Below are 479233 nucleotides of genomic sequence, written 5' to 3'. Positions count from 1 at the left end.
CGGTCTTCGGTGAGGATACCGTTATTCCAGTATTGGCAGGGATTAGTTTGCCACTGCTGTTGGGTAGTAAACTATTTGCTGAATGCTTCTTCTACCATTTCTGGCAGGGGTACCTGTGAGCGAAAAATTGCGGGCGGATGGATTTCGATCGGGCTTGAATTAGTACCGGGCCTCCCGCACCAGTAGCCGCCGTGGAACCAGTAGCTGCCACACGGAACGTCCCCGGTCAGCGCCGGCACGGAGAAGTCGGCGTCACGATTGGTGACTGCTGGATTCCTGGATGGTCTAAAAAGTACCTGGTGCCAAGAGCAACTGGGAACCGGGATGAGTACAAGTTTTCCGGCCGAGGATTCCTCCTGGCGGTCCACCGGGTGCGAGGGTATCGGGAGAACGGAACCGGTTCTCGCTGTAGTTGTTTGCTTGTTTTTTTCCTGATTCTGGTGTCGTTTTTGAGTTCAGGCGGGGAGATCGCCGAATCTGGGGCCCAACAAGATGTGGGTCGCTAGAGGGGGTTAATGGTTCCCGTTGTTTGGGATTGCTGTGTTGGTGGATTTTCTGAATTTCTGTCTGGTTGGCCTGTGGTGGGTAGTGAATGCGTAAAATGAATGCTAATGGGGATGTTAAAAGTACTTCCCTGTTGCCTCCAATAGTCCTGTGTCAACAGCCGCCGGGGGTGCATCGGACGTATCCGGAACTTCCCCGGTCAGGGTCGACACAGGCCGGCTTTGTTGTAGGTTGCTGTTGAATTCGGTGGTTTTTATTGGCTTCCCAGTTGCTATAGTCATTGTAGAGCTAGTCAGACATTACATAGGACACTTGAGGCATTGAGTTTTGCGTTGTTTCGGTTTCTGAGATGTTCAATGTCCGGGTAATGAAGGGATGTTGTTGCGGCTATTCGCGGGTTGTCCGTTCTGTTTTCGGTGGTGCTGGCTTTGTTTTGTTTCGGATAGGGCTTCGGAATTTATCTTCGTCGCCTGTTCGGCTACGGTTTGTTTAATGCTTTCGTTGGCAATTCTGAGCTGGCGAACGGCCTCCGCCAGGTGGTTTTTGGTTGTAATATCTCATTGTCCCTGTAAACTTTTGGCGGATTGGACTTCTCAAACTTTAGCTTAATGAGTTGCGCTTATCGTAGTCTTTCGATTCTGTGCCAGTTTGGGTTTGTTCGGCGTAACTTGGTTCTCTGCGTTTTTGTGCTATTAGAGGTCTTACTTCGGGAAAGGAAATGTTTTGGGAAACTTTCGCTTCAATGATGGCCTCCTCTTACATGTATTTAAGGCACTTTTTTGCTCTAGTTGGATGCTCGCCACTGCAGTTTATGCATATCGGTTATCTCGATATGAGTGGTTCAGGCTGCAGTTCAGGCAAGTTTCCCAGTTGGAGCACACCTTAGTACCGTGGCCAAATTTGCTCCAGTGGTAGCTCAACATGGGGACGGATAGTAGGGCTGGATACTAGTGCGTACCAGTCCGAGGTAAATGTATTCGGTGGAGCATTGAACAACGAAAAATTCGAATATCCTTTGCACTGACGGTACACGACACTTTGCACTCGCGTAACGGACCGGGCGGAAACCAGTTGCTATACTAACCGGGTGGCTGAGGACGAACTTCGGGAATTATACGGGCGGCATGGGCTGGGTGAAAGTTTGGGGTTTGAACGCGGAGCTTGTGATGAGAACAACCATCGGCACCGAGTGAATGAACCTAACTGAAGGGAAAACAGTTTTTGTACGGTATGCAAACTAGGCTCGATGGCAAACCCAAGACATATTGTCTTGACTTGTATACATTTGCTTCAAGCTCCTATTCGACCGTTTTCACGACGCCACCCGCGTTACGGCTTGATAAGGCCAAACTGTTGTCAAAGGGGTCAATTGTGGTTGTTTGACGTATTCTTGATTGTCACATCATTAGCATTTCGGCTAAAAATCGGCAGACAGTCTCAATTGATTATTATAAAAGAATATTCATGTGCAATGAAATTATTCATTTCATTATCGTTTGAGATTGTAAGATATTGAAAAATTGTTATCTGCTCAACACGGAAAACATTGTCCTTGCACTAAACCAAATGTTTGAGGAAACAAAATCGGTATATAACCCTAGAGAGCACTCTTAAAAAGGAAGACAAGATAAAAGGAAAAATAAAAGCAATAAACAATGTGGTAACCTTGCGTAAGGAATCGATAGTCTTCTAATAATGTTTAAATCCATTTGATGCAAACATTCTAAAGACTGGTTGATGGAACGAAGGCTTCGGAACACGGCTTGGCCTACATACGAAATGGGTCATCGGAAGTCAATCGAGCTAACACTTACCCAAATCTTGTAACTAAGTTAGTTGCATGAATAAATACATGAAACCATCTCTTTTTCTGTAAGCCGCTGCCAGCCAGTTGGAGTTGGGATGGTTAACATACACTCATAGGGCGCAGCAGGGACAGGAAGGACAGGAGTTTAGGGGCTCAACGATAAACAAAACCCCTACCCCCTGGACTTAACACGAGTTGGGGTGTCTTACTAGCATATGGTGCAGTTCGGATTGGGCTTTGCTAAACCTCTAAAAAGCCATTACTCCGAAATCAGCTCCGACGAAGCCAGTATGTACCGCTTCTGCTAAGATACTAGGATTTCAATAATCTAAGGTCTTAGCAATAAAAGCACCCTATCCCAACTGGAACATCAGGATCGACATCAGTAACATTCTGATTATGGCATACTGACCGTGGCAAACGTCAACGGACAGGACACGGATAACGATTTGGACGGCGACTTGGAACAGACAGGCGTCCTGTTCTACTCCCTGTGTAACGAAGGATGACACCGACTTGAAATGGCGAGTGAGCTAACAGCACTTCTGCCTCCGTCCCGATCAAACCCTGGAAGATCTTCGGGTACGTTTAAAACTCGTCAGCATTTAGTTGGTGGTACTAGGTTCGGATGGATCATTCCCGATTTTACTCCGATCCGGCTCTGAACGATACTCCACATGAAGGAAAGTGTCAACTCTAACATGACCTCCCTGTTCGCATAGATGACCATGGCATCACAAGAGGCGTCTACGTTCAACGAGTGGAGATAGCAGCCCGGAGTTGGTCCAGTAAAATGGAGAACAAATACGAAACTCACACATATGGAGCAGGCGCGGCGAATCCGTTCGTCAGAGGTGGTTTGGTTAGGTCACCACCACCAGCAACAGCAGAAGTCATTCAGCAAGCGCAGGAGGAGGAGAAACAGTAGCAACAACAGGCAGAGCAGAGCGGGATGAGTTACACCCCACAAAAGCCAAATTTAGTGGCAGCGAAGTACTTAATGGAAGAGCTCCACAAGTTTGTGGACGCGAGAAACAATGTCCATAAGAAGATTAAGGAGATGGTTCTCAGAATCCGAAAGGTGCTAGTGTCTGCCTGCCGTGAAGGAGTATGACACGGAAACGCGGAGGACTGATGGGGCTCAGCGAGCATTGGTGTCGGCTAAGGCTGCTATCTTCCTAGCCCCTTCGAAGCAGGGAAAGGAGAAGCACATTGGAGTGGAGAACATGCCAGTTTGCTCGACTCCTAAGAGGGCAAGAACCTCGCTAGGAACTGGAGGACCATGCAGACCCAGGCGGTAGACGCGCGAGGACCCACTTACTGCCGAAAGGAAGGATACCACTCAACCGGAAGAAAACTGGAGTGCCGTTGTAGGTCGGAAAGAGAAACGTGGGCAACATCAAAAGCGGAAGGAAGAGAGAAAAGTGGAGCATAAGAGAAAAGTAAAACCTCCAGCTCGTCAGAAGGCACCAAAGGGAGAAATCGTACTCGACAAAGCCAATTACGCAACGAGATAAATATGCAGCGCTCCTCAAGACGATCCGGTTGAAGAAGGGGTAAGGAGGAACTCAGATAGCGATGATTTGTTTATCGGTAACCGCTGATGACAAGGCGCTGGAGTTCATGGAGGGGGGGAGACATCTTGCGAGAAACTGCACGCAGAGGTCGAAGTGTACGCTTTGCACTTAGCGGACAGAAATGACCATCAAACGGGTGACTTCAGATGCGCTGCCTACAAGAGCGGGACTACAGCCCAACGCCAATGGAGATAACCCAGATAAATCTGAATCACTGTGACACCGCACAGCAACTGTTATGGCAGTCTACGACAGAAACAATGTGTGACGCCGCATGGAATGCAGAGCCGTATCAATTCCCCCTTGATGACGGTAACTGAGTGACGGATCGATCGGAAACGATTGCGATACAAGCTATGGGCAGATTCCCCATTCAAGAAGTGGTACAGTGCTCATATGAAGGTTTCGCGATCGCCAAAATCAACGGCGTCTTCTGCAGGAAGCTCTAGCGAAGTTACACGTACGATTGTACAATGAAGGTTCCGGGAGGTAGTCTATCATCGGCGTCACATTCTGTATCCTTTAACTGACGGCGAATATAGATTGGAGTATGCAAGAAGTATACGCATAGCGACCACCACGCAATTCGCTATCGTATCGGGCAACGGAATCATGCTATAGCACGGGAAAGGATGACTGGCGAGTGAAAGTGGAATACGAAAACCGGGCGGTGGGACCGAGAACGTGGATGCGGCTGATGGGAATGACGGATCGAATTAATTGAAGGAAATTTTAGAAACACATCCGTTCGGACCGATTGGAGATCAGAAACTGTTAGTCGAGTAAACTGACGTCTTTTAATGAAATCAATAATTTCCTTTTCACTGTATATTTACAAATATGTTTGTTAGCAGGATTATTCTACACTGTAGCTCACAACCCCATTCGCACAAACTCCTGCCGAAACTTCGCTGCTTCAGCAGCCATCTCCTGCGGGGTTCTCTTCGGTCGCTCCGGTTCTTTGTCGTGCCGGTTGAGCTCACCATATATCTGGTCGTTTTCCGGAAAGTCGCCCACGTGTCGGGGCATTACGTGGCAATGCACCTGACTGACCGTCTGACCAGCGTCGGGACCATCCTGGACGGTTACGGTAGTGGAAGTGGCACTGTACAGTTTTTCAGCTACCTTTTGAACTTGGCACACGGTTTGGAAGAAATCGTTGATCTCCGCCGGTGTCAGATCGGGAAGACGAGCTGCTGGCCGTTTCGTAGAAACTAGAACATCTAGGATTAAATTTTGCGTTAAGGAATATTTTAGCTGTGAAGAATGGTTATTGTCGGAGAAAACTTTACAAAAGGATACGTCCTGGCACCACACACCGAAGATTGACGAAAGCATAACTATATTCCGACGAATAAAATACGGTATCGCTAGGAATGGTGAAACCTCCGAAATCATATCCAGCCTTCCCCGTTTCCGTCCGGGTCGACCCGTTTCGACAAGACAAACTATAAATATCGTCCCTACGGTGATCGAAGCATGGCATATTCTGTCGTACGCTAGTTTGTCTGTTCATATCAAGCGTTACCACAACTACATCCAAATCTTGTTGACCAGCTTCGCCCACAATAGTACCCCATGGATCTACAGCCATCGCATGTCCGTAACTTTCCCGTTTCTTGTTGTGAAACCCTATCTGGGCCGCCGCTATCACATAGCATTGATTTTCGATGGCGCGCGCCCGTAGCAGTACCTCCCAATGGGCCCGGCCCGTTGACACGGCAAAGGCCGATGGGTAGGTCAAGATCTCGGCGCCTTGTTTTCGCAACATCGTACTTGCTTCGGCGAAGCGAACGTCGTAGCACTGAAATTAGATGTGAAATTTAAAATGAACGGGTATTGTTACCATAAATATTTATTAGATTGTGTTGACTTTAAACGATTTCCGTTTTAAAGAAATACTAGGCCAACAGAAAAGCAGAAATAAAACCTCCAAAATACTCACAATTTGCAACCCTATTTTACCAATAGGAGTATCGATCGGCGGTACAAGTTCGTTTCCGGAGCAAACCGTATCCGATTCCCGAAATTTGATCTCCGGCGTAACTGCATTGAACATGTGCAATTTTCGATATTGACCAACGATTTCACCCAGATTATTAACTACCAGATGAGTATTGTAAATCCGTTGTACCACTCCGCTCTCTGAATCATCCAGCATAGATTCGTGCACTCCCCCGAAAGAGATCCACAATCTGTGATCTTTTGCGAGTTGTTTGTATGCAGCCACCGTTTGACCGGTGAGAGGTTCCGAAAGTTTCAACGTTTCGTCTCGATTACTTCCAACATAGTCACAGCATTCGGGGAAAAACACAAACTGTTAATGAGATGTTAATTAATTTCTCAATCTGAAATTTATTTATTCGGAGTTACCGATGCTTGCAGACTTTTGGCCTTCTCGACAATGGTTCTCACTTGACTCATATTGTGTTGTTTATCATTGGTGGATCGCATCTGAGCAACGGCAATTTTCTGACCGGTAGCAGTTCCAACACTGGCCATGGTTCTGGCGGTTGACGAATTGAACGATTGTTTGGTGTAAAATATCGTCAGCTTGCAGCTGCTTTGTCGTAATGATCGGAACATTCAAGCTACGGAATGAAATAAGTTGAATAACTGAAAATTTAGTATATTTGATGGAGGAACAAACACCTGATTAATAACCGGTTGAAAACTGTATGCGTATCACAGTTCTTAAACAGTATTATCACTAATGCAAAACAAAACCCGCTCGAATGGTTCAATTCGAATCGAATAGTTGACCTTGATTCAACAAAACAAGAAACAAAACAACCGAGTTCGAGCCTTTCTGGCAGAGCTGCCAGATGATTTGGTTAAAAATCTACATGTCAAAATGAAGAAAAATGTATTTGTCGTATTTGTATTTATTCAACAAAGAAAAGGTTCTTTGATAAGTTATGTTCGTTCATAAGTTTTCATCGTTTAAAATAAGAAAACTTCAAAATATCATGTTAATGCAATATTGTCAACTCGTGTGACAAAATTTAATTAAGATGTAAGCCACTGTAGAAATAACCCAAGGGCGAGACCAGTAAAATGTTCTACTTTAATTTTTATTGAAAATATATATAAGTCTGCAATGCGTTTGAAAATATGTCGTCTGTAAATTAGATCTGAAACGCAGCGAAGCGAGATTTGCAGACATTTGCAGTATTTTACAGAGTTCTGATAGCCTTGGACATACATATATTTTTTTTAATTTTGGAACAGTAAACTTAAACTAGAATTTACTGTGTTTGAACGTGATTCATGCCTTCAAAATTTTATTCTATTTATAATCTACACTGTTCTCATGGAACTAGTATTTGCACAACAGTTGTGTTACTATCTACGGGCTTCTACATACATTTTAACCCATTCATGTCCATGTTGTTTGTAGACAACACCGTTTTTAAACAGCTATAACTTTTGATTGAGGCAAGATTTGCTCACAAAAACAAGCAAGGCTAGTAAATGTGACTATTGCCTTTGATTTGAGTAATAAAAGTTGCAAAGATCTGCTCTAGAAGCGAAGTTATTGCAATTAGTCTGATTGAATTCCGATGGAGCGGTGCTGTCAGGAACAGTTTACGTTGACAACGAAAAATGAAAACTGATAAAACTTTTTTTTTTATTTCAATTATAGAGGTTTTAACCTTAAGGTCATTCGCCTCTTCGGGTTAGAAAAATCTCTTAGGAAAAATTTCTAACCCTATGTGCGGGGTCGGGACTCGAACCCAGGTGCGCTGCGTACAAGGCAATCGTTTTACCAATACGCTACGCTCACTCCCCTAATAAAACTTATCAATTTAGGCTGTCTTTGGCTACGTTTTCCATGCAATTGGACTATTGTAAATATTCTTGGAGAATTGTATTTAGCATTGGAAGGTAAAAATTGAGCAGCTTCTAACACTGCAAGGGAAGCACCTATTTTTATGGAAATCGATTTTTCGTGTTTCTTGATCTCATCATTTTCAAGAAAAATAGTTTTGAAACCCTACATGCACTAGAAAAAAGTTGAGCATGAAAGGGTTAAATATTCTTTTACATAGGCATTACAACAAAACATGTACCATGCTGCTGGGACGGGAATCGCGGATAGATGTTGTTTTCTTTTTCTTTTTTTCTGTTCATTTTATCTTTCGTCTCCCATATTCCACCTCACCTATTTTTAACAAGCTGGCTGCATTTGACGTCAAGTTTTTATTGTATCCGCGAGACCCGTTCTGTATTTGAGCCGTATATGCGCTTAAGAAATCTGTACAAATGACAGCACTGCTTTCGAGCAGCATGCTATAGGGTGCACCCTGTAGCTGTCATTTAGTTTCATTTTCGGTTCGTTTCATTCCAATCCAAATCAAAAGTAAACAAAAATCTAATCTTTTTTTTCGGGCTGTAACCGGCACCCCCAAATTAGATTAAAAATCAAACAGATCACGATGAAAACTCGCAAAGGAACTGTTCCACGAAAACGCAAGCCATCCAAAGGGAACGTCAAAAGGAAGGCAACAATTAAAAGCAATCGAAATTATCGCACCTATCTAATACCGCAATCTAAATTGGAAAGTGCTGTCAAATTTCTGGAAAGTGACCTGGAACCAAGACAACCTACTGGTTGGCCATGCCATGGAAACATCGCTATTCGGGTGAGCACCGGTCGGAAAAAGGATAACCACGTCACCGACACGATGAACGTGATGGACGTGGCTCGGCACTGTGCCGAACGTGGTCACTGGTCAAACCTGATGAAAACGGTAGCCATCATGTGCGAGGATGCTCGGTTCTACGATGTGCATGCCATTTTAAGGGTATGTCGCATGTTTAAATTCATTTCTGTTATTGTACGTCTTTTTTCTTTTAGAACTCGCTCTTCGGAATTATGGCCGATCCAGTGCTCAACGATCGGTCCTACCTGGAAGATTATATGTACGCATATCCTCAATGTAAAACTCCGGGGGATATTGCGTACGTCATTGATAAAATATTGGAGGTGTTTCAAGGTATTTCTATCCGGACAAAGCGAAACGGAGATGCGGTTTCATCTTCGACAGACTGATTATTTAGCTAGTGTTCAAATCCTGTACACAGAAAATGATTCAATAGATATTTAAGTTGGAAAAAATCTCGTTATTTTATATGTATTGATGGCTAGTGTTCTCCAATCTGTTGTATTTATCGGACCGACGAATTTAACGGGTGAACTTTATATTTGTGTACATTTATGATCGGGTAGATCGACATCGCAATTTTTCAACATCATTTATCACCAAAATTTTATTTTCTTTAGTAAAGAACGGTAGAAACATATTACACAACCTTAAGACTTACTCCCACTCATTCATATGTCACATTTTGTTAAGTTTTGTTCTGCTTCTGCGAACAGAAAACCATGCCTAACGAACATCTTTCCTTGGTCCAATTCGTTCGACGTTGGAACGAATCTGTCGGACGTTGCGCACTCTATAGTGATTTTTCCCCAGAAATTAAAATTCCTTAAAAACTTCATGATCGGTTTTTACCATCGCAAATCTATTAAAAAAGCGTCAATAAACCTGCACTAATTTCACTTTCATTTGGTTCCTTTCGTCACTGAACCAATAGTCTGGTCACACTGATTCTCAAATTTATCGATTCTTCGGCAACTAGCATGTGTGAGCAAGTGGGACAGCTGCACCAATGAATCATACTTTTTTTTACAGCGGTACCACGTGAACAACCTGCAGTGAAAGCGAGAGAAAAACATAAATTTCCACCCATCATCATTCGGTTCGGTCGGTTATGCGATGCGGCGCTCGAGGCTCTCGATTCGGTCGGTCCCCGGTATTCGATTGCAAATTTTGTGCAAAAATCAAAACTTTCGCTCGGCTGCGCTGGTTCGGTTGGAAAGTGTGATTATTGCAGAACTCGATGTAAGTGTTGGTGATAAAAATTTTGCAGTAAAATCAACGGAAAAGTCAATTTTTTTTGTGGTTTGGCAAGTATTCGCCCTAATATCATGTGCAAGAACTTGTTCCATAAAGAGGTTCAATATCAATAAAAAAAAAGATGGGTGGGTAATGTCTGCGACATAACCGGAGAGATGTAGAATACATAAGGAACACGTTCTTCAAATATGTTGATACTCATTAGGATTTTCGGACAAAAGCTGATTTGGGCGAGGAATATTTCAAATTATTCTTTACAAAAATGATGGTGGTCCTGAAAAGGACCGGTTTTGTTGGCGTTGTTGGCCTTGGTGAGGGAGATGGCTAACGATGAAATTAATTGTTAGCATGAGGAAGTCGCGTAGTACTGGCCAATGGAAGAACAGATAATAATTGATTCCTGAAAATCAATTTTTCTTTATTCATGTAAATTATACATACTTACAAATCTAACAGAAGATTCCTGATCATATTTCTGTATCATTAGTGCGAACATTGTGTAATTTGGTTAAGTACAATGAAAGTTACAAACTTTCCAAACTCGACCTTCTGTTCCTTCAGAAATATTGAAATGGGGTGTCTATATTAAACCGTTAGTCGTGGTCACAATAAAAAAAGATGGGTGGGTAATGTCTGTCACATAACCGGAGCGTCGTGATTTCAATTCGAGACGTTAATTTAAATCTAATAATATTCAACAGAATCACGTTTGAATGGGAAATTTTCAAATAATTCTCTATGGTAATAATGGTGATTCTGAAAAGAACCTTTGGTATCGGCGTTGGTGTTGATGGTGATGCGCTGGATCGTTGGATATTTTTGGCATGATAGTTACGTGCCTGGCGAACTGTTTTGTAGCCTCGAACAAAACGACAAGACTGGCTTCTTCGGGTACCATTACGGCTGAACTTTATAAGCTTAGCTCGACTTTGAAATCCGGCACAATCTCACGAATCAGACACTGGTAGGGCCATTTTGTTTGCTACTAGCACGGAGCTGCACAAAAAAATCATTTAATGCAGTTAGTTCACGGGGGCTGCCAAAAAGCTTGAATAGAAGCATGCGACTTCAACGTTTCTCTTAAACACATGCAACAACACATTCGTTTTGGTAATACTTATAACAGTAGAAAGGAATGGAAAAGCAGTGCACGAAACGAGCGAGAGGATAATTTAAATTTTTGTTCCGTGTGCAAGCTACTTCTTTCCACCCAACGTATTATGTTGCTTGTTGAAAATTTGCTACACACCTTAAAATGAAAGTTTCAGTTTAACTCTCACTAGAACACAATTGATTGGTCCTGAAAAGAACCGTTGCTTTTATTGTAATTTACGCCCACTCCCACAAACCGACCAAGTAGGCACTGGCTTCATTACGGCTGAGTTTTGTAAGCGTAGCTCGACTTTGAAGTAATACACAACCTTACGAACCAGGCGCTGGAATGTTAGCCAGCGGATTAGTTGCTCCGTTGCCCTTTAGTTGGGGCGAAATACTAGCATGGCGACAGTTCCTGATCGGTAGTTGGTTGCGATGGGCCACCAGTAGCTGGGGCACTTTTGCGGACCGTCATCATCGCCAACTGCTTTCCTCCGGTGGACTGGCTGCTTGCTAGTGCTTGAACGAATACGAATGATGAGAAAAACCGACCGACCAATATTCATATATGAAAACACGAGAAAGCACTACTATCGCTCTCCCGCTCGTTTTCGTGCCATTCCTGTGCCTTTCCTTTCCGTTCGGCTACCAATACTAGCATAACCAAAACGAATATTCTGTCTTTCCATCGCCTTCAATCTAGTGGCCAGTGCTAGCAAACTTGCATGTTCAGTTTTTCAATAACAACATTCCAACAATATTTTCAAAGAATGTTGCAGATTTGAAAAGAAGGAAGGAGAAGATTTTCACAAATTTAAATTCTTTCGTGTTATTTGTTAGCGCTGATAAAGGCTATTTAGTTTGCTACTAGCAAGGAGCTGACCAAACAAATCGATTTATGCAGTTAATCAACGGAGGCTTCCAAAAAGTTCGAATAAAAGCATGCGACTAGTGTACTTTGCACGTTCTATATTTTATCAATACTAGAGAGGATCAATAAAATAATTCAAATTGTAATAGCGACATGCAATTGTGGCAACACTGGTCATGAGATGGTGGGGGAACACGCACATTCCTTTTAGTTATGATGGTATTAGCAGCAGAAAGGAATGGAAAAGCAGTGCACGAAAACGAGCGAGAGAGGATAATTTAAATTCTCTTTCTTTCCACACATCGTATTTCTTATATTGCTTTCTGAAAATTATTTGTTATACACCATAAAATGTAAATTACAGTTTAACTCTTATTAGAACACAATTAATTGGTCCTGTAAAGAACCGTTTATTGTTTTATTGCGGGAGCATAATTCAGATGCACTCCCCGCGGACACGGTGAGCTAGAACGCACTATTTTGCATTCTCGAACAAACCGACCAAGTAGGCATCGTTGGCTTCTCGGGGCATCATTACGACTGAGCTTTGTAAGCGTAGCTCGACTTTGCAGTCCTGCACAATCTCACGACCCAGACGCTGGAACGATAGCCTACTCTGTTGCCCTTTAGTTGGGGCGAAATTCTTGCAGGGCGACAGTTCCTGATCGGGTTGCGATGAGTCACCAGTAGCTGGGGCACTTTTTCCGCCGTCGTCATCGCCAACTGCTTTTCTTCGGACTGCCTGCTTGCTAGTGCTTGAACGAATACGAATGATGAGAAAAACCGACCGACAGATATTTATATAATCGCGCTAATATGCACTACTATCGCTTTCTCGCTCGTTCTCGTGCCGTGCATGAGCCGTTCCTTTCCGTCCGGCTTCTAATGGCCTAACCAAAAGAATATGCCGTCTTTCCCCCACCAAGTGCTCTCGTCAAGCAACCCAATGCGAATAACCATACGAACAAACATGTAATGGACCTATATATAAACTTTTCATTATTTTATTGTTCGGTTGGTCTACCATAACGACGGCTCTGTGCGGGATGGGCTGAAAATTTTCACTTTTCCGAGTCGTTTTCGAAAGATTTTTCAAAACACATTTTTTTTGTTATTAGTACATGTTATACATACTTCAAATTTTAATACAGCATAGAGGAACATATTTGCAACAAATTGGCCTAAAAATCAAATCATTCTGTTAAGTATGATAAAAGTTATTAACGTTCAAAATCTGACGCGGCGCCGCAGCCGATATTTTGAAACGGGACCCCTATATTGAAACCTTAAATGTATTCTACATTAAAAAGATGGGTGGGTAATGTCTGTCACATAACCGGAGCGTCGTGATTTCAATTCGAGACGTTAATTTAAATCTAATAATATTCAACAGAATCACGTTTGAATGGGAAATTTTCAAATAATTCTCTATGGTAATAATGGTGGTTCTGAAAAGAACCTTTGGTATCGGCGTTGGTGTTGATGGTGATGCGCTGGATCGTTGGATATTTTTGGCATGATAGTTACGTGCCTGGCGAACTGTTTTGTAGCCTCGAACAAAACGACAAGACTGGCTTCTTCGGGTACCATTACGGCTGAACTTTATAAGCTTAGCTCGACTTTGAAATCCTGCACAATCTCACGAATCAGACACTGGTAGGGCCATTTTGTTTGCTACTAGCACGGAGCTGCACAAAAAATCATTTAATGCAGTTAGTTCACGGGGGCTGCCAAAAAGCTTGAATAGAAGCATGCGACTTCAACGTTTCTCTTAAACACATGCAACAACACATTCGTTTTGGTAATACTGATAATAACAGTAGAAAGGAATGGAAAAGCAGTGCACGAAACGAGCGAGAGGATAATTTAAATTTTTGTTCCGTGTGCAAGCTACTTCTTTCCACCCAACGTATTATGTTGCTTGTTGAAAATTTGCTACACACCTTAAAATAAAAGTTTCAGTTTAACTCTCACTAGAACACAATTGATTGGTCCTGAAAAGAACCGTTGCTTTTATTGTAATTTACGCCCACTCCCACAAACCGACCAAGTAGGCATCAGTGGCTTCATTACGGCTGAGTTTTGTAAGCGTAGCTCGACTTTGAAGTAATACACAACCTTACGAACCAGACGCTGGAATGTTAGCCAGCGGATTAGTTGCTCCGTTGCCCTTTAGTTGGGGCGAAATACTAGCATGGCGACAGTTCCTGATCGGTAGTTGATTGCGATGGGCCACCAGTAGCTGGGGCACTTTTGCGGACCGTCATCATCGCCAACTGCTTTCCTCCGGTGGACTGGCTGCTTGCTAGTGCTTGAACGAATACGAATGATGAGAAAAACCGACCGACCAATATTCATATATGAAAACACAAGAAAGCACTACTATCGCTCTCCCGCTCGTTTTCGTGCCATTCCTGTGCCTTTCCTTTCCGTTCGGCTACCAATACTAGCATAACCAAAACGAATATTCTGTCTTTCCATCGCCTTCAATCTAGTGGCCAGTGCTAGCAAACTTGCATGTTCAGTTTTTCAATAACAACATTCCAACAATATTTTCAAAGAATGTTGCAGATTTGAAAAGAAGGAAGGAGAAGATTTTCACAAATTTAAATTCTTTTGTTTTATTTGTTAGCGCTGATAAAGGCTATTTAGTTTGCTACTAGCAAGGAGCTGCACAAACAAATCGATTTATGCAGTTAATCAACGGAGGCTGCCAAAAAGTTCGAATAAAAGCATGCGACTAGTGTACTTTGCATGTTCTATATTTTATCAATACTAGAGAGGATCAATAAAATAATTCAAATTGTTATAGCGACATGCAATTGTGGCAACACTGGCCATGAGATGGTGGGGGAACACGCACATTCGTTTTAGTTATGATGGTAGTAGCAGCAGAAAGGAATGGAAAAGCAGTGCACGAAAATGAGCGAGAGAAGATAATTTAAATTCTCTTTCTTTCTTTCCACACATCGTATTTCTTATATTGCTTTCTGAAAATTATTTGTTATACACCATAAAATGTAAATTTCAGTTTAACTCTTATTAGAACACAATTAATTGGTCCTGTAAAGAACCGTTTATTGTTTTATTGCGGGAGCATAATTCAGACGCACTCCCCGCGGACACGGTGAGCTAGAAAGCACTATTTTGCATTCTCGAACAAACCGACCAAGTAGGCATCGTTGGCTTCTCGGGGCATCATTACGACTGAGCTTTGTAAGCGTAGCTCGACTTTGCAGTCCTGCACAATCTCACGACCCAGACGCTGGAACGATAGCCTACTCTGTTGCCCTTTAGTTGGGGCGAAATTCTTGCAGGGCGACAGTTCCTGATCGGGTTGCGATGAGTCACCAGTAGCTGGGGCACTTTTTCCGCCGTCGTCATCGCCGACTGCTTTTCTTCGGTGGACTGGCTGCTTGCTAGTGCTTGAACGAATACGAATGATGAGAAAAACCGACCGACAGATATTTATATAATCGCGCTAATATGCACTACTATCGCTTTCTCGCTCGTTCTCGTGCCGTGCATGAGCCTTTCCTTTCCGTCCGGCTTCTAATGGCCTAACCAAAGGAATATGCCGTCTTTCCCCCACCAAGTGCTCTCGTCAAGCAACCCAATGCGAATAACCATACGAACAAACATGTAATGGACCTATATATAAACTTTTCATTATTTTATTGTTCGGTTGGTCTACCATAACGACGGCTCTGTGCGGGATGGGCTGAAAATTTTCACTTTTCCGAGTCGTTTTCGAAAGATTTTTCAAAACACATTTTTTTGTTATTAGTACATGTTATACATACTTCAAATTTTAATACAGCATAGAGGAACATATTTGCAACAAATTGGTCTAAAAATCAAATCATTCTGTTAAGTATGATAAAAGTTATTAACGTTCAAAATCTGACGCGGCGCCGCAGCCGATATTTTGAAACGGGACCCCTATATTGAAACCTTAAATGTATTCTACATTAAAATGTTCAAGAGTGAAAGAGATACCCGGTTGCGATTCTAAGCGTGCGAAGAGCATGGCGATGGTTTGAAAATATGCAGATTCTTGTTGGAATATTTTGACGTATCGTGTCAAGTGTGACGTCGGCAGTCGTCGTGGTGTTGGTGTTCGGTGAAGTGAAGAACGGAGCAAGTTGATAGAGTCAAGGTGGTGGCTAGTCGAAATTTTTTTAAAAAATCGAGCAATTTTTTTTGGTATTTTGTCTGAACGTTGAACTTTGTCACTAGTAAAATATTTAGGTTTCCAACAGTAACGATTTTAAAAATTGATGTCATTTGTCGAATTATTTCAAGAGTACTGATTTAAAAACAGATTTTTAAAAACCTTGTATTTATCAAAATAACGAACATTAATAAATTTTCAAAAAATGGAATATGATTTTACGCTTAAAACCTTGAAATATTTCAAATCTTTAGCTGTTTATACGCGTCATGCAAAAACGCCGCAGTATTTATTGTTTTTGTCACTACATTTAAGTTAATGTGACCAGATACTTTCAGAACGAATGCGGGACGCACTCAGAAAACCTATGCAGCTTTTTGCGTGCCAAAATTGCGATCTGAATTGTTCAGTTCGTAATACGTTTAATTGCCCTTCACTCAAAAAAAGTAAACGTTATGCCTATTGATTTTACACATAGATTTTTGCAATTAACGGAGGCATATACACACTATTTGCTGGCACATAAACCTAATGTGTGTGTTTACAAGAAATATTAATCTTACATTCACATTTCATAACTAATAGGCATATAAAACCCCATTCTATAATAATATGCACATATAACTTATGTGTGTGCATACATAGTTTATACAATTGACACATAGAAGGTATGTGTGCGCGTGATAACAATAGCATTTCTTCTTCAAATGAATTTTAAGCGGTTTGAAGCAAATAGAATTAACGTTTGGATTTTTTTCAGTGTTTTTTGACACTAATCGTTTACGCCAGCTTGACAGCAACGTTAAGTCGATAAGATGTCGGGCGTTCATTGACATCCAACGCATTGGACTAACGCAAGATGACGTAATCTCACTGGGTGATTGACGTAAACGATTAATATCAAAAAAGGGCCATTAACGTATTACGAACTGATCAATTTTGATCGCCATTATGGCACGTAAAAAGCTGGATAGATAACATTCGTAGTCCGGTACTCATTTTGTAGAAAACCTCGAAGAAATTTAACATTCATGGTAAGTGTTACTTTTGCATGATTCTTGAGCCCGAAAAAGACGTCTGTGAAACATCTTATAGTTTTCAAAAGGACCCATCATACTCAATGGCCCCTATATTAATGATAAACATTTCATATTTTTAGTATTATTTAGCTGAAGAGCATAGTTCTTTAACTATATCGGCATGAGTTTTGTTCCATCAAGACACTTTCGTTCTCAAATAGGAATGTGTTTTGGAGACTGGAAACTTTAACTCATGTCTTTGAACTTATGTTTAAAGACGAAATAACTGGAATGAGTGGCGGTCACGCTTACCAAAACACTGTAGGTAGGACATGACATATTGTTCTTTTCGAATCAAATCACGGACTCATTTTGGCAACAAGGAGTTGATTTCTGAATCAGCTAGCTCCAACGATTTCATTAGATTTGGCCCTTTTGACAACATCTGGAGAACTTTAAAAATATATTGTTACAGCTTTCTAAGAATTTGTCTCCATCCTGGATGTTACAGATGATCCTTTCCCGCAGCCGCAGCGGTTAAAATGGAGTGATCTGACAACCAGTCTATTACAAGTATTTTTCGAAGCTATTTTACATGACAAAAATCCATATTTTTTTGTATTTTATTTGTTAACTTGCAACAACAATTCATCGAAAAAAAAAATTCCAAGCGAACCATATTATTTGATTCCACTGCTTAACAGCAAATATAAATTTGTATTCGGTAAGAATATCATTCGTGCAAAAAACTACCTCAGTATTTAGAATTTGAATATCAATATTAATTCACAAAATGCATTTTATCTTGCGTGGTCATCCTTCGTTGAAGGAATCTCCACAAGCTTTTTGCGTTAAAATCAATGAAGATTTAAAAAAAATAGTTTGCTTAGAAAGTTTTGTTAAATGTTGACAGCAGACTGTTGTCGTGAGCATACGCGTTTTAACGACAACGATATTGGTTTTTAATATGACGAAATTCGCGAACGTAGTCCAGCATAGTAAAACAAGTTTAATCCCGATATTCAGAACCAGCAACTGCCAATATGGTATCATCGATTGACAAAACATTTGTCATCAACTTTAAAGTTGTACCGACTAAACTAAACCTTCCCGCGATCGCAGAGTTCATCACAAAAAAATCTTGCTGTCGAAGCGACTAAACTACACCACTTGCAAGTCAGCAATGGACGTGTCTTCGTGGGCACCGGTTCCGCTCGAAGAGCACAGGACATAGTAAAAAACACAACATGAAACACCAGCTAGAACACGACGGGAAATCCTACAGCATTCCAATGTCAATGGAAGATGAATCTATTGAGGTTAGAGTTCATTACCTCCGCCCGAGGACAACTAACAGACAGCATACCGGATGCTACCATACTACTTCTACAACGCAACGCAATCGCAACTGCAATCATCGGGGGTGATTTCAGCTCTGTAGTGAATCAAAAAGACACCACCGTTTCAAATGCACACAGTCCAATGTTTAAAAGATTCATGTCTGCCTCAGGAGTTGAAAACAGCTGAGAGCTTATACATCGTCAACATGTCGAATTTTCATTCATCAGATCTGACTCAGCCTCCAGGATAGACTGGATTCTTCTCACTCCCAACACATACCAACGTCTTCTCGGTTCATAAAGCATACATTATCCGCACAGTGCTTCCCACACTCGGGAATCCACCAGGTCGAGGCGTACCCTAATAAAAAATTATACACGAACTTTAACCCATATGTTCCAACGATTCCACATATTCATTGGATGATTTTCTGAACAGGTCGTTAGGCGCTTGGATCATAAGATGTTTATTAGGGTATGGCGTATGCACCCAAGTCTAGTAAACGATCCAGCAGTTAGAGATGAACTTCACGTCAAATGAGCTTATTGGACAAGAATTTTCGCACCTGGATCGATTGGTGGATCAAATACGTTAAACCAAAACTTATTTCCTTCATCAAATGGAAAGCTTCGTTAAAAAAACGTTCCTTCTGCGACACAAGGTAATTGTATTATGCTCTACTTCGTTCATCCTATGACCGCTATTATGGCGATTTCAGCCAACTAAGTACTATCAACCACATTAAAGGGAATATGCTGTCGCTTCATCGAAACTTTACACAACAAACAAGGAGTTGGAACGAAACACTCATCGGAGGCGAAAGCACATCAATACTCCACGTAGCAAATAAAAAGACTCGACGAGCTGAAATTTCGATTAAAACGCTACAGATTGATGCTGATACCATAAGGGAGCCAAATGAGATACGCCGAAGCGTACAGGAATATTTTGCGAATCTGTACTCCTCCACGCATACCACAGTAAACGAATATTTCAACCCAACACAATGAGGACAACCAGCGTATTGTGAGTGAAATCTCATCCAACAAGATTTTACAAACAATTAAATCAAGCAGCTCACACAAATCTCCTGCCATTGATGGTCTACCAAAAGAATTTTATTTAAAATTGTGGCAAGTGATTCAGCGAGAGTTAACCTTTATAATAAATCAAGCCTTGTCCTCTCAAGCCACTAAAGAGTTGTTTGACGGTGGCATTGTGCTAGTCAAAAAGAAGAAACGCGACGACAGCATAAAATCGTACAGGCCGATTTCACTTCTGAACGCTGACTACAAAATCTTCACAGGATACTGAAAAACAATAAGTCCCCTCCTTCCACTGATGTTATCAAAAATGCTGCAACGAAAAGTGAAGCATTTATAGTGCGGTAAAATCCTCAACCCAAAACTATATCACTCCAAATTTTTAAACTCGCACTAACGATCAGTGTGGTTTTCTGTGGTGCATCGCGAAAATTGTAACCAACGAGTTTTTGTATAGAGTGAACAGGAGAGCTGACCCTAACTGAAACATTTGTCTCGGCCAGATGAAAAGCATCGAGCTCCACCTATTGCAATGTAGCAAACACATGCTCATTTGGACTTACCAACGAAGCGTTTTTTCTGGGTTTGGATTGACGGCTCTTACAGCTGCAACATGAGGACTGGATACACCCGGTTTTCCAACAACAAAATAGACGCACCCGCCAGCCAATTCTCAAAGAAATTTCGTTTTATTTGACATGTAATCAAAAATTAAGAAACAGGTCAATAAAAGTTTTACAAAAAAAAAACCAGCCATTATTGGCAAAAAATAGGAAATTAGGCTGTTTCTTTCATTAAAATTCCAACTGGTATCACTGGCATAAGACACTTGAAAATGTTGCGATTTTCACAGTTTCACCAAATGAACAATGTATTATTTCGGTAAAATGTTTCGAAAAAATTGTAATTATTGCTTATTGCATTGATTGTTATAAGTGTAAACTTTTCTCATGCTAACTTAGTTTGAAATAACACAATGGCCAAAAAAATCCCAAAAATTGCCATTTTTTAACAATATTTGAACATTTACCAGAAGAGTATTTTGAGCTAAATAACCCTATTTTGCAAAAAATACCTATTTTTTGGGTGTATTAAGAAATCACGATTGAGGAAGTTTGACCTCTAATATGAACATTTATGAGGCATAACATCTTAGTTCTTTTACCAGCCTGGTGTCGGTCATTCGATACATTGGCGATTAGTTCATCAGGTTGTAATTTAGACACTCGAAATTTTCCTGAAACAAATAGTTCTGAAAGGTGAATACGAATTGGGATAGCTTAAACGAACCCAAAAGAAATTCGTGTCTTATTTAGCGAGATGCGTTCGGAACATATTTGCGAGGTGCGTAGGATGTTGTCCACATACATCTTTTACATCTGTAGTTGCAACACACCAGTCTCCGAACTGATTGTCTTTCTCCGATGGCAACTTCATTTGTTCTATAATAGCGCTAAAAAACTCTCTATCCGTTGCTTTACAGGCAAAATTCTTTTTTGAATTTCCGCTTAACGAATTCCCACATTTTCAATACATCGTTTGTATTGAACGATGTATTGACGACAAACAGTTAAATAAATTCCTTGTAGGCATACCGTCTGTATTCAAAGGAGCCATAGCTCCAGAGACTGATCGTTAAAATGTTTATATTCTATTCCACTGGTTACTTAGGTTGCATCTTCACTCCAGCAAACTATCAACGGGTAACCGTTATCCATCAAATACCGTTTCATATCAACAATTATCTGACGATCTTCTACGAATTTGTCAAAGTTCGCCTTCAAGTAACGCCGTATTGGTCGAATACGTGGACATAGAGCGTAGGCACGAAAGAATTCATACATTTCCGTACCTCCTTGTATAAACCTGCATTCAAAGTATCTTTAGATAATCAGTCTTTTAAGGATTTCGCTATGATAATTGTATGTATGTATGGCATAGTTTTAATTATTTCTTTAATTGACTGTATTTTTTTATTAAGGACAATGTTTAGAAATACGTCATCTAATCACCTATACGTGAAGACATCCTTTTCTAGTGCGGTGTACCTCATTCCATTTGTACTTGAATTAGTGATTAGTTGTTTATTTGTTAGGAGTGTCTTCTTTACCTTATTTTGTGAAATGATCTGTGAGAGATTAGCGCTACCTAAGGCTTTTTGTATCACCTTGGGTATTCAAATGAATCCTTTCCTCCTTACCGTAACTATCATACCACTTGTCACAGATCATCGCAAACACATTCAGATAGTCTCATATCTTTTTATTTTGCGGCCATTCGCGTTGGCAAATGGTAAGTACTCACTTGTCGATTCATTCAAAACCTCTGTCATCATTAGTTGGCGCGTCGCTCATATTCTCTTCTACTAGTTTATCAGTATCATCGTTCCAATTATCAGTTCGTCTCATTTCTCCATGATCCGATGCCTTAAAAGCTCTTTCAGTTCCTTCATTCGAACCAGAAGTCGTTGACAGATATCCTTGTTTACATCCTACCACAGGACAATTACAGTCTATCTTCTGACCTCGCACAAAACAGAAGCGAAAAAATCGCTACGCTATAGCAGGTTATAGACACCAGTGAATCAAGCCAGCTTTTGTTCTATATTACGAATAACACCTGGAGAAACTTTTTCACCGGAATTCCCAACGGCGCTCGTATTGTGAGGATGCGAATGACCAAACCAATACCTTCTTACATGACTATCGAATGCAAATCACCGAAGGATGGCGTGACATATAAGCAAACAACGGTAGTCACATATCCCGGGTAGACCCCAACATGCTAATTCTGTAACCATACAGCATACTACGAAAAACATGCTCCGAAGCAACTTGGCAAAACTCATCTACTACAGCCAACTCTAACAAGCAGCCACCGACACCTTCAGATAAACCAAAAACAACGATCCAATTAACCAATAATGCAGGTACATACAACGACCACGACAACCGCTCCCAAACCAACAACTAGCATCGCCAATAAAGAAGAAAATACCGATCAAGACGGATTTACAACAGCGACCCGTAAGATCAAGAACAAATAAGAACCTCTGATCGTGAACAGCAAGAAAGCAGTATCGATGATGACATGGACGGGAACGATAACGCGAGAGAAGGCAGACTGAGTGACCCCCAAGCGGCTTTACCGCCAAGGAAAACAATCTCAACACGCTGCAGCAAACTGCGTCAACAAGATCTAGCAGACCGACATTCTTAGAATTTATGTTTTCATTTTTGACATTAAAAATGTCTTACTCCACTATCTGGGGCTAGGTTCATTATAAAATCTTAACTATCTCCCATGTAACGAAACTATGTAAGGTTTGCACGCTTATAACTCTGATATTACTAGATGGATTTTAATCATTCATACACCAACCGATTCAGAAACACCTAACTTAAATATTGGTAATAATTTAATATCTCCCCAATAAAAGTAGACTTTTGGAAATTGGTAAAATTAAAAAGTTCACAAAAAACGGGAAAAATACCATTCGTGAGGCAGATATCTCAGACACAGCCGTCAAAAGAGGGCAGCTTAGTTGCTCAATGAAACACGAAAAGTCATAAATAGAAGCAACGCATGTCCGTTTAAATCAGTTGTTGCTCTTATCCCACACGAGCAACGTCGTCTCTGGGCGATGCAATAAGCGTTATCGATTTTCGGTAACGTTGGCATTTGCACACACTCGCACCTAAGTGACTAAACCATATACGGTTAGTTAATAAATAGAGGTGACGCGTACCCGTTTGAATCAGTTTTTGTTCTTATGTCGAACGGGTAAGATCATGGCTGCAGCGTCTGGGCACTACAATAAGCGGTAGACGCTATGCATTTTCGGCAGCGGTGGCCGTGTGGGGATTTGTCGGGTACCAGCATGGTGTCACAGAATGATTTGCAAAGTGGGTGGGCGGGGTGGTTTGGATTTAATTTAATACGGTGTGTGCTGCTTAAGAGTGTTGCGTTTGAAAAAAATATATTTATTTTTATGCATGCGTGTGCGTTGTAACTTGTTAATCCATGTTTACGGCGCTTTGTAGCTGCGTAGGGTAAAGAGCCAATTGGTTTTCATATTTCGGTTATATGTTTTTTATCAGTAAGGCATCTGACTGGTTTTTTACGCGGATTTTGAAATTTACGCGGTTTTCATTAACGCGTTTTTTTTTAAATTTACGCGGTTTTCATTTACACGGCCTGTATCCCCTGCGTGAAAAATCTGAGTGTAATTGCATCGGAAACAATCACATTCCCAGCAGAACTTTTTGTTTTCTAATTTCAAACACTTTTGTTTCGTACTGCACACAACGGAAAATTTTAAAACAGAACTTACCGTCCCAGCAGCAGTTGAAGCGGGTGTTATTTTTCGATTCAAATTCAAGCCATGTCTTAAGCGTTACTGGACTTAAAATTGTTTTCCCAGTTTAACCAGTCAGAATATCTATCCTACCCTATGTATTTAAAACACAGTTCTAATTGCGTTTTAAAGTATACAACAAATACGGTTGGGTATACTAATTTAAATTTTAAAATAAATCTGTTTTAAATTATGAAACAAACCGCTGTACTGAAGATATAATTATGTCAGTCCTATTACCACAAAAAACACCTATATAACATAAAACGCTGCAGAATTGGTTTAATAATACAATGTTTACACTACAGAGTTATAACACGTTTTAATAATTAGCAACAAGAAAAATGTCACCAAGATAGCATAAAAACCCGTTTTAACTGGTAGTGCGAACGTTGCATAACAATGTAATTTATCAAATAATTTCATTTTTTCCACCACTAATCGATCAAGAAATACTTAAACTTAAGATTGTTTACTTAAGTTCATTAGTACATAATTGAAAATTTGAATGGAAAATGAAATTTCATATTTTATGGAGAATCTGTATATTTCCGTTGGCGGGCGTGGGTTTCCTCATCACAGCTCTCAATATGGAACTTTTCTTTTGAATATATTTTCTGGACAGACCAGCCTATTTTTACTAGATGGATCAGCCAACTAATGCCAATCACCTAGTGAGATACTTGATTTATTAATAGATTACCGTTAAAAGACCTTCAATAAATTATGTTTTAATGGGGAGGGTATATAGCAAATTGTAACATATGAAACTGGCGAGTGAACAAGAACGTGTGTCGATATGTGTGATAGATAAAAAAGCTATATTTTTAATGTCACCGTGGTCGTGTCCTGTACACAACCCTTTAATTTTTTCCTTATTGTAAAAAAAATTAAAAGACCCACGGCCTAGGGGCAGATCACTTTAAGAATGTATAACAAATTTGCATCAAATTGAAAAAAATGCATTGAATTTCCATTTTTGCATCAGCTTTGCACTGTCTCGCAAAAAAGTTTGTTTAACAAACGTCCTACGCTGATCCACTTTGTTCGACGTTTTGTTAAATGTAGGGCTAGTTTTTCTTACACGCAACGTTTTCTTACACGCAACGCAAACAACATTGCACGCAACGCAAAATAAATTATGAATTTTGATTTTGATAGAAATAAATGCATTTAATTTCGCTGATTTTTAAAAATGCATCACAAGTGATCTTCCCCTAGCCCACGGCTCAGTTGTGCTAACGCATTGAGCCGTTTCAAATAAAACTTTAGATTAAAAAAAATAGTACAATTAATTTGATGAATTTTTTTCCGATTCGTCGTACAGTTTGTCTCTTTCCAGTGCCCTATTCTCTCCGGTCGATTTATGATGTCCTCCGTGCTGCACAACGTGCATTTAATTCTAACGGATTCCCTCGAGTCGGTCGAATCTCCAATGAATACCGTCATTTTTTGCACCTTTGCAATAAGATTTCGGTCTTGAACGCCATCCAACCTATCAAATATTGAACTAACGATGGCCTATTTATGGTTGTCAGATCTTAATTTGGCGTTTGAAGAACGCTAGGGTTTTTACATGTACTTCACTACTAAAAAGGAAACACGTTATCATCATGTGGAAAACTATTGAATTATTTCAACTCTCAAACACATGAAATGCACACGGTTTCCATTTCAATATCTAATCGAGTATGGGGAATATGGTTTTCAAATGAAATTCATGCGAACACTGTGTGTGAAAAGCACATCAACATCATAAAAAATACAACTGACTAAAATTTCACGTGCATAACACTTCGTTTTACCTATTGACGATTTTCGGCAAAGCCAAAATTAGTCATGCGACACCTATGATTCAGCTCATGAACTGGCAAAGTGATACAGTTTGCTTTTTTTCACCCGCAAGTGAGTCGTAGCTTTTGTGGTAGCTTCATTTTGTGCTCGGAAAAGGCTTACCACTGCCAAAATATGAATGAAACGAGTAAGAAATTTAGTTTTATTTGCAACTATTTTGAAATTACAGGTATTTGCAACTATTTGGCTCATACATTTATTTGAAATGTAATCGTAATGTAACCCTTTTCGCAAGATGTTTACTCATCATCTTATAAAATGCTGGTTTTCCTTCATTTTCATAAACAATTACCAACAAATTGATTGATGATTTGTGTTTAAAAGTTATTTTTTACCAATGTTCACAGAAAATATATGCGCTATGTCAGAACAGAATCAAATCAGCAACACTTTGCTTCCTGCGCTATCTGTGAGCGGCTTCAACGTAGAATCGCCAATAGATTTAATTAGCAGAAGAATCAGTGACGAAAGTCATGTGGAAAATTCATACTCAACGACTCAATAGTTTGGCAACCAACATTCAATGGAAAAATATGCTATATTCACGTCGAATTTGTTTGAATATAATTTGAAACACCACTTGAAATGCGTTTAACATGAAAACGAACGTGAAAGTGATGTTTAATTCCATATGGTTTTATGGTGTGGATTATTTTCAATGTATTTTATATTTTATCAAAGTACACTGTCACTGTATCCAAGTACCTCGGTAGCGTAAAACATGTCCACGAAAATTCCGTATTAACATATTTATATTTTGCAAAACACTGGGTATTTTATTCGATTTTTTTGTAAGAATTTGGACCATTGTGCTGATGATTAAAATTTTAATTCAGTGAAACCAAATACAAATTTGTATTTGGTGAAACTGTGAAAATCGCGATATATTCAAGTGATTTGAGCCAGTGGTTTTAATGAAAAAGCGGCTTCCATTTCTTATTTTCGATTATATTTTCAAAATCTGGTTGGGGCATCATTGCATGAAAAACTTTTTTTAGGAACATGCTCCTAGGTTTCCCAGATTGTTTTACTTATGCAATAAGGGACACCTGGTTTATTTTCCGAATGTCTTCATATTTAATAAAAAATGTCTTCACCCCTTAAGATTCGGTTCTAAATTTGGAAAACCAGCCAGATTTAGGAAAAAAATGTCTCCAAAATACAAAAAAATATCAGATTTTCAAAAAGAATTGTCTCCAAAATGCAAGATTCAAATTTTTTTTTCAAGATTAAAACATGCCACTTTGGCATTGGCATGTCACGTTTTGGAACGCATTTCTCGACAAACATATGATTACGGCCTAAAAGCCAACTGTCAAAATCCACTTTGAATGGAAATTCCAGACAAACCGTTACTAGTCGAACACAGTTCACAACAGTTTATGAAAGAGAAAACTGTTCTCTTTCGTTTACTACCAACATCTGTGATTGGCGTGTAACGGTTTGTGTGGAATTTCCATTCAAAGTGGATTTTGACAGTTGGCTTTTAGGTCGTAATCATATGTTTGTCGAGATTTTTAATAATAACAAGAAAATCAAACAGATGTCGAATTCGATTGAATTAATTTCGTTGGATGAGTCGGCTGAAAAAGGCATTTTCTATCTTTTCATTTCGCCGCTACCTCATTTCCACACCATCTTGATCGGATAGTCACGACGCGACTTTGCACCAGTGTGTGCGTGTGTTCAACAAAGAGCGACGACAAAAATAATCAAAACGTCAAAATTTTCACTACTCTTTAGTGGATTTCGGAATCGAAGACACCTTTGCTCGCTGATACAATTCGTTAAAATAGCCAATTTCTCGGTACGATTCGCTATTGTTTCGCGTCAAAAGTGCTAACAACGGACGCGTTAGAGTTCAGACAATCGTTCAGAAGCAACATTGTATCGAAAATCGCATCTCGAAGTAGCGAAAAGTGGATTTTTCTACACGCATCCAGGGCACCACGGTATGTGAACTTGAATAATAATAACACGATTGCGGAGATGCTCTAGAAGAAGCCACCATCAGCAGAAAACAGTACGAAAGTTGTGCAGAAATAAAAAAAAGGGCAGTGCGAACTTCCCGGACAAAGCAACGGAAGGAGAAAAGGAAAATCTTTCCTGCTGTCAAATTGTTGTTGCAGAAATAGTTTATCGATTAATCGTCGCGTGTGTCACTTTTTTGCACTGATTCTCTCGCTTTCCTCAAAATGGAAAACTAGGGTGCCGTGCCTAAAAATCTAGTGAGGAACCCTGAACGGGAAATCCGCATTATCAGTGAAGTGAGGAAAAATTGCCATTAGCAAGAATTTCTAGGATATTCCGGTCCATTCCGGATTCTGTTCCGCATGGGACAGCTGACCCATTCGGATCGCAGTGCAGATACTGCATAAGAGTGCTGCTGGAATCGTGACTGCAGACGTGGTTTATCGATCGACGTGAGCCACAGTCGCTATCAGCAGGTCGATCGAAGATTACGGAGCTGCTGTGGGAGCTTCGAACTTACGGTAGCAAAAGGTTCGAAGGTCCCTCGCGTTACTGAGCTGCAACGCAGCAGCGGACAAGCGGAAGGCTGAAGACGACTGAGTTCCATCCAAGGTAAGTACCTACATAGTAGTTGGTACGGTGCTGTGGTTTGCTTCTTGTTGCGTATATACTGGCTTTCTGTACTTTGCCTTTTTGTACGGATGTAATGTGCCTCTGCTCGTTCTGGATAGAGCAAGAATCCAGTGTTATGACCATAGCAAATAGTGATGCCCCTGAGCCGTTCGGGGAAGGTACCACGGATTGGATCCACTCATAATCCAGATCTGGTACGAATTGGATAATGATGGTCATATGCCAACTGGTGCCTATATAATGATTATTTTAGCTAACATTTAAATTTTGGGTATTAAAACAACTGAAAATTCTGGAATGATTCTGGATTTTATGGAATTTGAATTGCTCAACACAAATTTTGGATGAGGAGTGGTTCATAAATAATGTTAAAGTCTAAATGAACAAAATTTGCTTGTTTGGTGTTACCTCTGGTTAAATTGTGGATTGTTTTGCTCAGTATAACTGTGAAAATCACAGTTCGGTCAGTTATTGTAGTAATTTCAAGCTTACTGTACAAAATTTATTCCAGAGTTGTATATCCCAAACATTTTCAATCACGCAATAAGCTTTGCTAAAACTTATATTTTGAACCAGACAACAAGAATCATTCACTATAAACTACACAGAAGATAAATCTGCAAATTTTTATTAGTCTTTGGCGTATCTTGGAATTAACAGAAAATTATTTTGAAAGCATTCTTCTGGTCTTGTGGCACAATTTAAATGCATATTCCATTCGTTGTATGTTATCTTAAAGAGGAAGGATTATTAGTGTTAGCAGGATTGTGACGGAGTATTCTGTTGGATTTTTAATTGCTGGCTGCGGATTCTGATGAAGTAAATTTTTCGCATCGGAATCCAGTACCCCAAAGCTTTGCTCATTACCTTCTATGATTATTGTATTTTTCTAGTACTAAGACACAGTGGAAGCCGTTTATATCGGTCAATGTTGAAGGGCAAATATCTCTGGCGATGGTGATCGGCACACTGTGCGGACAGAGACCGATGGAAATAAAAAAGACCTCTTCTATTTTTTGTAATTCGAGTATCAACATTTCCGAAACTGTTCCAGTAATACTAACTTGTAAAAAGCTTATCTTTTGTTACGGTGAAAACAAAAATTCAAGTTTTCAAATATTTTTCGATTTGAGAATCTCACCTCATACGTATACGAATATTTGAAGTTTACCAGTAAGCTAAAAACCTGAAAATATGCCATTGTCGAAGCTGCTAAATCACCAATCACCCCCCCCCCCCCCCCACAGTCGTTTATTATGACTATCAGCGCTTCATCAACATGAATTGATATCCCCGTGATAGTAGGGAAGCGATTTGATTCAGTTCAAAGTCAGCAGTTTGTGCCACCAGAGACAGAAAGCGTCCTATCACCAAAATACGGCGAAACAAGATAATAAACGCCATATGTCAAATTTTTGGCAAAGTAGCACCTTTTGTGCAATACTTCTTCCACACTCAGCTTGCTGTTGCGTGTTGAGATCCTCTTCCTTGGAGGTGAAGCATTAGCTGCGTTGTTTGGTGATCATTCGGTATTTTCGTTCACGTCCATGTCGTCATCGGTACTACATCTATGGTGCTCACGGTCGGATGCCCTTTTTTCTCGTACTTACGGGTCGCTGTTGTGAATCCTTCTTCATTGGCATTTGATTCTTCATTGGTGGGTCTTGGTTGTTAGTTTCGACGCATTTGGTGTAATCATTGTTAATTCGGGTTGTCCGGTACGCAGTCCGGGGTTGTTGTTTAGCATACGACGATTGTATACCGGCTTTAGTCGTAACAGAATTTCCTTAGCAGCTTCTGCGCCATGTTTTTCTGTGGTGTAGAGGCTGATCACAGTATTGGCACGTAGAAATCTGCACCGGGTACGTGACCTGTGTTTGTTGAGAATATGCAATAAATTGAGCTGATCTGCATGGGACGGTCAAGTAGGAGGAAATAGGTTTTGTCGGACGCATTCTCACCACACGAACGTCGCTTGCGGAATCCTGGAAAGAAATTTCCCCAAGTATCTTCCTTAACACTATCCACCTCTCCATATTTTGACATGCGTTGTTTGATAGCGGCGGAATTAGTTCATAATGCCGATGTATGCGATAAGAATAATGATGATCAAGAGAATATAGTTGACCAATCGCTTGGTGAAATGAAGATAAGATATCCAAAAGTAACGGTGCAAAGGTTGGAACAGGTTTTTAACAAGGCCGATGCGCCAAAGGAAGTACTGGTAAAACAGACGATTGAAGCACAGCAAAACGAGCGTGTTGTTGTTTTGAACAGTTCCAGAATAAATAATATAAAAAAATAGTATGAGCATAGATACGAAAAAAAATGAGAGTAAAAAATAATGGGTGGACAAACAGTCGATAATTTGTTTGGAAATGAGAGTTCTATACCACCTGAGTCAGGGCTTATCGGAATCAATTGTCGAAAATCAAGAAGAATCAAACGGAAGAGGAAGCTTGAAGAGCGCTACGCAAGCTGCAGCTTTTTTTTTCAATGATAAATTACTAGCACACGAGCTGAGATAAGTCTGCGAATGATTATACATGTTAAAACAGCAACGGCGATGAATTAACTTGGCAACACTGCTCACAGCAGCAAGTTCGAAACGCCGCGCATTAAAAGTTATCGAATTCTCGCGTTTTACGACCCGTTTAATAAAACCAAAGTGCTAATAGTTGCATCTTAGCAAGGAGAACAGTTTGAAAGTGTTTGTCAATCTTTCCGCCAAACAAAAAAAAACCAACTAGCTGCGAAAAACTTTCCTGTTCCCTTGTCCTAACCTCAAACTCTATGTGTTAGTGCATGTGTTTCGAATCGTCAGTCGTGACGTATTACGCAGTGTTTTTATCACCTCATCCACTATACCAAAATGAGCAGCGACGACGTTTGCGTAATCTGCAAAAATGCATCACCACCAGCTAAAGGCAAAGCAAAGAAAAAGAAGGTGCCTATTCAATGGATATGCTGTGATACCTGCCTAGGATGGTTCCACTCGATGTGCGTAAGAATAAGCGACTCGGTTATGGAGCGTGCACAGGACTACCAGTTCTACTGTGAGAATTGTTCCGTTCGTGGATGCCTCGTTCCAAAAATTCAGAACGAAAGCACCGCCTCCTCCGACAGTATCGAACAGATTAATCGAACCATTAAGGAGCTGTCCGCGCAGCTCTTGAAATTACAAACAGCTTGCTGAGCTACGCGCTATCAATAAAAAACAATGCGACCGTCTCCAAAGTAATGTCAACAGAGTCGAGCGTTTCGACCACCAATGCACTGCCCAGAACCTCCTAGTAAGCAGCATAGGGGAAAAGTTGGAGTTGATTGAGACAGGTGCAAAGTTGGTTAGTACTTGTACTTAAATAGTCCTGTACTGCCGCTTTCAGCATAACAGTCCCATTTGCAAAATCATTAAGCCGAGCAAAACGCATTTGAAATTATTCGCTGTTTTCATTTGATTCTTCTTGAATCAGCAGGAATCCCTAGATTTTTTCAACGCATTCTATGCATCTAGCACTAAACTCTTATAACTTAAATAAAAGAGTTAAAAAAGACGCATATTTTATGAAAAATGAGTGTGGGACGATTATGCTGCAATTCATTAGCATAGTCTGCTGAATATACGCATAACAGTCTCATTGTCTATGTGCTATGGCTTCGGAAACGTCATCATAGAGTGCATTGTTTACACATTTCAACAGCACGCATCATAATTTGTTTTGAATTTTTCTGTGGTATATTATATTGAATTCACTATGTCAGCATTAGATTTATTAAAGTTGTATGGCAGTGAGCTAAGTTCGGATGAAGATTTTCTTGGTTTTGATTCAGTCGATGAAGTATGTGAACGTTTCGCACAAAATCGGAATCAATTTCAATTTTCATCTAATCATCAACGTATCGAACCATCTTCTGAATCAGAGGATCCGGTTGACTCTGATGGAAGTTTCTTCGGGGAAAAAATAACACGCAAGAACAACCGCAAAAGAACTTCGAAAGAAATAAAAAAGAAACTCAATGCAAAAAACGCCGAGCAGCCCATCAAGTAAAGCTACTTCATTGCGATTGCCGGAAAATGTGCTGGGAAAACGTGTCAAAAGAGGATCGAGTGATTGCCCACAACATATTCTGGAAACAAGACGCCTCGGGTCAGAGCGCGATTATCCGCGAAAGAGTCCAGCGTATTCCTGTCACAAGACGAACAAGGAACCGGTATATTATTGATAATCCCGTTAAAAAGTATCATTACGTCTTCAATATACAAACGTCGAATGGCGAAAACGTGGCTGTCTGCCGAAAGTTTTTTCTAAACACACTCGAATATTCGGAAGATTGCGGGTAAATTATAAATAATGCTTAAACTACTATTAAACTGAATTTACATCTAAAGCTTCTTTCTACTTGAACTCATGATTTACAGTAATGTTATTTATTGATGTTTGACTTATGATGAAGACAGCGCAGTGAGAGTATCGAAACGTGGGAAGTATAGACAAAGTTCTACGAAGAGAGATGCTATAATAGCCCATATTCAAACATACAACCCAACGATATCGCACTACCGACGTGAACATGCCCCAAATCGACTTTATTTGCCATCTGATCTCACTGAAAAATCCATGCATCAGAGCTTTCAGGATACGCATGATTTTGAAGTGAGCTACACGACATATTCTCGGCAAATAAAAGCAATGAACATTTCGTTTGTGAAACTGGGGCATGAACAGTGCGAAACTTGCGTTGCGGCATCCGAACACTGTAAAGATTCTGGTCATCCAATCGAAGAATCGACACAGAACATATCTTGTTCTACATGCTGCAAATTTTCGCAGCATAGGCGATTTCCAAAGCTATGTCGGGCTGCTTATCAAGACGACGGCGATGAGGTCCAGCGCGGACATATCGTGCTGGCTGTCGACCTTCAGAAAGTAAGAAGTGTTTTAAAAATCCATGCAATTTTTTATCTGCGTTTATTTGTAGGTTATTCAGCTTCCCCGACTAGAAGGGCTTAAAAGCGTGGTTTTTTCTCAGCGGTTGCTGGCATTCAACGAAACCTTTGCTCCTGTCGGAAAGTACACCCGAACATATCCTGTAGTAGCATGCCTTTGGGATGCATCAGTCAGTGGACGGTCCGCTTGCGATATAACCAGTTGCTTCCATCGCGTACTAAAAAGATATGGCGATTCGATTAAAATTACGCTCTGGTTAGACAATTGTTCCGGACAGAATAAGAACTGGAATCTATTTCTTCATCTAATTCTTCTATTGAATTCGGATTCAGTTAAGGTGAAGAAATTAGTTCTGAAGTTCTTTGAATCTGGACACACATTCATGTCAGCCGACAGTTTTCATGCCGCAGTAGAGAAACGAATGCGAAACAATACAGGTGGTCCGATAGTAACATATTCGGATTTTAAAACTGTAGTTGGAGAGGCAAAGAAAAAGGTTGAAGTTCTCGATATGACACACGATCATTTTTTCCAAACAACGCTAGTTTCTTCTCAGTATACACTGAATCAACTTCATCCACGCCCATACATCGAGAATATCCGACAAGTAGTTTTGAAAAAAGGAAGCTATCAGTTTAGTTATAGCAGCTCGGTTGAAACAAACTGCCACTTAGAACATTGCATTCCGTTTTCAAAAAAGCAGCTGAAAATAATAACTGGTAGCAACTTTCATTTGGAAAACTTTCTCAAGCCACTGAAAGCACCGCGCGGAATAGATCTGAACCGAAAGAATGCACTACTGAGCACAATTTTGCCAGTTATTGAAGAGAGCAAAAAACAATTCTGGAACAATCTTCCACATGTTGAAACAACACAGAAATAATTTTTCCTTTACTTGCTATTCTATTAATTTCTTCGAAATAAAATAATGATTTATGTTGCTACTATTCTATTTTACTAAATGAAATAACGAAAAAAAATTACGTGAATAACAAACACTTTTTACATTAGTTTTGTATTGATTCGCCAGTGGGACTGTTATGCCGCAATTTGTAAGATGGGACATTACGACTTGATATTTTTTTTGTAATTGATTCTAACAAACCACTTATTTTTATTATTTTTCTTAAATTAAAAATCGAAATCGACAATAATGCAGGTGGGACTGTTATGTTGAAAGCGGCAGTGTAGGCTCGCGGTGAACAAAATTCCCTACCATGAAGGTGAAAGCGTTCGTGACATAGTGGTAAGTGTGTTATCTCTCCTCGACATCCAAACTGAGATGTTGCACGTAAGTAACTGCTTCCGTCTACAAGTGAAACTGTCCAAGTGGTCCGACCGTTCTTTGACCCCTGCCATTATAATAGCTTTCGACAACACAGATTCGAGGCAAACAGTTCTTCGGCGGTACTACGAGAAGTACAAAAATGCCAAACTATGCAATCTTCGAAAAGGACCTGCTCTTGAATACCGTTTCACGATCAATGAGGCTCTCTCGATGCATACTTTTCTTATCCGTAGTTACGCTCTACGGCTCAAGCTGTTCCCTGGAGAAAAAAACTATACACCGATAGAAAGTATCACGGCTATCCGTCAGCTCGCTGAGAAGGAATCTAGTGGTGAAGAATCATCAGTTTTCTTCGACGCTACTGCGACGAATATATCCACCTCCTCACACTGCTAGGCGCGACACCATACTGACGATTCGATACTAAAACCCGTAAATATGACTAGCTTTTCTAACCTCCGTATTGGCCACCTAAATGTAAGAGGCCTTGAACATCACATTGATGGCGTAAAAATTCTCCTCAGTAAAAACCAATACCACTTCTTTGCTACAACCGAAACCAAACTCAAGTCTTCCTCTTCGATCGGCCCAATCAGTGCACCGGGCTACAATTTTATCAAACATACGCTGCCTTCCAGTCGTGGTCGCGGAAAAAAGACCTGTGGAGGAGTAGGACTGTACGTCCAAAAAGGAATTAAGACCACCGTTATTTCTAAATCTACATACGACCCTGAAATTCCCATCGCACTACGTTTCGAGTTCCTGGCTGTCCAGGCCAAGATTAGCGGATTTAACATCTGTGTTGTAGTGATCTACAACGCTTCCTGCTCTAACCAACACTTCAGCCAGAGCTACGAGAAACTTCTCCCGGAACTGCTCGAGCACGGATTCGACCGTACTTATATTGCCGGCGATTTTAACATTAATGTCACAGGAGCCCAAGAGACGGCAAACCTGATTGCCCTCAACCGGATAAACGAGGTTTTCAATCTAACGATTCTACCAACCAGTCACACGCGCATCACCGACAGTAGCGCTACTACAATTGATCTCCTCATTACGGATGCCCCCGCCTCAGTAATAAAATCGAAAACCACAGCGAACACTATTTCTGATCACGAAGTAGTGTTACTTTTTGGCCAACACCAGAGTATTAAAGCCCATCGCACAAACTATACGTGTAAGAAATATACGTGATATTAATCAGGTACAGCTACATGCCGATTTCCAAGCTAGAAATATGCAATATTTTTTCGATGCCACCGATTCAAACGCCAAAACCAATTTCTTGACAACAGAGCCTACTTCAGCAACACGCTCCTGAAAGGACAATAATTGTTCGCGACCAATGCACACCCTGGATCACACGAGAGATCAAACAAGCAATAGCACACAGAGACCTAGCCTACGCGCTATTTGCACGCAACCCGCACAGAAGTCGCGATAATTTACAGTGGCAGGACTACGCGCGCTAGCGAAACAGAGCGAACTCACTAATTTTTACAGCCAAGAAGCGCTATTCCGAACAACATTTCGACCATAATCTACCCGCCAAAAACCTCTGGTGTAACCTTAGAAGAGAAGGGGTACATAACAACAAAAAAAGCTCACCGACTGACACTATTATCCCTGATGAAATCAACCAGTTTTTCGCAGAAGGTCATCGTCAACTCCTGACAGAGGTTCCTCTTATACCACCAACGAATCCAGCACCAGCGCGGCGAGAGGGTCAGGTTAATTTTCACCATACCGATGTTAATGCCGTTTGTCTGAAACTCTACGAAATACAAACGAATGCTACCGGATCAGACGACATCCCGATATCCTTTGTTAAACTACTATGCCCGTTCATCCTCCCAGTATTATCTCACTTTTTCAACAATATCATCGACTCCAAATCCTTCCCCACAACCACAACCCGCTATCGGAAGGGGTACAGCATGACGACTGCCCTCACGAAAGTGGTCCACGACATCTACAGCAACTTCGACGACAACCGCTGTACAGACATGGTACTCGTGGACTTCTCGCTAGCTTTCAACTGTGTTCAACATAAGATACTCGCGAACAAACTTAATAGCGAGTTCCCCTTTTCTTCGGATACATGTGGTTTAATCTGTTTCTTTCTGGGTGGACGTTCACAGGCCGTTCGTCTCGGAAATACAACGACCGCCGAGCGCGGGGTACCAGAGGGCACACCACAGGGCTCATGTCTTTGCGCGCTACTTTTCAGCATGTACATAAATAGCCTGCCAACAACACTTACGTGCAGTTGGCATCTTTATGCCGATGATCTCCAAATGTACCTATCGGGACCGATTGCAGAGATAGACAAACTTGTGCACATCATCAATGAAGATCTTGCAGCAGTTGGGCCAAAGAACACTACCTGTTCCCTAACCCGAAAAAAACACAGGCAATAATTTTCAGCAGGACAGGTGTAGTTGTACCTACCGCGAATATAGTCTTCAGCGGTTCGACAATCCCTCATAGCAGCAATGTAACAAACCTCGGCCTACAACTTGACTGCAATCTAAGCTGGACCCACCAAGTGAACGACGTGGTGAAGAAAATATATAACACTCTTAGGACCTTCAGACGTTTTACGGCAGTACTTTTACAGCAAACAAGACATAAGTTGGTACAGGCCGTAGTACCCATATTCACCTACTGCGACGTTGTATACTATCCGGGACTATCAGCTACACTCAAACAACAGCTTCACCGCTGTTACAACTCGGCAGTTCATTTCGTCCTTCGAGAATGCACTGAGGAGAATCATATAGTTTTAGTGAAAGCTAATTTGAAAATTTTATTCGCTCCTAATGTTATCTCTACCTTTTCTTGACCTGATGTACAGTGTAAACTGACAGATTTCCATATGCAATAAGACAACAAATTACAAATAGAGGTAACACTGGGTAGGGTTGCCCCTTACCAGGATTACGGTCCGGGGTATGTGGATGTTCTAGGCGGATAGCCTAGAACAACGTTTCAATAGCCTTCCGATCGCCAGCATCTAGTTTAACCTGCCTGTCCGCCATTTCGTTTACTGGGTGTGACTGCATGTTTATTATCGCGGGCAAATATGTTGAGGTTCTGTCAGTATCAAATGTTAATATTATGACGTTATTGAAGTGTGTAGAAAAAGTGAAAATAGTGAGTGTAAGAAGGTTTCATATCAAGATGAGGCTAACGGAGAGGGAAACTAAAATCTGTGAGTTAATGAGTACTTAAAGAAATGTATTAACTAAAACTTAACGATAATTACAGTTTTGATCTGCTAATAAAACAGCTGATTCAAGGATTAGTTTATCCCGAAAGAATCCGAACAATTACCACCTGGATTGACTCTAGAATCGACGAGAGCAACTGCTAACATTGCTAGAATTTAGCACCTGGTTGTATACCATGGCGGAAAATGCCAGCGCAGTGATGGGCACGCAAAACAATGTACCTAGGAGTGTATTAAAATTCCTTAACAGGAAAAAGAACATACTCAACTTGCATATAGAGTCGGATAACAAGCAAGCGTACATTCAAAATCGGGACAAACAGAACTTCTTGCCAGCATGTAGCCTCTGCCAGGGTAACTGCTCTTCGGTAGCCAACTCTGAACGGTTCTCATAGTTCAGCTACGACTCTAAGTGGGCCACAATCAACGAATTAAAACTCTGCCAGAAATGTCTTTAATGACACAACCGCTCCTGCAGGCAGAATAGGTCATGCGGAATCAATGGATGTACCTACTTATACCATCTTCTTCTCCACATTGGCAAAAGGCTTGAGTCGGAAGCAACAACCTTCGGGTCATTCAGTTCGTTAACCCACGGCCGGAATCTTTAGAGCAGAGTCATCAATCAAGAATCCGCGGTGTGCTGTTTCGGTTCGCATTCATCGACGACGGTTCTGAACTGACTTCTGGGCCAAGGTCTAACTGATGAGTTATGAGTTTCTGGACAAGTAGCACCCTTATGTCTTGTAGCTCAAAGAGAGCGGAGTGTGAGTCCAAAAAAGTCAGCCTGGAGATTTGGAATCAATCGAGGAAACATGCATTATCGGATGTGAGTACCGTGAACAAATTAGAACTGCTGTATCGATTTTGTTAGTTATTTTCGGCAAATTTAAGATTAAGAGAAACGTAAGCAATGAAATTGAACGACGGATAGGTATTCTAGAGCGAATCAGTCATAAACTTAGAACGGAAAGGACTAGGCAGGCTTATATGGACATGATCGAAAGGAAATGTGAAGAATCCTTTGCCTTCTGCTAAGTAGGACTTGGGCGTAAAACCCAAGTATACCTCATGGCCTATGGTTGAACATAACTCATCATCATGTTTTACTGCCGACGCCAGCGTCTGCTCGTCAAAGGATTCTGACTATCTATAGCTTGTTCGAAAAGTATGTTTACAAGCTTTCTAATTATTTTCGCATAGCACGACCACATTGCTTTGTTCGAAAGTTATTTGCCTAAAACGGGAAGCTGCAAAGATGCGCGCGCGATCACGAATCGGTCACGTCCGGAAGTCTATCCTCGATCCTAGAAACCTAGGCCCCTGTCTTCAGCTGGACCAATCAAGACCTATTAGACAACACGCCTCATGGCGACATGACCAGGAACATTAGCGATATAAGGGAACCCACTCTCTGCTACAATATGAACCGTACGCGAAAAATTAAGTATCAGATTCACGGCCCGCGCGCGATCATTCCAGAACACACGCGAATATGCGAAAGGCACACGGTTTCAATATAGAATTTTTACACGCGAAGTTACCTGCACGTTAGCACACGCGACATATAAACGCACAGGCGATCGAACATGTTATCGTACAAAAGCTCGAGTCCTTCGCGATGAAACACGCGATCGTGAAGTCCCTACGCCCGCACATACCTGAACCCTACAATGAATATCACATTCAGAATCACGGCCCGCTGCAATTGGTCTAAAGCAGTGTTTTAGTGGGCAGCACTTATAAATTTACAAACACAGTCTCAAGCATTAAACCACCGTTCGCGCGATCATGAATCGGTCTCATCCGGAAGTCGCTAAATTTATTGCACAGCTCGACGACCTTTGTTACCCACTTAGCCATGGTCGAAATAATGTTCAAAGTGGGTTTAGGGCCAAGTTCTCTCTGGAGGTGACCTGGGCTTGACGATGACCTTTGATTTGGGGAGCTTTTATACTTGAAGTGGTCCATGCCAAAACTCCCGAAGATAACAATATTCCCAACGATATTTGGCAGCCCTTCGCGATCATCCACGCATCTACGCTCGCTATCTTCCAAACATGATAACACTCTGGTATAAAGTGAACCATCTGTTACTTATAAATTTACAAACGCGATCTCAAACGTGGGCCTACAAATATCCTTATTCGCGCAGTCATGTATCACTCACTTGATGGAGTATCTACCCTCAGTCCTATAACCAATCAAAAATAATACTGATATCCACTAGACAACACGTTTCATGGCGCACAAGATCGGGAACTCTAGTGATATGGCGGAATTCATTCTTTTCTAGAATCTGAACCTCCCACTGACAATTAAGTATCCTATTCACGATCCGCGCGATCATTCATGAACACACTCGAGTATGCAAATGATCACACGGTTACGCAGTTCAATTTAAACACGCGTGCTGCCATATGTGACCAACACGTGAGCATACAATCTCACACGATAATGCATCGGAAACGTCCGGAAATCTCTACCTTCGGTCTTAGCAGCATAGGTCCACGCCTTTAGTTGGACCAAAACTACTAGACAACACGGTCCATGGCGACTTGAGCGGCAACTCTGGTAATATAGATGAATTCACTCTCTTCTAGCATCTGAACCGTTAACTGAAAATTAAGCGTTAGATGCGAATGTGCGAATGGGCACACGATTTTAAAATCGAATTTATACACACGAAGTTACATACAAGTTACTAGCACACGCGGCTTACAAACGTCCACGCCACCTACAAACGCCCAGACGATCGAACACCTTAGCTTACAAATGCCCGAGCTCTTCGCGATAACACACAAAGACGACCATTTAATTATAATCGTCAACGCACTACTACGCCCAAGATTTCACAAACACAAAACACTGCATGCGATAAACCCTCTCAATTTCGACAGGTTTCGACTACCTGTTCCAATAGTTCACTTTTGCAAAATTGTATTGAAGATCGGAGGGTAAAAATTGAGCTGATTCTAACAATGTAAGACAAGAACCAATCTTGATCAAAACAAGTTTTTTGTATTTATTGACCCCAACAGTTTCTAGAAACAATTTAATTAAATCCTTTATGCGTGACTTTTTTAATGTAGAATACATTTAAGCTTTCAATATAGGGGTCCCGTTTCAAAATATCGACTGCGGCGCCGCGTCAGATTTTGAACGTTAATAACTTTTATCATACTTAACAGAATGATTTGATTTTTAGGCCAATTTGTTGAAAATATGTTCCTCTATGCTGTATTAAAATTTGAAGTATGTATAACATGCACTAATAACAAAACATTGTGTTGTGAAAAATCTTTCGAAAACGACTCGGAAAAGTGAAAATTTTCAGCCCATCCCGCACAGAGCCGTCACTATGGTGGACCAACCGAACAATAAAATAATGAAAAGTTTATATATAGTTCCACTACATGTTTGGTCCTATGATTATTCGCATTGGGTTGCTTGACGAGAGCAGTTGGTGGGGGAAAGACGGCATATTCCTTTGGTTAGGCCATTAGAAGCCGGACGGGAAGAAAAGGCTCATGCACGGCACGAGAACGAGCGAGAAAGCGATAGTAATGCATATTGGCGCGATTATATAAATATCTGTCGGTCGGTTTTTCTCATTCGTATTCGTTCAAGCACTAGCAAGCAGCCAGTCCACCGAAGGAAAGCAGTTGGCAATGATGACGGTCCGCAAAAGTGCCCCAGCTACTGGTGGCCCATCGCAACCAACTACCGATCAGGAACTGTCGCCATGCCAGTTTTTCGCCCCAACTAAAGGGCAACGGAGCAACTAATCCGCTGGCTAACGTTCCAGCGTCTGGTTCGTAAGGTTGTGTATTACTTCAAAGTCGAGCTACGCTTACAAAACTCAGCCGTAATGAAGCCAGTGATGCCTACTTGGTCGGTTTGTTTGAAGATACAAAATAGTGCGCCAAGTACAAAACTTTCTCGCAAAAGAAATCAAACTGGCTCACAGTGTCCGCTGAGAGTGGGCGTAAATTACAATAAAAGCAACGGTTCTTTTCAGGACCAATCAATTGTGTTCTAGTGAGAGTTAAACTAAAACTTTCATTTTAAAATGTGTAACAAATTTTCAACAAGCAACATAATACGTTGTGTGGAAAGAAGTAGCTTGCACACGGAACAAAAATTTAAATTATCCTCTCGCTCGTTTCGTGCACTGCTTTTCCATTCCTTTCTACTGTTATTATCAGTATTACCAAAACGAATGTGCGTGTTCCCTCACCATCCCTCTAGTGATCAGTGTTGCTTCAATTGCATGTGTTTAAGAGAAACGTTGAAGTCACATGCTTCTATTCGAGCTTTTTGGCAGCCTCCGTGAACTAACTGCAATAAATGATTTTTTTGTGCAGCTCCGTGCTAGTAGCAAACAAAATGGTCCTACCAGTGTCTGATTCGTGAGATTGTGCAGGATTTCAAAGTCGAGCTAAGCTTATAAAAGCCGTAATGGTACCCGAAGAAGCCAGTCTTGTCGTTTTGTTCGAGGCTACAAAACAGTTCGCCAGGCACGTAACTATCATGCCAAATATATCCAACGATCCAGCGCATCACCATCAACACCAACGCCGATACCAAAGGTTCTTTTCAGAACCACCATTATTACCATAGAGAATTATTTGAAAATTTCCCATTCAAACGTGATTCTGTTGAATATTATTAGATTTAAATTAACGTCTCGAATTGAAATCACGACGCTCCGGTTATGTCACAGACAATACCCACCCATCTTTTTTTATTGTGACCACGACTAATGGTTTAATATAGACACCCCATTTCAATATTTCGGAAGGAACAGAAGGTCGAGTTTGGAAAGTTTGTAACTTTCATTGTACTTAACCAAATTACACACATGCTAACAATTCATTTCATCGTTAGCCATCTCCCTCACCAAGGCCAACAACGCCAACAAAAACGGTCCTTTTCAGGACCACCATCATTTTTGTAAAGAATAATTTGAAATATTCCTCGCCCAAATCACCTTTTGTCCGAAAATTACAATGAGTATCAACATATTTGAAGAACGTGTTCCTTATGTATTCTACATCTCTCCAGTTATGTCGCAGACATTACCCACCCATTTTTTGCCTCCCTCAATATATCAATTAGAAATTAAGTCATACACAACACCTGATAGTTCCAGATTGACGGTAAAATGGTGTCTGAGAAATTGATGCTCACTGTAATGCTTTTTGATGAGAAACACAATACGGCGATAGACATTTTTGGAAAAATCTGCAATATATTTTCAAATTATGTATGCGATAATTTTTCTATGATCATTTCTCCCACTATCAGCTTTTGGGGTGGCACGTAAGTAGAGTTATTCAATTCAATCTATTCATATCCGTATCAGTTTTTGATTGGACGTTGACGTTGAACTCTTTACTCAAGCCCAGCGCTACCTTTACTCCCACCCCACTAGCTACAATAAGCTACTGACATTCTGGCATGTACATCTTCTTATTCAGCACTGTTTAGACTAGCAAACGTTCGCTGCCAGCACACCAACCATGTCAGTTCATTTCCTCTGATTGACACCCGGTCCAGTCGGGATATAAACAAACTCAACCCGTAAAAGCGAGGATGTGTAGAATGCATGACCCGGGTGTATGTACTGCGAAGTTCTCGGATCACATGCTTGTGCTTACACGACTTGCCATCACAAAACGCAACGTCAGTTTCTCTTCCATCATAAGTTGTCATTTTGCATCGACTGTCAATCTTCCCAGACTCACAGCAGTCGCTCAAGTGGTGGCAATAGGATTGGGGAAAGCGGTCCTGTCTGTAGACGCTATCAAATGACCAATAAACAAAAGATAATATAGAATTTGCTCTAGCGCTTAGTGTCTCTTTTCATATTCGCCGTCCACCACAGTCGTACAAGCTGGCAGAAAGTAACTGGCAACATTTAATTGACTCTGCTGCCAGGGACCGATTGGTCGAACAATATGTGTCCATTGGCGCATGCAGCTCTGAGGTAAATATCTGGTACGATATTGACGAGACGAAAGTGACGTACAAGAGTCACGCGCGCCATTCATACAGATCTCTCTGTGTATGTGCGGCTTTATCAGCGTTTTCAAGTTTCCCGAACTGCATGTTATGCAATACGTAAATGTGGGTATCACCACAAACACCTTCTCGGTTCTGCCGTTTCGATAGTCTCGAAATCTTCCAGACAACAACAGGCTCTCTTTGCTTACGTGAATCACCCCAACCTGATTTGTATTCGCATCAAAAAACAATCAACAAGAATGCACTAATGAATCATTCGATGAAACTTCCCGTCCCCGTAGCAAGTCAGTAGACAGCTTTCCGATAGTCTTTATATTCAAATTGAAATCGCCAAGCAAATAAAAACTGTAAGCTCGTCGCCGCCACCCGCCCGCGTACCGGCAGCGATTGAGCGCAATGCAACAAAGTTGCACCCTTCGCTTTGCTGTGACTAATTATCTACCTGAAGTTCTTTCACGTCGTGGTGGTAATTTGTTTGGAAAAATTCCGAATGAGGGATCACAGAGGGCGGCACATGGCTCGACGGTATCCAAAATAAAGAAGAAAACACTTTTTATAAGGGTAATGTGCGCTGTACAATGGTTCCATGAGGTGTGCATAAGAAGTCAAAAATATTTTATTTTAGATCTATAATGTCTTTGGCAAAGTGTTCATAAAATTAGCACTCCACTAGGTTGTTGGGTTTGACGGTATTGTAAATGCTATCAAGCACATTTCGTGCATCAGTTTTAAAGAACCTCTGACAGACAGTTGCTTCAAGATGGTTATTGCATTACGCCTCGATAGTGCTGCATCGAGGAGATGGAGAGGGTTTATTGGGCCTTCTTTAAATTTTGTACTTTTCTCATACTTTGCACCAGTCCAAACTAACGATCAACTATTAATGTTCGACTAAGAGTACCTCGGGGGAGCGGCCGTCTTCGGGGACGGTGGGATCTGTTTTATTAACTGTCCTTTGCCCAGCCTTCATGAGGGTCAGTCAATGTATTCGGGACATTGGTAGAGTACCACTGTTTTATTTTCGATCAGAAACACATAACAAAAGGATTTCAAAACTATATCTCGCGTTGTTACTTGTTATAATTTTCTGTTATTTTAACTACTAACGAGACCAAATTTATAAAACAATATGTTACGAAAATTGTATTCTGTTATAATCTTGTTATTTCATTCTGATCGGGTGTGGCGCTTTTTTTCCTTTCTAGGGACGACCGGTTATTAGTGATCAGGGCCGGCGGAAAGCGTGGGTAGTATGGGTAGTACTACCCACTCGAAAATAACCGAGTCTAGTCTAGTCTACACATACACAGCCAATACATGTAGGGATCCTGGAAAATTGCAGACGTTCGTCCACAATTTTTCTTGTCATTATTAATGTTTGTGGCACATAATTTAATCAATAGATTATTTTGAACCTTGAATAAGGAAGAAACGTGGACAACCGTACACAACCGTTTCAATTTGATGGGGGTTTGATAAATCGTTGGGAGTGACTTTGCTAAGAGGGTTAATGTCACTCCTTTGGTCCTAGGTTCCTGGGATGGGACAGAAGTATTTACACCTTGCCCTGACAAATAGGCCTAGGTTATAGCGCCTTTGCTCGCTTTCTCTAGAAAAAATATAAATTGAAGAATAGAATTTAACTTTTGGTATATAGTCCTTGCTGTTATTTCATTGTTCCTTCCGCGACGAACCACAGTGATCAAAAAAAAAAACAAAGGAATCAACGGTTCACTTACTTACTAGTCATTCCTAAAAGCTTTAATTTAAATTTGAAAGAAAAATTAAATTCTCATTGAAAAAAATGAAGGAATTGGTAATGTTGAACAATTACTAGAAAATCAGCTTTTTTCCTCCATTATACAAACATAACCATGGAAAGTGCAATTCAGATAGTGATTTCACCGACACAATTAATAATTATAAAATAATCACGCTAGGCGATTTTTCTAAAACAAATTGGAATCTTCTCAACCGCATAGTTGGACCTTTTCGTGTTTGAGCACGAAAAAAAACTGCTTCAGCGTATGAATCTTCCATATCCAAATCGTTAATCCAGACACGGTAATAGGCTTAATTTCGCTTCAATCACCTGTCGGACACAGATCACAATCTGATTCAACTCCTTGAGCACGACGGCCAACACTTATCACATTTCACTTCACCGTAAGCGTACTTTTAAAGAAATATATTCTTATTACGATATCAGAGACAAAAATTGACGGGTGTGAAAAAATTCCACCGCTGCCGTCGATGGTTGCTATAATCCTTCCTACCCACTCGAAAATAACCGAGTGGGTAATTACCCACTAAAAATTTTGAACCATTTCAAAAAATTTAGAAGTGCAACGCCTGTATCTCGCACTACACACATTTGAAAACATCGATGTACCACAATTCCATTTGCATAAACGAACGTGACTTAATGTTAATGTAATGTAAGCGTGTGCAATGCGAAAAGGGAAAAAAAGCATTACTAATGGACCCCTCACCCTATGCTTTCTACCCACTCACGCGTAAAGTGTTTCGCCGCCCCTGTTAGTGATGGTGTTTGTAAGAATAATTATAGTTTGCTAGTACTACTGTACAATTGTTAGTACGGTCGTATGTTTATCTATATTTGAGAGATGCGAGTTGGTGCGGGCGGTACGTTTGATTTGGTCCACTCCATTTTCGATATATCTAATTATTTTGAAACTTTAGAACTGGCATATATGATAGAACAGTGGGTAATTGTCTCGCGTGCAATTTTATTCTTCCTATGATTTGTTGGTCACTTTGTTCAGGTGTTCAATTCTAGCATTCTATTCGAATCGTTTGAGAAGATTTAATTAATTTACCGAGGCACGCTAATCATCCATTCATGATCAGTATAGTGTGACAGAATTCATTTTCTGGCATTCCAATGAGTTTCTCTTTTATCCTAGGAGAGTTAAAGTAGTTTGATTGCATGTTTCATGTGTTGTTTTCATCTACTTCATTGGTTTGCTTTTCTATTACTCAGGAATACTAAAAAATCTTGGTCAAATCACACGATCCCACTTCATCTTTTTGCCTTTTTTATAATTATTCGGAAGGTTAATTCTCTTTTTCTATTATAATGTCAATATGTAATTTCGATGTCAATATGTAATTTCGACCATCAACACATACTTACGCCCGCGATCTGGCCGGCAACATTAAAACATCCCGGTAATTAAGTGAATGGTCTAGCACTTATAAATCTACAAACGCGGACTCAAGCATGAGCCTACAAACGTCCTTTTTCGCACAATAATGCATCGGTCACGTCCGAAAGTTCCTATCCTCGGTTCCAACAGCGTACCAGGTTCGTGCCATCAATTGGATCAATAAAAAAAGTCGCTCTTATCCACTAGATAACATGACGATATGACCAGGACATCTTGTGATATGGGCGAACTCGCTATCTTCTAGTATCTGAACCGTACTCTGAAAGTTGAGTATCAGATTCACGATCCGCGCGATCATTCAAGAACACATGCGAATATGACCACACCGTTACATAATCGCATTCATACTCACCAATTTACATACACGTTACAAAATTGGATTCATACTCACGAAGTTACATACACGTATTGTAAAGCACACGCGACATACAAACGCTATTCACGATCAAACATGTTAACACACAAACGCTCGAGCCCTTCGCGATTATCCACGAACATCCGCGATCTCACAAATATGAAAAAAACCGGTGCTTAAGTGAACGTTTTAGCGCTTCTGAAATTCAAACGCGGTATCAAGCGTGAGCCTACAAACACCCGTGTTGGCTCGATCATGTATCAGGCATGTCCGGAAGTCTCTACCCTCGATCATAGAAGCCTAGATTCATGTCTTCTGTTGGACCTATAAAAACGACGCTCTTATTCACTCGACAATATTCCATGGCGACATGACTGGGAAATCTAGTGATATGGGGGAACTCATTATTTTCTTACATCTGAACCGCACACTGAACTTTAAATATTAGATTCACGGTTCGCGCGATTATTCAAGAACTCACGAGGATATGCAAATGACCACACAGTTATAAAATCTAATACATACAAATATACATACTCGCAAAGTTACATACATTGATACAAACCCGGCCGTAAACGCGATCACGTGGTAGCACTTACGAATTTATAAACGCGGTATCATGTGCTAGCTCACAACTCCCGCTCTAGCGCGATTATGAATAATACACTTCCAGAATCTCTACAAAAACGGAGCTCCTATTCATTAGAAGTCTCAGGGCGCCATAGTTAAAAATTCCAGTGAGATGGGAGAATTTTCTTTCTTCATCTATACCGCACATACAAAATTGAGCTTCAGAATGCCGACCCCTGCGAACAGTTAAAGCCCATGCAAATATTGGGTTTTTGAATGTTTGCGCTTGGCTTTGGCTACTTGTTGTATAAACGAATTTCAATACGCGACGCTATACACACGCTAGCATACGTGACGTAAATTGGCAACGTGATCAAATACGTTAACATAGCAACGCTTTAACATAGCAACGCTTAAATCTGGCCACGCATGCGAAAATGCAAACGGGATCATTCGTACCTGCGCCCGCAATCTCCTAAAAAGCTCCTGTGATCATGTTAATATGTTAGCACGTATGCACATACAAACGCGGTCTTAAGTGCTAATATACTAACGCCCTTTCTTACACTATTATGAATCGATCATTATTACCTTCCGTATTGGTCTGAAAAACAAAAGCAAACTTATATACAATAGGAGTCTCAGGGCGCCATTGCCAGATAATCTAGTAATATCACTAGATTATCTGACCATGGCGCCTTGAGACTGCCCCGTAGGTCTTAACCGTACACTCAAAGCCGCGTTTGGTGCGAAAATGCAAAAGCCCACGCGAACATGCAAGTGGATACACGGTTTTACAAACGAATTTATATACGTGAAGTTACATACACGCCCTCACGATCAAACCGGCTAACATACAATCGTTCGAGCTCTGCTCGATAGTACAACTCTGATCACAAACGCAAACATGCAATTGCGATCATCCATGCCCCTACCCTCGATCGTAGCAGCCTATACATGGTTTCTGTTGGACCATTAACAAGTTTCAGGTCGATATGACGAGAACTATTGATATGAGGGAACTCACTCTCTTCTAGCATCTCATTCAAAATTAAACATTAGACTTACGGTCCGAAATCACTTGAACATAAGGGTGTCCCAAAATGACGTCATGTTGAAAAAGTCATCGGGCTCACTTCTTAAATAAAAGGTTAGGGTATTAGGACCACTTTCTTCTTCGGGGTGAATTTGCTAAAACGCTTCCTGCTGGTGGCGATTTTTTTGTTTTTTGAAAAATGGGCCGATTTTTGATAAAATTTCAAATTTGTGCCTGTTGAAGTGGTCTTGAACTGTCTTTGACTTTTCTTCGGCATTTTTATTTTTCTAGAGATCCAAATGCAGAAGTTTGGTTAGTTAGTTTGCACAAATTTTCAATTGTAAGAGCGGCAGAGCCATTAAAACTTAGTAACAAGTGAAATTTTTGGTGCTTTTCAGTATTTTTTCTTCAAAACTGGGTATCTACAAAATTTTAAAAGTATAGGAAACACTTTATATAGTTGAGCCGAATACAGGGGCGTAATTTTGCTGAAGAAAGTGTATAGCTACGGCTAATGGAGTATGAGTTATTTAAGTTTTTGTTAGATAATTTTTGACATTTTAGCAATTCATCAAAAATAATTCTGTTCCAAAAAGTAAATCAGTTCAAATGCGCTTTGACCACACATTGTTTTTCGGAAAATAGAAGGAAAATGATAAAAAATGACGTTTTCTGTACGTCTTTAGTATGTCAGGACGAGGTTTAATGATCTGATGATTTTTTTGTAACTTAAATTATAAAAATAATGATAACTTTGCTAATGACGCCAAGTCTCTAATTATTTTTTGAAGAGTTTATTCTCCATAATTACTTCTAGGAGGAATCAACAACAAGATAATTGTGTCAGAAGATGCGCTGTATTCTGTGGTAAAACTTTTTCGAGGATATTTGCCCCAAATTTGACTATTTCGGAATTATGTGATCTAAACAGTAAATATCAACAACTTCCCTCACTCTTCTGCATTTTTCTCCACATTATTGTTCCTAACATGGAAATAAGACCTTATATATAAAATGTGAATACACCAATTACTTCAGCCTTCAAATATACGCCATAACTTGCCATTAACTCGACATATTTGTTTAATTTTAGTGATTTTCAAACCCGCTAGGTGGCTATTAGTATACAAAATAATTTTGAAAAAATCGTCATATGCTCATAAAAACCGATTCTGATGTACTAGAGACAAGCGAAATACGCCATTTTCTTTCTATTTTTCGAAAAATAATATGCGGACTAAGCACACTTGAGTTGTTTTATTTTGTAGAACAGTGTTATTTTTGATGAATATCATAAAATGTCAAAAGGTTATTTAACAAAAACTTAAATAACTCATACCCCATTGGCCGTAGCTATACATTTTCTTCAGCAAAATTACTTCCCTGTGTTCGGCTCAACTATACTTTTAAAATTTTGTAGATGCGCAGTTTTAAAGAAAAACTACCGAAAAACACCAGAAATTTATTTTTACTAAGTTTTAATGGCTCTGCCAGTGGTGCAAACTTTCATTTTCAAATGCCAACTTTCAGCTCAATCAAACCCAACCATGATTCAAATTCAAAGCCTCCCTTAATCATTCACTTTCAAGTTGGCGGGATTTTCATAACCGAAGCGTACGTCTTCATTTCAAATTGATGCTTTTTTATTCTTCAACCAAAGTTGTTGTCTGCTCTGTAGAAGCCAGTTTAGGTTGAATGTTGACATATTTTGCGTTTTCAAGCTTACATGAACAGCAAGAAGTATGTTCAGAATAGTTTTGCTTGAAAAACCTAGTCAATATCCCAGTACAGAGATATTCACAAGGTAAATGAAATCGAAAATGAATGGAAAATGATTGAATCGCTCGGCTGTTTGAATAAATGATGTAAACTAATAACTGCGAATTGAACATAGTAGGGCATGATTTGAGATTTGTTCTTCCTTCAAGTTCAAATCAACCTGGTGAAAATTTGCAGCTCTGGGCTCTGCCGCTCTTCTAATTAAAAATTTGTGCAAGCTAACTAACCAAACTTTTCCATTAGGACCTTCAGAAAATAAAAAAATGCAAAAAAATCTAAGGTCGTTCAGGAGCACTTCAAGAGGCATGCATTTCAAATTTTACCCAATATCGGCCCATTTTTCAAAAGATTAAAATTCGCCACCAGTAGGGGGCATTCTAGCAAATTCACTCCGAAGAAGAAAGTGCTCCTATTACGCTAACCTTTCATTTAAGAAGTGAGCCCGATGACTTTGTTAACATGATGTCATTTTGGGACACCCTATTGAACTTGCAAATGACGCCACGGTAAAAATCGCATTTATACACGCGGTTTCATATAAGCTCTCACGCGACATACAAATGCCCATGCGATCAAGCACGTTAACATACAACCGCTCGAACCCTTCGCGATCGTCCACGGACACCTATACCCGCGATTTTTCAAACATGAAATCGCTCCGATGATTAAGGGTACGTTTTAGCTCCTATAAATTCATAAACGCGGTCTTGAACACGAACATGCAAACGCTCGTGCTTACGCAATCAAGTAATTTGCACGCTATACACTCAATATCACAATCAGAATCATGGCCCACTGCAATTGGGTTTAAGCAGTATTTCGTCCGCAATTGTAGTGAGTGATTTTGAAAGAGAACCTGTCCGAGAACCAGGCTCTACAGCTCCAGTGGACCAATCTATAAAAAAAGAAACTAATGATTGTTTCTTTACACCTCCGGACTACGTATCATTGCCGAAATGAAGGGTAACTCTCGTCGAAACGTGTATCCGTCCCCGGACACAAAATATTCATGCTTTATGCAGAAATCACGTAGCAATGACGATTGACGCGATATAGTTTTCTTGTACAGCAAGTTTTTCGAATTCTGCGTGAAATCCACCAGTTGCACCTTATTCTTTCTATAAAATTACCAGTCTTCCCATGAACATCGACAAGTTTGCACCCGTGTACAAAATTTCGTGCACACGTTCAACCTCAAACATGCTTTGCCTTTGTGTACAGGTTCGCATCGAACACCGAACCCAAGCGAACGATGTGCAAACTTAGGTTTAAACACCGTGTACGTACACCGTGTGCGTACATAAGAAAGGCACACACAAAACAGAATGAGTCAATGCTAGTGATGATGGATGAGAGAAAGAGAAAACTATCATCAAGATCCTGTGTGTACGAACACCGCGTACGTACATGGGGTTCGGATGTGCAGACGAACACTTGCACGTGTTTTGGTACGCATTAGCGCGTTCGAGTTTGCACACGAAATGTGGGTATATGATGAGCACAGAACTAGAGCGAACATGGTGTTCGATGTTCACTTGGGAAGACTGAATGACAGTCGCAAAACAGATGCGATAGCGCGAACCTGGTCAAAACATTACGGAATAACTTGGAACTAGTCTGTTGCTCTAGGCGTTCATATCTGTCGTGTGACTATTTGAATTTAGTGTCTGGTTAGTGCTGATTTGGTTGCTAGTTTAGATTCAACGTCCAAGTTGGTGGTAGCTACTGACGAAATGAATTCAAAACAATATTTCAACTTAATTTAAATCCAAAAGTCAAAATTGGGCGGCTAATAACATGAAGCAATTACAATTGATGCAGAATGTAAAAAGTCCTTGGAGAAACTAAACTTTAAGGGGAGTTCAGTTAAGAATACTTTCATTTAGCATGTAATAAGCTCCTGTTAAGTTCAACCCTGCTTACCAGATTACACCAATACTTTGACAGCTTGCAAGCGCTGGTAGATGTATTAACAGACAATTTACCCATACTACCTTGACTTGGCGCTTCGAACTCGAAGCGTTGCTATAAGGTGATCATTGCCTCGGCTAAGTTTGGACGAAAAAGTCACGCGAAACCTTTTCATGAGATTATGTACGTTCCGAGAGTGCTTCGCGTTGCACTGTACATATGTACAGATTTCGGAGATCGTATTTCACGGCTTGTTCTATAGAGGCATCGCACACTAATCGTGAGTTATCAAACAACCACAGAAAACGGTGAAAAACGAAACTTATTTTTCTCAAAATTGTTAGTCACATTTTAGTTCGCCATATTGGATTCTTATTTTTTATTTTGATGCATATTAACTTAAATTCGTGTTTATAAATCACAAAACCTTTTTTTCTCGTTTTTGACTGAAATATCACTTATTTTTTTAGTGGAGATCCACCATATTGGATCAGCCATTTTGAATTTCGAAAAACTTACTTCAGATGAGCGATGAGCCGTAACCCCATGTAATTGTTACAAAATATTGGTATTCTACCCCGGAAAATTCATAGCCCAGTATTCCCGAAACTTTAAATGCGTTTATCTCAAAGCATAATTTTTTAAAACTGCGTGCAATCTCATTTGAGAACGGTTCAATTTAAAGACTTCATCTTCTGACCCCTCAAAAGAAAACCTTTTCCAATGGAGAAATGGAGAAATATTTTGTTTTTTTTTTTCGTATTGAAAAAAATTGTAAATGAAGACCAATGGTTTTGAATCTTAAAACTGTTTCTTTCGATGTTTTTTCATCGGACCGCAAAAAAAATTGCTTACGCAATTGCAATCATCCACACACGCTTACACCGGCAATCTTGCCAACATTAAAACACGGTACAAACTATCAAGCATAAACCCACCATTCGCAAGATAATGAATCGGTTACGTCCGGAAGTTTCTACCCTCGGTCCTAGTAGCCTACTGAGTCCTGAGTCCTACTGAGTAGCCTAATGTCACACATATCTACAAGGCGACACGTTGCATGTGACATGACCGGGAACCCTAGTGTTACGACCGGAAGTCCCTGCTCTCGGCCCCAGCAGCCCTGGTTCATGCCTTCAGTTGGACTAATCAGACAAAAATGTCGCTCATATCCTGAAGGCAACACGTTCCATGGTGACATGACCGTGATATGAGGAAACTTACTCTCTTCTAGCATCTGAATCAAATTCTAAAAAAATAAGTATCAGATTCACGGCCCGCGCTCGATTATTCAAGGATACACGCGAATATGCGAACAATGTTATCAAATCGAATTTATGCACGCGTCGTACGTACACGCTAGCACACACAACAAACACGTTAACATACAAATTCTCGAGCCCTGCGTGATCGTCCATGCACACCTTCGCCTGCAATCTCCAAAAAGGGTAACTCCCCGGTGACCAAGTGAACGTTCTAGCACTTACAAAACATACAAACGCGGTCTCAAGAGAAAACCTTTAAATACCCGTGTTCGCGCGATCAAAAATCGGTTACGGCCAGAAGTCCCTCACTCCCTACTCTAGGTTGGACCAATCTGAAAAAATGACGCTCATATCCGCTAGACAACATGACCGGCAACTCTAGTGCTATGGGAGAACTCACTCTCTTCTAGAACCGTACACTGAAAATTAAGGATCAGACTCAGGGTCCGCGCACGCGAATATGCGAATGGATACATGGTTATAAAATTGAATTTACACGCGCGAAGCTACATACATGCTAGCACACATGACATACAAATGTCTACGCGATCGAACACGTTAACTTACAAACGGCCGGGCCATTTGCGATGATATACAGAGACGAACATACAATCGCGATCATCCACGCACAACTACGCCCAAGATTACGCAAACACCAAAACGCCCCGACGATTTAGTGAACGCTATTGCACTTATAATCTGATTAACGCGGTCTCTAGCACGCCCAAATACGCTCATTCGCACGCGAAAGTAAAGTTCTTACGCTCGCACATCTGAACATTACACGAAAACAAAAATCAAAGTAACTTGAAAAACTAGAAATATTTTCAGGTAACAAGTCATTTGTTTAGTCTATTAACAAAAACAGGGAGACAGTAAATAAAAAGTTTCCTAAAATAAAAAAAACGATTGGAAGTTATATTATTTGGGTTTGAGAAACGCGCAAGATCTCCCGCGGATTTGGTGCGTTTTTATTTTGTTGTCTACCGTAAAACACTACGTGTCTCCAGTCACTCTTCACAGCTTTGTGCATAACGTTTAAATAGCTTGATATTGAGTCCGTAGCTACAAATCCCTTGCCAGATTGTCCGGGAACCTGCCTGAAATCTTGACATAGATTTCATCGTCCTTGAGAAAGCATCTTTTGTATTTCGCCAGAACCTGGTCGTACAACTTACGGGCACGTGTTCTGGCCTCTAGATCATGCGTCATCGTCATATTCGTTTGCTTGGAGGCACGGAGCAAACGATCATTCGGACTACTACGACTGGCACCATATCGTTTGGTCCCGATTCGAAAATTGCCAGTTGTCAGCGGTGGTCAGCTATTTTCGTCCGCGTCCCTTATCACCTATATATTTGTATTTGCATTTAAAATTTGTGTTCATCTGACACTAAGTCCTAATGAACTAAACTAAAAATAATTAACCTAATGTAACAGCAAACGGTGACGAAATTGTCAAAGTGCTCGGCAAGCTCATTGAAGCGACGAACCATCGCTGAAATCGGACTATAGCAGCGTAGTTGGTGTTTCGCATTTCGATGTGTAGTAATTGCCGAGGGCGAAGAACACGGGTTGGAGCGTAGAGGTTGATTTGTCCAAGAAGATCGGGAACATCATACTCAGCCAACAGAAGCTTTGATATGAAAATGGCCTGCGAAGTATGTCTACGTTCTTGCAAAGTATGTAGTCCTAATAGTCTGCAACGGTTCTCATATTGTGGCAGGTTCAACGGATCATTCGAAGGCAATTGACGTAAAGCATATCGTATAAATTTGCGCAGGACAGCTTCAATCCTTTCACTCCACGTTGCATGATAAGGGCTCCAGACGATGTTTGCAAATTCCAACTGCGAGCGCACCAGTGAGCAATATAAAGCCTTGAAACAAAGAGGATCCCGGAATTCGCTAGAAATTTTGAACATAAAACCTAGAAGTCGATTTGCTTTGTCGATGGTCGCTGACAGGTGATTGGTATAAGTTAGCCTTTCATCCAGAATAACACCTAGATCTTTTACGTGGTCAACGCGTTGCAGCTGAATTCCGGCAATGTTGTAGTTAAAATTAAGCATTTCTCTTGTACGATGAAAACTGATGACAAAACATTTCGTAACACAAAGGATCAAGATGTTTCTTTGACGCCAATTGTAAAATGTATCAATGAGACACTGTAACTCACGACAGTCATTCCTTATCACAAGAAATATTTTCAAGTGATCGGCGAAAAACAGTTTCCCTCCACGCATTAGAACAAAGACCGAATCATTCACGAACAATGAAAATAGTAGTGGATCTAGTGTACTACCTTGGGGTACTCCGGAATTATTGCAAAAGGATTCAGACACGTTGTCACCAATTTGCACGACACACTCGCGGTGAAAGTGATTCATCATTGAAAATGGTTATACAACTATTTTTTCCGATCTTTCTTTTAATACAAATAATTAAGTAGTCTTCATTTCATTATATTCGGAATTGCACGTATTTTGTCGTATGTAATTTAAAATGTTCTTTGATTTGATGGCATTGTAAGGGAACACATATCCGCCGGTTGATGCCAATCGAGCTGACATTTCTTTAGACTGAGCAAACTAATTTATTTGTTTGTTTTGTGTTTATTTGATCAACTAGGAAACGAATCCACTGGGTTTGTATTGCGCATAGGGAATACGCATGGTCTTGTCTGAGTGAATAATGATTTTTGAATTATGTATGAGGGTTGAGAGTTGACAATTCGCAAGAACAATTCGATACCAATTACAAATTTACATTAAATATTGTCATATTTAATAGTTTACTTTTAGTCCGGAGAATAAGTACGTACTATTTGGAGACGTAATGTGTTTGATTCGTGCATGATGTTAGTATCGTTTAAGAACGCAGCATCGATATTTTTTCTGTTTCGCGTCTTCATTGTAATATCGCAACATTTACTCGAACGAGGTGGGAAATTTCTAGTACGGGATCTCAATATGCTTGTGATAATCCCTATAAAGAACCAATTATAAATTTTGCACACTATTAGGGAGAAGAGCTATGACAAATAGTGACATAAATGGGAAGGGAAGCACGTCATGTGCTGTAACGCAATCGGCTGTTTTACGCACGATTGTGCGATGTATATAGGAAATTTCATAGAATATGAAATTTAGGAAATTTCATAGACAGCGGCAGTATTATGCTCTTACAAAAAAGGAAAACCCGAAATACCCTCTCGCAGGTTGATGGGATTGACGGTATTGTAAACATCATCAAGCCACAATATATTCAATAGAGTTATCTAAATATAAGGACCTTCGCTCTTTTTAGTTTTTATTTGCACCAAGTTCTACTACTAGAGGTTAATTAGTTCTCATGTTAATAATCCACCAAACATTATGACTACTGAGGATTTGATTTATATAAGAAGCCCGCTTCAAGATGTTGATTACAATACGCCTCGATAGTGGTGTGTCGAGGAGGCCGGGAGGGCTGATATGAGCCTTTTGTCTGTTCTATACCTTTCCTCTATTCACCAGCTCATAACCAACAATCAACCAGTAACAAATAGATAATTGAGAAAGGATGTGCTATGTGTGGTGATTGGCTATTCAAGTATTAGTAGTGTTTGAAGTACTAATGTATGTCTCATGTGATGATCATAACTTCAGCTGTATCTTGTACCTATCTAATCTATTACGTCTCTCATATATTGTCTTTTATTTCTTCTTTTCGAGTCCTATACTGCCATTCTACACCCGCCTTCAGCTGAATCAACAACGATGGTGATAGTGAACGTCTTAACACTCACACATTCTCAAATGCGGTCTCAGCGGGAATCTACAAAAATGCCATCGTGCACGCGATTACGAATCGGTCACGTCCGAAAGTCTATCCTTGATCCTAGAAGCCTAGGTCCATGCCTTCAGCTGGACCAATTAAGAAAATACGCCCATACCTATTAGACAACACGTCTCATGGCGACATGACCGGGAACCCTATCGATATAAACGATCCCACTCTCTGCCAGAATTCAAACCGCGCACTGAAAATTTAATATCACACTCACGGTTCGCGCAACCATTCAAGAACACACGTTACAAAATCACGTCAGCGCACTAACTTTAGAGCCCCTCGCGATTTTCCAAGCAACCTACGAACTCGCAAACATGATTACACCCCGGTGATAAGGTGAAAATCTCAGCACTCATAAACTTACCAACACGATCTCAAGTGTCAACCTACAAACTCCCGCGCTCGCGCCATCATGAATCGGGATCGTCCGGAAGTATCTATCCTCGGTACAAACAATCTAGGTCCTTGTTAATTATTAAAAAAATAATAAAATTGAAAAATAACTACCATATCCACTAGACAAAACGTTCCATGGCGACATGACCGGAAACTCTAGTGATATGAGGTAACTCTCTCCCTGTCAGAATGTGATCCGTACACCGAAAACTAAAGATCAGAATGACGGTCCGCGAATATATAAATCGCCGCAGGGTTTCAAAATCGAATTTATACACGCGAAGTCACATACACGCGATCACACGGGACAAACACGTCAACATACGAACGCTTAAGCCCTTCGCGATCATCTACGCACACCTATGCCCGCGATCGCGTAAACTTGATAACACTGCGGCAATTGTGTGAACGTTTTAGTACTTACGAAGTTACAAACGCGATCTCAAACGCCAACCCGCAAATGCGCGATCATGAATCGATCACGTCCGGAAATCTTTAACCTTTATTCTAGCAATTTAGGTCCATACATTCAGTTGGACCAATCAAAAAAAAAATAAAGCTCATATCCACTAGACCACGCGTTCTACGACGACATGATTGGGATCTCTAATGATATGGAAGAACCCACTTCCTTCTGGAATCTGAACCGTACACAAAAAATTAAGTATCAGATTCACGGACCGCGCGCGATCATTCTAGACCACACGCGAATATGCGAAAGGCACACGGTTATGAAATAGAATCTATGCACGCGAAGTTACACGTTAGCACACGCGACATACAAACGCACACGCGATCGAGCACATTAACGTACAAATATTCGAGCCCTTCGCGATGATACACGCGATTCCGAGTCCCTACGCCCGCACATGCCTGAACCGTACAAAGAATATCACATTCAGAATCACGGCCCGCTACAATTGGCCTATTGCAGTGTTTTATTGGGCGACATTGCCTGTCTCGTCTGCAAATTGTAGTATGTGATTCTGACGGGGAGCCCTTCCGAGAACCTAGCTCTACAGCTCCAGTAGGACAACTCTCGAAAAAAAAGGAAAACCCGAAATAATTTGGTTCGTAATAGACCAAGAGGTTAAAGAGCGTGGTAATATAAGAGAAAGTTAGCTAGTATTGGGCAATTTTCGCGTGACATAATTTATGAAATGTTCACAATACCACTTTTAAACTCATTGTTTATAATCCATTTTATATTTTCGACAACACTCCCGAAGTTCAAGTTGTTTTCGATGAAACAAACTCTCGATAAACGGTTACCCAGAGCTTAAACGCCTTCACATCTAGAACATTTATGGGAACCCGGGGCTATTAAGACAGCGAGGGTTATTCGGACCCCCTCGATTTCTCAGGAAATAGCAAGACTTTCTGACTATTGTACATATTCGTGGAACCGCTATTCTGAAACATTAATTTTGAGAGCTGAAGTTGATACGTACGGGGCTATTCGGACCCCCTATTCCGTCAACCACCGTTCAGCGGCTTGCGGCTGCGCACACCATTGCACACGCCACAGCAAAGAAAATACATGGGCTGCCAATCGACAGCTGTGACATACCAGATTAAGTTTTTGTAAAGCAATTATTTTTTTAAGGAGTGTTTTGTAACTAATTCATAGGTAAACCGTAGGGAGGTCCGAATTACCCCTACATTGTAAAAGGATGGAAAAACGTAGAGGTTTGCAAATCGTCGCCTAGCGCTGGCACAAATGAACCGTTTATGGCACCAAAATGTAGCTGAGATTTGAAACTAACAATTAGGATTTTTGACCGGTAACTTTTTCACATCTTTCCATCTAAAAGGGCGATTTGCTTAAGTAGGTCCGAATAGCCCCGGGTTCCCCTACGTATTGTACATCCAATGAACTATTCAATCTTTTTATGCACGAGCATATATTCTCCGTCGCATCGCTGGCTTGAGGCGAATCCTAACTAACAACCCACCACTACCCAATCCGTGGTACTTGTGAGAATGCCACTGAGTCGGGGCCTTCCGTTAAGAGTGTACCACATCAACACTTCCTTTCTCGTATCCCCCAAATTACAGTAATAATGGTCGTGGACCACAATGGTGGTTCTCGGGTAAAATTCTCGCTTGGACTAGATCAATTATTATTCCCAAACAATGCTCCTCAAGTAGTCTGGGTGGAAATGAGAGTCATGAGTCTGCAATCTACGAAGTATACCGTGCTTACGCAACGCAACGTCACGATTCGAGAATTGTCAGTTCGTTGTCGATCCAATGTTCCAGCACAATGTGTAATTTAAAGCTATCAGGCCGCTCTCTTGCGATTACTGAATCGTTTGTGAACAGTTTGCACGGTAGAAAAGGTAATTTTCAAGTTCTTCACGATATTTCTATTTTAACACGTCTGGTAGACGTGGGTGTGCTTTTTTACTCGTCCAATGTCTAGTACAACTTTTTAATAGCGCGTATCTAGATGAAACATTCACCACTGAAACACGTATACTTTCAACATAAATTGCTCTTAAAATATTCCAAATCTAACCACTAGAGGCATTGCTATACAATAAATGAAATGCCAGGATTCTAAGAGGACCAGCCTTCATAACCAGCGTTTTCGCGCGAAGCAAGCTTCTAAACTTGCTTTCTTAAAACCTACACCGTTTAAAATTCTCAAGTGTCCCTGTCTCCCCGCTTTTGAATTTCTACTTACTATTTATCCAAGAATAAAAATGCTTGTTATTCCAAAGTAGAGGTTTCTGCACCTCACGAATACGAACGTCAAACAGATGGAAATATTTAAACTGTTATACCGTTGGTAATCTTCAAAATATTTTTTGGATGTCGTAACAATACTTGAACCGGAACCAATGACTACAAGTTTGTCGTGTCCAGTCAATTTCCAAGAAAACCAAATGAAAGTGCACTGCGGGGTTTTCTTTATTGGCTGCATATTATTGTCCTGCTGTGAGACATCCGCTAAATTCGGTGGTGCCCAAAATTAGGTTCTCCTTATTCAGATGGGTGATTTACAGCTCTCACTTTGGATCGGTAATGTCTAATAATTTGTACCATTGAAATAGTTCGCTACAACCAAAAAAAACAACCGAACAATAAATGGGGCGGAACTGTGCCATCAAATATAGGTTAGCTCCGGTACACTATCAGACAGATTACGAACGGTCAGATGCGCATTAATCGCACACTTGTGATTTCAATCGGGCAAAGTTGACAATAAGTTGAATCATTCACATTCGCTCTAGTTATAATAAAATAACAAAAATTACAGACTACCATCCAAACGTTCGCTCGCCCGTTATCAACGATGGTGTAGTTGTTTGTAACCGCTTAGGGTAGTGTAGCCACACCAACCCGCCCCACTCATGCCCATACAGACAGACACAGATGTGCGATGTAGCGCTTCGTAGAATCAAGGGGGAACATCGGGGTATAGCGGAGGACTGTTGTTATTGACCCTGGGCGGGGGTGATACTGGCAGGTTTAAGCGCCATCAAAGTAGCATCCGAGTTAAACGGTAAATTGTATGGGTGAAAAGCGCCGCCACTCAGAGTCAGTGAATGAATGAAGTGAGGTGGTGGATGCTTCTGTGTTTTCATCATAACATGTAATCATCATAAGACAGAGGCAGTTTATTTCGTTTCTATTTTAAGACACGCTACACGCTTGACGTCTGTGGTTGAAAAGTTTGTACAACAATCAAAACAACTTAATGGAAATGTATGAGTTTGTAAATATTTTACCTCTTTGTGGGCCTGCTTGCTACAAAATGCACGAAAGGGCTCAATATCATGTTGTTTGACTGCTGGTGCAATGTTTTTATCAACTTCCGAATAAAAACAATCAGTCCTACTACACATTAAAATACAATCAAAATACTAGGAATCCTTATCTTTAGTGCAGTGCGAAATTCCCCCGACAAAAAGAATTTTATCTATTATCTGTACATTCCACATACCCCTCCTTTCCGTTTCTGCGAGTGCACTGTCCTCCAAAACCGTCCCGAGATAGTGATTACAAGCTGCCCGCAAGTAAGACGCCAGCCGATTATATTGGATTGACTAAAACATTACCGGCGCCTCGACCTTGAGTACTGAGTCTGATAAGTAATCGCCTCGGTTTCTCAAGAATTAACCGCACGCTTGGGACTTTGGGAGACAATCTATGACGCAGATGGACGACCATAAAGTGCACTGGTGTCACCAGCATCGTCGAGTGGTAGGTATTTCCGCTTTCCTTGTTTGGGATAGTTTGATACCACGCAATAAACACTTACGGACGACTATACTATAGCATGAAGGAGGAGGATGTTTGCTCTCGCTCGCTAGTCGGCTAACGCAGCAGGGGCGGCCACGTTGAATTCCATCCCAATTACTTTCACTTGCAACTGCAGGCGGCAGCAGTGTGGCTGGCTACAAGAATGGGAAAGCAGTGCGGTACGCTAGTCGCCGTCGCTCTGTTCGCATAAAACGGACAGCGTAGCAATGTAGGAGTCGTATACTTGGCGGCGGCAAACGCCCACCTGCATTTTAGGGTCGTTCTGCTTGTTAACCCGGAATGAGCGTAAATGTTTCTCCTGTGTGGCTGTGTGCCCTTTCAGGCTTGGTGAAGTTTTGTGCATCGGTTCAGTTTGTAGCCCTAATTGATACGGGTCAGTGCTGATATGTTGTACAAATAGAACCTTGGATCTTATAATTGTCATCTTGAAAAAATTTACATGTTGACAAGCGGAATATAAAGTGAGATACTTGCAATCCGGAAAAATGATTTATTTTTAACAGTATTTTTGTGGTCGATTGTGGAGTATGCTGACAGCAGTTTGTGTTGACAGAATTGCTTTTTCCTAATAAAGCGGTGGTCAGCTTTTTTCGTCCGCGTCCCTTATGACCTATTTTATAGGTTATTCATCAACAGTGTTATCTTTGAAAATGAATTATCTTGGTTATGCAACTAATTTCCCTGATCTTATTTTTTTGCAAATAATTAAGAAGGTTTTATAGCTTTGATTTGATGACATTGTAAGGGAACACATATCCGGTTAGCACCGGTTGATGCTAATCGAGCTGATAAAACTAATTTCTTTGTTTGTTTAGTGTTTATTTGACCAACTAGGAAACTAATTCACGGGGCATTTAATGTGCGTGGGGAATACGCATGGTCTTGTCTGAGTGAAATGATGACTGTTGATTCATTAGAGGTTGAGAATAGGCAGTGTTGGGTCAGACCGGACCAAGTCGCAAAGCCTTAAAAAATGAGATAATCATAACACTGGATAAAGAATTTCTTCAGCTACATTCGACTTTTAGTTGATTTGAAATATGTTACAATAAGCAAGAATTATAGCAAAAATTAATTTCAAATTATAATGTAAAGGATGCTGCGATTCAATCTTTAAACTCGTTTTTTTTTTTAAATCAATACAATGTCACTTAGTCCGGTCTGACTTGACACCGACCATATGTTTTATTGTCATATTCATTGACACACTTTTAGTCTCATTATTTATTTAATGAAATCAAGTTAATTAATTGTTCTCATTGTATCAAATACTTTCAATTTGTCATGGTAACTATATTTCTTCATGACTATAAAAATATTCTAGCTTGATTATTCACGTAAAAGGTGACAGGTTACTTTCTTTTCGTTCTTATAGTCTCCAATCTTGTTCTAGTAATTGGTGTAAAAAATAGCGTCATCGGTTGCATATTCGGTATACAAAGCTAGTCGTTTCAAATATTTCGGTAGTGCTTATTTTATACCATTTAAAATGCGCTTCAGTTAACAACGCGCGCCAATGATTATAACATAAAAATCAGCACCTTATTCAATTGTTCGCGGAAAAAGAAACGAATATATAATTGTCATTTTATTTGCTATATAAATATCAAAGTTTATACACGATATATAATACTTGTATTATGAAATCTTCAATTACATAGGTATTGCCATATCTATATCGACCAATGTCTTGAAACACTAAAGGTAATCGCTTTTCATTGTATTGTATTGTTTTTAGAATGTCGTGATTCGCCAGAATAAAGAAACAAGGAATAATGAAATCGTGAACATACCGTTAGCTTCAATTAAACATGAGCAACACTTCCGACTGTCGGCAATCCGGAACTGAAGTTGCTTTTTTCTACAAACCGATCATTTCCAAATTAATTCAACAAACGATAAATCTATCATAAATTCTCGGCAGCCGGCTGCCCAGAGCAATGAACACATGATAACACTTCTGAGAGTTGCATAGATTGTATCACTTATCAAGGTGAACCCAGATTTGTGTGACTCTTTGCCCCATCCTACTAACAAAAAGTCCTTTCCGTGGCAAACGTGGAGATGTAGGGGTATACACGGTCTCCATAACAACGTTTGCTGCACTAACATTCCTTTCCTTCTCCGATGACTAATGACTGGAGGTGTGCGCCGCGCCGCGCCGACGATTGCATCTAAAAATAGTAAGCACATCGGCGTGACGCCGGCGAGCCGCCGATTTTTACCTGAAATCGACGGCGCGGCGCACACCTCTACTAAGGACGTGGCCGGCGCCGTTATTGGCATTGCAAAGTATAGAACTCTCGAAACGTGCACGTTGAGAATGGATAGCTACTCCCAGGCCCCATCCGTTGATTCTTTGTGCAATTTCGCTTGTTCTGGTCAATCACGGAGTAGCAACTACGAATTGTACGGTCATCATGCTCATGCTCAGAATTCCTTTTTCCTAAAAGGAGGTTTCGGTGCGACAGCAGCTAGAAAACGAAAGACAACTAATGTTCTTGCACAACCTAAAAATTGAAAAAATGTTAACACATCGACCGTGTACTATGTCCTCAATCGTTTTCGTATGCAAAAAAGACCCCAGACGAACTGTACAATTAAATAAACAAGGGTACTAGGGTTGAGATATTACTAATAACACCCTAGTTTCGTTTGAGCGTTTATATTTGAGAATTCTTGATCATTTCGAGCCTGCAAGCAACCAAATGGAACGCTGTCACAGAACTTAGTGGCCAGAACATGCGCTCGTAAGTTTTTCTACCAGATTTTGACAGAGGCAGCATACATATAGAAGACGAAACGGAAGTTAAGATGAATTTTGGGGGGAACCCGTTTGGATATCTTATCAGTCTACGGTGCGAAATGATGTTCACGATAAGTGAACATTTGTTTTTACTAAAAACTTATGATATGTCACGAGATTCGCAGCTATGGCACATCGTGATGTTCGAAACTAACAGTACCATGGTACGTGTATAAGCAAGAATGCTTAGAAAAGCACATTCTACCGTTCATTAAGGCTCTACTGAGAAAGCTTCAAATTGCCATCTTTGAATACGACAAAAACAGTTTTATTACACACCATTGGCAAAGTCTTCATGAAAATCAATCAATAATGTCCCGAATTCATCGATTGATTTTTTTCAAATTAAGGGGTTACAACACTGTAGAGCACGAAAAATAGGCATATTTCGGGTATTTTTCTTGACGCAATAAAAAGATGAATCGAGATCTTGTTAAATGGGATTCATAACATAAGTAATAAATAACAAAAAAATAATTTTTTCGAGTGATTTTTTTTTTTTTTTTCATACGTTTATTTGACACGGCATTTGCAATAGCTTTTTACGCCAGTTTCTTTTTTTACATAGCACGTTACAAAAATCCTTAAGACTAATTTTAACTATACTAGTACTTTGTCTAAAACTAACACTGAAATCACTTTATTGTTTGCTTTTTTCCTTACATTGTTGTATTTCATACTGATCTAGTATTTTCGGGTGTATTTATTTACTTTTTTTCTGTTATTGTCTAAATTTAAAAACTAAATATTCTAGGACACTTTAATTGGTGAATGATTAGCTTTGGATGAGAGTATGAGGAGATGAATTTAATTAAATTTTGACAGACGCTGTTTTTAGAAAATGATAGATAAGTTCCATGTATAGAAGATCGCGATACGCCAGGATGTCTCTAACAGGAACATGGATTGGTCTTCCTCGGACTTGTAAAGAATCTACTAATTGTGATCTGGCTTCACGATATTCAGTGCAGGACCAAACAACATGCTCAATGTCATGGTAACCTTCTCCACAAGCACAATGATTACCCTCAGCGAGCCCAATACGACGGAGATGCGCATCTAAAGTATAATGATTGGACATGAGCCTAGACATCACACGGATGAAGTCCCGACTTACATTCAATCCTTTGAACCATGCCTTCGTTGATACTTTAGGGGTAATTGAGTGTAGCCATCGTCCCATATCTCCATTGTCCCAAGATGTTTGCCAACTAGCAAGTGTCCTCTGTCGAGAAGCGCTATAAAATTCATTGTAAGCGATGGGTCTTTCATATATTTCACCATCTAGTGCACCAATCTTGGCTAAATTATCAGCTTTCTCATTGCCCGCAATAGAGCAATGGGCGGGGAGCCACACTAGGGTAAATTTATAACATTTTCTTGTCAGGTTACTCAGAGATTCTCGTATCTTCCCCAAAAAGAATGGATCGTGATTATCAATCCTCTTTGAGCGTAGAGCTGCAATTGTGCTGAGACTATCAGTGAGGATAAAGTAATGGTTCGGGGGTAAAGTATTAATTATTTGCAAACTATAGTGAACTGCTGCTAGTTCCGCTATATAAACAGAGGCGGGTTCTGCAAGTTTGAGAGAAATTGAAAAATTATTGTTGAAAATACCGAAACCAGTGGCCTCACTGATTCGTGACCCATCAGTGTAAAACATTTTAAGGCAGTCTATGTGTTGATATTTACTTGTGAATATTTTAGGGATCTCCCGCGAGCGTAGATGATCCGGAATTCCACGAATCTCTGCTTGCATGGACGTGTCGAAGAATAAAGTGGATTCAGGAATATCTAGTATATTGACGTATGTGGGAACATACTTAGCAGGCGTTATTTCTTGTGACATGTGATTGAAATACACTGTCATGAATCTGGTTTGGGGTTGAAGCTCGACAAGTCTTTCAAAATTTTCAATTACCAGTGGGTTCATAACCTCACATCGAATAAGTAAACGAGAAGAGAGATCCCAGAATCGGTCTTTTAAAGGAAGAACTCCCGCTAGTACTTCAAGACTCATCGTATGGGTCGACTGCATGCAACCTAAGGCAATTCGTAAACAGCGATACTGTATCCGTTCCAGTTTAATAATGTGAGTGTTCGCAGCTGAACGGAAACAGATGCACCCATATTCCATTACTGAAAGTATTGTTGTTTGATACAATCTTATCATGTCACTTGGATGAGAACCCCACCATGATCCAGTTATTGTTCGCAGAAAATTTATCCTTTGTTGGCATTTCGTTATTAGATACCTAATGTGGCCTCCCCATGTGCCTTTAGAATCGAACCAAATTCCAAGGTATTTAAAAGTCAGGACTTGGGCTATCGTTCTACCAACCAACTGAAGCTGAAGCTGAGCTGGATCACGCTTCCTTGAAAAAACAACCAACTCTGTTTTCTCCGTAGAGAAATCGATGCCTAACTTCAAAGCCCAACTTGATAAATTATCCAAACTATCTTGCAGTGGTTGTTGTAAATTTAAGGCTTTTGGTCCTGTAACAGAAACCACGCCATCATCTGCAAGTTGCCTTAGAGTGCATGGGCTGACAATACAATTATCAATATCATTCACGTAAAAATTGTAGAGAAGGGGGCTTAAACAAGAACCTTGTGGGAGGCCCATGTAACTTATTCTGAATGTTGCCAAATCGCCATATGAAAAATGCATGTGCTTTTCTGACAATAAGTTGTATAAATAATTATTTAATATTGGTGAAAGACCACATTGATGTAGTTTCTCTGAGAGAACATCAATGGAAACAGAGTCGAATGCTCCTTTTATGTCTAAGAACACAGACGCCATTTGTTCTTTTTTTGCGTAAGCTAGTTGGATTTCTGACGAAAGTAGCGCCAGACAATCATTCGTTCCCTTTCCCCTCCGAAAACCAAACTGGGTATCTGATAGCAAGCCGTTCGCCTCAACCCAATTGTCGAGACGTCGTAGGATAATTTTTTCCAACAATTTCCTGATGCAGGATAACATTGCAATCGGTCGATACGAGTTATGATCGGAGGCTGGTTTTCCCGGTTTTGGAATAGCGATAACTCTCACTTGTCTCCAGTCGTGCGGGACAATGTTCTGCTCAAGAAGCTTATTGAATAAATTCAACAAGCGTCTTTTTGCTAGGTCAGGCAGATTCTTCACCAAGTTGAATTTAATTCTGTCTAGTCCCGGAGCATTATTGTTGCATGAGAGGAGTGCAATTGAGAATTCCATCATTGTCAAAGGCGAATCTATGAAATCGTTACTTGTGGGAGCATCGGCTTTTTTTTTTTTTCGAGTGATGGATGATGGCAAGATGGCGGATGTGCAGCATTTTCTCCCATGCGCGTTTTTTTGGAAGGGGTCCACGGCGGAAAACTATCTCCCGTAATTTTCGACCTAGTACCAACAACTTAAGTTTCTCTAATACCTTATGACAATAGCAAGCGACGTACGTAGGATTTTTTCGATATTTTGATTTTTCGCAAAATGGCGCACTGGAGAGTGAAAAAACGCCAAAAATGACATAAAAATCGAAACAAAATTGTTAATTAAAAATATTCAGCGATAAAAAAATGCTACGTACGTCGCTGGAGAAATCAATGTCGAATATACTGTGAAAATTTCAAAATTATCAACAATCATTTGTTGGAGTTACATTTACGGTTAATTTAAACATAGAACTGTTTTCGTCTTCTATGTTTTGGAATATCATTTTTAATTTCCTAAAGCACACTTTAGACTAACAAATAAAAAATCGGTTTTTTTTTAAATTCTACTGCGGTGTAACCCCTTAATTGCGAAACGGTCTCTGATTGTTGCAAAGAGGAAATTTTAGCACAAACGCGCACACTACAAATTAGCTCTTATTAACTTTCTAAAACCGGTTCGAATTGAGAGCTTGGGTACTATACTACCGTTCTATTTATAATTGTCCCATGTGTAAAGGAATCCCATAGAACGTGGGACAGCTATGCGTATAGCAGCAGCAGTGTAAGTAAACTTGAGAAAATAACTACGTCCTGGAAAACTGATGTTGTAGTCTCAAGGTTTTATAGCCACTACAACTAAGGCTTGTACGAAGCCTATTTAATGTTACTATATTTTAATTGCCGCAAGGTTCTACTGTATCGATTTTGTTGGCTATTTTCGGCAAATTTGAGACTAAGAGAAACGAAAGCAATGAAATTGAAAGACGGATAGGTATTCTAGAACGAATCAGTTATAACTTAGAACGGAAAACTAGAACTAGGCAGGCTCATATGGGCATGATCGAAAGGAAATGTGAAGAATTCTTTGCCTTCTGCAGAGTAGGAGTTGGGCGTTGCACCCAAGTCTACCGCATGGTCTAAGGTAGAACATAACTCATCATCATGTTTTACCGCCGACGCCTTAGACCATGCGGTAGACTTGGGTGCGTGTTCTACCTTAGACCATGCGGTAGACTTGGGTGCAACGATCAAGTCCTACTCTGCAGAAGGCAAAGAATTCTTCACATTTCCTTTCGATCATGCCCATATGAGCCTGCCTAGTTCTAGTTTTCCGTTCTAAGTTTATAACTGATTCGCTCTAGAATACCTATGCGTCTTTCAATTTCATTGCTTTCGTTTCTCTTAGTCTCAAATTTGCCGAAAATAGCCAACAAAATCGATACAGTAGAAGCCTATTTAATCACAAGAATTCAGTTTCGAGGAACTGTGTCATACCATGGAGCATGTGTGATGAAATGTGCTACTTTCGCCAAATTATTATGTGTCTTGAGGTTTGTACGATGTTCTCATTAATTTTACGGCCATATTGAGGAGCCAGGATTCGAACCTGCAACCCTTGGGACTCCGGCCAACATGATTATCATGATTATCGAATTGGCGACGGTGATCGTACCCCGCCTCTAATGCGTGATCACCCACACATCCGCAGCTGCCATCCAACACATTTGATATATTTAATTTCCCCGCTAGATACCAAGGCCCGGGTTTTTATTATCGTCTAGTGCTTAATTTTAGCTTTATTCATTAACCGTCGGACTTCGGTTAGTGACAGTGTTAAAGGAGACTGTCAATTTCTTGTCCCTTGTCCAGTTAATAGAGGTATGACGGGAGCGAATTCGCCGTTCGAATTAAACAAATAATTCATTATTTTGGTTTTTGGTGTAAGTGCTTATACCTTATTTAGGATTTTTTGGTGGTATCTGACTGGGAAAATAAACCGAAATGGTGAGTTAAACGAAGACAATTAAATGAAAACATTTCCCAAGGGATAACATAAGAGTTTGTGCATTGGGCCAGATTCGCAAGGGTTGCAGATTCGAATCCTGACTATGGGGGTATTTTTTCACACAATTGATTTCGTTTAACTCAAAAAAAATTATTGGCGCTTACGTCGAAAGCCAAAGAAATGAATTCTTTATAAAATACTAGCTATTACCCAACGCGCGTTGCTGCGACTTTCAACGAAATAAGAGGAAAACACAATTTGTGCCGAAGCGCCATCTGGCGGGAAGATAATCCCCAACCAATGGCACGCAAACACGCTCCATAACAAATGCCAGCTGTGTGTGAATTTTGACGGCAATCGGTTAAGCCGTTTATAAACTTGATGAATTTAATAAAATTAACAAATTGAATTAAGTTAATAAATTGGATAAAATGAATTAACTAAATAACTGAATACAATTATTGAAATTCACTTTATCGATTTGATTGGCAATTTTCGGCAAATTGTAGACTAAAGGAAACGAAAGCTATGAAATTGAAAGACGGATTGGTATTCTAGGGCGAACCAGTTACATATAAACTCAGAACGGAAAGCTAGAACTTGGTAGGCTCATATGAGCATGATCGAAAGAAAATGTGAATCTTTTGCCTTCAAACGAAAGCATACATGGCTGGATGCTAGCAGTAGGGGAGTAATGATCACGTGATCACTTTTAGTCGTCGGTGGCACAACATGAAATTGAGTTACGCTATCTCACCGACCACGTAGTAGACTCAGTTGAAACTCCCGACTGCTACTAGCAGAAGGTAAAAGAGAATTCACGTTTCCTTTCAATCTTGTTTGCATGAGTCTGCCTAGTTGTAGCTTCTCGTTCTAAGTTTATAACTGGTACACTCTAGAATACATATCCGTCTTTCAATTTCATAGCTTTCTCTTAGTCTAGAATTTGTCAAATGCAGCAAATAAAATCATCGATACAGTAGAACATGGGGTAATTAAAATATAGTAACGATTATTTTGAAAAAATGCATTAAATAATTAATATAAAAACAGCGAATAAAATCAAATAAATAAAATAAACAGCTAAACAACAACTGATTAAGCGCAGTCTACTTTCTACTTCTACCCAAGTCAGACGTACAATCGAACCAAGTGAACAATAACTAGCAACCTCTCGATCTAGTGTGCATTGTCTCGAGAACAAAGGAAACTTTTAATTTATTCTTGCCGTAATGAGTAAAGTCGAGGAAAAATCTTTGCTCCGACCCAACACAGCGTTCGTTGACTTTAAATGCTGTTCAATAAAATTGAGTTTCCGTGAAGTGGAATACCTGCTGAAGGTGACGATGCAGCTTAAGCTCAAGGAGGTTATGTATCTACAGTATCATCATCTTCGCAATGCAGTACTCATATCATTCAAAACGTTAGCACAAGCCGAACGTTTCGTTGTGCAGAACAATTTGAAGCACGTGGCTGAAAGTGATAAAGTTGGAATTAAGATTCCCGTGTATATAGAAAAAGACTATGTAGATGTAAAGCTATATGACCTAATCGCAAAATACATGTCGCAATACGAAGAAGTAGAATCCGTTACACGTGATACGTGGAGAAATTTCTTCCCGAGTACACCAAACGGTGTTCTTGTGGTGAGGATACGGATCGAAAGACCTATCCCCTTCCACTTGACTATAAAACTCAAAACCCACGAAGCTACTATTCATCTAACTACGTTATGCACCCATGAGGGGCAAACTCCTACGTGCAAGTATTGTAATCAGACAGCGCACCACGGACAACCTTACGCGGAAGATACAGAGGAGAATGCATCTCTACCGATTGCCAACGCATCCACAGCAAACCAACCAAAAAAGAGTTTTCAATACCAATACCTGAACCACAAACGGTTGCCAAATTTGTGGCAGCTGTTCAGTCCATATTGACAACTGCCAAAGCAGCATCCAGCACCCGAGAAACCACTGTAAGCAACATCGGTGATGAAGATAATAACAATAACGACGGATTTACATTGGTCACCCGTAAGTGCAAGAAGCAGGAAAGAACATCTGATCGCGAGCACCAAGGCACTTTTAACGATGATGACCTTAATGTGGAGGACAAGAGAGTATTAAATGGTCCCCAACCCCATGACGCAGTAGGCAAGCCGCGAAAGAAGGTCTCCGCTCGCAATAAAAAGTTGCGCACACGAGATCCAACGGACAATCAATAATATTTGTTTTTATTTTTTTTTTGTAAACACATACAAGTTCCACCGCTCCGTTAAGCTACCGCTATGAGCCGTGTCAAATAAACGAAAAAAACTGATTAAGTGAATAAAATTAATGAAATGAATTTTCGTATTAAATGAATACATCGAATCAAATAAAATATATTGATTAAATTGCACAAAATGAGTAAACAAAACAAAAATCATAATCGAATTTGAAAAATGAATAAAATTAAGTAAATAATTAAAGCAAATAAGGTCTCAAATTCACCATCTGCCATCGTTTCAGAAAGTCCTGCAATGTTTGTGAAATTTTAATATTTGAAGGTTGTTTTACCAGCATTTGAAAAAGTGGCTAAATAAATAACGAACCTTTCAGTTTTCCCATTTTTTCAACTGTTTCGTTTTTATCTTGTTGGTCTCAGAGTTTTGGCGTCAAATAACCAAAGTATCCAAAGAATAACCCTTCATCTTAATAGTTTGAATATAAATTACTCATAGCTTTCTTATAATAGAAACATGTAGTACATTTTCTTACGACGGAAAAAGTCTTTGCCATAAATGTTAATTTTGACTAAGCTATACGACGTTATTATTAGTAGATCTTGTAATACAACTTAGAAATAAGCAGAAATGTAGCAAAAATATACGAGAAAGAGAGAGAGAGAAAGAGTGAGAGAGTTGTTTCTTTTTAGCGACACTAAAGAGAACGCGAAAATATGCAAACGGATACATGATTATATACACGAATTCAAACCCGTGAACCTATAAACATACGAGCATACCAGATAAACACGTTAAATAGAAACGCTCGTGTCCTTAGCGATAATATAAACCTGATCACGCACATCAGTCATCAGTGCACATATACGCCCACGATCTCGCATACATATGTCGTTTTTCATTGAAAAACACCGGGGTAGTGCATTGTACTGGTTTTGCACTTTCTAGCAGAAGTGGGAATTAAACACGTCTAGTGGCCTGTTCTTCTGCTAGAAAATGCAATCCACTGTCCCGAGGGTTTTCAATGCAAAAAAACTCCATAGAAACACCTCGGCGATCAAGTCAATATGTTAATACTTACGAATTTATGAACGCCGTCTCAAGTGCAATTATACCAATTCCCGTTCCCACGCGAACATGAATCGACCACGTCTGTAAGCCTCTAGCTTTGGTCCTCGCTGTGTAGACACATGCCTTCAATCTTAGTCCCAAAAAAATTCATATAAACTAGATGTATCAATATGAATATATTAACGGCTACACGACAGTAAACCTCTTCACTCCGATGTGTGTTGCTCCCATATGTGTATTCTACTCCATGACTGCACACCTCAAAGAGTAGAAATAAAGAGGCTCTTTAGTGTGCATCTTGGTTCCACGCGCACGGAAGCAGATAAGGCAACCAAAAACATTTTTAAAACGTTCTTTCAATCAATCTTTATCTGAATTGTAGTTTGATTTGCCTTCCTACCTGCTTGCCAGTTAGGGGAAGAAGAACAAAGTGGTTCTTCAAGGTGACTCTTTGTGTGAAATTTTGCAGCTCTTGGTGCACAGATCTTGCACTTTTTCGTTTTCAAGTTTCTCTTTGTGCTGTCGTTCTGCACATCGCAGTGTTTTTGTTCTGCTCTAGTTTTCATCGGTGTATTTCGCTCGTATTTGTGCACATTGTGTGAGCAAATAACAAGCTGCACGTATTCAAACCCATTAACATACAAATGCTCGAGGCTTGCGCAATAATACAGCCTTAGTCGCAAATTTAAGAGAACGTTTTGTCACAGAATTTATAAACGCGGTTTTAAGTGCGATTATATAAACGCGTCTTTACCGGTCGCGTACGCCAGCCCCTACCCTTGGCCCTAGCGTCTTGGCGGCTTCAGCCATACAAAAAAATCTTTGTGGAACTATAGCGCACTACTAAAAAAACTTTCCCACTTGCAAGTTTTTTGTTGCAAAAATCAACCGGAATTTATCCTCCATTTATTGATTAAATAAATGTATTAACCTTCATTCCAACAATATTCATTTCCAAAAGTAGAAAGTTCATGCGTTCTTCGTGTGTGCATAATCTGAGCAATCAACAATAAATAAATATCTACTTTTATAGCCCGTCTCGAAAGGGTCAATCGACGATGCCATAAACCATGCCGCAAACGGCACACTTGACAACGACGACGGCTACGGGAACACCAGAAACCCATTCTGCCTCTAGTTGAATGTGATTCACTTTTCAAAATCCGCAAGATTTATGGCAGCTGCGGTAACAATATTGATGGCGCAATTTTAATGCACTCACACATGCAGCACATTGGGATCACCCGGTCCGTCGCACGTCGCCGTCGCCAAAGTAAAGAACGGTCCGATAACGAGCCACAGCGGCGGCACAAACAGCAGTAACAGTAGCAGCAGTGGTACGGTTATCCTCTGCCAACGCGATATAGACGATATAAATGGCCTGACCAGACTGTTCTATATATACCCACACAAACCCAATTGGAATTTGCAATGCCCAAGGCCGCACGGAGGACCACCTACACAAGCAGATGAAGATGCGTTTTTATTGGTACATTTATTGGTTTTTGTTTCTCACTAATCGCGGGTGCCATGATGCACCTGGCAATTTGTTATCTGCCGGTGTCCATACGCTAGCTTTTGCGATATGGTTTCTTGTAGTCACGATTAGATAATGTTTTATTCTTTTCATTGGTATGTGCAAATGTTAGCGAACATATAAAAAAGAGAAGTGGGATACCATCCTGCGGCGTTGTGAACGTACTTGTATCCGCATGGGCACAAACTTATGGATTACATTGGGATATGAACATTTAAGTGGGGACAATTAAATTAATTTAGACAATTGTCTTTTAATGGTCATTTCTGAGTTCAAAGGTGTCGAATTAATTAGAGCGTGGGTTCGATTTGAGTACGCCCACTGTTTGTACTCAAACAAACTTTCAGTTGACTCATACTAAATACAGGAGTCAGTCGTTTAACATAAGTTTAACGTAATATAATATAATGAAAAATAAGTGGAATGAAATAACAGAAAAATCAGATATTTGTAATATTTTCTGTCTTTCCTTGTTGACACCAACGTTTAAAAACAACTACCGACAACTATCATCAACTGGGACTACATTATCAGCAAATCGATTACCATTCCGAGCGAACAGCGCCACGGCCTTCCAATTTCAATTCCATTCCAAGATGGCAAACCGGCAAGAGCATGACACGGACAAGATAATGCACCCATCGAATAATAATCGAACCAGTTTTCCGTCCAGGCAGTGTGTAGTGTGGTGCGGTGTCTATTTTTGGCATCGGACAACGGCAGCAGCAGCGGGCCAACCGGTCAACAAAAACAAGCAAACTCTTATAAGACAACACTCTCTCTCTCTTGGTGTGTAATGATGGAGTGGTAGAAAGGCTTTATTTTTACGACCTTCTTCTGCCAGCCAGCGATAGCGTACGTGGCTCGATTTTGGATCTATCCCAAGCTCATCAAAACAAGCTGGCTTATTACTAGTTAACCGCGAGGTCAAATGGAGTGATGCAACTAGGATAGGTACTTTCTTCGAGTTACGTTGTGCATTAAGGTGAAGCGATTATGTAGATAATGATGAGTTTTAGTTATGATCGAGTTATGTTGCCATGCTTCGATAAACTTCTTTTACCAGCTGCAATTACTGAAAGAAGGTAATTTTAAATTCTGTTTTTCTCACTAGATTTTTTTCGCAAAAAAGGTATGTAACCCCTTAAATAGTCAATAATGACGTTATCTATAGAAGCGTATTAGGCCAGGTGCTCAAGTCTGTCGTCCCATACTAGGGAAGCGCGTTATTAAAACTAATATTAAAAATCTACAGTTTTATTCATTTGAATATCAAAAAATTATGCGTGAAATGGCTGAATTATAAGCATTCAAAACCTAACCTCTTTTCATTATGCATCATTTGAAAGTGTACCCCCATATCGAAAAAAAACGTAGTTCTACGTTTAAATGACGCTCATGTTCATGGCGACATGACCGAAAACTCTAGTGATATGGAGAAATTGATTCTCTTCTAGCATCTGTACTATGCACTAAAACTTAAGCATCAGATTCAAGGTCCAAGCGATTATTCAAGAAAACACGCGAATATGCGAATGGCCACACGGTTATAAAATCGAATTTGGGCACGTGATGTTACATACACGCTAGCGCAAGCGACAAACACGTTAACATACAAACACTCGAGCCCTTCGCGATCATCCACGCACACCTACAATCGCGATTTCGCAACCATGAAAACACCCCGATGACTAAGTGACGTTTTTAACAATTTACAAACTTACATTCGAAAGTCCCTACTCGCCCCTAGTGGCATAGGCCCACGCCTTCAGTTGGATCAATAAAAAAATGACGCGCATATTCACTAGACAACACGTTCCATGGCGACATGACCGGCAACTCTAGTGATACGGTAGAACTCACTCTCTTCTAGAATCTGAGGCATATCCATCACACACGCGAATATGCGAATAGATACACGGTTATTAAATCGAATTTATACATGCAAAGTAATATCACGTATATTATATACGTATATAACCCACGCGATCAAACACGTTACGTTCGAGCCACTCGCGATGATTCACGCGATCGTGAAATCGCTGTGCCCGCACATATATGAACCGTAACTTTGCAACAAAAAGCCACGTTGCATACTTTGTACTTCCAAAAATGATCTAGACTGTCTTTTGAAAAGGTTCAAACTTTTTTCACCAATTTTTTTTTATAGTCTAAAAATGACAAATTCTACAAAAAATGTTGTGGGAGTGATTTTCACAAAAATAGGCATATTTTTAAGTAAAAATATTGAAAAAAATTCTTCATCAACTCCTACACTGAAAAAAATCGATTTTTAATATTTAAAGTCAATTTACAAATAAAGCACATCTTTGATTTGGATGAAATTTTGTTCCAAGATAGGCAATTATGTTCCCTACCTACCGTCAAAAATTCAAGTTGGGCACTTTTAAGGAAAAAAAAGTTATTTGAAAAAAACTTTTTCTTGTCCAAACTTATTATTTTCAGTGTATTTTTATTCAGGTTCCATATCCCAGAGACCAGAACACATAATCCCGAGGAGAGAACCCAGACTCCAGATTCCATAGCCCAGAGTTCAGAGTCCCGAGGAGAGAGACCAGAATCCAGAGTTGCGAGTCCTTATCCCAAAATACTGAGGCGAGTGTAGAGTCCAGAATACAGAGATCAGTGTCGAGAATGCAGAGTCCAGAGTCCATAGCGCAGAGATCAGAATCCAGAGTTCCGAGTGCAGAATGCAGCGTCCAGAGCGCAGAGTTCACAGCCCAGAGTTCAGATGCTAAGAGTCCAAAACCTAGAGTCCAGAGCCCAAAAACCAAAAACCAGAGTCTAGAGTTCTTATCCCAAAATACTGAGCCCAGAGTCCTCAGCACATACTCCAGAGGCCAGAACATGGCGTGAAGAGTGCAGCATCCATAGTTCAAAGTCCAGAAACGAGAATCCTAAGACCAGAGTTCAGATTCCAGACACCAGAGTCCTCAACCCATAATATTGAGCCCAGTGTCCCGAGTTCGAGGCCCAGAGTCCATAGCACAGAGCCCAGAATCTAAAGTCCAGAGTCCTCAGGCCAAAATACTAAGTCCAGTGTTCCGAGTTCAGAGCCCAGAATCCATAGCACAGAGACCAGAGTCCCGAAAAGCGAACCCAAAGCCCAGAATCCAGAGACCCGAGCGCAGAGCCTAAATTTCAGAGTCTAGAGTTCAGATTTCAAAAAGAAGGATCAAGACCCAGATACCAGACCCCATGGTTCAGAGTCCAGAGGGCATAGTACAGAAATTCGAGGCCAGCGGCAAGAGTCCATCATACAGTGACGAGAGTGAAGAGTCCAGTATCTAAAGTTCGGTGTCCATAGTCCAGAGACTAGAACCCAGAATCCAGAGTCCCGAGGGGAGAGCCAAGAGTCCTGAGTTCAGAGTGCAGATACCAGAGTTCAGAGTCTAGAGTTTAGAGTCAAGAATCAAGGCCCCAGGGACCATAGTTCAGAGTCCAGAGTCCATAGCACAGCATATCGAACCCAGAACCCGGTGTCCAGAATCCTACGTGAAGAGTCCAGAGTTCACAGTCTAGACTCAAGACTGACTGGGTATTTTTGGAATGGTCTTGACGAGCAGGTGCAAGAAATTTATGTCTGACGACATGCTGAGATAGAAGATGGCGACTTCCGGACGTAAATTATTACGATTACACTTCGGATTGTTTATCTTTGCACAGCACTTGACACTGTTTAACTTTGATTTATTCAATTGATCCATAATGATAATTTTACTAGAACTGCTGCTCCTCACAACTATTGTTACTAGACTGCTTTAAGGCCTTAGTTTTATAATACTGTTATTTGGTAAAATGAGTATTGATGCAGGTAAAATGTACAGGTAACCAGCGTAACATGCCAAATGAGTACCAAATCACTGGATACTTTTTGCACGTATGAGCATACTAACAGTTGGGAAATTTGATTCTAAGCCGATTATGACACTTTCATTGGTTTAGTTTTCGATAAAAATACACTAAAAAAAATTCAGTTTGGGCAAGGACAAGTTTTTTTCAAATAACTTTTTCCTTGAAAGTGTCCAACTTGATGTAGGTAGGTAGGTAGGGAACATAATTGCCTATCTTGGAACAAAATTTCATCCAAATCAAAAAGGGTTTTTTTTGTTAATCGATTTAAAATTTTTGAAATCGATTTTTTTCAGTGTAGGAGTCGATGAAGGATTTTTTCAATATTTTTATTCAAAAATTTGACTAATTTTTTTGAAAATCGCACCTACAACAGCGACAAGTACTCTTTGCGGCACGGCCCAGCGTATGCGAAACCGAAACACTACTAACGATAGCATGGATATTCAAATCGATTTCGCCAAGGTTTGTCCGGAAACCGCCCTGGCACAGAAGATTTACCGCGCCGTGCCCCCTCACGATGGTGCGAACGAAACACCCTTTTCCATGGTGGAGTTCTCACGTTCTCTCTTATCGTGTAACAATAAAGCTCCAGGGCCAGACAATAAAATTCAACCTGTTGAAGAATCTGCTAGACTGCCAAAAGACGCTTGTTGAACTTAGTCGGTTCCGACAGCATAAGTCACTAAGTGATTTAACGCTTATTCGAACATACCTCAGACTTAGATGATTCGCCTTTAATGCCAAAATATCCTGACTCCCGCATATAGAAGACAAAAGATTGGGCCGCCACGAAATTCTAAGCTTGCTCATATGAATATTCCACGCTTTCCTAAACTTTCTTCCTTTCTCTTCCTTGAGTACTATGGCTCTTAATATTGGAAAATACTTCACATCTTCCAGTCCCCTGCTAATTAAATCTCTTTCAACATAAAAAAAACTTATTTAATAAGTTTCTTGAGGGTAACATTGTCCTACACGATTGGAGATAAGTGAAGGTCATCGCCATCCAAAAACCAGAAAAACCAGCCTCCGACCACAATTCGTATCGACCGATCGCAATGCTGTCCTGTATCCGGAAGTTGTTCGAGAAAATGATCCTATCTCGTCTCGACAATTGGGTCGAAGCAAATGGCTTACTGTCAGATACACGATTTGGCTTTCACAAAGGCAAAGGGATGAACGATTGTCTTGCGTTGCTCTCAACCGAAATTCAAATTGCCTATGCTAGTAAAAAGCAGATGGCACCAGTGTTCCTAGATATTAAGGGGGCTTTTGATTCAGTTGCAATCAACATTCTGTCAGAGAAGTTGTACCACATGGTCTTTCAACGACTTGCAATTACCTTTTTTACTATTTTACTAAACTTGTTGTCGGAAAAGCACATGCATTTTTCGCATGGTGACTTATCGACATCACAATTTAGTTACATGGGCCTTCCTGAAGGCTCATGTCAATGACATTGATGAATGTCATGACAATTCCTGCACGTTAAGGCAGCTTGCAGACGACGGCGTGATTTCTGTTACGGGGCCCAAAGCTCTACAAAGATTATTACAGGATACCTTGGGCAATTTGTCTGCTTGGGTTAATAAGCTGTGTATTTTCGAAAGGCTTATCGAGCTCAATTCTCAGACCCGTTTCATGTCTCTGTACTTTGGACTACATGGCGCTGAATATTAATCCTTCTTCTTACAATCCCAACCGCGCCCATTTTTTAAATACTTCTGTATCTACTGTTTTCTTCGACACATCTATGAAATACGAGATTTGTGGAATTCCAGACCACATACGCCCACAAGTGGTTCCAAATATTTTTTATAATAATTTCTGCGAAGTCGACTGCTTTTAGATGTTTTATACTGACGGATGAAACCTCGAAGGGTCCACTGGCTTCGGTATTTTCAATCAAAAGCTTACCGCTTTGTACAAACTGAGTGCTTTATCTGACAAATCTTTCCAGATTACCTTGCTGTGGGTTCCTTCTCGTTGCTCGATCCCGGGCAAAGGGAAGGCGGACTCTTTAGCTAAGGTGGGTTCTTTAGAAGGTGACATTTATGAAAGACTAATTTTTTAGTATTACTCCTCAGAGAACCCTCGTATATCTGCGCTTGTGGCGACAGCAATCACAATACCGAGCACTTTGTCTGGGCGTGCAGTTCAACTCCGCCAGGTCTCGGCTAATGGATACCCTCCGGACCCGAGGATTATCACCCAACGTCCCGGTTCGAGATGTTATGGCAAACCACGATCTCCCCTATATGTCCCTCACCTATCTGTTCCTAAAATCAATCAACATAAGAATTTAGCCCCTCTTTTTCTATCGTTCTCAGAAGTATCCTGTACTGCTTTGTGGCGCACATCAGAGCGCTACTGCGTGATTGTCTTCACTCTCACTTTTGTGCAGGCATAAATCAAAATTAGAGCCAAACGACCGGAGGATCTAACCAAATTGGAGAATTCCCCACGGGTCCGACGAGGACCACCCAACGTATAAAGTTGCAAGGACAGAACATACTTCATAAACTTCGCTTCAAAAATATTAGAATATAAAAAAACGAGCATAAATTTCAAGAATAAAAATCGGGCAGGGATTCTACTAAGAGTCGAATGAAAAACTTGCAGTATGAAAACCGGAAAAAATATATCCGATTCTTACAAAATAATTTTCTTAGCCGACTTTTGATTTTGTACGTCACGATATTCGGATACTCCTGAGCACGATTTATTAATTTTTAACCGGTTTTTATAAAGAAGGTCGAGTTTTACTGATTAGAACTTTTTAAACGATTCTAATGTTGAAGGATCTCTGTCCGATTTTTACGCTTAAAGATTATTTCCGATTTTTATAATTTTATATATTTGAAAGGGGTTTTGCGAAGCATGTTCTGTCTTTGAGAGTTTTATTTTCGGTCGCTCATATCATAAATGGAATTTAGAATTATGAAAAATGATAGCTCTGGAAGCCTTCAAATTTATTTTTTATTATGAAATTCAAAATGTGTTAATATCTACAAGCAACTTTATAAAACCACATCATTTTCTTTTCAGCATATTTCAATAAATCAAAACCACCCTGGTTTAATCGTAGCTCAGGGATATCCTAAGTAACCAAATTATTTCTGTTCACAGACAAAGTATCTGTGTTGAAAAGGGTATTGAATTCACTTTTTCGAAATAAAAAAAAAACTTTTAGAGCAACCCAGGTTGTCTATCTTTAAACCTCCGTATTCAATTAAATTCATGTTCAGTGCGCCGAAATTACCCTTAGCTGACATTTTTAGTCATTTTAAAACCACTTTTGAGGTTTTGTCCACTGTGGACCGTCTCAAAGGTCCTCTAAAGGTTCTAAGAACGGATGACAGTAGATCACAAGCCAGCTGCTGGACAAAACCCCGGAAATCCGAGCGCTGAATGCTCATGCTCGGGACTTGGACAAAAGCCTTGATGCTTAGTCTAGATGGCCAATTAAATTTTTTATGCATTAAAAACGGACTAAATATAGGAAATTTTTTAAGGTTTCGCACTCTTAATGCGTTCCCCGAAAACATTGCACCACAAGTCTCTAAGAACGATGCAGAATAGCCATATTTAGTGGAAATACAGTTTAACGTGTAGTAAAAATACAGTTTAACGGGGATGGGCATAGCGTAGTTGGTAAATCGATTGCCTTGTACACAGTGCATCTGGGTTCGAGTCCCGACCCCGCACATAGGGTTAGAAATTTTTCATAAGAGATTTTTCTAACCCGCAGAGGCGAATGACCTTAATATTTTGTAAAAAAAAAAAGAAATATCTTTGCAAATTTTGAGAAATTTGGCGAGTTTTCTTTCTATCAAGTCACAGTTTCGAGTGTAACTGATATTTACCGCCAGAGATAGATTTAATATCGTTGAAAATACAAACAATAATTCGATATTGGTAAGGATTTTTTAATCTGACAAGCAATCTGCAGTTCCGGCAAACGAGGTCAGATTTATGTCACAACCGGGATTATGACCCAGGGCACATACCACAAAAGAGTGCCTTCACAAACGTCGACTACCTCTTTTAGGCAAGACTGGTTCTCCGGTGTTTTCGCCTGAATTGACGTCGTGCTGTTATGCAAAATCAGTGCTAGAATTGTATAGTGTCATCAAAATAAATTTTGTGCCCCAATACTGTAATGCGCCAAACTGCCCAGAAATTCAGTGAATCTAAAGATGCTGGGCAATTACGAAGCAGTTGCTCAAAATCCGATGTTGCAAAAAAGGAAATGAAAATGTAAGGAAAGTAGAAGATAGCTGGGAAAGATGTTACAGATACTACTGCGTAAGTGTAAAGTGTGTAAAGACTACCATTCAAAATTGCTTTAGATATAACATGTGACAAACCGAATCTTTTTCCTAATTTGGATAACAAATTAGTTTTTGGCCACAGTTTCTACGTAGTGCAATGATTTCGTGGACAACCTTTAGTTGTAAAACTAAAAGGTGTCTCATATACTAGAATTACACATTATATAAACTACATCAATATCACTCAGTTTGATGCGTTTTACTTCGGACTGAGCTAACTGAAATCAGAAGTGCATGTACCGAGGAGTTGTTTGTCTGTTTCGTTTGACCATGTATTATAATAGGGCTGCTATAACACTATGACAATCTACGAAAACCAAGTAACAATATGCCCACTGTTAAAGTTATGCATTGGTTACGATTTCAACACGAAGATATCTTTCAACGAATCTATCAATTTTTTGTTGATCTCTATTTTAAAATACGGTGCTTACAAGAATTATTCTTAACATAAAAACCTGTTTTAATCCACCTATAGGTGCAATTGTGCCTTTCTCATTTCTCCAAACTATGATTTAATAACTGGTTCGTACAATATAACATTATGGAAATGTCATTCTTATTACACTTGGTAAGTATATATAAGAGCACCTTTTTGCATTCATCGAGGTATCGGTTTGAATCGGAGTTTTCTATGTGATCGCACTCCACAACCCGTAACTCCGGAGCTGCAAGTCGGATGGAGATGGAATTTAATATCAGTTTCCGGGGACGCAACACCTTTCATTTGAGACTAAGTTGATCAAATCGTTCTAGCCATTTTCGAAAAACCAATATAACCGTTATTCTGAATTTGGATGCTTCCGGATCCGTCGATGGTGGCCAGTGTGGCCAAAGAGACTTTGAATGACTGTTGGTGACCTAGATCTACAAATTCAACAGTTGTGTTTATATTTTGGAAAAAAATCACCTCACCAATTCATCGCAGAATTCGTTAGAATCGGGATTTGCTGCGTGATCGTACGTATCACCCTGTAATTCAGGAACCAGAACTCGGATTTAACAGCAGCTGATCGACCTTTCATTTAAAATCAAGTTTGTCAAAATCGGTTCAGAAAATTCCGAGAAACCGATGTGGACAAATCAACAAATTTTGTTTTGTAACCATACTCTTCAACTCGTAATCCGGAACAAGATGTCGGTTGAAAATGAAATTCAATAGCAACCTATGGGAATATTATACCTTTCATTTGAATCTTAGTTTGTAAAAATCGGTTCAGCCATCTCCAAGAAACCGATGTGGACATTTTGTTAACAAATCCGCACATACACATACATACATACATACATACATACATACATACATACACACACACATACATACACACAGATATTTTGCGATCTCGGCAAACTCGACTAATGTTATATGAGACTCGGCCCTCCGGGCCTCGGTTAGAAAATCGGTTTTTGAAGCAATTGCATAACCTTTCTATATGAGAAAGGCAAAAGAATAATATTTAATTAGCTTAATAAGCATGAGTTCAATGTTATCTTCATGTGATTATAATTTGGAAAGGTTGGTGGAATGTGTTTGAACGTGTAGGGAATGGGGGGTTAGTAGAGTGGGAGTGGAGGATGCGTCAGAAATCCTTCATCTTATTTCGGTATACGGGATGGATGAAGGAAATGCGGGCGTGAGGGTGGTCCAAGGGGAGGGGAGTGATGAAGGAGGGAGGTGTAAGGGCAAGACAGGGGGAGGGGCGACGACGCAATACTCAACTGCATATTTTGCCTTCCATTTGAGACTTGGTTTGAGAAAATCGGTTCAGTCATCACCGAAGAACCGATTTGACTTTAATTGTGGAATATGCCCGGAATTCCGGACTTCCGGAATCGTCGATAGTGGACAATATATTCAAAGAATGTTTGATTGGCAATCAGTGATCTAGATCTGCGATTAGAAGTTATTTGGTGACCATTTCGATAGTTTTTAGCCTCTGAGGTATTACGATTGTACCGATTTATATGGGAAATTCCAGTGTATCCTTACTAACACCCCTGTAACTCCGGAAGCAAGAGTCAGAAGCGAATGAAATTCAGCAGCAGTCAATGGCATTACTGTATCTTTCATTTGAAATCAAGTTTGTAAAAATCGGTAGAGAATTCGTTGGGGAATGGGTGTGATATTAGCTTAGGAACTTGGCGGGTTCCCCGGGGGCGTCATGAACCGTCATAGGTGGCCAATGTGCTCAAAGCTACTTTGATTGATCATTAGTGATCCAGACCCGTAAACTAGAGTAATGTTACATCAATTTTAATATGTTTTACATTATTTGAACATCATGGTGGTACCAGTTTATATGGGAATTTGCTGTGTGACCGCACTCTTCAACCCGTAACTCCGGAACCGGAAGTCGGATCAACTAAAAATTCAATAGCAGCTTATGGGTTATACCTTTCAGATGAAACTAAGTTTGCGAAAATCGGTTCAGCCATCTCTGAGAAAATTGTGTGAGTTTAAATGACACACACACATACACACACACATACACACACATACATACATACATACATACATACATACATTTGCCGATCTCGACGAACTGAATCGAATGGTGTATGACACTCGGCCCTCCGGGCCTCGGTTAAAAAGTCGATTTTTACAGTGATAGTATAGCATTTCTTTATATGAGAAAGGCAAAAACGTACATAAATACATGTTTTGACCCCCCAGATGATTTAGAATCCGGATGATTCTTTTTCAAGCCTCGCGTTTCTTGCTACAGGATAAGAAATAACGATTCTTTGGTTGGTCGAGTTTATGTCGCCGTGACCCATAGGTTTTTTTTGCGTTTGACATTAATCTGGTTTAACGAAAAATGAAATCAGCTGCTGAAGAATATTCTACTTGTGATCGGTATATTAATACAAGAATGCTCGTCGAAATATTTTTTGAAACAAATAAAGATTGGGTCTCTTTTCGTTTAATGTTTGGCGCCAGTATTGCAGACATTCAGTATGATTTTATGCGCCTATCCTCATCGCGAGGCCCCTGCTCTTGGGCTCAGTGTGCCAATACGTACAGACGGTACTGTGACTACATTTCATTGATTTGTTGTATACACAAACTCACATAAAAATTTTCAATCGCTCAATGCTCATTTTTTAGGGAACAAAATGGGAATGGTGGTAATGAGAGGGCTCCTGCAGCGGTGAATTTACTATCCGGCGCGACCGGTCTGCATAGTAGGAAAAAATTGCTTTTGCGCATAAAGAAAGCTAGCTAATTGATCGCGGTGGTGGTTCCATTTCCTACCTACAAGTCTGCCCACCACCGACGACTGTTGGAGCGAGAAAATTAGTGCCGCAATTAGGGTATTTGCTACCCAGGAATGATCGCCGCTGCTTCGAAAAAGGTTCGAATGATTATTGGAAAAGGGGTGCGTCGTTTGTACCCGTCGTTACTGAAATGGTCGCAAACGATTTTGAGGAAACTTTGTATACAGCCTATGACAATTCTGAGGACAAATTTCACAGCTTCAACAAGTCGCGCAAACCAAACTTGCGTCATACAGCACGAAACCATTTTTGCTATTTTGCACACCATATGGATAAACAAAGTTATTTATTTTTTCTTTTCATCTATTATTTGCAGAACTGCGTCATCAAGCCAAGCGAAACAAAACACACAACTCTGTCGATCACACGACCATCCGACAGCAACGCGTTCCATCAGCTGCACACCGTTACAAAAATCCTTGAGAAAGTGACTTGAGAATCGACCCAAGACGCGGTCTCGTTACGATCTACGTTCATTGGTAGTAACAGCGGCAGTGACATCCCTATCTCTCTGCTTCCTTCATTTTTGTTTCCTCTTTCAACCTTTCCTGTTTCTTTGGCTTCGCCATAATCTTTCCTTTCCTATGATTTATCACCCTTCCTTACCGTTCCGTGGGTGATAATGTATTGGAACAAAGTTCCGCTGAACAGCAATCACTATTTCAACGCCCAGTTGTTTCAAGCCGACATTGGTAAAAAGAGCGAAAAATTTCGTAGCTACGCTCGGCTGTGCCCTGGCGAGTCCTCAGAGAAAATCCAGCGCAGGATAGGCAACTGTCGCAGCCAACAGCAACCAATCAGATCTGACAGTAGTAGTATTAGCAGCAGTCCATCTTCGTTCAGTATACCTCAGCAAAAGACATCCCTAGGGGTCGTTCGCGTGATCGGAAATCAAATTTCCGCACGTTGTTAGTTAATCATTTTGTCTCATCACCTAGTAGTAGCTAGTGTTGATCGGTGTATCCGAGGTAATTAATAATTAAGATAACGTTTGCTATATTGTTTGTTCGTCACTTATGTAAGACTCAAATCACTTTTGAGTATCAAAGTTTTTATTCTTGTTTCAACGTTACGTAATTTTTGAGATTTCTTAGCTGGTAAGGTCTGAACTTCCAAATAATCGCTGTAATATTGCGCTATACATTGGCTGTCACGAAGATATACGTTCGATTCTAAGGATCCCCATCTAATTTATTTATATTAATTTCCAATTTTCCTTTATACACTCTGAAACCAACTCTTATTCTCCTTCTACTAGCCCTCTCAGTCTGAAAAATTAACTAAAATACCAAAAACGAACTTAGTCAAAAAATATCTCTATTGTTTACATTTGTTTAGTCTTTTTAGTGCTGATCCCTAAATCTACTTCCTTTCGGCTGAATTACCCACAATTATTCAGCAGCATAACGGAAACCATTTCCAAATGTCCTGAAAACTTATCCTAGTCCTACGCTTACACACCACTATTACATTGAAAAGGAAACTAAAACAGCTCAAGGATCAGAAAGCATCACCGACTGCGGGCGGGGCTGGCCCCAACGTGAGCGTGAATAGGGAGCCGAAGTGGAATATAAACTATTTTCCTTTCGATCTGAGTAAAAGAAGAGAGAGAGACATTCGAGCCATCGGCACAAAAAGTTAGTGGTTTTCATTTCCTTGCCCGATTATCGTTGTGGTTTTGGTGAATAGAAAATTGGTCCTATCCCGCGGCGGGCTGTTACCGGGTGAAGAAACTATTGTTAGTTGTGCCGATTTCTGGCGAACATCCAAGGAAATAGTGCGACATCAAAGCTAGCAGTGGAACGCAGACAATAGGAGAGCCAGGCGAAGTTTCAACGGAAAGGACCGTCCTGGAGCGGTGATTGGGCGGATGATTGAACCATACACCCGTACAATGCCGCAATAATGCTGTACAAATGGGAGCAACAAAAAAAGCCTGTTTTAGCAGAAGGTAAGTGGAACCACCGAATATATGATAGATTCGCATAGGTGTAAAAAGTCTAATGATATACTGAAATTAGAAGTAAAATTGTGAATAATTGCATTACAAACAAGAAGTTGTTCATAAATTTTGTAACGCCATTAGGAGGGAGGGTGTATGCCAAATTGTAATATTTTGTAACATATGGCAACGTGATGAATGAAGAAAATTTAGTCACGAAAATAAAAATAAATAAAAAATAAAAAAGTAACATATGGGGAGGGGCAAGTAAGCTATAATTGAATATGCGTAACATGTTTTACATTTCTTATAAAAGAAATGTGTAAAATTCGCTAAAACTATCAATATTTTTTCCGAGGGCCGAGACATATATACCAATCGACTCAGCTCGACGATTGGGGCAATCTGTGTGTATTTGGCAAACTAATTCTTGTTTCTTAGCAGTGGTGGAACCGATTTTATTCAAATTAATTTCAAATGAAAGGCCTTACAATCAGACAGAACGCTATTAATTTGTTTTCGATTCTGATGTTTAGTTTCCAACATATGGATAATTATGTGCCTGGAGAAGGTACTTTTTGTTTTTTTCAGATGAACTGTCAAAATTGATCACAAAGACAATTCTTCTGCATATCATCAGAATGCTTATACAATTACCTTTCCAAAACCTGGGGATTGTTATAATTGGACTATTATCAAAAAAGATATTTAACACTGAATTCGGACGAGAGATTTGCATCATTTTCGCATAGCCAAAAATAAGACCAAAACCAACTTAATCCACCTAGAAGTGAGCTGATACATTTCTTATGCATATGACTATAGATTTATGATTTATTTTGCAGAACTAAAGCGAAGTAAACACCCAACTAGAGGTGTGATGAACACCGCTTTTAGTCCTGCACGAATAAAACCTGGAATAAACTGAATAAATTTATAGACAGTCAATAAAACGAATGGGATTTAAAAATAATAAAGTAAAGAATGGAAAAAAGGAAATTATCAGATTTATACAATTAGTAGAATGATAATTTAAATCGAAATAATTTAAATCGAAATAACAAAATTAGCAAAGCTCATAAAATGAAAAGTTAGAAAAGTTCAAATAATGTTTCAAATTGACAAATTGAGTCAAATTAACATATTTGATGTAATGAATAAAAGATATAACTTAAACACAATTAATAAAAAAAATTCTTTGAGCGTCTTGGTGCGATTTTTATTTATTACAATCAATAATATAAAATATACGAACTGAAAAATAATAATAAAATTGATAAAATGAATTAAATGAATAGCTGGACTATCACAAATTACTTTTTATTTAGTCGCGTTCGGCCTCTTTTTGAAATGCGAGGTAAGTATAATTCCACACTTGTATAAGGGAAAGAGGTAAAACGGGTAAACACGTATTATGCGGTCATTCCAAGTATGTTCAAGTAATTCAATCGATTCCCTGAACTGTTTTACCTAAAACATTTACTTTGGTGTAACGCTTTCAGCCTCTATCTGAAATGAGGAGTAAGGTTATACACGTTTCGTGTGGTCATTCTAAATATTCCCGGATTGTTTTATATAAGAATTGCAACTTTTGAAAAGCCGCATTTAGTCTCTTTCCGAAAAGCACAGCCAGTTTTAACTTCCCATCTAAGTTATGGGAAGAATAAGGGTAAAACGGGTACACAGGTTTCATGCGGTTATTCTAACTATCTTTTTTCCCTGATTTTTTTTTACATAAGAATTACGACTTTTCATCAGCCGCTTTCTGTCTCTTTCTGTAACGTTGAGTAAGATATAACTCCACACTTGAATTATGTGAAAAACTGAGGTAAAACGGATACAAACGTTTCATGCGGACATTCTTACTATCTTTTATCGATTCCACAAATTAGTCTACATAAGAATTACTACTTTTTATCAGTTGCATTCAGCCTCTTTCCGAGAAGCACATCCAGGTTTAACGTCACACTTGAGTTATGGGAGGAATTTGGGGTAAAACGGCTATACACATTTCATGCGGTCATTCTAGCTATCTCCAATCTATTCCTCGGAATTTGATACATAGGAATTACTACTTTTCATTAGCTGCATTCAGTCTCGTTTTGAGAAGTACGGCCAGGTTTAACTTCACACTTGAGTTATGGGAGGAATTTGGGGTAAAATGGGTACACATGTTTTGTCTATCTTTCAATCGATTCCTAATTCTAACTATCTTCAATCGATTCCTTAGACAATTTAACATAAAACATCACTTTTGATTAGCCGCTTTCAACCTTTCTCTGAATAGTTGAGTATTAAGGTATTTCTCCACACTTGTATTATGTGAAGAATTGGGGTTTAACGGATACACCCATGTTTTTTTACGCGGGGGATACGTACTGCGTAAAAAAACCGCGTTGATTGGAAAATCCGCGTAAAAAACCGCGTAATTGGAAAATCCGCGTAAAAAAACCGCGTTAATTCGAAAATCCGCGTAAAAAAACTATGGTATTGAAGAGTAGGTGCCAGAAATTGATTTTTGACGCCATTTTGAAATCCAAGATGGCGACTTCCGGTTTAGCGAAATTCACTGTAACCCAATCAATATGGGTATTTTCGGAATGGTCTTGACGAGTAGGTGCCAGAAATAAATGAATCTGCACCTTCCCCGCAAAGTTTTCCATGAAAATTGATTCTTGGCGCCATTTTCAAATCCCAAATTGCGACTTCCGGCTTAGCGAGATTCTCTACAACTCAATCAACTTTCAGCTTTTCTCTGAATAGTTGAGTATTTTCGGAATGGTTTTGACGAGTAGCAGACAAACGGTTGGCGTCATTTTAAAATTCTAGATGGCGACTTCCGGTTTACCGAAATTCCCGCATGAAAAATTTGGGCAATCATCTAAATCACCCTCAAATATAAGATCTAATCATAAACCAGCAAAATACAAAATATTTTTATGTGTTCATCCAGGAAAGTGCGGTGAGAATGGAAGAGAGAGAAGAAAGAGACGTATATGTGGTGTGAGTTGGGGGTTTGAATTTATTCAAATTAAACATATTGCTTAAATTTTAGTAAATTCAACTGTTTAATTAAAACTATTTGTACTACACTTTCAACTTCCAAAAATACCAATATTGATTGGGTTATAGCGAATTTCGCGAAATCGGAAATCACTATTTTGGATTTAAAAATGGCTTCAAAAATCAATTTTTGGAACCTACTCGTTAAGATCATTCCAAAAACCCTCATATTGACTGGGTTATAGTGAATGTGGCTAACCTGGAAGTCGCCATCTTGGAATTCAAAATGGCGTCAAACATCGATCTTTGTCTACTACTCGTCAAGACCATTCCGAAAATACCCATATTAATTGGGTTATAGCGAATTTCGCTGAACTGGAAGTCGCCACCTTGGATTTGGCGCCAAACATAAATTCATGGTACCTACTCTTCAAGACCATTCCGACAATATCCATATTGCATGGGTTATAGGGAATTTCCGCTAAACCGGATGTCGCCACCTTGGAATTCAAAATGGCGTCAAGCATAAATTTCTAGCACCTACTTGTCAATACCATTCCGAAAATACTCATATTAATTGGGTTATAGCGAATTTCGCTAAACCGTAAGTCGCCATTTTTTATTTCAAAATAGCGTACAGAGGAGTAACTAGAACAAATTCTTGGCCAATAACCAAAAAAATATTTTTTTCGATTTTTTATTAAGTTATATTTTTTTAGATAGCTAAAAGCATACTGCATATTGTGGCAAAATATAGAGGTTGCCAAAAATTGCTAAAGATTTTTTTTGCATCGATGCAAAATGGTGATATTTTAGGGGGTTTTTAATCATTTTTATTATATATCCACCAAAATCGCTTTCTAATGATGATGACTGTATTAAATAAGACAATATTATAACAAACGTAATTGAACACAACTATTTGTGTAATATCAGCTTAAAAATAACCGAAAATAGTAGTGTTTCTGTGTATTGGACCAGCTTTAGAAACACCCTTTTTTAAACATTTTATTCCAAATTTGAATGATAAAAATGTTACATTATACGGCAAGATCCGGCAAAGTTGCTGAAACAACATTACAAAACAGGATTCCGGCTATCCGAAAAACATTCAATCTCTTCCGATCTTTTCCGATCCACAAATTCCAAGCGATTTGAAAATATTGATATTTCCACTAATTTGAGGTACGCCAAAATGCTGTAGGGACAAATACTATGTTTGGCAAAATGTATATCTATGAATATGTGCACAGGTTTCCCTTTTATTCTCCCTTTTCTACTGACCAACTGTTCATGCGTCGGGAAAAACAAATGTATTCACAAAGATTACGTCGAAAATACTAGTATTCGGAAGGATCTAGAAAAATGGCCTCTGCACTGGTAGGTGGATAGATGCCAAATTGTCCCAAAAACTAGTTATTTTCTATTTTTAGTTCATATTAAGGCATAATAACAGCAATAGCCGCAATAAATAGTTTTGGCCAGGATTCGACCCCAGTTACTCCTCTGTGTAGCGTCAAAAATCAATTTCTGGTGCCTACTCTTCAAGACCATTCCGAAAATACCCATATTGTTGGGGTGCGGGCCATAAGGAATCTTCCAGACCCGTCTCTTCCATCTTTCCGAAAATCTTCCAAGTCTTTTGCATTCAAAAGAACTTAGAATATTTTTTGTAAAAACCGTGTTAATTGCGAAATCCGCGCAAAATAAAAACTGCCAAAGTTCTAAGTTCTTTGCATTCAAAAGGACTTAGAATTTTTTTCGAAAAAAAGACTGTCTTTTGCATTCAAAAGGACTTAGAATATTTTTGCAAAAACCGCGTTAATTGGAAAATCCGCGTAATAAAACCACATTAATTGGAAAATCAGCGTAAAAAACCGCGTTAATTGGAAAATCCGCGTAAGAAAAACCTCGTAAAAAACCGTGCAAAAAACCGCGTAAAAAACCTGGATGTACTAATGTTTCGAAATGAATAATTTAAATGAATTAAACATATTAAATACTTCAAATGAATTAAATTAGTTTGTTAAATTAATGAATTAAAATAAATAAACGCAGAAAATAATTTTTGATAATTTAATTAATTAAATGAATTGTGTTAATTAAATGATAAAAATTAATATTATAAATAAAATAAATTAAAGCAATAAGTCATAAAATCATCGAAATTAATAAAATGAATAAAATTAATAATACATATAAATACAATGGACATTATGAATGTAATGAACAAAACGAATTAAATGAATTAATTGGATGAATTGAATAAATAAACCACAAAGTAAAAGAAATAAACGAAGGAATAAAAGAGTGGAAATAATAATTTCAAATCAAATTAATAAAATAAATAAATCAAATTAGTTCGGTTAATTAATTGAAAAGCGAGAAAAGTTAAAAGTTAAAAGACAAATTAACAAAATAGATTAAATTGAGTCAAATTAACATTAAATAAAATGAATAAAAGAAATGATTGAACAGAATTAATAATATTTATAATACGTTGGAAAAGAATAAAATGTATGAACTGAAAAATAATGAAATGAATGAAATTAATAAATCAAATGTATAAAATAACTAATGAATTTCGTGCATTAGGTTAATTAATCGAACTAATAAATTATATTAATTAGATCAATTTAATGAATTACATTAAGTATAGGGGAGCCTGAGGCTGTTCGGACCTACCTAAGCAAATCGCCCTTTTAGGTGGATAACCTATGAAATATTTATTAGATAAACTCCTTAAGCAAAAAAATAAATTGTGTTACAAATTGGCGCATCGTGTATTTTCTTTGCTGTGGCGTGTGCAATAGTCAGCGTAGCCGCAAGCCGCTGAACGGTGGTTGATGGAATATCTCTGTTTTCACCCAAATAAAAATCATTCCATGAAATATTATAGTTTTCACTTCTATTTGTTACTTTAATCACAATTTTGCCATTATAATGATTTTTGTTTTGAGGATGACAAAAAAAATGAAACACGTTGTATCTCCTTTCTAAGAAAAACCGAAGAATTAGATTCAAGTGTCAGAATTATTGTTTTAGAATAGCCATTCCATGAATATGTACGACAGTCAGAAAGTCTTACGATTTTCTGATTAATCGAGCGGGTCCGAATTACACCCACGATCTTAAAAGGGCTAACGTCCGCTTATAATAAATAAAATGAATTAAAGTAATACAAAATTTAAATCCATAGAATTAAAAAAAATATAAATATTAACAAAATTATTATTATGAATGAAATGAATAAGAATAATAAAATTAATAAAACGAATCAAATGGGCGAAATGAATAAAATAAATGAAAAAAAGAAATGAATGAATTGATTGACGCGAATAAAATGAATAAAGCGAAAAAAATATAAAACGAATTAAACGAAACAAAATGGATTGCTTTTCCACCACTCATGTGCACCAAAAATAATATCGATCAATTCCTTCCTTCCACGCTCATTAACACATTAAATTGCATATTCTCTTATATACACTCACAATCTCATTCCAAACGTACAAACGCTCGTGTCCTTCGCGATAACACAAACCTGGTCACAAACACGAACATGTAGTTGCAATCATTCATACATACTTCCACCCGCGATCTCGCCAACGCTACAACACCCCGGAAATTAAATAAAAGTTTTAGCATCTATAATTTTACAAACACGGCCTCAAGCATTAACCCACCACTCCACAGTGGTCGCAATGGTACCAAAACGTGCGTTTAATTAATGGTGCTCTAGGAGTTGATTTTAGCGATTTGGTGTGTTAGAAACACTTTTTCAGAATGGAAGCCTCCTTCTTTTGATGTATACTGAATTGTGATTAATCCACCTAAAAGTGAGATAGAAAATTTATTTCCACTAACTTTTAAGATAGAGGCACGATGTCAATGACAAAGTTATAGTAAATTCTACTGCGAGAAAACTTGTTGAACATGCAAACTCTCCAAAATGTAATGGTGTTGAGATAAAGCACGTTGTTTGTGGGAGGCACCTAAAAAACCATTTTTTCATCATAACTTTTTTCTGAGATTTTTGCTATTCTTCAGATGTTTTATGAAGTTGTTGAAATTAAGAAATTTCAGATATTTGTCGAAGATGTCAACATTTTTTATTTCAAAACTTAAGAGTTATTAAAGTACTATAAGAAAAAATACTACTTACAACGGGCATCCACCGGCGTGTATACAAAAAATACTTTCCGGCAATGTATGTTTTGCATTTTGTAACAAAATAAGTACGACTTTTTCAGCATAAATTTTTTAGCGATTTTTTTTCTATGTGTCGAATATTCTAAAAAATCATTGAGAGTAATAAATACACATATAAATCGTGAACTTTGAGTATCTGTTATCTGAAACTATTCATAAATTAACAGGATTTGGAAAGTGAACACTAGAGACGTCTAAAAAGGTTTACTGTATTTTCATGAGTATGAACCATAGCAAAGAGTATTAGATATCATTTTCACGAAATGACTGTGTAGTCAGAGTTGCTACTTAGGATCCGACATGCCAGAAAATCTTTAGAAAAATATTTTAACCTATATATTACATCTCTGTCAAATTTTAACCCTCAAAAAGGCAAGGGGTCTCAGAGACTCGGCTAGTTACAGTTCCCTAGTTTCAATGAATTTGTAATTCGAAATACAAATGACCGAGCGTTTTCGGGCTTTCGATTCTCTCACTGGTAAAACGACGGCTCTTGGTTTCATTGGGTCCTTAAAGCGATGCTTTATGAAGTCACAATTTTCGCTTGTCTTTTTGAGGGTTAATTTCAAATATTTAATCATTCAATGCGTGCTTGCAAAAGAATTATTGACAATTCCGGCCACGTAATCGTTTCATGAAAACGGCATATAGGGTAGACGAGCCCTTATCCATCTCATTAGTCGGGATGTCACAATATTTTGTTGATAACTCGACATAGAGTGACTGGATTGCGCTTAAGTAAGTATCACTATCTTTCCTTCGTTCCTAAGAAACAGTACAGTTAGACTTTTTGAGCTAATGCGTTGAATAGAGATAGCAAATACTTCTCTAACTAATGAGTTCAAATGGGTGGGATGAATAGAGGAGCTAAGATGAATTAGGGCGCGGTAACCCTAATACTGTTTGTAATGGTTTTTATTCTTGTAAAGACAGCCAAAAATGTTTGCGCATTTTTTAGTTGATCACTTTTGTTGTTGTGCTAGTTTAGGAATAATTCGTAAGTTGGAGACTACAGAGCTGAGAGATTTGGATTCATATGTGTACTTTGACATTTCCAAAGATTTTTTAGAATATTCGTAGAATAAAATAACACATAGAAACAATTGCTATAAAAAGTTATGCTTAAAATGTCGTAATTATTTTGTTACAAAATGAAAAACATGCATTGCCGGCATGTATTTTTTATATACAGGCCGGTGGATGCCCGTTGTGAGTAGTACTTTTCACTGTCTTTCTCATAGAACCGAAATGTCTTCCACATATTTCCACATCTCTTAGTAATTGTCATTCAAAATAGCGGTATTTTTAACCCACTTTATTTAATAACTCTTAAGTTTTGAAATAAAAAATGTTGACGTCTTCGACATATATCTGCAATTTCTTAATTTCAACAACTTCATAGAACATTTGAAGAATTGCAAAAATCTCAGAAAAAAGTTATAATAAAAAAATGGTTTTTTGGGTGCCTCTCACAAACAACGTGCTTTATCTCAACACCATTACATTTTGGAGAGTTCGCATGTTCAACAAGTTTTCTCGCAGTAAAATTTACTATAACTTTGTCATTGACATCGTGCCTCTATCTTAAAAGTTAGTGGAAATAAATTTTCTATCTCACTTTTAGGTGGATTAATCACAATTCAGTATACATCAAAAGAAGGGGGCTTCCATTCTGAAAAAGTGTTTCTAACACACCAAATCGCTAAAATCAACTCCTAGAGCACCATTAATTAAACGCACGTTTTGGTACCATTGCGACCACTGTGCACTCGCGTGATCATGGTTCGTTCGCGTCCGATAGTCAATACCCTCGATCCTAGCAGCATCCATTCGCTTACATTCACTAGACAACACATTTCATGGTGACATGACCGAGAACTCTAGTGATATGGGAGAACTCTTCTAGTACCTGAACCGTAAACTGAAATTAAGCATTAGATTCACGGTCCACGCTATAATTCAAGAACACACGCCAATATACGAATGGCCGCACGGTTTTAAAATCGAATTTATCCATGCGAAGTTAGATACACGCTAGCAGACGCAACATACAAACGCTTAAGCTTCGTCCATGCACAACGACACCAGCGATCTCGCAAACATGAAAACACCCCGGTGATTAAGTGAACGTTTTAGTACTAATTATTTACAAACGCGGTCTCAAGCGGGAACCCACAAACGCTTGCATTCGCGCGATCATGAATTGGTTACATTTGGAAGTTCCTACCCTCGGCCCTAGTAGCATAGGGCAAATGCCTTCAGGTCGACCAAACAAAAAAAATGACGCTCATATTCACTAGACAACGGGAAATTTTAGTGATAACTCTGCTAGCGTCCATGCATTAAGCATCAGATTCACGGTCGGCACGCGATCGTTTAACCCTCAAAAAGGTAAGCTAAAATTGTGAGTTCAAGAAGCATCGCTTATAAGACCCAATGAAATCGAAAGCCTCTTTGAAGTTATTTTATCAGCGAGAGAATCGAAAGCCCGAAAACGCTCCATCATTTGTATTTCAAATTACAAGTCCATTGAAACTAAAGAACTGTAACTAGCATGGCCTCTGAGACCCCTTGCCTTTTTGAGGGTATGCGGCTGGCCAAATATGCGACTGGCCATCCGGTTATAAAACTGATCTTATTCACGCAAAATTACATACATGTTAGCACAAGCAACACCCACGTTAACATACAAACGTTCGAGCCCTTCGTGATCATCCACGCACACCTAAGCCCGCGATCTCGCGAACATGAAAACAGCCCGGTAACTAAGTGAACGTTTTTGCACTTATAAATGTCCAAACGCAGTTTAAAGAGTGAGTCTACAAACGCCTGTGTTGGCGCGATCATGAATCGGTTACGTCCGTCCCTACTCGGTCCTAGCAGCCCAAGTCTACACCTTCAGTTGGACCAATAAAATTAATGCTCATATCCACTAGACAACACGTTCCATGGCGACATGACCGGGAGCTCCAGTAATAGGGAAGAACTTACCCTCTTCTAACATCTGAGCCGTACACCGAAAACTAAATATCAGACTCACGATCCGCGCGTGATCATCTAAGAACACACGAGAATATGCGAATGGACACACGGTTATTAAATTGTATGTATACATGCGAAGTTACATGCATGGTAACACACGCGGCATTTAATCGCCCATACGATCGAACACTTTTACACACAAACGCTCGAGCTCCTCGCGACGATACACGCGATCGTGAAGTTTCTATGTCCTCATATCTGCACCGTACAATGAATATAACATTCAGAATCACGGTACGCTGCAAATTGGCATTAAGCAGCGTTTTAGTGGGTGACATTTCCCGTCTCGCCTGCAATTGTAGCGAGTGATTCTAACTGGGAGCCCTTGCGAGAACCTAGCTCTACAGCTCCAGTAAAACAACTCTCGAAAAAAAGAAAAAAAAATCAACTCAATGATAATGCCTGTTTTGCGTTATAACTTGAGCAATTGGAGTTATTCTTATTGCCTACTATTTATAGTTGGTTTGGCATTGATGGGATAACGCACGCTTACGCCCGCAATCTTGTAAACATATAAACGCCCAGATGATTAACTCATAGCCCTTTCGAATTTATTAACGCGGTATCAAGTGAGAACATATAAATGCTCGTTCTCGCGTGATCATCCGTCTCGTCGGCAATTGTAGGGAGTAATTCTCATAGCAATCCCTCCCGAGAATCCGGCTCTACTTGAACCCTTTAAAAAATAGATTTTATCCAGGATATAAACGTCTGGTCCCGTCCATCTCGAGGCTCGCTTTGATATTCGCCAACAGATCGTTCTGCCAACGGGCGCAGTTGGCTAAACAGAATACGGGAGCGTACCTTATGGGTGACAGACATTGATAGTTATAACAGTGGAATTTAAGACCCTACCCAATCAAATTATTTAGTCCGACGGCTTTTCTTCTTCCACCCAGATTATACCGATCACGCGGTACAGCTGCACAGTGGTCGGGAACCCCAAAAACGTGAACTTAATTCACTACAGGTCAAACCATCGAATATATTCACAGGGTGTCTTTGGACGAATTGTTCGTAAGAATATTCCCCACAACCTGATAAAAATTAAAATTAGGCATTAAGTTCACGTTTTTGACATTTCTGACCACTGTGAACCGGTCACTACCGGTATGTAGAAATGCGGTCGGAATTCAGGTTCCCAACAGTTGCTCCCGCTTTTAGCCCTCGAAAAACCTTTCGCTCTCCGTCTAGCGTGTCCGTCATCCCCAACCCTCATGAGGGCATTGCCAAAATGGCTGTAGCTGGCGGGGTGAGGTACTATCTGTAAGTAGAACATGGTTCCCAGAAACATTTTTCGCATCAAGATGCGTAATGTCAACCTCGTACATCCCAGTCACCATTAGCCGGTCTGCATACATGGAATAGAAAACATTGTATGTGTCTCCTTAGCTCATGCTTAGTATTTTTGTTTATTATGCATAAGCTAGGAGTTGAGCAATAGGAAACTGGTGATTGAAGATTTGAGTAGTACAAAACGGATAATAACTTTTGTTGGGCGGCAGTCCTTTCTAGAAATATTCCATTAACGATCGCGTATATTTATTTTACATGAGAAAATACGAGAATTTACTTTTAGATTTCACTACTCCGTCAGTCATGAAATTTAACTTTTTTTTATTTCTAAGTACATGTGTTCATTTGAAAGGAATTGATTATCCTGATAAGTTGCATATTTAGTAGATGGGACTTCAAAGTATACCTACAGTGCACCTTTCGTGTCTATATATTTTAGTACCTATTTTCGTAGTGATCCCAATTAAATCGTAATCAAGCTACAAGTTGTGCGGATATCATAAAAATCCGATGATGCCTTCCAGACATGGGATCAAATGCACTCCTTTCAAACTTTTGCTCCCGCACAGGCTGAAGCCAACAGCTCGTATTTCTTCTATCGAGAAAAATTACGACCCTTGCAGTTATCCATTCCACCAAACCGAATCGTTCCCTATAGCCAGCAAGCTGTTGGTAAAGCAAATCTATCCCCTCCCTGTATTAGTATGTACTACCATTGAACAAGTAAAATTATTACCTACCGTTAAAAGTTTCCATCTCTCTGCTTGTGCACTTCGACTATATCTACTACACGTTACGGTTGGTTTCTCATTAGCTAAAAAAACACACACAGATCTTTGTCATTGCTGCTCCACCGCGACCAGTCGGTATTCGTGTTTTTATTGTTGCATATTGAGTTGCAAAGTTTGTCCCCTGGTGTGAAGGTGTAAAGCATGCAACCTATCTTTGGAGTGACGTCGTATAATCCTCCCTGATAAGGAGGATCTCCTCGCTTCAGCTACCTGTTAAGCGAGGAAAGTGAAGAGGTCATATTCATTGAGTGAGTCACCAGGAACGTATGACCCTAGAAAAGCCGTGTGAAAACAAACGTGTGGACATACAGTCGGAGATGCAAATTGCGAGTTTCCATCTAGTATTGATTCTGTCAGCGTCTTTTCGAGTTTAGTTCAATTCTGTGGCTTAGGAGTAATTTGGACACCACCGAGAAGCACTAGTCCAGAACGCTGATTGAAATAGTTGATTAGTTTGATAGAGCGGAATGAACGAATAATACAATAAATAACAACGTACAAAGTGAGTGGACGTGACCACAGTGCTACAGTGCAGAAATGTGGAATCCTCGCCAATTGCTAGTATGGCATTTTTAGCCGAAGAATATAGCAGAGCTGGAGACGTCAGTGGTGAAAAGTTTTCGCAATACAGTGTGTGCGTTCTTTGCATTTAAAGTATAATAATTGTATGGTGAAATGGGTGAAATGTTGTGCTGTTGTTACCACTTCCTGCTGGAACTGGTGCCAAAACTTCACATTTTACTGAGTTGCTGTGATTGTGAGAGGTGCGTTGATTGGAATAAATAACCGAGTGAAATAGGGGGTAGCAACGGAATTTTGAAAGCTAGAAAACCTTGAACTTCAGATATAGTCGTCCCATGGAAACGTTCTGCGAAACTTCCGAAACGCGTTATTTTAAGGTGGGGAGAGAGATCGAATGTTCTTCGAAACGCTATCCTAGATTATGATCTAATAATTTAACGAGAATACGAAGGTACTGTAACCGGTGGGATGTACTTCAAAAAGAATCAAAATTTTAACTGCACTTACCGTCGGTAAATTACCGGTTTTATATAGAATTGCATTCGATTCGTTTTACTGAATACATTGCGCTGGCTCTTTCTGAGTCATTTTACATCGTGGAGATCAAAGTTTGGGTTTACCTGTCATAAATTCCTCTATTTTCAATTTTACTGCGTAGCTTGAATTCGTACTTGTCATGTGGTGTTTGTCACAATAAATATTCATCTCAACCCCTATACAAGATGTATCTTAGAAAAAATTTCACTAAAATGAAATCAAATAATAGCAAAGCTAATCAACCGAATTCATCCATTAAGACATCATACTTGAGAAACAGCTCATATTATTCAGTTTAAATCTTTCGCCTTTTTGTACCATAATTTTACGCAAACTATGCTGTAACCGTTGCTGCTGGTGCGATTTTCTCCCGTACTCGATTTATTGCAATATTTGTCCTTTCTGTCCATTTAGCACCTCCATTGGGTAATATTTTTACTTTTCGTGCACCTTTGAACCGTTTGAACGCGTGAAAGACACTGCTGCTAGTCGTAGAACTCGTTTTGTAGTGTGTTTTTACCGTAAATTATGAACACAAACGAGCAAAAGTAAGTTTTCGTTATATTCTTCAAATTGGTAAAAATAGGATATTAAGCGATGTTTTATCATGAAAATATCATTATTATGTACTCTTACAGTTAATATTTATGAGTTGCATGCGTTTTTTTTTCTATGTTTGCAATGTATAAATTGTAAATTGTGGATCAAGCGTTACTTCTCGACCTAGAAGAGTTAAAACACCATGTTTCAACTCTCCTCGATGATAAATTTATAGTCTTATGGTAACGTTATAATAACATTAACGTTCCTGAACTAATAATTATAATCAAGATTCTTTATTCACAGTTTATTAGTTCTGGGTCATTTAGAGCCATGGAATACGTATTTGTTCTATTTGTTTACTCCTATCAGCTTCTGAAGCTTGGAGCGAAATAACCATAATTCAAAATGAACCAAATACTACCGATATGGATACCAAATTACTTGTTTCCATAAACCCGTATCACTTGTAGTCATAAATAGTATCACTGGTCATATCAACCATTTTGATGAATGCGTAATGTACTAGAGGAAGTGGTTGGAAAATAATACATTACTAAATATATGAAAAATGGGTGTCAAATTTTTTGATTTCACAATTATAGTTAATAAGTAGTTAGGTAAAGTATCTTACTGTTATTACTGTTGGGATCAGTGCAGAAATTCCTGCATTTGAAACCAAAATCTAACATTAATTTTCAAAACAAGTGTCAGTTTATATATAAATATACACTGTGAAAAATACTGATAAGAACGCATGTCATTCTAAGGAATTATTTTAGTGTGAACGAATGAAAATCACGCAATTGTAGGATTTGATGCTTAAGAAAACGTTTTGATAATAATTTAAATAATTGGTTACTTGTTTCAACTCACGTTCGTTACTGTTTCAACTCACCTCAGCATGAGGAGAGTTTAAATAAAGACAAAAAATCAATATATCGATGCTTTGTTAATGATTTGTGCCAGTTATTCTGACGTAATTTGATAAAGCATACATAAAAGTAAGAAATTTAAAAATAACCAATCATCGAATGACAGTTTTTGTCGATTTATCTAATAAAAACAAAAAAATGTTTCAACCCTCCTCGGTCTCCCCTACTCTGCGTCACTCGTTCGAGCTTGAACCGCTCATATTTGCCAGTATTACCGTTCTCCCATCCATTCTTCTTCTGTGCCGTCGATGGATCAAAAGCCCTTGTCGTTATGTTTAATATTTTTATTACGCATAATAAACATGTCGTTTGCAATTTGGCATTTAACCCAATTATGGGAACGTGTCTGATAGGGAGAGTGGAGATGCCAACTTGCCTTTAACATTGCGCAGTAAATTTTTTCACATTGATCTGGGATATCTTTTATACTTTTTGTACGCTTGCTTTATACTGCAAACTTGAAATGATTATGTAAGTGTTAATAAGAAGCAATACTCCCGATGGCCGGATGTTCGAAGCTCAAATTGCTCGTTGTGAATTCTCGAAAATTTATCACGAGCGACTTCGTACATATTGCTAAAATCATATTGTCTATAGATGAATACACCTCTGTTATATTCAACGCAGCTTTATCCCTTTATGTAACGCCCCGCGAAAGAAAAATTATTAAAATGCCTATACGAATTGCATTCATATTTCTACTGGAGGTCGCACACCTGAAAACTGTGATATAAAATGAAAAGACAAAGAGCGTGAGTACTTAGTAAAATCACAATATCTACCAATGTATATCCTGATTAAACTCCCTACGTACTAACACCAATCCTATCCTGCGACACTTATAGATGATGCAGAGAATTCCTCGGTAATAATAATCACAAGTGTTGAACTAACATTCCTTCCCATCCCAAATGTGACCGGCATGAGCGTGGCCATCTACGTTATTGATCGTACTATAATCTTAGTCTCTTTAGGTTGCACCTTGAGTATAATGTATTACTCCCAAGTATCATACAATTGGTAGTTCAATATGCAATTTCAACAGGCTTTGATCAATCACGGAGTTTGTCAGCTTGTATATGACTATAGTCAAAGAAAATATAGACCAAAAGTTAGTGATGGATTTTGGATTCTTTGTTGATTCTAAACGAAACCAAATTCTCATATTTCTAAAGTTGTCACTTTTTGACTCATTCTAACCCTGTGTAGACTTAATACAAGTTTTCCAACCAAAACTTTTCGGATTATTTTAACTTCGTGAAAAAAAGTATTTCAAGTATAACATCATAAATACCATAAAAAACCAGTGTTTCAAATAAACCACACATTTCACACCAAGGAGTCTGTTTCCAAAGGAGCTGTGGAAACCAATCATTGTTATGCACGTTTCTGGGAGTGAGTAAAAAAATCAAAGCAATCCAAGTGGGTTTTGACTCTTTGGTTTTCACTCCTGGTTTTGGCTCCTCCTGTCCACTCCGGTTTGTGATTCTTGTTCTGTCGCCGCTTATAGACCGAATTTAATTTCAAGCTTTGCTAACAGGTCTTCAAGATTTCTATGTTTAATTTCTCAATTATCCCAGCAGAAAGTACAGGGTGCGCCAGCTGGATGTATCCTTTTACAACATTGAACAACTCCGCCATTTTTAGCCGTTTACAGAAGTAAACAAGTTTTTTTAGGATATTTTATGCCATTTATTATAAACCAGGTTTATTATTCAACGTCGATTAAATAGCCACCCCCATTTGATACACAAAAAGCAGTTCTTTTGCGGGCATTTTGCATGACATTGGACAGCACTTCGGGTTTAATCGCAGCAATATCAGCTCGTATATTAGCTTTGAATTCATCAAGGTACTTAGGATTGCTAGAATACACTTTACTTTTCAAGTAACCCCACAGAAAAAAGTCTGGCATCGTATCCGGAGAACGAGGAGGCCATTCCAAACACTATTTTTTGAGACAACGCGTCCTGGTAATTTGCTCTGCGAGAACTTGCGCAAGATTGCGGTGTGGCAAGGTGCCCCGTCTTGTTGAAAATAGAAGTTTTCAGACCTTTCTATTGCATTTGTGGACAGACAAAGTGCGCGAAAATCCAACGGTAGCGTGCGTTGTCGATGGTCTCTCCCTCTTTGGAAAAAATAAGGACCGATGATTCTTTTGGAGCACACTCCGGCCAAAACAGTTACTTTCTGCTCGTGCAGTGGTGTTTGATGTATAACGTGTGGGTTCTGTGTCCCCCAAATTCGACAATTTTGTTTATTTACTCCGCCGGAAAGGGTGAAGTTTTCACTACTGAACGATCGTTTTCAATGTAAAGCGCTACGATTTCAGCGCGTTCTTTTGACGTAAAACGACTTATAGCTAAAATAGCACTAAATGACCTTCGAGGTCTATCGAAAAGAAGCTTTCGCCATGATCTGTTTTGCTTTTGCGCCTGATAAAATGAAAATTGAAAATCTAAATTGAGCTCGGGCATAAAAACTGCATGCTGCAATTATAATCTAGCAACCTGTTTTCACTCCTTGGCGGGTTTCACTCCTCAGGAGCCAAAAAAACCATGAGTGATGAAATCATGGATTTTAATGTTTTGTCAAACTATGGCTTTTTCAACGCATGCTGACTGGAGTGATTTTTGAAACACTGTAAAAAACACATTAGTCCTCGGTCGACTACTCGAATTTGTTATCAGATATCACTAGCGAATATTCATGTGTGATCAATTTCTAACATAGAATCAATTTAGGCGAATAATATAATGTAATAATAGGGTAACTGCTCCCTAATTCATCTTAGCACCTCTATTCATCTCACCCATTTGAACACATTAGTTAGAGCGGTATCTGCTATCTCTATTCAACGCATTAGCTCAAATGGTAGGATGAATAAGGGTACGTTGTGCTCGACTTTTCGCTTCGCTCAAACGCGAGTATTTTACATTTCCCAGGAAAAATTTTAAACTGTGCTGCTTCTTAGGAACGAAGCAAAGATGCTGATACCTATTTAAGCGCAATCCATTAACTCTAAGTCGAGTTATCATCGAAATAGTGTGATATCCTGACTAATGAGATGAATAAGGGCTCGTCTACCCTACTGATATTATCCCATGCACGCACATCTGGACAATAATTACTTTCTGGTGTGGATGTAGAATCCAGACTAAGAGTAGAAATAATACTTTTTCTGAGCTGTTCATTTTATATTCACATAGTTCACTGGTAGTGATATTCTAAGAGTAAAGTTAATATTACTTTTAAATTTCCAGCACATAGCCGGTGGTTGAGTGGTAAGCGTGACCGTCACTTATTCCAGTTGGTCTGGGTTCAATCCCAGCCGAGGTCGTTGAGATTTTTCTGAGGTAATAAAATCTGTGGTCACGTCATCCTTCGGAAGGGAAGTAAAGCCGGTTGGCCCCCGGTCCATGAGTTGATGGATCGATATCTAGTCCAGATAGTGGAGTGAGTCACCTTTCTGGCGTCGGTAAAGAAGATGTATAATCCAACTTCTATACGTACTAACAAATATCTCCTCCTCCCATGATACTTATGGGATTTTCGATTGATTGACACCGGTGTAGTGGATTGCACTGGTTTTGCACTTTCTAGCAGAAGTGTCAATAGAACATACCCAGTGGTCTGCACTTCTGCTAGAAAGTGCAAAAATGGTGCAGTTTCAGTGCACTCCACTACACCGGTGTCAATCAATCGAAAACCCCATTATGGAGTGCGCAGTAGTATATACGGTCTCCAGCAAAAGCATGTATCGGACTAACATTGCCTTCCCTTTCCTTCCGCAATCTGCGTTCAGGCCTAGCCGGCGCCGGTATTGATCGATAAACACTTAGGATTACCAGGAGCTGCACATTGAAAGATGTTTCGCTATTCCCATGCATAATTATCTGCTGATTCCCTGTGTAACTTCAGCTAGTCCAGATCGATAACGGAGTAGCAGTCAGGGGTGGTCGCACAAGCTCAAGCTCAGTCTTTTAAATTTCCAGCACATTTCTATTTCCCATTTGAAACGTTAAATTTCGAGTAATACACAAATAGTCAATTCTGCTAGGCTTTTGCAACATGACATTAAAGTCAATATTTATAAATTTAGCACTGGCATGTAAGAATCTGTCCTTGGTGGGTACATAGCGTTGTTTGTATAATTGTAGTTCCGTGTCTTTTGAGTTTTAGAATCAAGCAGGAAGACCTATTCTTTCGACACGGATCCTCACTACAAATACACCATTACGAATACCGTTGCGTTACGTTAGGTATGGAAATTGGTATCGGTAAACCTACATTTTGGAATTTCCATTTCTAAAACACAAGGTTTCCCCTTAAAGTGCAAAAAACTTTTAGGATGCATGGTCCAAGAAGAGCTGTACCACTTTGCCAAAGCTTCTGGAATAATAATGAAAAATATTAGTTGGTTCGATGGCTCAAATTGAATACCAAATACTTTTTTTTTGTCGCTGTACCAAGAGAAATCTGGTTTCAGACTAAAATAACCTTGAAATATTCTTTGAGATGGTATGTCCGATAAATTATTCGAGGGTATTTGTATTAGAAGATATGAAGAGTTTAATTACTATGACCCAGAGTACTCATGGTAGAGCAAAGAGGTGAAAGAAGAAAGTTTAGAAAAAGGTAAAATAGGGTCACATGAGCAAGCATACAATTTCCTGAAAAGTTAAACGTTTGTCTTCCACATACGCTACACAGAATTGCAAAGAATCGTGCTTGAAATACTGTGCTGTGACATGATTTTTACTAGTGCTGTCTAATAAACGATGAAACACATTTTTTTGAGAAACTCAGTTTTGTAAATCTCACCATTCATGGCGACTTTGGTTGCGAATGGTTCACTACGTCTGTTACAAGGACGTATGGCCTGCCAAATCAGGTACTTGGAGACGAATTTCTTCCGTTAGAAATGGTCATCCACAGCAAACTTGTCCTTACCCGTGAAATATGCCTGTCCCTGCAACTGCTTGACATTCATCAATGGCGAGAAGCACCGTTTCGGGAACACTGTGGTGTTCCTCTCGAATGGAAAGTTCTGCACCTTGTACATTTTCAATCAGGATCGCATCTTGGCCCTCCGGACAAAATTTTACAAACCATCAAGTTCGCTGATCAACTTCGAATTCCACTTGAACTGCACAATCAGCACTCTGTCCTTTCTTTTTTGAAACAGAATACTACTAACAATTCAATATAGAGGCCCCGTTTCAAAAAATTTCTGCCAGAATTTTACCCGAGCTTTTGAACATGAATATCGGCTGTTGTACTGGATGAAAACATTAGATTTTTGGGCTACCTGAATGAAAACATGCACAACAATTTTGTAACTAATTCCATAAATGTACATGAATAAAAATAACAAAAATAATGGATTTTGTGACTGTAATTATTATCTGCACTACGATTGGCCCGTACAATTCGACTACAATCGAGCCAGACTAGCTCCAACTCTTTGACGATGGAAGTCAACTGTTTTTGTTCGATGGCGGGCCCCTTTGGCTTCGATTGTAAACTGATCCAAGTACAAAACCGAGGGTCGTATGAGAGTGCGACATCATTCGTGTGTGTTACACTCGTGTTGACTGCACCTGCACGTCCTGTTGGTCGAATCCATCGTTTGCTGAGAAAGGGTCATTACCTGGCAGCAGTGATGGAATATCTTGCCGCCATAGTACTGGAGCTGGCAGTAAACGCTGCCCGTGATAAAAGGAAGTCCAGGATAACCCCCGGTCATCCGCAGCTGGCCATTTGAAAGGAAGAAGAGCTGAACAAAATGCTCTCAGGAGTGATTATGTACCAAGACGGTGTGTTGCCTGATATTTAGGTCATTCTACTGCCAAAGAAGACCGAAAAGAAGGCGCCGAAGGGCGACCATTGCTTTTGCATGAAGAGTTTTGATTTGATATTCCTTCTCTCTCCTTCTCTCCGCTCTCCTAGATTTGTTAGTTTGACGGTTTTGCAAACATCATCAAGCATATTTCATGCATCAGTGCTAAAGAACCTCTGAGAGACAATTGTTTTAAGATTGTTATTGCATTACGCCTCGATAGTGGTGCATCGAGGAGACCGAGAGGCTCATGGACCTTTTTTGTTTTGTGTTTTTTCATACGAATTCAAGTTTGATGTACGCGGGTGCTCCCGATGGAGTTGAGAAATCTGCAGTTCCACGTTTCAAGTTTCCAATCGCTAGTCCCTTTTCGTCGCAGTGGTCGTCGCCATTGCTATCGGTTCGCATTCTTGTTGACTTTTCGCTGCAATTGGTTTTTTTACGGCTGGCTCGCAGGGCCTGACACCAACACCAACCCCCTAACTTTACGGAGAACCATAGCGTACAGTTGAGCTTAGAGTCCTTCACTGGCACTCGGACGATGATCAGCCGCCCCTAACATGGGGAACAGACGTTGTTTTGAGGCGCTCCTTTTGGAGATCAGACGCTCAGGCTTGCAGCAGCAACCCTCAGGCTTGCAGCAGCAACCCCCCCCCCCCCCCCTTCCCTATCAGCCTACGACCAAAATTCCCACCGGGGTTGGTTACCCGATCTTCCCTAAGGTTGCTCGTAGTTCCCGGCCAGCACCACGGGAAGGTAGGGATAGGAGTTGCTGGGAAGAGGCTCTGTTTTACGCATTACCTAGCCTTTACCGAGCCACACGGTTTTAAAATCGCATCTATCTAGAAGTTACATACACGCTAGCAGACGCGAAAAAAACACGTTAACATACAAACGCCAAACGAGTTTTGTCCACGCACAACTAAGTCCGCGATATCACAAACATGAAAACACCCTGGTGATTGAGTAAACGTTTTAACACTTATAAACTCATTAACGCGGTCACATGTGTTCGCGCGGTCATAATTCGGTCACGTACGAAAGTTTTTTAATCTCTGCGCTAGTAGCATTAGTCAATGACTTCAGTTGGACCAATCGTAAAATGACATATTTACTAAACAACACGTTCCATGACGACATGACCGGGAACTTTAGTGATATGGGAAGTCTTACTCTCTTTTAGTATTCAGCACGTTAACATACAATCGTATAAGTCCTTCGCGATCATACACGCACATCAAAGCCTTCGACACAGAATCATTCAGCATCACGACCCGCTGTAATTGGCCTTAATCAGTGTTTTAGTGGGTGTCATTTCCCGTCTCGTCTGCAATTGTAGTGGGTGATTCTGAAGGGGAGCCTTTCCGAGGGCATAGTTCACCAGCTCCAGTAGGACAACTCTCGAAAAAAAAAGAAATTAACAAAAGAGTCGAAATAAACACTATACAGTAAAGACCCGCTTTTATCATCCCCTTGGTGAATTTTAGGCTGATAATTTTTTTTACATATTTCGTATCTTTAGGAAAATATGCTCGAGAAAGGATTTACTCGAAATCAACTTGGTTCGTCTGCTAGAGCCCATCAAACTACCAGCTATCAATGTTTATAACAGGCTGACAAAATCGGGTCAGCAAGCTGATAAAATCGGGGGTAGGCAAAATCTGAGGCTGATAAAATCGGATTCTGACAAAATCGGGTCTTTACTGTATTACGAATAATACCGACAGCGAAGTAAGATGGACTTGTTTTGTCATGTTTTTGATGAGTGCCAACAAGGCAGCGAGCACAAAAGGGATACCGTGATAAACTCACTAACTAATTCTCCAGCGGATAAACAAACGGAGAAAAAGTGCTTTTTTATTTATCCGTAGAAGTTGTGTGAGTGCAAATAACTTTTCATGTGAAAATGTGAGTATTTATTGTCGAAGTATTTGATTATCCGGCCTCATTTACTCTTATGAGGGATACATGCAATGCCTGCCTGTCCTATTCCCCTACAAACGATTTATGTCCTACGTCAAAAGTTTTCAATATCATGATTATGGATAAGACTATTGGGGTTTTCGATTGATTGACACCGGTGTAGTGGAGTGCACTGAAACTGCACCGTTTTTGCACTTTCTAGAAGAAGTGCAGAAAAATGGGTATGTTCCATTGACACTTCTGCTAGAAAGTACAAAACCAGTGCAATCCACTACATCGGTGTCAATCAATCGAAAATCCCATATATTTCAAGCAGCTTCTGTGTAAAATAAAATGCAGTTACATATAAAGGTAGACATCCCAACTTTCAATTTCTGATGACCCTGAGATTGTCTGGTGTATACGATTGCACTAGATTGAAAATTCTTGTACCATACCAACCACAAAAACCACATGAATTTGCTACCAACCTCAGTTCCCCTCTGCTGTTTCCCCTGTACTCAGCAATAATTTTGCTCAACTCGTTATAAACAGCGTACGTTATTTACTGTTACTTGCTAAATTTCGGTTGCCTTTCGGCAAACATGTGGGCGTTGATCAGTATTTACCACCCCACGATCGCAGTTATCACGAATTTCGTGTTATCTTCTTGTTATTCGTAGTATCCAGCGATTGTCCCACCCCGATGATGTTATGATAAAATCGAAACATTACTGTAACAAGTTTCTACCAACCGAGTCGCAGTGCATCCCTATAGGTCATTTGTATCGATCGCAATGGTTGATTGGTCAGTGCATGTCCAGGTGACTGTATTTTGTCACTCAGGCAGCAGCATATCCAATCGGCTAATGAGAGGATTTCCCTTCGGTGCTCTCGGTGTTTGCCTTTCATCGCCTGTCTTCTCTGTTCGGTATCATCTCTGCCTCGTCTGATTTGTTTTGCAAATGCAACACAAGTCTGTTTGGGCATGTCCCGTTGTGTACCTGCGCACACTGCATTTGGGATGGTCAACTTTAGTAAAAATTTTCCTCAGTGTGGAAACAGTTGGTCGTGAGTTCAGTTGGTTGAACTGAAAAGCTTTTTTTCATCTAATTTTTGCGATCAGAACGCAATTGAAACGAAGGTTATTTCGGGAACATCAGAAGAAACCATCTAAAGTTTGTGTCTGGCGAAAATGAACATCCTTATCACCGGTTCATGAGTGTATGGCATAAGTGAGCCAAACAGCAGATGTACGTTAAATGTGGCTAAATTTATCGCTCACAGAATGAGATACACATGATTTATGACTATTTTTCTCAGCTAAGATAACAACACGCGCGACCTTCAACCAAAATGTATTGTGGAATCTTTAAAAAAAAAGCATTGATTATAAACATTATTTTTACGTTTATTTAATCAATATTTGCTACTGCATCCCGCAGTTTCATTGATTTGTATCGCTTGTTCTTGTCCGTCCACAGTAATTCAGCCCAACCGACGTCCTCTGTGAACAGCCAAGAGTCACAGCAGCCTGGTTCACGCACTGCAGCGAATCCCAACATCAACAGCAACCGACTCCGACGGTTGCGTTCCGCTAGTCAATCGACCTCGACGTCCAATTTAAACAGCATCAACAACAACAATAACAGCAACAGCAGCTCGACTAGTGCAAACACTATCAACAACAACAGCCGACATCCGAACCGAAACGCCTTCCCGGCACATCGGTCTTCCGGAGTAACCGGCGTCAATACTGCAGCAAACACGGGTGGACTACTTTCAAGAGTGTTCGACAATAGTAGTAGTGCAACGTCACCGACGACGACGGCCGGAAGTAACAGTAACCGTGGTTCACCGGGTGAGAAGAAGTCCCTCACCAGCACCACCATCAACAGTAGCAGCAAAAACGATGACAAAATGGATGAGAGAAGGCAATCGCAACCGAAAACTCCCACCAAAACACAACCGGCGCATCGAGAATCTACTCCGGTCGGCAGGAAGAAGGGTGTGGTGGAATACCCCCACCACCCGAACGCCAGTGTCGATCACGATAGTGAACGGAAACCGCAGGAGTCGCCCAAGAAGCAACAGCAGCATAATCAAAAGACACCTCCCGACTCGGAGCAGAGCACACCGCCGATGGAGAAAGCGAACCTATCTGATCTGGAACCGAAGCCTCGCACTAAGGCACTAACCAACGACTCCGGCATAGAGGGTGAACATCAGCACCTCCCGGATGAGGAACCCGAGGAGACACATAAAGGGACGATGATGGTAGAGCGGCGACGATTGAAGTAAGTATTATAGGTATATTCGACTTAGCCCATTTTCTTTAATCAAAACACTTCTAACTTCCAGCTCCGCTGCTGATATCTGCTCCCCGGACGGACCGGTCAACTCGCGCCATTACTTGGACTCATCCGAGTCCGATGGTTCGCTGGGACGTACCAATCTGCGTTTTATTCGTAAAAGTTTGGAAAACACGCTGGCGGTTGCGTACTCGAAAAATTTTATCGACAACGATACCATTGAGACGGAATATCCGCGCAACTTGGACGATAACATCGAGATACTCAGCCGAGAAGCGGAAAATCTAGCCCTACAGTTCAAACCTTCCGAGGAGAAGCTGGTTCAGTATGGGCCGATTTTCGATTTGGAAAAATTCGAAGAGCAGCGCAAGCAGCAGAAGAAGGAAGATGACGAGGATGAAGCGATTGGAATTTCACCCTGTGGAAGATTCTTAAAATATGACAAAGAGGTTGGCCGGGGTTCGTTCAAGACTGTCTACCGGGGACTGGATACCCAAATCGGAGTGGCTGTCGCCTGGTGCGAGTTGCTGGTAAGTTTCTGCTTGCCCCCGTGGTAGTGATTGAGCGTTTGATAAATTTGGAATTTTTTTATCAGGACAAAAAGGTCAATCGAGTGGAACGAGCTCGGTTTCGCGAGGAAGCCGAAATGTTGAAAAAACTACAGCATCCCAACATTGTGAGGTTTTACAATTACTGGGAGTCGCCACCAACGGCCGGGAACAAGAAGAAGAATATTGTTCTGGTTACGGAACTGATGCTGTCTGGTACACTGAAATCGTGAGTATTTTTTCATCTTTTTTGTTAGTTTCTTTGTAAACAGCTGTCATTGTTTTTTTTCGCAAGATATTTACGCCGCTTCAAAAAGATCAATCCGAAAGTGCTCAAGTCCTGGTGTCGCCAGATTCTAAAAGGTCTTCACTTTCTACATTCGCGTGCACCGCCCATTATCCATCGTGATTTGAAATGTGATAATATATTTATAACCGGAACCACAGGGAGTGTCAAAATCGGGGATCTCGGGTTGGCAACATTGAAAAATCGAAGTTTTGCCAAATCAGTTATCGGCACACCGGAGTTCATGGCACCGGAGATGTACGAGGAGCACTACGATGAGGCGGTTGATGTGTATGCCTTCGGTATGTGCATGCTAGAGATGGCCACTAGCGAGTACCCGTACAACGAGTGCAATACGCCGGCTCAGATTTATAAGAAAGTGACTTCCGGCATCAAGCCAGCTAGTTTGGAAAAGGTTGAAAATCCGGAGGTGCGAGAAATTATAGAACGTTGTATTCATGACAAGAAGGAGGGCAGACCGACGTGCAAGGAACTGTTGAATTGTGAGTTCTTCTGTGAGGATATTGGTGTACGGTTGGAGCCTATTTCGAAGGAAAACTTTATTGCTAATCCGGAAAGCACTAAGATGGAGTTCAGGCTACGCATCCTAGATCCGAAGAAACGTGTGAATAAACACAAGGAAAATGAAGCGATTCAGTTCGACTTCGATACAAGGATGGACGATGCAGATGAGATTGCGAGTGATATGTATAAGAGTGGAATTTTGATGGAAGACGATTCAAAAACGGTGGCAAAGATTCTGAAGGTGCAGATTCAGACGATGCTGAAGGAAAAGGAGGAAAGGGCAAGGCAGGTGCAGCTGGAGAAAGAGACTGAGGCATTGCAGAAGCAAGCCATGCTAGCACAACAGATTTATGCTAATCAACAGAGTCAAATAGAATGCGATGCTCAACCGTTGGAGTTGCATGTTCCACAGATGGTGGGTCAAGGAATAGCAATTCCACAGCAACAGCAGCAGCAGACTTTCTATCAACCTGCGTCTTTGCCGACTGCGCAGGCACAACAGATAATCTATCAGCAGCAAATGTCTGCACCGGTTGGAAATGATCAACTGATTCAAAACTATCAGAACCAAGCTGGTCAGTACATCAACCAGCAACCGCAGATGGTCCAACAGCCACAGTTCCTAAACCAAATGCCTCAGATGACCCAGCAAATGCAGCAGATCCCTTGCAGTATACCTCAACAGACTCAAGTCATTCAACAGCAGGTCGTTGCCCAAGCTGCCCAGCATCAGCATCCGCAGCAAGTATTCATTGATCCCCAACAACAGCAGCAACAGTATCTTCAGCAAATGCAACAACAACAAGCCTTGATTCATCAAATGCAGCAGCAACAACAGCAACAGCAGCAAATCCCTCTTCAACAGAGTAACGTGCAGTACATGAACCAAATTTCCCAGCAACAACAACAGGTAATCCAGCAACAGATGATCCAACAGCAATTGCTACAACAACAACAGCTACAGCAACATCAGCAGATGCAACAAGCAAACATCCAAGATCAGTTTCCCACTTTAGAACAGCAACTTCAAGCAGTTCTACCTATCCAACATCATCCCCAGCAACAGCAGCAGCAGCAACAACAACCACAACAACAGCAGGTACCCCAACAATCACAATCCCAATCGCAACTCATTCAAAATCAACAACACTTTCAACCACAGCCTCAGATGGTTCATGGCCAAACCCTTCAGACTGCTCAACTACAACAACATCAGATGCTCATTCAACAACATATCCAAGAACATATGCAACTGCATCAAAGTTCACCCGGTCCAATAAACATGATTCCCAATGGAGCCCAAATGGTAATTAATCACCAACAAATTCCTCAATCACAGCCACAGCCTCAGCAACCTCAGCCGCAGCAAATCCAACATCAGCAAGCTCAAACTCAACAAATACAGCATCAGCAACCCCAGTCCCAGCAAACACAACCCCAACAACAGTATGTTGCTCAACAGATGATCAATCACGTCCCACAGCAAGTTCCGGTCCAGCAACAAATCCCTCAGCCGCATCAAATTCCGGTCCAGCAACAGATTTCTCAGCCGCAGCAAATTCAGCAAATTCAACAACAACAGCAGCAACAACAACAACAGCAGCAACAACAACAACAGCTACAACATCAGCAACAGATCCAACAACAGCAAATTCAACATCAACAACAAATTCAGCAACAGATACTTCAGCAGCAACAACAACAACAACAACTTCCATCAAAACCAGTTGAACCACAGATCCCGGACCTAATTCGCACAGACTCCCTACCGAACACCGCTGCCGATGTAGTCCAACAACCACAGTCTATTGTTCAAAATCCAGCCCCAGCTCCTGTTCCAACACCGGCCTCAATGGGAGCACCAACCCCCAGTCATACGCCTCAACCCCAGTCACAACCACAGCAACAGCACCAACCTACCAATCCGGAAACATCCGGCATTCCGCCCCAGCAAGCAGCCATCCCGAAACGTCTAACGAACGAAGGGAGCAAAAAGCGCCGAAATTATCGTTCCACCGAACGTAACCCCAAGCTGCAGGTGCTCGGCTTCGAGAACAATATTGTCGAGTGTGAGATGGAGAACCGACCGAAAACGATCACGTTCAAGTTTGATGCAAACAATGTCAACCCGGTTGAGGTGGCACAAGATTTGGTAGGTTCTTCTCGCAGTCATAATCGTAGTGACAACAGTAGTAAACTTGTCTTATTATATTTGTAGGTGTCCAAGGATCTGTTGACCGAAGCACAAAGTTTGGTATTTATCGAGATGGTACGCGACATCTTGCGGCAGCTGAAGGAGAATCCCAACCAGCTGCCGGTGGCATCGCAGTGCTGCCGACGGAACACCGAGAAGGTAAGAGTGGGTTTCATTTTCACACTTTCATTGGCTGATCAGGGGCTATGGGCCTACAACCACATAAACTGCCTTTGAATGATGCTTTTCGGTTCAGTGGTATACACAATCCGTGCCTGATGACTAATTTAATATGTTCGTTTTTGTTTTGATCGGTTTATGTTTGATAATTTCGACTAATTTTACCATATATTTTCGACGTTTCACAAACTTACATACACATACACACAGGTAAATCTGCGTAGTAAATTGAACATGCTTAAGATTCCTTTGAATTCGCAGGATATGCTGGCTCTGATGTTACATCAATAGGAAAGAATGAGAAGTGTCTTGCAATTGTTTGTTATTTTTGCTGTTGTTGCTGTGGCATTGCTTTCACATTGTATAGTTGGCTTTTAAACTTGATATTGTTTATGGGTAATGCTTACTATTTTTTGATCATCTCCGGGGCTCGTCGGGATTTGCAAACTATTAACAGTTCCCTTCAATTTCGGGGAATCAAGTTTTTCATTCCAATTTTTCAGTTTATCTACTAACAACACACATTCTTTCAACAATTTTAGTAACGATGCTCCTGAAGTTACTAAATGATATCAACATCTTTCTACTATTCGCGAATTTATGATCGTTGTCTCGACCGATGTCTCTCAAGGTGTACGTACAACGTTAAGTGATACCCCAATTTACCCAAATGTATACAGAGATACAGCAATAATGTTGAATTTGTACTCTGTATATTATACTATTCTGAAATCCAAGCTAGTACAAAAATCAGTATTAGACATTTTTCAATCAGTCTAGCATCTTGATGTCCTTTGCTATATCAAGAAGTCGACTCATGTTCCGAGTGTGCATGGCTATTTGTCACAGGAAACTAAGACTCCTCAGGTCCCCTTCAGCTTGGTCGATACTCTACCGCTATTTGGCATAAAGTCGTTTGGCATAAGATCATTTGACATAATGGATGTTTAGCATAACCGACATTTGGCATAATTTTGAGAAGTGTTCACTCTGCTGGTCATTTAGCATAACATACATTTTGCATAATTTTGAGAAGTGATCATTCTGCAGGATATTTGGCATAATGAACATAATTCTTTTTAGCTTCTGGAAAGCGGTCATTTGGCATAACTAAATGCTTTAGGGTAAGGTTAAAGCTGTTCCATAATTACCTAACATTGTTTATATTTCGAGTGAAAACATTTTATAACTGATTCGTTATTTATTAATTTGTAAAGAAGAATAAACTAATTAATTTTAAACCTTCAGCAGTAGCACGGATCAAAATTATGCCTCATGTCCTTCCCGAGCAAAGTCGAACATCAAAATTACAACAAGTAGAAATCATATTTTGATAATAGCATCAAATTGAAATCTTATTTTGCTATCAGTTTTAGATTTTTATATTTCTTTGGTGAAACATCAAATTGAATACATAGTTTGTTATCAAAAAATTTTTCAACATCTCAATGAGTTTTCAATTTACTCTCATTAATAGCAGAATTAGTTTTCTGTTTGATGTCATAGGACAATTTTGTTGCTCTCCATTTTGATATTTTAACCGTTAAAACGACCAAAACGACAACAACCTGAGTAATCATTTGCCGAACATCACAACATCAAGTTTAGTTTTCAATTTGTTGTCAGACTCTGCTCGGGTTACTTCTCGCACAATCTAAAATTATGTCTGCTTCCCTGCAGATAAAAAAATGGCCAATGACCTCCAGTGTGATCACTTTCCAAAATTATTCCAAATGTCCCGTATGCCAAATGTCTGTTATGCCAAATGACCCTCACTTCACACAAAAAATTAGAAGTTATATAATTATGGATGGTTCTCCGAAAAACTTGTAACTCGTGGGTCATACGCCGTCCCGACATTCCGTCTTACATTTGCACCCCATCGTAAAACACTTAGTACTCCACCAGAATAATCCAGGTTTCGAGGCCATAGAGAACAACCAGTCTAATGAGCCTATCGTTCAGTAGCGTACTTTGTTCGACCGAAGAGTTTTTCGAATCCCAGAGTATTGAGAACGACTATTTGTTGGAATACGTCTTCAAACATCTGATGTCATTATATGCGTTTACCCAAATACACGAACGTATCAACCACCTCGATATCTTCGCAATCAGTCGATATACTCGGGTGTAGGTGTTCTTTTCTCCAAACCTCATGCTCTCATGTATTTTGTCTGTGACGCATTTGTGACCAGTCCAATTCGCTTTACTTTAACTTTCAGCCGTAACTATCTCTCCACCATCGTCTCAGGATTACGTGTCACAGTATCGACGCTGTCGGCGAAGCCCAAAAGCGGAAGAGGCTTCTGGAAAATCACATCATGGCTAATCACTAAAAACACTCCTTGCTCTATTTTCCCCCTTCTTCCCCACGGAGATATTTCGGAGGGGCGGTCTGGGAGTCCCTTTGTGTCATCGTTGCACCTCTTGCTTCTGTTCTATTTAGGAACCTTAGTTTGTCTATGAAATGGCTCGACTTTTAAGCTTTGGTTTAACTCTCGACTCTTCTCTTTCTTCTTGTCTCCATCTATTACATCGCCATTTAAGTCTTGTCCCAATGAGCTGTTTAGCTCCTGTTATTATGAGTCATTCAGCTCCTAACTTTATTCCCCGTCGGTAAAATCACCTTATACCCGCTTCCTTGAGTCATTTAGCTCTCGGCTTTATCGAGATCTACTCGGATACGTTCCGGCGGTGAACTACCCTCCTCCGACTAAGAGTTGCCTGGCAGCGGAATTTCTCTCGGTAGCGATGTCTGTGAGCCAATTAGCTCCCATTTTTGTCACGAAATAGTCGAGTAGTCTAGTCTACTGTACATTCCCTGAAGGTAGATTTTACCTACACCGATGCTCGTTTTTGTGAGCCATTCAGCTCCCCACTTCGTCCCGACCTTCTTCATCTAGTCCTTGGCGGTGGACCTAGCCTACGCAACGGGTCAGTGTAGCTTCCGGTTCACCAACGATCCTCTGCTATTCGACGCAACCTATTCGCTCTAATCCCCGGCGGTGGATCTAGCCTACTCACAAGTTACCAGGTAGGGTGTCGAGGTCGGTCCGGCGATTCCGCTGAAGCCGGTGCTATATCGCGTACTACTCAACTGGTCCCCGGTGGTGGACCTAGTCTACACCGACGGAGAATTCGCTGGCGGCGGAATTTCTCCCGAAACTCGATTTGTGTTTTCACGGCGGCTTTGTAGCCGAAAGCGCTACTTTGTTTGTCCCTTCGCCACATTCTCTTCAGCTCGGAGGGCACACTCGTAACTACTCTGTTGACAGCATCCTAGATATGCTCGTTGTGGCACATCTCTTCGGAGATATTGTCAACTGTGACACCAGGCATAGCCCTTCGAACCTAGGTCATTCGAAGGCCACGTGTTCCGGTGTCTCGTGTACGTCCCCACACACTCCGGACAAAGGGGTGACAAAGCATGTCTAATTCGATGCAGGTACATCAGGTAGCATCCGTGCCCGGACCAAAACTGCGTCCAATGAAAGTTCCTCTCGCCATACTTCCTATCCACCCACATCGGCATATTTGAGATGAGTCGGTGGGCTTACCTTCCTTTCTCTGTATTATCCCACTCTTGCTGTCACTCGGCGAAATGCGCTTGTCAACTTCGTCCGGTTCCGTATTGAGTTCAGCACAGCAGCCAAGGCCGATACGCCATACCTCAGTATTGAGGATGAAACACCCCTCAGAAGACGTCTCATGCTACATCTTGCTCATCCGATGTTCAGCATGGTCCTTGCCAATACGTTAGTTGTCCTCGCAGCGCTCTCGCATACATAGTCGACATGATTGTTGTAATTTATTCGATCGTCGACTATCGCATCCAGGTGCCTCAGCGCACGCTTTGATGGAATTGAATCCGCCGACCTGGGATATTCCTGCCGTGACCCTAATTGACCTCGATGTTCGTCTTGTAGACCAGTAATTGGTTCTGGAAGTAACTTTTCAGAACTTTGCACAAATAGTCCCGCACCCGCAATCTGTGCAGCGCACGGCGAAAGCGACCCAGCTGCCGCTGTTGAACGCGTCCTTCACGTCGATCGTAACCACGTCACAGTAGCGATTACTCCTTCTCTTTTGCTTCAATGCTTTCTTCGCACTCGCGATCCCGAGCAAATACTCATGGGTTCAAAACCACATAGCCCATTGAAAAGACCTTAACCATGGTCCGTGCCAAAATTCACAACCATCAAGACACCATCAAATGGTCTCAATAACTCATAAATACACCAACATATGGTATTTTATATGGGATCTACCGGACCAGGGTGATTGGTGTTTTCATGGGTTGAACCCATTTCAAACACCCATGTCAAACCCCATCAGCATGGGGCTATTATAGGCTTTTCGTTTGCTCGGGATGACTGTGCGGATGGCGTTCGTCGTCGATATCCTTTTCTGGAACCCGAATTGCCTCTCCGACTCACTTTCAGCGTAGGTCGTCAACCTGTTGAAGATGACCCTTTCCAGAAGTTTACCAAGAGTATCCAGCAGGTACTATCCTCAATCTTCTGTTGGCTTCTCTGGTTTTGGCAGCACCACCAGCTTCTGGATCTTCCATCTATCTGGGAAGTAGCTTTCGTCCAGGCATTTCTGTAGAACTATCCTAAACATGTTCGGAAACGCCATGATTCTTCAGTGCCAGCTTGGGGATGACCGCCTGGACCGGAAGCTTTCATCGCTTTCAGCCCTTTCGCCACTATAAGAAACTCCTCGTGGGAGACTCGATTGTCACCAGCATTTCCACCGTTTGCATTAACGTATGGTGTAGGCGGCCATGCTATTGCGTCAGGCTTCGGGAAAAGACCCTCCACGATAATTTTCAATTCGTCAGCGCACATTTCAGCTGGCATCGGTGGACCCTTGATCTTGGCTATCACGACATGGTTAGCGTCTACTTCTCAGCGCAGCTCCTTGTAGCAGGTGGACTGACTAAGCACTATCTCGCGTTGAAAAGCGGCCCTAGCCGCCCGGAGCCTTAGGGTCATGTTTCTGCTGTCCTCTAAGCCAGTTGCTGTAGGCGTCTACGCAAGTATCTGGCTAGTGCAAATTTTAGTGATCGCTTCGTGGGTTACCTTAGCGTCTTGTTGGTTTGTCGCCGTTCGTATGACGGTATGGTGTCCCTGGGCTGCTGTTGTTGCGGTTGCGTTTGCTGTTGCACTTGGTCGCTTTGCTGAGTCAGCGACCTCGCTAGTCCACCTTTGGCGAATGAGTTTATCACACTTGCTCCGTTAGAATTTTTATTACTTTTGTTGTATTTGTCTTCTTCCATGCTTTTTAGGTCTCAACTCCAAGCCGTTATCTACACCCGCAGTAAGTGCTAGCCTCTATATGATTCCATAATTACCTTTGCAAACCGGGAGGTCGCATGCGAGGATCGACGCGGTCCTTCATGGGATACCGCGTTTAGAACCGGATCGGCGCTGGTCGGGAACAATCAACTACTAGCATACTGCCACCGGTTAAGGTGCCGGGCTTCGAAAGTACTTGGAGACTTACCAAAGTTTTAACGGGACAGGGGGTAACCAGTACCATTGGCCCACTCGTCGTTTCGGGAATGTGTCACCCATCCTTGGCAGGGTAGTGAAATGGCAAGGCTGGCAGTTGTCGGTCCTTGATTCAATTTCGATGAAATCCGCACTTGCATCCGTGTTATGCCAAAATTAGGATCTTACTGGTATCGATTCTAATGTATCAGTTGGTGTTCCAGTTGGGTTATGAAACTTTATGCTAAAATCTTGGATAAAATCTTAGCGGAAGCGGCACCGACTCACTTTGACGGAGCTGCTTTTAGATATATATGGCTTTTATAGAGGTTTAGCAAAACCCAACATTGCCTTACCTCACCATACCCTAGCAAGACTCCCCAACTCGCAGTAGGTCCAGAGGGGTCGTTAAGCCCCTGAACATTTGTCCTGAACTCCTGTCCTTGCCACCCCCAAAATCAGTTGCTGTTTGGCGTTCAAGCAAGTGTTTAGCCAGTGCTAATTTTAGTGCTAGGTTGAATTTCTTGTCTAACTGGTCCCAACTTGGTGCTAGTTAATAATAAGATGAATTCGTAACACAATTTCGACTTTTTCGAAACTCATGGTTCTCCGCCTTGATTAGGGAATAAAGTAAGCTTACATTGCTTTATAGCTCTGCAGTTGATCCTTTGTGTAATGATGATAGTTCAGACCTAGTCCCAAACATAGGATTTCAGCGACACTTAGCAAGTCAGTATGGACTTCTTTAGATTCATTGTGTGGTTCTTGAATATAAGAAATGGTGCAAATTTTTATAGCAGCAAAAGTGCTCCTCGAATAATCACACTTGATCATCCGCGAAATTTGTAAACTTTGAATTATTCTTCATGCAACATAACACACGCACACGTGACTAATACACTCAAACGTTATTTTTCTTCTGTTGTTTTTTTTCTGCTAATTCTTCCACTTTTCTTGCTTGCATTTTAACTCACTGTGTAAAACAGAACGACTGGTTTCGTTCAATTACGTGCGTTAATCCAATAGACATATGTACATTTCCTCTTGTTGACATCGCCCCCCCCCTCCAGAAATCATGCACCGCAATCGGGTGTAGTAAATGTTTTGTATACCTTCCTACATTGTACTATGCCACATGCTCATACGTTGGCTCACACACTTTCCAAATCTTTCTCTATTTCTTTCTTCCTATGTATATTTTGGTACTACAGGTGCGCCACGCGTCTCTAACACGTCAGCGTTCGAACTTTAAAACACACCAGAGACATAGATCAGTAAGTTTACCATGGACAGACTATTCTTTTTCCTACCATTCTTTACTTGTGATATTGCTCCGTTTGGTTTCTGATTTTCTCGTTACTTGGTTTGTTTTCACGTTGACTACTAAATGAAAATAGTTTGTCTTTTTCGTTATCTCCAGAATTTTAGTCTTTGTTTTACACTTCCACCGAAATTAGCTAGCCACTGGAATTATGCGTTTAAGAACAATAACAATGCTGATACGGTTTTAGCCGTCGCTTATCATTTGTCTATTGTTTCTGTGTTGGTTTTGCTTGCTATTTCTTTGCACTGTTTGCTGCTCTTTCTTTACGTTAGGTTGCTTGTTTCATTTTAGCGTGAAATGTGTTAGTACTCATATGTTATCTACTATCCTCATAAGATTGCTTTAGGAACGTTAATTATTTATGAAAAGTTTTGTTGTCTTCATGAAATATACGCAATTAGGATAGTAATTTGAGATTCAAAGAAATTTAAGCACAAACGGGATGTGCCTTAGCATTAAGACCGAAAATGTTATTTCCAAAAAATCACCCCGATCCTCTGGGTACCCACTAGAGCAGTCGAGGTGCATAAGTGAGTTTAAGTTAACCACGATAATGTGGGGTATGCAACCGAATGACAATCTTGCAAGATTCCAGAAAAACAAAACGGGAAAAGCCAGAGATAAAGTCTAGCATTCTCACTTTTCCATCTGCGATTCCGGAGATACTCCGCACACGACATGAGTGTGATCGTTCAGAGCAGCACGTTTGGCAGAGAGGTAAGAAATCTTGTAACACACTTTGAAGCGGCGAATCCCAACACTCATCTCTCTAATCCAATATTACTAGCAGAGTTGGTAGGTATGTTAGCATCGAGCCTGCGTCTTGATTGGGGATGGTACCCTCAGCGGAGGTTTCGTCAAAGATGTTCGTTATGCCTCATCCATTAAAATGGCCGTTTGCCAAGTAAATTGGAGAACGGACTGTGGTGTACCAGATTTCAACGCATAACGTGGATCAAAAAAGGAAAACCAATATTGAATCAGTCTCAATGAAAGAAAATACCATAAGCATAAAATTAGCTTCGACATGTTTTTGAAGTACAATGTCTCAGAACACGTTAAGTTCGTGGAGCAGAACGAAATGTGTAGGCGTTGTCTTACCAACCATGGTAAATGGCCTTATAAAACAAAACATCGATGATAATTCTGATTCGACACTGGTATCAGAGGAACTGGCGGATGAGATCAATCTGCAAGGAATTGAGAATCCACTCTGTCTACAAAGGACTAGCAACGACCAGCAAAAAGTCGTCTTCGAAGAATGTACAGTTGAGTACTTCGGCGGTTAACGAAAAGGAAATAACGAAGCAACTTCCGTATCTGTAAGGTTCTCCAGTACAAAATTATACCGAGACAATCAATCTGTAGTAATATAGACGCAACTAGAATATGGAGTATCTTTGAAGGTCGACGTGAATTTGCTGAAAATGAGCGAGTTATAACTGCAGTTGTAATGGACATCAAAAATTAAATGAAATGGTGAAAGAGTTTTTTATGATAGAAAATCTTGGAGTTAATGTATGTGATATACTCGATTGGGAAGATATACCTGCTCGAAGCATACTCCTCGAAACAACAAGGTGGACGGAAACCAGTAGATTTGAAACAGAATTACACTGGAAAACCGATTAGGTCAAGATTTCTAACACCTATTGACGATGGCAGAGCATCAGTAAAATGCTTAGACCGTCGACTTAAAACATATCTGGAACTGAAGAAGGTAGTTGCTGAGCAGATAGTTTAGTATTAAGAACAAGATTACACTCGTAAAGTGCCGCAGCAAGAGCTATGCTACTGCAATTCTCACCGAGGCAGTTACCTACCTTACATTCGAAACCCTAGAAAGCTGCTAAGATCCATGTCTTCTGGGATGCTGAGGCGTATGCTACACATGATCGCATATTTGTCCCGTTTTCTGTGGGATTTCCTATCTTTATGAGAATCAGGAATCAGAATATATTGGCTCAAATGGCACGTTCCCCGTACATAGTCGGGGATTTGTGCCTTGCCGTGTGTTTTCATCATTTCCTGAGTGGAAGGAAAGGACAAGGAGGTGTGGGGAAGTAAAATTGGAAGGGTGGGAAAAATAACAGCACAAAACAAAAATAAACAACAGGTAAGTTAAACTCACAAGTAATTCAACTTTCCTGCGAATAAGCCTAAAGATCTTTACCACATTGGATAAGAAACTTTAGTATGTCTGAGTTTCAGTCGACCAAACATGGTTTCGTCTATATAAGGACGGCTGAACACTCGAAATCGCAATTGCGCTACCGCTGGACAGTTGTATATCAGATGATATGAGGTTCCGTAGTCGGATTCACAAAGATCACATGAAAAAGACTCAGCGCGCTGCATAGTTGCCATGTGATAATTGAGTTTGCAGAGGCCGGTTAAAGCCCTGGTCAGCATGCCGCAGTGGAGCTTCGAAAAATGTAAGAGATTTTTCGAAACCACTGGGCATGGTTGTTCTAGAAACGCCTTTGTTTGGCGACACGTTTGTAGATTTCTCCAATAATTGCGGTGCTCGGACGAAGCCCAGGACCGTATTTTTCCCTTATCCAACTTGTCGAAATTGGCAGCGCGGGCTCAGGACCAACGAAGTCAATCGCTGAACCTGCCCTGGCCAATTCGTCAGCCCATTCATTTCCAGTAATACCGCAAAGTCCGGGCACCCAGACAAGGTAGATAGTGTTGACAATGCTTAGTTCTTCGATTTGGGTTCGGCACGCGACCACTAGCTTGGACCGGGATTTGTCTGAGCTAATGGCCTTGATTGCAGCCTGACTATCGGAGCAGAAGTTTATAACTCTGCCGGACAAACTCAGTTGAATGGCCGATTGCACCCCGCACATAATCGCAAAGATTTCTGCTTGGAATACAGTACAGTATCTACCTAGTGAATGAGATTGTTCCAATCTCATTTCACGACAGTAGACACCAGCACCAGCACGTCCCTCCGTCAGAGAACCGTCAGTGTAACAAACCACTTGCATTTGTTGTTGTCTTTCCATAAAGCCAGACAACCACTCCTCTCGAGAGGGAATCTTCACATGGAATGTCCTGTAAGGAAAACTACAAGTGAGTGTAATATCGCTGGGAGCAAGAATATCTTCACCCCATGTAACCATTTGTGATCACAATCGTGTATGACTGGTAACAAGATCAACATGATTACTGTTCCAAAGCCCAGTAACCTGCAGTCTGTATGCACATGATAGTGCTTCTTGTTTTAAGTGTATGTGTAATGGTTTGATATTTAGAAGTGCCTCAAGAGCAGCAGTCGGAGTCGTGGTGAAAGCACCAGTCAACGCCATGATCGCCATTCTTTGCAGATGGTTTAGCTTTGACTGGACTGTCACCACCTCTCCACCCTGCCACCACACAAGGCATCCGTATGACAGTATTGGACGTACAATTGTCGTGTAAATCCAATAGATGTATTTAGGTTTGAGACCCCAGGTCTTTCCAAAAGTTCGTCTGCACTGCCCGAAGGCCATGCACGCTTTCTTGTCTCTGAACTCAATGTAAGCAGACCAATTCAGTTTGGAATCCAATATAACTCCAACGTATTTGACTTGATCTGCACACAGTAGCTCAGAATCAAAGAACTGCAAGGGACGAACCCCGGTTGTTATTCGCTTCTTCGTGAAAAGAACCATTGAAGTTTTGCTTGGGTTAACTGATAGTTTAACTTGTCGACACCACTGTTCGACAGCTCTTAATGCCTGTTGCATTAAGTCAAAGATTGTTCCGATGCAAAATTCAGTAATTAGTATTTGGTAATCGTCAGCAATCCCGTAGGTTGGAAATCCAAGCTCATTGAGTTTCTTCAACAAGCCGTCAGCTACTAAATTCCATAACAAAGGTGACAGAACGCCACCCTGAGGACAACCGCAAATACTCAACTTCCGTATCTCAGCCTGTCGCAGTGACGAGCAAAGTATGCGGTTGCTAAGCATTGCGTTTATCCAACCTGAGATACATGCCAGTATCCCATGACCGCGCGTCGCTTACAGAATAGACTGGAAGGACACATTGTCAAAAGCACCCTCAATATCTAGGAATACACCCAAGCTAGATTGCTTGAGCGAGAAGGCTTTCTCAATGTTGTAAACAACATCGTGAAGCAGAGTGATCGTGGATTTCCCACACTGATATGCATGTTGCATTTTGTGCAGTGGATATTCAACTAAACTAACGTTCCTGATGTGATGATCGATTATCCGTTCCAAAGCTTTCAGAAGAAAAGAACTTAAGCTGATAGGCCTAAAACTCTTGGCTTCTTCATAGTTTGAGCGCCCCCCTTTGGGAATAAATCTAACAGTTATTTCTCGCCATGCTTTCGGGATATACCCGGTAGCAAGACTGGAAAACAAAATCTTTTTCAAGACATGTTTAAGAATATTAAATCCCTTTTGCAGTAGCACGGGAAGTATTCCATCTTTTCCGGGTGATTTGTATGGAGCAAAGCTGTCAACTGCCCACTTGACCGATTCAGTGGAAACCAATGTGCGTGCTAACGTCCACGAGTCCGAATCACCAGAATGAGATCTGTGAACATTGTTCAACTTCGGATCGATACAACCTGGAAAGTGTGTGTCGAAGAGACAATTAAGAACATCTTTTTCGTACGTCACATAAACACCATCTCTGGTTTTTAAGGAGTTCATCTGATAATCATTCGATTTGGAGAGAATTTTATTTAATCTGCTAGCCTCGTTCAGACTAGAGACCTTAGTGCATAGGCTCTGCCAGCCAGCCCGTTCTGTAGATCTAAGACATTTCTTATATGCACTACGAGCTGACCTGAAAGCCCTGGAGTCATCACGCTGACGCCGGTTCCAAGCTCTTCTCATAACTTTCTTCATTCTTTCAAGCTCAGCCCTCCACCAAGGGGATCCCCTAGTCGATTTAACAGTACGAAGTGGACAAGCTTCTTCGTAGGATGCTAATATGAATGAGTTTGTCGTATCTACGACGTCATCTAAGTCGTCTAGTTGACTAATTGTTGGAAAATATCCATGAAATTTAGTCGCCAAGTTTTCCAAAAAGAGGTCCCAGTTTGTAGATTTAGGATTACGATATGTTACCACATTGAAGGTGACATCAAAATGATCGAAAAATATATATTTATGATCGGATAGAGACGGTTCAGATTCATTTGGAACCTGCCAATTTTCCAGCTCATGCAAAATTCTATCAGAGCAAAGTGTTATGTCTAACACCTCCTCCCTCCCAGATCTCGCAAAAGTTGGTCGGTTTCCCACATTCAGAATATGGAGATTTGTACTACTTATGTACTCCATCAGTTCAGAGCCTCTCAGATTGATGTCTGAGCTGCCCCAAATGATGTGATGAGCATTCGCATCACTGCTGATAATGAGCGGAAGCCCATTTCTGCTACAATATGATACAACGCTTTTGAAATCATCAGAAGGAGATGACTCGTTATGCGGTAGATATGCTGAACAATATATACATTTTTTGTCTACGTTTCCGACAGTCAGTGTAACTGTGACAACACAGATATCGCGAGTTGTGAGCTCCGATATGAGACACGCGTCAATAGCCTCATTTGCAAGAATGCAAGCACGAGGCATTTCACGTGGGTTAGTCATGCCTGCCTTGTTGTAAGCAATGAAGGCAGTGTTAAGTAACTTTCCAAAATAGAAGTTTCCTTTATGGAAATACGGTTCTTGAACCAATGCTATGGAAACTTTACCTTCCTGCATGAGTCGAGATAATTTCATAGTTGCTGTACGTTTATGATGGAGATTGATTTGTGCTATTCTAACCATTGTTGATTATAGAACTGTACCTACATTTCATTTCCAACATAAATTGCACAACAACTAGAGGACACCAAGCGAGTTGGGATGTTAACGCATATAGCGAGCCATATCAGGTTTAAATGGGACACGATCAGTAAGGGCAAAACCCAAAATGCTCCGTGCGCGACTGGCATATTTTAGACCCTCCAATCATTAAGTCCTCGGCACGGAACTACACCTTGACTTAGGGTCTCCTACTTTCCTTTTCCTACTTCGGCAAAATTAAGTGGATCATCGGTGAAAAAACTTCGGTGTGTAGAGTGAACGTTCCGCTGTGTAATGCAGCATACTTGGGAGTTCGCCCAACTCTTCCCAGGCACCGTTCGCCATTGAGAATGTTTTAAACCCCCTCAACAATTTTAACCATAGCACGGATCGCATGACACTATGGAATTGGGGTTCCCTGTTTGGTGGAGTTTACCACTGAAACAGGTAGTCCGTAGTGTAATTCTTAGCCGGTTGAAACAACCACTACCGAAACTACACGGCTTATCTAGGCGGTTCGGAGAAAGAAGCTGACATTAAAGGACAACTTCCATAGATGGCCGAACAGCCAACTGTCCGTTTAGAGACGGAATCGTCTCCCGAACAAGAACTTGTGAAACTTTGTTACAGTATAGAGTATCGCACATCCTTCGGGATCTGGCTGAGAATATCGTTGTTCTCTAGCAGCTTTGAGTGCCCGAGATGCATGCTGGATAACCTTGGTCTTACCGTCGGAGAAACTTATGGCTTATTGTCGCTCCAATTCCAATACTTCTGCAGATACTATCATCTGCATATTTGGGTCATAATGGTTTAGCAAAAGATCAGAGGACAGAATCAATTTGAACTTATCGAACGCCTGCTAACATTTTGGAGTTCACTTGAACAACGAACTGGTTTTGAGCAATTCGTTCAGTGGATGTCGAAGAGTCCCCATGTTCGGAACGAGCTCCCCGTAATAACTTATAGCACCGAGGAAGGAACGAATGCCAGAGAGGTTCTTTGGAGGTGACATGTTTCTAATGGCTTCAACTTTCGCTAGGTCTGGACGCAAGCCATGACGGTCCAGTAGGAGACCTAAATACAGGATCGGCTCTAGAGCAAACGAAATCGTTTCTAGGCGTATGGTGGAACTGTAGTCTTGAATTCGCTTGCAGATTATGTTGGTGCCCCGTCATTGCCTCCGACGATTACATCGCCCAGATAATTCGAAGTACCCGGAAGCCCTACTAAAATGGTGTCGATTAGCCGCTAAAATGCTTTTGATGCAGCTTTCCACCAGGCGGTAACCTGTAGTATCGATACAGGTCGATGGGTGTTGATTGTCAGCATATTTCGACAACTACTTTCATTTGTAGAAATTTGGAGAAAAATTCCTGCGGGAGCATGTATTGGTGTGATTGATACCAGTGAAATGATCTCCACAAATGCGTATACTGCCAGTTCGCCTTCCTAACGACGACTGTTGGAGTCGTCCACCCTGAGTAGTCCACTGCGGAAATAAGCTTCAATCATCCTAAACGATCGAGTTCCTGATCAACTGTCGCTAGCATGGCGTAGAATACTGGCCTTCGCGGCCGATTAACAAGCCGATATGCTTCTTGTAGTGCTAACGTGACTTTGGTCTTTGAACACAGTCACAATACGCGGCAGAATAGCTAGAGGTACGCTTCCTGTAAAGAGTTGGCATCGACCGGAACTTTGCGGACATCGATGAACAAGATTTGTTGAATTTGTCGATGAAACCGTTTCTCAGAACATTGTGACGGCGCCGGCGGTTGAGTAGTAAGCGTGACCGCCATTCATTCCAGTTGGGCTGGGTTCAATTCCAGCCGAGAACGTTGAGATTTCTCTGAGGTGAAAAAATCTGTGGTCACGTCTTCCTTCGGAAAGGAAGTAAAGCCGTTTGTCCCCGGTCCATGAGTTGATGGATCGATATCTAGTTTAGATAGTGGAGTCACCCCTCTGGCGTCGGTAAAGAAAAAGTAGAATCTAACTTCTATACTTATTAACTAATATCCTCCTCCCGTAACACTTGTGGAGTGCGCAATAGTATATACGGCCTCCAGCAAAAGCAAGTATCGGACTAACCATTCCTTCCGCGATATACGTTCGGGCCTGACCGGCGCCGGTATTGATTACCAGAAGTTGCAGATTAAAAGATGTTTCGCTACTCCCAAGCATAATTATCTACTTATTCCCTGTGGAACTTGAGCTAGTTCAGATCGATAACGGAGTAGCAGCCAGGGGTGGTCACACAAGCTCAAGCTCAAGAAACCGATTCCCAGAACATTTGAGTGCACGACGTTGTGAAATTTAGGCAAAATCCCCTTAGAGCTATACTGCCCCTCTACGCATAATTGTCCCATGTGTATATGTAATCCCATAGCACATGGGACAATTATGCTTATAGCAGCAGTATAGGCATTCGCCTAAATGTATTTAATGACGCGACTACCGAAGGGTTTATGTTTTAATATTTGGCCTAAAAAGCTATAGCTATTCACTTACCTAATTAATTACACACCTTCACTACTAGTCTTGAAAAAGACTGATAAAGAAAATTAGTTGGTAGTGCTGAGAAAGACTGTTGCAGTTTAAAAACTCTAGTTAGTCCAGGAGTTATTAAATGTTATGACTGGACCGAACGACTGTTCAAATCGAAACCGAGTTTCACGTTGTTCTTTTTAGTGTAGGAAGGACCACGATGTACATTGGAAATGGGTAGATATAGTACGATTGTCTGTCTTGTCTACGGGATCAATCTTGCATTTTTATTTATACCTGGTTTGGTCCGGTTATAATCGAGGATAGTACTAAGAGGTGTAGAATAGCAGTTCTTTAGAATGCACGCGCAAAACGTTAATGAGGAGTGATTAACTCTGCTAGCTCTATAATATCATTTCGCACGTGTAATATTGAAGAAAACTACTGCTTCAATTTGTTTTGTAGTATTTAGTACGTACTTTTTGTAACTTTGTTTACATTTCCTCTGTTCTAACATACAAAACTTAAGCTAATACACCTTTTTATCTACCACATCAGCGTGATGAAACATCAACCACAGCTTCAAACTTTTCGCACATGTTCGACCCGACCATTATCGACCGGCAAGCGCTGGCTACGGCCGTGTCCAGCACAACCAACTCATCGGCCTCGTCTTCGCCATTGTCTCAGCAACAGCCGGGTGGGGTTCCCGCTTCGGACACCAACGGAGAACTGCAGAAAACGATGTCGGTCGAAAGTGGCAGCAGTGTCACCGGAAACGGTGCCTCGGAAGATCACGGTTCGAAGGGAGATCTGAAGGATATTGTAACGATTGGAGAGCTGGGAGGAGGGAACGGAGAAATGACTACCGTAACTCACGTGCTGATGGACGACGGGACAAATGATAATAACAGTAGTTGCGACGAAAACTCCAGGAAAACCAGTACCATTAGTACAGATTACAATTCGCATGAGAACACCCCGGAAAATACGATCACTTCGGGCAGTCAGATGCAGCAACAACTTGTAAATAACGAACTGGAGCAGGATTCAGGTGCAGCCGTCTCGGGAACACAAGAGCCCGGGGTGGATATAACGGATCAGTGTATTATTACAGTGCCATTAGCAAATAACGACGAGCATAGTAAACCCGCTATCACTGCTACTAACAGTAATACTGAAATTTCTTCTAGTCAACAAGTAGTCAGCCAACAACAGGTATCTGTGTCTGCTACTAGTACTCCCACTGCTACAACTACTACTACCACCACGAACAATGCCACAGTTAGCAATGGACCAGTCGATTCCCCGGGCGTAGAAAATGTAGTACAGCAGCAGCGACGGGAACGAAAAATGTCCCGATTTTCCGTCACACCGGTTGTTCTACCGAAAGACGATACTAAACCGACTGCCGTTGATTCGCCAATGCCACAGGCACAAAACGAGGAATCGATTACAGCTGTCGAGTCCGCATTCGCAGCTGAACCACAGCAACAAGTTGCAGCGGAGGCAACTACTGAACAGGCTTATATGCAGGCATCGAATGAAATTCTTCAACAGCAAATGCTTTTACAGCAACAGCAGCAGATGGATATCTATCAGCAGAGGTTAGCGTTGGAACAACAGGCTCAGCAAGATGCTGATCTACATGCCCAGCAACAATATCAGCTACAGGTGCAGCAATTACAACTTCAGTTTCAACAACAGCAACAGTCTCAATTTGTATCAGAGCTGGTAGCTGCAGAATATGAACTGCAACAGCAGCAACAAATGTACCAACAACAATTGGCACAACAGCAGCAATACCAGCAAGCAGTGCTCCAGCAGCAGCAAGTACAGCAACTGCAGCAGCAACAATCTCAACCGTCATCTATTTCAACTCAGGTCTCAATCGATCATACATCACGTGATTCTTTGCCTAGTCGTATGCCAGAAACGCTCGAACAGTTGAAAATAGGTCTCGAAAATATAACCCACGTGCATGTGATAACGAGCAAAACTTCCTCTGCTAGTCTGTCCAGCTCGTCGGCACATTCGCTACAACAATCACAACAGCAACAACAACCGATCCAGCAGCAAGAGCTACTCAATGATTACCTCGTCCAGCAACAGTTTTATCAAGCACAGGAGTACGTACCCGAATCCCAATCGGAGATCGCCCAAGAGTCCGTTACTGATGGCAGCCCAGCCTTTATTGAGCAACAACCACAGCAGCAACAACAGCCGCCACAACAGCATCTACTCCACACGCTTCCCGCTTCACAGGACATTTCACTTTACAACTCAAGACGAACCTCGGCAGATATAAATGTTCAACCGATAGATGCACAACCACTTCTGCAACAGCAGCAGTCACAAACTCAACCCTGCTCGATGCCAAACTCAGTTGCAGCAGTAAGTGCTGCCGGAAGCGATACCAGTACTCCCAACTTACGTGATCAAGATAAACGACTTTCCAATCAAGGGAGTGTCGATCGGATAGACAGGTGAGCTATTTTATTTTCAATGGTATATCATTGATACTTATAATCTTTCTTTTTTAGCTCTGCAAATAACTCACTGGCTGACTTACACCAGAAGCTAGCTCAACTGACGTCCGCTCAAATTAACGAGCCTGCGGTGCAGCAACCGTCACAGCATCCTAAGCCTCCGCAGCTGGCTGCGTTTGAACAACAGCAACTACAAACACAGGTAGCCTGACTTGATGTTTAATATGAATTGTCATTTTCTGATATCTTTTTTTTTCCTTATTTTGCAGCATAATTCTGCCGTGACTAGTCCGTCGGTTGAACACGCGGAACTTAAGTTTCCGAATGAGGCTAAACCAATGATTCGCAAGGTATCCCGCTTTCAGGTTCAAACCGTACAAGAATCTCCCAAAACTGACCAGGCACAACCACAGAGTCAGCCACCCCAACAACAACAGCCCCAGATGAAGCCGTTACTCATCAATCATAATGATACTCAGCACAATTTTGCTCAGCAAACGAAACCCAGCAACTCATCCCCAACGGACGAAAAGTCTTGCCAGCCATTCCCTGCACAGCAACAACCTCTACAGCAGCAGCAACAACATCAATATTGTGACGTACCCACAGCAAACGATCTTGAAGCTAAGCTTAACTTGGTTATTCCGAAGACTCCAAATACTGAAAGCATTCAGCCAAGTTTTGCATCTGTCTTACTGCAGCAGCAACAACAACAGCAGCAGCAGCAGCACCTGCAGCAACAACAACAGTTGCAGCAACAACAGCACCAGCAGCAGCAGCAGCAACAACAACAGCATCAGCAACAACATCAACAGATGCAGCAACAACTCCAACAACAACAATTGCAGCAGCAGCAAATGCAGCAGCTTCCTCAACAACAGCAACAGCCAATGATTCCAGTAGTTCCTATGCAACAACAACAAATTTTCCAACAGCCCATTATGCAACCACAGCAACATCAGCAACATATACAGACTGTTCAACAACAGCAACAACAACAACAGTATCACCAGTCCATGCAGCAGCAGCAGCAGCAACCGCAACAACAACAACAGCAACAACAACATCAGCAGCAGCAACATCAAATGCAAATGGCACAGCAGCAACAACATCAGCCAATGGGGCAACAAATGGTACCCGCTTCGATGCCAATTTCTCAGCAGATGGTTCCGGTGCAGAATGTCAACAGTAAGTGCTATATTTTAGATTAATAATTGAATTGTCCAAGTAGAAAGGTCGATTTGATGGACCACGCCTGGCTAATTCGTCGACCACTACGTTGCTACCGATTCCTTAGTGGCTTAGTCCCCAGAATATCATTACTTTTTTCCGAGTTGCCTGTTGTTGTGAAGATGTGATGCACTGCTAAACATGTTTGGACTCACATTTCGATGACCTTATTGCCATCAGTGCTGCTTGGCTGACTGAAAAGATTGCGATGTTTGCATGTCTGAAGTTTTGTTTCCTGCAGACCTTCGAGCAGGTGTATATTGCATATACCTCTGTCTATAAAACTGTAAGGCACTTTCCCATTGATATTGCTTCTTTAGTTCTTGGTCTGTAGTCTCCCGAACCCATTTCAAAACCATCCGTATAGAATGATATTGTACCTTGAGGTAGTATGGGACCCCCTACATCCCATATCCGAGGATCCACTATGTGGATCTCTTATAAGATTCAAAGTTCGATTTAGCCTCCATTTTATCTAGAATTGTGGTCATGAAAGGGTTTTTGAGGTCCTTTATTAAACTCCGCTGACCATTTAAATCTCCATCCAATAGTGGTTTAGCCCTTTGCACTCTAAGTGTCACTAAGGCATGTAGGACTATTCCGTAGATTTGTCTTTGGATATTCATACTGATATTTGTTTAGCGGAGCTTTCGATAAGTGATCCGTTCGAATATAGTGCTCAAGAAGTTTTTTCATCATTTTCACAAGTGTTGATGTCAAACTGATAGGTCCATAGGTCTTGGATAATATCGAGTCTTTTTACCTGTTTTTTTTTGGTAAAAGAATTACCCTAACTTTTCTCCAGCTTATAGCTGTGGTGCCCAAAAATAAAACTGGTTCTCAGGATGTTTTGTAGATCCGGATAAATTATTTTAAAGAAATATTGGAAGAATATTATCAGGGTCGGGGGGTTCAAAAGTGCTGATAGCCCATTTAATTAGAGATGGTTTGAAAATCTGACAGGCCAGTTTCTGTGATGCCGCACACGTCCTGTTAGGATGGAGTCCAGCACAATCCTGACTAGAGATGCACCGAATATTCGGTCGACCGAATATTCGGGCCGAATACCAGCCGATTTTAATTTAAGCCGAATATACGGTACGCCGAATAATAAAAACCGACTTTCGGCCGAATATGATAGGTAATGGCCTAATATTCATGAAATATTTAAAAGGAACAAAATAAAATAAAACACATATATACAAAATACTAGCAATGCACAGAATATTCTGTCGACCGAATGTTCGGTTGACCGAATATTCGGGCCGAATACCAGCCGATTTTGATTAAAGCCGAATATACGGTACGCCGAATAATTAAACATTAAATATTCGGTATTCGACTGAGAACCGAATAGTACTATTCGGTGCATCTCTACCCTCAAACGTTGAATATTTTTTTTCCGGGGCCTGGAGGGCTCAGTCTTCTGTCGACTTGGCTCAATAAATTGGGACAATGACTGCTATCTTGAAGTGTCGGACTCTTACTGTGGTTGTTTATAGTAAGTCTACCGACCACACCTGTATGTCTTGTTCTTCTCAATCCTTATCTTTCCAGGGCCATCGTTAGGTAATAGTTCAGGAGGGATTGTGCTCTTGCTCTTTTTATTTTATGTCAATCGTTCGAGTTTTTTTTATTGATACTGTTTCTTGCTTGCTGTTCAACCTTTGTGGTTCAACTGATCTGCAAAATTGATCCAAAAATACCGAAAATAACGACTTACATCGCTTTACAACCATCTTCGCAGGTTTTCTTATCCGTCTTGGCGATACTCCTTCCTATTTATCTAATAGCTGCTTTTGAGAGTTTTCCGGCGGCGGAATTTCTCCCGATACCGATGTCATTTAGTTCTCAGTTACTCTAGCGCAGAGATCACTTACGGTGAAATTTCTCTAGACAATGATATCCCGATTTTTTTTCGAGTTCGCGTTGTTCGTTATTTTTTCTCATAAGCTGCTGTTGCTAGCTCGATCTACTCACACCTGTTCTTAATATCGAAACTGGTCGAGACGTGAACCGATCCAGCGATGCAGACCAACTTCACTCAAATCCTTTTACGGCCACCCTGACAGGGTTTCTTCAAAGACGTGTGTCTAGAATGACCGAACTCAAATAACATTGTGTGTACAATATCAATCGCAGTTATAATTTTTTTTTCAAACGTAATTCAAAGCTGTCATGGGAGGGGTTTGAACCCACAAAACCCTCCCCTTGCGCACGGAACTAATTTGGCGAAAGGTATTCTAGTAGGCACTCACCTCTGGTATTTATATTCGTGTTACCCCATATTGTGTGATTTGCATTGGCGTCACATCCAATGATAAAGGGCTTTTTTATACTTCTGCGGTCGATTTCAAATGGTCGTGCTTTATCCGCATCGCCATCGCATTGCTCCGTTTATCAAAACTACAACTCTTGGAGTTGACTAGTCTTTTGAATATACTAACTTGTGAACTGAGGAATTTAAACCAAAGATTTCATGTTTATTTGCCCACGGCTCCAGTAGCAAGGACGTTTGTGGCCTTTGCGTGATGAACATTCACTTGGATGCAGCGAATGCTATTAATTGTATTGGTGTTGTTAGTTTAACTGGTTGTGTTGAGAGGTTTTCAGTTTCATTGAAGCCTCATCTACCGTTTTGAGAACCGTGCTTCTCTTTATGACCCTCCAGCGTTCTGTGCAGAAACTGTCGTTCTGATTCTGCACCAAGCAGAGGATGTTCCTATCGAACCTTTCGATACTGCCGGGAAAATACCCGATATAAAACGCTTGTTTTGGAATCTGCGACGCTCCAACGGCTTCCAATGAAGCGTCTTCCCAGGGCTTGATCGCAACTGTGGCATCATCTGGTAGGTGAACTTCCTATGGGTCTCGTTTTGCTTGAGCTCATCTCCATGACGCTATCGGTCAGCGCATATCGAGTAGCATTCAATTGTTCATTGCTGAGGGTATTTGCAGGGCACCCAACCGGAATAATGAACATCGAGTACGACTTGGCGATTTCGTTGAAGGTTTGACGCTGCTCAGTTTATAGTGTCTGTTAAGGATCTTATTCGGTTGGGGTTACTTCCTGCCCTCTATTGTTCTGCGTCTCGGTGTCCGTCGAACGCTGTCGCTTGGCAGGTACCTTTCTTTATGGGATTTTTGCCAACCCTAGTGCTCCAGCGAGTTGTGGCTTTTCCCGGCAGCCAGTCATAGCGTTCCGTTTAAGTATCGAGTTGCCCGTGTTCCTCTTGTGTTATTCTCATAGCTTTCCGACCCACTGGTTGCTCCGTCGGACTTGTCTGTGTCCTCCTTGGCAACTGTCCTATCCTCGTCCCTAGCTGGAGAGTTGAGAATGGACGAAATGGGGGACAACGAGTCAATATTCAGCATCTCCCCAAGTTTGCTTTCTGTGCAATGCTTATCTTTCACCTCTATAGCCGCAATCTCCTTCAAACTCATGTTTACAGTGTTTCTTAGTGTTTTCCGTTTTATTCCCACCAATAACTAGGAAAACTCAACTCTGTCAGAGCTCCGCTTAACAGAGCAAGGGCGAAAATACTGTACGGTGCGCAGTTTTACGTAGGGTCGAGGTTCGAAGTTGTGCCCCCCCCCCCGCTATTCAGCCATTCATCCCTCGGCACGGGTCGCACCACACTTTGAATTGAGGCATAAATTTACAGCTACTTAAGTTTGGAAGGCTGATAGCTCCCAGCCGACGACTGTCTAGCAACCAAATGTCATCAATAGACTTACGTGGAGGCATGAGAAAGGAAACTAGTGAGTACTATTCACAACGTATGTTTTTGATGAATTCGCCGACGGACTGCAAACCTGCTATTAACATGGAATCATCTGCGGCCTACGACAAAATCAACCATGATATCGCAATAGCCAAACTAGATAAACACGGTATTCACTGACAACTTCTTCGCTGGTTTTGTTGCTATCTCGATGGAAAGGAACTCCTGATCAGTATTGAGGACTATCTATCACCTATTCTCCGCCACGTCGGCACAGTAATATTATTTCGCTTTTTTTGTCTCAAATTTACTGAGTGCTCAACAATTCTCAAATGCCTGCATCTGCAAGCCCGCATTTGCTGTTTTTGTTTGTGGATTTCAAAGCATCGTGCAATTCAGTGAAACGTCACTATCAGATAATGCTTTCAGATGGCTTTCCCACAAGAGTGATGCGAACGAAGCTGAATAAAATGAAACATCATAATAGTCGGCAAAACATCCACGTCATTTGGGACTTTAGATGGATTGGAGCAAGGGCGATGTTCTTTCTATTTTGTTCAATATAGCACTGGAAAGTGCGATACGACTATACAAAGGAAAGGATCCATCACCATGAGATTTCACATGCTCTTGGCTTCGCGGATGACATGGAACCGATCGAAGAGTAGTACAAAAGGTTTTTGTATCCACTTAAATTAGCTAGGATTTTGCGTTTCGATTTTGTCTCATCGAAATCCGACACTACATTAGTGTCATGACTAAGCTAGCACCAGATTGACGCTAGTTTCAAACGCTATTTGTGTTTCTGGGCAAATCCCTAATGCTGCGCGATGTCCCACAAGAACAGGATTTCTAATTAAGCTGATGAGAATTAATAAAGTCGAAACTTGGTTTGCCTTAGCAAGCCGTTATGCTTTATTTCTCGTTAGTGGAGACAAATTTAGGTATAAACTATTTTTCTCCACTAAGGAGAGGATTGCTTTAAACCACTTATGCGCTTTAAGGGCACAACACCTATAACTAAATTAGTTATGCAATTTGCGTTTCGACTTCATCTCATTGTATCTGCATTTTAAAATAAAGCCTGTGATAATTAGATTACCTTTAAACTGATACAAGACAAAGTAGCTTAAAGATAACGAGTCAGTTCGAACGGTATTGGTTCTGAGATGGAAAATGATGGGGTACGGTACGAGGAAGATGAGTGGCGGTTTGCGTAGTAAACTGTAGTTTCGTAGCTTACAAGCTCGCCCTAATTCACTCTGTTCATTTAGCAGTGGCTTTGTACGGCCATGAGACATGGCCGTTGATGAAGGCAGATTATCGAATAATCGTATGCTCAATGGAGAATGGCACAAAGGCGTAAATCACGAGCGGCACGTGACATACGAATGCCTGTAAAACATAGCAAACTACAGTGAATTGAACATGTGGCGCGAATGCCTGAAGAAAGACAAACTAAAATGATATTCAGCAGAAAACGTAAAAAGATGTCGTCGATTTCAGAACAGACTCCCGTATGTTGGCTGAGTGCAATCGAAAATGATGCGGGCATGCACGTTAGAATCTATTTTAAAGCTTTAGTTAAAATTTATGGGATATTAATCAACAAGTAGAGCAATCGGACAGGAAAGTGGGATGAGTATAAAAAGTCCCTAACGGTTTATAACGAAGAAATTAGGAAATCTCGAAAAAAAAGTTGGAGACTAATGTGCGAACGGGTTGAACAAACTCCCAACGTTGCAAGACTACAAAAAGCTCTGTCTAAAGATCATACAAACGGGTTTGGTAATGTGAAGAAAGACGATGGAACATTCACTATCGATTCCCAAGAAACATTCAGAATCATGATGGAGAAACATTTTCCTGGTTCATTTCCCAAAAATAGTACACAAGCAGAAAATCAAATGTACGCAGAACCTGACTTCAATGAAGCTGATATCGAAGCTCATGAAATAGCCAGTGCTTTATTTACAGAAGCAAAAGTTGAATGGGCGATTGATTCCTTTGAACAATTCAAATCTCCGGGTATGGATGGTGTACTGCCAATAATACTACAAAAAAACAAACAGCATATTATTCCACACCTGACGAAAATCTTTAGGCTAAGTCTAGTACTAAATTATATACCTACGAGCTGGAGACAAACAAAGGTAATACTTATACCAAAAGCTGGGAAGCGCGACAAATCACTTCCAAAATCTTTTAGACCAATCAGCTTGACCTCCACATTTCTAAAAATAATAGAGAAAATGATGGACCTACATATTAAATCAGAATATTTGAAACGATCTCCACTGAGCAAGTTTCAATTCGCATGTCGAAATAACAAATCAACAGTAGATGCGTTACACATGCTGGTCGGAAAACTGGAGAATTCTATCGTAACAAAGGAAATTTCACTGGCTGCCTTTCTCGACATAGAGGGAGCTTTCGACAATGCATCTCATAGCTCAATGCGGAATTCTATGAGGAAACATGGGTTCGATATCTACACAATAAATTGGATCAACTCGATGCTTATAAAACGTGAAGTAACTAGCATGCTTGGAAATACGACACTGACTATGAAAACAAATAAGGGATGCCCTTAAGGCGGAGTTCTATCGCCCTTATTGTGGTCATTGGCTGTAAACGAACTATTGAAATCATGAACTGAAATGGGATACGAAGTGATTGGATTTGCAGATGATGTTGTAATCCTCGTGAGGGGAAAATTTGACACTGTTATCTCAAATAGAATGCAATCTGCATTAAACTTCACTTTGAAGTGGTGTAAAAAGGAGGGCCTTAACATAAATCCCTCAAAACAATCATAATCCCATTTACTCGAAAAAGGAAATATTCTTTATCAACACTTTTGCTCAACGGAACAGTAATTGAATTGTCCTCTGAGGTAAAGTATCTGGGATTGATACTAGATAAAAAAACTAAACTGGAATGCACACATTGAGCAGGTTATAAGCAAGGCAACTAGTGCTCTTTGGGTGTGCAGTAAAAAATGGGGTCTCAGACCTAGTATGGTTTACTGGTTATACTCCACAATTGTCAAACCAAGAATAACATATGCCTCGCTAGTTTGGTGGCCTAAAACAAAAGAGACATCGGCCCTTATTGCCGTTCTCACTTACACGTTCACTTTCACTTCACTTACACATCACTTCACTTGTTTTTACCTATTACCGTTGTCACCTACAGTGACGTGATTAAAATGAACACCGTGAAGTGAGAGTGACAGTGAGGTGATGTTCAGAATAACCTTAATCGAAAAATTTACACTTTCGGTGTATTTTTTTCGCCATCATCAAAGGTGAATTTCAGTCACGTAAAATAAAAACATTTCTGAATTGGATTTTTTATTATTTTCACAGAGCTAAGCATGAAAAAGACGAACAAGAGAGAATTAACCTGCCTTGTAGATTTTATAATGAAGAAGCTCGAAGTTTTTTTCCATTTTTATTAACGACCTTTTGAGTCAATTTTTTAACTGTTGTAACGGCACTTAATTAGCAAGGGATTCGAAGGTGAAGTATATTTTTCCATATTAAAAGACATATAGTACTTAATGGAGAGTAAGGAGTTGAAAGAAGAAAGTTTAGAAAAGCGTGGAATAGGGTCAAATGAGCAAGCTTAGAGTTTCCCGGCGACTTAACCTTTTGTCTGCCACCGCAGGAGTCAACTTTGTACTTCATGTAGTCGGAACCGAATCTCCTGCGGTAGCAGACAATTCAATGGGTCCTGCGGTAGCAGACAAGTCAATAGGAAACTCTAAGCTTGCTCATATGACCCTATCCCACGCTTTTCTAAACTTTCTTCCATCTACTCTTTGCTCTCTTTTGAATACTACCGAAGCAACCAGAAGTTCGGAAAATACTTAAAAAGCACACTTTAAAGTTCACATGAAGTTCTTATCGAACTTTCAAGCTGCTTAAGCTTTAATGGAACTTGAAAGCTGCTTAAGCCGCTATTAGAACATAAAACGTACTGAAAAATTACTTAAAGCGAGAAGCTTATGCAGCTCCCTTATACGAACTTTTGGTTGCTTGGGTATGGCTCTTAATATTGAAAAATATACTTCACCTTCCAGCCCTTTTACTAATTAAAGCACGAAATAGCGAGGGAAAGCAGGTTTGATTAAAATTTCCAGGTGGTGGCTAATGATCCAACTTTTTTAATTGTCATGTGTCGCATGAATGCGTTCTGGAGAGATATCTGCTGCGCCGCCATGATTTCAAAGCCAAGATCTTGAACGTTGCGTTAAGGTCAATCCACAATAAACATAATCGATTACATTCAACACAATTTTGTGATGGTCGAATTCGTTTAATTTGTTGATGCATCATGATGTAAAGTTTTTGTTATTAACCGACATGTTCAAAACAACACAATTCTTCAATTCGCAGTCCAGTATTTTCGCTTTTTCAAATGCATCTAAAGATCGAGTTATGCCATACCGAGTCTGACTAATGTAGATAGTTTCTAGCAGAACGAGTAGAACAATCTGAACTATCTTCTGAGAAATCAAGGGACTCTGAATTATCCCCACGATCTTATTAACCCCTAGTTCCGCTATTATATGGCACTAGCTAATACCCATCGCGCGTTGCTGCGATTTTCAACGAAATAGGAGAAAAACTGACTGAGTCGGACCGGTCTGACTCCACGCATCGAAACGTAAAAATTCCGCACATCCATAAACATCTACTTTCGGTTCCCGGAACCTGCCGCAAATCTCGGTGATCCACGCGCAATTTACCGCAGTTTGTGATGTGGATACCGTTGATGAACAGCATATCTAGGTAAGTACATGTCGCTGTACTTACGGCTGCATTATGGACTCGATGGAACTCACCCGGCAGGCCAACAGCCATGTTCACGTCGAGCGCGTTTCATAAACCGCGGACAGTAAATGCTTACGCTTGTCAATTTATCGACCGATAATACATGACAGAACTAAAAAGACAAGAAAAAAACAATAAAAGAGGATATTTGTATGCATCGATTAGAATCTTCGATCCTTGCAAATACATGCGAGGAGGAAACAATACAACTAAAACAGTTGAACTTACCTATTGCCAGGCTGCAACGGCACGGGTGCGAGGACCCAAGTTGTTCAATGAATCCGTAATAGTTCACCAGAGGGAAGGTACCAATTCCGTCGAAATTATATACTAGCTTCCTCTAGCTAGTTCGGGCTAGTTCGGGATTGTTGACAATAAAATCAACAACTCAGCAAAATTGTCGCTTGTTCTGCCTTTTCTTGCCAAGCACTTTATAAAGATTCACAATAATAATAAATAAAGCATTAAAAATTCAAACTTTAGTCTTATTTCACTCTACGTGACTGGTTTTCACCTTTGAAAATGTTGGTGGAAAAAATACACGCGAAGTGTCATTTTTTTCGACAAAGTGATCGTGACGTGACGTTCATAATAACACCGAGTTCATTCAAGTTGTCACTTCAAATGAACTCTACACATTTTATCACGAAGGTGACACCCGGAATACGGTGTTGATCACTTCACTTCGTCTACACCGTGAAGTGATACCCGTAATAAGGGCCATCAAATCAAAACAAAGCTAGGTAAACTTCAAAGGCTTGCTTGTGGAGCGATAACCGGTGCCATGCGAAGTACTCCATCGATGGCACTAGATGCAATGCTGCACCTCCTCCCGCTTCATCAGACGATAAAATTAGAAGCAGTAAAAAGCGCATTGAAAATAACTCGTCATAAACAATTATTATCTGCAGACTTAACAGGACACCTTGCGGTTCTGAAAGATTTCCCTATAAATAACCTTGTCATTACAAACGAAGATTGGATACAGGTAATATGTAACTCCCTACAAATTTAATGAGTCTGAACGGTCAACCTGGGGAACATGGTGGCCCTATTCTCCGTCCAGGCTCAGTAATTTTCTACACAGATGGGTCTAAAATGAACCATTTGACGGGATCTGGTGTTACAGAACCAGGAATAAACACTAGTATTCCCATGGGGTACTGGCCGACAGTTTTTCAAGCAGAAATATATGCCATTCTAGAATGTACCTATGTATGCCTGAAGAGAAGATACCGGTATGCAAATATCTGCATTTTCTCAGACAGTCAAGCAGCACTAAATGCTCTAAGGGCTCCTACATGTCGCTCAAAACTAGTATGGGAGTGCATCCTTGCACTCCGACCATTCGAGAAAAATCAGGTCAATTTGTACTGGGTTCCAGGACATTGTGGAGTTGCAGGGAATGAAAAAGCCGATGATTTAGCAAAAAGAGGGTCTTCTACTAATTTTATCGGACCAGAACCATTCTGTGGAGTCTCATCGTGTGCCCTTAAAATGGAGCTGAAAAAATGGGAGATCACAGCTATAAACAACAATTGGAGTACCATAACTGGACTGCGACAATCAAAGAAATTTATTTCACCTAGATTAAATAAAAAAGAACTATGCATCATGACAGGACTACTTACAGGACACTGTCCGAGTAAATATCATCTTATGAAGATTGGTAAACTTACAAACGATACATGCCGCATCTGCGGATCAGAAAGTGAAACATCACAGCATTTGCTCTGCGAATGCAGTGCACTGATGCAACGCTGACTTAGAGTTCTCGGTAAAGGAACACTGGAGCCCAAACAGATAATATATTTCATCCGAAGTGTAGTGCCTAGTTGGGAAGAGTGTGTATTTCAATAATGACAATCATTCATCAATAGTGATATGTCATAGTTGATAATACACTTCGATTAAGGAGGCACAAATCTCCGATCAACATGGGGAACGTGCCATTTGAGCCAGACGCTACTGATTCCTGATAGATTAAGGAAAGGGGCATGCCACAATAGATCTAAATATTGGTCGCAGTGGTCCGTCTCCAACAAAAAAGGGCAATCGTTTTGCTAAATCACAGCTATGCCAACCGACAGTATGGCGAAATACCTGTATGAAATCCGTACCAAATGCAACAGAAACGAAATTTTACCGTTCGAAAGCTAATATTTGTATGATGGAAACATAATAATTTTTGACATTAAAAATGTCTTACTCCACTATCTGGGGCTAGGTGTCATTCTAAAATCTAAACTATCTCCCATGTAACGAAACTATGTAAGGTTTGCACGCTTATAACTCCGATATTACTATATGGATTTTAATCATTCATACACCAACCGATTCAGAAACACCTAACTCAAATATTGATAATAATTTAATATCTCCCCAATAAAAGTAGACTTTTAAAAATTGGTAAAATTAAAAAGTTCACGAAAAACGGGAAAATTACCATTCGTGATGCAGATTTCTCAGACACAGCCGTCATTAGAGGGTAGGTTAGTGGCTCAATCACACACGAAAAGTCATAAATAGAAGCAACGCATGTCCGTTTAAATCAGTTGTTGCTCTTATCCCACACGAGCAACGTCTTCTCCGGGCGATGCAATAAGCGTTATCGATTTTCGGCAACGTTGGCATTCGCACACACTCGCACCTAAGTGACTAAACCATATACGGTTAGTTTATAAATAGAGGTACGCGTCACCCGTTTGAATCAGTTTTTGTTCTTATGTCGAACGGGTAAGATCATGGCTGCAGCGTCTAGGCACTACACTAAGCGGTAGAAGCTATGCATTTTCGGCAGCGGTGGCCGTGTGCGGATTTTTCGGGCACCAGCACGGTGTCACAGAATGATTTGCAAAGTGGGTGGGTGGGGTGGTTTGGATTTCAATACGGTGTGTGCTGCTTAAGAGTGTTGCGTTTGAAATTTTTTTATTTATTTTTATGCATGCGTGTGCGTTGTAACTTGTTAATCCATGTTTACGGCGCTTTGTAGCTGTGTAGGGTAAAGAGCCTATTGGTTTTCATGTTTCATATTTCGGTTATATGTTTTTTATGAGTAAGGCATCTGACAACGTGCTTCTGTAGTTATTGCACTGTTCAGCAGCGTAGTATTTTATATAGGAGAGTACACTCAGGTTTTTTACGCGGATTTTGAAATTTACGCGGTTTTCATTAACGCGTTTTTTTAAATTTACGCGGTTTTCATTTACACGGCGTGTATCCCCTGCGTGAAAAATTTGAGTGTAATTGCATCGGAAACAATCACATTCCCAGCAGAACTTTTTGTTTTCTAATTTCAAACACTTTTGTTTCGTACTGCACACAACAGAAAATTTTAAAAAAGAACTTACCGTCCCAGCAGCAGTTTAAGCGGGTGTTCTTTTTCGATTCAAATTCAAGCCATGTCTTAAGCGTTACTGGACATAAAATTGTTTTCCCAGTTTATCCAGTCAGAATATCTGTCCTACCCTATGTATTTAAAACACAGTTCTAATTGCGTTTAAAAGTATACAACAAATAGAACGGTTGGGTATACTAATTTAAATTTTAAAATAAATTTGTTTTAAATTATGAAACAAACCGCTGTACTGAAGATATAATTATGTCAGTCCTATTACCACATAAAACACCTATATAACATAAAACGTTGCAGAATTGGTTCAATAATACAATGTTAACACTACAGAGTTATAACACGTTTTAATAATTAGCAACAAGAAAAATGTCACCAAGATAGCATAAAAACCCGTTTTAACTGGTAGTGCGAACGTTGTATAACAATGTAATTTATCAAATAATTTCATTTTTTCCACCACTAATCGATCAAGAAATACTTAAACTTAAGATTGTTTACTTAAGTTCATTAGTACATTATTGAAAATTTAAATGGAAAATGAAATTTCATATTTCATGGAGAATCTGTATATTTCCGTTGGCGGGCGTGGGCTTCCTCATCACAGCTCTCAATATGGAACTTTTCTTTTGAATATTTTTTCTGGACAGACCAGCCTATTTTTACTAGATGGATCAGCCAAATAATGCCAATCACCTAGTGAGATAATTGATTAATTAATAGATTACCGTTAAAAGACCTTCAATAAATTATGTTTTGATGGGGAGGGTATATAGCAAATTGTAACATATGAAAACAGGCGAGTGAACAAGAGCGTGAGTCGATATGTGTGATAGATAAAATTAATTTGCACGCTCTTGAAAAAAGCTACATTTTTAATGTCACCGTGGTCGTGTCCTGTACACAACCCTTTAATTTTTTTTCACAAAAAAAAACCAATCGTCACCTGGAATCTGTCACATGCGCAAAGCGGTTTATTGACTTTGTTTCATGGCTTCCATGCTTTGATTCATTGTATTCTAAATGTAAAGCTATTCTAATCATCTGTTTTTTTAGGTACCGCTGCCATTTACTCGGAACAAAGCGCCCTGGAATCATTTAGCAGTGAAGACATTGGCCAGAATCTAGTCGCCATCCAGAATCACCTCCGCACCATGCAGCTAATGCCCAGCGCACGTCAACAGCTGCAATTGCTGCTTCAGCGCCAGCACATCGAACACGAAGAGCTCAAGTTGCGTCACTTCCTTGAGCTGGAAAAGTTTCTCAAACAGCAGAAAGAGGATATGAAACCCCCACCGGTGGCAGCTGTTCAAGCCGCACAACCGGTGCAAGCACAACAGCAGCAGCAGGTTCCGGTGTCGATGCATGCAGCGGTAGCGGTGCAGGGTGGTGGCATCCCAGACATCACATCGCCCACGTTAACCGTAAGCCGAGGCTTCGATCCGGCGACGATCACTACCGCTTCCTACAGTAACTACAACAACACAGTCGGTAGCACTAGCAGCGGCGGCAGTGGTCCCGACATCGATCCCGATCCAACGCTAACGATCGTGAATGAAACGAACAAGTAGAGGCTGATGTGCTGCCACAGCATTAGGTAACGTTACAGTAAATTAGATACATATGTAGTAGTGGTCTGACTTTAGAGTGTTTATCTTGCTAGAGGAATTTACTGCTAGTGAGAACTGGTTTTATATAAAGCTACCATTTTCGGCAGTTCCTACCAGCGATCGCAATGTTGCTTGCAAAATCTAAACCAAAAATGTTTTAATTTTCTACACTGTTATATTATGGAATGTTTAATTTTTCAAACACGAAAATAAAACTATTCTTCACATTGTGTGGAACACGTGACGATGGCATTCCAGTTTCAAAAATTATCGTTGCGATTTCACTACTGTTGCTGTTCCACACATTCTGTATTTGATCTTCGTTAGCCCTCGCCCGTTACGCCAACATTAGGTTGCGACGTGAGAACCAACAAGCTTAAGATTTTGGCTCGTCAAAATAAAAAAAAAGAATTCTGCTGGACGGTTTTTTTCTGAAGATATAAAAATAAAGATGTTTGTCCCTAGGAAAGAAAAGCTATTTACTCAGAAACGCGTTGGGTTAGTAGATACTGCTGAAGGAAAAGATTTGTAAGAAAGGGAAAACATTCGTGTATATTTTATATTCGAATAACTAAGTATAATAATTGATAGGCGCTTTATTTTCTAGACGAAATATGCATGCAGGGGAAAAGAAAAATGGCCAATGAAAGGGAGGATAGGAGCTAAGCGTGACTGGTTCCACTCAAGGGAAATATATCTAGATGGATGTAAATTGTTTCTGTTTTCTCATTCCGCTGGGAAAGGAAACTAGCGTTTTCCCACCATATGATGCAATTTATTATGTGCTTGTTGCTATGTGTCAATTCTTCCTCTCAGAGTTGCAAGAGCGATAAAAGATAAAACTACACATTTCAAAGACAGAAATCTAGGGCATTGATGATAACAGGGGATGTGGGAATATGCGTAGGGATGTGTTCACTTGAAGAGATTTGATAATGCAAACGAAAAAAAAAAGTAATGAACCGGATTAGAGAGCTTGGTTACAATTGTGATGAACGAGAGAGACGAACACGGACTGCTTTACGGATGGATGTGTGGATGATGCGAAAGTGGTTCAAACGAATGATACAAATGAACGATAATGAATTCGCAAAGACAGAATAGAGAAGAAAAGGAAATATTCACTGGAAACAACCCAGATTTGACAGGGTTCGCATTACTTTATTGTATTATATATTCTATTCTACATTTAATGAATTGAGAAATAATTAAGATATTAAATATCTATTAAAACAGGAAAAATGCAGAAGCAGCAAATATGGCGTGTTGTTTGCATCATTGGATGTCCGAAATCTCCTTTCCAATCAGTATAGTAATGAGCCTGTTTTGGCATAAGAAGTGGGCCGCACTATTTTTTGAAATACTTTTTAGTGAAGCTGTTCCGACTAGGGGAACGTTAGTGGAACGTGGAGGGCTGAGTCACGACAGAAAATTCTCAGGGTTTCTTCACGGACCTCAGCTGGTATTCTTTTTCCTTCCGGATAGACTGTATGTTGAGAGCAATCGCAATGGTCACTTGAGGACTGTTTTCTTTTCCGGCGATGCTCGCACTGATGACGCTGACTGGTGGCGTATAAAACCAAATGAAATAACTTATTTTGATAATACTAAACTTATTCCTTTATTAGGTTGTTGCTGCTTCGTGATTGTATTTAAACTGACGATGTTGCTGATTTGCAGCGCAAATTTATATGCTGGCTAGGAGGAAATAAGTTACATCATTATTATTGATACATGAACAGCATGCTACACTGATACACGAACAGTGCAATGCGACACAGCTCAATTGTCATTGCGCAAAAGGAAAGCAGTATATGCTGTGACGGATGGAAGGTACTCCCACTGGAACTATGTTACAACAGATTCGTCTTCGGTTGGCAGCGATGGAGTTGTCTTCGATGGGTAGAACGGAAATCTTGTTGACCGGGCGGCGAAAGGTGTAGCCATCGACAAAAATGTCCACTACTCGAACTAGGCCCTCAGCATCAAGGTAGACAGTGTCCCAGATTCCAGTTCAAAGGTTGTGTCTTGTCGTATAGAAGAAGAACCATTCCGGGGCGTAGAATCGGCATTGTTCTCAATTTTTTCGTGGCTGCAGCATGTTGAGGTAATCCCGTCTCCAAGCACGCCAAAAGTGCTCACGCATGAGCTGCAAATGCAGCCATCAACCCAAATGGTTGGCCTTGATGTCTTCCAGAGATGGCTTGGCTGGTGTGATGAGCGGACGACCTATCTGGTAGTGTGCTGGTGTTATTACTTGTGGATCAGCTGGATCGGTGGAGATGCTGATTAGTGTGAATTTCACTGCTGCTTCCCACAACCCGCCGAATTTAGGGGCGTCAGGAGGGATGAAATGCAACCCGATTTCACGTGCTGCTCAAAACTGTTGATCTCGGAAAAGACGATACAGCTGGTTCAACTCGTGGTTCGCTCCCTTAAAGTTGGTGCATTATCAGAATGCAACTGCTGTACTAATCCTCTATGACTGACGAAGCATCTGAGTGATGCTAGGAACACATCCGTCGTCAAATCAGAAACAGCTTCGAGGTGTACGGCCTTGGTGGTCATGCAGACACACTGCTACATACGCCTTGACGAGTTTGTTTCACCAACAAAGAACCCGCGTAGTCTACACCAGTCACTGCGCGAATGGTGGACATGGCACGATTCGTGATTGCGGAATATTCTCCACTTGCACTTGCTTTACTTGCAAACGATCGGCAGGCTTCTACAGCCAGGCCAAGACGATTGTGCAATCGAACCAGAGCACAATTTCTCGGAACGTCATCTGTATGGCTTGTAGTACCTTTTCCAGTAGACGACTTAGCAGTAGAGCAGCACACAATTCTTTCTTCGGTATTGTTACCTCATGCAGTGGTGCAACCTTTGATTTGCTGCTGAGTAGTTTCAATTGTGCCGAACCGTCAACGAAAATACTGCGTACGTAAAGACAGGTACCATACACAACGGCAGAAGCATCAACAAACCCATGATGTTCGAAGGCCACGGCATTCGGAAAAGTCACATCGTGGAACCTGAGTGAAATTTAGGCGAGGCAGTGGTTCTTGCAACCGTCGCCATTAGGATATCATCCCATCCTGCGTTAGTCTTCCATTGCTGCTGCCTCAAATTCTTAGCGACCACGATCACCGGTGAGAACAATCCCAATGGATCGAAAAACCTTGCAATCTCGAAGTTTGGTCGCTGGTCGAGCCGGCGTTGACAGTTGACGTTGATGAGCGATGAGAAGCTGATCGTTGCTCATCTCAGCTGGAGCAACATTGACGATGGCTTTCTCGATAGTATCCGCACCATATAACACGTCGTCGATGTAACAATCTTCCTTTACGATACGAGCACCAATGGGAAAGTCTGCTGACACTTCTTCGGTGAGCTGTAGCAAACATCGGGTGGCTTGATATGGAGCAGATGCTGTACCGTACGTAATAGTATCCAGTTCTAAAACACGTAGCGGTTGAGTTGGATATTCTCTCCAAAATATTCTCTGGTAGCACGTGTCTTCCGGAGCCACAAGTATTTGGCGATACGTTTTCATCATGTCTGCCGAAAAGGCAACAGCATGCTTCCGGAAACTCAATATAATGGAAAACAGACCCCTATGAACAATGGAACCAACCTTGAGTACTTCATTGAGCGATAGCTTTGGTGACGATGACCTGGCGCTTGCGTCGAACACCAGACACTTGGTGCTGGAGCTATGCGGTCGTAAAACGGCGTGCCCGATTGGATTGAAGCTCGGCGTCACGCTGCAGTCGTTTTTCAAGCATCGGGAATCGTTTCAAAGCTAAGGCACGACAATCGCCAATCTGGCTGACATTTTCCTTCAGAGGTAGGCTAACGATAAATCGTAAATTTGGGTTGCGATTGACAGTGGAAAGGAAATGTGTTTCACATGGCCTCTTCTACAGACAGCAGCATAACTCCGGAAACTTCTTCAATGCTCCAAAACTGGTGCATCGTCTTTTCTACACGGGCGATGGATACGACATTGGATTGTTGAATGGCTACGTTGAATACGATGGCGTCGTTTATCACTCCGGCGACCACCCATCCAAGGTAATTGTAGCAAGTTGTCGGCGAGAGTGACACAACCTGGCTTCAGTAAGTCGAAGAACAGCTCAGCTCCGACCAGGCCCGATGGGAGGGGGAGTCATCCGGGTCCTATTTGGGGGCCCGCATTTTTTACCAAAAGGAAAACTGAAGTAGGAATAAAATTGAAAATCATTTTAATTTAATAACATGAAAATTTGAACTCTTATTGTGGATACCTTAACTTTACTTGACGTTTATTAAAATAAACATTCGATAGGGTGTTGTCTAGTTTATGTACAAGGTCAAAAAATCGAGATTTTATTTCTTGAATCGACGGAATACACTACAGAATATATAGCAGCCAATTCAAGCCCTTCATTTCTTTGCTGGTGGTACAGGTTGTTGGCTTGGACATACTGAGCGCGATCGCTGTATGAGTGAATATTTTTGTCCCTGTCAGATTCGGTGTTAAACCGTATTCATACAACGTACCACCCGGAGGACAGCGACATAGCGATCAGGTTTAAAGGTACTTTGAAGCTACTTATGGATCAAACGATTTGGATCCGTCCGCTTTCATTAGTTGAAGTTCATATTGAGCTTGTCAACTGCGTATCGGAAAGTCATGAAATGCAGCTCTTACTTCTAATTTATCAGTTCTCTTCAATAGAATTAGCGATAGGTATTCTCGAACCTACCCCGTAGGAACTATTAGAACACAAAAAACCCAAAGTCTCCTTAAATCCATACTTAGACCCAAGAAAATCTCGTTTCTTTTCAGTTTTTTTTTAAAAGAATGATTATCGTGTCCTCTGCCCATAGTCAACTACGATGCCATCTATAATGTGAGACGTGCAGTGTATTTCATTCACGGCATGCACATGGCCAACTCACACATATATAACCATTTCAACGCTTTTTCTTGAAAAGGGCGATACTAGCAGTGACACCATTCAAAGAAAATCAACAGTGAATATTTCCGGACTTGGTTTTATTTTCTATTTACGAACTATTGTGTTTTTTACATACTAGATTGCATGATTCAGTGATCGAAACCCAAATCTTCCTATAGTATTTGAAATTATTAAAATAAAATTTGTTTTTGCCTCTGAAATTGTCAAAATGATAGTATCGCCCCTTTGGCGATTGTTTACTTTTTCGGTCTCACCTATCAGCATTGGAGTATCGCCCTTACGTTTTTTTACAATAACTACCGTTTTACTCCACCGATTTCGTCCGGGTTTTTTCAATAGTGATCATTGTTACTATTTACAGCTGGTATCAGCTTGATAATCCTAAAAAAATACGAAAAAAACAGTTTCGCCTCTAAACTGCTAGCAAAAAAAGTATCGCCCTGTTTCTTTGTTTGGAGCGTGGAGGGCGAAACTTTAAATAAACAAACAAAAATACAGTTTCGCCCGTTGTATTTTTTGCTGTAGTTTAAGAAAGCAATATCGTAGAATCCAAATTTTTAGGTTAATTTGTTGCGTTTTAAAACCCTCATTCGCATGTATGAAAAAGCCTTATGTTTACATTTGTAAGTATCGCCCTTTTCACAAAAAAGCGTTGATTTGTCAATGCAACAGAAGTTAAGGAAACAAGTTGGAATTGAAACCTGAATAAATATAAAAATCATAAAGGAAAAAATAATGTGAACTTTATCGGAATGTGTTTCGACTTCGAGGGAAATAATAAAATAATAAATACACGAATCTTCGACCGCGGTACGGCGAAAAATCAGTGCTGCGTGAACAAAACAATAACAAACGCCTAATTGGCCAGGATTACTGGACAAATAGAGCGACCAGCTTCGGCAAATTAATACTCGGATAATGGAAAATATTCTACTGAAGGAAGCAATAATCATGGCGTAAGTTTCAGCTTCCACTAGGGAGTAAACAAAATACACGATTTAATTTTTTTTATCTAAATCGTAATATTTTGCCTTGGTGTAATGGCACTGTTGTCTTTCGCAGTAACAGCAATAATATGTGCCGCTTGTGCTTATCGGCCAATGGGATTACCGAGCCAATTTGCTATGACCAGCGTGATCAGTTTTTGCTGCAGAAAATCTTCGAATGTACTACGCTGCAGGTAAGGAGAGTCCTTGGGAAGAGGGTAATGGCGATGGATGGAACTCGCAAATATGGTCGTGTCGGTCGTGTATTAGTATACGCAGGGCGGAGAATGGGAGGCGCGCGGTTTTGCATATAATTTACATTATTTATTCAGTGTGCGTCTCGGAAACTCCTGTTGCTTTTTGTTTTGATTAAATTTTCTAACGAATATGCAGTTCAAAATTTGATGTTGATCCTTTATAGAAACATGAGTATAACTTTGTTTAAACAGTAGTTTACCAAAATAGTCTGATCCTATCTGGTTAACCTTTTTTACTTGCCTATGGTGGATGATCCTTTACTAATTTTTTATGTGCCATTCAATGTAGTTGAATTAATCAAATCAAATGAACTGGAATACACTAGATTTGTACAGTCTTATTAGTAATCTAGCAATATTGATACGATTTCCATACGATAGTCGTTCAGTTTATTTTGAATGCCGTTTGTTTTTATTGACATTTGTCTTAAGAATCCAAGTCGAAATTTGATTAAAAATAATTCGTCATAATACATAATATTCCACCGGTATCATTTCAACTATAAAATTTTTATTTTGCAGATAACTCCACTGACTGGCATTCCGTCCTCGCTGTGCACTATCTGTAAAGCTCGATTGGACGAGTTCTATCAATTTCGTTGGCAATGCATTAAAAATGATGAAATAATCCGTCGTATTGCAGATAATTTTCCCAAACCACAGCCCACTGAGGCAGCTAGTCAAAACCCTAAACAGGAAATAATTGAATCACAACCGGCTGTTGAAATTGCAGCAGCACCGGTAGAAGACCCTTCCGAATACAACACTTCAGAAGAAAGACAATCGGACGAACGAGAAACGAACGGACGATTTCAACAGCACCATCAAGCGGCCATAGCTCCGGGACGAACGGAGCAGCTCAGCTATAGTATCGAAGATCATAATCATCACAGTCAGTACGGTATGGGCGCTTCATCAACTTCTACTGTAGCATCAGCCGACGGGTTTCCTCCGGACACTAAGTATTCTGTGCAGCATTCCGTTGCGCAACAATTTGAGTTTGCGGATTTTCGGAGGAAGCGTGGTCGTCCTCCCAAACAGAAATACGACCAGTATCACCACCCTGTCGTGAAATACGGCGAGAATTCTATTGACGGAATTAAATCACAAAGATCGATTGACTGCTCCGAAAGCAGCACGATGATCGATGAACCTGAAACCATACTGACCTACGGGGAAAGCTCGGCTAGAGGCGCAGAATACCAACATGAAACTATTTATGGCGGTTGGGCCCCTCAACCAAAGATCAAATTAGAACAGATGGATCCCCATTCTGCTCGATATGATGACCATTCTTCGGAGGACCGAGAACAAAGTCATGAGGATTACTTGAAACATTCATCTACCAATACGGTACAAACTGTACTGACTCCGGATGGGTTCGTCAAACGAAGCCGCGGTCGTCCACCACGAGAAGGTGGTTGTCCCAACCAAGACCGTACCGAATATCGTTTTCAGTGCCAATACTGTGATGCTCGATTCAAAGCCGCTATAAATCTGAAGTTACATACAAACACACATACGGGGGAACGACCATACAAATGTCAACTGTGTGACAAGTGCTTTGCCCATCCTAGCAATCTGAGTGTTCACACCAAACTTCACTCGCAGGAACGAATAAAACGAGAAGGCATTCCTTCCGAAAAAAAGTTCCAATGCCCCTACTGTCACACACTGTTTGCACTAGCGTTCCAATTAAAAATCCACATCAACACCCACACCGGGCAAAAACCGTACGTTTGCAAAAACTGTGGCAAAGGATTTGCCCAACCGAGTAATTTGCATGTGCATGTAAAAAAACATTGCCACAAAAGGATGGACTACGACGTGCATCAGATGAGCTCCTCCCACCCAACAGCCCACCAGCCCTCCCCGCAGTCACATTCGCCGGCACCAGCCCAATCAAGCTACCAACCGATACCTTTGCATCATCATCAACTCCCGCCACCCTTACATCAGCAACATTCACCCCACATACAGCAAACAGTCCATAGTCCAGGAGCAGTTGGGACAACTCATGCTCATTCATCGCAACATCAACAACATCAACCAATACTAGCAGCAGCTACTGCGATAGCAGTGGCACCACCCGTAGTTGAACATCCTCAACAGATTCATCAACACGATGTACCACCTGTCAGTACGGCACAACCACTTCCATTAAACACACCCCCGGTGATGTTAGTTTAAAAACATAACAACCTAAATGTTATGGGTAAGCTGTAAACTAATGCAAACATTTAATCAAAAGGTATGACCAGGTTTTGTGTAATATTAATAAGTTATTTCTAAGTCCTATATATCTTATTACATACAGAGAATAATCAGTTTTATACGTACTATTTTTGTAACTAACAGCTAAATTTAAAATATTTTTTTTTTCATATATTTGTACAATCTGTTGCCGAATAAACTAAACAAATTAGTATTTTGACTTTGTCGTTATCACCACCGTGACCGAGCAATCCGGAAGTTGTGAATCATAAGCACAGACTAACAGACATAACACTCAAAAACAAAGCTTCGCCCGCTTTAACGGTCATTTTAAAAATATTTGTAGTTGGGACTGTGGCCACATTTGAAATTATGGCGCCACTGACATATGAACAAGCATATGGGGGATAGACCACTAGTGTAAAATTGTTCCCAAACCTGAGGGTGTTTGGGACTGTGAATAAAAGGTGGAGCTAGTGTTCTGGGAAAATTGTCGGATCGATGTTTTTTGAGGGAATTCCCTCATAGTGTTATGTCTGTTAGTCTGTGTCATAAGTACAGGTTTGTACTATGGTCCATCTTGGGTCGCCACTCTTCAGTCTCCTTGTACGCTCGCTGCGCAAAATCTGTTCAAAAATTAATTAAAACATAACTATTTCGTCAAATAAAAATCATGACCAAAATCCTGAGATCATGAATAGTAGGGTAACTGCTCCCTAATTCATCTTAGCTCCTCTATTCATCTCACCAATTTGAACACATTAGTTAGAACAGTATCTGCTATCTCTATTCAACGCATTAGCTCAAATGGTAGGATGAATAAGGGTACGTTGTACTCGACTTTTCACTTCGCTCAAACACGAGCATTTCACATTTTCCAGGCAAAATTTTTAACTGTTCTGCTTCTTAGGAACGTAGCAAAGATGATGACACCTATTTAACCGCAATCCAGTCACTCTAAGTCGAGTTATCAACGAAATAGTGTGACATACTGACTAATGAGATGAATAAGGGCTCGTCTACCCTATATCTTGTATTGATGATGTTTTGACAAAACACGTTCCCATCTAAAATGCATTTATCATCATTAATCGAATTTATGATTTAATGTTTCTGTTATATTCGTGATTTCGGGTTTTGAGTTACCATTCTCGTACTTCATATTGTACTCTTGAGCTCACTATCGTACTGTATTGGACACGTATATGGCACCCTTATCCCATTTGTATTGAAGTCAACATCTCAGCGGGCACACAAATTATGGGCCCCACTGACAGTTCAAATTGTTCGGCTTGTTTTGCTCGAAGCTCGATTTTCACTAGACAGATACCGTACGGCATGACTCAATTTTTAGACATTTGTTAAACAGTGAAAATACTGGATAACTAATTGAAGAAATGTGTTGTTTTGGGCATGTCGGTGAATAACAGAAACTTTACACCATGGTGCACCAGCAAATTAAACGAACTCGACTATCACAAAATTGTGTCGATTGAAATTGATTTTGTTTATTGTGGATCGACCCTAACGCGACGTTTTAGATGTTGGCATAGAAACCATGGCGGCGTAGCAGATATCTGGTATTGGATCAAGCAATGGAATTGATCGGCTATATACTGTTTTGTTTTGTGAAATATTTCACGACACGGAGTCCACGGAACCAAATTAATTCCATGAACAATATAACGAGTTCCATCGAATCTATTTTAGATTTCCAGGTTACACGAGCTTGGGTCGCCATTCTCCAGTTTCTTTGCACGCCTACCGCGCATATTTCTCCTTTGCATCCATTCAACGAGTGCGAAGTCTGATCATGTAACCCGTCTGGGTATCAATTGATCACTGGGAGGAAATATACTCATTTTCGTCTATACACGCCGTAGAGTGTATTTGTTTACGCAACATTATGCTCACCGCTGTTTTGTACCGTGCACGTTCAGTTGTAATTTTTTGTTTTCCTGGAGAAGTTAACCTAGCAGTTGATCGGTAGGAGGTGTCATTGGAGGTGACTTCAACACCTTTGCTGTGGAGTGGGGAAGTAGAGTAACCAACACAAGAGTGTGTATTCTGCAGAAAGCTCTAGCGAAGTTAGATGTACGATTGTGTATTCCTTCATTGACGGCGATCATGGATTGAAGAGTATTCGAAACGTATACGCATAGTGACCACCAGGCGATTCGCTACCGTTTCGATCAACGGAACCCTGCTGCAGTACAGAGAAAGAAGACCGGTGAGCGAAAGTGGAAAGCAAATGCCTTCAACAAAGATCTCTTCGTTGAGGTACTTCGGCCGAACGGCGGGACCGAGAACGTGGATGCGGCTGACCTAACAAGAAGGATTGTGGGGGCTTGTGATGCCACAGTGTCGCGAAAACAGGAACTACGCAGCAAACGGCGTCCAGCTTACTGGTGGAAGGAGACGCTGCTGCTTGTCTCAGAGCCAGAGAAGGCGGGCCCAGAGAGCGATATCGGAGCCAGATAGACAAGAGCGCAAGGCAGCATTTTGGGTAGCAAAGGCCGCTTTAAAACGGGAGATCAGATTTAGCAAGTCAGATTGTCACAAGGAGCTGTGCCGAGAAGTAGACACCAATCTCTGGGCCGACGCATACCGAGTCATGACGGCGAAAATGAAGGGCTTGACGACGCCAGCCGAAATTAGCCCGAGTAAGCTGAAGATAATCGTCGAGGGCCTTTTCCCGAAGCACGATCCAACTATTTGGCTGCCAACACCGTACGGCGAAGAAGAAGGAGCAAACATGGACAATCGGAAAGTGACTAACGACGAGCTAGAAGAAACATCGAAGCGCCCGAATTCAAAGAAAGTCCCCAGTCCGGATGGAATACCAAACGTGGTGCTGAAAGCTGTTATCTTGGCATATCCGGACATGTTCAGGATGGTGTTGCAGAAGTGTCTAAATGAAGGCAACTTCCCCGAAATGTGGAAGGTCCAGAAGGTGGAGTTGCTGTCGAAGCCAGGGAAGCCACCGGACTATCGGCCTCGTACAGACCCATATGTCTGCTAGATACACTCGGAAAACTCCTGGAAGGGATCATCGCTAACAGGTTGACGAAATTCACGGAAGGTGAGCGCGGACTATCCAAGATGCAGTTCAGATTCCACAAAGGAGCATCGACAGTGGATGCAATTCGGACAGTGCTCGAGAGTGCTGAAAAGGCATCTCAACAGAAGTGAAGAAGAGATCGATACTGCGCTGTGGTCACGATAGGTGTGAAGAATGCATTTAACAGCGCCAGCTGGGAAGCCAACACAGCACAGAATGAGGGTTCCCGACTATCTATGCCAGATCCTAAGGAGCTACTTTCAGAGCAGAGTGCTGCTGTACGAGACGAGCGAAGGGCAGAAGTCAATGCGAGTCACAGCGGGCGTTCCTCAAGGTTCCATTATCGGTCTAACTCTTTGGAACGGGATGTACGGTAAGGTTTTAACACTGCGGCTGGTCAAGAAAGTGAAAATCGTGGGTTTCGCGGACGACGTGTCACAAACTGTGATGGGTAAGACACTTGAAGAAATGGAGGTGTCGATGACAGAAACAATAGACGCGATCGAGAGCTGGATGAACGGGCTCAAGCTGCAAATAGCTCACCACAAGACAGAGGTGTTGTTAGTCAGCAACTGCAAAGTCGTTCGGCGGATGCAGATCAACGTCGGAGGGCACGTCATTGCATCAAAGCGTGCACTGAAGCAATTTGGAGTGATAATCGACTACCGGTTCAGCTTCAACAACCACGCCGACTACGTCTGCGAAAAATCAGCGAAGGCAACAAATGCAATAGCGATAAGACGTCTACTGTTTCGTTACCGATACTCCGATATGGGATTCCTGCATGGGGTGCTGCGCTGAAAACCAAGCGGAACCATGAAAAGCTGAACAGGACAGTCCGGCTGGTACCCGTACGAGTCGCGAGTGCTTACAGAACAATATCGTCGGAGGCAGTATGCGTTATCGCCGGTATGATCCCCATCTGCATCGCTTAATCAGAGGACGTGGAATGCCACCAGCGGAGAAATGCTCGTAATGCAAGCAGACTGGTCCGAGCGGATTCGTTGGCTAAATGGCAGCAAGAGTGGGACAACGCGGAGAAAGGAAGGTGGACCCACCGACTCATCCCAAATGTGTCTGCTTGGGTACATAGGAAGCATGGAAAGGTGAACTTCCATTTCACGCAGTTTTTGTCCGGGCATGTATGCTTCCGGAAGTACCTGCAAACACACTTCGTCACCTCTTTGCCCGGAGTGTGTAAGCGTGCAAGAGACACCGGAACACGTGGTCTTCGAATGTCCCAGATTCGAAGAAGTCCGAAGGGGTATGCCTGGTGTGACAGTGGACAATATCGTCGAAGAGATGCGCCACGACGAGCATATTTGGGACGCTGACAACAGAGTAGTTACGAGTATACTCTCCAAGCGGCAGAGAAAGTGGCCAAGGATCATCGGGGCGCCAGCGAACCGGCCTCGACACCCTACCGGTCAGATCGTGTGTAGGCTAGATCCACCGCCGGGGATTAGACCGAGTAGACCGCGTCGAATAGCCAGCAGTGGGTCGTTGGGGTGTCAGTGAACCGGAAGCTACGCTCCACTCGGAATCACTGGATAGACCTCAGTACCTACTGGCTAGCCCGTTGAGTGGGATAGGCATAGGTTCACCGCCGGGGACGAGATCGAGTAGATCTTAATGGCTCACGGAAACGAATATCAGTATCGGGAGCAATCTACCGCCGGGGAATTCACGGCAGGGTAGATTCGCCGCCGTGGACTACCCGACAGAATTGTGACGAAAAGAAGAGCTAATTGGCTCACGAAACGAACACCGGTTAAGGGAGAAATGCCATTACCAGGGAAATCTCAGTCAGATAGGATAGGATAATATCCGAGTCGATCTCGATAAATTTGAGAGCTAAATGGTTCAAGGAAGCGGGTATCGGTGTCGGAGAAATTCTTCCGTCGGGAAACTATCGGTCGTAGTAAGGTGAGTTCACCGTCGGGGACTGTCCAAGTAGATCGTGATAAGACCGGGAGCTGAATGACTCACGGAAACATGAGCTAAATGGCTTAAAGAATCAGCACCTAAACGGCTCACGGGGACGAGAGCTAAAACGGCGACGTAATAGATGGAGACAAGAAGCAAGAGAAGAGTCGAGAGTTAAATCAAAGCTCAAAGGTCGAGCAATTTCATGAACCAAGTGAGGCTCCGAGATCGAGCAGAAGAAAGAGGTGCGACGAAAGCACAACGAACCCTCCTACGAAGCAATACCTTCACGTTGTTCCATGGGGGAGAAGGGCGTAAAGAGTAAGGAATGTTTTAGTGGTTAGGCACTAACGTGAATCCCACACAGTGCCAATACACTACAGGCCAGGCTTTTGAAGTTTTTTAAACCTTACTATAAAAATAAGAAAAAAAAAAACAGACGTTTGCCGAGATCAACGAAATGAATCGAATATGACACTCGGCCCTCCGGACCTCGGATAAGGAGTCGATTTTCAGAGCAATTGCTATACCTTTCTATTGAGAAAGGCAAAAATGGTAATTTTTAGCATTTAACAAGAAATGAAATTGTTCTTCCGTAGTACTCTTGTATTTGTAAGTCCGTAATTTCAACGGACATGTGCCATCTCGTCGCTGTTGTGCTACCTTGTGACAAACGCCGTTTTGGGGTTAACTAAGTTAGATATGCCGCATTACTCGTCTGAAAAATCTCTACAAAGTGGAGTTTTCAGAATTTTGAAATTTGCTTGACTACTGAAATACAACGAGAAACGTGATGAGAAGTTGTGAATTTTTTACTTCAAATCACTATATCTTTGAGTTGGCTCAAATTATAATGAAGTATTGGATGTTTTTATGTGTAAAAATGTCTTAGGAACACTATGACATAATATTTTTTAAAATAGAAACACAGGCTAAAAGACATAACACTCAAAAACAATGCTTCACCCGCTTCAACGGGCATTTTAAATATAATTGTAGTTGGGACTGTGGACACATTTGCAATTATGGCGCCACTGACATATGATCAAGCATATTGGGGATAGACAACTAGTAATAAATTGTTTCCAAATCTCAGGGGTAACCCACCAGCAAATGAGTGTTTGGGACTGTAAATAAAAGGTGGAGCTAGTGTTTTGGGAAAATTGCCAGATCGATGTTTTTTGAGGGATTTCCCGCATAGTGTTAGTCTGTGGCTAAAGGTTAGACGAGCAAGATCCCCAACATTTGCAGTTGTGGTCAGTTTGTGAATGTCCATGTTTTTCATTGGCAATTAGAGCAAGATAAAAATTTCAGGCTTACATATTCTCCCATGCATTACTTCCAAACAAATATTGTTCGATAACCGTATTGAATTCATGAAAACTATCAGATAATGAGTCGAAGAGAATAAGTAGCTCTGCGCGTAAAAAATCTACACTGGAGAAAAGTTGTGGCATTTCATCAAAAACAAAAATTTAGAAGATTCATAAGAATCTTTCTTATAGATGAAATGGATCTTTGGTTTGCGTGCAGACTTAAATATTATAGGTACCTCAGCTTCTCAAACTCTTATAGAATTTTCCAAAGGTCAAACCTTCTGAACAGACGCAATGGAAAAGCCCATTTTTCAATCTAGTGAACAACAAAAAGAATAAAAGCAACCGTCTGTAAGCTTTCGTCTACGAAAAATGAAACAGATTTAAATACATAAGACTCTTTCATCCGATCAGAAGGACATTTAAACCGGTCAGTTTTCCGTTCTATCCGGACGCCTCATAGCAGTACAGGGGCGAATTTGTGAAATAAAAAATAGCAGTTTGCCGGCAGGATAATGCAAATGTATCATGTTTGCAGGAGAAATATAAATCCGGTTTAGCCTTACCGTTTTTCTTATATTTTGCGTCTTGCCGAGCTGAGCTTTATTTACTTTCACGGCCATCGTAAACCTTTTCGGGATTTATGGTTGTCGCGCACCCTTCTGTCTTGCGGTACTCAGCTTATTACCTGTGCTGCAATGAAATCCATTTCATTCATTTATCATATCCCTTCTTCATAGGTATATGGGTATTTTTATCGTCCCTTTTCGATCTATTATATCTATACTTCGTTCGAGTATGCTACCAGCTGATTTGAACCCTCATGTACATAAAACATCGTTATGCTACTCATTGTGCGTCTATCCGCGCACGCAATCACCCGGGTGGATCGCCACGTGTAGGTTTGTGTCGGTGTAGGCATACAGTATTGCTGGTGTGACCGTCTTGTTCCCTCCAATTTCTCAATGTCGGCCGGTCTGTGGAAAAGGCAGATGCGAATAAAAAGTTGAGTTAAAAAAAGAGGGAGCTCGAGGTGTCCTGTGTAGTGCGCAGTTGTACTTCTATGGTTGGAATTGCGTGATTGCGAGGCAACTGCGCGGACGACGGAAATTGAATGTAACTAATACAAATGCAAAAAAAATTGAATCGAAATATTCTTCAGCTCAATGGTATGAATGCAATGCCTTTATAAATTACACTAACACTAGTACTTTATCAATTATTATAAAGTGTGATGTACTGCGTGGATGCAATCGAAGGATCTTCGTATCTGCGGTACACTGTTAAAAAGTCAGTGGTATGGACGAAGAAAGAGCTTCTGAAAGGTTTTTTGTAGAAAATATTGTTTTTATATTCTTATAACGTATTGTCGTATATAACCGAGCACCAAAAAATCCGTATTAAAGAGCTACCACATAAAAACAGACATAAGATTAGACTTTTCCTTTTTCCGAGTTTTTTAAATGTTTGTTTGGATACGTCAAATTTATTTTAGGCGTGCGGGCATAGCGTAGTTGGTAAATCGATTACCTTGTACGCAGCTCAACTGGGTTCGATTTCCAACCCCGCATATAGGGTATTTATTTCCCTATTTTAGATATTTCCAAAAGAGATTTTTCTAACCTGAAAAGAGCCGAATTACCCTAAGACTAAAACCTCTATAATCAAAGTTAAAAAATCATTTTATTTACACTTGCGTGCTCTAGTTAGAACTAGCTGCCGCAATGTGCCGCAAATTTTAACTAATGTGACTTCTGAAATGAACAAGTGAAAATTGTATGCCTCTTTCATCTGTGTCAATCTGAAATCTGAGTCGAATATAAAATTACGTATACATAATTTGCTACATCGGTGCATAGTGATGCCAAGAGGGATAAAAATCGAAAAATCAAGTTTTTATATGTGCTTTCAAACTATTGTAATAGCAATTGTGTACAGTGAAAACTCGATTTTTTCAGCCCTCAGCCTCACATCCTGAAAGGTAAAATGCAAAAAACGCAAAAAACTCAAACAACTTTTAAAATAGATCACGAACTCGCTCACATAGGCTTTATATATCACCTTTCCGGTCTGTTATTTTGCGCAAAATATGCTTCTTGGAATGAATAGCGTATAGGGGTCATTCAACGTCAGTTTTACAACCCAAATTACTATTTCTTTGAAAATATTTTTCTTGCGTTTATTAGCGAAAAATAGTAATAAATAGGCATATTTTTTAATTTGCTGAATATGGTTCATTTAGGGTTTTGAATTTTTGATCTTTTGAAGTTTGTAAAATTATATATTTTTCATTCACTAATATTACCAGAATATTACATATAGCTCGATTGGCGCGTTCCCCATGTTATTCGGGCATTTGTTCATTGCCAGGTTATTTCATAACTTATCTAAAAGTGCAAAGGAAAATGAGTTGAAAGAAAAAGGTAGAGAGATGGAAAATGACAACAAAATACAACCACAACACAAAAAGCTATACTAATGAACGCAACTGATAAAGCCAAAAGCTCCTTACCACACTTGGCTTGGAACAATAGCATATTCTTGAGTTGAGTCCCTGTACACAGGTTCAGATACGCAATTGCATTACTGCAGGGCAGTTACACATCAAATGATATAAGATACCGTAATCGAATTCACAAAGATCACATGAACAATACTGAGCACGCTGAATAGTAGCCATGTTATAATTGAGTTTGCAATGTCCAGTCAGTGCCCTGACTTGAATACTGCTATTGTGCTTGAAAAAAAAACATTTTCGGACTCACATCCGGAAGAAAAGTTTTTTCTTGAACGCATGTTTGCAATAGCTTTGCCAATGGTAGGAATGTTCGAATGCAACCCAAGAGCGAATCTTGAGCTTCACCCAACTTATCGACAGTGGTAGAACTGGTTCTGGACCAACGAAGTCAGTTGCAGCGCCCGCAGCTTGACTGTCAGAGCAAGAATAGAATCTTTTACCGCAAATTCCCCGTTAAAGTGCCGATTGCACGCCGCACAGAATCGCGAAGATTTCTGCTTGGAATACGGTACAGCATCTATCAAGCGAATGGGATTGGTCTTATCTCGTTTAATGACAATAGACACTAGCAACAGCTCGGATCGCTAGCAAAGAACCATCAGTGTAACAAATTACTACTACTCTACTCTTCAAATTGTCGCTCCATACAGCAGGAATTCTCACATTGATGGTTTAAAAAGTAAAACAACATGTGAGTGTAAAGTATCTGTACATTTAATAAATGCAGATTTGTACTGTTTCCGTATTCCATGAATTTAATAGCTTTCAAATTGATATCTTAGCTTCTCCAAATCTTAAGATGAACATTTGCATCACTGATGAGTGGAAGCCTGCCAGAGTATGATACAACACACTTAAATCACATGTAATAACATGTAATAACAAAATACGTCGCAATGTTGTTTACATGAATTGTAATTTTCATTTTTTCTAAGTGTGAACCAACTCAAAATCATCAGAGGGTGATGATTCGTTATGCGATAAATATGCCGGACAACAGACGTACAGTGTCCCACATTTATACGTTCACCCTGTTTTTTCAGCATAACTTTTTTTTTTCGTTCGAGCAAACTGTACCAAATTTTCAGCGTTTGGTTTAAAACTTAATCAACGATGTTTCTCGAAATTTCGAAGCTTTGGTGCGTTTTGTTCGTTTGTTATGGCAGTTTTAGTGAAAAAATTTATTCCTATATTTATACGATCACTAAGAAAATATACTTTTTTCCCACAACTTGCAATGCACAATGTTGCGTCTAACCGCTTTAGTGTTCGGTTCTCAACGTGGGTGTGCAGGATCAATTTTCTTTTCTCTTCTTCCATCAATTTTTCCCAAATAATTCGCTATCGAAAATACACAAATACCACTAAAACGCTGATGTAGAATAAATAAAGTGTCCGTATTCTATGTGAAACAGTCTAGTACATACCTTGAAATGTCGCACCAATCCTGGCTTGTTTTTAAACTTATTCTTATTGTTTTTTTTAAACAGATCAAGATTTCTGCGCCCCCCTAAGGCTGGCGCTCTTGGCGTTGGCCAACCCGGCCAACCGCACGCTCTGAGTCCAGCACCCAGTACGTGACAATTCTGTGATTTGCCTCTACACCGTAGAGGTTGCTAAGAAATTTCCATCTATTACGACTATGACCGGCACACAGCCGTCTTATGCTTAACCAATGACGGATCAGGCAGTAATAAATACTAACTTAACAACGATCGCGCTCAGTACCACGAAACCAACTGACATTATCAACAACGAAGTATTTTGCTTTTTTGTATTGCTTTTATTTTGATTTGCCGTAAAAACATAAAACATCCACGGCTCAGTTTTGCTAACGTGTTAAGGTGTTTCAAATAAACAATTACAAAATACCACTACTACCTGTACTGTTTGATTGGATTTTTAATATATGATTATCCGTATGTCTTACATTTAAGTTTTAAACATCATCATTTATTTAAACCAGCATCGCAATCAAATTTTAATGTATATGATATCTTTGGGGCCAGGGTTAGCATAGCTGCGTTACTGTACATGAGGCCAAACTATTTCGCCATTCATATCTGATACATAACTGCTATCCCTTACCTCCCCGCGGTCCCAACCGGGCTACGAGCCACCTTATGCCGTTTTTCTTTGGCCCGAGTTTGGGCAAGGTTCTGTCCTCAACTACTGTCAGTTCATATATTTTGGAGTTGAAGCATAACTCAGTTTCAACGATGTGCGCGTGGAATTGTTAATGTATCCGTTATACAAAGTAAAGTGTTCGGTACACTTAACCCTCTAGCGCCCAAATTTTTTTTTGGCTTGAAAAAACTTTTGGAGGTGGGCCTTGTGATGAGAAAAACGAAAATAATGTTGAAAATTCTTGGAAGTAATGGGTTTTTCATTAAGACCTTAAAATTAGTAGGCCGCCTAGAGGCGGTGTTGGGCACCTGGGCGAATAAAAAACAAAAACTTCTTTTTCTTCTAGTTACTTCAACATAAGCGAATACAGATGGTTTCTTATATTTTGGACTCCATCAGAACGCAAAATACCTAAACTGTAAGGAGTATTTCTCTAGTGATTTGGTTGTTTAATTATTGACTTCTAATTTATAGTAGGGGAGTCCAGGGTCTGCTGGCGATGGTTTCACTTATCATGTTTTATGTTTTTAATTTAAGAAGATCGTGTAAAAGTGAATGCGTTGCATAAAAGAGCGGACTGTTGTCTGCATTACAGAATTTTAAATATGTGACGCGGAAATCTCGCTAATTTACGACTATACGCACAATGATGCCACCTGGCCAGTTTTGATGATAAAGTATGGATCGCGTGAGATGTTTTTTGAATAAAACTGCAAATCAATGATACTTATTATTATTTTTCAGCCTCAATGATCGTGCATTTTAATTTCGGCGCACAATTTGTATTCAAAAGCTAAATTTTCGAAATTTTTCAGGTGAAACTCCGAAGTAAACAAACAAAAAAACAAATTTTACTTGTGGTTACGTATATTACATATACGGCCGAGGAAAGTTCCTTTCGCGCGCTATCGAAAAATCTAGTCATTCGTGGAATAGCTTTGAACTCGCCCTAAATAACAAAAATGCTGAAATTTAAGAACGTTACTTAGGGTAATGAGTTAGAGCGGCGTTAGCCATCTTTGTTCAACGTATTAGTTCAAATGGCGATTTTTGATATCATAATGGTTCATAAGAAGAAAGCAAATATATTGATGCCAATTCATACGCATTACATCAATTGTATTCCGAGTAATTAATGAAATTGTGAGGCACCCTTCCTAATACGAGTAAAGTAGGCTCTTCACTCTAATACGCTCGAAAACTCAATATCACTCACGCAGAAAAAATTAGCATATTTAAAACAAAAATATGTGTTATTGAATCCAATCATTTATTGTTTATCACTTTAACAAACAAACTTATTGGTTTGAAAATATTTTTTTATTAGAACAACAACAAATTTTTGCTTTCAATAAATACATTTTTAGTATCAATAATTTTCTTTTAATTTCAATAAAATAATTATTGAAAAAACGGAACGATAATTTTGTTTTATTGAAACAATAAATAAATTTTATTGAATTCAATAAATAATTTTATTGTCTCCCGACCAATAATTTAATTTATTGAATTTAATGCATAAATTTATTGAACCTACAAATCTTTTTTCTGCGTGCTTACAACGTGTACGAAACAGAATTTAATGCAACATAAACAAATTGGAGAATGGATTAAACAGTACTTGAAGTGCAGAACTAGAGACAGCGCCATATGTCTAATACAAAAGGAGAAAAAAAAATTCTGTCAACTAGCCCCAGACTCCCCTAAATATTATTAAATGATAAGAATATCCATATTCTAACTGCAACATTCACCCAAAGTTTTCAAAACATGAGTTTTTTAGCTAAAATTGCACATAATACTGGTTTCGGTACGATAAGTAATCACTAAAGACTAAAAAAAATTTCGCTCAGGTGCCCAACACCGCCTATAGGCGGGCAAAGTATTTTACCAAAAAACCTAAACTTCCGAATTATTCCACTAAACCAATTCACATCTACAGTGAAATGCTAGTAACAGGCTACTCAAAAATATTTTTTTTAGTTATTGAAATTTCCAAAAACAGTTAAAATTTGTTTAATGAAGATTACCACTAAACACAAAATAGTTTTTTTCCACGTTTTCCTCGAATTTTCAACTTTGAGCTTCAAATGCCTTTGACAGAAAGCTACGAATATTAAAATAATGTGTGTGTGTATGAAGGGTGTGAGCGTTGGGAAAAAAAATGTTAGTGCGGATGACAACATACAATCATGTTTTAGTAGTTTTATTTAGATTTTTATAGAGACCGCCTAGAGGCGGTGTTGGGAACTAGAGGGTTAATGCTTATTTTGAGCCGCCCAAAATTATTTCATATTCTCTTAGCAAATAAAATTTTCAAGAAGAATTTTCCGTTGTAGCTTCGGTTTGTTAGCTACCCTCGATTAATTTTTTCGAGACTTTTTCATTTTTTTCATTGCTTTCCTAGTTTTCCTTCTGTAAAAATATTTGAAAAAATATCGATTCAGTATTTCAAGACATTTTCTCGCTCTTTAACGTAAAGTTCAAGCTCAAGGATAACGAAAACTAAGAAAATGGAAATAATCATTGAATTGTAAAGCAAAATTCCTGATGGTCGCTTGTCCGGAGTTCCAGTGCTCATTTAAAATTCTCGAAAATTGAGTAGTTTATGTCGTTTCTGCTTACGTTATATGATAGGGTGCGCTTTTCCATGTTTTGAACATCTTGCGACAATATACATGGAACAAGAGCATCTTTATGACAACACATTGATGTCCGCACCGTAAAATAACCTCATCCCAGTAAATTACATCCGAAATGAGATTGTTTCCGATTGTTATATAAGATTTGTTCATATATATTTTTAATAGAAGAAATCTATGAAAGAAGGGATCATTAGTTAATGCCATGACGCGGACGTTTTTGAAAAATATTGATTCTTCGAAAAATTACGGATTCGGACAATTCAAAGTTTCACAAATTTCACTCGCAAGATCGTTCAAACAAATCCGGAGGACAACATACAGAATAAGTGACAAAAAATTCAAACTAATCGGTAAAGCTGTTTTCAAGTTATAGTGATCATCGACTTCGAAAATATGGTTCCAAAAAACGTGTTTTAAGTTTTGAATTCAATTTGTTTTGCACTCCACAGAAAGAATGCTATTATTTTGACATTTCTACTGTATTGTCTATAATATACTACTTTCAGATAATACCCCAAATTCGATATTTTTAAAATTCTAACTGTGAACCCTTAACAGGTTAGTCAGGTAAGATTTAATTATCTAAAATTAACAAAAATGGTAATAAGCACTAAACTCGCTAACCGTGTACATCTAATATGGACAACCAATCAACTCATGTACGTTATGTTTATTATCGATGCAGCGGGAATCCTTTTTGATTATTTTTGCTGCATGTAGTGGTATCGAGACAGGATCAAAAACACTAATGTTTGAGTGCGCAAGGGTGGTCCAAAAGCAAAAAAAGTCAGGATCACTTCAAATCTAGTCTCCACATTGAAACCTAAAACGATTGTAAGCTTGATAAGTCGTAATATTTTGTGTGCAATTTGGACGAGTCGTGACATTTTAATTTGGTTGTTTGGAATAAATGCAGTCTAAAAATTGTCCGAAAATTTATATTTTAATTGCACTTTTACAGTAACGAATTTGTATCAGTGAACTAATCGAATAGAGAATAATCCGACTCTAATTCGAATATGCGAATCTAATTCGTTAGATTGCTCCACTCTTTAAATAGTATATCCTACTTGTGTGGAAAAATCTCCATTTTATGAATCTCCCGCATAAAATATAGAACCACCCTAACATGCCCAACACACGGGAAGTGCCTGCTGATCGGATTGCGCTGCTCCTGCTTATCCTTTTCAGTTGCCTATTCAAACACAATCCGATAATAAGTATCTACGTCGTCTATCGTTAAGACTCATAAACCAACGGCAGCTCAGCACACGTCTTCGAGAAGGGATTCCCCCCTTCCAAACATCGTCAAAGGCACCGACCGAAGCGGAACCAGGATGATGAAATCGCTGTGTGAGTGCATCTTTACGGTTACCGTTTTCTTTTCGGTAGGAAAAGGCAGAAATTGGAAAAAGAGGGTACTTTTGCCACTAGAATGAACGGGGGTCCTCACTCCAGTTTAGACCATTGCAATAGAGCGTACGCAGAAGAACGAGCAGCCAGCCGTTCGATGTTCTCAGTTCAAGTAGAGAAAATCGTCGAAGAAATCTAAACGACCGTTATGGAATAAGCGTGCAACTTTGCTTAGCCTGTTTAGAAAGAAAGAAACGTTAGGGAAGTGCGGTCTCTCAGCATATGTAGAGACATGTTGGATTGAAAATTGTTTAGCTTTGTTACGAAAAGAATTGGAAAAGTTTTCTTTATTAATAATTTAATAATTTATTATCATCAAACACGCGGGAATCGAAGTCTATTCAAAAGTTTAGTGTGTTGATTTTTCGTTTTTGTTATTTATACCATCCAAATAAGTTTCATCTGAATTTAAATCGAGTCACATCGATCCCAAAACCCGTTATAAATGTTGAAGATGTCATTTTCGAAGGCAAAACTGAAGAGATTTAACGACGTTCCAGGTAAGTGAAAGTGATTCGTGCCGTGCGAGTATGTTGATGGATTATGAACTGTCGCTTTGCATTCTGGGTTCTCGAACGCATGTGGCTTACGAATCTTAAAGTTCCGGTTGAACTGGTGTAACTAAAATAAACGGCATGATCGATCACGGCGTTTGGGTTGTTATGTGGTGTGTGAAATTTGAAATTTAATGCGAACAACAATTGCACAACATAAAACCTTCAACCTCTTCATTCGTTTCGCTATGAATGAAAAACCGGTGTCAATCTCAATATATATCAATCTTTTCCCCCTTGTATGAAATTCAACTCAGTGACAAAAGCTACGTACAAACCGTGGGAAAGATTATTACGACACCCTTCTTGATTCTTGCCTGCACAGAGCCATTCTAAAAATTGGAAAAAAGGACTCCGTTTGTGCCTTGCGATTTGGGGTTGTTCAGTGTTGACTGGATGTTTGGTTTTTTGATTATAGCTCCATGGTTAGATTATTTTAAACTATTTTTTGCAGTCAAAATTCAGAATGTTTCCTGAACTCAAACTATTATCATAAATTCCAGTTTTTTATCCCTTTCAATTTTGCGTGTGAATTTAAAAGAAACTATATATCGCATCAACTTGACATCTTAAACAGACGTAGTTCTTTATAAGCAAATTATTACAGTGCAAGTGGTTCTTCCGTGTCGATTTTACGTTTGGAGCGCTCAAAGTAGACCGTGACGGTGTACATCTTGGATACAAGGAAAACCAATCTAGAAAAACATGTTTTCAGCTGACGAATTTCGCGCCAACTCGAACAAATGTTGGCAGCACCCTCTCAGATTTTAATGAACCTTTCTGTACATGAAGACTTTATCACAACAAGCCACTTTGCATATTTTGTTTTTCCAAAAATGATCTCGACTGTCTTTTGAAAAGGGTCAAACTTTTCTTACTATTTTTTTCAAATGGCTATAGTCTAAAAATGACAAATCCTACAAAAAATGTTTTAGGAGTGGTTTTCACAAAATTAGTTAAATTTTCGAATAAAAATATTGAAAAAATTCTTCATTGACTCCTACACTGAAAAAATCGATTTTAAAAATTTAAAGTCGATTTACAAAAAAACCCTTTTCGATTTGGATGAAATTTTGTTCCAAGATAGATAATTATGTTCCCTACCTACCGTCGAAAATTCATGTTGGGCACTTTTGAGGAAAAAAAGTTTTTTGAAAAAACTTTTCCTTGTCCAACCTGATTTTTTTTTCTTCAGTGTATTTTTATCGAAAACTAAACCAATGAAAGTCATAATCATCTCAGAATCCATTTCCCCAGCTGCTAGTTTTCTGATGCTAAAAGTAACAGTAACCAATTTGGAATATATTCATAACAAACTTGAATAAAGACTGGAAGATTGGAAGACTAAAAGACTGGAAGACTTGAAGACTGCAGTTCATTTATTCCTCTCAAATCTGATAAATTTTATGAAACAATTGACAAACTTTTCTAAAATTTATTTTATGTCTGATGGAGCAGCAGCACAATACAAAAATAAGAAAAACTTTGCAAGCTTGTGTAGATTCCAGTCAAAGTATGAATTAAGGTTGGAGATAGAATGGACCAAAATCGAAAATGAAAAAGCAGTTTTTTCCACGCCGAGTGTTAGTTCTTCATAAAAATCAGTCAGCTTATGTAAAATGTTGTTACAGTATTGCTGATTGATTTTTATGAAGATCTAACACTCGGTGTGGAAAAAAAACTGCTTTTTTCGTTTTTGATTTTTGCCGATTCTCTCTCCAACCTTAAACGTAGAATGGCATTTTGTTGCAGCATCCCATGGAAAAGGACCCTGTGATGCTATTGGTGGCACTCTCAAGCGAATGGCAAAAAGAGCCAGTCTTGCTCGCGACTATGGAAATACCATAATAACTACCCGAGAGCTATATAACTGGGCAGTTGAACAAACTGATAAAAATATCACAAAATTAATTTTCTGCTACATATTCACTGAACAGTACAACAAAATGTCAGAAGAACTCGAAGAGCTGTATAATAACGCCAAAACAATATCTGGAACTTCCACAGTTTTGTGCCTATTCCTGAGGGCAAAGTAGAGACGAAAAGGTATTCTAATTCAGAAGATGAACCAAAAATATTTTCCTTGTATAGAAATAATACAAAATAGCATGCATGAAGATAGTTTTAAGACAAATGTAATATATAAAAATAAATAAATAATTATGTAAAATTCAATACATAATGTTATGGTGGTTATTTCTTTCTCTGATTCTTCTTCAGCACTAAACAAGAAAATGAAAAAAAGGAATAATGGAATATTTGATTAACGACATAAACTCTTTTAAATGGGATTCTTGATTAAGGGGTTACATACCTTTTAGTGATAAAAATGTCAAGAAAGCTTGAATTTACGTGAAGGAATAAAGGAATGATTTCATTACATCAAACTTATAATATTTTGGTAGTACATTTTTCAGTAAAATAAACAAGCATAAGTTTATAAAAATAAATTGATAATTGGCGGAGTTATGGCTTTTTCCCCGAAACCCTTTTTTATTTAAGAGATTTGCGGTGATCACGATTGGAGACCAATAGATCATCTAAAATACCAAAACTCAAAAAAATCCATTAGTATATGAGTATTCCTCGTACCATAACGTTTAGTTGAATAAATAATAATTTTTCCTGCATTCGAGAACGTTTTTTGTAAAAAATCGCTGTTTTAAGCTCTAAAAATTGTATTAAAAATTCTTATCCATAAAACAAAAATTTATGAATAAAAAGGGAATTAATTACGATCAATTGAAAAAAAAATTAAGAAAATTGATTGAGTAGTTTTTCGGCAATCGTGATCACGGAAAAACCATTTTTAGTAAAACAATCTTACGAGATAATCGCGTTTAAAATTGTGCGCTGTAACTTTCGATCTATTTCTTGGATCTTTATAAAAAAAATTGAGAAAACATTCGCAAGGAGTTGTACTTTCAGATAAAGTAATAAAAAAATTTCGATTTCATGAAAAATGCAAAAGTAGTTAACCCCTTAAAAAATATGCTTAGTTGCTAAATTAGACAATATCTTCTCAGAAACAGAGTTTTATTGGATTCTGAGATGATTATGACTTTCATTGGTTTAGTTTTCGAAAAAAATACACTGAAGTAAAAAAATTCAGTTTGGACAAAGAAAAGTTTTTTTCAAATAACTTTTTTCCTTGAAAGTGCCCAACTGGAATTTTTGACGGTAGGTAGGGAACATAATTATCTATCTTGGAACAAAATTGGGGTTTTTTTGTAAATCGACTTCAAATTTTAAAATCGATTTTATCAGTGTAGGAGTCAATGAAGAATTTTTTCAATATTTTTGTTCGAAAATTTTACTAATTTTGTGAAAACCACTCCTACAACATTTTTTGTAGGATTTGTCATTTTTAGACCATTTGAAAAAAAATAGTAAAAAAAGTTTGGCCCTTTTCAAAGGACAGTCTAGATCAATTTTGTTAAACTAAATATGCATAGTGGCTTTTTGTGACAGTCTGCATGCGTTGCGTTGCGTTGCGATGTGTTGTGCTGATTATCTAATAAGAGTTGTTTAGGAAATGGTAAGTAGGAATTCATACCAATCCGACCCATATTAAAACCTCAACAGTATGATAGCCATCATTGTCGGCCGCCCCCATCTCCATCGTTCACGGGGAAGGATAAGGTAGACAGGAAGTGTTGATGCTCCACCTACTTAACGGAAGGACGACGATTCATCAGACTCTTCCATAGGTGTCGCGGAGTTGGTAGTTTGGAAGGGTATCAGGTCTAGGATTCGCCCCAAGCAAGCGATGTGCATTGTAAAGAATATTTTATTATGTAGTTGTTTAGTTAGTCTTCGAGTGCACGATCACTCGAAAAAGAGATTTTGTTTAGTTTTTGGTTCTAGGCAGCCGGCTACCGAGAGTATACTATGTTCCCTAAACAAAAACAATTTGAACTTCACTCGGCCGACCGTGGGAGTATTGCCTAGAAAAGCTAATCTTATCTGCGTAATGGGCCGGATCACTATTTATTGCTACAATATTTGGACAGAATTCGCTACTTCTTCTCTACGATATATTTATTGGCTTGAAAACTACCGAGTGATACATTATACAGGCAAAAATAGCACGAGATGTTATAAATCAAGGAAAGTGTTTCTTATTTTCCATATCAGATTGTTTGTGGAATACAAGTATACGAGCGATAATAACGAACACTGAAGGGAAATATAAAGGATTGTTAACCTGATGCACGGGTTTGTTAGCAATAACGGAGCTTGAAATTAGGTTCATAAAAACAGACGTGGCGAATTTTCAATACGTATTGACCCGTGATCATAGATACTAGTCAGATTATTCGTATTGGGGCTAATTTCCGATCAACTATTCATTTTTACGGCAATGTTTTCTCGACTAGATCTGTTCGCACCCTCTCATTCTGCTACTATCGGCAGAAGGCTGATAGCACCCAGTCGTCGCCGGTCTAAAGACCAAATGTCATCAATAGACTTAGACTCGCGTGGAGGCATGAGATAGGAAACTTGTGAGAATTTTGTTATCCCACCGTTTGACGACCTGGCTTTTTGTGACAGTCTTCGTGTACAGAAAGTTTCATTAGAATCTGAGAGGGTGCTGCCAACTCTGAATACGATTTGACGCAAAATTCGTCAGCTAATCCTGCATAAATCTCTAGAAAAGTTTTCAATTCTTCAAATATCATTAAATATAATGTGCAAAGGTAGTGTGCGTGTTCATGAATTTTTGCAGAATTTTTAATTCACTTTTTCAAAAGTTATAAAAGTTTTTATGTGAACGTTTTTTGTTGGTCAAGTCTCACCACTACGGGGAGACTTGATTAAGAGAATTTTGAAAAATCAGAACAAAAAATTATGACGTAAAACATATTGTACCCATTTTTTCATATTGCAGAGATCCTTAGTTAGCATTGAAAAATATAAACGGGTTGCATTTTACAAATTTCGATTTTTTTAGTGCATTTCTTTTTAACACCCCGGAAGTTGCGCAAATGGCTCACTGAACGAGCAGCCGCGCAGTGGGAAAATGGACCCAAAACGCGACTTTTTTTGAAAAGGCTGGATGTCGTTTACCAGGAAGGGTTTTTCTCATGTAAAAAGGTCTGAAAAACTGATTGCTGGTATTTACAACAACCGCACGGTACGCTATCATGCCCGTTTTGCCCCAATTCTCCTTTCGTTTGAGTTCATGTTCAGAACTGAATATATAACTCGGAAGAAAGTTGAAAACGGCTGACAAAAATTAGTATTTCTTATGTAAAAAAGAGTAAAAGTGAATCGATTGAAGATAATTAATAATAATAAATAATCTCACGAAACGTATACACCCATTTTACCCCAATTCTCCGCAAAACTAAAGTTTAAAGATAGTCCTGGCTTTATATTTCGGTAAAAGGCTATATGCGGCTGATCAAAAGTGATGATTCTTGTGTATAAAAATGCAGGTTTTCGTTTGAATATAGTTAGACTGGTCGCCCGAAACGTATATACCCGTTTTACCCCAATTCCTCCCATAACTCAAGTATAAAGATAAACCTGGCTATTTCAGAAAGAGGCTCAAAAGTTTCTTATGCAAAAAATTCTGGGGAATCGAATGAAGATAGTTAGAATGGCCGCACGAAACGTGTGTACCCGTTTTACCCCAAATCTTCTCATATCTCAAGTGGAAAGTTAAAACTGGCTGTGCTTCTCGAAAAGAGGCTGAAAGTGGCAGATGAAAAGTACTAATTCTTATGTAGAAAAATCCGGGGAATCGGGTGAAGATAATTGGAATGACCGCTCTAAACGTTTGTACCCGTTTTACCCCAATTATTCACATAACACAAGTGTGGTGATACACCTTACTCAATATTTCAGAAATAAGCAGAAAGAGGTTGTTCAAAAGTATTTTTTATGCCAAATAATCCAGGAAATCGATTGAAGATAGTTCAAATGACCTGGAAAAACACGAGTATCCGTTTTACCCCATATTCTTCCCATAACTCAAGTGTGAGGTTAAACCTGGCTGTACTTCTCGGAAAGAGAGTGAATGTGGCTGATGAAAAGTAGTAATTCTTATGTACGAAATTCCGAAGAATCGATTGAAGATAGTTAGAATAACCACGTTCAGCAGTCCAAACAGTAAGCGATGCTTATTGAGTTACGGTTCTCACTCCAATGAATTGATAACAGTAAGACGGTTCTCTTCTGAATCTCTCACTGTTTGGAATCATTATTAAGAGGAATTGAAACTGATCATCATTTTAGTTGCGATATAAATACGGATGAGACGGTTATCTTAATTACAAACAACGAGCTAGTATTAACAAACAGGCAAATAGCTTTGCATAAAAGAAACAGAAAGGAGGAGAAAAAATCAACAAAGTACCGCATGCTGCTTGAATACAATACACTGATAATATATCGTTTACCATATCAATACAAAATAAATGGTACTCAATCTGTCTGTCATTCCAATGCTCTCTCTCTCTCTCTCTCTCTCTCTCTCTCTCTCTCTCTCTCGCACGGCGTCTTTTTGTGGTGACGCGGTCACTGCATATTTACTGTCACAATTAAAAGACCATCGTCAGATTGCCACGTATATGGCACCGCTATACCGTTTGTATTGCTTGTGGCACTTAAAACTGGATTCTAACCGCAATGTGCACTTACTATTTTTCTATTAAATTCTTATCATAGACTGGTTAGCTCGACTGGTCTGTCTATGAAAGTACGACCTCTATCACTTGAAGTACATGTGTTTTCACAGCTCGCAGTTTTCAGTAGCAGTTTGATCACTCGCACTTTGAAAGTGCGGAGTCCAGATTGGTGGGAAGTGCGCAATATTGAACTGACGTAAGTCAACATCTCTGCGGGCACACAAATGCCCCACTGACAATTCGGATTGTTCTGCTCGTTTTGCTGCAGGCTCGATCAGCACTAGGTAGAAACGATATGGCGTGACGCGATCATTAGATGTTTGTAATCGAGCCAAAATATTGGACAATAAATTGAAAAAAGGTTTGGTTTCGACATGTTGATGACTGATAACTAATTTAAATCATGATTCATCAATAATAAAACAATTTCGAACATCACAACGTCGTGTCGTATGGAATTGATTCTGTCGATTGTGGATCGACCTTAAAACGACGTTTTAGATCTTGGTTTGAAAAACATGGCGGCGTAGCAGATACCTGGAGATTGCACAGCACTCCACTGCCATAAACGAACTGTTGAAGCTGTCATTTGATTGTGTACATCGTCCACTCTACTTGACGATTCATCGATGGACTCTTTACCAGGTAGTAGTATAATCGCTTAAAAAATCGGTGAATTTTGTCTCTTTTTATAATGCAGATATTTTTCGGCAGTGCGAGGTTGTATATATCACACTTGGCATATATATATTAGATATTATTCAAAGTATTTATTATATGGTGCCAAAAAGAAACCGAAATAGAACTGTTGATACAGACGTCAAATGTTTTTCCAACAAATCTATATTATAATATTTATAAATTTCAATCTCTGAGCTTTCGGCATCTTGGATTGTTCGGCGAAATTGGTACACTTTTTGCAAAAAAAAACTCGGGTATGTTTCCAACTATTCTAAGAAAGTTTGTTTTAAAAATTACAGCTCAAAAGTAGGGGAGACTGAGGAGACTTGATCCCCGGGGAGACTTGATCCCATCATTGTAACTCAAAGGCGGATCAGAATACATTAATCGAATATACTAGAAAGTTGCACAGCTTTATCTAAACATAAGTTTCTTTAACACAAAAAAATACATTGGACATGTGTTACCGAATTTTTACCGATTCAAGGAAAAAAATCTCAGAAGAACTGAAGAAGATTTATTTTCTAAATTTTCAAACTTTTATACAATTGATAAAGTCACCCACTACATACTATACTTTTGCATACAGAATTACAGGAAAATGTCAATTTTATGAATACGTTATGATTGAGCTGATTTTTTTGTTCAACTATACTTGTGCTAAAGTTTGCTGAAATAGATGCTATGGGTTCACTTGATCCCTTCAAATTTGTGGAGATTTGATCCCCTTCGCCATGCTTCATACACACCACTGAAAATAACCAAATTCACACCAAAACATTTGAAGTCATTGTTGCCATAAAATAACAAAAACATACTGAACGCTTCATCGTACAGAAACTTAACTGTAATTGTTTACTACAGTATACGTAGCAACCATGCATCCCACATTTGACGTTCCTCAACCATAATAACGACAGCTTTCAAAGAATTGCACAGAGATTTGGGGAATTCGTAAAAAAACTTGTGAGAGATGCGTAATATGTAGTAACAAAAATAGTAATATGTAATCACAACAATTTAATCAATACCACAATACATTTATAACATTGAATGGAGTTAGGTACCTATTTTTGTCTTATTAGGGAGGGTACCACATTATTTCATTATTAATTTTATTATTTCAGCTTCTTTGCTTTTTATTAGGAGCCATTTTTATTTCGATTATAGAGGTTTTAGCCGTAAGATCATTCGGCTCTTATTCAGAGCCAATATAATAACAAAATTGTCTTGAGAATGGTGAAAATCTTCTGTTTGAGCGCAGCACAAACTCTAATCGAGTACCCCAATTATCGCAACACCATTTGAACCAATGCGTTGAGCAAAGATGGCAGACGTTGCTCTAACCAAAGGCTTCAGATGGGTAGGATGATAATAGAAAAAGGGTAAAAATAGGCTTATTACCCTACATGCTCTTTTAAACACGTTTTCAAAAAATAATCTAGTGTCCCCAAATTAGGGATCGAGTCTCCACTAATCAAAGAATTTTCCAGTTTTTTGTTGTTTTCCAAAAATGCTCATAGCTCATGTCCAGTATAATATTTCCATGTTATTTTTTTATGATTATCAGTCAACCCTAGAAACAATATAAAACTACAAAAAATACATAGTTTTTGTATCATTCCACGGAGTAGGAGTGAAAAATAAAAAAGGGGATCAAGTCTCCTCAGTCTCCCCTACTTTAAAAATCAACGATGCATTATCGTAAATTATCTTATCATTTTTCAAATTGTTTAGATAAATTGGGACATATTTTCTGAAATCTGGATCAGTCAAACATAAATCTGTATGTCTGGATGACGCTAAAAAATCTGGAAGAATTCAGATATATCTGGAAGGTTGGTTTGAATGATGAATCATTCGTGGTTCTATGAAACCAATGTTATTGTTATTACGAGTTTTTCATAAATACCACGAAATTAGTTTCGTGGGATTGGCACGAATCAGTTTCATTGGTCAAATGAATTGTTTGATGAAATTTAGTATAATCTTTCTAATATTTACGAACACCCTCCGTAGTATAAATAATTGTTTTCCCTAAAAAACCCAAAAGTTTTATGTCCAAAAAGATTATATCACTGAACGGGTTTATTCGCAAATAAGTTTCGTAGAATCAACTGCCAGATAAAACCTGATCGGATTAGAAAATCATACGTAAAAATATCAAAACTTTCGTTCTTCGAACAAAACAGAATGTGCATGACTAACGAATACATTTACTAGTATCACAGAATATTTCGTTCAATTGTTCGAAAAATAAATTCGCCCTTTCCAATTCGTGCTATATACAGAAATATTTATAGTTGAAGTACAAATTGCTCGTTTCATTCACGAAAAATAGTTTAACCATGAACTTCTGTGCAACGTACAGTAAATAAGTAAAATTACGAATTTTTGACGAAACGCTTCATTGCAGAAACCTTCGAAAGAACTCGTGCATTATACGGTCACTTTCGTTCTATTTACGAGTTTATTTTTTCAGTGCTGCAAACCACGAGCTGCTCGAAAAGAGTTTCGTGAGCCAGGCCCCGTGGGGAAGAGACAGAACAATCAGGCAACTGATTTACTTCTTTGTTTAGGGGCCATGCATAAATGACGTAGCAATTTGGGGGGTAGGGAGGGTATACCAAATTTGTGACGAAGTGTGACGAGGGGGAGGGTAGGGTCAGAAGTTGTGCGACGTAGCATTAAGTTTAAAATCCATTGTTTAGAGAAAACAATTTAATGATCCTCCATTCCCAAGAGAAATGAATTTAAATTCAAACAAGTTACTTTTGATGCGGTTTTTCATGAGGTAAATTTTACGATTCGCGGAATTACAAGTTCGCAAAAATACGAAAAGATTTTTTATGCGGATTTAATTCGATACATTAGTTAGCTAATGTTGCTAACTAGTAAACTTAGTTTGGAAGCTGAATTAAAATTTCACTTCGGATTCAACCAAACAAAATCTAGTAATTTAGATGAACGTATTGTTCTTAGAATCATTGGCAGCTGCAGGATTGTGAACTGAGAGAACTTCTCTTCATGTTCCCCTTGACATATAAAATTCAAAACAAAACTATCAACACTATATTTGTGATGAAATGGGCTTATTTTGCACGCAATTTGCTGTTATAATAAAAATGATGATAAAAGTCGTCAAACATTTTGAAAGGACATGTATTTAAATAATTGAAAAACATGTAATTTTTTTTTCATCACCCGTGCGCTTTGCATGGGACGAGGGGGAGGGGGTAGGTAAATGATACGTTATTTACGAGGGGGAGATTAGAATTTTGTGACCAAATGCTACGAGGGGGAAGGGTGGGGTCAAAAATCGCCGAAAAAATGCTACGTCATTTGTGTACGGCCCCTTATTGTGTCAGTTTTAGATCGCTAGCGTTCGTCGTAGCAGTTGGCTGTGCTTCATTTTCTATGCAAGCAGAATGTTTCATAGGATTTTTTTTCGTGGATAAGCTGGATGCTTTCTTCATTTAAGTGAACAATTTTGGTTCAAGCACATTTCAAGATTTATTAGCATTACAGCTGCATCAAAATTTTGAAATATAAGTTTTGCTTACAACAAACATTATGTTTTGGAACAATGGACACTTGAAGGATTATCGACAACATCAGCATTAGTCTACGGATGTTACGTTTGTGACGACACCTTTTTTTGTTTCGGTAACTCGTTACAGTACACGAAAAAGTACTCCCTCGTATCCGGCAGATTCCGTAGTTCAATCTTTTATAGCCTCAAGAACTGAACTGAATATATGCCAGGTAATCAATATAGTAGCAGCAATATTCGTATATTCGTTGAATGAATAGTAAACTGCATCATTTTTCCTTTCATGAGTTGTTCTACAAGGCATATATTTTCTTCTTGATCAATTGCACCATACATGTATGTAAGAACTAATCTAAGTTAATAGTCGTTATTCATACCTCAATACAAATGAGATTGATTTGGAACAAAAGCTTTGAACTTATTTTAGTCCAATTTATCGGTTGTACGTTAAGAAATTAACGCAAGCTGAGTTTCCGCATTCGGTATGCTTCTTTTATTTGAAGAATGATTTCTTCAAATATATACAGCGGAATAAAATTTTCTACGTGGTGCACCAGATCATACATGTATAGAGATAACCTCAAAATTTAAAAGCAATCGACAGATATTTGTTGCGGCTACCAGTCTCCACGTTTTGAACTTAAAAAAACTCACTGTGGAAACTGAATCCTGAAAGAGATTTTCTTGCCAAAAATTTATGAAAATTTCTTTTATTCGTTGAAATACACTTGATAAATAATTGGTAAAACAAATTTTACAGCTTACTCCTGTCAACAAAATTGTGCTTTTTTGACACGCCTTGTGGCCTTACCCTTTAATTTCCACCGCCCTTATCCAAGATGACTCATACGACAAACTTACAACTGGCTTCACCCTCTTTAAACTGCTCTGCTCGCACACGATGTGCCATGACTGTCCACTGTTGAAAGTAAAGAATGCGCACCCCAGGAGTCAAGAGGATCGGTTTGGAACTGTTCTGCGTACTCTTTTACAGTTCTTATCACAACTGGTATACATGCTGCGTGGAAGCCACACGAGACAGCAATTCAACGGTAACGGCTGGGAATTTGGTCACACTTACAAAGGAGTATGTTTGGACAGATGTGTCTCAGTACGTTACGTTTTTTTTTCTTCGCGACTTCATCAATCTCAAGAAACAGCTGCCTTCATGGTATGATGTCTTATGAAATGTCCTTTATTCTTAAACAACACCCAAAAGGCATCCATTCGTTTCGGGTAATAATAAATGGGAAAACGATTAGAAATTAATTTTAATACTTTCACACGATAGTTCACGACTACCGGAAATCATACAAAAAATCGTTCTATTTTGTTTTGAAATTTACAAAAAAATTGATGATGATTAATTGTTCCCATCCTTTGCAGTGTTATATCTCGTAGCGCACGGATACGGTTGAACGCCCCCTTCCACCTACCTATATCTGCCGAGGAAGGGTCAAACGTTTTCTGAGGTCTCGTTTCTTTGTACCTTAGTGATAAAAAATGTGAAGCAAAGAAGACCTCAGTCACAGTGCAGTGAAAGAAATTTCATTCATTACGCTTGGGTGATTTTGAACTACATGATACAAGAATGCGAGTTCGTTACATCAAACGTGTGGAACACCTTTTGTCGGCTGAGCTGACCTCACGCGTACATTAATACCTACTATACAGAATGAACAGATCGGTAGGAAGAAAAACGTTGGCGCGCGTTTGGCGCTACATTTAGAACGACGAAGGGGACACACTGAAACAGGAAGTCCATAAATCAGAACTGGAAAGGTGCACCATGATTATGATATGATCCACATGCATGGTTCGAGCAACGAAATTGTGTAGTTACTTTGCTTTAAGTAGATCGTGCCGATCTGGCGCGTGCACAGAAGTAGATTGTTTATTTTAGATAAAAAGCTGATTGTTAAAAAATTATGTACCCCTAAATGTTAACGTAGCCGTTTTGATACGATTTCCATCTAGAAGAAAAATTATAATCTGGATGCTTTAAACTTGCTCTCAGGTAGAAAAATACTATCTTCTACGTGACACAGAGTTGCTTTATCAGACAATCATAGGATTTCTATTCAATTGTCCCCAAAAGTTTAAACTAACTAAAGGATCTTTTTATCATATATTTCGTAATCTAAAATTTTGAAATTCAAGTAAACATTGCCGAATTCTTGAAATTCAAAACTTTGGAGATCATTAAAATAGCGGTATCCCAGGATCCGAAAAATTTTAAGGGAGTGACTTTTATAAGAACTAAAAAATCGAGCTATTGTTTATAAACGGTCAGTTAAACCAGTGGTTAAACAATTTAAGAATAAAAAATTCAGAAGCCTATTCAAAGCAATTCCGAAGATGCACAGTCGAACACATACTTCCGTTTATCAGGCGAACGTACGAATGTACATATTTGTGAGCAGGGTCGTAGCGTGCGGTCTTCTAGCGCCCTTGGCGGAGTCTCAGTTTTGCGCCCCTTTGGCGTTTACTTTGGCTTTCTTTTTACAGTTCGAGTTTCGAGCTATAACTTAGTGTGTACAATGAAATGGTACACTTATTCTGAATTATTTTTATGACTTATCCTCAATTAGTTTATAAAGCAGATTAAGAAGAAACTTTTACCAATTTTCATACGATTTCGAAGTACGTATGACTTTTATGAAAAAAATGTGGAAGCTGAATTTCAGAAAAGTTTTCGAAAGCGACGCGGAAAACCAAAGTTTATCATCCTATTATGGGCGAATTCTTCCATATGAAGTGTTGTTTGTTTTGTGATTTTTTTTTCTGGTTCACTGCCCATTTCGTCGCTGTTGTGCTATCTTATGACAAACGCCATTTTGGGGTAAACTGAGATAGATATGCCACATTACTTGTTTGAAAAATCTCTACAAAGTGACGTTTTCAGAATTTAGAAATTCTACTTGGTTACTTAGATATAGCTAGAAACATGATGAGAAATTGTGAGTTTTTTGCTTCAAATCACTATATCTAGAGATTGGCTCAAGTTATATTGAAGTTTTAGACAGTTTTATGTGTGAAAATGTCCGAGGAACACAATGGAATAAACATTTTCAAAAGAAAATTATACGAGTTGTGTGAAAAACACAGTTTTAGTTTTGAACCGGAAATAAAAGATATTTGGCAACACTGTAATCAAGAATAACAATTTTTTCTAGATTCCCTGACTCATTTCCTTTAAACTGCATTTCACCGAATATTTATAGACCATATGAACCCAAAGATATGAATAAAAGTTAAAAAGTGATGATTTTTTTCTATGGAAAATTTTCCATGCACGATTATGATACGTCATACAAATTTTGTCATCAATACACGCCTATGACACGTGTGAGTACGACTTTTGTTTACATTCATAGTAAAAACTCACAACATAGTCAACCGATCTTCGTAATATTTGAGAGATTAATGCAGAATAGATAGAAGCATCAATTGTCTTCTTTGGATTGTTTATACCATTTATAAGTTTCAAGAAATTCAATCTCAAACTTTAAAAATCGTTTTTCTCGAAATGTGCTATATGGCGCTTGTCATAAGATAGCACAACAGCGACGATTTGTCATACATTAAAAGTCAAGCGCAAGGTCAAGCGTTTGAAGATTTTGAACGGAACATTTTTTGAGAGACTTTGTGAAATCAGTTGACGCTAGGTATTTGAAGGCGAAGGAGGGAGGATTGTTCCAGGAAACTTCCGGGTAGTTTGGTTTAGCAAGCACACGATTTATTAGGGTATTCAACCCGGTTTTATCATTCAACAGTCCGAAGATTTTTTTGAATATTTGTTTCTTCATCAACTGTTATTTTTAATTCTGATGGTTGCAAACTTATAAAAGATAGTAAAAACTTGAATATCAATTCGCTTTTGCTTGACTGTGTCCTATTTTATGTAAATTCCAGCCGCAAATCATAAATTGCATATTTCTTATTTATTTGATGTTGCTAGATATTTGAAAGCGACGGAGGGAGCATCTTTTCGAGAGATTGTATTTCAAAATCACAGGAAATAACACAACTAACGATAACATGGATTCCGAACAAGATTCTTCGCGAAAGATTCCGACTGCCTGATTAAAATCATATACGTTGAGCTCGGTCGGATAATATCTGATATTCCTTCAGAACAAAGATAATTGGATATATTTTCTAAATATTCCGAAAGACCTATCGCAATAATATTCAGCCACAACAGATATCTCGAAAGTTTGCCCAGATAAGCTTAAAATTGTGAAATTCTGTCTAAAGCAAGCAACCTGGCGACAAGTTTTTTTGACGTAGGACTACGTCTTTGTTTTCGATATGGGGGTGCACTCTGCAAATTCTACAAAAATGGTATGTAACGAAAAGTGGTCCAATTTTAAACGCATATAATTCAGCCATCTCACGATAAATTTTCAAATTTTTGGCACAAATCGCCCCGAAATACTTCTAAGAATAGATAACCCAAGGATTTTTGCTATCATGGCATTAAAAAATTAAATAATATACAACCTTGTCAAAATATCGCGCATTAACACACAGAAGATAGCGCTTCCCAAGCCCTGTACGACGGATTGGTGTACCTAGCGCGCAACGCTTCTATGAATGACGTCATCATTGACTATTTATAGAATGGACTTGGCCAGACACGCTCAGTTCCCTGCTGAACGGCTGGCGAAGCAGATCACTGCGCTGTGTTTTTTACAGCCAGTGTAGCTGAGCTAGAAGTCCGTTACACTGGCTGTGGAGGGACGCTACCCTGTGTCGTCCAACAGGCGACCGCTATAACTGCTTCCTAAATGCCGCTGTAATGTTGCCAGTAAATTTTTGGTTTAACTAGCACATGTATTTGCTATTTTCGCTTGAAATTAAGTAATGTAGTGGTAGTAATAAGCTTCCCATTTTGGTTTAAACGCAAGGACAGTTTTTAAAACAGGATTTGATTAATTAGTTAAGCTCATCTAAGCAATTTTATCAATTCTGTAATTTAAAAGGAATTTTACGGAACTTGGTGAATTTGGCCCCACTTGCAACTGGTATAATCAACCTGCACAAAGTGTTGCATAACGCAGGGCTGTTTTTTGGAACAAAATCATTCAGCCCTTCGCTATGAAAAATCACGATATTATGACAGATGGGCCAAGCGCGGCCGTTCCTTTCAATCGGGAAAGGCCGCGTGGAATTTTGGTGAAACGCGCTGTGTCGTGTCGTGGTGGTACTAGTTGTCTCTTTCGCTCTACCCATCATCATCAGCGTTGACTCATTTTGCATTGTACCCTTGGGTTCAATGTTTGGGGCGAATGTGTTGGTAGGTAGGGGAACTGGCGGTAAAATGAACAACAAAGTCATTATTTTCTAACTAATTAGTGACTGAGATATTACAATCACCTTATGTTTCTTGTTAGACATGTTTTGTACATATCTGGTAAAAATACTTCGTCATAAACACATTTTTTCAAACAAGATTCTTGATTTCTAAACATGTCCAAAAATGAGACATGTTTATAGCGACTGGGTAAAATGAACAGATTCTGGTGACCTGCAAAATGTCCTGTATGTATGCAATGCGCAGCGTTGAAAAGCATTTTCCGATCAATGCTAATATCCCAACAGGGCATTTTGCAGGCAAAAAAATTGACACGGAAGAATTGAATTTTCATGACGTAATATTAACCATTTTACAATCCTGTGGCATCGAAACACATCTACAAACTTGGGGTTATCCATGGGTGTTTGAACTTTTAGGATCTGTTTGAGAGCAACTAGAAAGCTTGTTCTATACATGAGATGTGATTATATTGTCTAAAATTTGATTTTTCTTCACCGGTCCGGGTGTTTTTTCCCACACACTAAGTACTAAGAAAATAAATATTTTACATTAAGTAGTATAGTCCTACGTCTACATTTCGTGCAACCCCATAGGGCTGCCCCTTGTAGTTTTTTATGAAGGACCGCGTCTACATGCCCGCTCATACCGTTGAGATGGACGGTGTGGTCTTTTCAATTCGGATATCAACAAAAATTACCACTACGCTTACGGAGTTCTGGATAGCTGCTCGCAAGTTATTTTTATTTCCGAAGCCTTAGCACGTAAACTAGAACTGAAAAGTGAATGTTCCAGTACCGAAGCAAGTAGTATTGGCCAAGAAGTCGTCCTTATCCGCTCGAATGTTCTGATTAAGATCTCGTCTCGCTTCGAAGGCGTATCACGGTAACGCTTCCAAGTAATCACGTCGATATTTCTAGTTGGAATCTTTCCTGAACGTCCCTCTCGCCGACCTGAAATTCAACATCTACATATTCTATTCGCTGCTGAAAGCATACAAGATCAGGCTCTCTATTGGCTACCAGAGGACAGTATTTAGCTGCCTCGAAAGCAAGCTCCAACGCTTTTGTGAAGTAATGCGTGAATTTCGAATGATCCCGTTACGAAAAGCATGTGAGGAGCACTTCCGAAGGAATGTGGCTAGGACAAGGGATGGTCGCTACATGCTTTGAGTTCCGGTACGGGATGAAATGCTTGCTTTGTTGGAAGATTTGTTCACTGTGGCACAACGTAGATTCTGGGCGATTGGATTAAGCAGTGTAAGAATGCGTATATGAACTTCATGGAAGAGTATGCAACACTTGGTCACATGCAGTTGAGTTCTCGCGTCGGAAATCCCCACTTAGTTCTACCACACCGTGCTATCTTTTGCCGCGATAGTTCCACCACCAAAACGGGCGTCGTGTTTGACGCTCCCAGTTGTCGTTGAATGATATGTTACTCGTTGGCCCGATCGTCCAACCGCCTCTTCTTGCTATCGTTCTCAACTGGAGGATTCTTCGTTTCGCGTTCAAGTAGATGTGGCGAAAATATTTCTCCAAGCCTGGAGACACCCGTTGGACCGCAAGTTTCAACAAGTACTATGGCGATCTAGTCTGTTCTAGCAAATCCAGCGCAATCAACTCACCACAGTGACATACGGCACTTCCGGTGCACCATACCTCACCCCTCGGGTGCTAAACCAACTGGCAAAAACGAAGGGCACAGATTTCTCCTCGGTGCAAAGATTGTTCTGGAAGGCTTTTATATGGAAGCTTGTAATGTAGTCACTTTTGTGACGGCATAAGTCGATCACTCGATTATTCACCGATACTCAGACCTGGGTAAGCTGCTATGAGTTGTTAATTACTGCTTTTGTAATAACACTCAACGTTCGAAAGCAGATCGTATGGAGGGCACTCAACAGCCCCTGAGGTGAATCATGCACTAAAATCGCTTATTTGATCAATACAGGGAGCGGGATTCCCAGAAGAAATACGTCATCTCTCCGCTAACAAACAACGGTGTTTAACGAGCAAGGATAAGAAACTACTATCGTCAATCTAGACACTCGACCCGTTCTCGGATTAAATCGGTCTGCTACGGCTTGGAGGTCGTCCGTTAATTAGGAGAGGAGCAAACGTTGAGATTTGCGGAACCGTGTTCGTCTGTATGGCGATGAAGGCGGAAGTTCTACCTTCGCAGAATTTTTGAAAGCCGATCTTCCACTCTGGAACAATTGACTACAAGATTGGTTCAAATTGAAAGCATACTAAATTCTCGTCCTCTCATATTATTGTCTAGTCATCCACAAGATCTAGGAAATGTAACTCCCGGTTACTTCGTAGTAGCAGAGCCACTCTATTCCAACCCAGAGCCCGACTATACCGAGCATCCCGTAGGTTAGCTCACTCGTTACCAAGAAATGAAACGTAGCATTCAGGACTTCTGGAAGCGCTGGACAAGGGAATACGTTCGCAAACTCCATCAACATTTAAAATGTGCAACGTGTACGTGAAAAGATGATCGCTCATTCTACTAAAACAAGAAGGTCTTCCTCCCTAGGAGTGGAATGGTCTGGTCTGGGTCTGACTGTCACTATGGGGTTGTATAAACGAGCAGTGACTGAAGTTTATCCATTAACGCCCCCCCCTAGATGCCGATGTGAAAGAAGAATGCGAAATAGCTGCTCCGTCAAGCAGTAAAACGAAGCCGTCGTCGGGCAAGAATAATGGTTGTTGGAGATAATTCGATTCCGGAGGCCAAGATAGTGCACTCAGTGCACGGATTTTAGAAAATTTAAAAAAAGTCATTTTTCGTTAATCAATTGCTCTAAAACCTCGGAGTATGCTCAAGTAGAAGTTTTAACCTTCGAAAAGTTATATTAAAACGTATGTCATAGAACGAAAACGTTTTTGCTTCAATTTTTGAAAATGACAAGTTTGAACGTGCAGCGCGAGTGATCGTGTAGATTTTGACCAATCCCGGACGGATTGACAACGTTTTACATGCATACTTTTTGTTAAGATCTCTAGCATCTGATAAACAACACCATTCAATCCATCAGATCTGTTCCACGGGCACTCACGGATGTTCCGGCATGGCACCATTTTGTTACCGGAACCATATAATCCTTAAGAAGGACGGCAAACAGAGATGAACTGCAGAAATTTCATTGATGCTAACCGTCGACAGGATTTCAGTGGTAATTTTACGTGGCTTTTCTTTTGTCGGTTCTCACGGTTAAGAGGGACAAGTTTGTCTTTACGTGGAGGCATGTTGGTAGACTTGAGCGATTCGTAGTTATGCTGCCTAAGCTCGACCCATGCCAACAGAAGACAAAAGACTAGATCTGTAGTTTTACAATCTGTATACTTTACATCCTTGCTCTCACTAGAGTACTATGGCTTTAAATTTTCATAACCTTGCCTACTCAGTAAACTCTAGCTCAGCGGTTCTCAACCTTTTTTGTATCACGGACCCCTTCGAAATCACCCTTGCTTCGGACCCCCACGGATAAATATTGCTTTTGTATGCTATCAATATGTTATTTTCAGTTTGTTGGAAGACAAGTCGTAACATTTCAATCTGCACTCGGAAAATATATTTTTCTTCGCGGACTCCCTGCGGCCCCAGGTTGAGAATCACTGCTCTAGCTAATTGAATGTCGTTATAAAGTAAAAAAGAAAATGTGACTACATATTAGTCGAAATAAAAAAAAGAAAACATTTTTCGCCAATAAGGAAAAATATTGCATAGTGCATATTGCATTGGCTTGCTAAACCAAACCAAATCAATTCTCATCTGCTAAATCAGAACTCCTTTTCTTGCGGAATATCACGCAGGACCAGCGGTTTGCTCAGGTTTTCGTGTTTTGGAGCTAGCGCGTCAATCCGAAGCTAGCTTACTCCTCTCACCAAGTTAGTGTCGTATTCTGATGAGACGAAGTCGAAACGCAATTTTTTAACGCAATTTAACGCAATTTTAACTATTAGTGCCGCTTTGCAAATTTTGTAACACACTACATTAAAATATATCAATGACTGACAAGATTCAGCACAACGACAACTGCTAAAAAATAAACGTTTTTGAGTAGAGAGAATCATTATTAATTGCCGTAAACGAGTCTAAGTTTGAACTTCATCATCATTCATCACACTACTGATATAATTGACGGTTTCGGTTAATGGAATTTCATTAAAGTATTTTTATTTATATTTCTTTATTATTTATAGTCGTTTCCTCTCCTTCACCGTTTGTCGAACCCAAAGAGAAGGAGCCAACAAAAAAGTCTAAAAAAGAGGACAAAATCAAGATGGGCAGCATGGATGCTGAATCCATCAAAACTACCAAAAGTGCTCTTAGCTTGTTCCGAACGGTAAGTTAAAACCTCTTATTTTTGCTTTTATTAAATGTACTATTATTAATAACAATTAATAATAATTTGGGATCCGCATTCACACGAGGTATAAGTAAATATAAAATATTTTTGCCATCGATAGCAGTTCGTCTTATAATAGACTAATAGAACCCGTTATTGTAAACGAAATTTGAATTTTCTTAAACCCTTGTGCCATTGATGCTTATAAACAACAAGGTTTAAAAAGTGTAACTTTTGGTTTAGGCAAGATTTGTCCACAAATAAAGCAAAAGGCTAGTAACTGGGACTATTGCATTTACTATTCCTAGAATTGATTTTATTGTAATTAATCTCATTGAAATCAGATAAGGCAGTACTGCCAGAGACATTTTCAGCTAACGGCGAAGAAATAAATATTGATATATCTACAGAGAATGGACATATAACTTAAACAAACTTTCTCAAAAAACCTGTGTAAACATTGAAAATACGTTGAAAATCACCATCGCATACAGAATCGCATGCATGAATGATTATTGTATCCAAGTTTGCACGCAACGCCCGTACAGCATTTCTGGCCGATCGTAGCGCCAGCTAGTGGTAAGTTGCTACTTGCTGGTGGTATTTCAAAACGGCAGTTTTATTTCTTACACACATTGAAAACTGTACTTGTATATCCGTTCTCAGTACAATCTTTGTTGTTTTACAAGATTATTGAAAACTGATAAACATCAATTAAGATTGTCCTCGGATATCTTTTTCACGTGATTGGACCATTGTGAATATTATAGGAGAACTGTACTGCCCATAAAAGCATAAGAGTCCCATATGGATTTTTGTCGAAAATGAGTTAGCTGTTGGATTGTATTCTGTATCACCACTGAATCACAATGCACAAATAAGATTACCAGGTTTATTTAGAAAATATCGAAAAAATACCAAAACATGGTTGTCCCATCCATAAGACTCAATGAAAATGTAAAATTTCAACCGCGTTTTTCTCGGCTTGCTGTTTTTCAATATGGGACTCTTATGCTTTTATGGGCAGTGTATTGGGCATCGGAAGGTAAAATGAAGCAGTTTCTACAACTGCGAGACATAGCACATATCTTGATCAAAATAGATTTTTGACCCTTCTTAACTTCTACAGTCTTAAGAAAAAATATTTTTTGGAACCCTATATGAGCTAGAAGAAAGTAGGACATGAAAGGGTTACATAATAGGAATGACTGAAAAAACTTCGTTCTTTCGGGAGTTCGGGAGTTATAGCAAGTTCTGCACCTTTTCGGAATCTCGTAGTAACAATAATTTTACTCAATCATGGAAAATTTGCTTGAGATGCATTTAAAATAACAACCTATGTAATCATGCTCTGCTCTGTTCTGTATTCCAGCCATCTCTGCCGCGACGTCTCAAATTCAAGCACATCTCGGATCTGACACCGAAAAAATCCTTCAAAGGGGACACTACCGAAAAGGTAATCCGTCCCCTGGAGCGTGATCTTGAACCAGCGGGAGCAAAGCCACACGAGAAGGGCGTCGATTGTGGTGACAACGTTACCAGCCACAAAGTACCACCCATCATTCAGTTGTACAACAAGATCGACGCCAACAAGGAAGCGCTCCAGCGAGCGCGGGAAGAGAACGAACAGCTTAAAGAGCAACTGCAGGAGTTGATGGCTGAGAAACGTCGGGCCGAGGTCGATCGGTGCAACATGCTTGCGGAGAAAGATCATCAGATTATGCTGTTGGAACGGGAATTGACTAGCATAAGCAAGGCAGATGAGTTACTGCAGAAAATTGCCGAAGGTTGTCTGGAGAAAGTGAAGGAGAACGAGGAGGAGATCAAGAGTTTGCACAAGGATTACGAGAGACAACTTGGGGAAGTGTATGATTCAAAGATTGAACTGGAGATGAAATACGAGGAGCTGGAGATGAAGTATAATACCCTGTTGGATGATTCCATTGTAGCAGAAGGTGAATGTTACCTGTTGAACGAGGAATTGATGGCAATGAGAGAGATTTTAGAGGCGCATGACTTAGAGCTGCAGAAAAGGTTGGATGAAATAAAAGATTTGGATTATAAGTTGCTACAGATGATAGAGGAGGGAAAGGAGTTGAAGGAGCAGGTGAACTATTTCCGTGTTCACGCAGAAGAAGACATGATGAGATACGTGGAAGAAGGTCGGGTCACTATTCGTGAGATTGATACTTTAAAAAAAGAAAACGAAAAACTGTTGATACAGTTGAGCGAGAAAAATACAATAATCGAAGGGATGCAGGAGGAATTGAACGAAAATCAGTTTGAGATGGATGAAATACGGGACGACGCGAGGAATGATTTCAACCAAGAATTAAGTGCAGTAGTGAAAAAATACGAGCAGCAAATCGCTACTATGAATGAGGTGAATGAGATGAAGATCCGAGAATGTGAGTCAGTTTTTGTACTGGAGAAATCCAAACTGATTAAAGAGCAAACCGATAAACTGAAACGACTCGAAAAAGATCATTTGAGAGAAATTGAGAGAATTGGAGAACAAGCCGAGGAGAAAATTAGAATCTCTGAAGTTCAAAGTGAAGAGCGAATGAAAGCTTTGGAGCTGTCGATTCAGAACTCGATTTCGAGTGCACTCGCAAACGAGAAGATGCTGTGGAAAAATGAATTAGACAAATGCCAGAAGATCGCCGAGACGGAAATTATGCAATGTGAATTCGAGAAACGTGATCTGAGGGCTTTATGGGAAGCATCCAATGAGGTGATCAAAGAACATGAGAATAAGATTGATGAGTTGGAAAGGAAACTGAGAGCTGAAATGGGCAGTAGCAGCAAAACGAAAGAGGAGTATGAAAACGAACTGAAGGAAGCTAGCAAAGAAAATGCTCGTTTGAAGACGGAAAAGTACAACTATCAGCTGACTCTGAACAATACGCGATCTACGGTGAACATTCTCATGGATCGTTTGAAGAAATCGGACGGAGATGTTGAAATGTTGAAGTCTGAATTGGAATCACTAATCAAGAGCAAGTCCGAGATCGAAACTGAAAACAACAAACTACGTGAAGAGATGGAAGAGTACAGACGGGTTTTGGTTGCCCTTCGTATGTCTTCCAGTCAGCTAGAGAAGGAGATGCGCGAGAAAGAGGAAGTGTTTGAAAAGATAATGACTTCCGAGGAGGACGCCATTATGACTGTGTCCCAAATTGGAAAGCTTTTCAACGAAAAGATGGAAGAAAGTATATCTAGGTATTTGGACATGTACGAAGATTTGAAGAAGAAATACGATGCCCGTGAAGCATACATTCAGGATATGAAAACGTTGCTAGATGAATTTGCAACCGGCATTGAACTAGCTCGGATTGAGCTCGATACCAAGGATAAAAAGATATTTGTGTTAGAAAATGAAAACAAGGACATCAAACTAGAAAACATGACGATCAGATTCAAATGTGAACAGTTTGAAAAATACCAAAACGATGGACGGTGCCAACAGCCTTCACCTGTTTCTCCGCCCAGGGTAGAAGATGAACAAATGGTTTCAAACTTTCTCATAGAGAACATTATCAATCAGTTGGAAAAGAACGGTGACGGCAAAATACTCAGCAACGAACATATCGAATTACTCCAGGAAGTGATAGAATGCGATAACGAGAAGGAGGATACTCGAATAATCGAGCTAAATGAGAAGGTATTTATTTCAAATCAGGACATCAACACGGTATTTTCATAATATTTTTTTCAGCTCAAATCGACCGAAGAGAAGCTGCAAATAGTGGAACAATTCGCGAAAGAAACCTCCGATAAATACACCGAGCTGTTGGAAAATCAAAACAACCGACAGAAGACGAAGTCAGTTGAAGGCAATAAAGATCACCAGCATCTAAAAGCGGTAATACGCACCTTTCAAAAATACGTTTTACTATAATTTTAACTTCATTGGTATCATTACAGAAAATCGCCAAACTGCAGGACATCAACAAAAAGCAAGAAAACACCATCCTTGGACTGCAGCAGCAGCTATCGTGCTACGATTCGCCACAGAAACTGAACATGTCGGGAAAAGTGTACGGCATCGGTAGTCCGAAGACACCTAAGAAATTGATTGCTTCACCCTATCCTGGAAAAGAAAACCGGTCCCCGGCAACTGCAGTGGTTAACGTTTATAGTCCTCGAGCGAACGCATTGCGCCCGAGAAATAACTAACGAATCAATCCATGATGGGTAAATGTCGTTTCGATTAATATTATGGAATAGTCGCTATTTTATATGTACTCAGTTAAAATCGAGCCATACGCAATTCTTCCTGTGGCCCGAAAGAAGGCGATGAGTTCGTAATTTCGAACATTTGGGAAGAATATTTGTATAGAATCGCACAAATTCAAGTGTTCTAAGGGGTAATGATGATATGGTCACAGATAACACTATAAAAACCATTGGATATTTTCAATGAGAACTCGTGATAACAGGACTCGATATAATATTTAATAAATGCGAATACAATAGGAAATGTTCCTTCAAAACTTCAGAACACAAAATGTCAAAACGAAAAAAAAATACAACAGCAGTTACACAAAGTAGTCAAATATAATAAATCAGGCTTCGCAGTAATAAAGAAACTACAATGAAAACCAGTGATCAATATCACATATTCCTTCATTCGTATAATGACTCTCGGATCATTCAGATGCTCTTCCCAGATCGTGTAGTGAAACGCTGTACCGTATTGTGCTTGCTGTTATCTTCAAGTTTATCTTTTGTCTTTTCCTCCTGTCCAATTCGCTGGTGCCCCGACAACCCGGCGGTGGATCTAGTCCACTCCAGCGGAAAGTTCCCCGACGACGTAATTTCTCCGTACCCGATTTTTTTGTCTTGCGGCTACTTTCCAGCTGAAGGCGCTACTTTGTAAATCCATTTGTCACTTCTTCTGCAGCTCGGAGAGTATCCGCATCACAACTGTGTTGACAGTATTCCAGGTATGTTCATTTTGGCAAAATTCTTCGAAGATATTGACGACTGGCACACCGGGTATGTCCGTACAAACTTCCTCGAACCTAGGGTATGTTCCCCTATCTCTTACACATTCACATACTCCGGGCAAAGAATCAAGGGTCCAATGATATCAGTCGAAATGTGCGCCGACAAGCTGAAAATTATCGTGGAGGGCCTTTTCCCGAAGCACGACTCAACCGCATGGCCGCCTACACCGTACGTTGATGCAGATGGTGGAAATGCAGGTGACAATCAAGTTTCTAACGACGAACTCCTCATAGTGGCAAAATGAGTGAAAGCGAAGAAAGCTCCCGGACCGGATGGTATCCCCAAAGTGGCACTGAAGACTGCGATCCTGGCGTTTGCGGACAGTTTCAGGATAGTCCTACAGAAATGCCTGGACGATGACTACTTCCCGGATAAATGTAAGATCCAGAAGTTGGTGTTGTTGCCAAAACCAGGGAAACCACCAGGAGATCCAGCGTAGTATCGGCCTATACGCCTGCTGTATACTCTCGGTAAGCTCCTGGAAAGGGTCATCCTCAATAGGCAGACGCCTACGCTGAAAGTGGGAACGGACTACCGCAGCGGCAGTTCAGGTCCAGGAAAGGGATATCGAATGCATTGAAGCAAAAGAGAAGGGATAATCGCTACTGCGCCGTGGTAATGTACAATGGAGTGTTAACGCTGGAACTGCCAAGGGGAGTGGAGTTCGACGGCTTTGCAGATGATGTTGTCCTAACGATAACGGGCGAGACCCTTGAGGAATTGGAGATGTTGACGGCAGAGACAATAGGCATCTTGGAAACCTGGATGGCTAATGTCAAGTTGCAGCTGGCTTACCACAAGACCGAGGTAGTGCTGGTCAGCAAGGATCATGCCGAATCACGGAGGAGCAAGAGGCAGCACGAGACGCCTCCTGGCGGGTGTCTCATCCTCAATACTGAGGTATGGCGTACCGACCTGGGCTACTGCGCTGAACTCAAAGTGGAACCGAACGAAGTTCAAAAGCACGTTTCGCCTAATGGCTGTTCGTGTCGCAAGTGCGCACAGAACGAGATTGTCGGAGGCGGTATGCGTAATTACTGGGATGATCCCCATCTGCCTCACTCTGGCTGAGGACATCGAATGATACCAGCGGAGAAATGCAAGTAATGCAAGGAGACTGGTCCGAGCGGACTCGTTGGCTAAGTGGTAGCAAGAGACACCGGAACACGTGGTATTCGAATGCCCCAGGTTCGAAGTCCGAACGGGTATGCCTGATATAACAGTGGACAATATTGGCGAAGAGTTGTGCCGCGACGAGCATATCTGGGACGCTGTTAACAGAGTGGTTACGAGTATACTCTCCGAACTGCAGAGGAAGTGGCGTTGGAACCAACAGAGTAGCGTCATTGGCTAGAACGCTGTCGTGGAACCACAAATCGAGTTTCGGGAGAAATTCCGCCGCCGGGAAACTCTCCGACGGCGTAGACTAGGTCCACCGCCGGGAACCAGTTGAGTAGTACGCGATGTAGCACCGGATTCGAGTCGTCAGGACGCCAGCGAACCGGACGTCAGGCTTCACCGGAATCGCCGGACTGACCTCGACACCTACCGGGTAGCTCGTGAGTAGGCTAGATTCACCGCCTGGAATTAGACGCGTCGAATAGCTAGCAGTGGGTCGTTGGTGGGCCAGTGAACCGGAAGCTACGCTCCACCCAGAATCACTGGGTGGACCTCAGCACCTACTGACTGGCCCGTTGAGTAGGCTAGGTTCACCGCCGGGGACTAGACCGAGTAGAATAAGGGGGGAGCTCAATGGCTCACAGAAACGTACATCGGTATCGGGAGCAATCTACCGCCGGGGAATTCACGGTAGGGTAGATTCGCCGCCGTGGACTACCCGACAGAATCGTGACAAAAAAGGGAGCTAATTGGCTCACGAAACAAACACCGGTAACGAAAGAAATTCCGTTGTAAGGGAACTCTCAGTCGGAGTAGGATAATATCTGAGTTGATCTCGACAAAGCTGGGAGCTAAATGGCTCAAGGAAGCGGGGAAATTCCTCCGTCGGGAAATTATCGCTCGGTGTAGGGTGAGTTCACCGTTGCGCACTATCCAATTAGATCGTGATGCTGGGAGCTGAATGACTCACGGAAACATGAGCAAAATGGCTCAAGGAATCAGCACCTAACCGACTCATGTGAACGAGAGTTAATGACGACATAATGAATGGAGACAAGAAGTAACACAAGAATCGAGAATTAAATCAAAGCTCATAGGGTGTGCCATACCATGAACCAAGCGAAGCTCTAAGATAGAGCAGAAGAAAGAGGTGCGACGTAAGCACAACTATCCCCCCAACGAAGTAATACCTTGACGTAATTCCGTGGGCAAGAAGGGCGTGAAAAGTAAAAGTGTTTTAGTGGGTAGGCACGAACGTGAGTCGTAAGTCCCACACAGTGCCAATACATTACAGGCCAGGCTTTTGAAGCCTTTTAAACCTTACTATAAAAAGCACTCCGGGCAAAAGGGTGACAAAGCATGTCCAAACCGATGCACGTACTTCTGGAAGCATCCGTGCCCGAACAAAAATTGCTTCAAATAGATGTTCAACTTTCCACACTTCCTAAGCATCCACGCCGACATATTTGGAATGACATTTGGGTCCATCTTTTATCCGAGTTGTTCCAGTTTTGCTGCCGCTTAGCCAACGAGGCCGCTCTGATCAGTCCCCTTCCATTTCATGTATTCCTCCGCTTCTTCTTGCTCCTCCGATGTTCGGTATGATACTTCCCACTGCTTTAGCTGTATTCGCCGCATTCTCACATATACAATAACCTTGGCTGTTGAAGTTTAACCAATTATCAACCATCATACTTAGGTGCTTCAGCGCTTGTTTCGATGATAGTGAGTGTCCTCCGATCACGACACGCTGATTTTTTTACAGTTGCCAGCACTTCCTCCGTCTTAGGGTGTGCCAACTGCACTTTGATGTCAGCCATCCAGGTTTCAATAATGCTTATCACCTTTGTCGTCAACATCTCCACTTCCTTCAGCGTCTCGCCAGTTATCGTCAGGTGACATCATCTGCAAGGCCGACGATCTCAGTTCCCCTAGACAATTCCGGTGTTAACACTGCATATTCCAACAGCGTTGGACTCAGTATAAAACCCTGAGGTGTTCCCGCCTTGTTCATAATTGACCTCCGTCCCAAGTTCGTCTCGTAGACAACAGTCGGTACTGAAAGTAGCTTTTCAGAAACTTGTGCAGGTAGTTCGGAGCCCGCATTCGATGGACCGCTACGGATATAGCCTACCAGCTGACGCTGTTGAACGCGATCATCGCGTCGATCGTTACCACCTTACTCTTTTGCTTCGGTGTGTCCGCTTGCGTTGACTGTGCGAATTGCATCAACCGCCGAGTTCCCTTTCCGGAATCTAAACTTCCTCTGTGATATTTTTCCACATAGTTCTATCCACCCGGGAAGTAGCCTTCGTCTCGGTATTTCTTTGGCACTGTCCTGAACAGGTCTGGAAACGCCGGGGTGCCATGTTGAAGATGCCGTCCGGACCAGGATCTTTCTTCACTTTCAGTGCCCGGTGTAAGGAGCTCGGTATTGTTATCATCTGTATCATCTGTATCAATGTACGCCTAGCATTGCAACAATACGTTCGAAAAATGGACCAAGTGGCCGAAAATGTTGCCAGAGATCGCCAAAATTCAACTACCGAGAAGTTATATTGGAAAGGCAGGATCTGATCAGTACGAGAATCTTCAGTTGCATGTCTTCAACGATGCAAGCGAAAATGCATATGGCTGCGTAGAATACTTCCGGATCGAAATTGATGGAGAGCTTTAATAATGAGTCGAAGCAAGGTGGCTCCACTCAACCAACTTACCATCCCGCCGCGGCTTGAATTGCAGGCTGCTGTGCTAGGCGCCAGATTAGCGGAATCTATTCGGCGCAATCATAGCTTGAAAATTAATCAACAGTTCATCCGGACAGATTCGCGAAATGTCCTTTCATGGATCAAATCCGACCAACGGCGATACCGACAGTATGTGGGCTTTCGCATAGATGACATCCTTAGTCACTCTAGCGTATCAGACTGGCGATTGGTTTCCGATGCTAAATAATGAAGCGGATAGAGTAACGAAATGGAAGCGTGGGCGAGCCTACACTCATATATCTCTTAGTTTCAGCGGACGGACATTCTGTTCTGCAAGCAAATGGAATGGCCAGAACAGCCAGTGATACCGGCAAACATTAATAAAGAACTGAAAGCGCATTTGCTTGTCCATGATGTCACACTATCGTGTGCACTTTTAGACGTATCTCGTATCTCAAAGTGACGAATTCTAGTGCGTACGATGGCGTGCGTCTATAGATTCGTGTCCAACAGTCGGCGGAAAATAGAAGACTGTCTGATTGAAACACTGAAGGCAACAAAGAGCCAGGCGAAGCTCTTGACGAAAGTGTATTGGATGATGGAGCGTAAGCCTTTGAAGCAGGAAGACTACGAGAAAGCGGAATACTATTTTTTAAGGCTCGGAAGTGTACGAGGATGAATTTAAAGTGTTATTACACAATCGAGAACATCTGGTGGATAGATGGTTAACTCTAGAGACGTCTAGTCCGTTATATAAACTAGCTCCTCTTGTAGACGATAAAGGGATAGTGCGTACGGTAGGCAAGATGAAAAACACAGAATTTCTACCGTTCGATCTTCGTTTTTCGATTATTTTACCAAAAGAACATCCTCTGACTGCGAAGCTTGTGCAACACTATCACGAAAAATTTCGTCACGGATATCGCCGAATGTTGTCCGGAACTTTTTCACCTTTGACGGTGACCTTGTTTGTCGGTATCAGCTGTCTCCGACGGGGTCCTGCATTTAATCCTCTCAATCTTGACGATCAGTGCACTTGCGGTTAAGTTGTTCTGAATTTCCTCTTCGTCGTATTCCTTGGGAACTCATTTGATGAAGCAAATCATTTGCAATATCGAAACTGGTGCCAATGGTTTCATATTGTATTCATCGAATTGTATTTTTTTTCAAACAGAGGTTACTTTTTCTAGAAGGATCTTGAGCCCTGGTTTGACTATGTTCTTTTGCTTAATGAGCCCTTCTTTCGCCAGTGTTTTTCAGATCGCAACCGGAAAGTTGGGTATCTCTTTCTGAAAGTCGAGAGGTTTGAGAAATGCCTCTTCGGATAGTGTCTGCTGATTCATCTTCGTGCGTTTCGTTCCGTGGTTTCCTTCCGAACTGAGGTGTTGTTTGGTATCCGTTTACCCGTTATAACCCGTTATAAGGAGGTGTCACTTCTGTCATCCGCTATAGAGATATACAGACTTTGACAGTAGTCAACATATGTGGGCCTAGCCGCTTCTAGGCCCATGTCGCCTGTGCAATAGCATTGGGTTGTTTTGATTTTAACAAAGGCAGATGTTGGCTAGGACAAAATGGCTGCCTAGCAGGGGGTTGTTTGGGAGGCACTGGCGTTGTTCGTAACTTTATTTTTCGTTTTTATTTCTAGATCTAAGCTTTATTTGCAATAATGCAACAATAATTAAATTGGATTATATATTTAATTCTTTTGATTTTCCACTTTTTCCTCCCTACTGGGTTTCGGTTCGCTTATCTTTATTTTTAAATCTGATCTTTATTTATCTCTACTAATTCTACTTAATCTTCTTAAAACTAACTTTAATTTACTATTCGATTTTCTTCTTCACTTTTCCGAATGTTTTTTTCCGCACATAACCTCTCTACTGGGTTTCGGTTTCGATTCACTCTTTATCTAGATACTAGTTTTTGATTAAATCTAATGATTAGCTTATCGGTTTTATGAACTTAATTTATTACTTTTGTTTGTTATTTTTACTGGATTTCACTGTGTTTTTTCTCCCCAAATTTAATATTTTCGCTGATGCTACTAAAAATTGGCGTCACCCTGGTGTTCTTCTTTTTTCGACCAGTACAGATTACAACAAGTACAGTACCATTTAAAAATTGTAAACATAAGCAAGTCGAGAGACATTTTTATGAATGAATCGAATGAATGCAAAGTCGACAAAACTGCTGGCCTTGACTTTGACAGCTGATGACTGATTTTCATACATGTTTATTATCATCGCCATATAAGTATCTATCCCGTTAGGAATTTCAGTGCAAAATCGTTCAATATTACGTGATTTTCAATGAAAATCAGCAAACATGTTTCTTAGACGGATTTGCTGTTTAGGAGGAACCCTCCAGCGTAAAAGTCTAATAGTACGTACCGTGCTTGAACAGAAATATAGGCCGATTTCCTGTGTGACACGGTTTTCACCGCTTGCACAGCAGTACCCATTAGGATCTCGGTCCGACGAAGGATTCCAGATCAGCGATGAAAGTATTCAAAAATATCTAGAAAATATACGTTTGGAGTATTACTCGCTAAAAGTAATGGATCAGCCGAACAAAAAAGACGTCAAAAGGTTGGTGTTACTATCGCACATTGTGGAGATGTACGAGCAGCGTAGGATCATTGTTGATAATCTCAAGTCGCTACAGGAGATGGGGTCGGAAAAGGACGAAGATATGTTGCAGCTGATGAAAGAGGAAACAGAGGTACAGTATGAGTCAAAAATGTTTAACTCTATTCAAAGGCCTATTTTTTAGGCATACACCAACATTCTTACCAAATTAGATAATGAAATTATGGATGGTATCCTTTCCATGGATGAAGAGGAAGACTTTAATGCATTGGTTTTGGAAGTAGCTGCTGGTGTGGGCGGCCAGGAAGCTATGTTGTTTGCACGTGAAATTTTCGACATGTACTGTGGATTTGCAGAGTACAAAGGTTGGAGCATTGATAGCCTGCAAACTGAGGGCACCGAACTAGGAGGCATCCGACATGCTTCCATAATAATCTCCGGTAGGGATGCTTATAGGTATCTGAAATTCGAGGCCGGCGTTCATCGTGTTCAACGGGTTCCCGCTACAGAAAAGGCAGCTAGGATACACACCAGCACCGCAACCGTATCGGTTATTCCTCGACCAGACGAATTTCACATAGAACTTAAAGAACAAGATTTAAAGATCGAAACTAAACGAGCCAGTGGAGCCGGTGGTCAGCATGTCAATACAACAGACAGCGCTGTTCGTATTGTTCACATTCCTACCGGAATTGCAGTTGAATGTCAAGAGGATCGTTCACAAGCTAAAAATAAAGAAATGGCCAAGCAAAAGTTGTTGGCTAAATTAACCAAACAGGAATTGGAAGCCAAATTCAACAGTAGTCAGTCAATGAAAAAATCACAGGTAGGATCAAGTTTACGTAATGAGAAGATACGTACTTACAACTATAACCAGGATCGTATTACTGATCACCGAGTAGAAAACGGAACAACTCACAACTTGAAAGCATTCCTGGAAGGAGGACACCAGCTGGATGACATGGTTATTAAACTACGCTCAGCTCACAGAAAACAGCAATTGATGGAAATTGTTAATAGCACTATTACCGACAAGTAGACAATATATTTATAATTCATAAGAGTTCAAAAATTAAACATATGAAAATGTTCATACAGTTAACATTTATTTTCCAATACTTCCCCAATCACCGGCCTGTCCCAGCTGTGTTACGTGGTCTCTAACGGCTTGATCGATAATTTTCTGCACCTCCCGGCAGCCTTGAAGTGCCGTTTCCAAAACATTCGGAAGATGGTCCAGATGGAATCGTTGGGACATTTCCATAAACGCAATCTTTCCACTGCTTGGTAAGGAAGCCACCGTTAACGTTGGTCCGCCACTCATCTCTTCCAAATTCGAAACATCCATCAACGGTATCTTTCCGGCTAATGATGCCGTGCAAGCGCATACGTACTCCTTCAGGCACACACCGGCGTCTATTAGCGCTAGTGTGGCTGCATTTACCGATGCACAGTAATTCCCACCGTCTGCCATCAGCACTTCGATGTATACATCGATCTGACTCTTTGGGTACAGCTCCGTCTTAATGGCCGCACTCAAGGCTTGCTGCAGATGAATAGTCATCTCCTGGCTTTTCCTATCGCCACGGGGACGTTTCTTGCGCTCTCCAGTGGAAAACGTAGCCATACTATACTGGCAGTTGACAATGACTTCCTCGTGGCTGCTCTTTTTGCCCGGTGCCTGATGTGGTCCATAGACTGCCGCCAGAACTTTCGTGTTTCCTTGCTCAATGTAGGCGCTACCGTCTGGTTGGCTGAAAACTCCCAGCTTGCACTGAATCCGTCGCAGTTCGTTTGACCGGCGCCCGTCCAGTCGGAGGCCCTCGTCTGAGAGTAGTTCCATATCTTGGCAAAATAGTTTAATATTTAAATAAATCTAGTTTGATACAAAACAGTTACTATCCTAACAGTTACTATTAGATTAGATATGTATACACGATGTTTATAAATACAAGAGAAACACGCGTGTGAATTAAAAAGATTGAAAACAACTGAATAAAGTCGACATTTACAGTGGAGGGATTAAAATTCGCACCATCTCAGTTGAGTTTTCAGAAGGTCGTACACGCTCGCGCAAAAACCTTAAATTGGGTCGTTAAGGCTATGTGAACCATTTGGAGAAATTGCAGCTTTTGCTTAAAATCTAATCTAAAACTACTAGGGTCGTCCAATAAGTCCTTAGAAAAAGATGAAAAAACACTATTTTTGGAAAATAAAATTCTATTTCTCAACACACTCTACACACTTTGCCAATCGTTTTCAAAAAATTTTATCCTGTGCAAAAAATATGATTTTCGAAGTTATGAAAAGTACTCATTCGTTTATGGGGTTTTAACATGGACTACAACGAAACCTACTCTCCAGTGGTTCGTCACAGTTCTCTGCGCTACCTGTTTGCAATTTCCGCCAGGTATAATTTGCCGATGGACCAAATGGATGCCACTACTGCGTTCCTTCAAGGCGAATTAGAGGAGGAATTTTTTATGGAACAGCAACCCTGCTTCGAGAAACCAAACCAAATGAATATGACTCCGCAGACGTCAGAAAAAGCTGAAAAAATGAAACGAGTTCCGTACCAGGAGGCTGCTGGAAGTTTTTTGTATCTAGCTCATTGTACCAGACTAGATATTATGTATGCAGTCAACCAATTAAGCCGTTACAACTCGAATGCTGGCACCAAGCACTGGGAGGCAGTCAAACATTTGTTTCGATACCTACGAGGAACGTCTACAATGAAGGTGCAATATAAGAAACAAGGAAATATCGAGCTTGTAGGATACACCGATGCCAGCTGGGCTTCTGATTTGAACGATCGTAAGTAGAGATGCACCGAATAGTACTATTCGGCTTTCAGCCGAATACCGAATATTTAATGTTTAATTATTCGGCGTACCGTATATTCGGCTTTAATCAAAATCGGCTGGTATTCGGCCCGAATATTCGGTCAACCGAACATTGGGTCGACAGAATATTCTGTGCATTGCTAGTATTTTGTATATATGTATTTTATTTTATTTTGTTCCTTTTAAATATTTCATGGTATTCGGCCCGAATATTCGGTCGACCGAATATTCGGTGCATCTCTAATCGTAAGTCAACGAGCGGCTACATCTTCATGCTACAAGGAGGTGCGGTTGCTTGGTACTGTAAACGACAACCAACTGTACTGCCCATAAACGCATAAGAGTCCCATGTGGATTTTTGTCGAAAATGAGTTATCCGTTGGATTGTATTCTGTATCACTACTGAATCACACTGCACAAATAAAATTACCGGGTTTGTTTAGAAAATATAAAAAAAATACCAAAGCATGGTTGTCCCATCCATTTGGCTCAATGGATGGGACAATCTTGAACAGCGTTTTTCTCGGCTTGCTGTTTTTCAACATGGGACTCTTATGCTGTTATGGGCAGTGTAGCGCTGTCATCATGCGAAGCCGAGTATATGGCGCTGGCGGCCACTGTTCAGGAAGCTTCATGGTGGCGCGGATTGTTAGCACAATTTGGACAGGAGAAACCGATCGAAATACGCTGCGATAAGTAAAGTGCTATTAGCATCGCCACACCACGTACGAAGCATATTGATATACGCCATCATTACATCCGGAACGCTCTCGAACAGAACATCATCACATTAGCACCGATGAACAAACAGCGGACGGATTGACCAAATCTCTCGAACGCATTAAGCTGGAGCGAAATCGAACAGCGATGGGGATTAGCACGTCAGCTTAAGGGGGTGTGTTGGAGAATACGCTGCGACTCGTCTAGTCGTATATCTGTGACCTCAGAGTTACACATCGATCAAGAATACTGCTTATATTCGAATAAGCGTACAGCGCTGTCAGATGTAGGAAAAAGGTTTTCCCTCTTCATCTTTTACTTTTAAATAAACCTTTAACCACGGTACACGCGTTTATATTTTCACTGCGTCCCTATACTTACAATAGAAATTGGTTTATTTCAACCAATTAAATCGATCGATTAGTTGGTAGTTTAAAACTGGAACCAGATTCACACAGATTAAATCTGGCTATTAATATGGTGACGAAAATTGTTCACTGACGAAACCCAACTTTGTCGTTAGGGCATGTTCAGGAGCGTTTTATTTTGAATAACAGTTTCAAAGTAGAACTGAAACTGAAACATTCACATCCCCAGCAGAGCGTTTTGTTTTATAATTTCGAACAGTTTTGTTTTAAAAGTTATAACTGTTATACGACGGCGTTCTATTTGTTGCTGATTTTAAAACACGGTTAGAACTGTGTTTTAAATACATGGAGAATATTTAGCACAGACACTTATACCCGATAGACTGGGGAAAAATAAATTTGAATGCAGTAACGAATACCAAAGTGCCCTCTTCGCCATACCTGTATATACGACATTGGTAATGCTCAATATCTTAATATATAAATTACTCAAAAGTAAATAAACACGAAAAAGTGTGTTGGGTTCATTCATCTTTTCTAATGTCGACCGAGTCGAACATGAGTTCATTCATTCATACTTCTGAAATCGGTGCATATGTGTGTGTAATTTATTTACAAATTATTGCTTGACATCGTCAACTAGAGGCTTCGGTTGTACACTACTCATTTTGGTAGATTTTGGTCTTATAAAATGCGACAACCAAATGGAGCGTGTGTGTAGATTATGTTTACACGATGGTCCTAACTTGGAATCCATCAAGAATCTTTCGACCAATTGCACTGAACAAGATGAACCCATTAGTGAGGATTTTTTTCAACTTATTTTCCGGTATTTATCGATACAGGTAAATTCATTTTTGCAACTCTAGGCGCAGTCAAAAGCTGTATAACAAAACCTTGATTTTATTGTAGATAATTAAGCATGAATCTTCAGAAGAAATAGTTATTTGTAGCACCTGTCGATCATCGATACTAGATTGGCACCGGTTTCGAGAGTGCTGTATCCGAAATGATGAAATTTATCAAAAACTTGCCTTAGAGGTAATTACAGAAAATCTCACGCAAACGATCGAACCACGCAAAGAATCCGATATCGATGAACCAAAACAAGAAAACAGCTATCACGATGATGTAGCGGAGAACGGAGAAGATCCCGATTATTCGGAAGATTGTCTGTACGACGTTCAGTGCGAAGATTCAGCAAGTACTCTAGGCGATGATTTGCAAGACCAATTGGACCAAGAGTCTAACTCTGAGAACAGCTCGTCGCCAACTTCCAAGATACCACTGAAAAAACGCGGAAGGCTCAAGAAGAGCAAAGTTCGTACTCAAGAGGCAGAAATCAAGTGCGAATCTCCGGAGTTTGAAAAAACAGTTAAGAAGCGAGGTAGACCCAAACTGGCCATCAAAGCAGAGCGACGAGCCGAAGTTTGTACGATATGTGGAAAATTTATCAAGAACATTTCAGAACACATGCGAATCCATAACAATGAAAAACGGTAATTTTGTTCAAACCAGACATTCTTAGAACAGATTTAGTTTTGCTTTTCACCCAACAGGCATCAATGTCCGTTTTGCCCGAAAGCTTTCGTGAGCGCTTCCAACTACAATTCGCACGTGAATATCCACACGCGTGCAAAAATGTACAAATGCGACCTGTGCGATAAGCAGTATCCAATGCTCAACGGATTGAAACAGCATCGGAAAACACATCTGAAGGAACGTGTTTATTTGTGTCCGGTTTGTGGGAAAGCTTACTATCAACCGACTGGGCTGGCCAGACACAAACGAACCCATTTCGAGGAACCGAAAATCAAGTGCTCCGAGTGTGATAAAATGTTTCTCACCAAGTGAGTTTGAGTGTAGGTGGGAAGGTTCTGTGCAAGGACGGCCGAAATTTGTCGTTCTTGCAATGAATCTCCCTCGAAAAAAATAAGGGCTCTCCGGTAAAATTTAAATAATTCTCTGTTTTGTAGTGCTGACCTACGGAAACACTTCACCAAGCATCTGGACGAAAAACCATTCGCTTGTGACATCTGTGGACGGGCGTTTAGGAGAAAGGATAACCTTGTAACTCACATGAAAACGCACCGGGCGATCATCCAAACTGCAGTCAAAAACGATCCTCCTCCACAAGTACGGTTAGCTGCTGAGTGATAGTTGGATAAGTATTAATGCATCGAACTACTGTAAGACGGAACAAAAATTCATCAGCAATAAAACACATTTTATTAAAATTCTCAACTTGAAAATCTCATGGAGAAATTCGACTCGGTACGTTCAACAAGATCAAGATCAGTCTTTCGATGTGCAAGGTGGTATGCAAAATTCAACATTCAATACTCATCAGTACAAATTTTATACGGCAACACCCTCAGGGAAAAATCTGCAAGCTATCACAGTTTAGGATTTCTTTTTCGTTCGTGTTGACAAAATTACCGTTTTACATTGGTCTCGGTCTCGATTCAGTAGATTTTAGTCCACACATATACTTCAATACATCTGCACGTTTGGTTAGAAATATAGTACATATCTATTAAGCAACTGGTTTGTTAGGTTTCTTCCTCACACTCTTGACGTTCAGTGATCATCAGTTTATCAGTTCTAGTTTAGTTAACGATAAGTTTACTCTCTGTAGGACTCAACATTAAGTGACATCTAGATCTTTCGTAGAAATCGAATTCTACCTATCAGTTTCAATTCATTAGTTCTTCTATCTATAAATCCGGGCGTGCTTCGTTATTTTTATTTTGTATCAGGTTTTGGTAACGGACAGGAAATTGAAACACGCTTCAAAGCACACTATAGCGGACCGGTGCTGCAACTGATTCAAACGATTATTTGAAAAATTATTTTCTAGTTTCAAGTAATAAATATATGAAATAATATCCTGGTGTTCGATCACCGACTAATTCGGCGAAACCATTTGTATGATTTCGCCCATAAACGTTATTTCATTTGTGGAGAAAGGTATTAAAAATATGCAAACATTTCGCAAAAACAACAATGGCTTTCGTTAATGTATAACGAACGTATCTTAAATTTACACTTTGCGTATTTGTAAATATTCAATATCCATATAAATACAAGCGGTTGTTCTGCTCAGTAGTTTGTTTTAAGGTGCGAAAGAAAATAGTCTCACCTTATTATAATGCGTACCATAGAAAGTATAGTAGATTTTCTGGAATACAAAAAAAGGTAATTAGATTTTAGGAAATTCTATGACAACCTAATGAGGGGCACTAACTACGAATGATATAAACTAATGAACACATTTATGTCGCATTTTAGATGAAATTCTGAACGCTGGAATATTTAAAAGCCCATTTAACCCACCTAATGCATAATGATGTAATCTCCATTTATTTTGAAGATAACTAAGAACGTCGAAGTTATGGGCCCGATGAGGGAGACTGAGCTGTAAGTCATAGGTACTGGAAAAAGCTTAGCCGCGACAGCAACCATATTGCGATTCGCGACCCGAACCAACAGCGGGGCTTGACAGCGGGTGTGGTAAGACGTTATAGTGTTGTTCCCGTTTAGTGTTGATACTAATTTCCGTGACTTCCGGGAAGTTGTCTCGAACGGTACTTTACTGCCCATAATCGCAAGTCACTCCCATGTTCCCTATCTACATGGGACTGACTTGCGATTATGGGTAGTTTAGTCCATGTCATTATCAACTCGATTACCGGCGCTGCTACGATAACAAACTAGCTGTGATAATCCTTTAGCTTTAGATTCACTTCACCTTTAGTTTTAGTTTCACTCAGCCGTTCTACTAGTTATAATGATTTTATAACCGTACTTCTAATTGTAAGGTTTCCTGCTGTCCCGCTTGCATCAGGGGCGGCTGGTCCCGTTGAGGGTAAATTGGTAGCGGAGGCACGTCCGCAGGTTGCGTAACACTCCCCCCAGTACACAGGGTCCTAGTTCGCGCGTATCCTCTATTGCGCCAACTTCCAACACCGCCAGCTTGACCACTGGGTGTTCGTATATGTTGAACGGTGTCCTCACCGTAGCGCTGCGAACCTGGTCGTCCTTCAATTGCACATCCACGACACGTCCTTTGGGCCACGAGTTCCTTGGAAGATCTGGATCAACTATCGCCACAACATCCCCAATCTGAATAGGACTGACTGGGAAATGCCATTTCGTTCGGCGGTTTATCGACGGCATGTACTCCTGTAGCCACCGCTTCCAGAAAAGGTTAACGTTAGCTTGTGATGTCCTCCATGTATTTGACAGCGTAGTGGGCCTGTTATCGTACGATAACAGTGGTTTTGAACCACTGGATGAGTCTAACAGAAAGTGATTGGGCGTAAGGGCTTAACTTTCTTCGTCTTCTATTGGTACATAGGGGACGGGGCGCGAGTTGATGGTATTCTCTATTTCCAGTAGAGTGTTCCGTAGAACTCCGTCTGTTGGTAGCTTCATGTTCTTCAGGATTTTCTTCACAAATTGCACCTATCTCTCCCAGCTTCCACCCACGTGCGGACTACTCGGTGGGAAGAACGACCACTTATGGCATATTCGTTTTTGACACTGCACTACACCGGTGTAGTCGGTGCTACACTCTTTCAAACTTGGGTGTAATCAGTCTATCTCTTTCTTTGCACTACACCGGTGTAGCACCAAGAAAAAACGAAAACGCCATTAGTGTTTGCAGTCACGAACTCTTTCATGATCTCCTCCTGATTCAAGGAGTGTACTGCTTCGTTCAGTTCTCGATCGGCACCAACGATGTTCGTACCCCGATCGCAAAAGAGCTCTAACGGCGTTCCACGTCTCGCAATGAAGCTTCTCAGTGCCATGATACAGGAACTGGAATTGAGCGTATGGGCTATTTCTATGTGTACGGCGCGTACCACCAAGCATGTGATGAGTACACCCCACCTCTTCTCAACACGTCTGCCAACGAACACCTGCATCGGACCGAAATAATCGAACCCAGCATACGAGAATGGCCGGAAATATGCTGCTAGTCTCGCTGACGGAAGCTCTGCCATGACGGGCGGTTGCGGACGAGCTCTAGCATTCTTGCAAGCCTGGCAGTCTTATCGAATCTTGTAAAATTTCTCCGACAAATTTGCTGTACTTCCTGTGATCCTCAGCCACCAACAAGGGACATCTCTTGAATCAGTCCATCAGTTTCTGTACTGGAATACGGTGAGTTTCTCCGATCGCTTGCGCCAGACGCATTCCGATGACCGCCGCTTGGAGTTCCAACCGAGGAATCGAAACGTACTTCAGCGGGTGCGACACGAGTTTTTGCAGCAACAAAGGTACATTCTATCGAGTCACCTTCTTCGTAGCGAAAGTATGCGACCGCTGCGTATCCGTTTTCGCTAGCATCAACGAAAACATGCAGCTGGATTACAGTTGACGACGATGTTATCGTTCGATAGGATCACGGAACGGAAACTCTCCACATTGTTCAACACGTTGAGCCACGTTCTCCACTTAGAAAGTTGTTGACCGGCTATCGGTTCATCCCAACCACTGTTAGAGCACCAAATTTCCTGAAGAAGGACTTTGAGGAACATCAGCTCGATTGCCAGAAGTCCGAGCGGGTCGTGCACCGACATGAGGGTTCGTAGTACTTCATGCTTCGTAGGGGTTTCCTCTTCGGAAAGCAACTGTTGCCTGCATCGTTTCGGGATTTTAAAGGTAAATGTATCGCTGATGGTATCCCACCACATACCCAGTACTAGTACCAGTTGTACAGCCGTCCTCGGATCTCGAAGCAACCTTCAGCATGTATGGACCATACATCCTGCACGAATTTTACCTCCTCCCCTTCTGATTCTACGCTACAGAGCATATCATCAACGTATGTGCCCTGACAGAGCACCTCAACAGCTTCCGGAAACTGGTGCTTAAACAGTCCTGCGTTTAGGTTGTTCACGTATTGTGCATTGCTTGGCGAACAACTCGCACCGAACGTAATCACTTGATGACGTAAATCGTCGGGTTATCCCCTAGATTTCCATAATTCCAGAGAAACCTTTGGCAGTGCTGGTCTTCATTGTTGATCCAAACTTGGTGAAACATCTCGCGAATATCTCCTGAAATTGCTATACGATTTTCGCGGAACCATTGCAAGACATCCGGAAGTGGCGTAACCTGATCAGGCCCTTTCACAATTCTAAGCTTCCCAGGTTTGTTAGGATTGATAACCGGAAAGATCGGCAGATACCACGAGCGTTCCTTGCGCATAACTTCTTCCTGTGCCGCAAGCTTACGAATATATCCCTTCGCCTTGTAGTCCAGAATTTTCTCTTGACGACATTTCGCCAATTCAGGCTCTCGAGCCAGGCGTTTGTCAAGACTCTGCTGGCGCTTTAAGGCCATATTTTTACTGTCCGGTAGCCGTTTCTCCAGTGTACTCGTGCCTGATTGTACCATCGCTCGTTCGTCTTCTTTCGATAGCTGCCCAGTAGGTTGTACTCTGAGGCTATCCAGAGCGAAATAGCTTTTAACGGTCGAGTGCAACGCCTCGCACTGGCAAATGTGGTAGCTATACGTACTGTCTCCATTGGTCATCGTTGGTTTTGCTACTGAGCATGGGCCATAGATCAGCCAACCTAGTAGTGTCAAAACAGCAGTGGACTGATTTGCACTTCCTTCTCTTGTGTCAAACGGATACTCTAACCTAGTATTGTCGACACCCAACAGGATACGAGGTTTGACTTCAGTGTACGACTCAACAGGCAGTCCAGCTAGTTTTTTGCAGTGTTTTGTCAGGTCTGAAGTCACTATCGATTGCGAGGGAAGATCCAAAGTTCGTACTGTATGCACCCTCGGTAGATAAAAACGTTAAGTTGGAGTTTGCGCTCCGGTGATATCCATCGAATATTTTACCGAGTATTCTTCGTATCTATCTTGTCGGCCGGCCCAAGTGTTTAGCTCTTTCCACAAGCTATGTTCCATCAGCGTAGAGGTCGACCCAGCATCGAGGAAGGTGTTAATCGACTTCTCTCTTCCATGCACCGTAACTCGGATCTACTTTAGCAGAACTCCGCCAAGCGAACAGTGATGAGTGTTGCAGGAAATGTTTTGCGACGAGCTGCTGGGAATTTGTCCGTGCTTGGTATCATCGTGCAGTAACCGATGATGAAGATAACTACATCCGTTATGATTACACGGAACGTTCCGCTCGCAGGACTTTAAGTGCTTAGCCAGACACTTTCGACAGATCTTCTTCTCATTCATCAACACCCACCGTGCACTCGGAGACATATTGAGGAACCTGCTACATCTGCCGAGACCTTCGCACCCCTTTGAACACGCCAAGCATACTTTGCATGCCTTTTCCTCAAGCGGGTTCGCGGAATGTATATGAATGTAGGCTTCTTCCTTCCAGTTTCTTCTCTCAAGCTTCTGCGGTTTGACCCACACTTGTGGTCGGATTACGCCACTTAAAGCCTCCACCATTCGTCCAAGCCACTCGTTGAACTCCAGCAATGTAGTCGCACGACACTCCTTCCGATAAAAAAACCCAATTAATTTTTATGGTTGGTGGGAGGCTGTCAACTAATCATTGCAGTAATGTGACATTGTACAACCGCTTATCCATCTGGCACACCTGGAACGTCGCACATAGATTCTGCACTACAACACCGAAATCGATGATCGTTTCCATTTTATCAATCTTGGGTAGGGGCACCATCCTAATCTTCCGCACCATCATCTCCACAATGGACTCCGGATTCCCGAAAAGTTTTCAATCGATCTATGGTCACCGGAATGTTGTCGGGAGATAGAAGCAGACTTTTGACAGAGTTTAACGCTTTGTCGTAGACTTTTTTCGAGTCGATCAAGCAACTCATCGTTTCGAAAACCGTACATCCGGCAAGTCCTTTCGTACGCTGCGATGAATCGTGGTCAATCTTCAGGATCGCCGCCACCGTCTTCCGCCCCGCAAGATGACCTCTCGTAATTGGCAAGTCATCGCAGTTGGATCTTCGTTGATCTGGCTCTCCCAACAACGAACTATGCCGCGGCAACCGCAATTCCCTCTTCTATGACTGATCGATCCGCTGCTGCTTTTGCTGCTGCAAAATCGGTTGCTTTTGCCGCTTCTCATGCCATTTATGCTGATCTTCAGCCTGTTCCAGACGTTTCTACTGCTCCTGTTGCTACTCGTAGCGCGCCAGTTGATCACGTAGTCCGCACTTTTCCCGCTCCAGCTATTTCCCCACGCACCCATTACAGCTCCAATCTCTCTATCTTGGATCCTGTCTTCCACGCAAACGCACTCATAGTGAAACCACACGTCACACTAAACTATCCCGCTAGTATCGAGCCTTCGATACGTACCACATTCGGCCCTCTCATCACCAGGAGAATCGCACTTTTTCTGGGCCTGTTTGCCCACACTTGCTTCGAAAACCGCTTGACATCCCGGAATAAACGGAAAATTTAATTCGTTCCCGTTTAGTGTTGATACTAATTTCCGGGAAGCGGTCTCGTACGGTACTTTATTTCTTGTCGGTATCAACTCGATTACTAGCTGTGATAATCCTTTAGTTTAAGTTTCACTTTACCTTTAGTTTTAGTTTCACTCATCCGTAATACTTATAACGATTTTATAACCGTACTTCTAATTGTTCACGATACCGTGTTTTTAACTTTAAGCTTTTAATTAAATTATTCTTAACTTCACAAACCTGCTGCGAACTAATCTCTGTTAATTAATCTCTTCCTTCTTCGTGTTTATTTTCCTACCCCTTACTCGTTTGACAGCTCCCTGCTGTCCTGCTTGGATCAGGGGCGCTTGGTCCCGTTGAAGGTAAATTGGTAGCGGAAGCGCGTTTGCAGGCGGAACATCAAGCCAGTAACGCAGCGGACAAGTGCAAGACGACGGAACAATACCGGGACAACACGCAACGTAAAAGAAATGCGAGAATAATGAAACGTGTTTATTGTTGCTCTTGTTACAGTCGAATGAAACCTATTAGCTCTATGGTGGTTAAAACAGTTGGTAGTGCGCATGGGCGTCGTGTAAAAAATGTCGCTCCCACTTGTACACTAAACACTCCTCCTCGATATTAGCCAAGCCCATTGAAGCTGAAAATTTGCTCTACTTTTCCGCTCCTAGCGGCTTAGTCACAATATCTACCACCATGGCCTCTGACGGACATTATTTCAGAACCACACACCTTTCGCTGCTAAATCCTTCGTGAAATACATTCGGGTGTCGATAAGCTTCGACCTTCGTGACTGCCGTTTCAGCTCAACGAAATCAATACAGCTCCTATTATCTTCAAACACTACAGTCGGTCCACGTTGCTTCTCCCCCATCTCTTCCAACAATCGCCTTAACCAAACAAGCTCTCTACAAGCCTCCGACAAAGCAATAGGACAGCTGACTTGTCTGCTCAATATTGATACGTTCACCGCTATGCAGTGGGGGCAAGATCGGGGGGTGAGCAGGAAAAAAATGTTCAAAGACCAACAACTCAGGGAACGGGTTTGGGTAATCAAGGTAGGAAAGCTAGCAGTGGGTCTAGAATTAATGCTCTTCCCCTACGAGGACAATCTGGGCGGCCAACTTCAGACTGTCTAATTTACTGACCCCTTCAGTTCCCTTGTGCCATTCAGTACCACTTCCTCTTCGAGCTTCCGACTGGTTCGCGAATTACTCGGTCTAGTCCCCGACGATAGAAATAGCCTACTCCGACGAAAAGATCCGCGACGAGAGAAGTTCGAAAGCTAGCAAACCAGTCAGATGCTGAGGTCAGTTCGGCGATTCCGGTAGAGTAGGGCATCCGGTTTGCTGGAGCCCCTGCGCGACTGGTGGTGTGTCGTCGCAGTCTACACAGTCTAGTTCCCGGCGGTAAATCTGATTGTACGCTGACGGAGAGGTCCCAGACGAAAGAAGTTCTCTCGATACCGATTCTTGTTTGGTTTCAGTACCACAACTTCTTGAGCCCTTTGGCTCCGTGACCGGTGCCATTTAGCACCGTAACTCCTTTAAGCTGTTTAGTTCTCTTCTTGGACCATTTAGCACTACTTCCTTGATGACTTACTCCGACAGAGAATTCCCCGGTGAGAGAAGTTCTCCCGAGATCGAGCTAATCAGCTAGGTGCCGAGGTCAGTTCGGCGATTCTAGTGAAGCAGAGTGTCCGGTGCACTGGTACACCGATAACCCGCGACTAGTGTAGTCTCGTCGCTGTCTACTCAGTCTAGTCCCCAGCGGTGAATCGAGCTTACGCTGACGGAGTTTCCTGGCGAAAAAAGCTCTCCCAATATCGATTCTTCTTTGGTTTTCGCTATTTTTCTATCGGAACAACCGGTGGGGTGCCGTGGTCGGTCTGGCGAATCCGCATGGAGCTTTCGACGTTTCGACGACTCATACTCGCTGTTCTGTTGCAGTCTACTCGACTAGTCCTCGGCGGTGGATCCAGCTTATTCCTGCGGAGAGTTCCCTGGCGGTGATTGCTCTCCCGAAACCGTTGCTCGATGTCCATTCCGCTGTAAGACGATCATGATCTACATCATATCTCTATTTACTGCGTTCCACGTCTTTACGTCGCTTGTCATTCTGTAGGCTACATTACCCGGGTTGATGTCCGGTCCTCCCGTTTTAAGTAGCTCCCTGCACGTCACTTCAAACCTCGGACATTCAAAGACCTCAAACCTCGGACACTCAAAGACGCTCACACTCACACTCCGGGCACAGTGTTGGCGTTGCGTACCCACACCGATGAAGATACTTCTTAAGCAGCCGCTGCTCGGTAGGAGCTGTTTCAGGTGGAAGGTCATCTCTCCGTGCTTTCTATTGACCCACGTCGACAGGTTTGGATGAGCCGGTAGGTCCACTTTCCTTTCTCCGTATTGTCCCATTCCTGCTGCCACGCCACCATCGAATCGATTCTCATCATCTTCTTCACGTTTCTGACGTTTCATTGATTGTAGCACTTGATATCATCCGTCAGGGTGATGCAGATGGGAATCATCTCGGCGATAAGACATACTGCCTCCGGTATGCAATCGCACCTCGTACGGCCAGCAGTCGACGCGTCCTGTTCAGCTTTTCGCGGTTCCACTTGGTTTTCAGCGTCGCACCCCATGCAGGAGCCCCATATCGCAGTATCGATGACGAAACACTAGATAATGGACCGACATTTCGCATGTGTAATCAACGTGGTTGTTAAAGCTCAATCAGATTATCACACCCAATTGTTTCAGTGCACGCTTCGATGCAATCACATGCCCTTCGACGGTGATCTGTATCCGCTGAACCGCTTTGCAGTTGCTGTCCAACAACAAATCCGTCTTTTGGTGAGCTATTTACAGCTTGACCCGTTCATCCAGCTCTCCATCGCATCTATTGTCTCCGTCACCGACACCTCCATTTTTTCAAGTGCCTCACCGTTAGTGACACGTCATCCACGAAACCAACGACTTTCACTTTCCTGGACAGCCGCAGTGTTAAGATCCCATCGTACATTCCATTTCAAAGAGTTGGACAGAGAATGGAGCCCTGAGGAATACGACTCGCATTGCCTTCTGCCCTTTTGTTCGTCTGGTACAGCAGTGCTCTACTCTGGAAGTAGCTCTTCAGGATCTGGCTCATTCTTTTATGCCACGCTGCGGCATTGGTCTATACCAGGCTGGATGGCCCGGTGACTTCCCTGACTTTGGCAGCAACATCAGTTTCTGCACCTTCCTCATTTCGGGGATTACCATCTAAAAACACTTCAGCAGTAGCATCCTGAACATGTCCGGATATGCCAGGATCGCAGCTTTCAGCGCCTTGGTTGGTATTCCATCCGGACCGGGGGTTTTCTTTGATTTTAGTCACATCGACGCTTCTTTGAGCTCGTCGTTAGTCGCTTGCCACTCGGCTGTGTAACCTCCTTCTTCTTCTTCGCCGTATGGTGTCGGTGACCAGCTGGTTGAATCGTGATTCGGGAAGAGACCCTCAACGATTATCTTTAGCTTACCCGGGCATATTTCAGCTGGTGTCGACGGACCCTCGTCTTCGTCATGACGACTCAGTATGCGTCCCCCAAGGATTGGCGTTTATTTCTCAGCATAGCTACTTATGACAATTGCTTGCTAAGCTTGATCTCCCGTTTTAAAGTGTCCTTACCTTCTCGAAATGTCGCTTGCGCTCCTCTCTCACTCTCCAATCTTGCGCTCTGAGCCAGCCTTCTGGCTCAAAGACAAGCAGCGTGTAGCGTACTGAGTTAGTCATTTAACCAGTAAGCTGCACGCCGTCTACTGCATGGCCCTAGTTTTCGTGACATTGTAACGTCACAAGCTGTCACAATCCTTCTTGTTAGATCAGCCGCATCAACGTACTTGATTCCGTTGTTCGCCGTAGTAACTCAACAAAGAGGTTTTCGTTAAAGGCTTTCGTCTTCCACTTTAGCTTGCCGCCCATCCTTCTCCGTGCTGGAGCAGGGTTCCATTGGCCGATGCAGTAGCGGATTGCCTGGTGGTCGCTTTGGGGATACTTCTCGCACACTCTCCAGTCCATGTTCGCCGTCAGTCAAGGACTACAGAATGTGGCGAAATTTCTCTCGGTACCGATATCCGTTTCATGAACCAATAAGCACCCAGTTCCTCGCTTCGCCGCGATCTACTCGTTATAGTCCTCGGCGGTTAAGGTAGCCTCCACAACGAGCCGACAGGTACGTGTCGAGGTCTGCTGCCAGTTTTCACTGAAAGGAAATATTCTCTCAAGATAACTTTGGCAAATGAAACTTTGAGAATTCCATTTAAAATATTGGGCATATTTTTGTTTAACAAATTCCTCCAAAACATTTTGGGGGGGGGGGGGGGGTGGGGGTGGGGTGTGGTTTGCTCCCAACCCCCCCCTAATACGCCACTGCCTTTATGTCTATTTCGTATTTACTGCCACGTATAGCAGCGCTCATGCTAAGCTGTGGTAACACTCGTTATCTCTTAGCTTCTTTCTTCCTTCGCGGTTTCTATAATATCCTGTATCGATAAGAACGTTGGATCCCTTTGCATGCTCCAAACCAAAACGACTCGAAAGCTTTCTGACGTAGGTCTTCTGATCTTTGGTGACTCGAATGCCAAGGAAATAGCTAACTTCACCTAACGACGACAGCGTAATCTTCTTCGTAACACACAAGATGGATTCGTCATCGGCAGGATCAACGGCATATTCGTATGTAACTGTTATGCTCCCCCCACGGTGGACACCAATGCAGAACTATCGGATGCTGGACACACTAACCGACTCGGTAGTAGGACGAACGCCGGTTGTTATAGGAGGAGATTTTAACGCTTGGATCGTGAAGTGGGGTAGCAGGCTGACCAACGCAAGAGGTTGCAACCTGTTGGAAGCCTTGACGCAGCTGGATGTACGGCTGTGCAACGAAGTTTCCGCTAGCACATTCCGTAAAGACCGGGAATCCATCATCGACGTAACATTCTGCAGTGCGTCGCTGATGGATAATATGAAATGGCACGTCAGTGAATAGTATACACATAGCGCCCACCACGTGATCCACTATACCATTGGTCGGTGGAATTGCACTGTATCGCGGAGAGTGAGGACTGGCGAGTGGAAGTGGAAAATAAAGGACTTCAACAAGGACCTTTCTGTGGAAGCACTTCGTGGTGACAGCCACGCCCAAATTCCGAATGCCGATGAGCTGTCGAAAACATGAACAAGGACGCGTAAAGCAGCAATGCCGAGAAAAATGGAACTGAGGAACTGCCGGCGTCCGACGTATTGTTAGAACGAAATGCTCAGCATCCTCAAATCCAAAACACGCGTCCAGAGACTAGAGCAAGATCTGAGGTAGTCAGAGAAGAGTTGAAGGTGACATTCCGGGCGGCTTAGGCTGCTTCTAAACGCGAGATAGTACTTAGTAAGTCCATCTGCTACAAGATGCTGTGCAGAGAAGTAGTCGCCAACCATTGGGGCAACGCTTACCGTGTCGTACGAACTACGCTGAAAGTCAGAACGGACTGTCGCAGAGGCAGCTCGGATTCTGGAAAGGGATCTCGACGGTGGACGCCATCCGCCATCGCGAGCGCGGAGAAAGCATTGTAGGAAAATAGAAGGGGCAATCGCTACTGCGCCGTGGTTACGATCGACATGAAGAACTCGTTCAACAGCGCGAACAGGATGACTTTCGCCGTAGTGCTGCACAGAATGCGGATACAGAACTATCTGCAAGGTTCTGAGAAGTTACTTTCAGAACCGAGTCTACTAGTCTACGAGACGAACATTGGGCAAAGGCCGATTAGGGTCACAACACTATAGTCGATCTATACACATCGCGGAAACCTGGATGGCTGATTTCAAGTTCCAGCTGGCTCACCACAAGACGGAGATAGTGCTGGTCAACAACGGAAAAAATACAGTGTTTCGTGATCAGCGTCGGCGGACACTCAATTCCATCGATGTGTACGCTGAAGCAGCTGGTCGATAATCGGTTAAATTACAACAGCAATGTCGACTATGGCTTCGAGGACAACTAACGCATTGACAAGGACCATGCCGAACGACGGAGGAGCAAGGTGCAGTACGAAATGTCTCCCGGAGGGTGTCTCATCTTTAATATTGAAGTATGGCGTACCGGCCTGGGCTGCTGTGCTGAAATCGAGCCGGAACCGGACGAAGTTGACAAGCACGTTTCGCCTAATGGCTGTTCGTGTCGCGAATGCGTACAGAACGATATCGTCGGAGATGGTATGCGTAACTGCCGGGATGGTTCCCATCTGCGTCACTGCGGTTGAGGACGTGGAATGCTACCAACGGAGAAATGCAAAGAGACTGGTCCGAGCGGACTCGGCTAAGTGGCGGCAAGAGTGGGACAACGCGGAGAAAGGAAGGTGAACCCAGCGACTCATCACAAATGTGTCTGCTTGGGTACATAGGAAGCATGGAGAGGTGAACTTCTATTTGACGCAGTTTTTGTCCGGGCAAAGATGCTTCCGGAAGTACCTGCATCGGTTTCGACATGCTTCGTCAGCGTGCGAAGGTGCAAGAGACACCGGAACACGTAGTCTTCGAATGCCCTAGGTTCAAAGAACTTCAAAGGGGTATGCCTGGTGAGACAGTTGACAATATCCTCCAAGAGATGTGCCATGACGAGCATATCTTGGATGCTGCCAACAGAGTGGTTACAAGTATACTCTCCGAGAAAGTGGCCAAGGGACCAACAAATTAGCGCTATCAGGTGGGAAGCCGCCGTGAAACCACAAAACGGGTTTATGGGGATATTCCGCCACCGGGGAACTCTCCGTCGGTGTAGACTAGGCCCACCGCCGGGGACCAGTTGAGTAGTACGCGACGTAGCACCGGGCTTCGGTCGTCGGGGCGCCAGTGAACCGGACGTCAGGCTTCACCGGAGTAGCCGGATCGACCTCGACACCTTACCGGCTAGCTCATGAGTAGGCTAGATCCACCGCCGGGTATTAGAGCGAGCAGGCCGCATCGAATAGCTAGCAGTGAGTCGTTAGGACGCCAGTCTACCGGAAGCTACGTTCCATTCGGAATTGCTGGAATGATCTCAACCCCTACTCACTGGTCCGCTGAGCAGGCTAGGTTCGCCGCCGGGGACTAGATCGAGTAGATCGGGATTGCTTACGGAAACGAACATCAGTAGCAGAAGAAATCTACCGCCGGGGCATTTAAAGTAGAGTAGATTCACCGCCGTAGACCATCCGACTATCGCGTCAAAAATGGGAGCAAATTGGCTCACGAAACAGACATAGGTACCGAGAGAAATTCTGCTACCGGGGAATTCTCAGTCGGAGTAGGGTAGTTCACAGCCGGATAATATCCGAGTAGATCTGGGAGCTGGATAGCGAAAGAAAGCCGGTGTCGATGTCGGGAGAAATTCCTCCGTCGGAAAACTCTCAGTCGGAGTAGGGTTAGTTCACCATCGGGGACTATCCGAGTAGATCGTGATAAGGCTGGGATCTGAATTACTCACGAAAATAGGAGCTAAATGGCTCATGAAATCAGCATCTAACCGGTTCACTCGATTTTTGTGAGTGGTTGCATAGCTTTTCTATAGGAGAAAGGCAAGACCCTAACATTGCTTCTCCGCTTGCTTGGACAAGACGAGCAGCAACTAGGTAAAACGAGTGTAGGTAGTGGTCCGGAAATGGGACTCAACAAGAGAGAGAATAGTAAAAAACAAATGCATAAACCGAAGAAATATTAGCGATGATAACAGCATGCTGGAAATAGTGTACAGAGCTCTGAATGCTTGCAATAAACGGGAAACGGAAGGGCTTGGGATGACAGAGCTCAAGAAAAAGATGGAAGAGCACTACGGGGTCATCAAGGACAAGAACGGTGTTTACAGTAGAACAGACATAAGACGCGAGCTGAGAACAACGAAAAGCGGGGATATCTCAGATAACGGAAGATCCATATCGAGCAATTCCGAATGTGTCTTTGTAGGCAAATACCTAACGTAGTTCCTAACAGGTCACGGCTTCATAGAGTTTACATCGGATAGGTCGCGCGTCTGCACCTTACTGTTCGAAGTATGAGTATTTGGAGGAAACACCGGAGCACATGGCCTTCGACTGCTCAAGTGGCTAATAGTGCTAAACAAGGGGAACATAATAGGTCCATTATGGTGATACGTTTTCTGGAAGGGGTGAAGAGAATGAAAAGGTTGAAAACCACTGCTTTAACCTTTATTCCACACCAGAGAAACACGTCGTAATGCTGCCATATTTTGAAATCTGGGTGCTCAACTCAACAAAACCTCTAATCATAAAAGTTTTTAGACCCGAAATTACCATCATAGCCCACAGAAAACCAGATAAGCTGAACAGTTTCCAATATAAAACATCCAAGTATCCAAATCTCAGTCTACTTTTCTTCTGCCCAAATCAGACGTAGGTACAATCGAACCAAGCGAACAACAACTAGCAACCTCTCGATCTAGCGTGCATTGTCTCGAGAACAAAGGAAACTTTTAATTTATTCTTGCCATCATGAGTAAAGTTGACGAAAAAACGCTGCTCCGACCCAACACAGCTGTCGTTGACTTTCAATTCTGTTCAATAAGATTGAGTTTTCGTGAAGTGGAATACCTGTTGAAGGTGAAGATGCAGCTCAGGCTCAAGGAGGTTATGTATCTACAGTATCATCATCTTCGCAATGTATTACTTATATCGTTCAACACGTTAGCCCAAGCCGAACGTTTCGTTTTTGCAGAACAATTTGAAGCACTTCAGCCACGTGATAAAGTTGGAATTAAGTTCCCGTGTATATAGAAAAAGACTATGTAGATGTAAAGCTACATGACCTATCACCACGTACCCCTCCAGATCTAATTGCAAAATACATGTCGCAATACGGAGAAGTAGAATCCGTTACGCGGAGAAATTTTTTCCCGGGTACACCTAACAGTGTTCTTGTGGTGGGGATGCGGATCGAAAGACCTATCCCCTCCCACTTGTCTATAAAACTCAAAACCCACGAAGCTACTATTAACCAAACTACGTTATGCACGCATGAGGGGCAAACTCCTACGTGCAAGTATTGTAATCAGACAGCGCACTACGGACAACCTTGCGCGCAAGATACAGAGGAGAATGCATCTCTACCGATTGCCAACACATCCACGGCAAACCAACCCAAAAAAGAGTTTTCAATACCAATACCTGAACCACAAACGGTTGCCAAATTTGTGGAACCCGTTCAGTCCATATTGACAACTGCCAAAGTAGCATCCAGCACCCAAAAACCCACTGTAAGCAACATCGGCGAAGAAAATAATAACAATGACGACGGATTTACATTGGTCACCCGTAAGTGCAAGAAACAGGAAAAAACATCTGGTCGCGAGCTCCAAGGCACTTTTAACGATGATGACCTTGATGTGGAGGACAGAAGAGAATTAAATGGTCCACATGACGCAGTAGGCGAGCAGCGAAAGAAGGTCTCCGCTCGCAATTAAATTGTTGCGCGCACGGTATCCAACGGACAATAAATATTTGTTTCTGGTTTTATTTCTTTACATATTGTAAACAAATGAAAGATCCACGGCTCCGTTAAGCTACCGCTATGAGCCGTGTCAAATAAACGAAATAAATTAAAAAAAAGTGTCCAAATCGGTAAGGAATTGCCATAACTGAAAGTATTACAGTACTCGGTTATCCTGAGGATTTTTTGTCGATTATAAAACATTCGCATGATCATCATCATCATCGTGGCCGAACAATCCGGGTGTTCCAAGCTATAAGCGATCATGCATTTGAAAATCCAAATTACTTATACAAGCAAACTGAAACAACCCCAATTGAATATATCTCTGCGTTTAATTGATATTTATTCCTGCCACACACGGGCAACAATTGATGTAGCTGATTTGCATTCGAACCGTGTTCTTTCCAGCTTGATCAAACGATTTTTTGACCCAACGGAATTGGTCTCGTGGTTTGCGTGATTTTTTCAATTAATAATCACAAATAGATACCGTTGCACACATTTAAGTATGTAGACAATAAAAATTTGGTATGACACATTTTATCAATCAATAAATGAAAAACCGGCTCGAGAGTGTCTAATTCGACCGCAATTTCAAATAGGTTGAAAACGGATGTTTTCGATGCGAGCGAACAGCTGCTAAAATGCTGAGCGATAAGAAAAATTTCCAGAAAAATAATGTGTCAGGACACCTGGCTCGAAGTTTGAAGCCTAAGCCATTCAAGATACATATTGTGTCATTTCGCGTATGAGATAAGACGACAATAGTAAACAATACCTTCAACACCTGGGTAGACGGTGATTCAAGGTAATTTTTCGATCGGATTCACCTATCGAGAAAACCAATGTTGAAGTATTGGTAGTTGATAATGTTTGCTAATAATATTTAATATTTTGTGATAGAAGCAAAAATTCAAAAACTATTTTTTTTAATAAAAAAATCATACCCAACCAAACGATGTAAATGAATTATCGATGTTCATTATCTGTTTATGTTTACCGAAGCACGTCAGCGTTAAAGAGTGCAATACAAGCACTGAGTTTTAATGATTCAAATCCTCTTCACTCAAAGCACGAAAAGCTGACGTGCCTCAGCACACATATAGCTCTATAGCTTGTGGAAACAATTCACAATCAACACTAATCGATAGTTTGCGACAAGCAAATTGACTCATGACTCATACTGGTGCTTTCCGTGAGTAACTGCCATAAGCTATATGTCCAAATGATATCTACATTTTAACAATTATTGTTCATTCATACTCCATCCCAAAAGCAAACAAACACACAACACAGACGGCACTATGTGTGAAACTTTGGAATATCAAGTAAAGCACACAAAATATCCATTAAAACGCATCATGCCGTGTTCAAAACGGCCACTTTCACCCACACTGGCACGGCTTAGCTACCAGTCAAACAGTGTATCACATGATAGCGGCATGAGTTTCCAAAACAGAACCGACTGGCAGACGATCCCCGTTATCTTCCGCTCACAGCGTTATCTTTCCATTTTTACTAACTAGGTTTTAATTCCAACAGCCTCAATTGACTCGTTCGGCAAAGCAATAAATATGATTCTTGGCGCTTGTCCGTAAAACAAATCTCAGCCTGACGATGTGATAAGCGTATCGTTATCGACTTACCTTTCATTAAGCCGTTCAGGAATCCAGTCCCCTCGCCTTCCTCTTGATTCTAGCGTACGGTCCAATGGCCGGATCGGTGATGAAATCATACAGAACCGAAGTCCAAGAGGTGTGCTGCGGTATGGTGTCGTAGAATTCCGGTGCAATCCGCTTCACCTCTGGCAGATATCGACCCGGTACGGCCGGGAAGTCGTGATGTTCGTTGTGGTATCCGACATTGAAGGTAATCCAATTGAGCGGTCCGTAGTAGGAGTACGTCTCGAAACCTTTTGCAAACATGTAATGCTCCGAAATAAAGTGACCAGCAACTGGATGAAGTCCCATTGCCAGCAGGGACCCAATCACAAGGTAGAACATAACCTTCCAGCCGAAAAAGTACACTACAATAGTGTTGAAGATAAGCTGAATAATACCGTTTATGATCTCCAACTTTTGTGGTGGCTTCGGATTTACGACTAGTGGTCGGAAAATGTAAAACAACGGTTGCAAAACGACCCAGAAAAACTTTCCAAGAGTATTGCAAAATAGTTTCGCCTCGAGTAGAGTTGGTAAATCCGTATCAATCACTTCGTCTCCCTGGTATCGATGATGTTCCAAGTGGTACTTCTTGAAGCTTACTGACATCGGTAAACCGATGGGAAGATTGCAGAAGAATCCGAAAAGCCGGTTCGCCATTGGCTTTGAGTGCCCAAAGGCTAGGTTGTGAGCGATTTCGTGGCATGCCAACATAAGTGAATGGTTTATGACACCACCGACAAAGTACGCAAGGAGCAAAATCATTTTCCACGACTGGTCCTTCATCACGAACAGCATAATGAATTGTGCCAGCACCATGCCACTTGCAACCCACTTGAACCGGGGATCGTATCCGAAAAGCTTTTTGATTTGAGGATATTTTTGTAGAATAATTTTCCTACGACTAGCGTGTGGTTCTTCCGTGTAGGTCCACTCGAAATCCGTTCTGGAAACGTGCTGCCCCATCCTGATTGCAGATCACAGGTCAAAATAATATTTAAAAATAATACACAATCTCTCAAAAACGAGAGGCCAAAAACCACTGTTCTCTACACTGGCATTTAAGAAAAATCCGGCTGTCCAAGCAGACGATGAACGGATTTTTTCCACTGTTTGACTTTTTGCCGGACGGCTCAATAGCTATGATAGAACTACACAACGTATACAACACCGTCCCAAACTGCGGGAATGAATTCAATCGACCAGACGAAGGCAACTGTCACGTAGAGGCACTAATACCGCAAAGATAACCGTTGGGCAGCAGAGCACATGCACACAAAGTTCCGTTATCGGTGTAGGTGCATAGCATAAACTTGAAATGAATGAAAAATGAGCATGTTTATGGTGTCTGTAAATAATGACATATATATTTATTAGTAGTGGTTGCGAGCAGGGTTGAACTTGGGAAGCTTTTGCAACCGAAGACCGAAAAATTTGATATTGTTTGTGGCACTAAAAACTGGATTCTAACCGTACTGCGCACTTACTATTCTTCTATTATTGTTTGTGGCACTAAAAACTGGATTCTAACCGTACTGCGCACTTACTATTCTTCTATTAAATTCTTCTCATAGACTGGTAAGTTCGACTGGTCTGTCTATGAAAGTACCATCTCTATCACTTGAAATACATGTGTTTTGACAGCTCGCAGTTTTCAGTAGCAGTTTGATCACTCGCACTTTGAAAGTGCGGAGTCCAGGTTGGTGCGAAGTGCGCAATAAATTCTTCTCATAGACTGGTAAGTTCGACTGGTCTGTCTATGAAAGTACCATCTCTATCACTTGAAATACATGTTTTTTGACAGCTCGCAGTTTTCAGTAGCAGTTTGATCACTCGCACTTTGAAAGTGCGGAGTCCAGGTTGGTGGGAAGTGCGCAATATTTGGTAACTTTTAATTCTCTTCAATTCTCGACAAACATATGATTAGGGCGTAAAAGTCAACTGTCACAACTCACTATGAATGGAAATTCTGGACATACCGTTACTCGCCAATCACAGATGTTGGTAGTAAACAAAAGCGAAAATTTTACTCTTTCATTAGCTGCTTTCTATACTGCTGTGAACTGTGTTTGACCAGTACCCGTTTGTCCGGAATTTCATTTCAAAGAGAATTTTGACTGCCCTAATAAACATCTTATGATCCAAGAGCCTAACGACCTGTTGGTATAATCCAAACAATATGTGGAATCATTGGATGGGTTAAAGTTAAACCGTAATCTTATGTTCTTCGAGAATTGGTTTATTAAATGAAGTAAATATTAATACTTTTATTTCATTAACCGATAGAGTTCATCTTTTTAAATATAGCAATATATAGGTTCAACCGTTAAAACTTTAGGGCATGTTCAGGAGCGTTTTATTTTATATAGGAGTTTCAAAGTAGAACTGGAACTGAAACATTCACATCCCCAGCAGAGCGTTTTGTTTTATAATTTCGAACAGTTTTGTTTCAAAATTTAAAACTGTTATACGACTCCGTTCTATCTGTTGCTGATTTTAAAACACGTTTAGAACTGTGTTTTAAATACATGCAAAGTTTTCAGCACAGACACTTAGACCCGATAGACTGGGGAAAAATAAATTTGAATGCAGTAACACTGAAGGAATGGTGAGACATGAATTTTAAACTGAATAGAACATCCGCTAAAACTACTGCTGGGTACAGAAAGTTCCAGTTTTAAAATTTTCAGTTTTATATTATAGAACCATCAAAATTATAAATCTAAAACTAAAACACTCCTGAACATGCTCTTAGAATGGTTTTTAATTGATTTTCTACGAAAATGCAAATGCGTACTCGTTTGACAGTATCGGTCTTCCTTGACAGTGAAATTAGCCACACGGTTTAACATTTTCGACAGTTATCCCCGCCAAAGGATAGGGGTCAAGAAAAGATGCTAAAGGTACAAGATATCCCACTGTCAAATTCCACGAACAAACCTTCGACAACATCATTTTGGTGATTCCAGTACTAGGGGCAGATCCTAGTTCCAGCACCATTTTTCTAGTTCTTATTGAACGCACAAATTTCTTTCAGTGTGTGAAATAGAGTGAGAAGAATAGCAAATGGAATGAAACGATCAATAGAAAATCGATGAAATCCATTTTTGTATTTGATCGGAGCTAAATTTTGAAAATGTTATTCTAATCAATGATATGTCGAATATTATATTCATGTATTGTATTATATTCATGTATTGTTGAGAGAAATTTCAATTTCCAAATATTACTACTTTGTTGGGAAATATTTAGTACTAATGAAGTAAATTTTAATGATTTTGTTTGGAGAACTGTTTGCATTATTCATGAAATCTCCGAGGACAGCGTTTATAGTGAAGTTTTCTAAAGGAAAATAAATCCAAAAAAGACCAAGTAGTTATTTCTTATAGTAATATTTATTTAATGACCAAAGATTTTATAGGCAGAATATAAAAATGGTTTCCGAACACTTCATTATTTGAAAAAAAAAACGGGCGCGCTCCGGCAGACTGACTTAGCTATGGATCCCTTCAATCTGTATTGGCACCCGCAGGATGAAAACGAGAACCGAAAAGTACTTTTCAAACAGACTCTTCCAGTAAACTTTTTCCAGTGGCTATCCCTCATTCTTTACGGCTTAGTTAATGCGCTTAAGAATGTTGTGCTCCTTTCTCTTTGATGATTTCGTTTTATCTGCCATTCTCTTCGCTTTCATGTCGGTGCGAACAGAACGATCTTCCCAAATGAGCCGTAAGCATTGAAATAAAGAACAGAAAAAATGCACGCGCTTTGCGATGCTCTGTTGTAGTTTAGGTTTGGGAAATGGGCAGATGATTAGTTCTATGTAAACTCGTTCGATGGCGCCACAGAACTGAAGGCTGAATTTATTTTGATTTATCAGTTAACTTTGTCAGCTGCACAGTAGGGTGGGACAAAAAATAGATTCCAGCTCCGAGCAACTTTTTAGGTACCATTTGGGTCCTAGAACAACTGTGCAAATTCTTAGCTCGATCGGTGAAACTATATTTTTGCGCCCACTGTTTAAAGTTTACATGGGATTTTGTATGGGAAAGTAAACTTTTACAAAATAATTCCTCCAGGAGTCGCCCATTACTTCTTAAAAATATATCGTTATGTGGCTTGTATAGGAAATTTAACGAAGAAAAAAGTCTCGAAAACCACGAAACGATCTGATGCTTGAGAAAATAGTTATTAACCAGAAACCGATTGATGCTCTGACGATTGATAAAATATTCATTTTTTCTAGCACCACTGCTGTTGGTTGTCCAATTATACGCAATTTTGTTTTAATCCTCTCTTAACGTATCTAAATCGTTTATCTATACTATTTGGCCACTTCGCAAGATTTTGATGGAAAAATTGAGGCTTCTTTTGTACATAATAAGAGAAAGTTAAAATTTTTGTATATAATAAAACCGTCAGAAGCAGTGATGCTATGAAAAGTGAAATTTTCATCATTCTTCAGGGCATCAATCGGTTTTTGCTTAATAACTTTTTTCACAAGCATCAGATCGTTTCGCAGTCTTCTAGACTTTGTTTCCTTGACAAATTTCCTATTTCAGACATCTGTTTATTTTTAGAAGATAACGGGCGACTCTTGGAAGAATTAATTTGCAAAAGACAATTTCCCCATACGAAATCCCATGTAAACTTTAAACAGTGGGCGCAAAAATATAGTTTCACCGATCGAGCTAAAAATTTGCAGAGTTGTTCCGGGAGCTAAATGGGACCCAAAAAGTTACTCGGAGCAAAATTTTTTTTTTCATATAACCATGTCCCACTCTACTGCACAGTTCAATCACAATTCACAGCAGTCGACGAAAGTCTGCTCTGTTGTTGTATTCCGACGAATCGTGCGCCGAATTTTGATATGATTTTTGCTGCAACGAAAGTTAATCGTCGTGTCTCCTTTGGAAAAGCACGAACAATAATAGTGAATACAGCGCGATAACATCACAAATGCAGTGGGTTCGAAATCGCCGTTTTTGCATATGGAAAGATGTGATGAAATTTTTTTTGCGCCAAACGAAAAGAGATGATTGTATGGGTTCAAGGCAAGAATAGAATAATATTCAAGTTCAATTACCCAAACACATGGAAACAAGTAGAGATAAGTATATTATGCCAAAGAAAAGCTCTTTGAAAACATTCTGAATCATTAAAATGGCGATGTCACTATTAAGATTTTCGAGAAATGAACGAAAAATCGATAAAAATGTAACCTTTAAATAAATTAGTTCTAGAAGGTTACTTAACCTCATTTACTAAAACAAGTGAGGACACATATTTGTATTTGGTTAGAACCTGACCCAGTTTCGGGTTCAAGCGAAATCGCCATAAGTGACATTCGCACTATTTGGCTATTTCGATCGTGAACCGACAAATGGGCCTATATAATAAATGTACACAAACGGAGATTTGAGTAATATCTTAAAGAGGAGTAAAAATACTTCATAATAAATATAAAAACTCATTTATAAATGATTCACACTTCATGAAAATCAATAAAAAAACAAAACGGCGGAACCGACTTTCGACTGTAAACAAGCCGCCAGGCGGATTACGCCTCTGCATTTCTAAGGTAGTGTGTACGGGCGAAATTGACAGCATCATTGTTTACAAAGCCCGTAAACAGTGTCGCCCTAAACAAAAACCAACTGCTTGATACGCCCGGGAAAAATAACAAATTTTCCCCTCCGGCAAGCACGGCGAAACCCACATTTGGTTTTTGTTTTCTGGCGACATTGCAGGGCGAAATTGTGAGTGGTCAAAATAAGAGGGCGACTCAAAAATGGCCTAATCAACATTTCATAACAACACTAGGCGAAATATATTTTTTTCAATTTTATCAACGAAAACGTTATTATATAAAATATTTTCGTAATGCTTACGAAAACTAGTATTGTTTTGAAGTGTTTCAATACATTTGAAAGCGCAGTATGCAAACACTGTTAAAATACGATTTAATTTTTTGAAGCGAATTTTCAAAGCTATTTTTCTCGATTCGATATCATTGCGTCTTCGGCCCTTTGGTCGATTCATGATCGATTTGGTTTTATTACCTGATTTTCGGCAATAATAATTAATCGTGTATTCCTTTTGTCGACTAATGGCCATCGCGGTCGATATACGAATGAGACATACATAAATAAATCAAACAAAAACAATGTTCATTCATAAATTAATATCAGCTGATTTGCTGATTCTGTGTCCTCCAGTACCCGGCGAGTGCATAATGATTTAAAAATATATATACTGACAATGGTTCAAAATTAAATTAAAAAATCCAACATGATTCATCTGAATTTCTCCATCTGGATTAGCTATGTTTTCTATTTGTTCGGAACGACAATACTGTGCATCATACTAAATGGTTCCTACTATTTTTACGGGTGGTATTATTCCAACACACCTTCAAAGCGCCAATATGACTACATCATTGTAGGAACCGGTACAGCAGGTTCCATTATCGCCGCAAAAATTCCGTCCAAGGATGTGCTCATCGTGGAAGCAGGTTCAATGCGATCTGGTTTGCTGGATGTGCCATTGCTGCAACCGCTGTTGCAAGGAACACGCTACGATTGGCAGTACCGTACGGAGCCACAAAAGGATGCCTGTGGAGCGCTGGTCGAAAATCGCAGCGCTTGGCCAATGGGTAAGGTCTTCGGTGGAACACACATGCTTAACAATATGATACATTACAGAGCAGAGATAAAAGATTTTATTGGGTGGTTCGATCGCGAAGATGAATTACAATCGTTTCTAGAATACTTTGAACGATGGGGAGACGATGCGATGATTCCAATGGAACAGACACAATTTGAAACCGATTTAAGCACTGCTTTTATAAAAGCTGCAGATCAAGCAGGACTTAATGAAAGTCTTTTCTATAGACCAAACGTAACCACGAAAGGAGGGAGACGTTCAACTGCAAGCCATCACAACTGGCAAAATTTGCAGCTAGGACATGAACTCATCTTGAATGCTGAGGTGACTAAAATCATCGTTCAGAATAGCAAAGGAACCGGGCTTGTAATTAACAAAGCTGGGCAAACATACGAAATAAGTGCTGTGAAAGGGATTATTCTGGCTGCTGGAACAATTGGTAGCTCTAAAATTCTTCTGCAGAGTGGAATTGGACCCAAATTGCATCTAATAGCAGCAGGTATTCAGCCGATTGTGGACCTTCCGGTGGGTGAAAATCTCCAAGATCATATCACTACTGGCATGGATTTAGTACTTCTGTCGAAACGAATGCCCATGCAACCAATGGACCTAATACATCCTTCAAACATATGGAAATACCTCACAAACAGAGGAATGAATTCGTCTTTATCTTTCGGAGGATGTGAATGTCTTGGGTTTGTAAATTTAGATTCTAGTTTTACTCATAACCTAGGATTTATGGTGCTCCCAGTGGGAATTACAATTGATACAGGATTGCATCTGCGGAATTTGATCAATCTACGTGAGGACATTTGGCAGCACTATTTTGAACCATTGGTGAACCAGGGCCAGCAATCCGTTACTATCCTTCCTATTCTACTTCATCCGCAGAGTAGGGGACATGTTCGAATAAAGAACAATAATCCACATTCCAATCTTATTATTGAACCAAACTATCTTCGAGAGAAGCAAGATATTCATCTTCTAACGACGGGTCTAAAAATACTTCAGCACATACTAAGCCAACCAGCCATGCGAGATTTAGGGGCGGAGATTAATCCAAAACCATTTCCAGGATGTGAAAACATTCAGTTCGGAAGCGATTCGTACTGGGAGTGCTACATAAGGTCTTTGACGCTAACCCTGTACCATCCTGTTGGTACTTGTCGAATGGGAGCTGACCATGACCCGGAAGCAGTTGTCTCTAACAAGGATTTCAAAGTGCACAAATTAGACAATGTTTACGTCGTTGATGGATCTGTGATGCCTAATTTACCCAGTGGGAATCCTAATTCTGTGGTTGCAGCCCTGGCAAATTATTTTTTGAAGGTAAATTTTTTTAATAGATGAAACATTTTATTGTTGAATAAATGTTGAATGCAATAACCATAAAGATTTTTCTAATTAGAAGTATATGATGACTTTCAACCTATCTAAAATTTGAAGATTGTAGGATTGATGTCACTGTGGTAAATAGCCTATTAAAATAAATAATTTAAAAAAAACCTATATAAAATTGGTGGGTGGATAAAGAACAGTGAGTCTAGTTATGTACGGTATGCAAACTAGGCTCGATGGTGGATTCAAGACATGTTATCTTGAATCATATACATATTGCATATGATTCAACAATTATTGTCTCGTTAAGGGAAACCTATATATCTATATACGAAAATCAAATATTTATTGCCTATCGCGAGATAAACTAGAGTTTCGTCGATTTGTTACTATATGTGACACAAATGAGTGCGAACGAAACAAAAATAAACGTCAAACTGTTTTTTTTTCGCTTGCTCTAATGCAAAGTGAACATGCGCGTAATTCGGCACACGGCTTGGTGGCGCATGGCTGAAATGTCTCGACGTGGATTTTAGAAAAGATTCGCAAGTTGAGTTTTCCGATCGGAAAAAATGATGTGGTCATTCCAATAATTTTTTTTGTACTCAAAGTAGCTGATATAATAAGGAACATCCACTAAAAATTCCAGATTGATCGATTAATTAAATTAATTATTAGTCTACGGCAGTGATTCTCAACCTGGGATCCGCGAACTCCTAGGGGGCCGTGAAATAGTTGCTGGGGGTCCGCGAAAAAAAGTATACTTTCGGAGTGCATATTGAAATTTCAAGTATTGTATCCTAACAAAATGAAAATAACATATTGATAGCACACAAAATCGATGTTTATCCGTGGGGGTCCGCAGCAACCCAGGGTGATTTCTAAGGGGTCCGTGGTACGAAAAGGTTGAGAACCGCTGGTCTACGGAATACTTAATTCACCTCTTGCGGGAAGTGAAGTCATGTCACAGCTTACTGATGACACAGCAACCCTCATTAATGCTTTGACAAACAACCTACAGAGAGGCCTGGATTCCCTAACGAAAACTATGATCATCCTGTTGCCGCATTCAAGATTGCAAAGGTTTTTTTTTTCTGTTTGAAAACTGTAAAATTCGATTTGGCGATGCCCTCATCCTTTGGTCTAACGAAGAGGTCACCTTTTTCTAACACTAGACGGACATCTGATCTTCAGGTCCTATGTTGACAAAATCATCAGCAAATAAAACATACTCATCTGGTCCTTGTACCCGCTAATATGTAGAACATCTAAGCTGAGCCTCAAGAATCACATGGCTGTCTACAAAACAAAAATTTCTACCCCGCCATCAAGTATGCAGTACACGTATGTTGTGCCAGGACACAGACTGGGGGTCCAGCGCATATAAAATAAAATCTTGAATATAGTCCCCAATCTGCCTCCTGGACAAGAACAACAATTGGCATCCCTGGATACCCCATAACGTAAATTCCAACAATTTTGTGCAAAACTTGGAGAGGTGTGCTTCACTTCAGAAGTAGCAATAATTAAAAACTTTAATGCATTTTAAAGTTAACATAAGATTGGTAAGTTTTTTTAAATTGTTGAACTACCACAATGTTTAAAAGGCAAAACTAGAAACAAGTCATAAAAACTAACTAAGCAGCATATATTATAATAACAAAGATGGCAACCAAAGGGCTGATCACTTATTATGTACAACATTATAACAGCCATAAAAATAAACAAACATTAATGCAAAAAAGTTCATTGCAATCATTCATTGCTCGCGTACCAAACGAGCAACAACATGGCTATAACGAATTGACTAGCCTACGAAAAGCGCTCTCAAAATTGTCCCCGCCACCAGACGTGTTAAGAAGCTCCACCATTACTGTCTATAGCAAAAATTCTCCATTGTGCGTTTGAACGTCGTGGAATCAATAAGCAAGCAATTTGCCGCCAGCGTCCCTCTTGTTAGTTCCTAAAAGGAAAGCTCTCTGCCAGCAGAAGCCAATGGAAAGCACTCTCAAAATAGTTCTTCATTTTGCGTTTGGGTGAGAAACTGCACAGTGTGAAGGAAAAATAGTTTCGGAACCATGTATGCGCTAGGACAAAATTGGGCATGAAAGGGTTAATAGACATTTATGGAGTTTTCTATGTTGCACCTTTTTTACATAACCTTTTCTGGTGATTTTCAAAGTGTTCTAAGATTTTGTCCGCCTTAAGAAAATACGCCAAAAGGTAGTTTTTTTATTTTCATAAATAACCATCAAAAGTTTTGTTCTCAGAGGAGTGATCATCAAACAAAAATCCTATCTTTAAAATGGGAAATATTTTATGTACAAATTTGCTTATGATACTATAGTTCAAATGATCATTTTTCAAGGTCAAAATATTTTTATCACGTTTTTGCCTATTTAGAAACACTATGGGAGGGTGTGGGGGTTGGCTTCGAATGGCACGAACACACCAACAAAAATTGGAAATAATAGGTTTGTTCCAGTACACGGAAGTCACTCCGGAGTAAACAGGAGCAAAACAATCTTTGCTCCTTTTTACTCCGGTTTGCTACCAGAAGAAGAAAAAAGAGAAGAAGAGAGTACAGGAACGATTTTCTCCGGAGTACTTCCAGTTTCTCCTGGTACTGGAACAGACCTAATGCCTTGCTCTTTATGCCACTGAAGGATTTGATAATTAATTTTTTCCATATCTAGTGATGTGTTATTCTATATTTTCTCTATTTCGGGGGTCTACAATCGATTAAAAAAATTGTTGGTAAAAATGAACACATTAAAAAAAAACTCATTATATTGTTTGTTGATAAAGTCAATTTAATTCTTTCGCCAGTAGTTGGCTATGGCCTCCAGCTTTCCATTGATAACATATATCTGCATGAATATCTACTTGGTCAAATATTATGGCCTGAATCCGTCCCACGACCGATTAAATTCTCCTACACTGAAAACCATTCGATGATGAAAATAACAAAACAAATTATTGTTTTCCTAATTAGTTGATTTCAACAGAAAAATGAAAAACGTAACTAAATTTTCTCTTAATTTTGCGAGGTTCTCAAATAATAGTTATTGAAAATTATTATTGATTTTGATTCAAGGCGCACATCATACGAAATGACAGCAAAGCAGAGCTTAAAAAAATTGACATCGCTGCATGAACTTGAAAGAAAACGAAATTCAATTCATGCCCGCTGCGATGAATGAAATTTTTGGTTCGTTTCCATCGTCATTCGTTCTGCCGACGCAGCGCTTTCAGGTACGGACATGTTCGGTTTCAGAACCAAAGTGAATTTTATTTCTATGCTGGCTCTAAGAGGGATTATCGATCCAAAGTGCACCAGATATACATTACGCAGTTCACTTATGCTCTAAAATGTAGAAGATGCTAACTTCTGCCTGTATACTGTCGACATAATAACAAATGAATGCTTTGGTTGGTGAATGAATTTATATTTCCTCTGCACTCAAGCATTCGATTCTGCATGAAATTTCAGTCAGTTGGAAAGTGAATGAATGAGAAAGGCGTTGAATCTGAATGTCGGTTTCGGTAAATGCAAGCAGAAATAGGTAACTGATTTTGAAATTTCGCAACACTGCAGCAAAGTAGTCAAGATGCACATCTTACTGAAATACATCAAGGTACCCTCTAAGAACGGTTGGTTTTAAAATCGTCCAATGAAGGACGTTCGTTGGACCAATTTGGACAACGTCCAATTAACCGTTCAACGAACGTCCATCGTTGGACCCGTGTTGAACGATTTTGAAACAATTTTTTGGACGTCTCAATGGGTAGCGACAGCAACTACCCAGTGAGCAAATTTTCTGGCAGAGGCCGCTCTGCTAGATTTCTGTAAGTCTTGGTTTGGCAGCCCTGTCAGATTTCTGCGCGTATCTTGTCGGGTTAGTTGAGCTAGGACGAATTCGGTTTCGCTAGAAAAACTCATAGTAAGAGAACTGCGGAGAAAAAAACAGCATTTTTGGCAACGTATGCCCTAGCATTGTATGGCAACACGTCCAATGTTATAAGGATAGGCAATGTTCGATTGGATTCATTTTTTGACAGCTAAACGCGAATTCAATCGACCCAAAATGGAGTCTCCGCAGTTCTCTTTCTAGAGTTTTTCTAGGTTTCGCTTGCGTTTTCTGGCAAATTTTAACAGGAACCGAGCAAAACCCTGGCATAACTCGGACATAAACTGTGCAAAGATCCTGGCAATTCCTACCTGGTAGAATTTAGCACGAATCGAGCAAAACATCTGACAAAGATGTGGCAGGAAGCGTGCAGAGATCTTGGCCGTACATTTCTTTCTGGATTCTGGATAAAAGTGAGCAGCATCGGTTGGTTTAACCGCTTCTGTCAAAAACAGTTGTTGCATTTGAGCGAATTCGTTGCCAGAATTCTCGCACAAATCGCGCAAAATGCTCGCAGAAACTCTGCCAGCATCAATTTCGCTTTGCTCAACTTTTACTAACTTGCCACGCTGACCGGGTATGTTCATACACGCTGAGCATAACGGTTATGCACGTAAGTAGTTGTCTCAGCTTGGAAAGCTAGTTTTAGCCTGGACGCAACAACCTGAACCAGTACACACAAAAAAACAGAAATTCAACTGACCTCATTTTGATTTTACCTAGTTTTTCTTTAAAAGCATTTCAACAAAGGGATGATTTTGATTGACATTTTTTTCAATAATATATACTATAAACAATAATCCAACGCTGTTGGTTTGATGCTGTCAGTTTCAGTCTGGACATGAACGTTTCAGCCTAGCACAAAACCTAAAAAGCCTACCTGAGCTAAAGCTTGAAACGCTTGTCTCAGCTTGTAACGGAATTCAACTAATCTCATTGTTGAATTAAACTGCTTCATCGTAAAATACAACATAGGATATTTCAAACGTTTTGTTTCACCGACCGACGGATGAAGGTATGGAATTGAATTGCGTTGCGTTGTGACGATGATTTTGGCGGATCGCACACTGACTTCATCATGTTTGACTGCTGATTATCTAATAAGAGTTGCTTAGGAAATGGTAAGTAGGAATTCATACCAATCCGACCCACAAAACCTCAACAGCATGATAGCCATCATTGCCGGCCGCCCCCATCTTCATCGTTCACGGGGAAGGACAAAGGATAAGGTAAACAGGAAGTGTTGATGCTTCACCTACTTAACGGAAGGACGGCGATTAATCAGACTCTTCCATAGGTGTCGCGGAGTTGGTAGTTTGGAAGGGTATCAGGTCTAGGATTCGCTCCAAGCAAGCGATGCGACCTATAAAGCATATTTTATTAGGTAGTTGTTTAGTTAGTCTTCGAGTGTACGATGACTCGAAAAAGAAAAGATCTTGTTTAGTTTTTGGTTCTTTTTAAACTCTGGGCAGCCGGCTACCAAGAGTATCCTATGTTCTCTAAACAAAAGCAATTTGAACTCCACACAGCCGACCGTGGGTGCATTGCATAGGTAAGCTAATCTTATCTGCGTAATGGGCCGGATCACTACTTATTGACACAGTATTTAGACGGAATTTGTTATTTCTTCTCTACGATATATTTATTGGCTTGAAAAAGATAGCGCGAGATGTTATAAATCATGGAAAGTATTTCTTATTTTCCATATCGGATTTTTTGTGGAATACAAGTATACGAGCGATAATAACGAACACTGAAGGGAAATATAAAGGATTGTTAACCTGATGCACGGGCTAGTTAGCAATAACTGAGCTTGAAATTAGTTTCATAAAAACAGACTCGGCGAATTTTCAGTACGTATTGACCAGTGATCATCGATACTAGTCAGATTAGTCTTATTGGGGCTAAATTCCGATCAACTATTCATTTTTACAGCAATGTTTTCTCGACTTGATCTATTCGCACCCTCTCATTCTGCTACTATCGGCAGAAGGCTGATAGCACCCAGTCGTCGCCGGTCTAAGGACCAAATGTCAACAATAGACTTAGATTCACGTGGAGGCATGAGATAGGAAACTTGTGAGAATTTTGTTATCCCACCATTCGACGACCGACGGATGAAGGTATGGAATTAAATTGTTGAAATACTCCGTATGCCCGTAAATATCATATAGAGTTATGTTTCTCATAATGTTATCTTTCTATAAACTGCACTCTTAAATGAGACGAAATAGCCAATGGTTTTCAAGGATTGTTGGTAATTGATTGATGATTTCAATCTTAGATGAAAGGTATAATTTTTATTTCTTTTCTATTTAGTCAGCCAGCACTACAAAAAAATTTCATACTTTTTTCACATCTTGGCATCTCAAAAGATGAAAAATAATTATCATATTGCATATTACATTTGTTAATAATTGAAGTTTTACTATATAATCGACTAAATCCAAAATAGAATGATTTTGACAATTTTAGCCAATACTTTCAACTTTTAGTATACATGTATTGAAAAAAATGTCAATCAAAATCATCCCTTTATTGAAATGTTTTTAAAAAAACTAGTTAAAACCATAATGAAGTCAGTTGAATTTCTTTTGTTTGTGTACTGGTTCAGGTAGTTGTGTCCAGGCTAAAACAAGCTTTCCAAGCTGAGACAACTACCTACCTGCATAACCGTTGTGCCCAGCGTGTATGAACATAGTTGCTGTCGCTACCTTGATGTATTTCAGTAAGGTATGCATCTTGGCTACTTTGCTGTCATTTCGTATGATTTGCTACCGTATTCATCAATCTGTGATTCCACACCCAGGTTGAATCGAAAAAGCAATAATGAATCGAAACTAGCTATCAACATGAAAATCGAAAAAGTGGGCATAATTGAGGGCTCGGTACTGAGTAAATCCAACGATTATAACTTTCGAATTCACACGACAAACCATGTTATAGCAAAGTGCGATCAGCACACCAATCATTTCCATCGTTTCGCACTTAGTCTAACAATTTCAAGTGCGTGGAATTTCAGCTCTCGAGATTTGCGCCTTCTATTTTACTTACATCGCAATCCAATGGGTCATCGACTACGCATTTGCGCGCCAATGGCATCATCGATAACAATATTTACTACGCTAAGTTTCATACCGTATCCGTAATTGTCAACACTGACGGTCATATACTACCCTGATGGAACTGGAAAATGAAAAAAAAGGAAGAATATACATTTGGCTGCTTGATTGGAATGTGTAAGAAAAATAGGGAGTGTCTAGTTTGAACTGGAATATTGGCATTGAAAGGTTTGGGTCTGTTAGAAGTTGTATATTTCAAAAAATGAACTCATAATTCAAACATTAAACAGTGTAAACTGCGTGATTCGCCTCACTGGGGCAAAATGATCAACTCCTATTCCCAGGACTCTCGAATTATCTGGAACGTAAACATGACTGATAAGGGTCCGTACACAAATGACGTAGCTTTTTTCTGGCGATTTTCGACCCCTCCCTCCCCCCTCGTAGCATTTGGTCACAAAATTCTAACCTCCCCCTTGTAAATGACGTAGCATATCTCTAAACCCCCCCCCCCCGCAACGTGACCGGGAGATGAAAAAATTACATATGTTTTTCAATTCTTTTAAATATATGTCCTTACAAAATGTTTGACGACTTTTATCAACATTTTCATTATAACAGCAAATTACCTACAAAAGAAGCCCATTTCATGACAAATATAGTGTGGATAGTTTTGTTTAGAATTTTACATGTCATAAAGCATGAAGAAAAGTTCACATAGCTGCTGCAAACGATTTTAGGAAGCATAAGCTCAACTAAATTACTAAATTTTCTTTGATTGAATCCGAAAGAAAATTTAATTCAGCTACCAAAATAAGTCTACTAGTTAGAAATATTAGCTAACTAATGTGGAAATTTAAATCCGCATGAAAAATCTATCCTTTTCTTTGCGAGCCTGCCATTCCGCGAACAGTAAAATTTACAAAATGAAAAACCGCGTGAAAATCAACTTAGGAATGGAGGAACATTAAATTGTTTTCTCTAATTAATGGGTTTTGATGCCCGCCAAAAAAATTAAACTTAATGCTACGTCGCACAACTTCTGACCCTACCCTCCCCCTCGTCACACTTCGTCACAAATTTGGTGTACCCCCCCTACCCCCTAAAATGCTACGTCATTTATGCATGACCCCTAACCGTATTATGAAATCAACGTACCTAGTTAGTTTGGCATTTTTAACCCTTTCATGCCCAATTTTTTTACAGTGCATGTAAGGTTTCAAAAATATTTTTCTTTCAAACGGTGTGGTCATGAAACACGAAAAACCTTTTTCATTAAGATAGGTGCTTTCATCGCAGTGCTAGAAGTTGCTCAATTTTTAAATTCCAATGCTCAATACAATTCTCCTAAAATATTTACAATAGTCCAATTGCGTGGAAAACGTGGCCAACGATAGTCTAAAATGATGTTTTATCAATTTTCAATAATATTGCAACATAGTGAAGATATATGAAAATTTCAATTTCCATCGACAACGTCGTCCCTGGCATCACTGCTCTATATGAATCCAATCAGACTAATTGCAATAACTTCAGTTCTAGAGCTGATCGATGTAACTGTTAATCTTCAAATTAAAGGTAATAGTCACATTTACTAACCTTACTATGTTACTATGTTTTAATTGCCGCAAGGTTCTACTGTATCGATTTTGTTGGCTATTTTCGGCAAATTTAAGACTAAGTGAAACGAAAGCAATGAAATTGAAAGACGGATAGGAATTCTAGAGCGAACCAGTTGTAAACTTAGAACGGAAAAGTAGGACTAGGCAGGCTCACATGGACATGATCGAAAGGAAATGAGAAGAATCCTTTGCCTTCTTGCGTTGCACCCAAGTCTACCGCATGGTAGTTGATAGAACATAACTCATCATCTTGTTTTACCGCCGACGCCATGAAATCAGAGGCTAATCCAGGAGGAGGGTCCGGGGGGTCCAAGCCCACCAAAAATTTTAAAGTTGTTAAGAAATTTTAAATTAGTTTCAATTTTAATGTAGTTTCAAACTCAAAATCATTTCAATCCAAATTTTTACGGATTTTTATTGAATACGTAATAATTACGAAATGTGTTCATTTCAAAATCGAAATTTCAGATCCGCTAGGAAATTTTATTCTGGATCTTCCCCTGCTGAATTAAAAATATATAATATCGGGGGCTAGTTGGCTTTCGGCTAACTAATTTGATCATGCGGGGGTGTAGGTGGGAAAGGGATGAATAACCCACAACCGAACCACCCCCCAGCCTATCTTGGTATACCCACTAGGTTAAGGTGTTATTAGGTTGACGATGTTCAGAGTGATTGCATAACCTTTCTATATGAGAAATGCAAAAATATGCTAAAGTCCAAAAAGAGACAATTTTTTCAATTTTTTTTATTTAAGATTACATTACGTTTCATGCATTTTCAAGGCATTTGGCATCAAAAATACACTTTGAAATTTTCAGTTTTTTTTTCAGTTCCTGCTTGTATGGAATCAAGAACCGTCGTAGGTGGCCAATGTGGTCAAAGCGACTTTGGTTAGTCATTATTGACCTAGACTGGCAAATCAAAGTAATTTCGCACCCATTTTAATAAGTTTTGCATCATTTTGATATCATGGTGGCACCAGTTTATATGGTTATTTGCTGTGTGGCCGCACTCTTCAACCCGTAACTCCGGAACCGGAAGTCCAATCCATAAAAAATCAATAGCAGCCGATCGGAAGGTTGTATCATTCATTTGAGACTAAGCTTGTGCAAATGAGTCCAGCCAGCTTTGCGAAGCAGAGGCGACATTTTTTTCCACATACATACATACATACATACATACATACATATGACACACGGCCTTCCGGGCCGGGATTAGATTGACGAAATTCAGAGTGATTGCATGGGAAGATCAGTGGTAAAAATATTGCATCAATCTTATGCAATATTTTTACCACTGATCTTCCAAATCTAGTATCTCTACCTCAGGTAGAAACTTTAGAATTATCTGCAGTCGACTACAACCAAGTTGGTATATTTTCAATGATTACTTGAAAAATGGAAAATTTTCACTACGGAGAACAAAACACAATTGATTGTGTTTCCTAATAAGCCGGGTAAGCAGTGGTTTACCCACTACTCGGGTTCTGATTGCCCGGTGGAGCCTTCTGATCATATTCTGGATATTCGCACAAAAGGTATTTACAAACAAAATAAATCACAATTTACCTACCGACTTTATTGCCTTCCAACTCTCTCCACTGCGGCTTCTGGTGATCGTGTATTGCTTAGAACAGTGGTTTTCAACCTGGGGTGAACTCACCCCCAGTGGTAAATTGGGCGATTGATGGGGGTGAATTATGCGGGACAAATTTTAATTTGTTATCCAAACATTCCCGTCGGGCATTTGTCTTCCTATATTGTTTCAGTGTATCAAGATTGAGATGCTTACTGAGAGTGCCCTGGAAAGGGGTTTCTTATTGTTAAATTGTGGAATTCATCCAATTGAAAATCTTTTTTACAGGGTAATAGGGTAAGGTTTTCACCCAGAATTTTTTACTGACCTGGTTTTTATAGAATCACTTTGAACCTATCTGACCTATCTGCTGAGTTTAAATTAGACAAGTATAAACCCTTTCATTCTTTTAGTAACTCGTCGAAGTATCAATCTCCAAAATTGACTCACATTGACTGTTTGTTGTTTTGCTTTGGCAAAGCATGATGCACACCACTATTTTGAGCTTTTCTTGTTAGCTGTAAATTTATCGCGTTTGTAAACCGTGACTTAGTGTGAAATTTCACTTCCCTGGCTAACGACAAAAATCTAAAAGCACCGGCCACTCACGCTGTAGAGGAGCAGCCGAACAACCATTGCTCTCTGCCACAGCTAAGTACCGTGAAGCAGGCGGGAAAGCGGTAGCATCTGTGAAGCACACTGCGGTGTCTTCCGATATTTTTGCTGGGCACAAAACATTCGGTTATTCGTCATCACAGTCGCTAGGAAGGTTCCAACAAAGTAGCAAATCTTTTCTACCTGACCAACAGTTAAGGTCCGCTTCTGGAGCAGTCAACGTTAACACCGAAGGAACTCATTTGAACATATTGAGTTAAAATTATTCATCTTATCATTATACTCGGAGAAATAGATGCAAAACCCGGAGGCAATGAGATCATCTCCGAAAACTGGAGTCTCCGGGTCAAACCCGGAGGGGTAGCAACCCTACAGAGTAATGATGGTAAACAATTTTCAGAAAAAGGTACATCATGGGGATCAATATTCGGAAAGGGGTACATGGAACGAAAAAGGTTGAAAACCAGTGAGAACTTAGGCCTTTAGGAATCACTTTCACTGGACTACGTGTTCCCAAAGCCGTCGTGTATTCCATAATTATCTCCCGGAATATAGGACCTAAAACATTGTTTCATGAACCAAAATGTTTGTAAATTAATACTTTTTATATGCCAAAAACAAGAGAGCATACTTACCTTCACAGAAATGTGGGTGGCGCTGGGTCAAAAAGGTTATAACTCCCACGGTAACACCCAGCACTCATTCTGACACTGAACGGCTATGGCAGCACTCGGCAGCTAGGCTCCCCGCTGGCTGTGACTTAACAAAACTGACATCCGCACAAGCGAAGTTTTTGGAATTTTGCCAGATTTCCCCAGACATTCAAAATTCTAAAATTGAATCAATTCATCTCTCTGAACAACAAAGAAGTATGGGTCAATTCTTGGTTTCTGCCGCCGGATGCCACGCGGCCTCTAGGTTGGGTTATATCCGGAGCATGAAAAAGTGACATCAACCTCCTAATGGACACCAGCTCCTTGAGATTTCACGAACACCTTTAAAAAGTTAATCTGATGAGTTCTTAAATACCTAAAAAAGCTCTTTAAAACGGATTCTAAAAGAGTTTGAGATTCAGGTCCCAACAACGGACTACTAGGCATAGATTTAGAATTGGCCTGTGTTAAACGTTAAGCCAAAGAGGACCAAGCGCCATTTTGAGGTACTTTATCTAAAATCTTAACGCAGGCCAATTATTAATTTTCAAGCATTCAAAGATATAAATTAGTCGATCCCTAATTCTGAATCACCAGATACCGAAAAGTTGTATCTTACAATTTCAGAAGCATATAAATAAAAAGTGGGTATACCTACCGTAAACGAGGAGTGAACTGACTGATTGCTATTTTGATGTCGCAGGCGAGACAAGTGTACCTCGGACTCAACAAGTATCTCAATGAAACTACAAGACGAAAAATTGGAAGCACAGAAATAATTTTACATTAAGATATAGAAGAGGTCCTCGACAGTTTTGGTGACTTTGAAAAGCGCCATTTTTGTCAATAGTATTTGTAAAAGTAAGGAAATGGAAAGATTAAAAATGTAGTAATTACAAAAATAAAAATATTTCTTAACAGCGATCAACGGAAAAATATAAAAAAACGATAAGCAAACTAAATATTAAAAGAATGTACAAAAAAACTAAAAACAATAAGATCGATCAAATAAACAAATTAATATCAATTGTTAAAAAATGTTAAATCGAGAAAAACCAAAACAGAACCTATAAAAATTGATAAAAGAAAACAGGAAACTAGAAAAACATATTGCAAAGAAGTTGAACATTATTGAACAAATGATGAAAATAATGAAAAATCGATAGAAAAGTAGGAAAATTTTGAGAATTGATGAAAATTTAAAAAAAAAATCTACTAAAAAGAATACAAACAATAATATAAAAAATGCATAAAACTGAAAAACTCGATAAATCGAGAATGATAAAATTTAATAAACATTAAAAACAAGACATATTTAAAGCAATAGAAAATGTAAATAAAACGTTAAGAATGCAAAAAATTAGGGGAGTATATATAAAAGACCAAAATAAAATAACTATAGAGAAATTTTAAAAAATGGACGAACCGGAAAATTTTGAAAAGCTGGTGAATTGGAATGATGAAAAGACGAAAAAGTGAATAGTATTTAACAAGAACGGAGCAAGCGGACAAAATGGAAAACAAAAAATAGTAGAACAAAGCCAACAAGGTGTACTATAGAAATACACACAATGGAGAAATTACCACGAAGCAAATGAATAAAATGGATTAAATTATTTAATTAATTGAAAACAATATTAGAAATGAAATTTGAAATTAATTCAAACAACGAATTAAATGTAAAATGTGAAAAAGTGCACATAGTGTCAAAAAAGATGTTTTTTTATAGGAAAATAAAAAAAATAAAAAAAGTCAAAGTAAACGTATAGGAAAATGGTCAACAGGAAAAGTACTTTCAAAATGGGTTAAATAGAAGCATTGAAGAAATAACATTAACGAAATAAAGCTTAAGGAAAATGTGTAAAAAATAAATAAAATATATTAAATTAACAATGGTAAAAAACTACGAAAAACGGAAACCTAAAAACTAGTAAATAAGGAAGAAAATACGAGGAACGTAAATAATTAAACAATAAGACAAATTGGAATGAATTTAAATAAGTAGAATTGCTTGTGGAAATGCAAAAAATATGAAAAAAGGAAATAGAAAAGACTATGATAAGAATAAATGTAGTAATTAGACAAATTTCAAAAATTGGATGGATTGACAAAAGAAACAATAAAAAAGCAGGGTATTAACAATAAGAAGAAAAAAAATAAAGAAAGCAGAATTTCTCCGAAAAATTGTGAATAAAATGAAATAACAGAGAAAAAACTATAAATTAAAGTTAATGATGGTGATAGAAATAGAAAGAAAAAAAAATGCAAAAATAAGGAACATGAAAAGTTGGATAAAATAAAAATACGGAAATAGATAAAAAGGCAGAATCTTAAAATTGTAGAAATACAAATAAAATCCACAGCTTGAAAAAGTAGATCAATTAAATTTTAACAAAATAAAAAAATCCATGTAGAAGAAAAAAAATGGAAAAAATTAGAAACATGGATCCAATTTCAAATAAGGGTTGTGGTTGGATTTTACGCTATGCTGATTTCGAAAGCATTAATAATCCTATAAAAATATGAATTATTCTGTTATTTGTGTTGGTGTGTTAGCATACCTTAGAATATTTTACAAGAATGTTGAATGATTTCTAGTGAATAGTTAAAAAATAAAAATAGAATCGTTACGTTCAGGAACCGACGTTCAAAATCTCACGCTCACTCATCCAAGACGAGAAGATTTTGTATGTGGATTTGACTTTCTACATTAGTTAGCTAATCTTGCTAACTAGTTGATTTAGTTTGGTGACAGAGTTGAATTTTCTCTTCGAAATCAATCAAACAAAATTTAGTAATTTAGTTGAACGTATGCTTCTTAGATTCATTGGCAGCTGCATGATTGTGAACTGAGACATCTTTTTATGCTCCATGACATATAATATTAACACTATATTCGTCAAGAAAGGGGCTTGTTGTGTACGCAATTTTCTGTTATAATGAAAATGTTGATAAAAGGCTGTATTTGAAAGAATTGTAAAACATATTTTTTATCCGTGGTAGCTTTGCAAGGCGGTACTTGCTACGTTTTTTTACAAGGGGGAGGCTAGAATTTTACGACAAAATGCCACGACGAGGAAGGGAGGGGTCGAAAATCGCCGAAAAAGCTACGTTATTTGTGTACGACCCCTTGACAATAATGTTTCGGTATTATCTCGTATCTGAATATGATTTTTTATGGATTTTGTAACAATGAACAGCGAACCATGTAGATATATTAAATTTTAAATTTTAAGTTTTGGATCATTTTGAATTCTTTTAGTATATACAGAGTTTTTGATGACTCACTTGACCAATTGAGTTCTCAAATAGAGGTAGGGTTACCGCCTCCAGTGGTACTTTGACCACGAGAATTTTACTGAGCAGGGGATAGATTTCAAGAGACACATGGGTATGCGTTGAAATCAATTAGAATTTCGAATTAAAGTGATCACTCGACAGAATTTTGGAGCGCTTCCATTGCTTTTTATTGTATAAAACGCTTAAAAACAATTAAATATGTGTTGTTTTATTTCTTATGTAGCTCGTACCACCAGGAGGAAAAATATCTTATTTTCTTCACATTCACCGTAGAGTGTAATGTATTGGTAAACATCGTGCACATTTAGTTGCATTTTTTCGCATTTGCGAACAGTTTTGCTGATTTAGTTGGGTGTAGTACTTCGCTTCCTCGGTCTTTCACAAAGAATCTAAAAGCACCAGCCACTCTCGCTGCGAAGGATAACCCGAGCGAGCTTTGCTCTGCTCCACAGCAAACAAACACGAGGCGTAAAATCACACTTCAGTTTCTTTCGAGAATCTTTGTGAGGAACATTGATCCATTGAAGCGAAGGTTCAATAGGGTAAAGTAAACCGAAATGGCACTTTTAAAATAATATTGGCCAACGCCAAGAGGGGCCCTTCTAATCGATTAGGGCCTGCAACCCGAGGATAACGTTTATGAGGACTGGGTGCTGGACAATTCCTGGTAAAGAAAAGGGCGACGCAAAATTACAAAATATGTAATCCAATGGATTCTTCTAAGCAGGGTTTTTTCTTCCAATAATTACTTTTGATACTAATCCAACACTTTCGAAGATTGGAAATTCAATATATAAAAAATCGATTTCATATTGGCTAAATTTGAAGACAACCTCATGACTTCTAATCAAACCATTTAATTTTTTAACCCTTACAAGTCTAATCATATTTTTGTTTCGATTATAGACATTTTAATCTTAAGGCCATTCGCTTCTTCATTCAGGTTAGGTATTTTCCTATAAAAATCTCTATTCCTGTGTGCGGGGTTAAGATTCGAACCCAGATGAGCTGCCTACATGGCATTCGATGAACAAATTCCGCTATGCACGTTCGAGTCTGATCTTCTGATTAGGTATAAACATAGTTGATATAAAATATGCAGTAGGTTAGAATTTTCGCTATTCTAGTTACATTATACACAAGATATTGAATTTTTAATTGCATTTTCAAATAAATTTTTGTCGAAACCCGTTCCCCCGGGATTAGGTATTTTTACATAGGGTAACAGGGGTATTTTGGACCGCTTTAGGAAATCTTTGTGTTATTTTCCGAATAACTACGTTTCAGCTAAAACATTTGCACGTTTTACCAGGGCATGACAAACGGCTGCATCTTATTGTTTGTATCAATCGTTTTATAACGTCAAATAAATAGAAATACACGAGAAATATGACAAATTTTGAAAACCTTTTTTTTCTATTATGGACCACCAAATTTATATTTTGGACCGCCAACAAAACATATTTTGGACCACCTTTTATTCTTTGCCAGTAGGTATGAATATTATTTGGAATGAGTACAAAACATATTATGGACCAACAAATGTTTAGCATCTTTACTTGTACAGAACAAAAAACGAATAAATTTTATTATTCCATGAAATCTTTTTGATAAATACGTTCATCAAGTAGGGATTTCAGTAAATAAATCATGAACAAAGACTATACTAGTTCACTGAAATTTATTATTATAAACAAAATTTGGAAAATATTGTACCATTCAGTTTTTCATTTTTTTATTTTCTTGTTTTTGTATGTTTATGTTGTACAGTTTTCTTCAATTTCTCTGCATCGTTTTTCTTTTTCAATTTCTCGGCTTTCATGTTCTTTCGTTGTTCAGCTTTCTTCAGCTTTGCTTCTGTTTCTCTTTTCTTCTCTTTCTCAATAGCTTTATGGTAGAGCAATCGTCGGCGAGACGTGAGAACAGCAGGACTCCTTCGTTTATATCTCCCATTCCCTCTTCGATGTGGTGTTTCTGGTGATTCCAAGAAAGTAGAAAGAATGCTACAGTTCTGTTGAGAAGCATCATTGGACTCGGGAACATTATTTTTCAAATGATCATTGTCGGTTTGTAGTTCTTGGTTTTCCGCAATCAGTTCTACCTCGCCTTCGGGTGCTTCAGGGTCAATTTCCAAAATGTAGTGACATTCGAACTCGTTGGTTGGCTCTTCGACCAAATATTCCGCTAGTATTTCCTCCTTCGTTTCAGGATTATCCGTTGTCCTATCTATATCCTCGGGAGCACATTTGTAATCTTGCTGGGTATAGTTTAATGGCTCAAGCAACTTGAAAACGCGTGCGAGAATTTTATCGTCCAGAGAATCGAAATCGTCAACATTACAAGCATTATACTTAGCCTGGCGATCAGGTCCCATCAGTTGAAGTATTTCTGCAGCCTTTGATCGATTAACCGGAAATGAATCAGATGTTACAACACTTGTTACAGGATCTGAAGTTATGAACTGCACTTCTTCAGGTGGTTGATGGGCACTATTTGCTTTATCAAACTGCTTTGATTCCGTTTGTGCCAGCGGACGATCGCGACCAAGGCATTTCGTGTAATCGACGCTGTTCTCGTCGAATGGAAACAGACCACACCGTTTAAATCCGTTTATTATAACGATTGCACTCACTGAATCCATTGCTTTCACAAGCAACGGGCTAAAATCTTCAGTTCTTATATGCTTGTTAGGGTTTAATAGTTTCCAATCGTCAACAACTTTAAGCCAGGCACTTTTAAGGGGTTTAAAAACTGCTACATCAAGCGGTTGCATGATTCTTGTACAATTTGCGTATAGGCAAACCAAATGGATGCCTAGCTTGCGACACTCATCCGCAGTCTCCCATGCTGTGTGTGATGAGTGCCCATCAATAAAATAAACGGCTGGGATGACACCTTCTTCAACTAATTGTGGGTGCAGTACATTTTGTACATATTTCAGGAAACATGTGGTCGTCATCCACCCAGAGTCAGTTTTTCCTATTCCCCAATCTGCGGGCACACTTTGTATAACGCCAGAGGGGATTTTTTGTAGGGCAAGATACATTTTCCCATCGGCTGAACAGGTAAACATAATTGTTATGTTTTTTTTTGCTGGACCATGGTCGACTTTATAAACGTTCTTTTCGCCTCGCATAGCGATAACTTTATCTACAGCTGGATCGAGATAAAAACTTGATTCGTCACCATTTAGGACGCTCTTCGCGTTTCGAAGAATTTCTACAAGGCCCTCTTCCATGAAAATGTCAAAAACTTCCCGAAACCACTTTCTGATGTCTTTTTCAATGACATTGGCACTTGCGTTTGTCACGCCTTCGGGTTTCCGAATGGTAAACTCCTTGTGTCGGTCCACGAAACTAATAAACCATGAATGACCTGCGAACATATAAAAATTGGGTAAATGGATCTGGTGGCTAGGGAAATACTGTGTGTTCATACTCGGCTTCCCTTTTCTAAATTTGCCTTTCTCGGGATTCTGCTCAATGTACATCGCGATTCTGTTCATCAAACGGTGTTTGGTAACGGGAAACCCTTTCCGGGCCATTTTTTGTATCCAGTCTACGAGCTCCTTTTCCTCCTCATCTCCGAGGGCGGTTGGCGGACCGGTTCTTCCCTGTTTCTTGCACTTCTTTCCTAAGCGGAAATTTATCGTAGAACGAGGTATTCTGTTGCGAAAACAAGCTTTGCGTACAGGCATTCCGTGCTGAATTTCTTGTAAACATCGGATGACGTCCTCTTCTGAGTACGCCTTTTGCCGTCGACTCTTCGATATTTTTGCCATCTGCAAGCTAAAGGACGGTTTCAGAGAGAGTTAATAAGAATTTTTGTGCATTTTTTAACAATAATTCTATAAAATATTACCTGCAATTGACTAAGCAGTGGTGTTCCAGCAACTCAGACTGAAAGTTTTGATACGAATAGTAGGTAAACAAAGAGCTGTCAAAACTCATGATTGGCGCATGGCGAAAATATGTCTTGTATAGAAACGACTAACATATTTTGGACACACTCTAAATCACAAATTTAACACATTTGATCGCTCATTTCAACGGTTAAACCATTTTAGTCGTATTTTATTAGGGCAATGACCATATTAACTTGATTCAAATTTATAAACATAAGAAAAAATAACTCTTCAACGTTGGTTATAACCAACCCACATCCTATTGATTTTGGACCGATTCTTCGTAAGTGCAGAAATGCTTTGATTAATTTTCAATTTACTGGTTCTTATCCTACTATTTCAATGTAAAAATATGAGAAATGCTTTTTATTATAATGATGTATGAGTTACGTTCGCAACACTTTAATTTATTATGAACTTTATGTGGTAAATGGTACAAAATAAAATCAAATGGTCCAAAATATGGTGGTGGTCCAAAATACCCTCGTTACCCTACAATGTGTATGCAAAATTTGTAATGAATCGGTTGAGTAGTTTTTGAATGGCAGATAACACCGCAAATTGTGTTTTTTCAGAGATGTTCTACAAAAAGCTTCGTCATCGAGTCGCTCGTCGGTATTTTTGCATGAAAAAAATAAAGAGTGTTATTGAAATGATGCATTATAATTCAAAAAAGTTTTGATTCATTCGCTTCACCCGTATTTGTAAAAAAATCGCAAAAAAATATTTGACCCCCTTAAAATAATATTTGACACCATTACATTAAAGTTCTCAAAAAATAAATAAACCTTCTTGAAGACGAAGTGTAACTAATAGTTTCGTCGCCAATATCAATGTTCGGCTTTTTTTTATCCCACAGTGCGATGGCTCTACTACCGGTTTAGTTTGGGAAATATCCAAAATGCTCCTGCTTGCTGCTGCTATGATGACCGGTAAAAGAATGACGAGAATTTTAAATGGGCCATTGAATATATTACGTGTGTCGAACATCATTACGTATAGTACAATGGAAGTTATTGGAGTTCAAAAAGTAATTTCGAAAATAGAAGAAGCACAACATATAGGAGCAACACGATAAAACCAAAATTATATCCTGAAATTACGCATTTCTCAGAAAATCTCAAATAAAAGCACGATTTCACGAATTATTCCACCATTTCAGTAGTTCAGTGACGAGCTGCCCTTGTGATATTTTTAAAGCCCCCTAATGAATAGTAAATTTTATTTAATATATTTTTCGATGTCAATAATGAATTCAGCATCCTAAATTTCTTGCAATCATCTTATTCGAACCGTTAAGATAGTGTCGATTATAGTCCACAATTTCTCCTATATCATCGTAGTATTTTCCTTTTACAATCCATTTTAATTTGATTTCAAAATATTATTTGTCAAACACACATGAAAACGAAATTCTTGATTTAGAGGCAATATAAGTCGCTCTGTTTGAACTTCAACAAACATTTCATTTCTGTTGTGGGATAACACTTAATGTGCTACCGTTTCGTGTTCATTTTGGTGTTATCTTCTAATGCAAAGTTTGCACTGAACATGAAAAAAATCATAAAGACTCGCAAATCTAAATATACAGTCGTGATCTGTACATATCGATAGTAAAATTCCTAAAACTAATTGGTGCTCTCAAGTTTGAGATAGAGCAGGTAGGTAGAATAATTCACTATAGACAATGTCACGTTTCATAATTCCTACCAATGGGGCACATTGGTTTAGTTTTAGCACTACTGTTTATTATAAAAAAACAACTTATTTTTCATTATTTTCAACAGCTGAAAAATATGTATTAGTTACCAATACACAGATCTATCTATCACTTTCGACTACACAAATAACATGCATATTCATAAGAAATAAATCTTAGAAAACATATGTTTCACTGTGACCCCCTTCCCTTTAACTAAGAACACAAACTTGTTCGTAAAATTTATGGAACGATTTCAACGCTGCCGTTTTGAATAAGCAATGAACCCGCCAGTTGAAGCATGCAATAGTTGGTGCGCAAGATAATGGGATTTCACGAAAGCTGGAAATTTTTATTGACACATTCTAGCTTACCGCTATTAAGTTCAAATTTGTATCTTTATTACTACGTTGAAGTTCAGACTTGTACCCTTACTACTATTCTTCACATATGAATAAATTACGTCATCACCACTTATTTATATTGGATCATTTTTCACTTCCTTAATCTAGCATCGATTGATGGATCAAACGAATAACACGCTAACTGCCTTGATGAGGTAAATGCTATCATAGCACTTTCTATCCTGCCTTTTCCAGCGGTTTCCGCTTGATCCGCGCGTAAAGTCCGACGGTTGGGTCTCTCACAAAATCATACATCACTCGAAGGTATGATGTGTGGTAGGGGATCGTTTCGTAAAATTCTGGCGCAATTTTTTTCACCTCCGGTAGTTTACTTCCCGGGATAGCAGGAAAATCGTGGTGCTCATTGTGATAGCCGACGTTGAAATGGATCCAGTTCAGTGGTCCATAGTAGGAGTAGGTTTCGAATCCCTTCTTGAACATGTAGTGATCGGAGATAAGATGTCCCGATATCGGATGGAGGCTCAGTGCAAAAAAGGAACAGATCAGCAAGTAGGAGAGCATTTTCCAGCCGAAAAGGAACACCACTAGTGCATCGAAAGCCACTTGCACAACAGCATTGATTATTTCTAGCTTCTGGATTGGCATAGGATTGACAAAGAACGGCCTCGTTATGAAAAATATGGGCTGAACGATGAGAAACACTAACTTTCCGAGTGTGGTAGAAAACAGTTTGGCCTCCAAAACCGTCGGGATATCGTGGTCCAGGGCTTCTTCTGCTAAATACTTATGATGCAGTGTGTGGTACTTTTTGTAGGTAACTGAAAAAGGCACTCCGATCGGTATATTACACCACATGCCAAAGTAACGATTCGCCAGAGGTCTGGCGTGTCCGAACGGAATGTTGTGCACGATCTCATGGCTGGCAACCATAAGCGAGTGGTTGATAACGCCACCGAAGATGTACGCCACCAGGACAATCACTTTCCACGACTGGTCTTGCAGCACATACAGCATGATGAACTGGATCAGTACCAACGCGGACACGATCAATTTGAGCGATGGATCCGGACCGAACAACTTTTTAATTTCCGGATACTTCTTCAGCATGGCATCACGCCGTCCAATATGCGGTTGATCATTATGAACCCATTCAAATTCGGTTCTCGAGACTCGTTGGCCCATTTTCACTGCTGGATCGTAAACTTGTTCTAACCGAATATAGGTGCTCAACAAGATGCTTACACATTATCTGCTCATAATCGACTGGACAAACCGAGTGTTTCAGAGGCGTTAAATAAGCTTCCAAAGCACGTACGCATTTCAAGCCTTTTTCCATTTTCTACTAACCAGACACAACTCATCCTATCACTTTTGTTTTCGGCGGTCATATAAAAACGCTAAGACTATATACACAGGTATATATTGTCCCAACCGAGACAGGGTTCTAAAGCGGAACAAATTAATTCAACAAGCGTCAAAGCGAGTACAAAACAGGAAAGTTCTGTGTACTTACATCGCCTAACTTTCTGCGATTCTGTGCTACAAGTACTTTATGGTTTGGAATTTGTGGACATCCACTAAGTACCTCTTGTACAGGTACTGATGTGTATATTGTTATTTAGGGTGACATTTTTTAGACGCGAAATTAAATCTGTTGCATTCAATCTCTTCATACTAACAGTTTACTAAAATATGATCCATCCATGATATCCATTTCTCTTCAAATACAAATTGTTACTTCTTCAATATACAGGAATAATATTTGGAAGCTGCCGCTAGAACATTTTGGATATTAGCCAAGAAAGCGATTGTGTCTGAATCCACCATGTGACAGCTGGTCCATTAAAAGTTAACAGCGTCAATTCGATTTTTATAGGGCTTGTTTTGATTGAAATTATGAATATGATTATAAAAACAAGAATCAGTCAAAATAGCTCTGCCAATAAAATATCTTACGTTTTCCAATCACTTCAGTGTTAAAATCTTGTGCGGCGCTCAACTTTTTCACTTGAATTTTACTTATTGTTTAGAAATAACAGAATTGAAGTTCCACGTGTAAAATCCTAGACAGATGGATTTCTAGGTTGGAATCAAAATTTTCAGTGCTACAAACTTGTCAGAGCAACAAACTCTCTTCTTTGCCCCCCCCCCCCCCTCTGCTATGTAGAATATAAACGCAAGTCATGGTCTGTTTATTTTGCGGTTCCAAATCTTTTGAGACATATAGTACAACAGAAATATTTTCGGTCACTTTAGATAATAGTTTCAAGAATTCACGAATAACATATATTGGAATTGGGTCATTAAATGAAGAATAAAATTCTACTTTTATTTCATGAACGGATAGAGCTCATCTTTCTAAATATAACAATATATATTTTCAACCTTGAAAACTTCAGAATGATATTTAATTCATTTTCTAAAAAAATGCAAACACGTGCTCGTTTGATTATCGGTCTTCCATGACAGCGAATTCAGCCACTTGGTTTAGAACTTTTAACATATGGTTTTGAAAAATCTTTAAATATGTAATTGGGTCATTAAGTCAAATTCTGTTAATGGTTTCTTCCGATGCAGCTGACCTTGAAGATATGTAATCGAACTTTTTTTACGTTTTTGTACTCAAAAATTACAAAAAAAAATACAAAATTAAATTATCACGGCCACACCTTCCATTGTACTACCTTGATCTTTATCCTTTTGCTGTGATAACTGTCGAAAATGATACCCCATGTGGCTATCGTTACTGTCAAGGAAGACGGATAGTGTCAAACGATGACGTGTTTACATTTTTAGAATATATATATATATATATATATATATATATATATATATATATATATATATATATATATATATATATATATATATATATATATATATATATATATATATATATATATATATATATATATATATATATATATATATATATATATATATATATATATATATATATATATATATATATATATATATATATATATATATATATATATATATATATATATATATATATATATATATATATATATTACACTGGTTGTTTTTGCAACATCACTTGATCTCGAACATTCTTTTTAGCCTAAAAATAACACCTGTAAAATTTGAAGCCGACCAAAGAAAAATTAATGGACCCGAAAATGGATTGAAGTGAACCAAAGGCAATATTTTAAAATTTTGCATTTTTTCGCTTTTTTCCTTATATAAACTAATATAATTAATATGGAATTGCATATATAACATTTTTATTGATGCGAGAAATAAATTACAAAATTTAAATTTCGCGCGGGTCGATCATTCTTAACCTGGGGGTGACATCCCTACACTCAGGCAAAAAATACAGCGAATTTCATTTTTTAGCCATAAGTAGCACGTATGAAAATCATAAGATTATCTTATGAAACGGCATTTATTTTGTCAAATCGGTTTGCTATGATTTCATGTTCCATAAGGCATCTTTGATTTATCATAAGACAATATTATACATTTCTCGAATGTTTATGAGAATCATCAGATGCTCGTATGAAATTCAAACGACTGGCATATGCAATACCTTATAATATAATAAGATAATCATAGATGTTTTTCATGTTAATCTTATGAAAACATAGTTTTGTTACTTTTCTATGCATCATAAGATAAATCTTATGAATTTCGTTACATGTTTTGCCTGGGTGTATGCTGATGTAGTGACGTTGACAGTAGTCAACATATGCTGGGCCCCATGCCTCCCATTCTCTTGCATCGGTTTGTTTTAATTTTAACAATGGGAGATGTTTATTGTTATTTATTGTTTTTTGTTTTACCTGCACCAACAGACTCCTTGTCCCCAATGGTGGTTGCTTAAACTAATTGCATTTCAGAATAGATATTTTAGCTTTAATCGAATTTCTCGTCCGTTTGATATCAAAGGCCGTCGTCACACTGTTTAAAATACGCTGGAGTCCGGTAACAGCGCGACCATAGTTGGTTCTCCTGAACGGAGCTCGCAGAAGAGAGTTATTGCGTAGAGCTCGAACGCGGGCTTAAAAATCCAGGCGTCCGAGGATTGTAGGGTAATCCACCCTGGCAGACAGTAAGTCCGAGACGAACAGGGCTCGAGAGCAGTCCCGCCGGATGCCTAGAGTATCGAGCTGTATTAACTGACACCGGATTTCGTAGGTCGGCAGCTGAAATCTGTTTTGCCAAGGAAGATTTTGTAGTGCAAAGCGTATGAACCGGCGTTGGACGGCTTCGATTTTGTTAACGCCGTTCTGGTAATGCGGACTCCAAAAAACAGAACAATATTCTAGTGTTGAGCGAACCAACGTGCAATAGAGTAATTTTAAACAGTATACAATGTAAACTAGACTTGCCACTGTAAGTTACCGGTCAGCCCCAGCCACGAGCGCTACTGAGACCCCCTGAAACAATAACCTCAGGGTCGGCACGCTTATCCTTAATTTTCGCGGGTAGCAGGGAAATGCCTATTTCTGTCGATGTTAAAATACTCGTCTTTCACTTTTACAAATTTTATTCGCTTTCACTGATCCTTCCTCCCACTTTCTTATATCTATCTAACCTTTTCTCGACGGGCCCGTCGTATTCTGCAGTGCACCTTCCGCTTTCCACCTTCTGCTTCGCTGTCTGCTTCCGCTTTCGTTCGTCGGGTTCCTCTCGCAATGTGGTTCGAGGGTGGCCTTCCAAGCGTACGCCGATGTTCGATCCGGCCGTCGTACGCCCGTGATTTCCGGCAATAATGCGCGCGTCCAACAATGGCGGTCCCGTGCGATGGATGGTTTTGTTGGGTTTTGTTTAACCAGAATAACGGGGTCCTGGGGGTTTGCAATGGTGCATAAGTTATCTGGCGAGGGCACAATGGGGGATGGAGAATGACCTTACCTGTTGTCCACGGTATCAGCACACACTTTATAGGACACAATATATCGTTCAATATTTTTTTTGGTTTATAATAATTTTGCGACTGATTGGTTTGAGTTTTTCCGAGTAAGTGATCGAATGTATCACTTCGATCTTACCAAGAGGTCATTCCCCTATCCCGTAGGTCATTGCCCTCGCCCAGTGCATACAACGAGTATTTCCATCGCTGGTTTATGACATTAGTCATCCTATTCGCGCTTATCGCCACCCTCAATGGCCGCCCGCGATGTCGGTTTTCTTTGGCGCAAAGGTGAAAGCCTGTTGGGTGGTTGGCTGCGTTCTTGTGGTAAGCTGCCTAATTGTTGCCTACTCGAGGAGGGTTGGAGGAAGGTTAACACCAAACACGAAACAAACATTTGCCCACTCAACATTTTACAAATTATAAGTATAAAATATAAAAACGAAATAAAATACGCGTAATTCCCAGTAACCTTCTTGGAGGAAGCTACCGACGCTTACACCACCCACCGCTCGCGTATGGCAGATGCAGCTATTCAAACAGGGTTGCTATAATTATGGGAACTAGGGGTAAGAGCATGTTTTGGTTGTCTCTATTTTGTAGCTCCATATGTTGGCTTTGGAATGCCTAGAGGGATTATGTTACAAAAATCAATAAGTAGGGGAGATTGTGGAGACTTGATCCCCTTTTTTACTTTTCAGTCCAACTCCGTGGAATAATAAAAAACTATGTATTTTTTTGTAGTTTTATATTGTTTCTAGGGATGACTAATAATCATAAAAAAATTACATGGAAATATTATACTGGACATGAGCTATGAGTATTTCTGGAAAACAACAAAAAAATGGAAAATTCTTAGATTAGTGGAGACTCGATCCCTAATTTGGGGACACTGGATTCCTTTATGAAAACGTGTTTAAAATAGCATGTAGGGTAATAAGCCTATTTTTGGCCTGTTTCTACTATCATACTACCCATCTGAAGCCTTTGGTTAGAGCAGCGTCTGCCATCTTTGCTCAACGCATTGACTCAAATGGTATTGCGATAATGGGGGTACTCGATTAGAGATTTTGCTGCGCTCAAACAGAAGATCTTCACCATTTTCAAGACAATTTTGGTATTATATTGGCTCTTAATAAGAGGCGAATGACCTTAACGTTAAAACCTCTATAATCGAAATAAAAAAAATGGACCTTAATAACAAATCAAAGAAGCTGAAATAATAAAATTATTGTAGTAATAATGTGGTACCCTTCTTAATAGGGCAAAACGGGTACATTACCCCATTCAATTTTATAAATGGATTGTAGTATTGATTAAATTGTTATGATTATATATTGTTATTTTTGTTACTACATATTACGCATCTCTCACCTGAATTTTTTACGAATTCCCCAAATCTCCGCGCAATTATTTGAAAGCTGTCTTTATTATGGTTGAGGAACGTCAAATATGGGATGAATGATTGCTACGTATACTGTAGTAAACAATTACAGTTATGTTTCTTTACGATGAAGCGTTCATTTTTGACATTTTTTTATGTGAACAATGACTTCAATTGCTCTGGTGTGAATTTGGTTATCTTCAGTGGTGTGTATGAAGTATGGCGAAGGGGATCAAATCTCCACGAATTTGAAGGGATCAAGTGAACCCATAGCATATATTTCAGCAAACTTTAGTAAAAATATAGTTGAACAAAAGAATCAGCTCAATCATAAAGTATTCATATAATTGACATTCTCCTGTAATTCTGTATGCAAAAGTAGAGTATGTAGTGGCTGATTTTATCAATTTTATAAAAGTTTGAAAATTTGAAAAATAAATCTTCTTCAGTTCTTCTGAGACTTTTTTTTAAATCGGTAAAAATTCGGTTACACAAAAGTCCAATTTCTTTTTTCTGTGTTAATGAAATTTATGTTTAGATAAAACTACGCAACTTTATAGTATATTCGATTAATGTATTCTGATCCGCCTTTGAGTTACAATGATGGGATCAAGTCTCCCCGGGGATCAAGTCTCCTCAGTCTCCCCTATCATTTTTAAAGAACTAGAAAACGAAGTAATATCTGCACTTTTTTAGACTGCGGGTGAAACGGACATATGGTAGGGGTAAGACGGACGTGTTACCGAAATGATGATCACAACACAAAATATTTAAATTTACTGTTTCTAACGGATGTTTTGAATAGATTATGGTTCTTCTTAATATATATGTTCAATTCGAGGCGAAAAATAACGTAAATGATGTATTTTCTAATATAATTTTTGCTGTTCCATAAAGAGAGCTATACAATCAATTCCAATGATCAGTCACAGTCACTTACACAAAATTGGAAAGTTATATATTAAATGCTTAATTGGTAATATCAGTTCCTCGATTACACATAGCCAGAGTATAAGATCTGCACTAAGTTGCCTACTTTTTCCAGGTTCTAGGAACTTCGCATTTAGCCTCGGTCCCATTAACGTACATTCTTCAGTCTACTGCATGCGAGACTTCAGCCAATTGTATGGTTCTTCACGTTTGAATGCTAGAATTTCGTTTCTACACGCGAGACTTTCAAATAAGGATGAAGCAATAGATTTGATCAAGACTGTCCCTCTATCCCCACCAGAACATATATTTTTTAAACGTTTGTACTCATTCACGCATAAATCAACTTATCTGTTATTTTCCACGCAGATGTCACTTAAGAGTTACTTTATCGAAATAAAAGAAAAAATCCGCGAAAAAATTCATTTTTTCCTTGGTAAACTTTAAAATCGGAAACTTGAAAATTACATCCGCGCGAATCCGCACTACTGATTATCAATATTTGCTTAAATTGTACACGTTTAGCAATATTCAAGGCCTACTAAGTGTTTCATAATTCAAGGTTACCCATAAAGATAAGGTACACACACAATACAATTGAAGTTTTTATGTTATCTCTCTAAAATAACCATGTGTCCGTCTTACCCGACATGTCCGTCTTACCCACAGTTCCCCTAATAATAAAATCCACTTGTTTTGAAGTCATGCTGCTTCTTTAGTTAATAACTTTTCTCAGCGAATTCTCATAAACTTACAATGTTTCCCGAATGTGTTCAATAGAAGAATGCCTTTAGAAATAAATAGTGTTCTGATTAATTGATTGATGAGGTGATTTTTTAAGAATTTATTTTCAATGTTAACCGATTTTCCATACAAACTTCCATAGACACAACCGATCGGTACCAAAATTTGCACAAATAATAATGGCCATAAAGGGAATCAGTAGAGCCTGGTGGATCTAAAAGTCAAAAATTGAACCATGATGTCTCCGAAATCCTTGACGTGAGAGGGTCTTGGAATGCTCGACTCGAAGAAATTGTAGTTAAACTGAGTCGGATGGCGTTTCTGCCTGAATGAAGAGATGGAGCATTTACTCGGGTTTTTTTTCTGTTCTGATCACACCACGTACTAAAGCATGGGTTTTATCCCGTATTTGTCGAAAAAAAATTCAGGTCGTCGGCGAAAGAAAGGCGGAGTCCTTGTAATGTGATGTTGACGTCATTAAAGTAGAGGAGGAATATTACGGAAGTAGTGAAGAATGGTGCGGATACAGTCCTTAATGCTGATGTGGAAGTGCCATCTATCGATGTAGGAGTTGTCAATGAATACCGAGTTTGTCCAGCTTCGCTAATGTGATATCATGGTTGAAGATCCATGTAAATAGCATCGGTTTGCAATCTATCGAGTACATATGTTGTGAACGAGAACATGTTAGTCGTTGGCGATCGTTTAGGCATAAAACCGTTTTGGTCGTCTGCAATGGAGTGTTTGCAAGGAAAGAAAATAGAATCTAAACCAACCAGCTTAAATAGTTTTGATACAGCACTTAAACACGAGTTTCCCCGATAATAATAATCAATATTGGATTTGTTCCCTTTTTTGCGCTGCTGTCCAGCAGAAAGTAAATGATCCAGTAGTGAGTGATAGCACGAAACCTCGCCAAAGTGGTTCAAGAAGCCCTCTGATGCACTTTAAATAAAACGAGAGAACGCCATCAGGGCCCGAAGAACTAAATGCTTTCAACTGGGAATTCGCTGCCAGAATAGTAGCATTACCGACGCAAAATCGCTCGATGGTTCATCCTAGAGAAGAAGTTTGAAGGATTTCCAATCTTTGTAACCAACTTCACACAATTAAGTTAAAAAAAGCCCCCAGCTAAGCGGTCAAGCCAACATTGTATTATATATTTATTGGGACTTTAATCTGGTCGGCCATACGCCCTCGATTCTTCCTTTGTTAAAATTAAAACAAACCGATGCAAGAGCATGGGAGGCATGAGCCTAGAAGCGGCTGGGCCCACCATATGTTGACTGCTGCCAATGTCTGTACACCAACAACATAGGGATGCCACCCCCTTAGTTATAAATGATCGACTCTGCACGAAATTTTAATTTTATAATTTATTTCTGGCGTCAATAAAAATATTATATATGCAATTTCATATTAATTGCATAACCTAGACCTGACATTGATCTTCAATACAAGCCACTTATATAGTAACTTTATCAGAGAGACCCATCAGATTAAGCATTTTTTTCTGACTTTGGGTAATGGGCCTATTTTGGCCCTATTGGGAAAAGAGCCGTAATATTTTTTAAATAACTTTGTGATGAAGCTATGTTATATACAACCTTTCTCAAAATCTGTGTACTTCTTACCCATCTATGTAATACTTATTTAGCAGAGCTGTCTCACTTTTCAGGATAAATGAAAATAAATGTTTTATTCTGTGCATCTATTCTCACTGCAACAATTTAATTATCGCTTCCTTGACGTATTTCGCAGTATCGAAAAAAAAGTGGCTGAAGCGTAACTCCTTATATTCTATAGCGCCGATTTTTTTAAATTAGGCGTCAAAATCATGGATTCTAAAACTCTAAAACGAAAAATTCTAAAACGAATTATTCTACTTTTTCACCCAATCGAAACAAAAATTCACACATAAATGAACCTCATCAGCTGTTAGAAGAAGAGCTCCTAGTATGACTAGTTTCACATCAAACATTGCATTTGCAGGAGCCGAATTTTATGTGCAGATGTATTTACAGATGTATCAAATCTCTGCGATCAGCAATCAGTTGAATAACTTGAAACAATTGATTACTCATACCTGAAACTGCACTTCAATAAATTTTCCAGTTTGTGTTTTAATTTGACCGCACTGTTGATTCTTTCCCAGTTAAACTCATTCCGGAACCGGTTCGGATTTCTGAATGGATTCATTATGGATTCCAAATCAAATGCAACAACCGATTCCGACTCAATCGGTTTCAGAATCGGTTGTTGCATTTGATTTGGAATCCATAATGACTTCATTCAGGATTCCGAATCAAATTCCGAATGGTTTGACCGGGTTGCTGTGTGCTGGACGAAGAAAGATTTTTTTTGATTGTGGTAGTGTATCCGAAAAAAAAACAATGGCGAATTTCTGAATCACGTATTTTAACACTGGGCCTATCCTAGCGTTTAACAAGTGCTCTTATAGTGAATTAATCATAAATGGATTCTCCTGCTAAAATAAAGGTATGTATCAATGTAATGTTTAATATGTTTCTGGCGGAATAACGAGGTATGAGGCGGTAATTGTTCGCTTATCCGTTGTGGTTTTGCTGCTTCTTTGCAAAACTGCTAATTTGTGCTATTGTCGAACGGTCCCGCACAAATTAGGAATCAGTCAGACATAAAATCTTCTTTGATATTTTTTTTCTGTATTGGGCATGATTCTCGTTCCTTGGAATGCAGTTTAACGTGAAATTAAGAACAGGTCAGCGAATACGTCAAGGTGACCTCAGCTTTAGATCTGTAGTCTTTATAACTCGTAAAATAATAAATGGCGAATTTAGACAATAAACAGCGCGAGTATTATTGAGTTCGTTTATTTGATAGGCACATTGGCGTTAGCTTGACGGCATCAATATACAGTGTGTCCCACATTTGTACGTTCACCACATTTTTTCAGGATTTTCAATTAGGGGGCTTTTTACTAATTTTAAATAAAAAAAAAATATTTTCACGAAAAAATCCCCCTTTTTATGAGTAAAAACTCCCTTAATTGAAAAATTATCTGAAAAACTCAACGTAGGAGTTATGTATTTTTTTTACAAAGAATGTGTATGCAAAGTTTGAAAGAAAACGGTTAAGTAATTTTTGAATGGCAGATAACACCACAAATCATGTTTTTTTCCAGAGACGCTCTACAAAAAGCTTCATTACCGAGTCGTTTGTCGATATTTTTGCATAGAAAAATTACAGAATGTTATTAAAATGATACACTATAATGTACGAAAGTAGTGATCAATTCGCTTCACGCAAAGTTCTAAAAAAAATCGCAAAAAAAACGTTTTTCACGCTGAAACCCATACTCCCCCCCCCCCTTAAGTAGGCTTTGACATTTAATGTTAGTTGCGGTAAACTCACGTGATAAATTTCAATCGAAGTTCCAGTTTTGCATAACCGATCATTCGCGCAACCCATTAACACCGAGAGACCGAGCCCTGAACATAAATAAAAATAAAGATAAACAATTAACGCAAGCATCGAAAATAGGTGCAATGTCATAGGTTTGGTGATTTGTTCCAGGTCGATGCGCATCACTGTGCACTGAGTTTGGAACTTCTCTTTAGGTACTTATCTTTGCGATCGAAAGGTCGCGCTCTTCAGGACGTGTGGCTTATTAAGTAGGTTCGGAAGGTGAAGAAGAATTATATCTTAAGCAGTAAACCAGTCAATTATATCGTAAATATATACAATGAATAAAACCAATAGTTTGCAATTAAACTCCGCTTTGAAAGCACTTTCGTAACAAATCTAGTGTTTCCGGGCTATATTAGTAAATAATATACTAATATACTTTACGATAAAAAGTTTTTATACATCAAACTTAACCACTTACGTTCAATCTACTTCATGTTTAAAACCGTTTGAAGTTTTACGTATGGTAAAATTACTTTTAAAGACAGCAAAAAGTCGCAAAGTTGCCACCAAATGTCATATAGTTAATTTCGCGAAATCGTTTACATTTCTTGATTTATTATAAGGGATTATGGTCATTATTAACACTGTGTATGTCAATGAAAGTTGTCCAAAGTGTCGTCATTCATGTCGAGGAAAATGGTTTTTGGATAGTTATACACTGTAAATACATGCTCATAAGTTCTATAATGAAGTGAGAAGAACGCTGTTCAAGATTTATTTTTTCATTGAATGGGACGACCTTGTTTCAATATGCGATTCTCTAGCCTCACAAGTATTTTCTTACACCTATTTTCGATTTAAATAATTGTATTGAACCAACGAATAAAAGTAGAGAGATCCCGCGAGAAAGCGGCCGACCATAAAACATGACCATCGCCGATTCGAACAAAACTTTGCAGTTCTGTTCGCTTTGTGAGGCAGAACGAAAATACTAATAATGTCACTATCTTTAAACTAATTTAATGTTAAAAGAATATTAAATTCACTCGGCGCCAGCGTTACACTTTTAGCCCGAGTGGGTAATTAGTCCAGGTGTTTGCATTTCGACTTCGTCTCTTCAAAACCACGGTACTTGACCAATGCACCGGGCTGACGCTAAGTCTAAAATTGAAAACACTACTTGTGAACAAGTGAAGAGGTTCTGTTTGCTGATGAGACATACTGAAATCGAACCTTGTATTCAGCTAAGCAGGCGAATGCTAACAAAATGCTGTATTACTCCCGAGTGGGTAGTAAGTATAGGGTGAGGAGCCTACTACTAGGGATGTGGTGCGATTGTGCCAATGGAATTGGCTACATCGATGTTTTCAAATGTGCAGCTGAAATACATGCGTTGAATATTATTTTTTTTAAATGGGTCTAAAATTTCGAGTTTCGGTTATTTTTGAGTTGGTAGTAGTTACTACCCCCGTTATCAGCCGGCCCTGTATTGGATTTTGGGTGACGTCGTTGTATTTACTATCAAATTACAGCGGAATAAAACGAGATAGAGATAAAGTGTCGAGTAATAAATTGTTAATGGGCATCAAAAGAACCAGGCCCGTGCGCAAGGGGAGGGGTTTAGGGGTTCAAACCTCTTCCATGAGGATTTTAAATTACTTTTAAAAATGTATCATCTTCCTGTTCAGGACAAAATATACTGCGAGCTGTTTTGACACACAAAAATGTCATTTGAGCTCGGTCACTCTAGGAACAAGTCGTTTAAGCAACTAAGAAAGAAACCTTGCGAGGGTGGCTGGAAAGGGATGTAAGTCAAGTTAGTCGGCTTCTCTCGATTGGCTTACATTTCGACAAGCTTCGATATTAGCAATAGTTGTGATTAGACTAGTTACATAACAAAGTCGCCAGAGCTAAGCAGGCAAAACACGAAGTCGGAGAAAATCAGGATATCATAGTCGGTATCGGGAGAAATACCGCCGGCGAGGAACTCTTAGCATTAGCTTGCAGATACATAGGAACGAGTAACGTCAAGAAACATAAGAAACCCTACGAAGGTGGTTGTGAAGAGATGTAAATCATTATAGTGGATCCCTCCGGATCGGTTCGTGTCTCAACAGGTGACAATATTTGCAGCAGACCTGAGCAGGTCAAATATACCGCGAGGGTTGGACAGCGATAAAGAAGAAACAACCATTGAAAAAACACGAACGAATAACAAAAAAAATGAAGAGCAAGAACACAATCCCTACTGAAGCAGTACCTAACAGTTGCCTAGAATGGATGCAGATTGCGAGATAACTAACCTAACTACCTAATCCGACACTACGACCAGCCAGCAAGCAGCGGTGTCTGTTGAATATTTCTTCTCAATAACAGACATTTATTCAATTTGTTGAGTTGAGTCGTTTGGTACACAAGACTCAGCTTTCCACGGTTCGGCAAAAAAAAATCAAAGTTGGAGGGTTTCTATACCTTTCTTTTATAAGAAAGGTAAAAAAAACAAAACCCTCCCGTTGAGAATTTTCTGCGCACGGGCCTGAAAGGAACAATCGTAATGATACATTTTGTTAATAATTAGAAAAATTTACAAGCTACTTTACTATTAAAAATAATTCAGTACTCTTAACTTAACGATATGGGCACATATATTGGTAAACCGATTTTGAAAATCGGAGTATGAATACACATCTACGTGATTCATGGAATTCGGTTCAGAAAACATTTTGTGAATTTATTCATTAATTAATGGACTATTTCTCAAAACTTCATAGGTAAGTTCACTTCAAAGACAGAATAATGTGTAATTTCACCTCAAACTGAAAATTCTTTCAGCGTTTATACCCCTTGGATTAAGCATTCCTTTCAGCAGTGAAGTAGAGGTTGGATGGCTTATTAATACACATATCACAAAGTAATCCACCTAATAGTGTGATCAAATATTTCTCATATAATACTTATGCATATTATAATCGTGGAGTACCGAGAGCAACTTTATTTTTGAATCTCAAAAAATGCTGTGGAGTAAAAATAGTTGCTTTATCGATTGCTTCTCCACTAAAGAGAAAGATAGCATAGTGCATGTTGCATTGGCCTGCTAAGCCAAACCAAGTTTTAAGTAATTAGCTCATCAGCTTGAATCAGAACTTCTTTTCTTACGGGACATCACGTAGGATTAGAGGTTTGCTCAGAAGCACGAATCGTGTTTTCGTTTTTTGGAGCTAGCGTCAATCCGGCGCTAGCTTAGTCAGTTAACGTTAGTGTCGGATTCTGATGAGAGAGACTCGAAACGCCAAAACGTATCTCTGTTAACTACTTTAGTTACAGGTTTCGTGTCCTTTACGCGCAAAAGTGGTTTAAAACAATTTTCTCCTTAGCGGAGAAAAAAATTGTTTTACCCAAAATTTGTCTCCACCAAGGAGAAATATAGCATAGTAAAAGCATTTTGATTTGAAATGACATTTAGAACCATATTCAGCATAACATTTAAAATGTTTTTTTTTCTTTTGAGGCTATCGTCGACAAAAAAAAACGAAAAAATAAAAATGTGAGTATATTTGTAATTTTTTTTCACAATGGTATTTGTTTTTGTTAGAAATGTCACAACTTATTTTTTCAGTGTGTATCTTTTTGCGCAGAACTATTTTACCATTTGAATTATTCTCGGATAGTTTTGCTGCACAAAATACGATAATCGAACAATTTTTTTTGTTACTATATTTTAATTGCCGCAAGGTTCTACTGTATCGATTTTGTTGGTTATTTTCGGCAAATTTAAGTCTAAGAGAATCGAAAGCAATGATATTGAAAGACGGATAAGTATTCTAGAGCGAAAAAAACTAAGACTAGGCAGGTTCATGTGGACTTCTGCTAAGTAGGAGTTGGGTGCTGCACCCATGATAAGTTATGCTCTATCAATGACCATGCGGTAGACTTGGGTGCAACGCCCAACTCATACTTAGCAGAAGACAAAGGATTCTTCATATTTCCTTTCTATCATCTCCATATGAGCCTGCCTAGTTCAAGTTTTCCGTTTTAAGTTTATAACTTTCGCTTTAGAATACCAATCCGTCTTTCAATTTCATTACTTTCGTTTCGCTTAGTCTTAAATTTGCCGAAAATATATAAGGGGGATTCTGGTAGGGCCTCTAAGTACCCGGCTTATGCGCCAGACGACGTCGTGAAGTCGTCAACCGGGATTACCAATCAGTTTGCCCTGGCTAGCTTGATTTCCTAACCCTACCGCAGAATCCACCTCCAGTTCCTCTCCAACTCCAAGACTCCCAATACCTGTTCCTACCAGTCCTTACGAATATTTCCAAAAGCTTCCCACAATAATAAAATTCAAATTATCTTTTTTTAAACAATCTAGAAAACTTTTTTTTAAACCCTTTAAACTTTGAATGCAAAATTTACTTCACTTTAGTAGTTTCAGAGTTTATTTTCCTGTTTTCTCTCCTATCGCTATCCTACCTTCGTGACGTATCTAACCTTGCTTTCCTAATTTCTCCCGAACCATGCGGGACCTAATATTTCTCCCTCTCTTCTTCCCCTACTTTACAATTTCCAATTGCCTACTCTCAACGCGCACTATGAAAGTTCGTGTGTATAGTTGTGGTTGGTTGTACTTACAGGCACTGGAACGGTTACCTGGTTCGGCTTCGGCTCGCCGTCGGGTGCTGATGGGTTCACTGTCCACCTGCTGTGCTGGTTCGATGCTACGACATACGACGAGACGTTCGATTTAGGCCAGCCGGTGGGTGGGTGGTAAAACTGCACCGTATCGATGCTCGACGGACGATGTTATGAACTGCGGGCCACCAGTGGGTGGTGAGGGACCATCCATAAATGACGTAGCATTTTTTGAGTGATTTTTAACACCCCCCTCCCCCATCGTAGCATTTCGTCACAAACTTCCAAATACCCCCCATGATAATTACCTAGCTTGATAGTAACTCTATCCCCCCTTGTCACGGTATTTTTTTTAAATAAAGAGCTGTGTTAGTTATTCCCCTTTAAAAAAGCTACGTAGCATGACATGACCCCCTACCCCCCACCCTTTGATCACACATCATCACAAAATACAAAACTCCCCCCTCCCCCATATAATGCTACGTCATTTATGGATGATCCCTGATGAAATGCACCGTTTCGGTACTCGCCGGACGAGGTTGCTTCGGTTCGCCGATGGGCGATTTATACGGCGGTCTATGCGGGCCACCAGTGGATAGTTGCGAAGCGTGCTGCTTCGGTTTCACTGTTGTTGATGCTGCGGGTGGACGATTTCGAGCAGCGCTGAACTGATGCTGTTCGCTGCGGCGCGGTCTGCGTTCGACGGCCAGTGCACTGCGGGCGATGATGGCGTGCACCAAGGGTTGCGCACGTGGTCGCATTACGAGGGCGCGGTACAGGGTCGCTTCTGGGCTGTTAATTGCGTGAGTAGCAGGCGAATCTCTCTGGCGTTGGGGATAATTTTCCCTTTGAATACGACTTGCTTTCGTGGTAACTGGTAATGGCGGGTGGTGCCGCGAGGCCGAGATTTCTATTGCAGCCAACGCACTCCAGATGTGCCAATAGTAGCTCGCAGCCACTAGGCGATTGTCACATCCGGGGGATTGCCAAAAATACCCGAGGTCACTGCACTCACAAGAAATAGCGGAATTAGTCCGTCGCCGCCCTGCTGGGTGAAGTTGCGTTGCACTCCTGTGCTTAGTAGGTCCTTAGACCAGCGAATAAATAAACGGAAAACCCAACGATGTTGACCACCAACGTGGCAGCTGTGGAGCAACCAAAAATTTAGAATACGATCTTTCAAATATTTTCTCCCACTTCACCTGAGCATTCTCAATTCCTAAACACTTATTTTTTGATTCTTCTTTATTTTCAACTCACTCTCTACCTAAACTTTCCTAAAGCAATTAATAACGCATTACATTTTTTTAATTTCAAAAATTAAATAACTCACATCTCAAATATATTGTGCTTTTAACTCACTCACGACTTTTTAAAAGATTGATCACGAAAAGAAACTATGGAATTATTAAATATAAACTGTCAAAGTGAAGACTTTTTTAATAAACAATTATCTCTTACTTCGGGCTAAATAACTAGCTGAGATAAACTGCACATTTTTCAGTACAAAAAAATTGTTACAACTGTTGTTCACTCGGCGGTTCGCAAGGGAAAGAGCCGATCTTTCGTGAACGACGATCTACCAGCTAAATTTCTCTTCGATTTTCCCCCTAAACAGATTTCCGGTTTGATTGTGTTTCCGGTTGCTTGATTTTATTCTTCTACTTGATATTTTGTTGCGAAAACAAGGTTTTCGGTACAACTGGTTGATTTTAGTTTTCCCCCCTTTCTCCTACATTACACTTACGAGAAAATTTATATTTGCGATTCGAGCACTGTCCTCCACGTTGCATACGTGTAGGCTAAATCTACTTAAAACTATTGCTTCTATGAAACGATTATGAACTCGTTTCAAATAGCCAACAAAATCGATACAGTAGAACCTTGCGGCAATTGAAACATAGTACCATATGAACTAGTCGGTAAAAAAGTTGCTAAAAAATTGATTCCTGTTAGCTGTGCTGTGTCATTAATTGTTATCAGCCATCGGGGTGTGCGGAACGAAAAAAAATCAACAAGTAGTTCAATCATAATAGGATCGGTGCGGCACTGATAGTTTGGTGTCGATTGAATGCATACATCACGGCTTGATGCTACCAGAAGGGGAAAAGAATGATCGCATGGTCGTTCTAGGCGAGGATATGTGAAGAATTATTTACTAGCGTCGGCGGTAAAGCATGATGATGAGTTAGATTCTATCATTGACCATGCGGTAAACTTGGGTGCAACACCCAACTCCTACTTAGCAGAAGGCAAAGGATTCTTCACCTTTCCTTTCGATCATGTCCATATGAGCCTGCCTAGTCCTAGTTTTCCGTTCTAAGTTTATAATTGATTCGCTCTAGAATAGTTATCCGTCTTTCAATTTCATTGCTTTCGTTTCTCTTAGTCTTAAATTTGCCGAAAATAGCCAACAAAATCGATACAGTTTTTTGAAAGTGTTGCATGTAAAAACTTCTAAGCCGTTTTGAAGAATTGCTCTTGTGTCAAAATGTTCTAATTGCCAGAGGAAAACATGGAGTTTCATAAACCGAACACAACTGCAAACTGTATTTTCAACCCTTGCTGCTAAACGAATTTGTCAAAAGATCATTATTCATATCCTTACTATGATTCAAATTCCAAAGAGATTACTCTATTGATTCCATCCAATAACCTTGAAAAGGTAAAGCAGTCCAAGAAATGAATGAGTTATTATTATCGTTATGACAAAACCAGTTCATGTAAACCGAATAATAAATACATATTAAATGTCTGGATACAACATCAAACGGTCAGTTCCTTCGTGTACCAATCTGTCTGATTAAATCCGGTTTTCCGCACGAACACCTACTATCCATAAAATGTGAGCGCAGTATACATATAAATTTTTCGGGAATTCCCCAAGTTCTCCATTACTTTTTGGTCATTCGATTTTTTTAGTTGTTGCTTTTGAGATATGTTGTGATTGAACAAACTAAAGCAACAAAGATTTATGTTGCCCTTTTTGGAAGTACAAGTAAACATGTAACGTTATTGTAAACGAACATAAAAACTGTCAAACGGCTATGTTTTGGATCGCATTTGGTGTATTACGGTTAAAATGTGTTAGCCATTAAGTTTTATTCAATGTTGGTAGATTTTACAGGATTCAGATGTCGCCTCTTTGTCATTCTAGTCTCTTTAGTGGTGATATGGGCGGTCATCGAACGCGAACGAATATGATAACAGATCCAGTTTCGTCTCTTTTTGCAGACTCATTCCATGCATTTGTAGCGCTCATCTCATTAAAATAAACCTGTTCATATCAGTCCGGCTTGAACCTTCATTCGATGTGGTCACAAAACTTGAGAGCTCCAACAGCAACAGCCATTCATGAGATTACCTATATTTTTTCGACAATCAGTCGTTCTTAAGACTACCTACATTTTCTACTCAACTAGGATTTTTAAGACACAATCAAAAATAATTCAGCCTCGCCTCAATTCAAGAATAATGCAGCCCAGATAAATATTTAATTCTTCCAACATACGTGGGTCCATTCGATACTATGTTTTAATTGCCGCAAGATTTTACTGTATCGATTTTGTTGGCTATTTTCAGCAAATTTAAGGTTGGACAGAGAAAGGGTAAAATTCGTAAACGAAAAAAGCAGTTTTTTTCCACACCGTATGTCAGATCTTCATAAAAATCAATCAGCAGTACTGTAACAACATTCTACATAGGCTGATTGATTTTTTTTTTTGAAGATCTGACATACGGTGTGGAAAAAACTGCTTTTTTCGTTTGCGCATTCTCTGTCCAGCCTTAAGACTAAGAGAAACGAAAGCAATGAAATTGAAAGACGGATAGATATTCTAGAGTGAATCAGCTATAAACTAAGAACGAAAAACTAGGACTAGGCATGCTCATATGGACATGATCGAAAGGAAATGTGAAGAATTCTTTGCCTTCTACCAAGTAGGATTTAGGCGTGCTCCCAAGTCTACCGCATGGTCATGTTATACAGACCGCATGCCAGACGTTAAAAAGAAATAAAAACGAAAAACGAATTGATTGTAGCAATTCATTCAATTAAATTAGTTATGTAATTTGCGTCTCATCAGAATCCGACTCTAACATAGTGACAGGACTAAGCTAATGCCGGAATCACTAGCTTAAAAAAACGGACACACAATTTGTGTTTCTGAGCAAATCCCTAGTCAAGCGTGATGTCTTGCAAGGAAAGGAGCTCATTTTAGGCTGATGCTTATTGGCCATTCTCAAAAAACACACGAGAATTTTGGTATAAACTATTTTTCCTCCATTCGTGATCTAACGCTAGATGTCGACCGCCAGAGGGCACGGAAGATCAACGATGATGTTTTTATTTTCATCTGTCAAAACGCTTTGGAAAGTAAATTCTGAATTTTTTAAATTCAATCAATATTATAATTAAATGTTATTTCTTCTAATGAAAAGTAATATTGGTGAAGAAAATATGTTTCCTACCTCTGAAAAATATCCAGATGGTAAATTTCTTGTTACTTCACTCACATTTGTTCTTCCGGTTTCAATTTATACTAAAATGAAATTCAGAGATTGAAATTTCGATAGAAAACACGAAGGTGGGCAAAAATCACTGGATCAAAGAGTGTAGTTGTTGGTGGTCGAGGTTATCCACTGATAAGTCCAATTTCTAGATAAACATTTTCCATATCTAAAACAACCAACCTAACCTCAACAATACAAAAATAATTCCGGATCTCAATAATTCGTAATAAAATATTGAGTTCAACTGAATGTTTTGGTGTCAAACGAAAGAACGAGTGTTTTCTTATCACCTGTAATCAAGCTTTTTGTGAAACTATGTGATATTTATTTTAAAACAATTAAAATAGAACAACTATCCTATATCATCAATGCAAGAAAATGTTTTCATCATCATTTGACTAGTACCAAAAATGAAATCCAGTTGGCGCATCGAGCGAAAAAGTTTCACGTTTGAGAGCCAATTAAGGAGAAAATTGTTTAAAACCATCTTTGTGCGTGAACATCACAAAACCTATAAATAAATTAATTATGGTCTTGTGGAAGGTTAAGAGTTTCTATACCTTTGATTTAAAAGAACGTGAAAAATTTACCTCCTTCTCCCCATGACACTTTTCTGCACACGGGCCTGAAAAAAATCATGTCCCATCTGAGCTGAATCAGCCGAATCCGTTTCGAACACAATCTAGAAAAGCTTTGGAAACAGGTTGCAAATGGCACTTGGAAACAACATGATGTTTCGTTTGCGAGAAATATATTGGAAGGATACCCGTTTTTTTACGTTTCCCGTTCATATAAGATCAAAACTGTTTCGAGTTTTGGTTTATGTTAGATTGAATTTGAGCTACGTGTCTGGAGTTGGAGGAACCGGTTATATGTTCTGTAACTGTTGCTAGCTTGGGTGAATTCCTGTTTTGCAAAGGGTTCCGTCCGTGGTGTGTAATGTCACGTAGACGTCGATTGGACTAAAGTAGTTTCGGTCGAGAACGGGGTGGCGGACATGCACTTTGAAAAGCTGTTTCACGACTAGAAAACAAAACACAATGTTAGCAATGTGGCCTAGTCGACTGCGTGCAGTGAAGTGTGAAGACTAAAAAAATCCGTTTTCGAAAAATTGAATTCTCTGGCTTCGAGCATTTCGTTATAAAAGATCAACTGAGAACAACGTTGTATTCCAAGAAGAGGGAGATGGTGTGAGTCGATTGTAATTGGCGACTCGATCGCTATAGATATGAGGCAACTAATTGAAGCTTCCTCATTCACCAATAGAAGGTTTAAAGACACATTCCACCGTCAGGGGACAACTTTTGCACGCATTTTGCGACTGTTCAAAATCGTCGTTGAAAAATCTTATGATTTTCGCAAAAAAAAAAGTTAATGGAACTTTAAAAGTCCTAACACAATGTTGATATTATGTGTTCGTTGTTTCCTAGTTGTCTATTCGCTCTAAGGGATATAAATGTTGCGTTTGGGGGCAACAGAGCAAAGTATTGATTTTCTATTTAAAAACTTGCACTATCTCAGATTTAAAGCATCACTTTGTTCTAAAAATTTGATCACCGATAAGCACAGAATAATACTATATCGTTAGATTTTCGATTTTTCATGACATTTATTCGGTAGCACATGATGTGGTGTCCCCTAACGTGAATGAATTGTTTGTTGAAGTTTAACCGAACCAGTTATATTGATAGTTTTACCTTCATGTGTACCTGACAAAAAAAAATTTGAGTTCAATTTTTTTTATTTATTGGGGCTTTAACATTTTAGTTATTCGCCCATTGAGCTCTTGTCGACCGGTCTCACGAACACTAATGCAGTTTCTTGGTTGAAAACAATCCCATTTGCTTTTGCCGTCTACGTTTATTATTGTCCACCATATTTTGATGTAGTGTTTGTGTCATGTGACGTATACGTCCGTGACCCGAAGTACATAAGATCAAATTAAAAATTATAGAGAAAGGGAAATACTGCACACCACAGTTTTCCGGTATAAGAGATATGAGGATCATATTCGACACTTTCACAGCGGTTCAAATAAGATGGTTTCAAGTAATCATCGACAGCATAGAAAATTAAATTTACTATTTATTAGGGTGGCTCAAAAAATAGTTTATCGTGACGAAACAAATATGTTTTTAAAAGTAATTTAGTAGTGTGCTGGCTTTATTGTTGTCATTATAAAATTCTCAAAATATTGAATTAAATGCATAACATAAAACAAAGATGAACTAAATCAAATAAATAAAATAATTGCGATAAATAAATCATAGAAGATAAATATTATTGATACAATTAATAAAATCAGTAAATGAATAAAATAAACAAAATGATTAGAATTCGCAAATTGTATAAAAAGAAGAAAAAATAAACATGATAATATGCATTAAATACATAAAATGAAATATTGAGCGATATGAAAAAACGGAAAAAAATATGGGATGTGTACAGGACACAATCACAGTGTCATTGAAAATGAAACTTTTTCAAGAGCGTGCGTGTCTTCAGTAAAAACAGGATACGACACATGCTAACTTACTCCCCGATTCCATATGTTACAATTTGTTATACACTCTTACCGTAAACATAATTTACTATTTGCTCTGACAATAGCAAAATTTTAATTTCTAGTGCAACACCATGCTCACTGCTATGCTTTTAATCTAATCGATTATTGCAATTAATCAATTATCTCTTAGCATTAATCGATTACAACTAGCAACTTTGTATAATATAATCGATTAACTCAGCGCTCCACTGAGGGTAAGCCCGTACTCTCTAAACTAAATATTTGGTTTTGCAACGAAATATGAAATATTATTTTCCAATAAAATGTTGCATAATTCACTTTTTCGATCAAACATATTATAAAAACCGGATACTGGCAGCCATGCTATCCTAGCAGCTACTAAAAGTAAGAAGGAGTGTGTTTTTGGCATTTTTCAATGGCAATAATCTGTCAGGTCAAAGTAGTTGCACTTTTGATCACACTTTTGATTCATCACACTTTCATACTGTGCAGTTCGATTTGGTGGGAACTGTGCAATATTGTGTGCAATGGCGCAAAGTGTATCTCGTGTTCTTCACCGTGCTGTGCGATTTGAAACTTTGCATACACGAATGCATAGACGAACATGCAAAGTTTACCATGCCATCACTGCCATGTCCCACTTATCGCATCGTCCGGACATTGATGAGGACCTGCTCGTGCGAAAATCAAGCAACGACTGACGCAAATGAACACGCAATATTTCTATAAGTAGCCTCTCGTATCTGATTGAGTTGCTTAGGCGCTCCCTATTGACGGCTCTGTCCGGGATAAATTGACTGATGTGTGGTAGTTTTCGCGTTTTTCGAGATCTATTCACTTTTGCTTGTTTTTCAATAGTGTGCTATTGAAACACAAAAACAATATATCAATAAAACATAATTTCAGTTAATTCCGAATTGTTTGGTAATAAACAGACGGAAATCCGTTCATAAATAACACAGTTACCGTAAAACGGGGTATCTTTGATCACCGGGGTAAGTTTGATCCAATGAGACTTTTTTCAGTGACGTACGATAAGATCATGCCCTCTAACAAAATCATCGAAACAAAATACAAACCATATTTTAAACATGTTCAGCATCTACCGGCAATGATTGTTTCGACATCTAATGTACCTTTTATGAACACAAAATCAAATTGAAAATGATACAACTTCCATGCATCGTTTCAATCTGTTCAAACAATTCCTTTTATTTCTTATTTCGATACACACATTTTGCTGATCAAAGTTACCCCGAAATCAACGAATGAAAATTTACAACAAATTTATTTTATTTTTATGGCAAAACGAAATAAATTACCAATCAATTTGGACGTTTTCAATCTATGAAGACCAGTACTTGTTTTAGAAATGCAAACAGTTACATCTACCTGATTTGAAGAAAGTTACTCAAAAAATGTAAAATAATTGATCAATGTTCCCCCGTTTTACGGTATTAACGTTCATAATAGTGACGCAAAAACGTGACATCGTTTGATTTTGGATTTTAGTATGACACCATGCCCCAGATAGTGCAGTAAGACATTTTTAATGTCAAAAAAGAATAAAATATATTAATTTGTGTCAAATTATTCATTTGGATGAACTGAATAAGATGCATGACCAAAAAAATTAGTCTGGTTATTAAAACAAAGAAACTTAACAAAATGCATAGACTGGCACAGACGAAAACAGCGAACAAAGTAAGTTGAATGAATACCATGAATAAAATTCATGGAATGAATTAACTGATCAGGATGAATCCAACGAATGAAACGATTAAAGTAGATAAAACAAACGATATTAATAAAAAAAAAGAATGCTGAATGAAATCAACGATTAAAATAAAATGATTATCTTTTTAAAATTAGTCAAACATTCAAAATAAATCAAATAAACAAAACGATTAAAATCCATAACGTGAATAAACTGAAAAATGAATATATTGATCGAAATTTAAAAAAACGATTAAAATAAAATAAATGAATAATTGGAGTTCTGAAATGTTCGTAAGAATCCCATTATTTCAAAAAATGGCTAAATAATGCACAATTTCTAGTAGCACAGTTAATTGTGCTGGAATATAAGTTAAAAATCTATTTGTGTCGGCCTAACCCGCGTTTTCAGAAGATAACTCCACTCTGAATAACAAAGACATAAAACTACTTTATACCCATTATATTATATAGTAGTTTTATGTCTACATCTTATCCGTCGCGGATTTTTTCCCGAAATTACCTTGCGCAATGACGTACGACTTGTCTGCCTCGAGGCTATTTCACGGTCTAGTTCAAGGGGATTTACATAATTGCTTTTCTTTTGTTCAGGTAGCCTTTCGTCAATCATCAAACATAAACGAATATCTTCGCCACTGTGTACCAATTTATGAAACTGAAGAGGTTGTACTAAGGATAGTACAATAAGTATTGAGGAAAATGCAACTCATTCGTTCGATTAATCAACTAATTTTGTTTGAAGCAATTTAATTAGATAACTTGAAATTAAATTTTATATCATAACAATATCAATATTCACTAAACTTATGCAGACAACTTTTTCGAATAATGGGAAGTTTCGAAAAACCTTAGGTCTTGATTCGTTTGAATGTTATTTTTGTTTTATTGAACAATTGTCTTGAAATCACTTCGATGCCATTTTTGTATTTAAAAAAAACATTGACTCCGATAGATCAGAGATGTTCAAATTGAAATACTTAATTTTACTATTTAAATGATTTATTTTTGTTGTTGAATGTCTTAATTCGATCAGCGAAATCTTTAAAACGATACTAAAAACTTTAGTTTCGAAGATGGTGGATTGTATAATTTCCGGTAATTTCCCGGCAGACAGAAGTTGAAAATGTTGAGAAAAGAATGATTTTTTTATCTGATGGCTTTGCTGGTAGGAATCGTTACACCTTGTTGTACGGGAACACATTAATTGAAATATACATTCTGTTTACCTAATTTTTGCAATGTACATACCTAGGAGGCGAGGAATTTCAGGCAAACTTTGAGCATACACATAGCCAGATAACTCTGCTGACATTCCCTGCAAGACATTTCATAAATATTTCAAACTGCGTTCGAAGTTCAGAGAATATATTATCGGATTATCTGACAGCTCATTTTTCAGAGAATTTATTATCAGGTCATCTGATAGTACTTACTGTGAATACTCGTATCCGAAGCTCTTTCCTGAGATTGTTCAGAATACATTCTTGGTTACATGAAAGATGTGCGTGTTTCGTACCTCCATGTGTTTGTTGGATAACAGATAAGCATTTGTCACCATGATTCAGAATTTATAAATAAGTATAAATTTATTTCACTTAAGAAGCAGGAATTTCACAACTATTAAGTTTGCAGCATACTTTTATCTAGACGCACGTTTCCTATACTTATATTTTTAGTCTCCAGTAACTTCCATCATAATATACTGCTTCCAGTCTCTGTTGGAGTGTTTTGCTTCGTATTCCGGGAGATCACACTTTTCGCAACGCTTTTCCTATAAAGACAAAATTATATTCTATTATTCATATGGATATGAAGTTGACTTTTGACGTTTTGACTGTTAGTTCGAATGATAATGCTGTTCTACATTGGATTGCGCATCAGAACAAAACTATAAATTATCCGAAGCGTAGAATCCCATAAAACGCGCAATAAAGTAACGTCTACATTTGGTGGACAAAAAAAACTCGAAAAAGACATTAAAGCATTTTTTCGTACCCAAGAATATCTCTACACAACCTAATACAACATTTTTAACCGAGCCACTTCAATGCAAGCTTTTAGCTCCATTATCAAAATACATAATAAATTGGAACGAAGCTTCACAGATTGCAGCCAAAGTTTGTTTGAAATTTGTGATAAAAATTCAGCTTAAAAGCTCTGAACATCTTTTGTGACTATAAAATTTTCACTATTTTCGGAACACCTCACAAATTTGTGCAAACCCAAAAATAAACAGAAGCTTAGGGTTCCTACCAAAATTCAATGTGGAATTTTTTGAAAAAAAAAGAACGGAGAGAAGAACAAATAAAAAGATGACAGAGCAATTTTTTAAAAAATTTCTTCATGATGATTTAGTTGGAATCCTAAAGCCCTACCATCTTTTTATTTGTTCTGCTCCCAAGCCCAGTTCGTTCGGAAAATTCGATCAAAAATGTCCATTTTCACCTAAAAGATGTTATTTTTAAATATATCACAAAACATTGGTTTTAAACTGTGTAGTCCCGTTCCAATTTTTTTCAAATTTTTTTTTCACGATGATTTAGTTGGAGCCCTAAAGCCCTGCCATCTTATTATTTGTTCTGCTCCCAAGCCCGGTTCGTTGGGAAAATTCGATCAAAGTTTCGCCTAAAAGATATTATTTTTTTAAAGTTTCGCAAAACTTTGGCTTTAAACTGTGAAGTCCCGTTCCAATTTTTTTCAAAAATCTATTCACATAGATGTAGTTGGAATCCTAAATCCTTGTCATCTTTTTATTTGCTCAACTCTCAAGCCCAGTTCGTTGGGAATTTTTTTTCTGAAATTACAAGACATTACAAAAAAAAAATAAAATTTGGCATTCGAATTTTTTTTTTAATTTCCAAGTCCTTCGAACTAAGAAAAATTTAAATTTATTTTTAGCGGTTTTCGTTTGTTTTGACACTAAATGCTGATATTTCGTAGTATTTTTAGACATATCTCGACAAAAAAAATTTCGATTTTCAACATTTTATGTACTTCCTTTGGATTGTTTCGAATATTATGAAATCAATATTCAAATGCTACACCCCCTTAATGATGTCCGATGGAGCTCAAAAATTGCATAGATTCCTTTTTCGATGTAGTAAGCATTTATGTAAGACTTTATGCGAATATTTAAGATTTCCATTTTCATTGATATCTTCCCTCTTGAACACCCCTAGTTCTCCATACAAACTTTGGTTTTAATTTGTGAAGCGCCGTTCCAATTTTTTTAAAAGATTTCTTCACCAGGGGTTTCCTGGGACCGTAAACTTTTGCCATTTTTTCGTTCTGCTCCCATTTTTTTTATTTTGTATAGCAGTGTTACAGTTCATTATCTATCGGACCTTGGGTGGGTGACCGAGCTAATGAAGCTTATTTAATAGCGTTTTTGTTTTTTCTTGGTGCCACACCGGTGTAGTGCGAAGAAAGAGATGGATACACCCAAGTTTGAATGAGTGTAACACCGACTACACCGGTGTAGTGTACTGTCAAAACGAAAATGCCATAAGACTTTTTGGTGGTATTCAATATATCGAATTTGTGAGTTAAACGAAAGTTTTCATATATGTTTTGAACAGCTGTAACTTTAGATTGCGACAAGATTTGCTCACAAAACAAGTAAGACTAATAAATTTGACTATTGCCTTTTATTTGAGCATTAACAGTTACAAGAATCAGCTCTATAACTGAAATTATTGAAATTAGTCTGATTGGATCCCGATGGAGCAGTGCTGCCAGGGACAGTTTACGTTGACGACAGAAAATGAATTTTTCATATATCTTCGCTATGGTGCAGTATTTTTGAAAACTAATGAAACTTATCAATTTAGTCTGTATTTGGCTACGTTTTCCAAGCAATTGGACTATTGTGAATATTCTAGGAGCATTGTATTGACCATTGGAAGGTAAAAATTGTGCAGCTTCCAGCACTGCAAGGGAAGCACCTATCTTTATGAATAAAGACTTTTCGTGTTTCTTGATCTCACCGTTTTCAGGGAAAAATAGTTTTGAAACCTTACATGCACTAGAAAAAAAAGTTGGACATGAAAGGGTTAACATTGAAAAAGACTGATCAAGGAAAAAATAAGGTAATTTCGAAAAAGACGGTTGTAGCTTAATAATTCAAGGAGTTTATCGGATGGTGACTTCATTTCAAAGCATCTCTTTTTAGTGCATACGGTAGCTCTGACAAAACACACAAAATTTCTCATTCACAAAATTTCTCATTCTGGATACTTCGAACAACAATGTTTGGTGGTGACACAGATAAACTTACTACATATGAGGCATTCCATGCAAAATTTGGCCTTAATATTTTTGATTTCGATTTTGTAACTAACCGTGATTGTAATTCGTTACATGAAAATATTTATGTCAGGAACTTTCATGCGCTGGAACTGAACAAATATTTTCAATTGCCTGCTTAATGTATGTAAGCGATTGTGAAACGGCAGTCTCCACACAAAAATCTTCAAAAAACTCTGACGTCAATAGCTGTAGTGTTGACGTTTCTCATTTGAAAGTTGAATTTTGTCGCCTTGTATTTTTACTCGCGCTGAACTGACCATGTATTTCAATCTGCATAATTAATTTAGGCATTCCATGAGACGTTTGTTTGACAATTCACTGCCTGGTTCGACGACTTATTTATTTTGCTCTATTGCAAAATTTCGTCGAACGAACACATCCCTTTGAGTGGATCCCAATGGACCAAAGTAATTAAAGTACTTTAATAATCAAAAAGTTACGGAACATACACTAAGGTTTTTTTACACGGGGGATACGTGCCGTGTAAAAAAACCGTGCAAAAAACCGTGTTAATTGCGAAATCCGTGTAAAAAACCGCGTTAATTCAGAAAACTGTGCAAAAAAATACCGCGTTAATTTCGAAAGCTGCGTTACATTCAATGCAAAAAACTTAGACAATTTTAGGAAAAGGGGTGATTTTGAAGTTTTATCAAAAATGTCCTTTTGAAGGCAAAAGACGAATTTAGAACAAGTTTTTTTGCACGGATTTTGCAAGTAGCACGGTTATTCGAATGCCTTAAAAGAGTTGTGGAAAAGTCGGATCTTGAGAATTTCTTTCGGTCTGCATTTTAACAATATGGCTGTTTTCTGAACAGTATTAACGAGTAGACGGCAAATATGGATGTCTGAGACCATTTTAAAAATCAAGATGTCGACTTCCGGCTTCGCGGAATTCTCTAAAACCTAATCAATATCGGTATTTTCGGAACGGGCTGGACCAGTAGAAGCCAGATATCGATGTCTTGGACATTTGTGAAAACCAAGATGGCAACTTCCGGTTCAGTGGAATTCTCCAAATCCCCATCAATATGGGTATTTTTGGAACGGGATTGATGAGTGGACGTCAGATATCGATGTTTAGGGCCATTTTGAAAACCAAGATGGCGACTTCACGTTCAGTGGATTTTTTTAAAACCCATCAATATGTGTAAAAAATCTCTACAAAGTGGCGTTTTCAGAATTTTGAAATTATGCTTGGTTACTGAGATATATGACGAAAAGTGATGAGAAATTGTAAGATTTTTGCTTCAAATAACTGTGTTTTAGGGATTGGTTCAAGGTATATTGAAGTTTTAGATGTTTTTATGTGTAAAAATGTCTAACGAACACAATAACATAATAATTTTCAAAAGAAAAATACATGCGTTGCGAGCAAAATGCCTGTTTGGCGACACTGTAAACAAAAATAACTCTTTTTTTATAGATTGACCAATTTCCTCTAAAATGCATCTCACCGATTGTTTTTAGGCCAAAGTAAGCCGAAGATTTGAATAAATGTTAATAATTGATGCTTCATTTGCATAGAAAATTTTCCTTGCGCTATTATGTGAGGTCATATAATTTTTTTCATCAATAAACACCTATGACACGTGTGAGAGCGACTTTTAGCAACTTTTAGCAAAAACCCTTAATATAGTCAACCGATCTTCGTAATATTTGAGAGAATAATATAGAATAGAAGCATAAATGGCTTTCTCTGAATTGTTTCTACCATTTATAAGTTTTAAGATATTAAACCTCAAACTCAATTTTTTCTCGAAAAGTGTCAAATTACGCTTTCCATAAAATAGCACAACAGTGACAAAAAAGAACAACAGTGACAACGTCTACAACAACTGACTTGTTCCGGGTGATACCCCAGGAAACAAATGTAGAAGCTCTGGTTTGCTGACGAGCAAACGAAAACGAACTTTTGTCCCTTGGCCTGGGAGCCAAACACCCGGCATTAGGCAATAATAATTCCCAAAAGGGAAAATTGGATTGCGCACTAAGGGCACAAAACATAAATTAGGTTTGATGTTTTGTGTTTCACATGTGTCGTGTGAACTGTTTGGATTTTTTTTGTGTCTAACTAGTGCCAGTTTGGGTTCTAGTTTAGATACATCGCCTAACCAGACACTCAGTTGGTGCTAGTTACTGACGAGATGAATTCGAAACACAAAAAGTCAAACTTAACCAAATCTTTGTAAGGCAATCGAATTTATTATATGAGTTGATTCTAACTGGGAAAATATGCCAAATCAAAAAAAAATCTTACTTTCATTATGAAGGGAAGGATAATGTGCATTATCATGCAAATTGAGTCATACTACAATAATCATTTATATGGTCGCAGTGGTAATCAAAGCTCTACAAGCACAAAAAATTGGAAATATGCAGAATAGAACCCATTTATTCTGATAATCATGGTTCCTATATCTGCAGCTAATATGAATCAGCTCATGAATCTTTACGAAAAATATCTTAGTCATTAATCATACAAAACCTTTGCAAATATTTGGGAAACCCACATCTTTAATAAATGTCAATGGTCAATTTAGCATATGGTAGCCATTAAACCAATTTACACTTGTAACGATCTCTTACTTAAAATGTTTTCACTGCTATATCATCACCAACGTATAAGCGTATCAAAGCAATTTAGGTATTGCTATCAACGAACGTCTAATCAATCATGAACTTATCAACTACTTGCACTCATCCTCACGCAATCGGACGGTGCTGACTCACCTCGCCAATATCTAGCCCGCTTTTTGCAAAGCTCTTCGCTTTATCCGTGCATATGGACCAACCGCAGGATCCATCACGAAGTCGTACATCACCCGAACCCAGGACGTGTGCTGTGGAATAGTATCGTAAAACTCTGGGGCTATTCTTTTCACTTCAGGTAGCCTGCTGCCAGGAATCGCAGGGAAGTCATGATGTTCGTTGTGATATCCGACATTGAACGTGATCGAATTCAGAGAGCCGTAGTAGGAGTACGTTTCGAAACCTTTCGCAAACATGTAGTGTTCGGCGATGAAGTGACCAGCAACCGGATGAATACCCATCGCTAGAAAAGAACCGATCAGCAAATAGGCGAGCATCCTCCATCCGAATATTAACACCACGAGACCATCGAATATGACTTGTACGACTGTGTTGATGATTTCCAGTTTCTCCACCGGAAGTGGGTTTACAAACAATGGTCTCAATGCATAGAACAATGGCTGCAAAATGACCCATATGAACTTTCCAAATGTGTTGCAGAATAGCTTCGCTTCTAGAATACTGGGTACATCTGGATCAAGTTTCTCATTAGCCAGGTATCTATGATGCAGTGTGTGATACTTTTTAAACGACACCGACATTGGAATTCCGATGGGTAGATTGCACCACATTCCAAAGTATCGATTTGCCAATGGTCGACCATACCCGAACGCCATGTTGTGCGAAATTTCATGATTTGCCAACATTAGAGAATGATTGATCACTCCTCCGAAACAATACGCCACCAAGGTGATCATTGTCCAGGACTGATTCTGCATTACATACAGCATCAAGACTTGTGTCAGAACCATCGCAGAAACGATATACTTGAACGCCGGGTCCGGCCCGTACAGGTTCTTAATTTGTGGATATTTCTTTAGCATGGCGTCGCGTCGGCCAATGTGTGGCTGTTCATCGTAAACCCACTCGAAATCAGTTCGCGAAACGTGTTGACCCATTGAATTGCTTCGGTTCTTTTCACTAAAAAAAATTGAGATATATGGAAGGCTGGTATTTTCACTCCATTTGTTCAAAGGCAACTGGAACGGATTAGAAATTTGGAGCTACGCTTAGATACCCGGTGTACAAGCACTGATAACGATACAGCTTATCTATTTTTGGGGGTCGAATTCAATACAAGCGGATAAGATTTTTTGTGCTTTCGTTTATATAGGTGTATCGATTTATGAGGTTACGCCTCACAGTTGCACTTTTCCATGTAAAGTTGGGACAAAATCATAAAATTGGTTCTTATGGCTATTTTTACTAATTATGGGTCACATATTTCAGCTATTAAATCCGAATTCCCATAATTATATTCTTCCTAATTGATTCGCTCTAGAATACCTATCTGTTTTCCAATTTCATAGCTTTCGTTTCTCTTAGTCTTGAATTTGCCTAGAATAGTTAACAAAATCGGTACAGTAGAACTCTCGACAAACATAGTTGGCTTAAAAGCCAACTGTCAAAATTCTCTTTGAAGAGAAATTCCGGATAAACCGTTTCTGGCTAAACACAGTTCATAGCAGTTAATGAAAGAGAAAACTTTTCTCTTTTGTTTACTACCTACATCTGCGATTGGCGAGTAACGGCTTATCCGGATTTTCCTTTCAAAAGGAATTTTAACAGTTGGCTTTTAAGCCGTAATAATATGTTTGTCGAGAACTTTGCGGCAATTAAAATATAACAATTAAATCATTTTAAATAAACCCATTTGGCAGCGCTGCTCGTTGAAGGGTTAATATACTTGTCAAATATAGCGATCAATCATATTTGAGCAGAAAGTCAAACTAAGACACAATTAAAATGAATATTCACAAAAGTATAAAACCCCCTAGATTTTTGAGATTTTGTCACACATTGTGCCACTGTATGACATTTATGAATGTTAGCAATAAATAGTCAAACCCCAATCAAAAATTGTAATTTCGTGGTGTCAGATAATAGTACTACTAATGAGTTCTTTAACCCTCCGTAGATCAGGCAGGGTCGGATACGAACCCATGTAAATTGATTGTAGGCGAGCGCATGTAGTGAAACGTGTAGACTATCGCAGACATTGGTTTGCTGAGGTTTAAATAGTACCGGTCATAAAAAATGCACCAAATCCTTCAAATACATTTTTTGTAAATAATTTATCTATTCAAAGTTTTTCCTGCTATTTTATTTGAAAGTTGACTAACAATAATATTACCAATGACATGGGGTATCAACAAACATTTGGTTAATCGATTTTAGCGTGTATGTGATAAACTACACAACTGTCAAAATAAGGCCGGACAAACAAAATTCACCAAGGCATTTATTAGTTTATTTCAGTTCGCTTCTTCTTTCAAAAATTTTGTTCTTTTGTTAATATTCGAAACAACTAGTTATGAGGAAATAGTGTAGTAATTATGTGTGCTATGACATCTAGGGGCAGATCACTCTAGGAATGTATAAAAAATTTGCATCAAATTAGAAAAAAATGCATTTAATTTCCATTTTTGCAACAACTTTGCACTCACTCGCAGAAAAGTTTGTTAAAAAAACGTCCTACGGTGATCCACTTTGTTCGACGTTTTGTGGAATGTAGGGCTAGTTTTTTCGTAGTGATCTGCCCCTAGTATGACATCGTTCAGGCTAAATTTTCTGGTAAAAATAAATCGCGTGATTCTTGAGCAGTTTGGCATCTGTCATAAAATAAAAGGAAGTATTTACAAAAGGTTTTCACAATCCACCTCGAAGAAAAGGACCGTAGGAAGCGGCTAGTGACGAATATTGACGGAAAACGAGGATCAAGCAATGCTTCGAATCGCTTAAAATGATGCCCGAAATACGGCAACTGATGTCACCCAATATGCTGCACAATGCATGCATCTCTATCTGAGTTCTAGATTTCGACGATGTCTCTGCGAAGCAAAATCGAATACCTGGCAACCAACATAAAAGTGACTAATATCATGAAAAACGGGAAAGTCCGTTTAAGTTTAGCTCTAGTAGGATGCTGACATTGAACAAATTCTGACTATCAGAATGTTCTTTGGTCTGATGAAAGTAAATTCAATTTATGTTCATCAAATGGCAGCAGATACGTGGCAAGACCATAGGAGCATCGATATAACTCTAGATACCAGATTTCGGTCGAGCATAGCGGCGAAAATGTCTTGGATCGGGGCTGTGCCGTTGTAGCGGGGGGGGGGGGGGGGCTTGGGGTCAACTCCCCTTCGAAAAATTTTGAAGAAATTTCAAAAAATTTAATATATTCAATAAAAATATGCCTATCATTTTAAAAGGAATTCTGAAAGTTTCATTTGCAAAAGTTATCTTGTGAAAATATTTCCTTGTAGTGAAAATTGGCGGCAGACCTCGACACCTATCGGTCGGGAACAACGGGTAGATCGTGGTAAAGCAGGGAGCTACATGACCACTGCTATCGTGACAAAACTGGGAGCTAATTGGTTCACGAAATGGATATCGGTACCGAGAGAAATTCCGCCACATTCTGTAGTTCTTGACTGGCGGCGAACATGGACATGAGCAGGCGATTTGCTACCGCGTCGGCCAATCAATGGCACCCTTCTACAGCACGAAGAAGGACTACCGGCAAGCTAAAGTGGAAGACGGAAAATCTTTAACAAAAACCTCTTCATTGAGTCACTTCGGCGAACAGCGGAATCAAGTACGTTGATGCGGCTAATCTAACAAGGATTGTGACGGATTGTGACATTACAATGCCACGAAAACTGGAGCCATGCAGTAGACGGCGTGCAGCTTACTGGTTAAATGAGTAGCTCAGTGCGCTACACGCCGTTTGTCTTAGAGCCAGAAGGCGGACTCAGAGAGCAAGTTCGGAGAGTGAGAGGGGAACTCAAGCGACGTTTCGATAAGGTAGGAACGGTTTAAAACGGGGAATCCAGCTTAGCTAACTAGCTTGCCATAAGTAGCTGTGCTAAGAAGTAGACGCCAATCCCTGGGGGATGCGTACTGAGTCGTCATGACGAAGACCCGTTGGCGCCAACTGAAATATGCCCGGGTAAGCTAAAGATAATCGTTGAGGGTCTCTTCCCGAAGCATGATCCAACTACTTGGTCACCGACACCGTACGGCGAAGAAGAAGGAGCAAACACAGCCGAGTGGCAAGCGACAAACGACGAGCTCAAAGATGCGTCGATGCCACTAAAATCAAAGAAGTATTCAAAGGAATATCAAACGTAGCGCTGAAAGTTGCGATCTTGGCATATCCTGACATGTTCAGGATGCTACTGCAGAAGTTTTTAGATTATGGCAATTCCTCCGAAATCCGGAAGGTACAGAAGCTGGTGTAGATGTAAAAGTCAGGGAAGTCTCCGGGCCATCCAGCCTCGTTGTCACATCTCTTTGTGATGCGACGCACCTTCCTTTTAAACATCTCTGATATATGTGTGCCACAGCCCTGTGAACTGGGCGCACCTTTATATTTCAACCATCGATCTGTGCGTGACTCAACACAACCCTGAACTGTCATCCTACCAGTCGAGTGTAAGTAGAAGAAAAGTTGCAAGTCAGCAGTCAGTGAAATCATACGGTAGTGGAAGATAAAAAGCTATTTCAGTAAAGCAATCAGTAAAGGCAAAGTGGAAGATTTCTAAAAGTTAAATTGAGTAGCTTAACACTAAATCCTGCAGTATCGGGTCAGTCAGTACAGTTCATTTATTAAAACTTAAAACTACATACATACAGAAGGTAAAATTAAAAACTGAAATCATGCAATAGCTTAACCTAAAATCTTATGTTATAGAAACTATATTTAGTACTAAGATAGTACGGGCCGTTGTGTCTAGTACGGATAGAATAGCAGCAGAAGAAACTAAACGTGAGTACTTGCTCTATTTATGTAAAATCAATATTAATTTGCATTTATCCCCGAAGGGATTTTATAACTTCTGTCATCAAATATATTAGTTACAAAACCGGAAACTATTTCTATCTGTCCGATTGCTAGCGCAACACTCGTATATGCCAATGCCGCAGCGCTGCACAGAAGAATGAGCCAGATCCTGAAGAACTACTTCCAGAGTAAAGTGCTGCTGTACGAGACGAACGAAGGGCTCCATTCTCGGTCTAACTCTTTGGAACGGGATGTACGATGGGGTTTTAACACTGCGGCTCCACCGGAATCGCCGAACCACCTTGGCGCCTGGCTGGTTGGCTCGCTTTCGAACTTCTCTCGCTGCGAAACTCTTCGTCGAAGTAGGCTAGATCCGTCGTCGGGGACTAGACCGAGTAGTTCGCGAACAAGTCGAAAGCTCAACGAGGAAGTGGTACTAAATGGCACAAGGGAACCAAAAGGCTCAGTAAATTAGACAGTCTGAAGTTTGCCGCCCATATTGTCCTCGTAGGGGGAAAAATTCATGTCTCGCCATGGCTTCAGCGTTACTGCATTCAAATTTATTTTTTCCTCTGTCTATCGGGACTAAGTGCCTGTGCTGAGTACTCTCCATGTATTTAAAACACAGTTCTAAACGTGTTTTAAAATCAGCAGCAAATAGAACGGCGTCGTATAAGAGCATGTTCAGGAGCGTTTTATTTTACATAGGAGTTTCGAAGTAGAACTGGAACAGAAAGATTCATATCCCCAGCAAAGCGTTTTGTTTTATAATTTCGACCAATTTTGTTTCAAAATTTAAAACTGTTATACAACGCCGTTCTATTTGTTGCTGATTTTAAAACACGTTTAGAACTGTGTTTCAAATACTTGCAAAGTTTTCAGCACATGCACTTAGACCCGATAGACTGGGAAAAAATAAATTTGAATGCAGTAATGCTGAAGGCATGGCGCGACATGAATTTTAAACTGAATAGAACACCCGCTTAAACTGCTACTGAGGACAGTGAGTTCTAGTTTTAAAATTTTCAGTTTTATATTATAGAACTGTCAAAATTATGAATCTAGATATGAAACACCCCTGCACATGCCCTAAGGGCATGTTCAGGTTTTATTTTGTATGGGAGTTTCAAAGTAGAACTGGAACTGAAACATTCACATCCCCAGCAGAACGTTTTGTTTTATAATTTCGAACAGCTTTGCTTCAAAATTTTTTTAATGTTATACGACGCCATTCTATTGGGTCATTAAGCTATATATAGTTTTCCGTTCCATTCGATAAATTTTAGGTCCAATATACATAATATAACATTATTTCGAAAAAAAATTTCGTTGTAATACGTAAAAACGATTTTTTTGTTTTTTAAGATAAATCTTATCTAAACTTGGCAACCATACATAGGAAAACTCCGGTTGTTTAAATTTGGCCTCATTCGTAACCAACTTTGTACCGGGAAACAAGTGCTTTTTGTTCTCTCCGGTGTGGTTTAGTTTTTACGGTGGTACGAAGGTGCTTGCTGTGGCAGAGGCTGCAGTAAAGCATTACTAATAAACAGTCCCGCGAGTGATAATTGTTACCTGCGATATCAGTTAAAGTAGTGCAGTGAAGTGCGTTATTAAACATTTTTCTTGCCTGAAAGACGGCTTTGTTTAGACGAGCTATATCAGCTCTACTGTGTGAAGGTCACGCGGGTGACGGATAAAAGAAACGAAGGATCAATTCACCTACCAGCTCGTCAGGAACCAACTGGTGAAGTTTTTCGTTTTTTACTTTTCTTATCGATTTTTTTCTTTTTATTGCTTTTGATTTTTTATTTTGATTTAAGTTAAACAGTGCGGTCGAGCGTGTTGCTCCCGCAACAAAATGGAACAAACAGAAGGATCACCCTCCGAAGAGGAATATTATGAAGAAGAACGTATATCTGATACTGAGACAGATAATGTTATGGTCGATCCACTTCCCCCACTTTCCCCCAATGTCTCACAGCCCCCCCGAGTCAAGGTTTACCAGGATGGATCCGCTGGTCCTTGGGTGGTATACTTTCGGCCCAAAAATAAACCGTTAAACAGCATAACTGTTGCACGGGAGCTGACAAAACGTTACTCGGCCGTAACCGAGATTAAAAGGTTCAGTCAGATAAACTGCGCGTAGTCGTTACTGACTTGAAACAGGCCAATGATATCGTTAGCAATAGCCTCTTTACGCTGGAGTATCGCGTCTACATCCCTTCTCGTGATGTGGAGATCGACGGTGTGGTAAGTGATGCGGGTCTAACTGTCGATGATCTGATGAATGATGGGGCTGGCCGCTTTAAGGACCCTAACCTTCAATCAGTTAAGATTTTGGAGTGCAAGCAATTGCACTCAAAGTCCATCGAAGATGGTAATTACTATCCATCAGACTCGTTTCGCGTAACCTTCGCCGGATCTGCACTTCCGAGCTACGTTGAAGTGGGAGGAGCTCGTCTACCTGTACGCCTGTTTGTACCGCGGGTCATGAATTGTTCCAATTGCAAGCAGCTAGGTCACACGGCCACCTACTGTAGCAACAAGCAACGGTGCGGTAAATGTGGGGAACGCCATGCGGATGATACTTGCAGTAGGCCCGCTGAGAAGTGTGTTTACTGTGGGGAGAATCCGCATGCACTTTTGACATGCCCAACGTACAAACTTCGCGCGGATAAACTGAAGCGATCCGCCAAAGATCGCTCCAGACGCTCTTACGCAGAAATGCTTAAAAGAGCTGTTCCACTTATCTCCGAAAACCCATTCGCTCTCTTGTCAACTGACGATAACGCCTCTAACGACCCTTGCGAGGGGCATTCTTTGGCTCCGCTTGGAAACTCTAGGAAAAGACCTAATCAAAACTCACCTGAACTTCCTCGTAAGGGTCCTAGGTTGTCCCAAACAAGGGTACAAAATAAAAATAATTCATCAACTGGAAGTGCTGGTACAAATCCGAAGATAATACCTCCTGGTTTTGGGAAATTGAGATACAACCAGGAGTTCCCAGCACTCCCCGGGGCACCAAAAATCCCAAGTGCTCCAATTTTACAGTCAGAAACTCAACCTAAAACGGGATTCCTTAAATTTTCTGACATTGTGGACTGGATATTCACAGCTTTCAACATTACCGATCCTATGAAAAGCTTGCTGGTTGCTATTCTACCAACAGTAAGAACATTTTTAAAACAGTTGACTGAACAATGGCCCCTCCTTACAGCGATCGTATCCTTCGATGGCTAACTTATTAGACGGAATCAGGGATCTGATCACTGTTTTACAGTGGAACTGCAGAAGTATTATCCCCAAAATTGATTCATTAAAACACTTGCTAAATTACAATCATTGTGATGCATTTTCCCTATGTGAAACATGGCTAACTTCTAATATAAACCTCAACTTCCACGATTTTAACATTATCCGCTTGGATCGAGAAGACTCATATGGGGGGGTACTTTTAGGGATCAAAAAGTGCTACTCCTTCAATCGAATCAACCTCCCTTCGACGCCAGGCATTGAAGTTGTCGCTTGTCAAACAACAATCAAAGGCAAAGATCTTTGCATTGCTTCTATTTACATTCCTCCTAGGGCCATGATGGGATATCGAAGATTCTCCAACGTGATTGAACACCTTCCCTCGCCCCGCCTGCTTCTTGGAGACTTTAACTCTCACGGTACGGGGTGGGGCTGTCTATACGACGATAATCGATCTTCGACAATTCAAGACCTTTGTGACAACTTCAATATGACAATTCTGAACACAGGGGAAATGACACGAATTCCTAGACCACCTGCGCAAGCAAGTGCACTGGACATATCTTTATGCTCGACATCACTACGGTTAGATTGCAAGTGGAAGGTAATATCTGATCCCCACGGTAGTGACCACTTACCAATTGTAATTGCAATCACCACTGGTTCAAGACCATCGACACCAATCAATGTTCCCTATGACCTCACACGAAACATTGATTGGAAGAGCTACGCTGCTGAGATATCCAAAACTATCGATTCAACACAGATACTTCCCCCGGAGGAAGAATATAAGTTTTTGTCCAACTCGATTCTCGATAGCGCGATTCAAACTCAGACGAAACGAGTACCCGACGTGAACACCCAAAAACGTTCTCCCAACCCGTGGTGGGACAAAGAGTGCTCAGACGTGTACGCGGAGAAAGCTGCCGCGTATAAAACCTTCCGGAACGACGGGTTAGTTGCTAGTTATCGAGTGTACGCGATATTAGAAAAGCGAATGAAAAATTTAATGAAAGCTAAGAAACGCAGTTACTGGCGCCGGTTTGTCGACGGGTTAACAAGAGAAACATCGATGAGCACTCTTTGGGGCACGGCCCGACGTATGCGAAACCGAAACAGTACTAACGAGAGCGTGGAATATTCAAACCGTTGGATATTCGATTTCGCCAAGAAGGTTTGTCCGGATTCCGCCCCGGCACAGAAAATCTACCGCGCCGCGTCGCCTTACAATACCGCGAACGAAACACCGTTTACGATGGTGGAGTTCTCACTTGCTCTCTTATCATGTAACAATAAAGCCCCGGGGCCAGATAGAATTAAATTCAACTTATTGAAGAATCTGCCATACTCTGCCAAAAGACGCTTGTTGAATTTATTTAATAGGTTTCTTGAGGGTAACATTGTCCCACATGACTGGAGACAGGTGAGGGTCATCGCCATCCAAAAACCAGGAAAACCAGCCTCCAACCACAATTCGTATCGTCCGATTGCAATGCTGTCCTGTATCCGGAAGTTGTTCGAGAAAATGATCCTGTTTCGGCTCGACAATTGGGTCGAAACAAATGGCTTACTGTCAGATACACAATTTGGCTTCCGCAAAGGCAAAGGGACGAACGATTGCCTTGCGTTGCTCTCAACAGAAATTCAAATGGCATATGCTAACAAAGAGCAGATGGCATCAGTATTCTTGGATATTAAGGGGGCTTTCGATTCAGTTTCGATCAACATACTTTATGAGAAGTTGCACCAGCATGGTCTTTCGCCAATTTTAAATAACTTTTTGCTAAACCTGTTGTCTGAAAAACAAATGCATTTCTCGCATGGCGATTTATCGACATCACGATTTAGCTACATGGGCCTTCCCCAGGGCTCCTGTCTAAGCCCTCTCCTCTACAATTTTTACGTGAATGACATTGACGAATGTCTTGTCAATTCCTGCACGCTAAGGCAGCTTGCAGATGACGGTGTGGTCTCTATTACAGGTCCTAAAGCCGTCGACTTGCAAGGACCACTGCAAGATACCTTGGACAATTTGTCTGCATGGGCTCTCCAACTGGGTATCGAGTTCTCCACGGAGAAAACTGAGCTAGTCGTATTTTCTAGAAAGCGTGAACCAGCGCAACTACAGCTTCAATTAATGGATCAAACTATTGCTCAGGCTTCAACATTCAAATATCTCGGGGTATGGTTCGACTCTAAAGGTACCTGGGGATGTCACATTAGGTATCTGAAACAGAAGTGCCAACAAAGGATCAACTTTTTCCGTACAATAACTGGAACATGGTGGGGTGCCCATCCAGGAGACCTAATCAGGTTGTACCAAACAACGATATTATCAGTGTTGGAGTACGGATGTTTCTGCTTTCGCTTCGCTGCGAACATACACTTCATCAAACTGGAGCGAATCCAGTATCGTTGCTTGCGTATTGCCTTGGGTTGCATGCACTCGACCCATACGATGAGTCTCGAAGTGCTGGCGGGCGTTCTTCCGCTGAAAAATCGATTCTGGGACCTCTCATATCGATTGCTCATTCGATGCGATATTCTGAACCCATTGGTGATTGCAAATTGCGAAAGGCTTGTCGAGCTTAATTCTCAGACCCGATTCATGTCCTTGTACTTCGATTACATGGCACAGAACATCAATTCATCTACATATAACGTCAACCGTGCTCATCTCTTAGATACTTCTGATCCAACTGTATTTTTCGATACATCCATGAAGGAAGAGATTTGTGGAATTCCGGATCATATTCGCCCACAAGTGGTCCCAAATATTTTCTATAACAAATACCATCAAGTCGACTGCGCCAAAATGTTCTACACTGACGGATCAATTCTCGACGGGTCCACAGGCTTCGGTATCTTCAACGAAAATCTTGCTGCCTCATTCAAACTCAATGATCCTGCTTCAATTTACGTCGCAGAATTAGCTGCCATTCAGTATACTCTCGGGATCATTGACACCCTGCCCTCAGACCATTACTTCATCGTTTCGGATAGTCTCAGCTCCATTGAGGCCATCCGTGCGGCGAAGCCTGGAAAGCACTCACCGTATTTCCTGGGGAAAATACGGGAATATCTGAGTGCTTTATCTGAAAAATCTTACCAGATTACCTTGGTTTGGGTCCCGTCACATTGTTCTATTGCGGGCAATGAGAAGGCGGACTCTTTAGCCAAGGTGGGCGCATTAGAAGGCGACACTTACGAAAGACCAATTTGCTTCAACGAATTTTTCAGTATCTCTCGTCAGAGGACGCTCGATAGTTGGCAAACCTCATGGAGCAATGGGCATCTGGGACGGTGGCTACATTCCATTATCCCGAAGGTATCAACGAATGCTTGGTTTAAGGGGTTGGATGTGAACCGGGGCTTTATTCGTACGATGTCAAGGATCATGTCCAACCATTACTCGTTTGACGCGCATCTCCGTCGTATAGGGCTTGCTGAAAATAATCATTGTGTTTGTGAGAACGGCTATCACGACATCGAGCATGTTGTTTGGCTGTGCTCAGAGTACTCTGTTGCCAGGTCCCAACTAATAGATTCCCTTCGGGCCCGAGGTAGATCACCCTATGTGCCAGTCCGGGACGTCCTGGCAAGCCGTGACCACCCCTATATTTTTCTTATCTATATCTTTTTGAAAACCATTGATGTCCAAGTTTAATACATTTTACCCTCTCTCATTCACAGTAGAATCTCACCAACCTATCCCTGTATCTACAATATGGCATTGCTTCACGAGTCTTCGGTGCACACTCTTCTTGATAACCGTCTATCCAGAACATCATGACATACCGCACATGCAGATGATATAGAGTGCCAATAATTATCCGAAATATCGACCCTCCCCTCGCCCCTGCGATTACAGGCTGGAAACTACAACACTACAACAAAGTGTGCATATCCGCCACAATGATCAATCAGCAAACGACGATGTCAATTACACAATATGTATCCCACTTCCTACCTTTTTCCTTTACTAACATAAGAGGGGAGCAAGCCGCCCCTAAATACGGCTTTCCCTTCCCCCACTAACATGTGACATGTAATATAAAAAAAAATGAATTATCGGCCTCGTTAAGCTACAGCATTTGGGCCTAAATAAACGTATTTTAAGATAAAAAAAAAAAAAAAAAATTTGGCCTATCAAGACAACACCCAAAACAAAAAAAAAACTATGTGCATTGTATGGTGTTTATGCCAAATAAAAGTAACCCTGCGGGAAATCCGGGTAAACATGTATTAATTTTTTTCTGACAGGGAATCATTTGTCGTGAAAGTCGATATGTCAAATGCTTCTGATAGTGTCAAATCCAGACTGTCAACATATTTCTTTTTTTAAATTTTAATGTTATTTTTACGTTTCCTGAAATGGAAAAAAACATTGTTGCAATCACTGCAATGTTCAGGAGTGTTTCAGTTTTAGATTCATAATTTTGATAGTTCTATAATATAAAACTGAAAATTTTTAAAACTGGAACTTGCTGTCCCCAGCAGCAGTTTTAGCGGGTGTTCTATTCAGTTTAAAATTCATGTCTTGCCATGCCTTCAGCGTTACTGCATTCAAATTTATTTTTCCCCAGTGTGTCGGGTCTAAGTGTCTGTGCTGCATACTTTCCATGTATTTAAAACACAGGGCATGTTCAGGAGCGTTTATTTTGTATAGGAGTTTCAAAGTAGAATTGAAACTGAAACATTCACATCCCCAGCAGAGCGTTTTGTTTTATAATTTCGAACAGTTTTGTTTTTAAATTTAAAACTGTTATACGACGCCGTTCTATTTGTTGCTGATTTTAAAACACGTTTAGAACTGTGTTTTAAATACATGCAAAGTTTTCAGCAGGGACACTTAGAACAGATAGACTGGGGAAAAATAAATTTGAATGCAGTAACGCTGAAGGCATGGCGAGACATGAATTTTAAACTGAATAGAGCACCCGCTAAAACTGCTGCTGGGGACAGAAAGTTCCAGTTTTAAAATTTCCAGTTTTATATTATAGAACTGTCAAAATTATAAATCTAAAACTGAAACTCTCCTGAACATGCTCTAAACGGCCTAAATTCAAAAGCTTTTCCAGATTCTCCTGGACTTTAAAGGGTTGAACTGCTGTCAGTCATCAAAAACAAAATAAATTCAGCTTTCATTGTTCAACAGATCCAAAGCTGTAAAAAAGTTTTTAGCCGGCTTTGCAGTTAACTCATTCATTATTTTGTTTTTCATTGTACTGAGCAATTCAAAGCATTAGTTTTCTTATTGCTACACTTCTAAGTAACTAATTCAATACAGTAACCAACATGAACACCTGGCTGCCATTGGAATCCAACCCGGAGGTAAATTGTGCACTTGGTAGGTCATCAATCAGAATCACAATTTTCTTGCTTCAAGGTACTCAACAGTTATTTGGGGAAACTGGGTGTGTCACCGTTGTGGAATATTGTCGACATCTATGGAATGGATGATGAGTTGTTGGCTTTTGTTCCTTCTCCGCTTAAATCGTTAATTTTCCTGTTCCCGTGCTCCGATATCGTTAGTATAAATTATTCTAATGAATAGTACTTAGAGGTTATGATAGATAGTTAATGAACTCTTTTTAGTATGAGGAATTCCGCGCCAACGAAGACGAAGAGTTGAAAGCCAAAAATATTCAACATCCAAAAAACTTGTTTTACACTCGCCAATATGTACATAATGCATGTGGGACAATTGCTCTGGTTCATGCCATACTAAACAATCCGGATATTGAATTGGAAGAGGGCAGTGTTATGAAGAAGTACTACGATGCTACAAAAGATAAATCACCGGAAGAGCGTGGCAAGGCACTGGAACATGATTCTGGATTTATTGAAACACATGAAAGTGTGGCTAACGAAGGCCAAACTGCAGCCCCAGATATTAACGTTAAGGTTTTCCATCACTTTGTTGCATTTGTTCACTTCGAGGGAAAACTGTACGAATTGGATGGAAGAAAAAATTTCCCCGTCGTTCACGGTGAAACTGATCCGGAGAATTTACTGAGAGACGCCATAGCCGTGTGCAAAAAATATGTTGCTCGAGATCCCAACGAGGTACGCTTTACTTTGCTAGGACTGGTTCCCACACAGTAGAGGTAGAATCTTTTTAAAACAAGGTTCGCTTTTGACAAACCTTATAAAAATCTCACGAGCAACGGTCGAAATGGACTGCCGTACTTGAACTTTTAGCTTATGAGTGTATTTCGGAACAATAAGTCTGCTTTTTGTGAATATATTTACGAATAAATTTGAATTTGGATTGTACATGGTCAAATTGTTTTTATTATGTTTCGGTATGTGATAGCAAGTAAAGGATTGTCATGAAAGATCCATTGCGCATGGTACGCTTTGAAAACCATTGTCCGAAAGCAGATTTCTTTGCGATTTTTATCCAGTTTTTTGCATTTCCATACGAGGCCCTTGCACGAGGTATTAGTAATGCCATTACTGAACAGTAATGTCACTATTAATTATCTCGTGTAATGCGAGTGATGACGAAATTCTGCGGGCCTTACACGTTCAATATTTTTGTCAATACTAGACAGTGTTGTACGTGTGTGTAATGGAAAAAAAGTTGTATTGACGATGTATTTGGGATTGATGTATTGAAGCAATAACGTTAATACTCGTATTGACAAAAATATTGAACGTATAAAACGGCCCTTAAGCGGACCCTACACGAGACAGAAATATTGTCAATAAAACTGAAATAATATTGTCAATAAAACTGAAATATATTGACAAGACTGCTTCAATCCATCAATCCCAATTAAATTCTACAGAATCAATATTTTCAAGATGACCTTACACCATCAATATATTGATCAATAAATGATTTATTGTCAATATTTCTGCTCGTGTAGGGTCCGCTTTACACGCGCAATAAAAGTGTCATTACTAAGTAGTGTCATTACTGGAATTGTATGGGAATTCCATCATTACTCGCCTTACAGGTTCATTAAAAGTGACATTACTGCTCAGTAATGACATTACTACCGCCTCGTGTAAGGGGCCCTTTTGAGTACTATCTGAGAAGAAAGACATGGTAGTGCTAACTACATAGTCATGGTAGAAAGCACGTTTTCAATAAATAGTAAAATGTACCATAAATTATTATGAAACTACTAGATAATGGTTGAAACAACTACATGATTCGAAGAAACCCGTATGGTAGTTTTTACTGTTTTGTATATTTGATTTTACCTTGATCCCATGGTTGGAATAAGTACCAATATTTTCAATTTCAATGTACCTTTGTGGTCGAATTGTCCCAACTCTTTCGACTCCAATCAGTTTTACTATGAACATGGTAATAATAAAAGGAATTACCAGTGTTTTGACTGAACACTGTTCACTTTTGAAATTACTACAAGCGTGGTAATGTTTGCGTGGTGATAATGTATTTGCAAAATTTGCATCCACCATATTGTGAAAAAACCATTTTCTCTGCATTCATGCAATTTTTCCCCGTTCTTTTCGCTTGAAGTTTTTTGAAGATAAAGTCGAATAAAGTGAAGATAATTGATTGTCGACTGCGGTACGGATGCGTAATTCTCATTGGTAAGCAAAACATTAGTAAATTCTGACACTAGCCCAAATGCCAAAATTTTCTTAATATATTTCCCATCCTCTAGATATCAATAAAAATCCAGAGCTTTATGAAGCGATTTCATATTGTCAGAAACTGGAACAATTTCCAGACAGAATTTATGTATGAGGATGACCTGCTTATTTGTTTGTATTTTAAAAGAAATGTAAGGATTTAAAACTGATGTGAACGTTGTAGGTAAGAACTACTACTAATAATATTAAATTTAAAGATTGAGATATGTAAAATTTAAAGAATTAATAAATCATTCCTTGATAGAATTAAAGTAAAAAAAAACTTTTCTGATGTAACTAAAAGAAATTCCATATACTATTAAGGATTTAAAACTGATGTGAACGTTGTAGGTAAGAACTACTACTAATAATATTAAATTTAAAGATTGAGATATGTAAAATTTAAAGAATTAATAAATCATTCCTTGATAGAATTAAAGTAAAAAAAACTTTTCTGATGTAACTAAAAGAAATTCCATATACTATTATTACTATAACATGGTAAACTTCAGTAGTAACTATAACCAGCTAGAACTTTTTAAAACAACCATACACATGGTAATTTTAACCATATAGTGTAATTAGAGGTATGTAGTAAACATTACTATTGCATTACCATGAAATAGTAATAAATACCACATCCTTATATCGGAATGGTTATGGTACAAATGACAGGAATAATATTCACGTTAAGCATGGTACATTATCTACCAAAATTCACTGGTACACCCTTTTTAATTTAAACCCCCAATATAGTAATAATTACCATGATCTTCGTTTCAGTGAGTTTTATACTCTTGTAAAACTTTGCGGATAAATATGTCAAGTGTTCCCACCATTCTTTCTCTTTATCTTGAGTTTGTTCGTAATTTGTTGCCAGTCCTTATTTTGCCTCTTAATTCAAATGTCAAAACGGCACAATGCCTACACGCATATGAAAAACTATAACCAATCCCGAGATAAACTCTCGACAAACATATGATTACGGCCTAAAAGCCAACTGTCAAAATCCACTTTGAATTGAAATTCCGGAGAAACCGTTACTAGTCGAACACAGTTCACAACAGTTTATGAAAGAGAAAACTTTTCTCTTTCGTTTACTACCAACATCTGTGATTGGCGCGTAACGGTTTGTCCAGAATTTCCATTCAAAGTGAATTTTGACAGTTGGCTTTTAGGCCGTAATCATATGTTTGTCGAGAACTAGCGTTTCGTCGATTTGTTGCTATATGTGACACAAATGAGTGCGAACGAAACAAAAATAAACGTCAAACCGTTTTTTGCTTGCACCAATGCGAAGTGAACATGCGCGTAATTCGGCGCACGACTTGGTGGCGTAGGGCTGAAATGTCTCGATGTGGAATTTAGAAAAGATTTGCAATACCTAAAATTGGGATTTTTGACTCAATCACGGGGTATTAAGGGATCAGCCATAAATGACGTAGCATTATATGGGGGAGGGGGAGTTTTGTATTTTGTGATGATGTGTGACGACAGGGGGTAGGGGGTCATGTCATGCTACGTATCTTTTTTAAAGGGGAATAACGAACACCGTTTTTTATTTAAAAAAAAAATGCGGTGACAAGGCGGGGTAGAGTTACCGTCAAGCTACGTAATTACCAGGGGGGTATTTAGAAGTTTGTGACGAAATGCTATAATGGGGGAGGGGGGCGTTAAAAATCGCTCAAAAACGCTACGTCATTTATGGATGGTCCCTAAGGTGAATAATTATAATTATAGTCCGTACTTTTCCAAAGAAGACGCGACGATTATTTTTCGTCGAAACAAGATTCGGCGCACGATTCGTCGCAATGTATTTCTTATGGGATGAATAACACTTTAATAAAAGGTGATGCAATTTTCTGTAAATAAAACATTTGGAAACCAGAAGCTTTAGAAGCACAGTTTTCAGTCAGTTTTATTGACAAATTCAGTTAAACTAAATAATTAGCACACATTAAACTTGGGTAATACATATTTTTCGACGTTTTTGAGCATTTATTATCAAATGCGCCAATTCAATTCGTCGCATCAAAATGACTGAATGGCTCGTTTCCAATGAAATATACAATATTGGGGTATTCTTTGATTCCATTGGTTCTTCAATTATTTTTTACTCTTACTTTTATTCCATTAATTTTTCAAGTTGCGTGAAATAGTGATCTGTACGAGTGGATAAGCAACAAAGTACATGTTCCCATACTAATTTCTACAAAACTTTGATACCATTTCGCACGTCCGGGGAGCAACCGATCGCTCGCATAATTTGCACAGTCATTTGGGACCTCAAAAAGAACCCAAAAGGTGTTGTGCTCGCTAATTAGGATCATTTTTAGTCTAATGGGCACCTACTTCTCATTGAGAAAAGTCCCGAATAAAAAGTGATAGCAAACTTTCCAGACAGCTTTATTCAAGAGAATTAAATTTATTTTTTATTTCAATTTGGATTGAGCCTTATATAACAAAATGTACTTGAATAAGAACACGCCTAATTTCATACATTTTTAACAATATTTAAGCTCATCAAAAACTGCAACTGCGTTTTTGTTTGTTTTTCTGTTTGTACTTCACGCCAAATGACAAAGAACCTTGCCTATTGGGATTAAGGAGAGTATGTTCAATGAGAAATAATGTATGGTATGTTCTTTAGACTAATGATAAGAAATAACTGTCGGTTACATATTTTCTAACATATAGTATTACCAAATACAATATGTATTTATTTGGTATTACTTTTATGGTCCATTTTGAAATGGCATCTGTGTATAGCTATCGTGCTCGAGGGGAACGTCACTTCAGAATAATTGTTATATTCCGTTCGATTTTGCATGAATTTTCATTTTTACGGCAATTTTAGAAAATTTAAAAAAATTTCTATCACATCGAGTATTGCTAAAATATTTGAAAAAAACTCAACAAATTTATCCAATCTCAATCCAATTTTGCTCGAATTACGATCAATTTGATGTAACTGGCAACTCTACATGCTCTATTTTCGAAACTTTCAATATTTTAACAGTGTTTGCATACTGCGCCTTCAAATGTATTGAAACACTTTGAAACAATACTAGTTTTCGGAAGCATAACTAAAATGTTTTATATAATAACGTTTTCGTTGATAAAATTGAAAACAGATTATTTCGCCGTGTTGTTATGAAATGTTGATTAGGCCATTTTTGAGTCGCCCTCTTGTTTTGACGACTCTCAATTTCGCCCTGCAGTGTCGCCAAAAAACAAAAATCAAATGTGGCTTTCGCCGTGCTCGCTGGAGGGGAAAATTTGTTATTCCCCCTTGGCGTAACAAGCACTTGGTTTTTGTTTGGGGCGATTCTGTTTACGGACCTTGTAAACAATGATGCTGTCAATTTCGCCTTTATACACTACCTTAGAAATGCAGAGGCGTAACCCGCCTGGCTCTTTGTTTACAGTTGAAAGTCGGATTCGCCGTTTTGTTTTTTATTGATTTTCATGAAGTGTGAAATATTTATAAATGAGTTTTTATATTTTTTATAAAGTATTTTTACTCCTCTTTCAGATATTAATCAAATCTCTGTTTGTGTACATTTTTGTTAGTTTCGCCCATTTGTCGGTTCACGATCGAATTCAATTAATTTTTTATGACACATTTTAAACTATCCTCGGCCATTCCAAACCATTATCAAGTAATGTCGTTAATTCGAATCCATTTTGATCTAACCAATACCAATTTTTATAAATCCAATCGGAATTTTAAATTATAAGTTTATTCCATCAACAAATGACGGAGTGTCGTTCCCCTCGATCGTGCTAGTACCTGGTTTCTGGTGACGCGTGTATAATGAGCAAACCTTTTCAATGTAATTACGCTGTGTTCTGTCAGTTTGCATTTTTCATTTAACTTTCGATCTCACGCACACTTTCGAACAAAAACGATTGTGAAAGACACAAACGAACGAGACAAACGCGAACACGAATCATTTTTCTCGCGGTGGTGGCTGCAGCCAAAGCAGGGGGAAAAAGAAAGAAAAAACCTTGCGGATAAACCAGAAGAAGCAGCTAGGTGTACCGAGCGTATCTCCTGGAAGTTATTGTCCTTCGGAAACAGAGGGAATAGTGCACTTCCGGCAGAAATTCGTGCGTTTGTGTGGGCTTGTTGTGTAGTGTTTCGTATTTGCATCCGGTTCACAGCTCCAGTTCCTCCCGTATATTGCAGTCCAAGGCAACAAGAGAAAAACTTGAGTATCGAGTGGCCATACTAGCTGGTTGAACCGCTTCCGCGATTGGGTAAGTCGTGAAAGTATCAGGGGGTTCTTCGTAAATATATTGTATTTTAATAACATTCCTTGTATTGTTAATATTGTATATCTATATTATGTCAAATGAATAGAGTAAAATTTGAAAAGGGCGTGATATAACTCGATAATCGGCGCACATATTTTGGTCAGGTTAACAGTAAACTTAATGTTCAAAACAAGTTGATTTGGAACAATGATTGCACAGGCTTGACGAACTAGAAATTTCAAAACAAATTCCAATTAACGAACAACCCTAGCCGCGTAATGTTTGTCTCCGATCTTCATACAGTTATCGAAAATACCACTACCTTTTCCATACGAGCTTAACAATTACGGCGTCGTTGATAGTTATAATTGCTTTTCGGAATACTCTATTATGCCTTCTATCATTGCCCTCTCATTTTCGGTATGCTGCAATCGTGCTCTGTTTGATATTCGTCGTTCGTATCACGATTCCGTCCCAATTAGTTCTACAAGTGGTACCACACCGAACCCAACCAAATCTGTGTCCTGCACTGGAATCCAACGCAGGCAAAAGGAGTGTGGTGTGCGATTCACTAACGGCAACTAGATCGCTAGATCCAGCAGCTTTTGTGGCTCTGTGGTAATTGTGGCTGACGACACGGCGGCCGCCGAAGCAAACCAACAGCCGGACGCTGGAGAAGACGAAGAGCGACAACTGCAGACGGATGAAAACAAGAAAGCACCTGCCAATAGTCCAACGTTAAGTGATTCTAAGTCGGAAGAGGAAAGATCTTCGGCACTTCAGAAACAGCAGCAGCAGCAACAGTTGCCCCAACAGCAGCACAGACAGAGGCCCCAAAGTGAGGCACAGGTGAGTTGTTAGATCGATGCGTTATACGACTAGAGTCAGACACAGCGACACTATCTAAAGGATTAAATTCCGACTCTAGTTCTGACATACTGAGGATGTTTAATATATTTGAGTTGTTATACAACATAGTTTGATTAAAATTCAGAATAGGCAGGAGAGCCAAATTATTGTACTGTTGCACCTACCATGTAGTAGTATGTTTCTTTAGACAAACGTTTTTGGCCAAGTAAGCATTTAAATTCCGTTGTGGAATAGAGATATGTATCGACAATACAAAGATTCTGCTGAAAATGAAGATATCTTGCAAGTGACATTGTCTTCATATTTGCTGATCTGGTTTCAGCATAAGTTTCAGCAAATCAGCCACCATGCCTTTAGATGGGTAACAAATCTCACAAGGCACCTAGGTGCCCCCTTGAAGTAAAACTTTGATGTCGATATGTTTTGTTCTGAAGATAAACAATACTGAATCTTAATGCTTCTCGCCTAAATCATCGACGCAAAGGTTCACCCACAGTATTTCGTATGTAGCTTCCGTCCAAGCCACAAATGAGGCTTATATAGTCCTCAATAATATACCCTATTGTTTTCCAGATGCTCAATTAAACAAGTTTCAGGTTTTGTAAATTTAAATTTCTCGGGCTCGGGTCGGGTTCCGGGTTTTCAAATTTGAATTTCTCAGGTTCGGATCGGATCCGGGTTTTTTAAATTTGAAACTTTAGGGTTCGGGTTTTTCGGATTTGGAATTTTTGGATTCGGGTCGGGTTCGGGTTTTGAACAGATCACACCCAGCAATTTCTTGACGCTATTTGCGTCTGCAGGTTGTACGTCATTTCCCGGAAAATTATTTTCCGGAATGTACCATATCCCGGAATATCGTTTCCTGGAATGTACCATTTCTCGGAAAACCATTTCCCAGAATGTATCATTTCCCGGAAAACCGTTTAGAACATGAAAAGTTGCTTGAAAATATTTTTAAATTTTTGAGTATTTATTGTGTTCATCACTGAAAATTAGCAAAACTAGATAGCGACATGATTGCGAAACTGTCATTTTAAATATTTAACCCATTCGATACCGCGATGATAGAAAAAATAATTTAGATTGATCATTATATGAACAGATTACGAACGACTTTTGGGTTTGAACCAAAAAGAAACTTGGGGGGATTTTAAAAAATCGAGTGAGGAATAAAAAGCACCCCAATGGGTGGAATATCAATAAACTAAATAAGTACTAAAATAGTAACAAACACTTTCCAATTTTCCCACCGCCGGAAATGAAGGGGTGAATAAATTCATGACCGTCTAATTCCTGACCAACAGGCTCTATATTTTGCCTGATATTTGTTCCAAACTTTGCGGATTCAGTTAAAAAGTTTTCAATCCTTTTACTATTTTGAATCGATTCCGTCGCGTGGTAATCTTTGGTGAAAAGCATAATACAGCACTGTAGATTCACAGCATGATTTTAGTTTTTTTTTTTTAAATAAATTATGTCTGTATCGATTTTATTGGCTATTTTCGGTAAATTCAAGACTAAGAGAAACGAAAGCAATGAAATTAAAAGACGGATAGCTATTCTATAAATGATGGGGTGTTGATTTTAATGACATTTTTAGCGTTTCGCGTAAAATTAAAGTATCGAAAAAATCCTATGTAAGCCGCTTGCTATCGTTCTATGGAATTGGATAAAAGCTTTTGTTTTTGGCAGTAGATCAATCAGGAATCAGAATATATTGGCTCAAATGGCACGTTCCCCGTACATAGTCGGGGATTTGTGCCTTGCCGTGTGTTTTCATCACTTCCTGAGCGGAAGGAAAGGACAAGGAGGTGTGGGGAAGTAGAATTGGAAGGGTGGGAAAAATAACAGCACAAAACAAAAATAAACAACAGGTAAGTTAAACTCACAAGTAGTTCAACTTGCCTGCGAATAAGCCTAAAGCTCTTTACCACATTGGATAAGAAACTTTAGTATGTCTCTGAGTTTCAGTCGACCAAACATGGTTTCGTCTATATAAGGACGGCTGAAGACTCGAAATCGCAATTGCGCTACCGCTGGACAGTTGCATATCAGATGATATGAGGCTCCGTAGTCGGATTCACAAAGATCACATGAAAAACACTCAGCGCGCTGAATAGTTGCCATGTGATAATTGAGTTTGCAGTGGCCGGTTAAAATCCTGGTCAGCATACCGCAGTGGAGCTTCGAAAAATGTAAGAGATTTTTCGAAACCACTGGGCATGGTTGTTCTAGAAACGCCTTTGTTTGGCGACACGTTTGTAGATTTCTCCAATAATTGCGGTGCTCGGACGAAGCCCAGGACCGTATTTTTTCCCTTATCCAACTTGTCGAAATTGGCAGCGCGGGCTCAGGATCAACGAAGTCAATCGCTGAACCTGCCCTAGCCAATTCGTCAGCCCATTCATTTCCAGTAATACCGCAATGTCCGGGCACCCAGACAAGGTAGATAGTGTTGACAATGCTTAGTTCTTCGATTTGGGTTCGGCACGCGATCACTAGCTTGGACCGGGATTTGTCTGAGCTAAGGGCCTTGATTGCAGCCTGACTATCGGAGCAGAAGTTTATAACTCTGCCGGACAAACTCAGTTGAAGGGCCGATTGCACCCCGCACATAATCGCAAAGATTTCTGCTTGGAATACAGTACAGTATCTACCTAGTGAGTGAGATTGTTCCAATCTCATTTCACGACAGTAGACACCAGCACCAGCACGTCCCTCCATCAGAGAACCGTCAGTGTAACAAACCACTTGCGTTTGTTGTTGTCTTTGCATAAAGCCAGACAACCACTCCTCTCTAGAGGGAATCTTCACATGGAATGTCCTGCAAGGAAAACCACAAGTGAGTGTAATATCGCTGGGAGCAAGAATATCTTCACCCCATGTAACCATTTGTGACCACAATCGTGTATGACTGGTAGCAAGATCAACATGATTACTGTTCCAAAGCCCAGTAACCTGCAGTCTGTATGCACATGATAGTGCTTCTTGTTTTAAGTGTATGTGTAATGGTTTGATATTTAGAAGTGCCTCAAGAGCAGCAGGCCATGCACGCTTTCTTGACTCTGAACTCAATGTGAGCAGACCAATTCAGTTTGGAATCCAATATAACTCCAACGTATTTGACTTGATCTGCACACAGTAGCTCAGAATCAAAGAACTGCAAGGGACGAACCCCGGTTGCTATTCGCTTCTTCGTGAAAAGAACCATTGAAGTTTTGCTTGGGTTAACTGATAGTTTAACTTGTCGACACCACTGTTCGACAGCTCTTAATGCCTGTTGCATTAAGTCAAAGATTGTTCCGATGCAAAATCCAGTAATTAGTATTTGGTAATCGTCAGCAAACCCGTAGGTTGGAAATCCAAGCTCATTGAGTTTCTTCAACAAGCCGTCAGCTACTAAGTTCCATAACAAAGGTAACAGAACGCCGCCCTGAGGACAACCGCAAATACTCAACTTCCGTATCTCAGCCTGTCGCAGTGACGAGAAAAGTATGCGGTTACTAAGCATTGCGTTTATCCAATCTGAGATACATGCAGGTATCCCATGACCGCGCGTCGCTTCCAGAATAGACTGGAAGGACACATTGTCAAAAGCACCCTCAATATCTAGGAATACACCCAAGCTAGATTGCTTGAGCGAGAAGGCTTTCTCAATGTTGTAAACAACATCGTGAAGCAGAGTGATCGTGGATTTCCCACACTGATATGCATGTTGCATTTTGTGCAGTGGATATTCAACTAAACTAACGTTCCTGATGTGATGATCGATTATCCGTTCCAAAGCTTTCAGAAGAAATGAACTTAAGCTGATAGGCCTAAAACTCTTGGCTTCTTCATAGCTCGAGCGCCCCCCTTTGGGAATAAATCTAACAGTTATTTCTCGCCATGCTTTCGGGATATACCCGGTAGCAAGACTGGAAAGCAAAATCTTTTTCAAGACATGTTTAAGAATATCAAATCCCTTTTGCAGTAGCACGGGAAGTATTCCATCTTTTCCGGGTGATTTGTATGGAGCAAAGCTGTCAACTGCCCACTTGACCGATTCAGTGGAAACCAATGTGCGTGCTAACGCCCACGAGTCCGAATCACCAGAATGAGATCTGTGAACATTGTTCAACTCCGGATCGATACAACCTGGAAAGTGTGTGTCGAAGAGACAATTAAGAACATCTTTTTCGTCCGTCACATAAACACCATCTCTGGTTTTTAAGGAGTTCATCTGAAAATCATTCGATTTGCAGAGAATTTTATTTAATCTGCTAGCCTCGTTCAAACTAGAGACATTAGTGCATAGGGTTTGCCAGCCAGCCCGTTCTGCAGATCTAAGAAATTTCTTATATGCACTACGAGCTGACCTGAAAGCCCTGGAGTCATCATGCTGACGCCGGTTTCAAGCTCTTCTCATAATTTTCTTCATTCTTTCAAGCTCAGCCCTCCACCAAGGGGTTCCCCTAGTCGATTTAACAGTACGAAGCGGACAAGCTTCTTCGTAGGATGCTAATATGAATGAGTTTGTCGTATCCACGAAGTCATCTAAGTCGTCTAGTTGACTAATTGTTGGAAAATATCCATGAAATTTAGTCGCCAAGTTTTCCAAAAAGAGGTCCCAGTTTGTAGATTTAGGATTACGATATGTCACCACATTGAAAGTGACATCAAAATGATCGAAAAATATATATTTATGATCGGATAGAGACGGTTCAGTTTCATTTGGAACCTGCCAATTTCCCAGTTCATGCAAAATTCTATCAGAGCAAAGTGTTATGTCTAAAACCTCCTCCCTCCCAGACCTCGCAAAAGTTGGTCGGTTTCCCACATTCAGAATATGGAGATTTGTACTACTTATGTACTCCATCAGTTCAGAGCCTCTCAGATTGATGTCTGAGCTGCCCCAAATGATGTGATGAGCATTCGCATCACTGCCGACAATGAGCGGAAGCCCATTTCTGCTACAATATGATACAACGCTTTTGAAATCATCAGAAGGAGATGATTCGTTATGCGGTAGGTATGCTGAACAATATATATATATTTTTTGTCTACGTTTCCGACAGTCAGTGTAACTGTGACAACACAGATATCGCGAGTTGTGAGCTCCAATTTGAGACACGCGTCAATAGCCTTATTTGTAAGAATGCAAGCACGAGGCATTTCACGTGGGTTAGTCATGCCTGTCTTGTTGTAAGCAATGCAGGCAGTGTTAAGTAACTTTCCAAAATAGAAGTTTCCTTTATGGAAATACGGCTCTTGAATCAATGCTATGGAAGCTTTACCTTCCTACATGAGTCGAGATAAATTCATAGTTGTTGTACGTTTATGTTGGAGATTGATTTGTGCTATTCTAACCATTGTTGATTAGAGAACTGTACATTTCATCTCCAACACAAATTGCACAACAACTAGAGGACACCAAGCGAGTTGGGATGTTAACGCATTTAGCGAGCCATATCAGGTTTAAATGGGACATGATCATTTGATTCCCACGATTTTGCGAAAAGAAGAAGAAAATAATGGTCCACTGTGTCAGAGATTCCCATAACACAGTAAGGGCAAAACCCAAAATGCTCCGTGCGCGATTGGCATATTTTAGACCCTCCAGTCATTAAGTCCTCGGCACAGAACTACACCTTGACTTAGGGTCTCCTACTTTCAGTCGCCTCCTACGACATGGGAGCAGGACTCCAGTGGCTCAATTCTAGGCCGGATACCACACGGCCTCTGGGCAGGTTCATCTGTACACATCGAAATTTGATAATCGAAACTCAACAAAACTTCACCGAACTACCATCAGCCGAGAGTCTCAGCAAACCCCCAGCCAACAAAAATTCGGCAAAATTAAGTGGATCATCGGTGAAAAAAAATCGGTGTGTAGAGTGAACGTTCCGCTGCGTAATGCAGCATACTGGGGAGTTCGCCCAACTCTTCCTAGGCTCCGTTCGCCATTGAGAATGTTTTAAACCCCCTCAACAATTTTACCCATAGCACGGGTCGCATGACACTATGGAATTGGGGTTCCCTGTTTGGTAGATTTTTACCACTGAAACAGGTAGTCCGTAGTGTAATTCTTAGCCGGTTGAAACAACCACTACCGACACTACACGGCTTATCTAGGCTGTTCGGTGAAAGAAGCTGACATTGAAGAACAGCTTCCATATTTAGATGGGCGAACAGCCGCAGAAGGAAGAAAGGATAACGGTAGGAGAGGGATTGAGAGGGATTTGGGCTAAGCGCTTATTTAAAGGCGGCGCTGGCTCGCCGTGTCAGGGCTGCTTTAGGGCATGTGGTATTTAGGCCTAGAACGCATAGGGCCCACTACCTCGTCCTACCACACCCGCAGTCAGCCCCCGCTGCTGGTTCGGGTCGCAAATCACAACTAGTTGCTATCGCGATTAAGCATTATCCACCACCTATGACCCGCCCGGTTGCTTGCAGCTCAGCTTCCCACGTAGCGTTCCTCCACCACCACGGGGCCCGGGTAAAACCAAAAAGAAATTTGGAACCAAAAAGAAACTTGGGGGATTTTAAAAAATCGAGTGGGGAATAAAAAGCACCCCAAGGGGTGGAATATCAATAAACTAAATAAGTACTAAAATAGTAACAAACACTTTCCAATTTTCCCACCGCCGGAAATGAAGGGGTGAATAAATTCATGACCGTCTAATTCCTGACCAACAGGCTCTATATTTTGCCTGATATTTGTTCCAAACTTTGCGGATTCAGTTAAAAAGTTTTCAATCCTTTTACTATTTTGAATCGATTCCGTCGCGTGGTAATCTTTGGTGAAAAGCATAATACAGCACTGTAGATTCACAGCATGATTTTAGTTTTTTTTTTTAAATAAATTATGTCTGTATCAATTTTATTGGCTATTTTCGGTAAATTCAAGACTAAGAGAAACGAAAGCAATGAAATTAAAAGACGGATAGCTATTCTATAAATGATGGAGTGTTGATTTTAATGACATTTTTAGCGTTTCGCGTAAAATTAAAGTATCGAAAAAATCCTATGTAAGCCGCTTGCTATCGTTCTATGGAATTGGATAAAAGCTTTTGTTTTTGGCACTAGATCAAACATTACAGGAGATAGATTTCGGGCCCGAATTTTAAAAAAAAATCACACTGGCCGGAAAATGCTGAACAAATTATCTAAAACTCGTATTATGAATCCCATCTTTTGGGATCTTGATTCATCTCTTTATTACGTATAGAAAAATATCTGAAATCTGCGTATGCCGTGCTCTAGAATGGTGTAAATCCTTAACGTTCAGTTTAGAACGCCTCGAAATGCGACCATCTTTGAAACATTTTTATGATAACCAATTACTGGTACTCTAGCGGTAAGCTTTAATCTAGTTGGTACCGCCACACGGTACTATCTTTGATTTTAGGCCTGAGTTTAGTCCGGCCTAAGACGTTAGTACCTGTCATTGCAGAAATGGCTGCATCCTGAAGCCAAACGAAAACAGTGTAAAAGGCCGCCATGTTCCTCTTTCATACATCTCAATAATTTGAATCAACTTTTTGACCTTCATGTGCAATATTATGGCCCATGTTGCACACAAACCTTATGAGGGCAAGTAAGCAAGTCATCCCATACGAAAAACAGTTGTAATCGAATTTTAAATGCATTTTTTTTAAATTTCTTTATCGTCCTATATGTAGAAGGTGCTACACGCTCATTTCAAAACGCCACATCGAAGATTTATATTGCAGGTTAGCAGAAGTCGAATCATATTGAAACAAACTGTCGACCAAAATGTTATAATTGGATTCGGAGATGAAAATTGTTTTCGTTTGTTAGTTTACCCACAGACTTACCAGACATGACTCTGAGAAAAATATTATATGAATCAAATGTGATCACTATTTTAAATGAAGACTTTCTTTACCTTAGACTTAAAAGCTTTGAATAAGAGTATTAAATATTTTATCAACCAATATGTTGAAGCATTTTAGACACAAATAGTCCTTATATAAATCAAAGTTCAAATAGCTTTTCATACAACTTTTTACATTATTGCGGTTCTGATAAAGCATCTTCGTAAATCTTTGCACAAAAACAGTGTACACCAGAAGTCCAATTTCGAACAGCTTAGAGTTTGGTAATGTTCTACCATCTTTTAGCCTGGAGAATGTCAATATTCGGTCGTTCAAATCGTCTTCGCCTTTCTCTGCAACTAAACGTTTTTTACATTGCTGAAGTAGTTTTCGCGCGGCAGCGCCAACAATGTACACAAGAGCATTTAATTCGTGCGGCGTGTATCTCTTACGAGCATCAAATTCAGTAGGAAGCAACTTATAGCGATACTGAGTTATTTTTGTTGGTTGGTGTTTATCAAATGCAGAATCGTCATCGAGAACACATTGAGCATCGTCCTGTTCACAGTTGGCTCCAGAGATTTTGTTTTTTGCAGCTATAGAGGAATATTTGAAAGCCGCTGCAAATTGTGAAGCATTCGGACTATCGTTATGACCACATCGTCGGTGGATTTCCGAAAAAAGATTCTCGACCGTATCCTGACAGAGAAAGTTGGTAGAAAGACGTTCAAACTCGAACTCTTCTGTCAGTTTCTTCCACAGCCATGAAAGAGCATTAATGTTGCTACGAAAGCCGTTAAGGCTGTTCGGTTTCCGTTGTGAAATTGCGAGCGACTTTGCATTGATTTTTGCCTGTTTTAACGTTAACGTGGGTCATTTTCGAAAGAAAATGATGTAATTTAAAAGTGTTACCTCTTGTACAGTAAATGCCGAACTCTTTGTGTACAGTCGTGATTCGCTGGACCGCTTCTTAGTTGGACCTCCGCTAGTTGGACCATTTTCCAACTAAAAAGCATCAGAACGTGAAAATCTCGTGTCAAATATACTTTGACAATCAATCTGACAATATTTAGAGATGTGAACTGGTGCATTTACACTGCCAACATCTCCTTTGGAGAGTTTTTGACATTTGTCAGTCGGTCCAACTAGCGAATCAAATTCGTTAGTTGGACAAGGCTGTGGCCCAACCAGCGAATCACGACTGCAGTACATACGACTAAGTTTTAACGCGGCTTCATGGAGAAAATTCCAATGGGAAGAATTGGCTGTGATTGGTGATCGTAAAGGCTAGTAATGAAATTAAATGAGTTTTTTTCTTATCCACTAAAAAAAATACATTATTACCTTAACAGAGTTTATCGCGGCTTTCGAGTTGAATGCAGATTCCAAACCGATCTCCTCTTTCATGGATTGCGAACTCTCGAACTACTGATGCCGGTGGAGTCAAATCAGTTTGAATAACACTATCGGTGGTCGATGACCGTATTAAAGGTTTCACGTGTGATGTGTTGCGTTTGTAGGTTTGTCCGTTTGGAATTTCTAGTGTCAAGCTATTCCCACGTCGCTCGATTACCTTCGCTGGTGTAGATATAAATTTGGAGGCGAGTTTGTTTTCCGGTAACATGTTCTTCATTAACACCTCATCTCCAACCGACACCAATGACTTCTTCGCTCCAACTTTTTCGTCTCTGTTGACTTTTGCTTGGTATTTCATCATTCGGTCCCGATCACGCATTTCATGGTGGTCCATTACTTGCATTTGGATGTGAGGAATCAAGTCTCGGAATCTTCTCCCGAACATCAATTGTGCCGGTGAAACACCTGTCACAGAATGTGGAGTAACAGAGTACATATATAGATATTCTTGAAGAGCAACTTTCCAGTTAGTGTTCTGCTGTTTGCTTATTTTCAGTATTTTCAATATTGATCGGTTTTGGCGTTCGACCTCGCCGTTTGCACTCGGATAGTATGGAGTAGTGTGAGTCAACTTGATCCCGTGATCAATGCAATTGTCTTTCATCTCTTGGCTTGAGAAGTTCCTAGCATTATCGAAGGTCATCACTTGCGGAAGTCCCATCCTAGTAAAGATAGTCGTCAAAAAGCCAATCACGTCACGTGATGTAGTACGAGTCATTGGTTCAGCCAAAACATATCGGCTGTAGAGGTCGATCAACACAAACACATAGCTATTATCCGGTAATGGTCCAAGAAAATCCCCTGCCACGTGAACCCATGGAGCGGCTGGCAAGTCCCGGATACATAGAGGCTCCGGCGGATCGAACGGTGCAACCAGTTGGTAATCAAAACACTCTCGACAAGTTTTCTCTGCGTCAGCATCCATACCAGGCCACCAAACCGCAATCCTCATTCTTTGTTTCATCTTCTCACGACCTGGATGACCGATGTGTGCCAACTTTAGAACCGTTTCTCGTAACGTCTCTGGATCCTCTCAGCAGTATATTGTTTGCAAAGCATAGCTCGCCCTTGAATGCCGCGTACCGTTTCAAATCGCATTCCCATTTATCTTCATGTAGAGCCTTTCTAACCTTTTGTATCTCCGTATCTGCTTGCGAGCACTGTATCTCATCCATCGTTACTGAGGCTGGCTTGCAAACCTCCGCAATAGCATACAGTGCTTCCTCCGCACCTTTATCGAACATTTTAGATTTTAATTCTTCTGGCAGCCGTGACAACGGATCCGCAATGTTGGTCTTCCCTGGAACATGTTTTATTCGATAGCGAAAACACTGCATCCTTAATACCCACCTTTCTTGTCGCTTGTTTGGAGAAGATTTTTCGCTGAAGATGTCAACTAAGGGCTTGTGGTCCGTTATTACCTTGAATTCCAGGCCAGTTAGATACATTTGAAATCGCTCGGCTGCCCAAGCGATGGCCAAAGCCTCCTTATCAAGCGTCGAGTACTTCTTTTCCGTTTGGGTTAAGCTCTTGCTTGCGTAACTGATCACTCGGGGTTTGTTGTGAATGATCTGTACCAAGACGGCACCTAGCCCATTGTCACTGGCATCGGTGATAAACAGTGTACGATTCTGTGAACTATAGTATCCTAAGTGCTTGGGGCTTGCTAAAGCAGTTTTTATGTTCTTGAAGCATCGTCGTCGTTCATTTGTCCATTCGAATTTAGCCCCCTGAACTGTCATTTGCCGTAATGTGGTCGACATTTCCGAGAGATTTGGGACAAACTTACCAACGTAGTTCACTAACCCTAAAAAACTACGCATCTCGGCGGCGTTCTGCGGATTTCTGAAGGATCGGACGGCACTAATTTTATCGTTCATTGGCAGTATAAATTGTTCTGATAAGGTATGACCCATAAAGTTCACGGAACTCTTCCCAAACTCGGACTTTTTGCGATTGATTGACAGTCCATGTTCGTCGAGCCGCTTCAAAACTAGTTCTACTCTAACGTCCTGCTCTTTCTTCGTCCTTGCGTATACGAGAATATCATCAATAAACACTAGTACACCTTTCAAGCCTTTCAAAACCCGCTCGATTTCCTTTTGGAATATTTCTGCGGAGCAGTTCATTCCGAACATCAATCTTTTGTAACGGTAATATGCGTTCGGTGTCACAAAAGTAGTTATTTCGCGGGAATCAGAGGCAAGCTCGATCTGGTGAAAAGCTTTCACTAGGTCAATTTTTGAAAAGTATCTGCAACCGTCTAGGTGAGGCATTATTTCATCGAATGTGGGTAACGGGTGTCGCTCAGGAATTATGGCTTTGTTGGCCATCCGCATGTCAACACACAGGCGTACATTTTTTTCCACCATCTTTCAGGGTAACTACCAAGGGTGATGCCCAAGTAATCTTTAAGGGTGCCAATTCGATGATGTTCTGTTTCAACAGATCGTCCAATTTTTCTTCGACTACGTCTTGCAGAGAGATTGATAAACGCCTACATGGTTGCTGAACTGGAACTATCTCTTTGTTGATTTGTAGTTTCACCTGTAAATTCTTCATCTTTCCCACTTTTAAGTTCTCCTTGCCTGGAAGACAAAACACCTCTGCGTGAATCTCCAGAATTCCCAACTTCAATGATATATTCTTTCACAGCAGATTAGCGCCGGATTCGTTGTCCACAACATACACCTCGTGGAATACGTTTTTCGAACGGGTGGCTATGTCCGTATTGAATGTTTTGTAAACTTTTATTTTACCATCCCCGTAAACGCTGAGATTTTTTCCGTGGTTTTTGAACAGCACTGAATTTACATCCATTTTCCTTAAGGTGGCGCCATGTCTTTCGGCTGATGACATTAACGTGAGCACCGGTATCTACAATCCACTGCAATTTTACACCGCCTGTGTAGCACGTTACCAGATCATGTTTGTCCCCGGTGGCATAAATTTGTTGCACATCGTCGTCACTATCTTCGCTACTCAAACCACTGTGCAGCCCTGTGCACCTCCTCCAGAATCTTGAACTTGCCACACTTTTTTCTTACTCTTTTTGTCTTTCGTTTTGCGGTTTTCCGGCTTAGTTTTGCATACTTTGCGGAAATGCCCAACTAGCTTACAGCCATCACACACTTTGTTCTTCGCGGGGCAACACTTATCGTTCGCGAAATGTCCAACACTCCCACATCGACAACACTTTTCCTTATTCATCCATTTCTTGATTAAGTTTATGTTATTTTGTTCCACCGAAATTGTATTTTTCTTCATCTCCTCTTTATTGCGATGCGTGCTTCTTGCACTATTTCCTCCACATTCATTAGCTTCTTCCTAATAATCACTTCACGTAGCTCGTCTGCTGCGCTATTATCGAACACCTGTTCTGTAACACGCATATCGAGTGCATTGCCATACTCGCACAAACCTCCTTGTTCTCGAAGACGAGCAACGAATTTCTCCACAGATTCGTCAGCCGCTTGCTTCATTTGCCGGAACACGTATCGATCGTACGTTGGAAAATGGAGCAAAATGAGCATCCAACAGTTTTATCGCCTCTTTGTAAACATCGGAATTAGCTGAAGGGAGTGCGTAGTGTTCAGGTAGGTGTATCGAAAATAATATCCTGTATCTGCGATCCACCGAAATGCAACAAATAAGACTTCTTTCTAGAAGCCAGAGCAATGCAATTACTTCCAGAAATAACTCCAATGATCGTTTCCATTTCTTCCAGCGCGTTCCAATGGATGCAGTGTTAGAAGTGTCAAAGGGTGGTAGTGTCGATTTGCTGTTCTCCATCTTCTTTTACCCGAATAAGGTGAAACACTTTTTGTTTCCCTACTCACAGCAACGTTCTCCTTCTCAGTAGCAACGGTTACCTATTGTATAGTAGAACTCCTGTTGCCCTTGAGCTACGGCGTCAGTTGAAGGTTATGTTCGATCTCACAGGCAATCTTTTTTTTCGGTCTATTTGCCGTGTTGTTTTGAAATTCCGAACCGAAACTCGAATTTAATCAAAGACCTGTTGTATTTAAAGGCACAAATCCCCGACTATGTACGGGGAACGTGCCATTTGAGCCAATATATTCTGATTCCTGATTACAGCCTTCCTCAACGAATTTAATATTTTTTTCTCCAATCGTCGCCAAAATGTAAGGACTCCGAAAGGAAACACGCGCGTGCACGAGGAAGTAACCATTTATTGTACTCGTACGTCCGACGGACAGACACAACAGTGCTGCCGGTTAGTGGGAATCACTACAGCTTCCGAGCGTATTGTGCGCTAAGAGATATCCAACAGCCTGTGTGTATAAATAAGAAATGTAGTATGATGACAATATGGCATGGTTCTTGGATCTACCAGGTGAATCATTCAGCTGAAAGTTTTCCCACCGGTGTTGTTCTAAGATATGAATACCCTGGACTAATACTGCGATTGCCTCCGTAGCCAGTCAGAAAGGGTTATTTTTTTCAATTTTTCGATCCACACCATCAGAAGGAAATCCGATAAACGAATCGCTTTTTGCATTGTAACTTAAACTGGGTTTTATCGCCATGCCATCCATAGCGATCACAATGGCCTTCTCCTTCTTAGAAAAATTTTGTGTTTTCCGTGCAAGTCGATTGAGTAAGGCCTCGTTGTGATCCCAGGAGCAAAGTGAACATCACTGCAGCAGCGTTGTTCTCGTGCCGGGCAGGCAAAGCACCTTGACTTGCTGGATGGAGCGATATGCAGATGGTCCCGCTAAATAGGTGTTTACTGCGAAATTTTTCATCCCATTCGGGTATCTGCACCCTTTTGGTTTTCTAGATTCGTTTAACAAAGAGTTGTGCAACATTTTGTTTTTCCTCACTTGCTTTAGCAACCGCTTATCAATAATATTCTGCGATTTCAACTGCATGATTTCCTTACGTAGATCGTAAATTTGTTGTTTCTTTTTCATTATTGATATAAGGCGTCGTTTACTCGTTTGTTTCTCATACGGAGAGATTTTTTTAATTCCCTTTGCCGCTGCTCTAGTTTTAAAACGTATTGCTTCTCTTTCCGATACAAAATCTCACAATTGTCATCTTTTGACCATTGACCATGGGCTCAACACAAGTTTTATAATTTTGCAGCTTCTTTATTTATTTGTTCTCAGCATCACCGAATGCGATCGCTGCTGCTTCCTCCAAATTTTGCTCTGATGAACAATTTTTAATAAATTCAATATCTTCGTATTCGCCACTTTCACTCAGTGAGCTTATAGCTTCGATCTCGAGCTGAACGGTTTTATAACACAACTGTAAATCGCTAGTTTTATCCATCCCAAATCACACAAAATCGTTCGTTTGCCACAATTTTAATAAAAACAAAAACAACTGCGTGCGCTCAATAGTGTGCGGTGGCGCGCTTTTGATTTTTTCTATCCTGTCATATGTCAACAAATGCGTGCCTCTCGTGGCAAATCCGAAAAGTACTGAGCAGTCATGCTAAATTTTTAAAAAGACCGTTAAATTTTTGCGACTCGTTGGAACATTTGAGTGTCATGTCTGTTAAGTCTGTGGTATAACAAATTACCGAGAAAAAGTACGTTCCGGGAAGTGGTATTCCGGGAAATGGTACATTCCGGGAAACGATATTCCGGGAACTGGCACATTCCAGGAAATGATATTCCGGGAAAAGGTTTCCTGGGAAATAATATTCCGGGAAACGACATACAATCGGATGTTTGTGATAGCAATAAAACGATTTGTCAACTGCGCCACTTCGTTGAGATGATTCCCACATGCTTCACCCTTCCTGCAACCATTGCGAGTATAACCTCTATGAACCATGCTCTTCTTTACTTGTCAATGAAGATCAATGTCCCACACGCATCCGAACCCACGCGACCAGCGTTGTCAACATTTTTTTTTTTCAAAAAAACTGGAACCATTCTTGAAAAAAAACTGTAAAAAACTGGATGCTCGAAAAAAACCTACTTTACCCTTGTAATGTTTAAGTCAACGATTCAATGAACATAATTTTAAGTAAACACGTATGTTCCATACCTTTTACTGAAAATTTGCGTCGGTTTTTTGATATTGTTGTCCAAATCAAAAAAAAAATATCAAAGCATTCGAATTTTATTGTAATTGTAATAGTTACAGTCGAATTTTACTGTTTTGAGGGTTTCAAGCTACACATAGCATAGCATGAATACCTGCACAATTTTAGGTGGAGTTGCAGAATTGAGCATATCTATTGTCATATCAGTTTTCGTCACAATCTGCAATGACGTAGACCCGGTCGTCGGTTGTTTGTATAGATGACGCTGTCAATATTGATTCGCCAATCTTCTTTTATGGAAAGGGTATTGTCGGGATTTTTCTCCAACTATAATGTTTAATAACTGAAAGATTAATCCCTAGTTCGACCATGATATGGATATTCCTAGGTTTAAGACTAAACCGATAAATGAATGAATAAATGAACGATACTCTCTTTCTTCTGCATTGTTGCGCTATCTCTCTCGTCGGTCATTTGTGGAAGGTTTTCACTTTCATTTTGTACGTCGCTGTGGGTTCACTGGAATACACTACTTTTGTACAAAAGACAAGCGTCATTGGAAGTAACACGAATGAGCTTTCGCTGTGTCCACTTATTCCCAGTTTTTGCTCCGCAATACATTTTGTTGGAGTACTCCAACCACATCTTTCTTAAATCCATAAAATTTATTGGACTTGACAACCTTATCAATGCAATCGGAACAAGTCTAGTTTATTCCAAATTTGTTTATCTTTCATGTTCACAAACTGGGCTCCTTGCCTAGCGAATGTATTTTCCTTCTTCGCCATGTTGTTCTTGCGGTAGACAAATAGCTCTACTAGGGCACAAAACGAACACTTTAAATCACTTTTTGTTGATACTGGAAGCACCAACACTACAAGTGCGATTACTATTACTCTCTGCCCCAGCGGTAGACAAATGCGTCTACCCGTGGCTTGCTGTCGAAGCACCTATTGACGAGGGTGCATAAATCGCCGTGTTGGAAATATAAGCTGCTACTCATCGACCAAGACTCCGACCTGCAGATTGTCGAGCTACATGGAATCAATCGGTAGGTTTCTTCAAGTACACGAAAATTGCTCCGGAGCCATCAGGAACAAAAAATATTTGCTCCTTTTTTACTCCGGTTTGCTACCAAAGTCGAATAACAATCGCAGAGGCCGGAAGTAGGACAGAATTCCTTGATAGGGTCTATTCGACGAGAAAATTGGCGGAGAGTGAAGTGCAATTCATAGAAAAAAATCTTCTGAGAGGTTTGTTTCGATTTTTAGTACAGGTAAAAAAATCTATTGAACATGTTCTAAAAACCTTATTGAGTTATTACAATTAAGTTAATATTTTTCTCACTTAAACACTAGACACCGACAATCTAGAACTCTCACATTTCTCTTTCAGCGACACCAGACCAGGACAACCAATTTTGAATAGACTTTTCAAATGACCTTACTAAAGTTCTCTTATTTTGCAGGCAATGCCATCGGCAGTCGGCGGTGGCGGAGGAGGAAATCATACTGGCGGAGGAGGAGGTGGAGGTGGTGGAAATGGCAATAACATGAATACGCAATCGAACGAAGAATGCGGTATACGAGATGTGTGGCGGCACAACCTGGACGAGGAATTTCGCACGATTCGGCATATCGTGCAGAAGTATCACTATGTTGCGATGGACACCGAGTTCCCGGGCGTGGTCGCACGTCCTGTGGGTGAGTTCCGTTCGTCGGCCGACTACCAGTATCAGTTTCTGCGCTGTAATGTTGATCTACTGAGAATCATCCAGCTGGGGTTGACTTTTATGGACGAGGATGGTCGTACGCCACCTGGATTTTCTACGTGGCAGTTCAATTTCAAGTTCAATCTTAATGAGGACATGTACGCGCAGGATTCGATCGATCTGCTGCAAAATTCGGGCATACAATTCAAGAAGCACGAGGAAGACGGAATCGATCCTTTGGATTTTGCCGAACTGTTGATGACCTCCGGTATCGTACTGATGGATAACATCAAGTGGCTCAGCTTCCACTCCGGGTATGATTTTGGCTATCTACTGAAGCTTTTGACAGATCAGAACCTTCCGGCGGAGGAGAGCGATTTCTTCGAGCTGCTACGAATCTACTTTCCGACGATTTATGACGTGAAATATCTGATGAAGAGTTGCAAGAATCTGAAGGGTGGTCTGCAGGAGGTCGCTGATCAGCTGGAGCTACGACGTATCGGACCACAACATCAGGCCGGTTCGGATTCGCTTCTCACCGGGATGGCGTTCTTCAAGATGCGAGAGGTACATGGTTTCAGCTTTCTAAATAGTAGCAGTAGTAGTAGAAACGATAGTAGCGGGGCGGATTGTTGCAACAGCAGTGGTGGGGGAGGTATCAATGGTGGAATCAATAGCGTTAATAATACTAGCGGCTACGTTAGTTTGGAATGCAATTGTAGTGACAGTTTTGAAAGTGCCTTGAATCAGTCACTGAATCACATCGACACCAAGCTGAAGATGCACGTCAGAAAGAGTTCGAGCGAATAGTAGTTACCAGTTGCAGTTTATTGATATTTGAAACCAGAGTTCCTATTTGAGCACAACACAGAACAGTTATGGTCATTTCAAGTTATTGCTTTTTTTCTTGTTACGTAGGTATAGGATACAGCAAACAAGTTTACATAATTATACTACTGAAGCGATTGTTATTGTTTGAAAAAAATATTTAATGAAATGTTGAATTGTGAATTTTTCCTTAAAGGATGCAAAATATATTTGAATTGGATAAATGGAGTAAAACAATTTTTTCGTTTTTTATTACAACGAAACATTAGCAAAACAATGACAAACGCCGAATATAATCATCCTTATTTGCTGTATGCTATCCTCGTATTACTTCTGCTATCAAAAATCTGTCTCTGGGTAGCTGAAGTTAGGCTTGTGGTCTCATCATTTTGCTCTTTCTTTTTGCACTCTTTTATCTTGGTGTATCTTATAAATTTCAACAAAGTCGGGTTGGAAGTTGAAAACCACTGCTTCTGGAGATATTTCTCTTAAGAATATGCCTTAAGAAAGTGTTGTGATATTTCGCACACCTCATTGGGGAAGCGTTAGATCGAGTTTTGTGTCCTTTGTAAATGGCTTCTGCTAGGGAAGTATCTAAACGATGTATGAAGGTAATGTGATTCTTTTTGTTAAGACCTAATCTACCCATAAAAGCATAAAAATCCCGTATGGACCGACAATGCACAAGTATGATTACCAGGTTTGTTTGGTAAACTTCGAAAAAATACCAAAACATGGTTGTCCCATCCAAAGGCTCAATGAAAGTTTAAATCTTGAACAACGTTTTTCTCGACTTGCTGTTTTTCAGTACTCTTATGCTTTAATGGGCAGTATTTTTTTAAATTGTTGTCTAGTTTGATGTGGTCTAGCTAAATTGAACTGATGTGCTACAAAATATTCAGAACCAATAAACCTATTGGTAGCTCTGTTACTTGTTGGTTCATCAGCAATTACATTAACTTCTACACCCATATGTTCTGGAATTCAATCGATTATGGATCTTTGTTTATTTTCTTTACTTTGTTGAGCTTGAGCAAACTTAAATAACTGCTTAAAATCTAATTGACTTATGAGTAGCAATGGATAAAAAACTAGTAGCATATGATAGAGTTAGGTTGCGGAGAATGAGGATGTCACAGATTAGAACTTTGGGGTTGTAAGGAATCTACTTATTGGCATATAATGATTGTACATGAGCCTAGACAGCACACGAATGAAGTCCTGACTTGAGTCTAACTCTTTGAACCATGTCTTCGTTGATCCATTAGGGATAATTGAGTGCAACCATCGTCCCAGATCTTTATTGTCCCAGGGCGTTTATCAGTTAGTATGCGTCTTCTGATGAGAAGCACTATAATATTCTTTCATAAATTTCACCAAAAATTTGCGCTCTTTCATTACCCGATACGGAATAATGAGCGGGAACCCACACTGAGGTAAATGGATCAGTTTTGTTTGTTAAGTTCAATAGTTATTCCCAGGATATATTTCTCAAAAAGAAAGGAGCTTGTCAATGTTCAATGAGTGCAGTGCCTCAAATGTACTGAGACGATGGGTGAGGATAAATTAATAGTTATGAAGTAAAGTATCAAGGATTCCCAGACTGTAGTGATCTAATGCTACTAGCATTGACGTGTCGAAAAAAGGGGAAGCGGGAGAATTAGAACATGTGGGAACGTAATTAGATGGTGACCTGTAAGTAAAAGCCATTGTCATGAATTTGGATTGTTGTTGAAGCTCGACATGTCATTAGAAATTTTCAACTACGTTTGGATCGAATGCCAGCTAAGGCGATTCTTCAACAAGATACTGTATTCGTTTTAATTTCATAATGTGAGTGTTCGCAGCTGAACGGAAACAAAAGCACACCATTCTATTTTTGAAAGTATCTTTGTTTGATACTTTTTATACTGGGTCACTTGAATGATCACCTCTCCATCATCCAGTTATTTTTCCATGAAAATTTAAACAAGAGTGTAGTGGAAGACCCATGCAACTTATTCTAAATGTATTCAAATCGCCATACGAAAAATGCATGTGCTTTTTTGACAATAAATTGAATAAATAAGTCTTCAATATTGGGAAAACCCCACATTGATCTCCGAAAGAACATTGTTCGTTTTAAAAATCACTTTATTGGGTTGGACTGTACACGACGGATCCTAAGTGTCACTTGTTTCGGTTGGTCGTTGCGGTGTTTCCTCTTTCTATTGAAAGAGTAGAAATTCTCCAAGAGGGTGAATGTTTCGACGTTTCTTTGAAAAATGAGTGAAGCCAACATAAGCTGGCATCCTGAGTCCGTAGATAATTATAAGTGTAAATCGGATTCATTGCGTTGATATGTTTGCAAGGAATATTCGCTTGATTTCGTCACCAAGTTCGACATGCTGAATTACTCGCACAATGATCGCGAAGCTCACCAACGGTCAACCTGCTACGGATAATACGGTTGGTCTTCGTTTTACGAGCGTTGTTGATGAAACGATATACCCATGCGATAACTCTGTAGTTTTCGGAACGAGCTGCAGTTGACAAACATCGGTACTGCTCCTCGATCCATGCTGTTGTCACCACGATTTCTGGTTTCAACTCAGGAATCTCGTCGTCAGGAATGTCATGAAGTATCTCAATGGTGAACACTGGCTCGTTGAGAAACTGAGGTCCATCCCACCACATCCCACTCGTTATAAGTGCTACCGGTAGCTGACCAAGCGAAATAATGTCAGCTGGGTTAACGGCTGATCGAATATAGTTCCACTGCAGACCATCAGTGAGTTGTTGAATTTTAATAACTCGATTTCGGACGAAGACATCCAGCCAACTAGGATGCTTTTTTAACCATGCCAACACGATTTCGCTATCGGACCACAGCATGACTTGTTGGAATTCAACTTGGATGATTGGAAGCACCTTGCTTACTAAGTTGGAGAGTAGGACCGCTGCACACAGTTCCAATCTCCGAAACGATACGTCGTGAAGTGGAGCCAGCTTCCATTTACTGGTTAGCAAACTACATTTGGCCGAACCATTGGATAGAATGCAGCAAATATAGAGGCTGACTCCAAAGACGATGGTGGATGCGTCAGAAAAACCGTGCAGTTCATACATTACTGCTCCATCGAAAGTAACTCGCTGTGGAGTGGATAATTGTTTCAGAAGTGTTAGAGACTGCTTAAGTTCGTTCCATTGATGCTCAATTTGGTTGTCCACTGGATCTTCCCAGTCCTTCTTTGTGCGCCAAAGTAGTTGTATTAGTAGTTTAGCGAAGACAATGGTTGGCGAATACATTCCCAGTGGGTCCTACAGTTTCGCTACTTGAGAGTAGATGCTTCTTTTCGTAACTGGTCGCGTGGATTCGGTTAACGTAGATGGCATACCTGCGAGAAAAAATTCATCGGTGGATGGATCCCAGAGTAGACCAAGAATTTTTATTGCTTGGTTGATGTCGTTATCTTCAATCGGTTTCGTTGATTCTCGTTCGTCGATCGGAATGAGTGCGAGTAATTCTGAGGAATTTGAACACCACTTATGAATCCAGCCCTTCCCAACATCGATATGAGCAGATGATGCGCTTCGATGGCTTCTTCAAGTGTATCAGAGCCCGACAAAATATCATCGACGTAGCAATCCTTTTTATGATGTTCGCAGCAAGTGGAAACTCTTCGCCTTCGTCGTTAGCTAGTTGCACCAAGCATCGAGTTGCTTGGAACGGAGTTGATGCAGTTCCATAAGTAACCGTGGTCAACTCTAGCATCTTCAGATGTTCAGTCGGATTATCTCTCCAGAACACTCTCTGAAAACGGGTGTTCTTTTTATGCATGCGAATCTGGTGCTACATTGTGGAGAAATCGGATGAGAAAATGTAACGATGCACTCGGAATCTTTATGCGATGTCAAGCAGCTCACTCTGCACAACTGGTCCCACAGCCAGTACGTCGTTAAGGGCTAAATTCGTATCGGATGATTTCGCGCTGGAATCAACTACTCTGCATTTGGTGGTTGAGTTAACTGGACGAAGCACTGCGCGATGCGGCATGTAATAAGTTTTTTTACTGGGCTCGTAATCTCCCTCGTTCACTTCCTTGACCGGGACCGAGTGTTTGGTATTCCCGAATGAAATCAACGTATTGAATTTTCAAATCGGGGTTTCGGTTCTCCAGCATGTAAAATCGTTTTGGATCTAAAGAACGACAGCTGTCCAGCTCGTCGGGGTTTTTTTTTTGAGCGGCAGTCGAATTACAAATCTGCCGGTCGAATCTCGGCAGTACGTAGATGAAAAATGTTTCTCACAACGTTGTTCTTCAGATGTACTGAGTGCAGCGTTTGGAACTTGTTCAAGCTCCCAGAATCTATGTATCGAATCTTCGATAGATTGAATCGATGCCACTTGCGCATATTGCACAGATTCGAGCTGCTGGTCTAGTCCCTGCAACTAACCATCCAAAGTGTGACTCACGCAGCTCCGGGAGACCTTCGATTAGAGCGAGGTCACCTGGCTTCATTAACTTGAAGAAAAGTTCTGCTCCGATCAGCATATCAATGCTATCGGCACGGAAAAAGGTTGGATCGGCCAGCTGAATTCATCGAGGAATGTTCCAACCTGTGACGTCGATGCTCTTCGATGGAATCGTACAGATGATTCTTGGAATTACCAAGCGTTCCTATTTAGCTCGGAAGTTGCTGCAACGGGAAATCAGGCTCACCTCGATCTTGTAACGTGCGGCTGTCCTTAAATTGTTTATGCCAGCGATTGGAACACTAGCTCTCTGCTTTTGAATCCCTAGAATCCTTTCGCTGATGAAGTTCACCTGAGAGCGACTATCCAACAGAACACGGCAATGATGTGTTTGGTCGTTTCTGTCCTTCACCGCGACTGCGGTTTGCAAAAATACCACTCTCGATTGTTGGATGTGGGGATGGAGTCGTCACACTTTGACCAGTTGATTTGAATTCCTCATTCTCCATCGTCGGTGCTGTTTTCATTCGGGAGTCGTGTTTCGGTGTGGCCTCATTTTCGGGCAACTGAGTATGGTGCCACTTCTGGCATTTATGACAGCTTTTGGATGACGTACAGTTGTTCGAACGATGACCCTTCCTGAAGCAGTTGAAGCTAACTCCAGCTGCTCTCACCCTTTCCTTCCGTTCGCTGCTGGAAAGAGTGCTTAACTTGTCACATTGATAATTCAGGTGTGGACCACCACAAAAATCACATTTTTCATTGATTTGACGTAGCAATATGTGCTCGCTGGCTGACGAGATTCGGTTGCGAAGAATGTGCTTTCTGGGCGGAATTCGTCTTTGAACTCGTGCCGGAACTAACAGATTCGCATCTCCAAAACTTGGCAATGCGACTTCAGAAAGTCCATCGTTTGCTGAAATTTCGGTAGCTCTCTAGGCTTAAGAGACTGCTCCCAATGTTTTCTGGTTGATTTATCCAATGCAACTGTCAGTAGGTAGACCACATTCAGCTCAGACATACCAGACATCTCCTGGTTCTGGTACTCTAAACTTTACACGTGTTTTGTGCACTCGTTTAGAAGATATCGCAGTTCGTTGATACGGACGAAAAATCAAAAGTCCACGGATATGGATTTCAAAACTCGCTTGTTCTCGTATCTCTCCATCAATATCCTCAAAGCTTAATTTCCCTGGTTTATTGCCTTCGCATCTAGAACGCCGGCTGCATTACCCACTATAGCCTTGTCGAGGTGGTATAGCTTAATTACGTCAGAATCTCGAGAAAGCGCCATAACATCCCGGAACATAGCTTTGAACTTCGGCCATGCTGTGTAGTTTCGTCGAACGCCGGAATAGGTGCCTTCAGTGGTTGTTGGTTAACTACTATTTGTGGTGTCAGGTCAGCTTGATGCTGCATGATGCGAGATTCCACTTCAGCTGATGCCATGTTGTACAGCTGCTCGAATTGCACGTATACGTTTTCGTAGAGGGGCATTGCGTCATCAGGGATAATAGCAACAAATTTGATTATGGAAATTGGAGAACTCGGAGCAAGCTGCACGAAGGTTGCTCTAAAACACTTTCAAATGCGGGACTCCCAATTCCTGGTTGTCGAGAGCTTCTTGGATACGAAGTACACTCAAGTTTTTTTATACGCGGTTTTTTTTTTGCGCGGTATTTTTTTACGCGGTTTTTTTTTACGCGGATTTTGAAATTTACGCGGTTTTCATTTACGCGGATTTTGAAATTTACGCGGTTTTCATTTACGCGGTTTTTGAAATTTACGCGGTTTTCATTTACGCGGTTTTTGAAATTTACGCGGTTTTCATTTACGCGGATTTTGGAATTTACGCGGTACCCATCAATGAGGTTCCCTATATCGCGGATTCTTAAATTTAAGTGGTCTTCATTTACGCGGATTTTGAAATTTACGCGGTTTTCATTTACGCGGATTTTGAAATTTACGCGGTTTTCATTTACGCGGATTTTGAAATTTACGCGGTTTTCATTTACGCGGATTTTGAAATTTACGCGGTTTTCATTTACGCGGATTTTGAAATTTACGCGGTTTTCATTTACGCGGTTTTCATTTACGCGGCTCGTATCCCCCGCGTAAAAAAACCTGAGTGTACCTTCTTCAGTAACTGGTGGCGTTGGCGAGAAATCGATTTAACTCGTGCGATGACACCAGCGTCGGATGCAATGGCATTATCCTCATTGCTATTTCCATTCTGTTCATTGTTGAAACCAGGAAACTCATCGTCGGATGGTGGCGGTCGACATTTTGGTGCTGAGTGCTTTTTTTATTCAATTCGGTTATTTGATAAGGTACGGAACGGTACCAAATTCTTTCTTATACAAGTGGGGATAATATAATTTTATTAAGATTACGGGGGTCAAGTAGAGTTGTAATATAGTTTGTAATTAAACTAAGGGGAACAATTTTACAACCATCTTAAAACTAGAAATAGGTTTTCATCAGGAGTTATCATGAACTGGGACGCCGGGTGGTTCTTCTCGAGTCGGCAGGAGGTCCTCCAGACGATTTCGGCTCAGTTACGGATCGGCAACACACCGAGTTGCGCGTGTGATGTTTTGCGCCATGTAATCGAAGTACAAGGACATAAATCGGGTATAAGAATTGAACTCGACAAGCCTCTCGAAATTCGCAATTACTAACGGATTCAACATACCATCATTATTAATTTTTTGCTTCAAATGACTGTGTCGTGGGACTGGTTCAGATAATCTCGATGCATACGATGTTTTATGTGTAAAACGATCTGAGAAACACAATGGCGCAATCATTTTTAAAACAAAAATACACGAATTAGGAAAAATGCAGTTTAAGTTTTAAACTGGAAATATAGCAAATTTGGCAACACTGTAACCAAAAATAACTATTTTTTCTAGATTCCCTGACTCATCTCCCTCAAAATGCATCTCACCGATTGGTTATAGATCGAATGAAGTCAAAGGTATGAATAAAAGTTAATAATTAATGATTTTTTTCTATGGAAAATTTTCCATGCTCGATTATGACACGTCATACAAAGTTTGTCATCAATACACACCTATGACACGTGTGAGTTTGGTTTACATTTATAGTAAAAACTCAACCGATCTTCATAATGGAAGAGCCCAAACCCGATTTTTCAGCGGAAGGACGCCCGTCAGCACTTCTAGGCTCATCGTATGGGTCGACTACATGCAACCCAAAGCAATACGCAAACAACAATACTGGGTTCGCTTCAGTTTGATGAATATACTGTATGTTCGCAGCGGAGCGCAAACGGAAAGAGCAGTAGTACATCACCGATAATATCGTTGTTTGGTACAGGCTGATCAGATCTTCTGGATGGGCGCCCCACCATGTTGCGTGGAAGGGTTTAGCGTTCGAGTCCAGGGGTGCATATCTGTTTGTTGGCGTGGATAGTGTGATCGCGAAGGGCTCGAGCGTTTGTATGTTAACGTGTTTGTCGCTTGTGCTAGCGTGTGTGTAACTTCGCGTGCATAAATTCGATGCATTCTTAAATGATTGCGCGAGGAACGTGAGTCTAATGCTTAATTTCTAGTGCTAGATGCTAGAAGAGTCAGTTTCCCCATATCACTGCAGTTCCAGATCATGTCCCCATGGAACGTTTTGTCTAGTGAGTATGAGTGTCATTGTTTGATTGATCCAACTGAAGGTGTGAGTCTAGGCTTCTATAACCGAGGGTAGACTTCCGGACGTGAACGATTCATGATCACGCGAGCGGTGGGTTTGCATGAATATGTGTTTTTTTTACAATGGAGAATACATTTACGTACTACCCAGTACGCGTGCTATTAGTACATGCCAAGCTACCACACGTCAAGGCATCTTTGCATAGTTAGCCTGAACATATTCGCGTTCGCTATGATCGCTGCCTTGAGAGCGCTGTTTGGTACTCCATCCGGCCCTGGAGCTTTGTTCGCTGCTAGGGAATTAGCCACTGCGAGTAGTTCTTCGTTCGTCGCCGGAGACACCATTTCGGCCGTGCCCGCACTGTCTCGTAGTGCAGGTGGCCAGGGGCTTGTGGCTCGAGACGGGAAGAGTGCTTCGATAATCGTCGCCAACCGATCCGGAGACCGTTCTGGGGGTGAAGAGCCCCCTTTGGTCTTGGCCATCACGATTCTGTAGGCGTCACCCCACGGATTCGCGTTGGCACTCTCACACAGGTTGTCGAAACACGCTCTCTTGCTGCTTTTAATGGCCTTGTTAAGGGCCAATTTCGCAGCTCGAAACACTTCACGGCGGTTCTCTCTTGCATCCTCGGTGCGGGCTCTTTGCATCCTACGTCTAGCTCTGAGGCAGGCTGATCGTAGAGCTGCAATCTCGGCACTCCACCAGTATACCGGGCATCTGCCGTTTCTTGGCAGGGGTTTTCTCGGCATAGTGGCGTCGCACGCGCGTGATAGAACGGCTACCAGCGCATCCCCGCTTCGACTGTCGGTGTTGGCCTCCAGTCCCAGGGCCGCGGTGAAAGCTTCGCTGTCGAAGTGATTGGACTTCCACCCGCGTACCTGACAGGGATCTCCCGCCCTCAGATATTGCACACCATAGTTGATCCTAAAGCGGATTGCTAAATGATCGCTATGGGTGTAGCCTTCGTCTACCCTCCATTCCATGCCTGGAACCAGACTCGGGCTGGCAAATGTTACGTCAATCCATGCCTCCACCCCGTTTCTACGGAATGTGCTAGCGGAACCATTATTAGCTAACACAGTATCGAGTTTCGCAAGCGCCTCCATTAGCGCTTGGACCCTGCTATTTGTACAGCGGCTGCCCCACTGTACTGTCCAAGCGTTAAAGTCTCCCGCTATGACTGGTTGAACTGTTCTATGGGCCACCTTGGTGGAACGTAGCAGCTACAATAGAACACACCATTGATCTTGGCAATCGCAACACCCTCGGCCACCATCCCAGACCCGTCCGACACCCCATTGCCGTTGCCGACAGGGATGTTGTACGGGTCTGATAGGAGGGCGGCATCTGTCCTCGACTCCGAGACCGACTGCCACAACAGCTGCTGGGCTGCTGCACAATGGTTAAGATTTGCCTCACCGAAGGGACACGAAGGTCCCCCCATAGCATGATTACGGGCTTAGCGGTGCAGATAAGGCATTTATGCGCTTTAGTGCAGCCCCGCTCCTTTTGCCCCTCCTCGCCGCAGCGACGACATAGTTTGCTCCTGTCTGTACCCTTACATTCGTACGACTTATGGCCGGACTCAAGGCACCGATAGCACCTATCCACTGAAGGCGGCTGGGGTATGCTAACTGGGCATACTGACCAGCCGATCTTCAGTTTACCTATCACTGTAACCTTTTTTGCATCTGCCTTCAGTAGCCTAAGGTAGGCTACTTGCGTGCCGGAGGGTCCCCCTCCCAAGCGCACAGAGGCCCGCTCTATTGTTACATCGCATTGTTCCTTGACGGCTGCGACGACATCGTCTGCGGTCGTGAACTCGTCCAGTTGTTTACACTGGAGAGTCATTTCCGCCTCTAACGACCTCACCTGGGCGCCTTCAACCAGGACCTCTTGGGCCAAGGCCTTATAGATTGCACTGGATTGTGCGCCTCGCTTCAGCACCAAAAGCATTTCGCCTGTATTGGTGCGTCTCACGCTGCGCACGTCTTGCCCGAGGGCCGAGAGGTTTTCGGCCGCCCTCATTAACTTAAGGACGTCGGCATATTTGTCCTTGTCGGTCTTTAACCACAAGGCCTCGCCTCTGTCCTTGGCCTTCTTCGCGGTCCGCGGTGCATCCGGTGTCGGTGTCGGCTTCTTCTTGGTGAACAGCGTCCGGGGGTTCACGCCCCCCTGCCCCGATTGCGCCGAGTTGCTGGTACCTTCTCTCTGCCCGGCAGGGTCATTTTCGCCCCGGCTTGCCTCGACCAAATGGCGTTTCGCCATGACGGTTACACGCCGTATGGTGTTGGTTTTTGCACCCTCTCCTGGTGACTTCCTTGAGTACTTCGCGTTCGACGTCGTCTTGCGCTTGCCCTTCGAGGGGAACTCGGCCGCCGCTTCGAGCGATTTGGTTGCTCCATAGAAGGCCCCTGTCTGGGTACCTATGTCGGCCTTCTCTCTTCCCTCCCTCTTGGAGGCCACTGTCTGGGTTTTTCTGTCGGACTTCTCCCGACATTCCACCCTCTTGGCGTTAGCCTGCTGTTCCTGTCTTGCGACACGAACAGCCTTCCGGAGCACCAGCAGGCTCTGTTTCAGCTCCTTGCTGATATTTTGCTTCGCGTTAGTGAACTCGATTATAGTATCGAGCTGCTCCACCACTTTACGCATCGCGGTTAGTGGCCCGTCCAGCACGTTGGTAGGTCTACTGCTCGGGTCACTGGTGATGTCGGATGCAGCCCCCGTCGCTCCACTACTCTCCCCACTGGGGGGAGACCTCATCAAACCACCTTTAGCAAAAGGGTTCGGCACCTCCGATTGTTTGTTTTTATTGTTTTTCACGTCGCTCATTGATCCCACAAGTCGCGCGAGAAAGGGAGGTCCGCCACGTCAGAGCTCCGCAGTAACGTTGTAAGGAACACTTACTGTGGGGGTTGCCCAGGTACCCCACAGACTCCGTTAACGATCGAGCATGTTTTTCATCCCCTCGATCACTCATCCCTCGGCACGGGTCGCTTCACGCCTTGGACTTGGGGTTATGACCTTTTTTGCTTTACGTGGTGACCGCGGCCCAGATCATCACAACCATCCTCCTTTACCAGGGCTTTGGACCTGTAGCTCTGGTTCTCAATAGTTCCAAGTACGTAGGTTACTACAGACATGCTACTATTGAGATCCGTCATTCGCTAGCGGAGTTAATATGCTTGAATATCTGTAGATGATTGCAATTGCATGTTCTCGTTTGTGGCTAGGTTTGTGTTAGCGAAGGAAACGAGCGTTTGTACGTTTAGAATGGGAACGATTGTGAGTGTATATGAGAGAATATGCAATTAATGGTTAGTGAGTGTTAGTATGAATCTAATTCATAATATGCCGAATAAAGAAATAAGATGCAAATAGATTAACAAGAAGTGTATAAATTGACTATTATTGTTAGTATACATTGATATGGAAAAGCAAACTAATAGAACTACAACAAAAACAGGATTTCATCATGCTATGCTGACCGGGAATGGATTATTCAAGTGCGTCGGTAGACTAATTGTACCTTAATTTAACAATCCAATCTTACCGAATGAATAGAATCGAATGTACATATTGAACACTTGATTTACCAACTATTCTATCACTTGCGCTAGTTCTACATCCATTCCCTGATCCAGCTGTCACAAATTCGCAGACGAACCCACGCAGATAGACAAACGACTAGCACATAACCACTCTACACTAGTACTAAAAACTAACTAATAGGTTTCTACTTCTACATTTCTTTATTTTATTGACCTGTGCATGATGACGAAGTTGACCAATAAATCGACACGCAATGACCCCCACTGCGAGCTGTGCCCACAAACACTACCATTAAGCTGTTGAACAATGTTTGTAACACAGGCCAAACAAAAGGTCAATCCACGGCGATCCACCAGCCTGCCTCGCCAGTGTACACAGGCTGTTGGCTGACTGTTAGTGTGGGCTGGTGCGGAGTATGAAAAAACACAAAACATAAAAAAGGCCCATAAGCCCTCTCGGTCTCCTCGATGCACCACTATCGAGGCGTAATGTAATAACCATCTTAAAACAATTGTCTGTCAGGTGCTGCTTGATGATGTTTGCAATACCGTCAAACCCGTCAACCTATGGGAGGGAACAAGACATTCGTTAATGTCAGTCATATAAAAATTGGCTCCTTGGTTTAGACATGAATCCTGGGAAAGACCCATGTAGCTAATTCGTGATGTCGGGGAATCACCATGCGAAAAATACAAGTGTTTTTCAGACAACCATTTAAGCAAAATAGTACTGTATTATAAGATTTTAATAAAATTGAATGGGCTTCACACAGTATGATCTACTGACTTTTATTTCCGACCGCTCATTTATTTCGAGGAAAGTAGTGAAACTATATAACTTACATTTAACAAAAAAAATGTTTGTTTTCATATTAAGTAGATTGTCTATAATCGTCAGTTCCATGTAGATAGGGAATCCCATAGAATATGGAACTGTTGCGATTATGGGCAGTAGACACTGTCTATTATAAATAACTTACTACTAGTGCATATCAAATTGCGTAAAATTAGCAAGTCCCAGGGAGGCATCGATGATACCAACTAACCGTTATCAATTGTTTTTTTTTTGTTTCTACCAGATGTTCTTCGAAGACAACATTGACAACGCCAAGTATTGTGGCCACCTGTACGGGCTCGGCACATCGTTCATTGTGAACGGAAGCAGCAACACGATCAACAGCAGCAGCACCAATAACAGCTCCAGCACAGCGCTTGGTACGAATGCAAACACTAATGCCGGCTCAGGTGCCGGAACAGGCGGTGGTAACAGTGGCAGTGTTAGTTCAGCTGGCAACAACAACAACAACAACGCGAACAGTAACAGCAACAATAATAACAACAACACCACCACGAACAGTAGTAGCGGCACCAACTATCACGATAACGGCGAAACCAACGCAACCTCATGATTTCGTCTGTTGATTCGCTAGTAAACCGAAAAAGTAACCGACACTAACTGAACGCAAAACAACACATTAAAACAAAACAAAAAAACACTTTAGAACCCAAAAACATATTACAAGCAAGTACTCTTCTCTTTAAAGGATAAAAATATTTATTACAGCTTTATTACTACCTATCTATCGTAATAATTGCGACAGATGGAGGCAAAAGATCACTGTAAGTTATCTTGGAACGAAGTAGAAAAATCATTTACCTAATTTTAAGACAAGCAAAGGAATAAACATTTTAATTAACTTCTGCCTCGATTCTTTGAAGTTGATATGTTTTGGGCGAAACGAACCTTTTATTTTTTACTACTCTTGACGATTATTGGAAGTCAGTACTCATTTTTTTGTTTTGTTTTAGTCAACAAACAATAGGATCTAATGAACTTATATAGTCATCGAGAAATAGAAGATGGTTGAACTCATAAGTTCAAAGAAATAAATTTGTAATAGAACTCTGACGAACGGACCTTTTTTTCCATATGTTTCTATCTTTGTTCTTATATCGTACGCAGTTGAATAAAGGGTAGCTAACAAATACGAGCTATGACGAAAGCGGTAAAAGTAAATCTATCAAGATCATGTATTTATAGCAGATATATCGTTCTTTAACTTTTTTCGAAGCAAAATGCAAAAACAAGTTATAATGAGCACTTTGTAAACTATTATATTAAACAATAAAAGGCAGACAGTTTCCCGGCAGTAACATCGTAGTTTTACATTACGTGTTGATGAGCATTATTGCAGGATAAACACGCAAAATCCACATGAGGTAAGCACGTAAGTGTTCAAGTTGAACCAACTGTTTAGTAGGTTCAACAACAAACAGGATAAAGTATAATCTTCGACTATCGTCGAATATTCAATGTGTAATTTGAACACACAGATATCTCCTATGTATATTCGAAAAGCATACCGAGATTCGCATTTGATGGAAATGCATACTTTACCCAAAAACGTACCTCGGTACGGTGGCACTGTTAAAAAGCAAACAAGTAACAAGTAAAAAAATGTAATTTTTGATAAAGTCACGCAAGCAAAAACACAGCAAATAATTGAATAATAATTGGTAAAGAAAATATATATTCAAATAAAATGTTTTATTGATTCAAAAAATACTAAATGAAGAAGCGCGTTGAATTTTTTTCGGTAGGATGACAAATTTTCCCAAAGAAAACAGTTACAGGAATTAGGAGAAGCTCTGCCGCACACGATTTCTCGGAGTTTGATTATTTGCTGAATCTTTTAAAGTTTCCTTCAAACTAAATATGTATTTTTTTTTCAGACAACAGGTTTAGCAAAAAGTTATTTAAAATTGGTGAAAGACCATGCTGGTGCAACTTCTGATAAAGAATGTTGATAGAAATTGAATCGAAAGCTCCCGTAATATCCAAGTATACTGATGCCATCTGCTCTTTGTTAGCATATGCAATCGTATGTCCCTTTGCCTTTGCGGAAGCCAAATTGTGTATCTGACAGTAAGCCATTTGCTTCGACCATATTGTCGAGGCGAAACCAGATCATTTTTTCGAATAACTTCCGAATACAGAAGAGCATTGCAATCGGTCGGTACGAGTTGTGGTCGGAGCCTGATTTTCCTGGTTTGTGGATGACGATGACACTCTCTTGTCTCCAATCATGTGGGACAATGTTACCCTCAAGAAACGTATTAAATAAATTCAGCAAGCGTCTCTTGGCAGAATGGCAGATTCTTCAACAAGTTGAATTTGATTCTGTCTGGCCCTGGGGTTTTATTGTTACATGATAAGAGAGCAAGTGAGAACTCCACCATCGAAAACGGTATTTCGTTCGCGGTACTGTGAGACGACGCGGCGCGGTAGATGTTTTTGCCGGGATGAAATCTGGACAAACCTTCTTGGCGAAATCAAATATCCACCGGTTTGAATATTTCACGCTCTCGTTAGTACTGTTTCGGTTTCGCATACGTCGGGCCGTGCTCCAAAGAGTGCTCATCAAGGTTTCACTTGTTAACCTGTAGACAAACCGGCGCCAATAACTGCGTTTCTTGGCTTTCATTAAATTTTTCATTCGCGTTTTTGTACTATCGCGTACAGTCGATAGCTAGCAACTAACCCCCACGGTTTGGGAGAACCTTTTTTGGGTGTTAACGTCGAGTACTCGTTTCGTCTGAGTTTGAATCGCGGTATCGAGAATCGAGTTGAACAAAAACTTATACTATTCCTCCGGGGGAAGTACCTGTATCGAATCGATAGTTTTGGATATCTCAGCAGCGTAGCTCATCCAATCAATGTTTCGTGTAAGGTCATAGGGAACATTGATTGGTTCCGAAGGTCTTGAACGAGTGGTGACTGCAATTACAATCGGCAGGTAGTCACTACCATGGGGATCAGATATTACCGTCCACTTACAATCTAACCGTAGTAATGTCGAGCATTGACATGTCCAGTGCACTTGCTTGCGCTGGTGGTCTAGGAACCCGTGTAATTTCCCCTGTGTTCAGAATTGCCATATTGAAGTTGTCACAAAGGTCTTTAATTGGTCAAGGATCGATTATCGTCGTACAGACAGCCCTACCCTGAACCGTGAGAGTCTCCAAGAAGCAGGCGGGGCGAGGGAAGGTGTTCAATCACGTTGGAGAATCTTCGATATCCCATCCCATGGCCCTAGGAGGAATGTAAATAAAAGCAATGCAAGGATATTTGCCTTTCATTGTTGCTTGATAAGCGACAACTTCAATGCCTGGCGTCGAAGGGAGGCTGATTCGATTGAAGGAGTAGCACTTTTTGATCCCTATAGGCACCCCTCCTTATGAGTCTGCTCGATCCAAGCGGATAATGTTAAAATCGTGGAAGTTGAGGTATAAATTAGAAGTAAGCCATGTTTCACATAGGGAAAATGCACCACAATTATTGTAATCTAGCAAGTGTTTTAATGAATCAATTTTGAAGATCATACGTCTGCAGTTCCACTGTAAGACAGTGATCAGATCCGTAATTCCGTTCAATAAGGTAACCATCAAAGACGATCGCTGCAAGGAGGGGTCATTGTTCAGTCAACTGTTTTAAAAATGTTCTTACTGTTGGTAGAATAGCAACCAGCAAGCTTTTCAGAGGATCGGTAATGTTGAAAGCTGTGAATATCCTGTTCACAATGTAAGAAAGTTTAAGGAATCCCGTTTTAGGTTGCGTTTTTGACTGTAAAGCGGGAGAACTTGGGATTTGTTGTGCCCCGGGGAGTGCTGGGAACTCCTGGTTGTATCTCAATTTCCCAAAACCACACACCTAGAAAAAATAGTGTAAATTTACGTCTCCTGACCCTGACATATACGAGCATCAAAAATGACTTAGTTTTACGTTTGATTTTAATTTTACATGACGTTTAATTTCGTAAATCATGTAATTTTACTCCACATACAGCGTTTGTTCTGAATGGTAGGAAGTGTAATTTTATGTCATTGCGCATGTAAAGTATATGTTTCATGTAAAATTGAATGGAACACGGTAATGTTCCTTCATTTCGTAAATTACGGTTACGGTCATGTTTGCAATTACGTCAACGATAAAATTCAGATTTTTTTGGAGTGCAGGAGGTATCATCTTCGGATTTGTAGCAGCACTTCTAGTTGATGAAATATTTTTATTTTGTGCCCTTGTTTGGGACAACCTAGAACCCTTACGAGGAAATTCGAGTCGAGTTTGGATTAGGTCTTTTCCTAGAGTTTCCAAACGAAGCCAAAGAATGCCCCTCGCAAGGGTCGTTAGAGGCGATATCGTCAGTTGGCAAGAGAGCGTATGGGTTTTCGGAGATAAGTGGAACAGCTCTTTTAAGGATTTCTGCGTAAGAGCGTTTCGATCGATCTTTGGCGGATTGCTTCAGTTTATCCGCGCGAAGTTTGTGCGCTGGGCATGTCAAAAGTGCATGTGGATTCTCCCCACAGTAAACACACTTCTCAGCGGGCCTCCTGCAAGTATCATCCGCATGATGTTTCCCACATTTGCTGCACTGTTGCTTGTCAATTGATTGGAGATCCGAATCATCCGACACAGGAATACAACATTTGGCGACGAGGATGATCTCATCTTTAGTACGGAAAAAAGGTAAGAAAATATAATATATGTTAAACGGAAAGAGTTTCTATGATAAAATTGAGGTTAAGTAGTTGTCTTAACTTCCAGAGAAACTAAGTGCTAACTAGCGTGATCCAAGCGATACTATCAAAGGGTAGTAGCTATCGAAAGGATAGCGATAAGACTAAGTCACCTGCGAGTGGCAGCTGCTAGCCAGCGAATTCAAAGCCATTTGAAAAGGGCAACTAGATAAAGCGAAACTATCTACCAGAAGGTAGAGGCTCCGAAGAGCCGGGAAGCAAAACATTGAAAGTTGATCGATTGTAACGTGTGGTACGATGGAGAAATGCGACATCCCCCAGTTCAAGTATAAGTCATTGCCGAGGAACGCCATTCGTGATGAATGGGTGAAATATAAGCGAAATTTTGGTTATATTATATCGGCTACGAATGAAAAAGACAAAACGCGCATACGGAATATTTTGCTGGCAAAGGGTGGCCCAGAGCTCCAAGAGGTATTTGCGTCCATACCAGGTTCTGACGTGACTGAGGATACCGAGAAAACAATCGATCCATACGCAGTCGCCATAGAAAAATTGGATGCGTACTTCTCACCAAAACAACATGATGCGTTCGAACGAAATATGTTCTGGCTTCTGAAGCCGAATCTGGAGGAAACGCTGGAGAAATTCATGCTCCTCTGCCAGGACCAAGCAAATAAATGCAATTTCGGGAAATCAGCCGAAGAAAGCAGATCAATCAGCGTGATCGACAAAGTGATTCTGTTCGCACCAAGTGAGCTTAAGGAACAATAACGTGATTCATTGTCTTGATGAAGTTACCAAAATTGTAACCACGTATGAATCCGTAAAACAGCAGGTCCGATCAATGAGCATTCCTACAAGTTCTGAAAACTTCTCGACAGCATACGGAAATATTAACAGGATTCAGCAATGAAATGCAAAATAATGCACGCGATGTGGTTGTAAAGGACATTTTGGAACTGACGTTTCCTGCCCTGCTAAAGGAAAAGAGTGTAACAAATGTAAACGGATTGGGCATTTTGCTACCCAATGTCGCACCAATTTTGCATCATGGCGGAAATATGATGGACCGTTTCGTAGTGGCAAAAGCTTCCAAACTGATCGTATTAACAAGGTCGAGGTTCACAGAGGTGATGACCACAAAGAAGGCGTATGTTCGGACAATAATTTCATTTTCCGTATCAGTGACGGTGACGAACTACTCTGGTTGAAAGTAGGAGATGTGCTGCTGCAAGTTTTAGTCGACTCTGGATGCAAAAAAAACGTAATCGATGAGAAAACGTGGGAATACCTTAAGGCTAACTGCGCTAAAGTTTGGAATCAACAAAAGAAGTGTGACTTGGTTTTCTTACCATACGGCGATCAAGCGTAGCCGTTAACGGTACTAGGCAAGTTTGAAACATTAGTACATATTGAAGACGCGGGTCGTACTTAAAAGAAGTACGCCACATTCTACGTAGTAAAAGGCGGACAGCAATGTTTACTAGGTCGGAAAACTGCCACAGATCTAGGGGTGTTGTTTGCCGGGTTACCAAGTACTTATGGAGTAGCAATGCTAGAAACCAGCACCAAACACCCGTTTCATAAGATCAAAGGAGTCAATGTTTGTATTCTCATCGATCTCTCGATCCCATCCCATCGGTCTGCGCTTACGTCCAGAATAGAGGAGAAGTTGAATGCATTACTGGCGAATGACATCATTGAGCCTGTTGAAGGAGGATGCCAATGGGTGTCCCCGTTAGTTACTGTAGTGAAAGACAATGGGGATTTACGTTTGTGCGTGGATATGCGTAAGGCGAACGCTGCCATTCTTAGAGAGAGGCATTTGATGCCTACGATCGAGGATTTCCTTCCTAGATTTACCGGTGCAAAGTTTTTTAGCAGGCTAGACATACAAGAGGCTTTTCATCAAGTTGAATTGGAAGAAGCCAGTCGATACATAACTACGTTTATCACGCACATGAGTTTATTTCGTACAAGCGCCTCGTGTACGGAATAGTCATAGCACCGGAAATTTTCCAGCGTTTTCTTGAACAGATACTCAGTCGCTGCGGTAAATTTGCTGTCAATTTCATCGACGATATTTTAATCCTTACTGAAACAATGGAAGAAGTCCTTTCTACGCTCCGTGGATACGGAGTGCTGCTGAACAAGGACAAATGTGTGTTCAAGGTTACGATGTTGGATTTTCTGGGTCACACAATCTCATCAGAAGGCATTTAATCTTCGGATAACAAAATCGAAGCTCTGAAAAAATTTCGAGCACCAACCAGCCAGGAAGAACTGCGAATCTTTCTTGGTATTGTGACCTACGTAGGACGATTTCTACCTGATCTTGCGACCACTACTGCACCTTTGCGGGCACTAACGCACACTGGGGTCAAATTTGTGTGGGGAAAAGATCAGCACCAATCGTTTACAAAAACTAAAGGAAATGATTGCTAATGTTAAGTTATTGCGATTCTTCGATAACTCTCTACGAACACGTGTCATTGCTGATGCTTCACCCGTGGCTCTCGGTGCCGCTCTGCTACAATTTGAAGGTTCAACTGATGACGCCCCTCGCCCGATTGCATACTCGAGCAAAAGCCTTACACAAACTGAGCACAGATACTGTCAAACCGAGAAGGAAGCCCTCGCGTTGGTTTGGACAGTCGAGCGTTTTTCTTGTTACCTGCTGGGTCGTACCTTCGAACTGGAAGCGGATCACAAGCCGCTAGAAGCGATATTCAAACCAACGTCCAGACCCTGTTCTAGAATCGAGCGATGGGTGCTTCGTTTGCAATCCTTTTCATTCACCGTAAAATATCGTAAAGGTTCCAGCAACATTGCTGATCCGTTGTCTCGTCTAGTTGTTGACGATACTCCCGAAGAATTTGATGTCGAAAATAAGTTTATGGTGCTGGCAGTCATGGAATCCGCAGCAATCGATATTCAAGAGCTCGAGGAATCAATGGAAGCAGATTCAACACTAGCAGCAGTGAAGACGTGTCTGCACAAGGGATCCTGGAATGAATCGGAAGTTAAACCGTACGTACCATTTAGAGGCGAGCTAGGAATGGTAGGTGACCTACTTGTCCGTGGCGATAAACTTGTCGTCCCGTTGAGACTGCGCTCCAGGATGCTGGATTTGGCTCACGAAGGGCACCCCGGCGAATCTGTCATGAAGCGGCGTCTTAGGAATTGAGTTTGGTGGCCTGGTATGGATCGCGAGGTCACTAATCGAATTGCGAAGGCTGCCGTCTAGTTTCTATGCCGAATAAGCCCGAACCGATGTCACGACGACCACTGCCATGTAAACCGTGGGTGGACGTCGCCATTGACTTCCTTCGACCAATGCCGAGCGGTTTATAGTTACTGGTTGTCTCGACTACTATAGTCGCTACAAAGAAGTAGTGGTTATGCACAAAATTACGGCCAAGGAAACTGTTACTAGACTAAACACCATTTTCACTTGTCTGGGTTACCCTAGAACGATAACGCTAGATAACGCAAAACAGTTTGTGGGTACTGAGATAGAAGAATACAGTCAAAATCACAGTATCCACTTAAACCACTCGACACCATACTGGCCCCAAGAGAACGGGTTGATGGAAAGGCAAAACCGGTCACTGCTCAAGCGACTTCAAATTAGCAATGCTCTTGGTAGAGATTGGCGTAAGGATTTACAAGAGTACTTGATGATGTACTACACCACACCGCATTCTACAACTGGACGCACACCCACGGAACTCCTTTACGGTAGAACCATCAGATCCAAAATCCCAGCTCTGCAGGATATTGAAACAACACCAACAACCTCTGATGTTGCAGACAGAGATCAAATGTTGAAAGAAAAGGGAAGGGAAAATGAGGACTCTCGTAGAAGAGCAAGGAAATCATCAATTGATCTTGGAGACACTGTGTTAATGAAAAATCTGTTACCAGGCAATAAGCTCCAAACAACATTCGACCCCAAAGAATACAAGGTCGTTGATCGTTTGGGACCGCGAGTAACGATTGAAGACCCCTTAAATGGAAGATCGTATGACCGAAACGTGGCACATTTGAAAAAAGTCATTGATACAACACAGGCACACATTGAAGCTCCAGTGCACAATGAGGACTCTCAGCGAGCAGAGTTACAGGAAGCAGGAGACGACAATTCACAAGAAGAATTTCGAAGGTTTCGATGAAGATGCATCATCAGTTACAGTATCATCACATCGGTCACCAACTAGAGAGCAACGAACCAGGAATCTGCCTTTGAAATACCATGATTATCAGTTATAAATTCTTAATTTTTTAAAAGGGGAGATGTGGTGCCCAAGTCCGGCACTGGGAAAATACCTTTTAGAGTATGCAGAGTACGTGCCTGGTGGGATGAACTGTCAGAGTGGTTTAGATATGCGAGAAATGAATAACGGAAATTATTCTTCAAGTATCGTTGCATAATCAATTGATTGGAGATCCGAATCATCCGACACGGGAATACAACAAACGGTTTATTTTTGGGCCGAAAGTATACCACCCGAGGACCAGCGGATCCATCCTGATAAACCTCGACTCGGGTGGGGCTGTGAGTCGATTCTATCACATTCGCCCCCGTGAAAATTCGCCCGAAAGCCATATTTACCCGAATGTCATTCACCGAAAGCCATTTACCCGAATGAAACATAAACCCAAATGTCATTCACCCGAATGCCATGAACACTCGAAAGACATTCACCCGAATGCAACATAATCACGAATACCCGAAAAACATCGAAATATCAATCGAAAAAATTTAATTTATTAAGCTGAAATACAAATTTTATTACATTTAATGCTATGGAGAAATTAAAACTAAAGCTATACTAGTCCAATAGTTAATCAAATCACCTGGTTTGTATGATTTAACTAGGGTTTCCAGTTTTAAGTCCTTTTGTGCGTTCTTTTTAGACTTTTTAGCTGTTGGTACCGCTAGTAGTTTACGTAAAACACCCATACTAGGGTTTTTCTCTTCAAGCTGCAACTGCTTCAACATACCATAGAATGTAGGATTTCCACGGCTTAACAAACCGTTGCATTTATTGTGCCAGCCTTCCACATTATTCTTCGATACATTTTCGAAAACTGACCACGAAGCGGGGGAAAAGAGCGGTCATCGAGAACCCTTTTGGTTAGCTTCCTTCCTACCGAAAATACGATTCTTACTAATGTAATCCAAAAAATCGTCGAGAACCTTTGGACGACTTTTCCTCAATTCTTCGAGTGCCATTGGAATACCTTGATGGGGCAAAAAAGCCAAGGCAACAACTTGTTTGTAAATGAGTCGTATTCGGTGAGCTTCCGAATATTTTGTCTGATGACTAAGTTGTTTTAATTTTCTGAAAAAAAAACTTTGATTTAGATGGAAGAATCATCCGTGAAGGGCAGCACCGAAAAAAACTTCTAGCAACGTTTATCACAGCTGTCTCGAAATCCAATATTATGTAGAGAGCTATTTGGTATATAGATTTAAAAAATTGCTCTTGTTTTAAATGAAGGAATCAACCCTTATGTTTGAGTAAACCGGGCAGACGAGTGGATCAACAGTGTCCTTGCAAAATTATGCAGATCCAAAGATTTGTTCATGTTTGAAAGAAGCAATCAACCCCTAATTGTGGGAAAAGAGCTGCTCATGTTTAAAAGAAGGAATCAATCCCTAAGTGTGAGTAAACCGGGCAAATGAGTGGATCACCAGTATGATTGCGAGGGCTATTTGGTATACAAACTCAAAGAACTGCTCATATTTAAAGAAGGAATCAACCCCTATGTTTCAATGGATACCAATGGATCACAGGTTTGCTGAGGCGGGACCTCCGCTTCGGTTCCTCGACCTCGGTAATTGCGGCAAAACCGCATGACACTAGCTTCGCCACATAACCTTTATGAGCTACTATTTACTAACGACGTTATACTAAATGAACTTCCACATGCATTATATAATTACTAATTTAATTGATTCAATTTGTTAACGGAACATCTTAATATATATTTACCTCGATTGATGTTTAAACTAGCTATAGCCCCTATGTTTGAGCAAACCGGGCAAACGAGAGGATCACAGATCATGGATCAACGCCTCGTCCGAATCTCTCTCCAAGGTACACCTAACGGTGGTCCGAGGACAATGAGGATATAGAGACATAGAAAGGGTTACAGTACGAGCCAATAGGTCGTGGTACCTTTTGAAGATTCCCTATCGATAGAAATATGTACACACAGATATTTTCCCTTCTAGCGAAAACTGCATATCAAGAAGACTGGCAACTCTGTCCAGAATCTGGAGACAGCAACAGCAACGCCACTTGCGGTTAAAGGTGGTACTTCCCACAGTGATGCACACACACATATACATTTTTACATTAAGCTTCCTACCTTCCTTCAATAGAGGCTCTGTAACCTCTGTCGCTCGTTTGCATGGGGGAAGGAAGGAGATATCAGTCTTTTTAATATGAAGTCATCGCTTCTAGACTAATTCAGTCGAATGATATGGCACACGATTCTCCGAGCCTGACTTATGTTGTCGATTTTCAGAGTGATTGCACTGCCTTTCTATACAAGAAAGGCAAAATTGTTTAAAAAACCTTAGAAGAAACCAGGGTGAGTTGAAACGGATTAGTGTTGAAACAGCGCCCATTGCAAGCGAAATAATACTGTTTAGGATCTGGCAAACAACACTATATTTCTTTACAAAAGCATTGTTGCAAAATTCCAAACTTGATAGTTTTGCTATCAATAGACACCGTTTCCTTACTGTATGCTCAAAACAACATTAATAAACTATCACGAAAAGGAAAGCATCGGGATTTCTTTGTAGCAGCAAAAAAACGCTAGTGTCGTATTTTTCTCAGTATCAACATTAGTCAGTGTTGGTATATTGTTACAGAATTTTCAGTAAACTTCACATTATCATATTAAGTGTCCCGTAATTCACACTTCCTTCGCTACAATATTACACACGAGCTAGCATTTTTTTTCTCGCATTGTTTGTAAACTTTCGCTGTTAGCGAGTTTCGTCAGCTTTGTCGTCTTAATTCTGTTTACAATTTCAATAACATTTTATATCGCCTGTCTCAGGTATCTGCCATTATAGTTTTATACGCCGATGAAAACTATTTCATTTACAGTCCCAATTTCACCCTTCTTTGTTTTCGTTCGATTATGACTGATGTGAGCTTCGTCGGGCGGGTGTCCTCCCTTTCCTCGTGGTTACTAAAATCTAATATCAGCTTTCTATTAGTTTCCATTTGTAAAATAAAGTTGACGAGAAAAAAGTTTTATAAACTTTCCTTCCCAAGCGTGTGTTGTTTGCATTCATTGGTTCACTAAAAACGTGTAGCTCAAATAGACACTAATTTATTTGTATGTACTTTTGCAATCAGAAACAAAACTCGAAGAAAACTAATTGTAAAAACTCTACAAATATACGACCCATGTATTGTATTCTTCATGTAAGGTGGCTGCCCGTAGGGCAAGGACTAATTCTAATTTTTACACAACTATCTATCAAGTGAAAAATAGGATGACAAACTATCTACCGCGTTGTTGAAAAATAAGCGTTTTCAAACTATGGTTTATTTTTTATTTTTCTACAGTCCAGATGATTCTCCTTGTAGTATTTATTCACTATAATGATTTTGTAATGTTTTATTTTATTTTACATATTTTGCTCATATTTATGTATACATAGCACTGCTACTGGGTCATAAGTAATTTTATTTTTGTCGCTCTCCTGTTTGATTTGATTAAATACTAGATCCCTTTGTTATGAGGCTGTCGCGCTTGCTAAATCGAGTGACTGGTAGCATTAAGTAACAACATGTGTTATCAGAAACACATTTATTCCACCGCATTAAATCTAAAACACAAGAATGAGCCCATGCCCTGAGCTTGCCTCATCAGGAGTCACTGCCTTTGAAGCGCGGGTATCTCCATTTTGTATCGGTTCAGTGACAGTGACAACAACAGTTGATTAGCACATTAAGACCTCCGGATAGTTAGACCCCCAATTAACGAAAACCATTTCACGAACTGTTATTCGAGAGCAATGACAATTCACTGTGTTGACTATTATGCTTAGGATCTGTTAGAAATAGAAATAAGGGAGATGTTAGAAGCAAATGTCTGTTTCAACTTCCGCATATTTCCTATTCATTTCGCTATATGGTTTCCATCAAATGTTACGACATTTCTCCACCCCGAGGGTCAGTGGACACACAAAGAGAATCACACACCTTCTTGGTTTATTGCAACATACGGGCGGGACCACCGAGCGTGGCAGTGGCTGGTATGACAGAGCCCGTCGATCCGGCACCAATAACAAAGGGCGTTGGTTCGGCACCGCTTCCCTGCTGTTTCATTTTACACTCTGGACAGAACCATTTACCTTTCGGGGGCATAATTATGCCGACGCACTCAAAGTGGAACCATTCGATTCGGCAATTGTCTCCGTCACAAGCAATCATTTCTGATACTTCATCGTAGGGGCAGCGACAGTAGCAGTAAACGGATTCACCCTCCCGTGGTGGGCGCCATCCGGCAGGGATACGGATCTGGTTGGGAGGGAAAAACTCTGTGGTAATACTGGGGAACGATCCGAGTGGTGGAACCTTCGGGATCCTCGTATCCATAATGGGTGGTTCGAACGGAGGTGCTGAGGCAACTACAGGCGCAGGGAAGTCCGGAGCCAGAGAACGGGCGGTGGCCGGAGGGATAGTTGGCGGTGCTGATTTTGGGGTTTTAGATTTAGCGGAACCTCGCTTTCGAGAGCCTGGCGCTTTTGGAGTCCCTCGAACGGGCGTTTTCTTCGCAATGGATAGTTTTAGTTTCGGTAGTGGTGGTGGTGGCCTATGGGGAGTAGTTTTCATGGGTTTGTGACTAATTTGGAGAACGCCTTCCTGACTGGAATCGCTGTCGGCATCAGTTTGGTGAGGAGTACTCATCGGACTTGCATGGATGTGGTGAACGGGAGCCTGAGGGATGCGCGTTGTTACAACACGAGGAGGCTGTTGAACGGGTGTGATTGGCGAAGGAAGCACTCGACTAGTAACCGGAGTATGATGCTCTGGTTGTTTGAGTTTGGGAGTCTTGGTTTTCACTATCGGCGGTGACGGTAGGTCTTCTTTGCTCCAAACTAAATTGGGAGGTGGTGTTGGCTTCATAACGGAAAGGATGGACTTTTCGGGGTTTTTGGAAGCCTGAGGAGTTAACGCAGATGCTGGTTCCTCATCGCTAGTGTAGCCGTAGAATTTATTCGGTTTGCGGCTACGTTGAGATCGTTTCAGTGGAGCATCGGACTCCGAGCTATTTCCTGTGCTAAGACGTGGGGACAGAGTCTTGGATGAAGACTTCGAAGTAAAAGTATTCAAGGGTGTGCTTGGTGTTGAATGATCAGCTAGAGGTGGAATCTTTGGACTGTTTAATTGATGAAACACCGGTGGTGCTGTCAGCGGTGGTGCTTGAAGTACTGGAACCGGTGAAAACTGATCGACATGATTCAGATTCAGAAGAGGAGGAATGTTCATATGGTGTTTCTGCGACAACAACTGCAAAGGCGTTTTCTTAGCTAACTTTCTTTCGCGCTTCCTCTTTTTCAGCTTAACCTTCTTCTTGACACCTTGCTCTTCCGGTGGCAAAGACGGCGTTGATGGTCGACTGTTTTCAACGATTCCATAGGTGTTCAGTGGGCTCATACAAGTTTGTTGTAGAAGCTGTTTTCGCTTCTCCGCCAGCATCTGATTGGCCAACTTCTGAGGATGGTCATCGTAGAATTCTTCATCCGTCTCCGATTCGTCTGTCTCTAGGTCTGATTCACGGATAATGGTATCGGGATCGACAGGTTCAGGTGGTAGCACAGGAACTTCCTCCTTCTCTGGTGGCTGTTCTTCCTCTTTCACTTTTCCCAGCCTATCTTCTACCTCCTTAATTTTCTTTTTCGCAGCATTTTCATCTGAACTTTCCGAATCGTCCGAGGATGAGCTACTACTTCCAGAACTACTCGAACTACAGCTGCAGTTTGAGCCACACTCACAGCTTGAATCTGAATCACTTCCACTACCACTAGATGATGAATCAGAGCCACTTTTAGAAGGTTTTCTCTTTCGAGGAGATTTCTGTTTCTTCGAATGGCTGCTCTGTGTAGAACTTTTCAGTAGAGACTCTCGTTTTTTGACACCTTCCAGGTTTCCATCATCATCGATCACAATTGTTTCTCCTGCCTCCGCTGCTTTGATCTGAGGATAAACCTTCTTTGTCATGCGGCAATAGTCGTGATCCGATTGAGAAACATGCAGGATCTTTGTTTTTAACAATTTATCAACAAACTGTTCCTCGCTTATGTCTTCGGCCAAAGATGCCCTCCTACTATTGGTTCTACTAGCTTGATAATTTTTAAAGTTATTCCAAATAGCCATAACCTGTTCTGTTCCAGCCTGCGTCGATTCTTCGGTAGTTGCATCTTCTTTTGGTTCTTCCTTTTTCAACGCAGGAGATTGTTCATCACCAGAACTCTCACTCAGAGTTGTTCCCGGCACAGACACGAATCTCTTACTGCTAGTGTTCGAATTCTCTGCATCTGAATTGTCACTACTATCGCTTTCCGAGAGATTTAAAGCTGGAAGATTGATCAAATCAGTTAGTGATTTTTCCTGATCCTCCTTAGATCGCTTCTTCTTTTTCTTTCGTGAATTTTCTGTAGGCTTCCCCAAATCGGATTCTTTCTTCTCTTCTTTGACTTCTACCTTTACCTTACCGTCATCAATGGACTCTTCTTTCGCGGGTTTAGTATCTTCCACTGGTTTTTCCTGCTCCTCCACTTTCTGTTTCGAAATTGGCTCCGGTTCCGGTGTCGGATCCTTATTTTTGGGTGGTGAAAGAGGTGGTTGTGTCGGTTCGTAATGTCGCTGAACATGCTTTAACAGCAATTTCTTTGAAATAAACTTTTTCTCACACCCATCTTCACTGCAGGGATACTTTTCCTCACCATTGTGTAACCGTTGGTGCACCTTCAGTGCCAGCGACTTCCCGAAACCCATTTGACATACCTCGCAAATAAACTGCGCAGGTGGTGCACAGAAATGATACACATGGGGCCACTTCTTTTGTAAACATCTCTTGCACAACACTCCTTCCGTTCCGTGCTTCCAGAATAGATGCTTCAAGATGTCCGCTTTGTTGCGGTAGGCAATTCCGCACCGATAGCACAGATGATGCAACTTATGTTTCCACACGTGGTTGGACAACGCACCCTGTTCCACGCACTGTTCCAAACACACATCGCACGCAAAGTGGCGTTTTCTTAAATGTACCATCAACCGGAAAGCCGAGGGGATCCCATCAATACTACACAAACTGCACCGGAACGTATAATCCAGAATACCCAGGCGGTTGGGTGCTCCCGGACACATGTGACAGAGTAACTCACTGTAACTAAAGAAATTAGCACGACACATCAAGCAAATCAGCAGTGACTTTTGGTGCATTTTGCGATTGTGCAGGTACAGTTCCTTGTGGATCGTTGTTATGAAACGGCACTGAAAGCATTCAAATTGCTTCGGATAGGTGACTGCTTTCTGCTCCGCGGTCCAGCTACTATCGAACGTTTCCAAGTTGAAGAACATCGGTTCCAACTCGTCCAGGCAGACCTTAAATCGCTGAACAATCGTTGCCGGCAGTAATTCCTCGGCCGTTATGCTGTTCACAGTCGCTTGAAAACGATGCGTTGCTATCAAATGCAAGGCCAGATATTTACCATTGACGGCGATTCGTCTGGCGTGATTGCAGTACAAACAAAAGGGAACCGTCGATTGGAGACAAATTTTGATGAAGTCTCGTATATGAATTTTGTCCAAGGGTTCGTCAAGCGTCAGGTCAAACATTTGAGAGTCTTCGTCCGCTATAACGATACCATCCGATGGTGGTTCCGGTTCTATTGAAGATTTTGCAACCGGTGGTTCTGGTGCAGCTTGCTCATGATCCAATGGCACTGGATGCTGACTTGTTTCATCCACGGCCATCGGTTCCGGTGAGGCAGGTTTTTCTATCTCTGTTCGATGATGTTGTGGCATCGGAGCTGGACCCATTTCTGGTGGCAAACTGACCGGTTGCCTGTCACCTTCTTCCTCGATGTCCATTTCGACAGGATCGAGTTTCATGTCATCTTCTATCCGGCAATTAGTCGAAGCTGGTGTGTCCACAAGGTGATCCATTGCTGGCGGATGCGACGTAATCTGAAACAACGTACATAGGTAATTAGATAAATATTGTCATGTCATAGTGTTTATAAGCTATTTTTTACACTAGTAGGAAAGCCCTGGTGTGGGCGTACAAGGTTTAAGGCGCTGGTCACATAAGCCAGTCGTCTATGATCGAACCCAGTGTGTCCAAGTAGTACAGAATAACCATTGAAAATGACGGACAAGATGTGGACATACCAACAGTAGACGAGGTTAAGAACGCTATAGGCAGAGGTGGGAAAAACCGGTTTAGTACCGGTACGGTAAACCAAATTTTCACACGATTTTGTGTTTCCTTTACATCGTGTGCGGTCTTACCGCTGGTTGTGTTTCAACGAGACACGAAAACCAAACCGAGTTTAGTTTACACAGCACTGTGGTTTGGTTTTGATTTTCGTTTACCGGTGCACGAGTATGGAACGAAACACGAGAATACCGAAACCAAAATTCGGCTGTGTTCCGGTTGTGTATTCGGGTTGATGTTAATCGGCTAGGCTAGTGCTGCCAGAATTTTTATTAGAAATTCAGTGCATATTTATTTTAGATATAATGTCAGGTATTTTTTCGGTAATTGAAAAATTGTTCTGAGACATCTTCCATGTACAAAAAAAAATGTTCCTCGTCATTTTGGAAGAAAATAAATGACTTACCTTAACTCAATATTACGGCATTTTTATGATGATTTATCATCAGGAACTTTGCAATATGGGTATGTTTGGTATGGGGAACTGCCCAAAAATCGAAAGTAAAAGGAAGTTTATTAGCCTTCGCTATTTTTATATGAGAGACTGAGAGCAAGAGTGGATTAAAATGTTGTTCAGAGCAAAAATGGGTTAAAATATTCCCTTAGATCCGAAATTGTATATTTATCAAAACTTCAGGCAAAAGCGGGTCAAATATCATTTAGCGCAAAAATTGTTCGACAAAATTTTCAGAGCAAGAATGGTATAGAATATTAACCCATTTTTGCGGTACGAAAATAATACATAGGTTCATAACATGTGTTCATAATATTTCTTATTCGGACTTGTGAACAGAAATCGTAATATTTTGGATGCGTATAGGTCAGCAGACACCGAAAATTGACCATTGCCGCCATTTTAAAATCCAAGATGGCGACTTCCGGTTACCACAAAATAGTGAGAACCACCATGAATATGGGTGTCATTTGAAAGGATATGGTCAGCAGACACCGAAAATTGACCATTGGCGCCATTTGGAATCCAAGATGGCGACTTCCGGTTACCACAAACCACTATCAATATGGGTGTCATTTTAAAAGATATGGTCAGCAGACACCGAAAATTGACCATTAGCTCCATTTTGAAATCCAAGATGGCGACTTCCGGTTACCACAAAATAGTGAGAACCAGCATCAATATGGCTGTCATTTGAAAGGATATGGTCAGGACACCGAAAATTGACCATTACCGCCATTTTGAAATCCAAGATGGCGACTTCCGGTTACCACAAGATAGTGAGAACCATCATCAATATGGGTGTCATTTTAAAAGATATGGTCAGCAGACACCGAAAATTGACTATTAGCGCCATTTTGAAATCCAAGATGGCGACTTCCGGTTACCACAAAATAGTGAGAACCACCATCAATATGGGTGTCATTTGAAAGGATATGGTCAGCAGACACCGAAAATTGACCATTGGCGCCATTTGGAATCCAAGATGGCGACTTCCGGTTACCACAAACCACTATCAATATGGGTGTCATTTTAAAAGATATGGTCAGCAGACACCGAAAATTGACCATTAGCTCCATTTTGAAATCCAAGATGGCGACTTCCGGTTACCACAAAATAGTGAGAACCAGCATCAATATGGCTGTCATTTGAAAGGATATGGTCAGGACACCGAAAATTGACCATTACCGCCATTTTGAAATCCAAGATGGCGACTTCCGGTTACCACAAGATAGTGAGAACCATCATCAATATGGGTGTCATTTTAAAAGATATGGTCAGCAGACACCGAAAATTGACTATTAGCGCCATTTTGAAATCCAAGATGGCGACTTCCGGTTACCACAAAATAGTGAGAACCACCATCAATATGGGTGTCATTTGAAAGGATATGGTCAGCAGACACCGAAAATTGACCATTGGCGCCATTTGGAATCCAAGATGGCGACTTCCGGTTACCACAAACCACTATCAATATGGGTGTCATTTTAAAAGATATGGTCAGCAGACACCGAAAATTGACCATTAGCGCCATTTTGAAATCCAAGATGGCGACTTCCGGTTACCACAAAATAGTGAGAACCAGCATCAATATGGTTGTCATTTGAAAGGATATGGTCAGCAGACACCGAAAATTGACCATTAGCGCCATTTGGAATCCAAGATGGCGACTTCCGGTTACCACAAGATAGTGAGAACCATCATCAATATGGGTGTCATTTTAAAAGATATGGTCAGCAGACACCGAAAATTGACTATTAGCGCCATTTTGAAACCCAAGATGGCGACTTCCGGTTACCACAAAATAGTGAGAACCACCATCAATATGGGTGTCATTTTAAAAGATATGGTCAGCAGAACCAGAACGTCCTCATTTATTGGGAAGGTTTAAAAAAATGTGAGCCTGAGCTCTACGCCTTGGCTCAGGTGGCATTGGCCGTCCCATGTACGCAAGTGTCAGTGGAGCGTTCTTTTAGTTCGCTGTCCCTAATCTTAACAGACAGAAGATTAAAGCTGAACGATAAAAATTTGTCGAACATTTTATTTGTAAAACTTAACAGAGACCTTTTTGAACGGAAATAGACATGTTTCATTAATTCTTAATAACATGTGGAACTGCATAAATATAACAAAACATGTAACTTAAAATAAAGATTTCTTTTTACATCGATCACCTTAGATTTAATCATCCATCTTCGGGATTCCTTTGAAAGTTTGAAAGTACCTTGGAATTTCAAATATTGCATATTTTTAGGTTTAATTGTTTTCATTGATTTCAATGATTTGATTGGTTTGATTGATTTGATTGATTTGATTGATTTGATTGATTTGGTTGATTTGATTGATTTGATTGGTTTGATTGGTTTGATTGGTTTGATTGGTTTGATTGGTTTGATTGGTTTGATTGATTTGATTGATTTGATTGATTTGATTGATTTGATTGATTTGATTGATTTGATTGATTTGATTGATTTGATTGATTTGATTGATTTGATTGATTTGGTTGATTTGATTGATTTGATTGATTTGATTGATTTGATTGATTTGATTGATTTGATTGATTTCATAGATTTCATTGTTTTCATTGATTTAATTGATTGTATTGATAGCATTAATTTCAATGATTTGATTGATTTGATTGATCGCATTGATTGCATTGATCGCATTGATTTCATTGATTGTATTGAATTCATTGTTTTTATTGATTTCTTTGAAGTCATTAATTTCAATTTCAACATTGTTACATTAACATCAACGACTTTCCCGAATCAAACATATCTACATTTATCGGTTTCATACGATTATTCGCCAAGAAAGATAGCCATTTTGAATTTCGTGTCCGTTATCTTGGTTGTTAATATGGTAAAGAACATCAATTGTGAAACGTTAACAATCGCCCAGAACCTAACATTTCGATATTGCCCCATCGACTCTCAACAACTAACCTCATTCAATTCAGTTGTTCAGTTGTTTATTCGGCAGCACTGCACATGAATTTACTGCCTCTTCTTTCAACCGAAGCACCGCGTACAGAAAAAAAACAGGTTCGGTTTTCTAAAGCCGAACTGATACCGCTGTTTAGAATACATTAACACGAGTTGAAAATCGTGCACACATGTAAACGGTGCTGAGTGACTCGGTTTGGTTTTCAAAACCGACACTCGGTCGAGGTTGTCATTTCGTTTACCGTGTGAACGAAATCAAAACCGCACACGATGTGGATCGCTCGTTTACACGTGTTGAGACTTTGAGCACCATACCAGTGACTGTACGTACCGGTTGGTTTTCTTACCCACCTCTGGCTATAGGTGAGCTGAAAACCCTGAAAAAGCTGATCCTAGACAAATTCCGGGAGTACAAGTTGCAGACCCATCATCTGCTCATTGATTTTAAGGCGGTGTACGACTCAGTGAAAAGAAATGAGCTTTGGCAGATTATATCAGTACATGGTTTTCCGGAGTCTGGGTCAATTTACATAACGTCATTTAGCATAATTTTGAGAAGTGATCACACTGGAGGTCATTTGCCATTTTTTCAGCTACAGGGAAACACATAATTTACGACTGTGCGGGAAGTCAGGTAATTCGGCATAATTTTGAGCCGTGCTACTGCTGAAGATCTTTCAGCACAAATATTTTTATGTTAAGGAAACCAGTAATTTAGCATAACGGTCGTTTGGCCTAGGTATATGCAGTGATAAAGTTATTGATTGCCAGGAAGTTTTTTGAGTATATCCTTTCTTGTATGTATTATGTATTTTGATTGCATGTTGGTAAACTTCCATCGTTCGAGGGAAGTTTACCAATAGTACTAAAATTGAACTTGAACCAAAATTAATTAGATTATTCTTCTTTACCAATTAATAAAAACATTTACGATTAATGTTGCTGCGCCACATCGCTTCAAGTTGCGTACTGTCTGACATCGCTGTCGCTCCGTCGGACGTAAACTAATTTATAGCTCCTATGTTTAAGTAATCCGGACAAACGAGTGGATCACTGGTTTGCTTGCGAGGGGCCGCCGCTTCCGACACATTATTACTATTGCTTAGTGCAGCTTTAACCTTATGGGTCATGGGTGTGCCAAATGACCGTTGTGCAAAATGTTCGTTATGCCAACTGACCTTCAGTGTGATCAATTCTCAAAATTATGCCAAGTGACCATTATGCCAAATGACAGTTATGCCAAATGTCCGTTATGCTAAATAACCTTCAGTGCGATCAATTCTGAAAATTTTGCCAAATGACCATTATGCCAAATAACTGTTATGTCAAATGTCCGTTATGCATAATGACCTTCAGTGTGATCAATTTTCCAAATTATGCCAAATGACCATTATGCCAAATGTTCTCTATGCCAAATGACCTTATGCCAAATGACTTTATGCCAAATAACTTTACGCCAAATGGCCCGCTGCCAATATCCACGATGGCAAATATTCCTAAATTATGCTAAATAAGCTTATACCAAATAACTTTATGCGAATTGATACAGACTCGAATAAACACTGCATACTACGGCAGACCCTGGTACGGACCGCCCAGCCTGTGCGCCCACTAGGTAGATAATATCTATCTATATTATGTTCGGACAATTACGAGCAATAATGTAATTTGCTGTGTAAGGTTTAACATACGAACTACTAACCTCTGCCATCGCCGGAGTCTGTTGCATTTCGTTCTCGCCACCACCTTCCACGTCGTCATCATCGTCCTCGTCCGCTTCGTTGTAGTCGTAGTCACTCTCAGTAGATGAGTCCTCGCTCTCGATGGGTGTACAGTACTGCTTCGGAATTTTCACCTTCAGCTTAGGTACCAGCGGAGGTTGTGCGACATTTTCGTCTTCCTGATGGACATGTGCCGGTAGCTCCGGAACCGGCGGAAGTTCCGTAGGTGTTTCGGTTACGTTTAGCAAACTGGCAGGTATAGTGGACAGCGTTGTGGTTTGGTTGAAATTAAGCTTAGGGGCTTTGATTTTGTCTTGCATCCGCCTTGATGCATGTTGATCCAACGACTCTTGGCTACTGGACGGTGGTTGCAGCAGTTCAGCTGGATACGAGAGTGTAGGTATCGATTCCAACGGTTTCGTTAATCGAGATTGTAAAATGGGACTTATGAAAGTGCTGGCTGCAGGTTCCACAATTTGAGTCGGTGGCTGGTCACTCGTAGGAAGCAACATCTGTGCGTTGAAATCGGACAGTGGTTGTCTCTGGGTGATCTTAGCTTTTTTGCTTGACGTTTTCCGATTATTCGGTAGCATCGGTCGACCTGCACCGGCTAGACTATTCAGCTGATTCAGATTATCCTGGTTGCCGTTATTATTATTTGTATGATTATCGTAACTAAACATCACAGCCGTCGAACTACTACTAGCTCTATTATCGTAGTTGTTTATGCTAAATCTAACGTTATTATTTATATTGCCAATCGAACTAAAATTGTTAAATTGTCCACCGGGCTGTGCACTTGCCGCCAACAGTTCCACCTTTTTGTCACACTTATGTTTGGACTGCTTCAGACAGCCGCAGTTGTTACATTTCTCTAAATAATTAGCACAATCATGTTGCACAATCGCTTGCTCGTCGCTCGGGGACGTCTTTTCGAATATGTGTTCACATCGAGCACACATTAGATAGAGTGATTTACTAGAGTCCACATTCTGCTGCTGTTGATACTCATCAAAACTAGAAAACTGCTTCTTTCGCACCTGATGTTTGGCCTCCAGATGTGTCACAAGCCTTTCAGCTGACTGAAAAATACCTAAGCAGTACAAACAAATGTACTTCTTATGCACTTCGCGCATGTGTTTGAACAAGTTCCAATTTTCGAAATGGGTCCCGCATGGTGAGCACAAAAAGACCTTCTTCTTGTCTTTTTTCTTCTCTTGCTGCGGGGGAGCAATGGGAAGTAGCGGACTTTGCTGTTCCGGCGGCATTTGAGGAGGTAGGGCTGGAGGAATAGGCAAATGCTGTTGAGGAATCTTGCTGCTCGCGAGCATCGTTTTCATTAGAGATTGTTGCGGTCGTTGCTGATATGGTCGTTTGGCAGGGCCTTTAGCCACACTAGTTCGTATCAACGAAGGATATGAACCTGCAGGATTCCAGGGCTGTTGTAACGGAAACTGTGGTTGTTTGGTGGGCGAATTGTCTTTCTTTCTTCCCTTGCGTTGTTTCTCAGCTATAACTAGTCTATTGTCTTCATCTAATGTGTCTGATGATTCGTCTACCACAAAGTCAGCTGAATTAACACCGACGTAGTTGGTTTTTAGTTGATTACCAAGTAAACTGTAACCCTCAGTGGGGACGGTTTCAGCTGGAAGCATATCAGTTTCCATTTCTTGTACCTTATCGCTAATATTGTGCACCACCGGTTTACTATTGTAATCAATTTTGATCAGCTCGGACCGCTCACCGAATATCTTATCTAAACTTAGGAAGTTACTAAAATCCACTGGCTGTGGCACAACTACCGGAGGCAATTGCTCCATCACTGGTGCTGGATTGCCTTCTAATGTGGGCCGTTTTAGCGAAATCGACAACTTTAGTCCTTCACTTTTAGTTATTTTGGCACCGTTTTCATTTTCTTCCATTTCATCCTCAGCCTCTTCATACTCTTCAGAAGTAAGAGAACACGATTCGTCCATTTCCAATTGAGATCGACTCTCATTGTCTTCGAATTTGATTCCAGCAGGCGCAACTGTGTTGCAACTAGTTTGTTCCGGAGTCGGTTGTACCTGCACGGAAGTTATCAACTCCAACTTCTCTACTGGTTGCTCGTCTTTTTCACAAAGTGATAATTTATTCTCTAATTCTTCTTCTTCTTCCTTAGCCTCGTCATCAGAGCTATCGGAATCCGAGCTTGAGCTTGACGAGCTAGACGAACTCGAACTGCTAGATTTATCATCGTCCAAATCGTCGTCTTCTATATTATCTTCTTTTGCCGCCTGAGGATCGCTTTGTGACTTCTCTTGGGATGATGTACTTTCTGTCGGCACTAAAGAAGCCGCTTCCTCCTCTGGTTCATTGCTATCTCCCAAAGAAGACTTTCCCGAATCAATGGACTGATTCAAAGGTTCAATGTTTTCTAGTAGCTCCGTGTTTTGTTTGATTTCGTGTGAAACCTCAGGGCTTCCTTGTTCTACTGGATCTGGCGCATCTGTTTCCAGTAAACTAGAATCATCGGTCTTTAGCAACTTACTGGAAGGTTCCTGAATGTCGCTTCTGTTCGCACAGGTTGGGCTAACTGACCGTGGCCGTTTGAGTGACGTTGAATCGGTTTCTTCCATAGGGCAACCGTCGTCGGATGCGTGACATCCGTCGTTCGAGATGTCTCCATTCAGGTGGAGTTCTGTGGATAGAAAGTGGAGAGAAAAGCATTGTTGGTAAGATTGTTTTTTAAATATCATCTAATACATTTTATAGTCTAAAGAAACTTCCCCAAGTCATATTGATGTTTTTTTGTAATGACTCGTCCCGTGAGCCAAATTTTGGAAATAAAGTGGCGACTGTGCCAAGTAGATGTCGGTACTCAGAAGGAGGACAGTATTTTATACATGGCTGTCTCAAAGTGTGTGCTGTCGTGTATAGTTTGTGTTCCGGGAACAATGAAGACTCTTAACCGATTCTTTTTAGCCATTCATAAACTCGGTACTTTGGGTAGATAGCCCAAAGCAGAGAATTTTATTGTTATTGATAGCAAAATGTTTTACATGCAGTTGTTGTACTTACATTAATCGGTTTCGAACCAGTTCATTTTATCTGTGATTTTAAGGTTAGGTCGAATATTTTAGAATTAAGTTTTAGGGTTAACCGTACCTTACAGTGATAACTGTGATTTCCTTAAGTATAATTTTAACATTCGATGTGTAAAGATAGAAGTTCTAACTGAACTTATAATGGTGCTAATTTAACTAAGTGACTCTAGTATAATTCTCGACAAACATACGATTACGGCTTAAAAGCCAACTGTCAAAATTCTCTTTGAAAGAAAATTTCGGACAAACCGTTACTCACCAATCACAGATGCTGGTAGTAAACAAAAGAGAATAGTTTTTTTCGTTAACTGCTATGATGTTTAGCCAGTAACTGTTTGTCCTTTCAAAGAGAGTTGGTTTTTAAGCCCTAATGATATGTTTGTCGAGAATTTAATATTTTTTCTCCTGTGCCTGTGCGCGATACCTTACTCAGCGCTTTTGATAAAATGGCAGCTTTCCTCCTGTCATCGTCCATGAATGACGTTTCAGTCTAGTGACAGTACTGTTCAGCACCAGTTACCAGTTACACCGAGAAGAGCAGTGTTGGTAAAAACATTCTCGTTCCCCCGTAACACTGGCCACTTATCCCAGTTTTACCACCCAACTCAACCTCTAACAACGGCCAGCTTTGATGCCGGTCTATGCAGTCTAAACTATCGCATGTCGAATTCGTCCGTTTTCCGCAGTCACAAGTTCTTTGATTTTTCTGCGCGTCCAGCAATTCCTGTGGACTTCGTGTGCTACGAGGACCAAATCTCTGAAAACCACGGGTTTCACTTCTCCGAACCACTTCATTCGTTTAATCAGCATCGGAAGATAGTTCTGTATCCAGCGCATCCAGAAGATTTTCAGCTGAGATTGTATTTGGTTCCAGGAATTCTTTGAGGCCCAGTAAGGGTCACTGAAGGCTATTGCGGGCTGACGAATACCTGTAGAATTTCCCAGTAGCAAATGGTTTGGAGTCAGGACTTCTACTTCAGCTACATCTAGATGGTCGGCTATTTACTATACCCTCGGCTTCTACGTGCAACGACAATTTTGTCGTCCAGTTTCTCACCGTTGTTGTGGGTTGCTTCCATTGCTGACTTTATCGATCGCACAATCCTTTCCCACGCGCCTCACATATTAGGTGCAGCTGGCGAGATAAAGACCCATTTGGTATATGATAAAGACCCATTTCGTATGTGCGTTTGTGAACGTTGCTGCTGATTCTTCGTGTACAATGTACACTGTACATTCTTGAGTTCTTTCCGCAGCAGTCGTTCGAAACCTTGGCGACAGACGAAGTAACGGATGCATTTGATGCAGGACGTGTGGAAAGATCGTGTGCAATTTCCACGTGGACAGCATGGGTCATTGTACAGGTAAACTTTCACCAGCAATGGTCCGAAAATAATCAATACCGGTGTACGTGCATGGGCGAGCAAACGAAGGCAAACGGGCCACATGCAGCGTCGCCATTCTTGGAACCTTTCGGAATCGCCTTCTTCACTTTGTACCACTGATAGACGGCCGCAATTTGCTTCACGACTCTCTTTAGTTGGAAGATGCTGTAGAACTGCCGAACCTCGTTCACTACCGTTTCGGAATTACCTTGACGAAAGGAACGATGAAAAACGTCTACAACCAGCGTCGTAATTGGATGTTTTCTTGGGAGAATCACCGGGAACCTGGCATCAAACGATGTATGTGGCGCAGTTTTTAGACTTCCGCCGACACGTAGCACTCCACATTCATCGACTGTTGGCGTCAACTGATACAAACTGCTTAATTTAGATGCCTATTCTCTCGAAACTTTAATCATCTCATCCTGCTATTGCGCCATTCACACAAGCGTTTTCTTCGCCTTTTTCATTTCCTCTTGACTAAGATGCAGCAACTCCGGTCTCTCCTCGACATCTACGTCTACAATTGTCCACGAAATGGTGTACGTACGCAACTTCACCTAGCAGTCATAGCCACTTCGAGAATCTAGAAAAATCAACCACAGCCCCGAAAAAATTGACCTATGGATCCGAAAGCAGAGTCTCAATTCCTCTTCAGGTACCATTGAAGACTTCTGTTGCTTCGACCAATTCTTCTCGGGAAGCCGAGGAAATTCCGCGGTCCTTTGAACCACTCGTCGGTAACTTCAGGGTACGGATTCTTGCCCCACTTTCTTGCAGCATCTACAGGGTTTGCCTTCCTGGGGACCAAGCGCCACTCTGAGCGGTTTGTCGTTATCAATATCTCCCCTACGCTACGCTACGTATTGACGATGATCGTCGCGTTACCAGGCCAACGCTATTGCGGAATCACTCCATAGAAAGTGCTGCATCACCTTTACGTTGTGATTCTCCTGAACGTACGACATCGAACGGCTGCCCAGAATTGCTGATTTAAGCGATGCGATCTTCGTTTTAGCCGCGACCAACAAGCACCCTGCTTTGCCCTCCGTCTTGATCACTCTGAAGTACGCTACGGTAGAGAAAGCGATTTCACTTGCATCGACGAAAACGTGCAAATGAAGCTGATCCTACAACTGCACGGCCGTTTCTTTGAGCCAGCACCATGGGATACGCAGGTCTCTTATTTTAGGGAACAGACCGGTCTACCCGACCCAACGATCGAATATCTCTTCTGTTTCCTGTTCGTCACATTGCAATCCACTCTTCCACAAACTTAGCATCTCGGAAGGGGCAAAGTCCCAGCAGATGGGGGTTTGTCTAAGCTCCGACTCCTGGTATGAGAGTCCTAGAGTGGGCACTCAAGGCCTCTTTAGTTCCGAGTCCAAGGCGTTGTTGAAGTAGGGAAGCTTTCGGATGTGTGACAGTCCTAAGTAAAGTACAAACTTCCTACGGTTTTTACAAATTTATTCCAGTTCGGGTGTGGTGGTGATGACGGCTTAACGATGAGCGATGGCGGCAGGCAGCGAGCGACGATGATCATGGATGACACGTGCGGCAGGCAGGTAAGTCAAGCTATGTTTTGTGGGCTACGACGCCGAGAGAGCCACGGGGATTTTGATTTACTGGATCCGGGACCACGAAAAACGGGTGGCTCAGCATTTGCGCGCGCAGGTCTAGTCATCCTTTACATTTAGCAGGCAAAAATGCCGGAATGCACGAGGTAATCGTGTCATGCGAGGGGGTCCTTTACGCTAAGCCGTTATCTTCTAGAGAAACACGGTGATCCAATTCGGAAATGGACGCAGCGGTAACTTTTCAGTCAATAGCGTTTGTTTTAGTCAAATTTATTTTGCGAGGGCCGTAGCGATAGGTCCACGAAAACGGCTTGCACTCTCTACCCACTCTCTGCACTCTCCAACTATCCCATAACCTCCATCGTAGCCTCCTAGCCAACTCTAACTCCCGCTCATTGTCTCTCTCACTCTCTCTATTTCCGTTTCATTTTCCGCTCCAATCCACGGCACATTTCACCCAAACCTGCGATCTGATCCACAGCTCCTCTTTTACCATCCTTCACTTTAAATTAACCGTTGCTCCTACGCTAGCTTATTACAATTTAATCCTACGAAACACACATCTTAAAAGAATTAGAATTACATTACGGTAACACCACCATTCGTGTAGATGCATCCAGGAATCGGCAAGCCTTGTGATCGAGTAAGTACTCGACCAAGATTAGTCTCTGTGCTGTCTTGGAGAGCTTCTTCCTTTTCTATTTGTGGATGTAGCGCTGCTTCCAAAAATTCAATTTTCGCCAAATATCCGTCATTTAGGTTTTGTTCCATTCCACAACTCGTGCGGTGTGGCGTTGATAGGTTTCGTGGGAAACCTATTTTGGAGATGAACAACCTCTGCCCAAAATACCAGCTCCAATTTGGCGTTAGATAGAAGGTATCATGCCATCTCTACAAGGTGGCCCTTTGGCGTTTATAAAAAGCTGGTAGCATCTCTGCAGTACGGCTTTGGGACAAAGCCCAGTGATTTTTTGCAAACGCCGCATATTCCACTATCTTTGCTGTTGCTTCTGACTTAGTTTTAAGAAAATGGAGAACATAGAACCGAGAGGAGTCATCTGTGACATCAAATCTCTTGATTTGGATTTAGATTTCAGGGGAAAAGAGACATGCGTGTTTTGCCTTTACTGCAGAAGTCACATTCTTCCTGGAAACCAAACTAGGTGATTTAAAGTCCGCTCGCCAAATTCTCTTTCAGTAGGTTGATTACGTTCATGTCCCGGTGACCGAATCTGTGCCGCACGTATTGGCAATCGTTACTGTGACCGATTCCTATGGCTGGTACTGCCTCGTGAGATTGTTTCAGTCGATAGTGCCCATATTTAAACATCGCCACAGCTAAGACCGTTTACTTCGCAGGCTCTGCATCGATTGGCATCAAACATTATTGTTGCCTGCTTTTGAGTCAGCGCCGAGACCGATATTAGATTCATGGCGAGTTTTCCGTCCGCTAATTTGACGATTTTTTACATCCCCCACGGTGTAACTTGTGGCACCGGAATCGACGATCCATCCTCGCAACCCCTTTTTGTCTTCCTCTCTTCGATAACTTCTTTTGCTTGGAATTGCTAGGCAGCCTTCGTTTCTTTGCTTTGTTGCTTGCAAGCAACCGGCAGAGGTTTTGTTTATTTCCCGGTTTCTTTCAGTAACATGTTTGCTTGAATTGTTGCCGTAACCACCTTTAGTACCGATTCTGACAACGATTCTTGAAATTTCACTGCTTCGTCGATCAATTTCCGCTTTACCAGCTCCAGCGTCAAATCATCGTCCAATCTGCCTTCTAATACGGTGGTTAACGTGTCGTAAGTACTCGGAAGCTTTCTCAGGATCATTGCGACCATGAGATTTTCTGCTAGCTTTCGTTAACTGTGCGAACAATTCTTCCATTACGAACTATTGACCGCCATATCATCGCAAAATGTCCGTTATGTCAAATGACCTTCAATGTGATCACTTTTCAAAATTCTGCCAAATGTCTGGTATGCCAAATAACCGTTTTCCAGACGTTAAAAATAATGATGCCAAATAAAGCGCACTTCTCAAAATTTGTCCAAATATTCGATATGCTAATCGTCCATTAGGCTAAATGTTTTACTCTCGTGCTGGATTTATAACGTGCTTAGAGGCCTAACAATGATGTGACAAGATGGGGAGCATCCAGTACTACTACTCGACTTGCTATTTCGGAGAGGTGTCACCCATCCTTACTAGAATAGTGGAGTAGCGTAGCGTTCTAACCATACAATGCTTTCTGTAGCAAACAGGTGGTCTCCCAAAAACTTTGTACTTTTTCAAGTTGTATCTTATACCACACCTATGACGGAATATTTTAGTTAACTTATATGGCTGTCAACCTGTGACAGATTTTTGGTTTAAATCTGAAAGAAACATTTCTTTGCGTGTGAGGGCGGATGTCATTATTTTTTGATACAAAAATACAAAGAATAATAGGAAAACACTTTGGTTTAAGTACGTTTTGACTGATTAGACGCTTACGTTTTTTTTTTCTTTTACCATGTATAAGCGACAATCCGTGATACCTGAATTTATATACTGAACACGGTGTCTTTGTCGAACAACTTTATTCAAAAAAAATCGGCATCTGTAAAACTTCGGGATATGAAAGAATGGACTTTTCCTTTTCATTTAAAAGTAAAATTAAAATATTCTGTCGGGGGGTCTAGAACAACTTTTTATTTTAAAGTTTTTTGATTGAAAACTTAAGTTTTTTAATGAAATTAATTCGCATTTTTGCTACTAATTGGTATTATAGACATTCAAAAAATACTAAAAGTGAGAATCTGATGAACAATCCCATTATCTACAACTTCGTAGAACGCTATAAATCGATAAAAAATCACCCGAGAAAATTATCAAAACTTCATCAGCTTTTAGGTGTGCGCGGGGCCTATGGATTAAGAAGACGATTAACAAGGACTTACAAAAAATTTTGGGTTTAATTGAACAGTAAATTCAGATAAATTCCAATGTGTACAAAGTCCCACTCCCAGCAGAAAAAATATATTTTCAGATTCCTCCGGATCTTAGGCGAAAATGACACTTTATGAACAAGGAGGTGTGGAAAGGTGTTGACCAAATTTATTCGATAATCTTATACCTTTTCAAGAGGTTGATTAATGTAGTAACGGATTTTATCACGTGTATGCAGGTCCACAAACATCTTGGAAGGTAAAAAACACATGATTCGTTGGGCTGTTTCTATAAACTCGGCTCAAAATCTCTAGTGGATTGTTCATGATATTGCCTTCTATAAAATGATAAGATTTTGAATGCTATAGAATACCCTATATGTAAGTCAACATAGCTCTGGATTTGTTCTTAAAGTTCAAATTACATGTTTTCTTTAGATTTCAATAGTATAAATATTTGCCGAGAAAAAGTACATTCCGGGTAATGGTATTCCGGGAAATGGTACATTCCGGGAAATAGTATTCCGGGAAATGGTACATTCCGGGAAATAATATTCTGGGAGATGGTACATTCCGGGAAATGGTTTTCCGGGAAATGGTACATTCCGGGAAATGGTTTTCTGGGAAATGACATTCCGGAAAATGGTTTTCCGGGAAATGGTAAACCGGGAATCGACGTACAATCTTATTTCTCATTTACTATTGCGATTTCTGTTCAATGTACAGCGATTCCCAAAAGTTAACTAACTTGAACATAAATCTCATCGAATTATTTTTCTATTCTTAATAAAACTGTCAATCAAGATTCTCAATCGAAATCAAATCCAATGACTGAATATCTAATCGAGGTTCATCAAACATAAAGTTAAAATATAGGCCAAACATATCCCACAGGATGCTAAAGAGCAAAAAGGTTGATTCAAGATTACATCAAGCATATTCCAGAATGAGTGAAGGAAAAAAAAGAAGAAGCAAATATATCTGTGACAGAAGAAAACTGTTTCATTTTTCTGCATTGCATCTTGCAAAAGAGTCTTAATTTCGTTCAAATTTTATCTACTCTTCTCTATATCTCCATGATCCTAAAATATCTTTGGTGCGTATAAAACGGTGTAATCTGGAATTATGTTTTTTACGCTTAAAGGTATACTTTGCTAGCATTCAGGTTCTTCTGAGCACACTGTTAAAATAAGGCAATCCGTTTTTTTACAAGTAAAAATGTTTTTGGAATAAAACTTTTAAACCAATAGGCCCCGTGCGAATCTAGAAACTTTGATAAAAATTTAATAGCTTTCTCTGGCGATTTTAGATCGCGATGTAGCTTTCTACAAAGTTGTACACAATGAAATTGTTCATCAGATTCTCACTTTTGGTAATATTTGAATGTTTAAAGCACTACCTAGGGGCAAAAATCTAAACCAGTTTCATTGAAAAGTCTAAGTTTTCAAACAAAAAAACTTTAAAATAAAAAGTTGCTGAATTGAAGTTTGCTGAGTTTAATGCTAAAGTTTTAGCGATGCCGATTTTTTTTCCAATAAAATTGTTCTACCAAACACACCGTGTGAATGTTAGTAGTTTTATTTTTTATGTTTTTCTGCTGCTAGTCTATATATAGTTTCAATGATCATGTAGTTTTTTATGTCATCAATATCACGTTCGCCAATTAATTAATTATTACCACAGAGAACAGACATACAAGGTAGCACAAACTTTTTCGAAAAACCTGTGTAAACATTTCGATGAAAATACATTGAAAATTACCATCGCGTACAGATTCGAATGCATGAATCACCCACCATTGAATCCATGTTTGCACGCAAGGCCCATATAGTGCTTGCTATCCGATCGTAGCGCTAGCTAGTAGCAAACTGCTACTTGTTATTGACATTTCAAAATAACAATTTTATTTCATACACACATTGAAAAACTTACTTGTATGTGAGTTCTCAGTGTTACTACACCCGAACGAGATATGCGATCAGAAATTTAATTTACCTGCTGTTGTACTATCATGTCCAGCTTCAATATCTTCCTGCTCCTCGCTCTTATTGTTGTCTCCGTCCTTAAAATCCATCCGATCTTCACTTTCTTCTACTTCTCGTTCTACCTCATTCAAAGAATCTTCGCCTAGCTGATGCTTGCTCAATGCATCTTTACTTCTACGATCATCATCATCATCAGCATCATCTGCGTCGATCTCTATGCGATCTTCCCCGTCGTCATCTGTGCAAGGTTCTTCATCGTTGCTTTGCACTTTCGTCTGGATAGGAGACATATCCGAATCACTTTTGTCGGTGTTATCGTCGTTTGGTCGCGGCGAAAAATCATTATTGTTTTCCTGCGGCGCATCCAACGCGTTGTCTCCCGTGTTACCTACTAAGCTATCCTGAGATTGGCTAGTTAGGCTACTTTCTGTTTCAACTGGTTCACTCGCTAAATTCCCATTTGCTTTATGTTTCACTATCTGTTCTGCAATTTCCTCTTGTTGCTCATTATCCTTAATTATTTCTGGTCGCAGAGAATCATCATCAACAACCTGATGGAATAAGTCGCTAACAGAAGCACCTGTGTCCTGCACTGGTAATTCGGGAGAGAACTCATGACCTTCCATGGACTCTCCCTTCGCTTCAGTAGTGGTATCCACCAACTCATCTGGCTGCACTAGAGGCCGTTTCTCTGGTTGTGCGATTTCCTGCTTATCCGCCTCAGTCTCGCGTACAGTTTCTTCAGTCGTTGGGGCCATTTGCTGCATATCGATATCTGTAGACTCAATGTGTTCTGATGATTCATTCGTTTCGTGTTCATTCTCCGTTTGCTTAGGATCTGGTTCAACTGCGCACGGCTCATTGCAGTGTTCTTCTTGCGAATCGCCAGTAGTGGCTTCTATTGTTCTGTCCTCAGTATCCAAAGGGATCTCGTTTTCACTGCATGAATTTGGTGAAACGTGCGGAGGGTTTGTTGACGTAGAAGTATGCTGTGTAGTTTCATTAGAAGTGATGGGCGGAGACGCTGTTGGTTCATCTTCATCGTCCATAGTTGGAATCTAGAAAAGTGCGAAAGAAAAATCAATTAGTTTTCTCTAATAACTCATATGTTTTAAAGCAAAATGATTGACACAGATTGCCAGTAGGTTATGGTTAGTAGAATCGTACTATGTTTTATCGGTTTTTAACAAAGTTTCAAAATTTGATTTTTCGCTACTATCAGAAACTGTCGCTCCCAATACTGTTCCAGTGGAATCCAATATGACAAAAAGCAATAACTTGTATTCAACACATAATTTCGATAACTGTTAGTGTTCAAATGAGTGGTGATGAAGTACCAGTAATTAATTCTTGTGAGTAAAACTAGCATGAACCATGAATAATAACAACTGTTTATAATCGTTATTGTTTATAAACAATAACATGGCAGCTATGTGTGTCTGTGTACAATCCATCTCCCACTGACTGGCAGTGCTTTTCTGGAAGAAACTTGTCTGCATCTATGTAATGATACATTTTGTTTTCATCAATAGATGTACACATGTATAGCCCCGAAAATGAAAGGCGACAGCTCTACTGTACATCCAACGACCCATTTCAAGAATGCCTGTTCCTACACGTACATTCTAAAGCCACCTTAATATACAATAAGCGTATCAATTGGATAATTGCAATATATTCGCACTTTCAGAATGAAAAATGATATTTTTGATTCTGGTACCACTACTTGATTCCCACTAAAACACTACTAAAAGCCAATTGCAGCGGGCCGTGATTCTGAATGTGATATTCATTGTACAGTTCAGATATGTGCGAGGGTAGAAACTTCGTGATCGCGTGTGTCATCGCGAAGGGCTCGAGCATTTGTACGTTAACGTGTTCAATCGCGTGTGCTAACGTGTATGTAACTTCGCGTGTATAAATTCTTTTTTATAACCGTGTGCCTTTCGCATATTCGCGCGTGCCTTTGGATGATCGCGCGCGGACCGTGAATCTAATACTTAATTTTTGGTAAACGGCTCAGAGGCTAGTAGAAGGTGAGACCGTATCACCGTACCCGTATCCCGGTCTTGTCGCCATGGAATGGCACTAAAACGTTCACCTTATTACCGGGAAGTTATCAGGTTCGCGCAATCGCGGGTGTAGCTGTTCGTTGTTAATCACAAAGGGCTTAAGCGTTCGTATGTTAACGTGTCACGTGTGCTCACGTGCATGTGACTTTGCGTGTTCAAAACAGGATTTTGTAACCGTGTGGCTATTCCTATATACGCGTTCATTGTTGGATGGTCACGCGGACCTTCATTTTGATATTTAGTTTTTGGAGGGCAATTCACATGCTGACAGGGAATGAGTTACCCCCATTTTACTAGCGTTCCCGGTCATGTCGCCATCGAACTGGACAACCCAGTGGACATGAGTTTTTTTTCAATTGGTCCAATTGAAGGCATGGACCTAGTCTGTTGATACAAAGGATAGAAACTTCCGACGTCCACCTTATCACCGGGATGTTATGTTTGCGAGACTGCGGATATAGGTGCCGTAGATAGTCGCGAAGAGTTCAAGCATTTGTATGTTAACATGTTTGTCACGTGTACGTGACTTTAAGTGTGCAATTTTGTTTTTATAACCATGTAGTTTGAGATCACTTTTGTAAGTATACTTAACTACCGAGGTGTTTTCATGTTGGTGAAATCGCGGGCGTAAGTATGTGTAGATGATTGCAATTGTTTGGTCGCGTTTGTGACCAGGTTTGAGTTATCGCGAAAGAAACGAGCGTTTGTACGTTTGCACCTATATGAGTATAAATAGAGTATAGTAGAGATATACTAATAAAAGGAATCATAACATGCCGAAAAAAGCAAAAAAGGAGGCAAAGAGCTTGATAAGAAGTGTATAAATTGACCGATACTATTTTGGTATACATGGTAATGGAAAAGCAAACTAATAGATGTACAAAAGAAACAGACTAATGAAGTAGAATAGAGAAACACATGTAACATGCAATCAAGCTACTTTAACTCGTCTAAATGCAGCAAATGTTGTTTGTTTACCATTAACGACAGTTTCATTCTGTTAGACTTTCATCACGCTATGCTGACCGGGAATGGATGATTCACGTACGTCAGTAAATTCGACGAGAACATTTCAAATGGGCCGATAAACAAAACGTAAACAATTCTGGTTAATACTTACTTCAAATGGACACTAACAAAGCTTTATACACACCTTAAATAAGCCGATTCTGAAGCCTGGCTGTTGGCGAAATAATAGATTATCGAAAAGTCACATAAGCAAAATAGCTTGTTTTGCTTATGTTCCCTTTCATTTCCCCTCAAAAATTAACGGTTCATGTACACCAAACAACAAAACGGAAAAATTTGTTTATGGGCCCTTTTCTTAATGAAAAAGACTATACTCGAAAAGGGAACAAAAACATCGCAACACTAAGAAAGGGATCAAAATAAGCGTCACATAATCATTTGCTGTAAACAAAAGGGCTCACCCGCACGCACTATAAGCTAACGTCTCGCCGAAAAGGGATTATAGGAGAGGGCACAAAACCAGTGCGATATTTCAAAGGGACCAAAACATTTATCTGCAAAAATCGTTCAAAATACAATTTTTTAATAAAATCTGGTATATTATTCGGAAAAAATGGTTAATTTAACACGGCATTGAGTTGTTTGGTCCTTAAATCAAGCTCCTGTTCATAAATGGGAATATAAAGGACGAGGTAATTTTTCAGACGCCATTTTCTCAACATGAGCATATTGTATATAATGCCTTCATTGTACCTTAATTTATCCAATCCAACTTTCCCGAATGAAGAGAATCGAATGCACAAATTAAACATCGTATTAGTGGCTAATACGATGTTTAATTTGTGCATTCGATTCTCTTCATTCGGGAAAGTCGGATTCATATACACCACGCCTGCATCCATTCTCTGACCCAACTGTCGCAAATACTCAGACGAACACATACACAGATAGACATACTACTAGCACATACCAATTGTACCCTAGTACTAAAAACTACAATTATTACGAAACGATAACTATTAGGTTTCTACTTATTCTAGCCTATGCACGATGACAGTTAACCGATAAATGGGCACACAATGAACCCCACTGTGAGCCCTGTCCACGAATACCGCCACTGAACTGTGGAACAATGTTTGCAAACACGGCACACAGCAAAAGTCAATCCACGTCGACCCGCCAGTCGACCACGCCACAGCGCACAGACTAGTGGTTGAGCGTTAGTATACGCAGGTGCAGAGTATGAAAAAACAAAACATAAAAAAGGCCCATAAGCCCTTTCGGTCTCCTCGATGCACCACTACCAAGGCCTAATGCAACAACCATCTTAAAGCAATTGTCCGTCAGAGGTTCTGTAGCACTGATGCACGCAATATGCTTGATGATGTTTGCAATACCGTCAAACCATTCAATCTTGGAGAGGGCCCAACACTTATTATGCATTCTCATAAAAATCAAGGTATTCCGTTGAATAGCAAAACGCTATTAAAGTTGCTGATAGGCTGAAATCTGCATGTGTTACAGCGTATACGCGCGAGTAGAGTTTTTTTTTTGCAAATGATTTATGATCTTCAATAAATTTTCTGCAGGTGAAATTTGGATCTGAACATTTTTAAGTCGTATATTATATATTTATGTGGATTTTATTGTTGACGAGACTTAGAGTAGTATGTGGTACATTGGTCGGTTTAGTGTTACTCTGAACTTGAATACTGTGAGTAGATTTTACAACATTCTTTTGTGATAGAACTAAACACAGTCGACATCCTGTTTCGGATATCAATTACCTACTAATTCGTGATTCTAGTGTTCCTTGCTGTAGGAATATAAAGAACAGTTGCAAGATAACCGCATCTTGTGACGCGAATTTTAGTTGCGGTAGGGTTTTTGTTATAGAAAACGCGTTATTGGTAGTTTTGCACTCGTTTATTGTGAGCCTTAAGATTTTTCAATCCAATTATACAGCCGTTATACGCATAATTGTCTCATGTATATAGGGTATCCCATATAATATGGGACAAATATGCGTTAATGGCTGTATACTACCAATACAGTTTTTTTGCAAACAATGCCAATTGCTTTTAATTTTCCTAATGACCTCGCCACAAACACCCTGGAGCAGTAAATCATTCCAGCAAAGATTTGAAATGAGCAAATACGAAAATGCTTCACCAAGAACTACAATTTTCTACAACGAGCAACTGCTCGTAATTTCTAATATTTTTAAAAGAAAACATGAAAACCCGTCCAAATGAAGAAGGCCATGCATGAACTGAGCATAAGTTATCAACTAACAGGGTTATTTCAATGATTTGTGTTAGCCAAACATTTTATCAAAAATAATACAGAAAAATCAATCAGTTTTCAAAAGCACACACAAAACATGAAAAAAATATTTTTGATTCAAATAAAAACTATATTTTTCGCTGCTATTCTGTATACCCGGGATTCCCGGGAATTTAGTTTTTGATTTCTCGAATCCCGGGAAACTTCAAACACCCGGGAAATGGAAGCACTACGCGCGAGGGACGCAAATAAACAAGATTTGATCTCACCAAACTAGCAGCTCAAGGTTTCGGAACATGTCGATGTTTCGAAACTCGTTTTGAATATTCAGAGTTATAGGGCGTAGTCTTCGTTCTGACTATCGGCACCGACATCCATCTGTTAAGTTTACGATTACTCCGATCATCCATCCGGCTTGAGCCGAACTCAAGATCTGGAACTCTTAATCTATTGATGACCATCTAGTATTACTGGCAATGTTTTAATTCTCGAATTCCAGGCTTTGATTCTAAATTATTTTAACTTTTTCATTAGCTTAGCTTAGCTTAGGTATATTTTAAATTCTTTTAACTTTTCCTTGACGAAAAACACGGACATATGAAAATTTGGTGTCCTCTTTCGTCCAGAGCCTACTCCATTTCCAGTATATTAACTGTTATTACCTAATAAAACAACTAATGTGATTTTCACATGAGATTTTGAAGCTTCGTTATATTGGTGGAATTCTTAGGGGGTTCGGTTTGTAAACATCCATTTTATGGAATCGTATAGTCCTTTTTCTTCGGTTACTGCACAATCATATTGTACACTTGTACTTCTTAGTGAATTTTTATTAACCATGAGTAGGTAGGGGAAAGTGAGGCGAGTTGAGCACCCCCGTTTGTCAAGAATCTATGCCATACTATGTTGCGTTTCGGCTTCGCCTCATCAGAAACCGACACTAACACATTGTCGGAATAGATTAGCGCCGGCTTAACGCAAATCCTTTAAAACTAAAACACACTATGTGTTTCAAACGACTGATCAAACGTGATGTCTCGTTCGAGCAGAAGTTCTGATGAGACACAAGTGAAGCCGAAACTTGTCTTGGCTTAGCAGGCCTATGCGAAAGCACTATGCTATATTTCACCCTAAGGAGGAAAATTTGGTAAAAACCAAAATTTCTCACTAGGGTGAAAATTTGTTGGTAAAAACCGGTTCTATCACATTCGCCCGAATGACATTCGCCCGAAAGTCATTTACCCGAATGACGTTCGCCCGAAAACCATTTACCAGAATGGACCATTTACCCGAATGTCATTAACCCGAATGGACCATTTACCCGAATGCCATCAACCCGAATGGACTACTCGCCCGAATGTCATTAACCCGAATACCACATTCACTCAAGCATAATATAAAATCGGTAATTGTCTAGTTTAGTGACTTTAGTGAAGTCCGACTTTAATGCGGTTTTTTGCCAAAAGGATGTATTTTAACCCAATTAAACCAAATCCGTGCGGGAAATGTGAAATCTTTAACCAAAGTTTGATAAACTGAACAATAACAAGTGAGCTTATAGAGTGGAGCTAGTGTGATGCGGCTTGACCGCATATCCGAGACCAAGGGTCCGAAGCAACGCAAAGCCGTCCGTTGGACGAGGCGTTGATCCACCCATCGCCGGAGTTATAAGCAAACCTGTGATCCTCTTGTTTGCCCGGTTTACTCAAACATAGGGGCTATAGCCAGTTTAAAGCCGACTGAGCGGCAGCGAAGTCGGACAGTGCACCAGAAAGCGATGTGGCGTAGCCACATTAGTCAACCGTACACTGACCAATGTGGCTATGCGACATCGCTTTTGGGTGTACTATTCGACGTCACTGAGGTTCTGTTGCCAACGCCACAAATGCTCTTCAGGTGCAAACTGATGCATATAAGACGCAGTTGTCAGCTCGAGCGGTGAAATCTTGTGATAAACCAGACAAAATAATAAGAAATCTTTCGGAAACACCATCGATCGAGGTAAATATATATTAAGATGTTCCGTTAACGAATTGAATCAATTAAATTAGTAATTATATCTTGCATGGTGGAAGTCCATTTGGCACAACAATGTTAGTAAATAGTAGCTCATAAATGTTATGTGGCGAAGCTAGTGTGATGCGGCTTTGCCACAATTACCGAGGTCGAGGAACTGAAGCGGAGGTCCCTACTCGGCAAACCTGTGATCCATTCGTATGCTTCGTTTACTGAAACATAGGGGTTGATTCCTTCTTTAAATATGAGCAGTTCTTTGAGTTTGTATACCAAATAGCCCTCGCAATCAAACCGGTGATCCACTCGTTTGCCCGGTTTACTCACACTTAGGGATTGATTCCTTCTTTTAAACATGAGCAGTTCTTTTCCCACAATTAGGGGTTGATTGCTTCTTTCAAACATGACACATCTTTGGATCTGCATGCCAAATAAGTTTGCAAAGAAACTGTTGATCCACTCGTCTGCCCGGTATACTCAAATATAAGGGTTGATTCCTTCTTTCAAAACAAGAGCAATTTCTTGAATCTATATACCAAATAGCTCTCTACGTAATATTGGATTTCGAGACAGGATGATTCTTCCACCTAATTCACGGATGAATCTTCCATCTAAACCAAAGAAAAATGAAACAACTTGGTCATCAGACAAAATATTCGGAAGATCATAGAATACAACTAATTTACAAACAAGTTATTGCTTTGGCTTTCTTGCCCCATCAAGGTATTCCAATGGAACTCGATGAATTGAGGAAAAGTTGTCCAAAGGCTCTCGACGATTTTTTGGATTACATTAGTAAAAATTGTATTTTTGGTAGGAAGGAAACTAATCAAAAAGTTTCTCGATAACCGTTCTTTGCCCCCCGCTTCGTGGTAAGTTTTCGAAAATGTAGACAAAGATTCCTAGAACCACCAATAATGTGGAAGACTAGCACAATAAATGGAACGGTTTGTTAACTCGTGGAAATTCTATGGTGTGTTGAAGCAGTTGCAGCTTGAAGAGAAAAATCATAGTACGTATGTTTTACGTACACTACAAGCGGTACCAACAGCTAAAAAGTCTAAAAATAACTCACGAAAGGACCTAAAACTGGAAACCCTAATTAAATCATACAAACCATTAACTATTTGACTGGTATAGCTTTAGTGTTAATTTCTTCATAGCATCAAATGTAATAAAATTTGTATTTCATCTTAATAAATTAATTTTTTTTCGATTGACTTTTCGATGTTTTTCGGGTATATGGAATTCAGGCGAATGGCATTCGGGTTTATGTTGCGTTCGGGCGAATGTTTTTCGGGTGTTCGTGGCATTCGGGTGAATGACATTCGGGTTTATGTGACATTCGGGCAAATGTCTTTCGGGTAAATGGCTTTCGGGCGAATGTCATTCGGGCGAACGTGACAGAATCATGCGAAAGCACTATGCTATATTTCACCCTAAGGAGGAAAATTTGGTAAAAACCAAAATTTCTCACAATCTCTCAACGCAACATAGTATGAAATAAGGATTTGTGCCCTCCTGTACAAAGACTGGTTTTTACCAACAAATTTTCACCCTAGTGAGAAATTTTGGTTTTTACCAAATTTTCCTCCTTAGGGTGAAATATAGCAAAGAATCTATGAACAACTTTCAATTTTTTCGTTTGCACGAATGCTCCGTCAAACACCATTAGATGATGCAATACTTCAATTGCGACATAAAAGAAATCTAAAATCACAAAATTCTGACAGGATTTCAAAGAACTATAAGATTCAAGCTATATGAAATAAGCATTCAGATGACGTATGTGTGCGGTAATTGAAAAATGCATGCATCTCCGGAATATTTAACGTCTTTCTAACTATTTCAAACATAAAAATAATTTCACAAGATTTTGCAGTTTCCACAAAATTCTGCGAAAATAACTCTACAGCATGGGGCAAAATGAGCACCACACAAATCTCATATGAGTTTATGCATTAAATTCCGAAAAGTTGTCCATATGTAACCGTTTTATACCTGAAGCTACTACGAACGACATTTGCTCGAATATATTATCTAAACAAAATGGAAATTTGAATCTAATAGTTCCGAAAATGCTGTTAAAAAACCATAAGAAGAATTTCATATGCAGAATATGTCCCTAAATCAAAGAAAAATATGATTCTTATTAAAATAAGTGAAATAAATTTTATATTTTGTAATAAAATATAATCTTTTGCGAAATGATAATATTGCCGCTTAAGATTGCTGCCCCACAAGGTTTTTGCCAAGCCAAAAATCGATCATTGCCAACATCGATTATTTTCAAAGATTTTGAATTTTCTTCAGCACGTTTAGTAACTGCATGTGAAGATTATGTTGTTTTCGAACAGTAGAGGAAATTTGGGATTATTTGTATGTTTTGCTGCAGACATATTTGCCTTCAACCTTAGGGTGCTCATATTACCTCACTTCCCCTACGATAGTGAAACATCAGTGCATCTGTTCTGTGAATGCAGGCTTTTACCTTTCGGGCAGATACTTAACCTCTCCTAGATAATTTGACTATGATTTTGCTAAGTTGTTGACATATCGATCACAAAAAAAAAATTCTACCCTTTTCTTTTACCAAAAATGCAATCATAATACTTTTTACTACAGCTAAGGGGGTGCTACGTATGATTGCGGATGCTCATATTCAGTCATTGAATAACCTGTTCTGCAGAAGAGTGGCGAACTAAAATTATGCTGCCGCAATAGAAGCAGCACGTGGTTTCAACTGGCACGTTTTGGTATAGTTAATGTTGTAATGAGATGCTTTTGGCGTAAAACAAGACACATGGGACGGGCTGTATGTGTGTGAAGACTACATAAGTGGATGTTAATGTGAAGGCTATCTGTTTTTGAAGGTTTCTTCGTGCATTAAAGGTTGAGGGAAGAGAAAACCGAGTACGTCGCGCGGATTTTGTGACACCTGAAGCAGTAGTGGTCTGCTAATGCATATTTTATCAAAAACCCAATACACCGTGTTCAATATATTCGTGTACACCGCATGGATTTGTAGCCTTGCATATATATAAATACGTTAGCTTTAGAATTAATTTCTTGTTTAAACTAACGAATGCTACTGGAGTAATTTTAATATCAGTCTTTTGCTTGCAACGCGTAAGGAAGTCGTTTCAGAAATTTATGGTAAAGCGACTTGACGCAATGTACAAACATTTCAAGAGCGCTGATTCAAATGGTCCTTAGTAACAAATGTAAATAAACTGAGTTATTTGCTGCACAGCATGTGATTATTACATAGCTAACGAATACCGAAAACAAGAACTTATTAGGATCTTTATTTATAAAAATAACAAGCATTTTTTTTTTTTTTTTTTTTTTTATCCCTTTATGGGCAGCTAGGGCCGAGGGTGGTGGCTAGCGGGTTTCATACATCCTTGACCTGACGGACAAAGCTATGGTGCCTTGAACACAGGCAACGCAGATCCAAGGCCATCATTGAAATGATAAGTTCTGCGTTTTAAATGTACTTCCCCCGGTTGCCAGACGAATACCTGTAATTATTACTTGTTGCTTTGTATGTATGAATCTAATGTTCAGTCCTGGGTGGTGTATGCGTGGAAGGTGTGGTTTTTAGCGTTCGAGTCCAGGAGTGCATAGCTGTCTGGGTTAGCGGGGGCGTTTACCAATTGTGCAACAGTGCGATCGCCAAAGGCTCGAGCACCTGAATGCTAGCGCGCCTCCAACCCCGCGCGCACAGATCCGATCCTAGATTCGTGTGGCCACACGAATCCAAAATCGAATCCACGCACGCAGTCAGAGACACGCCAGCACTCAAACGCTCGAGCCCCCGGCGACCACACCACCACACAACTAGTAAACGCATATTCGCGTGTATTCTTGAACGATCGCGCGCGGACCGTGAATATGATAATTAATTTTTAGTGTATGGTAGAGGAACATGTTGTCTGGCGAATATGAGCATCATTCTTGATTGGTCCAACTGAAGGCATGAGTCGAGAGTAGAGAATTCCGAACGTAGCCGGTCTATGATCGCGCGAGTGGTGGGTTAATGCTTGCGACCGCGGTTGTAAAGTTATAGGTTCTGAAAAGTTCACTTAAGTAAGGGGGTGTTTTAATGTTGGTGAAATTGCGAGCGTAGGTGTGTGTGGATGATTGAAATTGTAATGTAAGTTCGCGTTTTGACCAGGTTTGTGTTATCGCGAAAGTTAGGGGCGTTTGTGCGTTTTGGATGTGAGTGTATATGAGAGAATATGCACTTGATTGTGTTAGTGAGTATGAGTATGAACCTAACTTAAGATATAGTAATAAAAGGAAAAATAACATGCCGAATGTTTCTTTTTTAGGTCACTAACCGTGCAATGCAGAATGCCCAAAAACTCTGAACTAGGCCTCGTCGAGTCCAGTCTGTCCGTCTCGTCCTGTCGTGTCTGGGGTTTCCAGGTTACATGCATTCACCAGATGAGACTAGCTTATGTCAGTTTACTTGTGCACTGGTTTCGTGGAATCGAGGCGATCATCGAAATGATAGATCCTACGAGTGAATGCACTTGGCCCAGTCACCTGTCAAGCATTTGTGTATTTGTTTGTGTTGAGGTATATGTGGAGCCTGTAAATAATATTTTAATACGAATATTATTGTATTTGTTAAAATAAGAAACGTGTACTACTTGCAGTTTGTTGATCGTTCCTACTTATCTGATTCCATCGAGTATGAGAATACATCTCCATTGTTCTAAAACCTGGCGACGTCTGATGGCAGAGAAGAATCATTGTTGGCAGCAATGTTGCTCTTCTTGGATGTATGAGCTCGAAAAGGTCATCACAAGAATATAACGCATGAGACCGAAAATAAATAAAAATAAAATAAAAAGAAGAGTTAGTATTGTTATTGAGTATTAATAATGCGCCGATTTTTTTCGAGAGTTGTCTTACTGGAGCTGTAGAGCTAATTGATTCAATTAAGGCATGGACCTAGACTTCTGGAATCGAGGATAGAGACTTCAGGACGTGAACGACTCATAAATGCGCGAGAGCGGGGGACTGTAGGTTCACGCTTAAGACTGCATTTGAGTGATTACAAGTGCTGAGACGTTCATATTATCACCGAGATGTTATAATGTCTGGAAGAGCGCGAGTATAGGTTGCGTGGATGGTCGCGAAGGGCTCAAGCATTTTTATATTTGTTTGTCGCGTGTATGTGACTTTGTGTGTATACATTCGATTTTTATGTAGTTTAGTGAATATGAGCATTATATTTTTGATTGGTCCACCTGACGGCATTGGACTTATGCTACTAGGGCCTAGAATAGGGGATTCCGGACGAAACCGATGCATGATCGCGCGAAAACGGGCATTTGGAGGTTCACTCTCGAGACCGGGATTGTTAATTTAAAAGTGCTAAACCATTCACTTAGTCACCGGGGTGTTATACTTTTTACGAGATCGTGAGTGTGGTCGCGCGTGGATGATCGCGAAGGACTCGAGCGTTTGTATGTGGACGTTTTTGTCGCGTGTGCTAGTATGTAACTTCGCGTGGACACATTATTTTTGTAAGCGTGTGGCCATTCGCATGTTCGCGTATTCTTCAATGACCGCGCGTGGACGTCTTATCTAGTTTTTATTTCTATTGGTCCAACTAACGGCATGAATTTGGGCTGCTAGGATCAAGGGCGGAGACTTCCGGACGTGACCGATTCATGATTACGCGAGCTTAGGTTCTTAGGTTCCAACGTTCACCTAATCAATCGGGATGTTTGAATATTGGCGAGAACGCGGGCGTTCGTATTTGTGACCAGGTTTGTGTTATCGTGTAGGCCACGTTTGTACATTTGGAATGAGAGATTGATAGTGTATATGAGAGAATAAGAAATTTGCTTGCAGAGAGAATTGGGCCCTAAACCCACATTGTATATTATTTGACCATGGCAGTGGATAATAAAGGTCGCCAAGTTAAGTACTAAAATTGATCACAATGTAGCTTAACTAAAAAGAAAATATTCGTATCCCAAGTTTCTGTGATATAATCACTGTAATACTGCTTTGGTGGAAAAGCCCCCGGACCACATCAAGGTACAGTATCATGCCGAGGGAAGAACTTATTAGGACCTTTATTTATCAAAATAACAAGCATTATACAAAAAATCGCAAAATGTTCATGATCAAATTGCGCGTTCCAGAGTGCACCGTGGTGAATTTATCTGTGTGTTTCCTCTGGCAAGCCGTAGTGCGTACTGGTTGTTTCGTTGTGTAAAGGAGATAGTGTTAGCTTACTGGATGCTAATATTGTGATTTTTTGTTGATGATTTGATGCGAGTTACTTCGGAAAGTTTATTTACGAAGTTATAGAGCATTTTTGCACTACCAGGGGAAATTTAAAATACTTGGTCCTCGGAGCTAACGGAGAAAAAGTTTTACGTATCATCATGCTATAAACACATTTTCCATAAAATAGATTAATTGTATCCACATTAAGCCCGGCTTATTTTATGTGCGGCTAAACGACGCAATGTGCATTTTACTTAATTTGTTTACGAATATCGCGGCTACACAAGTGAAAAGCTCCATTATTGTGACAACTCCGCTCTAAGACACCTGCTTGGTTAAGGTTCGAGCGTATTATTATTCATGAAAACATGGGGTAAAACGCACCTCCTAAGGAAATATGATCATAGCTTGGCTATGGAGCATTAATTGGGAGAATTTAATAAATATTCAACCAACATTTCCCCCTGTAATCGCAATCATAGCGATTTGAAAAATGTTAAAAATTTTAATGATTCACAACAACAACGGGATAAAAAGCTCGTTGAACTAACACGTAATTTTGGTTTTGTCGAGATTTCTGTCAAGTTGTCCCTGGGTTGGACATTACCCACCCATCTTTTTTTTCTTCAAGACTTCTTTCAAATCCGGTGTAACTATTTACCATAGCAATACAGAACATTCGTAGTCCGGTACTAATTTTGTCGAAAACCTTCAAGAAATTCAATATTCATCGTAAGTTCTACTTTCGCTGAAAAAAGTCTTATGTGCAGCGTCGTATGATTTTTGGATCCGGAAAGAAACCTACGAGGAAGGTCCTATAATTTTCAAAAGGACGCCTCAGACTTAAAAGCTTAAAATCTACATTAGCATCAAATATTTCATGGTTTTAAGATTATTTTCTTGAAGAGTCTATATTGGCATAATAGATTAATCAAAACACATATTTGTTCTCTACTAGGGATTTGCTTTTGGTCTCAGAGGCGACGCGTCGCACAGTGGCGGCTCTTCAAACAAAAGTCGGACAAAACCTGAAATGTTACCTAATTTGGCTAAAAATCACAATTTAAGTTAATTTTGAGGTGGAGCTCATTTTTGATGTCAAAAGTCGTAAAATATTAAATGCATTTTTCCATAGAGTGTCATTGAACCTTTCTTATAACTATGATACCGTTTTCATGATAGATTTTCCGTTACTGTTCACCAATGTCAACAATATCATAAAAAATAAAGAACACTACTTAAAAACCATTGTTGAACGTGTTGGTTTACTGTAGATTGTCTAACTATTTTACACAAAACACCATGCGTCTCCATATCAAAATCAAAATCTGCTTAAAACTTTTTGCGCACCTAGGCGCAGAACGAGACCATGATATTCGAAAAGTAGAGGTAATTTCACATAGAATGTATACTTGGTGACCGTTCCGAACTGATTCCGAAATTTGTACAGAATACATTAGTGAACAAAGTATTTTTGATCTGACCACCTTAAACATATTTAAACTAAAAAGTTGTAGTTCCAAGCAAATTTACCAAATGAATTTTACTCACTAACCAAGTTCTTTCGTTCCTCTACACAATGAAACTAGTTGTGCTAAAATCGGACCAAAATCAAAAGAGCAACATGCATTTGAAGTGAACAGAGCATTGGTGGTTTCGGAAATGAAAATCATTAAAAAATCCAGACTTTGGTACGCTTAAACTCGTGTTAAAAATCGTGTTCTTATCCAATGATCGTAAAATTTTGAATATACATCATTCAATACATAAGAAATTTAGGAAAAATATAAAATATCAATTTTTCAAAAATAAATTTTTGAGGTTTTGGCCAGCCTCCGGCCACTGTGCGTCGGTACGTTCAACCTATTTGTTGAACAGGTTGCCAAAATCAGACGACCCGAAACCCATTTTGAGTTAACAGTAGCACGATAACTATTTCAACTAATATCCAAACCTTGAAGTTCGACAATTCCTAGAGCATTTTTTTCAAAACGACGTACCTACCTACAAAGAGTGACTTTCTTTGTTTACTTTCTCTTCTGTTAATATGTAATTCGGTCGCTTCAACATTTATCCCTCAACTCTTTGCATGATATGCTAGTCAAAACCACCGCCTTTCGATCTGTACTGTGAAATAAGTGATGTAGTGACGCCGTAAAAATCGAAAAAGAAAGAAAACAAAGAGAGTCACTCGTTGTAGATGTGTCGTTTTGAATAGAAGCTCTAGATTTGATCTGAACCATAAACCAACCCAGCGTCTCCAGCGAGTAGAATTCAGAGATTTTCTACTTTCCCATGACCGGTTTAATCAGAAACTTGCACGCATCTCGTACTCCCACCGCATGCTCTGGATGGAGACAGCTTGATGAGCGATGGATGGAATAGCAGGCTGAGTGTCATGGGCGACTGCTTTTTCTATTCTCTTTTGCACCGGTTCAAATCAAATATTGAACCAGCGTGCATTGTTGCGATGTCCACATGGGCGTTGGAACTGTGTGCAAAACGAGGGCTATTTATAATTTTCAAGCGCATTGCGTCATACGTTCATAGCTGTCGGTTGAACGCTTGTTTTCCTGGGTAGCCTAGCAAAATGGTATGTATTTGGTTGGCTCAACGATAATAATGAACCATCTGCTTTTGCTTCAAAGAAATTGTTTGTTCTTTGCATTTACATACTGAAAATATATCAACTGATGTTACATATTTTTTTGCTCTTGTTCAATGGTAAATTGAGCATTCTGCAAAGACTTTTGTTGAACAATTCATTGATGGGTTTTGACAACCAATTTGTTTTGCTCAGATCCTGCGTGCAGTTTCCTGTCACAAATTCTATGGTCCGATACTATTCGTTAGATGTTGGATGGAATCGACGACGAAATAAGCATCTGATCAGAAACGTCTCATGGAATCGAATTAGAGACGTTTCTGATCAGCTGCTTATTTCGTGACGTTTTGAAGGCCCTCGTGATATATTGAACAGGTTGACGGTTGTGTACTGTTGGCCTCATCAACCTTCTTCGGAGTCCTTTCAGTATTTTGGACACCACTCGGTCCTGGAACATCATCGTTTGTAGGATTTTTACCCGCCTTGTAACCAGTTTCGTGGGCCCTTTTATTGGTACTGGTAGCCTCCAAATTTTTATAAACATCCATTTGATCCGGTTCAACTTTCTAGGGAAGTTTTTTCCTTATAGGAGCATTCCCAAATTTGTAGTTCGGAAAAAATTAAACTCCTTCAGCGATTTCATTGATATCCCATCAACACTGAATGTAAGTTCTACATGACGGTTATTTATAATTTTCCTCAAAAAGATCTACCATTTATCCACCATCATTTTGAGCTTCTAAAAGAGCCAGTATGTCAGATTCTTCATTGCTATCACCTGAACTCGCAGGGAAGAATCCGATTAGTGTCTCCGGTTGCGGGCTATGATCCTCATCCACCGCAACAAGCTCTGCACCCTCCCAGGAAATTGTACTAGCTATTATGCTTTTAACCCATTCCGATGTTTCCTGATTTTCACAAATGAGAATCAAGTAACCTGGCCTGGCAATTCCCAAAATTGGGTGTTAAATTCTCCTTGCGCTGGTGCATTACTCTATTTAGAACAGTTTTTTGCGTTGCAAGCAACTGCTCCATTGATAGCTCTAAGTTAGGGTAGTCCTTTGGCAGTATGCCTACCAGAGTTAAAAATATTCAAATTCATTGAATGAAAATTGATCATATTCAGCCGCATTCATTTTCAATATTCAGTGACGCAGCTGAAAACGTCAAACGAACAAATCGCCCATTCATCCATGCAGATTTTCATTCGGTACCGATTATTACACGAAGCGACCGTGCAGCAACGAATCAAACGCATCAAAGTAGACCCTGGCATAATGCAAGCGATGATGATTGTTGTTTCATATGCTTCACCAGCATTTGTAAACATTTTCCTAGATAATCAGTGAAATGAATATATCGTACGATATTCAACTGAATGAATAACATGGATATTTGAATGAATATTTTTTCTATTCACCGCGAGTCGCATCAGGTTCATTTTCAGCCGTCAAAAAAAAAACTTCGATTATTTTTAACTCTGATGCCTACACTGTTAACTACCTCCCTATACGATGGTTTTACCCCTACCCTCTGTGTCTTTCGGTTGTCCAGAGGACTTTCTAATTTCCTTTAAATGCCGTTCCCTTTCAAAGGCATTTTCGGTCCTAGAAGGCGACCCTGCTGTTTTGGACAGACTATTGAAGCTTGAACTTGTGCGACCACCCCTAGCTGCTACTTCGTTATTGTTATCGTTATCGATCTGGACTAGCTGAAGTTGCACAGGGAATCAGTAGATGATTATGCTTGGGAGTAGCGAAATATCTTTCAATGTGCAACTCCTGGTAATCCTAAAGTGTTTATTGATCAATTCCGGCGCCGTCCAGGCCCGAACGTAGATCGCGGAAGGAAAAGGAAGTTAGTCCGATACTTGCTTTTGCTAGAGGCCGTATATACTACTGCGCTCTCCACAAGTATCACTGGATGAGGATATTTGTTAGTAAGTATAGAAGTTGGATTCTACTTCTTTTTTACCGACGCCAGAGAGGTGACTCCACTATCTGGACGAAATATCGATCCATCAACTCATGGACCGGGACCAACGAACGACTTTACATCCCTTCCGAAGGAAGACGTGACCACAGATTTTTTCACCTCGGAAAAATCTCAACGACCTCGGTTGGTATTGAGCCCAGGCCAACTGGAATGAGTGGCGGTTACGCTTACCACTCAACCACTCTTTGCTTTTTTGGACAGACTATTGAAGTAGAATAAAAGAACACAGGCAATCAGACTACTTGAGTTCATCTAAATACCAGCAAATCATATTTATTTACTATTAACGGAAATTGCGTTCTGTTAGAATTTCATCATGTTATGAGGACCGGGAATGGATGATTCACGTACGTCAGTAAATTAATCACACCTTAATTTCTCCAATCCGATCTACCCGAATAAATCGAAGCCAACGCACGAATTGAATACCGGAAAAAAGTTACCTATGAAAAATTACCTATTATTCTATCATATACGCCAGTTCTGCATCCATTCCGAGACCCAGCAGTCACAAATACTCAGACAAACACATACACAGATACATATACGACTAGCACATAGTACCAAAAACTACATTTATTACTACACTAACACTAATAGGTTTCTACTTTTCTACGTCTTGATTTAGCCTGCACACAATGACGAAGCCGACCGATAAATCGACACCTCCACTGCGAGCCATGTCCACCGTCCACGAACACCGCCATTAAGCTTTGGAACAATGTTTGCAAACACGGCCCACAGCAGAAGTCAATCCACGTCGACCTGCCAGCGCGCACAGGCTAGTGGTTGATCATTGATTAAAAAAATAAAAACGGCCCATAATCCCTCTCAGAATCCTCCATGTACCAGTATTGAAGCGTAATGCAATAACCATCTTCTGTGAGAGGCTCTTTAGCACTGATGCACAAAAAAAGCTTGATGATGTTTGGAAAGGCGAAAGGTTTTAACCCCTATACAGGGAGGAATATATCAAAGTACATCTTGCATTCGCCGACTAAGCCGAACCAATGTTCGATCTCGCTAGCTCTGATTAGCTTAAAAATAAACTCCTCTTCTTGTGGGACATCAAGCTTAGCTAGTGATTTGTTGAGGACAAAATAGTGTTTTTGGAGCTATCGTCAATCCAGCGCTAGCTAGGTCGTCACTTGTGTACTTTCTAAATGTATTTCATCAATTAATATTTCCTTGGCCTGATATATGGCAAATCGACGAGAACATTTCAAATGGGCCGATAAACAAAACGTAAACAATTCCGGTTAATACTTACTTCAAATGGACACTAACAAAGCTTTATACATACCTTAAATAAGACGATTCTGAAACCTGGCTGTTGGGGAAATAATGGATTATCGAAAAGGCACATAAGCAAAATAACTTGTTTTGCTTATGTTCCCTTTCACTTCCCCTCAAAAATTAACGGCTCATAAACACCAAACAACAAAACGGAAAAAATTGTTTATGGGCCCTTTTCTTAATGAAAAAGACTATACTTGAAAAGGGAACAAAAACATCGCAACACCAAGAAAGGGATCAAAATAAACGTCACATAATCATTTGCTGTAAACAAAAGGGCTCACCCGCACGCACTATAAGCAAACGTCTCGCCGAAAAGGGAGTATGGGAGAGGGCACAAAACCAGTGCGATGTTTCAAAAGGGACCAAAACATTTATCTACAAAAAACGTTCAAAATACAATTGTTTTAATAAATCTGTTATATTATTCGGAAAAAATGGTTAATTTAACACGGCATTGAGTTGTTTGGTACTTAAATCAAGCTCCTGTTCATAAATGGGAATATAAAGTACGAGGTAATTTTTCAGACGCCATTTTCTCAACACGAGCATATTGTATATAATGCCTTATGAAATGTTGACGTCGAAATATGCTAACAGGCTATCGTCACAAATAAACATACAAATACTAAGTAGTTAGTGGTGACTTCTGATGCGATTAATCAAAACGCGCATTCCATAGCTAATTTAATGTTAATTCGATTGAAAAAATGGTTAAAAATGGTTTAAAAACACGTATTTCAAAGTGCCTTATTCCATCTAAGCCTTATGAACCCGGTTTCTCCTCTTTGGCGGAACCGATTAGAACCAGAATTTTAAAATATTAGACTATTCGAACACGAAACCAAAGAATCCGTTCAAGCAAGATGAATTAACGATCATCTTGATTACCATTCTCCATTTGTTCAGGTGTTATTGTTGTGAATTTAGAGGTCTAATTGCAACTTTGGATGCACGTGAATCCAAGAATCAGCAACAAATAACGGTGGGAAGCTTAACCATTGTATACTGTTGCCATTTTGACAACATACCGAATTTTGTGATAAAAAGCCCAAGAGGGATAGATCGTATCTGTCCCGAAAAATGCATACCAAGGGACAATTAAATTCATGCATTTAACAAAAAGACAGTGATACTATATCCTTCAACTTACCTTACTATATCGCCAGTTCCACTGTTAGCTTTCCTTGGAAAACGATCGACAGATGTACGCTCCTAGAACGTGGCGTTTCTATTTCCAGACATACGGTGTGCTAAATAAAACCAATTCTAATTACAATAGCAACGAAGCTCGCTTGAAATAATCTCCCTGAACACCTATTTATTATTTGCACCACTTCTAGACTTCTCTTGTTTCACTTTTATGTTTTTACAATATTGTAAATAATGAATCATTTGCACGATCGATACGCTCTGTATGTTTCTTTCTTTGTTTTGCTTTGCTGACAGAAACGTCGAAAATTATGATGAAATCCCGGATGATTCTGCAGAAACAACGCAATGTTGTGTACACTTGTTCACGTAGCGCTAGTGCTCCAGTTTACCGTCCCTGTTCTCGGGACGCAGAATCACATATACACACACAAACAAAACCAGCTAACTCGGAATCCAATAATTTCAGCTGCTGCTTCCGTTTTTGGTTGTACCTTCTAGGCACTATGCTTCCCTTTTCGATTAGCTCTGCTCCCGGCACCGCAAATTGGAAGCAAGGCTAGTTTTTCGATTCGTTTTCCGATCGGAAAAATACCGTGACCGTACGTAACTACTCTTCTTCCCCGCGACCGCCTTATGCCTACATCTTCCGCATCCAACTACGCTCTTCACAAACACCGCTGTCGGGAGGAAAAGGCCTGCTGAAAACCGCACCGACGAGCGAAGCGAAAATTCTTAACACCCTCAAAAAGATTTGATTCATACGCGACGGAACGGACAGCACTCCGGTAAATTCTACTACTACAGGAGGAGACAAAGCTTCCGCTACCGAACGTTACCACTTTTGGTCGGTTCCGAGTTAGGTGCGGGTCGAAATTTTCCGATTTTTCGTCACAAGCAAACACACACGTTTTAGTTCCGGAGTTGCAAACGCGAAAACGTAATGGCGATTCATCTGACCCGAGCGAGTAGTGCCTCGCAAGCTACGGGAGTGAACGAGACAGGTAGCATATGTCGCGCATCATCGAGGTATAGTTGATGGTGTCTCAATATGAAGTCAAGTCGCACACTGTGAAGCGTAGTATGAAGCGATTTTGATGCATGGGCTATCATTGGAGCTATTGCCATCAGGGTTGATTGTCACGTGTTTTTTGGAAAAGGCTAAACACTCCATTTTTCAATCTTTCAAAACGCGAAGTTCTGATTCAAAATAGTGACAAATCTCGACAAACATATGATTACGGCTGAAAAGCCAACTGTCAAAATCCACTTTGAATGGAAATTCCGGACAAACCGTTACACGCCAATCACAGATGTTGATAATAAACGAAAGAGAAAAGCTTTCTCTTTCATAAACTGTTGTGAACTGTGTTCGACTAGTAACGGTTTGTCTGGAATTTCCTTTCAAAGTGGATTTTGACAGTTGGCTTTTAGGCCGTAATCATATGTTTGTCGAGAAATGTAAACAAACAGAGTTATTTGCAGTACAACCTGTGATTATTGCATGGCTAACGAATACCAAAAACCAGAACTCATTATTCCTTGTACTTATCAAAATGACAAGCATTATACAAAAGTCGCAAAACTTTCATGATCATATTTTGAAATTTTGTACTTGAGACCTTTTAAATTGAAAGTAAAATATTTCAAAATTTCTGCAACTGTTCATAGGCGCCTTATATAAACGGCGAAAGATTCATTTCATTCGGCTTTTAAGCCGTTTTTATATGTTTGTAGAGACATGGATAAATTCACTGCAAGGAAGATCGATAGTGCCAAACGAGGACGTGTTAATATTTTTTTTATAAAAGTAATTCAAAATCAATCTGAAGTTTTAAAGATTGAACATATTGTTATATTTAGAATGATGAGGTCTATCGGTTAAGGATAATTTTATTCTTCATGTAATGACCTAATTGGCAAATGCGTGAAGCAAATGGATTGTGCAGTCAGATTAATTGAATACAAAGTACTTAAACCTGCTATTGCGTCCCCCCCCCGGGGTCATCTGTTTTCCAAGCGATAGCACACCTAAGCGAAGAAATGATGTCGCGAAAACGAGCAAATCCCGTCAGCTTGATACATTCAATGCATATCCAAAATAAATCTAGGTTTTCCGCGAGAATTCCCAAGAACGGCTTGCTGATTTGTTTTCCGCATTGTATAAGAACCACATTTTTTTGCAAAAGCCCACCCGGATAGAATTTTACAATAGCATTTACCCTACAAACAATCATAAAACAATACATATTATAGCTATTACTGTTTCAACATTGTTCGATGCCAAGTTCTCAAAGTAGATTTACAATAAAATTTCATGTAACAATAAATTTCACTGTTCAGCAAAAAACTGATACAGTGCATTCACATTAAATTTTACTGTTTTCGAGAAAAAAATTTATGGAGAAAAATTGATTTTTTTAATGTTAAGATACATAACCACCCCCCTTTTTCACTGTAAAAGTCTATTTTACATTGAAATTTACTGTAAAAACGTTAAAGTTTATTGTTTTTGTATTGTAGCATAACACTAAAACTTACTATAAATTATTGTAAAATTACTGTACTGTCACAGTGAAAATCATGGTTTTGTTACTGTACATTTCTATTCGGGCATACATCCGATAATGCTATCGTCCAATTTGACGGTCTTCGCGCAGTGATTGCATGCACTTGTCATAGACTTTTCAACGGATCATACATTGTCGTGGAAACGCAATCTAGATCAACACTGACTGCTGTTGCGTAAAATTTCGATTGCAATTATTATCGATCTGTCACTCTGACGGTGCAACGTGTGCATCGGAGGGTCGAACTTCAGTGGTGCATGGAAAAACCAAATCCACTCTATCTTTAGTTTATCGTTGGCAAATGGGTTGTTGCATTGTTCGTAATAAATATAGCCCTGCATTAGGTAACAAATTTTTCGATTGCGTCCTCCGCTGTTTTTTTTTTCACAGCAAATAGAAAACAGCAGATACTTTTAAACCTCACAATATCAACAGTAAAAATAAAATACCGAGTCAGTTGATGCGATAAACATATCTTTTCAAAAATTCAAAATATTCGGAGCGATTGACACAAACAACTACCCCCTAAGAACGATTGGTCTCATAATCGTCCAACGAAGGACGTTTCGAAAAAATGTTTAGGGTTTCTCTCCAGTGAGCAAATTTTCTGGCAGAGACCACTCTTTTAGATTTCTGTAAGTCTTGGTTTGGCAGCCCTGTCCGATTTCTGCGCGTATCCTGTCGAGTTAGTTGAGCTAGGGCAAACTCGGCTTCGCTCGCGTTTTCTGGCAAATTTTGACAGGAACCGAGCAAAACCCTGGCATAACTCGGACATAAACTGTGCAAAGATCCTGGCAATTCCTACCTGGTAGAATTCAGCACGAATCGAGCAAAATATCTGACAAAGATGTGGCAGGAAGCGTGCAGAGATCTTGACCGTACATTTCTGGCTGGATTCTGGATAAAAGTGATCGGTTGGTTTAACCGCTTCTGTCAGAAATGGTTGTTGCATTTCAGCGAATTCGTTGCCAGAATTCTCGTACAAATCGCGCAAAATGCTCGCAGAAACTCTGCCAGCATCAATTTCGCTTTGCCCACCTTTTGCTAACTTTCTGCTTGCCACGCTGATTGGGTCAGTGGGTTAAATATTCGTAAAAAATATACTGAGCCAACAATTCGATCGTGAACCGACAAATTGGCCTATATAACAAATGTACACAAACGGAGATTTGAGTAATATCTTAAAGAGGAGTAAAAATGCTTCATAATAAATATAAAAACTCAATGATTCACACTTCATGAAAATCAATAAAAAAAACAAAACGGCGGAACCGACTTTCGACTGTAAACAAGCCGCCAGGCGGATTACGCCTCTGCATTTCTAAGGTAGTGTGTACGGGCGAAATTGACAGCATCATTGTTTACAAAGCCCGTAAACAGAGTCGCCCTAAACAAAAACCAACTGCTTGATACGCCCGGGAAGAATAACAAATTTTCCCCTCCGGCGAGCACGGCGAAACCCACATTTGGTTTTTGTTTTCTGGCGACACTGCAGGGCGAAATTGTGAGTGGTCAAAATAAGAGGGCGACTCAAAAATGGCCTAATCAACATTTCATAACAACACTCGGCGAAATATATTTTTTTTCAATTTTATCAATGAAAACGTTATTATATAAAATATTTTCGTAATGCTTCCGAAAACTAGTATTGTTTTGAAGTGTTTCAATACATTTGAAAGCGCAGTATGCAAACACTGTTAAAATACGATTTAATTTTTTGAAGCTAATTTTCAAAGCTATTTTTCTCGATTCGATATCATTGCGTCTTCGGCCCTTTGGTCGGTTCATGATCGAATTAATTCAAATTTTGCAGTTTGGCCCTTTGCTTTTGCAGAAAATAAACGAAAATATTAATCTTCGATGTTTTTTGACAGCACTGAGTGAGTTATCATTGTTCACGAATAGTTACTTTTCTCATCCGTGTTTGTTGTTAATATCTAAAGGAAGGTTAATATTCTTCGTGATAGAAATCGAATAAGCTATTTTGAATAATCTACGTTTGCTATATCCATCTGGCGATGGGAGAGAACGAAGACTCTTACGAAAAATTCTATTCGGAACAGGACGAAACTATTGACTGGACCAAGGAAGCCAACGGAGTAATTCAAGATATCGCTCGTCACGCAAAGGAAGTTAAAATTTCTGACCAGCTTCTGCCAACGGACACAGCTGCGTTTATCAATTTACGCACCTTGGAAGGTATCGCAGTTTGCGTCATGCTGAATCATGAAGGGCTTCAGATTGTAAGCGATCGATTTGATTGCATGGACCAGCAGGATCCGGATAGCATGAGATTTGAAACACCCTATTCGTTGCTTTCTCATATAAGTCCAGCGTATGTCAACTCATTTGGAAACTGTCTTGCGGAAGCACTAAGCAAGCAATTGCAGGATAGGTTAGCAGATAACGGTATCCAAGTGGAAAGTGATGGTTTCGACTTGGAAGATGGGAAGTAGTTTCTTATAAGGCGTATTAAAATTCTGGTTATGCTTTAAAAAGTTTTATTTCGATTTGTTTTACGTTACCTGATGAATCGATAGGAAATGTGAGTTTAAGCATTATAAAAAATGTGCACTTTGTAAATCGAACCATATTTATTGAAAATCAATCTAATTACTCCAATCTAAAATTTTCCAGTGAAAGCGATTCTGCTTCGGTACTTACGTTGGCATTAACCTTTTCAGAAACAACCATAGAGCTGTCGTCCGATTGATCTGGGCTATCGTCTTCTAGATGGCACAAAAACTGATCATCTTCATACGTGGGGAAAAAATATTCGGGTTGATCCCAGTATTGTGATTCTCCGATACTGAAATGAGCAGCTTCCTTAAGATGCACCAGCAGATGATCCTTAGTGCAAAACTCTTCACGACAGAGTACGCATCTCAATACATGCATTTGTCTTCGAATGTAATTCACAATCTTGACCCGCTGATAGAAGTTCAAACCGATTACATGGGAATCAAAATCAAAGTTGTGATCTGTTTTCATGTGATCTTTCAGACACTCAATCTTCGGTTCGCTAATCGAACAGAAAAGGCAGGTTGTTGGCTGTTCTTCACCATACCAATCGGACCAATCTGAATCTGAGTCTTCTGAATGGAAAGGTGAGTTCTCATTGGCTCGCATTTTTGTCGAAACCGGTGGTTTTGCAGCAGGTTTCTTGAGCCGATCGTTCTTATAATTGACCAAAAAGAAACGATCGTAAAATTTCAGATCAGGATTTATTCGCTTGTGTCCTTTTTTTCTCATGTGCTCCTTGAGTGTAGGTCTATCCTTGAATATTTTTTCACAGAATATACATATTAATTGCTTCATCTTATCTCGTACAGTGTCCACAAGTTCATCTACGAAAACTAAATTCTCCGCTTTGCCTAACAGCAAAAAGTGCTTTGTGTAGAGATGCTCCACAAAATCCGCTCTAGTTTCGGCTTGGTAATCTTTACAATATAAACAACCCCGATTAAAGTTGCGATCGGTTCGCTCAAATTGATGCCGCGTTAAAACTAATTCCATCATGTCACGCTTCAATCGCTGCCTTAATTCCTTATCCATCGGTTCAATATTACTTAACAGGAAGTATTTTTCTTTGTTCACGGGGGTACCATCAGGCAGTTGGTTCATAAACATAACTGAACAAAACTTTTCCAGTGGGTGTTCTCGAAAATGTTCCTTCCAAAATTGGCTATAGCTGGCTAAACAACTAACTTCATCAACGTCTGCAATCACTAAACGATGGATCATGTATAGATGCGCTAGGTACTGGTCCCTCGAGTCTCCTAGTCGAAAGTTGTATATATCATCGCACAACATGCAGGCTACCGATGTATCATCCGCCAATCTGGTTGCTGGAGGACTTCCGTAATCATCTTTGGAAAAAATGAGCGGACCAATTACCGAGGACTGCGATGGTGCCATGCCAGCATTATCCTCTGGAGTACCAACACCGGAAACAGAGGTCATTATATCATATAATTCTAACAGGAAGTCACAGAAACAGTCTGGATTGAGATTACTGAAGTTTATAAGGCAAGTAAAACAGAGAAAAATTTCAGAAAAATCCAAAGAACTCGTGTTTTGAACGTTGTGAGTGAGTTATGTGATGAGATTGTGAGTATTGCAACATATCATTTCAATGATTTCCATCGCTTTAATGTGCCTATGGAGCAAAACTCGTCAAGTTTGCGGCTGCTGCCTACATGTAGCTGTATTATTATAATGTGATGCACGAAACGCAAGATGAAGAGAAAGAAACGTGGGAACATTTGACACTTTGGAGTATTAGCTTTATACACGGCTTACACAGGGGTACAGCCTTGCGACAGTATTTCAGAGGCTGTCGTCTTCTTTTCGCTTGGACAGTTTGATGACCGAATCAAGCACGACAAACTAAACTGTTATGCGACTTGCAACGTTGCCGTCTTGTACCGCACACGACAATTTGCGCATACGTCTACAACTATAGTTAATGAGCGATGACAGCCTCAGTTGGTTTTGCGTAACATTTCTATCGTTCTTAGTGGTAGAACCGACACGTCGATGCAATCAAAGAACATTTTTTTCTGTGAAAGTCGTGCTCTGTACATTAGTTAAGCCCAGTACGGTGCGGAGTATAAAACGATTTAGGACCGATTTCTTCACTCTCGCTTAGCGCTTAAGCCAGGTTTAAACGTACTGGTAAACCTGGTTTAAAAGTTAAGAGAGGGTGAAGAAATCGACCCTTAGAATGAATGCTGCATGCAAGGTTTTCGTTTTTTTTTTCATTCATTTCCCAGACGGAATGACAACCAGCGGCTTTATTTGATTTGATTTTAAACAGCGAATTTTTAATTTCGTTCGAAATTGAAAACCTGAGCAAATATTTTTAGTCGTTGTGGTAGACTGTTATGTTGCGGGGGAGAATCGTTTGAGTGAAGCTGGATAGTAATTGTTCAGTAATGGTGATGTGAGTCGAATTGGCGTATCGGGGCAGAAAGCAATCGTTTAGAAGTACGTATTGCGGAAAGTTGGACGGTTTCAGAAAACGGATTTTTGATATGCCGTGTAGATGAAAATGCAGATTGCGCCTAGTCACGAATCATAGGTGAACATTAGGGTGGGACAAAAAATAGATTCCAGCTCCGAGCAACTTTTTAGGTACCATTTGGGTCCTAGAACAACTGTACAAATTCTCAGCTCGATCGGTGAAACTATATTTTTGCGCCCACTGTTCAAAGTTTACATGGGATTTTGCATGGGAAAGTCAACTTTTACAAAATAATTCCTCCAGGAGCCGCCCATTACATCCTAAAAATAAATCGTTATGTGGTTTGTATAGAAAATTTTACAAAGAAACAAAGTCTCGAAAACCACGAAACGATCTGATGCTTAAGAAAAAAGTTATCAAGCAGAAACCGATTGATGCTCTGATGATTGAAAAAATATTCATTTTTTCTAGCACCACTGCTGTTGGTTGTCCAATTATACGCAATTTTGTTTTAATCCTCTCTTAACGTATCTAAATCGTTTATCTATACTATTTGGTCACTTCGCAAGGTTTTGAGGGATAAATTGAGGCTTCTTTTTACATAATAAGAGAAAGTTAAAAATTTTGTATATAATTAGACCAACGTTGATTAGACCGTCAGAAGCAGTGATGCTATGAAAACTGAAATTTTCATCAATCTTCAGGGCATCAATCGGTTTTTGCTTAATAACTTTTTCCACAAGCATCAGATCGTTTTGCAGTCTTCTAGACTTTGTTTCCTTGATAAATTTCCTATAAAAATCAGACTGTTTATTTTTTGGAGATAACGGGCAACTCTTGGAAGAATTAATTTGCAAAAGACAATTTTCCCATATGAAATCCCATGTAAACTTTAAACCGTGGGCGCAAAAATATAGTTTCACCGATTGAGCTAAAAATTTGCAGAGTTGTTCTGGGAGCTAAATGGGACCCAAAAAGTTACTCGGAGCCAAATTTTATTTTTTTCATATAACCATGTCTCACTCTAGTGAATATGAGTTATGAGGCTTTTTTTTATTTCATCGGAAAGTTAAAAAATTGGGTTGCTACGATAGAGAAATGCATAATATAGTTAAATTTAATTGTAAGAGGGGCGTGCCGCCGATTTCAGGCTCCTGAAATATTTTCGTGATTTGTTGGTTATGCTAATTTGTTTGAGGTGATCGACAAGCTGATGATTTTATTTGTTTTATTATGCCACTCAATAGCAAACGTGTTTGTCGAGATTGTCCTAACATTTTGTACTTTTCAAGGTACAGGCACACCTCGAAATAGGGGACGTTGGGAGGTTGTGAAGCATTGGGAGTTGTGAGCAGCGCTAAGCCATAAATAATTAAAATGTGGCAACTACTGTTAAATGTTTTTACTGTCATGACCTCATTTTCTTATTAGCAATTTTATCCGAAAACAAGGATCATACCACAATTTTAATCGTCCCGTGCCGCAACCGCGAATTCAGGAGGTTTAGCGTGAATCAATGGTCACCTATCCATTGCGAATCAGATCACTTTTCTAACTCATATTTAGTTTATCTTAGTTTTTAATTATCTTAAAATTTAACTTCTATGGGCCCATTAAAAAATAAGAAAAAATGCCTTTAACATTGCTAACATAGCGTTCGTACTACAGAATAATAAAAATAAATTTCAATCACTTTTTATATTTAATATGGAATGTATTATTATTGTTAGTGGTGAACTGCCCTAATACAGCACTTTTTTAAAAAAAATGATGGCTTTCATCATCAAGAATAGTTGAAAATGGTTTGTAAAAATATTTCCTCGGTCTCGTATTTAAAAACTTTTAAATAAAAAAATATATTTCATGTTTTAAATTTTTATTTTAAATTTTAAAGTTCCAAAATTATTAAATCCTTAACTTTCAAAATTTTCTAATCTTCAATATTTTAATTTTTTTCCTTTTCCATTCAAAATATTTAAAATTTCAAATCTTTGATTCTTTAAATTTTTAAATCTTTAAATTTTTGAATTTTAAAATTTCTAAATTTTTGAATTCTTAAATTTTTTAATTCTTAGATTCATCATTTTTTCATTTTCTCATATATTAATCATATGATTTTTTAATTCCGAAATCACTAGTGTTGCACTTTCTGGCAGAAGTGGGAATGAACACGTCCAGTGGCCGGCTCTTTCGCTGGAAAATGCAACTTACTGCTCCGGGGTTGTTCATTAAAAAACGGCATTAGAAAACTGACTATTTATTTAATCAACTGAATCCATCATGCTATAAATCAATTGCCCAAAACAACGTAATGAAAACTTACGACTGATGTTAAATGACATCCAATGAAAATCGTGCCAGAATTCTATCCTGGGCAAATTTTTCTACGTTTGAAAACTGCGTTTTATCATGCCTAAAGCACGTCCAAATTAATGCGCATGATTAGCATAACAGTATTCTGGTTGCAGTTGAAAATCGAAAAATTACCTTGCACCTTTCGTTTTTCCCTATTTGCAGAGTGGGCAACTACAGCGCATCTTGTGTACATGTTAGAGAATCAACTTGCGCATCATTTACACCAGTTGCGCTTTAGTTCCGCACGCTGAAAATAGGAGAAAAATCAAAAAGCGCAAGTTCACTATTTAGATTTTCAACTGCAACCAAAATATAACTGTTATGCTGAAAAGTACATTTTACACGATCGTTCGCTTGAACATGCGTTGATCCTTAAGCGGACCTTACACGAGACAGAAATATTGTCAATAAATATATTGATAAGACTGCTTCAATCCACCAATCTCAATTAAATTCTAAAGAATCAATCTATGATTTATTGTCAATATTTCTGCTCGTGCAGGGTCCGCTTTAGCGCAAATTGTTGCCGCTGCGCCGATTCAAACTCCATGCAAATGTTCAATGGTGACATTCATCATATGACAGCCCTAGACGACAGTTTTACCAGTTTGGACGAGGAATGTTATCCCTCTCAAAAGGCTGTCACCGGGACAGTTTATGCGAAACAGCAGACACAAAAAATGGTAAACCGACAGCCCATTCGCTCGCTACGTTTAGCGTAGAATATTCTCAACAAAACGAGCGCGGTACAGACTGTCACCAAACAGCACTTTTTCTCACAAGATTGCATTGTTGCCATTACAGTTCGGCTTGGCGAGCGAACGTGCTGTAGCAAGAGAGCGTTGAGCACACATAGCGACATCGGATTCTGTTGCACAGCGACAGTAGTAAAAAGGCAGTCATATTGGTAAGCCTGGGCTTACATATCCCGGTCAAAAAAAAAAATGCGGACGAACATGCGGTCAGGCGATTTAAACATTTCTCGACAAACATATGATTACGGCTTAAAAGCCAACTGTCAAAATTCTCTTTGAAAGGAAATTCCGGACAAACCGTTACTCGCTAAGCACAGTTCATAGCAGTTAATGAAAGAGAAAACTTTTGTTTACTACCAACATCTGTGATTGGCGAGCATCGGTTTGCCAGGAATTTGCCTTTCAAAGAGAATTTTGACAGTTGGCTTTTAGGCCGTAATCATATGTTTATCGAGATTTTGACGTTTGACTAAACTCGCCTGTGCTAATTGCCCCTACGAAAAAAATGCAATTTGCGAATGCGCTTTAAAGCCAATTTCAATATTTAGACAAATTTTCTGGCAGCTGAAATGGACTTGGTTGTTTTTCGCGTTTTTCAAACATGGCGGTTCATGTTTGGCTTAAGCTTAAAATTGTTTTTTTAATAATTGGCATGTTCTCGCTTGAGTTTTGTTTGTTTCGTGCACTTCATTAAGCCAACAAATGTGGGAAATTGTGGAATCGCGTGTAACTATAGTAGAATTTTCATATTAGGCAACTAAGGGCATGTTCAGGAGCGTGTTATTTTATATAGGAGTTTCAAAGTAGAACTGGAACTGAAACAATCACATCCCCAGCAAAGCGTTTGTTTTATTATTTCGAACAGTTTTGTTTCAAAATTTAAAACTGTTATACGACGCCGTTCTATTTGATGCTGATTTTAAAACACGTTTAGAACTGTGTTTTGAATACATGGAAAGTTTTCAGCAGAGACACTTAGAACCGATAGACTGGGGAAAAGTAAATTTGAATGCAGTAACGCTGAAGGCATGGCGAGACATGAATTTTAAACTGAATAGAACACCCGCTAAAACTGCTGCTGGGGACAGAAAGTTCCAGTTTTAAAATTTTCCGTTTTATTTTATAGAACTGTCAAAATTATAAATCTAAAACTGAAACTCTCCTGAACATGCTCTAAGGGCGATAAAATGGCCCGTTCCGTGGGCGATTTAAAGGCGGACAGGGCGGCAAAAAAGAAAAATACGGTGGCAAATCGCCCAAATGTTGCATTTGAAATAGCCCCCTAATTGCCAGCAATTTACTGGCAAATTGAGGAGCAATTTGCGCATCGGAGTTGGCAAATAGCTCCCCATCAGCCAGCAACTTGCCCTTTTTGACTGGGAACCGTAATTTTCTGTTCCCAGCAAAGGTTTTGGACGTCGGGATAGCTTCCCAGTCAAGGGCAAGTTGCTGGCTGACGGGGGGCTATTTGCCAACTCGGCACCAAAAACTCAATTCGCGGAGTACAGCAAGCCTCGTTTCTGTAAGCCGTGAGTTTTATACTTGTAAAATTAAGCATGGCGTCCGGGGCCTTTGAAGTAAACATAAACATCCGAACGAGCATCCTGATTCTTTGGCGCCCGATGAAAAGTGAGAAAAGGCCGAGCATCACCTCGGATCTACCGATTAGAACACTTCGGGACACTTTTTACCTAAACAAACGATTAAAATAACTATGACCGAACCGAAACAAAACAGAAAGTCCTACTACGTCATTTGTTTGTGTGTTTCTTCTTCATATACTTTTGTTTTTTTCGGCTTCATCAATGAAAAATGACAACCGCACTCACACATAGAACAAAACATGTGCACACCTGTATCCGTCTTGCACGATACGCACCTTCAAAATCCGTTGTCAACATTTTTATAGCATTAGGGCATGTCCAGAAGCGTTTTATTTTGTATAGGAATTTCAAAGTAGATCTGGAACTGAAACATTCACATCCCCAGCAGAGCGTTTTGTTTTATTATTTCGAACAGTTATGTTTTAAAATTTAAAACTGTTATACGACGCCGTTCTATTTGTTGCTGATTTTAAAACACGTTTAGAACTGTTTTAAATACATGCAAAGTTTTCAGCATAGACACTTGGACCCGATAGACTGGGGAAAAATAAATTTGAATGCAGTGACGCTGAAAGCATGGCGGAAAATGAATTTCAAACTGAATAGAACACGCGTTAAAATTGCTGCTGGGGACAGCAAGTTCTAGTTTTAAAATTTTTAGTTTTATTTTATAGAACTGTCAAAATTATGAATCTGGTACCGAAACACTCCTGAACATATGCCCTTAGACTGTGCACACTGACGAAATCAACTAGCAAGTTGACATAAATTGACTTTGACTGTGAGCCGTGTTTACCAACATTGCCTCGCAGCTTAATGGCAGTGTTGGTAAACATGGCTCACAGTAAAAGTCAAATTTATGTCGACTTCGTCAGCGTGCACAGCCTAATTTTTTGATTTTTTTTCGATTGCACGCAGAAAAATTAAGCATATTTAAACCAAAAATATGTGTTATTCAATCCTATCATTTTTTGTTTATTACTTCAAAACTTATTGGTCTGAAAATATTTTTTATCGCAATTACAATAATTTTTGCTTTCAATAAAAACATTTTTAATTTAGGTAATTTTGTTTTAATTCCAATAAAATATATTAAAAAATAGAACAATAACTTCTTTTATTCAAACCAAATATAAATTTTGCATTTGTTCAAACAATAAATTTTATTGAATTCATTAAATAAATTCAATATTAATTCTTCAAAAGGGCTAATGAGATTTTTGTAAACAAACTTCTTTCGCTCATTACTCCGCTGCCGAGTTGAATTTCATGAAAAATACACTTGAATCAACATATTTACCCTTGGTAGAATCAATTTCAAATGTTTTCTGTGTTGAAATTATAACAAAATAAGAGAAATCAGCAAAACAAAAGTTTGTTTACAAATCTTATTAGCCCTATTCAAAAGTTGATATGGAATTTATTGTCTGCCGACCAATAATTTTATTAATTGAATTTTATCCATATTTTTATTGAACCTACAAATCTTTTTTCTGCGTGTAAACAATCCACACTGAGAAACAAAAATATGCGTAGTTAGCATTCTTTCTATTCCCGTCTCTTTTATTCTGCTGTAATTTTTATGCATTTTCATGCTTAAACTTCTAGTCAGCATCGAATGAGTGGATAGACCGAATATGTACAATGTACAATACAATGCATACAATTTACAGCAGAAGAAACGAGAGGCAGCTAGAAAAGTATGCTATCGATGCATAAATAAAATTCTGCGTGCAGTGGCGAACGAACATTCCCAGTAAAGTTCAGCCGGAAATGAACTGGAATTCTGGCTGGTTCCAGTTCGTATACCGGCTCCAGTGACACAACCGATTCTATGGGATAAAGTAACGATTCACACGATACATCAAGATCCGTCAACGGAACGGAACGTCATCGGTACGTCAAGATATATTAAACGTGTTTTTAACACACGTATTCACACGAGACATCAGTCTTCCGGAACGTCACAGAACGGCAACAGCACGGACCGTCAACATTTCTCTCGAAGAATATTTGACGGACCTTGATGCTCGCATACATGCACGTTTCATGTGCTTACAATGCGCTTGACGTTTGTTGAATTTGTATTTGCGGGACATGTTGCACTCACAATTAATTTTAGTTAAGTAACCATGTATTATAACGAGAACAAAAAAAAGCGGAAAAACTTTCATCTAATGAAGAATACTTCCACAAAGTGATTACTAAGTTTAATTGCAATATTCTTAGGCAATTCAAGTGTAATTATATTAGCTAAATGGTGATACACAATCGTTAAAAGGAAGATCAAATTTCTCAACGAACACATTTGTCCGTGGTGGATGTCAGAAACGGAAGTGGCATTGCGGTATCATGCAATGTGTGAAAAAGTTATCAAAGGATATCACGATACGAATCATTGCGGATGTAACATCCTGAAATTCTAAACCTACAAGAAAACCAATCTTATATAACGAATTTTGTTCGTTCAAGGTGTGGACATTTTGTGGTCAGTTGAAGCGGCAGAAGACGGTTTGTATCAAGTTAGGCACTAAATTCCAAGCACCAAAATTTTTAGTGCCTAACATTTTGCGATTGCAGAGCCACCTATTAGCAAATAGCAGAAACCAGTGTCAAGTTAAGCACTAAATTCCTAATGTTAAGTTATTACATTCTTATGGATTCTGAATATCTTGACCTGACATATGGGACATGAGCAGGACCACCGCACACATATAGCTAGTTCCATTCCTAAGATGCCCAGCAATCTTCTAGCAAAATGATTTTCCTAGACTCTCGGTCTTACTCGAGATATCCACCATACAGTGTCATTGTTTACATTCTTATGGATTCTGAATATCTTGACCTGACATATGGGACATGAGCAGGACCACCGCACACATATAGCTAGTTCCATTCCTAAGATGCCCAGCAATCTTCTAGCAAAATGATTTTCCTAGACTCCTCGGTCTTACTCGAGATATCCACCATACAGTGTCATTGTTTACATTCAAATGGATTCTGAATATCTTGATCTGACATATGGGACATGAGCAGGACCACCGCACACATATAGCTAGTTCTATTCCTAAGATGCCCAGCAATCTTCTAGCAAAATGATTTTCCTAGACTCTCGGTCTTACTCGAGATATCCACCATACAGTGTCATTGTTTTCATTCAAATGGATTCTGAATATCTTGACCTGACATATGGGACATGAGCAGGACCACCGCACACATATAGCTAGTTCCATTCCTAAGATGCCCAGCAATCTTCTAGCAAAATGATTTTCCTAGACTCTCGGTCTTACTCGAGATATCCACCATACAGTGTCATTGTTTACATTCTTATGGATTCTGAATATCTTGACCTGACATATGGGACATGACCAGGACCACCGCACACATATAGCTAGTTCCATTCCTAAGATGCCCAGCAATCTTCTAGCAAAATGATTTTCCTAGACTCTCGGTCTTACTTGAGATATCCACCATACAGTGTCATTGTTTACATTCTTACGGATTCTGAATATCTTGACCTGACATATGGGACATGAGCAGGACCACCGCACACATATAGCTAGTTCCATTCCTAAGATGCCCAGCAATCTTCTAGCAAAATGATTTTCCTAGACTCTCGGTCTTACTTGAGATATCCACCATACAGTGTCATTGTTTACATTCAAATGGATTCTGAATATCTTGATCTGACATATGGGACATGAGCAGGACCACCGCACACATATAGCTAGTTCCATTCCCAAGATGCCCAGCAATCTTCTAGCAAAATGATTTTCCTAGACTCTCGGTCTTACTCGAGATATCCACCATACAGTGTCATTGTTTACATTCAAATGGATTCTGAATATCTTGACCTGACATATGGGACATGACCACACTGAAAAAAATCCAAACGTTAATTCTATTTGCTTCAAACCGCTTAAAATTCATATGAAGAAGAAATGGTATTGTTATCTAGCGCACACATATCTTCTATGTGTCAACTGTATAAACTATGTATGCACACACATAAGTTATATGTGCATATTGTTATAGAATGGGGTTTTATGTGCCTAATAGTTATGAAATGTGAATGTAAGATTAATATTTCTTGTAAATACACACATTAGATTTATGTGCCAGCAAATAGTGTCTATATGCCACCGTTAATTGCAAAAATCTATGTGTAAAATCAATAAGCATAACGTTTACTTTTTTTTGAGTGCAGGACCACCGCACACATATAGCTAGTTCCATTCCTAAGATGCCCAGCAATCTTCTAGCAAAATGATTTTCCTAGACTCTCGGTCTTACTCGAGATATCCACCATACAGTGTCATTGTTTACATTCGAATGGATTCTGAATATCTTGATCTGACATATGGGACATGAGCAGGACCACCGCACACATATAGCTAGTTCCATTCCTAAGATGCCCAGCAATCTTCTAGCAAAATGATTTTCCTAGACTCTCGGTCTTACTCGAGATATCCACCATACAGTGTCATTGTTTACATTCGAATGGATTCTGAATATCTTGATCTGACATATGGGACATGAGCAGGACCACCGCACACATATAGCTAGTTCCATTCCTAAGATGCCCAGCAATCTTCTAGCAAAATGATTTTCCTAGACTCTCGGTCTTACTCGAGATATCCACCATACAGTGTCATTGTTTACATTCGAATGGATTCTGAATATCTTGACCTGACATATGGGACATGAGCAGGACCACCGCACACATATAGCTAGTTCCATTCCTAAGATGCCCAGCAATCTTCTAGCAAAATGATTTTCCTAGACTCTCGGTCTTACTCGAGATATCCACCATACAGTGTCATTGTTTACATTCGAATGGATTCTGAATATCTTGATCTGACATATGGGACATGAGCAGGACCACCGCACACATATAGCTAGTTCCATTCCTAAGATGCCCAGCAATCTTCTAGCAAAATGATTTTCCTAGACTCTCGGTCTTACTTGAGATATCCACCATACAGTGTCATTGTTTACATTCTTACGGATTCTGAATATCTTGACCTGACATATGGGACATGAGCAGGACCACCGCACACATATAGCTAGTTCCATTCCTAAGATGCCCAGCAATCTTCTAGCAAAATGATTTTCCTAGACTCTCGGTCTTACTTGAGATATCCACCATACAGTGTCATTGTTTACATTCAAATGGATTTTGAATATCTTGATCTGACATATGGGACATGAGCAGGACCACCGCACACATATAGCTAGTTCCATTCCCAAGATGCCCAGCAATCTTCTAGCAAAATGATTTTCCTAGACTCTCGGTCTTACTCGAGATATCCACCATACAGTGTCATTGTTTACATTCAAATGGATTCTGAATATCTTGACCTGACATATGGCACATGACCAGGACCACCGCACACATATAGCTAGTTCCATTCCTAAGATGCCCAGCAATCTTCTAGCAAAATGATTTTCCTAGACTCTCGGTCTTACTCGAGATATCCACCATACAGTGTCATTGTTTACATTCGAATGGATTCTGAATATCTTGATCTGACATATGGGACATGAGCAGGACCACCGCACACATATAGCTAGTTCCATTCCTAAGATGCCCAGCAATCTTCTAGCAAAATGATTTTCCTAGACTCTCGGTCTTACTCGAGATATCCACCATACAGTGTCATTGTTTACATTCGAATGGATTCTGAATATCTTGATCTGACATATGGGACATGAGCAGGACCACCGCACACATATAGCTAGTTCCATTCCTAAGATGCCCAGCAATCTTCTAGCAAAATGATTTTCCTAGACTCTCGGTCTTACTCGAGATATCCACCATACAGTGTCATTGTTTACATTCGAATGGATTCTGAATATCTGGACCTGACATATGGGACATGAGCAGGACCACCGCACACATATAGCTAGTTCCATTCCTAAGATGCCCAGCAATCTTCTAGCAAAATGATTTTCCTAGACTCTCGGTCTTACTCGAGATATCCACCATACAGTGTCATTGTTTACATTCGAATGGATTCTGAATATCTTGATCTGACATATGGGACATGAGCAGGACCACCGCACACATATAGCTAGTTCCATTCCTAAGATGCCCAGCAATCTTCTAGCAAAATGATTTTCCTAGACTCTCGGTCTTACTCGAGATATCCACCATACAGTGTCATTGTTTACATTCGAATGGATTCTGAATATCTTGATCTGACATATGGGACATGAGCAGGACCACCGCACACATATAGCTAGTTCCATTCCTAAGATGCCCAGCAATCTTCTAGCAAAATGATTTTCCTAGACTCTCGGTCTTACTCGAGATATCCACCATACAGTGTCATTGTTTACATTCTTATGGATTCTGAATATCTTGACCTGACATATGGGACATGACCAGGACCACCGCACACATATAGCTAGTTCCATTCCTAAGATGCCCAGCAATCTTCTAGCAAAATGATTTTCCTAGACTCTCGGTCTTACTCGAGATATCCACCATACAGTGTCATTGTTTACATTCTTACGGATTCTGAATATCTTGACCTGACATATGGGACATGAGCAGGACCACCGCACACATATAGCTAGTTCCATTCCTAAGATGCCCAGCAATCTTCTAGCAAAATGATTTTCCTAGACTCTCGGTCTTACTTGAGATATCCACCATACAGTGTCATTGTTTACATTCAAATGGATTCTGAATATCTTGACCTGACATATGGGACATGAGCAGGACCACCGCACACATATAGCTAGTTCCATTCCTAAGATGCCCAGCAATCTTCTAGCAAAATGATTTTCCTAGACTCTCGGTCTTACTCGAGATATCCACCATACAGTGTCATTGTTTACATTCTTACGGATTCTGAATATCTTGACCTGACATATGGGACATGAGCAGGACCACCGCACACATATAGCTAGTTCCATTCCTAAGATGCCCAGCAATCTTCTAGTAAAATGATTTTCCTAGACTCTCGGTCTTACTTGAGATATCCACCATACAGTGTCATTGTTTACATTCAAATGGATTCTGAATATCTTGACCTGACATATGGGACATGACCAGGACCACCGCACACATATAGCTAGTTCCATTCCTAAGATGCCCAGCAATCTTCTAGCAAAATGATTTTCCTAGACTCTCGGTCTTACTCGAGATATCCACCATACAGTGTCATTGTTTACATTCAAATGGATTCTGAATATCTTGATCTGACATATGGGACATGAGCAGGACCACCGCACACATATAGCTAGTTCCATTCCTAAGATGCCCAGCAATCTTCTAGCAAAATGATTTTCCTAGACTCCTCGGTCTTACTCGAGATATCCACCATACAGTGTCATTGTTTACATTCAAATGGATTCTGAATATCTTGACCTGACATATGGGACATGAGCAGGACCACCGCACACATATAGCTAGTTCCATTCCTAAGATGCCCAGCAATCTTCTAGCAAAATGATTTTCCTAGACTCTCGGTCTTACTCGAGATATCCACCATACAGTGTCATTGTTTACATTCGAATGGATTCTGAATATCTTGACCTGACATATGGGACATGAGCAGGACCACCGCACACATATAGCTAGTTCCATTCCTAAGATGCCCAGCAATCTTCTAGCAAAATGATTTTCCTAGACTCTCGGTCTTACTCGAGATATCCACCATACAGTGTCATTGTTTACATTCGAATGGATTCTGAATATCTTGATCTGACATATGGGACATGAGCAGGACCACCGCACACATATAGCTAGTTCCATTCCTAAGATGCCCAGCAATCTTCTAGCAAAATGATTTTCCTAGACTCTCGGTCTTACTTGAGATATCCACCATACAGTGTCATTGTTTACATTCTTACGGATTCTGAATATCTTGACCTGACATATGGGACATGAGCAGGACCACCGCACACATATAGCTAGTTCCATTCCTAAGATGCCCAGCAATCTTCTAGCAAAATGATTTTCCTAGACTCTCGGTCTTACTTGAGATATCCACCATACAGTGTCATTGTTTACATTCAAATGGATTTTGAATATCTTGATCTGACATATGGGACATGAGCAGGACCACCGCACACATATAGCTAGTTCCATTCCCAAGATGCCCAGCAATCTTCTAGCAAAATGATTTTCCTAGACTCTCGGTCTTACTCGAGATATCCACCATACAGTGTCATTGTTTACATTCAAATGGATTCTGAATATCTTGACCTGACATATGGCACATGACCAGGACCACCGCACACATATAGCTAGTTCCATTCCTAAGATGCCCAGCAATCTTCTAGCAAAATGATTTTCCTAGACTCTCGGTCTTACTCGAGATATCCACCATACAGTGTCATTGTTTACATTCGAATGGATTCTGAATATCTTGATCTGACATATGGGACATGAGCAGGACCACCGCACACATATAGCTAGTTCCATTCCTAAGATGCCCAGCAATCTTCTAGCAAAATGATTTTCCTAGACTCTCGGTCTTACTCGAGATATCCACCATACAGTGTCATTGTTTACATTCGAATGGATTCTGAATATCTTGATCTGACATATGGGACATGAGCAGGACCACCGCACACATATAGCTAGTTCCATTCCTAAGATGCCCAGCAATCTTCTAGCAAAATGATTTTCCTAGACTCTCGGTCTTACTCGAGATATCCACCATACAGTGTCATTGTTTACATTCGAATGGATTCTGAATATCTGGACCTGACATATGGGACATGAGCAGGACCACCGCACACATATAGCTAGTTCCATTCCTAAGATGCCCAGCAATCTTCTAGCAAAATGATTTTCCTAGACTCTCGGTCTTACTCGAGATATCCACCATACAGTGTCATTGTTTACATTCGAATGGATTCTGAATATCTTGATCTGACATATGGGACATGAGCAGGACCACCGCACACATATAGCTAGTTCCATTCCTAAGATGCCCAGCAATCTTCTAGCAAAATGATTTTCCTAGACTCTCGGTCTTACTCGAGATATCCACCATACAGTGTCATTGTTTACATTCGAATGGATTCTGAATATCTTGATCTGACATATGGGACATGAGCAGGACCACCGCACACATATAGCTAGTTCCATTCCTAAGATGCCCAGCAATCTTCTAGCAAAATGATTTTCCTAGACTCTCGGTCTTACTCGAGATATCCACCATACAGTGTCATTGTTTACATTCTTATGGATTCTGAATATCTTGACCTGACATATGGGACATGACCAGGACCACCGCACACATATAGCTAGTTCCATTCCTAAGATGCCCAGCAATCTTCTAGCAAAATGATTTTCCTAGACTCTCGGTCTTACTCGAGATATCCACCATACAGTGTCATTGTTTACATTCTTACGGATTCTGAATATCTTGACCTGACATATGGGACATGAGCAGGACCACCGCACACATATAGCTAGTTCCATTCCTAAGATGCCCAGCAATCTTCTAGCAAAATGATTTTCCTAGACTCTCGGTCTTACTTGAGATATCCACCATACAGTGTCATTGTTTACATTCAAATGGATTCTGAATATCTTGACCTGACATATGGGACATGAGCAGGACCACCGCACACATATAGCTAGTTCCATTCCTAAGATGCCCAGCAATCTTCTAGCAAAATGATTTTCCTAGACTCTCGGTCTTACTCGAGATATCCACCATACAGTGTCATTGTTTACATTCTTACGGATTCTGAATATCTTGACCTGACATATGGGACATGAGCAGGACCACCGCACACATATAGCTAGTTCCATTCCTAAGATGCCCAGCAATCTTCTAGTAAAATGATTTTCCTAGACTCTCGGTCTTACTTGAGATATCCACCATACAGTGTCATTGTTTACATTCAAATGGATTCTGAATATCTTGACCTGACATATGGGACATGACCAGGACCACCGCACACATATAGCTAGTTCCATTCCTAAGATGCCCAGCAATCTTCTAGCAAAATGATTTTCCTAGACTCTCGGTCTTACTCGAGATATCCACCATACAGTGTCATTGTTTACATTCAAATGGATTCTGAATATCTTGATCTGACATATGGGACATGAGCAGGACCACCGCACACATATAGCTAGTTCCATTCCTAAGATGCCCAGCAATCTTCTAGCAAAATGATTTTCCTAGACTCCTCGGTCTTACTCGAGATATCCACCATACAGTGTCATTGTTTACATTCAAATGGATTCTGAATATCTTGATCTGACATATGGGACATGAGCAGGACCACCGCACACATATAGCTAGTTCCATTCCTAAGATGCCCAGCAATCTTCTAGCAAAATGATTTTCCTAGACTCTCGGTCACTGAAAAAAATTCAAACGTTAATTCTATTTGCTTCAAACCACTTAAAATCCATATGATGAAGAAATGCTAATGTTATTACGTGCACACATACCTTCTATGTGTCAACTGTATAAACTAGCTATGCGCACACATAAGTTATATGTGCGTATTGTTATAGAATCAGGTTTTATGTGCCTTATGGTTACACAATGTGAATGTAAGATTATTATGTCTTGTAAATACACACATTAGGTTTATGTGCCAGCAAATAGTGCCTATCTGCCTCCGCTAATTGCAAAAATCCATGTGTAAAATCAATAGGCATAACGTTTACATTTTTTTGAGTGGTCTTACTCGAGATATCCACCATACAGTGTCATTGTTTACATTCAAATGGATTCTGAATATCTTGATCTGACATATGGGACATGAGCAGGACCACCGCACACATATAGCTAGTTCTATTCCTAAGATGCCCAGCAATCTTCTAGCAAAATGATTTTCCTAGACTCTCGGTCTTACTCGAGATATCCACCATACAGTGTCATTGTTTACATTCAAATGGATTCTGAATATCTTGACCTGACATATGGGACATGAGCAGGACCACCGCACACATATAGCTAGTTCCATTCCTAAGATGCCCAGCAATCTTCTAGCAAAATGATTTTCCTAGACTCTCGGTCTTACTCGAGATATCCACCATACAGTGTCATTGTTTACATTCTTATGGATTCTGAATATCTTGACCTGACATATGGGACATGAGCAGGACCACCGCACACATATAGCTAGTTCCATTCCTAAGATGCCCAGCAATCTTCTAGCAAAATGATTTTCCTAGACTCTCGGTCTTACTCGAGATATCCACCATACAGTGTCATTGTTTACATTCAAATGGATTCTGAATATCTTGATCTGACATATGGGACATGAGCAGGACCACCGCACACATATAGCTAGTTCCATTCCTAAGATGCCCAGCAATCTTCTAGCAAAATGATTTTCCTAGACTCCTCGGTCTTACTCGAGATATCCACCATACAGTGTCATTGTTTACATTCAAATGGATTCTGAATATCTTGATCTGACATATGGGACATGAGCAGGACCACCGCACACATATAGCTAGTTCCATTCCTAAGATGCCCAGCAATCTTCTAGCAAAATGATTTTCCTAGACTCTCGGTCTTACTCGAGATATCCACCATACAGTGTCATTGTTTACATTCTTATGGATTCTGAATATCTTGATCTGACATATGGGACATGAGCAGGACCACCGCACACATATAGCTAGTTCTATTCCTAAGATGCCCAGCAATCTTCTAGCAAAATGATTTTCCTAGACTCTCGGTCTTACTCGAGATATCCACCATACAGTGTCATTGTTTTCATTCAAATGGATTCTGAATATCTTGACCTGACATATGGGACATGAGCAGGACCACCGCACACATATAGCTAGTTCCATTCCTAAGATGCCCAGCAATCTTCTAGCAAAATGATTTTCCTAGACTCTCGGTCTTACTCGAGATATCCACCATACAGTGTCATTGTTTACATTCTTATGGATTCTGAATATCTTGACCTGACATATGGGACATGACCAGGACCACCGCACACATATAGCTAGTTCCATTCCTAAGATGCCCAGCAATCTTCTAGCAAAATGATTTTCCTAGACTCTCGGTCTTACTTGAGATATCCACCATACAGTGTCATTGTTTACATTCTTACGGATTCTGAATATCTTGACCTGACATATGGGACATGAGCAGGACCACCGCACACATATAGCTAGTTCCATTCCTAAGATGCCCAGCAATCTTCTAGCAAAATGATTTTCCTAGACTCTCGGTCTTACTTGAGATATCCACCATACAGTGTCATTGTTTACATTCAAATGGATTCTGAATATCTTGATCTGACATATGGGACATGAGCAGGACCACCGCACACATATAGCTAGTTCCATTCCCAAGATGCCCAGCAATCTTCTAGCAAAATGATTTTCCTAGACTCTCGGTCTTACTCGAGATATCCACCATACAGTGTCATTGTTTACATTCAAATGGATTCTGAATATCTTGACCTGACATATGGGACATGACCACACTGAAAAAAATCCAAACGTTAATTCTATTTGCTTCAAACCGCTTAAAATTCATATGAAGAAGAAATGGTATTGTTATCTAGCGCACACATATCTTCTATGTGTCAACTGTATAAACTATGTATGCACACACATAAGTTATATGTGCATATTGTTATAGAATGGGGTTTTATGTGCCTAATAGTTATGAAATGTGAATGTAAGATTAATATTTCTTGTAAATACACACATTAGATTTATGTGCCAGCAAATAGTGTCTATATGCCACCGTTAATTGCAAAAATCTATGTGTAAAATCAATAAGCATAACGTTTACTTTTTTTTGAGTGCAGGACCACCGCACACATATAGCTAGTTCCATTCCTAAGATGCCCAGCAATCTTCTAGCAAAATGATTTTCCTAGACTCTCGGTCTTACTCGAGATATCCACCATACAGTGTCATTGTTTACATTCGAATGGATTCTGAATATCTTGATCTGACATATGGGACATGAGCAGGACCACCGCACACATATAGCTAGTTCCATTCCTAAGATGCCCAGCAATCTTCTAGCAAAATGATTTTCCTAGACTCTCGGTCTTACTCGAGATATCCACCATACAGTGTCATTGTTTACATTCGAATGGATTCTGAATATCTTGATCTGACATATGGGACATGAGCAGGACCACCGCACACATATAGCTAGTTCCATTCCTAAGATGCCCAGCAATCTTCTAGCAAAATGATTTTCCTAGACTCTCGGTCTTACTCGAGATATCCACCATACAGTGTCATTGTTTACATTCGAATGGATTCTGAATATCTTGACCTGACATATGGGACATGAGCAGGACCACCGCACACATATAGCTAGTTCCATTCCTAAGATGCCCAGCAATCTTCTAGCAAAATGATTTTCCTAGACTCTCGGTCTTACTCGAGATATCCACCATACAGTGTCATTGTTTACATTCGAATGGATTCTGAATATCTTGATCTGACATATGGGACATGAGCAGGACCACCGCACACATATAGCTAGTTCCATTCCTAAGATGCCCAGCAATCTTCTAGCAAAATGATTTTCCTAGACTCTCGGTCTTACTTGAGATATCCACCATACAGTGTCATTGTTTACATTCTTACGGATTCTGAATATCTTGACCTGACATATGGGACATGAGCAGGACCACCGCACACATATAGCTAGTTCCATTCCTAAGATGCCCAGCAATCTTCTAGCAAAATGATTTTCCTAGACTCTCGGTCTTACTTGAGATATCCACCATACAGTGTCATTGTTTACATTCAAATGGATTTTGAATATCTTGATCTGACATATGGGACATGAGCAGGACCACCGCACACATATAGCTAGTTCCATTCCCAAGATGCCCAGCAATCTTCTAGCAAAATGATTTTCCTAGACTCCTCGGTCTTACTCGAGATATCCACCATACAGTGTCATTGTTTACATTCAAATGGATTCTGAATATCTTGATCTGACATATGGGACATGAGCAGGACCACCGCACACATATAGCTAGTTCCATTCCTAAGATGCCCAGCAATCTTCTAGCAAAATGATTTTCCTAGACTCTCGGTCTTACTCGAGATATCCACCATACAGTGTCATTGTTTACATTCTTATGGATTCTGAATATCTTGATCTGACATATGGGACATGAGCAGGACCACCGCACACATATAGCTAGTTCTATTCCTAAGATGCCCAGCAATCTTCTAGCAAAATGATTTTCCTAGACTCTCGGTCTTACTCGAGATATCCACCATACAGTGTCATTGTTTTCATTCAAATGGATTCTGAATATCTTGACCTGACATATGGGACATGAGCAGGACCACCGCACACATATAGCTAGTTCCATTCCTAAGATGCCCAGCAATCTTCTAGCAAAATGATTTTCCTAGACTCTCGGTCTTACTCGAGATATCCACCATACAGTGTCATTGTTTACATTCTTATGGATTCTGAATATCTTGACCTGACATATGGGACATGACCAGGACCACCGCACACATATAGCTAGTTCCATTCCTAAGATGCCCAGCAATCTTCTAGCAAAATGATTTTCCTAGACTCTCGGTCTTACTTGAGATATCCACCATACAGTGTCATTGTTTACATTCTTACGGATTCTGAATATCTTGACCTGACATATGGGACATGAGCAGGACCACCGCACACATATAGCTAGTTCCATTCCTAAGATGCCCAGCAATCTTCTAGCAAAATGATTTTCCTAGACTCTCGGTCTTACTTGAGATATCCACCATACAGTGTCATTGTTTACATTCAAATGGATTCTGAATATCTTGATCTGACATATGGGACATGAGCAGGACCACCGCACACATATAGCTAGTTCCATTCCCAAGATGCCCAGCAATCTTCTAGCAAAATGATTTTCCTAGACTCTCGGTCTTACTCGAGATATCCACCATACAGTGTCATTGTTTACATTCAAATGGATTCTGAATATCTTGACCTGACATATGGGACATGACCACACTGAAAAAAATCCAAACGTTAATTCTATTTGCTTCAAACCGCTTAAAATTCATATGAAGAAGAAATGGTATTGTTATCTAGCGCACACATATCTTCTATGTGTCAACTGTATAAACTATGTATGCACACACATAAGTTATATGTGCATATTGTTATAGAATGGGGTTTTATGTGCCTAATAGTTATGAAATGTGAATGTAAGATTAATATTTCTTGTAAATACACACATTAGATTTATGTGCCAGCAAATAGTGTCTATATGCCACCGTTAATTGCAAAAATCTATGTGTAAAATCAATAAGCATAACGTTTACTTTTTTTTGAGTGCAGGACCACCGCACACATATAGCTAGTTCCATTCCTAAGATGCCCAGCAATCTTCTAGCAAAATGATTTTCCTAGACTCTCGGTCTTACTCGAGATATCCACCATACAGTGTCATTGTTTACATTCGAATGGATTCTGAATATCTTGATCTGACATATGGGACATGAGCAGGACCACCGCACACATATAGCTAGTTCCATTCCTAAGATGCCCAGCAATCTTCTAGCAAAATGATTTTCCTAGACTCTCGGTCTTACTCGAGATATCCACCATACAGTGTCATTGTTTACATTCGAATGGATTCTGAATATCTTGATCTGACATATGGGACATGAGCAGGACCACCGCACACATATAGCTAGTTCCATTCCTAAGATGCCCAGCAATCTTCTAGCAAAATGATTTTCCTAGACTCTCGGTCTTACTCGAGATATCCACCATACAGTGTCATTGTTTACATTCGAATGGATTCTGAATATCTTGACCTGACATATGGGACATGAGCAGGACCACCGCACACATATAGCTAGTTCCATTCCTAAGATGCCCAGCAATCTTCTAGCAAAATGATTTTCCTAGACTCTCGGTCTTACTCGAGATATCCACCATACAGTGTCATTGTTTACATTCGAATGGATTCTGAATATCTTGATCTGACATATGGGACATGAGCAGGACCACCGCACACATATAGCTAGTTCCATTCCTAAGATGCCCAGCAATCTTCTAGCAAAATGATTTTCCTAGACTCTCGGTCTTACTTGAGATATCCACCATACAGTGTCATTGTTTACATTCTTACGGATTCTGAATATCTTGACCTGACATATGGGACATGAGCAGGACCACCGCACACATATAGCTAGTTCCATTCCTAAGATGCCCAGCAATCTTCTAGCAAAATGATTTTCCTAGACTCTCGGTCTTACTTGAGATATCCACCATACAGTGTCATTGTTTACATTCAAATGGATTTTGAATATCTTGATCTGACATATGGGACATGAGCAGGACCACCGCACACATATAGCTAGTTCCATTCCCAAGATGCCCAGCAATCTTCTAGCAAAATGATTTTCCTAGACTCTCGGTCTTACTCGAGATATCCACCATACAGTGTCATTGTTTACATTCAAATGGATTCTGAATATCTTGACCTGACATATGGCACATGACCAGGACCACCGCACACATATAGCTAGTTCCATTCCTAAGATGCCCAGCAATCTTCTAGCAAAATGATTTTCCTAGACTCTCGGTCTTACTCGAGATATCCACCATACAGTGTCATTGTTTACATTCGAATGGATTCTGAATATCTTGATCTGACATATGGGACATGAGCAGGACCACCGCACACATATAGCTAGTTCCATTCCTAAGATGCCCAGCAATCTTCTAGCAAAATGATTTTCCTAGACTCTCGGTCTTACTCGAGATATCCACCATACAGTGTCATTGTTTACATTCGAATGGATTCTGAATATCTTGATCTGACATATGGGACATGAGCAGGACCACCGCACACATATAGCTAGTTCCATTCCTAAGATGCCCAGCAATCTTCTAGCAAAATGATTTTCCTAGACTCTCGGTCTTACTCGAGATATCCACCATACAGTGTCATTGTTTACATTCGAATGGATTCTGAATATCTGGACCTGACATATGGGACATGAGCAGGACCACCGCACACATATAGCTAGTTCCATTCCTAAGATGCCCAGCAATCTTCTAGCAAAATGATTTTCCTAGACTCTCGGTCTTACTCGAGATATCCACCATACAGTGTCATTGTTTACATTCGAATGGATTCTGAATATCTTGATCTGACATATGGGACATGAGCAGGACCACCGCACACATATAGCTAGTTCCATTCCTAAGATGCCCAGCAATCTTCTAGCAAAATGATTTTCCTAGACTCTCGGTCTTACTCGAGATATCCACCATACAGTGTCATTGTTTACATTCGAATGGATTCTGAATATCTTGATCTGACATATGGGACATGAGCAGGACCACCGCACACATATAGCTAGTTCCATTCCTAAGATGCCCAGCAATCTTCTAGCAAAATGATTTTCCTAGACTCTCGGTCTTACTCGAGATATCCACCATACAGTGTCATTGTTTACATTCTTATGGATTCTGAATATCTTGACCTGACATATGGGACATGACCAGGACCACCGCACACATATAGCTAGTTCCATTCCTAAGATGCCCAGCAATCTTCTAGCAAAATGATTTTCCTAGACTCTCGGTCTTACTCGAGATATCCACCATACAGTGTCATTGTTTACATTCTTACGGATTCTGAATATCTTGACCTGACATATGGGACATGAGCAGGACCACCGCACACATATAGCTAGTTCCATTCCTAAGATGCCCAGCAATCTTCTAGCAAAATGATTTTCCTAGACTCTCGGTCTTACTTGAGATATCCACCATACAGTGTCATTGTTTACATTCAAATGGATTCTGAATATCTTGACCTGACATATGGGACATGAGCAGGACCACCGCACACATATAGCTAGTTCCATTCCTAAGATGCCCAGCAATCTTCTAGCAAAATGATTTTCCTAGACTCTCGGTCTTACTCGAGATATCCACCATACAGTGTCATTGTTTACATTCTTACGGATTCTGAATATCTTGACCTGACATATGGGACATGAGCAGGACCACCGCACACATATAGCTAGTTCCATTCCTAAGATGCCCAGCAATCTTCTAGTAAAATGATTTTCCTAGACTCTCGGTCTTACTTGAGATATCCACCATACAGTGTCATTGTTTACATTCAAATGGATTCTGAATATCTTGACCTGACATATGGGACATGACCAGGACCACCGCACACATATAGCTAGTTCCATTCCTAAGATGCCCAGCAATCTTCTAGCAAAATGATTTTCCTAGACTCTCGGTCTTACTCGAGATATCCACCATACAGTGTCATTGTTTACATTCAAATGGATTCTGAATATCTTGATCTGACATATGGGACATGAGCAGGACCACCGCACACATATAGCTAGTTCCATTCCTAAGATGCCCAGCAATCTTCTAGCAAAATGATTTTCCTAGACTCCTCGGTCTTACTCGAGATATCCACCATACAGTGTCATTGTTTACATTCAAATGGATTCTGAATATCTTGATCTGACATATGGGACATGAGCAGGACCACCGCACACATATAGCTAGTTCCATTCCTAAGATGCCCAGCAATCTTCTAGCAAAATGATTTTCCTAGACTCTCGGTCACTGAAAAAAATTCAAACGTTAATTCTATTTGCTTCAAACCACTTAAAATCCATATGATGAAGAAATGCTAATGTTATTACGTGCACACATACCTTCTATGTGTCAACTGTATAAACTAGCTATGCGCACACATAAGTTATATGTGCGTATTGTTATAGAATCAGGTTTTATGTGCCTTATGGTTACACAATGTGAATGTAAGATTATTATGTCTTGTAAATACACACATTAGGTTTATGTGCCAGCAAATAGTGCCTATCTGCCTCCGCTAATTGCAAAAATCCATGTGTAAAATCAATAGGCATAACGTTTACATTTTTTTGAGTGGTCTTACTCGAGATATCCACCATACAGTGTCATTGTTTACATTCAAATGGATTCTGAATATCTTGATCTGACATATGGGACATGAGCAGGACCACCGCACACATATAGCTAGTTCTATTCCTAAGATGCCCAGCAATCTTCTAGCAAAATGATTTTCCTAGACTCTCGGTCTTACTCGAGATATCCACCATACAGTGTCATTGTTTACATTCAAATGGATTCTGAATATCTTGACCTGACATATGGGACATGAGCAGGACCACCGCACACATATAGCTAGTTCCATTCCTAAGATGCCCAGCAATCTTCTAGCAAAATGATTTTCCTAGACTCTCGGTCTTACTCGAGATATCCACCATACAGTGTCATTGTTTACATTCTTATGGATTCTGAATATCTTGACCTGACATATGGGACATGAGCAGGACCACCGCACACATATAGCTAGTTCCATTCCTAAGATGCCCAGCAATCTTCTAGCAAAATGATTTTCCTAGACTCTCGGTCTTACTCGAGATATCCACCATACAGTGTCATTGTTTACATTCAAATGGATTCTGAATATCTTGATCTGACATATGGGACATGAGCAGGACCACCGCACACATATAGCTAGTTCCATTCCTAAGATGCCCAGCAATCTTCTAGCAAAATGATTTTCCTAGACTCCTCGGTCTTACTCGAGATATCCACCATACAGTGTCATTGTTTACATTCAAATGGATTCTGAATATCTTGATCTGACATATGGGACATGAGCAGGACCACCGCACACATATAGCTAGTTCCATTCCTAAGATGCCCAGCAATCTTCTAGCAAAATGATTTTCCTAGACTCTCGGTCTTACTCGAGATATCCACCATACAGTGTCATTGTTTACATTCTTATGGATTCTGAATATCTTGACCTGTCATATGGGACATGAGCAGGACCACCGCACACATATAGCTAGTTCCATTCCTAAGATGCCCAGCAATCTTCTAGCAAAATGATTTTCCTAGACTCTCGGTCTTACTCGAGATATCCACCATACAGTGTCATTGTTTACATTCGAATGGATTCTGAATATCTTGATCTGACATATGGGGCATGACAGGACCACCGCACACATATAGCTAGTTCCATTCCTAAGATGCCCAGCAATCTTCTAGCAAAATGATTTTCCTAGACTCTCGGTCTTACTCGAGATATCCACCATACAGTGTCATTGTTTACATTCAAATGGATTCTGAATATCTTGACCTGACATATGGGACATGAGCAGGACCACCGCACACATATAGCTAGTTCTATTCCTAAGATGCCCAGCAATCTTCTAGCAAAATGATTTTCCTAGACTCTCGGTCTTACTCGAGATATCCACCATACAGTGTCATTGTTTACATTCAAATGGATTCTGAATATCTTGACCTGACATATGGGACATGAGCAGGACCACCGCACACATATAGCTAGTTCCATTCCTAAGATGCCCAGCAATCTTCTAGCAAAATGATTTTCCTAGACTCTCGGTCTTACTCGAGATATCCACCATACAGTGTCATTGTTTACATTCTTATGGATTCTGAATATCTTGACCTGACATATGGGACATGACCAGGACCACCGCACACATATAGCTAGTTCCATTCCTAAGATGCCCAGCAATCTTCTAGCAAAATGATTTTCCTAGACTCTCGGTCTTACTCGAGATATCCACCATACAGTGTCATTGTTTACATTCTTACGGATTCTGAATATCTTGACCTGACATATGGGACATGAGCAGGACCACCGCACACATATAGCTAGTTCCATTCCTAAGATGCCCAGCAATCTTCTAGCAAAATGATTTTCCTAGACTCCTCGGTCTTACTCGAGATATCCACCATACAGTGTCATTGTTTACATTCAAATGGATTCTGAATATCTTGATCTGACATATGGGACATGAGCAGGACCACCGCACACATATAGCTAGTTCCATTCCTAAGATGCCCAGCAATCTTCTAGCAAAATGATTTTCCTAGACTCTCGGTCTTACTCGAGATATCCACCATACAGTGTCATTGTTTACATTCTTATGGATTCTGAATATCTTGACCTGACATATGGGACATGAGCAGGACCACCGCACACATATAGCTAGTTCCATTCCTAAGATGCCCAGCAATCTTCTAGCAAAATGATTTTCCTAGACTCTCGGTCTTACTCGAGATATCCACCATACAGTGTCATTGTTTACATTCAAATGGATTCTGAATATCTTGATCTGACATATGGGGCATGACAGGACCACCGCACACATATAGCTAGTTCCATTCCTAAGATGCCCAGCAATCTTCTAGCAAAATGATTTTCCTAGACTCTCGGTCTTACTCGAGATATCCACCATACAGTGTCATTGTTTACATTCAAATGGATTCTGAATATCTTGACCTGACATATGGGACATGACCAGGACCACCGCACACATATAGCTAGTTCCATTCCTAAGATGCCCAGCAATCTTCTAGCAAAATGATTTTCCTAGACTCTCGGTCTTACTCGAGATATCCACCATACAGTGTCATTGTTTACATTCGAATGGATTCTGAATATCTTGATCTGACATATGGGACATGAGCAGGACCACCGCACACATATAGCTAGTTCCATTCCTAAGATGCCCAGCAATCTTCTAGCAAAATGATTTTCCTAGACTCTCGGTCTTACTCGAGATATCCACCATACAGTGTCATTGTTTACATTCGAATGGATTCTGAATATCTGGACCTGACATATGGGACATGAGCAGGACCACCGCACACATATAGCTAGTTCCATTCCTAAGATGCCCAGCAATCTTCTAGCAAAATGATTTTCCTAGACTCTCGGTCTTACTCGAGATATCCACCATACAGTGTCATTGTTTACATTCTTACGGATTCTGAATATCTTGACCTGACATATGGGACATGAGCAGGACCACCGCACACATATAGCTAGTTCCATTCCTAAGATGCCCAGCAATCTTCTAGCAAAATGATTTTCCTAGACTCTCGGTCTTACTTGAGATATCCACCATACAGTGTCATTGTTTACATTCTTACGGATTCTGAATATCTTGACCTGACATATGGGACATGAGCAGGACCACCGCACACATATAGCTAGTTCCATTCCTAAGATGCCCAGCAATCTTCTAGCAAAATGATTTTCCTAGACTCTCGGTCTCGAGATATCCACCATACAGTGTCATTGATTACATTCTTATGGATTCTGAATATCTTGACCTGACATATGGGACATGACCAGGACCACCGCACACATATAGCTAGTTCCATTCCTAAGATGCCCAGCAATCTTCTAGCAAAATGATTTTCCTAGACTCTCGGTCTTACTCGAGATATCCACCATACAGTGTCATTGTTTACATTCGAATGGATTCTGAATATCTTGATCTGACATATGGGACATGAGCAGGACCACCGCACACATATAGCTAGTTCCATTCCTAAGATGCCCAGCAATCTTCTAGCAAAATGATTTTCCTAGACTCTCGGTCTTACTCGAGATATCCACCATACAGTGTCATTGTTTACATTCGAATGGATTCTGAATATCTTGATCTGACATATGGGACATGAGCAGGACCACCGCACACATATAGCTAGTTCCATTCCTAAGATGCCCAGCAATCTTCTAGCAAAATGATTTTCCTAGACTCTCGGTCTTACTCGAGATATCCACCATACAGTGTCATTGTTTACATTCTTATGGATTCTGAATATCTTGACCTGACATATGGGACATGAGCAGGACCACCGCACACATATAGCTAGTTCCATTCCTAAGATGCCCAGCAATCTTCTAGCAAAATGATTTTCCTAGACTCTCGGTCTTACTCGAGATATCCACCATACAGTGTCATTGTTTACATTCTTATGGATTCTGAATATCTTGACCTGACATATGGGACATGACATATGGACCACCGCACACATATAGCTAGTTCCATTCCTAAGATGCCCAGCAATCTTCTAGCAAAATGATTTTCCTAGACTCTCGGTCTTACTCGAGATATCCACCATACAGTGTCATTGTTTACATTCTTACGGATTCTGAATATCTTGACCTGACATATGGGACATGAGCAGGACCACCGCACACATATAGCTAGTTCCATTCCTAAGATGCCCAGCAATCTTCTAGCAAAATGATTTTCCTAGACTCTCGGTCTTACTCGAGATATCCACCATACAGTGTCATTGTTTACATTCTTATGGATTCTGAATATCTTGACCTGACATATGGGACATGAGCAGGACCACCGCACACATATAGCTAGTTCCATTCCTAAGATGCCCAGCAATCTTCTAGCAAAATGATTTTCCTAGACTCTCGGTCTTACTCGAGATATCCACCATACAGTGTCATTGTTTACATTCAAATGGATTCTGAATATCTTGATCTGACATATGGGGCATGACAGGACCACCGCACACATATAGCTAGTTCTATTCCTAAGATGCCCAGCAATCTTCTAGCAAAATGATTTTCCTAGACTCTCGGTCTTACTCGAGATATCCACCATACAGTGTCATTGTTTACATTCAAATGGATTCTGAATATCTTGACCTGACATATGGGACATGACCAGGACCACCGCACACATATAGCTAGTTCCATTCCTAAGATGCCCAGCAATCTTCTAGCAAAATGATTTTCCTAGACTCTCGGTCTTACTCGAGATATCCACCATACAGTGTCATTGTTTACATTCGAATGGATTCTGAATATCTTGATCTGACATATGGGACATGAGCAGGACCACCGCACACATATAGCTAGTTCCATTCCTAAGATGCCCAGCAATCTTCTAGCAAAATGATATTCCTAGACTCTCGGTCTTACTCGAGATATCCACCATACAGTGTCATTGTTTACATTCTTATGGATTCTGAATATCTTGACCTGACATATGGGACATGACCAGGACCACCGCACACATATAGCTAGTTCCATTCCTAAGATGCCCAGCAATCTTCTAGCAAAATGATTTTCCTAGACTCTCGGTCTTACTCGAGATATCCACCATACAGTGTCATTGTTTACATTCAAATGGATTCTGAATATCTTGACCTGACATATGGGACATGACCAGGACCACCGCACACATATAGCTAGTTCCATTCCTAAGATGCCCAGAAATCTTCTAGCAAAATGATTTTCCTAGACTCTCGGTCTTACTCGAGATATCCACCATACAGTGTCATTGTTTACATTCGAATGGATTCTGAATATCTTGATCTGACATATGGGACATGAGCAGGACCACCGCACACATATAGCTAGTTCCATTCCTAAGATGCCCAGCAATCTTCTAGCAAAATGATTTTCCTAGACTCTCGGTCTTACTCGAGATATCCACCATACAGTGTCATTGTTTACATTCAAATGGATTCTGAATATCTTGACCTGACATATGGGACATGACCAGGACCACCGCACACATATAGCTAGTTCCATTCCTAAGATGCCCAGAAATCTTCTAGCAAAATGATTTTCCTAGACTCTCGGTCTTACTCGAGATATCCACCATACAGTGTCATTGTTTACATTCAAATGGATTCTGAATATCTTGATCTGACATATGGGACATGACCAGGACCACCGCACACATATAGCTAGTTCTATTCCTAAGATGCCCAGCAATCGGCGCAGCAGAAGCAACAGCAGCCGACGCAGCAGTAGCCGGAGCAGCAGGGGCAGCAAAAGCAGCAGTAGCAGCAGAAAAATAAAAATGTTAAAAAATTCAAAAAACAAAAAAAATAAAAAAAAAGCTAGAAAATAAAGACCAAAAAATATCAAAACAACGAAAAAAGTTCATTTAGCATGCTTATTGTATTCCAATTCCGAAAACTTTACACTACACTCTTAGAAAAAGTAAGCTTTTATGATTAAAATTTAATCATTTTCCAGTTTGCCTTATTGAGTTAGGAAATGATTAAATCCAGTTTTGCCATGGTTCAAACTATTCTCGATTTAGTTTGCCAATGATTACTTTTTTCTGAGGCGACCGAGGAACCAGCTGAAAATGAAAGCAAAACAATAAGAACATAAAACATAAAAGAAGGGAACACAATTTTTTACAATTATTTATTAACTTTGTGCTACAGTTGGACACAATTCGATGTTGTTCCTGAGATTAAAGAAAGCAGTTACCAAGGCTGCTACAGGAGACTGAAACCCGGTTGGAACATTACTTGTGGCACTTGATCGACTTAGCAGACTAATTGGTTATTACTCCGGTTTGATGCCTATGCCTGGATTTGATTAGGCTGACTGTTTAGCTATCTGCAACGCCTGAGTAGGTGCTGGAAAACCTACAGAGATAAATGTTCATGAGCACCGACTGTGACAGGCATAATTGCTGCCTGGACACGCTCCGGGTCGTAAGGACGAGTGAACATGTCCAATGGTGGGATTCTCTGCCTGTTGATCATGCTACCGGCGGGACCTGAGCGAAGGGTGAAAAAAATTAGAACTAATTATTGGCTCGAAGCGAAAAAATAAATAATGAAAATACAAAATAGCAGGTATTTTTTTATTTCAATTATAGAGGTTTTAAACCTTAAGGTATTTCGCCTTTTCGGGTTAGAAAAATCTCTTAGGAATAATTTCTAACAATATGTGAGGGGTCGGGACTCGAACCCAGGTGCGCTGCGTACAAGGCAATCGATTTACCAATACGCTACGCCCACTCCCACAAGTAACAGGTAGACAATTGGGATTTTCGATTGATTGACACCGGTGTAGTGGATTGCACTGGTTTTGCACTTTCTAACGGAAGTGTCAATGGAACATACCCAGTTTTCTGCACTTCTGCTAGAAAGTGCAAAAACGGTGCAGCTTCAGTCCACTCCACTACACCGGTGTCAATCAATCGAAAACCCCGAATGTAACAACACACTTGGAAAGGACTATAATGAGCATTTAACTCACCTGCATTGCCGAACAAATATCCAGGGAAGGTGATGCAGGTTACTCACAGAAAAGTTTGTTGAACAAACGTCCTACGCTGATCCACTTTGTTCGACGTTTTGCTGAATGTAGGGCAAGTTTTTTGTAGGGGTTTGACGTCTTGCACGCAAATACATTACACGCAACGCAAAATACATTCTGAATTTCTATTTTGATGGAAAGAAATGCATTTAATTTCGCTGATTTTTAAAAATGTATCACAAGTGATCTGCCCCCAGATTATAACTGATTGTAAAACGCTTAGGAAAGCAGCTCTAGTCGATGAATTAATCGAACCAGAACTACTTTAAGCCCAACTTTTCCATAATTTGCATACAGGGCCAATGATTTTACGATGTTCAATGGGGTCAATCTATCAAAATTTTACCATAAGATTGAGCGATGAAAACGTGACCTCTTAAAATCACTAATTCTCATTTGTCACTTCATACATTGATTTATCGTAAATAGTTTGTTTACAGCACTTTTAGAACTTTGTATGGCGAATATTTTTGCTGAAGTAACAAAGTTATTACCTCGTTGAAAAATACACCATTTTCAAAAATTAATTATTTATTTTACACAAATAACGCTCCCGCAGTTTTTTCACCAAAAACTATAAAAGTTTCGATCTTTCAAATGAAATTAAAAGATTGAAAATCCATTTGCAATGTTGGAAGATAGCTTTGAAAAAAACCATTTTTGTTTTGAAAATCGCCTGTAACTGTGCAAACAAAAGAGATAGAAACTTCATTGCTTCGGCAAAAATATGTATTTACAAAAGTTCTAAAAACCTCTAGAACAAAGTATTAGCGAGAAATTAACACATAAAAAGATATTAATAGAAAACTAATATTTAAAGAGCCACCCTACCTTAAATATTGCAAAAATCATAGCACATGAACCATTAGAGATAGTCACATAGTTTCTTCAGAAAAGTTTCTTCAATTTGATTGATTTGTAACTTTGTAGAACATTATGTAGCTGAATTTTACATATCTAAGAAGTTGATACTTTGAACACCCTAACCACAAGGACGTCCCTAATTCAACTAATATAAAAAAATCGGCAAGAAAGTTTACCGAAGATGCTATATATCTAAAACCAACGGTTTTGGCGCAAACAGTTTTGTCTTCCTAAATACAGCTTTGGGACTTATATGCAATGTATCCTGCTCCTATGGACATAGTGCAATGTATCCTGCTCCTAACAACGCGTGCTAAGTCGTCAGTGATGCAATTAAAACTTCGCATTGATTCCGCTTCTATTTTCTTCCTGATCTCCTCATGGGTCCCCTAGGTCAAAAGCGGATCAATCGACTCTTAGGTAAATTAGAGATCGTCGTGTCATCTAGTCTGTCATCCTATGGAAAATCATCCTACCATTGCCTTGGGGTCAACGTCATATTGGCAAATTTCGCATTGAATCCGCTTCTGTCTCTTCCTAATCTCCTTTTTGTCTCCTAGATCCGAAGCAGATCAATCGACTATTAATTTTTTTTTTGGGGTCGCTAGCCGTGCATTGAAGAATGCCTAAAACTCTGAACTAGGCCCCGTCGAGTCCAGTCCGTCATCTGTCCGTCTCGTCCTGTCGTGTCTGGGGCTTCCAGGTTACATGCATTCACCAGACGAGACTAGCTTATGTCAGCTTAATTGTGCACTGGTTTCGTAGAATCGAGGCGATCATCGAAATGATAGATCCTATGAGTGAATGCACTTGGCCCAGTCACCTGTCGAGCATTTGTATATTTGCGTGTGTGAATGTTTACGTGTGTATGGGAAGTGTTGCATGTTGAGATATGTGTGTTACCTGTAAATAATATGTTAATACAAATATGCATGATGTTAAAATAAGACATGTGTAATATGCTACTTACAGTTTGTTGTTCGTTACTACTTATCTGATTCAATTGAGTATGAAAGTACATCTCAATTTTTCTAAAAGCTGGCGACGTCTGATGGCAGCGAATAGTCATTGTTGACAACAATGTTGCCCTTTTATGTTAAGTTACATAAAAGGTTAGTACTGTTATTGAATATTAATTGAACAACACATGTACCATGCAATAAAACTACTTGGAATCGTCCAAATGCCAGAAAATGATATATATTTACCATTAACGACAATTAACTCCGTTATAAGTTTCTCATGCTATGCTGGACGGGAATGGATGATTGACGTGCATCGGTAAATCAATCGTACCTTCAATTATCCAATCCGAATGAATCGAATCGAATGCACGAATTGAAAACCAGTAAAAAGTGACCAACGAATCCCAAGAAGGATTACCCACTATTCCATCATATAAGCCAGTTCTGCATCCATTCCCTGGTCCACATGTCACAAATACTCAGACGCCCACATACACAGATAGACACACGGCTAGTACACAATTGTACACTAGTACCAAAAACTACAATTATTACAACACAACTAATAGGGTTCTACTGTTATTTTTTTTAATGCGCCTGTGCACGTTGCCGAGGTCGACCGATAAATCGACACACAATGACTTCCACTGCGAGCCGTGCCCACAAAGACTGCTGTTAAGCTGTTGAACAATGTCTGCAAACACAGCCCACAGAAAAAGTCAATCCACGTCGACCCGCCAATCGGCCACGCCAGTGTGCACAGGCTCTTAGTTGACTGTTAATTTGGGCTGGTGCAGAGTATGAAATAACAAAAAACATAAAAAAGGCCCATTAGCCCTCTCGGTCTCCTCGACGCACCACTATCGAGGCGCAATGCAACAACCATCCTAAAGCAAGTGTCTGCTCAAATATGCTTGAAGATGTTTGCAATACCGTCAAACCCGCCAAGCTAGGAGAGGGTAATCTCCTTTTTGTCTCCTAGGTCCAAAGCAGATCAATCGACTATTAATTGAAACGGTAAACATACTAGCAGTATTAGTCCTTACTCGCTAATACTTTTCCTTCAACTGTGCTGTTTCTTCTCTATCTTATAACATAACTCGATTATCCCTGTTCTAGTCAATATACATATTCATTACATTATGGACCAGGCAAACCCTTATTTTTTCTATTATTATTATCCTGAGTAGCTATACCAGTGAAGGTATTTTAGGATTTCGCAAAAAGAATGTCTGCCAATAAAGGCGTAAAAAATATTTATCCACTATTAACCATAAAGTTTGCTCGAACCGAATGTCCGCCTGGTTCGACTCGAATAGACCACACCGACCCGAAAGGGTTGCTTATCATTTCTGAGAGCCGGTGTGCTTGGTCGAGTTTAGTAATCATAAGAACAAGTCCTGAATAATTAACTATCTCTTAGGTGCCAGTCCTGCACTCCTTTCCTGAACTAGCCTCATACTCACGATCAAAAGAGTCGACAACTAGTAGGATCCACATGTCCCCCACCCAAGCGAATTGATCAACTTGCAAGTAGGAGCAAAGCCTAACTGTTCGTAGGTGCTAGTCCGTATAGATTTTGGTTTGCTGAAACGAAACAAGAAAAGCAAAACAGTTGTGATTAGTATCGTAGCTATAATAAATAAATAAACGATTTCTCCTCTGTTGTCGGTTTCCCTGTTCGCAGTCCTCCCTCCTGTTCCTGGTCTGTTTGGGCCACTGGCTTTCCGTTTCCTTGGCCGTCCCGCTCTCCCGCACCGATCCGCACACATTGTAGCAGGAGAAACAAATGAAAAGACAAAACAAAGCAAAATGAAAATAAATGGACGTCTGCTATCTGTGCCTAAATTGATGTTGTTTCTCAGTTTTGCACGACCCATGGGGACTTGGCCTAGATCCCAATGCTCTGTCACCGATGTTACGTGATATTCGTTATGGAATATTCTTTGTTTGGGGGCCATTCATAAACAATGTTGTTTTTATCCCTGATCCGCTGATACGTCTAAAATTCATTTTTAGTTTTTATCTCGTTACGTGACACTCTTCCCCTATTGTCAATATCCAACATCATTTATGAATGGTCCCCTGGTGATATATTTAGAGCAGACAATCCAATGAAAAATAGGATTGACAGGATTTTAGCGCGCTCTTGTGTCACATCTTCATGTTTGTTATACATACTAAGAATACCAAAGCATGCGATGTGATGACCGGAAGATTAGAGAAGCAACTCCTCCCCTTCTCCCTTTAATTAATTAAATATTAATTAATTAATTAATAATCTATCTATTACCTTATCACACATTACAATTAGTCCAAGCCCGATTGTTGGTTGCAAGTACAACCGGGACCGTACACTCAAATCTGACGCAAGTGCATGTGCTTCCAACAACTCCCGATTCGCTTCTTTCCTCATGCCTTAGAATTTTTTGACGAACAGAACTCGAAGGTTGTGATTTCTTTAAGTCCGTGTTAGGAAATTGAATGTACAGAGCCAAAAAATAATTGGAGAGTCAAAACTTCACAAACCTTAGCAACACACTTCCAAGTTGGTACGATAATTTGTTTCTGTTAACTAATCAACAGCAGTGTTATTTCGTGCACATACTAGAATCGATTCGCCATTTGAATTTACCAGCTGATAGATGTTTAACAGTTTTACCCGCTACGGGCAGCTTTTGAATCAGCTATTGTATTTAACGACATACATCTGGGAACGAATCAAATCGGGCAAGCTCGGAGCACTGAAGCGCATTGGCAAATTGTTGATACGGAGTGTAACATCATTGGAACCATTTTGATGGCCGTATCCCAATATCCACGAGTAGATCTACAATTAGAATCGCTATTATCATCAGTGCACATTATCTCAAAGCAGAAAAATACCTTCTTTTTTATCCCTTTATGGGCAGCTAGGGCCGAGGGTGGTGGCTAGCGGGTTTCATATATCCTTGACCTGACGGACAAAGCTATGGTGCCTTGAACACAGGCAACGCAGATCCAAGGCCATCATTGAAATGATAAGTTCTGGGTTTGAGATGTACTTCCCCCGGTTGCCAGACGAATACCTGTAATTATTACTTGTAGCTTTGTAAGTATGAATCTAATGTTCAGTCCTGGGTGGTGTATGCGTGGAAGGTGTGGTTTTTAGCGTTCGAGTCCAGGAGTGCATATCTGTCTGGGTTAGCGTGGGCGTTTACTAATTGTGTAAAAGGTTCGAGCATTTGAATGCTAGCGTGTCTCTAACTTTGCATGCATAAATTCAATTTTAGATTCGTGTGGCCATTCGCATATTCACGTGTATTTTTGAACTATCGCGCGCAGACCGTGAATCTGATAATTAATTTTTAGTGTATGGTAGAGGAACGTGTTGTCTAGTGAATATGAGCATCATTCTTGATTGGTCCAACTGAAGGCATGAGTCTAGGCTGATCGAGAGTAGAGAATTCCGAATATAGCCGGTCAATGATCGCGTGAGTGATGGGTTAATGCTTGAGACCGCGATTGTAAAGTTATATGTGCCGAAAAGTTCACTTAAGTAAGGGGGTGTTTTAATGTTGGAGAAATTGCGAGCGTAGGTGTGTGGATGATTGAAATTGTAATGTAAGTTCGCGTCTCGTCCTGTCGTGTCTGGGGTTTCCAGGTTACATGCATTCACCAGATGAGACTAGCTTATGTCAGCTTACTTGTACACTAATTTCGTAGAATCGAGGCGATCATCGAAATGTTAGATCCTACGAGTGAATGCACTTGGCCCAATCACCTGTCAAGCATTTGTGTATTTGTGTGTGTTGAGATATGTGTGGAGCCTGTAAATAATATTTTAATATGAATAATATTTTATACGATAAAATAAGAAATGTGTAATATACTACTTGCAGTTTGTTGATCGTTCCTACTTATCTGATTCCTTCGAGTATAGAATACATCTCCACTGTTCTAAAACCTGGCGACGTCTGATGGCAGAGAAGAATCATTGTTGGCAGCAATGTTGCTCTTCTTGGATGTATGAGCTCGAAAAGGTCATCACAAGAATATAACGCATGAGACCGAAAATAAATAAAAATAAAATAAAGAGAAGAGTTAGTATTGTTATTGAGTATTAATAATATGCCGAATTTTTTTTTCGAGAGTTGTCCTACTGGAGCTGTAGAGCTAGGTTCTCGGAAGGGCTCCCCGTCAGAATCACATATTACAATTTGCAGACGAGACAGGCTGTCGCCCACTAAAACACTGCTTTAGGCCAATTGTAGCGGGCCGTGATTCTGAATATGATATTTATTGTACAGTTAAGGTATGTGCGGGCGTAAGGTCTCGCGATCGCGTGTATCATCGCGAAGAGCTCGAGCATTTGTACGCGTGTTCGATCGCGTGTGCCTTTGTATGTCGCATGTGCTAACGTGTATGTAACTTCGCGTGCATAAATTCTATATAAATGCTGTTTGCTTTCGCATATTCGCGTGTATTCTAGAATGATCGCGCGCGGACCGTGAATCTGATACTTAATTTTTCGTGTGCGGTTCAGATTCTAGAAAAAAAATGGGTTCTTACATATCACTAGAGTTCTCAGCCATGTCGCCAAGGAACGTGTTACCTTGTGGATATGAGTTATATTTTTCGATTTGTATAACTGAATGTATGGACCTAAGTTACTAGAATGGAGGATAAAGATTTCCGAACGTGACCGATTCATGATCGTTTCGAGTTTGAGACCGCGTTTGTAACTTCGTAAGTACTAAAACGTTCACCTTTTTACCGGAGTGTTGCGGTCGCGAATGTAGGTGTGCGTAGATGATCGCGAAGAGCTGAAGTATCGTTTATTGACGTGTTTGTCGCGTGTGCTCGTGTGTATGTGCCACGCGGACCGTCATTCTGTTATTAAGTTTTCGGTGTACGGATCACATTCTGACAGGGAGTGAGTTACTCCATATCACTAGATTTCCAGGTCATGTCGCCATGGACCGTGTTGTCCAGTGTAAATGAGAGCTTTCTTTTTAATTGATTCAATTGTCGACTTCTGGAATCGAGGATAGAGACTTCCGGACGTGAACGATTCATGATCGTGCGAGTGCGGGGGACTGTTGGTTCACACTTGAGACCGTGTTTGAGTGATTACAAGTGCTGAGACGTTCATATCATCACCGGGATGTTATAATGTCTGGAAGAGCGCGGGTATAGGTTGCGTGGATGGTTGCGAAGGGCTCAAGCATTTTTATATTTGCTTGTCGCTGTGACTTTGTGTGTATACATTCGATTTTTATGTAGTTTAGTGGATATGAGTATTGTATTTTTGATTGGTCCACTTGAAGGCATTGGACTTATGCTACTAGGGCCGAGAATAGGGGATTCCGGACGAAACCGATTCATGATCGCACGAACACGGGCATTTGGAGGTTCACTATCGAGACCGGGATTGTTAATTTATAAGTGCTAAATCATTCACTTAGTCACCGGGGTGTTATACTTTTTACGAGATCGTGAGTGTAGTCGTGCATGGATGATCGCGAAGGACTCGAGCGTTTGTATGTGGACGTTTTTGTCGCGTGTGCTAGTATGTATGTACACATTATTTGTATAAGCGTGTGGTCATTCGGATGTTCGCGTATTCTTCAATGATCGCGCGTGGATGTCTTGTCTATTTTTTATTTCTATTGGTCCAACTAAAGGCATGAATTCGGGCTGCTAGGATCAAGGGCGGAGACTTTCAGACGTGACCGATTCATGATTGCGCGAGCTTAGGTTCTTAGGTTCCAACGTTCATCTAATCAATCGGGGTGTTTGATTATTGGCGAGTTCGCAGGCGTTCGTATTTGTGATCAGGTTTGTGCCATCGCGTAGGCCACGTTTGTACGTTTGAAACGAGAGATTGCTAGTGTATACGAGAGAACAAGCAATTTGTGTTAGTGAGTGTTAGCATGGATCCAACCGAAAATATAGCAACAAAAGAAGGGTGCCTGCAGAGAGAATTGGGCCCTATGTGGGTGTATATTATTTAACCATGGCAGTGGATAATAAAGGTCGCCAAGTTAAGTACTAAAATTGATCACAAGGATATCTCGAGTAAGACCGAGAGTCTAGGAAAATCATTTTGCTAGAAGATTGCTGGGCATCTTAGGAATGGAACTAGCTATATGTGTGCGGTGGTCCTGCTCATGTCCCATATGTCAGGTCAAGATATTCAGAATCCATTCGAATGTAAACAATGGCACTGTATGGTGGATATCTCGAGTAAGACCGAGAGTCTAGGAAAATCATTTTGCTAGAAGATTGCTGGGCATCTTAGGAATGGAACTAGCTATATGTGTCCGGTGGTCCTGGTCATGTCCCATATGTCAGGTCAAGATATTCAGAATCCATTTGAATGTAAACAATGACACTGTATGGTGGATATCTCGAGTAAGACCGAGAGTCTAGGAAAGTCATTTTGCTAGAAGATTGCTGGGCATCTTAGGAATGGAACTAGCTATATGTGTGCGGTGGTCCTGCTCATGTCCCATATGTCAGATCAAGATATTCAGAATCCATTTGAATGTAAACAATGACACTGTATGGTGGATATCTCGAGTAAGACCGAGAGTCTAGGAATATCATTTTGCTAGAAGATTGCTGGGCATCTTAGGAATGGAACTAGCTATATGTGTGCGGTGGTCCTGCTCATGTCCCATATGTCAGATCAAGATATTCAGAATCCATTCGAATGACACTGTATGGTGGATATCTCGAGTAAGACCGAGAGTCTAGGAAAATCATTTTGCTAGAAGATTGCTGGGCATCTTGGGAATGGAACTAGCTATATGTGTGCGGTGGTCCTGCTCATGTCCCATATGTCAGATCAAGATATTCAGAATCCATTTGAATGTAAACAATGACACTGTATGGTGGATATCTCAAGTAAGACCGAGAGTCTAGGAAAATCATTTTGCTAGAAGATTGCTGGGCATCTTAGGAATGGAACTAGCTATATGTGTGCGGTGGTCCTGCTCATGTCCCATATGTCAGGTCAAGATATTAGAATCCGTAAGAATGTAAACAATGACACTGTATGGTGGATATCTCGAGTAAGACTGAGAGTCTAGGAAAATCATTTTGCTAAAAGATTGCTGGGCATCTTAGGAATGGAACTAGCTATATGTGTGCGGTGGTCCTGGTCATGTCCCATATGTCAGGTCAAGATATTCAGAATCCATAAGAATGTAAACAATGACACTGTATGGTGGATATCTCGAGTAAGACCGAGAGTCTAGGAAAATCATTTTGCTAGAAGATTGCTGGGCATCTTAGGAATGGAACTAGCTATATGTGTGCGGTGGTCCTGCTCATGTCCCATATGTCAGATCAAGATATTCAGAATCCATTCGAATGTAAACAATGACACTGTATGGTGGATATCTCAAGTAAGACCGAGAGTCTAGGAAAATCATTTTGCTAGAAGATTGCTGGGCATCTTAGGAATGGAACTAGCTATATGTGTGCGGTGGTCCTGCTCATGTCCCATATGTCAGATCAAGATATTCAGAATCCATTCGAATGTAAACAATGACACTGTATGGTGGATATCTCGAGTAAGACCGAGAGTCTAGGAAAATCATTTTGCTAGAAGATTGCTGGGCATCTTAGGAATGGAACTAGCTATATGTGTGCGGTGGTCCTGCTCATGTCCCATATGTCAGGTCAAGATATTCAGAATCCGTAAGAATGTAAACAATGACACTGTATGGTGGATATCTCGAGTAAGACCGAGAGTCTAGGAAAATCATTTTGCTAGAAGATTGCTGGGCATCTTAGGAATGGAACTAGCTATATGTGTGCGGTGGTCCTGGTCATGTCCCATATGTCAGGTCAAGATATTCAGAATCCATTCGAATGTAAACAATGACACTGTATGGTGGATATCTCGAGTAAGACCGAGAGTCTAGGAAAATCATTTTGCTAGAAGATTGCTGGGCATCTTAGGAATGGAACTAGCTATATGTGTGCGGTGGTCCTGGTCATGTCCCATATGTCAGGTCAAGATATTCAGAATCCATTTGAATGTAAACAATGACACTGTATGGTGGATATCTCGAGTAAGACCGAGAGTCTAGGAAAATCATTTTGCTAGAAGATTGCTGGGCATCTTAGGAATAGAACTAGCTATATGTGTGCGGTGGTCCTGCTCATGTCCCATATGTCAGATCAAGATATTCAGAATCCATTTGAATGTAAACAATGACACTGTATGGTGGATATCTCGAGTAAGACCGAGAGTCTAGGAAAATCATTTTGCTAGAAGATTGCTGGGCATCTTAGGAATGGAACTAGCTATATGTGTGCGGTGGTCCTGCTCATGTCCCATATGTCAGATCAAGATATTCAGAATCCATTTGAATGTAAACAATGACACTGTATGGTGGATATCTCGAGTAAGACCGAGAGTCTAGGAAAATCATTTTGCTAGAAGATTGCTGGGCATCTTAGGAATGGAACTAGCTATATGTGTGCGGTGGTCCTGCTCATGTCCCATATGTCAGATCAAGATATTCAGAATCCATTCGAATGTAAACAATGACACTGTATGGTGGATATCTCGAGTAAGACCGAGAGTCTAGGAAAATCATTTTGCTAGAAGATTGCTGGGCATCTTAGGAATGGAACTAGCTATATGTGTGCGGTGGTCCATATGTCATGTCCCATATGTCAGGTCAAGATATTCAGAATCCATAAGAATGTAAACAATGACACTGTATGGTGGATATCTCGAGTAAGACCGAGAGTCTAGGAAAATCATTTTGCTAGAAGATTGCTGGGCATCTTAGGAATGGAACTAGCTATATGTGTGCGGTGGTCCTGCTCATGTCCCATATGTCAGGTCAAGATATTCAGAATCCATAAGAATGTAAACAATGACACTGTATGGTGGATATCTCGAGTAAGACCGAGAGTCTAGGAAAATCATTTTGCTAGAAGATTGCTGGGCATCTTAGGAATGGAACTAGCTATATGTGTGCGGTGGTCCTGCTCATGTCCCATATGTCAGATCAAGATATTCAGAATCCATTTGAATGTAAACAATGACACTGTATGGTGGATATCTCGAGTAAGACCGAGAGTCTAGGAAAATCATTTTGCTAGAAGATTGCTGGGCATCTTAGGAATGGAACTAGCTATATGTGTGCGGTGGTCCTGCTCATGTCCCATATGTCAGGTCAAGATATTCAGAATCCATAAGAATGTAAACAATGACACTGTATGGTGGATATCTCGAGTAAGACCGAGAGTCTAGGAAAATCATTTTGCTAGAAGATTGCTGGGCATCTTAGGAATGGAACTAGCTATATGTGTGCGGTGGTCCTGCTCATGTCCCATATGTCAGATCAAGATATTCAGAATCCATTCGAATGTAAACAATGACACTGTATGGTGGATATCTCGAGTAAGACCGAGAGTCTAGGAAAATCATTTTGCTAGAAGATTGCTGGGCATCTTAGGAATGGAACTAGCTATATGTGTGCGGTGGTCCTGGTCATGTCCCATATGTCAGATCAAGATATTCAGAATCCATTTGAATGTAAACAATGACACTGTATGGTGGATATCTCGAGTAAGACCGAGAGTCTAGGAAAATCATTTTGCTAGAAGATTGCTGGGCATCTTAGGAATGGAACTAGCTATATGTGTGCGGTGGTCCTGCTCATGTCCCATATGTCAGGTCAAGATATTCAGAATCCATAAGAATGTAAACAATGGCACTGTATGGTGGATATCTCGAGTAAGACCGAGAGTCTAGGAAAATCATTTTGCTAGAAGATTGCTGGGCATCTTAGGAATGGAACTAGCTATATGTGTGCGGTGGTCCTGGTCATGTCCCATATGTCAGGTCAAGATATTCAGAATCCATTTGAATGTAAACAATGACACTGTATGGTGGATATCTCGAGTAAGACCGAGAGTCTAGGAAAATCATTTTGCTAGAAGATTGCTGGGCATCTTAGGAATGGAACTAGCTATATGTGTGCGGTGGTCCTGCTCATGTCCCATATGTCAGATCAAGATATTCAGAATCCATTTGAATGTAAACAATGACACTGTATGGTGGATATCTCGAGTAAGACCGAGAGTCTAGGAATATCATTTTGCTAGAAGATTGCTGGGCATCTTAGGAATGGAACTAGCTATATGTGTGCGGTGGTTCTGCTCATGTCCCATATGTCAGATCAAGATATTCAGAATCCATTCGAATGTAAACAATGACACTGTATGGTGGATATCTCGAGTAAGACCGAGAGTCTACGAAAATCATTTTGCTAGAAGATTGCTGGGCATCTTAGGAATGGAACTAGCTATATGTGTGCGGTGGTCCTGCTCATGTCCCATATGTCAGATCAAGATATTCAGAATCCATTCGAATGACACTGTACGGTGGATATCTCGAGTAAGACCGAGAGTCTAGGAAAATCATTTTGCTAGAAGATTGCTGGGCATCTTAGGAATGGAACTAGCTATATGTGTGCGGTGGTCCTGGTCATGTCCCATATGTCAGATCAAGATATTCAGAATCTATTCGAATGACACTGTATGGTGGATATCTCGAGTAAGACCGAGAGTCTAGGAAAATCATTTTGCTAGAAAATTGCTGGGCATCTTAGGAATGGAACTAGCTATATGTGTGCGGTGGTCCTGCTCATGTCCCATATGTCAGGTCAATATATTTAGAATCCATAATAATGTAAATAATGAAAATGGTTGGACTCATTTTCGAATTCACTCACTTTGTGGGAATTAAGGCTTAGATCTATGGCAGATAATATCTGAATATTTTAGCAGTTTACGTATGTATTGCATGTATAATTAAGTTTACAAAATTAAATTATTTGAACCAACATTAGGAATTTAGTGCTTAACTTGACACTGGTTTCTGCTATTTGCTAATAGGTGGCGCCGCAATCGCAAAGTTTCAGGCACCAAAAAATGTTTGAAGCACCAAAATATTTTTTGGTGCCTCCCGTTTTTGGTGCCTAACTTCACGCCGGTCAGAAGACGAGCGACAATTGAGGGGATACAGATACTGAAAACCTACTCCAAAATGCACCCTGCTACACCTAATTCGAATCCAAGGAACATTTTCAACGTAGAAACAGAATCTAATCACCGTTAGGAGGCAAGATCGGTCAGGATCCCGTAATCAACGAAATTTGCTCTGATGATGACGTTCCCAATGAGGTGAGCATTGACAGTATTTTGCAACCAGTTATCCCGATTCGATGCTCTGAAGAACATAAAAGGAGCAAATTCAGTATCTGAAAGAAATTAGTCGGCTCTTGTTGGAAAATCTTTACTTGGTAAGCTGTCAGTTTGTTGCTGTTGATGTGCACTTTTATATCATGTATTTCATTAACAGATGCCAATTCGGGTAGCCACTATTACTCCAAGGTCCCGGCCATGAAAAAAAATATTACTTCCACACTACCAGCGGTTCAAATAGAGTAAGTCGATTGCGTCGATCATTTCACTCATTGGATACGGACGAGTGGCTGCAGCAACAGGTTCTTTTGCTCAACAGATGGGATTATTTGGTAAAGGAGTTGATTGCAAAGCTAACCTTTGTCGCCAGCCAATAAGTCACAAAAGTGAGGTCCTATGTAGTTTTTATTTTTTCAGATCGGGCAGCACACAAAATAATGTCATGGTGAAAATCCTTCAAGAAATAAAGGTTTTTTACCTTCCATTGCTCATACTGTGTCCTGTGCGACAAACACAAGACTGGAATTGTCGGATAAGGTCGGAAATAACAATTTTTACTTGTTTTATACTTTACAGCAACCGCAAAAGGTGCCAACGACAAAGAAAAAACAAAATACAGCAGAAAACTTCAATAGCTATAGAAGTCCGTCATTTGCCAATGCCGGATCTGATCCCTATGCAAGTACTTGGCATTGATCCACGACTGATTGGTGCAGCCATAGTTACACCAAAAGCAGTGACATTCACAGCATAAACCGCCACAGTTACAACCAAAGCTTTTGGACAGGGATTAGCCTGATCTCTACTATAGTTAGGCCTTCTCTTCGAGTAGACATAGGTTTAGCACTTTGAGGTTCGTAAGTTTGAATTATGAATGTAGTTTGCAAAAAGATGGGCTTTTGAGCATAACAAACCAAATATTGATGTACGCAACAGATTTGATAAATGTTTGCGATTTTGTTGGTTTTGATTGGACGTTCTTTTCATCATTGAACTCAATTTGAGCTGGTTGGTACCAACCCAAACATTTCGGTTGCAAGTTTATATTTTTCTTCTGTATAGCTTTAATGATGTTTTGCAGCCAGGATATATCCCAATCTGTGTAGTTGTAAAAGCTAGTTTAGTAGAGATGTACATTATATAGAATTATCTCACCAGATGATTATACTGTAATATATTCCATCGAACGTTATTTTAATACTATCGGTCTTTTCATCAAGAATCGGAATATATAGCAAATTAAACTTTAACGTTTTGTACTATTTTTTTAAATTCATTCAATTTTGGGCAATATTTGTCTGATCTAACCCAGTAAAGCTCAGCCGGAAAATGATCCGGAAATCTGGCTGTTTCAAGTGAATATTCGACTCCAGTGTCCCAACAAACCAAATTGGAATCGGTGGTATCACTAGAGCCGGGGTGTTAACAAGAACCAGCCAAAATTCCAGCTGGACTTACTGGGAATTTATGAATGGTAAGTTAAAAAAAAAACAAACATTGACTAGAAGAAAATTTTCTTCTAGTCACCAAGTGACGTGATTGTGAGAATAGGGCCCATGGTTTCATCACACTCATTATCATCGTGGCATAATGTGGGTTTTCAGAATCATGACCAAATGGGATTTAGATTTCCAAGTGCCTAGATCCTGGATCGCCACTCTACAGTCTACTTGTACGACACCGCAAGGGCAGCTATCCTGATTGCGCACAGACAACGAAAACGGCGTGTACCCAAAGTAAGCAACATCTTTTAGTTTTCCGGTTGAACATAATTTTGGCTGGCCTCTCTTCCATCATTCGTGCTACATGATCAGTCCACTGTTGCCTGTCGCGCTTTATCAGCCTTCCGATGTGAGCATGTTTGTATACTTGGTTCAGCTCGTGGTTTATGCATCTCCACTACTCTACAGGTCGACGTCCTTCGTGAACTTCTTTTAGATAGAACACTTTAGTACGACCGATTTCTCCCGACTTTTGTCAACAGATTCTCGCCCTGATCGTTGGGAACCCCTAGGTTTCAGTAAACAGAGAGTCTCTATTGAACTGAAGCTGTCCGACAGAATAAAATCATGATCGGTGTGAAAAATATCAACAATTCCAAGGGTATACTAAATAGCTGCGAGTTCTGCGGAGTAAACTGGAACAGGTTTAGTGAGTTTCAATGAGGCGGTAAGGTTTTGACTGAATATACCGAAGCCACAGGAGTCATCGAGACTCGGTGTATAACATTTCGTTGCTGTCGACTTCTCGAAATTTACTCTGAAAGATGCTCGGGATCACTTGCGGGATCCACGAATTTTGTCTTTCATGGATACGAAGAATACAGTTGAATCAGAAGCATGAGAAAGAGACGGTTGGGATAATATGAAGAATTGATATTTTGTGTAATGTAATCGAAGTACAAGGACATACATTGGCTATGAGAGTTGAGCTCGACAAGCCTCCCGAAGCCTCTACTAACGGGTTCAAGATATCGCATCGCATGAGCAATCGATATGAGAGGTCCCAAAATCGATTTTTTAGCGGAAGGATGCCTGCTAGCATTTCTAGAATCATCGCATGGGTCGAGTGCATGCCAGTCAATGCAATATGCAAACAACAATACTGGATTCGCTCCAGTTTGATAATCATCACCGACAATATCGTTGTTTGGTACAATCTGATCAGGTCTCCTGGAAGGGCACCCCACCACGTTACGGTTATTGTGCGGAGAAATTTGATCCTTTGTTGGCCCTTCGGTTTCAGATAGGAAAAGCTTCTATAACTTTGTTTCAAGAACCGTATTTCCATAAAGGAAATTTCTATGTTCAGGAATCAGAATATATTGGCTTAAATAGCACGTTCCCCGTATGTAGTCAGAGATTTGTGCCTTGCCATGTCTTTTCATCATTTCCTGAGCAAAAGGAGAAGGATGGGAAAAATAACAGCACAAAAACAAACAACAGTTAAGTTAAACTCACAAGTAGAAATTCAACTAAACGTTTTGTTGTTTCAAAAAGGCCTGATTATTCTGCGTGTTTAAAGACGCGACAATAACAATAGGGGCCATTTTTGTTCCAATTTTACGTCAGAATGGTCCAGCTCCTGATTGGTTGATTCTGACTTTTTGAACCGTACGCAATGTTACTGCAGGGATAGCGAAATGATGTTTGGCAGTGTTGCTATATTTATAAGAAAAGATTGTAGTTACTTTTGACAAATAAAATTATTATCGTTAAGAAAGTAACAATTACTAAATTGAACTGAAGTTGTGCGGCGAAGTGAATCAAGTATTTATCCTGCATTTACCGTATACGTGGTTGATTAACTTTAACAGATATAAGACAGAAACTACACCATAATCTAAAATTATTCAGAAAATGACTTCGTCAATCCTTACTAAACACCCATGACACGGAAATACGATGCCCTTGTTCAATATAGTGGATTTTAGATGCAAAATATTACCAGCCTAAAATAAATTAACAAGACTCCATTTTCATTAATAAAAATAGCAACACTGTTCGGAAGATTTCGGCAGGGTGAAAATGTGCGAAAAAAAGAATGCCGAAGGAAAAATAAGAAGCCGATTGTCACGTCTTGTCTTAGCAAATTGGCTACGCGATTGTCTTCTCGTCTCTTTGATGAATAGTTTGAAAGTGTATACCGTATCAATACTTTATAAAAATGGAGGATGAAAAATTAATTGAACTAGTTCGACAAAATATTGAATTATACGACATGTCAAACAAAAAATATATGGACAAGGAATACAAGGAATGAATTTGGAACAAAATCGGGAACGAGCTGGGATCCGATGGTAAGACTATCAGAATTTCTGCGAATTTTAATCTTGTTCTTGTTGTTTATTTCCGCATCTGCAAGGCACTGTTTTTATCAAAACAAGGCCGACTCATAAGTGGTTAGACGGAGGTATTCGTTTCATATCCATTAGAAACCCCTTTCCAAAACCGATTCTGAATCTTAAATGGATTCAGTATGGATTCTAGCTCAAATAGAATAACCACCGGTGGTTGTTACATGGCTTCTTAGCTATATATACCACCCAATCACTTTTGATATAGGGTAAAGAGCCTCTTTTGGCCCTATTAGGGAGGGACCAGATCTATCTGATTAATTACATGGTCTACAATGGATAGAACACCTATAAATTGGCATCATTATCTTTGTTTCGTTCTTCAGGACTAATCAAATAACAAAAAAGGCTGGACTAAGATACTACCACAGAGAACAGACGTCCATCTTCAGCATTCAACTTGTGTAAAATCTCTAACGGTTTCGAAGGTAGTTTGGATATCTAAACCAGGTGCGCTACTGTCGTCATGTTTTTTTGTGGCTGAGTGCGACAGAATTTACAGCGTTTATTCATCTACCCAGTCAAACTAGTCCGGAACCGATACGGAATTCCAGCATGAATTCCAGCTCAAATGCGTCAACCGATAGAGTCGGAATCGGTTGTTTTCTTTGAGCTAGATTCTATGCTGAATCCATCCAGGATTTCGAACCGGTTCCGGAATCGATTTGACGGATAGTTGGGATAGGTTGGTGTGGCGGCGCAAGTGTTTTTCGTATATTAATTCAAATGTTTACACACGTTTTTTAAATATTTTTGTTCGATCATGGATGTCTGTTCTCTGTGATACTACCATTTAAGCCTATGCGTTGAAGAAAGATGGCAGATGCTGCTCTCTTGAACGGCTTCGAAAGGGTTAGGGAGATAATATAAACAGGACGAAAATAGACTCATTACAAGGAGCAGGTCACTCTAGGAATGTATAACACATTTGCATCAACTTAGAAAAAATGCATTTAATTTCCATTTTTGCATCAACTTTGCACACGCAAAATGCATTACGAATTTCTATTTTGATGGAAAGAAATGCATTTAATTTTGCAGATTTTTAAAAATGCGTCACAAGTGATCTGCCCCTAGCTCATTACCATATATTAGAATAGGCTTATTTAGCAGAAAAATTATTGGAAAGTTTAACAGTGCCATCATTATCAAGATAAAGTTAACAACAAAATGTGTCCATCGTAGCATTGGTTTATTTAAAAAAAATATGCGATTTATTTAAGTATACAGTCGTGATTCGCTGGTTGGGCCACAGCCTTGTCCAACTAACGAATTTGATTCGCTAGTTGTACCGACTGACAAATGTCAAAAACTCCAAAGGCGATGTTGGCAGTGTAAATGCATCTATTCATATTTTTAAATATTGTCAGATTGATTGTCAACGTTAATTTGACATGAGATTTTGACGTTCAGATGCTTTTTAGTTGGACAAGCGGTCCAGTTAAAAATGTCCAACCAGCGAATTACGACTGTATTAGGAAAATCGATCGTTTTGCCAAGGCAAAGATCCATTCTCGGAATTAAAAAATTGTTTGAATATTTCGCGCATATGAAATGCAGACGCTCCTGCGTTGCCACCCTGTCGAGGCAAGCTCCTGAGATTCAGGTCTCCTTCTGCTAACTCCACGGATGTAACCGTCGTTTCCCGATCCTTTATAAAGTTGTGCAGTATGCAGGTTGTCAAAATTACTTTGTCAACATTATCTGGTAGTAAATTTATTGTTCTGAAAAATATGCGAAACTTGTGAGCTAGCTGCCCGAAGCCGTTTTCAGAAACTCGCCGTGCTCGGGATAATCTTAAATTGAACACCTGTTTTTCCAAATCGCCACTACTTGCTGCTCCTGGGTATGGCCGAAGCAAGTAATTTTTTAGTGGGAACGCCTCGTCTCCCACTATGACGTATGGTGCTGATATTTCTGTGTTGGGCAAGTAATCGTCATCGGGAACATTCAACTCGTTTTGTTCCAACGCTTTCCCCAAATTAGAATGCGCAAATATGCCGCCATCGCTGTTTTTTCCGTACGATCCGACATCGACGGCTATAAATTTACAGTTCGCATCAAACAAGGCCAGTAAAACAATAGAAAACGTTTTTTTATAGTTAAAGTATTGCGATCCGCTGTTTGGTGGTGCTACTATTTGGACAAGTTTTCCGTCTATTCCCCCAATACAATTAGGAAAATTCCACTGTGTCCAAAATTCTTCTGCGATCCTTTTCCATCGGTTTTTGTCTGGAATTGGCATTGTTTCTGCAAACATCTTGGCAATTATTGCTTCGCATACATCTTTTACTATTGTATGAACAGTGGAATGACCCATCCTGTAGCTGAAAGCGATGGTGTGGTATGAGTCACCAGTAGCAAGAAACCTACAAATAAGATATATATATATATATATATATATATATATATATATATATATATATATATATATATATATATATATATATATATATATATATATATATATATATATATATATATATATATATATATATATATATATATATATATATATATATATATTCATTTACAGGATCCACATGTAAGGCACGTTGGACATCTTTACGGGACCAGCTAAGAAAAGTCGTAAAAAAAAAGTCTACTAAGAGCGGACAGGCAGCAAAAAACACTTTGAAATGGAGATATGAAGACTGTATGGCATTTGTGCTTCCATTTTTTAAAGAACGAGAAACAGTTTGCAACATTCCGACAAGTGAAGCCCCGATCGTTCAGGAAGATGGGGTTGACGAGGTTTGCGAAGAGAACGTATATGAAAACATTGTTGAAGATGTTATCGATTCAACACCTACGACATCCAAACGAAATCTGGGAGTACCATCTGACAGTCGTAAAAAACAGCGCAAACAAGAAACAGCATCATCGACTCTTCTGAAATATTTCATCGAATCAGACCAGGCGTCCTCAAGTTCGAAAAAAGCAGATCCGATGGACGTATTTTTTCAAGGGCTGTGTGCGACGGTAAAGACGTTCAGTCCCGCCAATCAGCACATTGCAAAGAACAGACTTTTCCAAACAGTATCGGATATGGAATGGAATGAAATCCAATCCAAACCGAATTTTACCAGATTCGTTGGATGCAACTGCATCATCTCAAAACGACAATATGACAGGCATTGTAGCCTTTTATAACGAGTTCAATCCAGAGAACTAAATTAGAGACTTCCGTCTTACGAGAGAAAAATAAGAACAGAAATCTTTTCACAGAAAAATCTTAAGAAATATATGGCACAATTCACCATAAAATAGTTAGTACTTTATACCGTCTGGGAGTGGTCGGCACCTCCGCATACATACCACAACCTGTTCAAGCTCGGCGGGTGTAATAGATGAACAGCGCATCAATTTAATAAAGTTAAATAAATTTGTGTATTGAAAATGAAATTCACATTTTTGATTTTTAAATGCAATTATAGGAACTGGCCGTTTTGGATAAGTAATCAAGTTTCATAAAACTTTACTGTAAACGTGTAAGCACGAAAACGTAAAAGAAAACTAGAAAATACTTTTGATCATCTATTTTATCACAGAGAATAGACGTCCATCTTCAGCATTCAACTTGTGTCCCTAACGTTTTTAAGGTAGTTGGGATGTCCCCACCAGGTGCGCTACTGTCGTCATGTTTTTAGTGGCTGAGTTCGACTGAATTGGCAGCGGTTATACATCTACCCACCCACTGAGGTGTCCAAAAAATTGTTTCAAAATCGTTCAATACGGGTCCAACGATGGACGTTTGTTGGACGGTTATTTAGACGTCGTCCAAATTGGTCCAACGAACGTCCTTCATTGAACGATTTTGAAACCAACCGTTCTTAGAGGGCAGTCAAATCATTCTGGAACCGGTTCGAAATTCTGAGTGGGTTCAGTATGGATTTCAGTTTAAATACATCAACCGGTTGAGTCGGAATCGGTTGTTTCCTTTAAGCTGGAATCCATACTGAATCCATTCAGGGTTCCGAACCGGTTCCGGAATAGGTTTGACGGAGAGTTGGGATAGCTGGTGTGGCGGCGCTAGTATTTTACCGTATATTAATTGAAATGTTTACACAAGTTTTTTAAACATATTTGTTCGATCATGAATGTCTGTTCGCTGTGGTTTTAGGTTTGGGATCACTGTGCGGTCCCAGTTAAACTCATTCCGGAACCGGTTCGATTTCTGAATGGAGTCGGTATGGATTCCAAATCAAATGCAACAACCGATTCCCACTCAGAATCGGTTGTTGCATTTGAGCTGGAATCCATACTGACTTCATTCAGGATTCCGAATGGTTTGACCGGGGTGTAGTGTGGATAGAACTTCCCGGTAGTACTATTCAGAATTCTAAATGAAGTCAGTAAGGAATCTAGCTCATATGCAAAAACCGATTTCGAAATCAACAGAGCTAGAGTTGGTTGTTGCATTTGAGCTGAAATGCATTCAGAATTCTGAACCGGTTCCAGAATGGATTTAAATGAAAAAAAAATCCAAATAAACCATTCCGGAACCGATTCAGAATCTTAAATGAATTTTCGACTCAAATGCAATAACGGTTCCATTTGCATTTGAGCTTTGAGTTCACGAATGGGTTTGACTTGGAAACCGTTCTTTGTATGGGATGGAATTTTCTCATGAGACGTGTAAAGCCTGGTACATGGACTAGTAAGAATGGTCTCATGGAAATGCGCTGACGAATCGTCCCGAAAACTGGACAGTATAGTAAGAATAGGTCTTTTTGTCGAGCGCTCCGACCTAATCCTACTAAGCTAAACTCATTCCGAAAACGGTTCGGAGTTCTGAATGAATTTCATGCCAAAAGCAACAACCGATTCCGATTCAGTCGGTTTCGGAATCGGTCGTTGCATTTGAGCTGGACATTAATTCCATTCAGGATTCCGAATCAAATTCTCCAGTAAGTCCAGCCGGAAACTGAGCTGGAATGCTGGCTGGTTCTAACTCGTATTCCGGCTCCAGCGACACAACCAATTCTAATCAGATTCCTGGCTGGACCTTACTATGTCTGAATGTTTTGACCAGATAGTTACAGATAATATAGTTTAATTTATTTTTACGAAGCAAAAACACACCTTAAACATACCATAAGCCGTTGCTTTGGGCTTATGGATTCACGCATCACGGTGGATTCTTTTCGTATTCGCTTTTCTACTTTATCCAATAGGTAGTAGAACTGTGTTTGTGACATCCTGAAATACCGATAGAAGCTAGTTTCCTCTTCCTCGAGTTCTTTCAAAAGCGTGTGGTATTCCCCTTCTGCCTTCCGAAATGTATTCATGGGTCTCACCCACTTCCTTTTTGGTGCTGACCTTTCCTCCTCCTCATCCAGCAAGATTGCCAGCGATACGAGCTGTTTTCTGCTTAGTTTACTCATTTTTGACTTCTATATAACTTTATCGAACTTTCAATGTAAATATTACCACTGAACAATTTGACAGATACCTCTAAATGTAATATTCATATAATACGCTATTTGAAATCAACTCAACCCAAAACTAAGTTCTTCAAGCTTAGCGTGTAGATGTCATTGACGGATGACGTGACGGATGCTACCGGTGCGTGTGAATTGAAATCTGAATTGACGTACCGGTGACGTTCCGTTCCGTTGACGGATCTTGATGTATCGTGTGAATCGTACTTTTCTCTCCGCAGTTCTCTTACTATAGGTTTGTTCCAGTACACGGAAGTCACTCCGGAGTAAACAGGAGCAAAAAATCTTTGCTCCTTTTTACTCCGCTTTGCTACCAGAAGAAGAAAAAAGAGAAGAAGAGAGTACAGAAACGATTTTCTCCGGAGTACTTCCAGTTTCTCCTGGTACTGGAACAGACCTTATGAGTTTTTCTAGTTTAGAACTGTGTTTTAAATACGTGCAAAGGTTTCAGCACAGACACTTAGACCCGATAGACTGGGGAAAAATAAATTTGAATTCAGTGACGCTGAAAGCACGGTGTGACATGAATTTTAAACTGAATAAAACATCCGCTAAAACTGCTGCTGAGGACAGCAAGTTCTAGTTTTAAAATTTTCAGTTTTATATAATAGAACTGTCAAAATTATGAATCTAAAACTGAAACACTCCTGAACATGCTCTCAGCTTCCGTCAACGTCAACGGAACATCACCGTTCCGTCAGGATAAGTTAAATACTTTTCTCTTGCTCCCGTTCACACGTGCCGTACGTTGATGGAAGCTGATGTATCATCTGAATCGTCCTTAATACTAATGAGAAATATTCCCGTCTAAACTGGTCAGGGATGCCAGATACACAGATTAGTCTGTTTCACAGATTTTCAATGTTCTGCACAGATTTTTAAAACTACGCAGATTTCCAGTTTTCTCTTTTAATGCACAGATTTCCACAGTTTTCTGTTATAATCCACAGACTAGTACAGATTTCTGACCTCGCGCTCAATTTTTGCCTCGAGTAAAAACAAAAAAAGGTCGCCACTTCTTTGAAAGAAAAATCGATTTCACCAAATCGATTTTATTGAATCAATAAAATCGATGTTGTCAAACATCGAACCGAAAAGATCGGATACAAAAAATCGATCTTTCAAGCTGAAAAAATCCACTTCGGCGTCTAAGCGAATACGAATGCATGGGAACAAACGATGCGCCTTTTCAGATGAAATTGTACAAATTGACCATCATCAACCAAATAGACCGTTTGTAAAAATCGGACCTCGATTGCGATTCAATGAAAACCTGTAAATGCCTGTCTCGGCAATTTACTAAATTGAGACCAGCAGCTATCGCCACTGCGCGGACTGAAGAAAACAATCTGGAGGTTTCCTCCGATATTGCCAGTCGGCAACGTGAACACAGTTTCTCCGTTATCACTTGAAGTTCGATGCAGCATGTGCTGCAAAAGGAGTATTTAAGGTTTACACTAAAAATCTTCAAATACATGGACCGAGACATTGATGATCGCTCATAAACCGGACGTTTTTAATCCAAATAAATTTTTAGACTACTCCAGGGCATTACGATATGCTCTGTCTTAATAAAAAGGGGCAACGATTAACCAATAAATAAAACTTTTCGACTCTTTCAATCACTATTTTATCTTAATGATTTCAGTTATATGATTCATGTTATTATACAATTAGGATGAACCCGATCGAGATGTGAGCGGAAGGTATATTTTCGCCGAGTTTCTCGGTCTTCCGATGACGATGAACGAGCTAAAATCAAGCAACTTAATTCTCACTATCACACAGTTCTTATGAGACAATACTTATTTTCACAAAGCACTGTTATCAGTATTGCCTGGCTATTTGACTTTGCTTTCGTTTTATTCGGCGATTTTCTTTCCTTGCAACTTGGTGATCTCTCCGCATATCGGTATAATAAATTCAGTTCTGGCCGACAGGCAGATAACTTGAAGGTCTGCGGCGTGTTTTTAGCTCCTGCATCCCCTTTCAATGAGATGCCAGTTTTGGCTATAGAAGTTGGTAAATTTCTGAAGCCCTAGAGCTAAAAATTAAGTTATCCAAAAGAAATTTCACGAAACCCGCATATATTACCTTGTCAGTATACAAATTTGATGGTCTCTTTAGCCGTGGCAAAAAAAATTGATTGTTCTAGCATCGTACATTTCTTTGGAAATGGCATCTTTACTTCGACTGTTAGATCTAGCTCGTACAACAGTTTAAAATAATTAGTTTGCTACTTACAAGCATCTAGGTATCAATAGGTTTGTTCCAGTGCCAGGAGAAACTGGAAGTACTCCGGAGCAAACAGGAAGAAAAACGTTCCTGTATTATCTTCTTCCCTTTTTCTTCTTTTGGTAGCAAACCGGAGTGAAAAGGAGCAAGAATTTTTTGCTCCGGAGCAACAGGGAGTAACTTCCGTGTACTGGAACAAACCTAATAGTTACCCTAATTCGGTAGCTCCCGCTCCTGCCTTGGCTCAGTGATCGGAAACAACGGCCTCAAAAGCTCCAGTTTGCGCACAACTTTTTTTTGTCATGCTCCGCTTTACTGCCGATAGAATGAATATTGATGGCCACAATAACGAGAACGACCGCACTTGGGATCTAAACCGACCTACGGCATTTAATTTTGAAAAACGATTTGATTTCGACGTCAGATGTAAACAATAAAAAATAGCAAATCCAGCGCACACTAAGAATAAGTTCGAAAACAAGTTCGAAAATTCCTCAATGCAATATTTGCTTATAAAGTGTATAAAATTATAATGTCGCTATAATTCTACGAAAACATTATAAATTTATAATATTTTATAATTTATTGGAAGTGTCACGCCCCTTGTTTGCACTCCCTCGCAGAAAAGTTTGTTTAACAAACGTCCTACGCTGATCCACTTTGTTCGACGTTTTGTTAAATGTAGGGCTAGTTTTTCTGTAGGGTTTTGACGTCTTACACGCAACGCAAACAACATTGCACGCAACGCAAAATACATTATGAATTTCTATTTTGATGGAAATAAATGCATTTAATTTCGCTGATTTTTAAAAATGCATCACAAGTGATCTGCCCCTAGGTGCAGCCACATCTCTCCGCGAGTCTTTATATTTAAAACATCATCTTTGGTCACTGCCTTACCCCTCAAATAAAAATGAAAAAACTTTTTGGGTGGGAAAATATACAGATTTGGTTTTGGCAACCCCGTTCAGTTGTCCATCAACCATCAGAACGCAACGAAGCAAGCAGCTGTCGATGGTATAGATACGAGAGCTGTGCGTATTTTATAAGTAGTTTTTCAGATAGTATATTCCACTACCCGCGCCTAAAGAAAAGATCGCCGAGAGTGGTGAATCGCAAACAAGGGTCGCTTAATTATTGTACGGATCCGAGAGCAATTTGACAAAAAACACGTTTTTCTTTCTGCATTGTGCAAAACCTGCTCACTGGAGTCATTGGTTTCGGCTTAGTGGTTAGTCGAGCAATTTTTCCGGAAAACAAGAGTGGGTAGAATTTGTCAACTAATAAGATTTAAAATATGAACATTTTCTTTCTCCAGTGAGCAGAAATAATGGCCGGCGTGGCCGTGGTCGAGGTCGTGGCAGAGGAAATAGAGGCGGTCGGAACCAAAACATAGCGATAAACGATATTTTAGACGACTATCTGGAGAGTGACGATAGCGACGATGGTTTGGATGTTTATGCAGGTTTAGCGATTATGGGTGCATTGGGGAAGCTGGGGTATCGCCCGGAACGTAGTTCCAAAACTGTCGAAGGCATTCTGCAGACAGAAGATGGTTTTGCCGTCAATACCTTATATGTCAGCTTTAAATCTGCAGTTAACGTGACGAGTAAGCTGGTGCATGATTGGTTTGAAAAGTTTGGACCGATAAAAAATGTCCGGATTCACACCAATCAGAACAGTAATATGTACGAAGAAGGCACAGTAACGCGTAGCAGAGGAAACAGAAGAGGTGGCCGAACGTACAACCGGCAAGAGGCCAATAATAAATACGCTTTTATTTCGTTCAAAAATTGCGAGGACGCTGCCAAGTAAGTATAAAAGCAGGTATCGAGTTGGTGATTTTGGTCATTACAATTGAATATACCAGGTTTGTTCCAGTACACGCTTCTTGCTCCTATGTTATGCGGAGCAAACAAGAGCAAAAAATTTGCTCCTTTTTATTCCAGTATGACACCTGAATAAGAAAAAGAGAAACAATACAGAAACAATTTGCTCCTTGTTTGCTCAGGAGTACTTGTAGTTTCTCCTGGCACTGGAACAAACCTACCTATACACAAAGGACATTTATGCGTAGAACGGCAGTATAGATTGCGGATTTTGTTTGGGACTGAATTGAGTCATTTTCAAATTGTAACTGCTATCAGAGATTATAATTGTGTAGCGTGTAGCAGTTAGTGTTCGCGAAAGCGACATTCAAATATATAATTGTAAAATTTAACCCCTTAATACATTAATTTCAATTTTCCTCAATACCCACATAATCCGGCGGTAGGTTGCCAAATGGCAACAGCACGCATTTATGGATTAAATAACTAACAATTTGACATATGCTGTATCCCATCTGAGGTGCTATTACGTTTTTTTGTAGATGCTTGAAGCAAAAATACGAATTCCAAAATCAATGCTTTTTGGCTATTGCGGATAGCTGGCACCAGGAGGCCTACCATAAGAAGCAGAAGGAAATAGAAAACGGCGTTGAAGAAGCTGGATCCTCATCAGCAATCAAATCCGGAAGCAACGATGAGTGTCTCGCACCTACTTGCACTAGTGATACGTGTAATCAAGATCAGGAACCAATGGCGAACAAAGTGGATACAAATGCGAAAACAAGCAGAGAAAGTCTTCCAAATCGAGTAGAATCAGAGGAAATGAACATCCTTCATTTGAACGATGATTGTCTAATGATGATCTTTGATCAGCTCGACCTTCAGGATCTGATTGCACTGAGAAAAACATGCTCCCGTTTTGACGGAATTGCATGTAACATATTCAAACGGTACAAATTATTCGATTTTGATATTGAGCTGATCGAGAAAAAATATCTCACGATGTTGGACGCAAAAACTTTGCTTTCCGAGGTAGGATCATTCATACATCACTTGTCTATTGCTCGGGATAGATTCTCCAAGCCGGGAGCTAGAATTCTGAATCTTATTCCTCGACATTGTCCAAACTTAACGGAGTTGGAAATTCACGACTTCAAATTAACACCAAAGGCTCTGAAGAATTTGGAGGTAGTTTTCAAATCTCTGGTGGGGCTCACCTTGATCGATTGTGGTATCGATGATAAAATCGACAGGAGCTTGAAATACGCCAAAAAACTACAAAGGTTGGATCTGTCATTGAACAGTGAACTTACCGGCAGGTTCTTGAAGGCAGTGGGAAATCTCAAATATCTCAATTTAGAGAGCTGTCAGAACATCCAAGGGAAGCCATTCTCTACCTTTGCAGAGAAAAACAAAACCCTGGAATATCTAAACATCAACTGCTGCAGCCGGTTGACAACAGATGCGATCAAATCGATTGTGACCAATATGACTGAACTGTCCCATCTGGTTTGCAATAATTGCTACGAAGGTGTGGATGTCTCCAGCATGGCTTTGATTGCTAAATTACCGAAACTAAAAAAAATACAGTTCAAGTTCAACAGTATTTCATCAATCGATCAGATACTGCAGAGTCTCGCCGAAGCGGATCACCTAGAACATCTGGATCTGTCCGACGGAATATTTACCTCAGTCGACTACAATCTCCTGTGTGGCTTAACCCATTTGAAGGAGCTGAAGCTTAACTACAAGTTGGATTTCTCCGACCAGCACCTCTTGAAGTTGGGTGCCAGGGGTAACTTTGTTGAACTACACATTGCCGGTTGTACGAGCGTTACCGATAAGCAGCTAATCGATTTTATAAAAACCAATCCACAGCTGAAGCTACTGGATATTTCTTACTGCCAGATTACAGAGGGTCTGATCTTTTCCGCGATCGATATATTAAAAGAACAGGCTGGCAACCGCTCAAGTGGTCGACAGTTGAAGCTGCTCGTAGGCCAAACAAGCATTTGCCCGGTGATTAAGGAGGTAAAGATAAGAAACAGTTTTTATTGAATTATTCAGTAAACGTCTTCTTTTCAGAACGCACTGATTCAAAGTAATAGGCATCTGTTAGAAATCTCATTCGAGTACACCGATGGGTTCTATGGCACTATGGATGCTGACGATATGTATGATGACGTAATGGATGAGGATGACGAAGATTTCATGGGCTACGACTACGAGGACGATGATTCCGATCTGTGGGGACTGGACTATGATTCTGATCTGGGTAACAAATGCACTGATCTGCTAACAATACAATATAACACATTGACGTCTTTTTAAGATCTTGCAGATATGTATCAGTATTTCAACGATAGCGATGATGATGACTATCGGTACATGTTCTACGATATGGCCGGTATGTTTCAGTGATGTTCCCGCAAAAAGTGACTAGTCCCAAGTTTTGTATTCGTTACGAGGTCAAATACAATCGTTCGTGCGCCAGGTGGAGTCCAAGAGTCTACTGGCGTAGTATGCTGAAAGGATGCACATGTTTAATTATTAGTTATACAACTCGTCTCTACTAAGGAAGTTACAAAAGATTCTCCCAGCTGAACTGCGTCAAGAAGTTGAAAGAAAGACGTTGAAATTAAAGTTGATCGTCGCTTGCCATTCGACGCCGATAGTTCGTTCTACTGTTAATTTTTCCATTTTTTTATGTTCGGCTAAATTTAAACTAATAGTTTTATCTAATGGGTATGTTCCGTAAATCGAAAAAAAAAACAAATTAAATTTGAATAGTACTTATTGTCATAAGAAAGATAACTAATCGATGAGAAATCCATTATTTGTTGTTAGATATCAAAGGAATTCTACTAAAATCTGTGAGCCTTAATACCATGACAGGTTCACAGATTTCAGTAACTTGTGATGAATAAACACATTCTCGAACACGATCGGGAATCAGAATATATTGGCTCAAATGACACGTTCCTCGTATGTGGTCGGGGAGTTGGGCCTTGCCATGTCTTCTCATCCTTTCCAGAGCGGATGGAAAGGAGAAGGAGGAAAGGGTGGGGCAAATTACAGCACAAATGCAAACAGTCGGTAAGTTGATTTCAAATTCAAATCACCTGCGAGAAAGCCTAAAGCTTTTTACTGTATTGGATTGAAAACTTTAGTATGTTACTAATATCATTTTCGTTTTTCGGTCGGCTGTTCGGCTATCCATGGAAGTTGTCCTTCAATGTCAGCTTGTTTCTCCGAACAGCCAGTTGTTGTTTCAACCGGCTAAGAATTACACTACGGATTACCTGTTCCAGTGGTAAAAACCCACAAAACAGGGAACCTCACTTCCATAGTGTCATGCGACCCGTGCTATGGGTAAAATTGTTGAAGGGGTTTAAAACTCATTCATAGAGAAGAGTTGGGCGAACTCCCCAGTATGCTGCATTACGCAGTGGAACGTTCACTCTACGCACCGAAGTTTTTTCACCGATGATCCACTTAATTTTGCCAAATTGTTGTTAGCATGGGTTTGCTGAGACTCTCGGCTGATGGTAGTGCGGTGAAGTTTTGCTGAATTTCAATTTTCAAATTTCGATGTGTACAGACGAACCTGCCCAGAGGCCGTGTGGTATCCGGCCAAGAATTGAGCCACTGGGTTCCTGCTCCCATGTCGTAGGAGGTGACTGAACATAGGAGACCCTAAGTCAAGGTGTAGTTCCGTGCCGAGGACTTGATGACTGGAGGGTCTAAAATATGCCAGTCGCGCACGGAACATTTTGGGTTTTGCCCTTACTGTGTTATGCGAATCTCCGACACAGTGGACCATTATTTTCTTCGCAAATCGTGGGAATCATATGATCGTGTCCCATTTAAACCTGATCTGGCTCGCTATGTGCGTTAACATCTCAACTCGCTTGGTGTCCTCTAGTTGTGCAATTTATGTTGGAAATGAAATGTACAGTTCTCTAATCAACAATGGTTAGAATAGCACAAATCACTGTCGGTTCCGACAGCATGAAGCAACAAGTTACTTTACGCTTGTCCGGACATGCCGTAGACTCAGGTGATTCCCATTTCTAATGCCAAAAGATCTTGACTCCTACGGTAGCAGAAAAAAGTTAAGTCGCCGTGAGCTCTAAAGCTTGCATATATGATCCTACCTAGCTTTTCTAAACTTTCTCCCTTCAAATCCTTGCTCTCCCTTGAGTACTATGGCTCTTAATATTGAAAAATATGCTTCACCTTCCAGTCCCTTGCTAATTAAATGCCGTAACAACTGTTGACAAATTGACTCAATAGGTCGTTAACAAAAATGGTTAACATAAAAATGGTAAAAATAGCACAAATCAATCTCCAGCATAAACGTACAGCAACTATGAATTTATCTCGACTCATGCAGGAAGGTAAAGCTTCCATAGCATTGGTCCAAGAACCGTATTTCCATAAAGGAAACTTCTACTTTGGAAAGTTACTTAACACTGCCTTCATTGCTTACAACAAGACAGGCATAACCCACGTGAAATGCCTCGTGCTTCCATTCTCGCAAATAAGGCTATTGTCGCGTGTCTCATATCGGACCTCACAACTCGCGATATGTGTGTTGTGTGTGTAAACAATATATATATATATATATATATATATATATATATATATATATATATATATATATATATATATATATATATATATATATATATATATATATATATATATATATATATATATATATATATATATATATATATATATATATATATATATATATATATATATATATATATATATATATATATATATATATATATATATATATATATATATATATATATATATATATATATATATATATATATGTATATATATATATATATATATATATATATATATATATATATATATATATATATATATATATATATATATATATATATATATATATATATATATATATACACCAAATTCTTTTTTTGCACGGGGGATGCGTTCCGTGCAAAAAAAACCGTGTAAAAAAATCCGTGTTATTTCGAGCAACCGTGTAAAAAAAATCCGTGCTATTTCGAGAAACCGTGCAAAAAAAGTCCGTGCTATTTCGAGAAACCGTGCAAAAAAAATCCGTGCTATTTTGAGAAACCGTGCAAAAAAAATCCGTGTTATTTTGAGAAACCGTGTAAAAAAAATCTGAATTTTTTTATTAACAGCTATTTGGTTATCGTATTTAACAATGAATACTGTTGGACATTTTAAATGCACAAGGGCTGTCAATGTGCCCAGTAGAAGTTTTTTAATTTTTCGAAAAGGTTTTTTTTAGGAAAAATGTAAGTTTTTATTCGTTAAAAGAAGTTATTGTCCGTTGAAAAGCAATAGTTAAAATGGTAAAATGTTTCAACTATTTAGAGTTTGTTAACTTTTTGTAGATTACACTGGGCTACAGCGATTTGAAATTTTTAAAATGAACTAAGATAGCAAATGCGATACAAAATAATGTACACACGAAATTTTGAAGCAAAAAAACATTTTTTGGGACCTTTGCCACAACAAAATTTGCTACGTTGTCATTTTCAGCCGATTTTCGGTTTTGTAACATTTTTTGAACGAAAAAAACTAGACCTTTCGAACAGTATGCGGTCATATACAGTTTGGTAAGAAACATTGTTCGATTCTGGGACAATTATATCAAAATTGTCATTTTTTGCGATTTTTTCATGTAAATGGTTATTTTCTCATTAAAAGAATTTTCATGAAAAGTAAAAAAAATCATTTTGATACTAAGACTCTCTTGCGTGATTGAAATGTCAGAAATTGTCAATTTTCAACGGCCTATTGATTGGCTTTTACTTAATTAAATACTCTTTCCTGATAAGAGGCAGCATTTGCCATTTTGCAATGTTGACAGACCCCTCCTTTGCAACTAAAATTTCCAAAACTGCACTTTGATGAAAAATTCTTTCCTGAAAAGCTGAAAATTCGCTATTTTACATTTATCGAATTTAGTTTTTTTAACGACTGCAACCTGTGCCTGGGTGGATATCGGTCCGTCCCGCGAGGCAAACTTTGCAAAATCGTACGAAATGGCGACTATCTGCCAATTAAGCACCGTTCTTTAGGAGGACGATAAAGTTTTGTGCATGTGTGTTAGAGATGGGCCATTCGTTCGCGAACGGTTCAAGTGAACTGGTTCTTCGAAGAGAATGAGCGAACGGAAGTTCTTTTTAAAAGAACGGTAGTTCTCAATTCTCTTCAAAGCGAATGAACTGAACCTGACCCAAAGCCGTTTGGCGAATTTCTCGGACCGATTTTTAGGCGAACGAATGAAAATGAACCGACTTGCCGTCCCACAAACCGCTCTCTGTGCTCTCCCAGAATGGAACCGGCGAAGAACGACTCATCACATTCTCTATTTCTCTAGTTATACATCATGAAGAAATCGCTACCCTTGATGAACTTGTTAAGCATACAGGGGTATAATAGGGGGTATAATAGTCTCCAAGAATCGAATGTTTTGAGAGACATTCGCTAGATACAAGTAAAATATCAGCTGAACGGAAGAACGGTTCATCTGAACTAGTTCTTTTTACAGAACTGTTCAGTCGGGAATGGTTCTTCGAAGTGAACTGTTTCGCCCATCTCTAATGTGTGTCTCAAAAAGTGCGATGTCCTCTAATTTGTCTAATTCTGAAAAATTTTCTCCTGTCAGTGCGTTTGAGTCGTCTATATCTATACTAAACCAATTTAGAATTAGAACCGCCTTTTGTCTTGTTCCTGTTCTTTTCTTTCGTCTCCTAGGTCTGAAGCGGATCAATCTATTAATAAATATGATAAAAGATGCCAGCAGTATTAGTCCTTATTCGCAAATACTTTATTCACTACAACTGTGCTATATATCTTCTCGATCTTATAACAGAATTTGAAAATCTCTGTTCTAAATAGTCGATATTGGTAGTTATTATGATGTACCAATAAGCTAGAGTAGTGACAATATTTTTCAGTTCCACAGATACAATCTCCCTTTATTGGATACTTCAGAGTTATTCGCATCTGCTCTCGGAGACCACCAATCCTCCAAACACATTTCAACCACTGAGCATTCAACTCGAGCATATCACACCGAGGAAGCGATTTGTTATTTCCAAGAACCAAAGCTCGAGTGAAACAATCAACATTCTCGTAGGTGCCAGTCCTGCACATCTTCTTGGAACCAGCTAACATATCCAAGCTCGATAGCTAGCAGAAGTCACATATATCTCCACCCAAGCGAAGTGATCAATTCGCTTTTAAGTAGGACCACTCATCTACAAACCAGTCATGAACACATCCGTACCAACGAGAATGGATCATACCAGACGAAGGCCACAGGTCCAGTACCAACTTGTCCCATCTCAGTAAAAAATAGACTTGTGCCTGTTCCTAACTCTTTGAAAGCTCTATTTAATCAGAGATCACTAATTGGTTGATAAAAAGAAACATCAGTCGTTATCTACTCAGACCAAACAATACGTATTGCGTATTCCTGCATATTAAAATCTCCGCTATCAGTTTCTAGCTTATCAAACTGAACAAGCAAAATTAATATACTTTGTGTAGTGGCACTACCCGGGGGAACTTGGCCATATACCAATTGCTCCATTGCCAATGCGATGTGATATATGAACCGGAATATTATTTGATGATATCTAGAAAGCATACAATCCTATAAAAACCATTGCCCAACATTATTGATTTTCAACTACCATAACTTGAATTTTGAATAACAACTCATTTCCTAAAATTGAAAAATACGCGATTTTTACACATTGGCGGATCATCCCCATTTGCATTGCAAATATCCAATGCCATTTATTTTCAGCTGCTGTTATTAAATGCCTATTAAAAATATTTTTTTTGCGCGGTTTTCGAAATAACACGGATTTTTTTTGCACGGTTTCTCGAAATAACACGGATTTTTTTACACGGTTTCTCAAAATAACACGGATTTTTTTTGCACGGTTTCTCAAAATAACACGGATTTTGCACGGTTTCTCGAAATAACACGGATTTTTTTTACACGGTTTCTCGAAATAGCACGGATTTTTTTTGCACGGTTTTTTTTTCACGGGATGATCAAATCATTAAACTGGTATATCGAAATAGGTATTTTATACATAAAAATCGTGTTATTTGGCAAAACCGTGCAAAAAAAGTCGTGCAAAAAAAATCCGTGCAAAAAAAGTGCGTGCAAAAACAGAATCCGGTGTACACTGATTACACCCAAGTTTGAATGAGTGTAGCATCGACTACACCAGCGTAGTGCACTGTCAAATACTAAAATGCTATAAATTTCAGTTTCCCAAATATGGTTTGTCTAAGTAAGGACCGAAAACTCGAAATCGCATTTACGGTGCTGCAGCGTACAGTCGTGATTCGCTGGTTGGGCCACACCTCTGTCCAACCAACGAATTTGATTCGTTAGTTGGACCGACTGACAGAAGTCAAAAAATCTCCAAAGGAGACGTTAGTAGTGGAATTGCATCTATTCACATCTCTAATAATTGTCAGATTGGTTGTCAAAGTAAATTTGACGTAAGATTTTGGCATTCAGATGCTTTTTAGTTGTACAATGCTCCAACTAGCGGAGGTCCAACTAAATAGCGGTCCAGTTAAAAAGTGTCGAACCAACGAATCACGACTGTAGTTGCATATTAGATGATATGGGGTTCCGTAGTCGGATTCACAAAGATCACTTGAAAATGACTCAGCGCGTTGAAGAGTAGCCATGTGATAATTGAGATTACAGTGTGCAGTTTGTCACTCAGAAATCGTATCATACTACATCACGACTTAAAATAAAATGAGCGCACATTGTTTCTCCAGGCTCGAACGAAAAGTGCAATGCATGTTGAAATCGGAACCAAAATCTTTCTGGAAATATGTAAAAGAGCAGCGAAATGAAACCGGTTTGCCTTCGATGATGTTTCTAGATAACGAAGACGGGAATCGTTCACGAGGTATTTGCAAATTGTTTGCCGTCCGTGCTTTTGAAAAGTGCATTTCCCGCCTTGCCGAACCACTTCGTCGGTTATTTGAGTTTTCGCTACGAGCCACAACGTTTCCATCTTTGTGGAAGTAAGCTTTTGTGTTTCCGTTGCTGGGATAAACACCTTCACCGATATCGTCCAACTTTAAAAAAAAAATCCGAAATTCTGTAGAGGCACCTAGGCCGCCCTAAATTTATAGAAGAATCCAAGTAGTGGGCAAATCGCGCCCAAGTAACCACGACACTTTAAATGATGTGAAGATAACAGTCTTAAATGAGTTGTCCGCGGAATACGATAAAATGCTACATTACTGTAAATGCAACACCAATGTTGTTATAAAGTGGAAAAGGGCGATTAACCGACTGATGTAAGATTTGTCAAAACTAGCATTGATTCCACATTAGTAACACTCTTATAAAGCTTTTGTCTACTAAAAGCATTACTGAAGGCTACAATGAAGCATGTTTCGTTTTGACAGATCGATGTTATATAGCACAACATAAAGGTGATATGAGATTAAATGAAAATTGTAAAAATGTTTTAAAATAAGGGGAAATGAACGTCTTCCATAAGTTTTTTGACCGTTGAAGAGTATGAAGCACACTAATTCACGATATAATTTCAATTCTGTGAGATTTTATTAATTCTTATTGCGGGGCTCGAACTATGGTCATCTATGGCATCAGCTTCATATGAGGTAGACCGTCAGCACTCTTATCTGTGAAGGAAACCTGTTGACCGATTCATATTTGCAATATATAAAGAACGCGTTGCATTATATAGTCTTTGCTAATGCAATGAGCAGACGATACGATATATAAAAAAAGGTGCAAACATTTGTCATTGTTGGTATTTTTCTTTTAAATTAAGCATGGTTCTCGAGCTCGCGAAACATAAAAATTAACAAACGATTTTAACAAAGATCAGTTGCAAAACCACGTGCGTCGCGCAAAAGATTCAAAGACTTGGTCAGACCAATTCATGTTGATTTACAGACAATCGAAATAAGAGGTAGATGTAAGAGGTCAGCCTGGTCTGCTGAAGTTAAACATGATATTTAGGAACAATCGTACTATACAATCAATTCGCGACAAATATATGATTTGGGTGCAAAAGCCAAATGTAAACATCCACTTTGAGGGGTGATTCCGGACAAATCCTTATTGGCCGAACACAGTTCACAGCAGTTAACGGAACAACCACCTTTCTCTTATGTTTACTACCAACAGCGACTATTGTCAAGTAACGCTTTGTCCGGAATTCTGCTTAAAGGGAATGTTTACAGTTGGCTTTGGGATCAATTTTCCACTAGTAGTTTGTCTCTATTTACCCATATATTAGTGGAATCTCGTATATGCGACTCCTACCCAATCTAAAATTATATTAAAATTGACCATTAAAGCTGGAAAAGAAATGCCTTCGAGTGTTATACCTGTTTGCTTGTGTTTACAGTGGTGCCCCGTACATCATCTGTTTATGCTATTCTTCTTCACATCTTACTGATTTCCTTGAAGAATTGAAATGAAAACCGCATTAATACATAAACAAATGTGACCACCTTATTTTATTACACAGCGACATGATAATATAAAATCAACATAATTGGCAACCCTTAAATTTGAAAATACAGCAACACGGCTAGTTTATTGAGTTCTACAAGATGACGACACGAATGAACTCATAATGAATGAAGTTCATGTTTGACAATTAGGCAATCCATGAGACATTTCTGATCAGCTGATTATTTCTTGTTTACTTTCTCTGACGTTACTCTGAGGGGTGCGACGTCCGACAATATCGTTGATTCGATCCAACATCAAACGAATCGGACTAACGAAAGACATTCGTCGGACGAGTTTTCCTGTTCGCAGGAGTAGACTTGTTGACAGAACCCACCGCTGAATTGTCAAACAAACGTCTTATGGATTGCCTAATTCTCGGTGGTTTGTTTACTTTGTCAGATGCGTGAGTGCGAGCGCAACGGTTGCTCATCTGTTACATTCGAACTCACGTAACTTCCATGTAAACAAACCACCGAGAATTGTCAAAAGAAGTTCATCCGGCTCGTTTTGCGGGGTTATGTCGGTTGGTGTAAAACCCAATTGACGTTCGGTATAAATACTGCGAATTAAACAAGAATAATTTATTGTAGAACTCATCACTACAAGTAAGATTATCATATAATTCTTAATAGCGTGCATGCAAAATGTTTTTGTGTATGTATTTTCAGAAATGACCCATAATAATTTTACAATTGTGCAGTCCAGTTTCGACGATGATGAAACCTATCTGTGTACTTTGCCGTCCACTTGGGTTATTCGGAAAGGATGGAACAACGGTATTCCCGACAAGCTGAGTGTTATTGATGGTAGTGACCTGTGCTATTGGCCGAAAAAGGCTAGTGGATATCGCTTGCTGGAAAAAGCGAAAAAACATCCAGCCATCGAGATCGATGATAATTTACTTGCCGCTAATAGATGCAAAATCAAGCGAAGTGGCTTTGAGACATATTCGGAGGTAATTAGCAAATTTACCAAAAATTTCGAAATCCTAAAGCTTTTTTTTTGCTCTTTTAAGGCACACGAAGAACAAAAGAGAATGGAAGTATTCTCCGACACCGACGAAATGGAATTGAAAATTAAAATGAGAAAAGATTCTGATGTAGCTGAATTATTTTCCGCTATAAAGCAAACTGGATACAGTAAAGCGACTGGAAACTCCCAAAAATCCACTGAGCTCTCTAGTCAGGTTTCATTTTCGGAGGACATCATCGACTCTTCACAAGCGGATTATATCTGTCCAGTCAAACCCACAGGAGTTGTTTCTTCTCCCGAAATGATTGCAACAGTCGCACCTGAGTCATGTGAAAAATGCCAATCGTTGGGAAAGTTTGAGGACAAATTACATCGCATGGAAAAGCAATTAGACCAGTGTGTGTTTCTTTTGTCTCAAGCAAATGCTAAAATTGATATGTTGTCTTCGCGCAAGCAATCTGAAGTCGATAAAGATGTCATTGAACTTAACAATATTTCCGTGCAACCAGTTAAAACCTTACAGGATTTAGAAGCACTTGAAAAAAAGTGCAAAGATGAAAGCTACATTAAATCTGTTATTCTTTCGATGGGAAATATTCACGGAAAGCATCGTTTCACTGGACAGGGTTGGACAGTATGTTTGCAAGTGATCGACTATTTTCTGGATCGGAAATTTATGCGTGAAGTTTCCTGGACGGGAGTTTCTAAAACCAAAAGCGAAAACGGAGAAGCTGTAACAAAAATTGCGTTCTCCAAATATGAACATTTTATAAATCTTTTCTATCAAGTAATTTTACATGCAGATGAACAGTTTTCGCTAGCGGCTTGCCATAATTTTTTCAAGCAGTGTATCAGAAATTCGAAACAGCGTTTGGAAGACATTAAGCGAGTTCGGTTGTCTGTTGCTCGGAAGAGACGAATCCCTGGGAATGTCGAAAGTACGGATGACGAAAATATTAAGCCAATGGACGATCAAGCTGTGCATAATGACATAAGCGTTCATTCGAATGAACAAAATGACTATTTTCAGGTATTAGCTGAAGAATACTTAGAAGAGATGATCGACGAACATGAACAAAACAATGTAGCTTAATTTTTTTGAAGTATTTTTTAAATAAATAAATGAATCTTTTCATGACCTACAGAAAATGTTACTCTACTCCTTTGTTACATTTTACATTTTTTCGTTTCTTGGCAAGGTATGTAGCAAAGGGATGAAGATGATTTCATCGGTGATAACTACCGCCACCAGTTTACAAAAAATTTGCTCGAATGAGAATAGTTGGCAATCTTTGAAATTTTGATTATTTTTTGTCTTAAACACGAAAATATTTGCGGATTGAAACGTATAATCAAAAAGGTTATCGAATATTCTTAGTTCTGAACCATGAACTCCTTTCGAATCAACAAATTCCATAGCGATAATTCGGTTATCTCTTGTTAGAAACCATTTATCTGGGAACATATGCTTCAGTGTAAAATTTGCGGAAAATTGAATGCATAAATATTTGGACTTGTCTGTTTTTAAAGGTGTTTTCATTAGAGGATAATTTTCAATAACTGTAGTTTTGAGTGGTTCTGTAGCGTTCCTCTCTGAAATGCGATTAATTATTTGATTAAGTGGAAATCTTCCTGACCTAACTAATCGTTTGATTTGATATAAATGGTTTTCAAATGGATATGACGAGATAGACGGAAGGGCACCAAACCTTTCAACTTCTTCCACAATATGTATCAAGTTATGTACATTACTTGTTACGGAACTGAACAAAGCGTAATGTTTCACAATAAAATTCTTAAACAATACGCTCGCTACGGGTAGAAAACGGCTATAATAATCACTGGAGCAAATTGTAACAGCACAAAATAAATTTAAGAAGTTATCATAATGTTCATCGTCTATGAATCTTTTCAGAAGTGAAATTCCAATGTAATTTAGAAATGATGCGCATTCCGATGCTTTCCAGTGATTGATGTAGTTGATTCCCCGCATCGAACGATGTATTTCTACTGGAAGTTGAATGTTTTCTAGCAATGTTGAAATAGCAATAATGTCATCTTTTGACCACTTAACGGCATCAAGACCGTTCTGACCATCCCTGTAGGCTAAAAGCAGCCTCTTCGTGATACCTAGATGAAGCAAATGTAGCGAATCTGCTACGATGATATCTTTGATCATGTCAATAGGCAGTTCCAGTAGTGGGGTCATAACTGGATTTTTTTGTATTTTTCCGTTTTCGCGTATCTTGTATATTTGATGATGTCCTTCGTACATCCGTTGACGAAAATCGGCATCAAATCTTCGTGGAGCAGATGTTTCGGGGAAAATTGTGGTTCGCAATAATGATGAATAATGACCAATCGTGCAACATTTAAGACAGCCATGCAATGAGTTAAAATTTACTACACCTAAAATACAAGAATTGCGTCATATATTCAGTTTAAATAGCTCACTAAAGTATAAACCTTTTATAAACGCTCTAGCAGGGGAATCGCAAATAAAAGCTCTTACTTTGATTGTCAATTGGAAGTTGTTTATCCAAATGCCTTCGGCGAGAATAGGCAGTATTTCATTGACAAATGGTCGCAAAAATTCTTCTACTTTCTTAGGCTTAGTACGACCGTGGAAAATGCCAATAACCATTGGTTTTTTTTGTGGCTGTTCATGAACGTTGAACAAAATTGGCCATACCTGATCCGTTCCATTACTAAATAAAGGTAAACCATCTATATTTATGTTTATTAAAACTGCAGTCGGCCCTTTCATATCTGCAAAGCATTGTCGAAGACATTGTTCTGTTTTTTTTATTGAATGAAATAGTAAATATTCTTATTATTTTTCATCAAGAAATAATGCAATTACCTAGGCCCTGGTGCCAGTACTGGCCCCCATCAATCATAGTGATAGTCGGTTTGGAGCGTGGAGTATATAATAATCGTCTAGGATCAGTTGGAATGTTCCGATCTACTTTATTTAGTCTCTGCAATAATGGTTTCATCGCTTGATGACGTATGTTGTGTTCGATACTCCAGTCTCTTAAAAATGTTTGAAGATCTTGTTCTTTTTCCAATTCAAATTTGCTATCGTATGTTTTATCTGAGCTGAAATCTTTAAGGATATCGTCATACAAATCGACAGATGCGATGTTCCCGTTATTGTTCAATTCCACAAATTTATCTCCCATGTATTCTTCCTCAACGTTCATAGATTGATCAAAGGTTGGTACTACAGGTTCAGGTGGTAAAAATCTAGTGGTTGGGATACAGCACCGATATTTTTCCACTTTTCGTCGAAAATTTCCACTTTTCAATACTGCTCTCCATTTTTTGGCGTTTTCCATTTTTTTAAATGATGACGAAATTTGTTTAAAGTCGAACATTTACATGATAAACGTCAAAATATTTTAATGTTTCATTGCCTTTAGTTCAAACATTACATGCTATTAAAGTGTAGCGCAGAAGAGCTTCGAAGCATTTTTAAATGCAATGCAAACAAACATTAAATTGTTGCTCTATAGATGCGTATAATGCATGTTACATTGCTTATAAGATGCAATGTCTTGAAACATTTATGATGTTGCATTAGGGTATCTTTGCTTCAGGAATGCATATGTAGAACAAATGAACATTAGTAATGTAAATATGAAGCTAAACTGATGCTTCAGTATAATGCATGTGGTTATTTGGGCGGGTCTTCGAACAAAAGTCGGACAAAATCAAAAATGTTGCCTAATCTGGCTGAAAATTACATGTTATGGTAAATTTGGAATGCTGAGCTCATTTTGAATGTCATAAAAAATTAGATAAATTTTTCCATACAGTGTCGTCGAACCTTTCTTATTAGCATAATACCATTTTTATAATTTTTTTTTGCTTATTAGATATAACTAAAACTAGATATAACAACATAATAAATAGATAAAACTTCTTTCAATCTCTGCAAAAAGTGTTAATTTACGGTTTATTCAGCCGTTATTTTGCACTAATCACCATGCTCCTCTATGTCGGCAAACATTTAAAAATGTCGATTAAACCCCTCCGGGCAAAAAGGGACCAAAACGAGACCTTGAAATTGGAAAAGTAGAGATGATTTGTCATAGAGTGTATAACAAGTGACCGTTCCGAACTGTTTCACCTGATTATACAGAATACATTTGTAAGAAAAGAATTTGCTAACAACCCACTTATTTGATTTATTTGTTCGAAACAAATTTGGCGGACATATTGAAATGATCAAAGTTCTTTAAATGCCCTTTAAAATTCTTTAAATGCCCTTTAAAATGAAACTAGGTGTGATCAAATCGGATTAAAATTGAAAGAGCAACATGTTTTTGAAGTTAAGATAGATACTGTGAATTCGAAAATGAATTTTATTAGAATTGTCTGACACAGCATTGTTTAAATTGCTATTAAAAATCTAATTCTCATTCGGTTGTCACAAAATTTGGAGAATATGTCATTCAATAACAATAACAATAACAATAAACACTGGTGTAAAGTGCTCAAACCGAAGGTTATTTTGGTTTACGACTTAAGGTAACAATGGATCTTTTTTGTAATGTTAAGATTTATTTATACATTCATTGTGCACGAAAAAAAAATATTTTCAGTCACGCAGAGTCACATGTACGAGCGTTCCAAGAGTAGACGTCCAACCATTTCCACGTCGAGTAGCACCGCGGCGAATACGAGAACTCTCGATGAGATTGTCTGATACGGGAAAACCAAGCGGTTTTGTAAAGATTAAAATGTAGTTAGTCGATGAACCACAACAAATAGAAAAAAGTCATAACAGTTTTTGCAACCGACCGAGACGGTTGTGCCTCCAGGTGGAAGGTTTTGTTCTCGAGAGAGTGACGGAGTGCGGGACGCTGTATGCGTTGTTGTGGGAGAGAGAGAGACCAGTTTGTTGGGTGTGAGTCGACAGTTGATACGTCGGAGGCGTGGTCAACGGCATCCTCGACAAGTGGTGTTTTGACAGCAAACCGCGGGTAGACGAATTTGCCTACCGCGGTGGCAGAAATCGACAGTGATCGTGCCTGTACACACAGAAAAAAATATAGTGTATTGGTGTCGTCGGGCAATTCTAATCGACGAGAGGGAAGCGTCACAGGTAGACCCATTTGCTCTATTTGTCTACCGCAGAAGTGGTACGACGAATAAGGAAAACAAGTGGCACCGAAAAGTGCCGCATCGACAGTGGGATTTTCGCAGCAAGCCACAGGTAGCCACATTTGTCTACCGAAGTGGTGGAAACGGAGAGAGCGCGCTTGTGGTGGTGATACCGACGAGCAGCTTAATCGGAGAGAGTTTTGAAGTGTTGCAGGTAGGACTATTTCTCTACTGAAGAAGCAACGCGACGAAGAAGAACAGCAGGTGTCACATTGTCAAACAACGGGCACCGAGTTTACAACGTAACACATGAGGTGTGTTCTACAGGTATAACAGGTATATTTTTCATTCCTTTTTGTGATAGTTTTTCTTGCTAGGTAAAATGGATGAAGAGATGGGAGAACGAGTAACAGACCCTCCCCCTAAGCCTTATGCTGAAAATGTAAATCCGACTAGAATTAAAATTTACCCAGAGTCGTCAACGGGACCATGGATTGTATTTATTAGGCGTAAAGTAAAGGCGCTAAATATTATTCAAATTTCTAAAGATTTGACTTCGCGATTCTCGGATGTAAAAGAGATCGTCAAAGTCAATAAAGATAAAATACGCATTGTCGTTGGTAGTTTCAAACAAGCCAATGCAATTGCTTCTTGCGAGCTTTTTACGCGTGAGTATAGAGCGTATATTCCTTCAAAGGAAATTGAAATTGATGGGGTCATCACAGAATCGAGTTTGACTGTTGATGACTTAGTTAAGCATGGGGTTGGTCGTTTCAAAGACACCATACTTAAAGACGTAAAAATACTTGAATGCAAGCAATTGCATTCAGTATCACACGAAGGAGATAAAAAAGTTTATCGACTGTCTGACTCATTTCGAGTGACTTTCGCTGGGTCTGCGCTGCCCAACTATGTCATTATCGATAAGATTCGTCTCCCTGTTCGCCTTTTTATCCCTCGTGTAATGAATTGCCTTAATTGCAAACAGCTTGGCCACACAGCCACTTACTGTTCCAATAAGGCACGGTGTGGCAAATGTGGGGGTTCTCATCAAGAGGATACATGCAATGAAAATTCAGAAAAATGTTTAATGTGCGGAGAAAACTCACATGAGCTCCCTGCATGCCCCATTTATAAATTGCGTGAGGATAAAATTAAACGATCCTTGAAGGAGAGGTCTAAGCGCTCCTATGCAGAAATGTTGAAAAATGCTACCCCTAAACCCATCTTCTTAGAAAACACTTACGCATCTCTATTTTCGGAACAGTCTGACTCTGACGGAGCGTGCGAAGGTACATCATTTGTTTTACCCGGAAATTCCAGAAAAAGAAAACAGTCTTCTTTTCCCAAGCTGCCAAGAAAGGGCCTTAAAATTTCTCCACCAATAGATAAACTGCGCCCAAAACCGAAAAATTCCGATTCAAAACCGAAATCAATTCCGCCCGGTTTTGGGAACGTACAATCCAAACAGAACACCATTACTGGAAATAATAAAATTTCGACTACCTCTGAGCCTCAGCCGGGGGTAGGATTATTGAAGTTTTCTGAAATTGTTGATTGGATTTTTAAAGCATTCAATATTTCTGAACCACTAAAGAGTATACTTTCAGCTTTCCTCCCAACAATTAGAACATTTTTAGAGCAGCTGATTGCTCAATGGCCCATCCTTGCAGCGATTGTATCTTTCAATGGGTAATTCACCTCCTCCAATGAAAGATTCCATCACTGTTTTACAGTGGAATTGCAGAAGTATCATACCTAAAATTGATTCCTTAAAAATTTTACTGCATAATTTAAAATGCGATGCTTTTGCTCTATGTGAAACATGGCTTACCTCAAACATTAATTTCAACTTAAATGATTTCAACATTATTCGCCTAGACCGAGACACCCCGTATGGAGGAGTGCTTCTAGGAATTAAAAAGTGCTATTCTTTCTATAGAATTAACATCCCCTTGTTTGCGGGCATTGAGGCTGTAGCTGTCCAAACGAACATTAAAGGCAAAGACATGTCTATCGCTTCTATATATATACCTCCCAAAGTTCAAATTGGACAACGTCAAATTTTTGAGGTAGTGGAATCCATGGCTGCTCCGCGTCTGATACTGGGAGACTTCAACTCGCACGGAGTATTGTGGGGTTCCCTCTACAATGATAATCGATCCTCTTTGATATACAATGTTTGTGACGAATTTAATATGACAGTTTTAAATACTGGCGAAACAACACGCATCCCCAGACCTCCTGCACGTCCAAGTGCATTAGATCTATCTCTGTGCTCGACATCACTTCGGTTAGATTGCACGTGGAAGGTTGTACCTGATCCTCACGGTAGCGATCATTTGCCAATCGTTGTTTCAATTAACAGTGATTTAGGCCTTACGAATTTAATCAATGTTCCTTATGACTTAACACGAAATATTGATTGGAAAACATACGAAACATTAATTTCCACTTCTCTTGCTTCGACAGAAGAGCTACCCCCTACCGAAGAATATGAATTCTTAGCGGGTTTAATTATTGAAGCAGCAGAACAAGCCCAAACGAAATGCAATCCTGGAATGACAATAAATAGACGGCCCCCTAATCCTTGGTGGGACAAAGAGTGCTCTGATGCATATGAAGCTAAACAAGTTGCCTACAAAGAAATTATGAAACAGAAAGGGGGTATACGTGAGAACTTTGAAAATTATTTCATTTTGCAAAACAAATTTGACAGTATACGTCGTGCCAAAAAATCTAGTTATTGGAGACACTTCGTTAATGGCTTGTCAAGAGAAACATCAATGAGTACTCTTTGGAACACAGCCAGAAGAATGAGGAATCGAAACGTGACTAATGAAAGCGAAGATTTTTCGAATCGTTGGATATTTAATTTTGCCAAGAAAATTTGTCCCGATTCTGCTCCTGCGCAGAAAATCACTCGCGATGCTCCCACAAGTAACGATTTCATAGATTCGCCTTTGACAATGATGGAATTCTCAATTGCACTCCTCTCATGCAACAATAATGCTCCGGGACTAGACAGAATTAAAATCAACTTGGTGAAGAATCTGCCTGACCTAGCAAAAAGACGCTTGTTGAATTTATTCAATAAGCTTCTTGAGCAGAACATTGTCCCGCACGACTGGAGACAAGTGAGAGTTATCGCTATTCCAAAACCGGGAAAACCAGCCTCCGATCATAACTCGTATCGACCGATTGCAATGTTATCCTGCATCAGGAAATTGTTGGAAAAAATTATCCTACGACGTCTCGACAATTGGGTTGAGGCGAACGGCTTGCTATCAGATACCCAGTTTGGTTTTCGGAGG

The 479233-nt window shown here is 40.0% G+C and overlaps 20 protein-coding genes and 1 long non-coding RNA gene across 38 annotated transcripts; 14 read left to right on the top strand and 7 right to left on the bottom strand.

The window, feature by feature from the left end:
• Nucleotides 1–4671: 4671 nt before the first annotated feature.
• LOC131692468 (nitrilase and fragile histidine triad fusion protein NitFhit) lies at nucleotides 4672–6667 on the bottom strand. Its single transcript, XM_058979526.1, has 5 exons — nucleotides 6541–6667; nucleotides 6262–6479; nucleotides 5834–6205; nucleotides 5191–5692; nucleotides 4672–5111 (listed from the first exon to the last, which is right to left on the bottom strand). The coding sequence occupies exons 2-5, from the start codon at nucleotides 6472–6474 to the stop codon at nucleotides 4762–4764; spliced, it is 1437 nt and encodes a 478-aa protein (XP_058835509.1). The 5' UTR covers nucleotides 6475–6479; nucleotides 6541–6667; the 3' UTR covers nucleotides 4672–4761.
• Nucleotides 6668–8224: 1557 nt separating this feature from the next.
• Nucleotides 8225–9238, top strand: LOC131690147 (uncharacterized). The gene is made up of 2 exons (XM_058975696.1): nucleotides 8225–8696; nucleotides 8750–9238. Exons 1-2 carry the CDS (start codon nucleotides 8328–8330, stop codon nucleotides 8942–8944), a joined length of 564 nt encoding a protein of 187 aa, XP_058831679.1. The 5' UTR covers nucleotides 8225–8327; the 3' UTR covers nucleotides 8945–9238.
• Nucleotides 9239–9658: 420 nt separating this feature from the next.
• On the top strand, nucleotides 9659–150851 carry LOC131689490 (uncharacterized). Of its 11 annotated transcripts, none has more exons than XM_058974608.1 (14): nucleotides 9660–9797; nucleotides 27310–28149; nucleotides 86930–87092; nucleotides 88303–88564; nucleotides 112662–113474; nucleotides 113539–114019; nucleotides 114085–114266; nucleotides 114333–117000; nucleotides 117067–117201; nucleotides 123929–123991; nucleotides 132906–134833; nucleotides 134891–135038; nucleotides 135106–136024; nucleotides 149041–150851. In XM_058974608.1, exons 4-14 carry the CDS (start codon nucleotides 88530–88532, stop codon nucleotides 149553–149555), a joined length of 7887 nt encoding a protein of 2628 aa, XP_058830591.1. In that variant the 5' UTR covers nucleotides 9660–9797; nucleotides 27310–28149; nucleotides 86930–87092; nucleotides 88303–88529; the 3' UTR covers nucleotides 149556–150851. The 11 variants fall into 11 exon arrangements, with proteins under 11 accessions (XP_058830585.1, XP_058830591.1, XP_058830590.1 ...); XM_058974607.1 differs by having other exon boundaries at nucleotides 88093–88564; XM_058974604.1 differs by having other exon boundaries at nucleotides 87952–88564.
• A 4395-nt stretch (nucleotides 150852–155246) lies between these two features.
• LOC131689492 (protein escargot-like) lies at nucleotides 155247–158230 on the top strand. The gene is made up of 3 exons (XM_058974613.1): nucleotides 155247–155517; nucleotides 155624–155741; nucleotides 156327–158230. Exons 1-3 carry the CDS (start codon nucleotides 155480–155482, stop codon nucleotides 157992–157994), a joined length of 1824 nt encoding a protein of 607 aa, XP_058830596.1. The 5' UTR covers nucleotides 155247–155479; the 3' UTR covers nucleotides 157995–158230.
• A 14853-nt stretch (nucleotides 158231–173083) lies between these two features.
• Nucleotides 173084–198693, top strand: LOC131689491 (desmoplakin-like). The gene is made up of 5 exons (XM_058974612.1): nucleotides 173084–173524; nucleotides 193982–194124; nucleotides 195500–197791; nucleotides 197846–197992; nucleotides 198055–198693. The coding sequence occupies exons 1-5, from the start codon at nucleotides 173470–173472 to the stop codon at nucleotides 198304–198306; spliced, it is 2889 nt and encodes a 962-aa protein (XP_058830595.1). The 5' UTR covers nucleotides 173084–173469; the 3' UTR covers nucleotides 198307–198693.
• Nucleotides 198694–205190: 6497 nt separating this feature from the next.
• LOC131689493 (peptide chain release factor 1-like, mitochondrial) lies at nucleotides 205191–206651 on the top strand. The gene is made up of 2 exons (XM_058974615.1): nucleotides 205191–205691; nucleotides 205743–206651. Exons 1-2 carry the CDS (start codon nucleotides 205296–205298, stop codon nucleotides 206595–206597), a joined length of 1251 nt encoding a protein of 416 aa, XP_058830598.1. The 5' UTR covers nucleotides 205191–205295; the 3' UTR covers nucleotides 206598–206651.
• On the bottom strand, nucleotides 206642–207530 carry LOC131689496 (exosome complex component RRP41). Its single transcript, XM_058974618.1, has one exon. It carries the CDS (start codon nucleotides 207399–207401, stop codon nucleotides 206664–206666), a length of 738 nt encoding a protein of 245 aa, XP_058830601.1. The 5' UTR covers nucleotides 207402–207530; the 3' UTR covers nucleotides 206642–206663.
• A 2598-nt stretch (nucleotides 207531–210128) lies between these two features.
• On the top strand, nucleotides 210129–211859 carry LOC131689494 (zinc finger protein 501-like). The gene is made up of 4 exons (XM_058974616.1): nucleotides 210129–210334; nucleotides 210402–210988; nucleotides 211049–211339; nucleotides 211466–211859. Exons 1-4 carry the CDS (start codon nucleotides 210194–210196, stop codon nucleotides 211644–211646), a joined length of 1200 nt encoding a protein of 399 aa, XP_058830599.1. The 5' UTR covers nucleotides 210129–210193; the 3' UTR covers nucleotides 211647–211859.
• A 71-nt stretch (nucleotides 211860–211930) lies between these two features.
• On the bottom strand, nucleotides 211931–230322 carry LOC131689495 (sphingolipid delta(4)-desaturase DES1). Its single transcript, XM_058974617.1, has 2 exons — nucleotides 229090–230322; nucleotides 211931–212670 (listed from the first exon to the last, which is right to left on the bottom strand). The coding sequence occupies exon 1, from the start codon at nucleotides 230068–230070 to the stop codon at nucleotides 229105–229107; it is 966 nt and encodes a 321-aa protein (XP_058830600.1). The 5' UTR covers nucleotides 230071–230322; the 3' UTR covers nucleotides 211931–212670; nucleotides 229090–229104.
• A 4903-nt stretch (nucleotides 230323–235225) lies between these two features.
• Nucleotides 235226–237163, top strand: LOC131691816 (glucose dehydrogenase [FAD, quinone]-like). Its single transcript, XM_058978480.1, has one exon. It carries the CDS (start codon nucleotides 235396–235398, stop codon nucleotides 237118–237120), a length of 1725 nt encoding a protein of 574 aa, XP_058834463.1. The 5' UTR covers nucleotides 235226–235395; the 3' UTR covers nucleotides 237121–237163.
• A 20412-nt stretch (nucleotides 237164–257575) lies between these two features.
• On the bottom strand, nucleotides 257576–259094 carry LOC131692680 (sphingolipid delta(4)-desaturase DES1-like). The gene has a single exon (XM_058979860.1). It carries the CDS (start codon nucleotides 258997–258999, stop codon nucleotides 258034–258036), a length of 966 nt encoding a protein of 321 aa, XP_058835843.1. The 5' UTR covers nucleotides 259000–259094; the 3' UTR covers nucleotides 257576–258033.
• Nucleotides 259095–284158: 25064 nt separating this feature from the next.
• Nucleotides 284159–290638, bottom strand: LOC131690532 (sphingolipid delta(4)-desaturase DES1-like). The gene is made up of 2 exons (XM_058976398.1): nucleotides 289591–290638; nucleotides 284159–284323 (listed from the first exon to the last, which is right to left on the bottom strand). Exon 1 carries the CDS (start codon nucleotides 290565–290567, stop codon nucleotides 289602–289604), a length of 966 nt encoding a protein of 321 aa, XP_058832381.1. The 5' UTR covers nucleotides 290568–290638; the 3' UTR covers nucleotides 284159–284323; nucleotides 289591–289601.
• A 12192-nt stretch (nucleotides 290639–302830) lies between these two features.
• Nucleotides 302831–303991, top strand: LOC131692608 (ubiquitin carboxyl-terminal hydrolase). Its single transcript, XM_058979762.1, has 3 exons — nucleotides 302831–303046; nucleotides 303102–303242; nucleotides 303311–303991. The coding sequence occupies exons 1-3, from the start codon at nucleotides 303011–303013 to the stop codon at nucleotides 303818–303820; spliced, it is 687 nt and encodes a 228-aa protein (XP_058835745.1). The 5' UTR covers nucleotides 302831–303010; the 3' UTR covers nucleotides 303821–303991.
• Nucleotides 303992–309237: 5246 nt separating this feature from the next.
• Nucleotides 309238–342089, top strand: LOC131688762 (CCR4-NOT transcription complex subunit 7). The gene is made up of 4 exons (XM_058973273.1): nucleotides 309238–309592; nucleotides 310072–310438; nucleotides 327189–327998; nucleotides 341015–342089. Exons 3-4 carry the CDS (start codon nucleotides 327192–327194, stop codon nucleotides 341342–341344), a joined length of 1137 nt encoding a protein of 378 aa, XP_058829256.1. The 5' UTR covers nucleotides 309238–309592; nucleotides 310072–310438; nucleotides 327189–327191; the 3' UTR covers nucleotides 341345–342089.
• Nucleotides 342090–348877: 6788 nt separating this feature from the next.
• On the top strand, nucleotides 348878–349651 carry LOC131687074 (uncharacterized protein K02A2.6-like). The gene has a single exon (XM_058971116.1). It carries the CDS (start codon nucleotides 348878–348880, stop codon nucleotides 349649–349651), a length of 774 nt encoding a protein of 257 aa, XP_058827099.1.
• A 2670-nt stretch (nucleotides 349652–352321) lies between these two features.
• LOC131693692 (uncharacterized) lies at nucleotides 352322–395647 on the bottom strand. Its single transcript, XM_058981742.1, has 4 exons — nucleotides 394690–395647; nucleotides 374053–375100; nucleotides 363061–365759; nucleotides 352322–357709 (listed from the first exon to the last, which is right to left on the bottom strand). Exons 2-4 carry the CDS (start codon nucleotides 375089–375091, stop codon nucleotides 353726–353728), a joined length of 7722 nt encoding a protein of 2573 aa, XP_058837725.1. The 5' UTR covers nucleotides 375092–375100; nucleotides 394690–395647; the 3' UTR covers nucleotides 352322–353725.
• A 3500-nt stretch (nucleotides 395648–399147) lies between these two features.
• On the top strand, nucleotides 399148–399862 carry LOC131691514 (GSK3B-interacting protein). Its single transcript, XM_058978000.1, has one exon. The coding sequence runs from the start codon at nucleotides 399277–399279 to the stop codon at nucleotides 399712–399714; it is 438 nt and encodes a 145-aa protein (XP_058833983.1). The 5' UTR covers nucleotides 399148–399276; the 3' UTR covers nucleotides 399715–399862.
• On the bottom strand, nucleotides 399834–401386 carry LOC131691513 (zinc finger protein 277). The gene has a single exon (XM_058977998.1). It carries the CDS (start codon nucleotides 401219–401221, stop codon nucleotides 399872–399874), a length of 1350 nt encoding a protein of 449 aa, XP_058833981.1. The 5' UTR covers nucleotides 401222–401386; the 3' UTR covers nucleotides 399834–399871.
• Nucleotides 401387–408909: 7523 nt separating this feature from the next.
• Nucleotides 408910–453112, top strand: LOC131690269 (uncharacterized). 7 transcript variants are annotated; one of them, XR_009305545.1, is made up of 6 exons: nucleotides 408910–409344; nucleotides 409411–409449; nucleotides 445593–445999; nucleotides 446059–446287; nucleotides 446478–446754; nucleotides 452294–453112. It is a non-coding gene; the product is annotated as an uncharacterized LOC131690269 (long non-coding RNA). The 7 variants fall into 7 exon arrangements; XR_009305546.1 differs by lacking the exon at nucleotides 452294–453112 and having other exon boundaries at nucleotides 409411–409426; nucleotides 445695–445999; nucleotides 446478–447099; XR_009305547.1 differs by lacking the exon at nucleotides 452294–453112 and having other exon boundaries at nucleotides 409411–409426; nucleotides 445639–445999; nucleotides 446478–447099.
• A 5306-nt stretch (nucleotides 453113–458418) lies between these two features.
• Nucleotides 458419–462047, top strand: LOC131690834 (uncharacterized). Of its 2 annotated transcripts, none has more exons than XM_058976890.1 (5): nucleotides 458419–458698; nucleotides 458755–459247; nucleotides 459808–461296; nucleotides 461351–461540; nucleotides 461607–462047. In XM_058976890.1, coding segments are annotated over exons 1-5 (2253 nt in total). In that variant the 5' UTR covers nucleotides 458419–458697; the 3' UTR covers nucleotides 461687–462047. The 2 variants fall into 2 exon arrangements, with proteins under 2 accessions (XP_058832873.1, XP_058832872.1); XM_058976889.1 differs by having other exon boundaries at nucleotides 461598–462046.
• Nucleotides 462048–470505: 8458 nt separating this feature from the next.
• Nucleotides 470506–472138, top strand: LOC131687073 (uncharacterized). The gene is made up of 2 exons (XM_058971115.1): nucleotides 470506–470790; nucleotides 470851–472138. The coding sequence occupies exons 1-2, from the start codon at nucleotides 470506–470508 to the stop codon at nucleotides 471898–471900; spliced, it is 1335 nt and encodes a 444-aa protein (XP_058827098.1). The 3' UTR covers nucleotides 471901–472138.
• The last annotated feature ends 7095 nt before the right edge of the window (nucleotides 472139–479233 follow it).

Source organism: Topomyia yanbarensis, chromosome 3, assembly GCF_030247195.1.
Source record: "Topomyia yanbarensis strain Yona2022 chromosome 3, ASM3024719v1, whole genome shotgun sequence".
NCBI classification, from domain to species: domain Eukaryota; kingdom Metazoa; phylum Arthropoda; class Insecta; order Diptera; family Culicidae; genus Topomyia; species Topomyia yanbarensis.
Note: the sequence above shows the minus strand (reverse complement) of the source record. Positions and strands in the feature narration are given on the sequence as shown.

What these genes read in the sequence shown, in the direction of transcription:
- LOC131689496 (XM_058974618.1), bottom strand. Translation starts at nt 207,401, where the DNA reads ATGGAACTACTCTCAGACGAGGGCCTCCGACTGGACGGGCGCCGGTCA.
- LOC131690147 (XM_058975696.1), top strand. Translation starts at nt 8,328, where the DNA reads ATGAAAACTCGCAAAGGAACTGTTCCACGAAAACGCAAGCCATCCAAA. An exon ending in ATGTGCATGCCATTTTAAGG is followed by an intron (nt 8,697 to 8,749) that starts GTATGTCGCATG and finishes TTTTTCTTTTAG; the next exon opens with AACTCGCTCTTCGGAATTAT.
- LOC131687073 (XM_058971115.1), top strand. Translation starts at nt 470,506, where the DNA reads ATGACCCATAATAATTTTACAATTGTGCAGTCCAGTTTCGACGATGAT. An exon ending in GCTTTGAGACATATTCGGAG is followed by an intron (nt 470,791 to 470,850) that starts GTAATTAGCAAA and finishes TGCTCTTTTAAG; the next exon opens with GCACACGAAGAACAAAAGAG.
- LOC131691513 (XM_058977998.1), bottom strand. Translation starts at nt 401,221, where the DNA reads ATGACCTCTGTTTCCGGTGTTGGTACTCCAGAGGATAATGCTGGCATG.
- LOC131691514 (XM_058978000.1), top strand. Translation starts at nt 399,277, where the DNA reads ATGGGAGAGAACGAAGACTCTTACGAAAAATTCTATTCGGAACAGGAC.
- LOC131688762 (XM_058973273.1), top strand. Translation starts at nt 327,192, where the DNA reads ATGCCATCGGCAGTCGGCGGTGGCGGAGGAGGAAATCATACTGGCGGA. An exon ending in CGTTCTTCAAGATGCGAGAG is followed by an intron (nt 327,999 to 341,014) that starts GTACATGGTTTC and finishes TGTTTCTACCAG; the next exon opens with ATGTTCTTCGAAGACAACAT.
- LOC131689495 (XM_058974617.1), bottom strand. Translation starts at nt 230,070, where the DNA reads ATGGGGCAGCACGTTTCCAGAACGGATTTCGAGTGGACCTACACGGAA.
- LOC131690532 (XM_058976398.1), bottom strand. Translation starts at nt 290,567, where the DNA reads ATGGGTCAACACGTTTCGCGAACTGATTTCGAGTGGGTTTACGATGAA.
- LOC131693692 (XM_058981742.1), bottom strand. Translation starts at nt 375,091, where the DNA reads ATGGACGATGAAGATGAACCAACAGCGTCTCCGCCCATCACTTCTAAT. An exon ending in ACATGATAGTACAACAGCAG is followed by an intron (nt 365,760 to 374,052) that starts GTAAATTAAATT and finishes TTCTATCCACAG; the next exon opens with AACTCCACCTGAATGGAGAC. An exon ending in AGACTCCGGCGATGGCAGAG is followed by an intron (nt 357,710 to 363,060) that starts GTTAGTAGTTCG and finishes ACGTTGTTTCAG; the next exon opens with ATTACGTCGCATCCGCCAGC.
- LOC131691816 (XM_058978480.1), top strand. Translation starts at nt 235,396, where the DNA reads ATGATTCATCTGAATTTCTCCATCTGGATTAGCTATGTTTTCTATTTG.
- LOC131687074 (XM_058971116.1), top strand. Translation starts at nt 348,878, where the DNA reads ATGCACAAAATTACGGCCAAGGAAACTGTTACTAGACTAAACACCATT.
- LOC131689493 (XM_058974615.1), top strand. Translation starts at nt 205,296, where the DNA reads ATGTTTCTTAGACGGATTTGCTGTTTAGGAGGAACCCTCCAGCGTAAA. An exon ending in TGATGAAAGAGGAAACAGAG is followed by an intron (nt 205,692 to 205,742) that starts GTACAGTATGAG and finishes CCTATTTTTTAG; the next exon opens with GCATACACCAACATTCTTAC.
- LOC131692608 (XM_058979762.1), top strand. Translation starts at nt 303,011, where the DNA reads ATGAACACCTGGCTGCCATTGGAATCCAACCCGGAG. An exon ending in CATTGGAATCCAACCCGGAG is followed by an intron (nt 303,047 to 303,101) that starts GTAAATTGTGCA and finishes TCTTGCTTCAAG; the next exon opens with GTACTCAACAGTTATTTGGG. An exon ending in TGTTCCCGTGCTCCGATATC is followed by an intron (nt 303,243 to 303,310) that starts GTTAGTATAAAT and finishes AACTCTTTTTAG; the next exon opens with TATGAGGAATTCCGCGCCAA.
- LOC131690834 (XM_058976889.1), top strand. An exon ending in AATTGCGAGGACGCTGCCAA is followed by an intron (nt 459,248 to 459,807) that starts GTAAGTATAAAA and finishes GTTTTTTTGTAG; the next exon opens with ATGCTTGAAGCAAAAATACG. An exon ending in TTTGCCCGGTGATTAAGGAG is followed by an intron (nt 461,297 to 461,350) that starts GTAAAGATAAGA and finishes TCTTCTTTTCAG; the next exon opens with AACGCACTGATTCAAAGTAA.
- LOC131692680 (XM_058979860.1), bottom strand. Translation starts at nt 258,999, where the DNA reads ATGGGCCAACGAGTCTCGAGAACCGAATTTGAATGGGTTCATAATGAT.
- LOC131689491 (XM_058974612.1), top strand. Translation starts at nt 173,470, where the DNA reads ATGTTGAAGATGTCATTTTCGAAGGCAAAACTGAAGAGATTTAACGAC. An exon ending in CTCTTAGCTTGTTCCGAACG is followed by an intron (nt 194,125 to 195,499) that starts GTAAGTTAAAAC and finishes TCTGTATTCCAG; the next exon opens with CCATCTCTGCCGCGACGTCT. An exon ending in TAATCGAGCTAAATGAGAAG is followed by an intron (nt 197,792 to 197,845) that starts GTATTTATTTCA and finishes TATTTTTTTCAG; the next exon opens with CTCAAATCGACCGAAGAGAA.
- LOC131689492 (XM_058974613.1), top strand. Translation starts at nt 155,480, where the DNA reads ATGGAAAATATTCTACTGAAGGAAGCAATAATCATGGC. An exon ending in AAGGAAGCAATAATCATGGC is followed by an intron (nt 155,518 to 155,623) that starts GTAAGTTTCAGC and finishes TGTCTTTCGCAG; the next exon opens with TAACAGCAATAATATGTGCC. An exon ending in TCGAATGTACTACGCTGCAG is followed by an intron (nt 155,742 to 156,326) that starts GTAAGGAGAGTC and finishes TTTATTTTGCAG; the next exon opens with ATAACTCCACTGACTGGCAT.
- LOC131692468 (XM_058979526.1), bottom strand. Translation starts at nt 6,474, where the DNA reads ATGTTCCGATCATTACGACAAAGCAGCTGCAAGCTGACGATATTTTAC. An exon ending in CCAAAAGTCTGCAAGCATCG is followed by an intron (nt 6,206 to 6,261) that starts GTAACTCCGAAT and finishes TCTCATTAACAG; the next exon opens with TTTGTGTTTTTCCCCGAATG. An exon ending in GTAAAATAGGGTTGCAAATT is followed by an intron (nt 5,693 to 5,833) that starts GTGAGTATTTTG and finishes ATCTAATTTCAG; the next exon opens with TGCTACGACGTTCGCTTCGC.
- LOC131689490 (XM_058974600.1), top strand. Translation starts at nt 101,575, where the DNA reads ATGGGTGAAATGTTGTGCTGTTGTTACCACTTCCTGCTGGAACTGGTG. An exon ending in AGTTGCTGTGATTGTGAGAG is followed by an intron (nt 101,664 to 112,661) that starts GTGCGTTGATTG and finishes GTCCGTCCACAG; the next exon opens with TAATTCAGCCCAACCGACGT. An exon ending in CTGTCTGGTACACTGAAATC is followed by an intron (nt 114,267 to 114,332) that starts GTGAGTATTTTT and finishes TTTTTTCGCAAG; the next exon opens with ATATTTACGCCGCTTCAAAA.
- LOC131689494 (XM_058974616.1), top strand. Translation starts at nt 210,194, where the DNA reads ATGGAGCGTGTGTGTAGATTATGTTTACACGATGGTCCTAACTTGGAA. An exon ending in TCCGGTATTTATCGATACAG is followed by an intron (nt 210,335 to 210,401) that starts GTAAATTCATTT and finishes ATTTTATTGTAG; the next exon opens with ATAATTAAGCATGAATCTTC. An exon ending in ATCCATAACAATGAAAAACG is followed by an intron (nt 210,989 to 211,048) that starts GTAATTTTGTTC and finishes TTCACCCAACAG; the next exon opens with GCATCAATGTCCGTTTTGCC.